A 480,908-nucleotide genomic window follows, 5' to 3' on the forward strand; every position below is an offset into this window, starting at 1 on the left:
CATTAATTTGTTATTGACCCAGGGATAATGATGTTGAGATTTTATTGAAAATCTTACATGTTGTTTTCACCATTCTTCTCTGACTCAGTTTCAGTGTCATATCTCCTTAATCACCATACACTAACCCACAATAGAGTGTACTAAAGCTATGACCACCACAACATCTCACCTGGAACATATGTGGGATGAATGATCCCAGGAAAATTCGCCTCATCCATGCATACTCTAACAGGACAAGAGATAGACATTTGCTTCTTGCAGGAACTACACTTCTTGAGGGGAACTGATTTTAAATTGCACGCCGGATGGTGAACCGAGACATGTGCATCATTTTATTCTAACTATGCCAGGGGTGTTGCTATTACAATGCGCAGAAGGCTCCTGTGGCCTTACATGATGAGCTAGACAGGTCAGGACTATCCAGAAGATCCCATCCCAACACAGCACAGGCACTCTCTACATTTCTCCTAGATCATGGCCTCATAGACATTTGGAAACACACGCAACAACACAGGAAGTAACATGCCTTACACTACATCACAATTCCTTGTCTAGAATGGACTACTGGTTGATCTCTCAGGAGGTCTGCATGTCATCTGCGGGAGCAGGTCATCTACCATGCACCCTTTCTGAACATGCATCTGTGCACTTGGTGGTGTCCATACCCTCTGCTATGCCACAGGACTTCTCTTGGCGATTACTGCTGGAAGCGCTCTGCGACACAGTGTTTCACGACGACAGCCATAAAGAGATAGTTGATTATTTTGCACACAATGTAGACTCTGTACATTCACCCTCAACACACTGGGAGGCTTTCAAGGTGGTCATATGGGGAGCATGTATAGCTAAAAAAGCCAGAGTGCTCAAATCCATCAGAGGGAGACTATCACGGGTACAGCACAAAATGCGCACACTAGGAGAAGACTATTTCCAGCACAGAGCTAAACCACAACTGGCCACCATCCGTGATAAGATATCTGAGTTTCTGAAGAAGGCAAGTAGAGAATTCTCCTACCTTCAACTGGACACATGGCAGATTATACGGGGAGGGTGAGTGCCCGGGCAGGACGCTTGTGGGGCTGGTTTGAGTACCACCCGCCTCAGCTCAGATAATAGAACTAGATAACAGACACTCAGAGTAGGTTTCCACCCCCGTTGAGCTACTCAATGTGATGGCCACTTTCTACTTCTATGTATACCACTCAGGTGGACTTTCAGTGGCACCTAATTTCACAGAATACCTAAACTCTATCCAACTGATGTACAACTTACTTAGCTTTGGTAACAAAATATCTGGTCGAGACATATTCTAGTTGCAGATTCCTTACCTTAGAATTTTCCCCAGGCATCAGATTGGATCCGGAGATTTTTTTTCTTCGAGCAATACCCTTGCGTGTCAGTAGGTGGCGTTGGCCGACTACCCGGGCGTCGTAGTCACCGTGATGACGTCGGGAGTAGTACACAGACACTGCCTTAGCACAGTGACATCAGTTACTTTTAATGACTTTCCACGCCAAAGTGCAGAGCCGCTAAGAACACTGAGATTGGTGCGCCAGAGCTAAGGACCTGAAGAGGGAATCCCTGTCCCTATAAATCAGTTCGCAAGCGGGGAGGATGGGTAGGTCGGTAAGGAATCTGCAACTAGAATATATGTCTCTACCAGTAATTTTGTCACTGAAGGTAAGTAACTTGTACATCTGATAGAGACTTCTAGTTACAGATTCCTTACCTTAGAATAGATACCCAACTAATGCCATCCTTGGAGGTGGGCTGCGAACCAAGATCATACTAGAAAGTCCTGCAGGACCAAACGACCAAAGTAGCCATACTGATGGATCTGACTGTCCAGGCAGTAATGTTTAGCAAACATGTGCAGGGAGGCCCACGTAGCTGCCTGGCAGATATCCTGGCAGGAACTCTGCATGCTAACGCAGTGGAAGCAGCAGCGCTCTGGTGGAATGAGCGGGCAAGCCCTGAGGGGGTTGCTTCTTGCCCAAAGCATAGCACATCTTGATGCAAAGAAGTACCCATCGAGAGATGGTACGTTTTTGCACCACCTTCCCTTTCTTCGCACGCACATACCCAACAAAGAGTTGATCATCCACCCGGAAATCCTTAGTACGATTTAGATAGTGCACCAATGCTCTTTTTGGGTCCAGACAGTGGAGTCTCTCCTCCTCATGAGAAGGATGTGGGGTGCGTAAAAAGTAAGTAAGGTGATGGACTGGCCTACATGAAAAAGCGCAACAATCTTGGGAAGGAAGGAAGCCTTAGTGCGCAACACCACTTTGTCAGGGTGCACAGACAAGAATGGAGGCTTTGAAGAAAGTGCTTGAAGCTCATTCACTCTGCGAGCAGAAGTGATGGCAACAAGAAAGACAGTTTTGAAAGTGAGGAGCCGTAAGGGGGAATTATGCAACGGCTCAAAGGGAGTACACATTAAGTAAGTAAGGCCAAAATTGAGGTCCCACTGAGCCATGATAAATGGAGTGGGAGGAAATAAATGGGTGAGACCTTTAAGGAATCTATTGACAATAGGAGATTTAAAGAGTGAGGGCTGAACAGGTGGTCTAAAAAAGTCAGAAATGGTGGATAAATACCCTTTAAGAGTGCCCAAAGCAGAGCCATACTGGGCCAAAGAATGAATGAACAAAAGAACCTCAGATAGGGGAGCAGATAGGGGATCCACAGATTTGTTGGTACACCATGCCACAAATTTATGCCGACTGGCGTACACCGTTTTGGTGGAGGGACGTCTGGCTGCTAAGTTAACATTGCACACTCCGGGTGGAAGATCAAAAGTCATCTACTGTTGTCGCTCAATCTCCACGCATGATGACAGAGATTGGACAGGTTCAGGTAGAGAACCGTCCACTGTTGCTGCAACAGAAGATCTGCCCGAAGAGGCAGTCTGAGTGGAGGATTGGTGGCCATGCTCATTAGCTCTGGATACCATACTCTCTGTGACCAGTCCAGAGCCACCAAGATAACGGGCCCTGTCGTTCCTGATTTTCTTGAGAACTCTGGACAGAAGTGTATAGGCGGAAAGGAGGCCAAAGTTCCACTCAAGATGAAAAGCGTCTCCGAGTGAGTGCTGCCTTGGAAACTCCAACATGCAAAACAGCTGACATTGCATGTTCTCTGCAGAGGCGAACAGATCTAGCCAAGGTTTTCCCCCCTGCTGAAAGAGACCTTGCGCCACCTCCAGATGGAGATGCCATTTGTGATCGGTTGTGCGTCGATGGCTGAGTTTGTCCGCTCTGGCTTTGAAAGAACCCACCGGATGCTGAACCACCACAGTAATGCCCTGATGTTCCAGCCATGTCCAGGGTCGCAGTGCCTCCTGCAAAGGGTCCGGGACCCTTCCCGCCCTGTTTGTTGGAGTACTACATGGCAGTAGTATTGTCCGTGAACACTTGCACTACTTTCCCTTTGAGAGAGAGAGAGAGAGAGAGAAGAAATGCTTTCAAGCCCCAGAAGATTGATATGAAGCCCAGACTCCGCCGGAGACCAGAGACCTTTGATCTCCACCTCTCCCATGTGGCCACCCCAACCCAGAAGTGACGCATCTGTCACTATCTGGCTGGGGAAGAGAGAGGGGTCTGCCGTGGACCCAATGTGAATTCGAAAACCACCACTGCAGGTCTTTCGCAGTCCTGCCTGGGATCTGGACCATGTCGGAGAGATTTCCCTGATGTTGTGCCCACTGGAACTTCAAGTCCCACTGCAGAGCCAGCATATGCCATCTGGCATGCGTCACTAGCAGGATGCAGGAGGCCAAGAGGCCCAGCAGCCTCAGAGTCAGTCGCACCAAAACCCAAGATAGAGGCTGAAAGATCGGACTCACTTTTCGGAAGGTTAAGCCTGAAACTGCACTGTGTCCAGAACAGCTCTGATGAAAGGGAGCGTCTGAGAGGGAGTCAGGTGTGACTATGGCACACTGATAGTGAACCCCAGCGTGTGCAGGAGGCTCACCGTAGTCTGAAGGTGGGAGATGACTTTCTCGAGCAAGTCCACCTTCAACAGCCAGTCATGGAGATAGCGGAAGACTGAGACCCCTATCCTGCGCAGATTGGATGCAACCACCGCCATCACTTTCGTGAACACCAGAAGGGTGCTGGTAAGTCCTAAGGGGAGCACGGTGAACTGATAGTGCTCGTGACCTACCACGAATTGGAGGGAACGTCTGTGGGCAGGCAGGATGGGAATGTGGAAATAAGCGTCCTGCAAGTCCAACGCTACCATCCACTCTCCAGGGTCTAAGGCAGACAGGACCTGAGCCAGGGTGAGCATTTTGAATTTCTCCTTCTTGAGGAAGTAATTGAGGTCCCGAAGTTCTAGGATAGGACGTAAGCCTTTGTCCTTTTTCGGCTCCAGAAAGTAGTGGGAATAACAACCACGATCTACTTCTGGTACAGGGACCTTCTCTATGGCTCCCTTGGCCAAGAGGATCAAATGATCCTCCGGAAGCTGGCTGACTGATGGAGGCACGGCTGGTGGGGCAGATTCGAAGGGGAGGGAATAGGCCTTTCGAACTATCTGCAAAACGTACCTGTCCATAGTGATGGATTCCCAGTGGAGCAGGTGATGGCGAATCCTGCCACCAACTGGATTGGAGTGAGGGGACGGACTAGGAGGCTGCAGCAGGGCCGGGCGGTCTGGACAGACCTCTGGTTCCCTGTCCCACACGCCCATGTGGGTTTCCACATCCCTGGCCACGCAGCTGCTGAACAGCATGGGTGGTAAGGTGGCTGGTTTGGGGACGCAACAGGGAGCCCCTTCCATGACCACGAAAGGTGGACTGTTGGGGGCGAGGGGCAGCGGAAAGGCCAAGGGACCGAGCCGTAGCCCGGGAGTCCTTGAATCTCTCCAAGGCTGAGTCTGCCTTGTCTCCAAATAGACGGGAGCCATCAAAGGGCATGTCTATAAGAGACTGTTGGACATCCCCCGAAAAACCTGAAGTACGCAACCAGGCGTGGTGTCTCAAGGCCACCATAGTAGCTACGGATCTGCCCAGACAGTCGGTCGTATCTAGCCCACATCGGATAGTGAACTTCACCACATCTCTCCCATCGTTGACAGCTTGGGAGACGATAGCATGGGCCTCCTCCGGTATCTCCGGCAGAACTTGCGCAACCATATCCCACAGAGAGTGGATATAGCGGCCCAAAAGGCATGCAGTGATCACTGACCACAGCGCAAGACTGGAGGAGTAAAACATCTTCTCAAATTGTTACAACCTTTTTGATTCCCTAGCCAGGGGTGCGGAAGGGAATGCGCCTGAGGAAGAGAAAGCCTGGATGACAAGACTCTAAGGCATGGGGTGTTGGGTCAGGAATTTAAACTCGTTTGGGGCGGGCCAATGGCAGTGTGTGATAGTCCTGTTCACAGGAGCCCCTGTGTTGGGTTTGGACCAAGTACCCAAAAAGTAATCGGTGAGGGCTTCACTGAATGGCAAAAGGTGCTCAGATGTGGAAGCCCCTGGCTGAAGCACCTTAGTCATGAGATTTGCCCTGACCTGTACAATAGGCATATCAAGGCTAAGGAACTCAGCCACCCTACTGACCACCATATCATAAGTTGCTCCCGCCGCTGTAGCCACGGTAGGAGGAGACAGCATGCCAGCGTCTGAAAAAGTGTCCATTCCACTGGCCTCACCCAATTCCTGTGCCCAGTCCAAAGATGGATCATCTTGGTATTCATAAGGGTCCATGGGCTCCTCCAATCCTTCCCCGAATTTGTACGCATAAGGAAAAGGGTCCAAATCCGTCCTGGGTGAGTAGGCCCCATCGAAGACAAAGGTGGCGTTGGCCGACGCCGTTCCGACTCAGTCACTGGGGATAAGGATTGGGTCGAGGTCGATTGTGGGCACCTCAGACGTCATGAGCGTTGACAACCGAACCGGCTCCGGGGAAGGTCTCAGTGGTACGACCAGCGTTGGCGCAGATCCGCGAGCGGATCCAAGGAGACCTCGGTGGCCAGAGCCGAAGCAGTGGAACCCGAAGGCCCCCCGACCAAACCCCTTGGGCTTGAAGGCACTGTATTAGGGTTGGGCTGCCCATAAATGAAGTCTTTAATTGGGCAGGGGTCGATCTGCCTCCTGGAAATTCAGGGAAGCGCAGAGCGGAGCCAGAAGCAGACTCCGAAAACGGAGGCTTCTAGCGTCGACACCCCTCCCGGGTCGCATCAGCCGAGCGATGGGGTGAGGTCAAAGGGCGACGGGACAGCTTCGACTTCTTCTTACCTGTGCCTGAAGACTTGGAGGATGAAGAATGGTGGTGGCTCCGTGAGCGGTCTCGAGACCTTTCCCTCGAGCAAGACCAGGACCTATGCGGAGTTGAGCGCCAGGCCGCCATGATCTTGAGGGTCCGCTCCCTCAAGGCCTTCGGGTGCATGGCCCGGCACTCAGAGCAAGACTTCAAGTCGTGGTCGCGCTCCAAGCACCACAAACAGACCTGAGGCGGATTCATCACCGACATCATGAGGTGACAGTTCTCGCACGGCTTGAAACCAGTCTTTGGGAACATCTTGATGCACCAAAAACTCACAAAAAACTGACAAAACGGTCTAACTCGCTCAAAAGACACCAGGGTAGCTCTCTCCGGATTAGCGTGTGGTGCGGAAAGAAAAGAACTGATGTCACTGCACTGAGGAGGCGTCTATGTACTACTCCCGAAATCATCATGTTGACTAAGATGCCAACGACGCCTGCGGAGTCTACCGACACCACCTACTGACGCGCAAGGGTGTTGCACGAAGAAAAAATCTCCAGAACCAGTCTGGTGTCTGGCGGAAAATTCTGAGGTAAAAAATCTGCAACTAGAAGTCTCTATTAGGTATGGCTAGACATGGCACACCACAAGTACCTGACTCGCCCATTACAACGAATGAGATAACATGCCAGGGGAACGGTCCCAGGTTTGGACAGTCTTACCACCACCTTTTATAAAGAATTTGCCCTACTACTGGTGCCACACCTCCTGGCAATGTACGAGGACTCTCTCAAAAATGCCCCTCATTAAGGAGGGAGTCATCATTGCACTGCTCAAGCCTGACAAACCAGCCCACTTGTGCGACTCCTACAGACCCGTCCCTGATAAATGTGGACAATAAAATTCTCACAAAGTTACATGCCAACCGGTTACTGCCACTTCTTCCAAAGATAATCCGCCCTGACCAATCTGGATTTATCCCCAGGCGATCAACCCTTCACAACCTATGTACCATATTTGCCTGCATGCACCACCTAAACCCACATGTCAAAGCCGCGGCTGCCCTCCTGGATGCCACAAAGACGTTTGACATTCTAGTATGGTCCTACTTGTTCCCACTGTTCACATGCATTAGCATCAGTTTAAGCTTATATGGGCGACAGGTTTGATAAACTTCTGGCTGTCATAGATGCTTCTAGGGAAAGGTTAGAGGGCAAAAACGACGCAGTGGGTCTTATTCGTGAGGATTCTTGGTTGATTTCGGAGAAGGTCGCTGCACTGGAGACTGTGGTGCGGACACTGACGGTAACAGTTCAATCAGCAGACCATCGCATCTCGGATCTCCAGGTGCAGACTCTGCGTCTGGCCACCCACATGGACGACCAGGAGGGATGGGCTAGGCATTACAACAGATTGTGGGGGCTGCAGGGGCTTGCTGAAGGGGACTCATTCTGGCTCTCCTTGAGACCTGGCTCCAGGAGGTTGTGGCTCCCAAGGGTCTTTCTAATTTCTATGCTGTGGAACACGTGTACAGTGTGCCAGCCCGAGGGCCTCGCTACACCCTGTGGTGACCCGGCTTCTGCATTTCAGGGACCGTGATATTCATCTGCAGCAGGTCTATGCTTCTGGCTCCTTCGTACTGGATAATGCCAAGGTGTCCCTATACCCTGACTTTACTCTCCAGGTCCAAATGCGGAGGGTCTCCTTTGTGGCAGTAAAGAAGAAACTGCATGATCTGGGTTTGCTGTATTCCTTGCTCTTCTCTGCTCATCTGTGAGTCAGGTCAGAGGATAAGGTCCATTTCTTCAATGACCCGTCTACTGCCTGTGACAGGATTGACATCTACAATAAGTGCCTGGTGCATTCCAAGACGCCAACATTCTAGGCCAACATTCTAGGCGTTGAGGGGCGGCCCACCCTTCCAAGATACGTCAAACTGGAACAGGCTGGACAGTTGCAGTGCCTGCAACTTTGTGCTCTGGTATGGACTCCCTATGGCCCACATCTCCAGAGTGTTGCTCTTCTGCTTCAGACTCGGAATACTCCACAATCTCTAGCCTCGAGGGCACTTTACTTGGGGTTACCCCAGGGTCTGTGGACGAATTGGTTTGAAGCGCCCCAATGGGCTTCTCTTCAGTGTTGTGCTTTGTTTATGTATTCGTTTATGAGGGGCGTTGGCTTAATGGTTGTTTATTAATGTATGTTTTCTTTTCTCCCACTTGAGGGGTGTGGGGTCAGGATGGGGGGTGGTTTTGCGAGGCCCTCTATTAGACTGTTGTCTCTCCTGGGTGTTAGATTCCACTTCTTTTTTCTGGCACCATCTCCAGCCAACCAGCTATGGACCTAGTTGACTCTTGGCCTTTAGTTGGGTCCTCTTTGCGGTTCTTATGTAGTGTTGTTTGGACAGGATGGTTGTTTCTCAGTCCTTAGCAGGCTTTGGATACCCCCTGTTTTCATACTCTACTGCATTAAGCTATGCTGAATTGGGTCTCTTGGAGTTTGAACAGGTTGGGTATGATGGGATGGTTGGCACTGTTGGTCTATGTTTATGGTATGTATATTTTACCTATCTGTTCCGAAAGCAGTTTTGTAGGGGGACACAGGTTCATTGCTGAATGTATTGATGCAGTTAACCCCACCATTGGCACCTTCACTGTGCTATCTGTGCTTGATTTGTCTCTGTTCTCACATGCTGGCATTTTTCCAATAGCTTAATATGTATCATCTTGTAGTACTTTTGGCAAAACCGTAATAAAAATATTCATTAAAAGAAAGTTGGAAGACAACTGAACCAATACAGATACAACTCATTCTGAGCTGATTTTGCCACATGCTGTCCTTTGGTATGTTACCATTATCTCATAGTCTTTTCTTCATAGGATATTACATCGCAGGTATGTTCAAAGGCTGAGACTTCACATCGCAGATAAGTTTCTTATCACAGATATGTTTTCATTGTTTTATTTTGTGGGACTTAACACTGCGGGTGAGAGTATTATATATGTCTACAAACATTCATAAATATATATATATATATATATATATATATATATATATTCTTCCAAACTATTAACTAAAATATAGGAAAATTAGTTTCATTAATGCATTTTAGTTAAACATATTTCAATTACATTTAATATAAGTGATGTAATAAGTAATAAAGAAAAGGAATATTAAAAGAATAAAGTAAGAGTGCTATTTGGAATATAATTAATTTAATATAGACGTATATGATTTTCAAAACTTTAAAATAAAATTTACCATTTGGTTTTAAGGATGGCAAGAAAATATGTAGTTTTTTTTTGGGGTGGCTTGGTTTTCTTTAGGGTACAGGAATGGGTAGTTTTTAGCACTGGCAAAGAGCTTTTAGGGTACAGGGGATCAGTAGGGTATTGGGTAGGATGGACTTTTTAGGGTTCTGGGATAGAAGTGTATAGAGGTGGTATGGACTTTTTGGGTTCAAGGATGGTGGTGTATAGGCATACTATAGAGGTTTTAGGCTTCAGGGATGAGTAGAACACAACACAGGGGTACCAAGGAGCTACTTGATTTAATGGATGTTAGTGTATAGGGGTAGTATGGAGTTTTTAGGATTCAGTGATGGTTAATTTTTTGAGACAGTAATACACTTTTAGGGACGGATAGTGTACAGGAGTAGTAAGGGAACTTCAAAATATAACTTAAGTAATATTAATATAATTAAATAACAAATGTTATTTAAATACATTTTTGCAGCGCAACTTATTTTAATTTAGAATGGATCTATAATGATATATTCTGCATGAATAAGACTTAGTGCAGAAACGTGTCACAGGGGCAGAATCTTCTGGAATAAAGTATTGGAAACTACTTCGAGAGCGTAGTCCTGTCTTTATGGAGATTCGTGCTGGATTTAATATCGGAAGCCACACCCGATTACACTTGCCAATCTCCACATGGGTAGCCTGGGGAGAATGACAACTTTGGTTGATAGATATATATCACCTAGTGGCCGTCACCAGAGCTGTTTTTGCATGCCCATATCTTTGGTGCCGCTTTACAAATTTTCCCCAAAAATTTGACAGTCTCATGAGCTGCTGTCTGGAAAGTTGTGGGGTGATCCGTCAAGCGGGGCTGAAATAGAGGGGATGAAATTTAGAGTGTTTCCAATGTTAATTCCTGTAGAAAAAACTGAACAGAGTTAGCGCAAAAACATGTCCGAATTACACCAAATCTGGCAGAAAGGTAGCTCTTGGTTGAGAAATAGCCCTTTTTGTTATTTGGTGTAATTCCGGCCTGTAGTTTTTGAGAAATTTAAGGAAAACCAAATATTTATATATAAGGACTGGAAGGATTTGTGAACCCTACAGATCTCGTGCTGAGATCTGATTGGCTGCCAACACTTCAAACCAGGAAGTGTTGGCAGCCATCTTGGTACTCGGCTTGAGCGGAGTCCCAGAAAAAATAAAAAATACAAAAGCAGCCATGGTATGAACACTCAGACCCCTTAGCTCTGGTGCTGGGGTCCCAACGGGGCTAAAATGCATTTTTTTATTTTTACTTTTTAATAGCGGGTCCTCCTAGCCTCCCCCCCCGCAAGTCCCGGGTACCACCGCCCCCGGGGCATACTAAATAATGTAAAGGGGGCCTGTTTTGGACTCCCATTAGCCCCGGGGACCAGCAGCGTGCAGGACACAGAGACAAAACGCTTGAGCAAGCCCAGAGCTGCTGTTAAAGGTTTAAGGCTTACCCCGCAGTGCTTGATAGCCTATAAAGGACATTTTGTTAAAATGTTCAAAAAATAATAAATATATAGGGACTGCGGGGAACCCTTGAAGGGTCCCTCGTGGTCCCAGATAGCCCATAAAGGTCTAACGTAAAAAATATGAAAGCTATAGCTCACTGTAAAGGTCGTAGACCTTTACACTGAGAATTCTTGGTTCGAGTCCAGCTGGACTCGCATCCCTCTTTTTTCTTTTTTTATTATATTACATTTTTTTTAAAGGCAGATACATTTTTTAAAAATGTTTTAAAGTGTGCAGAAATTTCTTGATGTAAGCATATCATACGTCAAAGCCTAAAAAAGTTGCTATCTCTCTCACTTTCAACTAATTTCTCCCACTCAAACCCTTGTGCACCCACTCACAGCACCAGTCAAACTCTCACTCACAGACCCACTCAGACTCTCACATCCCCACTCACAGACCCATTGACAGCCTCTGGCGCGGGCACACACACACACACACACACACACACACACACACACACACACACACACACACACACACACACACACACACACACACACACACACACACACACACACACACACACACACACACACACACACACACACGCCCACTAAAACACTGATGTATGCACTCTCACACCCAAACAGACAGTCACTCTCACCCCCAGATACACCCTCTCACACCTTATTGTCACACCCAGAGTGGCTGCAGCCAACTCCTGCCGCGGACGCCCAAAGGGCAGTGCACAGCATGGTGTTGGGTTGTTATGGGGTTGGCCGTAGGGTCTGGCTGTAGACCAAGTCTTGCGGGCAACCTTTGCTGTGCACAGTGCAAGGTTGGGTGCTTACAGGGGATTGACCTCAGGCCTTTTTCAGAGGTGGTTGGATTAACGTATAGTAATTACAATTATTATATGTTAAAAAAACACAAATTAACTGAAAAAAAGCAAAGGTTTCAGGGAAGTTGTAGTTGGAAAATAGAATTTAAAAAAACTGAAATTCACTTAAAAAAACAAAGGCTACAGGGGCGTTATAGTTAGGCTCACATCTTAGAAGCAGAAAACCATAGAAATTCACCAGTTACATGTAAAATTACCTCAACTAAGTGTAACTCGTGCCCTAAGGTAACTAACTCACACCATTGCCATGCACTGCTAATTACCCCACAAATTACAGCAGTCATGACATCTTTTTTAACATTATTGATAATATCAATGTAATATTTGCAGTAATTTTTGTTTTTGATGAAAAAACCTCATGGTGGGGGCGCATGTTATAGTTACCTTAGGGCACATGCTATAGTTAGTTGAGGTAACTAAAAATAACTGGTGAATTTCTATGGTTTTGTACGTTTACTTGTGAGCCTATTATAATGTCCATGTAACCTTGGATTTTTAAGGGAATATATATATATAGATATATACACACACCCACATTACCTACTGGCAGATCATCAGTAGGCAGTTATAGTTAGGACCTAGTTTCCATAGAGAGTTCTGGTTTTGTTTTCTCAAATAACTTTGGCGCCGTCTGACGAATCTTCACAAAATGTTCTAAACTAGCTTGCCACTCATTTTACCTGATGTCCTGAACGTTTCAGGGTGATTAGTCAAGCCGAGGCAAAAAAAAAAAAAAAAGGAGTAGGGTTTGGAACACAAATATATCCGTAACTGCTGAATGAAATTACACCAATCCTCTGCAGATCCGGCAGATTCATGGTGAGATGTGATTGACTGCCAACCAGGAAGTGTCCGTAGCCATTTTAGGACCCTGGACGGAGCCAGAGTCCCAAAGAAAATACAAAAAAAACAACAAAAGAAGGGGCAGGGTTAGGAGTACCCTGACTCCCCTGGCCTGGTGGCAGGGGCCTCAAAGGGAAACTGCTTATTTTTTCTAAAGTCCCCTGGAAAGAGACAGGTCTTAGGGGAGGAGAGGGGCCATACATGGGTCCCTCTTCCCAGGCCGATTTTTGCCCCAGGGACTGCCACCACTGGGCCACTGGCATATCAATTAAGGGGCGGGGCTGCGCAACCCCATCTCCCAGTGCCGTTTTCCATTAATAGCACTGGGGACCCCACCCCTTCAGGGCCAGCTCATGTATGTTCCGGGTTCCCACCCCCAGGACATAGCGGTTTACCTGGCTCAGGTATGTCCCGAGGTTTCCCCCCAAAGGACACAGCGGTCCTGGGTTTGATCTTGCATGGCAGGAGAAATTTCAAAGCTACTGTCATGTTACAGAAAACACCAAGTCCGCTTCCAGCGGGTGGGAGCATGAGGAGTGCTCCCACCCACTGGGAGAGAACTTTTCATATGTTTCTCTGTCCGCACTGAAGTGGGCAGGGAAACCGATAAAACAATCTCTACAGCCCACGCAGAGCAGCATTTTGAACTGCTCCCTGCAGACAGGAGCACTGTCGGCTTCCGTTGGAGGTGGGAAGCTGGCTGAGACTGTGGGGGCATTTAGGCTCACCTTGTGACTCTCTAACAAAGACCCAGTGGATGCCCTGCACAGCATTTAACGGCTGGGCCCTGTAGGTTTGGGTCCCCGGGGTCATAATCTGCCATGGGAGGGGCGCATGCATGCCCCCTCCCAATTATAAATATGGCCAGGTCCCAGGAGATGGATTCCTGGAGGCAAATATTGGCCCAAGGAGGGGGGCTGCGTGCCACCCTCCCCATTTACAATAAGGCTGGGCCCCGGGAGATTGAGTCCCTGGGGCCAAAACACGACCGGGGCAGGAAGGCCATGTAGTCCCCTAAATAAAAAAAAAATGTGGCAGGCCTCGGGGGATGGAGTCCCTCAGGCCACAAGGCCACACACCCAGGTTGGCTGCAAAGGCTGTGTGTGGCCTGGTGTAGGCTGCATGCAGGCGGTTGCCTGCAGGGACTGGCCCCAGGCCAGGCCCAGCATCCCCCGTCCACATGAAAAGGCAAAAGTAGTGCATGGAGTGGGTTGCCTGCATGCTGGGGGCCGACCTCCACACCCCCCCCAAAAATACTGTTGAAAAAACACAAAGGTTACAGGGATGTTATAGTTAGGTTCAGAATTTACACACACAAAACCATAGAAATTCAGCTGTTGGAGTTATCTCAAGTAAATATAACTTGTGCCCTAAGGTGACTCTAACCAGCGAGTTATAGTTAGCTTAGGGCACAAGTTAAAGTCTTCAGAGCTATCAGAGAGAAGTCTGAAAGGGCAGGCATGTCATTCTCCACACACACTACTACACACACCTGTCATCTGAGACAGATGTCTGAAAGGAGAGGCCAGCCCTTCCCCACAACCTACTACGCACAGCTGTCATCTGAGAGAGAGGTCTCAGCAGAGACGAGTCCCTGCCACACCCTTCTATGCACAGGTGTCATCTGAGAGAGGTCTGATAGGAGTGGCCAGTCTCTCCCCACACACTGCTACTCACACCTATCATTAGAGAAACTTTGGGTAAAGGCAGGCATGTCAATCTTCATTCAATACTATGCACATCCATCATCCGAGACAGAAGTGTGAAAGGAAAGGCCAATCTAGCCACACACCTTAGTATGCACACCCGTCATCTAAGAGAGAGTTCTGATAGAAGGGGCAGTCCCTCCCCACACACTACTATGCACACCCGTCATCTGAGAGAGAGGTCTGAAAGGACAAGCCAGTCATTCTCCACACTACTACACAAACCAATCATCAGAGAGAGGTCTGAAAGAACAAGCCTGCCATTCTCCACACTACTATGGACAGCTGTCATCTCAGACAGAGGTTTGAAAGAGGCAAGTCCCTCCCCACATTCTGCTATGCACAGCCATCCTCTGAGAGAGAGAGATTAAGCGATGAGGCCAGTCTCTCTCCACACATCTTACCTCACACACATCTGCCTCTCCAGAGAGGTCTGAAAGGAGAGGCCAGTCCCTTCCCACAACCTAATAAACAAAGACGTCGTCTAAGAGCGAGGTCTGACAGGAGAGACCAATCCCTCATCACACACTACAATGCACACCCATCATCAGAGAGGTATAACAGGAGAGGCCAGTCCATCTACACATCTTACTATGCACGTGATGTCTGACAAAGGAGGGCAGCCCTCCTGACACACTATTATGCACACCCATCATTTGAGACAGAGGTCTGAAAGGAGACATTAGCAAAACAAAATGATGATGGACGGAGTGCTGACAATGCAAACACTCACCCCCAGTCACAGATCTGGGTTTAATCCATCGTTTTTTTGCTGCCCATGCCATTCCAGTTTGGACCCAGCCATATGCAAATCAGTCTTGACCCTGGTCCCTATGGGAACAGTCCAGACCGAACTGCCAGGCCAGGTCTTCCCTGGACTGGAAACAAGCATCCTGGGACCGGTTTCGGGGTTTCACCCCTCATCAGCCAGGCTAGCTTGAATCCAGTGGCATGGGAAGCACGGGACCCACGTCTGGGCATACCCTTCCCACTTAGGGCGACATTAGCAAAACAAAATGATGCTGGACGGAGTGCTGACAATGCAAACACTCACCCCCAGTCACAGATCTGGGTTTAATCCATCGTTTTTTTGCTGCCCATGCCATTCCAGTTTGGACCCAGCCATATGCAAATCAGTCTTGACCCTGGTCCCTATGGGAACAGTCCAGACCGAACTGCCAGGCCAGGTCTTCCCTGGACTGAAAACAAGCATCCTGGGACCGGTTTCGGGGTTTCACCCCTCATCAGCCAGGCTAGCTTGAATCCAGTGGCATGGGAAGCACGGGACCCACGTCTGGGCATACCCTTCCCACATAGGGCGACATTAGCAAAACAAAATGATGATGGACGGAGTGCTGACAATGCAAACACTCCGTCCATCACTTGTTGTTTTTGCTTTGTCGCCCTAAGTGGGAAGGGTATGCCCAGACGTGGGTCCTGTGCTTCCCATGCCACTGGATTCAAGCTAGCCTGGCTGATGAGGGGTGAAACCCCGAAACCGGTCCCAGGATGCTTGTTTCCGGTCCAGTGTGGACCTGGCTTGGCAGTTCGGTCTGGACTGTTCCCATGAAGAACAGGGTCAAGACTGATTTGCATATGGCTGGGTCCAAACTGGGGTGGCATGGTGAGCAAAAGAACGATGGATTAAACCCAGATCTATGACTGGGGGTGAGTGTTTGACAATGTTCAGCACTCCGTCCATCACTTGTTGTTTTTGCTTTGTCTGAAAGGAGACATCAGTTCCTCCACACACACCCGTCATCTGAGAGGACAGCCCCTCTCATATACTACTATTGTTTTACAATTGTAAAATATAGCATACAAGCACCAAAACAAAATAATCTGTTAATGCTTGTGTATTTGTGATTAACACCAAAACCAATTCAAGAGGACATTAGTCATATTCTTACTCCAGGTGACACTACATGAATAAAGTTCATATTCGACCACGTGAAGTGAACAAGTCCTCACTGGGTTTTTGTTCTTATGAATGTTCAGGTCTTGAAAAATCATAAAAATGTTACTAGACCTGCAGGTCGAGTAACTTGAACAATCTACTCGACTTAACTGTAATGTACTGGATCCATAAATGGGTCTCAAATTGTGTAATCCTAGGCAAAAAAAAAAATTCTGGACAGCTGAGGACCTGTGTTGGCACCATCGGTTGGCTTCACCTCAGGTTGTGGACGTCAAGTGCAGTGGTCACTTCTGGTGACGGGTTTCCAGAGTCCAGCAGCTGCAGAATCTTTTCTTTAAAGTTTTTTGTTGCAGGGCAAGTCCGGTGCCCACAGGAGACATGAGACTTTATTGAAGGTTGGATAAGTTGGCTTCTTGTGCAGGATCCTTTGCGGTCAGCAGGCAGGCCGGAGGGGCTGGTTTTCAGGACAGCGGTGTTCCCTTTTCCTCTTCTGCGGATGCAACGCTTCTTTGTCCAGGTCTTCTTAGGTTGTCGAAATCGGAAATGTAGGGCTCAGGGGTGCCATCTAAATACTCAATTTAGGGGTGTTACAGGGAGTGCCAGGCGGTAGTCAATGGGCTGCCGACCTTTAAGGTGAATACATACTTTTTAGGATCACTTATGCTGGGAAGTGGGCATAACCGTATCCCTAGTGGCCTAATTCCCGCAAAACAAGATGGAAGAATTTAAAAAGTAGTGTCCACTTCCGCTCATCCACATTAGGGGTGGGACTGGCATGAAGTGGGTACCTCTCCCAATTCAACTAATTTTCCCATCTGCGCTGATACCAAAAGTGGGATCAGGACAGGGGAGGTTGGTCACGCCACCATCTGGGGAGACCTGGCTCACATTCAAAGGCAACAAGGCCTTTGAAGCTCCCCACCCTGGAATACCCATCCTGCCAGGGAGAGGAGGTCACACCTCTGTCCAGGGCAGGCCTTTGTCTCAGGTCGTCGGGAGCGCTAGCTCTCACCATGTGGGGCCAGAAACACGACTGAGGTGACTAAACAGGTCAGGACCAATCAGTCAGCACACTAGTAACTGGTAGGTCTTCAGGGGACAACTCTAAGGTGCCCTCTGTGTGCATTTTTTAATAAATACGTCACTGGAGTAAGTGAGGATTTATTATTCTGAGATGCTTGATACCAAACATCTCAGGATTCAGAAAAGCCATCATGTAGCTAATGAACTCGTAATGACCAGTGTCCAGCACATGCATTTAAAATGGCTTCCCAGTGCACTTACTATGTCTGAGAATCAACAGACATAGCAGGGGTATATCTGCCCATTCATATATGCCCTCACATGTGTTTGGATGCACCCAGCCTTAGGGGGTGACTTACACCTGGAACATGCAGAGAGCGGGGGCTTGGCACACAGGGGTGTGTGACAGGTTGTGTTTTCAATTTAGCATGCACCAACACATGCAGTCTGAAATCGCAGCACTGTGTGGGTTTCTGAGGGATCCCAGAGGGTGGTTCAATTGGTACTGCAGCCCTAAGAGGCCTTTCTTAGTACCCCAGGCCCTAGGTACCAGAGCTACCATTTACTAGGGACTTACAGTGGGAGCTAAAAAGTTTGCCAATTGTGCAAAACAACTGTGCAGTTTTGGGGAAAGAGATCTGGCACTGGGGACCTGATTAGCAGGGGCCCAGAGCACTAACAGTTAAAGCCACATCAGAAACCAGGCAAAAGGCGGGGGCTAACCATGTCCAAAAGGGTGCTTTCCTACAGTCACCAAAGGCCCTTACAATTTTGCACAATCTACAGGAGGCAAGAAAAATGCTAAAAAGGGAGAAAAAGAACTGCCAAAGGACGGGTTGGAAAACCTTGTAGGCTAAATCACTGCAGGACATCAAGACAAACACCACCACCAACGTTTGGCAGACCACAAACAGAATCAGCAGCCCCCTTTCAAGAGCAGTTCCTTCCAACATCTCAGAGTCAATCTGGTACCAATTTCTACCTGAACACTACAACTCGGCGCCACCGCGTATCACCCTAGCAGCCTGGCAGATGACTGAGTCATTAACATCTTGGTCAACATTCACCATGGGGAACAAGCAGAACACAACTTGGTGTTCCATGTCTTCAAAAATTGTTTTGCAAGAAATTGCAACAGGTCGGAGACAGGGGGCGCCTGGTCTGAGTGAAATCCCACCTATCATCTTTAAAGATGACTCAACATTTTGGGCTGACCAGCTAACACCGCTCTTTAACCCCCCCCCCTCCACCTCCTGTTGTGGCAAGGCTCCATATTGGCCCAAATCTTCAAGGGGTGGGATAAAGGGGATCCTGGGAACAGCCGCCTCGTGGCTTTAATTAATAATGATGCTAAATACTTTGCGCTACTACAGGAGCCACAGCAGTGGGCAGAGGCAAACACCATTTTTGGGGAGAGGGGAAGTGTGGTTGGACTTTAGGTGGATAATGCACATTTACAATGGAAGATGTGAAATGCGGGCACTTTTAGATGAATGTGGAATGTGTCAGATGCAGGATATGGTAGGTCCACAACTACTGCACCTTGCGATATTTTGGTTTCAATTTCACATTTGAAAATGTTGATAAAGTCTGACTTACACTGGCATCAGACCCTGTGAATCTTGTTTAGTTATGAAGTGCTTGTGTTTGGTTCGCCTGCAGGTTATATTTTCTATTTATACCTGTAGGTTAAGTTAATGGGGTGATACAAGAAAAATGTGACTTTGAAATACCCACATTTATAGTGAAATAAGTGATGGAGTAAGATTACTGAATCAACCATATGCAATAGATATGGATGCATTTTTTTTTTTTTTTTTTTTAACAGAATCGTCATTAACAGGGTATGACGCCATGAGCTTTATTTAAGATTATTTCTGGCGGGTGATGATGTGTGACTGAATTTAACATGAGGGGTTTAGAATAACATATAGAACTGGGTTTTGCTCAGACATGGTGGATATGATTCTATTTGCTATGATACTGTAAAGATTGACTGCATGAGGTCGGATTACAAAAAGCCTGTAATTGTTTTAGGGGCATACAATGTGTTATGATCACTAATTCCCACACCCAAGCAAGTACCTTATGTTTTGCAACCCATCGATCAATAAATCATGTAGCCACTCCTCAATATCACACACCTTAGATTAAGTATTTGCTCTGTGTGGTATCACTGTTGCCTATACCAAAACTTTACATTATTTTTATGTTCGTAATATTCCATGTGCTTGTAATTATCCCTAGGTTTGAATAAAAGGTCTCATGTTTTTGTTCCACATGTTTATACAAGTCTCGCTTCAATGATGACCTTTCTTCTGTTCACATGCTTGATAATTATCCATGTGCTTGCAGACATGGACTTTCCTGTCGGGGACTACAGACAGGTACTTTCCAGAGTGATTCATGTACCACCAAATTGGGGACTTTCCAGCGTGATTCATCTGCCCTTCTAGAAAGTACTATCTCCCTATAAATAGTCAAACCCCAATCGTGTGCTTGACTTTATTCCCCGATAAAGAATCCTTATCCTCCCTCCCACTCTCCTGGATCATCACAATCTCTGTGCTCTGATTCAAGCTTCCAAGCCTGACCCGGTGAGCTTTGCACCCTTGCAAACATCTCTGAGCAGCTCATCGGACTTCTCCGATCACCGCGCTCTAGAAAAAGCCTACCATGAGAGATGGTGGGGAATTCTCTTCACAGCTGTAGCCGTTCAGAAACTGGACCGTTGGTCATTCTGACATGTGAGGGCGTAACCTGCAACGAAAGGAAGGACAAAGCAAAAGAAGAGAAAACAAGGTTAGTGCAATATTCTTTGTTTCTCGCCCGCAACAATTCAAGACTTGTGAATAATCCAGGCATAAGACTCCCATGCTATCAGCTGGAAGTTCAAGAGACTATTTGTGAACTTCTAAAGAGAAAAAGAAAATTCAAAATAAAGAAGAGTCACATAACAACAACATATAACGTAATATGCTGCCTGAGAAAAAACTGTGAACTGTTATCCAAAGCTCACGAAAGGAATGGGAATTTCTATCCCAAAAGAACTAAAGGAGTTCATATTTTCTGAGTTGTTATAAGCAACCGAATGTATGTACTTTCATTGTTCCAATGTTATTTGAACTAACTATGTTAACGCATTCAAATGCTAATATAGTGTCCATACTCCTTCCCTTTAGTTGACTCTCCTGCACACCCCAAAAGAGAAAGACACTTGGGGCGTTCACACTCAGGATAGCAAGCTAGACATCAAAGGGCGCTAGTCTTTGTCTCTTATTATTTTGTCCTGACCCCCTTCCCTCCTAGGACAGCCCCTTATTTGAGATTATCATTCCTTGGTCGAACGTTGTGTTGGGAGAGCGTAGGGTCAAATATCGTCTCTGCTGACAATTTCTCTAGGTGAGTGGCTTGACAATGACCTCTGGGGTTGGAGTGGAACTGTCACAGATTCTTTATGCAGATGGAGCTATGATAGTTCATACTGTAAAGGTACAATTTTAATAAACAAATTTGAGTCTCCTGCCTTCCTAGTAATGTTGAGTTAGATTTTAATGTGCTATGGTCACTGTTTGTTATGAAATTCGACGAAAGGTGAAACAAAATCATCAAATGTGATGAGGGTCTCATGTTAAAGGACATTGGGATTTATGATGATTGTCATTATTCAATCATGGGACATTTGAATTATATATCTGAGTGACAATGGGACATTTGAATACATGTTTGAAGTAATTGGTATATAATAAAAGAATACGTTTGAATCATGTAATTTTCCTTTTTTTGGTTGCACTATCCATTTTTGTATAAGGTGATTGTGTTTTAAATTTGTATGTGTTTGGTAATATGGGGATGGTTAAATGTGATATTATATAAGGAAAATGTTACTTACCAGTAGACAACTATTTGTGGCATGTAGTGTTGTAGATTCACATGCTGTGGATAAGCTCGCCATCTAATGTTGGGTTCGGAGTGGTACAATTTATTTTCTTTCGAAGAATGTTTTCAAGTCACAGGATCGAGTGACTCCTTCTCTCAGCAATAATGCGCATGGGCATAGAGTCCTTTGTTAAATTGTTTTCTCCGCAGGTGGGAGAGTAAAGTAGTGTGGAAAGAGTACAAGAGAAAGATGTCAATGCAATGTATATTTGTATATACAATATTTATTTATGGCTGTGTCTGCAGTGAAGGACATTGTTTACTGTAATACAACGTTCGACAATAAAGACGTCATCTGTCAAGTATACTGATTTGAACTACCGACGTACATTTTTGTTTCATCTATTCAATGGAAACCAGACATTACACATTGTAACAGACTTGTGGTATACTAGAATTGGTTGTGTGCAGTGTTCTAACCTTGCTTATCTTTCACTTGTGTTTAAAAGGATGTCTTCCCCTCTTCTTTTTTTTTTTACACTTGATTTTGCCCATGGGCGGTAGGGCATTCAGTTCACCTGCACCACTTCTTATTGTACTATACATCTGACTATTTGTGCCTACCTTCCTAGGAGTGCGGCCATTTTCACCCTTACAACCCCTCTGTTCTACAATATTTACATATTAACATAATTGCAACGGCCGTAGGCGTCCAGGGAGGAAGGAGAGGGCATGTGAATCTACAGCATTACGTGCCAGGAACAGATGTCTACTGTTAAGTAACATTTTCCGTTCGATGGCCTGTGTGGCTGTAAATACAGTATACACCTGCTGTGCGCATAGACTAAAAAGCTGTCCCTCCATAAAGCAGTGGCTCGAGTGCGAGAGTTGCAATTGTTTGGAAAAGTGTCCTAAGTACTGCTTGGCCACCATTAGCTTGTCGCCTTGCTAGTACATTTACACAATAGTGTTTTGTAAAGGTGTGTGGTGGAGATCATGTAGCTGCTTTACAAATATCTGCTACAGATATGTTTTCTATGAAACCCATTGACGCACCCTTCTCCCTAGTAGAGTGTGCTCTAAGTGCGAGTGGTAAATTTCATTTTGCTTTAGCATAACAAGTCTGAATACACTTGACTATCCAACTAGCCATATCAGCTCTTGATATAGGGTTTCCTTTGTGGGACATTGAAAAGGCCACAAAAAAGTAGTTTAGCTTTCCTGAACTGTTTGGTACTGTTTAATACATAAGAGCACGTTTTACATCAAGAGTGTGTAGAGCCCTTTCCGCCACAGAGTTCAGATGGGGAAAGAAAACTGGTAGTTCTATTGATTGATTAATATGGAACTGGGAAACTGCCTTTGGTACGTATGTAGGATTAATTTGAAGAACTACTTTTTCGTTATGAATCTGGAAGAATAGTCCTTCCAGGGTTAAAGCCTGGAGCTCACTGGCACGTCTAATGGAAGTGATAGCCGCTAGAAAAGCTAGCTTTCATGATAGGAATTGTAAAGGACAGAAATGTAGTGGCTTTAAAGGGGGACCCATGAGCCTTGTGAGAACAATATTAAGGTTCCAGGAGGGTGCCGGAGGCATCCTTGGTGGAATGACTCTTAAGTCCTTCCATAAACGCCTTAATAACTGGAAACCTAAAAGAAGTATGCTGTCTATTTTGAAGATATGCAGCTATAGCTGCTAAATGAAGGCAAATGGAGGTGTAAGCTAAATTAGCTTTTTGTACATGCAGTAAGTAACCAACAATCTGTTGCACAGTTGCTGTGAGAGGGTAAATGTTTTCTGGCTGATAGTAGCAGACAAAGCATTTCCACTTTGCTGCATAACATTGTCTAGTTGTGGGTCTACGCGCTATTTTAAGAATGTTCACACATTCCTGCAGTACCTGTAAATATCTAACTTCTATGACCTCAGGAGCCATATTGCTAGGTTGAGTGACTTAGGTTCTTGGGTTATTTATCTTTGATTCTGTGTTAGGTATAGCCTGTTGGGGAGCTTCTGGTGTGGACCTAGTGAAAGATCCAGAAGTGTTGTGAACCATGGCTGACGTGCCCACGTGGGAGCTACAAGTATCAAGGTAAGGGAATATTGTTTGAGTTCCAGAACTAGAAAAGGAATGAGTGGGAAAGGCGTAACCAATTATCCCTGACCAACTCATCCATAGAGCATTGGCCTTAGACTGAGGGTGCGGTTACACGTGGATGCAAAGTTTTGCCATTTTGAGTTTTGAAAGTAATGTTGTAGGACTTGCGGTGGAGTTACCATTTGTGGACTTGTTGCGTCATCTTGCTGAATAGGTCTGCCAACCTATTGTCCATTCCTGGGAGATACTGTTTCACAAAGTGAATGTGATTAATTGCCCATTTCCATATTGACACTTGGTGAATACTCTGGGAGTGTTTGTGACCCTCTACCAAAGAGTAAGACCTTGAACTGGTAATGTTTTCCTGCCACCACGAACCTGAGGTATTTGTGGTGTGCTGGATGAATGTGAAAGTAAGCAGTCATAAAGTTGCCTTATTGAAGAAGGGGAATGACATCTCAAAGAGTGACGATACAGAAATGGTCTGATAGAATATGGTGGTATAAACGGACTGAGATCTACAATTGGCCTCTGTGAACCGTTTTGTTTCGGTATAAGAAAGTATAGGGAGTATACTCCCAAACCTTGATGTTTAAACAGGACTGGCTCAATGGCTCCTTTGAGGAGAAGAAATTGTACTTCCTTTTTTAATAGAGTGAGATGGTCTTGTGAAAGTCTGGAGTGTGAGGAGGTATGTTTGGTGGAGTGGAAATGAGCTCCAGACAGTAGAATAATGGAAAGGACCCACTGGTCGATGGTGGTATCCTACCATTGTGGGCAAAAATGTTGAAGCCTTCCCCCTACAGGAGTGGTGTGGCGGTGGAAGATGGAGGTCATCATTGTTTGGCAGTGGAGGTGGAGCTTCTAGAAGCGTATGTCTTTCCTCTGCCTCAAGTAATGTTCCCTCTGTAGGAACCTAGAGTAGGATTGAGGTAGTCTTGGCTTGTGTGGCAGACTGGTCCGTAGAGGACAACCTACACCCTCTTGCAAAACCTGGATATCTAAAATTGCCACGTTGTGTTGTGACTTAGAGGGCTTCCATTGCTTTTGCGGTTTCATTATCTTTTTCTGAACTTCTGGCTTAAATCCAGAGCATCTAAGTCAGGCATGGCTTCTAATAATAACGCTAGTATTAATGCTGTATGCAGCCGTATCAGCAGTATCTAATGAACACCTGATGGAATTGTTTGTGATGGTTCACCCTTCTGCTACAATTTCGGAACCCCTTTTTTGATGCTCCTGAGGGAGATACTGAAGAAGCTCTTACAAGTATTCCCAGTGCACCCTGTCATAGCGTGCCAGTAAAGCCTGAGCGTTTGCAATGCACCAGTGGTTGGTTGCTTGAGCTGAGGCCCTTTTGTCTGCCGCTTTTAACTTTTTGCTTTCTTTATCAGGAGCGGGAGTGTCCCCTGTAGATTGGCTATTGGCTGTTTTGCGTGTAACAATGTAATCCAGAGGTATTTGCATCTTTATAAACAATGAATCGGTGGGTGCAGCCTTATATTTTTTTTATGAACTCGGGGAGTGATAATGCATGTTTGTACTGGCTCCTTGACGATTTCATCAACGTGTCTGACCATGCATGGGAGTATTGGCAGATATTGACTATGTGTTGTGGCAAGAGTGTCAAACATAAAGACTTCCTCAATAGGATCTGTGTGCACTGTTACATTATAAAATGCATCTGCCCTAGCTATAACTTGCTGATATGAGGTGGAATCTTCAGATGGTGATGGCCTAGCTGGGTAGAAATCTGGATCATTTGGTGTAATAGAATCCGGATCACATATGTCCCAGGGGTCCTGGTCATCTAGCGTGTCTCCTAAATCCAGTGTCCCATGTGGAGGCAAGTTTGGTGGTGTAAACCTTGTAGACAGTGGTGAAGGAGATGGAGTGGATTGAGAAGAAGGCTGTGGAACGCTGGTGTTTTATGTCCGATAGCCTCCTTTTGAGGCGGAGAGGTGTCAAGCACCTCCTAAAAAGTCAATATCCTTTTTATAGGGACAGGGGGTTGATGCCAGAATACGATCTGTTCCTTCTTGAATATGAAGTCAGCATTGACAAGCGTCCATGACTTCTAAAATTGGTTCCACTTGTGAAGAGGTGATGCAAGACTGTTCAGAATCCGTAGGAGTGAAAACAGTCTTTTTAAAAAATGTTTACTCCGAAGTTATTGGTCGGGGCGATGGTATCTGCATCAGGACAGTAGAGGACAATTTTTGGTTAGTACTGAAGTGGTCAGCACGGAAGCAGGGTGCTCAGCTGGTCAACTCGGTGCTGAGGTAGTGCTTGTAGACCCTGAGGTCGATGCCAAATATTTAACTTTGGCTTTTTTCGGTGATGAGCGGAAAGGCAGGGCATCCAAAATAGTTTCTATATCCTGATCATGGCCGGAAAGGCAGTGGCTGACTGAGTGACCCTTTTAGATGAGCTTTTCACAGTCGTGGGCGATGGGACCTTTGTACTCACGGACTCCGCTGACTGCAACCGCTGGCTCTCAACGTCAGACTGAATGTCGGATTCTTGGATTTAAAAGGCCTCCTCTACCTGTAGTTCTTAAAGGTGCGTGCTCCTCCACAAAAATATCTGGTGTATCGTCTGGAGTCCGAGATGCATTTCAAGTTTACAAGCTTTTCTGTCCTGTCGCGTCTTTCGCGACCAAAAAGATCGACCGACGTCACAGGTTTGCTCGCTGTGGTCAGGGGAGAGGCAAAAATTATACACCTGGTGTTGAGCAGTGGGCAGGAACCTGGAATGACATCAAGGACAAAAGCGAAATAGAGTCCAATCCATCAGGTCTGCAGCATATCTAAAAGCGTTGTGTATGATGTAGACCTGAAAAGGGGCATAAAAGCTCCGAAGGGCGGTGTCTGTTGAGAGTGAAAAATCAAACCGAGGTTAGTATGAGAAAGAAACATATTTGAAAACAATACCATTGCAGAAAGGAAGACAGAGAAACCTGTTTAGGATTGTATCGAGCCGAGAACTCGGAGCGACAGAAACACAATTCCGAACCAGACGGTGGAGAAAAAACAATGTAACAAAGGACTCGAAGCCCATGCGCACTATCACTGAGAGGAGTCACTCGATCGCGTGACTCAAAAACATTCTTCGAAGGAAAAGTTGCACCACTCTGAACACAACACTAGATGGTGAGCTTATGCACAGCATGTGTATCTACAGCCACACATGCTATTGAGCATTATGTTTTGTAGCTCTGAAGAAGTCCCTGAATGGGACAAAATGCATTGGCTACTCAGTGAAAGAATACATTCTGTGGCAAGAAGAACACAAAAATCAAGTTTTATAAAAAAGAAACCCACTGAGGGCTTGTTCATGTCACATGGTCGAATAGGGACTTAATTCAGGTAGTGTCACTTGGAGCAAGACTATGACTGATCTCCTGTTGAATTGGTTTTGGTGTTATACAAATACACTAGCAGCAGCGGATTATATCATATTGGTGCTTAAAAGTTATACTTTGTATTGATGTGTGGGCTTTATGTCCAACTTAGAGGGTGGGAACGACTGACCGTCCGGCCCAGTGCACCAATTAAAGGACAGTGCCTCCTATAGTGATAGATGCAGTATGTTAGGAGCCTCAGTCCTTTGTAATTTTTTGTTCTACAATTGTGTTGTGATCCCGCAAAAGACTCACAATAGTAGCATGCAAGCTTCATGGATTGAAGCTTGCCACGGGGTTTGTTTGATTTTGTGAGACCCAGATGGAAAATTACTGGGACTCCCACCAGTTGTTTTAAATTCTCGCAAGGGTCTCGCGTCATCCACATGGAAAATTACTGGGCTTGCCACAAGATGTTTTACGAACTCGTAAGAGTGTGCGAGAAGAAACTCTGCCCGTGCAAGCCTTTGCGGGTGTATTTACACCTTAAGTATCTCCACATACCTGTAGTGCCAATGCTATATTATTTTTGCCCTCCCCACCGCCGAATTCTTGCTGCAAAGTTTACATGTAATGCAGAAACCTCCTTAGCACCTTGCCTTAGTTCAAAGAATTGACACACTAAGGATTCCTTGGGTGGCTGAGGTAGCTGTGAAGGTGCTGGCTGTACATCTGAATCAAATGAAGACTTCTTTCCGCTGAAAGGGAAACAGGATAGGAGAGCAAGCCAAACGTGTTTCCTCTCACCAAAGGCCTGTGAAATAAAGCAAAAAGGATTGAATCTTCTTTTAAATAAACACATCCATAAGAACTTATAAGAATCCTTCCTTGGGATGTATTTCTTCTCCCGGACCTCTTGCGAGTGTCTCATGGGTGTCTTGTGAGACCGTAAAAGATACTTCCTTTATAGCTTCTATAGAGCAGTACACAGTTCATTTTTACAATGTGTAATGTTCTATTTTGTTCAAAATTATAGTAAAACACTGTACGTAACAATTCTAAATGTATGATGACATGAGTGGTTCCCAAGAGCCGAACAGGAAGTACAGACCCCCCCCCCCCCCCAGGGGATTGCGCATCAGACTCCTGCAACCATCTTGTGAGAGCCATCGCTATAAAAAAATAAATAAAAAAACAAGTAAATAGCCAACCATGTTTTATTCATTACTTATTAAAGATTATTATGAAATAATAAATTAATTTACTTAAAAAAGCAGTAATTCACTTAAAAAAAAAAACAAAGGTTGAAGTAACATTATAGTTATGTGCAAAAAAAAAAAGTTTTTGTTTAAAAAGAAAAACCTTAGAAATTCACAGAAAAAAACAAAGGTTAAAGTAATGTTATAGTTAGGTGAATTTCTCACTGACAATATTAATGTTTTGAACAACAATTTTTTTTTTTTAATTCAACAGTCATAGTTAGCACACTACCTAGAACTTGCACCCCAACATGCACTGCTTTTGACCTCACATGACATCACTCATGACATGTTCTATGACATCATATGTGACATCACTGATGACATTATCCAAACTTTACTTTCCCACATATTGCTCTATAAATTAGTATGACGGTTGAGGCCTGACAGAAAGTACAAAATAGCTCAGGAGAAAATCACCCATTACTACTGCTACCATAGATACAACTCACTTAGATGTTGAAAACAAGCATTATATGCAAAATTGAGCCTACAGCATACACTTTACATTTATCATAGATCACATTAACAATCAGCCACAAATGTACAAAAACCACACTTACTGCAGTGTTCAATATCTATACAATTCTAGACAGAAAGACGGAACACTGAATGCCACTTCAAAAACAAAAGCCCTAATATGGAGAGCGTTTATCTGTATCAAACCCTTGACACTCACTAAACCTACATTTAAAAATGAAATTGATATGAACTGAAAAGTAGGTACTGTAATAAGTCTTTTTTTTTTTTTAATGGAGAGTGTACTCTGTACCACACTCTTAACAGACAGTGAAACTCTGATGAGAATTGCACTGTAATACTCTATGCAACAGTTGTCAAAAAATATTTGCAAAACATAACCACTATCTGAAGGTGCAAAAGAACCTACTACCTGCACCCTTCACACTATGGTGGAAACTTTACAGATGGCCCATCTATTCTAGGAAAACTAGCATGCATGCATATTTTATTCCTGGTACACACAGTCTTCTCTGTTAAGTATAAAATAACACGCTGACAAGATTCTCTGTAATAACTGAAGGCAGCTTACAAAAGTCAGTGTCTATTACGTATAATCTTTCTAGTGTAGGAATCTTTTTCTGTACCACCAAAAAACTTATCTTAAGCATAATGAACATATTTCAACTGTCACCTGCTAACTGAGTTATTCTTGAATAAAACAATTGTAACATGGACAATACCTCTACACAGCTGTGATGCATTAGGAGCACATGTGCTTTGTAAACATTTACATGCATTAGCTGAACCATCTGTACAACATGAGATTGAAAAGTAATACAGTAGCTACCTGGCACAATGTAAATGATAAAACAATAGAACATGTCATGAGTGATGTCATATGTGAGGTCATAAGAGGTGCATGGCACAAGTTGAAGTTAGTACTGCCAACTATAACGGATGAATTTCTGTGAGTTTTTTTTGTTCAAAGCGTAAATAGTCTTAGTGAAAAATTCACTTAACCATAACGTTACTTTAATCTTTGTTTTTTTCCTTTAACATATATATATTGATATATAATGGCTGTTGCCACTGAGTAGTTGTTTGGTCAGCTGTTTCATAGTCAAATAATTTGTGTTGTTAATAACTTTGGCACTGGTTGATGAATCTCCACAAAATGTTTTAAATAGGTGCTACTTTTTACTAGCTTCTGCATGGAAAGTTTCTGGAGGATCCATCAAGCACAGGTGAGAAACAAGAGGGTCTCAAAACCTAAAATATTCATGCATTTTCCATTGACTTCATTAAGAAGTGCTACCAAAAAACTGCTGAACAGAATTACACCAAATTTGGCAGGAAACTAGGTCTTGGTCCGCACATTGTGTTTTATGATTTGGTGTAAATCCGATGAGTAATTTTTGTGAACTTCAGGTTCAAATATAATTGTATATCTGGACAGTTGGGTTTGCAGGACACTCTCGAGACTTGTGGTAGAGCCAATTCAAAAATAGGCTGTTCTGATTGGTCCAGGGAGCTTTATTTCCTTTGGACAAGTTTGCTCCCCCACGAAGCAAGTGCTCTGCTTGACTGCCAGCAACATCAGAACAACGTGGTTGGCAGCAATTATAGTATTTGGGGACTTGGGTCCAGTTGTGCCAAGCATTTTTCGGGTTGCAAACATCCCATAGGGTTGTTTGTGACCGGAAAAATGTTTACCAATGTGCAATAGGCAAAATGCTATTTGGTAACTTGTAACCAAATCACATTTTGCGATTCGATATTTGGAAGGAGTGCGTTTTAGGCGCCCCCTTCCAAATACTGAATTGGTGTGGTATTACTGTTTTGTGACTGAATTCCAGCTGCAAAACAGTAATACTTTACCACCAGTTTCAAATTGGTGGTAATCCATTTTCAAAGGGAAAGGAGTGCCCAAGGAACCCTTCTCCATTGAGAATGGAAGAGCAGGCATTGGTCTCACAGATCAGTGCAAAGTTCTTTCTACTTATATGCATGTAGTTTTCCTTTAAGAAAAACGGGCTGAATGAAAGAAAAAACAAGAAAGGAAAAACGAAAAAAGATTGCTTTATTCAAAAGCAATCACAGACATGGTGATCTGATTATCTCAATGGGCCACCCTCCTTGTGATGGCTGAGATTCCTAATGGGTTGCAAATTGTGACCTACCTCATTAATATGCGTGAAGTGAGTTTATTTGCGACTCACTAGGAATCGTTAATAAAACTCAACGGAGTATCATACATTAGGAAATCAGTATTTCTAGTGTTAGAACATCAAGCCCTTAGTGCCCTGTCCTGAAGTTGGGAAAAAAGACTCAGGGGAGTAGGATAGGGATACCCTGCCCCCATTGGCGTGGGACCCAGAAGAACCCTCCCTGTGGTCAAAATAGAAAAAAAGAATGCACATTTCTGCCAAGATCCCAAAAGACTGGAAAAAAAAAAAGTGAGTCTGCATAGTTCAATAGGGGGTGCATGGCCCCCTTCCCCCCTGAGCCATTATAGGCCTGGGGCTGCATTTCATAAGGTGAGGGGGCTGTATTATTGTGTTGTATTAGTATTGTATTTGGTATTATACATAGCTTCTAATAATATTGTAGGATTATGGGTCCCATTTCTTCAGGATCGTATTCTAAGTATGTTATAGTGCTTATGGATTTGCTCTCTCGCTGGCCGGAAGTGTTGATTGTTTCAGAAGTAACTTCAAAGGTTGTAGTAGATTTCCTTTCTAAAGTCTTTAGCAGGGAGGGTAATCCTAGGGTGATTTTGTCTGACAATGGAGTTCAATTCACGTCAAAATACATGTGTGACTTTCTATCCTCAAGAGGTATAGTGCACAAAAAATGTGCACTTTATCATCCAGAAACGAATGGGATGGTGGAACGGTTCAATAGAACTTTGAAAGAAACTATTCAATTTGCTAAAGGCAATGGGGTTCAGTGGGAAAGTTTGGTGGAAAGAAAAGTTGAGGAGTATAGGTTCACACCACATTCCAGACTCCTTTTTTTGTTGTTTAGGAAGTGTGTGCCATATACCAAAATCAATCCTCCTTGGCTTAGGAAACATCTCACTTTTAGTGCAGATGAAAAAGTCAAAGAGAATGCTAAAGAGAAAGACAAATATCATCAGTGTAGGAGGAAAGAAATATATGATGTTTGTAAGTCGGTGAAATAATGTTTTATACGTGTTGGGGACAAAGTTAAAGTTAAATTGCCAGAAAGACGCAAGTCTAGCATTTCACAATTTAGTCCAGTACATGAGGTTGTTAAAGTGTTTAAGGGGGCTGTCAAACTTGATGATGGGCGTATTTGGAATTTGAACACAATTGTTGTAATATAGTTTGTGGGGAGGGGGGTGGTGTAGTATTGTGTTGTATTAGTATTGTATTTGGTATTGTACATAGCTTCTAATAATATTGTAGGTAGTATCATTTTGTATTATTTTAGTGTTGGGTTGTATTTCACATTCTTTGGTATTACGTATAGTATATTTGCTGTGTATGGTATATTCCATCCCCTCCTGTGGCATTTAGATTCTTCCTGAGCTGGGAGACCATTCTGAGCTGGACTGTTGGGAAGTACTGATGCCTAGGATGAGGTTGGAGTTCCTTTTATCTCAAGAAGAAACTTGGAATTAAATATTGAAGATAACCCTTCCGTGTGAACTTATTTTCATCTGCAACCACTTTACTACAGGGGCGCTTCCCCCAGGCTGCGTGGACCCCTCCTTTAGCCTCAAATGCCCTGGGAACCCTGGAACATAAACATACAGTCCACAGTTCTCCATTTTAATTGCTGCTCAATATGCAAAGGCTGTAAATCACCTAAAGCTCCACCCATTTGGCCCGCCCCCTTCCACTTTAACAGTAGGCAATAGTGCTGGCTCTGGCAGGGTTGGTCACAGGTCTTGGCCGCCGCTCAGGCCCTGTGGCAATTCCCTGATGTGCACGGCCAAAGGTCATGTGCAGTGTGGGATTGGCTGCCTGTAGTTGGTTTGCAAAAGGCCAGGCAAGACCTTTGGCCGTGCACAGCGGAGGGTTCACTTTATGTATGGTAATAAAATATTACTTTACATTTTTTTTTTTTTTTTAAACATAGAAATTCACTGAATTCACTGAAACCAAAGATTAAGTAATGTGTGATAAAAAGATCTTTTTGTTTAAAAAAAAAAAAAAAAAAATCTTAAGAAATTCACTGAAACCCCCCCCAAAGGTTAAAGTAACATTCTAGTTAGGGGAATGAATGTGACAACATTAACATTTTGAGCAAAAAAAAATTCACCAGTTATAGTTAGTAGAGCTAGCTATAACTTGTGCGCCTGCAATTTACTGCTTATAACCGCACATATATCACATCACTTATGACATTATATATGACATCACTGATGACATCCCAAATGACATTGATGTAATTACTGATGAAATCCCCTTCATTTTTTTAAATTGGCCTAATGGGTGGGCTCCCGGGGCCCTTAATGAGTCAGAGAGGGGGCCAAAAAGCCCTCATCCCCTTACAGAATACGACCACAAGGTGGGTTCCTCGGAGCCTAATCTTAATAACTGTGGCCTGGCTGCCATTTTTTTTTTATCCTGTGGGAGTCCCAGTGGGATTGTGGCGATTTACGACAGGAAGGTCCCTTTATGTCCCCCCCCATGGGGCTTTAGGGGGTCAGGGTATCTATATTACTTTTAGTTTTTTTATTTCAGGACAGGGAAACAAGTCCCCAAGTCCTGCAATGGCTGCAGCAACATTTTTCGGATGTTGCTGGCAGCCAATCAGAGCACTCGATCCTGTAAAAGTCTGACTCCTACTGGTGCAAGATGGCCCAAGGGAAATAATGCTCCATTTGCCAATGAAAACACTATTTTTAAATGAGCGCTCCGAGAGCGACTTTCAAGCATCCTGCAGACCCAACCATCCAGATATACAATTATTTTGGAAAATATTTTTTTTAACTACTGAACAGATTTACACCTAATCACAAAAAGCACAAGCTGCAGACGCAGATCTAGCTTATAACTGCAGTCAACTGAGCCAGTAGGGCTACGGGGGCCTTAAGGTTTCTCCTCAGCCTCCAATGTTAAAATGCTGTGGGGTGCCCTGGTTGGGCAACAGGCCTACCTGTTTAAAAAAAAAAAAATAATAATAATAAAGCATAGCCATCTCCCATCTTGTAGAGAGAAGGTGGACCGCGGAGGACCTGGAGCTCCCGCCATGGCCCCCAACATAAAAATGCTGTGGGCTGGCCTGGGTGGGCACTAGAGCACCACTGTTATTCAAAATTAAACCATGGTCCAGACAGCCCCTAGAAAAATTAAAACTGTGGAAGTCCTGGGAGGAAAATGGGACACCCAAAAATAACAAAACTCTCTAAAAGAATAATAAGTTTGCAGCATGAGTCGTTCATTTGTTAAGCCTGTTTCAAGCAGGGAGCACTGCATATTGCCTTGCAAAGGCTTTTTACTGATTTGTTTTGATAAGCCTGGTGGTGCCCCTAGAAGAGGCCGGAGCACCACCAAGCATTGTTTTCATGTTGTAGGGGGACTGCATGAAGTGCATTGGACTCACGTCAATATGGAAAAATAAAAATGTAGGTCTCCGGGGCCTCCCTCATGCAGAGTTTTCTCATCAATAATTTTATTGCAAATGTTGCAACATTATTAATGATTTCATAGAAAAATGTCATGAGTGATGTTACACGTGGGGTAATTAGCAGTGCATGGCGAGGGTATGAGTTACTTTTTCCTTAGGGCATGACTTATAGTCACTTGAGATAACTGTAACTATGACTGCTGAATTTCCATGGTTTTGAATGTGTAAAATCTGAACCTAACTATAAAGTCCCTAAACTTTTGTTTTTTATTGAATTCCTAAGGTTTTTTTGTTGTGTAAAGGAATATTTAAGTATCATACATTAATCCAACTTCAGCTGCACACGGCGTGGGGTTGGCCACAGGGCATGACCTGCGGCCAGGCCTTGCATCCAAACCACCGCATGCAGCCAACCCTGCACCAGCCCTGTGACCTTCCCCCCCACCCCAAAGGCACCCAACGCGTGGGTCCCCTTTGCAGGCCGATTTCAGCCCCAGGAACCCCATCACCTGGGGCCCAGCACTATATGCAGGGGTGGGGGGGGGAGGTGAAGCCATGATGCCTGGGATGATTTTGGCCTCGGGACCCCCCAATCTCCTGGAGCACAGCACCAGCTAACAAAGGGAGGGCCTGGCCTAACAGTTCAGGCGGGACTGTTTCCATGAGGAGCAGGGTCAAGACTGATTTGCATATGGCTGGGTCCTACCTAAGGTGGGATGGTGAGCAAAGACCGATAGGCTGGGATGCGACCCTGAGTGATTGCCAGTCACTGATATTAATTCAAGCATTCCATCAATCAGCTTGTTCTGCACTTCAGAAGTAAAACCATGGAATGTAAAGGCACTGGCCACGTAAAAGTACTCCCAATACATTGACTGTGACGTAATGGCTCACGATAAACCGGATTGCAAAGTAATGGCTGACATTCCACACTTACAGCATTGCCGTTGTATCATGAGCCTCATCACATAAGTACCAGCGGATGATGTCCCAGATTTGCTTCAGTTCTCTTTCATTTGAAATGCTGCATCTGACTTTGGATATTCATACTGTCCCTGAGGTCTTTATATGAGTGCCCAAAGCAACAAAGTTTGTTTAGAGTAACTCTAACCTGGACTGTAGCCTTAGTACACTTTTTCTGCTCTGGTTCAAAATCCAATTTTCGCAATTCTCAGAACAATTTGCAAAGTGTAATCACCCAGAGCTATGGACTCCTGAACCATAAGCAACAACAGACAAATACATTTGAAGATGGATCTAATCCTGTACTATTTTGTATTTCTGGTCAAACTGCCAAGGGATTAGACTGAAACAAGCTCATTTGTAGCTGACAATTTTCTTTTAACATATTGCTGCTACAAATGTTCCTCTAGGGAGGAACTACAGGTTTCTAACACTGAAATCATACTTACTAAACTGTCTGGAACACAGGAGTAGATGCCTAGTCTTGACAAATCCACAAATTACCTTCCAAATAATTGATAGCATAAATTCCATCTTAAAATGTATATCAGTGGTGGTAGCCTTTGTATAAAGCAATAGTATCTTTGTCTTCCTTTACCAGGAAAAACTACTGATCACAGACAACAGCAGATAGGTTAGTGCCAGGACGACAATCTACATACCTCCTTCAAGGCCTAAGTCGCCATAGCAACAATGCCAAATCAATCCTCTAGCCCTGTACAGGTTATTAAGAACTTAGAAATCTTGAAAACAATATTCAGTATAGGTTTTACTTTGCAAATCAGAACCTGCACCGTCATCGCAGGATAACCCCTCACCCAGCAGTCAGGGAAGTCTCCTATTTCCACTACTTCATTGCCATACATCTTCCTGAATCCAAAAAATAGGCTGCCTGGTGAACCAGGGGAGCAGACATCAGGAGAATTAGATGAATTGCCCTACATCCCTTTAGTGTCTCATGTTGTTGTCAGATGAAATTGGTTCAGGAAGTTTGTTTAGAGAAGCACTCTTCAGGTCAGACAATTTTGCCACAGTCTTAACAAGAAGGATGGGTGAAGCATTACATCACCAAATAAGGAGAATTAGAAGAATACTTATTTAATCGGAGATCAGAATAATTATGTCGGAGTAGAACCAAACAATGTGGTTGAGGGTCATTGGGGACTATCCAAACCATGGTAGTAGACCTCTTGGTCTATGGAACTTAAATGTGGATGAAATCAGAAGGCATATGATGAAGGAGCATGAATGGCTGCCAACTGATTGTTTCACATCATCATCTTATTGTGGGGAACTGCAGATTTGGGTCTACTTGCAACCAAAGGAAAACAAAATGGCAAGACTGGGGAATGCAATTACCAGACAGAAACAGTACTACCCAATGATAACCTGCAGTGCTAGTGACGAATTTTGTTTGTGGGGTACATAAGCCTAATTCACCTATAGCCTATCCACAGTGAATGCTGGACATTCTTTCAATGATGTCAGGCAAAATCCTTCACTCCATGTTTCAGTCGCTGAGCTTGACTTGGCTATTCAGGAATTGCAGTAAAGCTAGCTGAATCTTTCACATGACTGCATAAACATCCTTGAAGAAGCAAAATGCTTTCTTGAAAAGCACCATAGGCCATCAAATTGAAACGGTTTTGAATATGGTGACTAGAGAGTCATGTGGTCTCAGATTTCCAAGAAGACACTTTATTGTCTTACCTCCTTATCTGGCCGATCAGACCTTCATTTTTCTTCCATTAATGTACCTTTGGCTACAATGAGAGTATTTTTGCCACAGTCCTACATAGAATCTCAGCTATTACCAAGCAAATCCTGAAGCAGTGTGCACATCTAAGCAGCTCCTTTTTAACTATGTAACCATTTCACTGGCTTGGGTTCCACCAGGAATCCAAAACTAGGCGGGATAATTCAATTTATCATTATACTGTATTGTAATAGTATTTATATAGCACTTACTACCCCCGACAATGCGTTGAAGCGCTTTTCAGCGAGTAGCACGTTACTCCGGAATCCAAAAGGAGTTAGTGGTGGATCAGTGTAGGGAAATATGAGTAGAGTATTAGTATTATTATGTGTTAATTTGAGCAGAGGATATTTGAGTTTGTTAGTTGGAATATGTAACCAAATAGCTGGTAGATCTCCCACAAACACATCCAAAGCTCTCGCTATAAGGGAGGAAGCAGCTACAGCTGATTTTATAAGGGACCATATCCATTACCAACAGATAATGCATAATTGAAACCTGGACATTAGTTCAAATGTTGGCTAAATTGTATTGCAAAGACAGACTCCAGGAGGGATTATCTGTGTGGGTCAGACCTCAGTGCATAATCTGTAAACTGTAAACTTCGTACTTGTATATCGCACTACTCACCCGTTAGGGACTCAAGGCGCTGTACGCATACCGCTGTGGAACCCCTCCCGGCTTTTCCCTGTGAGGTGCCCACTCCTGGGCAACCTCCAAGGTGAAGCCAGGCATCCCAGCGCTGTTGGGGCCGTTGTGGAGATTAAGCAAGCTATTGCCCAGAGTTACAGAGTGGGACCCATGAATTAGATCAGGCACCGATGCGAAAATTATTAGGTCCGAGGAAATTGAGCCCAAGACCCGTTGCGGTGGGAATTGAACCCTGGTCCCGGGCCAGATTTCTGCATCAGGGTCTGCCACTCTAACCATTGAGCCACACTTTTCCACTATGAGCATAAGTAACAGTTTACAAACCACACAATGCTTCAGATCGATCTCAGATGCATAGTATAAACTCGCCAATCAATGCAACTGCTTACAATTATGAGGGCCTCCTCGATGGAAAGGTATACTTAAAATTCAAGGTATTTCTGCCAAGGATATATTCTACGTAGACCCTTTCTCTGAATAATCTCCAAAACTGATCTGACTTTGCAATGCATGAAGGGACAGTACTACTTTTATAATCATTGGTAGTGAATGTCAGTTTTTATTCATATTAACGGTCAAGAAAATAAGTAGCATTTTTTGCTACGGTTTTTCAATTTTCAATGCACTTGTGTTATTTTTTCCAGCAAAAAGTCCTCTGCAACAAGTGATGAAGAGTTCATTGATTGCACTGAAAGCACACAAATGCTTCCTCCTATGACTGCTTTCTTCATACGTATTTTAATATTTCAAAGCATTTTTAAAACTTTTCTTGGGATCCTGCAATGGGTAGAAATATATGCAACGGTACGCCTCTACGACAACCGGAATAATAGGTAACGTTTCATTCTCATATTTCAATCAGTCTCACTTTCCTTCAAAATGTGCTTAGCTACAAGCATGTTTGTCAATGACGGTAGCCAGCACGTGCTGGTATGAGTTCGCACCTCTACCCCAAGAGTTTAAAAAAAGAAAATACAGCAACACAATCAAACGAATTCACTTTAAGATATTTAATTACAGACAGTAAAATAGCAGAATACGTGTGCGTTTAGGAGGAGAGCAAACCCGTCTGAGCTGGTATACACAAGTGCCTTCATGTGGAGAATGAACCTTAATTGGCAAAAGCGTTCTCTCGAAAAATCAGGGGCCTAATGGACAGGAGACCATCAGTGCAAAAAATAAGAGGGGGGGCCTCAATTACCATTCTGTCACCACGATGAGGATATAAGTATTTACTAACACCGTAGGACTCACAATCATCACATAGACCAACACTGATGTACTGGACTCTACGGTGCCTTTCACACAATGGTCAGTGAAAAAGGTTTTCCATCTTACTAGACCCTGGCAGCCCGTGCTATTTGAAACTACTGTGGCACCCGATCGATTTCTTGCTGTTTGTTTGTGGCACTGACTGCAACACGGCTAAGAGGGTCATCGCATTTGGAACTGCTAAAAAATAAATCAAATGGATGATTCGCTATGACAGTAATTTACTCCCTGATTTTGGGAGGGCAGGCGGGGGTCACCTGGACGCTAAGTTTACCATCGCCGGAAGACCAGGGAAAACAGAGGAAATTAGTATTTGAAAAGGAGAGCCTGCTGCATGTTCTAATCCCTAAACCCCTTTTGTTCAACTTATTAGCCATTTCCAGGTAAACTTCCTGTTATCACAGAACTGCTTCTCTCCATTTAACTGACATGACTATTTTTGAAGCACTACATTCTGCAGTTAAAGTTAATGTTTCACCCTGTGTTGGAGCAGAATATACCCCCCTATTCATATTATGAAACAAAACGACAAGCTAAATGCAAATGCCCCAGTCCACAGAATGCCTTTGGTGTACAGAACAAATACTTTTTGGATTCAATTAATCTGTGACTCTCAGTCCGCTAAGGATACATCACGTGACAACACGCTAATGTTAAACTTCCTGCCCATACCAAGATTTGCAGGTTTGTTGCTCTTATTCTCTCAAGGTGGTCACTGGGTGCTAACAAATGAATATATTTTTTACTTGGCAGACAATAAGGGGGGGGTTTAGATGGGCATGGTATTTTTTGCTAGAGATATGGTTACCCAAAGTACGTGTTTCCCCATCTTAAAATCACATTCAAACTTGTAGCTGGCTCCACTGGCACACAAGGAATCATTCGATAGTAAGCAAACATACATCAAATAACGGGATTGCAAGTTATTTCTCCAACACCTTTTCTGTCAGTGAACAAAATCACGTCAGAACTACAGTATCAAAGTGCTTCACTCATAACTCTGTTATTGTTGCATAATGCCCATTCCCGTGGCATTTTCACTGGGCTGGAAGGTTCACAGCAATTGCAGTTTATCCCAGCACTGCCCTTTGGTAATACTATGGTTCTCTGGTTCTACCAGCCATACTAGCCTGCATTATTTGTGCAAGGAAAGGAGACTGCAGGTTATTACTTAAGTGAGAGATGACTGTTAACCCTAATGTGACAGAATATAAAGTATACTATACTGACCGGCTGAAAGTCCCTTTGTAAAAGCTGTATACTGGCTGGAGGAGACGTTTAGGTGAATTTACCAGTAGAATAGGAGAGTGAAAGGTAAATGAGTCAGAGATAAGCAGTGGAAATCTAGAAACGTCAGACTGAAAGATTGAGTAGATGTCTGGTTTCATATTTCGCTTTGCAACCTTAATAGGTTTCCACACCACATAAATCCAGTGGCACTAATAGGTACAAACACTATCAGCATTCAAGAAGAGCGACTAGAACTGGCAGACCTTTCAAGGCATTGACAGACTAGTTTGTAAAGAATGCGGGTCAACTAGCTCTGGAAGATTTCTAGTGAAAGATGCTAGAAATAAGGGTGGGCTCTCATGGCATCATATGAAGCAAGTATAGTGGAGAGTGAACATATAGCTACAATGCATGCTACCACCAAACAGTGCCTATGTGCTCCATCACCTCTCTATATGAATCTCAAGTAGAGGTAGATACAACTGTTCAGTCGCCAAGGCCACTGAAATCTTAACCTACCAGGAGCACTTGCCAATGATACACCCGATAGCAACAAGCTTGAGCATCTTTTTTAAAAACATACCTACATGGTTGGGGAGTTCAACTGAGACACATTTAAATAAAGCACCTTCAAGATATCACTTAATAAGTGAAAATAATAAATTTCAATCACTACTGACCAAGGAGACAGAAGAATGCTAGTGGCCTCATAAACATGTGCTAGTGTTCCCATGCTTCATTTCACCCCACCCACCCAGGTTACCTCGCCACCTTAGTTAGCCTCCCATAGGTCGATAGCAGAACTAGTGAGTGGGGTAAAACAACACACAATAAATAACACTGCACATCTTACTCCCATCATGCCCCCAGGGCCTGGCTGAAGGATGAAAGCTGGACTTGGAGCAGTCATTCCACCATTCTTCACTGTAACCTCGGTTTTGCCCATAGGACACCGAGGTTTCGACACCTAGAAGAGTAGAAGCAGCAGCACTAGAGGAAGAGACATGTTCATTCACGGAGGAACCGGATGGAACAAAACAAGAAAACCCATGACCTTTGGATTAAAAACAGCAGATTCATGTCTGCAGCAACGATACTTGCAAGTGAACCATCAGTCAAAACATCATCTGCCCACCTCCCGATGGAAATACAAACTTTGTGGCAACCTATTAAAAAAATACTGGGGATACCAGAAGCCTACTGCTCTTTTGTTTGCAACGGTGTTCTACATCAGCGAGGTTCTCTCTTGAATACACTTTGCCCTCCCTCCACTTCAAAAAGTCCAAAGGGTACTGCAATTAAGTTTATTAGCTTCACCCCAAGTATTGCTCTCCAGTACTAGATGTGGCACTGGCCAGTAGAGGGTCCTTCTTTCAGAGTAAGAAGTTGTCACAGGAATCACCAAAGATCACAGTAGTTCTTCCTTTCTTGGGTCGGTCCCAGCAAAGCCAGTACACAGAATCACACTGGGTTAACTCCACCTCCTGTCTGCTGTCCATGGAGATCTACCCTCACTTCCCCGACACACACACACCATGGAGGCTTGGGCCAGCGGATGTGGAGGGGAAGGCTTAGGGAACAGTCCGGCTATACAGCATGGAGGGCACAGCTGCTACATCATCCCCATCTGGAGCAGCGAGTTGGCATATGCCATGGGCTTGACATTCGGGTGAGGCTAGAGGAAAAAAAAGAAAAATACATCGTTGTTTTCTTTACCAACTATGAAGTGTGCTACTCGGCAGTAGCTTCAGTCATCTGTCACATCTACAGGAAAGAAAGACTCTCAAGGTAAGTGACAATGAGATCCGGTGGGCACAATTTAAATAACTACTCCCCAAGACACTGATCAAGATATCACAGGGATCTATAATCACCTGGTACACTGGCTTAAGCTGCTTTGCAACTACATGGATTATGCAAGGGTAAAAGTAAAAAACTGGGTTGTTTTTCTACCTATGGTTTCCAAATGATTTATCAAGACTGAAGCTCGAAACTTCTAGGTAGTCTCTTGAAACCCAGAATCGGCGTATTGGCTCCTAACTCCTGTACAAGAACATGTTGTATATTGATCCATCATCAGCACACTACAACCACACTACCTAATCACAACCAGAGGGTCTGTTGGTGGAGAGGTATCATGGATCTAGGCAACCCTTTTTCGTCCTTCCCTTGCTATCAACAATATCAAAAAAGATATCCTCACACTCCTCTCTCTGTCCTTCCCTTCGTAAATACATGTAAGTAGTAATGAATAAGTAGTGTCTTTCTACCCTCTCACTTGCCTCAGTGATGGAGAGCAGAGAATGCATCTTACCTTACTACAAAAACACTACGTTAAGAGTCCAGGGACGCCTCCATTTCCTAAAACTCATGGGAAAGCTAAAAATATTAAATTTACATGACTTAAATGTACTATTAGTTTTTTCATGGTGGGTACTTTCTAGAATTAATAAACGTAAGTTCCCCACCTATGTCTGGGTTACCAGAATACATTTCTTAACATAAAATGTGAATTTATATTCAAAATAACCTTATAAAAAGAGACAACGTGCAAAAAAGGCAACATTTCCTGTATTTTCTTTAACACTCAGAAATTCAGTAGGCATTATAAAATACAGGAGACTATAAAAGCATTTATTTTTAACCATTATGCCCAAGAAAAAATGCATCTGTAAATATTGTCCAGAGGCACTGTAGTTTATATAAGAAACGTTGACATTGTTCCTTTACGAATTCTGCAGACTTTCTTTCCAGATCAAGTTCCCTACTTCGTTTTAAAAAGTCATATTGGAGAATGATCTAACCAACTATTTTCCTGAATGTATGGAGTGTTAAAGGGGCGTGTATGAGTCTGCAGAAACCATTCATGATGCAGAATGAAAATGTCACTTACCCAGTGTACATCTGTTCGTGGCATCAGTCGCAGTAGATTCGCATGTTTTGCAATAGCTCGCCATCTGGTGTTGGGCCGGAGTGTTACAAGTTGTTTTTCTTCGAAGAAGTCTTTCGAGTCACGGGACCGAGTGACTCCTCCTTTTGTCTCCATTGCGCATGGGCGTCGACTCAATCTTCAATTGTTTTTCCCCGCAGAGGGTGAGGTAGGAGTTGAATTGTAGTAATAGTGCCCATGCAATGGAGTGACTAAGTATGCACCTATTTAAGGTTGAGATGATACATATACAAATAGTTGAAGGTAACTTCCAAACTGCTACAGGCTCCCGGGGAGGCGGGTGGGCACATGCGAATCTACTGCGACTGATGCCACGAACAGATGTACACTGGGTAAGTGACATTTTCAGTTCGATGGCATCTGTCGCTGTAGATACGCATGTTTTGCATAGACTAGTAAGCAGTTATCTCCCCAAAAAGCGGTGGATCAGCCTGTAGGAGTGGAAGTAGTCTGAAATAATGTTCTTAATACGGCTTGACCTACTGTGGCTTGTTGTGCGGATAACACGTCTACACAGTAGTGCTTGGTGAATGTGTGAGGCGTAGACCATGTGGCTGCCTTACATATTTCTTGCATTGGGATGTTTCCTAGAAAGGCCATGGTAGCACCTTTCTTTCTGGTTGAGTGTGCCCTTGGTGTAATGGGCAGCTGTCGTTTAGCTTTAAGGTAGCAGATTTGGATGCATTTAACTATCCATCTGGCTATACCTTGTTTTGATATTGGGTTTCCTGCATGAGGTTTTTGAAATGCAATAAATAGTTGTTTAGTCTTTCTGATGTTCTTTGTTCTGTCAATGTAATACATTAATGCTCTTAACATCTAATGTATGTAGTGCCCTTTCAGCTACGGTATCTGGCTGTGGAAAGAACACTGGAAGTTCCACTGATTGATTTAGATGGAACGGTGAAATAACCTTTGGCAAAAATTTAGGATTGGTCCTTAGGACGACCTTATTCTTGTGTAGTTGTATAAAAGGTTCCTGTATTGTAAACGCCTGAATCTCGCTTACTCTTCTTAGGGAAGTAATGGCGATGAGAAATGCCACCTTCCAGGTTAGGAACTGTATTTCGCAGGAGTGCATGGGTTCAAAAGGTGGACCCATAAGTCTAGTTAGGACAACATTTAGGTTCCATGAAGGAACAGGTGGTGTTCTTGGTGGTATAATTCTCCTAAGGCCCTCCATGAATGCTTTAATGACTGGTATCTTATATAGGGAAGTTGAATAGGTAGTCTGCAGGTATGCAGATATTGCTGCCAGGTGTATTTTAATGGAAGAGAAAGCCAGGTTAGATTTTTGTAAGTGAAGCAAGTAACCCACTACATGTTCTGGAGTTGTGTGTAATGGTTGTATTTGATTAATATGGCAGTAGCAAACAAACCTCTTCCATTTACTTGCATAGCAGTGCCTGGTGGATGGCCTTCTGGCTTGTTTTATGACTTCCATACATTCTTGGGAAAGTTGCAAGTGTCCGAATTCTAGGATTTCAGGAGCCAGATTGCTAGATTCAGCGATGCTGGATCTGGGTGTCTGATCTTTTGGTTGTGTTGTGTCAACAGATCTGGCCTGTTGGGCAATTTGATGCAGGGTACTACTGATAGGTCTAGCAGCGTTGTGTACCAAGGTTGTCTTGCCCAAGTTGGTGCTATTAATATGAGTTTGAGTTTGTTTTGACTGAGTTTGTTTACCAGGTAAGGAAGGAGAGGGAGAGGAGAAAAAGCGTAAGCAAATATCCCTGACCAGTTCATCCATAGGGCATTGCCTTGGGACTGTTTGTGTGGGTATCTGGATGCGAAGTTTTGGCATTTTGCGTTCTCCTTTGTCGCAAACAAGTCTATCTGAGGTGTTCCCCAGAGTTTGAAATAAGTGTTCAGAATTTGGGGGTGAATTTCCCATTCGTGGACCTGTTGGTGATCTCGAGAGAGATTGTCTGCGAGTTGATTTTGGATCCCTGGTATAAATTGTGCTATTAGGCGAATTTGGTTATGAATTGCCCAACGCCAAATCTTTTGTGCTAGCAGGCTTAACTGCGTGGAGTGCGTCCCCCCTTGCTTGTTTAGATAATACATTGTTGTCATGTTGTCTGTTTTGACGAGAATGTATTTGTGAACTATTATTGGTTGGAAAGCTTTTAGTGCTTGAAAAACTGCTAGAAGTTCTATGTGATTTATATGCAGTCTTGTTTGATGTACGTTCCATTGTCCTTGTATGCTGTGGTGATCGAGGTGTGCTCCCCACCCTGTCATGGAAGCATCTGTTGTTATTACGTATTGTGGCACTGGGTCTTGGAAAGGCCGCCCTTTGTTTAAATTTATGTTGTTCCACCACAGAAGCGAGAGGTAAGTTTGGCGGTCTATTAACACCAGATCTAGAAGATGACCCTGTGCTTGAGACCACTGTGATGCTAGGCACTGTTGTAAGGGCCTCATGTGCAGTCTTGCGTTTGGGACAATGGCTATGCATGAAGACATCATGCCTAGGAGTTGTAGTACCATCTTTGCTTGTATCCTTTGTGTTGGATACATGCGTTGTATGATGGTGTTGAAATTTTGAATTCTTTGTGGACTTGGAGTGGCTACTCCTTTTGATGTGTCTATTATGGTTCCTAGGTATTGTTGTACCTTGCGCGGCAGAATTTGGGATTTTGTGAAGTTGACGGTGAACCCTAGTTTGAAGAGGGTTTGTATGATATGATTTGTGTGATTTGAGCACTCTATTAACGAATGGGCCTTGATTAGCCAGTCGTCTAGATATGGGAACACATGTATTTGCTGCCTTCTTATGTGTGCAGCGACTACCGCTAGACATTTGGTAAAGACTATTGGTACAGTTGTTAATCCGAAAGGCAGTACCTTGAATTGGTAATGTATGCCCTTGAATACAAACCTTAGGTATTTCCTGTGCGATGGGTGTATTGGTATATGGAAATAAGCATCCTTGAGGTCTAAAGTTGCCATGTAGTCGTGTAGTTTTAGCAATGGCAATACTTCTTGTAGTGTGACCATGTGAAAGTGGTCTGATTTGATGAAAGTGTTCACTACTCTGAGGTCTAGGATTGGTCTCAGCGTTTTGTCCTTCTTTGGTATCAGAAAGTACAGTGAGTAAACTCCTGTGTTTATTTGTGTGTTTGGCACGAATTCGATTGCATTCTTTTGCAATAGTGCCTGTACTTCTATCTCCAGGAGATTGGAATGATGTTTTGTCAAATTTTGTGCTCTTGGTGGTATATTTGGAGGGAATTGTAGAAATTCTATGCAATAACCATGTTGGATAATTGCTAGAACCCAAGTGTCTGTAGTGATTTCCTCCCATGCTTTGTAATAATGACTTATTCTTCCCCCCACTGGTGTTGTGTGGAGGGGGTGAGTGACATGTGAGTCACTGTTTAGTAGTAGGGGTTTTGGGGCTCTGAAATCTTCCCCTATTCCTAGGGAATTGCCCTCCTCTATATTGTCCCCGAAAACCTCCTCTATACTGTCCCTGGTAACTGGACGGTGTTGCTTGTGAGGTGCTGGCTTGTGTGCTCTGACCCCGAAACCCCCCTCTAAAGGGTGTTTTACGGAATGTGCTGTAATTCCCTCTGCTCTGCGGGGAGTAGAGTGCGCCCATGGCTTTGGCAGTGTCCGTATCTTTTTTGAGTTTCTCAATCGCTGTGTCCACTTCTGGACCGAACAGTTCTTTTTCGTTAAAAGGCATATTGAGAACTGCTTGTTGAATCTCTGGTTTAAATCCAGACGTTCCAGCCATGCATGCCTTCTGATAGTTATCGATGTATTAATTGTCCGTGCAGCTGTATCTGCAGCGTCCATGGAGGAGCGGATCTGGTTGTTGGAAATGGTCTGTCCCTCCTCAACCACTTGTTTTGCCCTATTTTGTAAGTCCTTGGGCAGATGTTCAATGAGATGTTGCCCACCAATGGGCTCTGTCATAGCGCGCAAGTAGTGCCTGGGAGTTCGCGATGCGCCACTGGTTTGCAGCTTGTGCTGCGACTCTCTTACCAGCTGCATCGAACTTGCGGCTTTCTTTATCTGGGGGTGGTGCATCTCCAGATGTGTGGGAGTTGGCCCTTTTCCTAGCTGCTCCTACAACGACAGAGTCTGGTGGCAGCTGTGTAGTGATGAAAACCGGGTCTGTAGGAGGCGTCTTATACTTTTTTTCCACCCTTGGTGTGATTGCCCTACTTTTGACCGGCTCCTTAAAGATTTCTTTTGCGTGCCGGAGCATACCAGGGAGCATAGGCAGGCTTTGGTATGAGCTGTGGGTGGAGGAGAGTGTGTTGAATAAAAAATCATCCTCGACCTGTTCTGAGTGGAGGCTTACGTTGTGAAATTGTGCTGCTCTAGCCACCACTTGAGAATACGCGGTGCTGTCCTCTGGTGGAGATGGCTTCGTAGGGTATGCCTCCGGACTGTTATCTGACACTGGGGCGTCATATAGGTCCCATGCGTCTTGATCTTGGTCACCCTGGCTCATGGTGGTGTGAGCTGGGGAGTGTGATGGAGTTTGTGCTGGTGAGACGTGAACCACGGGCGGAGGAGAGGGTGGTGGGGTAACTCTTTTCACCACTTTTGGTTGTGGTGTCTGTTGAGTTTGGAACTCCAACCTTCTCTTTCTTCTAATAGGGGGAAGGGTGCTTATTTTTCCTGTCCCCTGCTGTATGAAAATACGCTTTTGCGTATGGTCCACATCAGTTGATTGTAGCTCTTCCTCAAACCTATGTTTTTGCATTTGGGAGGTTAGCGAGTGCTCTTCTGTATAAGAGCCTGAAGCTGGGTCGGTTGCAGTTTGTTTCGAACCGAAACCCTGTCTGTGTCCTTTTTCGGCTCCGAGGTGACTTTTTTCATTTTCGGGGCCGAAACCTGTCGGCGCCGATCTTCTTCGGGGCCGCTGTCTCGGCGTCGAGCCGTGTCTACACCGGCATCTCGGTGTCGATGCTTGTCTCCAGCACTTTCTCGGTCCCGAGAAGGCTGCGTGCCGATGTCTCGACCGGAGTCGGACGATCTCGGCACTGTTTGGGCCTTTTTCGGTGCTAACGGTCGGTCACCGAATTTATGGGTGGAGCCATGGCCTGGTGGCAGTGGCGTCCCCTGGGCCTTGTAAATCTTCTCCTGAGTGGTTTTCGACGTCTTACTCACGGTTTGTGTATCGTCGAATCCTTCGGAGTCCGATTCTTGGATCGAAAAGGTTCCCTCCTCTTCTTGTTCCTCGAACTCTCGGTGGGCTGTCGGCGCGGACGCCATCTGAAGTCTTCTGGCTCGACGGTCTCGGAGTGTCTTTCGGGACCGGAACGCACGACAGGCCTCGCAGGTGTCTTCACTGTGCTCAGGTGACAGGCACAGGTTACAGACCAACACTTGGTCTGTATAGGGGTATTTATTGTGGCATTTGGGGCAGAAACGGAACGGGGTCCGTTCCATCGGCGTTCTTCAGCACGCGGTCGGGCCGACCAGGCCCCGATGGGGGATCGAAAAACTACCCCGAAGGGCACCGGAGCTCTTCGATCCTTCGACGCGGTGTTGAATCTAACTACGCCGATCCCGAACGCAACAATACCGACGAAAATCTTCCGAAATTAGCTATCTTTCCGTTCCGAAACTGGGAGCGACAGGAACACGTCCGAACCCGATGGCGGAAAAAAAACAATCGAAGATGGAGTCGACGCCCATGCGCAATGGAGACAAAAGGAGGAGTCACTCGGTCCCGTGACTCGAAAGACTTCTTCGAAGAAAAACAACTTGTAACACTCCGGCCCAACACCAGATGGCGAGCTATTGCAAAACATGCGTATCTACAGCGACAGATGCCATCGAACATAGAATTTCAAGTAAGCAATCTTTTTTTCGCCACCATAGGATTTCCTATAGATATGCAAACAGTATTAGCAGTCCTCCCCCTAGACCGACAGAGTTACAAAGAAAGGCGAACAGACAAGCACGAGAATATAAGTAAGGAAACCTGTTGTGTGAAGAGTCTTGACCTATTGGCCCATACATAAGAATCGGTGCAATAATTGCTTGCAAATCCATGGACCAACTTGGACTAGATGGACTGATTTGTAGCCAATGCTGCCTTGTCCCTTTAACTCCCTTTAACTGCTCGCCTAGAAAAAGAATGCTATAAAGATGGGAAGCCAGGGTACGTACACCCATAAGGCAGAAAAAGTTGTTCTTCCTTATGTTTGTCTTTCTTTTATCTAGATATTTCAAGACTCTCAATATCCCACATTTGAAGCACTCTCTTCACTGCAGATGTCAGATTGGGAATGGAAAAGGTCAATGAAACCTCAAGTAACGTTAAGAAAGAATGAGGGATAAGTTCAGCCACATCTTAATTTGATGAAATACAGTAATGAGGTAATCGATGCATGCAACCTGTACTTCTCTCACTGTCCCACAATTTACATTATCCTTCTATTACAGCTTCAAGAAAGGCAATATTTGAAGAGATAAAGGGCCACATGGACAAAGGTAATAGTTTGTGATTTTCAAATAGCGAATCTTTGCGATTCGCTATTTGGTCATCAGAAACACCAATGTAAAATATGTCAAACAAGTTTTGTGATTCTCAGTGTGTCACAATTAGACCTACCTTATGAATATTAATGAGGTAGGTCTCTGTTTGCAACCCACTGAGAATCTCTAAAATCATAGGGATGGTGGCGTGCTGGGGTCAGCAGACCACAATGTCTGACTGCTTTTAAATATATATATATATATATTTTTTTTTATTTATTTAATACAGACCGTTTTACTTTAAAGAAAACAGGAAGCATAAAAAAAAATATATTTACAAATATTCTCAAAAGGGAAGGGGTCCCTTGGGACCCTTCCCATTTGAAGATTTGTTACCACCAACTGTGAGTTGGCACTAAAGTTTGAATGTTTTGTGACTGCATTTCGGTTGCATACATTCATACATACCACTGCAATTCAGAATTAGGCAGGGATGCCCTTAACACGCTCCATCCTACTACAGACTTGCAAAACCAAATTGCAATTGGAAACAGGCTACTCAACCGCTATTTGGCCTTGGAACATATAAAGATGTAATTTTGCGTTCACAAATTGGCAGATGAGACCTTAAGAAGGCTTCGTACCTGTGACCCATAATGATAATGTGCTTTACATTTATGTTTAAACTAAGTTGCCAATTCTATACTGAATTCATAAGGTGTAGCAGGGGCACTTTAACTGAGTCTGCCTCTTTCTTCCACATTTTAATTATCCTCTAAAAATTGTTTAATCATTGTCAATGTGAAAAAAAATGCACACAAAACCACCTACCATGCGTAGTGCTAGTACACAAATGCACATCTATTGATAAAAAGTCAGGATTAGCCTGTTCTTGGCATGTTTTAGCATCAACCTGCTTCCCCCACAGATGCATAATTTTACACTTGACTACATAAGATGCCCTTAAGAGAAGGACATTTCTCTTCCCAGATGATGGTGTCCTCTCAAGGCAGAACAGATGACCATACCGCATGCACCCAGGAGGAAATTCTCAGATATCTGATTTTGTAGCTTTTTCCAATAGTACACATGCATCCAGGTGTACTGCTTACTATTTTTCAAGCACCTGCTCTTCAGGATATCACTATCTTTCCTTTTATGAATTTCCTACTCAAGGTGAGCTCCAAAACAAGAACCACCTTAAAAAGGGAGCATTAGGTTTTTGTTAAGCATCTGAGTGAAGTTTGATTACTCGGAGCCACAAGATTTGACTTAGTATGATAATACACCAGTGGCTCTGAGTTGAGAGATCAGCAGTGTTTATAACATTTATTATATGATCGGAACTTGTAATAATTGTCTCAATAAGGTATTGTCTAAGAAGGGTGAAAGAGCTCATTACTTGCAAAGCTGCAAAATCTGTTCTGACACACTATTATTTCCTATTAAATTCATCTGACTGCTCTGCTAGTCTGGAAGAGCTGAGCACGCAGCTGACCAGACAAACTTTTTAAAACACAAGGTTTATCAATGTGTTCGACAAGTTTCACTTTAAGGAAAATGAGGACGTCATCAGACATGCCAGATTTATTTTCTTGTCTTCTCTTTGTGGCCCCATAGTGGAAGAAAGAACTAAAGGTTTCCACAGTAGATTTTAAGATGGGCAGTACTAGCAGTAACAGTGGGTGTGCTTGACCTTATGGGTGCAAAGTTTGATGAGAATTGTGGTTTCAGCCTGTGGGATAACTTATCATATTAAGTTCCATGCCTACTTTAGGGGATTTTGTGGGAAGCCAAAATACCTGAGGAAAACCTCCTGTGGACAGATTCTGAACACTGAAAAAGGAATAGTCCAAAATCAAAATTTGTTTGCTGCTCTGGTGTATTATAATGCTTGCTTTTACAGCAGAGGAATGGACGTAGCTGACTGTCAATTTCCCGTGTAAAGTGGTCTGCTTCCTCTTAGCAAGGTCCGCACTATAGAAATACCATGTACACCCATCCATCCACCTAGATCGGACATTACGTTGGTCTCCTACCTGGGGGCTTTTCTCTCTCGAAGCAGAGAAAGTGTTAAACGTTTCTGTAGTGAAGGTACCACACCAGGCTGCAGAGAGTACACTGGCTCCATTTGAACAGAATCCTCTAGCTTACTCAATGTACTACTGCTGAGATAACGGCCATTTATAAGCTTGTTCCACTACCCTTTCTAATCCATAAGCTCTCTGACATAATTACTCTTGGTGCAAAGGACGACCAGGAAGTTGAATTCTGGTTCGATGACAGTGAAAAATATTTGGTCTCAGCTGTGTCATTCAGGCCATTTGTGAGACCCTTAAATGCTGAAAAATACCTAGACAATTACCACCTAAGCTCACGTTGAACCTTCTCTGGACTTCGACCTTAGGTGGCCAATCCTAAAATGTATCTGCATGTGTGTTAAAGATGGTCCTGTTAAGGGCAGATGGGTCACATTTTCTGACACTTGGTGAAGGGAGCCCCTGAGGTAGATGGTCCTGGGAAGTTTCCTAAAAAGCTCAGTATCTGTCCTTCAGGTTCCCACATAGCAATTATTAATATTTACCGCAATCTTAGACAGGATGAGATTCTATGTCAGGACCGGAGGCGAGGATTATGCCTTGCTGTCTCCACTTTATTAAATGAGCAGCCAAGTAATTAATACAAACTCCAAGTCCCATGAACCATTGGGAAAAATGAGTACAGTGATAACCAATAAACAGTAAGAATTTTTGTCCAATTAAAAGAAAAGGCAGTCCATAATGTAGTCCCTTGTTTGTGTTGAGTCCTCCTCTTTCTTCGCTGCTCGCAGCCGAGATAAGTCGATTTTTTCCAGCTCTGTACTTTCTAACAGTAATTTATTGGTTTAGGCTCATTTTATTGTACCTTTTTAATTATTGTTTACTCCTTTCAGGTTATCGGGTTCGCGGGAGCGTTTTTCGCTCCTTCGCGACCGTTTTTATCATTGTGGTGCACTTTTCCTTCCCGACAACCGTCAGAGGGCGCTTGTCGGGAAGGTAACCAAGGCAACCGTAACAACGGACGAGGAGACGCGCTGAGTGCAGCGCACGTATTTTCTCCTCAGAGCGCAGCGAGAGTGTTTCTTCTCGACGCGCGCTCGTTTGTTTACATAGATTTCTTTGCCTGGAGAGCGACGCCCTGCTGGGTCCGTAACTAATTTCAAAGGAAAGAGAAGAAAAAAGGCTTTGACGCCCCTACAGGGGTCGGTATTGGCATTATTTGTATATATATTTTGTCCTTCATACTTAACCCTTTGGGGTTTATTACTTTATTATTATTACACTGCCTTTTTTTGGGACATTCTCCCAGGCAAACAACCCCTTTTTAGATTATTTCAGTGCACTGGGGTGTAATTGTCCCTGGCTTTAGCCTCTTACTCTTGAGTGCTTAGACACTCTTTTTTTCTGTCAACTGACGCCCAGTTATATACAAATATAAGTATATATATATATATATATATATATATAAATATATATATATATATATATATACTAAAAAAAAAAAAAAAAAAAAAAAAAAAAGAATGGATATGGATCCTAATGAGGAGGAGGAATTTTTTGATGCGGTGGACGCGTCCATTTATAGAGCCGTCTCGGAAGCAATTGGTCCTCTTGAGGACAGACTGTCACAACAGATAGCGCGCGAATGCGCAAAACTTTCATCCCCTCCTGTTATTCCTTCTGCTCCACCTGCATCCAATGATGTTTTTGCAGACGCCCCTCCAAATAAACGTCCTCGTGAATCGGGCTTTGATGCGGACCTTTTTGATAGAGTCAGGAATTCTCTGAACTCTCCTTCGGATTCTTCTTTTCCTTCAAGGCCTTTGTCACCAGCTCTCCTTCACAGTGATTTGTCAGGGGAGCAGGAAGCGGATGCCAGTCCATCCAAATCAGGGCTTCCTTCTGGTTCACAATCTGCTCAAATCTCAGACATGTTGGATCCTGACGACATTATCCATCCGAGATCGTCTGAATGGGCGCCATCTGACAAGGTGGCACTTTATGTTGCGTCACGTATAAGGAAACCGCTGGAGAAAGATTCTCGTAACTGGCTTCGAGCTGAGTGTCCACGACCATCTTTGGCAGACAAAGTGGCCATTACCCCGGATTTAGACCCCAAGATGTCTACCTTCCTGCAGAAGTTTATAAAAGATCCTAAGAAAGGGATTGATAGGTCCTGGAGAGCATGTCAAGATAAGCTACTTGATGTCTTGGGACCATTGACAAAAATTTTGGACATGGCAGAAGATGCTAAATCTTCTGACGCTATAATTTCTCCTGAGGTTCTCCCAGGTTGGGCACAACGCGCTATAATTTTTTTGGGAAATGCTAACTGCGCCCTTTCCACTGAACGCAGACGTTCTTTATTAATTAAAGTGGATCCCAAACTGGGGGACCTAGCTGATTCTGAAGCAGGTCCAATAGCGCAAGGAGGTTTGTTTGGCGAACCTTTCATAAAAGAGTTAGGGAAATTTGTTAATACTTTCACGTCCCTGGACAAGGCGCATTTTTCAATGAAGAAAGTTTTTCCCACTCGGATTTTCCATGGGGCCGGTCGAGGAAGGGGCCGCTCGTCCGGCCGCCCATATTCAACCAACTCCTTCAGGGGGCAAGGCTCCAAGCAAACTCAGTTCCAGGATAACAACCGTTTTGCCAACTTCTACCCGACAAGGGCCAGGCGTTTCAGACATCGTGGTGGCAGAGGATCGTCAACATCAGCCTCTTACGGTAAGTGTTCTCCCTTCTTCCCTTCTAAAAGTAGGGGGTCGTTTGGCGAGTTTCATCCACGAATGGAATCAAATTACACAAGATGCATGGGTCTTACAAACAGTTCAAGGTTTCCATATAGAGTTTGTGGGAACTCCCACACAAATTTCGCTTCCAAAACTCCTAGTGTTTTCTTCACAAGATTCCCTTTTAGTAGATTCCGAAATTACAGATTTATTACAAAAACAAGCCATTTGTCCAACAACCCCACATCCGAGGGGTTTCATAAGCAACATCTTTTTAGTGGACAAAACGGATGGCGGTCGTCGGCCAGTCATCAATCTAAAAGAGTTCAACGAGTGGCTTGTGTATCGCCACTTCAAAATGGAAGGAATCCACTTTCTTCGAGATATTTTGCGCCCCTTAGATTGGATGGCTCGCCTCGACTTAAAAGACGCCTACCTTACTATCCCTGTCTATCCACCCCACAGACGTTTTCTTCAGTTTTTCTGGGGCGATCAAACTTTCGAATTCACTACCCTTCCATTCGGTCTTTCCTCAGCCCTGTGTGCTTCACCAAGGTTCTCAAACCGGTGGTGGAACACCTCAGGGCTCAGGGAATTCGATTAATTGTTTACCTCGACGACATTTTACTTCTAGCCCAATGTCCCAAACAACTTTCATCACACCTGCAGACAACCGTCAATTTGCTCCAAAACTTAGGGTTTATCATAAACGAGGCCAAGTCACTTTTAATTCCTTCTCAAAAGCTGGTTTTTCTAGGTTTCACTATCGATTCGGTGTCCGCGACTCTAAGCCTTACCTCCCGCAAGATGACGAAAATTTGTCACGAACTTCGTCGTACTTTGGTCAAACACAAGGTCTTGCTACATCAAATTGCCCGCCTTATAGGACTTCTCTCTTCCTCTATTCAGGCAATTTTTCCGGGCCCTCTGCATTACCGAGCTCTTCAGCGCCTCAAAGCAACCCATCTGCGCAAACGTCTATCGTATTCTCAAAAAGTGATTCTTTCACAAGAAGCGATAGAAGAAATTTGTTGGTGGCTTTCACATATAGAAGCCTGGAACGGCAGAGCTATTTTCGGCTCGGCTCCAGATTTGGTTATAGAGTCCGACGCCAGCAGAGTAGGCTGGGGTGCTCGATGTGGCAATTTCTCTACCGGGGGGACGTGGTCTCTGCAGGAACAGAACTTACATATAAACTGTCTCGAGTTACTAGCCGGCTCATTTGCAGTCAAATGCTGGACCAAGGATTCTATCAAATCCAACGTCCTCTTGAAAATGGACAATATTTCGGCGGTCCGTTATGTCAACCATCTAGGTGGCTCTAGTTCCGAAACTCTTTCCAATCTGGCCTCCAGTTTTTGGCAATACTGCCTAGACCATCAGGTTTCTGTGACAGCACAGTATCTTCCGGGAAACCAGAATCAGATTGCGGATTTTCATTCACGACATTTCAAGGACTCCAGCCTGTGGAAGCTTCATCCAGAAGTTTTTTCCTCTCTGTCCCAACTTTGGGGACCGTTCTCAGTCGACCTCTTTGCCTCCAGATTGGATCACCAGATTCCCAGATTCTTCAGCTGGAGGCCGGATCCTCTGGCAACAGCTACGGACGCATTTCTTCAGGATTGGAGTCAGGAGAAACCCTATGCTTTCCCTCCTTTTGCGATGATTACTCGAACATCCGCACAGGTGCGTCATCAATCGGCATCCATTGTGATCATAACTCCAATCTGGAGATCTCAAGTGTGGTTTCCGGTTCTTCTGGAACTTTCTTGGGATTTTCCAATCCGACTCCCCCTGTTTCCCTCGCTTCTTCTCAGTCCGAATTGTACCCCTCATCAGATGATCCTCGAGGGTTCTCTAGCCTTGATGGCGTGGCGGATTTCCGGGGTCGCTGGTCGGTGTCAGGACTTTCGCAACAGGCTGAGGAATTGTTATCCAAGGCATGGGCCACCAGCACTTGTAAACGCTACAGATCTGCGTGGGGAAGATGGTCCCGTTGGTGTTTGCAAAGGGGTTTTAATCCCGTGGAGACAGACATAGTTCATATCCTGAACTTCCTTGCTGAACTCGCTTCCAAAGGTTTAGCTTATCGTTCTATTAATACCTATCGATCCGCGATTTCAGCCGGACACATAGTACTGGATGGTTTCCCTGTCGGCGAACACAAACTGGTGTGTCGCCTTCTTCGGGGTATAAGACTTTCTTTGCCTCCTGAACCTCGGTATTCTTTCCTTTGGGACGTTAATCAAGTTCTGAATCTTTTCTTATCTTGGCAACATAATCACTACCTTTCCAGGAAAGAACTGTCGGCTAAACTAGCCATGTTACTTTGTCTCGTTTCTTGTAGAAGGGTCTCTGATGTTCGAGCTCTCGACATTTCCCATAGATTTTTTTCTCCTTCAGGAGTCTCGTTTACAGTGGGTAGACGTACAAAAACTAATACCAGGGTTATATCTTATCCGGTTTTTCCTGATACTCCAAAATTATGTGTGGTTCAATGCCTTAAAGCATACGAGGACATGTCTTCCGAACTCCGTCCTCCGGGGGAAGATCAGCTCCTTATCTCTTTACGTAAACCTCATAGAGCTGTTTCTTCGCCTACTATTGCTCGCTGGGTTCGTTGGGTCATGTATGAAGCGGGCATTGATCTTTCCCTTTTTGGTGCACATTCTGCTCGTGGGGCTATGGCCTCTAAAGCCTTCCATTTAGGTGCTCGTCTAGAAGATATCATTAATGCACCAGACTGGTCGTCGGATTCTACCTTCAAAAGGTTTTACTTCAAACCAGTTCTGAGCATAGCACAATTGGTTGTCAACAAGCTTTAAACCAGCATAATCCTCGCCTCCGGTCCTGACATAGAATGAAAAATTTCCTAGCTATCGTAACGGAAAGTTTCAATTCTATTAAGGACTCGGAGGCGAGGATTATCCCACCCTGATCACCTTTATAATACTACAAAGTTTAGGTGAACCCACCCTGTATTTAGTAAGTAAATTCTATCTTATATATTTCATACTTTTTTTCTCATTCTTAGACTGCTTTTAAAATTAATGAATAAATAATATAATAAAAATGTATTGATTCAACTTAAGCAACAATCTGATTTATTTTCTGAATGAGAGTTTCTTTTCCTTAATCTGTTTTATTTTTCATAGGATCGGATTCCACAAAACAAGAGGCTTCATAATCGTTCTTGACTGGCTCGCGCTTCGAAAGAGGAGGACTCAACACAAACAAGGGACTACGTTATGGACTGCCTTTTCTTTTAATTGGACAAAAATTCTTACTGTTTATTGGTTATCACTGTACTCATTTTTCCCAATGGTTCATGGGACTTGGAGTTTGTGTTAATTACTTGGCTGCTCATTTAATAAAGTGGAGAAAGCAAGGCATAATCCTCGCCTCCGAGTCCTTAATAGAATTGAAACTTTCCGTTACGATAGCTAGGAAATTTTTCATTCCAGGCAACAGACCTCTGCAACAGTATGTTCTGGGAGAAAATCAGCCATTGTAACGTTCAGCTATCTTTGTCCTCTCAGCAAAAGAGCTTGAAGACACTGAAGAGATATTGCAGGTCTTCAAAGGGGCTATGTCAAATTTACTCATACAAACTAAGGTGCCAAGGACCAAACTTTCCAGTCACAGGCATTTTTCCCCTTTACAAAATAGTTTTGAAACATGAAAATACTATATTTAAAAAAATGTCCTGGGAGCCCACATGAAGGGGGGGGTATTTCTCTACTGGTACAAATTCCAGTATATCCAGTATCAGATATTGGGAGATAATGGTCTTGCCAGGGCGCTAGGTTACTTACCACTGCTGGAAACTGGTGGAACTGGGGTTTCAGGTCAGAGCCACGGAGGTGGATATAGGCTCCTTTATTGCCCATTTGATCGCTGCAGAGAGAGAAGAAAAACATATTATTTCATGTAATTAAGATTTTACTAAATCAGGAAACGGATGCTTGGGGAACAGGAAAATCAACTGAGGTAACAGTATGGGAGTAACTGCTCTACAAATATGTGACAGGTAGAGAGACGTGACTTTGGGACTGTCAAACTAAGGTATTTTACAAAACTGGCTTCCATCTCGAACCCACAAATACGCAATTTTCATTCTGTGATTGTGCAATAGGGGAAACAATGTGCATACTGACCAAGATGGGAAGCCTCAGCTCAAAGCGACGGGAAGTGAAGCTATAAAACGATCCCCTGTGATGCATCAATCCCTTTGCCACGCATACTAAACACCAGGACGCTGTTCATTAACTTCTTCTTGGGGAAAATTAAGGCTTTAAGCTACGGGTTGCATAAGGGGCATAGCAGGGTCGAACTCCTTTTCACAGAATGAGCATGTAACACAGTGATTTTGGCACGGATTTGATCCTCCAGTTCAAGCCACCAGGGTCCGAGTGAACCCAACAGATTCTAGTACCCAACACACTCTTGTAAATAATTAGTGTTGCATAACTATTAAACTAGGTTGAACTTTAAAATGAGGTTCTAATTGTTTTACCATATCTTGGTATTCATCCACATAATCACCTCTAGGCACTTCATAATGAGGTTATTATTCCAAAATCACTTGCACATCAAACTTCAAATTGTGTTCTAGTAAAAACAGATTACTTTCCGGGTACCCTGTTTCCCACTATCGCTCCTAAATATTTTGTAAAAGCTTCCAAACCTTATTTTCCTCCGATTGGAGATTCACCTGATGATTGCAGAATTGGCTGTCGAAGAATTACATATTGCATTTTGACTAAGCTTCATGAATAGGAAGTGTTTTTCATGTAATTTACATCCACCAAAACAAAATATGAAAACTGTGTACATAGTCAGTACAAGGTTCTGACAAATACAGTGCCTGTTATTCATCTTTGATACTAAGTGACCTCTTACAAGCTATCCAAGCACATTCCGGTTAGCGTTAACTATGTACTGAAAATATATTTGAGTCTTGGCAGCCACAGGTATATTTATCGCTGATTCTCTTGCCACGAATTGTGATAGCATTTCTGATGTGCGTACTGCAGACACACTTCCTTGGTATCACATGTGAAAATTGCTGTGCGCATCATTGATGCGCAATATTTAAGGACGTATTAGAAAAACAACTCTGCCAGACTTCTTAGGAAATGTATTAGTGGCGCATAATTGTGTTGAGGCCACAATTAAAACAAGCATTTGCAATGCAACGGGGCTCGCGTTTGCTCATGTTAGAGCTGATTGCGTTGTAAACTCCTAACCCGACTTTTCATCTATCGGCAAAAGTGCTTTTATGTACGTAACCCGAAAAAGTGAAATTAACTGTGTAAAGCTTTCGACTTCTGCCAAGCGAAATCGCGCTAGGAAAATAGAGAAAAAGTAGTGCACGATCCGACAGAAAACAGCGAGCCTCGCATGTTTTCTGTACTTGGTCGATGCGCTCGAGGAGGGCTAGCCACCGGACAAAGGCATGACGTATGCATGCCTTCGACTAATGAAAGCAAGCAGATTTTACTAGGCAAGCCCACGAACCAATGAAAAACACTGACGTGACGCCGACAGGGCTCCGAACCCTTTTCTAATACCTAAAGCGTCTCGCTGCGATACGCATGCACGAGCGCATGCAACGCAGGCTCGACCCTAGTGATCAGAAAGACGTTCTGCTCATTTCAAGATGGCTTCAAATTACACATGCATGAACATCTGCATCAGCAACGTTCCACATTTCCGAGGGAATCGGATAGCGTCTCTCTCGGCCTAGGAACAGGCCGAGCAAGATTTGAATTTGTGCACTGGAAAGCAGGCAGTGTTCTGAAAGATTGGCCATGCTATTCATGCGGGATCAACTCTAGTGCTGCCAAATGGACTAAGTCAGATCGTATTACTTCAACCAGAGCACACTTGTATTTGGTTTATACCTTGAGAGCGAACAGTTTACAGCCGATCCTGCGCACTTCGTTACAGATCTCAGAAGTTTACAATGCGCTGATAAACCTGTCTCTAACAGTGATGATAGCAAAGACAAACAGCATAGCAGAATTCGGGAACTGAGGAAACAGTGGTTTTGTCTTGTGAAGCCCAACTATAGCAGCGGTGCCAAGTAGCAATGTCAATCACAAGCGTTTAGGTTATGCAGAACTTAACAGTCCATCGCAGAAGAAAACATATCCATATACACACACTCAAGCCTCATAACCAGGGAAGCGGGCAGGTCACATGCTAATGTATGAAAGATTCCAAAGCTGAAGAGCTTTAGTTACAGTTAAGTACATTTTTCTTCTGAAACACTGGATTTCTCACAGACTCATGTGATTGAATAACAATTGTGTAGGAGTACAGGCACATTTAACTCTACATGTGCACAGAACCACTCGTCCAACTGCTGTTTCTGATGTGAGGTTGAGGCAGTAGCCCTCTGTGAAACTGTACATCAATGCCCACGTTGCTGCCTTGCAGATGTCAACTGGCACTCATGCAAAGAGTGATATTGTAGCAACCACACCCTTAGCGGAATTATTCTGAACATTGCTTTTAAGATGTCTGCCAGATTTCCTGTAGGGGACGGCAATACATGCTAATATCCAAGGCAAAATGCCATGCTTGTACAAAGCAGACCCCTTGTTGGTGTGGCCAAACGAAACAGAGTTGATATGATTTCCTAACAACTTAATCTTGTTAATACGGAATTTTAAACAGTGCTGAATGTCTGAAGAATAGAGGGCTACGGGGCAAAAAGTTTGTAGATGGATATTTTTATCCAGTGGAAAGAATAAAGGCACTTTTGTTTTTAGTAAATACGTTTTTGCTTCACAGTATAGGGTCAATGCTGTACATTATACATATATCATTAATTGAGATATTGAGTTAGATTTCATTCCACTAGTGTCGTTGGTTGGTTCCTATGTACAGCCCTAAGCATACATGAAAGAAAACCATTTTCTAACAATATAATGCATTTTTCATACAGGGTTTAGGGGGAAGACCACTCTCAATAGAGCTTTCAGAGAATGTAGAAAATCCACATACTTTTGAGCGGGCCAAAACATCAGCGATTCTGGCTGGGTCTTAATCCAACACAAGGTACTTTTCTCGTAAGAGTTTTAGACGGCAGCCAAACGTTCTTACACCTATGGATTCTATCATAATTAGTGCTGAAAGTTGTTCCATAGACTATGCAATCACTAGTCTAACTACCAGTCACAGTCTGCCACTAATTAAGAAGACCGCAGGAGGGGTGGAAAGATTAATCTCTATACTATCCTTACTGTGGGATGAGACTTGTTTCTAGTAAGATTGCATGTGAGCGCACGTCCACCAGATTTTGAATAGCTTGCCTGTTTCACTGCAACCCTTCGAACATTTAGCCCTCGCGAACATTGTTCTTAACCTGGTCAGGGCCAAGTACCACTTTGTCATTATTTTGCAGACATTTTCTTTCTGATGTTTACATACTGATGAACTGGCAGCACTAGCTCAAATCTTAGACCATGTCTTGTCAGCAATTACAGTATTTTTCCAAATTAGTCATGCATTTATGTTTGTGCTATCATCTGAACCCCCCTGCATATCTCTCTATTGAAAAACATTAACTGTATCTGGGCTTTCTCTCTGCCAATACTTTCTTTTACATATCTAGCGTATGTAGAAGCTAGGTTAGGCGAAACTCGCCGGTGGAAGACTAAATGACATTTTGTACCGTCATCTCTACTATGTGCTTCTACATCAAATAAATCATTCAGCGGTAACAGGCTGTGTGAATTCCATGCACTTTGCTGGATTTCTTTGTCTGCCAACTTCACTGGAGTTCCATGGATTGTGATATCTTTGCCTCCATTGGCTGCTCTTCGGCTGATCAAATTCTCATTTGGCCCTTGTTTGCCTTGGAAAGTATAAAACCAGTCTGAATGGGAAGCCAAATCTAGCTTGGATCTACTTTCATGGCAGGTAGGTGGTAACATCGTCATGTAAGTTGACCAGCATTGCAAGTGACACATCTAGGATAGACTCTCCTCGGTAGGAGTTCGTTTTCAAGCTGCCATTAGGATGCTTACCTTCTCCTTGAAGAAGTGCACTCAGGTTAGGTTGTCAGGCACGAGATTCTGCTGACCGAAGCACCTGGTGGGTGTGGGACAAGCTAATTTCCTTCTCCTCAGGCTGCTGAAGCAGGTGTTGACATAAGCTTCTTAGTTGGAGTTGGGGGGCACCACAGTTTATGTTTCATACACAAATGATTGCCTAGGCTGTTGGAAATGGCGAATTGCTCTTCATGTTCAACTCGCGTGCCCGACCAAGCTTGTTTTTAATGTGATCCAGTCAAGTCTCCACATTTTGCAGAGTGTTCCAAATCAGTCAAAGCTCTCTCAAAAGCCTGACAGAGGGCTTCCATGTCCCTCAGAACTCCTGTAAAGTATACTAGTTGCAGGTCACTCATGGCTGCCTTTGGTAGACTGGGAAGGTTTATTTCTATCATAAATGCGTGATTTGTCAGCTTTCTGTGGGTTCAGCATGTCCTTGATGAACAGTGTTAAGGGGCTTTGGCTTTAGTAAACATCATTGTACGAACGTAAAGGCCAATTATATTTCATGAATCTAATACTCTTGGCAATCCAGGTGCTAGACTTATAAGTAATGTTGGAAGTTCACTAGAAATACAGCCCTTGAGCCTATAATACCCTAGAGCTTCCAGAGTCAATAAATACTCTGTACCCACTACTCATGATAAAATAAAAACTGTTCAGCAAAACTAATTGATGTGTTCCCTTCCTCTCTTCTTCCTCTGGGTCTGTCCAGCGCCTCTCTCCATGCCAGCGTGGCTTGACCCTTTAACTACGAAGCCTGCCAGTCTCTTTCATGCTTGCTCCATTCAGCTGTTATGTGGGCTACTGAGGCCGCAAATATCTGTCAATCTATTACGGCCATCTCCTGGAAAAAGGTGAGTGAACGGCTTCAACTCGCATTTTGCTCCCACTGGACTGATGCCATCTGAGCCAACCGCCCTGGCTCTGCTTGACCTTCAGGGATCCCATGTGCGGGTGGTGCTTTACAGTGCAATGCAGTGTTTATCTACTGATCTCTGTGGCTGTTGCTTCTTGCATCATGCAGGAAGGTGAGGAGCGTCTCCCTGTTTTCATGCACCTATGACTGGTGCCTCAGCTCGATTCTGACATTGCTAGAAGCCCATTACAAAAGTCTGCTGTCCAAAGCCTAGAAGTCTCGTCTTAAAAGGACTCCGCCCTCGCCCCCCCTTCAACAAAGCACTTTTGGTGATTAAAAAAAAAAAAGTTTAATTGTAGGAGTGACTAGATTTTTCAAATTTCAGGTACAGAGGCCGAGAATGGATAAAACTTGGATTTCTCCAACTGTCCTACTTGACGTAAAGGCAGACACGGTGGACATCTGCACAACAGCAATGGGTTGGAACATTTGTGAATGAGCTCGAAACAGTCCCTAGTACTGTAATGAGTGCCTAGTACAGTTGCTTCTGTGCCACTAAAGAATATGTAGGAAAAGACCACTCAAATTCTTTAATTACTCTGGTAGAGAACAGAGTTGTCAAAGTCTTAAGGTACTTGTAAACGGCTACCAAACTGACGTGGACAGATGTATATTTTAGACCAGATTTTGCACGATGTAGTACACTTGCCAGAATATCACGATACCACCTGGTTAAAGGGACTACATTATTATTAGCCATCCAAAAACAATCTTTTTAATTCAAAGTGTATGTATGTTGCTTTTAAATGGTCTGGCAATCGTGTGGCATGTTAAGGGATCCATACTCTTTACTCTATAGCAGCCAGGTGAAGTGATTGCAGACTGTGGTGCTGAACCTCACAGAGACCTTTGGCTAAAACGTGTATATCTGATGTGAATGTGCACTGATGAATCATAGATATGCATACTAGAAATATATGGTCCACACTGGTTCTACTAGAATGAGCCCGAAAAGCTGGAAGTTGGAGAAAAAGCACATGCAAATATTCTTGAAACAAGGAAACAAAAAGGCTTCCCCTGGGTCCCATCATCTTCTTGTGAAGCATTTTGCATTGCCACCACGGGTATATACTTTGGGGCTCAAAGTCCACTCGTGTACAGGGCTTGAAGATGAGCTGCCTCTTGGAGTAAGCATTTGTGACAAGATGAGTTTGAAAATCCAACGAATATATTCTCTCACCTACAATGATGTTGCATGGTCTCATCCATCTTATTAGAACATGTCTGGTTTTGGTGGTTATGAAGACCATGTTGTTCCATTGCCCTTAGGTCTGTTTCAACTGTACTCCTGTTGCCCCAGAGGGGAAGTATTTATAGGCAGCATTGCAAAAGTATAGGAATGCAGGATGACATCATGCCCAGAACTGCCCTGTTCCCGTGCACTGAAACTCGTCTTTAGTTGCTGACTCTCTGTACTAACGTTAACCTGTTTCTAGAGTAAATTTATGAGTGTTTATCCACTGATGCATGCACATGCAAGATGGCCCTTTGATGAACCAGATATCCAAAGGAATACCCGTACCCCTTGCTGCTACAGATATGCTGTCACAGGAGCTAGCCATTTTGTGACTACTGTGGGTGCTTAAGACTAGACAGTACTATCATGAGCTGAAAGTGTTGTATGTAGACCCTGCAAGAATAAATGTCCTGTGTTGGAGCGCACTGCCACATGAACATAAACATCCTCCAGCTGTACAGATGCTAGAAAATTGTTGGACTGCAGGAAATCGACAAAACCTCCAGAAAGACTATGCCTTGACCTTGATAAACTTATTGAGGACCCTTAAACCCTCACCCACTCTGATTACTTTTTTTGTATGAGGAAAAACCCTGAGTAGATTTCCTGACTGCACTGGGACTTCGGCATTGTCTCAATAGCCTTGAAGTTTTTTTTTCAATAAACAATGTTATTGTTTTTAAAGAGATATAACAAGTCACAATAAAATCCATCAAGAAAACACATACCCAGGTAATGGTTAGGCCCACCCATGACCACACAGTGCAGCAGTGCTTTATTTGTAAATAAAAAGGGGCCAGTGCCCAAAGCCCTTCTCTTAAACAGGAAACTGCTGCAATTAAATGTGTGAACACCGAATACTGAGGCAGCGTAATCCTGAAGCTATCTCGGGCCCCTTCTAACCATATAAAGCCACTCCGTGTCCCTTCAGCTCACTCTTGCAGCTTTCTACTTTCTCCCTTTGTGACGCCTTTTTGTTTTTCCCCTTCCTCCGCCTGTCCCATTTGTGTCTTTTGCTCGCCGCAAATGCTTGAGGCAGAAGAGTGAGCCATGGCCCTCAAAAATAAGTGCCAGTGCTCAGCACCTGAACAACAAGCACAAATTAATCACTGCAGTGCAGTGGCCAGCAGATCGTACAATAAAACTATAGAACCCTGTGACAGACCCCTCGGAGCAGGTCTGATTCCACATCCCAATCCATTTACCCATAACTTATCATGCTTAGACAGTCAGACCCATGCTTCATACATCAGTTTCTCCTGTTGGGCGCAATAATCAATGCCACGCATCCACTGGGCCAGTAAGGTGGGATTTGCAAGTGTCCACTGGACTATACAGTCTCTTTTCACAACCAGCTGTGTAGTCCCCAAGAAAGTGCGATCTGCCCGGCTACCCCCCCCCCCCCCCACACCCTCAAGAACGCCCAACAGGATTGGCAGTAGAGCCATGTCTATATTAATGCCCAGGGTGGTGTACATTTCTGTGACAAGAGCCACGTCTACATCAATGCCCAGGGTGGTGTAAAGTTCTGCGTCCATCATCTCCCAGTACCGCATTATATAGGGACAGGCCTACACCTTATGAAAAAAAAAAAGTCAGTCCAGGGCTGCGAGCAACGAGGGCACAGGGAGCTATTGCAAAGGTCCGCCTTGTGCATCCTTTCTGGGGTGAGATACGCACAGTGTAGGTAATAAGCCTGGACAAGGTGAAGCCGCAATTACGTGGTCAGACGTTTTGGGGCCATTTGGGCGTTCTGCCAGCCCTCATCCTCGAGCTGTCCCAGCCCAACCTCCCATCGAGATCCAAGGCCTGCCAGGGGATCCAGTGTGTTAATACTCAGGGTGCAATTTGAGACACACCGCCTTTACCCAGCGCTCCCATCATAACCTTGGCTTTTACTGGGCTGAATTCAGGAAGCACCGTGTCAGGCGGGCTATGGGCCCTCAATGCGTGTCTTAGTTGTAAGTATTTTTGGAATTGGGCATTTGAAAGGGAGTACTGCTGTATGAGGTCGTAAAACGAAAGCATATCTGATCCACTCCAGACATCTCTCACTAGTGTGATACCACTATTATCCCATTTGCTAAATCCAGGTAATTTTCAAGTACCATCCCAAGCCACGTACCATGCCACGGGTGGGGTCTGTACAGTAAGGTTAGACCACCAGCCCGTGGAGCGCAACGCGGCTCTCCACCCACTGAACACTGGTCACCTCAGGGATGCGGTTAAGAAGTGGAGCACCATAGAGCAGCGCCAGAATATGAGGAAACCCTAAGCCTAAGGTAAGGAGCTCAAGTTGGTATGCCAGGTCCGACCACCCACCTCCAAACCGGTCATTGACCACCAACAGCTGAAAGGCTAGGTAATAAAGGTACAGGTTAGACATCCCCAGCCACCCTTCGTCGGTGCCACGGCTGGCAGGTAGAAAAAGCCAACCAGGTGCGTGAATTATGCCATAGGAACTGTTTCACCACAGAGTCCATTTCAATAAACCAATGCCTTGAATTTGTGTAGGGATAATTTCGAAGGAGGTAAAGGAATTGGAGCAATATCATCATTATATATACGGCTGTCCTACCCATGATGTTGAGGTGGGGGGCGCCTGCCACCTGTGAACGTCATCCTTAATCTTACACTTAAGGGGTGTGATGTTAAGGGACCACGCCAATTACGGCTCCAGGGCGACGGTGATGCCCAGTTAGTGAAAGCTAATGTGCAGGGATCGGGATATTATGTACCAGTCGAAGCTATCCCTTGCAGGGTACAGTGGTACTAATACGGATTTGCCCAGATTAAGTGTCAGACCTGATGTCTCTGCGAAGAGACTCAGGAGTTGCAGATATTGGTGGCCGCTGCTAGTTGGATTGGCAAGGTATAAGAGGATCCCATCCGCATATAATGCAATGCGGTCTTCGCACCCAGTGGGCCAGACCCACCCCTGTATCAGGGGGTCACCACTCAGGATCTGAACCAGGGGCTCTATTGCTAACGCAAAGAAAAATGGAGACAGGGGACAGCCCTGATGAGTCCCACGTCTTGTAGGAAGGATGTCTGACATCACGCCATTCACCTGGACCTGCACTGACAGGTTAGAGGATTTGCACCAGGTCACAGTATTTGGGACCTATCCCCGCCTTCACCAGCACACTGGACAGATAGGACCAGTCAACGGTATTATAAGCCTTCTCGAAACCTATGAGGAGCATCGCCAGGTGGGGTAGAAGCTGTCAGTAACCAAGGGCATCTGCATTTGTTTGAGAAAATGTCACGTGCTCCTGGCAGGCAGGAAACCACACTGATCCAGGTGGATTAAGGATTGAGGCACCTTACGCAGATGCAGGGCCAAAATAGTGAAGATGATCTTTATTTCAGTGTTCAGAAGCGATATGGGATGGTAAGCCACACACGAGACGGGGAGGATGGGCAATGACTTCGGAATAACTACCACTGTGGTCAGGACAAGCTTAGAAGGGGTACTGTCTGTTCGACCAGAGGGCATGGGTGTTCCGCATAGAGCTACCCATAGTACATGGCAAAGGCTTGGGCGATGGCCGGGGACGCATCTTGAGAGTGTCCCATCTCCTCAATGATCTCTGCAATTACCTTGTTTGCCAAGGGTCAAACAGCAAACAATACAGCACCTTCCCCTTTTTGTCCCTCATCCATAAACCTGTGCCGACAAAGCTCAACAAGGAAAAGGTGACTAATGTCCTCTCAAAGTGATAGTAGCTGCCTGGTGACAGCAGTAAGAGTGAAGAGGGAAAGCTGCATCTCAAGGCACAGGGTCTGGGCTTCAAGACTTGTGACCTGTTGGCGGCTGGCGCGTTCCACTACCTGAAGGAGGTGACATGTGTGTCCCCTAAGCCTGGCCTTACAAGCTGCCCAAAGAGAGCAGGATGACTGCATTGACCCAACATTAGTCTGGAAGTTGTGTGTGAATTCCTCCCCCAGGGTTTGGGTAAAGGGTTTGTCTTGGAGGTGCCAAGCATTTACTCACCACATTGAGCGATGCATGGTACCGGAATCACCCACACGCAACAGGAGTGGAGCGTGGTCGGATATACCATGGGGAAGGATTTGAGTATGGACCACAGAGAGCACATCTGGGGCTTGCATAAAGAAAAGGTCCATACGTGCATGTGTGTGGTGCACTGCCGAGGTATGTGCGAACTGTTGCAACCTGGTATTGCATATTCACCATACATCGCAGACATCCAGTCTGTTAGCCCAGTTACATAGCAATTTAGCTCAACTACATCAAACAGTGGAGGGGGGCCTGTAGAATCAACGGGAGGATCTAGAACAGCATTAAAGACACCCACTATAAGAGTAAAACCAGATGGAAGTTGTGTTACCAAACCCAGGAGAATGTCTAGGAACGCTTCTAGTGCAGTCTAAGGGGCATATACACACAGAAGATTAAGTAGTTGACCATCCAACACCCAAGTCAGAGTGATACAGCGACCCTGTGGTTCTGACTTTGCTGTGATGACCATCAAAGGAAGTGTGCGGTGGAGCAGTATCGCCACCCCTCTAGAACCACTACTGAACCCAGCATGGTAGACTCTGTCAAAGCCACGTCTGACAAGCAAAGGGCATTGGGAACCCAGTAAGTGTGTTTCTTGTAGCATCAGAATAGAGGGAGAGGAGCTGTGGACACTGCTAAGTACAGCGGAATGCTTAACCTTATCCAGCAGGGCAATGACATTTCACAATATTATGGTGTGGGAAAGCCTAGCGGGGAGTCAGTGGAAGGGTGCATCAGGGACCATAAAAGTGTATGTAGACCATGGACTGCGGCCCCTAAATAGAACACCTGCCTGGTCATGGCAAGCGTCTGGAGTGGCAGCAATCCATCAATGTGACTAACTGTGAAAAAAGGGGTTTAGAACATATAAAACAGTTAACAAGAAAATTACCTAAACTTGTGTCAACCAATCCTTCCCACCCCATAAACCCCCCCCCCCACCCCATACTTCCCCCGGAGAAGCGTCTGTCGCCCCATAATGCAAGTCCCAACCCCAAAACAGTTTGTCCAAGATGAGAGGAGTGGTGGACCCCTCCAGGAAGCCGAATCCATGCAATACATTGTTTGCAGCGTCACAGGTGGTTAGCTGGTAAGGCATCCGGGTAGCAAGAATGGGGAGTTTACCAGTCAGGTGCCTCCCGATTAGGTGGGTTGACCAGAAGGGTGGAGGGGGACTGGCTTAGCTGCTCTTCTGCAGGCGTTGAGGAGAGATTACCGGCTCCAATCACAGGTGAGTCAGGCCTCTGGGATATCAAGAGCTTATGTGACCCATGACCAAGTGATAAGCATGCACTAAAGTAATTCCTTTGACGACACCGTGAGTGACCCTTCGTGCGGCATCTACCAGGAGAGTTTCCCTGCGTTGAGCACTGACCCTCACCAGGATGAGGAGGGAGTGTTGCATGGTGGAATCGGGTCTACGCGGTAAATCATTCCCAGGCCGAGTCAGGGGTGTCGAAGATGAATGATTTGCTGTCCATGAGCACTTTGAGTCATGCAGGCAGCAGGGGCATATAGGACAGCTGCAGTGCTCCACGTTTCTGCTTCATAAGAGCAACGTTTATTCTGGACTTCCCGCATGTAGTCTGGGAAAATGAGCATTCTAGAGTTTTTGTGGTTAAGGTCAGACTTCGTTCTTGTTTCTTTGAGGATGTTGTCCTGGTCTTTAAAGTTGAGGAATATCACTATCAGTGGGCATCTTTGGGCCCCTGGTGAAAGCTTAGGGGCCAATGCCCTGTAGGATTGTTCTATCGCGAACCATGGGGAGAATGTGTCTGTGGACATCCAAGATTTGAGCCAATGTTCTAAGACCTTGGCAGGGCATGAGTTTTCGACCACCTTGGGGAACCCTATGAAGCACAGGTTGCTGCGTCTTGGCCAATTCTCAGCATCCTCTGCTCAGCAAGGAGGTTCACCAATCCGGCTCAACAGCTGGGCAAGTTTAGTTTTGAGTTCTGTGACGTCCTCTTCCATTGTGGATACCAGGACCTCTACTTCTGTGATGCTACCCACTGTATTTCGCAGGTCTCAGTGCATCTTCCCGCACCTCCCCAATCTTTGTCTCTAGGGCACTCTGGGAGGACTGTATAGCCTGAAGAATTGTGTCCAGTCCATCAATTGTGGTCGTGCCTCAAGCCGTGGCGACGCTCCCAGACGTACCTGGTAGAATGGTAGACTGGTCTATTTGTGGTTGGGAGGCAGGGGTGGATTGCCAGTTTTATCATTCCCCATACTTCCGGACGGTCGTGAGCTGGGGTGCTAAGGGTTGCCCCACTTGCCGGTTCACAGCAGCACGAGCAGTCAACAGTCACATCCAGTCCTGTTCTTGATGCGGAGGCCCAGCAGTGTTGACGAGAACAAAGAAGGGGGCCTGGTGCAGGTAGAAAGGAGGCCCTGGACACCTCAAACCACATTCATCTTCAGGCCAGTCTGGAGTTGGAGGAACCCCGGACCACACAGGGTCAGTGCAACCCCAGCCACGGCTGAGAATTTGCCTCAGATGTGTCTGCAGGTAAAGTGGTGCCTCACCACTGGATCACAGCATGCAAATCCCAGTGCGGGAGGTCCCACCGTGGGCCACACCACGGGTTGTCAATCGCTGCATGAGTCTGCCGACGGAGGTGAGCCCTGGTGAGCAGGAGGGCCCGCAGTCATCTGGGAGCGCCAAGCAGCATCCGACCCAGGGTCCCAGAGGGCTGCAGTGGTGGTGGGCGGGGAGTTTTTGTCTCACCACAGGTGGGCCGGCAGGTCCCAGGCCGGGGCACCAGTCCACACCACCAACAGGCCAGCAGGACAGCCCAGAAGCTCGCTGCCGTGCTCTGGGGCCCAACCAGATTCCAAGCAGCAGTCAGCAGGTGAGTGGGGGTGGTGGGGCCGCAGCCGGTCGCCCATTCTTGGGCCTCCCCGTGACCCCACAATCCAGGCGGGTGGTGCGCTAGCAGCTCCCCGGGAGGCTCGCCTGCACCACAGGAGTCACAAAGGCCCAGGCCGAACACTCAACTGCCCCCACAGTGGGGGCCATCTCTGGGCCTGGAGGCGGATCCGGGGTGCCGCACCAGTCCAATGAAGGCATTCACTGATGGGGGAGGGACACCATAATGTCTCGATGCGTGTCCACTGCTTCGTCTCAGGCCACCACTGTGGTGGGCTGACGAGCGCACACCAGGATCAGCCGTGGACCCAGGCCACCCCGGCATCAATAAAGTCCACAAAACCCAGCAGCAAGTCCCTGATGACAGACTGGTGACCGCAGCTCCAGGTTTTCGAGTCTGTACAATGATCTCAGTAAGTTAGTGAAGGGCCCCCCATATCTAGGTGGGGGGGGGGATTTTCCAGGTCGCCGTGGTATATGCGGTCCCGGTCTCGTCACACCAGGCACCATGCCAATGGGCCAGGGGATGTGCGCTGGAGCCCGCGACAAAGCCCACCACACTTGTCAAGTTCATCCGGGAAGCGGCTCGGATATGTTCCGCTGCCACCCTCTGGCCTGTGGGTCAGTCCTTCAGTTGGCGGGATCCGCTGTTGTGGTCTTTGTCTAGTTTTCAGTAATGTATAGCTATCCTGTTTGCCTTATGGGTTTCACACCTGCTTTCCCCACAAATTCACAGTATATAGAATGCACAAAATACCCAATACTGACCACCATTTAGAAATATCCAAAAGCTGCCTTTGAGGGAATTCAAACCAAAACATCTTCTCATCTCACAAAGAAATAAACATCTGCTGAAAAATTCCAGCCAGTCTTCAGGAATTCTATTTTATATGGATTTTCTAGAAGGTACTACTGGTAGCTTGGCAGAGCTACATTGTTCGAGCTAATTTTGCATAGTTCTTTATACATGCTGTCATTAGGGTTCATACCAAGTTTAACTACTTTGTTTTCAGTCATGCCCAATCATTTAGAAAGAGAAAACAGCATCTTGATAATTAATGAACAGTCTTCGTTCTGCATCCTTCAATACTGTTCTGAATTGACGTTCCCACAAGCAGGACTCATGGCCTTCTCTTAGAGAATGCTAGTTATTTAAGAACGTTTTGGGGCTATCCTAATCCAGCCTTCCCCCTCAAGCAGACTAAGGCACCTACCCACAATTAAAAATAGCAATGTTTCCCCAAGGATGCAAAACTAATGCACATTTTTATATTTTTCCTCTAATTCAACTACCATTCCAATAAATGCATCAAAACAAAGATAGCCAATGCAGACTCATTTACTACAAATAACAGGAAAACTTCAATCAGTAAGAAATAAAACCCTCCGTGATCACAAGGTGATAATTAAAGGTAAGAGAAAGTATGTATTTCTACAAAACAATCCACTAAGCTTAGGACAGCGGTTCTGGGTTTAAAAACAAACAGCACAGTCTCTTGGGAATTGACAAAGGACCTAATCGAATTGTTATACTGTTGAACGTTTGACCTTGTAGATTCATCATCAAGGCATAGTCACTTAGATGCTTGCACTGGTGTTACTGGAATGGGTCAGGAAAGAAGCAAAGGACCAGCTCTCTAACTGCAATGAGTTAAGGACAGGGGCTCAAAATGTCCTTGAGGTTCAGAACAAAGTGCCATGAGAATCAAGGCAGTGATGCCCCAGCAGCGCAAACCATCATTGTCCAGGTGGAAGACTCAATGACCTACCTATGCATCAACAACTGTTCCCAAAATGTTCCTGCATATTTTTTCTGACATGTTCGCAGCATGATTATGGCTTGAAGTTAAGTACTAGTGGTGACGTGGAAACCCTTAACAAACTGAATTTTTATGAAGATGATTTCTCCTTACTACGTCTCAGCTTTTTCTCATTCTCGAGTGGTAGGGAAACTGTAAGCAGTCCACAACATAGGGAGAAAGGAAAAGAAGGTACCAAGCCTGGCGTCAAACAAATTAATTGTGCAGAAGTTGCTGGCCTAAAGCAGCTTCCATTCTAGAAGAGGTTTCCTGGGAGCAATGCCGGAAAGAAATACAGACTGCAACTTTACAAATAAGTGAAATGGCAGCAGATCTTTAGAAAGGCACCAATTCTGCCTTCATGTTCAATAAGCATGCAGCCTTTGCAGAGCTTGAACCGATTTTGAAATCCAAAGATGTCAATTGTTGGCCTTACTCATTTTATGGTCTGGGATAAGACCAATGAGAGTCAGCGTGCTATTCAGAGACCTTATGATCTGGTCATTTCCAGTAAAGGGTTCAGGAATTCAGGAACATCAAAATTATAGCGATATTCCCTCAACTGGAAAATAATACGGCCCATAATGAAAAATAAAAGAACATTGCTTGATCTGAATGAAATTCAAAGACGGAACCTCTCCAAAAGGCAACCTTCTTTTGGGGTAAATAATGTATGGCTTTTCCGACAAAAGTCTGAGGTTTACCCATGCTTCTAGAAGAGACAACAGCTATAATGAATAAGGGCTGCCACTTCAACAAATAAATGTAACCTGGAGCCACAAGCCTAAACGGTTTACAGCAGTGGTTCCCAACCTGTGGTCCATGACACATTCCCAGGGGGTCCACAAGCTTCTTAAGACCTGAGCCAGCAGGGAGGCACTTCTTCAGCTGAGGCCTCTGAACAGAAACACAAGTGTTTTTTTATACTTGTTACTTCATTTGTGCAGCAGTTTTTAAAGCACTGAGAGCTTTGTCTAGTGGCAGTTTTGATTCAAAGGTAGCGCAGATGGTTAGTATGCCTACTTTACAGAACATGTAGCATGAATATCACAGAACAGTGTTTTATGTGCATAGCACAGTGGGTTACTGCTTTTGTCAGATTCTTTTGTCACTGTGCAGTTCATTAGTTACAATCGTAATCTAACATAGTGAGCTATGAACTGCCATTAAAGAGCTGCATGAAAACAGCAAGGTACAAGTTGGAATGAAAATGTCACTTACCCAGTGTACATCTGTTCGTGGCATCAGTCGCAGTAGATTCGCATGTTTTGCAATAGCTCGCCATCTGGTGTTGGGCCGGAGTGTTACAAGTTGTTTTTCTTCGAAGAAGTCTTTCGAGTCACGGGACCGAGTGACTCCTCCTTTTGTCTCCATTGCGCATGGGCGTCGACTCCATCTTCGATTGTTTTTCCCCGCAGAGGGTGAGGTAGGAGTTGAATTGTAGTAATAGTGCCCATGCAATGGAGTGACTAAGTATGTACCTATTTAAGGTTGAGATGATACATATACAAATAGTTGAAGGTAACTTCCAAACTGCTACAGGCTCCCGGGGAGGCGGGTGGGCACATGCGAATCTACTGCGACTGATGCCACGAACAGATGTACACTGGGTAAGTGACATTTTCAGTTCGATGGCATCTGTCGCTGTAGATACGCATGTTTTGCATAGACTAGTAAGCAGTTATCTCCCCAAAAAGCGGTGGATCAGCCTGTAGGAGTGGAAGTAGTCTGAAATAATGTTCTTAATACGGCTTGACCTACTGTGGCTTGTTGTGCGGATAACACGTCTACACAGTAGTGCTTGGTGAATGTGTGAGGCGTAGACCATGTGGCTGCCTTACATATTTCTTGCATTGGGATGTTTCCTAGAAAGGCCATGGTAGCACCTTTCTTTCTGGTTGAGTGTGCCCTTGGTGTAATGGGCAGCTGTCGTTTAGCTTTAAGGTAGCAGATTTGGATGCATTTAACTATCCATCTGGCTATACCTTGTTTTGATATTGGGTTTCCTGCATGAGGTTTTTGAAATGCAATAAATAGTTGTTTAGTCTTTCTGATGTTCTTTGTTCTGCCAATGTAATACATTAATGCTCTTTTAACATCTAATGTATGTAGTGCCCTTTCAGCTACGGTATCTGGCTGTGGAAAGAACACTGGAAGTTCCACTGATTGATTTAGATGGAACGGTGAAATAACCTTTGGCAAAAATTTAGGATTGGTCCTTAGGACGACCTTATTCTTGTGTAGTTGTATAAAAGGTTCCTGTATTGTAAACGCCTGAATCTCGCTTACTCTTCTTAGGGAAGTAATGGCGATGAGAAATGCCACCTTCCAGGTTAGGAACTGTATTTCGCAGGAGTGCATGGGTTCAAAAGGTGGACCCATAAGTCTAGTTAGGACAACATTTAGGTTCAATGAAGGAACAGGTGGTGTTCTTGGTGGTATAATTCTCCTAAGGCCCTCCATGAATGCTTTAATGACTGGTATCTTATATAGGGAAGTTGAATAGGTAGTCTGCAGGTATGCAGATATTGCTGCCAGGTGTATTTTAATGGAAGAGAAAGCCAGGTTAGATTTTTGTAAGTGAAGCAAGTAACCCACTACATGTTCTGGAGTTGTGTGTAATGGTTGTATTTGATTAATATGGCAGTAGCAAACAAACCTCTTCCATTTACTTGCATAGCAGTGCCTGGTGGATGGCCTTCTGGCTTGTTTTATGACTTCCATACATTCTTGGGAAAGTTGCATGTGTCCGAATTCTAGGATTTCAGGAGCCAGATTGCTAGATTCAGCGATGCTGGATCTGGGAGTCTGATCTTTTGGTTGTGTTGTGTCAACAGATCTGGCCTGTTGGGCAATTTGATGCAGGGTACTACTGATAGGTCTAGCAGCGTTGTGTACCAAGGTTGTCTTGCCCAAGTTGGTGCTATTAATATGAGTTTGAGTTTGTTTTGACTGAGTTTGTTTACCAGGTAAGGAAGGAGAGGGAGAGGAGGAAAAGCGTAAGCAAATATCCCTGACCAGTTCATCCATAGGGCATTGCCTTGGGACTGTTTGTGTGGGTATCTGGATGCAAAGTTTTGGCATTTTGCGTTCTCCTTTGTCGCAAACAAGTCTATCTGAGGTGTTCCCCAGAGTTTGAAATAAGTGTTCAGAATTTGGGGGTGAATTTCCCATTCGTGGACCTGTTGGTGATCTCGAGAGAGATTGTCTGCGAGTTGATTTTGGATCCCTGGTATAAATTGTGCTATTAGGCGAATTTGGTTGTGAATTGCCCAACGCCAAATCTTTTGTGCTATCAGGCTTAACTGCGTGGAGTGCGTCCCCCCTTGCTTATTTAGATAATACATTGTTGTCATGTTGTCTGTTTTGACGAGAATGTATTTGTGAACTATTATTGGTTGGAAAGCTTTTAGTGCTTGAAAAACTGCTAGAAGTTCTAGGTGATTTATATGCAGTCTTGTTTGATGTACGTTCCATTGTCGTTGTATGCTGTGGTGATCGAGGTGTGCTCCCCACCCTGTCATGGAAGCATCTGTTATTACGTATTGTGGCACTGGGTCTTGGAAAGGCCGCCCTTTGTTTAAATTTATGTTGTTCCACCACAGAAGCGAGAGGTAAGTTTGGCGGTCTATTAACACCAGATCTAGAAGATGACCCTGTGCTTGAGACCACTGTGATGCTAGGCACTGTTGTAAGGGCCTCATGTGCAGTCTTGCGTTTGGGACAATGGCTATGCATGAAGACATCATGCCTAGGAGTTGTAGTACCATCTTTGCTTGTATCCTTTGTGTTGGATACATGCGTTGTATGATGGTGTTGAAATTTTGAATTCTTTGTGGACTTGGAGTGGCTACTCCTTTTGATGTGTCTATTATGGCTCCTAGGTATTGTTGTACCTTGCGCGGCAGAATTTGGGATTTTGTGAAGTTGACGGTGAACCCTAGTTTGAAGAGGGTTTGTATGATATGATTTGTGTGATTTGAGCACTCTATTAACGAATGGGCCTTGATTAGCCAGTCGTCTAGATATGGGAACACATGTATTTGCTGCCTTCTTATGTGTGCAGCGACTACCGCTAGACATTTGGTAAAGACTCTTGGTGCGGTTGTTAATCCGAAAGGCAGTACCTTGAATTGGTAATGTATGCCCTTGAATACAAACCTTAGGTATTTCCTGTGCGATGGGTGTATTGGTATATGGAAATAAGCATCCTTGAGGTCTAAAGTTGCCATGTAGTCGTGTAGTTTTAGCAATGGCAATACTTCTTGTAGTGTGACCATGTGAAAGTGGTCTGATTTGATGAAAGTGTTCACTACTCTGAGGTCTAGGATTGGTCTCAGCGTTTTGTCCTTCTTTGGTATCAGAAAGTACAGTGAGTAAACTCCTGTGTTTATTTGTGTGTTTGGCACTAATTCGATTGCATTCTTTTGCAATAGTGCCTGTACTTCTATCTCCAGGAGATTGGAATGATGTTTTGTCAAATTTTGTGCTCTTGGTGGTATATTTGGAGGGAATTGTAGAAATTCTATGCAATAACCATGTTGGATAATTGCTAGAACCCAAGTGTCTGTAGTGATTTCCTCCCATGCTTTGTAATAATGACTTATTCTTCCCCCCACTGGTGTTGTGTGGAGGGGGTGAGTGACATGTGAGTCACTGTTTAGTAGTAGGGGTTTTGGGGCTCTGAAATCTTCCCCTATTCCTAGGGAATTGCCCTCCTCTATATTGTCCCCGAAAACCTCCTCTATACTGTCCCTGGTAACTGGACGGTGTTGCTTGTGAGGTGCTGGCTTGTGTGCTCTGACCCCGAAACCCCCCTCTAAAGGGTGTTTTACGGAATGTGCTGTAATTCCCTCTGCTCTGCGGGGAGTAGAGTGCGCCCATGGCTTTGGCAGTGTCCGTATCTTTTTTGAGTTTCTCAATCGCTGTGTCCACTTCTGGACCGAACAGTTCTTTTTCGTTAAAAGGCATATTGAGAACTGCTTGTTGAATCTCTGGTTTAAATCCAGACGTTCGGAGCCATGCATGCCTTCTGATAGTTACCGATGTATTAATTGTCCGTGCAGCTGTATCTGCAGCGTCCATGGAGGAGCGGATCTGGTTGTTGGAAATGGTCTGTCCCTCCTCAACCACTTGTTTTGCCCTATTTTGTAAGTCCTTGGGCAGAAGTTCAATGAGATGTTGCATCTCGTCCCAATGGGCTCTGTCATAGCGCGCAAGTAGTGCCTGGGAGTTCGCGATGCGCCACTGGTTTGCAGCTTGTGCTGCGACTCTCTTACCAGCTGCATCGAACTTGCGGCTTTCTTTATCTGGGGGTGGTGCATCTCCAGATGTGTGGGAGTTGGCCCTTTTCCTAGCTGCTCCTACAACAACAGAGTCTGGTGGCAGCTGTGTAGTGATGAAAACCGGGTCTGTAGGAGGCGCCTTATACTTTTTTTCCACCCTTGGTGTGATTGCCCTACTTTTGACCGGCTCCTTAAAGATTTCTTTTGCGTGCCGGAGCATACCAGGGAGCATAGGCAGGCTTTGGTATGAGCTGTGGGTGGAGGAGAGTGTGTTGAATAAAAAATCATCCTCGACCTGTTCCGAGTGGAGGCTTACGTTGTGAAATTGTGCTGCTCTAGCCACCACTTGAGAATACGCGGTGCTGTCCTCTGGTGGAGATGGCTTCGTAGGGTATGCCTCCGGACTGTTATCTGACACTGGGGCGTCGTATAGGTCCCATGCGTCTTGATCTTGGTCACCCTGGCTTATGGTGGTGTGAGCTGGGGAGTGTGATGGAGTTTGTGCTGGTGAGACGTGAACCACGGGCGGAGGAGAGGGTGGTGGGGTAACTCTTTTCACCACTTTTGGTTGTGGTGTCTGTTCAGTTTGGAACTCCAACCTTCTCTTTCTTCTAATAGGGGGAAGGGTGCTTATTTTTCCTGTCCCCTGCTGTATGAAAATACGCTTTTGCGTATGGTCCACATCAGTTGATTGTAGCTCTTCCTCAAACCTATGTTTTTGCATTTGGGAGGTTAGCGAGTGCTCTTCTGTATAAGAGCCTGAAGCTGGGTCGGTTGCAGTTTGTTTCGGAACCGAAACCCTGTCTGTGTCCTTTTTCGGCTCCGAGGTGACTTTTTTCATTTTCGGGGCCGAAACCTGTCGGCGCCGATCTTCTTCGGGGCCGCTGTCTCGGCGTCGAGCCGTGTCTACACCGGCATCTCGGTGTCGATGCTTGTCTCCAGCACTTTCTCGGTCCCGAGAAGGCTGCGTGCCGATGTCTCGACCGGAGTCGGACGATCTCGGCACTGTTTGGGCCTTTTTCGGTGCCGCGGTCGGTCACCTAATTTATGGGTGGAGCCATGGCCTGGTGGCAGTGGCGTCCCCTGGGCCTTGTAAATCTTCTTCTGAGTGGTTTTCGACGTCTTACTCATGGTTTGTGTATCGTCGAATCCTTCGGAGTCCGATTCTTGGATCGAAAAGGTTCCCTCCTCTTCTTGTTCCTCGAACTCTCGGTGGGCTGTCGGCGCGGACGCCATCTGAAGTCTTCTGGCTCGACGGTCTCGGAGTGTCTTTCGGGACCGGAACGCACGACAGGCCTCGCAGGTGTCTTCACTGTGCTCAGGTGACAGGCACAGGTTACAGACCAAGTGTTGGTCTGTATAGGGGTATTTATTGTGGCATTTGGGGCAGAAACGGAACGGGGTCCGTTCCATCGGCGTTCTTCAGCACGCGGTCGGGCCGACCAGGCCCCGATGGGGGATCGAAAAACTACCCCGAAGGGCACCGGAGCTCTTCGATCCTTCGACGCGGTGTTGAATCTAACTACGCCGATCCCGAACGCAACAATACCGATGAAAATCTTCCGAAATTAGCTATCTTTCCGTTCCGAAACTGGGAGCGACAGGAACACGTCCGAACCCGATGGCGGAAAAAAAACAATCGAAGATGGAGTCGACGCCCATGCGCAATGGAGACAAAAGGAGGAGTCACTCGGTCCCGTGACTCGAAAGACTTCTTCGAAGAAAAACAACTTGTAACACTCCGGCCCAACACCAGATGGCGAGCTATTGCAAAACATGCGTATCTACAGCGACAGATGCCATCGAACAGTTATGTTTTTTCCCCAGTCTGATTATCCTGATGCTGTAAAAAAAAAAAAAAAGGTCTGCTTGCATAGAAATAAATGCTTATTATTAAAGTCAACGCTAACTACTGTGTTATGTTCTGAATCCTGAGTTTGTGCTTCTTCAGACCAAGCACTCCTAGAACATACCTACCAGTATGGATGACGTGTGTATCCTACACCATGTAGACCCCTTTGCTTCACGCAACATTGTCTATACACGGATTTACACACGTATGATTCACAGTCTCACAATGTGTGGGATGTAAAGTGCTCAGACACCCTACACTGGTATGAGAGGTGCTATAAAACAAATGAAATACAAGTAACAGAGGGGCTACAGAGAGTTGAGAGGTATTTAAAGTTTTACTTCCCAGAGGTGTGGAATTTAATAAAATATCTACTTGTCCTTGGCACAGGTTTCTTCTTAAATGTACTTGTCCTGTAAAAAAAAAAAAAAAAATCTACTTGTCTCTTTCATGCCAGGTAGTTCGGCAACAAGTTACAACACCAATCTCATAATTTAAGAGCTCTGATAATGGCCTCTCCGATTATGCCAGGGATGCAACTATAGTTGGGTTTGAATACTTGCAATCTCAACCCCCACTACAACAATTTCCTTATTTTGCCACCTTTTTGTAGATATTCATACTGGGGCTTGAGGAAGCAGAAAGCAATAGTTCCAGGGCCTGAATGCCTTGGAGTCTGCAAACCTACTAACTTGCATGTTTAAAGATTCTCACCAACTCTTCTCTAATCTTTTGCCATACTGAGAAAGGTGGGAAATTTACTACTAACAATGGCAGCAGTAGGCGTTCTTCCAGAGTTGGAACAAAAAAAAGTGGCTGGTGGGAAAATTAACTTGTAAACGCTCATTACATTTTCACATGAGCAAATCTACGCATGCATATCTGCTTGTGTTATAATACATTTCACAAATATTTTCTAGGAGTACGATTTCCTGGTGTACTTTAGTAAGCTCTTGTGAATTCATGAAAGCCACTAATTCAAAGACATATACCATGTGTGTACAATTTCCTGACTTTCTTTAAGAAACGGGTTTCTAATTAGGTCTGGCATTAACCAAGAATTTTTTTTTTTATTACACTTCTATTTCTCTCTCTATCTATTTATTTACGGGTTGGCTTAATGTAAATTACTGCATTCTGGTCTTCCACAAAAATCATATTGTATACACGCAAAGTAGTTTTGTTCAGTGCCAGAAACTACTGTGGCAATCAGTGGTGTAATGAAACTGGTGGGGGCTCCCTGCTAAGATCATGGAGCGGGGGCCCTCCAGACTCACTCAGGGCAGGTGCTGTGTTGAGGGGGCTCATGGAGGGGTCCCCCTGCACCGCAGGGGATGTGGGGCCTTTATTACGTCACTGGTGGCAATGTGTGCTTTTTGAGAGCAAAAAACTTGTTTTGCTTTTTGCCAGTGTTCGTTACAATGGTGAGAGCCTGGCAGCACGTGTTACAAAAGCCATGTCAAAACAAAATACTCATTGACAAAACCAAAACACTCCCAACAAAAGTCAGATCGGTTGGCCCTGCCAGTGCTTGTTTATTTTCATGTTTCCCATAATCTTGTTGAAAATGGTTACATTGATATTCCATTAGGAATATTCTTTGGAAATATTAATGTGCATCAACACTTTTAATAAATGATGCTTCAAAGAAATAGCACCTAAAATTTCATAATAGCAAAATGTTTTTCCTACTTGCGTTTTTTTCTGAACATTTGATTTTGAAAGCAAATAATTATCAGTCTTGCTGACAAACTTCTGCAAACATTTGCATCTAATCAGAGCATTCTGGGAGCATTATACTTAGCTCATATTATCAAACTTTTCAAACAAGTGTGTACACTTTTTTTGTTTACTGGAACTACTGTCAGTAACTGCAGTGTGACCTTAACACGTTTAATTACACCCTAATAAGGCTTTTCATTAATGAACCATACTTACAAGTTGGAACAGCATTAACCTATGAACACACATTACCTCAACTGGAGACTGTTCTCTTCTCTGTAAACTTGCAGCCAAAGGGTTTGTCCTGCAGGGGGTTGGGCCTACTTATCTCAAGGACAAAATAAACATGAAAACTTGTTGCCCTTGACCCCCAAACAATATGTCCCAGGCATCTGGCTATAGGAATTCTACATCCCTTCTTTGTTTCCCCAGTTATTGATTTATGTGAAAATAAACGTTTGCAGATCTTATTCACCTGAAAAATAACTACAGAAATTGCTTGGCCTGAGGATTCAACTTTCCAAAATAAAAGCAAAGGTAAAGTTAGTTTCCAATATACAGCACCAATCTTCCCATTACAACTTTTAGATTTTTGCATATTTATTACATATAAAATGATGATATCTTTAGTAATTAGAGTATTTGCTTGATGTGTACTTGTTCATATATTTTTCGCAAGTTACTGTTTTAATGTTTGAAACTTAAATCGTACGAGTTGCTTGGGGTTCTCTAGCTGCCATAATGATTCAGTTGCGGTCCTCAGGAGTCAAAAGGTTGGCAACCACTACTTTACAGATAAGAAAATATAGTACATAAGTGAATTTCAGTTTAAGATCAGAATCCTGAATGAGAGATTGAAGATGTTAAAAAAAAAAAAAAAAAAAAAAAATTGAAATGACACCCGATAGCCTCGCAGTCAAGTATTGATTTACTGCACTTAGTATGGGCCAGGTGCACATCATAAATCCACCTTCCTCGTGAGCAGCAGAAGTTGCAAAACTTTAACAACAAAAGGATAATAGACAATGTTTATTATCCTTTTGTTGTGAAAGGGGAGAGGCCATGTGGGATGACTGAGATTGTCAAATTGTTGGGGATGGGATATCAACATTGTCCAAAGCATGGCCTCAGTGCGCATGTGTGTTTGGCCGGCCGTCTCGGGTTGGCTAAACACACATGCACAATTGTGCTCTCTCCAGCCGGCACTATGGCTGGAGAGAGCAGGCACAGGCTCCCAAGTCTGCCTGGGAGCGATCTGACTGGGTGCTCCTAGCCAATCCTAACACTGCTCTGAGTAGCGTTAGGATTGGCCGCAGGGCAGGCTGGGAATCCGTGCCTGCTGAGGAGACGGAGAATCGGTGGCGCGGAGGTAAGTTTTTAATTTTTTTATTCGATTTCAGAATTTAATGTTTTTGTTCCCTCTGCCCCCACCCTTTCAAAGCACAGCGAGCCATGACTGCATACAAGTATTATGTTTTATTCTGGAAAATCCAAATGGGCATTAAAACAGACCATACTGATCCTTCTGATAGTACCTATTCCATCGCCAAAACCATAGCCATATTCTGGGATGAGATGGAAAAGTTTTCAAATAGTTTCTCAGATACCCGAACAGTGATGGAAGGGCACACGTCTTACAGACTGTGTGCTATACAAGGACCAGTTGACAATAAAAGTATACCTTATAGGAAGTAGACTCAAGTTCAGTATTGGAAAGGATTGGTGTAGAATCAACCCTCCCAGCTCTAGGCAGGCTACAAACGGTGGACAAATTTGTTCTTTATGGTTAAAACACCTAGGGCCAGATGTATCAATGTTTTTTGCATTCGCAAACGGTGCGAATGCCCATTTGCGAATGCAAAAAGCCAGTTCAGAATGTATGATAGACATTCTGAACGCAATTTTAAGGAATCGCTAAAGTAGCGATTCCTTAAAATTGTGACCCTGTTCAGAGAGTCGCAAATTGCGACTCTCTGAATAAGAAATCGCAAATAAGGAATCCTTATTTGTGATTTCCTAGCACATGTATGAAGCCATTCCTAAATGCGATTTGGGCATTTAGAAATCGCTATTTACCACCAGGTTGAACATGGTGGTAACCATGTGCAAAATTAAAAAATGCATTTTTAAAATGTACATATAAAGCACACATGCCCTTTTGACATGTGTGCACCTTACATGTCCCCCAAAAAATGTTTGGGGTGCAACAGAGGGGGCCTTAGGCCCCAGCACCCTGGGGTTTTGCATCTCCAAAATTGCGATTTCTAGTTAAGAAATCGCAATTTTGGAAATGCAAAATAATTTGCAGATATGGACCAACAGGCCCACAGGTGCGAATGGGGCCGGTATTGCAATTTGCGATTCGGTAATAGGATTTGCGATTTTACGAAATCGCTATCACCGATTCACAAATGTGATGCATGGCATTTTGCGAGTCGGAAATAGCGATTTCTTAAAAATCGCTATTTCCAAATCACAAAAGGCCTTCATGATACATCTGGCCCTTAATATCTAAAACCCTTATCTTAACTCATCATCATCAAGCAACTTTATTTCAGTCTGAAGAACCATAAAAGCACACAAAGGAGGAAAGATACTAATTTCATAAAACACAAATTACAAAACTCAATTTGCTGCAGTTAGTTAGACTAGTGCAAGTTCAAGATGCGTCCTGTTCCACAAATGATGATGATGGAACCAGTGGAGTGCCCCCAATATAAAGTCTGAATACTAGAACAGGGAGCCAGAAAAGCAAAAACCTCAAGAGGAAGCCCTTGACTAGCTGCAAATGGGTCTGTCATGACATCCAGCAAACTGAGACATTACCCGCAGGAGACTCAGATATCCTGGTTGTCGGTAAGGATTAAAGTGCATAGTGCGATTTCTCAAGCATCTCAATGAATTAAAAAAAATTAGAATTCATAAAAGATTTGACAGCAAAAGCTGTGTATGAGAGCGTGAGCACATTATATGTAAAGGGACTTTCTAAAATACAATTGATAAAAAGCGCATGATACATTGGGTTTAAGAAGGTAACATTTTGTTGTTAAAGACATTCCTTCAAGAGAAGTGTTACGAGGTGTTCTAACTTCAATGGCATGAATGCACTTGGATTGCCATATCCAGGCTGCCAGGAGGTATCTTTCAACCGCAAACACCACCAGCTTAGAGGTATCAGTTCTTAGGATCGTGATTGCAACCAAGTACCTCCTAACACCCAGGGATCTGCAAAAGGGTAGTAGCTGTTTTCTCCTCTGGGCAATTTGATTGACCTTTTGGAACCAGGAGCAAAAGGGCCTCCGGTGCTATCCAAAAACTTCCCAGCGCTAACTTCCTGAGCAAGGCACTAATGTGCATAAGCAGGGGATCTGCTGGATGCCAGGGAGGGCTAATATGCCTTTTAGGGACGCTCTATAAGCATCCAGGGAGGTTGAGGTCCATATCCTGAGCAATAAAAGTTGAACCTCTACTTTCCAAGACATTTTCTTAAGTGCTAAATCTAAATGTAATGGGACCGGCTCTTTGGGAGCGTGAATAGCTGCCTAAGGAACCTGTTCTCAGAGTGAGATAGGATGCTACAATTGGCGTAGCCCCAAATCTCCACTCCATGTAGAACTGCACCCAGAGCGTTGATATTATAAATCTATTGCCGGAGAAGCTTTCGTGAAGAGGGTTTTATTGTGTATCTTTTGCAGTCGGGATGAATAATGTAATAGCGTGCAGTCAGCTTTGCAGACCATCATGGACCAATCTAGGCTGGGTGTTAACCATATCCTTAAGTAGTCAAAGTTAAATGCTTTCTCAATCAGGGCTGTGTCAGTTTGCATTGGTAAGCTTTAGCTCTAGCAGGGATAAAGAACATACATTTTGTTTTTGCGCTATTGAGCTCTAGTCCCTGCTCCAGACACATTTTTTTGTAAAGTCATCCAACTACTGCTACAGACCACGTAACGATCTGGAAGTCAGGAGAGTAAAAAGCAGGGCAGGCACTTTCCTGGTCTCCACCCCAGGAGCATTACAAACATCCCTGTACAGCCTTTTCGCAACATCATTTATTTAAAGTGAGAACAGGTTAGGAGCCAGTACACATCCCTGCCTGACTCCCTTTGCGATACTTATGGGTGGGGTAAGCTGTTCTTTATCCCAACATCTTAGAGAGGCATAGTTCTCCTCATGCAGCCTTACCAAAACAGCCAATAAATTGGGTGGGATACCCACACTATCAACATTGTCAAAAGCATGGCATTAAGTACTACGTCGAAGGCTGCGAGTAGGTTCACTAAGGCAAGAAAGTCATCCCCTGTTTACCATCACTGCCTTCCAAAAGAGACAGTTAAAGTGGAAAATCTGGTCTATTGTACTAATACCACCCCCGAACCCTGCCTGGAACTCGGATAGAACATTTCTCTCCCCTATCCACTCTATGATGTGATTCACAATTTGTTTACAAAAGATCTTCTGTGAGTAGTCAATAAAACTAATCAGTCTGTAGTTACTAGGGACACTATGCTGGCCTCTCATAAAAAAAACCAGAGCCCTAGATTATGTTTCTAGAGCTCATTTGAAATCTGGTCGGGACCAGACGCTTTCCCTCGCAACAGAGCTAATATTTTCCTCTGTCTCTCGAAGGTTAGCCTCTAAATTATCTTCATTCAGACTTTTTCCTGCCAACTGAGGGTCCACGTCAATCAACCCCAGACATCCAGACAGGAGTATAAATTAAAACCCATTCCTGAAATTGTACAAAATATTCCCTTATCCTAATTGTGAACACAGCTTCCGACTAAACGGCTACTTTTATGGAAAACAATGGTTTCTTCTCAGAGTATACACATTTTCCTCGCACTGTATCAGTGATTCAGCTCATACAATGTTGTTTTCAAAGAACCCTTGAAAACATAACTGCACAAGGCAAAAAGGAATAATGTGTCCATCCCTTCCAGGTTAAAATGAAACATGGTCCCAGTGTTGTTCATAATAATAGGATACTTTAATAGAGGACATGAACGAAACATTTGAGGTCTTAGAATGAGTAAGTGTGTATTGGAATGCAGGAGGCCATAGGTCTCCAGAGAATGTGTTCTCAGCATACTGAGAATTAAATGTGGTCATTACAATCCGAGCGACCTGAGATGAGAACAGAGACCCTTTCAAGAAATTTACACTGAGGAGAATGAAGGGATTGGGATATGTGACTCAGAGCTGCAATTTTCTTTCTAAATGAGACCGGCATACCAGTTTGCAGCCAGGTGATATAGCAGAAACCTACAAATTGTAATCCTACTTTCTCACACCTCAGCCTTCCTATGGAGCCAGCCGGAAAAGAATGATCATTCCATTTTCTTTCTCCATTGCTGCAGTGGAATGAGATATGTTCAAAGAAAGTAAAGGCTGTTCAATCAAATGTGCCTCCATGTTACATAAGGGTTATATTGGAGGAGGTGAGCGTAAGCCATTGAACTAAAACTGAGGAAATGGGTTTGGGCAGAAAAAGAAGGTTCAATCCCTCCACAGCATCCAGCAACTAGCAATTAGCAACTGACTGATTAAATTCAGACCACACCATCGTCAGAGTCAAGAAATAGGTTATGTGTTGTATGCGCGTATTATTTGTAAAGCGTGAACCTAGTGAAAAGGGAGCAGGGCGCTCCAGAGACAACGGCAAGGATACAGTCAACAAGTGAATAGAGAGGTACCTGTATTCTGAGAGCATAAGTATTCTACTTAGGGCTCTGGATTTTTAACTAACTGATATGAAAGTTCTGCTGTAAAAGACAGACACTGGCCTTGTTTTTTCAACGTTTTCCTCAGGGAAGAACCACCTTGAAAGTGGCAAGATGTGCTTGCTTTAACCACTCATTCTGTCACATTTGTAGAAGCTATTTATATGTCACCAATTTCAAAGTTCACTAAACGCCACTACTGATGACGTCACTGAGTTAGTCTTTTTTACCTCAGTTAGACCACCAACTTCTTCCTATTTGCTGCGGGAGGGTTAGGCCCAGGGCAAGGAGTGGAAATTAAATAAGGTAATTAGAACTCCTGTTTCAGGATTTCTGAGACAAGGGCTAGTGCAGGCAGTACAAGAAATATCAAAGAGCAAGTCAAGGGTAGAAAGTGCTATCTCCTGGTACCTCCAAAGGAAATCTGTGGAGTTGGCTAATAACCCAGAGTTAGAACTTTTGGAAACACAACAACTAAGATTATCGAGGTAATGAAAGTACAACACTAGCCAACCATGAAATTAATTATATTCAGAAAGCATTAAAACAGAATGTATGTTTGCATTTAAGTGATATTTGTATAGTGAAAAACTAGCTGAAAGAAAGGGAAGAGCTGTACAGGATCAAAGCGCAAGATACAGCCATTGGAGCGTTTGCCAAGTTCTGAAAGTAGAAAGGACTCTTGACTGTGAATTTAATTGACTTAGACATGATGTTATGTTCGTTAAAAGTGTATTTAACTCTTTCTAAACTGGAGCAGGGTTGGAGAGTTCCTGATGGAAACGGGGACATTCTCGATCCTGGGAGCACAGATTAAAAAGGCTTGCTGAAGTTTAAAGGTATAGCTCAAGATCCAAGAGGCTGATCAGCCTAGCAAAATTTGCAACAACTTAGGGACATAAAATAGTACTTTGGGTCATAATATCAGTTCACTTTTTGCTTCAATAAAGCTTTGTGAACTAGCACAGAGAAACAACTGGACTACTCTATATTGTTTTCTTCCGTTAAGACCCAAGAAAAAAGCACTACAGTTAATTAATCTAGATCTATCAAAACACTCCTGCTAAAGGTAGAACTGTGACTGAAGTCTTTCCTATGTGATAAGCTACTGAGGGTGTTTACCGACAGGTAGATTTTATAGTAGTATTTCTGTAACGCTCCCTGCAACTCTTCGCCAATTACAGCTTACTGGATCTGGTGTCCAGCAGTGTGGCACCATCACAAGACCATGGCCCAATCCAGTAGACACTGGACTAGTGTGCGGTTGCATATGAACTAAAAATCCCCAGTTTGAACAGCTGTCTCCACAACTAATTCTAGTTCTTTCACTCCCTTGCTGGATTACTAATAAGACTGCGACAGAAACCGCTGCATGCATGATCCATACACAGCACAATGTACAATGTGGACAATGCTCTACTCCATTCTGCATGTGTATAGAGATAGCTGCACGCTATTCCTTTTAACTTCTGCATTTAGCCTTATGGTTAAGTAAAGGGCCTACGTTTATAAAAACAGTACTGACTGTGCATGTTTCTCATCTTGTGACCATGGAGAAACCGGGCCTGAAAGCATGCATAGCATATTACAATATGCCCAACGGAGCTTGCTGGAGAAACTACCTACATATATGTTTATTCTAAAAAAAAAATGTTTGATATAGTATGTTTTTTTTGTCTGAGCTGAGAATAAGATTCAGGCTCTTAGAAATACATAGCATATGAATGTAAATCCACAATGGTACAAAGATAACAACCATATTGACATGTAGCAAAAATAACAGTTCTCACCAGTAGTTGGGGGCTGAGAAGACTGTGATGCACTTTCCGTTATGTGTCACCTCATAGCCCTCTGGTTTCACCTCGTGGCTTCGGATAATGTAGTCTAAGTGATTCTCTTCCAGGAATTTATTTGTGACGTCAGGTCCGAACTGGCAACTCACCCCACGCTTGCTAACAGATCGACCATTCTGGGAAAGACAATGATGATGATAAAAACTATTCCATCTAAAAGAGAGTTCAAATACATTGCATTTCATTTTAGCTAAAGCCAGGCAAAACACATACACAATTATCTGGTGATTTTGGTACATCTTGATCTGTCTTCTCCTTTCAAACATGGATGAGTAGGAAGCCTAGATAGCAATCCTCCTTCAAGAAGCTGTGGCTGTAAAACATCCCAAAAAGTGGGGCAAAATGAGAGCCATGGCAGGAAGGGTAAGGCTGTTCTCGTGTTTCACTCACCCAGCTTATCGAGTTCCATTTGTTTTCACATGCATTACAAATTAAACTGGTAAGGATTAGGACACTGTTGAAGAGGGAAATGCAAGGACTAAGTAGTTGTATCAGCATGAAGGTGACTTTTTCCTAAATCCTTAGCCATGCTCTACTTCCTTTCAACAGGTCTGGAAAGATGAATAGGTTACTTACCTTTGGTAACTATTTCTGATGGATACTATAACTGTTGATTACTCACCTTGGGAATCTCTCCAAGGTACCAGACTGGATCAGGTAAACTCTACAATAGCTTGGGTACGTTAGAAGATAGAATCATCAGCCTTCGTCATGATCCAGTCCTGCCTTCGGATGTAAAAATACTGTGCCGCATCTCAGGACCACCCATATACACCAACATCAGTTTATCATCAGAAACTTTGTACGTTCTCAGGGGCTGATCAACAGACAAATGAGGAGAGTGTATAGTGCCCAGTTTGAAACCTTATTGCTTTCAAAATGTCACCCTCAAACGGGGGCAAGGAAGGGTTGGATGGTAAGGAACCTTCAGTTAGAGTAGCCACCAAAAAGACTGCTACCTCTAATCACAGATTCAGTGTCTTGTGAATCAGTAACAAGGTATTACCCTCGCACCTAGGTGATTTGTTTGAGGAATGGAATTTTTACCAGAAATCCCTGTAGGACCAAACGGTGTAATGGCCCTCTCTCTGGAACTGACATTCAGTAAAATAATGAATGGTGAAGGCACAGATTGATGCCTAACACTAAAACGCTTTGACTAATGGCTGTGATAATGGTCTATGCATGGATGATGCAGGTCCGAAGGACCTCTGAGGGTTCCTTTTCCTCACGTCTCTTGGTAAAAACTGTAGTCGCTTGTATGCTTGGGCCTATTACATGCGAAAGGAAAGGCCCCAAAACACAACATAAAAACATCAAGATTTTGCACAAAAGACAGGTGAAATTACCCAAGGAGCATAGACCATCATTTCCCAGAGCGCTTTGTTCCTAGGAGAGTATCTAAATGCAAAAGGGTCACGCCTTGTTTTAAAAAAAAACAAAAAAAAACCTGGTGGTATAGTGTTTTTTCCACTTTTTTTTTTGTATTACCAAAAGGTTTAGCGGCTACCTTCCCTGAGGGGTGGGGGTGGGGGTCACACTTTCTCTGCATTAATACAATAATTGGTAGCCTAGGGTTGGTTTGCAATCTCCCTATCTCCTTCTGGGTACAACCAGTCTTCCCCGGGCAGATGGAAACCATGGCTAAATCATTTTTTTTTTTTTGCAACTAACACCAGGGGATGCGACCATCTGCCTGGATAAATAAACTTTATTGGAAAAAAAGGGGTTGGAAAAAACTGGGAGATTATGCTTGCAAACATGCTAGAAGCAAATGTCTTCTACTGCGTATGTGAGAAAAATATTGACATCAGCGTGCCTTGGGCATGCTGTCATCTTGGCATGTTTTCTTATATCAACAATGGGAGTTTGGTGGATGGAGTACTTCAGGAGCGCTTGGACTTGACTTCCACATCCACAGACCCCAATGGGTTACACTGTGGACATGGAGGTCATACCCATAGCACCCAATCAGTTAATCTGCCAATGCATGTTAACACAGGCATTCACACATGCTGTGTAAGTGCGTTGCCTTCACAAATACAATTATATCATATTAAAGCCTTTGCCAATGCTGGGGAAAGCAGCAAAAAACAGTGCTGGTTTCTGCATAAAATGCATTTTGAACATAAGACACTGAATGTGTCAAACACTATGATGATTGAGTAAATTTTCATATGTAAAATAGACCCTCACTCATTTCAAAGGGAGCAATTACTGGAAGGTGGGACAATACAATATAAAACCAACAGCTTGAGGTGAGAGGAATAGTCCTCTGAGTGGAAAAAAAAAAGCCTGCTCTATGCATATTCTAATGCACTGGTAACAATAGTCGTGCTGTCAAGCCAGATTTAAAAACGATTGCTTTTTGTAAGCAAAGCATCTATGAGATTTAAAAAAATCCAGAAGTTCACGGCACATTTGTTTTAGCTGCGGAAATGACTCCTCAGCAGGGGACTGGTTGTGAGAAAACAAGGCACCCTCCACTACTATCACTTTCACAAGCTATAACTGGTGGTAATAGGACAAATCCTATATGGCCTTCTTTTGCTTCCACTTCGCCTTTGAGACTTGGACCGCAACAAGGACCTGTCACAGTATCAGCCTAGAGAGTGGGAACAGGTAAGCGCACTCTACTTCAAGTGGGAGCAGGACTTCTGACCGTGTTTGGCGACATACTGCTTTGAGTACCCAGATTGCCATCTGATTCATAAGGGTACACTCCTTGCAGGACTTACATTTGTGTTCTGAATGTAGACACCAGAGACACACATTGTGGGGATTAGTTGCATACATTTGCTTGCAACAGTCCATACAAGGCTTAAACCCTGTAATGTTAGGAGAGGACACTGCACCTTTGCAGAACTGAAAACAAAATGAAATAAATGAAAAAATTGCAATTAAAAAAACTTGTCAACTGACAAGATAAAAAGGTACAGATCGGAGTTTATGTTGACGCAAAGGGAAGATGGTTGTATGCAACTCCATTGTCATTCCCAGGGTAGAACAAAGCCTGCACATTCTTCACATCTTCCGGATCCAGTCTGGAGCTTGGGAATATTTTAAATGTGAGGTATCTGCAGTAGTAAGTATCCATCAGAAGCCCTCATTGGCCACTAGCTACTTTTTAATTGTTCAAGTTAACACCCTAACGTCAATGGTTTTTGTAATATAGTAATTCAACGCACCTGTGGTTGAGGGTCAGACCAAAGCAAATCACACATTGGCCCTGAAATGAGAAAACAAACATTTATTAACGTGCAAACAGCATGCGCATAATAGTTCATAAAAACAAGGTAGTCTTTTACACTGGGTCTTCGCATCATTTACTATGGTCAATGACTATCTCCCCACACTAAATCACTGTTCGCCTTAGATTCCTTAAAAAGTCACTTCAGAGAACTTTTGAACACGCACAAAAGGTCAGAGTAAGCATGTATTACTAAGCCCTACTGAGAAATAGGCATATCCCTTCTGAACACGCACACCAACACCTGTAAGTGTCCCTGTAGAGAAACAGAACCACAGGGAGCTACACCATGGAGTGCAAGAGCGGAACAGCTTGCCTTCCAGGCATCTAAGAAGGCGCAGAACTATCATCAACAACATGTTTTCAAAAGCAATAAATGCACACTGGAGAGTGAATCAAATAAATTGTTACTTTTACTTCTATGAAATTGTTAAATATTGAGCACCTTGTGTGATTTTTTATTGTGTGATCTAATATATATTTTTACACTTTTATATCTGTGTTGCTCGTAACGTTTGCATTTGTTGGGTTAACTTAAGGTAAGTAAAAATGAAATGGATGATATTATGCCAATGCGTATAACTTGGCGGGAACAAATCAAGCAAAGGAAAAACTAAGTTTCAACGCTAGGTCTGCAGAATGCGTATATTCACAACATTCAACAGCAGATATCCCGGAGTCAAGAAGAAGTCAACCTCCCCAACTGGGAGAAAAAAATGGTTTTAAAGCTTGGTTGTGATATGGTGTCGGCCTCAGGCTCCACATGCAGAGTGGCTGCATTCTCAACAAGGAAATGAAAAGGTGCAAGTGGCAAACACCACTAATTCCGCAGACAGAGTCAGGGCGGTTGTGGCCGAGTGCTTAATTTGAGCAGGTAGTTTCCGGTACTCTGCACCGGCACTTAATTGTCAACCCCTTCGCTTGTGACAGTCTGACAGTCTATTTTAGAAATGACCACAACAACAGGTAATTATTAATTCAATGTACATTAAAATGACTTACCTGCCGCTCAAGCTATTCTTATAATTTTGGGGACCTGAAACAGTCCGAATTGTCATACTTGTAGAAGTTGTGTTGTTACTATCACTGGAAGCATGCCAGGTTCAGTGTGTGGTGCACGCTGCAGTGCCCTCTTGACAAGAGCCCTAGAAATTATTTTAATTTTTTAATTTTTATTTTTTACAAATTAAGCTCTGGTTGCACGGAGACCAGAATAGATCTCGGAGAGGGCTGTTAACACACTACATTGCCAGGGACTACAGTCAGTCACAGCAAGCTCCTAGCCGTTCCCCAGGGCATGAAAGTCTGCATTACAACAACTCATTACAATTATAGGACACACTAAAGAGGTCCCTGGGAGCACGCAACATGACCGGGTGAACTGCTGTCTCGATTCAAAATGTTTTCCCAGTGTTTGGAATGGAAGATGTACGAGTCACTGTTGGGAGGCAGGAAATTTACACATATAGGATAGTGTTGGAGCAGATATGCTAATATGAGAAATTTCTAATGATTTGCGTATGAATACTAATGAAAAATATTGATAAAAGAAACAAATATTTTAAAATAACGTGTATGGGTAAAATGTGCCCACGGGAATGGTCACCATGTGTATTAACAAGATGATAAATAATGAAAAATATATATTAAAGATGAACTAAGATGTCATATTTGAATATATAACCTACGTTTTATGATAATTCATGTTATTAACTTAGCCGAACTGGAGGCCTGGTCTTCGCTGGGCCTTGCTTGCTTTAACGCGAAGACGCGATGAGCTGCCGAGGACTGGAACCGGAGAAAAGGACTTTGAACAGTAGAGAGTTCTGAGAGAGCTCTGCTAGAAAATTCTGCAAATGTACCAGTGGACAGGAGATGATGAGGACAAATTGATACAATTATGTGTAGTGTAGGCTAAACGTACTTTCCCAGGACTTGAACAATGGAAGCACTGACTGAAAGATTGCGAGCAACAATTTTGTTACCTGAAGAGCCAGATGATATTCTCATCGACAGAAGAACCAATCAAACTAATGGAACTTGAATCCTGAATTGACGTGAACATGTGGTAAACAAAAACTATAGGTTAGAGTCATAACTTCTGATAAGGATGACCAATTAGCAATTAGTGGGATGGACTGAGAGACTCTAATAAAAAAGTAATGACAAGGGAAGGAAATTTAGATGGGAGAGGCGAAAGTTGATGACGTCAAGAGACGCTGTCCGAAGTGCTGATAATTGGGCTTACTGTGAGCCTGATACTTTGCTGATGACCTGGAGACAAAGACTGACTCGTTGCTGATCTATCTTGGATAGGTAGCTATAACAATGTAACTGACTAATGCATGCTTTTTCTTCTAGGTACCTACTGCGCTGTTTAAAATGTTTTTCTCTTTTTAGATAGATTTTTCCAAAGTAATGTTTTTTGTCTAAATTATTTTTGCATGAAGACCCACATGCTGATGCTAATTTGGGTTAGGTAGGCTGACAAGGGTGACTTCAGCGGTGACAGCTGACTGACTGAATTGCATTGCTGAATTATTCCATAAATGTCAAGGGTTTTGCTGACTTATGTTGTTGCTTGATTTGCTCAAGATTTTCTTGGTGAATACATTACTTTGTGATGATTAATAAAGCTTGATTAACAATAAAGTCGAATAAAGATATTTGTTTAGATTTATATCTAATAGGGAATAAAAAAGATTAACCTTCTTGAGAGTGATGGTATTTCTTATTAGATAGGGGTTTTCTTGATGTTTGTTATTGATTGTAGTGTTTATTGATGGTCCATTGGTCTACCACTTAGCTGGGATACACCATGTGATCCAAAAGGTTGATCGACCTATATGCGTCCCGTTGTAAGTTTACTTACAAAGGACCAGGCGCTCTAGCAATAGGGTCACTCATTACAGGCCCCTATGGGGTTAGCAGAGCTAAAGAAGCAACAATGTGCAAATTAAAAGCGGTTTGCATTGTCCAAATATTTTCCCCAAGGCCACAGCAAAGACACTTATTTTGGGTTTTGGAAGGATTTGCTAAACATTGACAAAACAATCCAATTACATATGATGACTTGCACTGGTTCTTCTTTTCTCCGATCCAAACCAGCATTAAAAATCTTTTACATTTGTGCCTTGGCACAGTAAGACTAAAGTTGCCCACACTGTGAAACTGCGAGCATTTCAACACGAATTGTCACCACTGTACCACAGCAGGCATTTTGCAAGGAATTGCCAGCAGTACGCCAGGGGCAGCATTTTATCATGAATTACCGCCATTCTGCCAGAGTCAGCATATTGAGAGGTTTTACTCCCATTGCAGCAGGGCAGCATGATGCCTGTTATTATCACCATTGTCAAGGTAGCATCATTTTACCAGAAATCACCATCACCGAGGGACATCTACCTTTGTGCCAGGGACAACAGAGATTATCAGCATTGTGTCAATACCAGCATGTTATCAAAAATTACCACCAATGTGCAAGGATCAGCATTTTATAAGGAATTTCCACCACTGTATCAGGGCTGATATGTTGCCAGAGGTTACTGTGAGCGCTGAATTTATTACTAATGATCTCTATGGATTAGAAGTTATGAATTTGCATAGAATTTAGTTAATAGAGAAAATAATGTGCAACTTGAAAAATGTGCCCTCTTGAGTGGTCACTATAAAAATTATAATGCTTTTAGAAGATGCATATTGATTATTATTCAAAGTACATGTGTAGAGAAACTATAGTAATATGCTGTATTTATGATTTGCTGTTATGTATTTGCTTAGTTGCACAGCCTCATATTAAACTACAATGTCTGAATAGGATCGTGAGAACGTATGTTCAGAAAATCTAATACATTTATTGTTCGCACTGAGTTGACCAAATGTTTAACTGATGTCCTTAATGTTTCCAAGAGAACGGCTTGCTAGAATATCTTGTATTAGTAGTTGTTACAATGTTAACTTGATGCGCGAGGCAGCGATGTTCCCAGGATTCAACAATGGATGCACTGACTATAGTACGAATGGATACAAGAATGTTACCTGAAGTGCCGGACGATGAGAACAGTAGAAAAGGAGCCAGTCATTGATGTGTGAAAGACAGTTTAGTTAAATCTTTGATTTGAGGTTTAATTCTTATTGGATTGACTGTAAACCTACGATTTTCTGACCAATTACAATGTAGGAAGTTCTCTAGGTGATTTTAACTTAGCCCAACTGCATGGGAGAGAGGCGCTCATTCTATCTTGTTTTGGGAGCTGAGCAGTTCCTGATTACTTTAGTCTCAACTTTAACTTTGAAGCTTGTTGGCTAAATGAATTTGATGCTGCCCTTAGAGATTGCTTCTTAGATGGTTCAGATTGCGTAGAGACCCCTATGTCTGAGCCATTCTCTTTTATTATCCCTTTGCTGAAAAAGACTAGACTGGTGCTTGACTGAATAAGAAAATCATAGCTTGCCGATCCAAGTTGAGGAGAGGTATAACAAAATGATATTGTCTTGATTGTAGATTTGTTATTTGTTTCTATGTACAACCGCTGTTTTGTTAGAGCCATCGCTAGACGTTTCCCAAATTATCTTTGACTAAAACTGTTTTGCACAAAGCCCAAACATGCTATTCTAATCTAAAGGTTAGAGAAGGAGACACAGAAAAAAAAGCTAACAGATTGATTACTAAAGGAGTCGATGTTGTTCATTTGCTGAACCTAAATGTATGTCATTTCCAATGTGCAGATATTTTTGCTGTTGATTCATACCGTGATTCTTGAATGTTTGACCAAATCTTCTAAAGAATCTCAATTTAGCTAAAGCATTGGCTATCAACCAGTGTTCGTGTATGCATACCACTTGGTTTTGAGACTAATTTACATGATATTGGCATTGTTTATCTAGGGAAATAAACATCAAAACTTTTACTAATTGGTGTGGTTATTCATGACCAAATGGGTCATGGTGCGTGACAATGAGTCTAAAGGGTTTTGTCGATGTTTATTGATTATGTTGATGTATTTTTTTGAGTAAGGACTTATGGTGGAATCACTCTAAGCTTAGTCAAAAGATTCATCGACCTGATAGCGTGTCCCCTTATCTATCAACATTTGAAGACCAAATAAGGACTGACACGCTAACAGAAATGGTAGCAGAGTAGTATGGTTAGTCTCCTTAAGAGGCCATCATAAGGTCTGTTGCATGGTTAGTCTCCTTTAGAGGCCATTATAAGGTCCGTTGCATGGTTAGTCTCCTTAAAGAGCCCATCATAAGGTCTGTTGTCTTTCAGAAATGGTAAAGGAGTTTGATGGTCTGTCTTCTTAAGAGGCGATCATAAGGTTTTTTCTTAGAAGTGGTAAAAGTTTTGGATGGGTAGTCTCCTAAAGAGATCAATATAATTTGCAGATTTGGTAAGAGAAAATTGGTAAAGGTTAACATTTTCAGATTCAATAATACAAGGTGGAGAGAAAGTGTCTCCCTAGAACCTACTATGACTTTCCCAAAACCTTGGAGTTTGCCAATGCCTGTTTGAGGATGTTCTCTGCGTTCTAGTGACAGTGTGAAAGAAATAGGTATTGCATTGCACAGCTGAAGCAAATTGCAGGTGATGTGTGATGTTTGTGAGGGTTTAGGGAGTTTGTGTGCTCCAAATTAAGTTGTTTAAGTAGTTTGTGAACCCCAAAGTGTGACAGTAGGGAAGTCTAACTTCACATGTGTGTGGCGCATTGTGCTAAAAAAAAAATTGTCCACATGGCTGTTGGTATACGGCTCCTGCGTGGTATAAGACTCCGGAGTATTGAAAAGTGTATGAGACACTTGATTTATGTTGTAATTTGTCTGGTTTACTAGATCATTTGGGTGTGGCTGGCAAACTGAAGAGTGTGTGTTAAAGTGAGTGATAGGTTATCGACTGAGATTTGGCGAGTCCTATGTGCACCAGGATAGACCTAATGATCAGCTGAGAGTGAAATTTACTGGTCAAATTTTTTTGCGAGCCAGGGAAACTGAGATAGAAGGAGTATATGTCAGAGCAAAAGGCCACAGAAAAAAAATCAGTAAGTTTTCTGAAGCGATTATGTTACCTACCTGTAGTAAACAGACAAATTTGTGAATTGTTTTTTATTTAGTGCTCGCAACATTTTGCATTATTTTTCTACGGATCTGAATTTGGGAGGGCAAGCTGAAGGGCTTTATCAGCCGCAGTACGTGTGAGTGTGACGTCACTGGAACCACGCTTGGATAGGTTGATTAGTGAGAAGGGTTGCAAACAGATTGGTGGACAACCGTGAAGTGCAATTGGTTGAAAAGGTAGGCGAAAAGAATTTTGGGATTGAAAGTCACTTCCTGATTTGATTGAAAGTAGCGTAAATTACAGAAAATGAAAAATGTCAAAGCGTTAAAAAGCACCCTGTAGGTAGAAACCTTTATAGCAGCTAGAATAGGAGAAGTGACACCACCAGAAGGTATACCCCCCTATATTGTATTTGAAGAAAACGGTGCTAAGCCATGCCTTTGGCTGAAAAAGGGGTGCAACGAAAGAGAGAGACAGGAGTTTAGAATTCTCTGTCCATGGTACATTTAATTTGAGGATTTTGGAGAATTTTAGGAGAGTACTGTATGATTTGAAACCTCCTCGGTGACCCGCACAATTTGAAGCTTTAGCGATTTGGGAACAAGTAGCTAGACAGCAACAGCAACTGAAATTTGAGAGAAGGATGAGGAAAGCTGAGAAGGCTAGCAGAGGCTAGATGGGATAGTGTAGGAAGTTGGCTCTGTATGTGCTATTTCAAAGTAAGGAATAGCATGCACAGAGTCCAAGGGTTCCCCTTAGAGGTAAGATAGTGGCAAAAAGAGATAATACTAATGCTCTATTTTGTGGTAGTGTGGTCGAGCAGTAGGCTTATCAAAGGAGTAGTGTTAAGCATTTGTTGTACATACACACAGGCACTGTGTGCATTTTTTAATAAATCCAACACTGGCATCAGTGTGGGTTTATTATTCTGAGAAGTTTGATACCAAACTTCCCAGTTTTCAGTGTAGCCATTATGGAGCTGTGGAGTTCGTTTTTGACAGACTCCCAGCCCATATACTCTTATGGCTACCCTGCACTTACAATGTCTAAGGTTTTGCTTAGACACTGTAGGGGCATAGTGCTCATGCACCTATGCCCTCACCTGTGGTATAGTGCACCCTGCATTAGGGCTGTAAGGCCTGCTAGAGGGGTGACTTATCTATACTTGCATAGGCAGTAAGAGGTTGGCATGGCACCCTGAGGGGAGTGCCATGTCGACTTAGTCATTTTCTCCCCACCAGCACACACAAGCTGGCAAGCAGTGTGTCTGTGCTGAGTGAGAGGTCCCTAGGGTGGCATAAGACATGCTGCAGCCCTTAGAGACCTTCCCTGGCATCAGGGCCCTTGGTACCAGGGGTACCAGTTACAAGGGACTTACCTAGGTGCCAGGGTTGTGCCAATTGTGGAAACAATGGTACATTTTAGGTGAAAGAACACAGGTGCTGGGGCCTGGTTAGCAGGGTCCCAGCACACTTCTCAGTCAAGTCAGCATCAGTATCAGGCAAAAAGTGGGGGGTAACTGCAACAGGGGGGCATTTCTTTACAGATAGTGATCAAACATTCTTGAGAACTGACACTTTACAAGGAATTAATTTGTTTCCTGCAATTACCCAACAGAGTAGGAATAAGACTAAAACAATGCACTAGGAAGAGGTGCCTATCCTTCTGACGACAAAGAGCAGAGATCGACAGAGTCTAGAAAGTCTTTGACCTGCGAAAAAGACTCAGATGAGAATGAGTTCATTTTGCAATTACTGAGAAATCATCCCCCACCATATGCAACACATCATAAAGGTTCATGTACCAGTGTAGATCCTACAGCTCCGATACCAGTTGGACCTCGCAGAGCCAGATACAGGTGAGCCATAGTCTTCCAAATACTTCTGCGATTCAAAGATCTATGCTGCAGATGGACCTACAGAGAATTTACCCAGAAGTGCCTATGGTAGATACTAGTGTCGACAGGACAAGTTTGCCAGAAGCCACCTTTGATCTAGATAGAGTCCACACCGAATTTGATGCCCCCAATGCAAGTACAGACAATCCCAAGATACACCTCATAGCAGGATCACAGACACAGATGTCTGAATTGATCAATCAGAATGCAGGTGTAATGCACCCGAGAGAGTCAATCGTCCGATCCAGTCCAGACGCAGTATCAGTACCGGTTACCATAGGTTCAGTCATACCGTTGCTCATAACGGGGATAGTGAGCAGAGAATCCTGAATCCAAGTGATAAAACTGAGAGGTTTAATGAAAATGCAAGAATGACGACTCCCAGGAGACAGACATTTCATGGAACGGATCCATTAATTGATTTGGGTTCTTTTAGAACTCCTCCCAATAGTCAGGGGAGATTCAAGACATGTCCTATTCCAAGCATGGTGACACCAGAAACCCAGAGCCTAACATTGCAACAAGTGCCAGTTGCAAGTAACCATAACATTTCATTACAGGGTTTGACAGCTCAGCAGTTAACTTAGTGGTTAGAGAAGCTGAGTAGCTCCCAAGGTGATTTCAGTGGAGGAAGTGCACTGAATTTGACCAGGCTTAGACTAGAAGCAGAAGACTTGATTGAAGGAATAATTGGGTTAAACAGAATTGACGCATACAGGGAAGATGAGCTACGTTATTTGTGCACATTGCTTACCAACAAAGCAGGAATAGTACATCAGAAATTGGCAGATTTGGAAGCGAAATATGAACAAAGCACTTGAAGAGGAATTACAGGTTGGCATTCGACTCAAAGGACTTTGAGAACATGAGGATACTGGGAAAGAAGATTCACATTAGAGAAGTGGTTCAGAGCATTCAAACATGGGGAACATTAGACAAGTGGGAAGGCAGATGGGTAAAAAAAAAAAAAAAAAAGAAACAAAAGAAAAAGGGGTTCTGGGAATCTTGCTGCGAGTGTGCAGAAAGCTGAAGATCCAGTGAAAATATTACCCATGAGAGAAATTCCGGGAGGAAATTTTGTCCATGTCCCTTGGGGTAGAAGTGGCATTCTGTCATTTACAAATGACTATCCCAGGTTGAGAGAGATGCCAGTGGAATGGTGTCAGCAAACAGATAGGTTTGGGATACTTGCAAAATGCCTGTGGGAAGATCTGAAAACCCCGTTAGAAATAGTAGTTCCAGCAGACTTATGGGTCTAGTGCAAGAGGAGTGTAGATTGGCCAACAAGAGAACCTCAGAGAGATCCAGCAACAGGTGCACCATCTCCTGATGTAATGAAATATTACTATAAAATGATTGAGTTTTTGAAAACGAAAATTTTGCCCAAGAATACTGACTGGCAGAGAATAGACAGGACTGCTCAGGAAGGCAATTAGTCAATAAATGCGTACTATGAGAGACTGTTGCAGGCGTTCAAACATTACAGAGGGACCGAAACAACTTATCCGAAAAAAAAGTATTCATTCTGTGTTCAGATTTGAAGAGTTGAGACTTGAAATTAGCCAGATGATTAAGAGTCATTCGATTTGATGGCAAGCAAAGCCGACTGATGAAGTATTGCAGTATGCAAAGTACTGCAGCAATGAGATTGAGTTGAAGCAGAGAAAGTTGAAGGAGAGGGCAAAGGTGATGCAGATTAAAATGACACAAATAGGAATACAGGGAAGTTTTCCGCAGCAGCAGCAAGGAAACATGGTTGCAGAACCAGGCGAAAGATAGAAGTCGTGGTGCAACTGGAAATGAGAACCGTGGTCTTGATTTGAATACAGTTAATGTTCAAAATGATGTGCAAGGAATGAAAAGGATGTTACCTAGTCACACTTGCGGAGGCCTCGGACACTGGAAATGGGAGTGTCCGATTTTAGGTCAGGACGGTGTTTTTCAGCAAACAAATTAAATCAATTCTTTCCCAAATATGAGAGGAGCGAGAATGAGAGGTCAAAATCCGAATTTCCAAAATAATGTGAACCCAATGCAGAGTTTTCAGCTCATGCAGCAAGTGCAAATACCATGCTTGCAGATGCCCAAGTCACAGCAAATGCAGCCTCAAGTGCAAATGGTACCTAGGGAACAAATTCAAATACCTCAAGCCTCAATGGAGCAGCAGCATGTGATGCCTCCTCAGCAGGTCCCGAGTCAAATGTTTAACCAAAGTAATAACAAAGTACACCAATTCCCACCACACAGTGAGGATGAAGCAAATGATGACTAGGTGAGTGAAAGTTTGGATGAGGAGGAATGTATGTTAGCAGCCTCATTAGAAGTAGACCAGAAAGGTTCATATGTGAAGAGAAAAGTGATGGGTCACAAAGTCTCATTCTTAGTTTGCACAGGAGCTACATGCTCAACAGTGGGAACTGCACAAGTTCAAAACCTGCCCCTTTCAGGGAAGACAGTGCAGATTGTAGGAGTCGCCAATCAGTATTTGACAAATCCAATCACAGAACCCATTCAGGTTAAAATTGGCAATTTTAAGGGGTTACACAAATTTGCAGTGTGTTGTTCAAGTCCAGTATTCTTTTTGGAGAGAGACTTGCTATGCAAGGCAAGATGTTCGATTACTTGCTCGAAAGATGGAATTGCCATCCAGACAAACAGTGATGATGAAGATGACATGCCTGTAGAAACAGATTGTGACACAGTGGATGAGGAGTACCCCTTGATCAGCTTCTTTCCAGTTTTCACAGTTAAAATGAAAGTGTGGGATTTGACAGGAAAAGATATTAGTTTATTAAACGGAGTTGAGCCAGTTAAGGTCCCAGTCAAGCCAAATGTGATTTTTCCCCAAATACCCCAATACACATGAAACAGGACACAATTTAAGGGATTGTTCCTATAATTGCAGAATACGAGAACCAAGGTGTTTTAAAAGAAGTGCTGAGCAGCCCATGCAATTCATCGATAATGGGTTTGAGAAAGCCATGGGGGAATTTTCAAATTGTTCAGGATTTGAGGAAAGTAAACACTATTGTGATTAAATGTTGTCCAATTGTGTCAAATCCAGCAGTGATATTGTTTCAGATCACATGCGATGCTGAATGGTTCACCATAGTGGACCTGTCACAAGCATTCTTTTCTGTGCCTCTTCACGAGGATAGTCAATTTCTTTTCTGTTTAAAATCTTTGGATCGAGTCTACTGTTGGTGGAGAATTCCTCAAGGATTTTCAGAGACACTGTCCATTTTCAACCAGATCCTGAAAAAGAATCCAGAGTTATTGGACATGCCTTTCCAATCAACATTGGTCCAGTACATTGATGATCTATTAGTTGCACCAAAGACAAAAGAGGCATATAAGTACGATACTGTTGCCTTGTTGAATCACGTAGGGAAGAATGGACATAAAGTGTCACCAGCCAAATTACAGTACTGTCAGAAAGAAGTGAAATACTTGGGACACCAAACTGAAAAGGGAGCTAGTATAATTTCCAGAGAAAAGGTTACAGCCATATTACAGATGAATCCCCCAGTTACACAGAGAGATGTGAGAATGTTTTTGGAAATGGTGAGCTATTGTCGCCAGTGGATTCCCAACTTTTCCATCATTTCAAAGCCATTGCAGAAGCTGACTCAAAGTTACTGATCCCTTAGTTTTAAACCAAGCTTGTATGAAATATTTTACTGAATTTTGAGAGAGTTTGAGTAAAGTCCTGGCTTTGGGAATGCCTGACTACACAAAACCCTTCATGTTGTTCTGTCATGAGCGTGATGCAAGTTCTTCGTCTGTTCTGACTCTAGTCCATGGTGGTGTAAACCACCCAGTAGCATATTTTTCAGCTACTTTGGACCCAGTTGCAGCTGCCTTACCAGGTTGTCTGCGTATAGTTGGACAAAGCCTCCCTCAGGGTGAGAGCATTTTGATGGGACATCCTTTAACTGTGGAGGTCCCTCACTCCCTAGAAGTTTTGCTTACCAGATCAAAGACCCAGTACCTGACGAATACCAGGTTGATGAGGTATGAAACAGTCATCCTGGGTTCCCCCAACGTGTCATTGAAAAGGTGTACATTGCTTAACCCAGCAACTTTGCTTCCAAAAGAAAATATCGAAGTTGACAAATTGAAAGAAGTTGAACATGACTATATAGATGTAACTGATTTGTGCACAAAACCAAGATCTGATATTAATGACACACAATTTGAAGAAAATGACCAAATTGTTTTTGTTGGTGGTTCCTGTTTAAGAGAACAGCGGAACATTGAGAGCAGGATATGCTGAGTGCACAATTTCTAGTATACCCAAAGCGTTCTGGACTCGAGGAATGTATTCTGCCCAAGTGGCTTAATTAGTGGCACAGCTTAAAGGTACCATCTATACCGAAAGTCATATGGATTTGGAATAGTCCATGACTTTTTTCAGCTGTGGTCACAGAGGTTTCCTGACCTCTTCTGGTTCTCCGTTTAGAAATGGAGAGAGAATCCACAGCTTGTTTCAAGCTATACAACTGCCTGAAAGGACAGCTTTGGTGAAATGCAGTACACACCTGAAAATCACAAGATTTTGTGTCAATGGGAGATGGATATGCAGATCAAGTTGCAAGGTTTTGGGCATTGAACTGTATATCGTTTGAAGACAAATGGGAATTGTTACCTGAAGAAGTGGATTGTGCTAGTTATGCTCTGCATGTAATTGACACCCTGGAAGAACTGAAAGCACTTCAAGAAAATGTTGACAGGGAGGAAAGGAAAAATTGGATAAAGTTAAAATGTGTTCAACACGAGGATGAAGTGTAGGTATCAGGAGAGGGACAAGCGGTACTGCCTAACAGTTTGATGGCAAGCTATTACCAAGGTCAAGCACACGTTGGAAGGGATGCGATGATTCAAACCTTTAAGCATATTGGTTTAATCCAAAATTTAAACAGGTTCCAGAAGCAATTTGCCATTGTTGTGTCGTTTGTCAGCAGATGAACGTGGGTAAAGGGATGGTGGTCAATTTGAGCCACATTGGAAGAGCGGGAGGTCCATTTAGCAGAATGCAGATGGATTTCATTGAGTTGCCTGTGTGTGGAGGATTGAGACATGAGCTAATAATAGTTTGCATTTTCAGTCATTGGATTGAAGCTTACCCTAATCGAAGAAATGACACCATGAAAGTAGCGAAGTTACTGCTTAGGGAACTGATACCATGTTTTGGTTTTCCAGTCTCTTTAGAAACAGACAGGGGAAGTCACTTCAACAATGAAGTAATCAGATTGCTACGTTCAGCATTAAAACTTGAGCAGAAGTTGCATTATCGCCACATGAAATCCTCATGGGCAGAGCAATGAGACTGCCAGTGGTTCCTGCAAATGCTCGTCAATATAACAGATGATATGGTGTTGGACTACTGCAAAGGCCTTGCTGATGTGGTTCGCTCGCTCTCTCATCAGGTGGAAGCCACTACAGTGCAGCCATCTAAAGTTTAACGCCACAAGCCTAGAGCGGAAAACTGGGTTGAGATCAGAAAACACATGAGGAAGACGTGCTTGGAGCCTCAGTGGAAAGGCCTATACCAAGTAGTACTGGTTACTACTTCAGCTGTGAAGTGAGCTGAGTTCCGAAGCCATAGTTCCGAGTCCAAGTTCATGCCAGCCATACTCGGAAAGTACCATGTCCTTTGGACAAGAAAGATTGGGTTGTTGAGAGTACCAACAACTTCCAGAATCGGAGAGGGGAGAAGGAGAAACAGAGACTGAATCTGAGCAAACTGAAAGCGGTTCAAGAACTCCTGTGAGAGACAAAGTGTAAGACATACAGGAGAGTGACAGTGAACCAACCTCGACTGAGGTAGCAGGAGAGTCTAGTCAGAGGAGGGCTCTCCCAGAAGCAGACGGTCTTGAAAGACAAACAGAGCAAACAACAGACCCTGAGGGGGAAGGAGTTGAGGTGGATCAAAGCTAAATTGATCAGACTCTTCCGGAACCAGCAGCAGGTACATCAAAAGAAAATCCTGCAGAACCGAAAGAAGTTACAAGTCCAACATTTAAAAGAACATTGACAAAAGGTCCACTGAAATGTGATATGTGGCCGGTATCACAAGCAAAGAGGAAGAAAGCAACAACAGCGACAACAATCGAAGAAGAAGTAGCTACAACACAAAAAGAAGACTTGAGTGATGGAGAATTAAATGGATACTGAAGATTAAAAAGAAACCAAATTGCAAATAGAAGGTACGCAGATCCTGAATGAGCGCATGCAACAAGTGAATGGAAGAGTGATTTTTTGTCTTTTTGATTTGATCGAGAAATCCCAGGTCAACATTTTGGTACATGAAGGGGTCAATGAACTGAACTGTGTAAAAATTGTAGATTGAGAAAAGAAAAAGACAATTGAAATAACCTGATTTGACGAGCTGCTAAACCGATTTTTGACAAATTACTCATTCTTGACAAAAGGGTCATGGAAGAAAGCCTGAAAGCTGTAAATAACTACTAAAGAAGGTGAAAGATTTAGTTTTATTTTTGCTGCATAGCTATACATTTTTCTCTTCTACTTTCTGATTCTTTACAGATTATGAGTGACCAAAATCAGCAGAATAGCAACAATAGGTGCTGTAAATATAGGGGTATTGGTTTGGCAATTGTGTGCATGATAGGGTGTTTGGTACTGATTGTGGGTATGACTTTTCTTGACAAGAGTGTGGCTAACCATACCTCTGCTTTAAAGACAACTACTACACTTTCAGAAGTAGTGAAGTTTAGATTTGAGGAGAAGTATTTACATGGAGTCAACAACCAAGGAGATCTTTCTTCTAATGTTTTCTATCGCCTATTGCTTGAGTATGTTGAGACGATAAACGTGATGGAGTGTTGAGTGTACACAGATTTCTTCATCAGTGGAAGAAGGAGTTACTTACCATAGTTTGCCCCTTACTTATGGAGAAAGCTGTAGTCTTTTACTAACAAGATTCTGTAACCAGGAGTACATTCAATATTTATTTCAAATCACAATGTTGTGTTTTCACTCATCCCTATAATTAAGTATTGGAGTAGAGCAGCTAAAGAGAATAATATAGAACTAGTGAGAGGGTTATTCGTGCATACATTGACATTTGGCACAGCTTATGCGTACAGGAACAATTTCACATGCTTGCTGACACCTAAAGAAAAGAGCTCCTTAGATCAAACAGATGACAGGAGAAAGACATTAAAGGTGAACTTAGAGAAGGGCTTAGAGAAAAGAACAGTTAAGAATGATCATGCATTTAGTGAAACAAAGACACAAGGGAAATTAGCTTCAGATGCACAACACGTAGAGAAACTGTTTATATAGGCCTAAATCTAGTACCAATACATTGTTTGTGGGAACTAGTGAATGCAGACATGTGTTTTTGTTTCAGAGTAAGTGGATATTTATGTTAAATGGACAAGACCCAGCAATTCCAGGAGTTTATTACATCTGTGGATCAAATGCGTATTACCGTCTTCCAAGCCAATGGTATGGCACATGTTACTTGGGTATAGTATTCCCAAAGATATTTCAACTTGAGAACCTGAATAAACGACCTAAACTGACTGAATGACATCATGATAGATAAAAGAGTGAATCTTCTAATGGTGTGGTGGGAGATACATTTGGTGCAATGATTCCTTCAGTGGGAGTTATTCTAAATTCAGTGAAAATTCAAAAGTTGTCTACTACTGTGGATAACATGCTGACAAATTTTTCAGGAGCCATGATCTAATGGAAACAGAAATGGCTGCAGTAAGATCTATGACTCTTCAGAACTGCCTTGCGTTAGATATCCTTATAGCAAATGAGGGCAGAGTTTGTAAAATGCTGAACTCGCAACATTGCTGCTTGTTCATACCTAATAATAGTAAGAAAATTAGAGGCTTAATTAAAAATCTAACTAATGAGAGCAATAACTTAAATGAACTGGAAGAACTTGGAGGGAGTTTGGGAAAAGGTTGGCAAAGGTTTTGCTTCTGTGGTATATTGGCTTGGCAACATAGGGAAAGGGATAATTTTGAAAATACAGATAATATTGATTATTGTGTTTTGTATAATGGAAACATGGGGAATTTATAAATTGTATCATGTGATTAAAATGAATAAATTGAAAACTGATCAGAGGAGGGAAGAAATAAAAATCAAAAGATTGTTCAAGGAAAATTTGAAAAAGGATAGAAGAAACAAAAGTTCTAGTGAGAGCAAATTTTAGGCGAACAAACATTTGGGGTAATGTAAAGTGTGATTACTTATTTAGTCAGAGGAGGGATTGTGAACGCTACATTTATTACTAATGATTTTCATGGATTACGGGTTATAAATTTGCATAGAATTTAGTTGAGAGAGAATATAATGTGCCCACTTGAGTGCTCGGCATAAAAATAATTATGGTTTTAGAAGATGCTTATAATTATTACTCAAAGTATATGTACAGAGACATTAAAGTAATACGCTGTATTAATGATTTGATGTTACGTATTTGCTTATTAATTGTAGGCCTTTGTAGGAGGCTGGCCTGGTTTGTAGTGGGCACCTAAGGTACTTACACCTTATACTAGGTCCATTTATCCCTTATTAGTGAAATGTAGGCAGTGTCTAGCAGCATAGGCTGTCTAGCGGTAGCTGTAGCAGAACAGCCAAAGCTGAACTAGAAGACACGCAAAGCTCTTGCAATACCACTATAGTCACACAGTACTTATACACAATAAAAGACAATACTCAGTGTTACCAAAAATAAAGGTACTTTATTTTAGTGACAAGACTAAAAATATCTCAGAGGCTCTGCTCCCTTAGGAGGTAAGTGTTATACACAAAATATACACTAGTAACCAAAATCAGGTAAGTAAACTGTCATAAAATAGTGCAAACAGTGAAAATCACCATAGGCTATAATGGCCATATGGGTAACACAAAACATATACTAAATTAGTGGAATGCGGAAGTCGGGCTCCCACCTAGGCAAGAGTAGTGTGTAGAGGGGAGCTGGGAGTGTCAGAAAACACCAAAGGTAAGTAAAGTACCCCAACAGAGGGCTCAGGAAAACAGGAGTAAAGTACAGCAAGTTTCCTCAGAACACACTACAAGTCGTGATGAAGGATTATGCAAGAACCAACAATGGACTCCTGGACCTGAAGACCCGTGGAGAGAAGAGACCAAGTCCAGACGTCGATGAAGAGTCCAAGAAGAACAGGAGCCCCTGCCCACCTGGAAGAAGGTGCAAAAGTGGATTCTCCGGTTGGAAGAAAAGTACAGAAATACACCAAAGAAGATAGCTGTGGGTTCCTGCTTGGTGCACGAGATGTTCCACGTCGAGTCATTGGATGCAGGCTGTTTGCGGCGCTGGGTTCCGCCAACAAGCCTTGGTTCACGCAAGAATGTGTCTAGCGTCAATGAGAAGCTGCCCGGACCTAGGAGGGACCTGGGGGTCTCAACTTGGACTGAGGAGACAGAGGGGGCTCTCAGCACTTCAGAGAGCCCTCAGAAGACCAGGTGCCACCCATGGGAATCCCAGGACAAGGGGACAAAGGAGCTGCAAAGTGCAGTCCTCGCAGCACTACAGAGAAGGATCCCACACCGCCGGAAAACAACTCAGGGAGCTGAGCATCGCAGGATAGAGTGCTGGGGACCAGGACTACTTTGTGCACAAAGAACTTTTGGAAGAAGTGCACAGAAGCCCAAGGAGTTGCAGAGGACGCGATGCACAGGGGTACTCTGTCTGGCGCGGGGAGGCAAGCTCTCACCTCCACCAAATTTGGACAGCTGGACCTTTGGACAGTCAGGGTCACTTCAGTCCACCACCTGTGTTCCAGGGATCACGCTCGTCGACAGGAGAGGAGTCCCAGAGTACTGGTCGACGTCGCAGAGCGGTGCCTGCAGAAGCAGGGGAGTGACTCCGTCACTCCACGGGAGATTCCTTTGGTTCTTTTGGTGCAGGGTGAAGACAGGCAGTCCTTAGAGTATGCACACCTTGGAAACTGTTGCAGTTGCTGGCTGGAGCTGAAGTTGCAGGTCACAGTAGCCTTCCTGGATACTTTGTTGCAGTTACAGCGGTGTCTGGAGCAGTCTGAGGTTGATCCTACGGTCAGAAGCTGACGCAGAGAAGACCTCGTGGAGTCTTGCAAATCGAATCTGAGGAAACACCCAGAGGAGATACTTTAAATAGCCCTGAGGGGAGGGGGGGGATTGGCTACCTACCCAGGTATGCACCTATCAGGAGGGGTCTCTGACATCACCTGCTGGCACTGGCCACTCACATGCTCCCAGAGAATCCCCACACCTTGGAATCCAAGAATTCTAATGCCAGAGACACTCTGGAGGAGCTATGGGCACCACTTCTGGGGTGGTGATGGACAAGGGAGAGGTCACTCCCCTTTCCTTTGTCCAGTTTCATGTCAGAGCAGAACCTAGGGCTCCCTGAACCGGTGTAGACTGGATTATGCAAGGAGGGCACAGTTTGTGCCCTTCAAAGCATTTCCAGAGGCTCTGGGCGGGTACCCCTCCCATGCCTTTAACACCTATTTCCAATGGGAGAGGGTGTAACACCCCTCTCCAAAAGGAAATGCATTGTTCTGCCTTCCTGGATTGAGCTGCTCAATCCCCGGGAGGGCAGAAACCGGTCTGTGAGGTGGCAGCAAATGGGACTGCAATGGAAACCTCAGAGAGCTGGTTTGGCAGTACTGTGGGTCCATGGTGGAGCCCTCAGGGTGCAGGGAATTGCCCCCCCCAATACCAGATTTGGATTGGGAGTTCAATTTCACAATCTTAGATTCCTCTCATGGCCATATTCGGAGCTACAATTGTGAAGCTACATATATGTAATGACATATGTAGCGCACGCTTATAAAAGTGTCCCCGCATTCACAAAGTCTGGGGAATTGGCCCTGGACAACGTGGGGGCACTTTTGCTAGTGCAAGAGTGCCCTCCCACAGTAACCTTGCACATACCCTTCAGTAACTGAAGGTTAGATATATGGGTGACCTATAAGTTACCTGGTGCAGTGAAAAATGGCTGTGAAATAGTGTGTGCACTATTTCTTTCAGGCTGCAATGGAAGTCCTGAGGGAGCTCCTTATGGGTGGGAAAAGAAATGCTGCAGCCCATAAGGATCTCCTGGAACCCCAATGCCTTTGGTACCTAGGTACCATATACTAGGGACTTATAAGGCGGTATCAGTGTGCCAATTAGAATTGGTATTTGGAGTCATTAAACTATAGTGACAAATGTGGTACACAGAGAGAGTATAAGCACTGGAGTTCTGGTTAGCATAACTCCAGTGACAGTCAAGCATAGAGACAACACACATAGGCCACAAAAAAGGGGCACTAGGGTCGTGGCTACCAGGATCCCAGTGAGACAGTAAAAACACTCTGACAAACAGGCCAAAATGGGGGAACCCATGCTAAAAGAGGCAACTTTCTCACAGCCTTAAGTTAGCAAGGCCTAGTTGCACAGCCTCATATTAAACTGCAATGTGAAAATAATTGTGAGAATGTATGTTCAGAAAACCTAACGCATTTATTGTTCGCACTGAGTTGACCAAATGTTTAACAGATGTCCTTAACTTTTTCATGAGAACTGCTTGCTAGAATGTCTTGTAGTTGTTACAGTGTTAACTTTATGCATGAGACAGCGATGTTCCCAGGAATTAACAATTGATGCAGTGACTGGAGTACAAATGGATACAAGAATGTAACAAGACGAGCCAGACGATGGGAACAGGAGAAAAGGAGCCAATCATCGACGTGTGAAAGTCAGTTTAGTTATATTTTTGTTATGAGGTTTCATTCTTATTGGATTGACTGTAAACATATGATTGTCTGACCAATTACAATGTGGGAAGTTCTTTAGGTGATTTTAACTTAGCCCGAATGCCTGGGAGAGAGGCGCTCATTATATCTTGTTTTGGGAGCTGAGCAGTTCCTGATTACTTTATTCTCAACTTTAACTTTGAAGCTTGTTGGCTAAATTAATTTGATGCTGCCCTTAGAGAGATTGTTTCTTAGATGGTTCAGATTTCATAGAGAATCCTATGTCTGCCATTCCCTTTTATTGTCCCTTTGCTGAAGAAGACTAGACTGATGTCCGACTGACTAAGAAAATCGCAGCTTGCTGATCCATGTTGAGGAGAGGTTTAACAAAATGCTAGTGTCTTGACTGTAGATTTGTTATTTGTTTCCATGTACCAACCGCTGTTTTTCTAGAGAATTACTAGATGTTTTCCAAATTACTTTTGACTAAAACTGTTTTGCCTTAAGCCCAAACATGCTATTCTAACCTGAAGGTTAGGGAGGGACACAGAAAATGCTAATAGATCAATTACTAAAGGAGTCGATGTTGTTCATTTGCTGAACCTAAATGTATGTCATTTCCAATTTGCTGTTATTTTTGCTGTTGATTTGTACTGTGATTCTTGAATGTTTAATAGCCAATGCTTGAGCTAAATTGAGATTCTTTAGAAGATGCAGAACAACCGGTGTTGTTTGTGTATGCATACCACTTGGTTTTGAGACTAATTTACATGATATCAGCATTGTTTATCGAGGGAAATAAACATCTAAACGTTTATTAATTGGTGAGGTTATTCATGACTAAATGGGTCATGGTGCATGACAATTAATGAATCTAAAGGGTTCTGTCGATGTTTCTTGATTATGGTGAAGTATGTGTATTGAGTAAGTACTGATGGTGGAATCACTCTAAACTTAGTCAAAAGATTCATCGACCTGATAGCGCGTCCCCTTATCTATTAACATTTAAAGACCAAATAAGGACTGACGTACTAACACAACTGTACCAGGACCAACTTGTATTGATGAATTAGCACCAATGTGCCTAATTCAAAATGTTTCCAGGGATTACCAGCATTGTGCCACTGAAAACATAATGCCAGGGCCGCAATTTGTAAGGCATTACCTTTTCTGTATTAAGGAATGCTGCCAGGGTTTACACCAATGTTCAAGGTCCAACATTCTATCATGAGTTACTACCACAGTGCCAGGGATTAATACCACGGTAGCAGGGTGAGCATTTTATCAGGAACTATCACACTTGATCTTGACAGCATTTTACTAGGAATTACAACAACCGTGCCAGGACCAGCATGTTGCCAGGAATTACCAACAATGTGCCAAGGTCGGCACATTCCCAGGGATTATCACGATTGTTTTAGGATTAGCATGTTATCAGCAATTACAACCATTTTGCCAGGACTGGTGCAATGCTTGCAATTACCACCACTGTGTAAGGCCCTGCATTTTGACTGGGGTTACTTCTTGTGCCAGGCCAAGGATGTTGCAAGGAATTCCCAACATTGTGTTAGCGCAATGTCAGGTATTACCCACCACTGTGCCAAGGCCAGCATTTTAGCAGGAATTACTACCACTGCGCTATAGCCAGCATGTTGAAAGGAATTCCCATTCTGCCAAGACCAGTATGTTGTCAGGAATTATCACTGGCATACCAGGGATTAGCAATAGTGTGATAGGGTCAACATTTATCAGGAATTACCACCATTGTGCCAAGATCAGTATGTTCCCAGGCATTACCACCAGTGTGCCAGGTCTAGCATGGTGCCAGGGATTGCCACCATTGTGCAAGGGACAGCAGATTTTCAAAGATTACCTCCAATGTAACAGGGCCAAGTCCAGCTTTTATGGGCTGAGGTAGAGGGTAAAACGAAAAACAAAAAGGTCAGCTTACCTACAGAAGTAGTTTTGAAGCTTGAAGACTTTTCTGGATTTACATGAGGTGTTATTCTGTCACGTAGCAATTGGGTCCAAAATGGTCTCTTCCTTTTTTGACCCTCTTTTGGATTTCGTCAACCATTTGGTGGCTTGTCCTTCCCTTTGCTAAAGTCCTGTGCATGGTCACCGTCTTCAGACTCCCCCCCCCCTTCCCTTTTGTGATCTCACACATTTCTAGACTTAACTTTGCTTAGTCAGACCTCTTGTACTGGAAAGAGGGAGGTTTGCATATAAATCCAGAAAATTCTTCAAGCTTCAAACCTACTCCAATAGGCAAGTTAACATTTTCGTTTTGTAGTGTGAATCTTTTCTGGATTCACACGCTATGCATTGATTATAAAGAGGTATTCCACTCCACCTGGGAGACAACGAGCTTAAGTGAAAATGAGTAATTTTAGAAATTTCTGTCCCACCCGTGACTCTCTACTAGCTTGTATGTCCACTCAAAGGTGTCTTGTGGAAATGTGTTAGACAGATGAAAAGGTGCTGCCAACCAGATGTTGTTTATGGGTATGTTCGCTTGTAAACGCTAATATGGCTCCTTTGCTCTAGCTGTGTGCTCTTGGTTTTCACCACTCAACCTTGTAGCGTGGTTGGATTTTTTTGGACTATCCCTCTTCCAATGGTACTCTTTCTGACTGTTGCTCATTTGTTAACCAAAGCAAATAACACAATGGTGTTAAAATGGTTCCATTTCCTACATTGTTTTATTTCCTGTAGGCAATGCATCACTGACATCCTGACTTCTTAAGTTTGTAGGGCTCTTTCAGTCTAAATATTTGGCTGTGGAAAAACAGCTGGTGGTTGAACTGCCTGGATAACGTGGAAGTGAGAAATGACTTTGGGTAGTAATTGTGATTATAATGAGAATAAAGATGGCTGTTTAGGTTATGGTTCCATCTATCAGTGGATGCTGACCTCGGTGAAAACGATTCCTTTATCCCTTCTTAAATTCTTTTGATGACAAGGTAAATAAAGTTTTTCCTATAGTGCTCCTGGTATACAACACTAACTGCTATGTATAGCTTGATGGATTTGTATGTTAATTTGCCACTTAATAGATGTGTTAGGTATCTTACAATAGTACTGTCCTGTGTCCAATCGTATTTGTTTTTACAACAATGGTCAAACCTCTTCCATCTGGCTGTAAAACATCTGTGAATAGTTGCTTTTCTAGCCGCTCTGAGGATTTTCATTAATCTCTGAGTCAGGTAAGTGTACAAATTACTCAAGAGCCATGCTACTATGCTGAGGCTGGCTGGTTCAGGGTGACATATTACTTCTGCATAGTCAGTATATTCTGTTGTGCCAGGATCTTTAATACTCTGAACTGAGCTTATTTAAACCAGGTCTGACAACAATGTTTACTTTGAATACTGTGAGGAAATTAGTATAATTTCATTGCTGTTTGATTTCACTCGCTTAGCACAAAAAGTGTTTGTAGGATTGGTGGAAAGCTGTAGGCTAATGTCTCTGACCAGTTTATCATCGGGGGCATTCCTTAGGGCAAGTCAGTGCAGGTACCCGGATGCTAAGATTTGGCACTTTGCATTTTCACCTGTTTAGCATATATGTATGTGTGGTGCGCCCCACTCTTGGAAGATTGTTTGCACAACTTCTTGGACGTTTTTGTGAAGCTTGCTTTTGTGTGAGGCTCTATCCTGTCTACTAAGCCTGTTTATTTTTACATTTGTTTTGATTGCTGGGTACAGATATTGCTATCAGTGCTACCCTCCGATGTACAGACCACCTTCATATATCCTATGCTAATTTGGATAGTGAGAACAATCGTTTTCCCATTGTTTGTTGAGGTAGAGGATCATTTTCATATTGTCTGCCTGTATTTGTATTGTCTTCATCAAGATGTATTTGGGGAAGACCTTTAGTGCTAGTAATAGAGTCTTTAATTCTAGGACATTTATGTTTCACCACCACATGCATGTTTCCATTAGCCCTTTATGTGGAGTCTCCCAATAAGTGCATTCCACCCTGTGTGGGATGAGTCTGTTGTAATGGTCACAGAGTGGGACAGATGTTTGAAAGAGTTGCTGCTGTGAAATTCTCTTTCTCCCACCACTGTATCACGGTCTGTATTTTCTCTGTGACAACCATTAGATTCCCCCAGTCCTCTGTTGTCTAAGACAATTGTGTTTGCTGCCAACCCTGCACTAGTTTTACACGAACTCAGATGTGTGGGATCAGGGGCTATACATAATGCCATCATGCCCTACAATGTCATCACAGTTCTCACTGTCAGAGACAATCCCTTATGGTATAAGTGACCTTGCTTTGTCAATGCTAAAACTCCTTTCTGAATGGGAAAGGGCCTCTCCGTCAGTGTGCTCAGAGTAGTTCCTAGAAAGACATTCTCCCTTATGTTGGGGATCTCACCCCTTTTCCTCACCCTATGATTGACTACCCTTAGTTTGTGCCTTTTGAACCACAATGTTTTTATGAATATGTTCAGAAATGTGAGGTCTATGACTGATCTGAGAGGCAAATGCTGTTTTACATGCCTCTTTGGAACTTCCCCTTCAGTTCCTTTTCTCAAGAGCATAAAGAAGCTCCTTGTCTAAGAGTGTCATTGCATGTCCTTAGTAAGCCCTTTTCTTTGGCTTTCAGTTTGGTGGTATGTTCTGTAATTCTATGCAGTATCCGTGCTCAGATAGGTTTAGTACTCATTTGCGGTTATCTTCCTCCACCTCTGGGGGAACGCCCCTATTCTTTTCCTCCAGGTGTCTGATGGAGGGGGCCTCCCTTTGCACACTTTGTCGAGGGGGTCACCCCTCATGGTATGGCCTTACTCTCTAGCTCTTATTTAAAAGGGCTGTCTCTGGGATAGGTGCTGCCACAGTATACTTATTATCTGAGTGATGCTTGTTTGTGCAATTTTGCTTAGCTGTGAGGCTGGTTGAAAATCCCCTCTACCTATTGTTGTTTTATTTTTTTGGTCATCGTGAAACCCCTGTTGAACAAGCCCTTGAACTGAAGGGACTTATTGTCCTTTTCCCATCTGCTGTAAGGATTGATTCAAAACAGTTTTAAATAGTACCTGCTCAGTGAGCAGCAAGTTAATGACAGAGGCTTGGACTTCTTGATTTAAGCCACATAATCTCAGCCGAGCTTCAGAGTGCAGTACCCGTGCACATCTGTCTGCTGGCTGTGCCTGCTCCATTTAGGGTCGATTTTAAGCATTTGTTCTCTACTTTCTTGGCCTCCAGTATGACTGCTTTTACCCTTTTATTATATTGGTCATGGAGGAGCTGACTCGGCTCCTCCATATCCTCCCAAATGGGGGTGCCCACATAAATTCAGGGGAACAAGGGAATTAATGTGGCATTGCTGCCAAGCTCTCTGTTTTTCTCCCCATCATCTAAATCCTTTTGCTTTCAGTCTTTGGTGAAATGGCCGTGGAGTGTGGTGCATTGGCTCTTTTCCACGCTGTGCAGAGTATGATAAAATCTTCTGGGGCACTGGTCTTCATGAAAGTCAGGTTGTGTGTGAAGTGTGTGTATTCACCAGGTTGATTCTTTAAGGGAAGATCTCCCTTGCTGTATCAATGATGCAGGGCAACATAGGTAAGTAGAGGTTCCTCCTCTGTGCAGGAACTAGGGTTTCTAGTAAGCAGCAGAACTGTTTTATCTTCCTTCAATTGTACCTTGTAGGTATCTGCTTATCTTTTGATGACCGCATCCTACACCAAGACATTATCTAGTGGTGAAAAGTCTAGACAGGTCTAAGTCTGTGCTCCCCTGAAGTAAGTCTATTTTGAAGTTTTTCAAAGTCTCTTTCACAGCACTTTCTAACTCCAACAGTTGCCCATAATGTTCCTTCTCCTCAGTGAAGTGTTCGGCCTCTTCTTCTTCAGGTTCTGGAGTAGTGGGAGGTCTCCAGACACACAGATTCTTTCCCTACTGTTGTGTGCTCTCCTGTGGTTTGCATGAAATTGTTGTGTTTTTTGTGTGTGTGTGTGGATGGGGGTTGTTGTCAAACTCACTCTTCTTTTGAAAAAGAGCTGCTATTTCGGCTTCAAATCACTGTTTCTTCCTTTCAACAGTTCACTGTCCTGTGTCAAGGAATTATTTCTTTTTGGGGGTCGTTGTGTCCTTCCAGTTTCACTTTTTGTCCTTGTCTTGATTATAAATCATTTTTGGAGTAGTCAGGTTTCGACTGCCAGCTGTTTCGGCCCAAGGGCATCTTTATTGACTTTGGATCATAAAGTTTCTTCTGTGTACCTGTTTTGCTTTGGGCCCCTGCTGGTGTCCATCTCTTGGCATATACAGTGTCTACTCCCCCCGTGTTTCCTCTCTTTTAGTAGACGTAGCCTTCTTTAAAATCCTCGCCCTGTGCTCTCTCAGCATACTTGGGCATTCTCTCGTTGCTTGATAGGCTGAGCTCCAGGAAGCCTAATTGGTGTGTGAGAACATCATGGTGTAGTGGGCCCATGTTTGCTTCTCCTTTACCTCAAGGGTTCTTGGGATGAATTTGTTGCAGGCTCTGCACCCCTCAGACTTGTGATTCTTCGTTTGGCAAAGACAGCTCACCCTGTGCTTGTTCTTTTTGTCAAGGTTGCGGTGGCAGTTGAGAGTACAACCTATAGGGGGTGAATTCCATACCTTCTCTCTACTCCTTCATGCAGCTCGCAATTGGTGCTCCCATGGGGAGAGAACAGCCACTTAGGCAGCCTTAGGGAGGTGTCAGCAAAGGGGAGGAACCATGTGCGAGAGCCTTGCAAGGCCCAGGAGCAATAGGTTCCCCAATAAGGAATGTGTGGTTGCGGAAAATCAAGAAGCAAGGAGGGGAGAGTCGATGCATGTGCCTGACAGAGAAGTGCCAAATGCAGTCAGGTGAAATGGGGAACAGGGAAGCAGACCCAGAGGAAAAGGTGGAGTGGAGACATTGGTGCATAGGGACTGTTTCCTAGCAAGAGGAAGGCTACATTTAGTTTTACAAAATAGATTTTGAAACATGCATAGCCATGCATACCCTTTCCTATCTTAACCCCAATAGTCTTAGCCTTACTACTGCCACAATGTAGTAGCATTAGGTAAAAGATAAAACATGGGTGGACCTTCCTCACCCACTTCCTGATGGAACTCCATTGGCTGCCTCTGTCGTACAGCACATCTTCAAAAACAGCTGAACCATTTGCACAGCCATCATGACTCATTTAAAAGCCATCACGGCCAGCACCCCAGCTAATCTTGCAGGTAAGCTCACTATTTTTGGTGGTTCTCGGGAAACCTGTAGCCAGGACACCATCAGATTGCAGAGTAGGAAGTGTAAAACGGTAAAAGGCAAGACAGGAGGCATTTTCCATTTATGCAACCACAATCTGGAACAAAATTCCAGTATACATCAGGACCACCTAACGCTGCTCCAATTTTGGAAAGTCTTTAAAAAAACTACATCACAATGCACCCTCTCCTATCACTCACTGACTTTACGCTGCTCTGTGATCCTCTACAGTGACCCGCTGTTCTTTGGCTAGGTTAGCATTATACAACTCCCATATAGATGCACAGAAATTATAAAGGGGCAGACCTCTCCCCCCCCCCCCCCCCCCACCAAAAGAAGAAATAAAACATCCAGCTATAATCACTGTGCCCCTTGGAGACAACTTGGTTAATGCAGAATCTCATCTATTTAAAAGGTTTTGTGTATTCGGGGATGATACCGATGTTAGGAGGTGTGGCTTTCATAAATAAGACAAACAGGAGCTGGACAGAGTGCATAGGCTGATCTTCCACTCTCTTTCCTTGAGAAAAACAGGAAATCAGGTGGGGAAATGGACAAGGGGGTGAGTATACAGGAGCTGGGCAGTAGGGAGAGGCTGATCATTTCTTCTCTTTTACCCAAAAAGTCAGGGATAGGTTGGTAAAATTGAACTAAAAAGTGGGCGAATGCAGAGACTGCTCTTCTCTCTCTTCTGCCTCAGGCAACTCAGGGATTGATTGGGTAAGGGAGGTGGATCTGGCAGCATGCAAGGGCTTTTGGTTGGGCAGTGGCTGATTTAATCATATTTTTCTCTCAGACATCTGCAGATGTAACCTTACAAAAGACAAGTTGGGTCTGTATAATGTTTTCTGAATTTAAAAAAAACCAAACAAGCATCATACCCTGAGTAACCTGAAATCTCACAGTAGCCAAACAGGTGATTCAAAACACTATCCTATTCATGCTCCAAACTGCCTTGTGCACAACCCCCATCCCAATTGCCATACTACCAGATCACATCTTTAAAAAAGCACCATATCAGACAACTTCACAGCAACATCTGCTTAAATATTCCGATGTGACTGAAGTGCCCATGCCAAAATATCACTGTGACATCAGAAACACCAACCTGCATGCTCAATGTATCAGTTCTTAGTATCATAAGTGTGAGTTCCTTAAAGATTCTCAAACGGAGGCTGGAACAGTCTTTCTGCAAATCTGCCTAATCCTTAGGCGTTAAATCTCAGGCCACTACAACACTTCTGCTGTTTTGAACTCACCAGAGTCTGGAGGCTGGCGGTTTCGGTCTATTTTTCGTATGTCTTCAAGTGTGATGCCATCTTCACTGAATAGCCCCCCATGCATAATCTGTGAGAGGAAGCAACAGTTATGCCAGCAAGGACAGAGAATGCAGTCTCAACAATGACATATGATTTTTCTTCCTACATTATTGCCAAATAGAGTATGCTTTTTTTGGTTGTATTCCCATGGTGAGTGTTCATAATAAATTGTTCAGATAAGGCTTAGCCAACGAAAGAGAATGCAAGAAAATAAGTCACTAAGCAGTAACTACTACATCAGGGTTCTCCAAAGAGAAACCTGGGAGCTACATGTAGCTCTCCAGCAGGCATTAAGTAGCTACCATATGTCCAACCTAGCCTACCAAATGAGGATCTTCTGCTTTGTTGAATTAATGATGTATGTCAACACAAAGTTTATATTCATGACTAGAGAGTGTGACTATATTCAGAAATCATATGCACTGTTTGAAAAATGGTTGAACTTCTGAAATGCATTTAAAACCAATATTTGAGTGATCAACCATGCTGGTATGGGGAGGCTTACTACTATTATTACCTTTGCGCCACACCCAAAGAAATGGCTTTTATGTATTACTCATGCAGCGCTATCCCAAACTACTGAAGCATTTGTTATTCAGCATTACTACCGTTAATCCTGCATGATGAACTGAAGTCATCACTGCAGGCAATCTTGCATAGGGTGGTAGCTATTTCAGTATAGAAAATATTTGGTATTAGCTCAGGATGGTTTTCATTTAATGTAAATAGATCTTATTACAGAAAACGTTGGAGGCCACCTTGCTATATTATTAGATAAGACTGACCTACAAATAACTTGTTTCAACAATGACACTTGGTTAAATATAACTCAATCTTTCCATAAGCATTTTGTGACTATGTAGTGCCAGAAGACTGTGCATGTGTAAATCATCATTGGGTCCCTACCTCTTCTATATTCCTTAGATGGCTGTAAGCTTCAAGGACATGCAAAATCAGGTAAGATTTCCACAGGTGTGCCAGTTGGGCAGTAAACTTGCACACGAGCCAGAGGCATAGACAGAAGGTTCATACTGTCAGCAGGACACAGTATTAAACAGTAAGAATAAATTATATATATATATATATATATATATATATATATATATATATATATATATATATATATATATATATATATATATATATATATGGAAAATGTCACTTACCCAGTGTACATCTGTTCGTGGCATGAGACGCTGCAGATTCACATGCTGTGCATTATCCTGCCATCTAGTGTTGGGCTCGGAGTGTTACAAGTTGTTTTTCTTCGAAGAAGTCTTTTCGAGTCACGAGATCGAGTGACTCCTCCCTTTCGGCTCCATTGCGGATGGGCATCGACTCCATCTTAGATTGTTTTCCCCGCAGAGGGCGAGGTAGGAGTTGTGAGTACACTAGAGGTGCCCATGCAATGGAGTAGTTATGTATGTACTTAATGTGTATCAAAAGAATATTTATTTACATATTTACAATTTTCATTCAACTAAGAACGGCTACAGGCTACCGGGGAGGTGGGAGGGCGCATGTGAATCTGCAGCGTCTCATGCCACGAACAGATGTACGCTAGGTAAGTGACATTTTCCGTTCTGTGGCATGTGTAGCTGCAGATACACATGCTGTGCATAGACTAACAAGCAGTAATCTCCCCAAAAAGCTGTGGTTTAGCCTGTAGGAGTTGAAGTTGTCTGAAATAATGTTCTTAATACAGCCTGTCCTACTGTGGCTTGTTGCGTTGCTAACTCATCTACACAGTAATGCTTAGTAAATGTATGAGGCGTAGACCAGGTGGCTGCCTTACAAATTTCGGTCATAGGTATATTCCCAAGAAAAGCCATTGTGGTGCCTTTTTTCCTCGTGGAATGTGCTCTTGGTGTAATAGGTAAATCTCTTTTAGCTTTAATATAGCAAGTTTGAATACATTTAACTATCCATCTGGCGATGCCTTGTTTGGATATAGGATTACCTGCATGAGGTTTTTGGAAGGCTACAAACAATTGTTTTGTTTTATGAAATTGTCAGAACAAAACAATGTAATACATTAGTGCTCTTTTTATGTCTATTGTATGTAATGCTCCTTCGGCTACTGAGTCTGGTTGAGGAAAGAAGACTGGGAGTTCCACAGTTTGGTTTAGGTGGAATGGGATATGACTTTTGGTAAGAATTTCAGATTTGTACATAGAACCACTTTATGTTTAAGTAATTGTATAAAGGGTATTGCATTTCACAAGAATGCATGGGTTCGAATGGTGGCCCATGAGTCGTGTTAATACAATATTAAGGTTCCACGAAGGTACTGGTGGTGTCCTTGGGGGTATGATTCTTTTTAGTCCGTCCACAAATGCTTTAATGACTGGGATTCTAAAAAGCGATGTTGTATGTGCAGTCTGCAGATAGGCAGATATTGCAGTGAGATGTATTTTAATGGAAGAGAATGCTAGATTAGACTTTTGTAAGTGTAATAAGTAGCTTACAATGTCCTTTGTGGAGGCATGAAGTGGTTGGATCTGGTTAGTGTGGCAGTAGCAAACAAATCTTTTCCATTTGTTTGCGTAACAATGCCTTGTTGTTGGTTTTCTTGCTTGTTTAATGACCTTCATACACTCTTGTGTAAGATTTAAATGTCCGAATTCTAAGACTTCAGGAGCCAGATTGCTAGATTGAGCGATGCTGGATATGGGTGTCTGATCTGTTGTTTGAGTTGTGTTAACAGATCTGGTATGTTTGGTAGTTTGATGTGGGGTACTACCGATAAGTCCAACAGTGTTGTGTACCACGGTTGGCGAGCCCAGGTTGGTGCTATGAGTATTAGTTTGAGTTTGTTTTGACTTAGTTTGTTGACCAGATAAGGAATGAGTGGGAGAGGGGGGAAAAGCGTAAGTAAATAAATATCACTGATCAACTCATCCATAGTGCATTGCCCTTGGATTGAGGGTGTGGGTACATGGACGCGATGTTTTGGCATTTTGTGTTTTCTTTTGTTGCAAATAGGTTTATGTTTGGTGTTCCCCATCGGCGGAAGTGATCCTGTAGGATCTGGGGATGAATTTCCCATTCGTGAGTTTGCTGGTGGTCTCCACAGATTGTCAGCTAACTGATTTTGAATGCCTGGTATGTATTGTGCTATCAGGCAAATGTGATTGAGAACTGCCCTATGCCAAATCCTTTGTGCTAAGAGACACAGTTGTGACAAGTGTGTCCCCCCTTGTTTGTTGAGATAATACATTGTTGTCGGTTTTGACAAGGATGTGTTTGTGGGCTACCAGTGGTTGAAATGATTTTAATGCTAGAAACACCGCTAGCAGTTCCAAATGATTTATGTGAAGTTGTTTTTGCTGATTGTCCCATTGGCCCTGTATGCTGTGCTTGTTGAGGTGTGCTCCCCACCCTATCATGAAAGCATCTGTTGTGTTAACAGCTTGAGGCACTGGGTCTTGGAATGGCCTCCCTTTGTTTAAATTTATAGGGTTCCACCATTGAAGCGAGAAGTGTGTTTGGCGGTCTATCAACACTAGATCTTGAAGTTGACCCTGTGCTTGTGTCCATCGTTTTGCTAGGCACTGTTGCAAGGGCCTCATGTGTAACCTTGCATTTGGGACAATGGCTATGCATGAAGACATCATGCCTAGAAGTTTCATTACAAACCTTACTGGGTAGTGTTGGTTTGACTGTATGCTTGATGTTAGATTTTGGAACGCTTGGACCCTTTGTGGACTTTGAGTGGCAATTGCTCTATGTGTGTTGAGTGTTGCTCCCAAGTATTGTTGTATTTGGGATGGTTGCAGATTAGATTTCTGGTAATTTATAGAGAACCCTAGTTTGTGTAGAGTTTCTATGACGTATTGTGTGTGAAGAAGACACTGTTGTTGAGTGTTGGTTTTTATTAGCCAGTCATCCAAATATGGGAATACGTGCATGTGCTGTCTCCTTATGTGAGCGGCTACTACTGCTAGGCATTTTGTGAATACTCTTGGGGCCGTTGTTATCCCGAACGGTAGCACTTTGAATTGATAGTGTTCGCCTTGCATTACAAACCTTAAGTATTTTCTGTGAGAAGGATTGATATGTGGAAATACGCATCCTTGAGATCTAATGTTGACATGTAGTCCTCCTTTTTTAGTAAAGGAACTACGTCTTGAAGTGTTACCATATGGAAGTGGTCTGATTTGATGAAGAGATTCAGTGTTCTAAGATAGCTCTTAACGTTTTGTCCTTTTTTGGAATTAGGAAATATAGTGAGTAGACGCCTGTTCCTTTCTGATGACTGGGTACTAGCTCTATTGCTTGTTTTTGTAATAGTGCTTGCACTTCTATTTGTAATAGGTCTATGTGTTGTTTGGACAGATTGTGTGTTCTTGGTGGCACATCTGGTGGGAAATTTGTGAATTCTATGAAATAACCATGATGGATAATTGATAGGACCAATGAGTCTGTGGTAATATGTGTCCAGTTCTGATAATATGCGGTTAGCCTCCTCCCCCCCTCCCCCCCACTGGTGAGAAATGCTGGCATTTTGTGACATTGAAGTCACTGTTTGTTTGGTCTGGCTTGGTTGCCTCGAACTTTCCCCTTCCTCTTGGGAATTGTCCTCTAAAGGAACCACAAAACCCTCCCCTTTGATAGTGTGCCTGATAGGTGGGTCTGGTTTGAGAGGTGGAAGGCTCTGATGTTTGTTGTCGAAAACCTCCTCTGAATTGTGGTTTCCTAAAGGTGCCTCTGACTTGTGGGGAGTAGAGCTCGCACATGGCTTTGGCCGTGTCTGTGTCTTTTTTTTAACTTTTCAATTGCTGTATCAACTTCTGGCCCAAACAATTGTTCCTGGTTAAAAGGCATGTTCAACACCGCTTGTTGGATCTCTGGCTTGAATCCAGAGCTTCTTAACCATGCATGCCTGCGAATGGTTACCGCCGTGTTGACCGTTCGTGCTGCCGTGTCTGCAGAGTCCAGTGCAGAACTTATCTGGTTGTTGGATATGGCCTGTCCTTCTTCCACAACCTGTTGGGCACATTTCTGGTGTTCTTTGGGCAAGTGCTGTATGATGTGTTGCATCTCGTCCTAGTGTGCCCTGTCATAGCGAGCAAGTAGGGCTTGCGAATTAGCAATCCGCCATTGATTGGCTGCCACTCGTTTTCCCGCTGCGTCAAACTTTCTGCTCTCTTTGTCAGGCGGTGGAGCGTCTCCTGACGACTGAGAGTTTGCTCTCTTTCTTGCTGCTCCTACAACCAATGAGTCCGGTGTAAGTTGTTGTGTTATGAACACAGAATCTGTTGGGGGAGGCTTGTACTTCTTCTCAACCCTAGGCGTGATAGCCCTTCCTTTAACTGGCTCCTAGAATACTTGTTTTGCGTGTTTGAGCATACCCGGATAATTGGCAGACTCTGATAGGAGGCGTGGGTGGATGCTAAGGTATTAAACAGGAAATCATCCTCTATTAGCTCTGAATGCATTGCTACGTTGTGGAACGTAGCTGCCCTGGATAGTACCTGCGTATATGCAGTACTGTCTTCTGGAGGTGACTGCTTTGTTGGATAACAATCCGGACTGTTATCCGATACTGGTGCATCATTTAAGTCCCATGCATCAGCATCATCCTGTGTCATCCTTGTATGTGTGGGTGACTGCATTGGAGGTGTTCCCACTGGTGACAGTTGTGGTGAGTGCGGTGGGGACGGCTGTGGTGAAAACTTTGGTGTAGGGCATTTCTCTCTAACCACCTTTGCCTTAGGCTGCATTTCTGTCTCCTGAAATGCAAGTTTCCTTTTAGATTTGATTGGAGGTAAAGTTTGTATTTTTCCAGTCTCTTTCTGGATATGTAACCTCCTTTGTGTTTGGTCTGGTTCTTCCATACTTAATTCCTGCTCAAATCTAGGTCTTTCCTTCTTTTGGCTGGAAAGTCCTTGCTCTTCTGTGTAAGAGCATCTTTTCTGCTCCGAAGCCGCTTTTTTCGGTACCGAGGTGTCAGATAGAGGGCCTGATTACAACTTTGGAGGAGGTGTTAATCCGTCCCAAATGTGACGGATATACCACCAGCCGTATTACGAGTTCCATAGGACATAATGGACTCGTAATACGGCTGGTGGTAAATCCGTCACTATACCGTCACTTTTGGGACGGATTAAAACCTCCTCCAAAGTTGTAATCAGGCCCATAGTCTTTTTTGGTTCCGAAGATATTTTTCTCACTTTGGGTGAGGCGAACTCTCGGTGTCGAGATCGTTCGGTGCCAGAGTCTCGACCAGAGTCGGAAGTCTTCGGCATATCCCTGGCCTTCTTCGGTGCCGATGTTTGGTCACCTTCTTTTCGATGGGTTAAGCCATGGCCTGTTGGCAGCAGCGTCCCCTTGGCCTTAAATATCTTTGCGTGAGTTTTGGACGGGGCAGGTTTACTCACTGTTCGCTGCACCGCCGAGGTTCTGTCACTTTCGGATTCTTCCGAGTCCGATCCCTGGATGGAAATGCTTTCCTCTTCTCCGACGTAGAGTTGTTCTCTCGGTGTCGACACCATTTGCAGTCTTCTTGCTCGTCGATCTCTTAGGGTCTTTTTCGATCGAAATGCTCGACAAGCCTCGCAAGTATCCTCCCTGTGTTCAGGTGATAAACACAGATTACAGACCAAGTGCTGGTCTGTATAGGGATACTTCGAATGACACTTAGGACAGAAGCGGAAGGGGGTCAGGTCCATTAGTCTTCGACGACGGGTGTGGTCGGGCCGACTAGGCCTCGGTGAAGAACGGAAGCCCCGAAGGGCTGCCGGAGCGCTCTTGATGTCGGTGCCGATACGATAACACTAACCGGGTACCGAACGATAACAATACCGTCGAATTTTCGATAATTTAGCTAACTTTCCCGATTCGAAATACGGAGTGAAGAGGAACACGTCCGAACCCGATGGCAGAAAGAAAACAATCTAAGATGGAGTTGGCGCCCATGCGCAATGGAGCCGAAAGGGAGGAGTCACTCGATCTCGTGACTCGAAAAGACTTCTTTGAAGAAAAACAACTTGTAACACTCCGAGCCCAACACTAGATGGCAGGATAATGCACAGCTTGTGTATCTGCAGCTACACATGCCACCGAACATACATACATATATATATATATATATATATATATATATATATATATATATATATATATATATATATATATATATATATATATATATATTAATTTACATAGCTACTGTGTTCTATTCACAATCTGGGTGCACCAATTACTAAGCAGAATAGACCGGGGCACTGTAAAAGCTATTTAAATGCAGATTTGGAATACAAACAAGCACTGGAACTCAAATGCAGAAAATGATAATGTTTTCATGCATAGAAAGATACGTTTTAGACACAATCCCTTACATCTGTGGGAATAGTTAGGCTTGATTGTTTCGTTTCTATTTTGTGAATTCAGATGATGTTTTTGCAGTATTCCAAATGCGCAAAAATTAGTGATTATCAGTGCTCACAATATTGCGTTATACAATATGAAGGGAGCTGATTTTCCAGTGTTTAAAAGGGAGTTTAACTTTTATATACATCTTTCCTTTGTTCAGTCCTGTTATCAGCTCTTCCTTCTTTAGAGCTCATCTCTTTCTTACACTCTTTCCTTGAATTTGCTGATTCATTTAACTTTTATCATTCCTCTTACCTCCCTTCCTGTATCTAATCTCCATTTGTGTATCATTTTAGCTGCCCAGTACCATACCATGTCCAGGATGAACATGGCTGGAGAGGTCTCTGTGCCTCTGAGATATGAAGACAACACTAAAAAGGTTAATGACATTTAATGCACCATCCTGCTGCTCTATTCTTCAGCCAAATGTTAACGATCCTCTGACCGACCACTGACCCTCGGGTAGGTCGCTCCCCTGCTCACGCAGCGCCTCCAGTCCCTGACTGCCTTCCTCTCCTGTGAGTGTGCTCCCCCCTTCTTGCCCGTGTACCCCGAGTGCTTGAGCTTGTGCTGGTGCTGACTGAAATCCCTTTTTTCTCCTTGTATCCCATGCGTGTGCCCCCGAGTGACTGAAATTCCCCTTTTCTCTCCTTGTATCCCGTGCGTGTGCCCCCGAGTGCCGTGCGCCGTCCTCCCCTCTCAGCCCCTCCCTTTAGTAGATTTTAGTAGGCTCTTGTTCCCTTTTCGCCGTCTTGCCGCTTTTCCCGCCGCTCCTACCGCGCTTTTCCCGCCGTTTTTTGCCGCTCTTTTTTGCCGCTTCCAGCTCCCCTGCCCGCCCACCTCCCGCCTCCCAGCTGACCCCGCCTCCCCACCTACCCCTTAAATGGCGGCCGCTGCGAGGCAGAGGTAGCGACCACTGACCCTCGGGTAGGTCGCTCCCCTGCTCACGCAGCGCCTCCAGTCCCTGACTGCCTTCCTCTCCTGTGAGTGTGCTCCCCCCTTCTTGCCCGTGTACCCCGAGTGCTTGAGCTTGTGCTGGTGCTGACTGAAATCCCTTTTTTCTCCTTGTATCCCATGCGTGTGCCCCCGAGTGACTGAAATTCCCCTTTTCTCTCCTTGTATCCCGTGCGTGTGCCCCCGAGTGCCGTGCGCCGTCCTCCCCTCTCAGCCCCTCCCTTTAGTAGATTTTAGTAGGCTTTGTTCCCTTTTCGCCGTCTTGCCGCTTTTCCCGCCGCTCCTACCGCGCTTTTCCCGCCGTTTTTTGCCGCTCTTTTTTGCCGCTTCCAGCTCCCCTGCCCGCCCACCTCCCGCCTCCCGCCTCCCAGCTGACCCCGCCTCCCCACCTACCCCTTAAATGGCGGCCGCTGCGAGGCAGAGGTAGCGACCACTGACCCTCGGGTAGGTCGCTCCCCTGCTCACGCAGCGCCTCCAGTCCCTGACTGCCTTCCTCTCCTGTGAGTGTGCTCCCCCCTTCTTGCCCGTGTACCCCGAGTGCTTGAGCTTGTGCTGGTGCTGACTGAAATCCCTTTTTTCTCCTTGTATCCCATGCGTGTGCCCCCGAGTGACTGAAATTCCCCTTTTCTCTCCTTGTATCCCGTGCGTGTGCCCCCGAGTGCCGTGCGCCGTCCTCCCCTCTCAGCCCCTCCCTTTAGTAGATTTTAGTAGGCTCTTGTTCCCTTTTCGCCGTCTTGCCGCTTTTCCCGCCGCTCCTACCGCGCTTTTCCCGCCGTTTTTTGCCGCTCTTTTTTGCCGCTCTTTTTTGCCGCTTCCAGCTCCCCTGCCCGCCCACCTCCCGCCTCCCAGCTGACCCCGCCTCCCCACCTACCCCTTAAATGGCGGCCGCTGCGAGGCAGAGGTAGCGACCACTGACCCTCGGGTAGGTCGCTCCCCTGCTCACGCAGCGCCTCCAGTCCCTGACTGCCTTCCTCTCCTGTGAGTGTGCTCCCCCCTTCTTGCCCGTGTACCCCGAGTGCTTGAGCTTGTGCTGGTGCTGACTGAAATCCCTTTTTTCTCCTTGTATCCCATGCGTGTGCCCCCGAGTGACTGAAATTCCCCTTTTCTCTCCTTGTATCCCGTGCGTGTGCCCCCGAGTGCCGTGCGCCGTCCTCCCCTCTCAGCCCCTCCCTTTAGTAGATTTTAGTAGGCTCTTGTTCCCTTTTCGCCGTCTTGCCGCTTTTCCCGCCGCTCCTACCGCGCTTTTCCCGCCGTTTTTTGCCGCTCTTTTTGCCGCTTCCAGCTCCCCTGCCCGCCCACCTCCCGCCTCCCAGCTGACCCCGCCTCCCCACCTACCCCTTAAATGGCGGCCGCTGCGAGGCCGCGCAGCGGACGCGCCGCTGGCGCGCCAAAGGCGCGCCTAAGGCAAGCCCGTCTGCGCCCGTCCGCGCCTGGACCGCGCCTAGTGCCCGAACCCCTGGCCCCCGCGCCCCCGCTTGACCTATGACTCCGCCACCCTCGCCAACCTCAACCCCGGCCGCGCGCCGGGCTGCTACCGCGCCACCCCCAAACGTACCCACGGACCCTTCACCTGCAGCAACTGCCGCTTCACCTGCCTACGGACCCACACCGCCACCACCAAGAACGACGCCCCCGGAAGCAACCTCGAATGCATCCTGGTCAACACCCGCTCCGTCCACAGGCACGCCATCGAACTGTGGAACCTCATCAACTCAACGAACCCAGACATCGCCTTCCTCACCGAGACCTGGATGAACCCCTCCTCGGCACCCGACATCGCCCAACCCCGGCAACCACCAAAAAGATACTGGAACCGAATCACCACAGAACAACTCGCAGCAACGCTCTCCCTGAACCAACCCACCAGCACCAGCACCAGCAACCCCAACGAGGCCGCCAACAACCTCACCAACTGGATCTCCGACTGCGCCAACCTCCTGGCCCCTCTGAAGACCCAAACCAACACCAACAACCACAAGAAAAACTCCTGGTTCACCACCGAACTCAAAAACTCCAAGAAAGAATGCCGCCTCCGCGAGAAGACATGGCGCCTCAACCCGACAGAGGAAAACCTGACAGCTCTCAAGGACACCACCCGCCAACACCACCAACGCCTCCGCACCGCATGAAAAACAGCCTACCAGAACAGACTTGACAACAACGCCCACAACAGCAAGGAACTATTTGGCATCGTCAAAGAGCTCTCCAACCCGGACGCAGAAACCAACCCCATCCCTCCCTCACAGGACCTCTGCGACTCCCTCGCGACCTTCTTCCACCGTAAGATTGCTGACATCTACAACAGCTTCACGACCACCAACATGAACCCGCCCCCGGAAGCCGCAAACGACATCTCCACCATCCTCGCCTGGAACCCTACCACCACCGAGGAAACCACCCGCGTCATGAACTCGATCCACTCGGGATCACCCTCCGACCCCTGTCCTCACCACATTTACAACAAGGCCGACAACATCATCGCACCCCACCTCCGAGACGTCATCAACGCCTCCCTCACCACTGCTACCTTCCCTGATAGCTGGAAACACGCAGAACTCAACGCCCTCTTAAAGAAACCTACAGCAGACCCCACCGAACTCAAAAACTTCCGGCCTATCTCCCTCCTACCGTTCCCCGCCAAAGTGATCGAGAAAATCGTCAACGCTCAACTCACCGCCGCCCTGGAAACCTCCGACTCCCTCGACTCCACTCAGTTCGGATTCAGGGCCAACCACAGCACCGAAACCGCCCTCATCGCAGCCACGGACGACATCCGAGCCCTGACCGACAAGGGTGAAACCGTGGCCCTCATTCTCCTGGATCTCTCTGCAGCCTTCGACACGGTCTGCCACCGCACCCTGATAGACCGCCTCTGCAGCACCGGCATCAGAGGCAAGGCCCTGGAATGGGTCATCTCCTTCCTCTCCGGAAGGACCCAGAGAGTCCGCCTCCCCCCCTTCAGATCCGCAGCCACGGAGATCATCTGCGGCGTACCCCAAGGATCCTCCCTCAGCCCCACCCTATTCAACGTCTACATGACCCCCCTGGCAAACATCGCACGCAAACACGGACTCGACATCATATCCTACGCCGACGACACCCAGCTCATCTTATCCCTCACCAACAACCCCACATCAGCAAGGACCAGACTGCACGACGGCATGAAGGAAGTAGCGACCTGGATGACAGACAGCCGACTGAAACTGAACACAGATAAAACGGAGGTCCTCATCCTCGGCCCTACCCCCTCCGCATGGGACGACTCCTGGTGGCCCCCCGCCCTAGGCAGCACTCCCCAACCGACCAACCACGCACGCAACCTCGGCTTCATCCTGGACTCCTCCCTCTCGATGACCAGACAGGTCAACTCGGTGACCTCAGCGTGCTTCAACACCCTCCGCATGCTCCGCAAGATCTTCCGCTGGATCCCCATCGACACCAGGAAGACCGTCACCCACGCCCTCGTCACCAGCCGCCTGGACTACGGGAACACTCTGTACGCCGGCATCACCACCAAGCTGCAGAGGAAACTTCAACGGATCCAGAATGCCGCAGCACGACTCATCCTGGACATACCTCGCCACCACCACATCTCCGGACACCTGAGAAAACTCCACTGGCTCCCGGTCAACAAGAGGATCACCTTCAGACTCCTCACCCACGCACACAAAGCCCTCTACAACCTCGGACCCAAACTCATCAACTCCCGCGTCTCCTTCTACACCCCTCCGCGCACTCTGCGCTCCACCGGTCAGGCCTTGGCAGCCGTTCCCCGCATCCGCAAAACCACCGCCGGAGGAAAATCCTTCTCTTTTCTGGCAGCGAAGACCTGGAACTCCCTGCCCAGTCACCTTCGCGCCATACCCGAACACCTCCCCTTCAGAAGGCAGCTCAAGACCTGGCTCTTCGAGCACTGACCCCCTCCCCCCCAGCGCCTTGAGACCCTTATGGGTGAGTAGCGCGCTTTATAAATGTGATTGATTGATTGAACGATTAACTGAAAGATGATTTTCGATTTAGGAAATAAGATTTATGTTGTGACATGAATCCCACAGTGTATTGAAATTACTGCCCAATAGACACAGAGTTTACTGACCGCAGTGCAGGATGATGGAAGAAAACTTTCTCTTACTGAAGGTGTCCATCCTCTTGGATTCCCTACCCAGTGGAGATGCACCAGGGTGGATAGGGGATGAGAAGGCTTTGACCACCAAGCTCTCAGTGTGGGGTGCTGGGTACGGAAAATGGTATCCCCAAGAGCATGGTGATGGCAGAGGGCAATCCTTCGATTCACAGGAGACCCCTGTGCAGGGCTTGGACCAGGCCCCAAGTAGGGTAAACGTAAGGGCTTCATTAAATGGGCGTAAGGGTTCTGAGTGGGTGTCTCCCAAGCAAAGCACATTAGTATTGACTGCCACTGAGGGCAGGTTAAGGTACAGGGCCTCAGCCACCCAGCACAATACCATTGCAAACTAGGCTCTCTTCTCCATATCCACAGCAGGAGAGGAAACCACATCAGTGTCAGGTGAGGTGTCCAACACACTGGCTTCACCCAGGTCCTCATACCAGTTGTCCTGTTCCTCAACTGGTTCATCTCCATTAGGGTCCACTGGACCCCCCCCCCCCCCCCCAGCCAATGACACCCTAACCAGGCCTATCCATCAAAGAAGCCACTGGCTCCACTATGGGAAGAACACTCTTTGTCAGCGCCGTATAAGGCATCAGACGACATCCATCCGGCTCCATGTCTGATATTTTAAATCTAGGATCCAATCCAATAAACAAAGAGCTTCTTGGCTACCATGGTTGAGCCCATCCAGATACACTAGGTATCGGGACGAGGATTCTATGATGATGCATGCCAAATTGAATCTTAGTGGGGTTAGAGTCCTTTCAACACCATAGGATGATCTCCTTTGACACAACTGTAAAGATAGCATTTCAGCATTACTCAGGCTTCCCAGTTAATGCCCTGTATGTCTGTGTATTGGAGCACCTCTTAAAAGGACCTATGAGGTTTATAGTCCTGACTATGCATGGAATTGTTCTTACACCCGAGTGAGATGCAAGATTGTTCCCTTACCAGCACCTTGCCATTAATACAGTGAGCCAATGGCAGCCACTGAAACACTTCACTGAAGAGCTCAAACATCTGAGCTGTGTACTTGGCTTTAACTTCTCCTTCAAAGCCGTAGATCTGATTCATGTTATCTGTCTCGTGATTTCCTGCAGGAAAGAAAAAACAAAAACAATTAAGGCCCAGAAAGAATCTTTAAGTGAGAAATAAGTTAAAGAATTGGGAGTGTAAAAAGGGGAGTAGTAAAGATCACAAACAAACACGCAATTGAGATGGTGTTAAAAAAAAAAAAAAAGAGGAACAGAAGAGGTGTGGACTGGGCGTGGAGAGATAGAGATTTAACTTGACAGGAACACAGAGAAGTAACAAACCAATTATTAAAACAGAGACAAATGTAAGAGAACTGCATCCAGATCGTGGGTAAATGTAGATGGGGATGGGCTAGGATGGGGCGGTGGAGGGAATACAGGTACATTTAGCCACAAAGAATGAAAGAAATAGAAATAAAAGGTACAGACTATCAGAAAAATACAGATAGAACTTAAGACTGTTCCAGACTGACAACTTGGACTGTTTTTAAAACCACCAGGCAAGTAACTAATGCATTTGTACTCAATATACTGAGTTCCTCAATAACAACTTGCCCTTCAGATTGTGAACTATCAACACACTGTGAAGGAAAGCATTCATATGAAAATATATATTTGAGATTTTTTAACCCACCCTCTACTTACCTTGGCAAAACGTTGGAAGTCGATGTTATGGAGTTGATACTTTATTTAAAAAAAAGAAAAAAGAAAAAAATAAAAATTCTACCAGCTCTTCCTAGAAATTTTTGGGTGGATCAGTCAAGTTGGGTTCAGGAAAAAAGGGTGGGGTTGGTCCCAAAATGCATTTTCCCCAAGCAATTCCCAAAGGGTTTTTTACCAGCACTACTGCTGAATGAAATTACACCATAGTTGACATAAAGCTAGATCTTTAGCAGGAAAGTGTGCTTTTTGCGATTTGGTGTAGATCCATTCAGTAGTTTTTGAGAAATTAAGGTACAAAATTCATAGATATCTGGTTGGTTGGGTTTTTGGGTGCTCTGCAGGTACGCAACCTTAAATAATAGAGCTAACTTATTGGCCGAGGGGACTTTTCAGCCCCCCTCTCTCTCTATCGGCTGCCTTGGTCCCGCAAGAGATCATTCTCTAACTGGCTGGTACCAACATCAAGAGAAATGTTGTGACCGCCATTACAGGACATGTGGACTCTGGCCTGTGTCTGCAATTAAAAAAATAAGGGCGCAGGGTAAGGGCACCCTGACCTCTGGGCATTAGAGAACGAGGTGGGAGGGAGGACGGGGGTTGGGGGATCTGGTTCCTCAGCACCCCTTTCCACCCCACCCCACCACACCTGGGACCACAATAAGTCCTGCATGATCGAAAACCAGTTACAAAGAAAAGTGGGTGGGTATCCTTTGAGCAGGCAGGGCCGTGCAGCCAACCCCACACGGCAAAGCTTTCAGGAACAGAACATTGCATTTTCAAAAACATAATGGGCAATGCATCAGGCTAATATTCTTAGGTATCAGTTGATCTTTCTTTGTACCATCATAACTGTTTGCTGTGCTACTTGGAGGTGGACCACACAGCAACATTCTATATTAGACATCTTATGTAAAGAAAATCATTGCAAGGACAAGGAGAATGTCTGCCTAAATAAGTTTCATTTTAATAGAACATCGACTAATAAAAGTGCTGTGAGAATTTTATGATTTTCAAAAACAACGCTTTGTAGCATGCCTAATTATCATACATATGTATAATATGGGTGAGTCAGGATGTATGTAACCTAAAGTAATCCTATATAACCTTTTGGTGCCAATGAATATCGCTGCAGAGAGCCCTTACTGTAAGATAGTGCATGCTTAGGTTCTGCTAGGGTTTCCCCTTTGCTACTTAGGTACAACCATAGTCTGCTGGTGGGTTAAGATATCAACACAATTGTGCTAAGTGAATTTGTTACATTAATCAAGTGACTGCCTTACACGCTTCTTGCTTTATTTTGTAGAGTACACCCTGGGGTAACAGGGAGGGGCTCTTGACTTTGTAATAAGGTCTGAATGCACTTGACTATTCTTCTGCTAATTCTAGCATTGAACATAGGCTGACCTTAGCAAAACTTCGCAAAGGCTATAAACAACTGATCAGACCTGACAAAGGGCTTGGTCGTCAATTTAATACATAACAGCAGGTTTAACATCTAGGGTATGAAAGGCTTGCTCCGCTTCTGAGTCTGGTTGAGGGGAAAAAGACTGGAAGCTCTATAATCTGGTTGAGGACCAAACTGAAAATCACTTTGGGGAGGAACTTTTGAATGTTTCTGAGAACAACCTGGCAGGCTAAGATATTGACACAATTGTGCTTAAAGCATGTGAGGTTGACCAAGTGGCTGTTTTACACATGTCAGCTAGTGGGATACTACCAAGGAAAGTCACTGTTTTCTTCAGTGTAGAGTGTACCCTGAAGTAGCAGGGGGGTCTCTTCAAGCTTTAGGATAACAGGTTTTAATGCACTTGAATATCTGTAGGAAATTGGGTTATTAATTATGCAGGATGTGAGGCATGTGCAAGTAATAGGTCCACAATTTCTCTTTACTGAGAACCATGCACCCCATTGTAGCACTTTGTCTCTCTAGGTAGTGAAGCAGAGCAGTCCACAGCCTACTTAGGGCAGGTGGAGTGGGCTAGTAATCACCATTCACTGGAACATGACATTAACAATCAGTAAATGATTGACCAGTAGGTGCTTTTTCTTTAGAAAAAGGAAAAGTACATCTATTAAACATACACTACTAAATACTACACATTTATCTACAAACATATACATAAGGAGATTGAAAATACCATAGATGACATTCTATAATCACATTTGACCCCTGAGGGTTTATCACCCTCAAAATCACAGTACCCACACCTATGCAAGACAGCACATCACAATATCGGGGTATCACTTTAAATAAAACAGGCCTATAGGCTTTGTCAAAGGTCCTCACTTAATAGGCAAATTAACTGCATCCTAAAACCCCACAATTCCCTGTAATCAGTAGTAATCAAGTGTAATCCATAATAATCAAGTGTAAATACATTAATCATCATTAATACATCATTTTAATATTTTTTAACATTATTTGATTAGGTGTTTACGCAAACAGTCAATGCGTTGAAAAAAAACGTTACATATCTGCTTTTTTGTTGTTTTATTTTTTTAAACACACGTTCAGGTCAATTAAATGCAGCCATAAAAACAGCCTCTAGATAGCTTCGCACTCCCACCTGTGGAGCAAAAGCTCCAACCTTGGGAGTGCTTGAGAACTCAATAAGGAAACCGTGGGTGGGGGTCATATTTTCGTGGATCCTGTGAAGTTGGGGTCATCTCTGGGGGAAAAAAATCCTTGATCTTTTCTTGGGGGTAGCGGGTAAGGATGGAGTGAGCTGCTACACTCCAGCAGCTACCCAACAGTCTTTCTCACTGGTGGAGCCTCTGCTATCCCAGGGCCATAACAAAACAGCCACAAACTTGGTCATTTTCAAGCCCCACAGGACATTGAGCTCCCTTTGGAGCAGTGAATATTTTATGCGCTGCTCTCCCACTGCTTCAGGGAGATCCGTTTTTTAGTTTGAGGCTGTGCACCTTCTTTTTCTTTTTTTCCTTGGTGTGCCCAGTCACTCCAGTGTGCCTCACAAGCTTTTTGTTTAGGGCAGCAGGACAGCCCATCCCAGGCTGATCCAGTTGGCTCACTGCTGCAGCAGTATCCTCCTTGCTGCCCTGGAAGCCACTGCCCGCTCCTGCAGGAAGGGTGTGCTTTCTTTTGATTGGCACCCGATCATCCCAGATGCTGGCAGCCGGATTGGGCTACCACAACGGTGGGAGCGCTGCTGCATCCCCCCTCGGATCCTTGGGACCTTGAGATGCTGTGCTGGGCCCTTCCTCTTTTCAGGTTAGAGTAATGACACTCCCTTCGTCATCTTGTTTCAGACCACAGAGGCACAAATAGAGATGGGGAAGTGCCCCCACATTCGTCCCCTTCCTTCAATGAAGGGAGAATCTTTTTGCTGAAATCCCCTGCTCTGGCCCACACAGGGCAATTTTTAGGAAGTGCAACAGAGCCCTACGCTTGGAAATCTATCTGGGTATCCATGAACAAGTTATTTGCCTTCGGTAATGCCTTATCTTGTACAGACATATTCTAGTTGCAGATTCCTTACCGTAGTATTTCCCCCAGGTGTCAGTCTGGATCCGGAGACTTTTCTCGAGTAGTACACCTGTGCGCTGTCAGGTGGCATCAGTCAGCTCCATGTCCAGTGTCGTTCATGACAGATATGTCGTCACAGAACCTATATAGGCACTATCCAGGTGTGCTGACATCCTGTTTCTTTTCACGACTTTCCAGGCCAGAAGCATGGAGCCATGAAGAACACTGACCTCTTGTGTGTCAAAATGAGGGCCCTGAAAGGGAAGTCCCTGCCCCCTAGAAATCAGTTCGCAGAGCAGGGAGGATGAGCGAGTCAGTAAGGAATCTGCAACTAGAATATATGTCTCTACCAGATAAGGCGTTACCGAAGGTAAGTAACTTGTTCATCTGATAGAGACTTATAGTTGCAGATTTCTTAACTTAGATTAGATACCCAAGCAATACCATCCCTGGAGGAGGGTCTAAAAACCAAGATCATACTAGGAAGTCCTGCAGGATCGAACGGGCAAAGTACCCATCCCTTCACACCTGACTGTCCAGACAGTAGTGTTTGGTGAATGTGTGCAAGGATGCCGATATTGCTGCCTGATAGATGTTCAGGACTGAAACTCTGCGTGCTAACACAGTGGATAAAACTGTCGCTCTGGTAAACTGTGCGTCCAAACCCTCCGGAGTTGCTTTTTAGCCAGTGTCTAAAACATTTTAATGCAGAGAACAACCCATCTAGAGATGGTCCTCTTCTGCACTGCCCCGCCTTTCTTCGCACCCACATACCCAGCAAAGAGTTAATCATCCAACCACAACTCCTTGGAAAGATCAAGGTAGAACGCCAATGCTGTTTTGGGTCCAGGCAGTGGAGTCTCTCCTCTTCCTTAGAAGGATGTGGGGGTGCGTAAAACGTAGGCAAGGTGATGGATTGGCCTACATGAAAGGGCATGACCACTACTGGAAAAAAGGAAGTACCAGTGCGAAGCACCAATTTATCAGAATAGATTAAAAGGTAGGGTGGCTTAGATGACAATGCTTGCAGCTCACACATCCTGCGGGCAGATGCAATGGCCACAAAGAAGGCTGTTTTTAATGTCAGAAGCCTGAGAGGACAAGTTGTGAAGACGCTCAAAGGAAGCACACATGAGAAATGTCAGTACCAAATTCAAATCCCATTGGGGCAAGATGAATGGTGATGGAGGATACATGTGGGTAAGACCCTTAAGGAACTTACTAACAATTGGAGACTTTAACAAAGAGGGTTGGTCAGGTAATCCCAGAAACTTGGAAAAGGCAGAAAAACAGCCTTTGAGGGCACCCAAAGCAGAGCCCTGCTGGGCCTAAGAAAGTATAAACAAAAGGACCTCTGAAAGAGTGGCGGGGAGGGGGGTCAACAGACTTGCCAGAGCACCTGATCACAAATTTATGCCAACGACCAGCGTATACAGTTTTGGTGGAGGGACGTTTAGCTGCCAAGCTGCCATTACATACTTTAAGCGAAAAGTCAAAAGCTGTCATCTGCTACAGCTCAATCTCTAAGCAAGAAGGCAGAGACTGGACAGATTCAAGTAGAGAACCCTCCCATGGTGCTGCAACAGAAGATCCTCCTGAAGGGTCAGTCTGATCGGAGGATCGATGGCCATGCTCAATAGCTCGGGATACCAGACTTTTTGTGCCCAGTCTGGAGCCACAACAATTACTTGGCCCGGTTGTTCTTGACCTCTTTGAGAACTCTGGGTAGAAGTGGTATGTGGGGAGGGAAAGGGATAGGGGAAACGTACATGAGGCCTGAGCTCCACTAGAGATGAAAAGCGTAGGTGAGTGAGTGAGTGCCACCTTGGAAACTCCAACACACAAAACTGCTGACTGCAGATTTTCTGCAGACACACACAGATCTAACCAAGGCTCTCCCCACTGCTGAAAGACCTTGTGCCACCTCAGGATGAAGACGCCATTCATAATTGACCAGGTATTGTCAGCTGAGTTCGACCTTTCTGTCGTTCAGAGTGCCTGCCAGGTGTTGAACCACCAGGGAAATGCCCTGATGTTCCAGCCTAGTCCAGACGTGCAGAGCCTCATGACAAAGGGTCCACGTTCGTACCCCACCCTGCTTGTTGCAGTACCACATGGAAGTGGTGTTGTCACACCTGCACAACTTTCCCTTTGAGAGAGAGAGAAGGAATGCTTTCAATGCCAGTCTGATCGTCCTGAGCTCCAAAAGATTGATGTGGAGCACGGACTCCGCCGGAGACCAGAAGCCTCTGATCTCCGCCTCTCCCATGTAGCAGCCCCATGTCACTATTGCCAGATTCGGGTGGGGAAGGGAGAGGAATTTGTCTCTGACCCAATCGCAGTTCAAGAGCCACCATGCAGATCTTGCACAGTTCCCGCTGAGATCTGGATCATGCTGGAAAGATTCCCGTGATGCTGCGCCCACAGGAACTTCATGTCCCACTGCGGAGCCTGCATATACTATCTGGCATGTGCCATCAGCTGGATCCAGGAGGCCATGAGGCCAAGCAGCCTCAGAGATATTGTCACCGAAATCCAGGATAGAGGCTGAAAGATTGGTATCATAGCTCGAACATCCTGGACTCACCACTCCAGAAGATAAGCCCAGAACTGCACCATGTCCAAAAAGCTCAGACGAAAGGAAGAGTCAGAGCGAGTCAAGTGCTACTTCAGCAAGTTTATAGCGAACCCATCTGAATGCAGGAGTCCCGCCATAGTCTTGAGGTGGGAGACGACAGCCTGGGGTGAGCCTGCCTTTAGACAGTTGTCGAGGTAGAGGAAGACTGAAAGCCCTGACCCGCACAGATGAGCTGCGACCACCGCCACCACCTGGAACACCCAAGGGGCGATGGTAAGGCCAAAGGGGAGCATGGCAAACTGAAAATACTCATGTCGAATGCTACCATCCAGTCTCCTGGGTCCAGGGCAGATAGAGCACTTTGAACTTCTTCTTAAGGAAGCAATTGGGGGACCGAAGGTCTAGGATAGGGCCCTGGGAAAGGTTGTGGTAGTACAACCAATGCTGGTTCAGATCCAGGAACGATCCATGGGTGCCCCACAGAGAGGGCCCCTGCCCACCCTGCAGAGCCAGCGGAGTCAGCCTGCCCAAATCAAAGGTGCATGGCCTCATAAAACTCTGAGTTGGGCAGGGGAAGCTCTGGCTCCCAGAAACTCGTGGAGACTCGAAACCAACCCAGATGCAGGTACTAAGGACAAAGGCCTGGAACAAAAATGTTCTGTTTCCCTTGTCTCGCTGGCTGACGGATGGGGTGAAGTCCAAGAACTCATTCTTCTTTGATTTCTTCTTGTGCCTCGACTTATCAGTCCATCTCAAGGACTTGGATAGGGACGATAAGTGAGGGATCCGTGGCAGTTCTCAGGACCTTCCACTCGACCGAGATTGGAAGCGATGCAGAGCCGACTGCCATGCTGCAATGAGCTTTAGGGACTGCTCCATCAAAGCATTTGGATTCATGGCCCGGCACTCTAAGCACAACTTCGGGTCGTGGCCGCGTTCCAGTCACCACAAGCACACAAGGTAAGAATCCATCACAGGCATGGCCCGATGACCGAATTCGCAGGCTTGGACCCGGCCTTAGGTGACAACATCTTGAAGCATCAGGAGTGTAGACACTCAAAAATCTTCAACAAAAAGTCGAAAAAGACCAGTCAAAAGTTGACTGAGGGGTGGTTGTTCTTCGGATCAGAACTGGCTGGTGCAGAAAGAAAAGAACAGACATCAGCACGTCGGGGTGGCACCTATATAGGTCCAGCGATGTCGTATCTGGCACGCACAAGGCAGACGGCGGACACGGAACTGACCAAAGCCACCTGACGGCACACAGGGGTACTACTGAAGAAAAATCTCGGGAACCAGAATGACAACTGGGGAAAATCTATGGTAAGGAATGTGCAACTATAAGTCTCTTTCAGAAAGGCCATGAATCTGGCCCATTTGGGCTGCTTTCAATGATCCTAAGCTCGTTTTTCTCCTGGTGGCGAGCTCTAGCCATCAGGTGCAGTACCAGCAGGCCTACTGGCCTAAACCATGGTGTACCTTGAAGGGAGCTGGTTCCACTGGTGCCCTGCAACATTTTTCCTCCTGGTCTTTGGGCACCAAAGTGGAAAGCTTTCCCCCATCTGGTCCTTCATGGCGTATAAGGGGGCCAGCGTCACTGGCCCTTGGAGAGACTCACTCATCCTGAGGTTTACACAGAGGGTGGAGGAGAGAGAGAGAGAGAGGGTGGAGGAGAGAGAGAGAGAGAGAGGGTGGAGGAGAGAGAGAGAGAGAGAGGGTGGAGGAGGAGAGAGAGAGAGAGGGCAGAGGAGAGAGAGGGCAGAGGAGAGAGACAGAGGGCAGAGGAGAGAGACAGAGGGCAGAGGAGAGAGACAGAGGGCGGAGGAGAGAGACAGAGGGCGGAGGAGAGAGACAGAGGGCGGAGGAGAGAGACAGAGGGAGAGACAGAGGGCGGAGGAGAGAGACAGAGGGTGGAGGAGAGAGACAGAGGGTGGAGGAGAGAGACAGAGGGTGGAGGAGAGAGAGAGAGGGTGGGGGAGAGAGAGAGAGGGTGGGGGAGAGAGAGAGAGGGTGGGGGAGAGAGAGGGCGAAGGAGAGAGGGCGGAGGAGAGAGAGGGAGGAGAGAGAGAGAGGGCGAAGGAGAGAGAGAGAGAGGGCGAAGGAGAGAGAGAGAGAGGGCGAAGGAGAGAGAGAGAGAGGGCGAAGGAGAGAGAGAGAGAGAGGGCGAAGGAGAGAGAGAGGGAGAGGGCGAAGGAGAGAGAGAGAGAGAGGGCGAAGGAGAGAGAGAGAGAGGGCGAAGGAGAGAGAGAGAGAGGGCGAAGGAGAGAGAGAGAGAGGGCGAAGGAGAGAGAGAGAGAGGGCGAAGGAGAGAGAGAGAGAGGGCGAAGGAGAGAGAGAGAGAGGGCGAAGGAGAGAGAGAGAGAGAGGGCGAAGGAGAGAGAGAGAGAGAGAGGGCGAAGGAGAGAGAGAGAGAGAGAGGGCGAAGGAGAGAGAGAGAGAGAGAGAGAGAGGGCGAAGGAGAGAGAGAGAGAGGGCGAAGGAGAGAGAGAGAGGGCGAAGGAGAGAGAGAGAGGGCGAAGGAGAGAGAGGGCGAAGGAGAGAGAGAGAGCGCGAAGGAGAGAGAGAGAGAGGGCGGAGGAGAGAGAGAGAGGGCAGAGGAGAGAGAGAGAGGGCAGAGGAGAGAGCGAGAGGGCGGAGGAGAGAGCGAGAGGGTGGAGGAGAGCGAGAGGGTGGAGGAGAGCGAGAGGGTGGAGGAGAGCGAGAGGGTGGAGGAGAGCGAGAGGGTGGAGGAGAGCGAGAGGGTGGAGGAGAGCGAGAGGGTGGAGGAGAGCGAGAGGGTGGAGGAGAGAGAGAGAGGGTGGAGGAGAGAGAGAGAGGGTGGAGGAGAGAGAGGGTGGAGGAGAGAGAGAGGGTGGAGGAGAGAGAGAGGGTGGAGGAGAGAGAGAGGGTGGAGGAGAGAGAGAGGGTGGAGGAGAGAGAGAGAGGGTGGATGAGAGAGAGAGAGAGAGGGTGGAGGAGAGAGAGAGGGTGGAGGAGAGAGAGAGAGTGGAGGAGAGAGAGAGAGAGAGAGAGGGTGGAGGAGAGAGAGAGAGAGGGTGGAGGAGAGAGAGAGAGAGGGTGGAGGAGAGAGAGAGAGAGGGTGGAGGAGAGAGAGGGAGAGAGAGCCAGAGAGAGAGAGAGAGAGAGACAGACAGACACACACCTTAGTCTTTTGGGCATCAGGGGGTTTGTCCTTCCAGTTGTTCATGGCTGTTGCAGTCCCAGGGTCGAACAGCAAAAAAGCAAAGCAACAACTAACTCTCCCCCTCTCCTTCGTGCAGTAGTTTTAAAAAAAATAAAAGGGGGGGAATTCTAGAAGCCAGGCACAACTGACCAGTCCTAGGGTGCCACATAACCCATCTTTCATGTCCCAACCCTCCTGCACAGTATGCTGGGAAAGTTCAAGATGGAGTCATCCAGGAGTCACTAGTCACATCTGTTCTTCGGGTTTCAGCTCCACTCCTTGCTGGCATCACTGTCAGGGCCTTTCCCATCCAAACGTCAAAGAGGAGCTCCCTGCCGTGTTAGCTCCATTTGTCTGGGCTTCCTCCTTTGTTCAGTGGGCCTGGGCAGTCTCCAGGCTGGGCACAGTGTGACAGGTAATTGACAGATGCAGATTTTTGTCCCCAGTCTTTCCTCCTCAGGAGCTCAGGGAAGCACTGTTAATTAATCCTTTTGAGTGGGTGGCCTTTGTTCCCACTGGAGAGAAATGTTATTAACTTGGCCCAGTAGGGTGACAAAAGGCATGGGCTATGATCCTCAGCTGAGCCAGAGAAATATGACAATTCTGGATGATGCTTAAGGTGTATGGTCTTGGGACCTGCGAATATGAACTGGGCACACCTTTTTCACCCCAGTTTCATGCCTCACAAGATGTTAGGTCTAAGAGAAGCCAAATTGCAGTCTACAGCAGATTTATACAATATATAATAAAGTATCACTGAAAAACAAAACAGTAAGTCACACTGACTTTACATATAAGTGACCACTAATTGTATACATCCTATCCCAGGTCAATATCTAACCCTGCAGAGTCCACCCCTATGCCAGGCCACCCGTTTGTAGTTACCGGACTGCACACAATGCTAGTCTCACACCTGCAGCACGCACACTTGTGCACACTCATGTGCACATGTAACCAATCAAGTTCCCTTACCCTGGCTGTGTTGCAGCAGCCTTATCTTAAAAAGCGGACATTGGCAGTAAATACACAGAGATCACTGAACAACAGTATAAAGTCCAAAACCAGGTGATCCAAAAAGAAAAAATCTGGGCGTATTAAACAGAAGTAACCCCTTTTGCAAAACTATTCATCAGCTAACACCATCCTTGGAAGCAGGCTGACCTTTGTGACGTTTCACAAAAGCTTTAAGCACCCGATCAGAACTGGGGAAGGGCTTGGTCCTCTTGATGTAATACATGACAGCAAGTTGAACACCAAAGGTATAAATGACGCTCTCCACTACAGAGTCTGAGGGAAAAAATGGCAGTCCTATGATCTGGTTGACAAAGAAATGAAAAACCGCTTTAGGAACTTTCGGATGTTTTGGACAACGACCCTGTGCCTATGGCCCCGAATTAAGGGTTTTCGGACTGCGAGGGCCTGCAGCACACTAAATGTATCTGAGGCTACTTTCCACGAGAGGAACTGGAAGAGGCAAGAATGCAAGGGCTCAAAGGCGTGATCTATGAGCCTGGTAAGGGCTACACTGAGGTTCCACGCTGGGGCAGTTGTGGGGCTCTGGAAGGAATGATCCTCTTGAGTTTCTGAATAAAGGCTTGGATTACTGTGATGCAAACAAGGGAGGAGTGTTTCCTGTTTTGCATGTATGTGACTATGGCAGCCAAAAGTAGCCATAGAGAAGTGCAGGTGAGGCCTGGCATTTGTAGATGGAGGAGATAAAAAATGATGGCCTGACACTAATTATAAGAGGGTCCAGGTAATTGTATAAGCAATAGTGGCAGAATCGCTTCCATTTTGAAGCATACCAGGCCTGCAAAACTGGTGCAGAATATCCATGCATTCATACGGAAGACAGAGGTAAAGAAACTCTAAGACCTCAGGTTCCAGATTGCTAGACTGAGCTGCCTGGGCAGTTGGTGCCAGACCTGGCCATGGTTGCAAGAGGGAAGGTCCAGCCTGTTGCAGAGCTTCTCTTGGGGGTGATAGACATCTCATTTGAGTACCACAGCAGCACGGCCCATGTGGAGGGCCTCCAGAATAAGTTATAAGGAATGTTAGCTGAATCTTCCGTACCACATTCGGAAGCAGTGGGAGAGTCGGAAAGGTGTAGGCAAAAATCTCTGACCAATTAATTTATAATTTATTGCTCATGGACTATGGGTATGGCTTACCTCAATGCTAAGTTAGGGCAACAAGTCTAGCTATAGGGTGCCATAGCAGGTGGAGCTCCTATTAGCGGCCATGTTGAGGTGTCCTGCTGAGCAGGTCTGTACATTCCCAGAAGGTGTATGTGGTGGCAGACAGCCCAGATCCCAGGTCTTCTATGCTAGTGCTGAGAGCAGGGGAGAGTGAGCGCCTTCTAACTTCTTAAGGAAATAAATGGCTGCAATGTTATCTGTCTTGATGAGGACAATGTTGCCCTGAATAACTTAAAGGAAGGCCTTGAGAGCAAGGCGATTGGGCTAGTAGCTCAAGATAGGAGATGAGCTGCCTCTGATGATGTAAGGAGACACCCCTGTACTGTCATACAGTCGAGATGCAGTGAGGATGGAGTCACTGGTAATGGTGACTTGTGGAGTGGGGCTGAGAAAGGCCTGCCCTGTAACAATTTGTTGTTCTACCACTGCAAAGAGCACTAAGTGCTAGCCTGTACCAACACCAAATCATTCCAGTGACCCTTGGCTTGTGACCACTGAGAAGGGAGAAATTCCACCAACAGGTGCATGAAGAGTCCAAAGTGGGGTAAAATGGCAATGCTGCAGGTCACCATCCATTGCAGGCGCATGATGTTCTGACTGTAACTTGACAATGGGGCTAATAAAGAAGTAGGAGCTGCTGGAATTTCAACACCCTGTGCTGGCTTGGGTAGGCTTTTAGTAAGGACACCCAAGAAGGGCTAGATCTGCAGAGGTTGTAGGTGAGACTTGGTGGCATTTGTAGTGAATCCCAGGTGGTGATACAGGGAAATGCAGACTGGGTAATGGCTAGGCATTATTGCTTACTTTAACTCCTGATCAGCTAATCTTCAAGGTAGGGGAAAACATGCTCACTGCTAGGAATTCTGTGACAGCCTTTGGAGGGGTCGTATCAGTGAATGCCTTTGCACCTCAAGGTCGCTGCTTCCAAAGCAGATGCTGGTAGCCGGAGTTTGATGGTATCCTTTGTTACCTTCGCCAGCATCCTCACCAACCTGAGACCCAAATAGGTGTTCCCAATCAAAAGCAAGCTGAGGTGAAGCTGCAGACCTTCCGGCTTAAACCCAGAGATATGGACCCAGCAATGGTGTCCGAGAAGGACAATGGTGTTACTATCCCAGAAGGCTTTGTCAGCCAAATTGAGGATAAAATGGATGGTAGTGCTGGAGATGGTATTGACCTTGGACACTAAAACCCTCTTTCCTTTCCTGGTTTCCTGAACTCCCCAAGTAGATTCTTAACCAGTTGCTGCATTTCGTCCGATCAGGTTTCATCGTAGTACAAGAGAACATGTCAAGTCTCGAAGCCCATCTCAACCCATAGGGAAAAAAAAACAGTCTAACTTTCAGTCAATGCCTATTTGCATTGCCCACTTAAGGATGAGTCAAAGTACATCCTGCGAGTCAAAAGCCTTTCTTAGAAAAAAGAAAAAAAACAATTTGCAAACGTGTGCGTGTGTGTGTGTGTAAATTCCAAGCGGTAGCCTATAATCATCAACTAATACTGTATCGTAATTATTCAATAAAAAATAGAAACCATGTGTTAAGAGGTGTCAGTAGGAATTGATGATATAATCGACATTTTGCAACATAATGTGCCTTTGATGACCGAGTTTTGAATTAATATTTTTATTCATTTGTAGATAACCACTTGGTTACTCTTTGAATATTATCTATTTGTTTGCCCTACAGAAGCAATCCAAAAACTTGCAAATCACATATTCACTGAATAAATGTATAATGTATTAATAAAAGATGCTAAAGAAAACAATAGGTTTACTGTTTGGAAATCCCTCAGAACGTTTGTACAATTGCTTTGGTGCCCTTCGAAATGTTTGGATACAATTGCAAAAAGAAAAGGGGAGGGGCAGAGGTGTTTAGCCCCAACCGCCAGAAGCTTTTAAATCGCCAAACTCTATTCTGGAGAATTTAATCAGAGAAAGAATAAGGGGAAAAGAAGTCAAAAACCCTGAGCAACCACCACAAACATCTGGGGTCCTCTAAGATCGCATTGCATGCAAGATGAATGGTAATTTCAAACTCAGATGTCATGCTTCCTTAGCAACGGAGGGATGTAGCCTGTTCTCTACCAACTGTTCCAAATAAGCTCGAGTTGTATAAACATAAAAAAACAAACGCGGATTCCTGCTTTGGTCACTTAAAATTGTCTTGCCTGTTTCTGTGATTAGTGAAGCTTCAAAGCACATGGAAACAACTCAACGGTTCCATTAAATGGAAACCTCCGGCAGACGTATGAGTTCCCCTTTGGGATAACATTGGTGGGGGGCTCAAGGTTAATTGTGGCTTATAAGGAACTATGCACTAATGGTTTTCTTTGCTGTATGTTCGCTTATTGTAAGTACCTTTTTTCTTTTTAAAAGTACAGAACATTCAAGTTATGAAATGCTATTAAAGTCTTGTATGGTTTCTGACCTCTGGGACAAAACCTTGAATACTTAATCCCGCTGACCTGAAGGAGTCAAGTCCTAAACGTTTGTGTCCAATTAAATTGTGGGCACAATTTGTCAGTGGAAGTAGTTATTAAACCTAAGATTATTGCACAGTACCTCTGCCTACCATGGACATTAATAAAAGGCCTCATACCAGGTAAGCATTTTGCCTGCATTAAAGGCAAAGTGAAAAACGTATCTATTCATTAGAGGTCCGGTATTTGGAAGTGTACCAATCAGGCTAGTCAGATTACAGCAAAGGCAATACCCATGCATATTCCTGCCATGCTCACACAGCCTAAGGAGAGGTGAGCCGAAAAAGTGGTCTGTTCGTATTATTGGAGGGTGACCCGAAAGTTAGCCCATTTGGCCAATAAAGATCCTAAACAAAATCAGACAAGCGCAACCCATTCCTGCAATTAAATTATGTCATACATGCAACAGTATTAGTCTGATGAAGAAAAAGGAAAGCATTCTTCAGATTGGACAGCATCTATGACCAGTGATGTTATATCCATACCAACTGCTATGAATGTGTGGCATAGTATGATTACTTATTTAAGGCTTATTGCACCTCACACTGTATCCAGGAATAGAGAGCAGCTGTTAAGATTACTAAAAACAAACAACGCATCTTGTATGGCCCGGTACTAGCAGCAGCACTACAGCTTTGAATTACAAATGACACAATTTATGTCAAATGCCATTAGCAAACGAGCTACATGCTGGAAAGTGGTCAGGCCATGGGTATAAAGAAAGAGAATCCTATGGCCGGCTTCAAGCTCCTGGTTAAGACTGAGGAGAACCCAATACAGCGGCTAGCCCTGTGCAATTGTAAGGTCAAGACTCTGACAGGAATTATAAAGCTTTACAAGGTTAGAGCAGACACCTGAATTCTTCAGCTGCAGACATTTAACACGTCCAGCTTGGAATCCACCGTGTGGGAAGCTTCTCTGGTAAATCTTGGAATGGCAATCCTGAAATTAGGCTGCATGATGAGGAGGTTCGTGCTACCTCGCTACACATTGCCACTTCTCATATGGGGATTCCAGTTCCTGTTTTTTGAGCAACCCACAAAGGCTGGTAAAAGTGATTTCACTGTGGGACTTTTACCAATTTCCCCACGTAATTTTAATACATATTTGGCATGCATAGGTAACTGGAACGAGTCAACCCTCGTTTTCTTATAACTCATAACATTATTACGTAGCTGGTCATAAAATGTGTGATGTTATGTGCCCAGAAATCAACATAATTGGTATACTCTATTCAATATTGCCACATTTGACTAATGTTATCTTGTTTTCCCATCAAACTAAGTATCAGAGTTGAGAAATTAACGTGTTTGGCTAATAAGGCAATTTGGAGGCCACACAATGAATGTTCCCTAGCCGGAATCCAAGCCATATGATGTTGTCAAAGTATTCTGCAGATGTAATTAAACATATCCTTATAATGTAAAACAGACGACACAGAGCAACAGCTAGTGAAAGGGTTCCACAGAACGAAACTGATTGTAAGAATCTTGGTAAAATGAATGCAGAGAATAAAAACCATGATGTTTCCGTCCGAGTATTTGGTAACTAATTCAATAATTCTTGAAGTACAGTTTCCCAAAGTAAGCTATGGAAGCAGCCCAAGCCTGAGGCATAGAAGTTGGAGGGCACGCACCTTGTTTGATAGTGGTCAACAAGCGCCAAATAATGATAAAAGGACATTCTCTTTCTGCTACAGGGAGCATGCGCTTCTTCACAAAACAGTTTAGGCATATACAAACGCAACAAGTCATGCTAAATTGTTAGAACAGTCTTGCCTGGTGACAGAAAAGGACCTATTTTGTTTAGGATCTTTACTGTGTTGGTTGTTCAGTTGAGGGACTTAAAAGGATCTCCGTTGTAAAGTTGTGAATGAGAGAGGATTGAACACATGATGATGATCAATCAGCGGGGATATCAAGACATTAATGCATTCACTAATCTTGAATGTAAAAGATGCTTAAGTAGAGATTGAACAAATATATTTGGTCAAAGATCACATCCACTACTCTGCCCTGAACATCTTAGTACAACGGTGATCAAAGTAACGTGTCTGAGCATGCACCTATTGTCTAGATATGAAAACCAGTTCTATAGAGTCTTTCTCAATATCAAGAGTATTTTCTAGTGATATGTGTCTGTATGTATCCACTAAAAAAAAGAAAAGGTGTGTTGTCATTTAAGAGGAAGACATTTCAAATACCGGTCCCAAATAAAACTACTGTAGTTAGCCAAACGAGATAGCAGTGCCATCTGTTTCAAAATAAGCCTAGAGTTTTGGTAATCTTTCTTACTATGAATCAACCAGCCGTTAAATGGGATAATATAATACTTCACAGGTAGGTTGATGGAGTGCCTTCAAACTGGGCGGGCAAATTACTCTGATCCATTTTCAGATTACTTTAGGATTCCTGAACTGCCCCAAAGGAAAGGTATAGACTTAACTTAGACAAACGCTTAGACAATGAGCTGATGGGGGGACTCAGTGGACAACGTTCTCAAGGGCTCCAAGCTGCCCAAAGTTATTGGGAGGACAAAAGGGAACATTTAAAGAGGAGTCTCTGCAAGAGAAAGTAGGCTGAAGTAAACAGGGGTTTGAGCCATCAGAGAAGCAGAAACTGGATTTTCTCTATTCATAGAGAACAACCCAAGATAGCATAGGTCCGGAAATGGATGCGCTAAAGAACATTTACTTGCCTTCGTATCGCCTTCTCTGGCAGAGACTGTACCTACCCACATATTCCTTACCTTAGCACTGGTAAGGGAGCACAGCAAACTGAAAGTGCTCTTACCCCGCTGCTAACCGCAGGCTGGATCAGTGGTCAGGCAGGGTGGAGATGTGGAAATATGTGTCCTGAAGGTCCAACGCTACCATCCTGTCTCCCGGGTCGAGAGCAGACATGACTTAACCGAGCATGAGCGTTTTGAATTTCTCTTTCCTCAAGAAGAATTTGACAAGGTGCAGATCTAGGATAGGACAAAGCTGTCTGTCATTCTTTGGCACCAGAAAGTGACAGAGCAAGGAGAAATGGTCCTCCATCAATCAATCTTAAGTGGGTGGTATGGCTGGTGGGGTAGTCACAAAGGGGAGGAGGAAGTCCCATTGGATGATATGAAGACCCTAGCAGTCTGTTGCTGACCACCAGTGGGGAAGGTGATGGCATATCCTGCCTCCCACTGGATGACCATGACGGTCAAAGGGCAAACTAAAGAGGCCTGAAGGCAGCGGCTGCTGGGGAAGTAGTGGACTGGCTTGACCGATGGCCGCCTGCCGCACACTGTGGGACCTGCACCCTCAGCCATGAAAAGGCTGGGAAGCCTGCTGGCTGGGAGGATAGGGTCACAGTTAGAGACCCCTTCGGTGGCAACAAAAGGGGCAGAAGGCAGACAGGGGTTGGTGAGGGGGCCATAGACAAGCCCAAGAACCTTGCCATAACTCTGACCTCCTTAAAGTGCTCCAGCGCTGGATCCGCCTTTTCTCTAAAGAGGTGAGCACCATCGAAGGGCATATCCATGAGGGAAGACTAGACATCCCCAGAAAAGCAGTGGTTCTCAGCCAGGTGTGGCGCTGTTATGCCACTGACAAGAAAAATCGCTCTGCCCAGAGTCAGTCATGTCGAGCCCACACCTTATGGTGAACTATGCTGCATCTAGCCAGTCAGCAAGAGCCTGGATGAGTAAGGCTCAGGCCTCCTCCAAGACCATAGGCAGCACTTTGAAACCAACTCCTATATCATAAGGGAGTAACAGCTTAAAAGGCACAAGGCGTTCACCTACTGTAGTGCTAAGCTAGCAGAAAGAACATTCTCTTGCCAAGGGTCTCCAGCCTTTTGGATTCCATGTCAGGTGGAGTGGTAGGGAATGCAACAGCATTAATACTAGACATGGAGGCTTGGACCACCAAGCTCTCAAGGGTGGGGTGCTGGGTGAGGAAATTAGGATCTTGAGGGGCGATGTAATGGTGGCAGGCAACCGCCTGATGCACAGGAGCCTCTGAGCAGGGCTTGGACCAGCCCAAAGTAGGACATCTGAAAGGGCTTCATTGAATGGCAGAAGGGGTTCAGAAGGAGAGATTCTCAAATGAAGCACCCGTGTAAAGACATTCATCTTGACTACCACTGTGGGCATTTGAAGGTCCAAAACCTCAGCTGCTCTACACACCACCATTGCAAAAGAGTATCTCTCCTTTGCAGCATCAGCAGGAGAAGAGGCAAGGCCAGTGTGAGGTAAGGGGTCTAACCCATTGGCCTTCACCAGTTCCTCATACTAGCTCTACTGTTCTTGTTCTATATGAAAGTGGTAACCATAAGGATCCATAGACTCCTCCCATTTGTCTCCCTCTCCAGACCTGTCAAGTAAATAAGGCACTGGCTCCGCTCCGGGGAGCATGGACCCAGTTGGCACCAGAGACAGCACTGGTCGACGCCATTCCAGCATCGTGTTAGAAATAACGATAAGGGTGGCGCCGCCAAGGGACGTCGGCAGCACCGGAGGCATCAGCACTGGAGCAGGCATTATGGAAGGTCTCAATCTACCAGACAGCTTTGCGTTATACAGCAAGAGATCCATGAGAACCAATTGGCTCTAAGGGTGATCCCGGCAGCGTGGATCCAGCAAGGGCCCCATACAGCACTCATGGAAGCTGATTATATTGTGGGAAGATTCTTCACATGGCCTCAAATGTTTGGAGGTGGAGAACTCTTGATAGATGACCGTGACAATACTTTGATGGGACAGGGATTAGGATTACATTTGGAGCACTTAATGATTTTGTTCATTTAAATTGATTTCTGGCACTTCAATCATCCCACCCCCCCCCAATATGATTCAATCAGTGAAGATGGGACTGTTATAAGAAAGATGGATAGTAGACGCATGAGCCCTCCTGACCTAACATCTGAGCTTCTGTTATGTTGATTTCATGCTATGTGGCCTGAATATGTGAGTTGTTTGAATTAATAACTGCATTTTACTTTCTTTTAGGTACGATGCTTAAGAAACTACAAGTTTCGAAGTATGCAATTCACAACTGAATATATTCTATTCCAAGTGGAGAAGACTCCTCCAGCTGAATCTTTGCAATTAAGAGCCACAACTGCTCTTCTCATAAGTAGCTTTGATTGTTTGGTAAACTGAAGAAAATCTGAACCACCACCCAGAAAATAATTGCCATATACATCCTTCTCTATGCTAGCTTTCTTACAACAAGGAGTATCCAAGACTTTGACAAGTTCAGGAGCAAGAAGATTCCCCAACAGAAGACAACTCCATCAAAAGTGAATCTAGAAGTGGAAGTTGTCATTCACGTTTGAGGAGCTTATATATTAAAACAAAATCACAATTATTCAGTCACATTTTGGTTTACACAATGGCAAGGAAGTACATGATAAAAATCTAAAGCTTTCAGGATAGTTTAAAAAAAATGCTCAGAAGAACAATTAAGCACCTTTCAGTTATTCCCATGGGGAACAGGTACATGTTCACATGGTTGTTCAAATATTTCTCTTTAACAGTATGAACTGTATCAGTGTGTGGTTTGACTATTTTTGGACTGCACCTATAGTTTCCTTTATTGATGGCCCTTTCAAAGAACAAGTTATTTACTTCTGACAACGTTCTTTGTGACAGATAAACCAGCTGTTGGAAATTCACAGCCAACTTGGATGCAGAACTTTTTCTTTGTCATAGCATGTCACAGAGCCAAAGGGCAGTGTGCAACGCTGTTATTGAAGCTCCAAAAATTTCTATTATAAATTCACACCTTTCTATAAATCACACCTGCACTGGTTTCGTTAGTTTCAAACTAATTTGAACAATGATGCAGAGTCCAGGATGCAACAGAGGAAGTACAAAAACTATTTAACAGACAATAGCTATTCTGGGAGAGAATAGAGCTGCTAGAAATATTTGGATGTGGACCATCAATCAGAAGCAAAATGTTACTTACCCAGTAAGCATCTGTTCGTGGCATGTAGACTCTAGTGGTGGGCTCTGATGTGTGAAGAATAAGTTACTTACCTTCGGTAACACTTTTTCTGGTGGATACAGTTACTACCTGTGGATTCCTCACCAAAAGAATTCTCCCCTCACTCCACACTTCGACGGAAATTTCTTCTAGCTCTGCACGTCGATGACGTCACAATCGCCCGACTCCACGCGACGCCACATGACGTCATCTAGGCAATAAGAAGCCGTCGTCGACGTGCAGACGTCAGTTATCACCATTCTTTACGTGCCATAGAGGCGAACAGGTTAAACCTAAAGAGCACACATTAATCCATAATAGACGAAAATAAAACATTTAATATAAAACTCAATATTTATCACAGTTATGAATGCTCAATTCGAGATAGAAATAAATAAATATATATGTACAATTCCAGTCCAAAATGTCCTTTTCACTATCTTAGACTGCAAAGGAAAAGTATATACAACGAATACAACCATATGCATGTGAAAGCTATGGAAAATGTCACTTACCAAGTGTACATCTGTTCGTGGCATTAGTCGCTGCAGATTCACATGCTGTGCACATCCCGCCATCTAGTGTTGGGCTTGGAGTGTTACAAGTTGTTTTTCTTCGAAGAAGTCTTTTTCGAGTCACGAGATCGAGGGACTCCTCCCATTTCGGCTCCATTGCGCATGGGCGTCGACTCCATCTTAGATTGTTTTCCCCGTAGAGGGTGAGGTAGGAGTTGTGTATTATAGTAATAGTGCCCATGCAATGGAGTGAATACGTATGTACATAATGTAGTTTAAAATGATATATTTAAAAATTTACAAATGTTCAAGATCAACTTCTAAATGGCTACAGGCTCCTGGGGAGGCGGGTGGGCGCATGTGAATCTGCAGCGACTAATGCCACGAACAGATGTACACTGGGTAAGTGACATTTTCCGTTCGATGGCATGTGTAGCTGCAGATACACATGCTGTGCATAGACTAGTAAGCAGTTATCTCCCCAAAAGCGGTGGTTCAGCCTGTAGGAGTTGAAGTTGTTTGAAACAATGTTCGTAGTACTGCTTGGCCTACTGTGGCTTGTTGTACCGTTAACACATCTACACAGTAGTGTTTGGTAAATGTATAAGGCGTAGACCATGTGGCTGCCTTACATATTTCGGTCATTGGAATATTTCCTAGAAAGGTCATGGTAGCACCTTACTTTCTAGTCGAGTGTGCCTTTGGTGTAATAGGCAGTTCTCTTTTTGCTTTAAGATAACAAGTTTGAATGCACTTAACTATCCATCTAGAAATGCCTTGTTTCGAAATTGGATTTCCTGTATGGGGTTTTTGGAAAACAATAAATAATTGTTTTGTCTTCCGAATTAGTTTTGTTCTGTCAATGTAGTACATTAACGCTCTTTTGATGTCTAATGTATGTAGTGCTCTTTCAGCTACAGAATCTGGCTGTGGAAAGAACACTGGAAGTTCTACTGTTTGATTCAAGTGGAACGGTGATATGACTTTTGGTAAGAATTTAGGATTTGTTTGTAAGACTACTTTATGCTTGTGTATCTGAATAAATGGTTCTTGTATGGTAAATGCTTGTATCTCACTTACTCTTCTTAGAGATGTGATAGCAATTAGAAATGCAACTTTCCATGTTAAATATTGCATTTCACATGAGTGCAGAGGTTCGAAAGGTGGACCCATGAGGCGAGTTAAGACAATATTGAGGTTCCATGAAGGAACTGGTGGTGTTCTTGGTGGTATAATTCTCTTCAGCCCTTCCATAAACGCTTTAATGACTGGTATCCTGAATAAAGAAGTTGAGTGTGTAATTTGCAGATAAGCTGAAATTGCGGTAAGATGTATTTTAATGGATGAAAAAGCTAGCTTTGACTTTTGCAAATGTAGTAAGTAGCTTACAATGTCTTTAGCAGATGCGTGTAATGGTTGGATTTGGTTATTGTGGCAATAATAAACAAATCTTTTCCACTTATTTGCATAGCAATGTCTAGTGGTTGGTTTCCTAGCTTGTTTTATGACCTCCATACATTTCTGTGTAAGGTCCAAGTGTCCGAATTCTAAGATTTCAGGAGCCAAATTGCTAGATTCAGCGATGCTGGATTTGGGTGTCTGATCTGTTGTTTGTGTTGAGTTAACATATCTGGTTTGTTTGGTAGTTTGACATGAGGCACCACTGAGAGGTCTAATAGTGTTGTGTACCAAGGTTGTCTTACCCAAGTTGGTGCTATTAGTATGAGTTTGAGTTTGCTTTGACTCAATTTGTTTACTAGATATGGAAGGAGTGGGAGAGGGGGAAAAGCGTATGCAAATATCCCTGACCAACTCATCCATAACGCATTGCCCTGAGACTGATATTGTGGGTATCTGGATGCAAGGTTTTGGCATTTTGCGTTTTCTTTTGTTGCAAATAGGTCTATTTGTGGTGTTCCCCATCTCTGGAAGTAAGTATTTAGTATTTCGGAGTGAATCTCCCATTCGTGGATCAGTTGGTGAACCCGAGAAAGATTGTCTGCTAACTGATTCTGAATCCCTGGAATAAACTGTGCTATTAGGCGAATGTGGTTGTGAATCGCCCAATGCCATATTCTTTGTGCTAGGAGACATAACTGAGTTGAGTGTGTTCCTCCCTGTTTGTTCAGATAATACATTGTTGTCATGTTGTCTTGACAAGGATGTGTTTGTGGCTTATTATGGGTTGAAATGCTTTTAGCGCTAGAAATACTGCCAGTAGTTCTAAGTGGTTTATGTGAAATTGTCTTTGCTGAGTGTCCCATTGTCCCTGGATGCTGTGTTGATTGAGATGAGCTCCCCACCCTATCATGGAGGCATCTGTAGTTATTACATATTGAGGCACTGGGTCTTGGAAAGGCCGTCCTTGGTTTAAATTTATGCTGTTCCACCATAGAAGCGAGGTGTATGTTTTTCGGTCTATCAACACTAGATCTAGAAGTTGACCCTGTGCCTGTGACCATTGTGATGCTAGGCACTGTTGTAAGCGCCGCATGTACAATCTGGCGTTTGGGACAATGGCTATGCATGAGGACATCATGCCTAGTAGTTTCATTACCATCTTGACCTGTATTCTTTGTTTTGGATACATGACCTGTATTACCTTGTAAAATGCTTGTACTCTTTGTGGACTTGGAGTGTCAACCCCTTTTGTTGTGTCGATTGTCGCCCCTAAGTACTGCTGCGTTTGGCACGGCTGAATGTGCGACTTTGTGTAGTTGAGTGAGAAACCTAGTTTGTGGAGGGTCTCGATAACGTACCTTGTGTGTTGTGAACACCGTTTTTTCATGTTGGTTTTGATTAACCAATCGTCTAGGTACGGGAAGACGTGTATTTGCTGTCTTCTGATATGCGCAGCTACCACTGCCAGACATTTTGTGAAAACTCTTGGCGCAGTTGTTATCCAAAATGGCAACACTTTGAATTGGTAATGTACCCCTTAGAATACAAACCTTAGGTACTTTCTGTGTGAAGGATGTATCGGTATATGGAAGTATGCATCCTTTAGGTCTAGTGTTGTCATGTAGTCTTGCTGTTTGAGCAATGGGATTACGTCCTGTAACGTCACCATGTGAAAGTGATCCGATTTGATGTAGGTATTTAACGTTCTGAGATCTAATATAGGTCTTAGAGTTTTGTCCTTTTTGGGTATGAGAAAGTACAGAGAGTAAACTCCTGTTCCTTTCTGATGAATTGGTACTAATTCTATTGCTTGTTTTTGTAACAACGCTTGGACCTCTAGTTGTAGAAGATCCATGTGTTGCTTTGACATATTGTGTGTTTTCGGTGGGACATTTGGTGGGAAATTGAGAAATTCTATGCAATAACCATGCTGGATAATTGCTAAGACCCAAGTATCTGTTGTTATCTCCTCCCATTGTTTGTAGAACTTGGTTAGTCTCCCCCCCACAGGTGTCATGTGTTGGGAATTTGTGACTTGTAAGTCACTGCTTGCTTTGTGGGGATTTGGGACTTTGGAATTTTCCTCTACTTTTTTGGAACTATCCCCCTCTATATTGTCCCCAAAAACTTTCCCGCTGATATTGGCTTTGATAAGTGGGCCTTGTTTGTGAGGTTGTGGGTTCTGTGCTTTGTCCTCGAAACTGTCTCTTTCGAAATGTGCCTCTGCTCTGTGGGGAGTAGAGTGCGCCCATGGCTTTGGCCGTATCTGTGTCTTTTTTAAGCTTTTCTATGGCAGTGTCCACCTCCAGCCCAAACAACTGCTGTCCGTTAAATGGCATATTCAGCACGGCTTGTTGTATTTCCGGCTTGAATCCTGATGTACGCAGCCATGCATGTCTCCTTATTGTCACTGCTGTGGTTACAGTTCTAGCAGCTGTGTCTGCTGCATCTATTGCTGACCGTATCTGATTGTTTGAGATACTCTGCCCTTCTTCCACTACTTGCTGTGCTCTCTTTTGGAACTCCTTGGGCAAATGTTCTATAAAGTGTTGCATTTCGTCCCAATGAGCTCTATCGTATCTGGCCAACAAAGCCTGTGAGTTTGCAATCCGCCACTGGTTTGCTGCCTGTGCCGCCACTCTTTTTCCTGCTGCGTCGAATTTACGACTCTCTTTATCTGGAGGTGGTGCATCTCCTGAAGTGTGTGAGTTCGCCCTCTTGCGAGCTGCCCCTACTACTACTGAGTCCGGTGTTAGCTGTTGTGTGATGTACACAGGGTCAGTTGGTGGCGGTTTATATTTTTTCTCCACTCTTGGAGTAATGGCCCTTCCTTTTACAGGCTCCTCAAACACTTGTTTGGAGTTCTTAAGCATTCCAGGTAGCATGGGGAGACTCTGGTACTGGCTGTGTGTGGATGACAGTGTATTGAATAGAAAGTCGTCTTCAATTGGCTCTGAATGTAGGCTGACATTTATGAAACGCCGCTGCCCTAGACACCACCTGCGCGTAGGCTGTAGTATCTTCTGGTGGTGACTGTCTAGCTGGATAACAGTCAGGACTATTTATCCGACACTGGCGCATCATAAAGATCCCACGCGTCCGGATCGTCCTGACTCATCCCTATACGAGTCGGGGATTGCATCATTGGTGGAGTGGCTACTGGTGATGGTTGCAGAGAGCGTTGTGGGGAAGGTGGCGGGCTTACTTGTTTAGCCACCTTTGCCTGAGGCTGCTTGTCTTTCTCCTGGAAGGCAAGTTTGCGTTTCATTCTAATAGGAGGGAAAGTGCTGATCGTCCCCGTTTCTTTTTGGATGTGGAGCCTTCTTTGGGTGTAGTCTGGCTCCATTGTCTCTAGTTCCTGTCCAAATCTGTATGTTTTCATTTGTGAGGACAGTCCTTGTTCCTCTGTGTAGGAACTTGATTTCGGTTCCGAGGCCGGATGTTTCGGCATCGAAACCTTTTTGGCTGCTTTTTTCGGTTCCGACTAAACCTTTTTTATTTTCGGCGTCGTGGTCTCTCGGTGCCGACTTATTTCGGTTCCGCTGTCTCGGTGCCGAACTTGCTCGGAGCCGCTGTCTCGGGCCCGAGATTGCTGAGTGGCGGTATCTCGACCGGAGTCGGATGACTTCGACACCAGCGTGCCCTTTTTTGGTGCCGATGATCGGTCACCTATTTTTCGGGTTAAGCCATGGCCTGTTGGCAGTGGCGTCCCCTGGGCTTTTGTGGTCTTCTCGTGAGTTTTTTGTTTCGACGTCTTACTCACGGTTTTTGGCGTTTCTTTTGGATCGAGCTCGTCCGAGTCCAACTCCTGGATGGAGAAAGTTTCTTCTTCCTCCTCGAAACGCCCTTGTCCTGTCGGCGCCGACGCCATCTGCAGTCTTCTGGCTCGTCGGTCCCTTAACGTCTTTCTGGACTGAAATGCTTGACAGGCTTCACAAGTATCTTCCTTGTGCTCTGGAGACAAACACAAGTTACAGACCAGATGCTGATCTGTATACGGATACTTGTTGTGACATTTTGGGCAGAAGCGGAATGGGGTCCGTTCCATCAGCCTTGAAGAGACACGTGGCCGGGCCGACCAGGCCCGACGGGGGAATCGAAAAAACCCCAAAGGGCCACCAGAACTCTTCAAAAATCGGTGTCGATCTGTTATAACTAACCCGATACCAAACGCAAACAATACCGACGATTTTTCCGAGATTCTAACAAACTTTCCGACCAGAAAAACCCAGCGGAAAAGGAACACGTCCGAACCCGATGGCGGAAAAAAAACAATCTAAGATGGAGTCGACGCCCATGCGCAATGGAGCCGAAATGGGAGGGTCCCTCGATCTCGTAACTCGAAAAGACTTCTTCGAAGAAAAACAACTTGTAACACTCCGAGCCCAACACTAGATGGCGGGATGTGCACAGCATGTATATCTGCAGCTACACACGCCATCGAACATACATATATATATAAAAGTCCAAGGATGCGCACCCAAAGAGATCCTGGTTTGACCAGTCAGGCAACGGGGAGGTGGGTGGGACCATGAGGAATCCACAAGTAGTAACTGTATCCACCAGAAAAAGCGTTACCGAAGGTAAGTAACTTATTCTTCTGATGGATACACCTACCTGTGGATTCCTCACCAAAAGAATAGAGTCCCCAAGCAGTGTAACCTCCGGTGGTGGGTGCCCGAATGGTCAAACCAAGAAATCTTGCAGTACCGAGCGAGCAAAATGGCCATCCCGCCTGACCTCAGAGTCCAAACAGTAATGCTTGGCAAAAGTATGGAGGGATGCCCAGGTCGCTGCCCTGCAGATGTCAGCCACAGGAACACCCCTAGCCGAAGCCGATGAAGCTGCTTTGCCCCTGGTGGAATGGGCACGAACCCCCACAGGTGGATCTCTCTTCGCCAAAGAATAGCAGATCTTAATACATAGAATGACCCACCTGGATAGCGTTCTCTTGTGGACCGCTCTACCTTTCCTCTTCCCCACGTATCCAACGAAGAGCTGTTCATCCTGTCTGAACTCTTTCGTCCTGGCGACGTAGAAGCTCAGTGCTCTTCGCGGATCCAGCCGGTGGAGCCTCTCCTCCTCCTTGGATGGGTGAGGTGGAGGGTAAAAGGAAGAGAGAGAAATTGACTGCCCCAGGTGAAAGGGTGTAACAACCTTCGGTAGGAAAGCCGCCTTGGTCCTCAACACCACTTTGTCCTTGAAGAAGGAAAGGAATGGGGTTTCTACAGTTAGAGCCTGAAGCTCACTAACTCTTCTGGCAGATGTTATTGCCACCAGGAAAACAGTTTTAAATACTAGGAACCGTAAAGAACAAGAGTGCATAGGTTCAAACGGGGCCCCCATAAGAAAAGTTAAAACCAAGTTAAGGTCCCACTGCGGCATAACGAATGGCGTGAGTGGATACTTATTAGTGAGTCCCTTTAGAAACTTTAAAACAATTGGTGATTTAAAGAAGGATGGTTGATCAGGAAGGCACAGAAAAGCAGATAGTGTAGAGAGATAACCCTTAACAGTGGCAACTGAACAACCTTTCTGTGCCAAATAGAGCGCAAATGACAAAATGTCAGATAAACCAGCTCTTAAAGGATCTAAACTATTCTCTCCACACCAGCTTGTAAACTTAGCCCAATGATTTGCATAGATTGACTTGGTGGAGTGTCGCCTGGCCGATAGAATAACTTGCACCACATCTGGATGGATAGAAAAGGAACTCAGATTGCCCCGTTCAATCTCCAGGCATGAAGATGCAGGCTCTGGAGGTGGGGGTGTAGAATCTGGCCCTGTGACTGCGAGAGGAGGTCCATCCTGCAAGGGAGACGGTGCGGAGGGCACAGAGAGTTGGAGTAGGTCCGAATACCACACCCTTCTTGGCCAATCCGGAGCTATTAAGATGACTTGAGCTCGGTCTTGGCAGATTTTCCTGAGAACTCGAGGAATCAAGGGTATGGGGGAAACGCGTAAAGCAACTGACCCTTCCAGGACATCCGAAACGCGTCCCCCAGAGCTCCTTGCACCGGATACCGGAGGCTGCAAAACAGTGGGCACTGCGCATTCTCTTGAGTTGCAAACAGATCTATTTGTGGATATTCCCACATCTGGAAGATATACAGAACTAGATCCGGATGAAGACGCCACTCGTGGTCGACCGAGCTGCGTCGACTGAGAATGTCTGCACGCACATTCAGGACTCCGGCCAAATGATGTGCAATCAAGCAGATCTTGTGGTCCTGAAGCCAGGACCAGAGTCAAAGAGCTTCTCTGCAGAGAAGATACGACCCCACTCCTCCCTGTTTGTTTATATACCACATCGAGGTCGTGTTGTCCGTTAGAACCTGGACTGACTGACCGCGAATGGAAGGGAGGAAGGCCTTGAGTGCCAGCCGTACTGCCCGCAATTCTAACAGACTGATGTGTAATTTCTGTTCTACTGGAGACCAAAGGCCTTTGATCTCCAGGTCCCCCAGATGAGCTCCCCACCCTAAAGTGGAAGCATCCGTTACCACTGAGGCCACTGGTGGGGGTAGCGAGAACGGCCTTCCTTGAGACAGGTTGTCGACCGCTGCCCACCATTGAAGATCCACTGCAGTGTCTCTGGAGAGCTTTATCGAGTCCTCGAGATCCCCTTTGTGCTGAAACCACTGCCTGCGGACGCACCACTGGAGAGCCCTCATGTGCCAGCGTGGATGAGTGACCAACAGTATGCAAGAAGCAAACAGACCGAGCAGACGAAGGACTTTGAGGATTGGAACTAACGCTCCATTTCGAAACATCGGAATCAAAGCCTGTATGTCCTGAACCCGCTGTGGCGGAGGAAAGGCCCAATTCAATGTCGTGTCCAATACTGCCCCTATGAACAGGAGGCGTTGAGAGGTCTCCAGGTGAGACTTGGGTACATTGACTGAAAACCCCAGGTCGTACAACAATTGAGTCGTCGACTGGAGATGGCACCGCACGAGCTCTGGAGTACTGGCTTTGATCAACCAATCGTCCAGATAGGGAAACACAGCGATCCCTCTTCTTCTGAGCTCTGCCGCTACCACCGCCATCACCTTCGTGAAGACTCGAGGTGCTGAAGTAAGACCAAACGGGAGGACCGCAAACTGATAATGTTGTGATCCCACTACAAAACGGAGATACTTCCTGTGCGATCTGAGGATCGGAATATGAAAATACACGTCCTGCAAATCGACCGACACCATCCAGTCTCCTTCGTTCAACGCCAAAAGAACCTGTGAGAGGGTCAGCATTTTGAACTTTTCCTGTTTGAGGAACCAATTCAAAATCCTCAAGTCCAAAATCGGTCTCAGCCGACCATCCTTATTGGGAATCAGAAAGTATCTTGAATAGCACCCCTGACCCCTCTCTTGCTCGGGAACCAACTCTATTGCACCTTTTTGTAATAGGGATAATACCTCCTGCTGTAACAGGAGAAAATGGTCTTCCGAACAGAAGGATGGGTGGGGAGGGAGGATGGGAGGAAATTCCCGAAAGGGAAGAGCGTAAGCCCTCTTCACAATGTCGATGACCCAGGAGTCTGATGTTATGACCTCCCACATTGGAAGAAAAAGGGTAAGTCTCCCCCCTACTGGAGACAAATGGACAGGGAATGGTGGAGGACCACGGCTGCTTTCCTTGCTGCACCCCTCCCGAGGAAGAGGAAGAGGCAGAGTGCTGCAAGGTGGCTCCTCTCGTACGGACTCTGCCCCTGCCCCTGAAGGATCTGTAAGGCAGGGTAGAAGCAGTTTGTTGTGGTCCTTGCAGTCTTCCTCGAAAGGAACCACGACCAAATCCTTTAAATCTCCGAAAGCATCTAAAGGTGGATGAGGCCGACGACTGGAGTCCCAAGGATCTAGCTGTCGCTCTGCTCTCTTTAAAACGTTCTAAGGCTGAGTCAGCCTTAGAACCGAAGAGCTTTTCCCCATCAAACGGAAGATCAAGGAGTGTAGCCTGCACGTCCGTCGAGAAGCCCGATGATCTAAGCCAAGACTGCCTCCTAGAGACTATGGTCGTGCCCATAGCCCTAGCCACCGAGTCCGAAGTGTCCAAACCAGACTGGATCACTTGCGTCGCAGCCGCTTGAGCATCCGAAAAAAGTTGCAGCATCTCCTGTGACACATTAGGATGGCCCTTTGTCTCTTCCATAAGGGCATGTATGTAACGTCCCAGTATGCATGTGGCATTGGAAGATTTCAGGGCCATACTGCATGATGAAAATGTCTTTTTAGCAGTATGGTCCATCTTTTTCGACTCTCTATCAGCAGGAACCCCAGGAAACGAGCCAGGAGAGGATCTGGAGGAACATGAAGCTTGGACCACAAGGCTCTCTGGAGTTGGTTGCTTGGAAAGAAACACCGGATCCCCAGGCGCCGTCCTGTAACGCCGAGCCACCGCTCTGTTGACCGCAGCGGTGGATACAGGTTTCATCCAAATATCCTTAATAGGGTCCAGCAGAGCCTCATTGAATGGAAGAAGAGGCTCAGCAGAAGCAGATGTCGGATGGAGGACCTCTGTCAATAAATTTCTCTTAACCTCCGCGGTAGGAAGAGTAATATCCAAAAAGTCTGCAGCCTTACGAATGACCTTATGGAAAGAAGCTGCCTCCTCTGTGATCTCTCCAGGAGAAGCTAGCTCCTATTCCAGGGTAGTGTCAAGGCCACAAGCTGAGTCCAGACCCTGGAAGTCACCTGAGGGCTCTACAACTTCTCCTTCCTCCAGGTGATGCCTCGAGTAGTACTCCTCTTCCAAGAGACGAAGGGCCAGGCGCCTTGATCTAAGTCTGGACTCCAAGCCTGCAGCCGACGCCAAAGATCTCCGTCAGCGCCGAACCTCGGATTCGTCCGACGCCGGAGGCTCCAGCTCCACAGCGTTCTTGGACGTCGATGAGATCCGAGGCGAATCCGACGGCGCCGTAACAGGTGTAGCCATCCTGATCGACGTCGTAGGCATCGGCGTCGCTTCAGACGCAGCAGACATAAACGGGGTGAACGGCGCCGACTTGAAAGACGTTGGAACACCCAAATCGTAGGCCAAAAGACCAGACGGACCTGCATGACTTTCACCCGGCGCCATGGAAGCAAAGATGTTAAACATAGCGTTCAAAAACGCTGCAGGATCCGATCCCGGAGTCTGGAAAGCCGGATTCTGTTGCTGCTGCACCGGCAAAGCTGCCGAAGAGGGTTCTGGTAACTCCTGGCCAGGAGAACCTTCAGGCCTCTGGGGAGGCTCGACCTCAAAGACCGACCCAGGTGACGTCGGGACGCCGGAGGTGGAGTGGTGACGGTCGGGCTTATCTCCCACGTCGGACGACGCAGAGTCGACGGAGAAGCCGATCTAGACCTGGACCGTCCTTTATCGATCGGCGCCGAGATCCATGATGGCGCCGAGAGCCACAATGGTGATGGCGAGACCTAGAGGATCTCGACGAAGACTCCCTCGTATGACGCCTCTCTTTCTTCTTCTTGGACTGGGCCAAGAATAATTTCGCCTCTCTTTCTTTGAGTGCCTTAGGGTTCATGTGCTGGCACGAACCGCATGCCTCGACCTCATGATCAGAACTAAGGCACGAGAGGCAGTTTTCGTGGGGGTCGGTAACCGACATCCGACCCCTGCATTGGTTACAAGGTTTAAAGCCAGATTTTCTAGGCTGCGACATCGTAACCGTCCGTTGGTAACAGTAGCTCCCTGTGAGCCTCGAAGAAACAACCGTTATTCGGGCACGGAAAAAAGGGAACTGACGTCTGCACGTCGACAACGGCTTCTTATTGCCTAGATGATGTCATGTGGCGTTGCGTGGAGTCGGGCGATTGTGACGTCATCGACATGCAGAGCTAGAAGAAATTTCCGAAGGCTGGCGCGAGGGGAGAATTCTTTTGGTGAGGAATCCACAGGTAGGTGTATCCATCAGAAAGTTGTTTTTCTTTGAACAAAGCCTTTAAAATCATGAAGTTAAGTGAATACCTTTCTTGCTGGTAATGCACATAGTCATCAACTCCATTGTTAGATTGTTTTCCTGCAACGGGCTGAGGATGGAATCTGAAGCATAGAATAGTATAGTGGGATGTCCATGCTAAATGAATTTGTGCTAAAATATAAAAGCAACTGTAACAAACAGGTCTGGAGAAGAGGGCCGGTGCATGTAAATCTAAAGCACTACATGCCACAGATGCTTACTAGGAGTATAACATTTTCCATTCGAGGAGTGTGGATATAGATACACATGCTGAGCTTAGAAAAGAAAAGCAGTCCTCCTCCATAAGCGATGGTTAACCTGTGGGGGGTTACAGTTGTTTGAAATAATGTACTTAAAATTGCTTGCCCAACATTGGCTTGTTGGCAGGCCAGCACATCTACAAAGTAATGCTTTGTAAATATATGTGGGGCGGACCATTTAGATGCTTTACATATGTCAGCTATGGGTATATTTTTTTTTCGGAAGGCCACTGAGCTCCTTTTGTTTTTATGAGTGGAGTGAGCTAAAGTTCTTTTAGCTTCAGCATAGCATGTTTGAATGCATTGACAATCCAATGTGCAATGCCCGATTTAGACATGGCACTCCCTTTGCGTGGTTTTGAAAAGGCAACGAGTTGCTTTGTTTTCCTAAATGATTTGGTTCTATCAATATAATAATGGAGGCTCATTTTGCATCTAAAGTGTGTACAGCCCCTTCCACAACTGAGTCAGGTTGGAGAAAAATACTGGTAATTCAATAAGATGATTAAGGTGTAATTGAGACACCACCTTTAGAAAAAATTAGGATTTGTATTTAGTACCAACCTACCTTTATGGAGTTGGAAGAAGGGTTCTTCTAAATGTAATGCTTGAAGCTCACTGACGCGTCTGAGTGAATTGATAAGAACTACAAATGATACATCCAAGAATAAAAAATGGAGGGGGCAGGATTGGAAGGACTCAAACGGAGGGCCCATTAATATTGTAAATACAATATTGAAATTCCTAGTGGGGGCTGGTGGGACCCTTGGAGGAATGACTCTAGGAAGGCTTTAATGACAGAAATCCTAAATATAGGAGTGTGCTGTATGATTTGTAGATATGCAGCTACTGCTGCTAGGAATAGTATTTTAAATGTAAAAGCTTGACCAGTTGTATGCAAATTAAATATGTAACACTTGCACGTGGGCTGCTAAAGGATTAATGTGTTTGGGATGACAATAGTGAACAGAACCTTTCCACTTTGCTGCATAACAGGCACAAGTACTGGGCCTGTGTGCTTCTTTAAGAATGTCTATTACAAGGCTGGTAGATTTAAATAACCAAAATCTAGGACTTTAGGAGCTAAATCGCAAGGGTGAGGGACCTGGGGTCTGAGTGCCTGATTTCTCCTTGGCGCCGAGCAAGAAGGTAATGCCACATGGGGAAGTACTGAGTGTTCTAGAACCATGGTTGCCGCGCCTATGTGTGAGCACTAGGATGAGGGTGAGGGTGAAAAATATTTGCCAAAGTCTGCGAGCTACAAACTGAAACAGAGGGAGAGGCAGAAAAGTATAAACAAATATCCTGGACCAACTCATCCATAGTGCATTGCCCCTGAACTGTGGGTGTGAGAACCTGGAGGCAAAGTTTGGGCATTTGGAGCTTTTTTGCTGTGGCAAAAAGGTATATTTCTGGGTAACCTCAACGATGGAAGTATGGGAGGACTACTTATGGGTGGAGTTCCTACTTGTAGACTTGTTGGCACCTCCTGTTGAGGAGATTATGCAAAGTTGTTGTCCACTCTCAGGAGGTACTCTGCTAACAGGTGAATGTTGTATTGGAAAGTCCACCTCCAAATGGTCTGGGCTAGATGAGATAGCTGAGGGGACCTGGTGCCATCCCAGATTTCGATCAGGACTATCATGCCAATGATGTGAGGAAGGAAGGCTCTGAGCTCTAGGTGAACAGCTAGCAACTCCAGGAGACTGATATGGAGGTGTTTCTAGATGGGTGCCAAGTACCCCTTAACAGTCAAGTCTTGTGAATGTCCATTGTTATGGTTCTCTGCTAAACTAGATCTACGAAAGGCCATCTGTTTAGGAGATTGTTGGTGTTCACCACTGTAGAGAATGGCAAACTTCACAGCTGACCGACTCCAGATCTTCCCACTGACCCTCCGCTTGAGTCCACTGGTGCGCTAAGCACTCTTGCTTGCAACGGATGCATGTTGAGACTGTAATGAAGTACTATGCCTATACATGAAGCCATCATACTGAGGAGATGCATGCCTTTCCTCACCGTTACCTGCTGATGAGGCTGGAACTGGGAATGAGTGCCTAAAAGGATTGAATCTGGGCAGCATCAGATGAATAGGAATGTGGAATTAGGCATCCTTCAGGTCAAGTGCAGCCATGAAGTCGTCTTGTTGCAGCAAAGAAATTACATCTAGAAGCATAACCATGTGAAAGTACTCTGAAGGAATGTAAAATTAGTCTCAGGGACCCATCCTTCTTGGGAATAAAAGTAGAGTGAATAAATTGCTGTGCCTTGCTGGTGTTTTGGCACAAATTCTATGGTCCTTTTTTTGAGGAGTTCCTGAACATCTTCCTTGACAAATGTTAAAGTTTGTGAGGTGGAATGTCTGGAGGTGTGAAAGCGAGTTCGAGACAGTAACCATGTTGGATAATATCCAACACCAACTGATTTGAGGTGATATTCTGCAAGGCGCACAATAACCCTTATATTTGAACCCAACCACTGTTCTATTGGGGGGGGGGGTGATGGCTGTCAAGTCAGGTTTTGGTGGCAAAGGATTTGGTGAAACCGCTCTTGCCTTTACTGTTGCAATTATTACACTTATAGAAGCCTCTGTAGTATCCCATGGGTGAGGTGGTCTGTCCCCAGGGACGCTGGAAGGAGTTGGCACTTTTCTTGGGTGGACTCATATTTTACGATAAGAGGAGTGACGAAAGGAGATGCGTTGCAATGGTGTCTGAAACACCCCCATAATCCTTGGCCATCTCATTATCTATCTTTATTTGTTTCAAGATGGCATGGACCTGAGGTGTTCCCCTAATGGAAGAGCCAAGAGATTTTTGTGGGCCTCAGGTCTAAAACCTGATACATGAAATCAGGCATGTCTAAGAAAGAGGTCACTAGAATGTATGCCTCTAGCTGCAGTATCAGCCTGCAGCAAGGTCGTTGCGAAATGTGGTGTTAGAAAATAATTTATCCTCAGAGGCAATGTGGAATGCTCACTTCTTGTGGGAGATGAAGGATCTTGTCACAGTGGGCCCTGTCGTAGCAGGATAGGAGATTATGCAAAGTTGTTGTCCACTCCCAGGAGGTACTCTGCTAACAGGTGAATGTTGTATTGGAAAGCCCACCTCCAAATGGTCTGATTTAGTGATCCTCCAGTGGTTTGCGGATTCGGACATTACCCTCTTACCCGCTGGATTGATATTTGTGCTTACTTTATCCAGTGAGGGAGCCTCACCAGATGTTTGAGAGTTAGCTCTCTTGCGTGCCGTAGCAACTACTAAGGAGTTAGGTGAGAGTTGCTCTTTTATGCATTTGGGGTGGTTAGGTGACACTTTGTATTTTTTTTTTATCAACCCTAGGTGTGAGGACCCATGACCAAATAGGGTCACCGAATATGTCTGGCATGTGGCACAACATACCTTTAAACATTGGAAGGTACTGTGCTGAGCCTTTGCTGGAGGAGAGAGTCTCAAATAAGAAATCATCCTCTAAAGGCTCAGTATGTAGCTGACATTGTAAAAGGCTGCAGCTCTGCCTATCAGGTCATGGTAGGTGGTAGCGTCATCTGGTGAAGGGTTTAATGGGATACAGATCGTGTCTGTATCTGTAGGTGGGTCTGGGGCATAGGAATCCCACAGGTCATGTGGTGGGGCAAATAATTTGTCTCCCTCTACTTAACCGCTCCCCACCCCAAAGTCAGAGTTGATGGAACCCTCAGGAGAGTATGGTGTGTGTTCTACATGTGAAGGTGATAGTGGCAGTGGGATGCAAAACAGGCACTGGTGGTGGGCTGATGTGAACGGGGCAAGTGGCCGTGTGTGCCTTTTTTCTATGCATTGGCAGTGTTGGCAATTCCAAAGGCTCTTCTAAAAATAATTGTCTCTGCTGACTGTGCACCACAATGAGGAGGTCTTGCAACGATACAAGTGTTGGGAGTATCATAATATGTTTTTGTCTGGAGTCTTTCACCTCTTGAAGCTGTTGGAGCACCAGTTCCACAGGCTCGGAAGTTATGTGCATGTTTTCCAAAGGGGTGGGTTTTCGGCTCCGAAGTTGAATGTTTCAGTGCCGTTAGTTTTGGTGCAGAGGGTTTTAGGTCAGAAGCTGGAATTTTCACCGTGAGGTGGAGCGGTGTTTCAACATCAATCTCGGTTTGGTAGCATTAATCCCGTGCTTTTTTTTTTTTTTTTATGCAGAGGCTGGACGTGCCTGATGCAGCCGTGTGGTGTCGACCATGGCCCAAAGGCAGTGGTGGCCCAACAATAGCCTTTAGCCTGTCTGGGATAGGTAGATGAACCTTTGTGGTGGTCTGCTAGTTCGGGTGGAGGGGTCTCAGTACGCCAGTGTTCCATCACCAGGTGTACATGGTGCAGAGGGAATGTTGAATATATGAAGCTTGTCCAGAAGGTCCATGGGACTTTGGCCAATTCAAGTTAATCCACAAAGTCGATAAACAGACGATGGACACTGAGGAAATCACGATCAATAACAGTCTAGAAAAAGACTGGAAAGGATTTAGCAACAACAGTGCCAAGCAGAACCAGAGGAGCACATATCCGAACCAGAGGAAAGAAAACGATCTAAGAATGGAGTTGATGACCATGCACACCAGCAAGAGGAGTCACTCTACCTAGACTCAGAAGATTTTCTTCGAAGAAAAGCAACATGCACACAACCAAGCCCAACACTAGATGGCAGGACTATGCTAAGCAAGTGTACTTACAGCCACACATGCCTCAAACATAATATTACTGACGGTAAGAAACTTGCCCTTCTTATGACTGAAGAACCCTACAAATACCTTACATGAGTCATTCCCATAACACCCACTAGGTGACAAGAGGAACGACATAGAATATCCCTTTCAAACAAGCATGGATCACTTCCTAGTAAAAATGCTTAACCAAGGAATGCTTATGAAATCAAGGAGCACGTCTCAAAAATTCTGTGCAGAGGCACACATCTTAAAAATGCAAAAATAGCAGCAAAATCCCTGGTCGAGTGAGTCCCGAAATATTCTGGAGGAACCCTCAAAAATATGCTTGTCACAGAGCTTACTATAAGGAAAATGGCTTGTTTCCATACAGATCGAATTGGAGTGCCCCTCAGAGGACTCCCATTGACCCCAATTTCATCCATTCCTGTCGCGGGCACTAGGCCCAGCCACATACATCAAAACAAGTTTGGGGGGGGGGGGGGGGGTAACGGTGAGTAGAGGACTTATTTTGTGTATCTTTCCACATTTTGGAGGTTTATGCAATATTTAGGCAATCTTTGAAGTCTGCAGGGCACTGTGTGTATGAATATGTCTAAGGATCCATGAGGCACACCACCCTGGACTCCTCTCAGGTGTCTAGTTTTCAAGAATGTCTGGGTTAGGTAAGTTTCCCTGGGTGGCCATTCAGCATGAGTCCAAATACTGCTGCTACCCCTATTACTGACTTCCCTATGTTATGTTTTGGTACCTTTTGTGTTGCGGGTGCTAGGATCAGCCACACAAGTGGGGAACAGTTTCTATTGGCACAAGTGGGAGGAACGCTAGATGTTGGGAAATTTGTAATTCGACATAGATTCTGGAAACTGAGGGATTGGCGTCTTGGATATTCCAACTGCCTTGTCTCAACCTGCAGTTCTGGTGCAGGACTTTGTCCTTTCACGTTGTTTGAAGTTATGTACAATTGTCAAGTTTGAGGGAGTGAGACCTTAGGAGGGTGAGTCAGGTATTACTGCCATGTTATTTGTGTTGTTGTTTGAGTATATGTTTATAAAAATCAATTAGCATTTACATTTTAAAAAGTCAACCCCCAGAAGACTAGCTAAGCTTCACACCACAAACAATCTGGGCATGCAACAAATACAAAGTTACAATTGTTATGCTGTTTTTTTTCCGTCATCCTCTTCCCTTTCCCTGAGGGACAGAGGAAAGCGGTGTATGTGGCACATCACTTACCTCTGAGTAGATGGAAGTGGGTGGGATACAGCAGCTTAAACCCAAAAAGGGTTAATATGACTTCCACTGAAAAAGAGCCGCGGTCCACAAAATCACCATTAAATATCTAAAATAGGAGCAATGCTGAGGAAAAGTTGAGGAGGGATGAAAATCTTAACTGAGGCAGAACAACAGTGCAAGGGTGACAAGGCATGTGGTGGGAGACTGGATAAAGCTAAGGCATATGATGGTGCATGCATGTGGAAGGATTAACAAAATGTGGTTTTGAGAGGTATGGAGAGCACACAGTATGAGAAGCTGGGGAAATAAGACATCCAACACATGTAGTAGTGGTGGGAAGGTCAAGACTTTTAGTAGAGAAATGGAAAAAGACAAAGCATGTGGTGCGGCAAAAATGGAAGATAATGTTCGGCTTTGGACCTTGAGAAAACAGGTGATCAGTGGTGTGTATAAGATTGAGTATGGTGTAGATAGGATGCAGCGGTGCAATGCAGAGAGGCTCCAAATCACTGTGAAGAGAGTTTGAAAAGGAGGACAAGTGGGAAAGAAAAGAGCATGACATTTAAACACAGTAAGAGGATATGGGCAAGATGAACCCTTCAAGGGGACCAATGGTGAAAAGATGTAAACAAGGCACATACAATGCTTGATGTTGACTGGAAAGGAGAGGCAGAGGAAGAATTAGTGACCAAGTACAGCAGTACTATCAGGCACAGACATGGAGAGAAGGAATCTGGCAGTCAAGGGCGGGTGGTGGCTGAAGAACCAGACACTGAGGAAAAGAGGTGGAGGAACCACGCACTGAGAAGAGGGAGAGTCAGAACCCAAGCACCGAGAAGGGGAGTCAGAGAAACCATGCACTGATAAGCAAGGGGGGGGGGGCAGAGGAAAAAGGCACTGGGGAGGGGTGCAAAGGGACATAGCAGAAGAGGAGGAGTGGAAGAACAAGGAACGAAGAGCAGAAGAGGAAAGGAGGAAGCGGGGGTGGAGGAAAAAGGCACTGAAAGGAAGAGGGGGCAAGCAAAGCTGGTGCCAAGGGGTGGTCAAAGAAGTTGGCACCTAGAGAAGGGGGGGGGGGAGAAATCAGATGAAGCATACACCAGGGGGAGGGCAAAGGAAGAATGGACCTGGGAGGGGCAAAGGAAGCAGGCACCAGAGAGGATGCAAGTGAAGAGAGGTAGAAATTGGCGATGTCGGGCTCAGACAACTGGATGCCAAGCAGCGTGAGTGACTGCATTTTCCCCATTACTATGTTATTAGACAACCCAAGTCTGCTGGCCTCAAAAGTTGAGAAGAGGACCAAAATAGTAATGAGAATATCAGCTACTCCCCTGCCAATACTAACAGGCCGCTCATTTTATATGCACATCACTGGGCAGTCATACAGATTGCTTCAAACCTATGCCACCATCTTGGAACAGTATTCTTCTCACCCTAACACTGTGAAGAGTGCCACCTCATACAAAGCTAATTTTTTCTTTTTTCGGCCAGCATATGCCAGCAATGTTTAGCCAATAGCATAGTTTCTTTTCTTTTCTTTAAACTATTATAAAGAATGCTTGTAGTAGGAAAAAACAAGCACTTGCAAAGCCAATACGCCTCAAATTGTTTAGACTAGGCTTGACAGCAAATATGTCAGCAGACATGAAGCATTCAGCCAGTTGCCTGAGCTTGAATGTTCGGGAACGAACAAAAGCACACATGGTACTGCAATGCTGTTAGTGTCTTAGATAACTAGATAATGAATAGTGCTTGTTTATCTCTAGCTGCAGTACAGATGGAAAGAGGGCAGTCATGAGGAATGTACTGCCGGCCCAGCACCCTCCCCTTACATCATTATTGTTAGAATTCAGAGTGCAGTTTTGCATTTGAGACCAGTATGAGATTCACAGTGCTCCACTAATCTACATAGACTTGGCTTCACAGCGCAGTTGTCGCCTAATCTTATGCAATGGACAAAAAGAGCTTTAGGAGTACTGGAGAGAGGCTCAGAATCCACCCACACGTTGGTTCTCCTGAGTACAGGATTTGATTGGGCAAGCTTGTGTGCTTCCACTAAAAATGCTACTTGTATTGACTTTTTTGGATTGTGGCAAAACTTATATTCCTCTTTCTTTTCTTTTATCTTGGGTCTACTTGCCAGGTAATTTTATTTTAATGGGTGTCGTTGATATCACTATTCACTTTTTTTTTTGGTTAACTCACACGTTGGTAATTTGTCTAGTATGGAGTTACCGTACTTCCAGCCTTGAAAAAGCCCCGGCCTTGTTTGCTAACAGGGGACGAAACATGTGTTGGCTGTTTTTTTGCACTACGAGTGTGTGGGAGGAACCACAAGACGAACCTACGCAAAAATAAAATTATACCAACTTCCAATGTGTCAAACTTTTAATCAAGTATGGGGCTGTCCTTAGATTTAATTATATACAACATTTTGACCATGAACAATCTTTAGGCAAAATGTTAACCCAACTGAAGTACTTTCTACTGGCCGATTGTTGAGCGCTACCTCGCTGGCTAAATATATATTGTACATTCTACTCTACCACCAAGTAAAGGACCACCGGGTAATGCCTTCAGTGACCATACCTGCTGTAATTTTGGGAATGTCACAGTTCCTCATGTGTCTTCCTACTGAAATCTGTGATAACATGAATCCTCGTATGGAGAAGGTGGCGAGTCTATGAAGAGTTGAAGCTCCACCAAACAAGGATACTTCCACTTAATTACATGAAGTAAGTGCTTCCTTGTCTGGTGGTGATGTGCTCATATTCCTCTGCATCATAAACACTTGCGGGCCCTTTAGGTAAGCTGTATATCAAGCTCGGAAAAAAGCATTATGACTGATGCAAACAACTGATCTATACATGGGGTGTCAAACAGGCAGAGCTTTGCGGTCATTTTGCACCTTTGCATACTCATAGTTAAAAAAAAAAAAAAAAAAAAAAAAAAAAAAAAAAAAAAAAAAGGATGAAGTATGGACTCTGCTCTCTCATCTTTGATTGGGGGTGATGTGCTAATTTTCCTCTGCAAAAAAAAGACTTGTGGGGCCTATTGATAAGCTGCAAGCAGCAAGCAATGCTGCTCCCTGAGTGCAGGAGCAATCGTTTCATCGGTTTTCCTGCCTGAAAAACACATAAAAAGGCTGCTCCCAGCGGGCGGGAGCGGTTTTCCTCCTGTCCTGCGAGTAGACTTACAGTTTGCTCTTGCTTGGCAGGAGCTGGAATAGCTCCTGCCAACTTAAAGCAAACTACTATGTACCGAAAGTGGGCACCGCAGGACATTAAGAGTCGGCCCTGGCAGGTGGGCCCCCTACTTTCTTTTTTAGGGCCAGCCCCGGAGAGGTGGTGGTCCCCAAGGATGTAAGGCCCCTCTCCCCATTTACAAAATGGCCAAGTCCCAGGCCTCTAAATGGTATTTGTGGCCCCAGGGAGGTGGTGATCCCCAGGGTTCTTAAGAGCTCCGGATAGACTGTACTCAGCCTTTCTCCAATAAAAAGGAGAATCAGTCTGCCTTGGTGGTGATCTGGAAGGCCAAGACTGGCCAATGGAGGGGGTACGGGGGAGGGGGGAAGGGACTCCCCAACTGTTTTTTTTTTTTTATTTATTATTTGCCGGGGTTTGCGGACCCTCCCTGATTTTGCTGCAAACATATTTTTTTTTAATGTTTTTTGGCATAGGTGGATTATCTGGGAGACCACAGCACTAGGCCTAGGGGGTCAGGGTATTCCCACCCTGGCCGCTTTTCTTTATTTTTAACTTTATTGTTGGGACTCGGCTGAGTTCCAGCCAATCTGAGGTGGCAGTTAATCAGATATCAGCATGGGACTGTCAGATCCGCATCCCTAGATAGCTATAATTCTTTTTCCTTTAATAACTACAAAACTACTGAACTGATTTACACCAAATCACAAAAAGCACGTCTTCTGGACCAGGAGCTACATTTCTCCCAAACTTGGTGTAGTTTCATCTGGCAGTTCAGGTTGTAGTCCTGTCTAAAATACCTAAGGGAAACTGCATGGGAAAAACATGTTTTGGGACCGCCGCCCTTTTTTCCCCTCAGCCCTCTTGACGAATCAGCCCAAAACTACAACACAGCAGCTGAAATGAGGGGCGTATCAGTTTTGAAAAGTTCGTGAAGATTCATCGAACGGCGCCAAAGTTACTGGCAAAACAAAAAATGCTTTTCTAGGGAAACCAGGCCCTAGCTATCCCTACTGGCGGCCGCTAGTGGGGATATAAAATAAGTTACTTACCTGTAACTGTAGTTCTCCGGTATTGGAAGCTTTCATAGATTCACATGCTTGAATACTTCCCCGTCGTCGAGATGGGAGTCCCCGGTGGAGCATACAACATAGGCCTAAAATGTACATCTACATTACATGCCTTAGGCTTCAATTCAATAACCTATCACAGTCATTTTGTAAAATAGACCCAAACTCAAATTTGAACCAATCAGATTGCCTCACCCCCTAGAACCTCCTGTGAGGAGCTGCCTTCCCTCAGATTTTCCGAGCCTAAGTACTGTAATAATGAGGAACACTGAGAAAAGATAGAAGGTGGGCTCATCCAGGGAGGCGGGTGGGTCGCATGTGACTATGAAAGCATCCAATACTGGAGAATCACAGTTACAGGTAAGTAACTTATTTCTTACTCCAGGAACTTTCATAGATTCACATGCTTGAATAAGACTAGCAAGCAGTAACCAGCACGGGTGCAAGGGTGCATTCGGTTCTGCAACGGTTCTGCATTCATAAAACACGATTTACCATATAAGAAAATATAATTTGCATTAAAACAATTAAATGCAAAGAAATAAGAGCCAACACTCCCAAATATAAATATATATGCATAAGATCTACTTTAGTGTTTAACAGAAAATGTGATATTATAGCAGGAGCAGATGGTGGGAAAAGAAACAGCTCACCTTATCGGAACAAATGCCTAAGGACTGCTTGACCCACCGCTGCATCTTGGAGCGTCTCAGCATCCAAACAGTAATGCTTCGTGAAAGCATGTGTCGGCCTCCACGTTGCTGCTCAGCAGATGTCAGGCAGGGAAACACCAGAAAAGAGTGCACAGGATCCAGAGACTGCCCTAGTGGAATGTGCACGTACTCTGGCGTCCAGGGGGCAACGAGCCCTTTGATGGCAAAAGGCTACTCTGTTTGAAATCCATTTAGAAATAGTCTGTTTAGTGATAGGATGCCCTCTTCTGGGTGCACTGAATGCCACAAAGAGTTGGTTTGATTTCCAGATCGAAGACATTCTTTGAAGATAGAACTTAAGGCATCTTTTGACATCGAGAGAATGAAGCAATCTTTCTGCTCCAGTCTGATGCTGTGGAAAGAAAGCCTTCAGCACCACTGGTTCATTGATATGAAAGTCTGTTGGAACCTTAGGGATAAACTTAGGATTGGTTCACAGGATGACTTTATCGAAAGCAAATTTCAGAAAAGGTTCTTGGATGGTAAATGCTTGAATTTTGCTAACTCGACGAGCAGATGTTAAGGCCAAGAGAAGCGCTACCTTCCAGGTGAGGTATTTGATGTCTGCTTTATGAATGGGTTCAAATGGTTCCTTCATTAGCTGACCCCAAGACTGTATTTAGTTGCCAAGCTGGAGGTGGTGCTTTAACTGGAGGAAAAAACCAGAAGAGACCTTTCATGAATTGCTTGATGAGCCTAAGAGACCAGAGGGATGGCCCCTTAGAGAGTTGTCTATATCTGGAAATAGCTGCCACGTGAACCTTAATAGATGCAAGGGCAAGACCAGAGCGTGCCAGATGAAGGCGATAAAGCAAGACTTGCTCTGGAGCGGATGTAAGTGGGTGAATGCCATTAGAAATGCACCATAAGACGAATCGTTTCCATTTTAATTTATATGTTTTACTAGTGCTATCAGCATGTGCTTTAGCTAGAACGGTCTTGCAGTCGCTAGGAATATTCAAATGGCCAAATTCATTGAATTCAGGAGCCATGCACATAATCTGAGAGACTTGGGATCCGGATGCCTCACTTGACCCTGATTGATGGTTAATAGCTCCGGACACGAGGACAGCAACAGAAGGTCTGTGTACTACGGTTACGGTTGATGTGGCCAGGCTGGAGCAATAAGGATTATCTGACATGGCTCTGATATGACCTTGCTGATGACCCTCAGAAGTAAAGGTATCGGAGGAAAGGCGTAAGCATAAATCCCTGACCATGCTATCAAAGGGCATTTCCCCACGACTCTGGTTGGTGATGCTAGCTTGCATAAAACTGGCATTTCGCGTTCTGGGACGTCACAAACCGGTCCAGATTTGGTTTTCCCCACCTGAGGAATATTGCATCCAGCGTCCGCTGATTCAGTTCCCATTCATGGGAAGATGTGCCGAGACTGCTTAGCGAGTCTGCTGTGGGGTTGCTTACTCCTGGAAGATGTTCTCCTCTTATGTGCACTGAGTGTTGAATGCACCAGGTCCAAATGGTCTGCGCTACCCTGGACAGCAGACGAGACAGAGTCCCTCCTTGCTTGTTGATGTTGTTCATGGTGGTCGTATTTTCCATTCGGACAAGCACCAATGAGCCTTGGATTCTTGGCAGGAAAACCTGCAGTGCCAGGTACACAGCTCTGAGCTCGAGGAGGTTATGTGAAGTGTAGCGTGAGAAGGGGGCCACATGCCACTCACTTGGAGGTCTTGTAGACATGCACCCCATCCCTCCATCGAAGCATTTGTTATTGTAAATGGAGGGACCTGAGCTAAGAATCCTAAGCACCTGGAGATATTTGCCGGTGTTATCCACCAATCAAGGGAATCTAAGATCCTTGCTGTTATCTGTATGATGGCCCCAAAGGAACCTTGCGTCTGTTTCCATTGTTTGTCGAGCTCTTCTTGTAGACAACGCATCCAAAGGCGAAAGTGGGGAATAAGATTGATACACGAGAACATCATCCCCAGTAATGACTTGAACTTTCTAACTGAAAGAGACTTTCTTTTCTGAACTGCGCCTGCCAGTTTGATGAGTTTTAGTTGTCTTTCGTCTGCTGGGGATGCCTTTGTTTGAGGCGTGTCCAATATAGCACCCAGGAAAACTATTCTCCTGGTCAGCTGAAGATGGGACTTCTCGCGATTTAGAGTGAGACCCAGCTGCTTGAAAAGGCGTAAAGTCATCTTGAGAGAATAACAGAGACTGGATGTCGAAAGCCTTCACTAACCAGTCGTCCAGGTCTAGAAATATTTGATGTCTGTAGCCCCTTAGATACGCTGCAACAGGGGCCAGGCACTTTGTAAAAATCCGGGGAGCGGATCCAAGTCCAAAAGGTAGCACTTTGAATTCAAAGTGCTGGCCGGCTACCATAAATCTTAAGAATTTCCTGCGCTTCGGGTGAATGGGTATGTGGAAGTAGGCATCCCGCAGGTCTAAGGAAGACAAAGTCTCCTCTGTTGAGAAGTTGCAAAACATCCTTCAATGTTACTTACTAGATATTTGTTGAGCTCCCTCAGAACCAGGATGGGTCTCCACAGACGAGATTTTTTCCTGATTAGGAAGAAGCGAGAATAGAAGCCCCTTCCTTTTTGAGATTAAGGTACAGCCTCTATCGCTCCTGTGGATCACGTGACATTTATTTCCAGGAGGAGAAGATGGAGATGCTGTTGATGTACCCAGGAGGGCGGAGTCTCGGGGGCATACAAGTGAACTCTAGCAGATGACCGTAACTTATGTCTAGAACCCACTTGTCGTTTGTTATCTGGCACCAAGGTTGTAGGTGATGTTTTAAGGAAGGAGAGGCAGCCAGCCCTTGGAGGTTGTCATGGTCTGTGGGAAGTACCTTTGGGTTGTCTCCCTGACTTTCCTCTGGGAGGAGGTCTGCTGTATGCTGCCACCAGAGGCTGTCTGATGAACCAATATTTTCCGGAGGGGACTCAACAGAAGTTGGCTCCGGTGAGGGAGGTGCTGGGACTACATAGTCATCCCACTCATCCTGTTCTGAAAGCACTTCCCCTTCTTCAGCCGCTTTGTCTCACGAAGCATGGGCTTGCGGACCCTTTGGAGCTTGAGAAGGAATCTGTGGACTTGCAGGGAGAACTCGAAGTGGTGCCGGAGTACATGGTGCCCTTACCACTGGAAAAGGATCTGTTGCAGACTGGACGGGAGCGCTCCTTGTAATCCACCAGCATGGGCTGTAGGTCAGAAACCAGACCAGAAGGCAAGCATACCATTCCTTGTTGTTGCTGATGTGGAACTGGGTCGTAGTATTGTTGATCATAATATGAGTCATCATCAAAGTACTCCTGACATTTTATATGTAATTGAGACGGGCTCCTGGCAACACCAAATACTCTGTCTTCCACTGATTCGTCATCATTGCCATCTAAAAAGTGAGATGGCAAAAGTCTTCACACCTTACTTGGTGATGTGACAGACTGTGTCAAATGAGTCTTCAATATCCTTTTAAGAGGAGTATGCTCTGAAGAGTGGTACAGAGGTAACGATGATGGTCTTAGCAATTTTGCAGGAATCATTTTGACTGTCAACGACAAAACTCCTGGTGTCGCCGACGGTGGTGTCAACGATAACAGTCACTGGAAACGTCGGTGTAATCGACGCCGAGAGTAGCGCCGTCGCGAGTGTCGTTGACTGAGGCATCGCCAGAAGCATCGTAAACAAGGGCATCGTCGACGGAGGCACCGCCTACGGGAGTCTCGGCGTGAGATCAATCAGCGACGGCAGGGTCGTTGACAAATATATTCTTGTTGACGAGATGGGGCGCCCCGTCGACGAGGATGAGTGTGTCATCGACGATGATCCTGCGGCCGCCGACATCGACACTGACAGAGTGACGATTACGGCTGTCACTGACGAAACAGTCGCTGATGAGAGCACCGTGAACAATGGCGCTGTCGGCGGTGCAGAACTTGATTTTTTTTTTTTTTTTTTAGCTCGGGTTGAATCTTCAAAGGTGGCATAGCCGGTTCAGGAACAGTCCTTTTGGAGGACTTTCAGAGGTATTCTGACCCCTTCTGAATGCCTGTTTGCTTTTTCTGTGGAGAGCTGTGACTTTTTGAAGAGGTCCCAGCTGATTTCTGTGACATTTTCTTGGGTGGCTCTTGAACATCGGAGGCTTCCTTCTTTTAACAGGCGTTTTAGGAGAAGAGATAGAGGAAGAGGCACTGTCCTCATCAGAGGCCCTTACCTTTTTGAAGCCACAAAAGCAGATGACCCTCTCTGTCCTTCAAATTATTTGTAGAGAATTTTCTACGTATCTTCAAGTCCTTTGTTTTATGGTTGGGATATAAACAGTAAATGCATTCCTTGTGTGGATCATCCACATATAATCTTTTCTTTAAACAAGAGGCACAGGATCTAAAAAGGCCCTTTCTCGGTGTCTGACATGGCAGCCAGTTGGAAACACCAAATAAGAAAAGAAATGTCCAAAATTCAGGTAGTCTTCTGAGAAAAAAAAGTTATGAGAAGAGCTCAAAGGAGACTCCTCAGCACAACGTGTGGTGGAAAATCTGAGGGAAGGCAGCTCCTCACAGGAAGTTCTAGGGGGTGAGGCAATCTGATTGGGTAAAATTTGAGTTTGGGTCTATTTTACAAAATTATTGATAGGTTATTGAATTGAGGCCTAAGGCATGTAATGTTGATGTACATTTTAGGCCTATCTTGTACATTCCATTGGGGACTCCCATCTCGACGACGTGGAAGTATTCAAGCATGTGAATCTATGAAAGTTCCAATACTGGAGTAAAGACATATATATATGCATTTTTTATTAGTAGTCACCAGTAGGTAGTTATAGTTAGGACCTAGTTTCCATACGAAGTGTTTTTTGAGTTGGCTATATCTTTGGCACCGTTTGATGAATCTTAATGAAATTTTCCCACAAAAAAAAAAAACAATAATAAGTAGTGATCTGTCAAGCGGGGGACGAGCAAAAACAAAAGGGGGGGGGGAGCAAAAAAAGTTTCTCTCCCATGTTAATTAACAGAAATTTTAGACACGGCTGCAGCCCAAACAGCTGGACGGAATTACACCAAATTTTGCAGAAAGGTAGATTGGTTTTTGGGATTTGGTGTAAATTCGTTCAGCAGTTTAAGATATTAAATGACACAGAAAATTGTATATCTGTGTGCAGTCAAAGCACAGATCTCATGGTGAGATCTGATTGGCTGTCAGCACTTCAACTAGGAAGTGACGGCAGGCATCTTGGGACCAATATACATGATAGCACCCTGTTGAAATGTGCTGTAATAAATGGCAGTTTTTTTTGAGTCACAGAAAGGAGAACGTATAAAGGGTAATAATAGATTTTAGTTACTATATAAATTATTTGTTGCTAAGGTGATTTTAACCTGTGAAAAAGCCTTCTGTTGGTATTTCATGAACCATGTTTGAATGAAAAGTTCGCTCATGATTTTCCCAGAGGTTAAGAAAAGCGCTCCAGAAGCTAAAATGAGAGCAAATAAAAGTAAAGTCACATTATGTTTCTCAGCCATATGAAAATGAAGTATGACAATGCCAGTAAAACATGTACTTCCAACAGACGCGGCCAGTCAGTTGACTCCCTTGTGTTCTACTGCAGCTCCCAAAGTGTTCTAAACAACTAGAGTGCTAACAGCCTTACATATGACAAAAGTTGGCAAACCGTAAGCCATCGTGATCGAATCAAATTAGTAAGACTTAAAACATTTACTTTTAGAAAGGAACAAAATGAGGGGGTTCATTTTGTCATAGAAATTATGGTAAGTGCTGTACAAAGAAAAATGAGGACACTTTTTTAAGTGAGTTCTAAGATATCTTCTTTTATTTAATTAAAACACTTTGACATGTAGACTGAAACATGCGCTTTCAACGCCAGCAGCAAACTGGCAGTTAACTCTATGGTAATCAGCAGTTTACTACTGTGCTCTAATGAGCATCTAGAGTTTATGCCAAAAGTGTAGCACATCTGACTGCCATCTTGATGAAATCAAAGTGGAAAACTGAAAGCATTTTTAACAGAGGATACTGCATTCAATGAGGAGATTAGGGAGCTTCATAAAACACAAGTATCCCAAGATGGCCACCAGAGGAAAGACAATTTGTTTTTTTTTGTTTTTTGCATTTTCATATAGCGCAGACTTGATGCAAAAGTGTTGGAATGCTTTACATAGACATCAGTTAAATTACACAAGGAGACATTCTGTTTGTGCTTTAGGTGTGTGGAGATTATGTGATCTGCCCAGAATCATAGAATGTCAAGCTAACTGTGAAACTTAAACCTGGTTCCCTAGTTGAAAGGTCTGCAGCTCTGGCTTTAACGCCACATTCTCTCCCCTAAATGTACCATATGATCAACTGATCAACTGGATAAAACAAATCAAGACAGCAAATAACTTAAAAGTGCTTCCTCACTATTTAAGAACTCAGACAATATGTCTTCATTTTAGTTTTTAGAGCACTAACCATAATTTCCATGGGAATATGGCCCTCTTATTTTTTGAATTTCTGAAGGAAATGCAGTAGGTATTGCAGTTTTGATTACATCAAGAAGATGTCAGGCATGCCACACTTTTGTGTGGGTATCGACTCTGATAATTGAGGGTAGGGAGGAGGATGCAGAGGCAACAAGTTGACCACGCTGGGCAGGCTGGAGGGTTAGTGACGGCACAACAGACCGTAGAAGGCAGGGGAAAGAGGAGCAGGGGCAACAAACAAATCATGAAGGACAGGCAAGAGATGGTGTGGCAATATAACAGACCATTAAGGGCAGAAGGAAGAGGCAGTGGCAGTACAATCATACATGCCAAAAAAACAGATTTAGGCGGGTGACTCCTAATGTTTTTAAGCCCAAAGGGGCTTTATTTTACTTGTCTCCTGACTCGAATCTCCTATTTTTCCAATGCAAGTCAAGAGGGAAAATCTATTCCCCAGGCTTTTGTTTTCCAAAATCTCCTTCTTACCAAGTTCAAAGCGTTGGGAAGTACGGTACATTGGATCACTGAGGGCAGGAGGAATGGGGTATGGACATGGACTCTGGATAACAGATGGTAGGAGAGAGATGGGCAGGGGCACCAAACTGACCTTACATGGCAGACGTCAGAGGTTGTGGCACCACCAATGTAGAAGGGTGGCCTAGTTTGTAGTGGGTATCTTGGGTACTTACACCTTATACCAGGTCCAGTTATCCCTTATTAGTGAAGTAGTAGTGTTCTAGCAGCTTAGGCTGATAGCGGTAGCTATAGCAGAGCAGCTTAGGCTGAACTAGGAGACATGCAAAGCTCCTGCAATACCACTTATAGTTACACACTATTAGTACTTAAACACAAGTAAAGACAATACTCAGTGTTACCAAAAATAAAGGTATTTATTTGGGTGACAGTACCAAAAATATCTTAGAAACAATACTCCTTCTGGAGGTAAGTATTATACACAATATATACACTAGACACCAAAATTAGACAAGTAAATAGTCACAGAACAATGCAAACAGAACAAAATCCTATAGAATGTAATGCGAGAAAATAAGTCTAGGGGCAACACAAACCATGTACTAAAAAAGTGGAATGTGAATCACAAATTCCCTCCTAGACAAGTGTAGTGTGTGCAGAATCGCAGGGAGAGTAAGAATACAGCAAAGGTAGGTAAATTACCACCACCCCAGAAAAGCAGGAGTAAAGTGCTGCAAGTTTCCTTAGGACACACTACACCTCGTTTTTGGGATTTTGCAGAAGCCAACCAAGTCTGCAAAGAACAACTGCTAGATTATTGGACCTGAAGACCTGCAAAGGAAGGGGACCAAGTCCAGAAGTTGAAAGAAGTTCCAGGAAGGACAGGAGCACCTGCCAACCCAGAAGAGGGTGCAAAAGAAGAGTCCCCGGTTAGTAGAAGACTGCAGAAATGCAAACTAGGAAGATGCCAGCGGGTTTCCTACGTGATGCAAAAGATGTCCCACGGAGTGAAGATCGTGGCAGATGAGATTTTGTGTTGGAAGTCGCCAACAAGCCTTGGCTACAACAAAAGTGCATTTTTCATCAAAATGGCGCTGGGTGGACCTACGAGGGACCGGGGGGCCTCAACTGTGTGAGGAGGAAGAGGGGGCTCTCAGCACTTTAGAGAGCCCTCAGGATGCCAGAGAGCACCCCCAGAAGCCTCAGGATCCGGGTTCAAAGGAGGTGCAAAACACGGTTGATGCAGAACAACAAAAGAAGGTCCCACGCTGCTGGAGAACAACTCAGCAAGTTGAGCATCGCAGGATGGAGTGCTGGGGACCTGGGCCAGGCTGTGCACGAAGGAAATTTATAAATAGTGCACAGAGGCCTCAGGAGGTGAAGAAGACACAGTACACAGGGGTACCATTGTTCTCGGGAAGGCAAGGTCTTACCTACTCCAAATTGCATCAGCAGGACCTCAGGACAGTCCGTGTTGATGATGTCCACCCTCTGTGTCCTTAGGAGCATGCTCGTCTTTGTGAGAGGAGTCCCAGGGTACCAGTCGTCATCTTGGAAGGCGCCTGTTTGGAGCAGGGGAGTGACTCTGTCACTCCACGGGAGATTTCTTTGGTCCTTCTGGTGCAGGATGAAGACAGGGAGTCCCCAGAGCATGCACACCGTGGAAACTGTTGCAGTTGCTGACTTGGAGATGAGGTTGCTGAAGAAAAGTGTCTCTTGTAGACACTTTGTTGCAGTTACAGCATTTCTTGGAGCAGGCTGCGGTTGATCCGAGGTCAGAAGAGTCTGCAAGCTTGCAAGCAGAATCTGAAGAGAACCCACAGGAGAGACCATAAATAGCTCTGAGAGGGGGGATTGGCTACCTTATCAGGTATGGACCTATCAGGAGGGGTCTCTGCCGTCACCTGCTGGCACTGGCCACTCAGAGCCCTCCAGAGTGATCCTACACCTTGCAAAACAAGATGGCTGAAGTTTGGGACACACTGGAGGAGCTCTGGGCACCACCCCTGTGGTGGTGATGGACAGGGGAGTGGTCACTCCCCTTTCCTTTGTCCAGTTTCCCACCAGAGCAGGGGAGAAGGCGTCCCTGAACCGCTGTAGACTGGTTCATGCAAGGAGGGCACCATCTGTGCCCTTCAAAGCATTTCCAGAGGCTGGGGGAGGCTACCCCTCCCCAGCCTGTAACACCTATTTCCAAAGGGAGAGGCTGTAACACCCTGCTCTCAGAGGAAATGCTTTGTTCTGCCTTCCTGAGACTGGGCTGCCCAGACCCCAGGAGGGCAGAACCCTGTCTGTGAGGTTGCATCAGCTGTAGCTTCAGTGCAAGCCTCAGAGAGCTGGTTTGGCAGTAGTGGGGGTCCATGGTGGACCCCCAGGGTGCATGGAATTGGCTCCCCAATACCAGATTTGGGATGAGGGGGACAAATCCATGATCTTAGGCATGTTACATGGCCATATTCGGAGTTACCATTGTGAAGCTACATATAGGTATTGACCTATATGTAATGCACGCGTGCAAATATGTTTGTGGCCTATATGTGTTCCCTGTGTGGTGCCTAACTGTATCACTGAGGCTCTGCTAACCAGAACCTCAGTCTTTATGCTCTCTCTCTGCTTTAAAATTGTCACTGCAGGCTAGTGACTAATTTTACCAATTCTCATTGGCACACTGGAACACCCTTATAATCCCCTTGTATATGGTACCTAGGTACCCAGGGTATTGGGGTTCCAGGAGATCCCTATGGGCTGCAGCTTTTCTTTTGCCACCCATAGGGAGCTCAGACAAATCTTACACAGGACTGCCACTGCAGCCTGAGTGAAATAACGTCCACGTTATTTCACAGCCATTTTCACTGCACATAAGTAACTTAAAAGTCACCTATATGTCTAACCCTCACTTGGTGAAGGTTAGGTGCCAATTTACTTAGTGTGTGGGCACCCTGGCACTAGCCAAGGTGCCTCCACATTGTTCAGGGCAAATTCCCCGGACTTTGTGAGTGCGGGGACACCATTACACGTGTGCACTACATATAGGTCACTGCCTATATGTAGCATCACAATGGTAACTCCGAACATGGCCATGTAACATGTCTAGGATCATGGAATTGTCACCCCAATACCATTCTGGTATTGGGGGTGACAATTCCATGATCCCCCGGGTCTCTAGCACAGAACCCGGGTACTGCCAAACTGCCTTTCCGGGGTCTCCACTGCAGCTGCTGCCAACCCCTCAGACAGGTTTCTGCCCACTGGGGCCTGGGCAGCCCAGTCCCAGGAAGGTAGAACAAAGGATTTCCTCTGAGAGATGGTGTTACACCCTCTCCCTTTGGAAATAGGTGTGAAGGGCTGGGGAGGAATAGCCTCCCCCAGCCTCTGGAAATGCTTTGATGGGCAGAGATGGTGCCATTCTCTGCATAAGCCAGTCTACACCGGTTCAGGGATTCCCCCAGCCCTGCAGCAAAACTGGACAATGGAAAGGGGAGCGACCACTCCCCTGACCTGCACCTCCCAGGGGAGGTGCCCAAAGCTCCTCCAGTGTGTCTCAGACCTCTACCATCTTGGATTCAGAGGTGTTGGGGCACAATGGACAGCTCTGACTGGCCAGTGCCAGCAGGTGACGTCAGAGACCCCTCCTGATAGGTGCTTACCTCTTTCAGTAGCCAAGCCTCCTTTCTCTGTAGCCAAACCTCCTTTCCTGGCTATTTAGGGTCTCTCCTCTGGGCTATTCGGCAGATAACGAATGCAAGAGCTCACCAGAGCTCCTCTGCACTTCCCTCTTCGACTTCTGCCAAGGATGGACTGCTGACTGCTCCAGGACGCCTGCAAAACCGCAACAAAGTAGCAAGATGACTACCGGCAACATTGTAGCACCTCATCCTGCCGGCTTTCTCAACTGTTTCCTGGTGGTGCATGCTCTGAGGGCTGTCTGCCTTCACCCTGCACTGGAAGCGAAGAAGAAATCTCCTGTGGGTCGACGGAATCTTCCCCCTGCCAACGCAGGCACCAAACTTCTGCATCACCTGTCCTCTGGGTCCCCTCTCATCCTGACGAGCATGGTCCCTGGAACACAGGAGCTGGGTCCAAGTGTCTCCAACAGTCCAGTGGCCCTTCTGTCCAAATTTGGTGGAGGTAAGTCCTTGCCTCCCCACGCCAGACAGCAAACCTGTGTACTACGTGATTTGCAGCTGCTCCGGCTTCTGTGCACTTTTCCAGGACTTCCTTTGTGCACAGCCTAGCCTGAGTCCCCAGCACTCCATCCTGCATTGCCCAACTCACTGAGTTGGACTCAGACGTCATGGGACCCTCCTTTGTGACTCTGAGCCGACCGCTGTACTCAGATCTTCTAAGTGCCTGTTCCGGTACTTCTGCGGGTGCTGCCTGCTTCTGCGGGGGCCCTCTGAGTTGCTGAGTGCCCTCTGTCTCCTCCTCCAAGGGGCGACACACTGGTCCTTCCTGGGCCCCAGCAGCACCCAAAATCCTCAACTGCGACTCTTCTAGCTAGATAGGCTTGTTTGCAGAAGTATTTCCATGCAGAAATACCGCAACCTCCAGCACACCGTGGGACATCTTCTCACCAAAGGGGAAGTTCCTGGCACCATCCGTTGTTGCAGAATTTTTCGGCTTCTTCCACCCAGAGACAGCCCTTTTGCACCTTCATCCGGGGTTTAGTGGGCTCCTGCACCCCCCCCCCCCCCCCAACCCACCCCCGGACACTTGTGTGACTCTTGGACTTGGTCCCCTTCATTTACAGGTCCTCAGGTCCAGGAATCAGTCTTCGGTGCTTTGGTAGCAGTTGTGGTTCTTGCAGAATCCCCTATCACAACTATACTGTCTTTCTGAGGTAGTAGGGTAACTTTACTACTACTTTTCAGGGTCTTGGTGTGGGGTATTTTGGACACCCTTACTGTTTTCTCACAGTCCCAGCGACCCTCTACAACCACCCATAGGCCTGGGATCCATTTGTGATTCGCATTCCACTTTTGGAGTATATAGTTTGTGTTGCCCCAAGGCCTATGTCTACCTATTGCATTCTATTGTGATTCTACATTGTTTGCACTACTTTTCTAACGGTTACTTTCCGGTTTTGGGTTTGTGCACATATAATTTGTGTATATTACTTACCTCCTAAGTGAGGGTATCCTCCGAGATACTTTTGGCATATTGTCACTAAAATAAAGTACCTTTATTTTTATTAACTCTGAGTATTGTGTTTTCTTATGATATTGTGCTATATGATATAAGTGGTATGGTAGGAGCTTTGCATTTCTCCTAGTTCAGCCTAAGCTGTTTTGCCATAGCTACCTCTAACAGCCTAAGCTGCTAGAAACACCTCTATTCTATTAATAAAGGATAACTGGACCTGGCACAAGGTGTAAGTACCACAAGGTACCCACTATAAGCCAGGCCAGCCTCCTACTGTATTGGTTCAGTAACATCAGTCATTTGCTCTCCTGCCCTGTAAATGATGGTATTTTTTTTTATCACAAGTGTACATCCACCTGAAAATGAGTGTGCTGCAGTGACAGGCTTGCTGACCAGTCATTTATGTTTCAATGTTCCTGTTTTATAATGTATGCACAGCATATGACATGAAACAGCCAATTTCTTATTCAGCTGGACACCACTTGAAGTGGTAAATAAAAAAATGACATTTGTGTGCAAAAGAAAATATTGAAAATGAGTAGCCTGGCACGAAATAGCAGGTGTTGGGCCCTAAAAAAAAATTAAGTTTAGGAACGGTGAAGTAGCAATAACGGAGTGGGCGGGTTGAAGTCAATGTGTGGCTGTTGGTGGTGGGAGGGCTCAACAAGTGGGTAGGTGAGCAACTGAGGAGATTAGGACTGAGGTGAAGAAATAAAAAATAAATAAAAAGCCAGTGAGTGAGAAGCAATGGACAAGCAGGGGGAAGAAGGGAGCATAGGTGGTTGGGGGTGGGGGAAGGTTTGGAGGGAGTGAGTCTTTGGTGGGGTAAGCAGCATATGAGCGACAAAGCTAGAATATTCAGAAATGAAGTGGTTGGTTTTAGGCTTACAAACAAAAGCATGGAAAATAATCTATGCTACAGGGGAAGGACAAAGCACTTGAAGTGTGGTGGAGCCATTAGTTGCCTCTTTTGGTGAAATACAGACCATTGTTTTATTTTAAATAAGCAAACAGCATTTTATTTTTTTCCAAACTACACACAGTGTGTGAGTAATGTGCAGGCTACAGTACTGACCATCTGTTCAACTATAGATTCCTGAACCAGATCTTAGGACTACACCTCAAGTCTTCAACTAGCAGTATTCAATTTCTGGTCCACCTAAGTGAGAGGAGTGCTTGTTAACAATGTGCTCATGTGTGAGTATACTTTAAGTGCAGTGTAAGTCATCAAACTGACTGCAGGGTAAAATGTGTGTTTGTGCAAGTAGAGTGAGGGGTGCATGCCTTTGTGAGTGTAGCAGTGCAAGTGCAGGGACTGCGTCTATGTGAGTAGAGAGTGATAAACATTCATGTGAGAGTGCAAAGTGATGCCAGACCTATCAGCTTTGCCAAGGTTCCCATTTACTATTATGAACAGAGTTCATAGGTCCTGTCTATGGCAGGAATACCCATTAACAGCATGCACCAGCGCAGGGGGAGGGGGAGGGGGGGGGGGAAGTGCACCCCTGTGACAGGTCTATTTTTCGGTCTCACCTGCAAAGCGCTTGAACTGTGCCTGCGAAATTGCATGTAAATAATTTTTTTCTTTTTTAACTAAAAAATGGGCTTCAAGTCCACCCATACCATATAAATACCATGGGTCGGGTCTGATGTCACTTTTTTCCTTGAGTCATCACATGGCCTGGTTTCACTCTGTAAACCTTCCTGCTCTGCTTTGCCTGTCCATTTTGTGGCATGGTGCTTGACCCAGGTACAGCTTCCAGCCAGTGGCTAGTGTCCTTCCACTCGCTACACAGTCTGAAGGTACTTTTATTTTTTCATTTGCCATCTACCACTCCATACAAGTGCATCTGCTATTGGTGGCTTTGCCAATGCTTGTCATTGTATTGTTTCTATGTGCGTTTTCTGCAGGTCTAGTGCCAAAGACGGCGATACAATATAGATTTCTCACGTCCTGGTTGTCACAACAGTTATCTACAGAGAGCCTCTAAACTTGTTATTTAGTAAAGGAGAAAATGCGGCCTAACGGTTACAGCAGTCGACTTTGAAGCTAGGGAACCGTGCCTGCTATTGAATGTGTGTGCCTGTAATGCAATCATGTACAGTGCTCCTATACCTTGGGGTCGGTTTCCCGCTATCTAAAACTGCAATAAAAAGCCTTTAGGGAAAAGACTGCTATGGATTAAGGCTTATACATGATCCATTAACAAAAGGATTACAACATCAGAAATATTTTAAGCACATTCCACAGCCCTTATAAATAGTGCTGTTGTATACTCCATTCGCGCATTAGTTCTCATGTAGGCTAAGCCATGTTAGTAAGGGTCTGCATGCAGTGCTTAATTGGTAAATAAAAACGTGCCGGTGCCCAAAGCCCTCCTCTTAAACATGCGGTTTCTGCAATTAAATGTGCGAACACAGAATAGTAAGGCAGCGTAATCCTGAAGCCATCTTGGGCCTCTTCAATCCATTTACAGCCACTCCCTGCCCCTTGAGCTCACCCTTGCAGCTTTCTCCCATTGTGACGCATTTTTGTTTTTCTCTTCCTCCGTATTTCCCATAGGTGACTTTTGCTCGTAGTAAATGCTTGAGGCAGAAAATAAGTGCTGGCTCTCAAAAATAAGTGCCAGTGCTCCGCACCGGAAACAACAATCACAAACTAAGCACTGACTGCATGTTAACTAAGGTGCTTCAGAGACTGTCCTGGAGCCGGCGCGTCCTGCAAGGCTCCCAGGGTTTTACAATCATCTATTTGCTTTTAAGTTTCGTGCACGAGGAATATACGACATTCCGCCAGTAATCTCTGCATCAAGAACAGCTTCCCTCCTCATACTGCTTTCAAGGGCAGCCTGGCACCGTAGACCTTGGCAGAGACACAGCACTATCTCTAGCAGCGTTAGAAACCCATAAGGTTTTCTACATTTTCTCAAGTTATTGATTTATTGATCACATACAGAGACGCACTGTAGATGAAGAACAATAATTTCAGCACATTTTGCATTTGAGAGCGTTACCCTTATCCAGCTGGCAGTACACGTTGATATTTGCTCCATGTATTACCAGTCCCAGTGACATTAGAACGCTTTAGGACACTGGGTAATCTTTCCACGTACATCGTATTTTCTTCTATTTTTCGTTGTGCTGACTACAGTTGTCATTGTTGCAGTTTACAGAGACAAAGCATGCAGGTAGCACAACACAGATGCAGTCCAACTGCACGTTTAGAACATAACATTCCTATCTCTTTTCCCCTCCCTCTCTCCAGCCACGTCTTTACTTCTGTCTATCCACCGTTCCTTGCTTCTTTCTTTCCTCCCACTACTGTCCATCTCATTCAATTCCCCCTCTGCTTTCTAGCTTTTCTCCTTCCTCTTCCTTTGTCCCCTCTTCCTCTCCAGAGCAACACTATGCAAAGTCTGTCGGCATTGCCAATGCTTTTTTTTTTTTTTTTTTTTAAAGACATGATGCAACATGGCTTAAATTAATAATAATAATAATAATAATAATAAATAAAGCACTATGACACGGCCAGTAGTGACTGCGTCCTAGCACTTGTTATTTTTTAAGCCACGTTGCACAGCAGCACAACTGCCCAACATGTTACCAAAAAAATGACAACACCATAGGCGAAACCTATTTGCTTTGTCAATGCTTGTTCTTTCTGATTTAGGGAGTAAACCTGGATAGATCTATGCTCAAGGTAGAAAAAAAAAACAAATGACAGATAGAACTATCTGACCACTGAGGGAGTACTTCAAAGTGTTATGGAAACTCTGACCGAATAGCAACATCCGACTCTATCTACATCAAGGCACACATCGACATCAACTTTGAAACACCTTTAGAGATGAGGAAAATGACCCTGCCACATGGAGAATTGCGCTAAAACAGAGAAAGTCAATGCAACTCCTACATGTAGGAAACACAAGAGCAGCTGCAAGAGAAGTTATGAATTGGTAGGTTTGTGTTTAGAGCAAGTACCAATTCCATAGTGGTGCTGGAGTAAAAAATATAGTAATATCAGAAAAGAGACTAGAAAAGAAAAGAAAACGAACAGCAACTACCTAAATTGACAGGCAGCTAACCTAAGGTCCTGGCTTTCATTTACCATTTTCTCACCCTGAACTCCTATAAAGCTTATAACACCTTAAGGCCACTAAATCAAAGCATGGGAGCTCAGAAAATCAATAAAAACGCACGTCGTAAACATTGCTGTACCATAAAAGCGAGTGAAAAGTACACGAAAATGCACATAGTATTCTATTTATGTGACTTAGAGAAGGCAGATAATACTCCTAGAAGCAAGAATCCAAACACTTTTAGAAAATCATGCATAAAAAGTTAGTCAGGGAAAAAGTAAGGCAGTGTTCACAGATTCAATCAGGACAAGTGAACATTGGAACTACGGAAGTTACAGTTGGTGCACGGCGGTACCCAACACATCTCCAGTCCTAATGGGATGGGGTTCCTCTCATCAAGGAACATCTCGCATGTAAAAAAGTGTTAAATGTATACGAATGTTTATGTTTACTTTGAACGAGATCATGAATTACAATGAAGACTTCATGCGTCTTCATATCATGTGTTGGGAATATATAAGGGAATCGTACAATTGGTACAGGGAGGACATGTAGGAAGAAATGCATAACGCTTCAGTCTGATAAAAGGATACATAAGGGTTGTTTTCCGACGGTAGTCCGTTCAAATCAAATATATTCATCATGTCGTAGAACTGACCATGCGTGTCTCCGCAAATAGTTATCTTGTCCTTCTGGAAGAAAAAATCTTTGTGATTTCAAGTGTGGAGGATGTGTGGAGACCGAAGACGTGGGGGTGGGAGAACAATCTAAGAGGTAAGAAAGCGAGGGACAGGGAGGTGAGGGGTTAGGAATGGGTAAATAAATGAAATGGGATAAGAAGTGTGCAGACCGAGCTGAGCCAGGAGGCCAGACAGGCAGGTACATGACAAGGCAAGGAGGGCAGGCAGAGCAAGAGGCGAGGAGGGCAGGAAGAGGGGGGCAGGTAGAGTGAGGGTGAAAAAGGCTGGCAAAGCTAGGACCAAAAAGGGTTAACTGAGCTAGGCAGCACATGTAAATGTTTAAGTTACATCACTATTATGTTTTTGTTGGATGATTAGTTTGTGCTATGTTATTATATTTTGGGTAACATGTTAATTTTATTGCATTGTGTTCTCAGACTAACAATAAATTAAATAGAAGTAAAAAAGGAATATCAATACTCCTAAGTAAACTAGTCGACTCCTGAAGTACTTACCTCTTCTAGGACAGTTTCAACGAGACTTGGGAGCTTGGCCAGAATTTCCTTTGTCTGCACAAGAATCTGCCAGGGAAAAAGAAGTGCTATTATGACTGGAAGGAACAGGGCACAAGTCACCTTTCTCTTCATATCACGCTTTATCTTTTTCTGAAAGTGGGTACAGTGGTCCCTGATGCTTTAGAGGTAAAAGTTTGATTATTCCCATGAATGAGGTATGTGGTTGGAGCAAAAATGGTGTGAGAATGGTGTGCAAAAAATACACACATACAAGTGGATTTCCATAAATAGTTTAGATTCAACACTTACAAAACACACAAACACTAGTTTTTTTCAAGTCAATTGTTAGGCGAGTGCAGGAAAATAATATATTTCACATTAACTGCGTAAATACTGAAAAAATAATAGTGATACAATCAATCTTCTAGAATATGACTCTCAGCTCTCATGTGAGCATCTTTGATTCCTATGGAAACTGGTTATCATGTTGTATGTTAATAGTGAGCACCTGCTCAAGGGATTCCCAGGTGGACTGTTCCCCTCTGACCTTTGGTAAGCAATCAGTTTCAATACAACTTACACACACATTTAATTTGCTATAGATTTTCCCTTTGTTATATGTTCCCTACGATACATGGTCTGGCTTAAGGAGTCAAAATTACTCTTTATACCATTAAATTTAGTCTCATTAATTGTGGAAATGGGAGTTGCTCTAGAGATAGTGAAAAGGAAGAAATTATAGCAGTTATTCAGATGCAATTTAATAAGGTTAACTGGTGTGGCAGTAGCCTAAAACAGCAGCTACATAAAGGGTCATGTAAACACAAAGAGAGCATGTATGATTTGCTCCATGCTGATTTGTTCTCAGTGAAATCATCTGTGATTGTTATAAACTACTGTGCTCGCATTTTGTTAAATATCTATGTCAGGTGTATCTTTTTTTTTTTTTTTAATAACAAGAGCTACTTATGTTCTATGAAAATCATCCCGAGCTACTAACACTATTAGTGTTGTTATAATAGTGACCGCACTACAACAGATTATTTTAGTAGCAGACATTTGTAAAATTATCAATAGTAATCACCTCAGTACATCAGGCAGGATTGTGAGCAGTAATGTAAAAAGGCTTTATCAATTAGCAAGGCCTCAAAACAGGGGTATTACATAGAAGAAGTAGCAGCAATTCCTCTGGTACTAAGGTTGGGATGTTAGTAATAAGTTTAACTGTCGGCACTTGATTTGTTACTCAAATATCTACTATAAAAATGTTTTCATCTCAAATACTCTCAATTTTGGTGATCAAACATTAATTCAATCAACTAAACATTTCAAACACGGTAGGCTGGGCTGTACCCAGGAGATCTACTTATAGGTAGGAGGAGAGTTGCCAGCATCTCAGAAGCTACTCGTTGGAGAAGCCTGAGCTAGGTCATGCAAGGATGTTGTTAGATGCCAGCAGTAATCTAAATCAGTGCTCTTATTGTACATTCTCACAACCATATAATTAATTAAGCCCAAATGTTTTAAATCTGAGAAGCTGTATGAAAAGATGTGCCACTCATGCTCAGCGTGTATACTTAGAGGGGTTCTCAAAAAAGGATCCTGCCATTACACACTCTCAGCCCTAAGAGTTGTAGAATGAGATAGTATCAGTAATAAAAAGCTATATCCTCTTTTACGCCCCAAGGTTTGTGGTTTTTAGCTTATGGCAAGCTGCACCATCTTCTGTAGTAATTAGATTCAAGTCAACAGGAGGTTTGAACTCAAATCTCCTGTAACTGTGACAACATTTAAAGGGTTCCCAGCTTCAAGATACAGGCTGGAATGCATTTTCCTAAACAGACAATCCAGTATTGTTTAGCATGCAACTTGCCAAATCGTTAGTAAATGTTAAACAAATTAACAACAAGCTATCCGGTTTTAAAGAGGATTTCTAATTTAACTTCAACATGTTTCTGCCATTGCTGGGACACTGGAGACTGAATTTCACCCATACTGCCAAGCACCATGAAGGCAAACCTATGAACCTCTTTCCTTCACTAGTAAGAGTCTGTTGACACCGTTTGAATGGTGACGGTTTATTTAGAATTTCTGAAAAAGACTTTAGGATGTTTGTGACCTAGATGGCACAAAGATATGACAGAAGTGAACACCAAAAAAAAAAAATTGCTAGGTCGGGGAATAATGTAATAGATGGAGAAGCCTTGACGATGAGGGCCGGGCAAAGAACATTCACAGACTTCTAAATGGCTGTAGATGTAGTAGTTCACTGATGGATCAGTTAAGAGGAGAGCTCATGTCAGACAGAGACCATGCTGTTGGGAATGCAGAACATGTGCATCTTTAGATAACTTCTGACATTTTTAAGATTTTTCCTACCACTGTGGTTGAGGAAGAAAGTTCAAAACAGAATCGCTGTACGTAAGGATACCTTTCACCAAGTGTTTTTAGCTTGGAGGCATTGCTTGAAATGGGAAAATTAAATTGCAGGTACTTTGTCCCAGAGTACCTGCTTGTTTCTGAGAAGTGCCGGTACTCACCAATTAAAAGTACTGCATTTTTCTTGAGATGTGCTGGTACTCTCCCTCTCAAAATAAAAAAGTGCCGGTACTCAGTACCGGCCCGTTTAAGCAATGCTTGGAGGGATGTATTAACTTGCAGAGACGAATCCCAGATTTGATGGGTGGTAAAGATAAAAAGGTTTTCACAAGTAATCTAGTACATGACCAACAAAAACTAGTTTTAGCAACGATGCAGAGAATTCTAGGTTGGGCCTCATTTAAAACTTAGTTGATGTACAGATTTTAAGGCAAAGATTAAGTGCTCCTTGCATGTGAAAAGACAATAAGCCTTGTTGCTTGGTTATGAATTAATCAAGTTTTAGGCACTGTAGGATCAGTGTCATATTCACATATATATGATAGCCAACCATATGCGCATGTAGAATGTGGGATAGAGGCACCCATCTATATATTAAAAAGGCAGAGAGAGAGGCAAAAATCTTCAGGGTCCCCTCAGTATGGAATATAAATCTGAGAGATGTGGTTCAAACTTGACATGGTGGGAAAGATTTCAGAGGAATTAAGAGACAAAGGTATAACTGAGCTTGCGACTCCCATACAAATTGCATGCAAGTCATGACGCGTCACCAATACAGCAAACTGATCTAAAAATAACAAGACATAAGACTGGCTTCTGTTCCTTCCAGTGGTTATATCTTCTGGAACATTAAGGACCGAAATGTTGCCCCTGCTGCAGGTGGAAGCCAGACTGGAAATCACTCGAGAAGTGATAAGATAAGATACGGCCCAAGGCTCTTGAAAAGTATATTTCTCTGCTGCTTCAAAGTACACGCTAATCAAAATTAATAAAGCTCTGCCAATCTAGAGATGTTAGATGAAATTATGTGAATGTACCTGATAGGCAAATTTCCTGTGTAACTTCTTCTGGTCCTTGTACCATTGCATTAAGTCAGTCATGAACTGCACTGTCACTTTCCCATCCTCCATCTTGGGACCAATGTATTCATCCTCGATTGCTGCAAAGGCAAAAAGGGGAAAATAACAAGGGAGAGAGTGGCTGATTGATTACTGAGACCGTGACATATGGAAAGTTAGAGATAAGAGAAAAAAGAGGGGAGGAAGGTAGAGAATAGACACATATGGGGACATTGCGTTGCAAAGGTTACAGGTGATGAGTAATGGAGGGATGGAACAGAGCGCTTAAATGAAGCAGAGAAATATAGGGACCCAACCATGTGGAGGTAAGGCATGAAGTGCAGGAAATATACAAGTCTGGAGGCAGAGCCAGACAAGCAAGAAGACGGAGCTGGAGTTAATACTCTCAAAAGAAAACTCACCCTCTAATGCTAGTCCATATTGACCTCAACCAAGAATGGGTTCTCAGAAAATGTCTACACTTAGAAACCGACATTTATACAACCAGCATCTATTCCGTCTCATATATGATCTTGAAACAGTGCTAATTTACACAGGGGATACCCAACCGCACAGTGCCCGCTACGTTCTAATGATGGGTACTCTCACACAACTTTGACTTTCTCCTCTTGATGTCCCGAACAAGTTTTTGTTTGCAGATAGCACAAATTCATCCACAGTGTGATGATTTCATTGTGCTCACTTCTGACACATTGCGGCTGAGATATCAGGGGCTACATGTCAGAAGTGATACCCCACACCACTGGTGCTCACTCGAGGTGTGACAAATACCTACACGCTGGTAGCACTTACATACTCAACTGAAAACTACTACACCCACTGCTCTCATTGACATGTTCCAATCTTTCTCACTCTCAGCTTTAATTTAATTAGCTCTCAGCACTTTTATCGGTTTGGCCTCCACCTATTGACAGAGGTAAAGTCTGCCTACGGTCAGCACTCATTAATTCTAATCTTAAGGAAGACTTTAGCTGTCACTATGAGGAGTAATTAATTTGTGCTGTCTTTTGCATCTTTTATAAATATCCTCATTCTAAGGTAAACACCCACTAAAAAAGCTGCTCATCTAATCTGTACACATTTTGGTTTTTAAAGTATAACACAGTTTGGGGAAAACAAAATTGATTTTTATGATGACCATATGACTAAATTCAACATAGATTGCCACTCTGAACTCAATATCAAGGTATCTTCCCTACTACCTCCAATGTTGTTGAGTCACTGAGCTTGTGGATTGATCCCCATCACTCCAACGCCTCACAAATTGAGTACACTCAAAAACTGACAACAGTTCTGCATTCCTTAAAAACCCATTCCTACAAACTAAGGACTTTCAATTTATTGTACAAGCCCAGGTAAAACGGTCTATGAGAATGACTAACAGAAAACCATACATCTTACTTAAGTCACTGTTTTTTTTTTTTTTTTTTTTTTTTTTTTTTAAACCCTTTATCATTTATCAGCAACAATTGCACAAAGATAAAGTTCGGCTTTTTCATAGGAAACCAAAGAGTCAAATGAACAAGCTACTTACCTTCAGTAATGCTCTTTCTGGTGGATAATCTACAGCTAGATTCCTCATCTAGAGAATATTAAAACATGCCAAGGTGCTAAACAGGAATCTGAAAGATGTTTCACACTGTTAGATGGCATGGGTCTGTTTCCCCTGAAAGAGATGGTCACACATATGCACCACCCTGGTATGTGGAGGTCAGTTAAGTTCTTGACTCTGTCCTTGCCCTCTGACGTGGAGCCCAAAAAAACAATTATCTGTGCCAGTGTGTAGTGCTCTAAGCCATCCCAAAAAAGAGAGGTGAAATGCAGTGAGTAACTTGGGGTTAGATAGAGACTCCACCAGAAAGAGCGTCATCAAAGGTAAGTAACTTGTTCTTCTGTAGATACTTCTAACCGCAGATTCTTCACTTTCAGAATACATACCAAACTAGTTTCTATATTGGGGGTGGGTCTGTGGAATGACAAACCAAAATGTTCTGCAAGACTGAATGGCCAAAATGGCCTTCTCATTGGGCCTGACTGTCAAGGCAGTAATGCTTCATGAACATATGCACTGATATGTACTTTGTGGGCTGACAAATATCCAGTACATGCATTCTGTGCGCTTAGACAGTTAAAGCAGCGTTGGCTCTGGTGGAATGACCCCTCAATACTTCTGGAAGCAGCTCCTTAGACAATGCATAGATTGAAGCAGAGGACCAACTGCCTGTACAAAGTCCTTTTCTGAACTGCTGCCTTTCTTTGCCTACAAAGAGCTGATGGCCCACACAATAGTCCTTGGCATGATCTATGTAAAAGCTCAGTGCTCTTTTGGAGTTCAAAAGATGGAGTCACTCCACTTTTTTTGAGGAGTGTGAGAAGGTGGCAAAAACGTTTAGAAGTGTGATAGACTGTCCAACATCAAAGGGAGTCACAGCCTTTGGTAAAAGGCCACCCTGGTCCTCAGCACCAGCTTGTCTTGAAAGAAGGTGGTGTGAGGCAGCTGGACTGAAAGAACCTATGGCCAACACCTGCAGCAAAGGGATTAAACTTCTTACAGTCCAGCGGGGGGGGGGCTATAAGAGCCCCCCCCAGTGCTTTGCACCAGAATGTTTCTCTTTATTCCCCCTAGGTTTGGGCTGCTCAGGAAGAGCGTCCTGAGCTTTATTTCTTTTTTTTTATGGAATGATAATCAGCATGCAGAGCATGAGGACGTGATTTCAGGCAAAAGTGAAAGTAAAACAAGACAAAGGATCTTATTTCACTTCCACTGAATCTGTGGTCGGAGGGGTATCTCAGCCCCCAAGAACTGATTCTTATGGAAGAGGTATCGCCAGAACGGGGACAATCTCCCCTTTCCAATGGTACCTCTGCTCAGTGGATCCCTTCTGGGGATTGCCACAGGTCGACAGTCCCCAAGTAGGGGTCCCACTAAGCAACAGGGAAAGTGGGGGCAGGCCCTTGAGCAAGGTGCTCCCTCTTAAGTCTTTAACCCCTGACCCCCCGCGAATGCCCACTGAGCTCCAGGGATTTATTTTTAAATTAGAAATGGAGGCTTGGGGCTGCCCAGAATGGGCATGGTCAGGCCCTCACAGTCAATAAAAGGATAAACAGTATCCCAGGGGTGCATGGGGGCATTTGCCCTGTTCTTCTCCCTTTGTGGTGAAACAGAGGATGCTGTATGGTCATGACAGATGGGGGAATTTTCCCCCAATCTACCCTCTCAGGTATATAAAGCCCACTAGGCACCAGGGATTTATTTTTAAAATAGCAATAGATAGGTGGGGGGTGGCCAGAATTGGCATGGTCATGCCCCCACACCTAATAAAAGGGGAAACAGTATTTCTACACCACCTCTCTGGGTAATTTTCCACAATCTGCCACCTAGGGTGGGCAGGAAGCCCACTAGACAGCAGGAATATCTATATAGTGTCTCTTATAATGCATGGTAGCAGGGTGGTGTTGTTTTTGAGGGTAGAGTTTTGTTGCTATAAAATTTTGAGACTGCATATCTTACTTGATTTAAGCTCGGCGGCGCTAGCAACAAGGAACAGGAAGGGCACTTGACGGTAAGGAGTCAGAAAATATCACTGCCTTGTAGGAATGGGCAACACCTCGATTAGAAACCACATCGAGGTCCACATGTGCTCTGCTTTGAAGATCGTAAGGTGGAACATCAATGGGCTACAATAAAGTTAAACGCACCATAGTACTAGAATATCTTAAGAGGCATGCCCAGACTTGATCCTCCTATAGGAGACTCACTTAAAAGGCAACGATTACAAGGCGATCTATAGGTTTGGATATTCTCGCCTAGCCCATGCAGGTTTCACTACTGGCTTGAGGGGTGTACAGGCATACTTATTAAAACATTGGTGCCCTTCATTCCAGGTCACACTTGGAGCGATTCACTTGGTAGATATAAAGCTCAAACAGGCACATGGGAAGGCCACACACTTAACATATGCTTGGCATATATGCTGGTGAAGCTCCACATTGACACAATGCCAGCACTTAGTGCCCTACTGCTCGAGATGCCACCAGGGGGCGGGGGAAGACATGAACGCGACAATGAACTCAGGAATAGACTGGACGTTCAGATCTCCCTAGGGTACTGATACTAGCACACTTTGCATAGTTGTAGACGCAAGGGGGCAGGTAGATTTGTGGCACAAACATAAGCCCAAAGCGCAACAATTCACTTAACTTTCTGCAGCACATGGCAGTTCCTCCCAATTAGACCAAATTTTCATCCACTGCATACATGCAGCCCTGTTCTGTAACAGCACACAGAGCGTGCAGCATTTCAGATCACTCCCCAAAGAGATACCGCTAAAAGGTCCTATTAGAGACACACATTGCCTCCCAGGATAGATCCTTGGCACTTAAGGCAAAAAAATATTGTGGACAAGATAAGGGTAAGGACAAATCAATATTTGAAGGAGAATGGGGAGACAGCTGACTGACTGCATCGTGTGGGAAGCTATGAAGGCAGTTATTTGGGGCCACGCTCAGGCACCGATAGGCAGGAAAATGAAGGCACATCAAATGGGATGTGAGGAGTTAGAGAGGGTGATCACTTTCCTAGAGGCTCAGGTGCCTAAGGAGGGAACACCTGGTTCACACGTCTCACTAACTACATCTTAAGCAACAAGAGTTTGGGGACCAAGTGGAAAATACGGCCCGAGCACAAGGGCTAGTGATTCAACACAGATTGTATGATGTTGTTGATAAAGCAAACAAATTGATAGCCTGGCTAGAAAAAAGGAGGAAGGGAAGAAACTGGGTCCACGAAATTAATGATCCAAATGGGCCAGTATAAACAACAAGGACAACATAGCACAGGTATTTTCAGCCTACAACAAGACTGCAAGCACATCTATTGCTGAAAGTCTGGGTAGGACTGCGCTGATCTCCTTAAGTATCTCTCTCTCTACCTACTATCTCTGCTGAAGATAAGGGTAAACTAAAACAAGTGACTCTAGAAGATATAGTAGGGTCATTCAAGAATTACAATCTGGGAAGGCTGTGGGTCCAAATGGTCTCCCAGTATAACTGTACAAAAGCATCATGGACAAGTTCGCAAAGCCCTTGCTAAATATGTTCCAGGCAGCCAGGAAGATGGTTTGCTTACCTGAAGATCAGGGGCTGGCAAACACTGTGGTTATCCAAACAAAGGCAAGCCTCACAAGAACTGCAGCTCATACAGGCCGATGACACTTCTGAACCTGGAGGCCAAGGTGCTGGTGAAGGCCATGGCAAAAATACTAAAACAGTGATAACCTCAGTGAGCCATCCTGACCAATCAGGATTCGTGCCCTACAGAAGCACCCGTCTAACTCTAAGGCACCTATATGAGGTGCTACACATAACTGCTGCCAAATGACTGGAAAAGGCTGAACTACTCCTGTTAGATGCTAGAATGGCATTTGACAGCATTGAGTGGACCTATCTATTTGCTGCCCTGACGATAAAGGAATTTGAGCCAAACAGAGAATCGCAGACCAAACCCCAGTTTAAAGATCTAAGGCGAAAGTGAGGGTTAATGGCACACTATCTCATCCATTTGCCCTGTACAAAAGCACGCGGAAGGGATATCCACAGTCCCCAATAATGTTTGCACTGGCACATGAGCCTCTGGTGGCCTGGATCCATCAAGACCCACTTGTTCAGGGTATTACAGGAGAGGGAGAGTGGGATGAACAAATTTCTCTATACACCAATGACATACTGCTATACGTCACACATCCCTACCTTATGGTTGGCAGGCTATTGCACATCTTCCAGATATTTGGCGATTATTCTGGATAAGAAATCAATTGGGATAAGTCCCTAACCTTTCCCCTTACTGGGGATATAACCGCTCTGTCATCCAGGAGTGCAGTCTTGACAGTACAATATGTTTTCAAATATTTAGGCATTCATGTAACATGGAACGCTGACAAATTCCTGGCTAAGAAGTTAGGGCCATATGTACGAACACTTTTTCCCAAAGACACAGAATGGGTAAAAACCTTTGATACATCTGGCCCTTATTCCCTTAACTGGAAAGATTGCGGAACAATGCAGCCCATTGTAGGAAGCTCCCGGTGTCCCTGAAGGGTACAGCGGTTCTCTTTAAGATGATGTCCCTCCTGCATCTATTCCATATTTTGTAAAAACCCCCAAACAAGGTGCCATTAGGCTTCTTTCAGAAGTCTGACAGTGAGCTGTGTAAACTATTATAGGATGGGGGCAGTTCAAGAACAGCACTAAGTAAGCTCCAGAGAAGGGAATTTGAGGGGGGCCTCACAGTCCCAGATATATGGAAATATTATTGGGCAGCCCAATCAATTACAATTAATGACTGAGTGTTCTCAGAAACAGAGAAACCTCCATGTCGGGTGGATTGTCAGGCAATGGGAAGTCAAGGTGACCCATCAATATTGTACTGAAGGGGACAAGAAGGGAAGCTACCATCACATAAGTGGATAGTGGTCTGGATGTGGCATGAAGCCACTGGATTCTTGGGATGGGATGGTAGGCTAAAGGCAAGAACCCCTTTTGGGACAGTGATCTGCTGTAGGAGGTCGGGAACTTGAAGGGATTCCACAAATGGGGGCTCCTGGGCACTTGACTATCTTGGGGATATCTGGAGAGACCCGGCAGTAATCACATTTCAGGAGCTGCAGGCAGACTATCAGATGGCAGATTCTGAAAGGTTTCGATACCTACAGTTGGGGCACGTGCTGCAGTGATACGTCTTGTAAGGGAGAGCAACTGCCAGAATACATGCTCTCAGACGACCGAATACTGCTGGACCCTATGATAGACAAAGCCACATCACCTATCTATAGAAAGCTAAGAAACAGCTCTCCAGACAGGTTGAGAGCGCCAAGGGAGGCACAGGAAACTGACTTGGGGCTTACAGAAGATGATGACTAGGTGGAAGCTATCCTAAGTCCTAGAGAAATAGCTACCGGTGCACTCTTCCATCTAATACAGCCAAGGATACTGCATAGATCCTTTTCCTCCAGACCACTTATGCACTGGCCTGGGAGATGCACCACAAACCTGTGCTGCAGGGGCACTGTAGGCTTTTTTTTCCCACATACTATGGGGCTGTCCCATAACCCAGAAATACTGGCACACTATCATGGCTAGAGTCAAGGGCCTGGCTGTACCACTGGAGGCACAGTGGCATATCTTGTGTGTGACCAGGGAGGAGGAAAGGCCCAAATACCAAAAGATAGGGCTGATGCTGGAAGCTGGAGTGGCAAAAACTAACATACAGAGGGCCTAGGGAATGGATCGTCCCTCCGAGAGTGGTGGATTGGGAAACAGACCTGGATTTGTGTCAACGAGCTGAGAAGATCTATCAGAGTAGTGGAATGCCCAAAAAGGTAGGAAATGGTTTTAGGCCACTGGGGGAGGGGAGGGGGAGGGGCGGGGAGCGTACAGAGGACAGTAAAGAAGTGTCTGGAAGGGAATGTTGAGAGGTCGCGGAAGAGGTCTACCCACTTTGCAAAAACTGGTCAGTTTCGAGTGGATACATGTGATGTACCCTTGTGTTTTGGGCAGTTTCCTGTTGCAGTCACTAGGAGTAACCACAAACATGAGGTACCACATTTTTATCAGAAGACATGTAGAAGCACAGAATAGTAGGATATTTGTGATAACCAATCGGATTTTGCTGCATTTGTGCCTTCCAAATGGAAGCCAGTGTGTAAGAAAGGTGACATTACGAAAAATACCCTCTAAACCATATGCTCCTACGGGGATCCACAAATTCAGGGACATATCAATAAATAACATCAGTGTAGTTTTGCAGCTTGAAAACTTTTTTGTGGATTCACATGCTGCGCATTAATCCAACATCTATTGGTTGGGTATGGAAAGGTCTCCAAAAACGTTTGTCCCTTTTTTTGTTTTTGTGTTTGTTGTTGCTGGGCATAGACGTACTTCCATTCGGTGTCTCCTGCGATGTTGTCACATTTCCTCCGGAAGCTCCCACCTTTGGTCGCCATCTTCAGACTATTTTCTCTTTTTCATCTTCTTGGCTGAAGTGGGTGGGCTGCTTGTGAATCCAGAAAAATCTTCAAGCAAAAAAAAACTACACCGATAGGTAAGAAACTTTACCTTCTGCTGTGTGAATCTTTTCTAGATTCAAATGCTATGCATTGACTCTATAGCAGTTTGTTCTTATTGAGATGGTTGGGTTGAAGATGAAAACTGATTACTAAACAGATGTTGTAAAAAGTTTTGTCCCACTTGTGCTTCTTTAATCATTTGTACATCTATGCAGCAGTGTCTAGTGAAGTACGAACCGATGACCATGTTGCAGCCATACAAATGCCTTGTAAAGGCACATTCGCTAGAAAGGTAATAATTGCTTCTTTTATCCTTGTTGAGTGAGATCATTGAGCGGATTGTAGTGGTTTCCTTGCATTCTTTTGATATAATTGAATTGTTCATGCTGTGTATCTTGCAATTGAATTCTTGGTTACCGGTCTTCCTAGAAAAGTGTTTCCAAAGGAAACAAAAAGTTGTTTTGTTCTCCTAAAGAGCGCCGTCTTTCCAGTATAAAACATCACTGCCCTTCTAGCATGTGGAATGTTCTTTCTGCCTGATTCTCTGGGTTTTGAAAGAAACTTGGCATTTGTATACTCTGGTTTATGTGTAATTGTGAAATCGCTTCAGGTAAGAACTGAGGGTCATTTCTCAGCACAATCCTGTCTTTGTGTATTTGAAAATATAGCTCCTGTAAAGTCGGACCCCGGCAATTCGCTTTCCCTGCGTAGGGAAGTTTTAGCCACTAGAAAGGCAGTCTTTAGAGTGAGCATCTGTACATCTGCTTAATCTAACAGTTCAAAAGGACTCTTCATTAACTGTGCGAGAATCAATTTAAGTTCCAAGCAGGAGCTGGTACCTTCTTTGGTGGTGCAATCTTCTTTGCTCCTTCAAAAAACCTTTTCACTAGGTCTCGACTTGTGTAAGCCACTATAGCTGCTAAATGTACCTTGTGTCTGGGCGTCGAGACCTTGTGCCCCTATCGTCTTTCGATAACTGATTTTTTCAGGAATGTTCCCCCCTGCATTCTCCTGCTCTTGGGTCCATAGGGGATCCTTATTTTGGGTTGCGGCTGTGGTCATAGTTTTCTTTTATTCTGAGGCACCCTTTAAAGTTCGAGAGTCAGTTTTACATGACTCTGGTCTGTTTTTGTAGGTGGATGGTTCTCTTACCTCATGTCTATGCAAGTCTTTGACCCCTTGGATTTCTGCGTCAACGATTTCCAAGTCGACCTCCACTGCTTCTGCTCCTTTTTTCCTCTTCATCATTTTCCAGTCTCAAATCTCAAAGAGAATGGGGTGTATGTTGACTCTGCAAGGTATGATGGGCCAGCCTCTGCCTCAGTCTTACGCTTAGCATCTTCTGTGCAAATGTGGCGCAGGTGTTGCAGTCCTCGATTCAATGGTCCAACAGCAAGCACAGATTACCAGCCAGATGACTGTCCTTTTGAGAGTACTTGTGGTGGCAATTCTTTACAGGGTTGGAAAAGCGTGTTCTCCATTAAGCTGTCCAGGGAGCCCCCTCTGCATGGGCATTCTCTGAAAAATTCGAAGAAGAGTCTCTGCCTTCTTCTTTGGTCTTCCAAGCGAGTACCTTTTGTTCAGCTGCCTCTTGTGTCAAGTTTTCGGCAATGTTCTCTGTGATTTTCGTGCTATTTTCTTCCAAGTGTTGGAGATCCTTTGTCAAGCGTCCAGACCCAACGGTTTAAACAAGAATGTGAAGATGGCGACCAAAGGTGGGAACTTCCAGGGGAAGTGCAACAACGTCACAGGGGAAACCAAAAGGAGGTACGTTGATGCCCAACAACAACAAATACACAAACAAAGAAGGGACAAAAAAAGTTTTGGGGGACAATTACAGACCCATCCACTAGATGGCAGAATAATGCACAGCACATGAATCCAAAACAGATTCACGCTACAACCCCACTGCTCGTAAATTCCGTATCTTGTGCCCATTTCAGAAATGCACTGGCTGTTTTGACATCTATTTTTCACTCTACTTAGTTCACCGTATGAATTGGTCTATGCTCAGTACACAATGAAAAACTACTGTACAGTGCAGGTCAGTTGTTGACTCTAGGTACCTCTGGTTCTTTGACAACATACAAACTCTATAAATCACCACAATCAAAAGGGTCTAGCAAAAGTAATGGAAACATTACTTTTTTTTTTTAATTGGCCATCATGACAGAAAGTTACAGAGGAAAACACTGTCACAAATGGTTTTCTCCTACTCGTTTTCAATATTTTTTATTTCAGCACTTTAGTTGAGAAAACTATGAGGGATCTACACATATGACCCCTTGGTGAATTCTGAAACGTGTCCACATTTCAGAAACATTTAGTTTTCATGGATCACCAATGCATTTCATACTGGTTGCCACCATCAACTGGTAATAGGTTGAAAGCACAAAAATAGGAACATTTGGCTACCTCTTTGAAAAACTTCAAAACTGTGGGGGGAAAAAAATGGTGTTTTGATTCAGCTCTGCATTTTCCTGAAAGCTGGAAAGATGGTGACTTTAGCACAGCAAACCAATCATTGATGCCATTTTTATTAATTAAAAAGACACTTATCCAGAGCACTTTTTCCTTTTTTCCCCAAAAACTCAAAATGTATCTATCCTTTGGCTATCTCTTGAGTCCATTCCAGGGGAATCCATATACCTTTGGAATCACCAGGATTTTGGAAAAAGTAAGGACACATCTTTGACATGAAACCTTATGTTGACAAAAAAGTTATGGAGGCCTAGGCATGAACTACCCTAACTAGCCAAAAAAGGGGAAAGCTGGTGTGGGGATATGAGGCACAGCGGCTAAAATGTTATGCACATTTACGTGATAAGCTGTAGTCACTGCAATGAGACAGAACGTCTTCTGCGTCACGAGACATGGAGGTTAGCTGTGCAAAGCCTCAAAAGGGGTGTACCTAAAAAAAGTAAGGACCAAATTAATGCCCTGGTGATTTGAAAATGGACAATTGGTCCGGTAAGAGAAAAAGGGCTGAAAGGTCTGACAAATAGCCTGTAACCGTGCCTCCTTCAAGTCCATAGTGGGTTCAAGACAAAAACAACAATGCAACGGATCCATATTATGGGTGCCATACCAAGCCACAAAGTTGACCATGCGCCCAGGACCCCCCTGGCCACGTCTACGGCTGTAAGTCAATGGGCATTGTGTTTAGAGGAGGTTTAGTGTTGCCTGATACCATGTCACTGAGGCCCTGATTAACAAAGATGATAAGTATATAAGATTTTTTATGGACCCACTGCAAGGAAAACGTCCAGATGTGAATCTTATTAGTAACTCTTAAGAAGTAACTCCCTACTTTATGTCCAATGAATTCTGTATCGGGAAAAGGCAGAAAAACTTAATTTGGGAATCACTACTACTATTGAAGGTTTGGAATAGGTAAGTAGTACATCGTCGGCATTTAGAACAGTTTCAGCAGACATGTCATCATCATTATGCCATCTATTTTTCATCTTGCTACATTGCTACAGTCAATGGTTATATACTAGCAGAAACACTGGGGTATAGATTTTATTTATTTTACATACTAATTTTTTTTAAACATGGCCCCCTGAGTGAATTCCTGTACTCATTTCTTCAATGGACAGTTGGACCTCGTCTGTCATTACAGGCTCGTCTAATTCTCACTTCATATTGCTAGATAGCTTAATGACAAAAACTGTTCCTCCAGTGTGTGGCTAAGTGCTGGATGTCGTACAACTTGGCAAAATACAATGTGAATCAGTTTGAAATGTCAAAAGGGTGTCTGAGAACTGAACCATCCTCTTGTCTGGTCACAGGAAGAGCTACACTGGATTCCCTTTCCTGTAACTTCATGCAAGCAGAATCCTGCATTTTTCGTCATACATGGAGTGCCTCCATTTTATGCATCAGGCATCATATTCCACTTAGGTCATGAAAAGGGAATGGAGGCCAAATATGACAGCCTTAAGTTCAAGAGCATTTCCAGCATCTAAGTGGCAGTAAACCAGTTTTTATCTTTCCAATTCGGTCTTCAAGGTGTTTGTCTTTCTGTGCTCGGTTTACAAGGCAGAGAAGCATCACACAAAAGGTCACCCCTTGATTTTACCATTCCTGCAGCCAACCATTGTTAGGTAACCTGTTATTGGGGCCTGCTCAGAAATACCACCCTTCAAAATATTACGTGAGGTCCTATTAAGAAAAACCCCTGTGCAACCAAAAAGTAGTCTTTTCAAGTGCTCATACCATGTACAAATGATGTAGAGGTATAGTCCCTATCCCTAGAGTATAGGAGTCTCCATACATGTAGAATGAAATTGCTATTGACTTCTATGTCACGTTTTTGACTCTTCCATGGTCATACCATGTACAAATGATGTAGAGGTATAGTCCCTATCCCTAGAGTCTAGGAGTCTCCATACATGTAGAATGAAATTGCTATTGACTTCTATGTCCCGTTTTTGACTCTTCCATGGACAAAGTCAGGCCTACAAGTCATGTTAAGTACAAGAATAGGGCAAAGTGAACATTTCGGGAACACAAACATCCGTAATAGAAGTAAGTAGAAAGAATAACTGGTAAACTTTAAAAAAAAAAGTACGAGGAGAAAATAAGAACAAGCATTGACAAAACCAATAGTTTTCGCCTATGCAAAATCTATTGGCTTTGTAAATGTTTTTTTTTTTTTTAAATGTTCCATAGCAGTTGACCTACTGTATAACATGGCTTAAACTACAAAAATAAAAAGTGCTGACGTGGCCAGCCTTGACCGGGCCATAGCATTCTTTATTCACTTAATGGTATGTTCAACAAAAGCACAACTGCTGTGCAACATGTAAAAACATTGACAAAGCTTATAGATTTTGCATAGGCGTAACCTATTGGCTTTGCCAAGGATTGACGTTTACTGCATGTATGGCCATATTTGTTTAATTATTAATTTAGACCTATATACAACATTCCAGATATAAGACATTCAGATTTTTTTTTTTTGTTCTCACCTACCCCTCACCACAGGATGCGCCACATCTTCCAACAATTCCTGCAGACTCTTGCTTCGCTATGCACCTTTTTGAGAATTACTGTTCCAAACTATCGTCTTTACTGAGAACTTTAAAAAGTTTATGTAGGAGGCTGCCCTGGCTTATACTGGGTACCTTGTGGTACTTACACCTTTTGCCAGGTCCAGTTATCCCTTATTAGTAGAATAGAGGTGTGCTAGCAGCTTAGGCTGATAGAGGTAGCTATAGCAGAGCAGCTTAGGCTGAACTAGGAGACATGCAAAGCTCCTACTATACCACTTATATCATACAGCACTATATCACAAGAAAACACAATACTCAGAGTTACTAAAAATAAAAGGTACTTTATTTTAGTGACAATATGCCAAAAGTATCTCAGAGGATACCCTCCCTTAGGAGGTAAGTAATATACACAAATGATATGTACACAAACCAAAATCAGGTAAGTAACAGTTAGAAAAGTAGTGCAAACAATGTAGAATCACAATAGGATGCAATAGGTAGAAATAGGCCTAGGGACAACACAAACCATATACTCCAAAAGTGGAATGCGAACCACGAATGGACCCCAGGCCTAGTGTAGGCTGTAGAGGGTCGCTGGGAGTGTTAGAAAACGCTAAGGGTGTCCAAGACACCCCATCCCAAGACCCTGAAAAGTAAGAGTAAAGTTACCCTACTACCCCAGAAAGACAGTTAAGTCGAGATAGGGGATTCTGCAAGGACAACAACTGCCAGCAAAACACTGAAGACGGATTTCTGGACCTGAAGAACTGTAAAGGAAGGGGTCCAAGTCCAAGAGTCATGCAAGTGTCAGGGGGGGGGGGGTGGGGGGGTTTAGACTAAACCCCGGATGAAGGTGCAAAAGGGCTGCCTCCAGGTGGAAGAAGCCGAAGATTCTGCAACAACGGAAGGTGCCAGGAACTTCTCCTTTGGTCAGAAGATGTCCCACGCCGTGCTGGAGGATGCAGAGTTGTTTCCACGCAGAAAGACCGCAAACAAGCCTTGCTAGCTGCAAGAGTCGAGGTTGGAGATTTTGGGTGCTGCTGGGGCCCAGGAAGGACCAGGAGGTCGCCCCTTGGAGGGGAGGAGACAGAGGGGGCGCTCAGCACCTCAGAGAGCCCCCGCAGAAGCAGGCAGCACCCGCAGAAGTACCTGAACAGGCACTTAGAAGATCTGAGGACAGCGGTCATCTTAGAGTCACAAAGAGGGTCCCAAGACGTCTGAGTCAAACTCAGCGAGTTGGGCAATGCAGGACGGAGTGCTGGGGACCCAGGCTAGGCTGTGCACGAAGGAAATCTTGCAAAAGTGCACAGAGGCCCGAGCAGCTGCAGTTCACGCAGTACACAGGATTACTGTTTGTCGTTGGGAGGCAAGGACTTACCTCCACCAAATTTGGACAGAAGGGCCACTAGACTGTTGGGAGACACTTGGATCCAGCTCCTGTGTTCCAGGGACCACGCTCGTCAGGATGAGAGGGGACCCTGAGGACTGGTGATGCAGACGTTTGGTGCCTGCGTTGGCAGGGGGACGATTTAGTCGACCCACGGGAGATTTCTTGTTGGCTTCCAGTGCAGGGTGAAGGCAGACAGCCCTCAGAGCATGCACCACCAGGAAACAGTGGAGAAAGCCGGCAGGATGAGGCGCTACAATGTTGCTGGTAGTCTTCTTGCTACTTTGTTGCAGTTATGCAGGTGTCCTGGAGCAGTCAGCGGTCGATCCTTGGCAGAAGTAAAAAGGGGAAGTGCAGATGAACTCTGGTGAGCTCTTGCATTCGTTATCTGAGGAATAGCCCACAGGAGAGACCCTAAATAGCCCACAGAGGAGGATTGGCTACGGAGATAGGTAAGCACATATCAGGAGGGGTCTCTGACGTCACCTGCTGGCACTGGCCACTCACAGCTGTCCAATGTGCCCTCACACCTCTGTATCCAAGATGGCAGAGGTCTGGGACACACTGGAGGTGCTCTGGGCACCTCCCCTGGGAGGTGGTGGTCAGGGGAGTGGTCACTCCCCTTTCCTTTGTCCAGTTTCACACCAGAAAAGGGCTGGGGGATCCCTGAACCGGTGTAGACTGGCTTATGCAGAAAGGGCACCATCTTTGCCCATCAAAGCATTTCTAGAGGCTGGGGGAGGCTACTCCTCCCCAGCCCTTCACACCTATTTCCAAAGGGAGAGGGTGTAACACCCTCTCTAAGAGGAAATTCTTTGTTCTGCCTTCCTGGGACTAGGCTGCCCAGGCCCCACGGGGGCAGAAACCTGTCTGAGGGATTGGCAGCAGCAGTAGCTGCAGTGGAGACCCCGGAAAGCAAGTTTGGCAGTACCCGGGTTCTGTGCTAGAGACCTGGGGATGCATGGAATTGTCCCCCAATACCAGAATGGTATTGGGGTGACAATTCCATGATCCTAGACACGATACATGGCCATGTTCGGAGTTACCATGGTGACGCTACATATAGGTATTGACCTACAAGTAGTGCACACGTGTAATGGTGTCCTGCACTCACAAAATCTGGGGAATTTGCCCTGAACAATGTGGGGGCACCTTGGCTAGTGCCAGGGTGCCCACACACTAAGTAACTTTGCACCTAACCCTCACGAGTGAGGGTTAGACATATAGGTGACTTAAGTTACTTATGTGCAGTGAAAAATGGCTGGGAAATAACGTGGAAGTTATTTCACTCAGGCTGCAGTGGCAGTCCCGAGTAAGAATTGTCTGAGCTCCCTGTGGGTGGCAAAATAAATGCTGCAGCCCATAGGGATCTCCTGGAACCCCAATACCCTGGGTACCTAAGTACCATGTACAAGGGAATTATAAGAGTGTACTAGTGTGCCAATGAGAATTGGTAAAATTAGTCACTAGTCTGCAGTGACAATTTTAAAAGCAGAGAGAGCATAAACACTGAGATTCTGGTTAGCAAAGCCTCAGTGATACAGTTAGGCACCACACAGGGAACACATACAGGGCATACTTTTTGAGCAGTGGGGTCCTGGCTAGCAGGATCCCAGTGACACATAGGCAAAAACAAACATACATACAGTAAAAATGGAGGTAACATGCCAGGCAAGATGGTACTTTCCTACAGTGTACAACTTGCATCTGATAGTTTTTTCATCAACCTGTAATTAAAGCTTCGTTCAGATAACAGCATTCAGATGTAGAAGAGCACCTCAGGCATGTACCCATCAAGGACGCTTACCTGCAAAAAAAAAAAAAAAAAAAAAAAAAAAAAAACCTGGCAAAAGGTGTTGGCTGGTTATTACTAGGTACAGTGACAGAAGTGGGGGCAATCACCTTTTTCATTCACAGCTGATAAAATTCCAGAGAAGGGAGTGCTTGCATTGGATGAAAAAAAGAGAATCTGCTGCCTAACCGTCGAGAGCACCCACCTTTTGCCTTTGGGTAGAGAGAAGGTTTTTGACATAGCCAATGTTTGAGTCATGGCAGCAAAACAAAAGGGCAACCAGGCATAGCCGGTATTTCTCCCTTGTAATAAATGCCCGAAATATCACCCATAAGGTAAAACTAATTTTAAGGTCGATTAGATTAATCTAAATTATCCATGCATTTTTATTATGGCATAAGTGTAACTGTAAAATTACAAAATAACGGACAGGACATTTTACAAAGTCAGAGTTGCAAAGTACCAACTCCGGGCTCTTTCTCAAGGCGGCAACCGCAGCCAAACAACAGGAAAAGATTTCTACCTGAACATGTCCAAGGATAGGGACGCTAGCTGGCTGGAATTGTTTGAAGGGTGGGCATATTTTGGCCTATAGGTGCAGTGGCCTTTGAGGCAATGCATTTATTTTTAGTGTTCAAATGAACAGCACCGCTCATGAAGGGGGACAGTGCAAGTCACTACTTTCTCTTGACTTTCAGAGGCGGCTCATTATAATAACCAAGAAAAAAAGTTTTCATCTGCTTTTCTGTCAATTTTGTTCTTCCTAAACCTGTGCCCGGAAAAAAGGGTCAGTGGGATCCCTGTTCCCTCGAGTTAATACTCGTTCAATACTTAAACTTACTGGGCAGGAACAGCTCCTCTAGAAGCCTGCCAGGTAGGGGAGAGGAAAATCACTCAAAATCAGTGCATAATTTGTGCTTGTTGTTTCCGGTGCGGAACACTGGCACTTAATTTTCTGCCTCAAGCATTTACTGCGAGTAAGGGACAAATGAGAGACAGAGGAGAGAAACACGAAAAAGCGTCACATAGGGAGAAAGCTGCAAGAGTGGCTTTAAAACGTTGAGTTGCTTTAAAAAGTTGAGTGGCATTAAGAAGTGGAGCAGTGTGGCACAATGGTTAGAGCGGCAGACCCTGGTGCAGAGATCTGGCCCAAGAACAGGGTTCAATTCCCACCTCTGCGGGTCTTGGCCTCAGTTCCCTTGGACCAGATAATTCTCGCCTCGGAGCCTAATCTAATTAATGAGTCCCACTCTGTTTTGTTTTTTTAAACGATTGAAGAGGCCCGAGATGGCTTGAGGATTATGCTGCCTCAGTATTCCGTGTTCGCACATTTAAATCCGGCAGCCGCATGTTTAAGAGGAGGGCTTTGAACAGCATTTTTATTTACAAATTAAGCCCTGCTCCTAATGACTTGTGTAAACAGCCGCTGCTCCGCAGATTTGAAAGCCTCTTTAGTAGCACTGGCAAGAGAGCAGGAAAAATGGAACACATGCTCTTGTATGGAGTGTTGGTAACAGATTTAAAAAAGTACCCTGAAAGCTCATGGACAGTGGAAGGACACCAACTGCCAGCCACTAACCAGAAACAGTACCTTGTTTAAACTCCATGGAACAGCTGAAGCCGAGGAAAGAAGACAGGAAATGTAGCTTAATGATGTGAGAAGCTGCTGCTAACGAGTGAAAAGGAGAAAACATGAGTGACCAGCGAAGTTACCAATGGGTGTGGGCTCAGGGCGGCTGCAAGTCCATTTAAGATTTTTTTTTGTTTAGGCACAGAAAACTTTGCAAGCATAGCGCACAACTGTGCGCATGCAGGCGAAACCTCAAAAGTGGGTCAGGAGAAGTCTCCCATGTAGAAGAAACGCTAAAAAAAAAGTTTTAAAAAACAATAATAATAGAGTTGAAGTGCGGAATAAACAGGGGAGAGCACGCAGGGAGGAAACAGATAAAGCAGATGCTTTTGGCAATTATGTACAGAATTATATTCTGAGGAGAGCACAGTACAATAGATCAGACAAGAGTATGTACAACAAAAATGTGCCACCCTAGGTTGTCAAACAATAAAGAACATCTGCATTCCCTATAACAGAAGCACTTATGGCAATAGGTAGCCCTGGGATCTGAAGAGCCATGGATAAGATGGAATGGCTTAATGGGAATCTTCGACAAAGCCATTCCCCCTTGTTTGATAAAAATTACTCTCAGAAGGCACCCAATTAGAAAGGCCCAAACTGGAAGGGCGATGCCATATATGAACAAGACTATAATAACCCTAGGTACCAAAATGAACTACAGATCTGCTTGACTGTGCCTCCAAATCAACCAATTCTGTAGTAAACACTGATGGAAAGTTGGGAGCATGAATTCTAGCAACCAGACTGAAAATGTTGAAGATGATGCTTGAACATCCAGATCAAGTGGGATTTATAGCCCGGCAGTTAAAAGATAAAATATAAAAAACTTAAGAGCATATATTGGTGAAATCAACCTAAAAAACAGATCAAACCACATAAAATAAAAACAAGAAATGTTACCATTTGCTACCGAATACAAATTCAAACAGTAACACCATATTAGAAAAGAGAGAGTGAGTGAGTGTGTCTAGAAATAAAAATAAAAAAATCAATCCCTGCTCCTTTAAGAATCTTGGCAGTGTGTGTACATACATACATACATATATATATATATATAGATATATATATATATATATATACATATACATACACATACATACATACATATATTTATTTTACCTACTAATTTTCGACAGTAGGTAGTTATACTTAGGACCTAGCTTCTATTCATGAAACGTTTTTTGTTTTGCTAATAACTTTGGCCCGGTTTCACTATCCATTAAATTTTCAAAACTAGTCTGTCACTCACATCAGCTGCTTTCTTGAAAGTTCTGGGGTGATTCATAAAGCTGGGGCCCAGAAAAAGGGGGCTTGGGTTTTCCCCATGCAATTTTCCACAGGGACTTTAGACACTTTTACAGCCTAAAGTACTGAACAGAACTACACCAAAGTTGGCAGAAAGCTAGATCTTTGACCAGAAGGAGTGCTTTTAGCAATTTGGTGTAAATCTGCAGTAGTTTTAGAGTCACTACAAAAAAAAGATTTACATACATTTAGGGACTCAGAGGGTCCGCAGCTCTGACAGATCTAATGCTGAAATCTAATTGTCTGTCACCACTTCAACCAGGAAGTAGTGACAGCCATCTTGGGCCTCAGACTTGTCCGAGTCCCAAGAAAAAAAAAAAAAAGACGTAAAAATAAAAGAAGTGGGCAGGGAGGAATACCCTGACCTCCCCTAGGCTTGGTGGAGGGGGCCCCTTGCCAGGGGCCAAAAGCGTTTTGTTCTTTTTTAATTATGTTGGGAAACCCAACAGAACGGAAAACAAAAGCAAGTGTGGCTGGCCTTGCTTGCAATGCTTTGCCCTCTACCACAACAACCCCTCCCCATGGGCCACATACCGGTTGGGAAATACCACTTTTATAAAGGGGGTGCACGTGGTCCCACTCCGCTGTCCAATATCATCCATAGGGATCCAATCATCCCCAGGGCCTGGCCGATTTAAAAAACGGGGAGGGGCCTGGCTATATTACAATACAGGAGGGGAGCCATGTGGCCACGCTCCCAGGCTGATTTTGGCCCTGGGTCCTGAAATTAAAACAAAGGAATGGGGGCTGCATAGATCACCCTCCCCGGGCTATGTTTAGCCCTGGGGACCCCATCCTACCTATTGCAGCCATTAATGGCCCTAAAGACACCATTTCCCTAGGGCTGGGGTTCCTGTGCTTGCTCTCGCTTGATGGGAGCAATTTTAAAGTTTCCACCAAGCGAGAGCAAACATTAAGTACGCTCCCAGTGGGCGGGAGCATGTAAAATGCTCCCACCCGATGGGAGCAGACTTTTCATCTGTTTTCCGTCCCGCACTGAAGCGGGCTAAGAAACAGTTACTGCTCCCTGCGGGCGGGGTAAATGCTGGCTCCTGCTGAAGGCAGGGAGACGGCTGGGGCAGAGGGGACATTGGGGTTCCCCCTGTGCCCTTCAACAATGGTGAAGTAGGTGCCCTGAGTGGGCTCCAGAGCACCCACCCACCCACCCTTCAATGGCCGGGCCCCTGGGGACTGTGTCCCCTGGACCAATTTTGGCCCAAGGAGGGGTGCTGTGTGCCCCCACCCAGTTCATATTGTGGCTGTGCCCCTGGGGATTGAGGTCCTTGGAGCTAAAATCAGCCAGAAAGGGTGGGGGGGGGGACATGCCCCCCCTCTTAGTATGGACGGGCCCCAGGAGATTAGGTCCCTGGGCAGGAAATTGGCCTGGGGAGAGGCACTGTGTGTCCCCCTCCCCGTTTACAGTATGGGCAGACCCCAGAAGATGGGACCCCAGGGGCCAAACACGGCCAGGGAGGGGGGGGCACGTAACTCTTCCCCGGGCGGGTCTGTGTTTAGGGGAGCTGTGTACCCCCTTCTGGGTTGCCTGCCAAAGGTGCTGTGGGGTGTGGGATAGAAAAACACAGAAACTCAGGGAAAAAACAAAGGTTAAAAGGATGTTAAAGTTAGAAATGTACACACACAAAACCATGAAAATTCAGAAGTTAGTGTTATGTCAAGGAACTATAGCTTGTGTCTTAAGATAACTAACTTGCTCCCTAGCCATGCACTGCTAATTACCACACATATTACATCACTCATGATGACATCTTCTATGGCATCATTGATGGGATCAGTGCAACATTTGCTGTAAAGTGATATGAGAAAAGTGTGCATGACAGGGTCGCGAGTTATAGTTACCTTAAGGAACCAGTTATAGTTTCTTGAGATAACTAACTGTCCTAACTTCTGAATTTCTACAGTTATGTGTGCGTAAATTGTGACCCTAACTACAAAGTCCCTGTAACCTTTGTTTTTTTTCGGTGAAATAAGTATATATATATATATATATATATACATATATATATATATATATATAGACATTATTCTCTCTGAACTCATACACAGTGGGGGGGGTGTAATATATATTTATATATTGAGGAGGACTCTAGGCTTAGGAAGCAAGGGCCTACAACTTTCTCCCAACAGGATCAAATTCAAGAAACAGCTATGCCTGTTTTCACAGCACCATAATCGACAAAGAGCTGTTTAGCTTTACAAATCGCTTTTATCTTATACAAATAGTATGCTAGTGTCCTCTTAACATTCAAGATAAGTAACAACTTCTCTGTCCGAGATGTTGGATTTGCATCTAAAAGTAGCCAAAGAAATGGACTACTGCATAAAGCATGAATAAACTTGCTATGATAGAAAACAGAGGACAGCTCATCAGCACAAAGAGCATAATGCTCACTATTGCTAATCACTAGTATAAATGCAACTTTTAAAGACAGGTTTCTTGAATCCATAACGACTCCTAAGTAAGGAGTTGTAGCACAGCAATAAAGGATTTATTTACATTTAAACTGAAGATCCAGCCTCAACAGAAAGTCCAACATCAACTAGAAGTCCTGAAAAACATTTGGCTGGGAGGATGCCTTTATCAAGTCTGGGTGAATAAATGCTCCTTTTCTGCAGAAGTATGCTGGAACTACAGACAAAACCTTTGAAAAAACTCTAGATCCTGACTTCAGACAAAAGGGAAGTACTTTGTACAGACTGTGCAACCTGGTAGTTTCCAAGCTTAGGAAAGATATTTTACTCTTGCATATGGGTACATGAGCTAGGCATCCTGCAGATCCAGAGCACATATCCAATTGCCCTGTTGAAGTTGCCAGAAAATATGATTAAGAGCCAGCATCGTGAATGTCTCACTCTTCACTTATTTTTCACCTAATTTTGAGGTTAAGCCTGAGGCTTTGTCTGTATGGCTTCAAATATGATGCATGCACTAAATTGAGATGCAATAAATAGTCTTTAGGTTGAAGTTTCTTTGAGCTTTATTTCAATAGTCTTTAGGTTAAACTTCTTCAAAGTTTTACTCAAAGTACACAAAAAGGTTACAAGGTCATCAATAGGTGAGAATTTTCATGGCACTGAATAAAGAGTGGTCGAAGAAACACTAACCAGATTGACTGGATTGAGAACCATAACCTTGAAAATACCTATGATGTCTCCTTTTTGGACTGGTTGGCTTTGAGAATTAGGAATTGTGCTGTCTGCAACAAGACATGCTCAGCCTCTTCCTCCCTGTGCCTCTTGCAAGAACATCTAGACAGTGATCTGCCACTGGACAGCCAATGATGTTTAGCCAGAGATCTTATGGCATTCAGGGAAGGCAGCACAACAGCCAACCTGGACATACAATGAAGCTTGTGGAGGCTGTTGCAGCCTCTGAAGAGATCCTAGCGCTGTCAGTGGATGAGACTGTTCACCATGCTGCATAGCTGGTAGGAAAAAACATGTGGAGTGTATGGCAGCAGGATACTTTGTTTATTTTATCCTCTTGTTGTCTGAAGTAAACAGTTCTCGCTGAAAATGAGGAGTGGGAGCTGCCCAACATCAAACTGTCTCTCAACGCTGTCAAGTGTCTCAATGTCAATCCAGATTATCTCCCAAGAGAGTGTATGTCTTGATGTGGTCTGTTTCAATACTGACCACCTCGATGTCAAATGGGATCAGGAGCACCAGCGACAGATGCAGCAACTCGCTTTGAGAAGTGGTAAAAACACCTCCTGGGAAGGAGAGCATGGAATGGTTGCCTCTTTCCCATCAAGTAGATGTGGGCACAGATGGTTTTCAAAGGCTTTTAATGGCAAAAATTATTTTGGTTTATCGCATTAAAAAAAAAAAAAAAGGAAAATCCGTGAATGGAGCCTTTTTTGGGGCATATTTCTTTCTATTTGATTGTTCTGGGAAACTAGTTATTTTTAACAATTCTGTTCTGGTATTTCTCACATGCTTGGAGATATTCCACCTTTTAAGAATTAGGCAGAATCCATCAGTGAAGAACTTCCATCGTATCTGTGGGCTGACCTATATCTGAACTGAAGGAGACTCTAGAGAGAAACTTTACAGGCCTACATAGGATTATTAAATAAGTACTTCAGTGGAGGAACCACATGTTATCCTAGCTGGGACTCATTGCAGCCCTCAAAATGATAATACTCCCCACAATAACACATGTTTTTCAAATGTTTCCACCTTATGGAAACAAGGACACTGGGGAGATTCCATATGGCAATGAAAAGAGCTAGCGTAAAAGGAACAAAGGCTGTATTAGGTTTTAAAATGTGGTGAGCCGCAGACTCCCCGATCAGGCTTCACACTGGCAGTATTTGTTTGAAAGGACAAGAATAGAGACAAATAAATCCTGATTAATTATACTTTAGCATAATATCCTCTATGGAAGATGCACTGGCTCCAGCGAAAGACTAAAAGGGTCAATCTCTATATCTCACCAGTGAAAACAAATTCCCTCAGAATATGCATGTAACAGGAGTCACGTTTGGACTTCTATCCTTTCCTGGTCCCATTTTACCAGAAATTCTGCACTTACCTCAGTGTTGGGAGAGTATATGCTTTAAGGAGTAGAAGACAGAGGTTTGCATCACTATCAGGACATGTTAAAGGGGCAAATTAAACCGTAAGAAAAAAATAATTGAACTTCAGATATCAGAGAAAAAAATTAAAGTGCCTTCTGATAGGCCCTGGTGTTGACTCAATCATGTTTGAGAAGATGCTCTTAGATAAAGAACCCGGTAGGCATGCTATATCCTTCCTATATACAGCTCTCGAATACTTGACAGAAAGGGTCTAGGTGAGCGTATCAGATGAAGTGGGGAAAGAACTTGGGATAGGCTTAGATGACAATCAGCGGCAAGCAGGCACCTAACTTTGCAACACACACAGGATATGAGAAACATTACTTAAGATTCTATGTAGATGGTGCTACAAGACAGAAAGGATCTCCAAATCTGACCATAGTGACATGTTCACGACAATGCGGATAAATAGGTAGGCTCATGCATTTATTATGGTCACACTCTATACTAAAGCATTTCTAGAATGTCAGTCTAGATGCATTAAGCAACATAAAAGCGAGATATCTGGTAAGAATACTAGAAGTAATTATATTAAGGTGCCTAACGGTGTGGACTCATGGTGTACTAGTGCAGGAACATTCATATCACTTTTTCTGGCAGTTGAAGTGAGGCCCCTCCTAAAAAAAACATCCGCCGACCCAGCGGAACTGAACTACCATCCCATCTCTCTGCTCCCCTATCCGAAAAAAGTCCTTGAGAAAGCGATCAACCAGCAACTCACCTAACACCTAGAAGGCCACAACCTCCTGAACCCCTCCCAATCTGGATTCTGAGTTAACCACAGCACTGAGACAGCCCTGATTGCGACCACAGATAACATTAGCACCCTCCTAGACAGTGGGGGAAACAGCAGCCCTCATTCTCCTGGACCTGTCCGCCATGTCTGACACCGTCACCCACCACACCCTGATCAACAGATTTCACCACATCGGGATTCAAGGAAACACCCTCAAATGGACTGCCTCAAAGGCAGAATCCAAAGGATCAATCTCCCACTATTCACATCACAGCCCAAGAACATCATCTGTGGAGTCCCCCAAGGATCATCCCTCAGCCTGACCCTCTTCAACACCAACATGACCTCCTCCCCTCCCCCGCCCAACCGAACTGGCCATCCAATGGGGCTAACATGCAGTAATTCTTTATTACTGCCCCCAAACCTGCAGCCCTTTAAAGATCAATAAATACAACACAAACAAAAAATTCCAAAGTTGAATTTAAAAGTAATATCAGTCCATAACAACCATGCACATTCCTCTTAGGGCTGCAAGGAAACAAAAAAAAAACTTCAGACTTGATGGCAAAACTTTTCTTGTTACAAGGAAGCATCTGAAAGAGAAATTACAGGAGGTAATACCATAACTCCTCACAGAAGCAAAAAAAACAGTCTGTAAATGAAGAGCAGCAAATACATGGATTTAAACAACAACTCTTTCTTTTTTTAAACTGTTACACAAGGGTGTGGTGGGAGGGCTAATATTAGTTTCCATTGTTTTCAATGAAATGGAGGTTCTCTCTTTTAGTTGGAGAATCGTCATTTCATTACAAGACCAGAAGCTACTATTATGCATGTTTAAAGCTCTCTAGCGCCAGACTGCTCACATGCTCCACCAGTTTATGATAAAACTTAGCAAAAGTGCTAGCACTCGACCAGTCTGCCACCTTCTAAATATCAGTAAGTGTTCCACCAGCCCAGAAAACTTTACTAGCCATTGGCCCCCTAGAAAAGTGAGCTCCACACCTGGATAAATCAATTTCAGATATCACTGATCTTACCCCACTGGGATAGTAGCAGTTGATACAGTCCTATAGGGCTTCACATATGAGATTAGAAACTGATCCTCACCATCCGCTCTAAACTCCAGCATCCTCTGCTCGTAGACTTTCATACAATTCACAACACAATTTCCTGCACTCATTGAAAAAAGGATAGAAAATGTTCTCAGACATCATCTTAGTCATTTTCCGGATGTACAAGTGAACCCCTTCCGGGGAGTAGAACCTATTGCATATTTCTAAAGCCTTAACATCAGACACTCTTCTAAAAGAAATAAGAAAAAACAAAATTGCCAGTTTCCAAGATATGTATCCCAAAGAAAGGTAAACTTTATCTGGTCAGGAGATGAAAAGGTGAAAAACTTTATAAACATTCCACAAAGAGTGGTAACGAGTCTTAGAAAGTGGCTTAAGCCTTACACCTGTCATAATTCTGCGGACCGAAGGGTCACTGCCAATAGCAAGGCTATTAACTAGAGAATGTCCTGCAGAAATACCTGACCTGTAACAGTTAACTGTTCTGTAGCAGAGAACTGACCTGAAAAGTTCAGCAAGATAGTTCGCAACCTCTACCACAGGAGCTCGAACAGGATCCAGATTCCTCTCCATGCACCAACAAAACCCCTTCCTCCAAACTCCTCTATCCTTTCCTGGTACCTGTTGCCCAGGATTCATCCAAGAAATTTTCAGTCTCTCCTGAAAGGCCCAAGTATCTAGAGGATCCCCTGATACAGTCCGAACAAGAAGATTCGAAGTCCCTTTTATTACCAAAGGATGTTCCACCCCATCCAGACCTTCCAACAGGCCTGGACAAACCACAATCAAATAAGGTATTTCTACTCCTAGCTCCATCACCCCAGAAAAGCACCTGAGAAGTCCAAAAGGGAATTACCAGGACAATCTTGCAAAGAGTGAACTTTTAACACTCTCTGAATCAGGGCAAATGATGGGAATGCATAACAATTACCTCCTTTCCAACTCTGTATGAAAGCATCCGCGGCTAACGCTCTGGGATTGGGCCTGTAATAATTTGTTACCTGGAATGCCAGTCTACTAGCAAATAAGTATACCTGCAAAGGGCCCCAAAGATACTGAATCTGATCGAAATACACCAAATTCAGCTTCCAGTTGCTTGAATCCCTCAAAAACCTTGAGTTGAAATCTGCCCTCTTGTTCCGTTGACTTGGAATGAACTCTGCTTTCAGCACAAGCTTCTGATCCCAACAGAAATACAAGATTTTCTTGACTTTTGTCTGACAAAAGCCTTGACCTTGCCCCCCTAAATGACTGATGTAAGAAACAGCAGTGAAATTATCCATCCTGATCAATACTACACTGTTTGTTAAGGTAGATTTGAAACTCATCAAGGCGTTCAGGCTCGCAAACATTTCTAGGCAGTTTATGTGCAAAGACTGCTCTTCCCTCCAGTTTCTACCTCTCCTAGTCTTGCACCACAACCAAGGCGCTTGCATCAGATTCCACAATAAATTCTGGGGCGTTCCCAAATAAAGCCTTGCCATTCCACCTCCCACGATTATTTAACCACCATTCTAGATCCTCCTGAGTGCCCTGGGACAGAGGGATCGTATCTGCATCCCAAAGATACTTCCTCAGTCCCATTGTCTTGAGTCTCTGCAGAGCCGTGTAGTTCAAAGGACCAGGAACAAAAAGCTTGAATAGAGGAAGACAAGAGTCCTATCACCCTTGCTAGATCCTTCAGTCACCATTTTCTTTGAAAAGGACATGACCCACTTTTTTCTTTATTTCGGGAAGTTTTTCCTGAGGAAGGCATAGTTGGGCCAGATTAGTATTCACCTGAAAACCCAGAAACTCCAGAACTTGTGAAGGGGACAAGACTGACTTCTCTAAATTGATAATGAATCCTAAGGCTTCCTGGAGCTCTCTGGTCCATCTCCTATGTTTCAACAGCTCCCTTTGATCTTGAGACATCAATAATATATAACTGTCCAGATAAATTACTAATCACACGCCTCTTCTTCAAAAAGGCGACCACTGGATGCATCACTTTGGTAAAACATCAAAGGGTTGATGACATCAAAAGGGAGACAAGAGAACTGGTATAAACTGCCTCTCCATCTGAATTGCAGAAACCTTTGAGAACCTGCACCCATAGGGATTTTGAAGTATGCATCTTTCAGATCCAGCTTTACCATCTAATACCTGTGCTGTAAGATGTTCCGTAAAAGACGGATTTCTTCTATCTTGAAATGCCTGTAAACTAAGAATTTGTTAAATTCTTTTAGATTTATTACTGGATGCCAACTTTTGTCCCTTTCTAGACAAAAAAGACAGTGCTCACAAAGCCTATTCCAGATTCTGAAACCTCAGAAGTTGTCCCATTTTGCAACATTGGAGCAACCTCTGAATCTACCAGTGTAATTTGCTCCTGACCCAAAGACAACCCTCTTGATTGACAAATTTGAGAGGGGTATACCACAAAATCTATTTTGAAACCTTTCATGGTCTGTAATACCCATGAATCTTTTGTTATGGTTAGCCAATTTTATGCCACGATTCGTAATCTTCCCCCTACCTTTGTATGGGAAGAACCAACTAAAGAAGGTACACTTACCATGATCTCCAGCTCCTTGAGACTTTCCTCTACCACAGGAGCGAGATGGTCGGCATCTTTGAGGAAAAAAGTTGGGGCGAGAAGCCCTTACGTAGCCTTGTTAGTCATGTAAATATTATTGGGACTTTTGCATACCACAGCCGTCATCCAGTCTCCTCCTGTCACCCCTTCCAAAAACTCCACTATTGAACCTGAGACCCAAGTTATATTGGGCCTTGATGAAGGCAGTAAAAGTTGAAATGTACTTGCCTAGGGTCTTAATGAAAGCTTTCCTCAAAAAGCAGACGATTGAGATCACTTGAGGTTTCTTTGTTTGCTAAAACCCCTAATTTTTTATTCATTCACACTAGAATAGCCCTCCTTCTTTTGGCTATAAGGCCAGCATTAGCATTGCCAAGCAGGCATAAAGACCTTTGGCTTCATTCCCTAAGTAACTCGACATCTACGGGACTTGTTTGAAACTAGCTTCCTCTGCCATAACCAAAATCCTGGAAAGAGGGCCCAGGATGTCCAGGACTCTGTCCTGGCATTGTTTAAGGCAATGTTCAAGTCCTTTCTTTTCCCAATTTGAACAGGAAGGTCCATAGCTCTGGATCTCGATTAGGAGTAATTCCTGCTTTGTTATCCAGGAAGGGTCTACGGCATTCCGCTCTCGTTAAAACACGAGACTCTGATCAGAGACTTGCAGATCTAAAATTTAATAAAAGAACTAACATTGTCCACAGGCCACCATTTTAATCCCCCGGGTGTGTAATGAGAGTAGGGTTAAAAATATCTGCACCCATTGGGTGCTTAATAGGCTTAGAGTTTGAAGGCTGTTCCAAGTCACCCTCAAGAAAATCAGTGTCCAGGACCTCCTGTAAATCAAAGACATTCATCTACCAGATCCATATCGCGGTTATAAAATAAATCATCACTAGATGTATGTTGGGAGTACAAGCCATCTCTTGTGCCATGGAGGTCACTCATTCCACTTGTGCCGCGGGGAACACCTATATCCATTGTGCCAGACTGGATGCTCCCAATTATGCCACGTTAGACACCCTGTTCTTTTGTGGTGCTCAAGCTACCCCGCCTCATGTCCTTATTGACACTAGGCATCTCCCTTGATAAATGCTTGCTTTTCTTTAATACTTTACCCACTTTTTTGCTGATTTTTCTTCTGATAGGAAAAATATTCCTCCTCTGAGGGAGGGCCTCTTTTTCTCTTATTAAAAGTAGGTTCAATAGTTTATGGGTATTTTTTAACTCTTTATCCAAATAGTTTCTAGTAACAATCATTTAGGGGAGGGGCAGAGGCCATTTGAGAGGATGATTGCTCAGACATAATTAACAAGAGGTTTCAAAAACTCAAAGCCAGCTTATTTCTAAACAAAAACCCCTTGGAAGCTCTTACTTACGGTCTTTAGTTTTAAGTTGTTTGAATAAAAAGTCAGAAAGCCCTTTGATGCCCTTCATCTCTCTTTTCAGGTAAAACTGGCAACAGTTGCAATATGCGTTACCTAGCAATGCTCACGAGGCATCACAAAACATACTGAGGCCCAAATAAACATGGCTGTAAGCCATAATTCCTCTCTTTTTTTTTTTAACAAGGACACTGCAGTCAATACTTTCAACCACAAAAAAAGGAGCAAGAGGCGTTGCTCTATGCCAGACGTGCTCCACGGCGAAGAATGATCAAAGTAAGCGGCCTGCCTTTAGGCGTCCCACTCGAGGGACATCCCGCTGGCTGAAAAGAAACCTGAAGCCAGAGAAGCAAGGCAAGTAACTCGCTCCCCGATTCCAAAGAGACGGGATTCAAAGCGGGAGGAAAAGTTTCCTAGCCAGCACACTTTAAGCCTTTATGTCGGCCTTAAAGAACTCGCAGAAAAAGCAGATGCCTTTGAAGACATTGCAGAAATTGGTATGAAAAAAGAAGGAAATAATACCAAAAAATACCAGGAAATCGACCTTTAATTAGAGGGGTGAAAGCTGTACTCACCTAAATCAGTAAGTAACTCTAACAGTCTTAATATAAAGCTACACTCACCTGTTTATCAGTATATCAGGATAACATTTATAATACCAGCAAAATATATATAATGAATAAGCACAAATGAAAGAGATACTTATCTTGTAGAGGAGCAGCCAAAAAAAGAGGAATGAGCCTGATTGTTACGGACTGATATTGCAATTAAAATTCCACTTTGGAATTTTCTGTTTATGATGTATTTATTGTTCTTTAAAGGGCCTTATTTTGGGCCAGCTACAAAGGATTACTGCATAATGGTAGCCTCCAGTCTTGTAATGAAATCCTGAATGTTGATGTACACTATAGTGCAGAGGTCTCCAACCTTTTTAGTAAAAAGAGCTACTTATGTTTGATGAAAATCAGCCCAAGTTACAAATAGTGTCAGGGCTGTAATAAGGGGCACACCTAAACAAGATGACATTAGTGGCTTCCCCATGCAAGATTACCAGCAATAATCACCTTATTGCATCAAGAAGGATTGCCAGCAATAATGTAAACAAGCACTGGCAAAGCCAATAGGTTTTGCCTAGGCAAGAGTTATTTGGCTTTGACAATGTCTTTTAGCCATGTAGGCAGAGTAGAATGGAGTGGCATGTCACAGAGTGGACTAGAGTGCCATGCAGGGGAGTAGCGTTGCTTGGAGTGACAGTAAATGGAAATGGAGCAGCTTCAAGCTGAGCAGCATAGACCAGTGTGACTTGACAGAGTGGGACGGGACAGAGGGGGTGCCAGCAACAATGTAAACAAGCACTGGCAAAGCCAACAGGTTTTGCATATGCAAGAGCTAAAGCAGGGCGCGAACAATCTACTCGACCACTCGCTATGGCGAGTCATAAATGATCAGGTCAAGCTATTTTTAGGCCTTACTTGCCCCTTCTGCAGTTGACAAAGAACAGGTGTTCAGTTCAGTCAGAAAGTGGAGGGGCAATAAAACATGCCTTTAAATCTTGTTCTTATGTCACATTTGCTCTATTTTCACAGACAGAGGTCAAAAGTCAATTTGTCTTACAACTAATTTTCCTTCTGAATGCAGAGTTCCAGGACTTTGTAAGGTGAACTGTGTGACCTGCTGTTTAGAGTGTAAAACAAAAGGATATAGGGTGTCAGGTTTTTTCTAACACACATTTAAGTGACTAAGTCAACTGTACATACATTTTAAAATATATCATTAGTTGTGAAAGCCCATTTTTGTATTTGTGTGATAAAAAAATATTTCAACAGGATGAAAACAAGTCAGAATACCTTACATGTTGATGTGCAAAGGACATGTTTGCCGAAACACAATTCTCACAGATTGTGAATACACTATAGTTTTATCAGTAAAGCTGCAAGTTAGTGGAAAGGCTTTTGGAAATTTTACTGTGTGTAGATGACAATATACTAATCCATCACAGTTTAGTAATATATTAATGAAAAGTGAGTGTTTAAACAAACTGAGAAACACTCCTGACCTGAGGCAGTGGTGCTCGTAAACTAAAAGGCAAGTCATGGGTCATGTGTTCTCTATGTGTGATACATGCAGCAAACATTAGTCTACTTAAACAAAAAAGGTTTTTTGTACTGCAGAAATGCTGAGCTCACACATTTGAAGGTGCAATCATATATGAGAATGAAGAAGAAGGCGACTCTAAACGATTTGCCTAGAATCGCACAATTTGAGATCCGTGTACGGGTCAAGTACATTGCAGTTAGGCCGAGTAGATTAAAGTTACTCAACCTGCAGGTCTAGTAACATTGATATGATTTTTTGAGGCCTGGTTGAAGGCTTTGAATATGTCTTTTAACCAAGTTGTACAGAGGAGTAAAATGTTACTGCATGGCATAGAGAGGGCTAGAGTGCCATGCGGTAGAGCAGAGTTGCCTGGAGTGGCAGTGAATGGAGTGGAACAGCGTCAAGCTGGGTGGGGGCAGAGAGGGGTAGAGCAGCATAGAGTAGAGTGGCGTAGAGTACAGTGGCGTACAGTGACATACAATGGAGTAGAGTGAAGTGGAATAGAGTTGAGGGGCATAGAATGGGATGGACTGTAGTGGGATAGGGTGGAGTGGAGCAAAGTGTAGGAGAGGAGAGTAGTAGAGATGCGTGAAGTGGCAAGGCATAGAATGGTGTGAAGTAAGGTGGAGTGGGATGACAGAGTTGAGTGGAGTGGCATGGCACTGAGTGAGGGGAGTGGAGTGACATGGCAGAGTGATGTGGAATGGTATGGCGTAGAGTGGCTGTGTGTCAAGTGGGGTAGAGTGGCACTGTGACGTGGAGTGGCAGAGCGGCTTTGTGTGGAGGAGAGGGGCATAGACTAGAGTGGCACTGGAGGGAAGTAGATAGGGTAGAGTGGCACTGGAGTGAAGAGTGTAGAGTGAAGTGGAATAGACTGGAACGGCATAAAGCAGAGTGGAGTGGTACAGACTAGAATGTTCAGAGTGCGCTGGAGCGGCATGGTGTCAAGTGGCATAGTGGAGAGACGTGGAGTAGTATGGTGTAGAAGCAAAGAGTGGCAGGGCGTAGAGGGGAGTTGTGCAGAGCAGAAAACTGCAGAGCGGACTATTGCAGAGTAGAGTGGCACAGGGAAAAGAAGCGACATGGGAGGGGGCGGCTGGGAGGGAAAGGAAGCGACATGGAAGGGGGCGGGCGGGAGGGAAAGGAAGCGACATGGAAGGGGGCGGGCGGGAGGGAAAGGAAGCGACATGGAAGGGGGCGGGCGGGAGGGAAAGGAAGCGACATGGAAGGGGGCGGGCGGGAGGGAAAGGAAGCGACATGGAAGGGGGCGGGCGGGAGGGAAAGGAAGCGACATGGAAGGGCGCGGGCGGGAGGGAAAGGAAGCCACAGGGGAGGGGCGCGGGCGGGAGGGAAAGGAAGCCACAGGGGAGGGGCGCGGGCGGGAGGGAAAGGAAGCCACAGGGGAGGGGGGCGGGCGGGAGGGAAAGGAAGCCACAGGGGAGGGGCGGGCGGGAGGGAAAGGAAGCCACAGGGGAGGGGCGGGCGGGAGGGAAAGGAAGCCACAGGGGAGGGGCGGGCGGGAGGGAAAGGAAGCCACAGGGGAGGGGCGGGCGGGAGGGAAAGGAAGCAACACGAAAGGGGCGGGCGGGAGGGAAAGGAAGCAACACGAAAGGGGCGGGCGGGAGGGAAAGGAAGCAACACGAAAGGGGCGGGCGGGAGGGAAAGGAAGCAACACGAAAGGGGCGGGCGGGAGGGAAAGGAAGCAACACGAAAGGGGCGGGCGGGAGGGAAAGGAAGCAACACGAAAGGGGCGGGCGGGAGGGAAAGGAAGCAACACGAAAGGGGCGGGCGGGAGGGAAAGGAAGCAACACGAAAGGGGCGGGCGGGAGGGAAAGGAAGCAACACGAAAGGGGAGGGCGGGAGGGAAAGGAAGCAACACGAAAGGGGCGGGCGGGAGGGAAAGGAAACAACACGAAAGGGGCGGGCAGGAGGGAAAGGAAACAACACGAAAGGGGCGGGCAGGAGGGAAAGGAAACAACACGAAAGGGGCGGGCAGGAGGGAAAGGAAACAACACGAAAGGGGCGGGCAGGAGGGAAAGGAAGCGACACGGACATGGGGCGGGCGGGAGGGAAAGGAAGCGACACGGACATGGGGCGGGCGGGAGGGAAAGGAAGCAACACGGACATGGGGCAGGAGGGAAAGGAAGCGACACGGACATGGGGCGGGAGGGAAAGGAAGCGACACGGACATGGGGCGGGCGGGCGGGAGGGAAAGGAAGCGACACGGACATGGGGCGGGCGGGAGGGAAAAGAAGCAACAAGGACATGGGGCGGGCGAGAGGGAAAAGAAGCAACTCTGACATGGGGCGGGCGAGAGGGAAAAGAAGCAACTCGGACATGGGGCGGGCGAGAGGGAAAAGAAGCAACTCGGACATGGGGCGGGCGAGAGGGAAAAGAAGCAACACGGACATGGGGCAGGCGGGAGGGAAAAGAAGCAACACGGACATGGGGCAGGCGGGAGGGAAAAGAAGCAACACGGACATGGAGCGGGCGGGAGGGAAAAGAAGCAACACGGACATGGAGCGGGCGGGAGGGAAAAGAAGCAACACGGACATGGGGCGGGTGGGAGGGAAAAGAAGCAACACGGACATGGGGCGGGTGGGAGGGAAAAGAAGCAACACGGACATGGGGCGGGTGGGAGGGAAAAGAAGCAACACGGACATGGGGCGGGTGGGAGGGAAAAGAAGCAACACGGACATGGGGCGGGTGGGAGGGAAAAGAAGCAACAGACAGGGACATGGGGTGAAATGAAAACACAATCACTCATACAGAGAGCAAAACCACCCCTACTACCACCCCACCCCCAAGAAAATCAGCTTCAAAAACAGGAACAGTGGAAGGGCAGAAGTACTTGTCTATACGTCAGGGAAGTGCCAAGCACAAGAGCAGGATATGACGCAGGCATGCAAAGACAAACAGGAACAAAGGAAATGAGAGCAACGCTGAAGCTAACAAATGATAAGCTATGGGCGGGCAGTAAGCCCACTGTATTTAAACAACACGTCTCACACAGACAGCTCATGTGCCATGTGGGTGAAAACTAAAACTTCTTTATCAATTTGACTGCCTCTACAAAGCCAAAACATGGCAGCCTTAGCTGCAATCTCCCTGGCACTAAGCCAATATTAGTAATCTTTCCAATTACGCATGATTAATCACTCAAACAGAATCTTTAAATATGAGTTCTGGAAATTAGAACATTCATGTCTCACAAACAGGTTCATTAACATTGGCAGGCATCTACTGTATTAATTCTACAAAAAAATGTTTCTAAATCAGTAGGCCGTCCTGCACATAGGAAAGCTACTTACAGGTAGCTGGAGAGGTACTCAGTAGCAAACGTGTTACTTGTTGGAGAAATCTAATCTAGTGCTTTAAATGCAAATAAGATTCTAATATTAGGACAAAAGGGAAGGATAGAAGCAGAGACAGATTTTCTTCATCAACGTCATCTTTGAATATAGTCACAAAATGTCACTCTACTTGCATAATCAGAGTTCTCATGCATTTTATATGTAGCTACAGGCCTACCACCACCTTTGTGTAGTCAAACACTATTCCTTCTGTCAAACTCTACTTCTTCTGTCCAAACACACTGCGATCACAAACAAATCTTGTTACATAATGTACGCTCAACAACATTCTAGACTTGCTCATAGTACTTCTGCTGTAGTCACAGTCTCCAACTATGCCTGCAAGTAACATGGATACAATAAATCTCAAACTATTTCAGCCTACATTCCATGTACAGTACTCACTCATGCTTTCGATGTCAAGCGAATCCACCACAGAGCGTTTGTGCTCATCGCTTGCAATGGCCCGCTCAAAGGCTTTCTGCTTCACTATTTTGTTACATTCCTGGTACTTCAACTTGGCATCTTTATCGTTAGGTTTCACCTTCACCACCTAGAGAAGGAAATATCAAAGTGCTTAATAGGATGAAACAACTTGGCTTGGGAGAAACAGAAGAGAAATGTGCAGTTAAGCTTAGGGGAAATATGGCACCCCACAAGATAAAAAATATTGCACAAAAATGGCAAACATTACAAGAAGCGGTAATCCATGCACTGATGTATACATTCTACCCATGGGTTGGGTGTGAGGGAGGGTGGCTTAGAGGGATGCACGGGGAAAATGACATGTTCCCTGATGGGTGAAAGAGAATGACCTTCCCGAATAGTCTATTCCTCTTCCTCTAGGTGCCACATCCCTGCTCCTAAAGTATTATGTTGTTTCCACTTTGCTGCTGCTTATGGGGGCTCTAATAGTGATAGTGATAAGGCTTTATTTGGTTTTAAAAACAAAAAACATAAAAGCACAGATATATATATATATATATATATATAATAAATTCATATCAGCATAACCATATGAACACATGGGATCCTTAAAACATGACAATCTAGATCAATATACTCATTTCCGCCATTTCCAATTATCCCAGAGTCAGCTGGCATAAGCGCGAAGTAGACACACAAAATGAAAAAGAAGTTTACTTGCAGTTAAGTGTATCAGCAAATGTGCTATTGTCCATGTAACAGGGTGGATGTCCATGGTGGTAACCAAACCGCCCAAAGGAGGGACAAACAAAGCATTTACCAATGATGACATATTGTTTTTGAAAGGCAAGCTCACAAACAAGTGATAGTGATGGGCGTGGTTAAAGCCTACACACACATTACAACAGGTTAGAGTGTTAAACCTAAAAAGAAAAACAGCACTGGTATATCCATTAAGTAGGATGCAATTTATCCATTTACACTGCATCTCATGTAGCAATAATTTAGCTTTAAGGTAGCACAGAGCAGTGGTATCAGTACATCTCAATTACATTCTTTACCCAGATATTAAGAGGGTCTTAGACCTTAGCCACCAAGCATGGTGCAGATATATAGATACAGCAAAAATAAGCCATTTTGTAGTGTCCCTTCTAGGCATCTTGTTCATATCCCTCATGCGTCTTATAGTTACAATCTGACAGACTGGATTTAGCCAAATTTTTCTGATTATTTTATAGCTGGAACCGAAGAATAAAAAAAAGTTCTTCTGTTTCAGAACTTGTCAGGCAGGATGGGCAATTCGAGAGAATTTTAAAACATTGAAATTTACTACGAAAATCATTTACTGGCAAAAAGCCACACCAGAATTGCAAATGTAGGGATTCTGCTTGAGGGGGTTCAGTGCAGTTCAGACAATCTTCACACAGCATATTATCTATAGAAGCCAAAAACTTTCCAGTCAACGTCCCAACAGTGTTAGGGTTCTGTTGGAGTTCATTGACACGATACCAGTATTGCTTTTTGAGACAAAGTGCATTCGTTTTTTTAAAATGCAGACTGGATTAGACCAGAGTTCCAGCATGACAAGTCTATACAACCAAGTCTTTACATACTTGAGACAAATTATGCTACCTTTGGAGTCCAGTGCAATCACTTTTAAAAAAGGTTGCCTCACGGGAAGCGGAAAGTTATTGGACCAAACTTGAATCCAATAGGTTAAAGGTGTAAATGCTCATGAAAATATTCTCGATTTTTTTCACTAGCCACTGTTTTGCACAGTCCATAAGCCCTTGCACCATATAATGCTGCTCCTACTCCCATGGACTGATAGATTTCAATAGTCGGCGTATTTGGCCTATAAATTGAAGGTTTCAGCTTCTTGACCAATGCAGAATGTACATGCCAGAGAGATAACAGACTTTTAGAGATTTGGGCAGTCCAAGATAGTTTGTGAATCTGACCTCCAAATAGTCAAACAGTGCGAGTTGCTCCAAAAGGGAGTCTCCCAGTTTGACCCTGCCCCTGAAGGACTTGTGTGGATTTAACACCATATATTTGGTATTATAAATATTGATCTCTAACTCAAGTTCCTTACATGATGTTAAGAACCGATCCATAACATTTTGAAGCCACACCGGTGTCCTGGAGATGAGAAAGGTATTGTCAGCAAATAACTGGGGCTAAACTATGTGTTCCGCAACTTTTTTTGGAGGGGGCGGGTGGGGGAAGTGTAGTCACCGTTGCAATCAATTAACAGCTCAATCCATTAATGTAAAGAGTTGGTGCCAGTACACACACTTGGCGCACTCCTCTGTTCACACTTAATGAGTTACCCAGGATTGGAGTTGGATATGCGAGTCTTCTTCTAAGACGTGTCTGTGGGTCTCCTTTGCCAGAGGATGCCAGAACTGACTACTATCATTAGTTTTTACCACAGTATACAAATCTCTCCATGATGTTTCTTCCCTTTTCCTTTGGGTCTTATTTTGGACAATTTCCATTTTATACTGCTTCCTTGTAAGAGGTACTCTGTTTCTACAGTCATCTTTAATGCACTCAACTCCTTCCGTATTGCTAATGGCTGTACGTTTTACGATCTTGTAAAAATATTTTTTAATCTTTCCCTTAATCCTCCAAAAATATCTAGGACTAAATTATCCTCTTTGACGTGCATGAGGCTCTAATCTAGTGTGTGTACCAAACTGGTGTAAATATGGGCAAGGATGTTTTCATTCCCCTGTATCGCAGGCCTCTAGATCTTCCTATTACTGCTAAGAATAATTAGATTTGATGGATTGTCCTCCAAATGGGGCTGTTGTGGAATAAATGGATGAATCAGTTCTAAAAATAAGCGCATTGTGGTCACTATCTAGTCTCTCAAAGATCCTCATGTCAATCAAATTATGCCACAAGATCAGATCTAAAAGGATGTAATCAATTCTGGTTTGTCAATAAGCCCTTTAAAGGTATGTGACAGTTCCTTATCTGAATTTGTGGGCCATTACAGGCTCGAAGAGTGTGCTCGAGTGTAAATGATGCTAGTTGGAATGCTGCATTTGTGTTTTTGGGGAGGCCCACTTGGCTCAGGCTAGAGACTCCCCATTCCTCATCTTCTTCCATAATATTTGCAATCATCACTAGGGGCTTGAAAGTGGTATTCAGATAACCAGCAAGTATTAAATGACCCCTTTCCTTGGGTCTTTCCAAAAAATCATCAAGAGTAATTATAGTGGGAGAATCTTGATTCTGCAAGTGGAATCTCTTATAAATATTGACCAGGAGAAGCACTAATTAAAGTTACAGTCAGTAGGTCCTTCGACTTAGTATCAAGTTTTTAAGGGTACCATGAAGATGAGTACTAACCCAAATAATAAGACCCTCCTGCTGGGTGACCCCTATATGAGGGTGTGGCCTCTACACTAATGTTTATAGAGCCTCCCCTATGGACCACATCACTGGCCAAAGTCTCTTGTAGGAGGCAAATATCAAATTTATCAATGAAATTTCCCCCACGCCTCACAATTGAATTTGGCCTTAATACCACAATATTCCAGGACAATAATGTCAAATTATCATGGTTCCCAACAGCCTTAGGAGGGAGTCCTAGGGACTGCCTCCTCATTTCATAAGGGTCAGTAGGACCATTATAAATACCAACAGTCACAGAATTGCCAGGGCACCGCCTCACCATAGCAAACTAGACTCTTTACTTTGGCATGACAATTCCACATTCCATCATGAACTACCAGTTCCGACTTCCACACTAGGCAGCCCCTCAGTAGGACCAGGTTGAGCACTGTCAGACAATTTACCTACAGGTCAACTACTCCCCGGGACAGGTACCTCCCTACGGTTTGGTAGGAAGTACTTGAATTGCATCTTAGAGCCATTAGGAAGTGAGTTTAGCAAGTACAGATTTACAATCCATCTCCTAAGTCCCTATTTACGAACTCTCGGGTAACAATCAATTTCTTCATCAAAATGGCACCGTCAAGTGGCCAAAACACCAGTTTTAACTATTGAGCAGCATTGCCTCATCTGCCTAATCCAATGGGTGATTTTATTTGTAAGGGTCTCCCAGTTTTCTTTAGTCGAAAGTGGGATTTTGGGAACATTTATCACATAAATTATGTTACTATTACCTTCTGTGTGGCTCACTTTACCTACTGGGGTATTCTAATGAGGCACCTCTTACCTTCTGGGAAGTTCACTGTACCTATCAGTGTATTCTCTTGGGGACGCCAATTACATTCCCTTAAGAGCTGCCATTCCCCTTACGGGTCCATTGCCATCCTCTCAACCGCAGCCCAAGAGTGAGATGAACGCTGCAGCAACCAGTTACACCCCCCCCCCCCCCACCCCCCCCCCCCCCCCCCCCACCCCACAGGATCACTTACACCAGGGGTTGGGCCTGACATTCAAAAACTAGGCTCCATAAGAGCATGGGAAATCTCCCTTGGTAGAGGACCCCCTAAAAGCTGACTGTTGATATCCATAAATCGGAGCATGCAGTGTTTGTTACAGGTGAGTGACATGTGGCCCAGTGTTTTCTATATATGTTCCTGGCTGGGGGGGTTCTACTTCCTTGTGGCCTCATTACTTCTTTGTTTACCCCACATGGTATCACCATGTCTATTTTAGCAGCTAGTGACCCCAAGTTCCTTCTCAGTGAGGACATTTCATTTTTCAATTATTCCATAATGGAGGCTAAGTTTACTTTGACACTCACAATTTATACAGTTGTTACAAACTTCACCCACTCTCTTGGCTCCCGCACATGCTATCGCATAGCCACATGGGTTAATGTCAGGATTCTCAATATCACTGCTTAAATGTGCTGGGGAGGGAGGGGTGGGGGGGGGGGGGCGGACAGTTAGCACATGCAACTTCCGGTACCACAGCTAATGTTGAGTCAATGGTACAAGCTGGTTTATGAGATAATGCCATAGTAGTATTAACTGCTCTGGCTTCATCTCCAGCAACGGCTGCAGAGTCTCCTTTTTTACCATCCCCTACTGTTGGAGGCACTGATGGAACCGCTAAGTAAATCTTCAACTTATTCAATGAGATTGTCAATATCATTTACCATGCAGTCCTCAGCTGCATTTGATACAGCAGTTTAGCCATCTTGTTAGCACCTTGAGGGCTCCCTTTTGCTTTAGTTTTGCCCACAATTTCGAGGGTGCCTCAACAGGTTGGAGGTGGCCCATTATTAACCCTTGGATACAAGTCAGTAGTAGAGGCGAGGGTGTTAATGCTGTGACCCGGCCCTGCCTCTTCCTATCTCAAACAGGCTATGATGGGCCAGTCTTAACCAGGGCACATGCGAGACACCTCAGGTTTTTTTGCGCCCATCAACTCTTGATGAACCCTCTTCTTTTCTTGGTTGAGTTGGGGGACCCGGCCCACTCCAGCTACAGGGCTGCACAACGTTCTGGTCCAGAAATGCGGCTTTAGAACGTCACTAATTAATGAATATAGGAATGGGGTAAAAGGAGGATCGCAGAGCCAGTAAAGTCAGAAAACTCTCCATGGAAACGAACATCACAGAGGCTAAGCACTGAAGGCAAATAGTATCTGTGGTCCTGGGGTGTTGGTCACAATGTAATTACATTTCGTACAGACTTACATGCGATTTGCTGAGCACACCAAAAATTGCCAAAAGCAGACTATACAAAGAAGATTTACCGCATTGGGAATATCATAAACCTGAAGGCCCAAGCGCGGTGGACCTGCTCTACCTCTTTCTGGCACTGACTGGCGCAGGACGGGTCCGCCCTTGGCGCTGCAGGAAGCGCTTCTCTACATGTCAGTGGTTGGCCCTGCCCCCTCTGGGACCGCATCTGCAAATGCGCCTCCTGGCGCAAGTTGTGGTGGCGGACGGAGTTCCCTGGGGGTTGTAGAGTCTCTGGTGACCAGAGACCCCTTAATCCAGCCAAGTTTTTTCCCCTATCTAAAAGGTCTGCCTTAGGTCCTCCTGCCATCACATTTGTGGGTAGTGCTACAACAGACTATTTTGTCTCAGTTTTCTTATTCATATTTTACAATGTTTCATACGTTTGATTTCTCCACAGGGTAACCACATCAATAGGTATATTGCGATTGTGTCCCTCAAAATGTAATACATACCCACATAACCTTGTCTATGCAACTGTTTGTGGCAAGGATGCTTTGAGGAACTGCTACATAAAGTTTGTCAGGTCTTTACAAGGTATAACAGTGGTACTCAACTTGTTTACATTTTCTGTACAATTACCTGACCTCTACTTCTGTATGACTGGGGGAAGTTCCAAGAGCTCCTCCACATTAGTCCATTGACTGCTATCATATATTGCAGAGGTATGGCATTGATAATGAAAATGCTGTAAACTGCATTGGTGGGGACCTTTCTGGCATTTCTATTTAATTGCCCAAGTTTATTATTAGTCCCTTCCTGGCAGAAGCCACAGTACAGACTACACTTAGAGGTATTTTCATATGAAAACAACATTTTGTGGTGTTGGAATATGCTTTCACAATTCTGGTATTAACTGCTGCCACATATCAGTGCATGTGAAAATAACCTTGGTTTAACTACTGAAGCTAATACAAAGAGGTGTTGAGTTACCAATATGCAGTGTTGTGTTCCAGCAAGGGAGAGCATTTTTCCACTTGAATATGAAAACTAAACCTTTCTTCAGCACTTTGGCTTATTTGTCAGATACATCCTGCATTTATCTGTTTAGTCACTCTAGAGCATGGATACTCAAACTACGGCCCGCGGGCCTCATGCAGCCCCACTGACCTTTACATGCGGCCCTTCGACCAACAGGAACACTGGGCAGCTGGTTGCTCGACTCTGCACTGACAATAAAAATATGAAATACACGCACAATCATTTATTTCAAGCTCAATTGGTCTGAAAGAAAGGAAGTAACTAGAGACTCCTGCACTTCAATTTAGAAAAGCCTTCATTTTTAAAGACATCTTGCAACACAAGTGTAAAACTAAGACAGCCTCTTCAAAATTAAAAAAGTGTATTTAGTTAACATGCAGAACCTTTTCGCCTTAATACAATTTATTTTATCAGTGCATTGAGATGTATCCTTTTAAAATTTATAGTTTTCAAACATACATTTGGAAACATAAATTTGGAAACATTAATTATTTCCCTAACCCTGAGAACATCACCAATAGTAAATTAAAGAAACAAGTCACTTGGTATGTGCGCTTTATGGGTGGCCTGGGTTCCTATCATTACAAAAATACACTTTAATAAATCAAACATAGAAGCAGGTTTTGTGCAGCACACCATGAATCATGTATTTCGAGGTCATCTTAAATGTGATAATGCAGAAAAAGGAGGGAAAGTGAGACTAAACAATTGTCTAGGATCACACAATTTGGAAAAGTAGGTAAGCCAGGATTAGTTCCAGGTTTTCTGGTTTCCCATTGTTTATTTCAGCCACTAGATGAATATAATTTGATCCTCCTACATCTATCTTGCAACCAATCCACCCAGCCACCGCCCCCCCCCCCCCGACTGCCACTGCCCTGGCATCAATGCAGCCCCCAGGCACGTCACAGACCAAACTTTTTGGCCCCTGGGAAAATGTTTGCGAGTACCCATGCTCTAGAGATTCATACTAGAGACCAATGGGTTTCCAATGGTGCTCTGCCTTTATGGAAGAGCAGAGGCAGCCACCTTTCAGCTGGTGATCCCCAGGATAATCGTTCCCTCCTAGGAATTTTTAGCATAAGATTGTCATCTGTGATAGAGGTTACTTCATTTTCCATGGCCTAGTGATACTTGGAAGCAATCATTTTGAGGCATTCTCAAGGAGTCCATACAAGTCCTTGTTTGTAAAGGTTTCAACAATAGTATGTCAGTTTGTACCGAGAAGAGTCCTCAGATTCAGTGAAGAATATTTTTTATTATAATTTTTTTCCCAGTCCCTCTAGGTGCCTATTGTAGGTGTCCTTTGGCAGCAGTATCTGCAGGGATTTTTGGGAAGCAAAACCTCAGACCCAGTTACAGAGCATCTGACCAGGTTTGACAGCACGTTTCTCTGGTCTTTCGGTTCAAACGGTTGGTCTTCAAGTGGAGAATCTTGTGTTTTCTCAAAGAAAAAGTATCTGGTTGATCTTATATGCAATTTGAGTGTTGGGATATGATCACTGGATGACATTCAATGAAAAGGATTATTGGTTTCCAAAGCCCTGATGAGGACATTGATATTCACAAGTTGCGGCAAAAAAGGTTGTGGTATAAATTCTGTGGAGCAATACACATCACAACTGAACTGGAATTCATCAATAAAATATTGTATTAAAAATGATACATTACGGTTTACCACATTTTCAAATTATATTTTCAGGCAGTTTTGGAAGGACATTTACCTTCTTTCACATCTTCACAAAATAAAACAAAAATTAGGAGCAAGTGGGAAAAAAAACAAAAATGCTACTGCTCCGAGTGTTAGTAAGAAATAGAGGATGGTATTGGTAGGGGTCATGGCAGAGAACGGTACATGTAATGCGTGAGGCAAGGTTGAGGAAAGATTAAGAGAGGTTAAGAAAACGGGGGAGGGAAAGAAGAGGGGGAAAAAGGCAATTTACCCTGTAAGAGAAGAAGATAATGAATGCCTTGGTGACAGCAGAAGCAAGAGAAACAGCAAGGGAATTAAAAACATGGACATGATTAGGAAAGATGAAATTATGGATTACAAAAGTTGTTTTCTACTTTTAAGATACAAACTGAAGTAGTCTATATTTCCACAGCCAACATTTGATAAGAGACTTTTATAAATACAGTCATCTTCACCATGGCTACTGTTTTTAGCTCATCTACACTTTTTCCAAGTAAGTAAACCAACCATATTCTGTGACTCTTAAAAGATTCTCATCCTGAAGAACATCATGGTTGGAGCTCTGTGGCTTCTCCTCAACTGTAATAAGTTCAAGAATGACACCTTCAGCACTTGTCAGTTGGTGCCTTCCTCCAAAGTTGCTGCACACCAGGTCCCATGTTTCTGTTTATGTGTCAGAAGACCTCGAGATGTTCCTGTTGTTCTCCTGGTGATCTCTGTGCTTAATAAAGCGTATAAACTGTGCGCTTAATTACGCAATGATACTTTCAGTTAGACACAAAAGCAAATCAATTGCTGAGCGATCACAATCAACATTAAAAGTAAACATTCTTATACAATCAGCTCCAATCAGTTGTTAAAAAACTAAGCATGGTATGTTCCTGTCAGTATGATGGAAACTACTTCAGGCCAAAAAAAAAAAAAAAGTTGTAGTTTTTCTTCAGTAAACATTCCCACTAAAAAGGTACACTTGTCAAAAATTATTTGATCACATCCAGCTTAATATAAAACCTTTCTTAGGGGGATATGGGGAAGGGAGGAGGGGGGAAAGGGGGGGGGGGGGAGGGAGAGCACACCAAGAAATTCTAGCCCGAACACTCTGTGGCAATTACATGCAAAATGTGTTACATAATACCAGACTCATACTGCAAAACAATATAATAAAAATAGATTTAGCACTGACTTCCACAACACACCTTAAAGTCTTTATATTTCCATAGACAATATAATAAAATTTTATTTGAACACAACACTTAACTTTGAATGGCACACAACCACTTCTTTCTACCAAAACCAACTGTCATGCATATAGGGACCTGTACACACTCCTCACATTCTGTTCTTCAGAGCACTGCATTGCACTGCACCTCTACTCTCACAAAACTTGGCCAATTTGACCAGTCATGCTTACCAAGGCACAGTATCTACGTAAAAAACAATCTGCACCAGATTAGCATTGAGTTTTATCACAACCCTGAACTGGAACTCCTGCCTTCTACTTTCAAGTCTCAAGTCAAAGCTGATGCATTTGGTTTGAGGGCTCCATCAGCTGCTAACTTTTCAACCGCAGGACATGGATTCCTGACTCACTCATGCCTTATTGTGATTCAGCTATCAATTATGTACTTTATTGAAAATATGTGATTTAGTGATCATTTGCCATATGCTGCCTTCCTACTTTGCCATTTCTTTCAAACAGAGAATCTCTAAAACTAAATGGTTTGCTTACAGAAATATTAGAGATAGCTAAGCGGCTTATTTTGCAACTTTGCTTATATCGCCGTTATTAATAAGATGAGTACTAAAATATGTTACCTGCATTTGTCTAGTACATATTACAGTTAGAGCTTCATAATCAGAGCACCCTCTCCCGTTCTGGGTGCCAGTAACCAGTATCAATGTGGTATATTATCACCAGCTGATTAGTGGCAAGACAAACTGGGTAAGGGCCAGCAACGTTAAAAAAAGAATAGTGTATTCTTTACTGATGGATTTGGCTGTATAGTTGCCAGCTATGTCCTGTTATAGATCTATGTAGGCCATTATCTACATGGATGCAAATGTGGAACAGTGCCTTCTGTTTCATTATGTAGGGGCGTGGATTTGCATTGCTCAATTTCAGATGATTATGTTTTACAGCATATTTGTCACTATGTGCCTTTGAGGCTCTGCTAACTTCTCTTCTAGAGAAGTGTGGCTCAATGGTTGGAGCGGCAGACCCTGAAGCAGAGATCTGGCTCAAGACCAGGGTTCAAGTCCCGCTTCGGCAGGTCTTGGGCTCAATTCCCCTTGACCAGATAATTCTCGCCTCGGTGCCTAATCTAATTCATGGGTCCCACTCTGCAACTCAGGGCAATAGCTTGCTTAATCTCCACAACGGCCCCAACAGCGCTTGGATGCCTGGCTTCACCCTGGGGGTGCTCAGGAGTGGGCGCCTCACAGGGAAAAGCCAGGAGGGGTTCCATAGCGGTATGAGTACAGCGCCTTGAGACCCTAACGGGTGAGTAGTGCGCTATACAAGTGCTAATTTACATTTTTTTTACATTTTAAGAGAATGAGGATTTGGTAAATTTAGATCTTTCTGGATGTTTGATATTCCAACTACGTGAGTTTTAGTCATGTTACGCACAGGATGATGCTGGAGAAAAATAGCTAGTTTCTATCATATTTATACATATGGTACCAAATCTGTCAAACATCCCATAAACACACTAGTCATTTGAGGCATCCCAGGGATGTCACCAAACTAGGTAATGCCAACCTTCTCTTAAATCATAAGTTGTATGGACTGAGGACCGAAATGCAGAACATTTCCTTCTCATATAATCTGATGTAGCAGTTTGGGAAGAACATTAAGTTTTAAATATATATATTTCAGCTATCAAAGAATCAACCTTTAAATCATACTAAAGCTCATTTGTAACGTCTATGAGATTTATAAAAGTTTTACATAAAAAGAAATGACTAAAAAGTAAGAATTGGCTACAAATATTTTATTCTTTGATGCTGGGCTGTCCTTATCACTTTGCTCTACCGCTATTCTTCTGTTTCTTGCCACAACTAACCTATCCTCATTTCATAAACAATTGTTTCCCGACTTCATCGCATTCTCATACAAATGTATTACTGTAACGGGCTTTATATTTAGATCACTTTCCTTGACCAACTGGAGCCTTTATTCTTTCAAAGTCTCTCAACTTCACCTTATTGGTTCGACCTGCTTTTCTCTCATCAAATTCTGCACTTCACTTTTTGATTTTCTCTTCTTCCCTTTCCCTCTGTGTACTCTCTTTCAAAGTGTCTTACATATCTTAAACTTTGTTTAAAAGGCTACTTTCTTTATACATATCTCACACTCATTTAATCCATTAGCCTATTCAGTCACCAATTCAAGTAAGCGGCATAAGACTTCTAATCCTTCTGGCCCAAAAAAGTGCATAACATGGGAGGACTCTCAGTAAATAAATTCATACCACACACTTTTGAATAACGTGTCAATACTTTTTTCTACTTGGCCATTTCAATGTATGTTCCGCTGGGCTCATTACAAAAAAAGGTGGTGGACTAACATTTTTAAATTGAAAATACTTTTACACAAAAGAGACTAGAGCAAATATTGAACACTTAATGCAACTTAAGAAGAGGACAAAGCCCAATACAAAACACACACAAAAATAACACACCAGTTTCAAATTAGATACCCTAACTCTTCACACTGAAGTAAGATTTTCCCAACCACTTACAACCTAAGTAATGGACACAAATATTGAATTAAAAATGCCAGTGTGCATTCTTGCTGTCTTACACGTTTACTTTCCCTCTTGTTTAATGTAACCAACTTCTGAGCTTCACAGCTACCTTATGGTAAACTGTGCTATGTACGCTGGATCCCTTATGCCACTGCAAATTACTTGTTGCTCATCTGTGTGAGTGATAAGCTTTGGTTTCCTTCTCACGTCTCCTCGAGTGTCTTTGTTTTCATCTGCTTTTCTTCTTGCTGCCTGACGATATTGATTGTTTTAAATGAGGAGCTTAAAATTCCTCAGTTACCATTATTGAGCATGAAGATATATGGTCATGTGTGCGCCAGTGGGTGCATTGTGATCTACTTATAATAATAATTTTAATGTCAGTACACAAAAAAGACCCAATACTGTGAGAGAGGATTCTCACATGTTGAGGCACTATTCCTTAAAAATGTCAGTGAGTCTGGTCATCCATTTATACTTGCCATCAATGTGAAAAGTGTTGAGGAGACTGAGCTGAATATGAATATATCTAAACTGAAGTTCATTCTTCGTAACCATCTCATCCACTACCTCTCCAGTTTATAAAGACGCACATTCCATTCCTTCACTCCAAAATTGTAGTTCTCGACTCACCTTCCAAGTTCTATGTGACAAATTCAAGCTCTACGATAAACCCCACTATCATTTGTTCATCTGCAGTTCCACAGCATAATCTGATCTGTCTTTTATTTTTATCCTTGTTAAGGCTGGAAAACTTTGAAAATGTGCTTAAATTATCCATCGACTGTACCTATAGTACACCACGTGCTGATTCAATTGCACAATATTGATGGACACAAAAATCAATATAGCAAATACGAAGATCACCACTACAAAGATAACCACCACATCAATTATGGTATTTAGTATAGTTTGCTCAAAGATAGTCAGTTAAAAATAGTTTATTCCATAAGAGAGTATGGGGGTATTTATTTTATTTATTTAAAAATACTTCCATTACATGTTATTACATGTTAGAATTATGGTTATAATACCTATGTTAGCTAAATAAAGATAAATCAATTAAGCATTACAAAGGGGGTAAGTTAATATTTATTTACATCACTTACATTAACGTAACAATTCAATTGAGTTAGGAATAGGGTTAGTTTTAGAGGTAAGTTAACTGTAGTGACAATTTAATGTACAGCAATTAAGAATTAGTGTTACAGATAATATTAAGGTTATGTAAAGGGTAAACAACATAAAATTACTAAGGAATGTAAAATCAATTAAGGATTTAGGGTTACTGTATAGGCTGAGCTAGGGATATGCATTTAGTTAAATTATATCTAATTAATGAAGGGTTACAGTTAGAATTAGGTTCAGAATGAGTAGTTTAGTAAGCGAACGTTGTCCTTGTATATTTACAAAAATATGGAAGAAACTGTGCGAATTCAATGGGTTTGCATTATACAGAATAGACCCAATGAACTGTGAAGTGAACCACCGCCTGGGTAGAAAAGGTAGGTATTAATAAATTAGACACTATAGGAACCCTAGCTCAGAAGATGTGAACACATGCTGTGATCATTATATTATGTCGGATTTGATGCACTGAATGCTTGTACAAGGGAAATCTCAACACCTGATTGCATCACTGTTCACTATTTCTGTATTAAAAATAAACAAAGAAAAAATATTTCTTAATAAATATTTAATTTAAATTTAAACTTAGGAGTAGGCAAAGGATAATTAATACATCTATTATGAATGAATTAAAGTTACCTAAAAGATACTGTTAGCATTAGGATCAATTTATAGATGATTTATATTTAATTACAGTGGTTAAGGGTTACAGCTTTAGAGTTGGGGTAGTGAAAAGTCACATTTTATTAAATAAAGGGACATTAAATCGTATTGGGGTTAGAATAAGGATAATTAAATTAGATTCAATGTAAATAAATTAAAGGGTAGGTTACAAGTAGAAATTATTAGTTAAAAATAATAATTAAATTAATCTGAATGAAAAAGAATAGGTTTACATAGTTATGAGGTCAAGGGAGTTGTGTCTGGGTACGAATAATACATTTTGTACTTCCTTGGAGATCTACATAATTGTCCCCCTTCAGGTATTAGGCTTTGAGGCAATAACACAGAACTGTAACTGTCCATGTCACACTCCTCATAAACAAAGCAACCATGCTACATGTAACCACCCATTTTCAAATGTCCTCCTAAACTGCCCAATGTGGGGCGTGGTCAAGATAGCGCCACAAGCGTTCACCCTCCTCTGAGGCTCCACTTGAATCCAGGCCCATCATTCATTGTCCTGCATGCCTTCATCATGTGGGACACCCAGACATGTGGAAGACAACCCCGACCTCAGCTGCTGAGTAGTACAGGCAGCCGGCGCTGCCCTCCACTGAGGCTGGCGGCTCAGGATTTTCCAGGGAGGCGCACTGGCTAATGAGGCCTGCCCCACAGGGTTCCAAGGCTCAGGCTGGAGTGTAGTGTGGTCAGTTTTACGTATATTTTGCGCATTAGCTTCAGGCTTTAGGCCTCTGTGCACTTTGCCCTAAATATATTTTATTCATTTACTAACAGCTTAGAGCCTCTGTGCCCTTTATTCTAAATGCTTTTTATTAGGCTTCGTACTGTTATTTTTCAGAATAGCCAGTTCTACGGTATTGTTTTTTATTCATATCACACTGTTTTGCCTACTTCAGCACTGGAGTTCTTCATAACATATTCACTCTGTGCTTCAGTCAAGGATACAGTCTGGTACATTGCCGATAGACGTGGTAGGAGTCTAGACTTGCCATTCCTGCGTAGGGACATTTTGTGATCACGATGACATGTTAGTTATAAAATCACTTCCTTGTCCCAATACATGGAAGAGGGAGATTCCGACCAGGAAACCACAACTAGACGCTGACTGCCTCGTTGCAGATGCTGAACCAGATCACAGGCCTTTGCTCAGGTATGAGTGTGTCCGTCTCCCTAGTGATACAGAAAGGCAAGCTAGAAGCTTAACATGCTGTGCTCTAAATAGAACAAGCAGAGGGAGAGTAGAAATGGTTAGGAATTATGATAGCTTTATTTCTATGTTTTACTCTCCTGGTTACTATATCAATCCTACTATGTTGTATTGTTCTGGTTATTGCGGCTCACGCCTTCATATCTAAAAAACAGTCGTTTTATTAAAACATTATATAAAACTTATACTGTCTTTGTCAGTTGTATATGAGACCATATTGTGAATGAGAGAGTTGGTTTGGATCTGAGTGACCACGACTTCCCTGAGAAGTTCCAAAGATGTCATGCGCTCGGCTGCCCAATCATTTCTTCCCCGTGGGAGAAATGAGGCACTGCTAGTTAGCCGGAGCAACAACCGGATTTAGGGTGACAGAGTTCCTTACAAGTGGGTCAGACTCAGTCCCCCACACCGTTATCGATCCTGCTGCCTAGAAATCCAGTAGTCTCATTTAGGATAATGAGAGCCCACGCGACATGGCGCCGCCAACGTTTGGTCTGGCTCTAATGTTTGGGTCCGACTGACTCTCTCGGTCTCATATATATTTTGACTCCTCGGTTCCGTATGCGGAGACGTCCGTGGGGCTGAGGGTTTCCGCCACCACAGGTTGGGTACATCCTATTACTTAGTGGTTGGTTGTTCAAGCTTGAACTTTGAAAGGAAGAACCCCGATATTGGTGTGCCTTCTCTGTCCCAGAGCTATTTTTTGTTATACTAATGGCGAATCCAGTTGTAGTAAATATACCGCTTAATATGCGATTTCCGCTCACGGGTCATCTGATAGCACATGGACTGACGGTCCAGGGGGGTCCGGTCACTTTTGTGGTGGACGCCCATGCAGCCTATAGAACAGAACTTTTTTATTCTTGGGTCGTATTTCCAGCAGCTGATGGGGGTACAAATACTTTTCACGAATATACTGTTGCAAATGTCCCTGGACAATACAGGGCTTATGCATACTTAGAAATACCTTTATCTTATCAAGAACACCATAATTGGCTTGATGGCGCCCTCCCACATTCAGTAACACCAGTAAGGTTAGGTCCGTTAAGTAATGATGGTCCGACCTGGCCTTTATTGGCTACATATACACCGTATCCTGGAGTGGCAAATGTGGCAGTGGCTGAAGTGCGTTGTTTATATATGGAATTAACTGCAACATACAGACGATTAGTTCAGTTTGTGATGCACACATTAAATACTAATGCAGCGCGTGCTGCTCCAGCACACCCACATGCGGTGGTACCAGGGATCAATCCGGCCACTGTACACTCAGTAATGGGCAAAGTACCGGCTAAACGTGAGGAGACTCCATTTTGGCTGGCGCAAAAAATTAATACGCTGGAAGCAGTATTTCCCCATACGGGACCTCAGGATAAGCATAGAATTTTGACGATGTGTTTGCCGTATGGGATGGTTCCTACGGTGGATCTTTGTAATACTTGGGGCACGGTGTTTGCCGCACTCTATACTACAGCACACGGTACACCGACTTTGGCTAATTTGCCGGAGGTGCTTAAACAAATTCAGGATGAATATGGGGCTGCCCCTGCCTTAGATTTAGGCATGCAATTGATGGGTAATTTTGATGCGGTTTCTTCTATTATTTTGAGTAATCTCAAGGGGGAGGCTGTAGCACTAGCAGTGCGAATGAGTCTTCGGGAAGTTCCGCAGATTAATCAGGAGCGGGAACTTCCGAGAATAATAGCTGAAACATATTCTAGTATTGGTTGTGATAGCCTAGGGACTCGACCGCAGAAGCCACAATTGCAGGGTAAAAATAATAAGGATAATTCTAAGCAACAGCAACCTGAGGGTGCGAAAAAGCGCTGGGATAAGAAACAGCAAACACCTAAGAAAGATGGTGGGCAGTCTCCGCAACCGGAGACCCCACAAAATAAGTATAATCTCAGGAATAGGGATACTTTGAAGACGCCTGATAGATATCAATATACTGATACGCGCCAATCTCGTTCCTTTCAGGACTCCTCGGAGAAAAGAAGTGAGAGAGGTGGGCGGTCAGAGCGGAGGACGGAGTACGTGAAACCGAGACAGGATTCACAACGCTCAGCGGAGGTTTCTATTAAACAAGAAGAGAAACCACTGCAACAAAAACAGCAATTTAAAAAGAAGAAGGTGGCAGCAGTCTCAGTTAGACATGCCGCTCAAGAAGAGAGTTCTCTTGACGAACAAGACATGGGCGTTGGCGCTGTTAGACAGCGCGGCAGAGGTCACAATAGTTCGCCGGAGTCTTCTAGAGCATCTGGAGGCGAAAGCAACTGATGACTTCATACAAGTCGAGACGGCAGATATGCGAGTCTCTGATCCTGATCGAGTATATCTTGTGACTCTACGATTGGAAGGGGACATTGACCGCATTGTACACGCCATCTTTTGGGACCATATGGTAAAATCATATGATGTCCTGTTGGCCGAACAAGATTGGCCACCTGACTTTGTTCGCGACTGTCCAGGTTGGGGAGGAGGTTATTTCACCTTCCTTTTCACCACTTGTTCCGAGAGAACTAGCGGAGTCCTATTGTAAATCATGGGCTCTAGCACAAGCCCCCGCCCTATATAGAAATAATGTGGGGTGGGATAAACAATCACCTTATCATGTCATTCCAATTAAGGGCAAACCTCAGCCACAGCCGCAATATCCTATTAAATTTGAGGCAAGGGCTTCGGTTAGGGAAATTCTTACACAATTGGAGTACCAAGGTGTGATTGAGCCTTGTGTCTCGCCGATGAATAATCCCTTATTTCCGGTTGCTAAACCGGACCATTCCTATAGGATAGTGGTGGATTACAGACATTTGAATAGTCATACACGCACATATGCCATACAGAATTCACATAGCGCTGCGCTTATGAATAATATAGTGCGTAAAAAATACAAAACAACATTGGATATCTCAAATGGATTTTTCTGCCAGAATATAGCACCCGAAAGTCGGGACTATACCAGTTTCAGTGCGTTTGGCTCTCAGAAAAAGTTTTGTCGTTTACCTCAGGGGTATAAGAATAGCCCAGGACTGTTTTCGGCTCGTGTGACTGAACTTCTGCACGAGTTAGACCCTGAGGCGTTATCATATGTTGATGACATATATTTGACAGACGATGAGATTCTACAACATCTCAGACGCGTATCGTGCATTGTTGTGGGATTTGCTGATATTGGCTATAAGTTTAATTTTAAGAAATCAAAGATTGCCTTCCTCAGTGTTATTTTCCTGGGATATGAGTTATCGAGTGAGGGCAAGAGCCTGGCACCACATTTTTTGTAGAAATGTGCTTTATTGCAGCCTCCTAATACGGTTCGGAAGCTTCAGTCAATATTGGGGTTTCTGAATTTTGGCAGAACTTACATTCCTGAATATGCTACACGTATAAAACCTTTATATGAACTGATTCGCCCGAATTTTTCAAGTAGATTTTGGACGATTGAGCATACACACATACTGCAAGAGTTGCAGAATGATCTCTTAGCGGTTAAACATTTACACACACGGGACAATAAAACTCATTTGGTCATCAGGGTGATTCCTGGGGCTGTTGGATTTACGTATGTCACCTTTAATGAAGGAGAGACGGTCCCGATAGCATACAAGTCCCACTTGTATTCTGCTGCAGAACAACGTTTTGCACAGACTGAGAAAATTCTCACTGCAGTACAGATGGCTGTGATCAAAGAAAGACCGCTAGCCCAGGGCCAACGCATTATTGTCGTTTCCCCAATTCCGGCCTTAGAGGCTGTTACAAAAGCGAGTGTTCCTAATTCGAAAGCTTTACACCCGTGGTGGATACAATGGGCTACGTCTTTGACGGCCACTGATGTGGATTACATATTTGACCCTAAGCTGCAGACTCAAGAATTTCTTCAATATGAAATAGAGTACCCAGTTCCTGCTGGCACATTGCCTATTGATCAATATGAAGTGGTCATGTATACCGATGGCTCTGCGCAACCGGCGGTTGGGACTAAACAACAGTATTCTGCTGCATGTGCGGTGGTGAGCGGGACTATGGAGGGGGAAGTCTTCTGCCCCCGACATACTTATACTAAAACCTTGGGAGATTGCACGGCGCAGCTGGCTGAGCTCAAAGCTCTTTTGTTGGCGTTGGAGCATGCAGAGCCGGCGATATTGACCTTGCTGGTCTGTGACTCCTACTACTGTGTGCAATCCTTGAATGAATATCTGCACTATTGGAAAATGAATGGGTTCAGAGATTCTAAAGGCAACACCATTAAACATAAATTGTTGTGGGGTAGGGTTGCGGGTCTGAAAGAAACGCTTCCTAAAGTCCATGTTGTACATACACTTGGACACCAGCGCGTTGGAATACACGTTGCTGGGAATAATTTGGCTGATGAGGCTGCAAAGTCGGCAGTGGCTATCGCCACTGTAGCCGCAGTGACTCGTTCGAGTTCAAAACCAGACATAGAGATCTCGGCTGCCATAAAAGCTACGGCTGATGGCACGCCATTTCCTAAAGGCTTTCCTTCTAAATATAGTTACTGCTTGAATGGCGCACTAAATGCTGCTGTTAATATTCCAGGCATTGGTGTACGTGAATTACCAAATAAGATTGAGAGACCTCGATTACTTTCTGCAGCACATGAAGGGGTGGCGTCTGCGCATGCTGGGGTGGCTGCCACGATTTCACTTTTACAGGCCTGTTATTGGTGGCCTGGTCTCTATAAGGAGACAAAGCAGTATGTCCTTTGTTGTGACGTCTGTCAACAAATTAAAGCGTCGTCGGCTAGACGCCCGCAGCAGACGCCTCTTCTGATTTCAAACAGACCATTACAGTGTGTGTACTTGGACCATTGTGGTCCGCTGACACCAGATAGTGCATACAAATACATCTTGGTTGCTGTAGATTCGTGCTCCAGATTTGTGTGGGTCTGGCCACAGCGCTCGGCTGACGCTCGGACTGTTATTAAAGATTTGCGTATCTTTGTCGATACATTTGCGGCTTTTCATTCGGACCAGGGCCCTGCTTTTGCCTCTAAGGCATTCAGGGACACCATGGCTTCGTTGGGGGTCCAGCTCCAATTCTCGTCTCCATTTCATCCCGAGGGAAATTCTGTCGTGGAGCGTTTAAATCGTGATTTAAAGCAATCCTTAACGGCCAGGGTTATAGGTACGGGTCGTAGTTGGCTAGCCCACCTGTATGGAGTACAGAGAGCACTTAATAACTTGCCTAGAAGGTCACTGGGGGGTCGTACTTCATATGAGTGCCTGTTCGTAACACAAATGTATGTTCCTGATCTAGATGGTCCTGGTGTGGAGGCGGCAGATACGCCCTTTGACATAAATGATCGTGTCACTGTTTTGCAGGATTTACAACAATTCCGTGAAGATAACTCTTCTGCAAGTGCTGCCTCCTCTGGAATTAAGGATGAGCCAGTAACACCTACTGGTTGGATACCCAGGATTGGGGATCTAGTGCGTGAAAAGGTCGCAGTAAAGAAAGAATTTGGTCCTTCTTATCGAGCACCTGTCCCGGTGTTGGGGCTGAGCGGCACAAGAACTGTGATTTTGCCGCCGCTGCAAGGGGCCAAAGGAAATCGTTTTGTTTCCATTGATAATGTCAAGTTACAACATGTGGCCGATTCTGCACAGCAGACCAAGAGGGACACCCAGTAGTTCCGGCATCCCTCTCACTACTGGGGAAGAAGTCCCGCTGCAGGTGATTTGCACCGACCCTATTTCCTCTCCGAGCTTGGGGAGGGTGGAAGATGATTTTGCGATTGTTCCACAGTCAACGATTGATATCGATTCTTTTGCTCAAGTTGCTGTACGTTCTACTGATGTTTCTGAACATGTGATTTATAGCGTACCTAGGAGAGAACCTCCATCAGCTTCCTTGTTCACTGTTGCACCTTTTGCAAGAACTGCCTCTGGCTGCTTCAACGACGCGGATGCGGCTGTATCCAGCTCTTCGTCTTCGATGTCTTCGATCCGAGGTCCACGTAAGCTACTCAGTTGGCTTAAACGTACATATTTTGTTATTCCTTGGAACTATTTGTGGCTCTTTATGGTCGTAATGACTCTTTTTTTGTGGTTGGGATTTGTGGTTACTTTTTTTCTAGTAATACATGGTCATTTTCTTCCTGATCGATCAGACATTGAGCACGTGGAGACTGTGTTGAGACCACATTTTTCGTCTCATATGGTTCGGAGAGACTTGTCCAATGTGAACATTTCTGCAATACCGATTCCGGATGGGATTGTGTGGGATAAAGTAATGTTTGATATATATGGTCCCACTGAATTGATTCAAATACCGTATGTCCTTAAGTTATCAATGAATGATATTGTTATTCCAGGCATTGTTTCTGATGATTGGGATGTGAAGACAGTAGATTCTATGCTAAAAGATTTGCAATATTATACGGTCTATGACGATGAAGATGCTTACCAATTTGGAGATAATCATGGTGATATGTTTTGCTACACCCATTATGGACACCACTTTATTCACAAAGCGAGTAGCCCTAAGTCCATCTTTAATTATGTACAATGGGAACATTGCTCGACTCCTCCACAAGGGAGTTCGAAAACGTATAATGATAAATTTGCATATTTTTCCGGGCATGATCAGCGAAATGCTAAGTCTTACTATTTTAAAGTGACACCGTATTCTAATAAGCAAATTTTGTTGACCGATACTAAATTACTATATTCTAATTCGTTTGTATCTAAACTTTCGGTCGAAGGATATGAATACTGGTTGAAAACTGTTGACTTGAAAAGTGTTTGGGGTACGAAAAATTGGCAGATGCAAGGCAGAGATACATTATTTCGAGCATGCATTATCCCTGTGCAAATGATTTTCCTCAATGACACAGTACAACAGACTAGTTGTTTGGGCTTGGCGTCAATTAGAGAATTGACTTTGCCTAGTATACCTGTCCCTTCTAAATTAAATAACTGGCAGCACTATGTGAATGCTACTTTTAGTGAATTTACGCATTGGGTCCAGAATGGTACGCTTAACGCTTCCTCGTTACATCCGGGCGGGTGGTTATTGTGGCCTGTAGACACTAATCAGTGTCATCAACGTTTTGTTACCTCTTCTGGGGGGTTCAGGACTAGTAGGGCTGACCCTCGTTACATTTCACCAGAACATGCTGATATAATAACTACATACAGTGTGGGTAAACTTTGTCAACAATGGTTGAAGTACTCCACGCTGGGTGCAGTTAAGTCACACCTCAAGTTACAGTCTAATGGTATTGATTTACAAGATTTCTTATCAGGTCCCAAGGTGCCCCGGAGAAAAAGGTTCTTATACGAGGTGTATAATGAGTTTTGGAAACTTTCCCAGCAGGAGGCTGCAGCCCGGTTAAGACAGATTGATCAAGAAAATCTGCTGCAGACTTTGTCTGTTGTTGATAATGGCATGCATACCCTTTCTGACCGTGTTTACACGATTGACAGTATTGTCTCTTCTGCTATTGACATTATAAAATCGGACATGTCTTCTTTATATCATGGGCAGAGTCAGACACGATCTATCATGCAGCTGGGTTGGACTCTTCAGACCTTGAAGGCGGGTCGCGTTCCATGGCAGCACATTCGTGCCAGAGAGATCTTTATCTCCTTTAATTTAACTCGTCAACAACAATTGATTGCTAAGAAGGAAGCGACGTATGTTATGTTAAATATTGAAAAATTGGAGAAACTGCCTTTTACGGTGGCTGAGATTCCGTCAGCTGAGTGGTTGATTCATGGGGTTATTAATTTGCCTATCTCCACTCTGCAATTTACTTCTTGTTTGAAGCACATTCCGGTGGGTAGATATGAACTATTGGGTGACAGTTACATACACGAGGTGTGGGAGCTTCCTTTTCAGTACAGATGTGTTAATGGTTTGCGGGAAGTTTTTCTTAGCGGTAGCGAATGCGAAGCTTCTGTTAGCCATTCCATGGTTTGTAAACAGCTGTCCTTGCACGGAGCGTGTAATGCTTCGATTGCTAACTTAGCTTGTTATCTGAAGGGAGTTCCAGTCCCGGTAATTAAAAACACTTTCCAGGTGCTTTCTAACAGCAGTTACATTGTTCTTAACAGCGAACGCTGCTGTGGCATGCGTGCCGGAATAGTTTACGTTGTTGTCGTCAACAAGGCCGTTACGTGCTGCGGGAATGTGTTGTTTCCCCCTACTGAATTTAGGGAGGTAGCGGACATCTGGCCTCATATTGCTACTCCCAAGGTTGATTTCGACAAGTTGAGTCGGCTGAAAGCTTTATTGTTTCAAAAGCATGTGGCCCTTACATCTGCTAGCGAGACCTACCCACTTCAAGTGGCAAGGTCATCGGCGGAGATACAGTCCCTTTTGAATACTAACTTTCCGAGTCACTTCGGTGAACTTGTGGGACGTATATTTAATGCATCCAGCACTGCTGGTATTGCTCATTTTTTCAAAGCCGTTGGTGTTGGTTTCGTTCACACCTTCTCTTCCATATTCGGTTTGATACCTTCGGCTATACACTCTATTTTCGGAAGCATTTTTGGGGGTTTCCCAATTACTTTGGCTTTATTGGCTGGAGTTTTGCTATTGTTACTATTTTTTCGCAATGGCTATCCCGCCGCAACGAGATCCTGTATTGCTGCTCCCGTCAGCGCAGCTGTGTCGTGAACGCATGATGCAGCGTTTTGGAGCAACACTCCTGGCTCATTTGGAGTGTGACTGGTCTTTGTCATTCCGACCGGTTTTGGATTGTGTGCAACCCGTGTTTCGATGCCTTTGGTGCTCGTTTGAACATGCACTGGCTTTCTGTCTCTCACTGCAGCGCTCTCCAGTGGTTGATCTTGATCTGCTGATGTTCCCGATTAGGGCTCATTCCCAGACTTGTGCACTACGGTTGCGTTTGCTTCGTGAAGCGGATTATGAGATTCCCTTCCTGGAGGAAGATGGTTTTGTCTCTTTCCTTGGCACTACACGGGGTGCCGCCCTGAATGGTTTTGGGGCTTTGGAACACACCTGCTCCATGGTACTTTGTGGCGTGGATCTTCCGATATTGACATATCTCGAAGTGGAGGAGCTTCTACGTTCTATTGCTTCTGTCTGACAATTGGATTTTTTTTTTTTCGACTAAATTGACACTATATTGCAATTCGCTCTATCGTCACATGTTTCCTAAATTCATGACTTTGTTGTCTTCTCATCTTGTCGAAATGTTGTGTTTAAGTTTAGGTTATGTTTTTTTCTATTAGAACCACTTGCTACCGACAAGGGGAGGGTGTAGTGTGGTCAGTTTTACGTATATTTTGCGCATTAGCTTCAGGCTTTAGGCCTCTGTGCACTTTGCCCTAAATATATTTTATTCATTTGCTAACAGCTTAGAGCCTCTGTGCCCTTTATTCTAAATGCTTTTTATTAGGCTTCGTACTGTTATTTTTCAGAATAGCCAGTTCTACGGTATTGTTTTTTATTCATATCACACTGTTTTGCCTACTTCAGCACTGGAGTTCTTCATAACATATTCACTCTGTGCTTCAGTCAAGGATACAGTCTGGTACATTGCCGATAGAAGTGGTAGGAGTCTAGACTTGCCATTCCTGCGTAGGGACATTTTGTGATCACGATGACATGTTAGTTATAAAATCACTTCCTTGTCCCAATACATGGAAGAGGGAGATTCCGACCAGGGAACCACAACTAGACGCTGACTGCCTCGTTGCAGATGCTGAACCAGATCACAGGCCTTTGCTCAGGTATGAGTGTGTCTGTCTCCCTAGGGATACAGAAAGGCAAGCTAGAAGCTTAACATGCTGTGCTCTAAATAGAACAAGCAGAGGGAGAGTAGAAATGGTTAGGAATTATGATAGCTTTATTTCTATGTTTTACTCTCCTGGTTACTATATCAATCCTACTATGTTGTATTGTTCTGGTTATTGCGGCTCACGCCTTCATATCTAAAAAAACAGTTGTTTTATTAAAACATTATATAAAACTTATACTGTCTTTGTCAGTTGTATATGAGACCTTATTGTGAATGAGAGAGTTGGTTTGGATCTGAGTGACCACGACTTCCCTGAGAAGTTCCAAAGATGTCATGCGCTCGGCTGCCCAATCATTTCTTCCCCGTGGGAGAAATGAGGCACTGCTAGTTAGCCGGAGCAACAACCGACCGAGTTCCTTACAAGTGGGTCAGACTCAGTCCCCCACACCGTTATCGATCCTGCTGCCTAGAAATCCAGTAGTCTCATTTAGGATAATGAGAGCCCACGCGACAGGAGCTGAGAGGCTGCACTGCGCCTCCCCCCCTTTGGAAAAAGGGCCCACCAGGAGGCCTGCAAAGTGAGCTGTGCACTGCGGCTTGGAAGGCGCACCAAGCGCACCGTTGCTGAATAGCTGCAGCGCTAACCAGGCTGGATGACAATTGTCCAGATGCCCACAGGGCTCTGAAGCCGTCAGCCACACAGGGAGCCCAACACTTGCTGGGTGGTTTGCCAACAGGGAAAGCAGCTGTTTCCCGAAACTCGCATCTGCCCTGTGATTTTTATTTGCTGGGCCCTGCCACGCCCGGTGCTCTTGAACACTGCAGCCTTGGAAGACGACCGGTGAGTGAGGCCTAGTGCGGCCGGTCTTCGAGAGAGGAGTGCGGCCGCGGCCTATGACATCCCTGTGAGGGGCACACAAATGAGGGGCGCAGCTGGGTTCCTGGACCTGCCCTGGAGCTGGCGATAGTGGAGAAAGGTGGCAGCCCTATTGGGGGCCAGAGAAAATAACGACCTGGATGTGGGGCTCCCTGGGGCCTCAGGAGATCTCACCTTGAACTGGTATGCTGCTGGGAACGGCCGGACAGGTGTGGATGAGCATCTGGCTGGGATAAAGCAGTGGGTCACTGACAACTCTTCAACTGCCCCACCCAGCAAACGGACTGATCTGCATTCCCCCAGACCACAGGAGTAGCAAGGTCCAACAGAGACATACTACCCATGTGTGGCTGAGGATAGTGGAGCGAATGCCACATGACGTTACCTTTAGCCATGTGCCTCGAGCTTTCGTTTATCCTGTCTGGGGGAGATACTATTTAAGGCTCACATATGGCAGCCTGGGCAGACTCTTGCTGAGAATGCAGTGAGGGGTTCAGAGCTGGCACTGCCTGTGGATTGTGGAGGGCCCCCAAGATCCTGTGGGTCCGCACCTGCATCAATGGTGATTGAGTGGACAGCGGTAACATGGCCTGCCGATCAGTGCCCCAATGGACCGTGTTGCCCATCCCCCCACGTGATTCCCCTGTATAATGGAAACCGGGCTCCTGTGGGCAGACCATGACAAGCTTGCAGATAGAATGGATAAGATGGAGTTCTCTCTGACTTTTATGCGACCCTCCTTGGTGGCTGTACAACAACTGAAACGCCTTCCAACTGAAGTGTGCAATCTCAAGCCAAGGGCAGGGGATTCGGAGGGGAGCACAAGACGAAATAAAGTTCTCTTCCTGGGCTTTCCCGAAAGGGGAGAAGGCCCCAATGAGCAACTCTTTAGTGAAGACTAGTGGTCTTTTGGGTGGTGGGGGAGAGGTGGGGGGGGGGGGGGGCAATGTTATTTTTGAGCAGTGTACATATATTAGCATTTCTCTGTGCTGGATAATTTTACACTTATGTATGACACCTATAACACACTAACATGGAGGATTTCCAATTGTGTGCGTTCCACAGAGATGGATAGATCAGTACTCTTTCTCCCCAGGACCCAGCGCCTGCAGGCGACCAGACACTTCAGACAATGGACATCTACGGCACAACTCTAAGATATCTGGCGATTGGGCCACCCAGGGCAAGCAGAATACTCTTATTACGCCCTGGGCACATCCTTCGCAGTGTGCTGGCACACACAGAATTAGCAGTGGTGACAGTAGTAGAGGACCTGAAAGGTCAGCATAGGGAAGAAATGGGCTGCCTTAATAATACTAGCTGTAAGGCATCCTTAACTCTAACACACAAAAGTGGATAAGCTAGGCCACATGTTGGCATGGCATCTCGCTCCGCCGTTCCTATGACTTATTGGGGTGATTCAGACTCCTAATGGCAAGGTTATGAGCTCCTAGGTGGCTATATGTGAGGTCTTTTCACAGTACTATGAGATGCTGTACCCCACTGTAGGAAGTTGGCTCTGTATGCACTATTTCAAAGTAAGGAATAGTATGCACAGAGTCCAAGGGTTCCCCTTAGAGGTAAGATAGTGGCAAAAAGAGATAATACTAATGCTCTATTTTGTGGTAGTGTGGTCGAGCAGTAGGCTTATCAAAGGAGTAGTGTTAAGCATTTGTTGTACATACACACAGGCAATAAATGAGGAACACACACTCAGAGACAATTCCAAGCCAATAGGTTTTGTTATAGAAAAATATATTTTCTTAGTTTATTTTAAGAACCACAGGTTCAAATTCTACATGTAATATCTCATTTGAAAGGTATTGCAGGTAAGTACTTTAGGAACTTTGAATAATTACAGTAGCATATATACTTTTCACATAAAACACAAATAGCTGTTTTAAAAGTGGACACAGTGCAATTTTCACAGTTCCTGGGGGAGGTAAAGTATTGTTAGTTTTAGCAGGTAAGTAAATTACCTACAGGTTTAAGTTTTGGGTCCAAGGTAGCCCACCGTTAGGGGTTCAGAGCAACCCCAAAGTTACCACACCAGCAGCTCAGGGCCGGTCAGGTGCAGAGGTCAAAGAGGTGCCCAAAACACATAGGCTTCAATGGAGAGAAGGGGGTGCCCCGGTTCCAGTCTGCCAGCAGATAAGTACCCGCGTCTTCGGAGGGCAGACCAGGGGGGTTTTGAAGGGCACCGGGGGGGACACAAGTCCACACAGAAAGTACACCCTCAGCAGCGCGGGGGCGGCCGTGTGCAGTGTGCAAACAAGCGTTGGGTTCTCTGTAGGTTTCAATGGGAGACCAAGGGGTCTCTTCAGCGGTGCAGGCAGGCAAGGGGTGGGCTCCTCGGGGTAGCCACCACCTAGGCAAGGGAGAGGGCCTCCTGGGGGTCACTCCTGCACTGAAGTTCCGTTCCTTCAGGTGCTGGGTGCAGGGTCTTTTCCAGCCGTCAGGACTTTAAGATCAGGCAGTCACGGTCAGGGGAAGCCTCGGGATTCCCTCTGCAGGCGTCGCTGTGGGGGCTCAGGTGGGACAACTTTGGTTACTCACGGTCTCGGAGTCGCCGGAGGGTCCTCCCTGAGGTGTTGGTTCTCCACCAGTCGAGTCGGGGTCGCCGGGTGCAGTGTTGCAAGTCTCACACTTCTTGCGGGGATTTGCAGGGATCTTTAAATCTGCTCCTCTGTAACAAAGTTGCAGTTCTTTTGGAGCAGTGCCGCTGTCCTCGGGAGTTTCTTGTCTTTCTTGAAGCAGGGCAGTCCTCAGAGGATTCAGAGGTCGCTGGTCCCTTGGAAAGCGTCGCTGGAGCAGGTTTCTTTGGAAGGCAGGAGACAGGCCGGTAAGTCTGGGGCCAAAGCAGTTGGTGTCTTCTGTTCTTCCTCTGCAGGGGTTTTTCAGCTCAGCAGTCCTCTTCTTCTTGTAGTTTCAGGAATCTGTTTTCCTAGGTTCAGGGAAGCCCTTAAATACTAAATTTAAGGGCGTGTTTAGGTCTGGGGGGTTAGTAGTCAATGGCTACTAGCCCTGAGGGTGAGTACACCCTCTTTGTGCCTCCTCCCAAGGGGAGGGGGGCACATCCCTAATCATATTGGGGGAATCCTCCATCTGCAAGATGGAGGATTTCTAAAAGTTTGAGTCACTTCAGCTCAGGACACCTTAGGGGCTGTTCTGACTGGCCAGTGACAACTCCTTGTTTTTCTCATTAATTTCTCCGGCCTTGCCGCCAAAAGTGGGGGCCGTGGCCGGAGGGGGCGGGCAACTCCACTAGCTGGAGTGTCCTGCGGTGCTGGAACAAAGGAGTGAGCCTTTGAGGCTCACCGCCAGGTGTTACAGCTCCTGCCTGGGGGAGGTGTTAGCATCTCCACCCAGTGCAGGCTTTGTTACTGGCCTCAGAGTGACAAAGGCACTCTCCCCATGGGGCCAGCAACATGTCTCTAGTGTGGCAGGCTGCTGGAACCAGTCAGCCTACACAGATAGTCGGTTAAAGTTTCAGGGGGCACCTCTAAGGTGCCCTCTGGGGTGTATTTTACAATAAAATGTACACTGGCATCAGTGTGCATTTATTGTGCTGAGAAGTTTGATACCAAACTTCCCAGTTTTCAGTGTAGCCATTATGGTGCTGTGGAGTTCGTGTTTGACAAACTCCCAGACCATATACTCTTATGGCTACCCTGCACTTACAATGTCTAAGGTTTGGCTTAGACACTGTAGGGGCACAGTGCTCATGCACTGGTGCCCTCACCTATGGTATAGTGCACCCTGCCTTAGGGCTGTAAGGCCTGCTAGAGGGGTGACTTATCTATACTTGCATAGGTAGTGAGAGGTTGGCATGGCACCCTGAGGGGAGTGCCATGTCGACTTACTCATTTTGTTCTCACCAGCACACACAAGCTGGCAAGCAGTGTGTCTGTGCTGAGTGAGGGGTCCCCATGGTGGCATAAGACATGCTGCAGCCCTTAGAGACCTTCCCTGGCATCAGGGCCCTTGGTACCAGAGGTACCAGTTACAAGGGACTTACCTGGATGCCAGGGTGTGCCAATTGTGGATACAAAAGTACAGGTTAGGGAAAGAACACTGGTGCTGGGGCCTGGTTAGCAGGCCTCAGCACACTTTCAATTCAAAACATAGCATCAGCAAAGGCAAAAAGTCAGGGGGTAACCATGCCAAGGAGGCATTTCCTTACACCCACCCCCCTGAACCTTTTCCCAGACTGCCTCTGAAACTGTATCACTAGGGCTACCCTCCTCACCCTGACCCTCTGCAATTCCAGGAACTTGGGCAACCCTTACAGCTTGAGGAAATACAGACAGCAATACAACAGATGGACCGCAGTAAGGTGCAATGTGTCAGGAGGCATACCATCAGCAAGGCTGCCGGATTCTCTATTGGGGGGGGGGGGGGGGGGGGGACATGAAGTGGTGTTGCCCAAACCTGGCAGACACCCCTGGAGGTTGGCTCCTATTGTCAGTGCTGGACATGGGACTATAAAATAGTGAGCAAAGTGTTGGCAAACAGATTGCTGGTCCACCCCGACCAATGCGGGTTTTTCCTCAATAGAGCCAATTACTATAACACGCAAAAGCTGTGCTAAGTCATGGGTGCGGTCGAAGGGTCTGCAGACTTCCCATCGATGGGATCCCTGGATTTTGAAAAAGCCTTCGACACCCTTGAGTGGTCTTACTGGATGCTTGTCCTAGAGGCCCTTGGGAAGAGTTTTGAGTTTCTGAAATGGGTGAAGTTGTACTACATGACACCCCAGACCAGGGTGCGGAGAGATCATCAAATATCTCAGCAATTTGACATTGGGAGGGATACACAGCAGGATTGGCTCCCTTACCCCCATAATTTGTGCCCTGGCAATGAAACCCCTGACCACTATGCTGCGAGCAAGAGGCCCAGAATTGGGCCCCACTGGCACATAGTCTTTCTCTATGATGATGATGATAATAATGTCCTGGTCTACCCTGCAGGACCTTAGGAGAGCGCTGCCACCCTTTTTTTGCTTTTTCAGACGGTGGGCCTGCAAGTGAATTGGGGAAAGTTCTATATCTTCCCCACTGTGTGACAGATGAAGCGTGCAGATGCTGAGGAGATGGACACTGATCGTCTACCTTGGCAGTTAGAGGTGTTTCTGTATCTCGGGGTGAACATGTACCACACCAGTAGGGACCTCCTTAATGAGAACCATGATAAAGCCCCTAGCATCGCTGAAGCAATCCTTGGGCTTCTGGGCGCACTTGCCCCTCTCGCCTATGGGTCGTGCATCCAGAGCAAAAATTATAATAATCCTGCGGATCCTTGATTTCTTCACAGCAGTGCCTGCAATCGCCACCATAGCCTTTTTCAAGGACTTACGGAGATTAATATCTGATCTCATATGGGGCGAGCGCACAAGTGAGTATCTGCTCGAATACTCCAGTGTCCCTTAACAGAACGAGGCATGGGAGTGTCTGATTGCGAGCTCAATTTCCCAGCAGCACAGTCGCAATGACCTATGCATTGCCTAGATGGGGACGCAGTGGGTAAGGGCAGGTCAGTCAGAGAAGAACTGGGTGGTCTGGGACTACTGGACAGGCTGCTGATGCCGGGGGGGTCCAACCAAGTGTACAAGTAGACTGGCACGCAGTGCTGCTGAAACTGACAAGGCATGACAAGCCACGACGAGGCACACCACCGTACGTTCTGCAATTAATACTCTGGTGCATAGCTAGGATGAGGGCTTTTGTAGAGGCACATGACTCAGTGCCCTGGTGGGGATTTCTAACTTGGAAGATTTATACCATAATGGGTATATGCGCTCCTTTCAGGATTTGCAGGCTGTTAACCTGGGAGCTAGCCAATTCCTACCATACAACACTCTCATCCTTGAGATCAGAAATTTCTCGATGGTGGGTCAGGAGACCTTGGTGTAAACTGATGCACAACCTAGGTCATAAGGCTGTCACAGTGCTATATGCAGCGCAGAGGCACAGGCCTTGCGCTGATGAGCAGGCCCCGCAGGGATACATGCCGGGGGACAGACCTAAATACTAAGAACAGGAAGATGACGCTTGAACAGGTAAAACGGGTGTTATGCAATATCTGGCTAAAGCTTACCCAATTCAATTATCTGCACCACACATACCTTACCCTGTACCATCAACATAGGATGTTCCGGGGAGTGGTCACCATGACGCAACTTTCCTCCACATGGTGTGGGAATGTCTTCCACTAGCACAGATATGGGTGCAAGTTACGAAACATGTATCCAAGGTGATCAATGTGCACCTGCCACCTGAACTTCTTCTATGCTTGGTGTCATTAAACACAGGAATAGTTCTAAACATTACCTCAAACTAGATGACCTGGCTATGGCCCTCTTCAAGCGACTGATAGCTATGTCCTGGAAGGCAGTGCAACCACCCTCAACTGACTGCTGGTTCTGGGTTGTAATTAGGTGGGCGACTGCCAAGGCCAACGTTATTGTATGCGACTTACAGATGTGGGGTGAGAGGAGTGCTGCCACCCTATGGGGCACCTATAGACTTAGGCTGCAAGACAAATTAGATGTCCCTACTTTATATTGGCATGGTCCAGGATACTCCTGGCCCCTTGCACCGCGTGGGTTGGCCACGGCTGTACCAACTCTGCAGGCCCCCTGACATGGGATTCTGCTGAATTCCCTCCCTTCCCCCCCCCCCCAACACACACACACACACACACACACACGGACACGGATTGTCCCTGCCCTTGGGCGCCCTGATAATAGAAAGAGCAGAGAGCGTAACCACCACCCCCCCCCCATGTATCTTTGCTTCTTGTTATCACAGGTGTTGCAACATTAAGATCTCATGGCCACCCCCAGGTTCCCAGATGGTTTAAACATGTTTTGGATTGTATCATTCACATCACTGTTGTAAAATGGATATATACTGAAGGCATTGGCGTGGAGAATGTATTGACCTAGCCCACCTCCCCTGTACAGGGGTTACCGCAGAACCCATGAATATGGTCTACAAACACATCATTCCTTTGTTAGGTAATGTTACATTTCTGGGATTTTTGCCAGTTCATACGCTGATATAAATGCTGCTTTTTGCCAATGTCGTGATCACTGTTGTTACAACTTGAAAATGGCAATAAAGACATTTAAAAATAAAAATAAACTGACCAATGCTTCTATTGAAATACAAGCAGGCCTATTCTCTTTTAGTTTTCATGCAGTGCAATTATATCCAATATCCACAACAGAGGTATTCATGATCAAGGCATTGAGGTTTAGCTATGAGAAACTATGTTGGTGGATTCAAATGGCATCACTGAGGAGTGCTCCACTGCGCATGCGAATGGATAGAGGGATGTGCACCGTGACGCGATCGCTACTACACCATTCCAAGTGCCAGGGAGTCTTAAAATGTAAAACAAAAGTGATAGCATGAGAGGAACTCCAGAGGAGCAAAAATATTAATTTTAAAATCATTCAGGATGTAATAACTAACCAAAGACAGGGACAATGTATCATGTTTGATGCCAATGCCTTAATTCAGTTATTTCTTCAAAGGAAGCACACAAACAGATATTGTTTGAAACAAAAAAACAATTAATCGACCTAAAACTCAAAGACAGTACTAAGTCCACCAGTGTTTTTGCCCCGACCAAGGCGGCAGACAGAAAGGAAGAAGCATGCTGGTACAATCAAAAGGTACAAGCGCTTCTCAAATGGGTATCCTATGGAGGGCACATGAGGACATTGGTATAACGTACCCAGGCACCTAATTAGTATACCTACCAAAGCAGCACATAGCTCAAATCAGATTACTGGAGACTGGTACCTAGAGTATGTACCAGTATTCAGCAACAGCAGTGCTTAGAAGGTTGACTAAAAGTACAATAGAAGGCACATAATGCTGCAAACTACCCCTTATTATCTACTCACTGCTAAAATTACAGATTTATGTCTGATGAAAAATGAGTTGTAAGGACTTTCTTCTTTGAGGAAAGTGTAAGGTTCTGTTGTGGAAACGTGTTAATGTTGGGAGGGCATCACATCAGAAGTAAAGAATGTTAACAGAGTGTGCAGGCTTGAAACATTATGTAGTAGGAAAGGCACACTCCAAGCTAACCTGAATGTAATATGAAAATCCCACCAATTGCAATGAATGCTAAAGTACACACTTTCCTGTGACATTAGGTCAAAGCTAGCATCCAACAGGATTGCCTTCTAGGCAGCAGACTGGATCAGTGACAACAGGGAATAAATGGGTCCTGTACACTTTGGTGAACCTGCACCCTCCAGGCAGCAGGAAGTAATTCAGTGCAAGCTGTGGGTGAGGGAACTTCTTTACTTACTGTCTCGTAGTCCCGGAGTGCTGCCTTGAACTTTCCAAGTGCCATGTTGCTAGTTGCCCTTCTGTAGTATCCTTTAATGTACTTCTTGTCCAGCTCAATGGCCTTTGTGGCGTCAGATAGAGCATATCCATAGCATTCTGTTCGTAAGTATGCAAGGCTGCGATTTCCATAGTATACTGCATTGTCAGGATTCAGTTCAATGGCGTCGCTATAAAACTTCACAGCATTCTCATAGTCCTTAACTAAAAAATAAAAAAAAGAGAGAAGTTAAAAATACATCAGGACGATAACCATGCAATATGACCTATAATTGTTAATCAAGAAGGTGAATAGACAGGTACAAACTAATAAGATGCAGATGGGGGAACAGACATACAGGGGAGAGACAGGTACACAAAAATTGTGTGATGCCCTCTTAGAAGGCAATTGTTGCCTGCAAGGAAACCAAGCATTGCATTTGATCTTGATTTCGCCCAGCATGCTGTGCAACAAGTGCCCTTTCAAGGGCATGCCTCGATCATAAGCAGGACTTAAAAAAAAAAAAAAACTTGGGATGCTGGGTATCATCTGGAACACCAACATAAGAATAAGAATCATCTAAGGGAATGAGGGCAGGGGTGTGGAATTTAATAAAATATCTACTTGTCCATGGGACACGGTGCTTCTTAAATCTACTTGTCCTGTAAAAACATCTACTTGTCACTTTGGTGCCATGTAGTGTGGCGACAAATTATGACAACAATCTCATTATGTAAAAGCTCTGATAACAGCCTCTCTGATTATGCGTGGGCTTCTACTGTAGTAGGGCTTGAATACTTGCAGTGTAAGTAATCCCTACTATACTAATTAGGGAGGGTAATCCCTACTATAGTAATTTCCTTATTTTGCCACCTTTATGCAGATCTACATACTGGGGCTGGAGGAAGCAGTAAGCAATAGTTCCAGGACTGGAATGCCTTCACATCTGCAAACCTAACTTACACGTTTTAATGATTTTCACCAGCTCTTTTTTTCTAATATTTTGCCATAATGAGAAAGGTTGGAAATTTACTCCGGACAATGGCAGGAGTAGAATTTCTTCCAGGACTGGGAAAAACGTGGTTGGAGGGAAAGTGAACTTGTAAATGCTCAATAGATTTTCTCATGAGCAAATAGATACATGCATATGTGCTCCAGCTAAAATACAGTTCACAAATATTTCCTAGGAGTACAATTTCCTGGTCTACTTCTGTAAGTTCTTATGAATTCAAGAAAGCCACTAATTCAAAGACATATACCATGGATGCGCTTTTGTGACTTTCTTTATGAATTGGGACCCTTATTAGGTCTGACATTAACAAAAACATTTTTTTTTTTTCTTTTTTTTTTTTTTTTTTTTTTTTTAAATCAGCTACCTTTACTGTGATTGTACTGTGATTGATCGCATTCTGCTCTTCCACAATGAGCATAGTGGCACACAGAGTTGTTTTGTTCAGTACCAGGGACTACTGTGGCATTCAGTGGAGTAATGAAACTGGAGAGGGGGCCCTGCAAAGAACAGGGACCCCACCCCCCCCCCCCAGACTCAGGGGAGGTGCTGTGCTGAGGGGGGTCCCCTGCTGGGCCTTTGTTACCTCACTGGCGGCAATGTGTGCTTTTTGGGTCCAACAACTTTTTATTCTTTTTGCCAGTGATTGTTACATTGGTGAAGGCCTGGCAGCTACCACAACAATAGTTTTACAAAAGCCATGTCAAAACAAGACATGCATTGACGAAACCAAAAGTCTCAAAAAATGTCAGACTGGTTGGCTTTGCCAGTGCTTGTTTATTTTCATGCTTTCCATAATCTTGTTGAAAATGATTACACTGATTTTCCATTAGGAATATTTTTTGGAAATACTAACATGCATCAACACATTTTACTAAATGACGCTTCAAAGAAATAGTACCTAAAATTTCATAGCAGCAAAATAAAAATCCTACTTGCATTTTTTCCCAAACATTTTATCTTGAAAGCAAATAATCATCACTCTTGCTTACAAGCTTCTGCAAACTTTACATATAAATCAGAGTATTCTGGAAGCATTATACTTCACCTCATTTTGTTAAACTTTTCAAACTTGTGTACACATTTATTTTTTTACCTGGAACCACTGTCAGCAGTGCAGTGTGAACTTAAAGTTTACTTACAGCGCTCACCTTAATAACCCCTTTGCTGCCAGGCCTTTTCCCCCTCCTTTGCCGAGCCTTTTTTTGGCTATTTGGGGCAGTTCGTGCTTAGGCCCTCATAACTTTTTGTTCACATAAGCTACCCACGCCAAATTTGCGTCCTTTTATTCCCAACGTCCTAGGGATTCTAGAGGTACGCAGACTTTGTGGGTTCCCCAGAAGGAGGCCAAGAAATCAGCCAAAATACAGTGACAATTTCGGGTTTTTTTTTAAAAATGGGAAAAAGGGGCTGCAGAAGAAGGCTTGTGGTTTTTTCCCTGAAAATGGCATCAACAAAGGGTTTGCGGTGCTAAAATCACCAGCTTCCCAGCTTTCAGGAACAGGCAGACTTGAATCAGAAAACCCAACTTTCAGCACAATTTTGCCATTTTACTGGGACATACCCCATTTTTATGATTTTTTGTGCTTTCAGCCTCCTTCCAGTCAGTGACAGAAATGGGCATGAAACCAATGCTGGATCCCAGAAACTGAAACATTTCTGAAAAGTAGACAACATTCTGAATTCAGCAAGGGGTAATTTGTGTAGATCCTACAAGGGTTTCCTACAGAAAACAACAACTGGAAAAAAGATATATTGAAATTGAGGTGAAAAAATCTGCAATTGTTCTCAACGTTTTACTCTAACTTTTTCCTGCAATGTCAGATTTTTTAAAGCAATATACCGTTACGTCTGCTGGACTCTTCTGGTTGCGGGGATATATAGGGCTTGTAGGTTAATCAAGAACTCTAGGTACCCAGAGCCAATAAATGACCTGCACCCTGCCTTGGGTTTTCATTCTATACCGGGTATACAGCAATTCATTTGCTGAAATATAAAGAGTAAAAAATAGCTATCAAGAAAACCTTTGTATTTCCAAAATGGGCACAAGATCAGGTGTTGAGGAGCAGTGGTTATTTGCACATCTCTGAATTTCGGGGTGCCCATACTTGCATGCGAATTACAGGGCATTTCTCAAATAGACGTCTTTTTTACACACTCTCTAATATTTGGAAGGAAAAAATGTAGAGAAAGACAAGGGGCAATAACACTTGTTTTGCTATTCTATATTCCCCCAAGTCTCCCGATAAAAATGATACCTCAGTTGTGTGGGTAGGCCTAGCGCCCGCGACAGGAAATGCCCCAAAACACAACGTGGACACATCCCTTTTATTTTTTATTTTTTACAGATAACAGAGGTGTTTTTTGCAAAGTACCTACCTGTAGATTTTGGCCCCTAGCTCAGCCGGCACCTAGGGAAACCTACCAAACCTGTGCATTTTTGAAAACTAGAGAACGAGGGGAATCCAGGATGGGGTGACTTGTGGGGCTGTTACCCAGAATCCTTTGCAATCCTCAAAATTTGGCTAAAAAACAACAAAAAAAAAAAAAAAAAAAAATCCTCACATTTCGGTGACAGAAAGTTCTGGAATCTGAGAGGAGCCACAATTTCCTTCCACCCAGCGTTCCGCCAAGTCTCCCGATAAAAATGGTACCTCACTTGTGTGGGTGGGCCTAGCGCCCACGAAAGGAAATGGCCCAAAACACAACGTGGACACATCTCTTTTCTGTGAAAAAAAGTGCGGTGTTTTTTGCAAAGTGCCTACCTGTGGATTTTGGCCTCTAGCTCAACCGGCCCCGGGGGGGGGTCAGAAATGGCCTAAAATAAATTTGCCCCCCCACGACCCCCGGACAGCGACCCTTGCCTACGGGTTCGCTCCCCTTGCGTGACGGCGCAAAATAAAAAAAAGATCCCCAGAGGCTAGTGGTTTCTGTCCCCCCTTGGAGGCAGATTCACCTAAAATCGTCCGATTTGCCCCCAAGGGGAGCAGAAATGGTCTAAATAAAATTTGCCCCTGTAGGGGAGCGACCCTTCCCTAAGGGGTCGCTCCCCATCTCTATAAAAAACAAAAAATTAGCCCTGGCGCCAGATCGCCTAATAACAATAGGCCGATCTGCCCCCGGGGGGGGCAGAAATGGCCTAAAATAAATTTGCCACCTCTAAAAAAAAAAAAAAAAACTCCCTGGTGTCTAGTGGTTTCTGTCCCCCTTGGGGGCAGAGTGGCCTCATAAAAATAGGTAAATCTGCCCCCAAGGGGGGCAGAAATGGCCTCGATATAATTTGCCCCCTATGGGAGCGACCCTTGCCTAAGGGGTCGCTCCCCACCTCTAAAAAAAAAAAACTAAAACCCAATTTTTTTTTTTTTTTTTTAAATGTATCCCTGGTGCCTAGAGGTTTCTCCCCCTTTGGGGGGGTGGGAGGGGTTGGGGGGGAAAGGGGGGGGTGGACGACCGTAAAAAAAAAAATGCTATTGCCCAGAGTTACAGAGTGGGACCCATTAATTAGATTAGGCACCGATGCGAGAATTATCAGGTCAGAGGAAATTGAGCCCAAGACCCGCCGAGGCGGGAATTGAACCCTGGTCCCAGGCCAGATTTCTGCATCAGGGTCTGCCGCTCTAACCATTGAGCCACACTTCTCCACGTAGTAAGTAACTACACATCACTGTGCTTATGCTTTGGCACTTCAGTTGGTGACAGCATTGCTCTAACCTGGTGTGAGAGCCATCACATATAGCAAAGACTATGTCTGCTCTGCAGAAGGCCCATTTGAAAGGAAACCTCATCAAATCGGTTTCAGGACACTGACAGAGAGATCCACTTCACAGTGACTAGAAAATTACTTTAGATTTGGGTTCCAAACAATCCCACTTGGTTTTAGTTCTATGTTCTTCATGATCATGGGAAGGAGTTCGCTGCAGGGTACTCAGATTACTGGCATCCAGGGTTGGTGTCTTTGACCTCCAGGCTCCCAGAAAAGAGGAGACATCACCTGAAGCCTGCCCCATCTTGCCACTGCAAGCCTAGCTGGTCTGTTGAGAGAGGGGAGGAAGTATTTGACCTTGCAGTGAGATGACTGCCCGAGGAAAAGCTCAGCTTTGTGCCCAGAGCCTGGGACAGCCCACAAGAGAAGATTGAATCGAGGGACAGTAACGTGACTGGTGCCAACCCGAGTCTCTCTGGGGGCATGCCAGCCTTCTCGCACGCCGAGTCGAAGAAATGTACCCAGCACTGACCTGAGACTTTGAGTGGGGCTCCTGGCCTCCCTGCAAGATTCCTGAACAAGTCCTGAGAGTCTGCACAGCTAAGTGTCAGACAGGGCAATATCTAGCATGATTGCAATGTTGCAAACCATCAACAGAAGACAACAGATTTGTGCTGACTACTGCTGCTGGAAGACTTCAGACCTGAAATGGTTGGGGGGGGTGTCTCCTCGTTGGTTGAATGGTGGGACCATCAGGGCCTAACTTGCTGAAATGTCCTCAACTGAGAAATAGAGGAGGGCATTCTGCCTGCCTAGGCCACTAGTATATACCACAAGCAGAACCGCTCACTGTGCTATTGCAAGCAAGCCTTGCATTTGAGACCCAGTGCCAACACAGGTAAAGTGCAAACAAGTTAACAGAACACTGATTGTATGCCTCTACCGATAAATAAGTGGGTGATAGAATTAATATAAAAAAAATTAACCCTAAATGAACTCGTCATGATTAGAACATGAGTGAACTGACCTAAGGATCCAGGAAGGCTTCTTGCAAATCTCAGATTGGACAGCCCAGTGCAGGAACCCGCTAAGCAGACTGTATCATATGAAAAACATAAAGGGACCTGCAGAGCTGTAGAAAACTACCAGCATATAGAAGACCATAAAACTGCACATCTATCTCTAAAACTTCATCATCCAACATACTGATACATACCATGTCCTATAACACAATAACTGCACCTGGGTGGTCATCACACATGACATGGAAACAGTTCCCACACAGGATCAAAACAAATACAACATCCTTCCAACCCCACACCCTACACAGCGTAGCATTCTACTCATGAATGCAAGCAATATATAGGGGTAGTAAGCACTACATAAATGCTGGAATATGATATATTACTGAGGTTCTATTTTTACTTAATATCACTGTATTCTATTCTGCAGATTATAACTTCGTGCAATATGTTGTAGGATCTTGTGCTTGATATATCACACTCTATGATAAAATACTTCTCTTTCTACGAACAGCTAAGCACTGAGCTGGACAGCAAGCTATTGTCTCTGTTGTTTAACTGTTGAGTTGCGAGTCTCTGGTCCCACACCATTTCCCTAAGTATCTTTTGACTGTTAGCCCCTAAGATTCAAGCAGAAAAAGGGAGTGCACAGCACCCAGTTTACAGTTCCATAATAGATCAGGCTTTGGGACATAAGTAGTTAAAGGGCCGCAAGTACCTCAGTTGAGACCCAGTAACCCACCCTCGCCCTGTGACTCACAAACAGTTCTGAAGCAAACATGACAAGGTCGCATTACACAGAGAAATAAGACCGACTAAGGAATCGGATATTCATATCAATTAAATATGCACTATGTTTTGAAAGTGTAGGCTAGAAGTAGGAGTAATGTTTTAGCTGTTACTATGAGAGATTGTTCATTGTGGGAATTGCGAGTATGACAAAAGAGCTTTTGAGCATGGTACAGTGAGTTTGAAGACCCATTTAAAGTTGGTATGGCTAAACGAATGCCGAGGCCAAAGCCAGCAAGGAAGAACATTACAGACTAGGGAACCAGGAAACCCAAACAATCTGATCAGCAGTGGAGACCTGGAAATTTTGGATAGATCAGTTGTGGTGTTCATCAGAAGTGTGACATTGCAGATTGCAAGCATTTTGCATGGACAGCCAGGGAACAGAAAGTGATGAAATAGGGTAAAGAAGCAGGACACAACACTGGATAGGAGGGCAAGTGATTTGATTAGCTGGGAATGTGGCAGACTACTGACTGGCTAACTTCATAATGCAAAATCATCTCAGCAGGTATGGTGAGGGGAAAGGAGTTGGGCAGAACGGGAGGTGATAGAGACTAGGGAGTGCCATATGAGGCAGTGGTGTAACGTTACAGCCCTTGCGTTCTGCGGGCCCCTACAGTACAGTGACTGGGATCCTAACTGGGTTTGGGTGGGAGGTAGGGGGGCTGACCTTGCAGGGAGGTCCCCTCAGGGTTTGTTACACCATTGATATGAGGATTCGCCTGGAGCAGTTCAAAACAGCTTAATGGTAAATATTTTCAAAGAGAGAAAGGATGAAAAGTCTTGAGCATAAAGACTGTACAAAGTAATGGGGACGATATAAGGGAAAGAAAGATTAAAGAGTTCTTGTTCACAACAGCATGAAGATTTGGCAGAATAAAGGACGGAGGGCTGGAGTGCCATGGGTTACTCTATATGGAGTGTGGTGGCTAGGGTTCAGATTTCTATCACCTACACCAGTGGGACCCCATTCACATTATGTGTGATTGGATGCACTGCGTGACTCAGGGTTTCTGGTATTGAGCCTCAATTGTGAAACTTTGAAAGGCATTGTGGAAGCTAAAACTGTATAAATGAAGGCCTCGAGAGACGTACTGGTAGTCATGTGGGAGTAAAATGTCAGAGGGGAGCAAGGCAGCTATCAATCAGAAGCACAGGGTACATTTAAGTTCAATGGAGAGACATCTTTTACAAGGTGCAGGGTATCAATGACTCAAAACACATGCAGTTTATTAGAGTGGAATAAAGAGGTACTCACCATGAGATGCAGGGCATCAATAATTTTCACAAAGAAGGGGTGCTAATGTACATATACCAAGAGGATGGCTTGGCAGGGATAGCATGTACAAATTAAAATAAAGACCTGCATGTGCAATAAAGTGGTATAATTTCCAACACAAAACAGTAGTCAAAAGTTGTGAAGTTAAGGGGTATCTGTAGAAAGCGACAGGAACACTTAGCAAGACAGTGTACCAGTGGAGTTTCATCTTCTATTCAGGGTTCCCTTCACAGTTTTGTCCTTGATGGTTTTGTGAGCTGCATGGGGCTTTAGGCACTGGATGAAAATGATGGCTTGAGGGTACAGTGAAGGAGGATGACTCCAACCTGAGACTGTGGTTGTAAGAGTCTCACAAGCCAGTGGAGGCAACCGTTATTCTTCTGAGGGTAGAGAGGAGAAGCATGAGAGCCGACCTTTGGGTAAGAGAAGTTATTCATAATGTTTCTGACAGTTTGTTCTGACCACTTTAGATTGCAGTACTGTTCCAACCCCATTCACGTCAATTCGACAAGGAGAGCTTGCAGAGTAATATCAACCTTTGAGTAACAAGGTGTGTTATACACCAACGTCTTCTTGGTAAAGAAAGCTTCAGGGATAAAAGGATCATAACGGACATAGAAGGGGTCAACTTATGTGTGAAATAGTGAATTTCATATAGTCCTGTCAATTAACCCCCTAGTTCTACCAAGGGTATACCCTGGACGTCTTCATTATGCAATTGCTCTCTTTTTAATCTACTTTCAGGCTGAAATCGGCTACTGGAATATTCACAACAAAAATTTGGTGTAATTGGTAGGGATCTGGATCTTCTAATACAAGTTGACCTAATATTGACTAACACTAGATAACTGACTAACCTTCATAGAAAATACAGTTGGTCACAATTTAGGGTAGGAATCAGTGGTTTGTCCTGTTTTAATGGCACAATAACTGGCAAGATCAGTGGGAAGGTGGTACCTACAAGGATAGATGCCTCTTGTTTTCTGCACTCCAACTTTCACACTCAAAGAACAGAATAAGAACACCACAAAAGCAGGCAGATGTGCTTGTGCCTATACTCGTGCCTGTGTCGAATTGCTGTACGACAGAGCAACCACCAGGATTGACACCACCAACCTTCCCCCCACTGTTGGTCCCGGTCTTCCTAGGCTCCTTCCGCTGCTGTTGTGACAATTTCTCATGTCCACTCAGGCACTGGGCAGAGGTGTAGTAGCTGTCGGGCAGCCATCATGGTGAGTGTTTTGGGTTGGGAGTGAGCTGGGAAATCAGGTAACGAGGGGTAAAGCGGTCAGGAGCAGTTCCCTCTGTGTCAGTGCAGCTGGAGGGCGGGTGGTTGTCAGTGTGGCCAGCAGTTGGCAGACTGAGATACTAAGCAAGCAGCAGTGGCCCTTGATGAAATGCAAGCCTGTTTGATACCAGCGATATTCAGCTTCTCACACTTTAAGCTAATCAACAGTTCAAATAAGTTTAAAAATGCATGTGACTGAAATCTAGTGAGATCTATTTCAACGCTTGGGGTTTTTGTCACAAGAATCACTTTTTCTTCAAGGGGGGTTGACTGAGTTGATCAACTTGCAGAGGAACCCAAGTCACTAAAACAGAGCCACAAATCCACTAATGGACCAATTGTCACTAGCAAGGTGAGTTACCACGTGTACTGCTGTGTGTTGGATAGGCAGCACTTGCTCAGGAGGCCAAGCTGTGGGAATAAACAAACATAAAACCTTATTGTCTAATAATTCTACAGGATTCTATTATATTATGTTAAATAGATCACAAGAGGTTCAGGTGGGCTCGGAAACCGGAAATAAAAATATATATTTGAAAGACCGAACACTAACATTTAAAAAGGACAGGCAATACAATGAAGTAGCAGTCTCAAAAGCAGTAAAATGTCAATGCAAAACCTTCCCAAAATAAAAAAATAGGACAAGAAAAAGAGCCAGTTTTTTTGCCATAACTAGCGCAGTCATTAAAGACACAGATTGTTCTAACACCATAATTCTACTAAGAAACCTAGTGATAAGAACAGGGACTTAAACATAAATGCCCTAATCTGTTCCAATAGTAAAATCACGACAGTAGCACAAACAATATACCTGAGACCAACCTAACACTTGATTCAGAATCAATTCCCAGTCGGAAGATTGCACATTAAATAATATCAGTCAAAGTTCTTCAGTAGAACTTAATAGTAGCCTGGATAATTCTGACATTCTAAAGGAACTGGAGAAAGCCAAGGTACAGGAGGAGCTATTTAATAAATACTAAAAATGATAAGGAGATGGGAAGTGATAAGGACAACAAACTATCAACTTATCTAGGCTTAGTAGCAAACGGGGAACAGAATTAAAAACTCTCACGAAATGTATCAAATTGAATGTTGGGATCTGAATGCGTAAAATAATACGAAGAATAAAACGGTTCTCAAATTATATATGAAGAACATACGATTTCCATTTTGGTCACACATTACTCGAATGCTAATAATGATTGCTAACATAAGATTCTCCTAAAAAAAAAAATATATAAATATATATCTATATCTCTCAATCTCTCAATAGAAACAAGGAAATTTGAAAGAAACTAGGGATAACACCAATGAGACTTAAGAAGTTGTGGAAGCTTAAAAAATAAATCTAAATCCTCTTCCAGTAGTGGCCCGGAAACTATTACTGAATTTTAAGGACAAGAAACAACATAAGGAACAACACAGGTACAGGGAGTGAATCATTCCTAAAGAACTTATAGCCTCGAATACGGGCATACAAAACTCTGACGTAAAAAAATGAAGAAGAGCAAAACAATATGCTAAAAACACCAACTGGAAAAAAAGATTTTTTTTTTAAAAAAAAGAGAAAGTCAGGCGACTGCTGCTGGAAATTTGAAAGAATCAATGGATAACATTACTGAACGAAACTGCAAAGCACATAAATGCAATGGCACATCTGATAAAACATTTTGGAAAAGTAACTGTTACAAAGAAAAACATTAATTTACCACAAAAATCTGACTCAATAAAAGGTCAGCTAACCTTAATGAATTTACAACATTTACCCTGGAACACAATACTACAGAATACCTATTCACCCGGGGATAAAACGCAATACTTCTGATTCCCAGAGTCCTAAGTGTACACTTAATACAGCAGAATCAAAGCAAATTGATTTCTGTCTGCAGTACCTCTCTGAAGGTTGTCATGATATTTTTGATAGCGAGACAATCTAAAATCTCTTATGTTTCACTGAAGAACTGAATCAAGTTATGTGAGATGATCTTTTAAGTAGTGAGTTTATATTTGCTATACCTCTGTCTGCCTATGCTGGATGTTCCCTGTTATTACTATTTTCCAATTAGACAGGTGCCATGTACCCTGCTATATGTTGAGCATGCGATGGAAAGAGATTAATTTAAAAGGCAAGCTATGCACTTTAGGCTGTGTGTATTTTAAACAAGGCTGTTTAAATAAGTACAAGTGCCTCGTATTTATGTCATAACATGATGCACTGTTCAGTGATCAATTAAAAAGGCCTAATTTTCCCGTGGTCCTTCTTTTCTGCCAGAATGTCTGGTATTTTGGTTTTTACAATGACTGTTGACTAATTATGCACTGGTGAGCAATTAAAGACCTCCGTTTCCTGCTGCCCTTGTTCCCTGCCACAGTATCTGTAATTTTATTTTGTTTGTACAATGGCTGCTGACTAATTAAGAGCCTCCGTTTCATGCTGCTTTTTCGTGCCGGAAGCTGTCTTTTGATTGGCAGACATCGCTCTCTAAGAGCATAATGGGCTACAAATGCCACGTTAAAGTGTAACTGCCCACTTATCTTTGTCAATCTATCTGAAGATAGAGTGGTCTCTCTCAGCAGCACAGCCCCTAGGATTGGAGTCCTGCTGCCTGTGACAGGAGCAACCCAGACACTTTCCTGAAAGCTGGGGGCTTCCAAACTCTTTGAATCCCAACTTTGAGATTACTTTCTACAATCTTGAACCCTGAAAAGTAGATGTTCAGCACGAGCTGCTGCACCTACCTCGCCTTGGCTACAACCAACATACCCATACTGCCAGTCAGTGCTCTAGATACTTCACTCCATTACATGGACCTCAGGATAGATCACTAGCCAGGCTCCTCTCATTTTTTGTTTCTTCTTTTAAAGACACCCTTACAATTTGAATTTAAATGAGGAAGTTGTTACAGAAGAACAAGAAAAACAAAAAAAAACAAAAAGACCCTCAAGTGGCATTCGATTTTTTTTGTGTAAGTTCCTGTTTGATATTTTTTTTCAAGGACTCGCACACAAACTCTCTAAATGAATCTTTATTGAAAAAAAAAGTAATTATTTATTTAAGTCTAATTTTACCTTACGGAAATGAGAAGGGTAAACTCGACGGTGGTCTCTGCAAGTTATTTAAAAATAAGACTGCCCAAAGACATTCCTACGTTAAGAGAAGTATATCTTCGACCTGTATTTAATGTGGAGAACATGCAACTAGAAAGGAATGATGATAAAACATGGGGTATAAAACCTTTCAGGGATGTGGAATTCCTATCGCCCGACGCCCAGGACATCTTGTTTGGGGTCAAGGGCAACAAGTTTTTATGTTTACTTTGTCCTTGGGACAAGTAGGCCCAACCCTCTGCAGCACAAACCCTTTGGCTGCCTGTTTACAGAGAGTGGAACTCTCTACAGTTGAGGTAATGTGTTTCCAAAAGATAATGCTGTTCGAACTTGTATTTATGGTTCATTATTTGAAAACCTTCATTATTAGGGTGAGTGCTGTAAATAAATGTTTTAAGGTCACACTTCACTACTGACGCTGGTTCCAGTACAAATAAAAAAAACGTGTATACACATGTTTGAAAAGTTTAGGCTATGAGGCTAAGTATAATGCTCCCAGAATGCTCTCTGATTAGATGCAAATGAGGTGTCATTTAGTAAAATGTTTTGATGCATGCTAATATTTCCCAAAAATATTTCTAATGGAAAATCAGTGTAACCATTTTCAACACGATTATGGGAAGCATGAAAATAAACAAACACTGACAAAGCCAACTGATCTGACATATTTTTTATAAGTCTTTTAGTTTCATCAATGCGTGTCTTGTTTTGACATGGCTTTTGTAACACTTTATTGTTGTGGGAGCTACCAGGCCCTCAACATTGTAACAAACACTGGCAAAAAAAAAAAAAAAACGTTTTTGAACTCTAAAAGCACACGTTGCCACCAGTGGCATAACAAAGGCCCCGCAGCCGCCCTCCAGGGGGCCCCTTCAGCACAGCACCTGCCCTGAGTGAGTCTGGAGAGGGGGCTCCTCCATGTTCTTTGCAAAGGGGCACCCTCCAGTTTCGTTACGTCACTGATTGCCACTGTAGTTCCTGACACTGAACAAAACTACTTTGTGTGCCAATGTGCTCCTTGTGGAAGAGAAGAATGCGATCTCTCACAGTAAAGCCAGCCGAAAGAGAGAGAAATAGAAGTTTAATAAAAACAAAATGTCTTTAACACCAGACCTAATTAGGGACCAAGATCCACATGTAGGTAGCTTTTTGCATGTCGCAAACAGCGACTTTCGCTGTTTGCGACGTGCAAAAAGCACATTGCGGTGCACAAACCCAGTTTTGCGATTTGGTAACCTGGTTACCGAATCGCGAAACGGGTTTGCGACTCGCAATTAGGAAGGGGTGTTCCCTTCCTAATTATGACTCGCAGTGCAATGTAGGATTGTTTTGCGAACGCGGGCGCGAACCAATCACAGTTTGCACCCATTTCAAATGGGTGCTAACACTTACACAAAAGGGAAGGGGTCCCCCTGGGACCCCTTCCCCATTGTGAATGTCACTGTAAACATTTTTTCAGAGCAGGCAGTGGTCCGCAGGACCACTGCCTGCTCTGAAAAAATGAAATGAAAACGTTTAATTTTTCGTTTTTGTAATGCATCTCGTTTTCCTTTAAGGAAAACGGGCTGCATTACAAAAAAAAAAAAAAATGCTTTATTGAAAAGCAGTCACAGACATGGTGGTCTGCTGTCTCCAGCAGGCTACCATCCCTGTGAGGCCGCCATTCGCAAGGGGGTCGCAAATTGCGACCCACCTCATGATTATTCATGAGGTGTGCATTTGCGAAGCCCTTGCGAATCACAGATTGTGTCAGGGACACCATCCTACATTCGGATTTGCGACTCGCAATTTGCGGGTCGCAAATCTGAACCTACCTACATGTGGCCCCAAATTCTTAAAGAAAGTCACAAAAGTGCATCCATGGTATATGTCGTACCCCTATAAAATATTTGTGAACTGTATTTTAGCATGGGTAAATACGCATGTGTAGATTTGCTCATGTGAAAATCTATTGAGCATTTGCAAGTTCATTTTCCCTCCAGCCACTTTCTTCCCAACCCTGGAAGAAGTTCTAATTCTGCCATTGTCAGGAGTAAATGTCCAACCTTTCTTATTATGGGAAAATATTAGAGAGAAGCTGGTGAAGATCTTTAAAACATGCAGGTTAGTAGGTTTGCAGACTCAAAGGCATTCCAGCCCTGGAACTATTGCTTACTGCTTCCTCTAGCCACAGTATGCAGATCTGCAGAAAGGTGGAAAAATAAGGAAATTGCTACAGTAGGGATTGAAACTGCAAGTATTCAAGCCCTACTATGGTAGTAGCCCTGGCATAATCAGAGAGGCTATTATCAGAGCTCTTACATAATGAGATTGCTGCCATAATTTGGCGCCACACTACATGGCACCAAAGGGACAAGTAGATCTTTTTACAGGACAAGTAGATTTGAGAAGCAACCTGTCCTGTGGACAAGTAGATATTTTAATAAATTCCACACCCCTGCCTTTGCAGTGCTCCTAGTACCTCCACACCAAACATATTTTTACTAGGTACTTTAAATCTATGTTCCTGGCCAACTGCCAGTATACAGAGGCAAATTAAGGAGAATAAAATAGAACTGTTAACTTTTTTTGAATCAGTATCAAATTATTTGCTTCAAGAAACCCCAAAAGACACCAACGTTGATCTCTCAACTTCACTATATTGGAATGTTTCACAACAAAGGCAAGCATGGCCAGGCCGATTTGGGGACTAGCAAATTTAATTAAGAACAATATTGGATTGGAGAAACCAAAGTAATTGTGAAATCAAAAAATATTTTCACAGTGTCTCTTACACTTAAAGACAAAACTAAAATTACTTTGGTCAACTTTTCCACTGGAAACAACAAGAAATAAAAAAACAAGTCAATCAAATGAGCAATTAACTTCAACATATAATTGACTTTAACATAGATGGTACTGTACTAATAACCAGGGATTTCAGAAGGAGCATTTACAATTTTTTCTGGAATTTAGACAAGGAGTATTAACTCCTTACTTTGGAACTTCAGATTTACATAATTGAATGGCTGATTTCTGAATGATCAACCATCTCATTAGACCTTTAACAGTAACTGCTTGCTCTTTTCTTTATGTACGGGGCTTCAATAAATGTCTAAAAGAATAAATTCAGATTTTATAGATTTAGACTATTCTATATTCCTATTTTGCATTTTGAGGGGTGTTGGATGTGTTTTGAAAATACTGAAGGGAAAGGTTGGTTGTGTCACAATAAGGCGAAAACAACAGAACAACTCCTTTGTTTATGTCCCTCTGATGAGCATATGATGAAAATATTTGAAACCAATTTTCTGTGAAAGAGTGCAAACAAGCAAAGAGGTCATGCTTGTGTGTTTTAAAGGGATGTGTGAGAAATGAGGTCTCTTGTTGGCAGTCAGTGTGTAATCTGTCCACGCAGGAGCCCTCACTCTTGTTAGGGCAGGGAGGTACACACTACCCACCCCCTTGGTAGCTTAGCACAAGCAGTCAGGCTTTCCTCAAAGGCAATGTGTAAAGTATTTGTACAAAAACACCCAGTAGCACAGTGAAAACACCACAAAAGGACTCCACGCCACTTTAGAAATATAGCAAATATTTATCTAAATCAAACAAGACCAAAACAACAAAAATCCAACATACACAAGCAAAGATATGAATTTTTAAAGTAAAATGTCTTAATCCATAGAAATCAATGGATGCGTTGTTTTAGCACAAAGTACCTGGCATGCGTCCAAAATAAAGCTGCAAGGGCGACGGTGCATCAGGAAAGCAAGCAATGCATTGATTACTTACTTGTAAGTGAGGTAGTGCGTCAATTCTTTACTCGCAAGGGATGCCGTGCGTCGATTCTAGGTGCTCAGTCTCTGGTCTGTGCGGTGATGTTTGCAGAGTTTGACATCCAAGACCCATGCATGAAACTTTCCGATGCAATGTGTGAAGAGTGCATTGAAAAAAGGCACTGCGTTGTTTCTCCAGCCGCAAGGCAGGCGCTGCATTGAATTTTCAGCGGCGGTACATAGTTTTTTCTGATGCGCACACATCGGTGCGTCGATTTTCCCAAGCAAGTTACCAGTTTCCACTTCTAAGGGCCCAGGGACTGGATTTGGTACCATTTAGCAAGTCAGGACTATTAGCAGAAGAGCTCAGGCTCCGGCAGATCAAGTATTTGATGCCCCTGAAACTTCAGAACAGGTGGCAAGCTCAGTCCAAGACCTTGGAGAAACATTACAAGCAGGATTTCGGAAAGCAAAGTCCAGTTAACTCTTCAGGAAGAAGCAGCAACAGCAGGCCAGCACAAAAAAGCAACGGTCAGAATGGCAGGTCCTCTTCAAGCATCAAGCTGTTCTCCTTGACAAAGGTTCCTCTTGATGCAGAAGTAATCTGAAGTCTGGAGTATTGGGTCCACTACTTATAATCCTTTCTGCCTTTGAAGTAGCAAACTTCAAAGGAAAGTCTCTATTGTTCACAAGATCCTGCCTTGCCCAGGCCAGGCCCCAGACACACTCCAGGGGGTTGGAGTCTGCTTTGTGGGAGGATAGCTCACCTCTTTCAGGTTTAAGTGTCAGCTCCTCCCGCCCCACTCTATCCCAGGAGACTCATCAGGATATGCAGGACACTCCTCAGCTCCCTTTGTGTCACTGTGTAGAGGGAATTCACAAACAGCCCAACTATCAGTCTGACCCAGACGTGGATTCCACAAGCAGGCAGAAGCACAGAATGATTAAACAAGAAAATGGCCACTTTCTAAAAGTGGCAGTTTCAAACAGACAATCTAATAACCAATTCTACCAAAAGATGTATTTTTAAATTGTGAGTTCAGAGACCCCAAACTCCATATCTCCATCTGCTTCCAATGGGAGTGGCCTTGCAACGTTGAAAAACGAATTTCGCAGTATTTCACTATCAGGACATGTGAAAACACATCAGTACATGTCCTACCTTTTAAATACTCTGTACCCTGCCCAAGGGGCTAACTAGGGCCTACCTTAAGGGTGTCTTTTATGTAGTAAAAGGGAAGGTTTAGGCCTGGCAACTGGGTACATTTGCCAGGTCATATTGACAGAGCAAAACTGCATGCACAGACACTGCAGTGGCAGGTTTGATGACATGTTTACATGGATACTCATGCGGGTGGCACAATCAGTGCTGCAGGCCCACTAGTAGCATTTGATTTACACGTCTTAGGCATCCATAGCGCACTTTACTAGGGGGACTTACCAGTAAATCAAATGTGCCAATCATGAAAAACCAATTACCAATATCCTTTAGACAGAGTGCTTGCATTTCAGCACTGGTTAGCAGTGGTACAGTGCACAGAGTATAAAAACCAGCAAAGATGTGTCCAACAATGATTGTGTGAGTTTCCGTACGATCTGATGAAGGTTCAGTGCAACTAGGCCAGTGATGATAGCTTTTGAATGGGGCATATTGGGTATGTCAAACCAAATGTTTAGGTCATCAAGAATGCACAGGGGGCGTAGAGTTGTAAGGATAGAAACTGTGTTTAGAAACATGTCTGGGAACGTTGCATTGCTAGGTGGCGGTCTGTAAAGGAGGAGAAGTTGGTGTAGGGTTGCATCAGGTGATGAGGGCTGCAACACCTTGTATGGTAATGTCATCAGTTTTGTTGAGATTCATTGTGTTCTTGAATACAAAAAATAGTCCACCTCGTCTTTTGTCTATAAGATTTTGTGTGATAGTTTGACAGCCTGGAGGAACGGCTTCATGCAACACTACAGCCATGTCATCTCACAACCATGATTCAGTTAGGAAGAGTAAGTCAGACTGTGCGTCAGCGAGTGGCTTGTAGATGTGGTCCTTGTTTTTAAGAGAGTGATTAAGTATTTATTGTAGGCAGTTTAAAGATTGTATTTTGGTGGTTGTGTGACTATTTTCTAGTAAACTGAGTAGTATATTTTGAACTTGTAGCATGTGTGTCATTAGTGCTGTGTTAACTGTATAAGGGTCGTAAAAGTGTTCTTTTTCAATATCGTATTCCCCATACAGCAGGCTTAGAATGCATTTTGTTGGGCTTGTGTATGACGGTGGTGGACCCTATTAGTTAATGGGACCCGAGCGCTAACCCTAACAAATCATAACCTTAGCCCTAAGCCCTAGGACCAATGGGCGACCTAACCCTACCAATTACACGAAACCTAAACCCCAAGCCATATCTCTTTTGAAACCCTAGCCCTAGGAATCAATCAGAACCCCAGACCTATCAGCCAATCAGAACTCAAACCCTAAGCCCTAACTCCAATAGAAATCCTAGCCCTAGGAGCCATTTGGAGCACAGATGCAACAACTACAGGGATGTGGAATTCCTATCGCCCCGGGACATCTTGTTTGGGGTCAAGGGCAACAAGTTTTTATGTTTACTTTGTCCTTGGGACAAGTAGGCCCAACCCTCTGCAGCACAAACCCTTTGGCTGCCTGTTTACAGAGAGTGGAACTCTCTACAGTTGAGGTAATGTGTTTCCAAAAGATAATGCTGTTCGAACTTGTATTTATGGTTCATTATTTGAAAACCTTCATTATTAGGGTGAGTGCTGTAAATAAATGTTTTAAGGTCACACTTCACTACTGACGTTGGTTCCAGTACAAATAAAAAAAACGTGTATACACATGTTTGAAAAGTTTAGGCTATGAGGCTAAGTATAATGCTCCCAGAATGCTCTCTGATTAGATGCAAATGAGGTGTCATTTAGTAAAATGTTTTGATGCATGCTAATATTTCCCGAAAATATTTCTAATGGAAAATCAGTGTAACCATTTTCAACACGATTATGGGAAGCATGAAAATAAACAAACACTGACAAAGCCAACTGATCTGACATATTTTCTATAAGTCTTTTAGTTTCATCAATGCGTGTCTTGTTTTGACATGGCTTTTGTAACACTTTATTGTTGTGGGAGCTACCAGGCCCTCAACATTGTAACAAACACTGGCAAAAAAAAAAAAAACGTTTTTGAACTCTAAAAGCACACGTTGCCACCAGTGGCATAACAAAGGCCCCGCAGCCGCCCTCCAGGGGGCCCCTTCAGCACAGCACCTGCCCTGAGTGAGTCTGGAGAGGGGGCTCCTCCATGTTCTTTGCAAAGGGGCACCCTCCAGTTTCGTTACGTCACTGATTGCCACTGTAGTTCCTGACACTGAACAAAACTACTTTGTGTGCCAATGTGCTCCTTGTGGAAGAGAAGAATGCGATCTCTCACAGTAAAGCCAGCCGAAAGAGAGAGAAATAGAAGTTTAATAAAAACAAAATGTCTTTAACACCAGACCTAATTAGGGACCAAGATCCACATGTAGGTAGCTTTTTGCATGTCGCAAACAGCGACTTTCGCTGTTTGCGACGTGCAAAAAGCACATTGCGGTGCACAAACCCAGTTTTGCGATTTGGTAACCTGGTTACCGAATCGCGAAACGGGTTTGCGACTCGCAATTAGGAAGGGGTGTTCCCTTCCTAATTGCGACTCGCAGTGCAATGTAGGATTGTTTTGCGATCGCGGGCGCGAACCAATCACAGTTTGCACCCATTTCAAATGGGTGCTAACACTTACACAAAAGGGAAGGGGTCCCCCTGGGACCCCTTCCCCATTGTGAATGTCACTGTAAACATTTTTTCAGAGCAGGCAGTGGTCCGCAGGACCACTGCCTGCTCTGAAAAAATGAAATGAAAACGTTTAATTTTTCGTTTTTGTAATGCATCTCGTTTTCCTTTAAGGAAAACGGGCTGCATTACAAAAAAAAAAAAACTGCTTTATTGAAAAGCAGTCACAGACATGGTGGTCTGCTGTCTCCAGCAGGCTACCATCCCTGTGAGGCCGCCATTCGCAAGGGGGTCGCAAATTGCGACCCACCTCATGATTATTCATGAGGTGTGCATTTGCGAAGCCCTTGCGAATCACAGATTGTGTCAGGGACACCATCCTACATTCGGATTTGCGACTCGCAATTTGCGGGTCGCAAATCTGAACCTACCTACATGTGGCCCCAAATTCTTAAAGAAAGTCACAAAAGTGCATCCATGGTATATGTCGTACCCCTATAAAATATTTGTGAACTGTATTTTAGCATGGGTAAATACGCATGTGTAGATTTGCTCATGTGAAAATCTATTGAGCATTTGCAAGTTCATTTTCCCTCCAGCCACTTTCTTCCCAACCCTGGAAGAAGTTCTAATTCTGCCATTGTCAGGAGTAAATGTCCAACCTTTCTTATTATGGGAAAATATTAGAGAGAAGCTGGTGAAGATCTTTAAAACATGCAGGTTAGTAGGTTTGCAGACTCAAAGGCATTCCAGCCCTGGAACTATTGCTTACTGCTTCCTCCAGCCCCAGTATGCAGATCTGCAGAAAGGTGGAAAAATAAGGAAATTGCTACAGTAGGGATTGAAACTGCAAGTATTCAAGCCCTACTATGGTAGTAGCCCTGGCATAATCAGAGAGGCTATTATCAGAGCTCTTACATAATGAGATTGCTGCCATAATTTGGCGCCACACTACATGGCACCAAAGGGACAAGTAGATCTTTTTACAGGACAAGTAGATTTGAGAAGCAACCTGTCCTGTGGACAAGTAGATATTTTAATAAATTCCACACCCCTGAACTAGTAAGAAACTTCTATAAATGTCATGTGAACTTAAGCACAGGCTGGTGGGCAAGGTGCTGCTCCCCAAGTCAGAATCTCTTTGGATAGATACAAGCTCAATCTACACTTTGCAGGTCCTGGTCAACCTCGGTGATAAGGACCAAATTTAAATTAACTACAGTTACTGCTTTTCATGCACTTAAGCAAAACATTTTTCTAACCCAAAGCAAGTGCTACATACACTTCCCAAAAACAGTTTAAACCATAAAGCAGACATAGCAGTATTCTTTTGCCCCAGCCTATGCACAGTGCTTTGCACGGAGCAGTTTGAAACTTTGTCTATTAATAGTAATTCTTCATTAGCACGCTAAGGGATCTTCCTACGGTTAGTTTTGCTCATTTAGGCTCAAGATTTTGTTGTATATTCCAAATATGAAGGTAACCAGGCCCTTTCACACTATCTAGTAAAAGTAGGGGCCTTAATGCACAAACGGACTGCAGTGCACTCATGAACTGCACTACTCATTCTGCCTTTCTAACAGGGATGGAAAAGTTTACAGCAGAGGAAATGAGCTCTTTATGTTACTCATCAAGAAGTAACAACCCCTTTCTTTTCCCTTTAGTTTATTGATGCTACAATCTGGCTACAGATTTCTGCCAGAGAGCTGGTGGAAAAACGTTGGCATTACTTCGCTCTATTGCTAAGGAAGACATCTGCTCCTGACAGCAAGTGCCTCGTGGTGCAAGGAAACATAAAAAAGGTGATAAGGGAGCAGGATGACAATGCTTTTTTCTCGACTGGTCACTTATCCAAAGAGTTCCCTAACTAATTTCAGGCATCAACAGATTTTGCAGTGCCTCGGTCTTCTCGCAAGTCACATTCAACAGCGTTGTAAGATAACCTCTATTCAACACCAGGCTGAAGAACCAAAAAGCACTATAATAGTAGCGTGGAAAACAAGGGATTACACTTTTCCTTTCCACTCCAGCAGTACTGGGTGCATTCCATGGTCCCTTTCCTCTTGGTATCAATGGTCTGTGGAAAAAGCCAAACCACCCCCAACCCTCTCCCCCCCAACCTTAAACTGGAAATCATTGTAAATATATTATTTCACTCTCAAGACTTTTGATTTAACAGTGAAGGGAAAGAAGGTTGTGCTCCAAAACAGACAACCTGGTGGTAAAATCATACATAACAGCTGTGGATGATGCAACAGTACAGATTTGCTAAAGAGCAGAGGAAACCTACTTGCGCTGTTGACCGTCTATATTGAAAGTCTGGACTATATCCTTGCAGACAGGTTTAACAGAATATTTCTACTCTCTGAAGCGTTGAACTCTCTTCAGAAAGGTTTACTGCAAGGACTAGGCAAGGATGGTTTGGATCTGTTTCCAATAAAGGATAACAAGTCGTTATTTAATTACATCAATGGTCAGCATTTAGGGCATTTTCAGACCTCCGTTTGGACAAATGACAGTTTAAGATCCTGTTCTTAGCATCCGTTAGTGGGAGTAAGGATAACTGATCCTTCAGCATTAGTCAAAGTTTGCTGTAAATATGGCCTCCTCTTTGCACAGAGATCAGTAGAACATTTTACTTATTATTTTACTGATCGAACTTCAGCAGAAGAAGCACTCTTTCACACACTGAGCGTGAGCAAGGTTACTGTCAGGGATTAGTCTCATAAAAAACATCAAGAATAAGAAGAGCCCTCTTATACATGTTTAACCAGTTTGGCATGGTCTCACAACTGCCACTATGACAGTGAACAAAAAACTGTGGCTTGTCATAAATTATTTAATTTTCATTTTTATATTCAGCGCCATCGAGGTGAGGGATTACATAATTTACAAGTAATCAAGATATATAAAAGCCTGACACATTTGTGTTAACTAATGACAAACAACAGTTCACAAGTAATCATGGAGTTTGCATATTGAGACCTCTTAGTCTAGGCCAGTGTTTCCCAATCTGTGGGCCGGGGACCCCTGGGGGTCCGTGAAGCCTCCCCAGGGGGTCCGCGACTGCTTAGAAAATTTAATAATATTAGGTTCCAACTATCAGTAATGGCTCAGTGGGGGTCCCCGGATTCCAATAATGATTCAGTGGGGGTCCTCGGGCTGCAGTATTGACAAAAAGGGGGTCCACAGAAGTCAAAAGGTTGGGAACCACTGGTCTAGGCGAGATTCTGGTTAGAGGAGTGCAGGTGGACACAAAAACGGTGCTTTGAGCAACAGCCTACGAAATGCCTTAGTAGGCCTGCCCAAGGAAATTTAAGGCTAGTTCACTGAAGGAATGCAAACTCACTGGGTTGAGGTTTATGGGGCATCTGGGGACTCTATGAGCGATTTAGGTTTTCCCTTCTATTTGTTACTCTCTACTGTGTGAAGGTGGCTTTAAAACACTGTTGTAACAGCTTACTGTTCATATCAATGATTGATATGTTCCCTGGAACTGGATTCTTATCTCTGTTCCACATTCTAAGCTCTTGTTTTGTTACATTTTATTTCTAATTCTATGTTCTATGTCAGTTGTTAACTACTGTTGGCTTGCGTACATTACTGTGTGTTGGCTTCTGAAAAAAAAGCTTATTTGAATGAATGGATCTTGCACTTACTAGGTGCTGTTATGGACACTGTAAAACGTAGGTTTGCTACTTCTCAAAAGAAACATGGACTCTGGCCTATAAATATGGTATGGTTTTGTGGAGCACTGGTATTGAACACGGGAGATTGGTGAGTGCACTAAGGCGTTAAGGGATGTGGCGGTGTACTTCATGTCTTAGAAGGTGTACTCCAATCATGGTCATTTAAATAAATGGTAAGACAACGGAATTTGGGTAATGAAATTATCTAACTAATTGGTTATAAAAACTGTGCCATGTATCAATGAGCAACCTTATGTTAGCTGCATACCCTAAGCTGCATACAAAATGTCACCAATTAATGAAATAAAATATTGGCCAGACGTTTCCTCTGTGCAATATTTGCAGCATACATTACAGGAAATGCCATTAAGTCTCCTGCAGGCAAAGACAGTGCATACTGAAGGACACAGGTATAAATTCTAATACCAACTACACTTTTTTTTCATGTTGATAAAATGAACACCAATAAATTGGTTAAAGGTAACAACCATTACACTCAGAACCATGCAATCTCAAGACCAGCACAAAAACTCCATGTAAAATAAATAAATACATAAAAAATAGTTGCCCGTTATGCCCATGCAACAAGAAATACTTGTCAGAGGATACCACTGAAAGCTGCCTTTTGAGCAATTCACCTTACCTGCAACCAGCTCTGCAATTCGCTGACACTGAAACCCTCCAGTCAAAAGCTTTTAGTTGTCGTTTGGCCCCATGTGGCTGATTGTTGCTTTTGCCATTTAAAGTACTTTTCTGTGTGCATATGTGCAGCAGAATTCAAGCCACTCACTGCTACAAAAAATAGATTTTCCTTTGCAGGGGAAAGAAGATGAGTGTCTGTAGCTAGTCAGAGAGCAAGAGGTTACTGGATATCCCCCAATAGCCTCAAACACGAATATTAACAATGTGAAGGATTAATAAAACTGTAACAGTTGACCACAGTGGAAGAAAATTCTATCTGCTCACTCTATGTGGCATCAATCATAGTACTTTCTTTTCAGCTCTTGCCTGAGACAGCGCATGTGGTGTCAATTGTAAGACATTTTATTTCCTTACAGTGCGCTTAAGGCCAGCCCTCTGCATACTAATGGCTGGTTCTTTGTCACTCACTTCCTTGTTTTTCGTCAGCACGTGCCAGCTTCACTCCTTATTCATGTGTTTTTCTCTCCACTGGGGCATGGCCCAAGCACTGCTTCCTTGACCAGTGTCCCTCAACTGGACATGCTTTCAGGGCTATGTTTTTTTTTTTACTTGCAAAAGAGTGTATGTGTTTGCCCCCTCCAACCCCACACTGTTGCTTGCCTGTGTTGTTGCTTCTCCCTAAGCAGGTTGTTTTGTTTTGACCCCACACTCTCTTTCCACATACTTGTGCTTTGCCCTCAACGTCCCTGTCCGCAAAGTTTGCCCCCACAGTCCATTCCAGTCGTCCATATTAGTTTGCCCCCACCCTCATCCTAGGTTTGTTATGTTCTGTTAGGACCTAGCCTGGCAGTTCGGGCTGGACTGCTTTCATTGGAGCAGGGACAAGACTTATTTGCATATGGCTGGGTCCAAACAGAGGAGGCACAATGTGCAAAATAACGATGGACTGGGATGCAGCCCTGAGTAATTACTGGAGTCTCAGATTAATTCAAGCATTTGATCACTTGTTTTGTATACTTTAGTGTATAGCCCAAGTGGGATGAGTATGCCCAGATGTGGGTTCCTTGCACAATGCATCACTCAAACCAAGATATACCTTGCAGATGAGCCATAACTAGGGCAAAACCAGTCCTAAGTTGCTTGTATTCCGGGTCAGTTCGGACCTGGCCTGCAACTTCGTCTGGACTGTTAACATTTGAGCAGAGTCGACAATGATTTGCATATGGCTAGGTCCAAACTGAGGTGGCACGGTGGGCAAAATAACAAAGGACTGAGATGTGTCTCAGAGTAATTATTAGTGGCTATCAGTTCAAGCATTTCATCCATCACTTTTTTGTACACATGCAGCAGACCTGGTCAATCAATACCCATAATGATCAATTCTTCAGCCTACCGCAGATAGGGTGGTTGGTGCAACATCAGGGTTTGGATCCCCTAGTAACCAGTTTGCCAATGGTGGTGAATTTCCTATCGTAATTTTGGGAGAATGAGCTGGCTTACAGGTCGATAAATAATTTTCATTCTATGATTCTGGCTGGCCATCATTCGGTAAAGGTAAAAGCAGTAGGCGAATACCCTGGAAACTGATGTTGGGTACCATATTTGCTCATTCCCATCAATACACTGTCTTATGGGCTGTTAATGTGGTTTTGTGGGTTCTAGAAGGTTGGTCAGGTAATAAGGATAAGGATTTAATTAGAGAGCAGATGTCAGCCAATTTGACAGTCTTGTTATGTCGGATTTCATGCTAAGAGAGTAACAGGTACAGTTTCTGATTTAACAGGTAATGTATTTTCTCCAAATGGAGAATCCTTTATGATTTACTAAGATAAATTCACACTGTGGATCTTATCCTGCTTTTCCTGACAGCAATAAGCTGTGTTCTGTGCACTGTTTGTAGGTGTATGAAGCATGTACCAGGAACCTTCAACAGGGTGTCACTGAGCAGTTACTTATTGCTCTGCAAAAATTATATTAATCAGTCTCTGTGGCCATGTTGGGCAGATGGGTCTGTTGACTTTTGTCTGAGCATGAAGCAGCGAGAGGGGCATTGGCCAGCTTCTCAGTGGATAGCCAAAATCCTATTTTAGAACATTTTATCTTAAATCAGTTGTAGATGTTGCTTTTATTTCTATGGGGCACCTTTAAATATGTATAAATTGAAAACTCCAGTCCTGACATCAAATAGCTGTTCTAGCTATTGAGTAAAACAATGTTCATTTCTATTAAGGACAAAGGATTATTCCATTCAGTTGAATTGTTTTGTATATTCTGCATATGATGCTATGTTTTATCTGACTCAGTAATGCTGGACACTCCCATGATTGTTGTTTTTCACATGAGCTTTAGCCATGGTGGTTTATGGGTGTTTCCCTTCTCAACTAATGAACAGAAGCGAGAGTGAGGGTTTTCAAAGACTGAAGTAATCAGGTTGCAGAGATGCTCACCAGGCATGTCATCCAAGGGTGTTTAAAGCAGGAGCATTCGGACCAAGGATTCCTGCAGCAGTTTGGATTCCCACTGGACAATGTTTACAGAGAGACTGTGGGTTGTTCTTTTTGGTGCTTTGTTGACAAAGAAAGAGGAAGGTCCTTGGCTGTTCTCGGACTTAGAAAGACATGTGGGACCCGATTGGTTTATGTACCTATGACGAAGAGGAGGATGGTCATAAGAAAACATCATTTCGTCGTCTGAAAAGTTTTAATTGCATGATGTGCTATACTGCAGTAAAGAGAAAGTTGCATAATTTTCACCTCCGTATCGTTAACAGAATTGAACATTTGATGCAACAGATATAACTTCTTTTAATTAATCTTTTATACGATGACCCCCTGCATTCCAATATTGCTGGACCCATCTGCTGTCTTCAACATAGTTGATCGGCCCACCCTAATGCAGACCATGTTGTCTTGGATAGGAGTCACTAGCAATGGCGTTCACTGGTTCCCCTCCTACCTTTCCAACTGATATGTTTGTGCACTTGGGCACCAAAAGGCCAGAAAAGATCCCCCATCACCTGTGGGGTCCCCTAGGGTTCCACACTGTCTCCTGACATCTTCAACCTTTAGCTGAAGCTGCTTGGTGCTCTACTCCCAGACAAGAGCATCAACATTCACCAATATGCCGATGATGCCCTACTTGATTTCAAGGTTTTTTGTGCTTCAGACATCCACGTCCTCAAATGCTGCATACACATCATCCAGACCTGGCGTCTACCAAAGCTCGACCCAACCAAGAAAGAATTCCTGCTATCTGCCAATAACAATAAACAAGATTTAGTACAATCCTCACTCAATGACATGAACCTTGATGCTTTGAATTCCAACTTTCACAGAATGTAAAGCCACTTAGATTCACCTTGGACACCAACCTCAGCCTCAATGAAAACACTTGCAAACAAACCCAAAAAAGAAAAACAAAAACACCTGGTAGCAGTTCCTCTTCTAAAGAAGGTCAAACCTTCAAAAATTGCTGTCAAGTATATGGAAGTCCTATCGCCAACACCCAGGACTAATGGTTGGGGGCAAGGGCAACAAATGTCATGGTTATTTTTGTCCTTAGGACAAGTAGGCCTACTCCCAGGCAGCACATACACTTTGGCTAGCACTTTCCAGTACCACATTATGGACCTGTGAATGAGCACTGTCTGTGGTTAAAGTAAGATTTGTATCCATATGACCTTGCTTTTCAAACTCTTATTTATTTATTGTATTGTATTGTATTGTAATCGTATTTATATAGCGCTTACTACCTCTGACGAGGCGTCGAAGCGCTTTTCGATGAGTAGCACGCTACTCTGGAACCCAACAAGAATTAGTGATAGATTAGTATCGGGAAATAATGAGTACAGTTTTAGTATTATTATGAATTAATTTGAGCCGCGGATATGAGAGTTTGTTAGTTAGATTGACTGGAGTAATGGAGGGGTGGAGGAGGAAAGAAATCCAGAAGTGTTAATTGGGAGTATATCCTTCATTTACTCAACCCAAAGGTTTGGGATGAGTAAAGGGGGGGGGGGGGGGGTGGAGGAGGGAAGAGTATGTGGAAGAGATAGGGAGAGCATAGTAGCAGGGCGAGATAAATGCAGGAGAATTTAGTAGGATTGTGTGGGAGGTCACAGTAGTAGAGTGAGGTTTGGTGAGTTAGATGTGGAAGCGGAGGGAAGAGCTTAGGCAGAGTTATTTAGGAGATTAAAGTAGTAGAAGGGATTTGGGATGAGTCAGAGTGAGAATGGAGGATAGTTTGATAGAGACATGACATATGATGATGAGTAGGTAAGTGTGATAAGATGAGAGCAGGAATTCATAGATATCTAGTATAACAACCCACCCAGGAGCCATGCAATGATCCATGAACATGCCAAGCACAGAAACAACATATACACACAAATATATATATATACACACACACACATACACATACAATACATAATTAGAACATTGGGTAAAAAATACTTAGTCAAACAGGTTTAAAGAGTGTGTGTGTGTGTGTATTTTCTTGTTATGACATAGTAGCAATACATATTTTCTAAAGAAACTATAAATAAATAGAAATATACACATAATCAAAAAATATCTATCAACATAGGCATATACAGTTTATAGTTGTTTGGATATGGTGGTTATAAAGGAAAGCGCCAACTCTTGAGTAGTTTTCTGAAGACAAGAAAGTTATCTGTTATGTGTGGTTCATTAATGCAAACTCCTTATTAGGGAAGAGCTCTAAGAGGTGCTGGAAGCTCGGGTTGCACTACTGACTGGTTCCAGTATGAAAATGTGTAGAGGTCTGCAAAGCTTAACATAATGAGGCTACTTATAATGCTCCCAGAATGCTTTCAGTTGGAAATGGCCTTTTTTGCAGGGCTTTCCCAGTGTTTTTGCTTCTGATTTCCCATTTTCAATCCTGTGCTGAATGTCGTTTATGCTAGTTTTAGGACTCTAGGCACTTTACCACTGCTGAACAGTGCTTAAGTGCAAGTGCTCCCTGTCTAAATTGTATTGGTGATTGATTTACCCATGACTGCCATACTTGATTTACTAGTTAATCTATAGTAAAGGTCACTATGTATGCCCAGGACCTGTAAAGCAAATGCTACAAGTGGGCCTGCAGCACTGATTGTGCCACCCACATGAGTAGCCCTGAAAACTTGTCTTAGAACTGCCACTGCAGTGTCTGCAGTCAGTTTTAAACTGCCATTTCGACTTGGCAAGTGCACCCACTTAACAGGTCCAACCCTTCCTTTTTACTACAGGTAAGTCACCCCCTATGGTAGGCCAAATGCAGACCCATGGGCAGGGAACAGTGTATTTAAAAAGGTCGGACAAGTACTGGTGTGCTTTACATGTCCTGATGGTGAAATACTGCTCAATGTGTTTTTCACTATTGCAAAGCCTATCTCTCCAATAGAGTAACATGAGGATTGCCTTGAAATATATTTTATATGTAATTTCTTATTGGAAGCAGTGAGAGCTATGGAGTTTCGGGTCACTGAACTCACAATTTAAAAATTCACCTTTTGGCGAAGTTAGTTTTTGAAATGCAAGTTTGAAAATGACACTTTTAGAAAGTGGGCATTTTCTTGCTTAACAATTCTGTGCCTCTGCCTGTCTGCTGAATACATGTCTGGCTCAGGATAACAGCTGGACTGTTTGTGCATTCACTTTAGAAAGTCACATAATGAGAGTTGAGGTGTGCCCTGCATATCCTGATAGCCCATCACCCAGCTGATGGTTCTTCCTGAGCTAGAGTGGTAGGAGGAGCTGACACTTGCACCTGAATAGGGATATGCCTGTCCTCACACAAAATGAGTGTCCAGCCCCCTGGAATGTGTTTGGGCCAGGACAGGTACTACTTGTACAGGGTGAAAACCACTGCCAACTAGCGACCCCATTCCTAACACTCTCCGATTAAATGCAAATGCTTGCAGAATCTTGAATACAAGACTGACAATTCTTAGCCTTCAAAACAAAATGTACACAAAAAATATGCAACCATTAAAAAAAAGTGTTTTGCTAAGCTTCTGTGCAGGTTTAAGTACCATTTAAAGGGTCCTTTAGTAAAACATGTTTCATACATGTTAGTATTTCCAACAAAAAAAAGTAATAATGAAAAATCAGAGTAAAGTCAGTATCGGAAAGATTATGGGAAATCTTAGAATAAACAATCATTGGCAATGTCAATAGTCTGGCATTGGCGGTCAGCTTTTCAGATGTTTCAGTAATATTTTGTTTTGGCACGGTTTTTGTAAACTTTATTGTTTTAATAGCTACCGGGTCGGCATCAATATAACAAGATATTGGGTAAAATCAAAAATAGTTTTTCGTTCTCAAAAAGCACATGGTGCCACAGAAGTCCCTGGCACCGCAGTTGCTGAGCAGAGCCCATTATGAATAAATACACTGGCCTCTAGAGGACAAGCCGGCCGTCCTGTATCTGGCACCCACTAGGTGGTGCACTTGCTGCACCGTCAAAGTTTAAACTCCAATTAATGAAAAGCCTTTACTTGTCCTGGCGGCTTCAGGAAACATATGTCCATTCCAATAAAGTATAACACCCACCCATATTTATAACACCATACAAAAAAGTGTTTTTTTTGTTTGAAGATACTCAAAAGTGTTTATAACAAAAATGATCTTTAGTTTTAACTATGGGAGATCAGAACTGCTTCCTATATTTACATAAAATTCAGTGCTTGTTATAAAAACAAGGTAACATTGTGAAACCTGACATAATCCACTTGTGATGTCCATCTCAGCTGACTGTCTGCTTAAAGGAACAGGGAACAGTGTGCGGCATACACTGTGCAACACTGATAAAGAGCCTTCTGCTGTCGTGCAGCACTTTGCGCTCCAATTAGGTCAAATTACAGTTTGTTTGCAATATGATTACCATTGTGAGACCTTTCGTGCAGTGAAGGAAGTTTACTCGTGACTGCGCTCTACTATCGATGCTCACTTGTTTAAGTGAAACTGGAACTTTATTATGAATGAAGAACTTTTTATATGAAAAATAAGCTGGTTACAGGAGTTTCATTCTTTTCAGCTGTCCATCATGGCCAAATAAAACAAAATATCACAGAAATAAATGGCATTGATGTGTATGCCAAACCACAGATACAGTAGTACACCTTTACAAGCAAAATCTTTTCATGCAATTTTATTAAGCCACGTCCTGAGGTTCATAAGGTATGTCTGTTATGCTATTATGTACCTTCAACCTAATGTTTTGAAACATAAACTATCTCGCACAGGGTTGTGCTTTATATGACTTGACACTGAAGTTTTTAAGTACTTCACAATCGCTAATAAATAAGGAGATATGCTTGCTGACTCCTTATGTAATTAGGCCAAAATCATCCAAAATGGATCCAAAGGGTTCCTAAAAGGTGTCACTGGTCCCGGTAATGTAGGAGTTACCTCTTTTTTCCATTCCCCTAAAGAGCAAAAACTGGGGACACAGAGGACCGAGCCAAGAGGAAATGGACACCAGAAGCAAACAAGCATTGGAAAAGTCAAGAGGGCTGGCTTCAATATGCTGACAAAAGCAAACAACATTTATATCATAATTTGTTTGCATGCTGTTCATACTGTGTTTGCATGCATTAGCAGACTGGTTTTTAAACTTCTAACATGCGTGGACCCACACTGGGTCTCCGGTCAAAACAATTTCTGTGATTTGAACCTCAAAACATAAAAATACAAAAACGAGGATACTCCTAAAAATACAAAAAGAAATATGTTCAAACAGATGCTCAAAATCAAAAGAAAATATAGGAAAAAAAAAAATCTAATGTTAAACTGTACCTTTTTATATGTATATACTTTGTTGACTTTAATTGATTAATTATAACATTATTTATTTTTACAAAGCATTCGCGGACACCTTGAGTAGGCCTCACAGACCCAAGGAATCCTCGGACCACAGTTTAAAAACCATTCCATTAGCAAATTAAAGCCAGACCAGCTGGGTTTGCCAATGCCTGCCGTCCAAAGCAATCCATTACTAGGAGGTCCCTCGAGTCAGGCACAGATCCTTGAAGATTCTTTGAAAAAGATACAGTATTGGAAGTCATTAACAGAAGTTATTAAAAAAAAAAAAAAAGTAATGTAATGGGGAGCCGCAGCCACCGGCCAAATGGTGAAGGGGGTCTGGGATCGAAAAAGTTTGAGAACCATTTCATGCATTGGTGCAGATTTAGGACTTTCACGAATTCACAAGAATTTACAGTAGGCGGCCTAGAAAACATACTTCTAGAAAAAGCCTGAACTGCGTTTTAGCATAAGCAAATATGCATGTGTATATTTGCTCATATGAAAAATCTCTTGAGCATTTGCCAAGTTCAGGTTCCCTGCAACCCCTTTTTTGCCACCCTGAAAAAGTGTTACTTCTGCTCTTGTAAGGAGTACATTTTCAACCTTTCCCAGCATGGGAAAAGATTAGAGAAGAGTTTGTGAAAAGCCTTAAACATGTAAGTTTGTAGTTGTACACATACTGAAAAGGGATTTCCAACCCTGGAAGAGCCGCTTCCTGCTACTTCCAGCCCCTGTATGTAGGTTTGCAGAAAGGAGGTAAAATTAGGGAATTGCTACAATCCAAACCAATGCTATGCTATGAATCCTGGGCATAATCAGAGAGGCTGTTTTCAGACCTCTGATATAATGACAGCACTGCCACAATTTGTTATCCGGTTACAGTGTGCCAAGGGACAAGCGGATTTTCTTTTTCTAACAGGACAGGTAGATTTATGAAGTCTTCCGTCCCTTGGACAAGCAAATATTATATAAAATTCCACATCTCTGTGCTGTTCAAGACTTCATATTCTTACATACAACTGGTGGTAATACCCTACTCTATGGCACCCCAGACTTCAAAGCAGCACCCTACATGCCACAGCATGTCTAATCTAGGGCCTTAAGAAATACGATCATATCACCCACATCCTGATGAACTCCACTGGTTCCCTTTGCCAGCATGCACCACCTTCAAAATATTTTAATGGTATCACAATCAGCACTCGCGCTTGTTCTGCAGGCAAGATCACCATCTCTAGTGTTCTCAGGACACACCTGCAGCAAGGACACCATCAGAATGCACGCTAAGAAGTGTTAGAAAGAAAAAAAAGCAGACTTTTCCATTTATGCACCCACGATTTAGAACAACATCCCTGAATTCATCAGAACTGTCAAATGCTCTGATTTAGGGAAGCGATGAAGACTCACCTCTTTAAAACGCATTCATAATAATCCCTTAAGTGTCCACAAAACAACATTCTCTGCTTCTACTCATTGACTTTATGCTGATCATTGACTATGTACATTCATTTACTTTTGGGTAGGTTCACACTATGCAAATACCATATAGTGGGTAAGTGTATGTAGTTATATCTCCTAGCATCAATACCCTAGAGCTAGCCATATTTTCATAGGACATGCCTGGGAGGCGCAAATTTGTTGCACAAGCAATCCATCCTTTTTCTCCCTTTCACTCTCTTGGTGGTTGACCTAATAACCAACTCCCACACTTATGGAGATTTGGTGTTCTGTAAATCACTATTATGTTTATATGGCAGTAGTCTCTCCAGCAATGGCTTCTTGGTGCACCACACTGAAATCAGGCTAATTTGAGGGATGTGGTTTGTCAACAATCCGTCCACTACATACAGTACCATTTATCAAGCATAGTGTCCCTGTACACAAACTCTATGTCCCTTCAACTGCTCTGTCCCTTCTTCCAGGCCATCGTTCTTTGAAACACACTCAAGACTTACGGGTCCCCTGTATATCGTAAATACAAATCTCTTTATCACCAAAAAGGGGAGCTCGGCTGTCTGCCACAAGAACATCAGAGGAAAATAACATACAATGGTACACCCACAGTTCTCCTGACTGCTTTCCTCAGCTCTGGGGGTTTTCGGTTACTGCTTTATGGTGTAGTTTCTACTGGAGAGCAGCCATGCCCCAAACTCTTGCTCTCTGCTGTAACAACTACATCTCCCAATAAAAATCAAATATGACGAGGTTCCATCCACTCGCAGATACTTTTTTCATAATGTTGACAAAATTGCCTGTCTGGCTTATAGAGACAGAAGCGGTGAATAGACTGTTTTACTATGAAAATAGGTGACTGTAAGCTACAATAGCATAATACAAACACATGCTAATACAGACTGACCTTCCAATTCATCACCATGTTAACTTCTGTGGTAGCTGCATAGAAACTTGTGGGATGATACTACTGTTTGAGAACTGTTGGATTATGACAGGTATTTTACAGATGGTCTCTCCGGACTACTTTCACCTGCTTGGTCTATTCACAACGTTTTGATTCTGTTAATCTTTGTGGTCTAGAGAACCGATTAAAGGGATCATCTTAGGGCCTGAGTGACTCAACTTCTAACAGACGTTCTCAGTTCCCAGTGCCAGGTTCATCACACTGGTCTGGGACTCCCTTATACCCAATCACTCATTGCACCAATTTGGAGAGCAGTCCCTCCTCACTAGCGTCAGGCATGCACCCAGCATGAGAGGGCGAGAGTCTTGCAACCACTAGCTTGAACGTACCACAGGGACCTGGGACCCATTTGATGTAGTAGCATGCTATTAGCCAATCATATCACAGTGTCAGAGCAAGGCTACACACTCAGCAAGTGAAAGGGTGTAGGGGTAGAGAAGCTACAAGCAGTAGGAGGAGTCACAGAGTTACACAGCTCATGGCAGAGCTGCATGGGTGAAGACCATTAGACGGCCACTGGTTGTGAGAAATTCTGTCTGCTTCGTCATTCATCAATCCTGTCCACTAAGCACTGTGGTGTCCAAGTACCCGATTGCCACTAACTGGCACCTTCTGGGCATTCACACTTTTCTGAGTCCACAAACAGAATGTTGCTACAAACGCTGTACCTAGCAGTTGAGGTAGAAACCCCCAGTCCGCCCTCAACTCGGGAGCCGAGGAAAAAGAATGGTGGTACAAATGAGCAATTTTTAGATGTCCTCTTCACTTGGCTTGGTTGCTGGGCACTAGAAACATCATAGCCTGTGGCTTCTCCGGTTTCATCAGGAAGCACTATAAGAAACATAACTCTCTCAGTACAATACCTCTCTTGGTTTGAGCTGCTCAAGTTTTAACAGTAAGGACGAGCTAGTCCTCTCTCACCTACTCTCCAGAGCATGCCAGTAGTGTTGGGGGGTTGATTCACAGTTAATTAAGAAACACAGCTGAGTCCTTGCTTGATTGTGAGATGCCCATGCTTTACAAGCCACCTTACAATAATGCCCTTTCTCAGTTGGAGGAAAATTATGGTTCCAGCTGTAAGCTAAGTGGGGTCCAACATTCCGCAGCAACAAGGACAACAGACCCACATCTCCCCTAATGTGCTTAAGGGCAGGGCTCTTTTGTCTCCCAGAGTAAGAGGAATTCATTCTCTGCCTCACCCATGCTTCTAGGACGGATAGTATGGAAAGAATAATTCCTCCTGCACATAAGGATTATAGAAGAAACTTCCTGGAGAGATTGCAGCCTTCTTTCGCACTTTCTCTCTCTCTCTTACATACTTAACTAAACAAGCCACATCGAACAAATAACTTAATGTATTCAATCATACCAGTACTGATAGGCCCTTCTTATGAAAACAATTAATACTATTTGAAACAACGTAACACATTGCTAATATTACCATTCATCAAAAATATTTTAATGTGTTCGCAGGAAACTTTTTCACATACAAAAATGGCTCACTCATGTAGGCATCTTAGGACTATAAATATGCACATATGAAATGATATTTGATCTATGTTTTCCAAGAGGGCTATATAAAATATATATTTATGAAACTCAAATAGCACTTTCATCCATGCTCGCTCAAAACAATGAAATGTACTGTAAACAAAATCTAGTAACTAATGATGTCTGTTCGCCTGCAGAGTCTGTAGTTTTCAGGTCAGAGTAGCAGCATGCAGTAAAGAAAACTAAAACACTGACTCAACAACACACATAGCCCTCAGCCAAATAAGGATTACTAAAGAACCATACTGGTATCCAGTTTCAAACATCAGTTCTTGCACTATGCCCGCCAAATTTATAATGTGCCTTCTGTCCTTGCAGCATTTGATGTTGATGGCAATGCATTTTAGCAGAATACATCACTTGGGTAGAAGTGGACCAACTGTTTTTATCCAAAGACGCAGTGAACTAAAAAGATTCAACAGTCTAGCCTAGGTCTGGGGACCCTGGCGAGTCCACAAAGCCTCCTCAGGGGGTCAGCGACTGCTTAGAAAATTAAATAATATTATTAGATCAGGTCCCAGCTTTTAGTAATGACTCAATGGCGAGGTCCCCAGATTCCAATAATGATTCAGTGGGGGGCCACCGGGATCCAATAATGATAAAGTGGGGATCCACGGAAGTCAAAAGGTTGGAAACCACTGGTCTAGCTACTACGCTACATTCGCAATTTTATAGCGGTCTCGAGTCACTATGAGATCCAAAACAATTTCAGGAATGAGTAGTAATTAACTTCTCCATTTGAATTAATTATTTAGTGATTACTATTTCAGGTGAGTATGTGAAGTGCTCCAATTTGCACTGGGGTCCCGGGCACTCTTCCGTGGGAAGGATTTAAGTTTGGTCTATACGAGACATGTTGGTGATGTGTGTGAGATTTCAACAACATGTTATCAGCATGGCAAACACTTCAGTGAATAAGGATCGGGTGTTACAGAGACTACCAAAATAGAAGCAGCCAAACATGTAGCCAATGATGAGCATTAGTGAGGTCCAACAGAGTTCTCTATATTGTAACAGTCCAAGAGTCACCTACTCAAGGCGTGGGTTAGCTACCATGGAATATTATATGACATTCACCCAAAAGCAACAGAGTACCATCCCTGTTAGGGGCACTGTTAAACAACCAGATGGTATTATTTTGTATCTTTTACAAATTTGTCCTTTCTGCACGGTCACCCCAATTTTTTTTGTCTTTTGCTGAATCTTTTTTTTTGCTGGTGATAAAACTTGGCGCACTTTAGCCCTACCTACCAGAGGCATAGTGCTTGCACCCCTCCTTCCAACATGATGAAATTGGTATGCATCTGATTGGCTTATTTAACATACCTATATTTCACTAGAAGTACATTGCACCAATGTGGACCCAGGGGCTACAAGTTAAAAGTCACCAATGGACTGCATAACCCACTGTACCATCCACTACAATGGCAACGTAAACATGACCACAGGCCTGCTACCATTAGCCTTGCGGTGCAGGTTTTAACGGCAAATTTGTACTGTTGAAATAACTGCTTCTAGACAGGTCTAAACCTTCCTTTTAACTATAAAAGAGAAATGTGCATGTGCTCTATATACAGCATAAAATACAATTTACCATAAAAGAGGCATTTATTCCACTAGTGCCCCTTCTTTTGCCACAGGCAATAAAGCTAAATAACTTAAGCTCCTAACACTAACCCTTGGAAAAGCTTACACTGTTTACAAGTTTATGCGGAAGAAGATAATCTGTTCTACATTGTCTGTTACAGAGCATGGCCTCGCTGTGCAGTGGAGAAATGTGGCTCAATGGTTAGAGCGGCAGACCCTGATGCAGAAATCTGGCCCGGGACCAGGGTTCAATTCCCACCTCGGCGGGTGCTGGTCTCAATTTCCTCGGACCTGATAATTCTCGCATTGTGCCTAATCTAATTCATGGGTCCCACTCTGTAACTCTGGGCAATAGCTTGCTTAATCTCCACAACGGCCCCAACAGCGCTCAGATGCCTGGCTTCACCTTGGAGGTTGCCCAGGAGTAGGCACCTAACAGGGAAAAGCTAGGAGGTGTTCCACAGCGATATGCGTACAGCACCTTGAGACCCTAACAGGTGAGCAGTGCGCTATACAAGTACGAAGTTTACAGTTTGCTTTGGGTCACAAAGACAAAAGGGGACCACGCATTTCTCGAGAGTTTCAACTCAATAGGCACACCTGACAAGCTGCCTGCCTTTTTACTGTGACTCAAACACCAGACTCAAACTTATTCAAAGAAAGTAGATAATTCTCCTAGCTTCCTTATCGATGCTTTAACACTAACTTTAATTGCAAGGATCAAAGTCAGCTGTAAAGTGTAGAAAACATATCACGATTGCAAAAACGTCTAAGGCCCAGTACGTACACTGTGATCCCAGACCACCAATGAATGAGCAAATAAACCCAATCTTGGGACGTAGATCCTTTCTACCTCAATATTTGGAGGAGGAACACTTCAGAAAACTTAGCACTTAAAGCCCATGTTTGACATTTCTCGACTTGTGAGGGAAGATTAGGCCTTGCTCCTTCTTCAACTAGCACAGCCTGTAATTACATAAACACGTCAAAAAGCACATTGCAATTAGTAGTCCCATAAATACCTACGATTTCTCTGTAATGCCTCGACATGTGTTCCAGTGGTACAAAGTATCGCTTTCATTATTAAAAACTCTGGACATAACCACTTCGTTTCAGTAGGCAAAGACAACATGCACTGTTGGAGCACGTGGTGCATGCGATCAAAGTAGATTCTGACACCAAAACCTTTGCAGGCATTATCTAAAAGAGGTGTCTACCCTTACTGGACACTAAAGTACCCATCAAAACTAGTCCAACTACTTCAAATCGGCAAAGTGGACAACCGTGACAAAAACACTGGAGGCTAACTGTTATAGTCTGCGCCAGGCCTCTATTTCAACCGCTAAAATGTAATACATAGCAGCAAACCAGAGGAGCACTCAACAGTGAAGCTTCCCCAGACGTTAGCTCAGCTCATTGCCTACTTCTCCGTAAACAGGGGGAGCTCTTGCTTCTGTGCACCTCCTTCTAGGTTAGTACCTCTACTGTTCCCGGCATGCAACACAGCAGCCCCACTTCACAAAACTGTTACTATATAGAAGCACGTAAGTACAGTTCATTACACAAAGTATATGGCTTTGTCGACCACCTATTCACCTCCCACACGCCATCTCATACTAAAGCAGTTTCTTCCAAGGGTTGGGTTACTTTGTCCAAACTCCTCTCGGGTGAGTTACAATGTTACATGCAACATGTTAGGCGTTTATACCGGTTCATTATGTATCGGACCCTACTTTGACAGTTATAACTCTGGTGCCAGCTCTTTATAAGGCAACCGCCTTCTATGCTAGATTATCTAAGCGAAACGAAACAGTTTCCGTACCTTTAAAATATTCATTAGCTTGACTCTTAAGAGCTTCGGCCTTCTCCAGACAGCCTGCAGCCCCAGCTGGTTCGCCCTCCGCCATTTTACCACCGTAAAGCAACCCGTATCCACATGGGAAAGCGAAACGCTGTCACTATACGGCAGCTCGAAGTGTCGTGAACAAAGCGCTTCTGCGCACGCGCGCGACCGAACGTCACCTAGAGAAGCTAAAGACAGTCTATAACAAGAGTACTTGTGACGTCTCCTAGATACGGGACGCGCTCGAGAGCTGCGGCGATCCCTTTAAGCCACTCTACAATACGCCTGCGCAGAATACTCATACGTGTAGGGCTACAGGCTGGCGTTCAGAACGCTAGACCGCTAAACGTTATTTTGTCCTTCCGAGCCGCGGACATGTATGTATAAGTAACCAAACGTAGCGCGGACATTCAAAGGTTAAATTAAAACAAAATACCTTTCTGAAGAAACCATACAGCGAAACTTGTGTAGTTAAAAGATTAAGCCATCAATAATGTAGCGAGATGAAGCAGACCAAAAGAAGCAGCTCAAGGCGCCCGCATTGAAAGGATCATAAATAAAATATTTCCTAGCTAACGAGGACAGTTTACATTCTGTTAAGGACACGGAGGCGAGAACTGTGCATGCCTTTCTTCACTTTATGTAAGGCGGCAGCATTCTAAAACATTTTAATGAAACAAAACAACATTGACCACATTTCTCATGAACCACCATGGAATGTGTCTCCATAACAACCGATGTCCAATCATATAACAGTCTGTGTGTATTGTGCATATCTGTGATGTCCCTTCCAGTTAGTCTTCTTCACTGGAGTAAATTAACCCCGAACACATGCTGTGTTCAAGGTTGTGATCGTTCCCAACAAAAATAAAGGTTACTCACGTTATTCAGTTCTTTACACTGATTCCTCATATCAACAGGTTGAACCTCTCATGAATGTATCCATTATCACTTTGCACCAGACAACTATGAATGGTAAACATGAAATCAAGGTCAAACCACTTGTCCAAATCCATTAAACTATTAATTATCACTACTTACTGTCAACAAAGATGACACCCGGATATCGCTGGTTGGGATAATTCTTGCCTCGGCATCCTTAATAGTATTAAAACTTTCCTTTTTGATAGCTAGGGAATTTTTTCATTCTATGTCAAGACTGGAGATGGGGATTATGCATGTTCAAAGCATACCACCAAAGCTGCAGCATCCGAAATAGGTTTGAAGTAAAACTTCTTAAAAGTCAATTTGGATGACAAGTCCGTAGCGTTCATAATGTCTTCTAAGCTACCACCTACCTTAGTCTCCATGTCACCCTCATGGAGTGGGCCCCAAACCTTTGTACATCGACTCTGGCCTCCGTCATGATCCATTTTACCCACCTGGCAATGGATGGAGAGGATACTGCCTTGAAAGTTTTTTTTTAGAGCAGTCAGGAGTTGTCTCTCACCTGCCGGTCTAAATTTGATCTTCATATCATATACAACTGGCCAAAATTATGGACTATTCCAAATCCATACTGGCGATCCATATAGATTGTAACTTTCAGCTGAGCAGAAACATGGCATGCTCTAGTAAGGGCCACCATTTCCCCTACTTGGGCAGAATACACTCCCCGAAGCCAAGAAGCTTCCAAAGTACCAGTAATTGTGCACACAGCATATCCTGCTCTCAGTGTCCCAGTATTATTGTCCCTCAGACAAGAACCATCAACAAAAATAATTTGGTCATTTTCTTCCAATCGGGTATCTCTAATGTCAGGTCTTACTTTTGTGCACAAGTCAGTTACTTCAAGACAATCATGCTCAATATCTTGCACTTGCTCAATTTCGACATTTTCACTTGGAAGTAAGGTTGCCGGGTTCAGCACTGTACATCTTTTCAATGACACTATTGGTAACCCTAGAATACTTGTTTCATATCTGGCCCACGTCATGCCAGTCAAATATTGGGTTTTCGTTCTTGTAAGTAGATTCTCAGTAGAGTGAGGGGCCATTACATTCAGGGATTGTCCCACCACAATGCCTTCACACTGTATAAGACTCTGACCAACTGCTGCAACTGCACGCAAACAACCCAGTAAGGCTGCTGCAACTAGGACCAAAGTAGCTGAAAAAAATCCTACTGGGCGGTTTATGCCTCCAAGGACCTGTGTCAAGACAGACAAAGAACATGCATCACTCTCATGACTAAACAATGTGAAACGTTTCGTGTAATCAGGCATACCCAATGCAGGAGCCCTGCACAGACTGTCTCTCAATTCAGTGAACGATTTCATTTCAGCCTGGTCTAACACTATGGGATCAGTGACTTCCTTATGACTCAGCTTCTGCAATGTTCTTCAAATGTCTGAGAAATCTGGAATCCATTGGTGATAATAACCTACCGTCCCTAAAAACATCCTGACATCTCTCTGTGTGGTTGGGGGATTTATCTGCAGTATGGTGGTAACCGTTTCACTGGATATCTTTCTTAAACCCTTCTCAATTTGATGACCCAAATATTTCACTACTTTCTGACACACATGGATGACACAGGAGCCTGACTAGGTGTACTTAGCACTGTACACAGGTGGGATGGGGTGCCACAGGGTCTGCCAGAACAAGGGGACCTGACTAGCACACTCGCCCTGGCCTAGGGAAACCCACAGCCCATCCCCTCCAGACACCTCCACTGCGCGCAAAATCAGCAGAATGAGAGTGTACCTTGTGGCTGCTGTGATGCCCTCAGGCGCCCATCCAACTCCGGGTACGCCACCGCCAGGATCCTGAACATCAGGGGGGTCATGGTGCGATGGGCACCCCTCCCACGTTGGGAGGCCATCTCCAGCTGGGCCTCCTCCATCTTCTTGCTCCAGCGGCGAATGTCCTTCCATCTCTTACAGCAGTGCGTGTTCCGTCTGTGGTAGACCCCCAGGGTCCGGACGTCCTTGGCGATGGCACGCCAAATAGCTTTTTTATGGTGGACGCTGACCTACATGAATTGTACAGGGGCAAAAGAAAAGTTATTACCAAATGCACCGTCACAGTCATTGGCCCGTTCCCTACCTTTGCCATGATGCACATGCACTCACTGTTGTTTCATGCACGTCTCAATCTCCCCCCACCACCCCATCTTTCATCCACCCCACTCCACACAGGCACAGCCCATACAGCATGCTCCCAGTGTACTTACCTGTTTGTCTGGAGGACCGTAGAGTAGAATGTACTGGGGGAGGACCCCAGCCACGAGTTTCTCCAACTCCTCCAATGTGAAGGCAGGGGCCCTTTCCCCAGACGCATGAGCCATTGTCTATTCCAGACCGAGGTCACAGCAGCACTTGCAGTGTAGGTCCTCTCCTGTCGAAGATCAGGTATCGAGTGATTGAACAGATAGAAAATGGCGGTCACGTCCGCGGCGGTGCGTACCGTCACCTCCGGCGTACATCATCATTGGCTCCTGGGACCCATAGGGTCCAATGTTAACCAATGCAGAATTGCGCTGCGGTCTTCGACTGCCTGCCGCAACGGTGTACAACGCCAGAGCAGTTACCTCACATTCCATTGTCCCACTTTACAGGTCAGGCAGCCGCCATTTCAGGGGCCCACATGGCTTCATTTTAACTGCGTCACACATACCTAGGCCTTGCCTCAACACTCATACAGGTGAAATTTCGGATTATGATTCGTGTTCTGTGTAAGCTGTGGGTACGTACCTCTGAGTTGTTTGACTCTGTGCTCGCTGTTGTCCTTCATAGGCACGTCCGCTGGGACATGTGAGGAGATGGCGGCATTCACCGGTGTACAGACCGCTGATGGACCTGTCGACAATGGAGGAAAGACATGTGATCATCACCTACAGGCTTGACCGTGCCACAATCCTGGAACTGTGTGCCCAGCTGGAGCCAGACCTGATGTCAGCTATCCGCCATCCCACAGGAATCCCCCCTCTAGTGCAGGTGCTGTCAGTACTCCATTTCATTGCAAGTGGATCATTTCAAACAACAGTGGCCATAGCATCAGGGATGTCCCAGCCTATGTTTTTCAACGTGTTGTCCAGAGTGTTGTTTGCCCTGCTGAAACACATGCAGAGCTACATCGTTTTCCCTCAGGTGGAGGATTTGCCTACAGTGAAAGCAGACTTCTATGCCCTGGGACATATCCCCAACATCATGGGTGCCATTGATGGGACACATGTGGCTTTGGTACCCCCCAGCAGGAGTGAACAGGTGTACAGAAACCAGAAGAGTTATCATTCCATGAATGTGCAGATGGTGTGTTTGGCAGACCAGTACATCTCCCATGTGAATGCCAAATTCCCTGGCTCAGTGCATGACGCTTACATCCTGCGGAATAGCAGCATCCCTTATGTGATGGGCCAACTCCAGAGGCACCTTGTGTGGCTATTAGGTGAGAACCTGGAAGAAAGTCAGTGGGTCTGGGGATATCCCTACAGGTTAATGTGTGTCTAACAGTTGTCCCTCACCATTTGCAGGTGACTCTGGTTACCCCAAGCTGTCATGGCTACTGACCCCAGTGAGGAATCCCAGGACAAGGGCAGAGGAACGATCCAATAAGGCCCATGGGCGAACTCGGCGGATATTAGAGCGGACCTTCGGCCTCCTGAAGGCCAGGTTTAGGTGCCTCCATATGACAGGTGGATCCCTATTCTACTCACCAAAGAAGGTGTGCCAGATCATCGTGGCCTGCTGTATGCTTCACAATTTAGCTTTGCGATGACAGGTGCCTTTTCTGCAGGAGGATGGTCCAGATGGTGGTGTTGTTGCAGCTGTAGAGCCTGTGGACAGTGAAGACGAGGAAGCAGAAGAAGAGGACATCGACAACAGGAACTCAGTGATCCTACAATATTTCCAGTGAGACACAGGTAAGAATACAAACCTGCCTACTACATGTACTTTAACACTACTACCTCTCTACTGTCTGTCGTTTTCACCCAGTGTATGGTCACTGAGTTGTTACTTTCCCTTACCTTTCACAAATGTGGGTCCCACAGTGTGACAGCTGCTTTGTTTCCTCATGGACTAGAGCTGTGTGACATAGGTATGTTGACTTAACATTTGATATAGCATTTTGCCACTCTAATTGCTTATACACTATTTCGAAATCACAGACTGACTCCAGATTGTTTTGTGCTTCAAGGGTGTTTATTTAAGTGCTCAATATTGGAGGGGGTTGTAAAATGGTGAGTGGTGATGGTGGAGGAATGTCCATGGCAGAGTCCAGTCTATTAGTCTCACTGGTGCATTGCCCAGATCAGCATAGGAAGTGGAGCTGGGGCAGTTTGAGGATGGACAGGGTGACAAAGTGGGACAGAAAGATGACATTCAGGGTGGTCTCATTTCTTGGCGGGGGTCTTGGCATCGTTCTCTGTCTTTGTCCTGGATCTCAGGGACCGTTTGCGGGGTGTTTCTCCCTCTGCAGGAGGTGGGGTGCTGGTGTGGTGTCCTGTGGTGGTGCTTCCTGTCCACTAGCGCCGGCGGAGGTGGTGGGCAGTTCATCGTCCAGGCTAGTGTCAGGGGCCCCTTGTTGTGCCACAGTGTCCCTCCTGGTGTTGAGTACTTCCTTCAGCACCCCTACAATGGTGCCCAGGGTGGAATTGATGGATCTGAGTTCCTCCCTGAAGCCAAAATACTGTTCCTCCTGCAGGCGCCTGGTCTCCTGAAACTTGGCCAGTACCATTGCCATAGTCTCCTGGGAGTGGTGGTAGGCTGCCATGATGTTGGAGAGGGCCTCGTGGAGAGTGGGTTCCCTTGGCCTGTCCCCCCGGTCACACAGCAGCCCTCCAAGTTCCCCTGTGTTCCTGGGCCTCCGTCCCCTGGACCGTGTGCCCACTACCACTGCCCCCAGGTCCCTGTTGTTGTTGGTGTGGTGGGTTAGCATGGGTTCCCTGTAGTGGTGGACACACTGCTGATTGACGTGCCCTGGGGACAGAGGTATGGGCCCGCTGGGTGGGTGCTGTGCTGGTGTTTCCAGAGGGGAAAGCTCTGTAGTGACCTGTGACTGTATCATGGGATCCGACTGTCCCGAGGTCCCCGATGGGCCGGGCTGGTCATCTAGATCCAGTTGGACAGAGCTGCTGTAATCACTGTGGGCCTCTTCTGTTGGTGGTGTGGACATGTCTGGACCCTCCTGTCCGGTGATGTAGGGTAGGGGTCCTGCAGGCGTATGAAAGGATGTTTAATACATCTGTGTGTGCCATGGTGTGCAACAGGTGGGTGACCGTGTACCCCAATGCTTGCATTCCTGTGTGGGACCTTGTGTGATGGTGGTTTAGGGGGGTGTATGGGTATGTGTAGTGGCCATGCTTTGGTGATTGATGTCCATGCTTTGTTGTTGCATGCAGAGCTTGGTGTTAGGATGTGTGGTTTGTGATGTTGGGACATTTGTGAGGAGTTGGAGTGATGTGGGTGCGGGTGGGGGTGTGTGATGGCATGCAGGTAGCGTGGGGGATGTAATAGATAAGATTTGACTTGCCAGAGTCCATTCCTCCATCCACTCCTGCGAGACCCTCAGGATGCAGAATCGCCAAGACCTGCTCCTCCTATGTTGTTAGTTGTGGGGGAGGAGGTGGGGGTCTGCCGCCAGTCAGCTGAACCGCAAGGTGGTGTCTTGAGTCCACGGAACGCACCTTCCCCCGTAGGTCGTTCCACCTCTTCCTGATGTCATCCCAATTTCTTGGGTGCTGTCCCACTGCGTTAACCATGTCCACTATTTTGCGCCATAGCTTCATCTTCCTTGCTATGGAGGTGTGCTGCACCTGTGATCCGAATAGCCGTGGCTCTACCCGGACGATTTCCTCCACCATGACCCTGAGCTCCTCCTCAGAGAACCTGGGGTGTCTTTGTCGTGCCATGGGGTGGTGTGGGTGATGTGTGGAGTGGTGTGTGTAGTGATAAGTGGGGTGATATTTAGTGGTGTGGTGTGTGAGGTGCGTGGAAGTTATGTGGGTGATGGTATTGTGCACCTGGGGATGCTTGGTAGTTGTTTGTGGTGTCTCTCTCGGGCCTTCTCTCAGTAATTGTGGTCGTAGGGGTTTGTAGGTGATGTGGGTGTGTGTTTTATATTGTAATGGGTGTGGTGTGTGTATGTGTATCAGGTGTGTGTATTTTGAAATTGTCCAATGTGGCTGTGTTTTGTAAAAGTGTGTGTATTTTGAGCGCGGCGGTGTGTACCGCCAATGGAATACTGCGGTTGAAAGACCGCAGCGTGGATTCGTGTATCGTGATAGTGTGGGCGTATTTCTGTTGGCGTGATGTTGGAGGTTTTGTTTTCGCCAGTTTATCACTGACCTTTGATGTGGTGGACTTGTGTGGGTGTCTGAATTTTGGCGGATTCCGACCTGTGGGTCATAATAGCTGTGGCGGATTTCCGCGGCCGCGGAGGTGTGTTGGCGGTCTTCTGAACGCGGTAATCGGCTTTTACCGCCAATGTCCAACCGAAGAGGCCCACAGTGATGACAGCACCTCTGTCCAACTGGATCTAGATGACCAGCCCGGCCCATCGGGGACCTCGGGACAGTCGGTTCCCCACACCCAGTCTCAGGCCACCACAGCGCTTCCCCCTCTGGAAACACCAGCACAGCACCCACCCAGCGGGTCCATACCTCTGTCCCCAGGACACGTCAATCAGCAGTGTGTCCACCACTACAGGGAACCCAGGCTAACCCACCACCCCAACAACAACAGGCACCTGGGGGCAGTGGTAGTGGGCACACGGTCCAGGGGACGGAGGCCCAGGAACACAGGGGAACTTGGAGGGCTGCTGTGCGACAGGGGGCGGACAGGCCCAGGGAACCCACTCTCCACAAGGCACTTTTCTCCATCATGGAAGCCTACCACCACTCCCAGGAGACGATGGCAACGGTACTGGCCAAGTTTCAGGAGACCCAGGGCCTGCAGGAGGAACAGTATATGGGCTTCAGGGAGGAACTCAGAACCGTCAGTTCCACCCTGGGCACCATCGTAGAGGTGCTGAAGGAAGTACTCAACACCAGGAAGGACACTGTGGCACTTCAAGGGACCCCTGACACTAACCTGGACGATGAACTGCCCACCACCTCCGCCGGCGCTAGTGGACAGGAGGCACCGCCACAGGACCATCACACCAACACCCCACCCCCTGCAGAGGGAGAACCACCTCGCAAACGGTCCCTGAGATCCAGGAACAAGACAGAGAACGATGCCAAGACCCCCGCCAAGAAATGAGACAACCCTGATTGTCATTCTACTGTCCCACTTCGTCACCCTGTCCATCCTTAAACTGACCCAGCTCCACTTCCTATGCCCTTTTGGGAAATGCACCTGTGAGACTAATAGACTGGACTCTGCCATGGACATTCCTCCGCCATCACCTCTCACCATTTTGCTACCCCCTCCAACTTTGAGCACTAAAATAAACACCCTTAAAGCACAAAACAATCTGGAGTCAGTCTGTGATTTCGGAATACTGTATTAGCAATTACTGTGGCAAAAAAGCTCTTTCATTTGTAATGTCAACATACCTATGTCACACAGCTCTAGTCCATGAGGAATCAAAGCAGATGTCACACTGCGGGACCCAGATCTGTGAAATCGTAAGGGAAAGTGACAACTCAGTGACCATACACTGGGTGAAAACGACAGACAGTAGAGAGGTAGTAGTGTTTAAGGACATGTCGTAGGCAGGTTTTTATTCTTACCTGTGTCTCACTGGAAATATTGCTGGATCACTGAGTCCCTGTTGTCCATGTCTTCTTCCTCTGCTTTCTCGTCTTCACTGTCCACAGGCTCGACAGCTGCAACAACACCGCCATCTGGACCATCCTCCTGCAGAAAAGGCACCTGTCGTCGCAAAGCCAAGTTGTGAAGCATACAGCAGGCCACGATGATCTGGCACACCTTCTTTGGTGAGTAGAATAGGGATCCACCTACATATGGAGGCACCTGAACCTGGCCTTCAGGAGGCCGAAGGTGCGTTCGATCACCCTCCTAGTCCGCCCATGGGCCTCATTGTAGCGTTCCTCTGCCCTTGTCCTGGGATTCCTCACTGGGGTCAGTAGCCATGACAGGGTGGGGTAACCAGAGTCACCTGCAAATGGCGAGGGACAACTGTTAGACACACACTAACCTGGAGGGATATCCCCAGACCCAGACAACCATTCCCACTGACTAGCTTCCAGGTGTTCACCTAATAGCCACACACAGTGCCTCTGGAGTTGACCCATCACATAAGAGATGCTGCTATTCCGATGGATGTAGGCGTCATGCACTGAGCCAGGGAACTTGGCATTCACATGGGAGATGTACTGGTCGGCCAAACATACCATCTGTACATTCATCGAGTGATAACTCTTCCGGTTTCTGTACACCTGTTCACTCCTGTGGGGGGGTACCAAAGCCACATGTGTCCCATCAATGGCACCTATGATGTTGGGGATATGTCCCAGGGCATAGAAATCACCTTTCACTGTAGGCAAATCCTCCACCTGAGGGAAAACGATGTAGCTCCGCATGTGTTTCAGCAGGGCAGACAACACTCTGGACAACACGTTGGAAAACATGGGCTGGGACATCCCTGATGCTATGGTCACTGTTGTTTGAAATGACCCACTTGCAAGGAAATGGAGTACTGACAGCACCTGCACTTGATGGGGGATTCCTGTGGGATGGCGGATAGCTGACATCAGGTCTGGCTCCAACTGGGTACACAGTTCCTGGATTGTGGCACGGTCAAGCCTGTAGGTGATGATCACATGTCTTTCCTCCATTGTCGACAGGTCCAACAACGGTCGGTACACCGGAGGATGCCGCCATCTCCTCACATGTCCCAGTGGACGGTGCCTATGAAGGACAACAGCGAGCACAGAGTCAAACAACTCAGAGGTACGTACCCACAGCTTACACAGAACACCAATTATAATCTAAAAAGTGGCCTGTATGTGTGTTGAGTCTAGGCCTAGGTATGTGTGACGCAGTTGAAATGAAGCCATGTGGGCCCCTGAAATGGTGGCTGCCTGACCTGTAAAGTGGGACAATGGGATGTGAGGTAACTGCGCTGACGTTGTACACCGTCGCGGTAGGCGGTCAAAGACCGCGGCGCAATGCTGCATTGGTTAACATTGGACCCTACGGGTCCCAGGAGCCAATGACGATGTACGCCGGTGGTGACAGTATGCACCGCCGCGGACGTGACCGCCATTTTCTATCTGTTCAATCACTCGATACCTGATCTTCGACAGGAGAGGACCTACACTGCAAGTGCTGCTGTGACCTCAGTCTGGAAGAGACAATGGCTCGAGTGTCTGGGGAAAGGGCCCCTGCCTTCACATCGGAGGAGTTGGAGAAGCTCGTGGATGGGGTCCTCCTCAGTACACGCTACTCTACGGTCCTCCAGACAAACAGGTAAGTACACTGGGAGCATGATGTATGGGCTATGCCTGTGTGGAGAGGGGTGGATGTAAGAAGGAAGGGGGGAGAGTGCGTCATGCATGAAATGACGGTGAGTGCATGTGCCACATGGCAAGGGTAGGGATGGGGGCCAATCACTTTGACGGTGCAGTTGGTAATAAGTTTCTCTTCCCCCTGTACAACTCATGTAGGTCAGCGCCCACCAGAAAAAAGATATTTGGCGTGCCATCGCCAAGGACGTCTGGACCCTGGGGGTCTACCAAAGACGGAGCACCCACTGCCGGAAAAGATGGGAGGACATTCGACACTGGAGCAAGAAGACGGCGGAGGCTCAGCTGGGGATGGCCTCCCAACGTGGGAGGGGTGCCCGTCGCACCATGGCCCCCCTGATCCCCGGGAGTTGGATGGGCGCTTGAGGGCATCACAGCAGCCACAAGCGGGTGAGTGCACTCTCATTCTGCTGATTTAGCGCGCAGTGGAGGGGTCTGGGTGGGGAGGTGGTCTGTGGGTTTCCCTAGGCCAGGACGAGTTCCGTAGGCAAGGTCCCTCCGTAAGGCAGGCCATGTGACACCCCACTGCACCTCTGTAGAGTGCCAACTACACCTAGTCATGCCCCTGTGTCATCCATGTGTGCAGATGTCGTCCATAGCCTAGTAGGCCATTTCCCAGGAATTGAACATAGGAGCCCAAGTGCGCGGCGTAGTGCAGGGGGCTTCTGTGTCTGTCGTGTCCGCCAACGGTAGCGGTAATGCATGCACTCAACATGTCTTTCTTCTGTCTTCCCCCCCTTTTTGTGGTCTCCCTGTTCTTGTGTGCATTAGCATCATCAGGAGGAGGAGCAGTGGCACCAGAGCACAAGGGAGCTGCATCCCACATGGCCATGGAGGGCCTCACTACGGAATTGGACTTCACCAGTGGGGCGGAGGGTGAGGGGAGCTCCACGGCGGGGACAGGAGCTGAGACCAGTGACACAGACTCGTCCTCTGATGGGAGCTCCCTTGTGGTGGCGGCAACATCTGTGCCACCCCCATCTACAGGTACAGCCGCAAACCCCCTTCCAGCTCTGCCCTCCCAGCAGCCCCTCAGCCTCTGCCCTGTGCCCGCTCACCCAGGAGGGTGGGCATCACTTTTGCCCCAGGCACCTCAGGCCCTGCCCCAGTCACCCCTGCTGCCCTCAGTGAGGAGGCCATTGACCTGCTCAGGTCCCTCACTGTTGGGCAGTCTACCATTTTGAATGCCATCCAGGGTGTAGAAAGGCAGTTGCAACAAGCCAATGCATTCCTGGAGGGCATTCATTCTGGTCAGGCAGCCCTTCAGCGAGCTTTTCAGACTCTGGCCTCAGCACTGATGGCATCCATTGTCCCTGTCTCTAGCCTCCCCCCTCCATCTTCCTCCACCCAGACTCAATCCCCTGTACCCCAGCCTATCCCAAGCACACCTACAGACCAGCATGCACACACGTCAACACGGGAAGCTCTGGCAAACTAATAAGCACCACACATTTCACAGGCACTCACGCAAGCATCATACCCATGCAGACACACCAACATCCACTGCCTCCACTGTGTCCCCCTCCTCCTCGTCTCCCTCCTCCCTCCCAGTCTCGTCTACACTCACACCTGCATGCACTACCTCTACAGCCACTACTACCATCACCAGCACACCCACCACCACACTCCGCTCATGTGCAGTCACCACCCCCACTACCATTCACACGTCCCCTGTGTCCTCTCCCAGTGTGTCTGTGACGCCACCTCCCAAGATACACAAACGCAGGCACACACCCACCCAACAGCCATCTACCTCACAACAGCCTCCAGCGCATGCACCTTCACCCAAAGTCAGCAAACGAACACCTCCTACAACCACAACCTCTTCCTCCACACCCAAACCCCCTCCAGCTACCCATCCCAGTGTCTCCAAAAAACCTTTTCTGTCCAACCTTGACCTCTTTCCCACACCTCCCCCACCCCATCCGTCTCCTACGTCCCAAACTAGCACCTCAGCCACAACATCTCCGGAACCAGTGGTCTCTGTAGTTACCGGAATCTGGAGTGCATCGGCCACCAGGGCAGCCAGTGTGGCACGGAGCCACGGCACAGACAGTCCCCCACCTGTCAAGCATCAGAAGTTGGCCAATGCCCGATGGGAGAGGGGGAAGACTCCAGCCACCAAAGCCGCTCACAGGGGTACAGGTGGGAGTGTGGAGTCAGCTGCAACACTTTCCAAGGTGGGGAAGGGGCCCAAGAAACTCAGCAAGTCTGGGAAGAGCAGCACGGCGGAGAAGACCGCCATCATCCCTGCTGCCCAGAAGGTCACCGCCATCAGCCCTGCTGCCCAGGAGGCCACCGCCAGCACCAGCCCAGCTGCCCAGGAGGCCACCGCCAGCACCAGCCCAGGTGCCCAGGAGGCCAGCACCAGCCCATCTGCGCAGGAGGCCACCGTCAGCACCAGCCATGCTGCCCAGGAGGCCACCGTCAGCACCAGCCATGCTGCCCAGGAGGCCACCGCCAGCACCAGCCCTGCTGCCCAGGAGGCCACAGCCATCATCCCCGCTGGGACAGAGAGGACCGCCAGCACAAGCCCGCTGGGCTAGAGAGGACCGCCAGCACAAGCCCTGCTAGGCTAGAGAGGACCGCCAGCACAAGCCCTGCTGGGCTAGAGAGGACAGCCAGCACAAGCCCCGCTGGGCTAGAGAGGACTGCCAGCACAAGCCCCGCTGGGACAGAGAGGACCGCCAGCACAAGCCCCGCTGAGCTAGAGAGGACTGCCAGCACAAGCACCGCTGGGCTATAGAGGACCGCCAGCACAAGCCCCGCTGGGACAGAGAGGACCACCAGCACAAGCCCAGCTGGGACAGAGAGGACCACCAGCACAAGCCCCGCTGGGCTAGAGAGGACCGCCAGCACAAGCCCCGCTGGGCCATGAAGGACCGCCAGCAGCTGAGTCACTGCAAAGGAGCCCGCCGCTCCAAGCCCCGCTGAACAGGGCACCGCCGTCTCAAGCACCGCTAAACAGGGCACCGCCGTCTTAAGCACCGCTGAACAGGGCACCGCCGTCTCAAGCACCGCTGAACAGGGCACCGCCGTATCAAGCACTGCTGAACAGGGCACTGCCGTCTCACGCACCACTGAACAGGGCACCGCCGTATCAAGCACTGATGGCCCATGAGCGCCAAGGGCACTAACGCTACTGAGTCTGTCACGGGCAGAATGAAGCACTCTGGGCACCATGCCCCCTCCAGAACCAGTGGAGAGATCCATCCACTACCTCTGTCCTTAGCAGGATGAAGCACTCTGGGCACCATGCCCCCTCCAAAACCAGTGGAGAGATCCATCCACTACCTCTGTCCTTAGCAGGATGAAGCACTCTGGGCACCATGCCCCCTCCAGGACCAGTGGAGAAATCCATCCACTACCTCTGTCCTTAGCAGGATGAAGCACTCTGGGCACCATGTCCCCCTCCAGAACCAGTGGAAACTGTTATCCACTTGAGAGGCTGTGGCTTTGCACTCCCCAGGATGGAACAGTGGGCAACCCACCCAGTGTAGAGACTTGAGAGACTGTGGCTTTGCACTCCCCAGGATGGAACAGTGGGCAACCCACCCACTGTATAGACTTGAGAGACTGTGGCTTTGCACTCCCCAGGATGGAACAGTGGGCAACCCACCCACCGTAGAGACTTGAGAGACTGTGGCTTTGCACTCCCCAGGATAAAGCAGTGGGCAACCCACCCACTGTAAAGACTTGAGAGACTGTGGCCTTGCACTCCCCAGGATTGAACAGTGGGCATGTGGCCCGCTCATGGATTTGGCGTCATGCACTCAACCGTCTGAGGTGCCCCCCCTTTCCCTCCCCCCGAGGTGCCTGGTTTATTGCTATCTGATGCCCCTGCAGTGTTCTCTCCGTCATGGTCGGGGATCTTGTGTGGGCCTCGCCCATACCGTGTGGGCCCAGTGTTCCACAAACGTAATTGGAGCACTACCTGGACTACTATGCTTGGTGTATATTTTGTTAATGGTGTATATATATATATATTTTTGCCTACTTGATTTTAATATATTACAATGGTTACACTCGTTTTCTATTGTCTTTGCATTCTTCTGGGGGGAGTTGGGGGGTGTAACTGTGATGTATCAATATGTATTAGTGTGTGTGTTGTCGTGGGGGAGGGTGGGGGTGTTGCGTGTTGCGTGTGTGTGTCCCTGTTTTTTCCCTCCCCCCTCCCCTGTGTCGTAGGTGCAGTACTCACCGTGGTCTTCGCCGCCGGCATTCGTGCTCCTGGTAGAGGAGCAGGAAGACTATCGCAGGGAGAATTTGGAGTTCCAGGTCCATGGTGTCCTAGTTCCTCGTGGGGTCTGTAGAGGTGAGCGTTTTCCCTTCGGAATCCTGTTTCCGCCGTATTTTTATCCGCTGTGAATCCGCCCCGGAACAGGTGGCGGATTGGTAGGTTGTGATACTGTGGGTGGTACATTGTCCTCTGCCTGTCTGTTGGCGGTGACCACTGCGCTGTTTGTTTGTACTGCCGTGGCGGTCGGAGTGTTAAAGTGGCTGTCTTTGTTGGCGGTTTCCGCCACTGTCGTAATTGCAAAATTTTTACCGCCGGCCTGTTGGCGGTCTTACCAACGCTTTAACACCGACCACCAGGGTTGTAATGACCACCATTGACACTGTTTAGGGGGAGAGGTTACCGCCAGAGCATCCCAAATACAGCAATTTATAGAGTTGGTACTGAGAAATAAGAGGAATTATTGTCCATAGTATGGCCAATGAACTATGCAGCATTGAGATTGGTTATGAGATACAGCAGAGGGTACACAGAAACTTCACTAAACTCGAGGGAAGTACTTTTTTTATGATTGAAAATGCAGGTGTGCGATCCCCTGACATTGGACTGAGCCCCCATCCCCAAATTACCCCAACAGTCTTTCTGTCCTCCTGACAGTGGTGGAGGGGGGGGGCAAATAGAAGAACTTTACCTTGAGTCTACAAGTCAAGTCACCCTGGACACCGCAGAGTGTCTAGTTTTCAGAGATGTGGAAGCTACTGAGTGAAATATGATGCCACACAACTGAGATGCCATTTTTATCAAGGACGTTTGAGAACAGAGACAAATGGAACATTTGTTATGAACAATTGGATTTCTCCGCATTTGTGGCTTCCAAATGTAAGCTATGTGCAAGAAAGGAGACTTTTTGTGAAATGATCGCTGAATCACTTGATAGTATGGGTAACCTCAAATTCAGAGATGTACAAATAACCACTATCCCTTAACTCAGTGTACATTTAAAAAATGCATAGGTTTTTTTCATACCCATTTTATATTCCTTTTATTTTACCATATGAATTGCTGTATACTTGATACACAGCAGAAAATCATTTTAAGGTGCAGATCAGTTATTGTCTCTGGGTATCGTTTATTTCTGGAGAACCTACATATTCAGGGGCATATTTATACTCTGTTTGTGTTGAATGTGCGTCAAAAATTTTGACGCACGTTCGGCGCAAACCGTGCACCATATTTAAACTTTGACGCCCGAGCCCGCGGACGTCAAAATTCCTCCATGTGCGTCATTTTTTGGATGCGGGAAACCGCCTTGCGTTAATGACATGCAAGGTAGGCGTTCCCGCCCAAAAAATGACTTTAAGGCCTGTGCGCCTTATTTATACTCCTGCGTCATTTTGACGCACAGGAGGGGGTGGGCCTTAAAAAACGGCGCACAGCCTGATGTGCGCCGTTTTTTAACGCCTGGGTGAGGGCAGGCGTTAAGGGACCTGTGGGCTCACTTCCATGGTCTCTGACCATGGAACGAGTCCAGAGGTGCCCTTCCCTGCCCCCAGGGACACCCCCTGCCACCCTCACCCACCCCCGGTGGACACCCATGGATGGGGGATCCATCACAGGTAAGATGATGTACGTTTTTTTTTTAAATTGGCATAGGGGGGCCTAATTTGGGCCCCCCTTAATGCCACTGTGCCCAATGACCATGCCCAGGGGACAGAAGTCTCAAACCTGACTTGCACCATTTTTTTACGCACAACCCCCATTTTCCCCTACGCCGGCGCTGCCTGGTTTGAGTCATTTGTTAAGACTGTGACCAGTCTGGAGCGCCGGCTAACGTCATTCCTTAAATAAGGTGCCCGCATGGTGCGTAGGAATGGCGTTAGCCGGCGGTTATATTTTTGAAGCAAACCAGCACCCGCGCTGGTTTGTGTCAAAAAGTATAAATATGGGCCTCAATATATTGCCATGACCAGAAGGGTCTGTTGGATGTAATGGTATATTGCTTTTGCAAATCTGCCACCAGGACAAGAAGTTACAGATGCCAGTTGCCATGAATTGCTGTTTTTTATACCTCTTTTTTATTTATTTTTTAAATCAACAGTTAGTTCTTTAGAAAAACCTTGAGGTTTCTAGACAAATGAACCTTTATCAAATTTAGAATTGGATCTTCTGTTAAAGAATGTATAGCTTTCTGAGGTCACTCTTGGGTTTCACACCTGTTTCCACCACAAACTCCCAGTCGGTTTAAACTCCAAAAGTAAGAGAAAATGGGACTATCCCTTGGAAAAATATGATATCTGTGGTAAAAAATGTGTTATTGTGCTTGCTCCTGAAAGCTGGTGGTCCAAGCACAGAAAACCTCTTCGTTTGTAGAAAAAAACAAGAGTTTTTTGCTCAGTACGTTTTCCCATTTTTCACAAAAAAACAAAATGTATCTAAGTTTTGGCTATTTTCTTTTTCCTTCCAGGGGATTCCATAAACCCCAAGATGTTGGGGTAAAAGGACACAAGTTTGGAGTGAATACCTTATGTGAAAAAAGTTATGAAGGTGTAAATGAGAAGTACCCCAAATACTAAGAAAAGGGCTTAACATTTTAGGGGCAAATAGTGTAGCAGCCAAGGAGCAGATGGTGCATGGCCATATCCAATAGAGTGTTTATCAAAAGGCCTGGTCACTGACCAGACGTTGTTGCTAACTCTGTAAAATCATCCAATCTGATCCATTCTACATAGAACCTTTGGCTGCATTTAGAGGAGACTGGAGGCACAGTTTTACCTTGGGATACGTTTTTTGTGTGTGTTTTGTTTTTGACACACACTTAACTTTTTTAAGTTTGGAACTGCATTTTTTTAAATTTTCTATTCTTTAACTTTTTAAATGTTATTTTATTTCACACGTTTTTGTGCTCTATGTGAAGATGACCTTCTTTGGCCTTTGTAAAAAAAATATATTAGACTCTCCACAAGCCACAACTTTGAGGACGTGCCTAGAGTACATTGCAAAATGCTGTATTTTCCCGTCACTTTCCTCTCTGTGTTGATCAGCACTTCCTCTAGAGCAGTCTGGCGACCTTCATCCGCTTGAGTTTGCTGCATCTCAGCAAGAGCTACGCTGCTGAGATGCATAGCCCTCAGGTCCTTTCACATCTCAGTCATTCCCCTTCAATATTGCCCAGTGTCTCCTCTATGGAGCACCTGTTTGCACAGAATGCACGTAAATTCCGACACACTTTTGTTGGAAAGCTGGAAGTTGGAAAAATTGCCACACCACTGATTCTTTCCATGCTGCAGAATTTGATGGAATGACAATAATGTCTTCATCTACTGATGTTACATCTGTGATAGGTCTGATAGCTGTTGTGTTAGGTATCTCCTGGTGTCTAGTTTTGTCTCAGGCCATGATGGAGTGTGATTCCATTTACACCAAACTGCCTCTCTAAAACACCAATCTGGCAATGGAACTGAGGAGAATCATTCAAGGCTGCTTTTAAATGCTGTGGGCTTATTTTTTGAGTAGTGTTCACTGAGAGGTCAATCAAATCTCTGCTTTCGTTTTTTAATATCCCGTAGGTACCAGAGTACTCCTACAGGACCCGTAAAGCTAATGACAGAGTGCCCTATCATTCACATAGGGCATTCACCTCCTAAGCATAAACTAAGGGGTTTCCTCACAGGTACAACTAACCAAGACTTCTTGTAGGTTTTAGTAATAGTCCTGTGTTTTTAGGTTTCAGGGTACCACAGGACCTGAAAATGGTACCACTGTACCCCAAACTCACAGTGAAATTACATCTATATGGCTGATTGTATTGATGTATTCTGAAGGAATTTCCCAACCTCTTACTGTTATTAGGGAGTGTTACTTCAGAATATTCACACCCTCTGCACTCTTGGCTGCTTTTTTTGCAGTTGCCTAATTTTATTTGGGATTCACCTAAAAACACAAATTTGGCATTTAAAGAAGATTAAAGATATGAACAATCCCAGCAAGAACAACAAGTGGAGCCACAGACCTTGCCACAATAGACTTTGGGGATTTTTTTCTATTCCTGCAGTGGGGAAGAAAGTGTTAGCCAAGATGTTTATCTACAACTTCTGGAATCTGGAGTTTTCCAGAGGTACTGGAAAACAAATACTAATTTGAAACATCAGAAATGTTGAAGCATCTCAGTGACTGGCACACTACTCAATTGAATGTGGCGAAGAAGAAACATCAAGATCATGAGGGAGCCTCAACATTGTCTGCTCCAGTGCAGTCTCTCCAGCATGGGTTTCTTTTACTGCTGATATAATTCCCACCCAGACACAGGATGTAAACCCCCCACAAGCATCCATCACATTATATTGCAAGAAATGTGCAAACATTATCACAAAGGTGTGTTAGAGATCAGAGTTCAGAAACCGGCTGTTGGCTGCTCACCAGCCAAAATGCAGTAAGTATTTTTTTTTAGTTTTTGGTCCCAGGTTTTGATGCCCTGTTTTTGTTGTTTTTAGTTGAATCCTGAAAAAAAAACTAAGTTAAAAATGTTCGGAAACCAAAAAAAGTTCTTATTAAACCCACTTTTTCTAATACATAAAAAATGTATGTTGTTCGTCATGTCTGTGTCTTTGCATTGATATGGAGCTATAGCCCTCTTTAGCCAGCTATACTGGACATAAAAGGCATGCACTAGCGTTATAGGCTTAAACTAAACGCAAGGACCTATATCGAGGGAGTGTGGCTTTGTCAGTATAGCCTGCTTCGGTGGGCTATAACGCAATTATAAGGGTGGAATGTACTAATTACAATCTAAGTTGCTCCTCTGCTCCTGCCTCCTCGGTGCTCCTCTACTGCCACCACCTCGGTGCCTCTCTGATCCCCTCCCCACCCAATCCAGACGCTGCTCTCATGCTGTTACCCAGGATAAGAGAAGCAGAGAAGCACCGGTAGTGGTCTCAGAGGCTGAAATGCCATTCAGCTGGGAACTGAGAGCCTGCGCTGGTTCTCTACCCGGCTGTGGAACAAAGCTCAGGTGGAGAGTTCTAAGTGCGCATGTAGGTTAGGCCATCGTAACATGCACACTTACAGGGCACCAACCACCGCTCCCTGGCTGCTGCTGATGCAGAGAGTAAGTGAATAACAAAAAGATCATAAAATTGTTTTATTAACATTTTATTTTCCTGCTGCCTTTCAGCAGTGGACGACGCTCCTGAGCCATAACGAAGGGCCCGCCCCCGGATTAGGACATTGTGATGTTGAAAGCAGCAAGCCTGTACTAGTGTTCATAGACTGCTACTTCGCCATTGTCTTCTATACAGCTCTCAACATTCCAATGTTCGGAACTATGTTAGTACACTATAAAGGACAAAGTTAATACTCTTTGCCTACATTTTGTGCACTATAGAAACATGAGCCTGTATCTACTAACACTTTAATCATGGTTTGCATTAGTTTCTAACACAAACCAGGTGCAAAATGTTCTGGTAATATTTACTTTCCAACACAAATCAATATTTGTGTTGGATTGTTGACCAAAATAATACAAAGTAGAAGTATGCACAACTTTGTGTCAAAGGGGAGTTACATCAGTGGTATGTAGGTACCGATAGGCTTTCATGGACATCCCTACCTACTAATAGTGGTAGATAGAGATCTACACTTCACACTGAGGCATCCTTATTGTTTGGCAGTGATAGCAAGAGAGAAGCAATGTGACATCTTAGTAGATATGCAAATGTCATGGTGTGTGTCTCTGAAGCAGTACAGCACAGCAGGTTTTCTTCCTGTGGTGTGGTGCAAGTTATATATCTAAATCTGGCCCTATGTTTATTTATTCATTGGTTTACCATAATATATCTGAATTAACTTGTGACACAAGACTAGACATAAACCTATGGTGTTATAGTGTGTTGCAGGACAAAAATATATATATATATTTTATATGATATATAGTTCCTTTTCTGCTCTATTGCTTAGGTAGCTAATGACGGTCCACAGCGAGATGCAAAAACCTCTATACTATAGAGCAAATCTGTCTGCATAATATTTAGTATACCTTTCATACTTGAATAATCATGTAACATAAGACAGTTTATGCATATAAGCTATAACAATTTGAGCACTTGTTATGTATGGCCTATATCAAGGATTAACTCATTATTTCATCCTAGTACATTTGTGCATTTGCAAAAAAAAGGTGGGGAAAACAAGAAACAGTTATTTTTGATGCACTAGTGATGCATATTATGCAACTATAACCTCATAGTTGTGACAGTCTGACACAAATTTGATTTGAGATCAAATAATATTTAAAAACTATTCCTGTTGTGACTTATGTCCACACCATAACCATATAACATACACACTATATATATATATATATATATATATATACATATATATATATATATATATATATATATATATATATATATATATGGACAGAAAAGTTCTCTGCATGGCGAAAGACTTGTACCTTTGCCCTGATTACCCAACTGTACTGTTGTCTGGATCGCTAATGCTGTTTTTTTGTGATAGACAAACATGGACTATGCATGTATGCCAAGACATGGGCCTGTATCATAGAGTGAGGTCTTGTTAGACCAGAAAGGGTGACCAAAACTCTCCCCTCATTATGGTGGAATGCTACAACCTTCACCAAGAGTTAAGCAGCACATTCACTGAGGTGGCGATATACAGTGTAGTGTTCATTAGTTGTGAACAAGTCCTTACTCTGTGTCACTAGAGCAGAGGTCTTCAAACTGGGGGGCGGGCCCCCCTAAGGGGGGCCTCAAGTGATCCCAGGAGGGGCCACAGACTCTGGCCAAAATAAATATTATACAGATACCAGGCCTTTGTTTTAAGCAGAGGCATGTTATTGCAGTTTTAAAAAGGTAACAGTACTTAACTGCAATGTTTAAATAGGTTTAGACATATTTAAACATTGCCATGTTTATAAAATAATTGTGAAAAATTCTGAGGGGGGGGAAATGATTTTTATTTTCCACTGGGGGGGCGCGGCATTAAAAAGTTTGGAGACCTCTGCACTAGAGTGAGGCCTACAGGCTCATTCACCTTTTTAAAAGCTCCACTGCTGCGTGCTTAACTCACGCTTGGCCTGCATCAGGCAGATGTGAAGTGCAGGAGTAGTGACTCTGCAGGGTATGTATGTGTGCCTGGAAAAGGTACCACACAGAGACAGAGCAGTGCTGTGCAGTGCAGCGCATGTATATTTAGTGCATGTACTGAGTGTATTTATGCTTGCCAGGAATAGAGTACATGAGAGATGTAGTGCTGTGCAGCGCATGTGCAATGAAAACGTGCTGGATGTATGTGTGCTTGCATGAAGTACAATACATGAAGGGTGAAGTGTTGTACAGCATGCACATGGGGAGCATGTGTGCTGGCAGTGTGTGAGTTTGCAAATAGCATACCCTGATACAATACAGAAAAGTTACAGTACTGAGCAGTGCACACAGGCTCAATGTGTGTGCTGAATGTATGTGTGTCTGTAGAGGCACAATGTATGGAGGTGACAGTACTAGATAATACGTGTGCTATTAGTGTGCACTGAGTGCAAGTGTGCCTGCAATGGAACATTACATGGAGGACCCTGGGTACCATTTTCAGAAGCCCAGGCCTGCATGGTGAAGACATGAGGAGGAGAGGAATCTCCCAAGACAAATATGTTCACTGCTGTATTCCTGTGAGCTGGCTGGAAAACACTGGAGGAAGAGAAGAAGAGACTCTCCCTTTACACTTCAGAAGGTTGCTCTTTGATTCGGTGATAGATCACAAGGCAGGAGCCTGGGCACATCTCAGGAAGTAGATGGGGCTGATAAAGTAGGGCTATGAGCCTGGAATTAACCTTTTGATGCACATATCACTGTGGCTGGCATCCAGGTATGAACTCTGGCCACTCTCATGAATTGTGTTGTGGTCAATCAGTTTTGAAGTCTTGCCTGCTGTGACAGACATCCTTTCACATGGAAAAAAGAAAAGGAGAAGTGGGCATATCAGAAGAAGCAGAACCCCAACCTATAAATTAAAAAAACAGGCTCTAAATCATAATTTGCTGTCTGGAAATGGAATAAAATAGACGATAAGAAAGGGAGTTTGAGACCCCAAACTAGGCATCTGCCAAGCAGCCAGATGGGCTATGTGAGGAGGGCCAGCTCTACAATACTTCAATCTGTGACTAGAACTGAGAGCAAAGGCCTACTACTTTCCCTGCTGGGTGTGGGAATATCACCCAGGAAAACCAAAACCACCTGCCCATGAGCCTAGAACACCAGCGTCTGCCTGCTTGTCAAGACCAGTGTGCCCTGTAAGGAATAGGAGAGCACTTCAGGGAGCATGGTCCAGTGGTGAGCTCTAGCCTGAGGTCTCCGTGTGCAAGGTGTGATGATTCGGCTGTACACTAATCATTTCGCAGCCTATGTGCAGGAGTGTCAATTCAGCAATCCCTGTACACCATGAGAGGGCTGCCATTGACTAAACCGTAAGAAGGTGTTGTGCCAAACCCCTACCGCCATGCTGTGGTGACCTCGTATGACAGGAGGGGCCACTGGTAAAGTTGCTACTATGAGAGCAATGAGATTTGTAATCGCTATGGTGGAGGCGTATCCAGCAGGGAAGTCTGTGCCTGTGCTGTTAACTACCACAACAGACTTGTATGCCAGGAGGGACTGCCTGTACCAACATTACCAAAAAGTGTCAGGCGTCGCCCGAGGAAAAGACTGAGGCCGTATTTGATGTGTTGAGTCTGCACAGAGAGAGAACTGCTCCTCACGGATGCCTGAGGACTGACAAGTACATCGCAGATGATGTTGCATCTACTGATTCCCCCTTTCCTCGCTGGGGAAGGCCGACTTACTGCATCTTCTTGAGCTCGCAGGTGCTCCAATAATTGGAAAATTCTGGCAGTGCCACTCAGGAGAGAGAGATGTGCCACTAGGGGCTGCCACATGGGCTGAGATCAGCCCAACTTTTCAGAGGAAGAGCAGAACTCGTGGGTGCTTGTGCCTTGGGCACGGACTACACCACTGAATGCTCCTGTTCGCAAGAGCGGGTAAGACTTCAACTGAACCTGCTGGGCCCTGGTGGACTCCCTGCTAACTGTGCTGCGGCACCACAGACACCTTTAAGTAATTCCTAATGAGTCAAAGGGGAACCCTTGAGTACGGCCTACTAATAAGCATTTCCTGGATGTGGCCACCAGTGAATCGTAAATAACCCCACTCACGTTATACGAAAGAGAGGGGGACAGGGATTAGTGACCTAACCTTAAGGGCATTGTATTATTGCTCATAAATGTTGTTATTCCTTTCTACGTGTAGAGTTAGAAATAAAATGCTACTTTTTCTCATAAAAGCAAGTATTTAACTGGAGATTACTTAATTGTTCTTAGGGTTTGCACTTTTAGTTATGAGTCATGTTCACTTACCTGTATCTTCAAATTCCCCCCTGAGGGAGCCTTTGACTACTCATCCACAGCTACCACTAAGAGTCAAGTGCAGACAGGGTACTTGGCCCAGTTGCTCAGGATCCATAGATGCTTGGGTCACAGAACATCAGGAGTAAAATTCCTCAACCACCAGGGTTGGGCCCAGTAGCCGTGCACCCCTGTGGCCCTCTAAAAGTGGTTCTGACAATGGGTCTTTACAGTCATTTTTCTGAAAAAGTTTACAAATATTCTTCCCTCCATCAACTAAGATCCTCTTCTTCAGTGGTAAACTTTAAGCTTTAGTGCTGTAGTGTCAGAACATACCAGATTCAAGGACCATTTTTGTGGAACTATTGCGCTCTGCCTCTCTTTTTGAATCCAATTTGATGAAATTCCATAAGCTTCTTAAAACATAGATACATTCACACCTATGAAGTGAACTAGCTACATCTGTTTCATCTATTAAGCACCAAATGACACTGTGCATGAATGACCACGCGTTTTATAAAAATAAAACAAACATAAAACATTGCTACAGATGTATGGTCCATTTATTTAGATGAGTGGTCACCACAGCTAGAGATTGTGGAAATACTCCTGCACTTGGTGTTATGCCAAAATGGAATTCTGAATAGATAACATTCTCCCCAGCCACGAGGCTGAGGTATTTCTAGTGATGATAATGCATAGAGATGTGGAAACTGGCATCCTTCTGCTCCCAAGAGAAGTATTACATCCTGTTTTCATCTTGTGTTTCTGTGTTTTGAGTTGCTGGCTAAAGTATGCCAATCTATTATTGGCCTTCGTATTAAGTACACTTTCGAATTAAGAAACACAGTATACTCCTCAACTTCTTCTCTTGTGTAGAGCCCACTGAATTGCTTCTTTGAGAATGAATAACTGCACTACTTTTAACCGGAGGTGAACATCATTTTGGTAGCATGTTTGGTGCTTTCTGTGTCAGTTCTATATAGTAGGATTCCCTTATTGTTTCTAAAATCTTTTAGTTGCAGGTGAATTTTTTCAAATTCCCTTGGGTAATTCCTTCGATCGATCCCCCTACTCCCCAGTGCTGGGCATCAGGTTGTGGGGTACTGTGTCAGATTTGTTGACAGAACCTCTTGGATCCTGCCCTCTGCTTCGCCAATCAAAGGATTGCTTTTATTGGTTAGATTGTTGCTCCGGTGTTGCTGGAAGAGAAACCTCTGTTACCTGGGACAGTGTGCAGTATGTTGCTGCTACTACTGATACCCCTGGGCTGTGTTGGTGTATCCCTACAGTACGTAACTCAACTTTGTAGAACTCCCATACTCATTCCTATTTTGTTATGTTCTTTTTCTGTCCATTGGAGTAACAAACATATTTTACCCCGTCCATCGGAAAATCATTGTTGGCTTGTTATTCTAGTATGAAGCCAGATGCCACAAGTCATGCTTGTCTGCGCAAAACAAACAGTGTGTATAATTGCTTCTTTGGCCCACAGACAGTATCTAAAGATGCACTGTTTTACCTTCCTGCTCGTTTGCTTTCCTTCTCTTTTTATGTCCATTGAATGATGATGCAACACTCCTATTTTCTCCCATTGCTGGTCCTCACACCTCCTTACTAGTGTCACTCAGTTGGTAATGTACCATTGAGTTTCACAACCGCATTCAAACAACTGTTTTCCATATTTGGTGTACCAGTGTAGAAAAAGGCATCTGAGACTTTTTAATTCTTGTTGTAACTAGGAGCGTCTGGCTCAGCATATAAAAAGGGACCTGCATTATGTTATGCATTTTACCTTTTAACTGTGGCTTGTGCATGAAACACCAATTGCTCCTGTTTCAATACACGGGGTACTATTGATGGAAATTCAGCAAATCTTCGAAAATGCTGTAGAATATCCAATACAGAGCAAGACTCCTCCTGCTCCTCCTCAAGTTGAATTGCATAGGTTTCAGCCACTGATTTAATAACCAGATGATATGTAGCCATGTCTTCAGGTTAAGGTCTGGGTAAGTTTCTGCATCTGACTAGGGAGAATTTGAATCTAAATTCTCCCATGTATTTCGTCGTTTCCTCGCATAATGAGTGTCCTGTTCCTCATTATGGCCCTCATTACAACCCTGGCGGTTGGCGGAGAAGCGGCGGTCTTACCGCCAACAGGCTGGCGGTAAGAATTTTGGAATTATGACCATAGCGGTTACTGCTGTGGTCATCCGCCACTTCTCCGATCAGACCGCCAGGGCGGAGACGACCGCTGGGCTGGAGACATGGGTCTCCAGCCCGGCGTCCGTCACAATACAGCCGGTGGTATCCTGACCAGGCTGACTGCCATGGATTTCATGGGGTTGGGAACCGCCATGAAATCCATGGTGGTGAGCACTATCAGTGCCAGGGCATTCCTTCCCTGGCACTGATAGGGGTCTCCCCCAACCCCCACCCCCACCCGAGTCCTTCCCCGACACCCCCCACCCCCTGCCACTCCCCACATCACATTACAGATTCACACCCGACACGCACGCAGGCACCACCAACAAACATGCCAACAGCCACACACACAGTCATACACACACACCCACATTCAGACATACACGCACACATCCATACAGACATACATACAGACAGACATGCACACATTTCCAAACACACAACACCCCGCATGCATACACGCACTCACACACCCCCTCTACACACTCACACGCACACCCCCATGCACGCACACAACTCCCCCCCACCCCCCTCCCCTAACGGACGATCAACTTACCTGGTCCATTGATCCTCCGGGAGGGGACGGGATCCATGGGGGCTGCTCCACCGCCAGCACCCCGTCAACAGAACACCGCCACGCCGAATCACAGAACGTGATTTGTTGGGCGGTGTTCTGTTGACGTGGCGGTGGAGTTGGAGCAACCTCCACTTCCCCGCCGACCGCCAGTATGGCTGCTGGCGGCTCTCCATCCGGAGAAGGACGGAGGGCTGCCAGCAGTCATAATGCGACAAGTGGAAAACCGCCTGCACTGGTGGTCTTCAGCACGGCGGTCCCTCCGCCGAGGTTGTAATGACCCCTATGTGTGTGTTTCTTTTTCCTGCAATTTTTCTTCATCCTCGAGCATCTTCTTCCTCATATGTACGGCCGTTTGAAGGTGAAATCTATACCCTGATGTGGTTCAATTTATAGTTCTCCCATTTCTAGGTCTCTTTCAACCAATTTTTTAGATAATTTGCATTCCCAATTAAATTACTTATTTTTGGAACAGCATTTCAGTGTCGACTTTGGCACGAGATGTCTTCTCTGTGTTTTGAAATTGTTGGTTTCTTATGTCCATTTCAAGCTTTTCAGGTCTGTTTTACCAATCTGTCTTTTTGTCACTGAAGGCATTTTACATTTTTTAACGGAAGAACCCAAACCTTTTTAGGTCGAGCGCGCAACCACTTTGACCTGTGTAAGTAATGTGGTCTTTTAACCACGTCCATCTTACACCCATCATTTCACTTGTTCATGGACTTTAATTTAAAAAACCCTTTGTGATCATTGGTAAATGGTTTACGTTTGTCCCTCCTTGGGGAGGTTTTGATACCGCCTAGCAGACTGACTCTGTTGCATGGATAATTATACGATTGCTAATATGTTTGACTGCAAGCAAACTTCTTTTTCCTTTTATGTCTCTCCTTCGTGCTCATGTTCATGGTGGCCATGGCACTTTGAATTGACTTATGTCAACTAATGTTTTACTTTTCATTTTCAATTTATGTGGCAAGAAAAGCCCAGTTAGTAATTTACAACCCTAATAGCTCTAAATGGAGAAAATGCGAGACCCATTGCATTGCAAATGCTTGTTTATGTTTTTCATTTATCAATGGTTTTGACACTAAAGATGGTACCAAAGGTGGGGTTTTGCTTGAGCACTGCACTGGAGGGTGGCTCCTTTGTGAGCTATGTAGGACTTCTACCACAAGGGCACATTTAGAGCAAAGTGTGCTGCCTTCCCGACTACAGATGGGAAAAGGGATCTCTGACATCTCAGTACATAGTCAATGGCGAGCAGGCAGCCCATGTATACTGGCGTTTCCTCTGTCTTGGAGCCTTCCTGGAGAGACGGGTGGTTCCCTAAATGGCCCTGGTTGATCAAGGTCATTGTTTGGACAGCTTCAGGGCGTTTGTGGCAGCAACGTCTGGTCATGCTGATCAGGTGAGTTGGGGATATGGGGGAACTTTTCTGATATCCTGCCCTGATGTTGGAGCTCCTCCCTTCCCCTTCTGATCTACATGGCTATTTTTCATTGCAATGCACTCTCTTTGTTGTGGACCATTACTATGTTCTCAGTTTCCCCCACGGTGATTTTCAACATTGAACAGTGCAAGGCTCTGTGCCTTCACTTGAGACATTTTCTGCATAGATCTCTGATGGAGTTCCTCAGAACTATGAATCTCTGTCTGGTAACATGATAAAGCTTTCAATCGGAGGTTTGAGTATGCAATTGCAGTGCGTTTTTCCCATTGGGATTATTAAACTATCTGTACTTCTCAACTGGACAGGGATATAGCCTGCTTTGCTGATTGCTGGTATTATTAAGATGACCTGACCAATTTAAGGGCAATTGGAGTGAGATGCGATTTCCAACTTTCACATATTTTCCCTAATATTATCTACCAACAGAGCTTACACATCTTTGCTCATTCGTCTGTGTTCTTGAAGAAGTCCAGGTTCGGAGAGCTGTTCTACACAAAGTTCTAGATTTCATTTGCCACCTCAATTGAGCCCTTTCTTTCGGTCTCTGCATTTAGGTTTCTACAATGGTGGCCCCTGTCTTTATACCATCTCTGTATCGAGTAGGTTAGGTGATTCTGGCACTTACATCATGTCTGATACCAAAGATTCCGAATACAAGGATTCCAAAGGGAAACTGTAATGTACCAAACAGGAACCCCGAACTCTCGGAATCTCTCTCAAATGTGATATAATATATATGGATAATCCCAACAGGCGTGTTATTCTTAGAATTTTTGGGCTTCCTAAAGGTACTGAGCAAAAGGTCCTTTCCTTGGTTGAGTTCTTGGTGTCTTGGATCCCTGCCACCCTTCAGATCCCTTTCCAAAGAGTCTTTGAAATCAAACATGCACATTGGATCCTTCCTTTCAATGCAAACACTCTTTAGCGCCACAACCAGTACTTTTTACACCTCTCTGTCAACATCATGCAGTAAACATTTTGGATTGTGTGACAAAATCTAAGGGGGTCACTTGGCTAGGGCACAAGATCTCCATTTCTCCAGACTTTGATAGAGGCACAGTGACTAGGAGGAAGGGCTATTTTGCCCTCCGAAGCAGACTAATTGAAAGAGCCATTTCACACTCATTCGCCAGTCCATCGAGGTTTAAAATCACTTATAGCAGCAAAACACGTATCTTTGATGATTCCGTGGAGCTTTCCACTTTTTTGGATAATACATTTGTCTCATATGGATTAAGATGGTGCTACTGGCTCCTTGACTTCTCCTGACACTTGAGTCTTGGTGAGCTAGATCTGCTATGCTCTGCTCGAACTTAAGTGGCATTATATGGAGACAATCTACATTGTGACTCTACCTCAATTGGTGGGAGATGGATCCCGGATTTACACTAAATTGTGTATCCTTTTTATTATGATGTTATTTTGTTCAGATACAGGTCTTTTTCTGAACCGTACATCCCTTATTTGTTTTATGTATATTATGATTTGTAAGGTTGAATATTCATTCTGTTCGGTCTTCTCTCTTTATTTTTTATTGCTCATAGAGTTTTGATCTGGGTGGGGATGATGTTATTTTCTACTTTGTTCTTCCGTTTTTGGATTTACTTTTCTGGTTTTGGGGTATTATTGGTGAGCAGTTGTGTTTTTATTCCATACAGGATGTATCTTCATAGTTACATCGTTGTTTTTTAGAGGGTCACCTCTTCTTTTTGGGCCCAGTAGGCAGACTAACTATTCATAACTCTGTTTTTGTCATTTTTTATTTTATTCTATAATTTATGGTCATAAACATTTTACTGCCTTGTTGTGTGAGTATAGGTGGATTCCAAATGTACTTTACATGCCTAGGGTTTGTACCATTTATGCAGGTGTGTCACTTGGTTTAAAGACATTGCTTGTTTATATGTATGGTTTACTGCCTCACTACATCATTAGGGATTATTTCTGTTATTATGTTGCTGGTGTTGTGGATTTCTCTGTGCTCTAGCTGTATGCGGATGTTTCCACTGCATCTTAGGTTTATACTTTGTCTTGTAGGACTTTTCCTCGCTACAAGTAGAGAGGATTTTTGGGTTTGCTTTTTCTTCGGTGTCTCTGTTTTCTCAGATGTTTATACTCCATTGCCCTTTGTCTGGGCATAAGCTTTCCAGTTTATGCTATATTCTACCATCCTTTTTTGTTTTTTGATACCTCCTTAAAATAAATTTCTCTCATTATTAAAGGCTTAAATCACCAAGTACAGGGAGTGCAGAATTATTAGGCAAATGAGTATTTTGACCACATCATCCTCTTTATGCATGTTGTCTTACTCCAAGCTGTATAGGCTCGAAAGCCTACTACCAATTAAGCATATTAGGTGATGTGCATCTCTGTAATGAGAAGGGGTGTGGTCTAATGACATCAACACCCTATATCAGGTGTGCATAATTATTAGGCAACTTCCTTTCCTTTGGCAAAATGGGTCAAAAGAAGGACTTGACAGGCTCAGAAAAGTCAAAAATAGTGAGATATCTTGCAGAGGGATGCAGCACTCTTAAAATTGCAAAGCTTCTGAAGCGTGATCATCGAACAATCAAGCGTTTCATTCAAAATAGTCAACAGGGTCGCAAGAAGCGTGTGGAAAAACCAAGGCGCAAAATAACTGCCCATGAACTGAGAAAAGTCAAGCGTGCAGCTGCCACGATGCCACTTGCCACCAGTTTGGCCATATTTCAGAGCTGCAACATCACTGGAGTGCCCAAAAGCACAAGGTGTGCAATACTCAGAGACATGGCCAAGGTAAGAAAGGCTGAAAGACGACCACCACTGAACAAGACACACAAGCTGAAACTTCAAGACTGGGCCAAGAAATATCTCAAGACTGATTTTTCTAAGGTTTTATGGACTAATGAAATGAAAGTGAGTCTTGATGGGCCAGATGGATGGGCCCGTGGCTGGATTGGAAAAGGGCAGAGAGTTCCAGTCCGACTCAGACGCCAGCAAGGTGGAGGTGGAGTACTGGTTTCGGCTGGTATCATCAAAGATGAGCTTGTGGGGCCTTTTCGGGTTGATGATGGAGTCAAGCTCAACTCCCAGTCCTACTGCCAGTTCCTGGAAGACACCTTCTTCAAGCAGTGGTACAGGAAGAAGTCTGCATCCTTCAAGAAAAACATGATTTTCATGCAGGACAATGCTCCATCACACGCGTCCAAGTACTCCACAGCGTGGCTGGCAAGAAAGGGTATAAAAGAAGGAAATCTAATGACATGGCCGCCTTGTTCACCTGATCTGAACCCCATTGAGAACCTGTGGTCCATCATCAAATGTGAGATTTACAAGGAGGGAAAACAGTACACCTCTCTGAAGTCTGGGAGGCTGTGGTTGCTGCTGCACGCAATGTTGATGGTGAACAGATCAAAACACTGACAGAATCCATGGATGGCAGGCTTTTGAGTGTCCTTGCAAAGAAAGGTGGCTATATTGGTCACTGATTTGTTTTTGTTTTGTTTTTGAATGTCAGAAATGTATATTTGTGAATGTTGAGATGTTATATTGGTTTCACTGGTAATAATAAATAATTGAAATGGGTATATATTTTTTTTTGTTAAGTTGCCTAATAATTATGCACAGTAATAGTCACCTGCACACACAGATATCCCCCTAACATAGCTAAAACTAAAAACAAACTGAAAACTACTTCCAAAAATATTCAGCTTTGATATTAATGAGTTTTTTGGGTTCATTGAGAACATGGTTGTTGTTCAATAATAAAATTAATCCTCAAAAATACAACTTGCCTAATAATTCTGCACTCCCTGTAAAACATACGAAAATATTGGATTATTGCACTGATCTCAAGGGGGATATAATTTGTCACCAAGGGACTAAATCAGGCCACAAACACACAATGTCTCATCGCTTTGGCCTGATCACTGACCTGGCATGCTTACCAGTACTCTCCAAGAAGAATGGGGTGATTACACTCATTTCAAAACGTTCTGGTCTGACTTTGGCGGTGGGAGGGAGGGGTGGAATTCAATCTGTCCATGAACATAATTCTCAAAAGACAATCCGCATTGCAATATAGACTGCCCAAGGCACATAAAGTCAAGCTTAATATATGGAAATCCCATACTTTAATTAAAGTTTGGCAGTTGCATAACCCCTCAGGTAGCAACTTTATGTTTTCTCTCTCCCTATATAATTCCTTCCCTATAGTTGTTTTTTTTTCTGTTTAGTACTGGTCTTTCTAAGGACACCATAGCCTCTACCATAGTACCCATTTAGTGTCCTATCATGCAGCTATTGCAGTCTCCTTTACATTCTCCCATACGCACCCCGAGAGAGGCTCATGGAGTACGAACAAGGAGCTCTTGGACCCTGAAGAGGATAGACTCTGGCTGGACAAGGAGATTTCAGAATTTCTAAAGGAATATACTGAATTGGTTTCTTTCCCTGTGGTCTTATGGAACTCTTTGGAATGTGCCACTAAGGGTTTCTGTATCAGCCAGATGGCTAAAAAGAACAAATACATCAAATCCACATTGTGTGATCCTGACAAGGTGAATAATGATAAGACATCCTTATATAGACACTCTAGATATCCCTTGCTAATAGCTGAGATTAAGAGACTATAAGTATAATTCTATTATTAGTAAGAGAGCACGTTTGTCAGTTCAGGCTAACAAAAGTATGAACCTTTCCTATCTAAATAAAGCTGGTAAATACCCAGCATCTTGCTTGAAATGTAAACACAATAGCTCCATCATCACAGCAATCAAAGATTCCCAAGGAGGTATTAAAACTAAAACTTCAGACATCTTAAAGTTCTTTACGGATTTCTATGCTTCTCTCTACACCTTGAAGACTGCAGTTACTCAAAATTCCTGTGCATTCTTTCTCAGACAGATTCCTATGAAAACCTTTTCGGACATACAAAACTCTTCTCTCAACATCCCGACTGAATCTACAGAAATGATTCAAGCCATCAAACTTACTCACAGAGGGAAAGCTGCCAGCCTGAATGGTCTCCCAATCGAGTTTTACAAATGCTTATCTGACTCAATTAGGTTGCCTCTGGAATCAGTCTTCCAACATTTCACTCTCTGGTAGTGCATTAGTGCATCTACTACGGCCATTGAAGCTACCATAGTTGTTCTCCCTAACAAGGGTAAAGATCATCTTGATACTAATAACAATAGAACCATTTCGATTCTGAATAAGGAAGCAAAATATATGCTAAGATTTTAGTGAAACGTTTGGAATCCTTCATCCCTTAATTAATTCACCAATCACAGTATGGGTTTTTTAAGGATAGGCTCGTATGATAACACGCTGCTGTTCTGCAATGTAATTGAGAAAGCTGCTTTCCCCACATCCACACCCACAATAGCCATTGCACTAGATGCAGAGAATACTTTTGATTAAGTATAATGACCTTTTCTTGAAGCTGACCTTGAATGCTATTACTTGGGTTCTTCATTCCCTTTGATGATCCTATCTTATTATGCCACTCCTACTGCTAGGATTAGGATCAATGGTGCCCTTTCCTCCCCCTTCTCACTACATCAAGGTATCTGTCAGAACTGCCCTTTACCCCCACTTTTGTTCCCTCTGGCTATAGACCCTTTGTTGGTCTAAATTAATGAATGTTCTGATATTAACGGGGTAACTTTCGGATAGCATACATTTAAAAAACCTGCTTACACAGATGATATACTCATTTTCTCAGAAGACCCTGACACTGTGATTCCTAAGGTAATCTCCTTGATTCAATCATTCGCCAAATTCTCGGTCTATACTTTAAGTAGAGATAAGACAGGGGTTATGCCTCTGAATGTTCATTGTTACTCCTCTTGCATTGGACATTCTGTTCTTCAATGGCAACCAAAAATTATAAAGTATTGTGGTATCTGGTTCTTTGATAACCTTTCAGAGTCATTAGCAGCCAATGAGCAGAAGACCTTGGACAAAATCAAGAACCTTTTATGTTCTTGGTCCCCAAAATTTAGATCTTGATGGGAAAGAATAGATACCCTGAAGATGATCATGATTACACGTAAATTTTCTAGCTATGATGTTTCCTGTACATCTTTCATCAAATTTTTTTTCCACAATCGACAACTTATCTTCAAGCTTTTTGTGGTCCGCCCAAAAGTATAAAGTGAGTCTTAAAAAGCTCTGGTTGCCACGTTTGTTGGTGGCTGCGGACTTACCAACTGGTTCAATTACAAAACAGCCTTTCTTGTAGCTTGTGATGCTTGCTGGTTGAGCTCTTGATCCAGTTTAACAGTACCCTGGATATTAATAGAGTGCCACCTTAACTCTCCTTACTCCATGCTTTCTGCGCTGTTAATGAAGACTTGTATTTTTCTTGGCACTATTTGCACCATTGAGATGGCGGACAAATTCTCTCATATGATACATAAATCTTTGTCCATTTCTATATGGAATAATACAGAAACATCAACTTTGGTTTCACCAAAAGTAGGACCTGTTTGGGCTGCTGAGGGAATCAACTTGGAGTCAGACTTGATGGAGAATGGTATCCTGCTATCCTCTGCCTCCCTCCACGTAAAATACTCCTTATCAAATATGGACTTCTAACACTTTCTAAAGATTAAAGCAAAACTACCTAAATTAGACATACTATCTACACCAAGCCTTCTCCCCCTTATTCATTAGGTGAGTAAAGGTGGTCATGTTGAGTCCAAAATGTATAAAGTACTCCTTAGTTCTTCGGCTCCTCTGTCCTCTTCCCATTCAAAGTCTTTGGGTGAATTATCTTCTGTTGTTAGGACTTTCTCCTATTCAAGATTCTAGTTGGCCACTTATATCCAAAAATCTTCTTAGTAATAGTAATAGTAATAGTAATTCCTTCCCTGTCTCTGACATGTTATTACACTGCACATTTCTTATACTGGACACCAACCAAATTGTTTAAGTTGAAAATCATTATTTCGGATTACTGTTGGTCTTGTAAAGAAGCTACTGGTATCCTATAATCATTTGCAATTAGCCTGTAAACTTCTTTTTAGCTATTGGATGGAAGGTAATGACTGACTTATTAATATCTTTAAGGTGTTCTTCTCTCTGACCGTGCCTCTCATTCTGCTAGATCCATATACATTGACTCCAACACTTGATCTAGCTGACAGAGATTTGGCACTACTAGATTTACCCTTAGCTGTGGCAATTAAAGTGATTTTGATAGAGTGGAAAGCACTCATAATGTTTCTTTTAATACATGGTGGGCTTGTCCTACATACCTCATAAGTATTCATACATGATTGTCCCTCTCTCCCAGCATGCCTGTCCCTTCGCAGGCAATGTGGTACACCCTTGACAAGTTTATGTCCAAGGTGTAACAGCCCCTTCCTTCACGTCTGTTTTTATTGCCAGTAAGGGGAGTAGTCATTCATATTATGTTGTTTCCCAATGGAGTTTTTCCTGTTTTTTCCCTCTTCCTTCTAACGTATTTTTCTTTCTTCTTCCTTCTTTCCTTCGCGTCTCCTTTTTTTTATTCTCTAAGTTTCTGTCAGTATACTTATCTGTTCATTTTTATTTATTTTCTTGTCATTTCTTTGAATTGTAATGCCACTATATTTCTTTGAATTATGTGGCTAAATACATAGAAAGCTTGATTGTTCATAAATTGTGCTATCTATTATTGATACCCTAACATAATGTATACATTACCTTACATGTTTACCCTCTGTATGTACCTTTGTATCTATATCCTTAAACACATATACCGTCTCTATCACCCTGTATGTCTATATATTTATTACTTTACTCCTATTGTAGGGGAACAAAAAAGCTTTAATTCTCTCCAATGCACTACTCTATGTCTCACCCTCTACCCCCACTCTCTGACTCATCCCATACCTCATTCTACTACTATGATCTCCCAAACAACCCTTTCTAGACTCTTGCCTCCTCTAATTATCCCTGGATCACCCCCAAACCTCATTATTCTATTATGATCTTCCAAACAACCCTTTCTAAATTCTTCCCTCATGTATACCCCCTTTGACTCATCCTAAACCTCATTTTACTACTATGATCTTCCTAATTTATAGGGTGATCATAGTGGTAAAATGAGATTTGGAATGAGATCAAAGTAGTAAAATGATACTCTTCCGTCTCTCATTTTAATCATCCCAAACCTCCTTAGTTCTTCGGCTCCTCTGTCCTCTTCCCATTCAAAGTCTTTGGGTGAATTATCTTCAGTTGTTAGGACTTTCTCCTATTCCAGATTCTAGTTGGCCACTTATATCCCAAAATCTTCTTAGTAATAATCTGATTCCTTCCCTGTCTCTGACATGTTATTACACTGCACATTTCTTATACTGGACACCAACCAAATTGTTTACGTTGAAAATCATTAATTCGGATTACTGTTGGTCTTGTAAAGAAGCTACTGGTATCCTATAATCACATGCAATTAGCCTGTAAACTTCTTTTTAGCTATTGGATGGAAGGTAATGACTGACTTATTAATATCTTTAAGGTGTTCTTCTCTCTGACCGTGCCTCTCATTCTGCTAGATCCATATACATTGACTCCGACACTTGATCTAGCTGACAGAGATTTGGCACTACTAGATTTACCCTTAGCTGTGGCAATTAAAGTGATTTTGATAGAGTGGAAAGCACTCATAATGTTTCTTTTAATACATGGTGGGCTTGGCCTACATACCTCATAAGTATTCATACATGATTGTCCCTCTCTCCCAGCATGCCTGTCCCTTCACAGGCAATGTGGTACACCTTTGACAAGTTTATGTCCAAGGTGTAACAGCCTCTTCCTTCACGTCTGTTTTTATTGACAGTAAGGGGAGTAGACATTCATATTATGTTTGTTTCCCAATGGAGTTTTTCCTGTTTTTTCCCTCTTCCTTCTAACGTATTTTTCTTTCTTCTTCCTTCTTTCCTTCGTGTCTCCTTTTTTTTATTCTCTAAGTTTCTGTCAGTATACTTATCTGTTCACTTTTATTTATTTTCTTGTCATTTCTTTGAATTGTAATGCCACTATATTTCTTTGAATTATGCGGCTAACTACATAGAAAGCTTGATTGTTCATAAATTGTGCTATCTATTATTGATACCCTAACATAATGTATACATTACCTTACATGTTTACCCTCTGTATGTACCTTTGTATCTATATCCTTAAACACATATACCGTCTCTATCACCCTGTATGTCTATATATTTATTACTTTACTCCTATTGTAGGAAAAAAAAGCTTTAATTCTCTCCAATGCACTACTCTATGTCTCACCCTCTACCCCCACTCTCTGACTCATTCCATACCTCATTCTACTACTATGATCTCCCAAACAACCCTTTCTAGACTCTTGCCTCCTCTAATTATCCCTGGATCACCCCCAAACCTCATTATTCTATTATGATCTTCCAAACAACCCTTTCTAAATTCTTCCCTCATGTATACCCCCTTTGACTCATCCTAAACCTCATTTTACTACTATGATCTTCCTAATTTATAGGGTGATCATAGTAGTAAAATGAGATTTGGAATGAGATCAAAGTAGTAAAATGATACTCTTCCGTCTCTCATTTTAATCATCCCAAACGTCGTCTTACTACTATGATCTCCCACGTAACACATTCTAGACTCTTCCCTCTTCTATCCCTCAATTATCCTATTTCAGTCCAACTAACAGACTCACAAGTCCACTGCTCAAATTAACTCATATTTATCTATACTAATTCACCACTAAACCTTTTTGGGTGCCAGAGTAGTGTGCTACCCATCATAAAGCGTGTCTACGCCTTGTCAGGGGTAGTGAGCGTTAAATAAATACAATTAATTTATTTTTTTATTTCCGGCTTATATATGTCATTGCTCTTCAATTAAGTTGTTAGCTATGCTTGATACTTCTTATTGAGTTTGGGTTTTTGATATATGTATGTATACTATACATACATTGTTTTCCTGTTTTGTCTTCTGTAATTACTTTATTTAAAAAACTAAAAAAATGTTTAGAACACAAAAAAAAGATGGTACAGAAGATGTCATTTTACCCCCGAGTCCAAGATATTCATCTGTGAATGTTGGTCAGAGAGGCACTATATTGTCAGGGCAATGTCTTTTGGCATAGTTTTCCATATTCAGAAAATGACCTGTTTCCTAAACATCTAAGTTGATGCTTTAGGGATGGATATTTAAAAATAGTTTTTAGTACCAGAGAAAGATAAAACAAAAAATCAAGTTAAGTCAAATTGGAACTGTAGATAAAATCTACATGTCTTCCCAGAAGTATGCTTATCAATATCATAGCTATTTAGATGTAAGAAACACTGATGTATGTTTTATTGGAATGCATAAGAAAAAAGATTTAGCAATGCCTTGAAACACTAGCCTGGACACTACAGTAGGTAACCGGAATTGGATTTCTCAGTAGAAAAAGTATCTTGAATTCTGCAAATATGCAGACTGTGATCTCTTTACAGAGATTTTAACTCAAAATGTGTATTTGTAATGAATTCTGTGTTAGTGGGTATCATTATGTACATATCTGTGCTGTCAGGTATGTTCTTTATTTATAAGGCTCAAACACTTAATAAAAAAACCTTTTTTATAATATCAGCGTAATGTGGTTCACAGATGCCAGAGAACTCATTTTGATTGGTTTTTGGTGTTTATCGCATAAATTAGTAATCTACTTCAATGGACTGAACGGAAAATTCAAACTTGGCCCATATTTAAATGTAAAATTACCTTCATTGCAGCTTTAGCATCTGTGCTTGCATGGAGATTAAAGTTATTGTTGACTTTTCACCAGAGACCTTTCAATTGGAAAAAAATCAGTTATTATTTATTTAGTTATCCGGCAGGTTTCAAGGCAAGATGAACAAGTTACTTACCTTCTGTAACAGTCATTATGGTGGGTACTCTGTATACCAATAGATGTCTTACATTTGAATCCCCAAGGCGTCAGACTGGATATGGAAACTTTTAAAGCCATTGCCTCCATGAACCATTAGCTGGTACCACTCGGCTCTAACCAAGTTGCAACCTACCTCCAGAAGTGAAGCCGTAGAGCCATATATAGACACCACAGATGCAATGCTCTCTTTCAAGATTACTATATCTAACTTCACATTCCTCACTTTTACAATAGCCCCATACACTGGACTGAACCTGGAGAATTCGTCCAGCACTGCTCCTGCGCGCCAGTGTTGACTCTGTACCACCCAAGATATTATGAGCAGAATCACTTATAAGCGTTACCCTTGCACACTGATGTCAGTTTCTTGTGTCTTTCTCCTTCCACAATCTCAGACATGAAGATTAGAAGTAAATATCTTAAAAAGTGGTGGCTAACCACCCAGCAAATTGGTTGCACGGTAGCAGAGCTCCCACGACCCTCCGGCCTTAACCCCCGTAATCCGCTACAGATATCCGTCCCCAGGGCAGGCGAAGCAAGCATGATAATGAGCCTGACCTGAGGGAACCAAGAGTTTGCTTCCGCAGCCTGGAGACCAGTTGGAGCTACAACCAGCGGTTGGGCCTGTGGCCACGAGGAAAGCCATGGCCTTGAGTAGCCACCATAGCCCGGGACCTTGGCGAAGGAAGCGGTAGGCCGCGGCATACATACATACTTGCCGTCCACTACAGACAGGAGACACAGGCGTGGTAGACCCAGGCTATTAATGCTACCATCACCCTAACTGGCACAACCCAGATGGAGTTAAGTACTTCCCCCAACTATCCATAAGCTTAACGCAGCGATCAATGATACCAGACCCCTCCGCTCCCTCCTACTCTGACTTACAGGGGGCACACGAACCTGTGGCAAATTTGACAGGGGGCAGGAACACTAAAGCTGGGCACCAAATGAAACTTGATAAGTTCACTCAACCCAAAAAACCTAATAGGGCCACAAGACTGGATGAAACATGGCCGGTAGTGGAGCCCGCAGAGTCAGAGAGAGATGACTTAACCCTAAGAGGCATATGGTGGCCATGCAAGGCGTCCAGGGTGCCGTTGAAGTTAAAATAGACAGGGTCTCGACATAAGTTAAACTCTTGAGAGCAGACTTTCAAAATCTGGATGCCAGGGTGAAAGAGACTGAGGACTCCCTGCGGAACCTTAGGGACAACTCTACTGGCCTCAAGGAACAATTAAAGACACTCAAAGCCATCACCAAGACACCTGAGGCAAACACAGAGGACTTTGAGGGACGTTCCTGTCAGAATAAGGTCAGCATAATTGGTGTGCCCAAAAAACACAGAAAGGCCACCTGTGGTCCTGTTCGTGGCAGGCCCTATCCTAAACCAATTGCAACCGCGTGGTCTCTCTAAATATTTTTCAGTGCAGTGGGTGCATAGAATACCGGCAGCACTTCCCAAACTCGGCCCACCACCTTGTCACATTATAGCATGACTATTTAACTATGGAGAACAGTATGCAATATTTCAGATGGCGCACAGTGCCCCACCTCTCCAGATTGGTAATGTAAACAGAACCTTTTTACAGCATTCATACTACGTGTGCAAAAACTGCGACACAGCTTTTTTGCACTCAAGAAAGCCTTTCCGGATTGTGAACTCCAGTAATCAATGTTTTTCCCGGCTCAACTCCATGTAATAGCCAATGGCAAGACTCACTTTTTCTCGTCCCCAGAGGCAACATGGGACTGGCTCGAGGTCTGGCAAGGAGGTGGAGAAGTGAGACTGCAGGACCGACCCAGGAAGTATCAAGAGGAGAGGACCCATGTCAAGACGTCAGGGACTTCCAGAAGACGGTACATGCAGGAGCCCCACACCACCAACATTAGGCCACCGCTTCTCTCAGCAGGATCTGACTCAAGGCACAAAAAGACTGATTTGAACCTGCACACTATGACTATCAATATGGAAACACTTCCTGCGGCATCAACGAATGGCTTCACTAGACTCTTGATTACTCAACACTGGGCATGGCATAAGTGATGGACTGACCTGACAAGGAAAGCATATGTGGTAAAAGCCACCCTATCAAAGGGACTGGAATGGGGCTAACGAGCCCTAGCCATGACTCCTAATTAATTCCATGATGAATTGGGGTGATAGGTACTCCGAATGGTTGGGTTTGCAGGTAGTTCAGGGCCTGCATTGCAGAGAGGTGGGATGCAGTTCATAGATGTTACTGTTTGTTTGTTACTGTTGCTGATGGAAAGGCAGGATATCTTTATACACCTCCTACCACAGAGAGACACCATTACATTGCTATAGACAGACAGGCACAGTCCATTGGAGACCACACTATCAACCGGCGTCACCTGCGACAGACCTTTATCTTCTTTAACATGCACACCAATATTATATCACCGGCTCTACATCACCTATCCTGAAATGCTAATGGGCTGGGAGACAGGATCAAACGGCGAGTGGTCCTACAGTATTTTAAGAGGCATTCCCCAAATGTGGTCCTTATGCAGGAGATCCACCTACTGGGGAATAAATGTTGTGTACTAGACAAAAGGGGGTACAAAATGATCTCCCATGCAGGGTATATCACCTCCTCCAGAGGGGTGGACATCATAGTGAAAAAAATCACTCCCCATCTCCATCCAACAAATTTGGCCTGACAACCAGGGACACTACGTGGTTCTCGCTGGGAAGGTGTTCCCATTAACATACTCTCAGTATACATCCCCCATAACGTCACAACAGCACACTCCCCACACTGAATACACTCTTGCTGAACCTCCCTGCAGGGGAATTAATAACGGGAGGAGACCTCTCTGCAACACTGTGCGATTCCACGGACTGACAACTTCCTAGTCAGACACACTCAGCCTGACAGCCCTTATCTGACTTTCTTGCTGCTCAGGAACTGGTGGATGTGTGGTGCACCTTTTACCCCACAGAGAATCACTATACATTCAACTCCGCAGTGCACAAACGTCTCTCGTGCATTAACTATTTCATCACATCGAATCGCCAACTAACACGGATACAGGAGGTCTACCACCTAGCACAAGGCATCTTCGACCATTTCATCTTGTAGATGGTGTATGGTGCGGGTGACAGGTACTGTCACAGACGTATTATACTAAGCCCATGGTACCTCAAGGTGCTGAAAGTTAGAACAGTGCTGGCAGAAGTGACAGAGCGCTACTTTGAGAAAAACTCCTTCTCACTGGACTCAGCACTGACATTGTGGGAGGCATATAAGGCAGTAATTAAAGGAGTTGGCCTCTTCGCGATGGTAGGGCAAAAGAAACAAAAATGGGTAAAGATGGAGACTCCTGAGTGCGAGATTCTGGCTCTTGAAACAACTCCATCAGAACTTGTGAAGACAGAAGCAGCCCATTTACTGACTCTCAAACAGCGGGAGTACCGCAACGTGGCACAGGAAGCTGCCAAGACTCACCACACAGCAGTACAACAATGTCTTTATGAAGCTGGTGACAAGGACGGGAAACTCTTGGCCTGGCTTGACAGAAGAGAAGCGGTAGTTAGGTCGGTAGCGAAAATCCAGGCTATGACCAGAGATTAGTCAGTGACAGAGAGGGCATAGCAGAGACCTTCACGGCCTACTACACCGGAGTCTACTTTCCGGGAGTCACAATCACAAGAAAGGACTCTTGTAAGATTCTTGCAGACATCCATCTCCCAACCCTGCCCGCAGAAGAAAGAGAGACTCTGGAGAAGGAACACTCACCGGTGGAGGTAGTGGGGGCCATCAAGAACCTGAAGCCCAGCAAAGCAATGGGTCCTAACGGCATCCCAATTGAATTATATAAGCTATCAGTCACTGAATTTGCTCCCCACTTAAAAAAGATGTACAAGGACATCCTAAAGCAGGGAGCACTCCCTCTGGACCAACGCTTGGCCACCATAGCAGCAATATGTAAGGAGGGGAACCAGAGGAGGACTGCAGCTCCTACTAGCTAATTTCACTCCTTAATGCGAAGGTGAAAATACTGGCATTCCAATCATACATACGTTAATACACCCTAATTAGTCTGACTTCATGCCCCACCAAAACACAGCACCGAACCTCCACAGGCTGAATGGAGTGCTTGGTCAGGTCATGACACTGCAGGAGGACGCAGCGGTCCTTTTGCTTGATGCCGGAATGGCTTTTGACACTGTGAAATGGCCCTATCTGTTTGCCATGCTGGACCGATTGGGACTTGGGCCCCGCTTTGTCTCATGGGTACGACCTCTACTCCTCCCTGTTTGCTCAAGTAGTAGTAAATGGTGCTATATCGAGGAAATTTGCTCTTCCGCGTGGCACTAGGCACGGATGCCTGCTCTCTCCCCTGCTGTTTGCCCTGGCTCACGAGACACTACCAGCATGGATGAGAACGGATCCACTGATAAGGGGGTTGCGTTTACGATGGTGGGACTGCTCTGCCCGACATCAGGAAATACCATTGGGCGGCACAGCTGACAAACATAAATTACTGGATGCAGACACCCCAAGACGAACCAGCATAGCACATGGACAGACAACTGATGGAACTGGGAGGGTATCTGTGGTTCCATTTACACACCCCCCAAACAGACGCATAATCTAGGACCACAATGACAATTGGTTACTGGCACACCACACGCTGTGCTCTGGTATGGGAGGGGTGGATAACACAGACACCCCTCTCTGGGATTCAAGGTGTTGGGTACAGTGGCCAATCTCCGCGGCTCCAGGGCACCCAACAGTCTCTGTGTGAGGGGGTGTGGTTTAGAGGGGACCTTTCTACACATTATGTGGGAATGCCTGGAGGTACAGAACTATTGGTCCTCAGTAATTGCATGACTGAATGAGATCTGTGGTAGTGCATTGTCAGCATCAAGCAAATGGTGTCTGTTGAACATTTGGGACACTTTGGATCTCAGTAGGTCAGAGGTCCTACTGATGCTCCTACTGATGACTCTCAGCATGGTGATCACTAAAAGAAATGTCACCAGACTGTGGGGGTCACCCCAGGTACCATTACTGAGGGATTGGAAGTGAGACATGGACTGGTGCATGCTAGCGGAGAGGGTAACTAAAAGAGTCGGGATGCCCACAGAAGTGGTGAAAGATATAGGGGACATGACATAAGTACAGAGGTGGAGTGTGCACCGATCCTCTTCAGGACCCCACCACTTAACCAAATCCCATTGTAGAACGGACACAGATAACGACTCAGTGGGGAGGGGGTTGGGGATGGAGCACCTCATGAGCACCAAAACATATGGAAACTGTGCCTTTGTCTCTATTGTGTTAATTCAGTCCAGTCTGATTTAATAAAAATAATTTTATAAAAGTTTTTAAAAGTGTACTGATTCCCAACTGGATGCCTTTTTTAGATGGTAATGAGGCCACTCCAAAGGGGGTGGGGGGTGGGAGGAGAAAGAGGAATTTGTGGTTAGATGGAGTATCTACCCGAAAGAGCATTACTGAAATTACGTAACTTTTTCTTTTAATTCAGCATTTTCAAAGCTGATCTTTGATGGGTCAGGAAAGTCAAAGCAATAAATAACGATTACTTTAAATTCTGTGTTTATCTTTGCACATTTGCCTGTGCTTCAAAGATAGGTCAAATGGCAGGCTAGGTCAGACAAATTGCTGCTTATTCGTTTACCATGGGATTGGTGTTTACTTTTTTCAAGGACTGCAAAGTGAAGCAGTTTTTAAAGTGAATCGTGAGACAGTGTTGATGGAGTACAGGAAGTGTGAAAGGAAATGCTGCAGGATGTTGTTTTAGGCAACACACACACACAATCTAGATATCAGTATGAATTCAGAAGTTAGGAAAGCTCAAATAAAGCATATTTTTTGTAAATGTGAATGTGCTGGAATTTTAATAGAATCAAAACAAATCAAGACACTTGGTGAGGCAAGCATAATAAATATTCACAGAAACCCGATTTCCACGCATTATCATATGAGTACTACATAGTTTTATTAGTAAAACTGTCTGTGTATGCAAAGTTAGAGCCATTTCAATTGAAATTATGCTGCCTGTAAATGATAGTGCGCTACCACACAGTGCTCTATTTACATTTATAAATTACCCACCCCTGTGTCCATTAAAGGTAGGTGGGTAGCGAACGTTTGTCATTGTAAAAAGTGAGTTGTGGTTCTAATAAGTTTGGGAACCACTGTTGTAATAGATAGGCCTAACTGCAAATTCCTCAGTTTTAGAATAGATACCATGGCAGTCCCTTTTAAAGGTACAGGGTTGAGGAGCAAGAAGTCCTGCAAGACCTAGCTGTTGAAATGATTTTCCTGTGAGACATGAATGTCAATACAGATGTGTTTTGTTGACATACGCACTGATCCTCACATCACATCCTCGCAGATTTATAGAACAGGCATCCCCTGCACAAATACAGTCGGAGCGGCCCGCGTAGGATGAACAAGTAGGGCCCCTGAAACGACTTCTTGGCCAGTGCATAGCAGATTTTAATACAGAAGATGCTACACCTTGACAGGATCCCCTTTTGCACATCTTAATACCACCATGGAAACATAAGAGTAATAACCATAGGTCCATCTTCCTTAACATCGCAGTTTGTATACACAAACAGGATAGCGGAACACAAATTGATACATTTTAGTTTTTTATGACTTGCTGTTAGACTGTAGGAAAATCAACTGAGGCTAACAAAGAAACTCTTTTCTTTTAGATAAAATGTTCCTCATCCACATATAGTGGCGTTCTTCATTATAGGATGATTTCTCACTTCCTAGGAAAATCTAACTAAGGTGGTCTCAACCAGACTTGGGAGATCATATCACATCTAATTTTTTTAATTGGAACGGCTAACCTTAAGCATATTTTATTCAGGATGTGTCTGACGGGGTTAAAAACTCATAAATCAATATTTGTAGTGTCAACATGTTTTAGCCATAGGTCAAACTCGCTGTGGGTCAAGTGACCTTCATCGGGACAAAAAGGGGAAGTGGGAATAATGATACCTACCTTGTAATCTTCTTTAACGATCTGAGTGTAGTTAGAGGGACATATACTGGACATATACTAGACAATACTTGTGATCATTCACTTGCCTGATTATGCATTGATCCTACAGTCTTTTTCCTGTCTCTAAGGGAAAGGTATTTAGTGGGAAAATTGAGACAGTCTCTCCCTGTTGTCACACATTCATAAAGGGACAGAGGCGTGCCTTTGGCATATTTTATTGCTTCGACTCACCCGCAACATCTCTTGCACAAGCTTCCTTTTCTTGCACCAGAGAAACCCACAAAGAGCATCATCCACTCTTGATGATTCTTTATGCAGTGGTGCTCAGAGTCAAATCAATAGAGCCTCTCCTCCTCTTTCAAGGGATAAGGAAGGGTGAAAAACACTGGCCACTGTGGAAGGGAGTTACAACCTTTTGGTAGGAAGGCTGTCCTTGTCCTCAGTACCAGTTTCTCTGGAAAGAAGGAGGTGTAAGGTGGTTGTAGCGAAAGCACCTGCAGTTAGTGAAAAGTCATAAGAAAAAGCTGTGCATCAGCTTGAAGGATGCAGACATAAGACATGTCAAGACACGGCTCAGGTCCTACTGAGCTATAATGTAAAAGTAAACACTAAACACAATCTTTGGTGACAGTCACTAAAGCCACTAATGTCTTAGCTGATGACAATATGTAATAAATGGCAAACTAACGCCTCACATCCAGTAATAATCCCTGTGCAAAAGCAGCACCTCCATCTTCCTGACCCATTTCCATCGGATGGGCATGCAAGAGTACTTCTCAAACACACCCTTAAATCTGGCTAGATAATCTACAGGTGACTCACCCTTATTCTGTCTGCATTTTGAGATCTTGGTCCAATCAGTTTTTAATAGGCACATGTCAACAACAATGCATCCTTTGTCAAGTTCAATGCCCTGTCATTTCTGGCGTCCTGTCTCGACCACATTTCTTTCCACCAGGTTTTCTCTCTCCTTTTCTGGTACCACAACTGCAACAACTGATTCACATCCGCCCAATTTGGTCTGTATTGTTCAAACATACACTGCATTTCTTCATGGAACTGGGTTGGGACTTCCCTAAGGCTAGGGGACTGTTTAATACTAATCAAGTCAAAGGGAGCCCAGGGGACATGGACAGTAACTATCATCGTCTGCAGGGTAGTCCCTCAAGAGAAAAAGGGTATTAGGAGCAGAGTGAGAGGGATTCTCGTCAACTGTGTCACTAGAATAAAAAGAGGTAATGTATCTACTAGCCAGAAAAGAGATAATGGTGGTCATTACAACCCTGGCGGACGGTGTTAAAGCGGCAGTAAAAAATTTGCATTTATGACCGTGGCGGAAACCGCTAACAAAGACAGCCACTTTAACACTCTGACCGCCACGGCGGTACAAACAAACAGCTTGACGGTCACCGCCAACAGACAGGCGGGAGACAATGTACCGCCCACAGTATCACAACCTACCAATCCGCCACCTCTTCCGGGGCGGATTCACCACGGATAAAAACACGGTGGAAACAGCCATTTCGAAGGGAAAACGCTCACCTCTACACACTCCACGAGGAAGGAGGGCACCATGGAGCTGGAACTCCATATTCTTCCCTGCACTAGTCTTCCTGCTCTTCTACGAGGAGCATCAACGCCGGCGGCGAAGACCACAGTGAGTACTGCACCTATGACATAGGGGAGGGGGGAGACAAAAACACAGGGACACACACACACTCAACACCCCAACCCCCACCCCGACCCTCACCCACTACAACACACACACCAATGCTTATCTATACATAACAGTAACACCCCCCAACCCCCCAGGAAGAATTCAAAGACAAAAGGAAATGAGTGGAACCATTGTAATATATCAAAATACAGTAAGCAAATATATCCATATATATATACACAATAAACAAATTATACACCACGATTAGTAGTGCAGGTATTGCACCATTCATAGTCCGTGGACCACAGGGCCCAAAATGCATGGGCGAGGCCCACACAAGATACCCTATCCAAGCAGGGAGAACACTGCAGGGGCATCAGATAATAATACAACAGGCACCTCAAGGGGAAGGGAAGGGGGGGCACCTCAGCCGGATGAGTGCACCACGCCAGATACACGAGGGGGCTCCATGCACATTGATGTATCCTGGGGAGTGCAAAGCCACAGTCTCTCAAGTCTCTACAGTGGGTGGTTTGCCCACTGTACCATCCTGGGGAGTGCAAAGCCACAGTCTCTCAAGTCTATACAGTCGGTGGTTTGCCCACTGTTACATCCTGGGGAGTGCAAAGCCACAGTCTCTCAAGTCTCTACAGTGGGTGGTTTGCCCACTGTACCATCCTGGGGAGTGCAAAGCCACAGTCTCTCAAGTCTCTACAGTGGGTGGTTTGCCCACCGTACCATCCTGGGGAGTGCAAAGCCACAGTCTCTCAAGTCTCTCCAGTGGGTGGTTTGCCCACTGTTACATCCTGTTACATCCTGGGGAGTGCAATGCCACAGTCTCTCAAGTCTCACAAGTGGGTGGTTTGCCCAATGTTCCATCCTGGGGAGTGCAAAGCCACAGTCACACAAGTGGATGCATGTCTCCACTGGTTCTGGAGGGGGACTGGTGCCCAGAGTGCTTCATCCTGACAAGGACAGACGGAGTGGATGCAAGTCTCCACTGGTTCTGGAGGTGGACTGGTGCCCAGAGTGCAGCACTGACCCCGTGACGGTCCCTGTTGCGTCACTGCCAGTGCCGCAAATGGGCTAGCGGTGCTTTCCATGGCGGTCTTTGCCCTGTTCAGCAGTCTTTGCCCTGTTCAGCGGTGCTTGAGTTGCCAGTGTCTGATCTGTTCAGCGCTGCTTTCCATGGCGGTCTTTGCCCTGTTCAGCAGTGCTTGAGTTGCCAGTGTCTGACCTGTTCAGCGGTGCTTTTCATGGCGGTGCTTTCCATGGCGGTCTTTGCCCTGTTCAGCGGTGCTTGAGTTGCCAGTGTCTGACCTGTTCAGCGGTGCTTTCCATGGCGGTCTTTGCCCTGTTCAGCGGTGCTTGAGTTGCCAGTGTCTGACCTGTTCTGCGGTGCTTTCCATGGCGGTCTTTGCCCTGTTCAGCGGTCTTTGCCCTGTTCAACGGTGCTTGAGTTGCCAGTGTCTGACCTGTTCAGCGGTGCTTTCCATGGCGATCTTTGCCCTGTTCAGCGGTGCTTGAGTTGCCAGTGTCTGACCTGTTCAGCGGTGCTTTCCATGGCGGTCTTTGCCCTGTTCAGCGGTCTTTGCCCTGTTCAGCGGTCCTTGCCAAGGCGGTCCGTCATTGCCCAGCAGGGCTGTGACTGGCGGTCCTTCATGGGTCAGCTGGGCTGTGGCTTGCGGGGCCCTCCTGGCCATCTGGGCTGTGGCTGGCGGTGGCCTCCTGGTCAGTGACAATGGTGCTGGGGGTGGCCTCCTGGCCAGTGATTCTGGCGGTGGCCTCCTGGGCAGTGACGATGGGGCTGGCGGAGGCCTCCTGGGCAGTGACGATGGGGCTGGCGGAGGCCTCCTCGGCAGCGGGGATGATGGCGATCTTCTCCGCCGTGCTGCTCCTCCCAGACTTCTGGTGCTTCACAAGGGGGGGACTGGCTGTGCTGTGGCTCCGTGCCACACTGGCTGGCCTGGTGGCCGGTGCACTCCACATACCTATAACAACAGGCACAACTGGTCCCGTAGATTGTTTGGCTGAGGTGCTAGTACAGGACCTATGAGTTGCACGGGGGGGTGGGAAATAGGTTAAGGGTGGACAGGAAAAGTTTTTGGGAGACACTGGGACGGGTAGCTGGACGGGGTTTGGGAGTGGAGGAAGAGGTAGTGGTTGTAGGAGGGGTAACTTTTGTGGCTTTGGGTGCAGGTGCATGGGCTGGAGGCTGTTGTGAGGTGGATGGCTGTTGGGTGGGTGTGTGCCTGCGTTTGTGTATCTTGGGAGGGGGCGTCACAGACACACTGGGAAAGGACACAGGGGACGTGTAAATGGCAGTGGGGGTGGTGAGTGCACGTGAGCGGGGTGTGGTGGAGGGTGTGCTGGTGCGGGACGTAGTGGCTGTAGTGGTAGTGCATGCAGATGTGAGTGTAGATGAGACTGGGAGGGAGGAGGGAGACGAGGAGGAGGGGGACACAGTGGAGGCAGTGGATGTTGGTGTGCCTGTATGTGTGTGATGCTTGCGTGAGTGCCTGTGGGATGTATGGTGCTTATGTTTGCCTGAGCTTCCCTTGTGTGGTGAGGTGTGAGCAGGCTGGTCTGATGGTGTGCTTGGGATAGGCAGAGGTACAGGGGATTGGGTTTGGGAGGAGGAAGTTGGAGGGGGGAGGCTAGACACAGGGACAATGGCTGCCATCAGTGCTGAGGCCAGAGTCTGAAGGGTTGGATGAAGGGCAGCCTGACCAGAATGAATGCCCTCCAGGAATTCATTTGTGTGTTGCAACTCCCTTTCTACACCCTGGATGGCATTCAAAATGGTAGACTGCCCAACAGCGAGGGACCTGAGGAGGTCAATGGCCTCCTCACTGAGGGCAGCAGAGGTGACAGGGGCAGGGGCTGAGGTGCCTGAGGCGAAGGTGATGTCCACCCTCCTGGATGAGCAGGCACGGGGCAAAGGCTGAGGGGCTGCTGGGAGGGCGGTGCTGGTGGGGGGGGTGGTGGCTGTACCTGTAGAAGTGGGGGACACAGATGTTGCCGCCACCACGAGGGAGCTCTCATCAGAGGACGAGTCCGTGTCACTGGTCTCAGCTCCTGTCCCCGCCGTGGAGCTCCCCTCACCCTCCGTCCCACTGGTGTATTCTGAGTCCGTAGTGTGGCCCTCCATGGCCATGTAGGATGCACCTCCGTCGTGCTCCGGTGCCACTGTACTTCCGCCTGATGATGCTAATGCACACAAAAACAGGGAGACAACAAAAAGGGGGGGGGGCGACAGAAGAAATACAGGTTGAGTGCATGGCTTACTGCTACCGTTGGCGGACAATACAGACACAGCAGCCCCCTGCACTACGTTGCACTGTTGGGCTCTACAGATGCAATTCCTGGGAAATGGCCTACAAGGCTATGGACGACATCTGCACACACAGGTGACACAGGGGCATGAATAGCTGTACTTGGCACTCTACAGAGGTGGGGTGGGGGGGCCACATGGCCTGCCTTACGGAGGGGCCTTGCCTACGGAACTCACCCTGGCCTAGGGAATCCCACAGCCCTCCTCCCCCACCCAGACACCTTCACTGCGCGCAAAGTCAGCAGAATGAGAGTGTACTCACCCCCTTGTGTCTGCTGTGATGCCCTCAAGCGCCCATCCAACTCAGGGTAGGCCACCGCCAGGATCCTGAACATCAGGGGGGTCATGGTTCGATGGGCACCCCTCCCACGTTGGGAGGCCATCCCCAGCTGAGTCTCCGCCATCTTCTTGCTCCAGCGGCAAATGTCCTCCCATCTTTTACGGCAGTGGGTGCTCCGTCTGTGATGGACCCCCAGGGTCCAGACGTCCTTGGCGATGGCACGCCAAATATCCTTCTTCTGGTGGGCGCTGACCTACATGACATGTACAGGGGAAGAAGAGAAGTCATTACCAACTGCACCGTCAAAGTGAGTGGCCCACATCCCTACCCTTGCCATGTGGCACATGCATTCACAGTCCTTCATGCACGCAGAACTGTGCCCCCTTCCTTCTAACAACCAGCCCTCTCCACACAGGTATAGCCCATAGAGCATGCTCCCTGTGTACTTGCCTGTTGGTCTGGAGGACCGTAGAGTAGCGTGTACTGGGGAGGACCCCGTCGACAAGCTTCTCCAACTGCAGTGAAGGCAGGGGCCCTTTCCCCAGACGCACGAGCCATTGTCTCTTCCAGACCGAGGTCACAGCAGCACTTGCAGTGTAGGTCCTCTCCTGTCGAAGATCAGGTATCGAGTGATTGAACAGATAGAAAATGGCAGTCACGTCCGCGGTGGTCACGTCCGCGCCGGTGCGTACCGTCTCCGCCGGCGTACATCGTCATTGGCTCCTGGGACCCATAGGGTCCAATGTTAACCAATGCAGCATTGCGCCACGGTCTTCGACCGCCTACCGCAACGGTGTACAACGCCAGCGCAGTTACCTCACATCCCATTGTCCCACTTTACAGGTCAGGCAGCCACCATTTCAGGGGCCCACAGGGCCTAATTACCAACTGCGTCACACATACCTAGGCCTTGACTCACAACACAAATACAGGACACATTTTGTGTATGAATGGTGTTCTGTGTAGACTGTGGGTAAATACCTCTGAGTTGTTTGACTCTGTGGTCCCTGTTGTCCTTCATAGGCACCGTCCGCTGGGACATGTGAGGAGATGGCGGCATCCTCCGGTGTACCGACCGCTGGTGGACCTGTCGACAATGGAGGAAAGAAGTTTGATCATCACCTACAGATTTGACCGTGCCACAATCCAGGAACTGTGTCCACAGTTTGAGCCTGACCTGATGTCAGCAATCCGCCATCCCACAGGAATCCCCCCTCAAGTGCAGGTGCTATCAGTGCTCCATTTCCTTGCAAGTGGGTCATTTCAAACAACAGTGGCCATGGCATCACGGATGTCCCAGCCTATGTTTTCCAACATGTTGTCCAGAGTGTTGTCTGCCCTGCTGAAACACATGAGGAGCTACATCGTTTTCCCTCAGGTGGAGGACTTGCCTACAGTGAAAGGTGACTTCTATGCCATGGGACATATCCCCAACATCACAGGTGCCATTGATAGGACCCATGTAGCTTTGCCCCCCCCCCCACAGGAGTGAACAGGTGTACAGGAACCGGAAGAGTTATCATTCCATGAATGTACAGATGGTATGTTTGGCAGACCAGTACATCTCCCAGGTAAATGCTATGTTCCCTGGCTCTGTGCATGGCGCCTACATCCTGCGGAATAGCAGCATCCCTTATGTGATGGGTCAACTCCAGAGGCACCGGGTGTGGCTATTAGGGGACTCTGGTTACCCCAACCTGTCATGGCTACTGACCCCAGTGAGGAATCCCAGGACCAGGGCAGAGGAACGTTACAATGAGGCCCATGGGCGGACTAGGAGGGTGATCGAACGCACCTTCAGCCTCCTGAAGGCCAGGTTCAGGTGCCTCCATATGACAGGCGGATCCCTATTCTACTCACCAAAGAAGGTGTGCCAGATCATCGTGGCCTGCTGTATGCTTCACAACTTGGCTTTGCGATGACAGGTGCCTTTTTTGCAGGAGGATGGTCCAGATGGCGGTGTTGTGGCAGCTGTGGAGCCTGTGGACAGTGATGAGGAGGAAGCAGAGGAAGAAGACATTGACAGCAGGACTCAGTCATCCAGCAATATTTCCAGTGACACACAGGTGAGAAAACATTCCTGCCTACTACAAGTACTTTAACACTTCTATCTCTATCCTGTCTGTTGATTTCACACAGTGTATGGTCACTGAGTTGTCATTTTCCCTTACGGTTCCACAGGTGTGGTTTCCAACGTGTGTCAGCTGCTTAGATTCCTCATGGACTTGAGCTGTGTGACATAGGTATGTATGTTGACATTACATTTGAAAAAGCATTTTGTCACTGTAATTGCTAATACACAAATTCGAAATCACAGACTGACTCCAGATTGTTTTGTGCTTCAAGGGTGTTTATTGAAGTGCTCATTATTGGAGGGGGTTGTAAAATGGTGAGGGGGGATGGTGGAGGAATGTCCATGGCAGAGTCCAGTCTGTTAGTCTCACAGGTGCATTGCCCATATGGGCATAGGAAGTGGAGCTGGGACAGTTCCAACATAGACAGGGTTACAAAGTGGGACAGTGGTTTGACAATCAGGGTGGTCTCATTTCTTGGTGGGGGTCTTGGCATCGTGCTCTGTCTTGTTCTTGGATCTCAGGGACCGCTTGCAGGGTGGTTCTCCATCTGCAGGGGGTGGGGTGCTGGTGTGGTGGTCCTGTGGCGGTGCCTCCTGTCCACTAGTGCCGGCGGAGGTGGTGGTGGGCAGTTCATCGTACATGCTAGTGTCAGGGGCCCCTTGGAGTGCCACAGTGTCCCTCCTGGTGTTAAGTATTTCCTTCAGCACCTCTACGATGGTGCCCAGGGCGGAGCTGATGGTTCTGAGTTCCTACATGAACCCCAAATACTGTTCCTCCTGCATGCGCTGGGTCTCCTGAAACTTGGCCAGGACCACTGCCATCGTCTCCTGGGAGTGGTGGTAGGCTCACATGATGGAGGAGAGGGCCTCGTGGAGAGTGGGTTCCCTTGGCCTGTCCGCCCCCCGTCGCACAGCAGCCTTCCCAGTTCCCCTGTGTTCCTGGGCCTCCGTCCCCTGGACTGTGTGCCCACTGCCACTGCCCCCAGGTTCCTGTTGTTGTTGGGGTGGTGGGTTATCCTGGGTTCCCTGTAGTGGTGGACACACAGCTGATTGACGTGTCCTGGAGACGGAGGTATGGGCCCGCTGGGTGGGTGCTGTGTTGGTGTTACCAGAGGGTGGAAGGTCTGTGGTGGGCTGTGCCTGTGTGAGGGGAACCGACTGTCCTGAGTCCCACGATGGTCCGGGCTGGTCATCTGGATCCAGTTGGACAGAGGTGCTGTCATCACTGTGGGCCTCTTCTGTGAGTGGGGTGGAGATGTCTGGACCCTCCTGTCTGGTGACGTTGGGTAGTGGTCCTGCAGGGGTGTAAAAGCATGATTATTGCATCTGTGTGTTTCATGGTGTGCAATGGGTGGGTGACCGTGTACCCCAATGCTAGCATTCCTGTGTGGGGGCTTGTGTGATGATGGTTGAGGGGGGTGTAATGGGTATGTGCAGTGGGCATGCTTTAGTGATGGGTGTCCATGCTTTGTTGTTGCATGCAGGGCTTGGTGTTGGGATGTGTGGTTTGTGTTATTAGTACATTAGTGAGGAGTTGGAGTGATAGGGGAGGGGGCGAGGGTGGGGGTCAGTGATAGCATGCAGGTAGGGTGGGGGATATGGTAGTTAAAGGTTTGGTTTCCCAGAGTCTATTCCTCCACCGACTCCTGCGAGGCCCTCAGGATGCAGAATCGCCAAGCCCTGCTCCTCCCATGTTGTTAGTTGTGGGGGAGTAGGTGGGGGTCCGCCGCCAGTCCACTGTACCGCCAGGTGGTGTCTGGAGACCACGGAACGCACCTTCCCCCGTAGGTCGTTCCACCTCATCCTGATATCGTCCCGATTTTTTGGGTGCTGTCCCACTGCGTTGACCCTTGTCGACTATTCTTCGCCATAGCTCCATCTTCCTTGCTATTGAGGTGTGCTGCACCTGTGCTCCAAATAGCTGTGGCTCTACCCAGACGATTTCCTCCACCATGACCCTGAGCTCCTCCTCCAAGAACCTGGGGTGTCTTTGCCGTGCCATGGGGTGGTGTGGGTGATGTGTGGGGTGGTGTGTGTGGTGATAGGTGTGGTGATATATAGTGGTGTGTGGTGTTTTGTGCGTGGAAGGAGTGTGGGTGATGGTGTTGAGTGCCTATGGATGCTGTTGTTCTTGCTGGTGCTGTCTGTCTCTGGCCTTCTTTCTGAATTTTTGGTAGTAGGGGTTTGTGGGTGATGTGGGTGTGTGTTTTATATTGTATTGGGTGTGTGGGAGTGGTGTGTGTATGTGTCTCAGGTGTGTGTATTTGGAATTGTCCAATGTGATTGTGTTTTGTAAATGTGTGTGCATTTTGAGCGCGGCGGTGTGTACCGCCAATGGAATACCGCGGTTGAAAGACCGCCGCGTGGATTCGTGGGTCGTGATAGCGTGGGCGTACTTCTGTTGGCGTGACGGTGGAGGTTTTGTTTTCGCCAGTTTATCACTGACCTTTGGTGTGCCGGAATTGTGTGGGTGTCTGATTTTTGTCGGATTTCGGGATGTGGGTCATAATAGCTGTGGCGGAATTCCGCGGCCGCAGCGGTGTGTTGGCGGTCTTCTGCGCGGCGGTAAGCGTCTTTTACCGCCAATGTTGTAATGAGGGCCAATGTATCTACTAGCCAGTAACCATCTTAATTTTTCTCTAGATTGTAGGGCTACACTCTCAGAGATCACTATGCCTAGCGGGGACAGATAGCACTCATGCTCTGGGAAGATCCATATTAGTAGATTCGGAGTGCTGTATAATCTCTTGCATCCCTCTACCAGTCGCTTTACTATTGGTCAGTGGGATCACAGCCCTCCCTTGCACATTACCATTTTTTGCCCCATCTCCTAGTGGTCCAGCAAGTGCTGCTCTATTTCAATGTGAATCAAAGACTGCACCCCTAGACAGCATGAGGAACATGTCCAACAAATCCTCCGCCCATGGGTCTTCGCTCCCTTTCTCTTGTGATTTAGTGATCTGGGAGAATGAATAGGGTGAAGGAGGAGCAGTAGAAGCACAACCCCTAACTCTGTTCCTAAGGTGACTTATTTGATATTACAGCATCTCCTGTATTTGTCATACCACAAACCTGGGATTCATGTCAATAGGCATCCTCGTGCCATTTTAGAAAGAGCAGCCACTTTTTATGGTCTATATTATATTTGGGGTCTTTACATATCTTATGTAAATTCACTACGTTTTCTATATCAATGGTACTCTGTTCTGGAAAGAACATCTTCGCATCCTCGTTAGTGAGTCCCACACACTCTTTTAAATACTTACACATGGCTTTACCATACTGGTGATACATAGTGTGGACAGGAATCCTTTTTGGTGGGAGTTTGCTAACTATAGATTTTGGGCCTCATCACTGTTATTTTTCTAACTGATATCGCAAACAGGAGGAGGAAAGGTTTCATACCCAAAGATCTCCTTGTGTTTGGCTGACCTTCGGTTATGCGCCTAGAGGGACTAACAAAGGGGCCAGGGTGGCTATATCTGACGGCCTCTTTCTCCATCATATTTATACTTCAAGATTATGTGCTTCAGGTCCTGGCACTCTTCCACATCTTCCTTACTTCTGTACTATATTACTACAACCCACTTGCTCTAGCCACAGGTTAGCACACACAAACAATATCTATCTCTGGACTCCACCCAATCATACCTACTCAACCAGTCTATTATCTTGTTATCTCCTACCTAGCCAATGCCTTTTTTGGCACAGTGCCAGTGAAGTAGTAATCAATTTGACCCACCTCCCTGGTTCATGCCCCCGGGGGCACAGAGGATGACTGGATGCCCGGCACTCCACTCCTCAGGCCACCCCCCCGACATCATGGAGCCCGATCACTGGTGCACCAACAAGGAATGGTGGCGTCCGACCAAAAACAAAGAGGGAGGTGGCGGGGATGAGGATCACGAACAAGGGCAGATGAGTGGGGGAACGACCAGGCAGGAGGGAGATGTCGAGAACACTAAACCTGAAAAGAACGGCCACTGGAGGAGCAATGAAACAGCAGAGGTGACGTGTGTGGAGACCAGAGCCCAAGAAGTGGAAGCACGGGCTGGAGATGCCAGAGAAGCCTGTAGTAACGAGACTGGCACGCAGGATTGATTATTTGAGGTTATCCATATGATTTATTGAGTCGAACAAGTGCGTCTCCTTCCCTCTTGCCAGTCACATCCAACTGCCGCAAATTCAACCACAGCTCTCCCCCACACATTCCATTCCGAACGCACACAGCACCATGACAACATAACACATCTCCCTCCTTTATGAAAATCTAACAAAACTAAAACAAATTTGCTAAAACAAAACCAATACTCTGTAACGTGTACATAACATAAACATGAGGAGTATAACAATGCGTTCATTTGAATTGAACATAGTCTTCCAAGTAACGAGGTGGTTTCCGAGACCTTTGACTTCGATAGTTCACGTTTAACTCTGGAGTGCAATCACCAGGATTAACAAAACATCTTTGAGAAAGATTGTTTCCAGAATGGTCTTCAGGAACTTGTCTTCGATAGTTCACGTTTAAGTCTGGAGTGCAATCACCAGGATTAACAACACATCTTTGAGAAAGATTGCTTCCAGAATGGTCTTCAGGAACTCTACTCTTGGACGTACAGCCCAATTCTTCATCACTCATCATCATAAAATTGTTGCCACTCGACACGTCACGCATCAGTTTCACATCTCTATCACTCCCTTTTTTATATAATGCTACTCTCCGTCTATTCCATTTGTTCCCATTCTCTACCACCACATAATCTTTACATGCTTGACTGACTTTAAATGGACCTATAAATTTCGAAAGACCACCAGATAACTTCCCTCGTTTGATTTTCACCCAATCCCCTTTGACTACATCACTTTTTTCCCCATTTCGTTTCTAGCTTGAACAGTCTTGGGGTTATTGTACAACATCCAAGCAGGGGTTAATTTCGAACCTGGTTTCCTGCCTCTCATCATTTCAAACGGAGAACAACCTGTTGCTTTGTTAATGGTGGTACGATGAGCCCACACCATATCCTCCACCATTTTCGTCACCTCTTTCTCACTTTGAATGGCCATAAGAATGGTACCTTCACCAAACGATTTATTCTCTCAACCATCCCATTGGCTCGAGGATTGTATAAAGCAGTGAGGTGATGAATAATTCCCTGACTGTCAAGAAACTCCCTCATCTCTCTTGATGTAAGTTGGGTCCCATTGTCAGTTATCAAAATACGTGGAAGACCCTCTTCAAGAAAAACTCTGTTTAAGGTGTCAATGGTACTTCTCGTCGTGATATCACGCAGGAATTTATGATCCATCTTGAATGAACATCAACCATGACTAAAGCATTTTAAAAATTGTTCCTTATGCCATGAATAGGACCAATAAAATCTAAGCAAACAGTACTCCAATATGAACCTGGATCTTCTATATGTCCACACACTCGTGGCTCCAGTTTTTAATCTCTTTTAGCTTTCCTTGCAAACTCCACAATCCTCCACCCATTGAGAAATCAAATCATCCATACCAGGCCACCAAAAATTCTCTCTAACTCTTTTTTTTTGTCAAAGTCTGCCCCAGATGACCCTCATGAGCCAATGCAAAAATCTTCCTTCTGATACCCTCTGGAGGTACAAATTTGTCATTCCTCATTAATAGCTTTCCATTAGTTAATGTCAATTCATCAACTAATTTTACATAAGGTCGCACTGCTATACTGACTGCACTCTCTCTCCTTTTTCCCTTTAAAACCATACGTAACACTTTACTCAATGTAGTATCCTTCTACATACAGCGCTCCCAATCTTCAGCCCCAAAGGTGCCAGCCCCACAGTCTACCACATCAGACAGCCAAGCTACCGCACCTTCCTCATCCCCACAAACCACATGTGTGTCACTGACATCTTCACACTCCAACAGCAATCTAGATAAACAGTCCGCTTGGGAATTTCTCCAACCTGGAATGTGTTCAATCACAAATTTATACTGCTGCAACTTGGAGGCTAGTCTAGCCAACCAAGCAGAGCCCTTACCAGCCCCACCTGGACTTAAGATTTTTAGTAGAGGTTTGTGATCAGATCGCAACGTAAATGTTATGCCCCATAGAAAGGTTCTAAAATGCTCCACAGACCAAGTAGTAGCTAACGCCTCACGCTCAATCACGGAATAGTTATGTTCACTCTCTGTTAGGGAGCGCGAAGCAAAAGCTACAGTTACTTCCTTCTTCTCAACCACTTGCGACAACACTGCTCCTACGCCACACGCACTAGCATCTACAGTTAAAATTGTCTTGCGAAGTGTGTCAAAAGGTGTTAATATCCCTGCATTACAAATCTCTTGTTTCACCGTATCAAACGCTTCCTGTTGATCAAGCTCCCAATTAAACTATTACCTTTATGTAACAGTTTCCGCAGGCACTCTGTTTTCATTGCAAAATTTTCTACAAATTTGCTGTAGTATTCAATGAGCCCCATAAAAGAATGCAGTTGTTCTTTGTCACATGGAACAGGTACAGACTTAATAGCTTTTAACAAGTCTTCCTTGGGTTTAACCCCTTCTCCAGAAATTGTGTGGCCCAAGTATTCAATTTCTTCCACCAAAAATGTACGTTTGTCTTTCCTCAGTGTTAACCCTGATTCTCTGAGTATGCACAACACATCTCTGAGAACTGAATTGTGCTCAGTTTCTGTTGGACCAAAAATCAAGATGTCATCCTGAAAAAACAATACGTTTCGCACTCCTCTAAAGATATGTGACATTGCTCGTTGGAAAACAATGGCGGCTGAAGACATTCCAAAAGGCATCCTAGTAAATTGGAAAGTGCCTTCCATAGTTATAAATGCTGTAAACTGCCTGGAATCTTCATGCAACCTAATCTGATGGTATGCAATCTTGAGATCTAACTTAGAGAATAATTTACCTTCCTTAAGCAATAACAAGAGTTCATTTATATTAGGTATGGGAAACACATCAGTCACCACAAATTGGTTCACACTTCTCAAATCCACACAGAAACAAAGTTTTCCATCACACTTCTTGGTTATAACAACTGGAGAAATCCAGGAAGATGCCTCTACAGGTTCGATGATACCCTCTTTCATCATGTCATCTAGCATTTTCTTCACTTCACTCCTAACTACTATAGGCACCCTCCTAACCTTGTGCTTCACAGGCACGGCTCCTTTTTGTAAAATTATTTTGTGTACATATCCTTTCAACTCGCCCAACCTTTCACCAAAAACATCTTTCGCATCACTTAAAATTTCATCTAGACCAACATCACTCACCATCAACACCTTCTCCGCAGAATGGGGATCAATGACAATATGTAGTCATATTGATGAGCCCAACCTAATATGGGAGGACCACTATCAGCTACATATACTTTCCCTTCAATGCTCCTTGACTTAAAGAGAATGGGTGAAACAAAATATCCTAAAACGTTAATCTTTGCTCCCTGATACCCTCTAGGGTTGATATCTTTGGGTAACAACGGCACCTCAGACCAATTCTCAATCCACATTGACCTTGGTACAATGATATACAATGAGCCTGAATCTACCATCAACTCTACACTTCTGCCTAAAATAGAAAAATTACACCTCGGTCTCACTTCTCGTTATACATCAGTTTTGTCTGAGTACACCAGGAGTACCCGATCCTCCAGTCCATTCTCCTCTGCAACAGATTCAGTCGTAGCCACACGCATTCTATACATATCTTTGCACATTCGTGCAAAATGCCCTTTGCGACCACACTTTCTGCACTCCTTGTTTAGTGCATAACACCACTTGGCATCATTGTTGTGAGAAGAACTCCCACACCTGGAACATCCTTTTGATTTGCCTGTTTACCCTCATATACAGATTGTTTACTAACTAAGCTGCCAATCTTAGAAGCCAAATTTTTCTTTGAAACAAGTGCTACATCCCCCTCCCCCGAGATGATGTCCTTTTTACTAATTTCTTTCATGCATTGTTCCGATTCTTCAACAATTTTGGCTATGCTAATCGCGTCCTTAAGAGACGGATTTTTCGCCACCCATAACCGCTCCTGAGTTTTTTTGCTCCAACAATGTACTATAAGATGGTCTCGAATCAGTTCATCCGTCATTGCACCAAACTTGCACTTCACTGAAAGTTCTTGTACGCTTGAAATAAAATCATCTAGTGACTCTCCTTCTCTCTGTGGTCTGGTGTAGAATTTATATCGTGACATGACGATGTTCTCTTCTTTAGACAATCTCTTCTCCAAGTGTAATTTTGCTTCGTCAAAAACATTCTGCAAAGGTTGACCATTATCATCGCAAATTTCAGGTAAATACTTAAATATGTGGTGAGCTTCCTTACCAATAGTACTTAATAATAAAGCTTTTTTCCTCAAGGGTGAAAAGTTTTGTCTATCCAAAGCTAATAGATAATTGTCAAATAAATCTATCCACTCCTCCCACTGAATGGCTAGTTGTCCTAGAAGATCTAACAAGGTAGGTGGTAAATTGATGGAGGAAGCCATAGACATATTACAAATAACTGTAGTGAAGTTGCAAGCACAACTGCACTACAGTAAAAGAAGTTGTTATATAGTCCGCTTTCAGTTTCTACTCTTACACAGAAGTATAGCTGTTAAAGTACTTTTCTCTAACAAGAGGTTCTCATGGCAGAAAAAAACACACTGCAGAAGCTTTCCCAGGAAGGAATTCACACAAGTTTACTGTGCACTGAGTGTTGTGGATGAGCGTTGCTAGGTGACAGCCGTCGGAAGTAAAAAAAAAAAAAAAATTTACTGCACGTGCGCGCTCTCAATAACCAACCGCTCCTTCCAAAAATAGCAACACAGAGACCTCACCCGAATACCATACGCCAAAAGGTCTCCTCACAAGTTCAAAAGTGACACAGGTCTCCGGCCTCTGCAACCACGGCTCCAACCAAGTTCCTATGTCAAGTTCGCCGCTCGTCAAACTCCGGTTCAATCCATCAGCTGACCGCGACTCGGAGCACGTCTTGTTCGAGTGTCAGCGCGTCACGGATGTGACTGGATTACATCCCATTTCTCGTCAACAAAAATGTAGTAACGGGACTGACACGCCGGATTGATTATTTGAGGTAATCCATATGATTCATTGAGTCGAACAAGTGCGTCTCCTTCCCTCTTGCCAGTCACATCCAACTGCTGCAAATTCAAGCACAGCTCTCCCCCACACATTCCATTCCGAACGCACACGGCACCATGACAACATAACAAAGCCTAAGCACCGGCGACCCTTCAAGGTCCCTGGCGCACTGCAATGTTCAAGGAGGAACGTGGCTGGACAAGGTATGGACTCTGTCTGTGGTTACTGGGGCTAGGAACGAGTGGAAGGAGTGAATAGGGAGTATGAGGATAGTGCAGGAACTGGGTAGTTCTTGCATGTAAAGGACTGCTTTCATCACGTGCACGCAGAATAACAAAACACAAATAGGTGATGGTTGCACACAAATTCCTATTGGTATCTATACACCACAACCCTCAATCATTCTTCCCATTTCTATTGATGGTACGAGAAAGGTATTAAAAACTTACCTAGGGTATTGTCTTCTCTTTTCCAAGGTAATGTTCCCCTGAGGATGACCTGGAATACTGGGAATGGAGATTCCCGTGAAGAGACAACAGGAATAAACCATTGAAATCCTAATAACAAAATGGAGACCACTCAGAGACAGTAAGGAGGCAAAAAAAGGCACTAAACCGAGAGAAACCTAGACTTAATAAATAACAGAAAGACATCTTACCTGTTTCCTGCGTGTGTGTTAGAACCACTAACCTATAGATCCCTTTCCCCATCCCTGTCACAGGCACATTTAACATATTTTGAACAAGTACAAGACAACACATGCCTTGCAAGTAATCAGGCTTAGCACAATGAACACATTTAGACTTTACCTACATTTGGTTAGACATGCTTACACTGTCTAGCCTAATAACTAGGTCCAGTGTAGGACCATCCCTTATCCCTGTTCTCCTGGATAAATATCTTGCTTAATTCTGGTGCCTTGGGTCATCCTCTGGGGTCAGGTCCTGCATTCTCCTGTTTCCCTAACATAGATGATTCCCAGCAGCTTGTGAAAAGATTGACGCAGACTGTTTAAATCCTTTTCGGAGCCTCCATCACTAAAGATGAGAAACCAAAGAGGAACACACTCTCTTTGTGTATGGGGATGGAGAAGAAGGCAGATCAGAAGTCTACTAAGGTAAACCATTTGGCTTTTGTGGGGATGCATGAAAGGACATAGGCATGGTTGGGGACCAGTGGATAATAGATTTTGGAGTACTCTGCTGTGGCAAAGTCCCTGCAAGACTTTGGCAAAAAAGACACACCAAAAACTTTTCAGTGGTCGAAAGGGGCCAAATATGCTTTTGTACTAAAAAGCAAACAAACACTGAATGGGGCTTCCTGCTTATGCTAAATCATTTGCTCTGTATTGCCATTAGAGCAATGGGTTTGACCTTGGTGTGCCGGCCCAAGACCATGGGGATACAAAAATAAAGCCTGTACTGTATTTTGCTGCCTTGGACCCAGTTGTGCCAGGGCTCTCCCCATGTCTCTGCTTATTGGCTGCTACACCCTGTCTTGTTGAAGCCTTTGAAAGCATTGTATTGTGCTCCATGATATTTTTATGTTTCACCTGCATGCGAACGCTTGCACGCTGTGGTTGCAAAATCTCTTGTAAATAAAAGAAACTTATAAAAGGGCTTTGAGCCCGCCCATCACTTATCTTTTCTTTCCATTAGGTAGGTCCGACGTCACTCTCTTTTCTTTAATTCTTACTGGTCAGCTTGTCGTCTGTTTGCAGGTCTTCCTGCTCTGTTTTCTGTTCATGCCATAGTGCGGCGCCTGGCTGAAGGACAGCTTCCGGTCACTCAGCACTGGCTGGTGGCTAGTGTTCTTCCCCTGGCCATGGAGTCTTGAAGTACTATGTTTCAGTTATTTGCTGTCTACCAAACCGTACGAGTACATGGTGAGTAAGGTCATGTCCCTTTGACCACAAACCTCATTTTTCTCCCTTACAACAAAAGCTACAGGATGACTTTTGAGAATATAGTTTAAATTTAATTTGTTCTGAGGGGTGCTACCGGACATCTACCATGCAAATAAAAGGTTTAATTTTTTTAATGATCTAATTAGTCTAAGACTCTGGATTTTCGGGTGAGCAAAAGTACTTGATGTCTACGATCATGGCTCAGATGGTGCCATTTAAATCACCAAAAACAAACACACTTCAGTTGATTTCCATCTATACAAACTGCAGCCCACTCTTGTTCCATTGACCTGAGTTCCTGTTGCTCACTTCTATGCATCAAAACCCGGTTTCCTCATTTGCCGTGCAACCAAAGAAAAGGTGTTTAAGACTACAGAGCATCATGGTGCAGAATATTCTCATTGACCGTAATCTGGAACAGGTGAAATGGATCTATGCACAGAACAGGCATACTTTTTGTCACACACACAACAGTGGCTCGAAGACTTACTCAAGTATGGTGTACAGACGTAACAGGAAATGCACAGAACTAGTGCAAGGTTTGTAAATCCCATGTTGAAAATATTGACCAGCTAACCATTCTAACGGGACGGTGTGTAGGTCATCAAAATCCACAAGTTCTTATTAGGGAGTTTTCTTACACTATTAAATGTTATGGGAGTTACTTCTCTCCTAGTAAAGGATACCAAACTTTGGGGGTCATTTTGACCTCAGCGGTCTTTTTTGAAGACCGCCGAGGGACCGCCGTGCGGAAGACCGCCAGTGGTGGCGGTTTGCCGCTCGGTCTATTATGACAGTTGGCAGCTCTCCGTCCTTTTACGGACAGAGAGCCGCCAACAGCCATACTGGCAGGAGGCGGGGAAGTGGAGGTTGCTCCACCTCCACCGCCACGCCAACAGAACACCGCCCAGTGAATCACGTCCTGTGATTTGCCGTGGCGGTGTGGTGTCGGCGGAGCTGCCCCCATGGCTCCCGTCCCCTCCCGGAGGATCGTCGAACCGGGTAAGTTGATCATCCGTGAGGGGAGGGGGGTGGAGGGGTGTTGTGTGTTGTGTGGGTGCATGGGGGTGTGCGTGTGTGTATGTAGAGGGGGTGTGTGAGTGCGTGTATGCTTGCGGGGTGTTGTGTGTATGGGAACGAGTGCGTGTATGTCTGTGGGTATGTCTGTATGGATGTGTGCGGGTATGTTTGAATGTGGGTGTGGGTGTCTGACTGTGTGTGTGGATGTAGGCATGTATGTCGACGTGTGTGTGTGTAAGTGTGTAGGTGGTGCCTGCATGCGTGTCGTGTGGGTATGGGTGATGTGATGTTGGGGGTCGGGGTTGGGAGGGGGGCCCTGCCACCTTTGGGGGGTGGCAGGGGTGGTGGGGGGTGTAGGGGAGGGAGTCAGGGTGGGGGTGGGGGGTGGGGGAGACCCCTATCAGTGCCAGGGAATGAATTCCCTGGCACTGATAATGCTTACCGCCATGGATTTCATGGCGGTTCAAACCGCTGGAAATCCACAGCGGTAAGCCAGGTCCAAATACCGCCGGCGGTCTAGTGGCGGGCGGAACGGAGAACCGGCGGACGACCATGGCGGTAACCGCCATGGTCATAATTCCACAAAGTAAGACCACCAGCCTGTTGCCGGTCTTACCGCCGGTTCTCCGCCTTCCGCCAGGGTGATAATGACCCCCATTATGTTTCTCCATTTCAAAATGGCTACTCTGTTCATCTTTTGAAGGTGCTGGGTTCTTTGAAAAATGCTAAGCTATAACCTATGACAAAGAAACTGTCTGCGGGGGGGAATAATGTGCACATATTAGTAAACTGTAATTTGACATTCAGAATCATCACCTGTAAAAACAATCCTCATCAACCTATAGCCTCTGACTTACAGTCAGTCTGTAACGCGTGTCCCAAATGACCTTACAATAGCAGCTCACACCTGTTTTTCAACCCATAGGCGCGGGTACTATCCTCGTGCCATCCCTTCAGCAACAGGTCCATATAGAACGTCCCTACCATCACATGCGGTTACCCTGTGTTTCATCATAGCAACATTAGGTTATTTAGTGTAAGGTGCAGCATGACATTTCAACGTCCAGCCTCAGGCTTATCCTAGTGATTTTTTATTGTGTTCCTGTGGCCATTTCAATTTAGTGATGGCCCCGAAGAAGCGCTTGTGGCTAATTGCCAGGATGGGTCACAAGATTTGCGAGTATTGTGCTCTTGAGAATCAGCTGTTTGATTCGCAGCACAATGCCTTGGATTACCAAACCATGACCCGACCTCGGACCGGCCAAACACACATGTGCAGTAGGCTCTCTCCAGCCTGGGAGACTGTGCCTGAAGCCTGCCTGTAGCAGAGGAGTGGCGTGGTGGTGTTGGTGGCGGCGGCGACGACGACGACGATACAGGTATGTTTTTTAAAAACAATTAATGCCCCCGCCCCTATTAAGCACCGCAAGCTGCTCCTGAGATCTGCACTTCCAATGTGCCTGTTACCCAGAGTTGACAATAAGGGTATGCTCATTTCACATGCTGGCTTAAAGTCTATCCTTGGCTGCATCAAGAATTGGCTGGGATCTTTTACTCTTGTTAAGGCATCCCTACCTATCAAACATTCTGTTGTACACTCTGAAACAGATTGTTTTCAATTTTTTCCCCCAACTATGGTGTAGGGCGGGCTATTCGAGAGTCTTGAGACAATGTTGAAATACTAAAAGTAGCACTCTAAGCTTAGTTATGGACATGTTCGATGCCTAGAAACTAAACTGTAAATTACTTGTAGGGGCAGTTTTGCAATTTGAAGATGTTTCTGAATTTGCATATTGTGCATTATTCCATCATCCAATGGCTGGTCCCAGAATTCTTCTTTCATGTCCTTTTTTAATCTTACTGGGTAGTTTTGAGGAACATTTAGTGACATGTCCTTCCTCCTGTGATGTCAGTTGTACGTCTCGAAAGCCCTTGCGCCTGGTCACTATCTTCCAATTCTTTTTCTTCCGTGTGACTTCTTTCTATGGTTTCAAATGATTTGTCTAAGCCCCCGCCTCCCGTTCCCTTAAAGGCACCTTATTTCTAGGGAAGTGTGAGGGTCACATTTGAATCCCAAAAATTATTCAAGGTGCAACACTACCCCTACAGGTAACCATTTCATTTTGCAATGTGAGTGTTTTAGAATTCAAAAGTGGTGCATTGATTTTGTAACAGTAGTCATCTCCTATGGGAGAAGAGGTGAAATTGGTGTGTGCTAGCGAACAGGTACCCTAATACCTTCTGTCCTACCAGTACTTCTCTTTAGACTTAAATGTCCACATAGTGTTTGATGAAGGCATGTATGGATGGGCAGGTCGCTATCCTACATATGTTGTTAATTGAACCTTTCACCGGCAAGGCAAATGTTGTCCTTTATCACCTTTACTTCAGTCGTTATCAAGAGATTCCTAAAGGGAACAAAGCGAATAGTGGTACCACTGGCAACAGCCCCATCTATGTAGAATTTTAACTTTATGCTTACTCAGCTAATGAAGGAAACTTTTAAACCAATGCATAGGGCAGAGCTCAAATATTTAACATTGAAAGCAGCCTTCTTAGACTGATTTCTCATGTCCCCTAGTGTATACCACAATGGATACTAAACAGACCTTGAGTGGTGCATAGGTATGGCTCTCATCTAGGAGGTAAGATGTTCAATGACAGTAGTGTTTTGTTTTCTACTGATGCTTGCTCCTTCCCTGATCCGCCAATAAACATATTGCTTCCACTTTACTGTGTAGTACTTTCTCATTGTTGGCCTTCTGGCCTCCCACAGGATTTCCATGCTTCTTCGTGGAAGACCCAAGTGTCCTATTTCTATCTAAGCCCTCTGCTAGTCCGAAGATCCCTGTCTTCTGATGACAGACCTTTTTCTCCTACATTGTCAGCAGGTCCTATGAAAGTGGTATTTTTATTGCTGCTCCCTGTGAGATCACAATTAGATGGGAGTACCTTGCCTGTCTTGCCCATTGTGTCATTGGTGATTGTTTGCAGTTATTTATCACCAATGGAATCAAGGGTTTTGAGGGGAAAAGAGCATGCCATATTCCCTGACCAGTCTATTGATAGGATTTTACCACAACCCACCCGCCCCCCTACCAATCTTGACAGGTTGTGTGGATACCTGGATGTGAAGTTTTGACATTTTGCATTTTCTGGTGTTGCATACAGGTCTATTTGTGGTCTGCAACACCTTCAAAGCACTCCTTGTAGTACCTGATCTTTTAGTTCCTGTTTGTGCAAGACACTCCTTGCCTGCTTAGTCTGTCTGCCTCCAGGTTTGATACTCCTAGCATATGTACTGCCACCAAATATGTGTCTTTCAGTGGCCCATTTCTGGGGCAGTACTGGAAGTGCATATGAGTATGCCCTGCTCCCCTTCCTGAGGTAGAAAAGGGTAGTTATGTTGTCTGTATTTGGACTGTTTTCCCTATTATCTAACACTGCTTTGAACAAGTTACGTACCTTCAGTAAAACTCTTTCTCTTAGAGACTATCTAGCTGCAGATTTCTCACCTTTTGAATATATCCTAGGCATCGGACTGGATCCAGAAATATTTTAGCAGTACCTCTACATGCCGGAAGATGGTATCTTGCAGCTCCCAGTGACGCCGCTCCCATACGTTGACATCAGTTGCTTATGAGACTGCCTTTGCCCCCAGACACAGAGTCCCAAAAGCAAACTGGTAGATGATGTGGACAATCTTAAACTTGGGATCTTACTAAAATATGGAGTCCAATGGCAGAAAGGGAAGATGAGGATCATCAGCTAGATACAGTCTCTACCAGAAAGAGTGTTACCAAAGGAAAGTAACTGGTTCTATTGATAAATGCTTCTAGCTGTGAACAGACACAAAAGCAGTACCATTAAGGTGGGTCTGAGTATGGACTCAAACCAGAAAGCCCTGCAGGACCACGCAGGCAAATTGCCTCTCTGCAAACCTGATTGTCCAGACAATAGTGCATTGTGACTGTATGGATGGACACCCACGTAGCTGCCTGGCAGAAGTCTAGAACAGGGACGCTGCATGCTACCACAGTGGTAGAAGCTTTGGCTGTGGTCGAATTAGCACACAGTCCTTCTGGAGACTGCTTTTTGGCAGTGCATCGCAGATCTTTATGCAAACCAAGATCCAGCAGGAGATGGTCCTTTTCTGCACTTCCTTACCTTTTTTTTGCTCCAGAGAACTCCACAAAGAGCTGACTGACCATGCCTTGTTCTTTGGTACGATTGATGTAGATGCTCAGCACTCTCTTGGGATCTGCGTGATGGAGTCTCTCCTCCTCCTTATAGGGGTGAGGCAGAGCATAGAATAAAGACAGGGTGATGGTTTGACCATCGTGAACATCATCACAAGTTTTGTCAGGAAAGAGGCCAGAGTCCACAGAACCAGGTTGTTTGGGAAGAAGGTAGTGTAAGGTGGCTCACCCACTCTCTTTGCCAAGTTGAGGGTGACAAATAACACCATCTTGATCTTATGAAGTTGTAAGGGACAGCTGTGAAGCGGCTCTATCAGAGTTCAAATCAGATAAGTGAGATTCAAATTAAGGACCCACTGGGGCATCACAAAAGGAGAAGGGGAAAACATATGTTGTAGCCCTTTCATGAATCGCATCACAACCAGTGACTTTCAATAGGTCTAATCTGGCAACTGTACGAAGGACGAAAAGGCCAAAAGATAACCCTTATATGTGCCCAAAGTAAAGCCTTGCTGGGCAAGAGACAAAACAAACAACAGAATGTCAGATAACATGGACTAGAGAGGTCAATCTTTTGAGTGCTGCACCAAGCCACATATTTGCCCCAATAACAGGCGTATACAGTTTACATCAATAGAGCCAGGAAACCTAGATGATAATCACCTCTGGAGGCAGATCAAAGGTGTTCATCTGTTGCCACTCAAATCTCCAAGAATGTAGGTGGAGATTGCAAAGACCATGGTGCAGTACCCTGTCCTTTTGCTGTCAGCAGGTCCTCCTGGATGTGCAGCCTGATGAGAGGACATATGCTCAAGCCAGGAAGTTCTGGATACCATTCTCTCTGTGCCCAATCCAGAGCCACTAGGATGACTTGGGCCTGGTCGGTCCTGATCTTCTTGAGAACTCTGGGTAGGAGAGGTATCGGCAGAAAGGCATACAGGAGCGAGAGACACCTTGGAAACTTCAACGTGTGGAAGTGCTGATATTGCACGTTCTCAGCACTGGTAAACTGATCGAGCCAAGGTTTTCCCCATTTGCGGAAGAGACCTTGCACAACCTCCAGGTGCACGTGTCATGCTAGGTGTGACGGCTGAGCTCGTCTGCCATTGCATTCATGGATCCAGCCTGGTGGTTCACCACCAGAAAAATCCTTTGGTGGTCAGGCCATTTTTAGAGGCACAAGACCTCTTGGGACAGAGTCCATGACCCCAACCTGCCCTGCTTGTTGCAATATCAATTGGCAATAGCGTGGTCCGAGAGCACTTGTACCATCTTACTGTGATGGATGGCAGGAACGCTTTCAGCACCAAGCACATGACCCTCAGCTCCAGAAGGCAGCTCCAGAAGGCTGATGTTGAGACTCTTTCAGAAACCAGAGGCCTCTGATCTCCACCTCTCCCAAATTGCCACCCCAACACAGAAGTGATGCATCAGTCGTCACTGTCAGCTCTGGGTGGGGAAGAAAGATACCTAAGATCCAATTGTGGCCCGCAACCATCACTGAGGATCTTTGGTATTCTCCTCCAAAATCTGAACGTGGTCAGAGAAGTCCCCTTTATGTTGAGCACATTGGGACTTCAGATCCTACTCAGAGCCTGCACCTGGCATGATTTACCAGCATGATGCAGGACGCCATCAATCCCAGCAACCTCAGAGTTCACATTACTGAAATCCAAGACCGAGGCTAAAAGATCGGGATCATAGCCTGAATGCCCCAACACTCTTTCTCACAGGAAGGCACAAAACCGATCCATGTCCACAATAGCTCCAATGAAGGGGAGCATCTGAAGAGGAGTCAGGTGTGACTTTGGCACGTTGATAGTGAACCCCAAAGATGACAGGAAGTTAGCTGTAGTGTGGAGATGGTTGACAATTGCCAGTCATCATGGTAGGGAAAGACTGGTACCCGAGACCTCCAAAGATTAGCTGCCACCACTGCTATCACTTTAATGAACAGTCAAGGGGCACTGGTGATACTAAAGGGGAGCACAGAAAACTGGAAATACTCCTGTCCCACCATAAATAGCAGGTAGCATTGATGGGCCAGGAGGAAGGGAATATCAAAATATGTGTCGTGCAGGCCCAACACCGACATCCAGTCTCCAGGGTCAAGGGCAGACAAGACCTGGAGCACGTTGAGTACCTAGAACTTCTCCATTTGGCAGAAGGTGTTGAGAAAGCGTAGGTCCAATATAGCCTGTAGGCAAACAGATGTCAGGACACTCATGAATCAAAGTTCAATCCTCCATATGTATCATGTCTTGGTGTCTTGTTCAAAATCATCGAGTATAAGTCGGACCAGGATAGTAGGCAAAAGTTCAATTTATTCTTGGAATGCACATATTGAGATAGGCTTTTCTCACAAAAGTCACATGGGCAATGGTATTAGATGTTCAGTGGGATGAGTTCTATTGTAATCATGGTTACTATTTATATTCCTTAAAGCCCTGATGAAGTCTTTGAGAATAATTGTCTCATAGGACGAAACAAGTGTTGGCTGTTGTTGCATTAATGGATACTGTTTTCCAAGGATGGTTATTGTTGCCCTAATGGATATTGCATTCCAAGAATAAATTGAACTTTTGCCTACTATCCTGGTCCGACTTATACTCGATGATTTTGAACAAGACACCAAGACATAATACATATGGAGGATTTAACTTTTATTCATGAGTGCCCTGACATCTGCTTGCCGCTGTTTGGTTTCTCTTTAGAAACATTAGAGGAGGGAGGAGGATCCTCCTGCCAGGAGCACCGTGCATCTATTAATGTATTCATTTTGATTTGGTGATTCACTGTGAGCGCTGATTCCTATGACTTTCTTCCTTTTCGCAAATCTTGTTTCCCCAATATAGCCTGGAGGCTTCTGTACTTTACGGCGCACCTGAAGGTAGTGAGAATAGCAACTACTACCTACTTCTGGTGCTGGCACTCCCTCGATAACTCCTTTGTTTGCACTTCCTGCTGCAAAATGGAGAAACGGTCCTCCATCAGGTACTGGAGGGGGACAGTGGAAGGTGCAGCAGGGAAGAAAGGAATGGGAGAGCATACGCCCTGAGAACTATCTGCAGGACACACCTGTCTGATGTAATTTCTTGTCAACCTGGAAATAATTGTGAGATTCACCACCACAAGGTGGTTGTGCTCCATCAAGGGCATACTAAAGAGGTTTGACATGTAGGGTTTTTGGGGGTGGGGCAGCGGTGGGCTGGGCAGCACTCTGGCTTTGGCAGTGGGTACCTCAGATGTGAAATTGCTGGGTCCCCTGAGGGGTAAGGGATGCCTCGTCCAAAACTGCAAAAGGTACACTATATTTGGTGTGGTTGACAATGAGGGGCAGAGAGGCCCAGAGAATGAGCTGTAGCCTTGCTGTCTTTAAACTGCTCAAAGGCTGAGGCAGCCTTATATACAAACAGGCAAGTCCCTTCAAAGGGTGTGTTGATTAGTGAGGACTTGAGATTACCAGAGAACCCAGTAGATCAAAGCTATGCATAGTGGTGAATAGCAACAGTGTTACTGGTAGCTCACCAGATGGAATCAGTGGTATCCAAGCCACAACGTATTGGGCACATGGCCACAACATGACCTCCTTTAATTGCCTGGACCAAGACATGCCGAAGTTCATCAGGAACACCAGAAGGACTTGAGCCACTGAATCCCAGAGGAAATGGGAGTAACTGTCACACCAGCAGCTGGTGTTGACAGTGTGGAGGGCTAGGATGGTGGAAGAAAAGACCCTCTTGCCAAATGTTTCCACATGCTTAGATTCCCTGACAGGAGAAGTGGAGGGAACCGTGTTCAAATTAGACCGGCCTGTGGAGCCCTGAACAACAAGGCTGTTTGATGAAGGATGCTGCAAGAGAAAAGCAGTGTCCACTGGAGCAGGATGATGGCGCATGGTAATCTGTCAGCTGATAGGGTCACAGAACAAGGTTTGGCCCAAACCCCTAATAAAGGGTCCGTCAAAGCCGCATTAAAAGGGAGGGGAGGCTCAGCTGAAGTCTGTGTAGGTAATAGAACCTCAGACAGAATAGTTTTGACCTCCATTGGGGAGGTGGAGGTCAACCCCTAAGCCGTCCTATGCATAATCATAGTGTAGGAAGAAGATTCTTCTGTGGCAGGTCCAGGAGGAGGAGAAAAGGCAGTGTTGGAGAGAGGTGTCAAGGCCACTAGTCTCCTGCAGGTCATCATACCAATTGCCATTGGTAGAGGGCTGAGCAAACTAATCACCCTCATCATAGTCATCAGAGTCAAGTGCAAAAAGGCAGTAAATGCTGGATCGCCTCCCTTGAGGAATAGGAACATCCAATAGAGGCAGTGGCACCTCAGTTGGATTCTGATGCAACATCTGCCTAGGTCAGACCAGTGCCAACTCGATGTCAGAGCTAACAATTGAGTCCCCATCCTCCAGCTTCCTTGGAGTCAGCATGGGTGTCAAGAAACACGGGCCAGCACAGGTGTCAAGGCTAAAACAGGATCAGGAGCTGGTCAGGAGGCAATACCGACTTGAAGAGTCCAACTGGCTCCAAGGGGAAACCTGCTGGCGCTATTCTAGTTAAAAAAAGTGAGATGGAAAAGATTAGCATCATCCCTGTGCCTGCTTAGGCAAATACGATGTTTGTTGAGGGAATGCTTTCTTGTGTTTCTTTTTAAATTTACAAAAATGTTTGAAGCACGACGAAGGCCTGCCTCTCCAGTGTGTTCACAAGAATAAACTTTGAACACAAACCATGATTTGGAGAGGCCCGATGCGGAGTCTTGTTATGTTTGGTGACGCAGAGGTTCACCCAGCATTCGCTGATGATCTTCAGGTTCATCTATACACAGTCAGTGCAGACTTGAAGTTGTAGCTTGACCCTGCACACCACAAGCATACCTGGTGGGCATCCATCACAGCTATCTTTTTGTGACAGTTCTGACAGGGCCAGAAGCATGTCATTTTGGGTGGCGACATCCCTAGCACTAACATTTTGAGGTACAAGTCTCAAAGAGACAATGAAGGAGTTCTGGATCTGCATCTGGTGGTGTGGAAAAAAGGAACTGACGTCAGCACACTGGAGTGGTGCCTGTAGGCCCCGCATGTCATTTCCAGAGCAGAACTGCATCAGCGCACTTTCTGGCACACAGAGGCACTGCTGAAAAGTTTCTGCATCCAGTATGATGCCTGGGGAATACTCAAAATGTGAAAAATCTACCACTAGAAGTCTCTACCAGAATTCCAACACATTTATGTGCTTTCCTGCTTCTGTAGGGTTCCAAACCCTCCAACGTTGAGGTTTCACATGTATGCTTCCCACCTTGTGTGCGATGCATTTGTGGTAATGTAGACCTCACGAAATCTACTTGCTATTGAGTCACATTTCATCAGGACAAGCGATATGTATGGTATGGGGACTCTGTGTGGAGAGAGAGGTAGAGCTGCCAAAGAATAGTTGTTCAATTCATTCTGAAAGCGAATGTTCAATAAAGAGGCCTTAAAATTCTTTTTTTATCTTGTCACATTTGCTGCACATACAGAGATCAGAAGTCGCTGCATATCCTCTTACAAGTTCCTGCTTATTTTATTCTAGAGTTTGGTGTTTACTTTTCTTTCTCTGAATGCAAAGTTAGAGTTGTGTAACATGAACAGTCTGACAATCGTCCTGGGCATACAACAATTAAATAGCTTGTAAATGAACTGTACAAGTTTTTCAAAATATGTTTAAGTAATTAGGAAAGCACTTTTTTGCAATTCTGAAGTTAGATGGAAAACGAATTCTAATAAGATCAAGACAAATCAGAATGCTTTAATTGATGTGCAAATAATATTATTTGCTGAAACCAGATTTCCACACAATATTGGTTATACGTTACATAGTTTTATCAGTAAAACTACTTGTCATTGGGAACATTTGTGGCCATTTCAATTGAAAATGTCTGTCTGTAAATGACAGTGACCTCCCACATCATGCTATATTTAGTAAAAGTGAGAGATTTTAAAAATGAACCAGAAACCATTCCTGCCCTTGCTATGATGACAATGCTATTAACAAACCAGGAGGCACGTCAGGGGTCACATGTACCCTATATGTGGGCTAGATTGTCATTATACATGGAGCAAAAGTTTAGTATAGTACAACAACGTTTATTTAGACAGCAGACATTGTGAATGTACATATTTGAAGGTGCTCTCATATGTGATAATGAAGATAAAAGGGACTGTGAAATAAGATATTTGGCTAGGATCACACAATTTGAGACTAGTTTATGGGTCAAGCACATTACAGTTAGGGCAAGTAGGTTATTCAACTCTCTAGACCTGCAGTCCTAGAGAGTTGAATAACCTACTTGGCCTGGTGACATTTTTATATTTTTATAGGCCTATGATGGTCACTGTGGCAGTTGCAAACTTAATTTTCCTAATGAGATACATTTTATGGTGCACTACTGTATCGCCTTCTGCGCAACTCCCTGTGGCCTGGGACCATTTGTTCAATAGCCAGCCTTGGGTGGGGCAAATGTGCAACCTGACATGTGGGATGAACATTATACAGGACACCATGAGGCCCATCAGCTTCATTACAATTCTCATTGTCAGAGGCTGCTCTCTCTGATAAACAGAAGTTTGCTCTTTCAGAGCTAGAGTTCTCCTATATACTGGGAATGCTTTTGCATCCTTTGAGTTTAGTGCACCAAAGAATTCCTGTCCTGCTCTGGTATTGGGGATTATTCCTCCAGAATTATGGAGAAACCTAGTCTATGGAGCATTTATATTACTGTTTGAATGTTCTTCTGATATTCTTCTTGCAAGCTTGCCTTTATCAGCCAAATATCCAGGTAGAGGTCTATGTGGATTTCACTCTTTCTAGAATGTAGGGGCTACTAATACCAAGTACTTTGTGAATACCCTGGTTGCATATTTTATCCCAAATGGTAATACTTTGAACTGACACTATGGGGGTGATTCTAACCCTGGCGGTCGGTGTTAAAGCGGCGGCCAACCCGCCAACAGGCTGGCGGTCCAAAAAATGGAATTCTGACCCTAGCGGGAACCGCCAACACAGCCCGCCAACTTAACACTCCGACCGCCGCGGCGGTACAGACAAACAGCGCGGCGGTCACCGCCAACAGGCAGGCGGCAGACAATGTACCGCCCACACTATCATAACTCACCAATCCGCCACCTTTTCCGGGGCGGGAGCACCGCCGATAAAAACACGGCGGAAACAGACTACGAACGGGAAAACGCTCACCAAAACACACTCCACGAGTACGGAGGACAGCATGGAACCCGAATTAAACATCCTACCTGCTCTCGTCTACCTTCTCATCTACCACGAGTACGAAATCCGGCGCAGACGACAACGGTGAGTACTGCACCTATGACACACGGGAGGGGGAGGACGAAAGGTTACGGGCACACACATATGCGACCCCCCCCCCCAACTATGTACTCACCAATGCAGAGCACCAAGTCACAGTGACACCACCCAAACACCCCTGAAAAATGCTAGGACATAATCATATTTGGAATAAATATTTATGTACCAAAAAGCTCCAGAAAATTAGCGTACAACCATGAAAGATATCCACAACAAAACAAATGACATACACATCAGTGTATAACTGAAGTACCAAGTCCTGCACATCCTACGAATTCAGCATGTCCGTGGGCCAAAGTCTTGAGAAACAAGGGCAAAGCCCACACAGGAGACCTGAATCCTTTGGAGAGAACACTGCAGGGGCATCAGATGTAAAAACTACAGGCACCTCAGGGGGAAGGGAAGGGGGGGGCACCACAGCCACATGAGTCCACGACACCAGATCCACGAGGAGCCACCATGCCCACTGGACCATCCTGGGGAGTGCAAAGCCACAGTCTCTCAATGTCTCTACAGTGGGTGGGCTGCCCACTGGACCATCCTGGGGAGTGCAAAGCCACAGTCTCTCAATGTCTCTACAGTGGGTGGGCTGCCCACTGGACCATCCTGGGGAGTGCAAAGCCACAGTCCATCAGGTGGATGACAGTCTCCACTGGTCAAGGAGGAGGCATGGTGGGCACAGTGAACCATCAACGGTGCTTGAGACGGCGGTGCCCTGTTCAGCGGTGCTTGAGACGGCGGGGCCCAGCGGAGCGGTGCTTGAGAGGAAGGGCCCAGCGGAGCGGTGCTTGAGAAGAAGGGCCCAGCGGAGCGGTGCTTGAGAAGAAGGGCCCAGCGGAGCGGTGCTTGAGAAGAAGGGCCCAGCGGAGCGGTGCTTGAGAGGAAGGGCCCAGCGGAGCGGTGCTTGAGAAGAAGGGCCCAGCGGAGCGGTGCTTGACAGGAAGGGCCCAGCGGAGCGGTGCTTGAGAAGAAGGGCCCAGCGGAGCGATGCTTGACAGGAAGGGCCCAGCTTAGCAGTGCTTGAGAAGAAGGGCCCAGCGGAGCGGTGCTTGAGAAGAAGGGCCCAGCGGAGCGGTGCTTGACAGGAAGGGCCCAGCGGAGCGGTGCTTGAGACGGCGGGGCCCAGCGGAGCGGTGCTTGAGAGGAAGGGCCCAGCGGAGCGGTGCTTGAGAGGAAGGGCCCAGCGGAGCGGTGCTTGAGACGGCGGTGCCCAGCGGAGCGGTGCTTGAGAGGAAGGGCCCAGCGGAGCGGTGCTTGACAGGAAGGGCCCAGCGGAGCGGTGCTTGAGACGGCGGGGCCCAGCGGAGCGGTGCTTGACAGGAAGGGCCCAGCGGAGCGGTGTTTGACAGGAAGGGCCCAGCGGAGCGGTGCTTGAGAGGAAGGGCCCAGCGGTGCGGTGCTTGAGACGGCGGTGCCCAGCGGAGCGGTGCTTGAGAGGAAGGGCCCAGCGGAGCAGGGCTTGAGAGGAAGGGCCCAGCGGAGCGGTGCTTGAGACGGCGGTGCCCAGCGGAGCGGTGCTTGAGAGGAAGGGCCCAGCGGAGCGGTGCTTGAGAAGAAGGGCCCAGCGGAGCGATGCTTGACAGGAAGGGCCCAGCGGAGCGGTGCTTGAGAAGAAGGGCCCAGCGGAGCGGTGCTTGAGAGGAAGGGCCCAGCGGAGCGGTGCTTGAGACGGCGGTGCCCAGCGGAGCGGTGCTTGAGAGGAAGGGCCCAGCGGAGCGGTGCTTGACAGGAAGGGCCCAGCGGAGCGGTGCTTGACAGGAAGGGCCCAGCGGAGCGGTGCTTGAGACGGCGGGGCCCAGCGGAGCGGTGCTTGACAGGAAGGGCCCAGCGGAGCGGTGCTTGACAGGAAGGGCCCAGCGGAGCGGTGCTTGAGAGGAAGGGCCCAGCGGAGCGGTGCTTGAGACGGCGGTGCCCAGCGGAGCGGTGCTTGAGAGGAAGGGCCCAGCGGAGCGGTGCTTGAGAGGAAGGGCCCAGCGGAGCGGTGCTTGAGATGGCGGTGCCCAGCGGAGCGGTGCTTGAGAGGAAGGGCCCAGCGGAGCGGTGCTTAAGAAGAAGGGCCCAGCGGAGCGATGCTTGACAGGAAGGGCCCAGCGGAGCGGTGCTTGAGAAGAAGGGCCCAGCGGAGCGGTGCTTGAGAAGAAGGGCCCAGCGGAGCGGTGCTTGAGAGGAAGGGCCCAGCGGAGCGGTGCTTGACAGGAAGGGCCCAGCGGAGCGGTGCTTGAGACGGCGGGGCCCAGCGGAGCGGTGCTTGACAGGAAGGGCCCAGCGGAGCGGTGCTTGAGACGGCGGGGCCCTGTTCAGCGGTGCCTATCTCCACGGCGGGGCCCTGTTCAGCGGTGCTCTTCTGCACCGCGGGCCCTGTTCAGCGGTGCCTATCTCCACGGCGGGGCCCTGTTCAGCGGTGCTCTTCTGCACCGCGGGCCCTGTTCAGCGGTGCCTATCTCCACGGCGGGGCCCTGTTCAGCGGTACTCTTCTGCACCGCGGGCCCTGTTCAGCGGTGCCTATCTCCACGGCGGGGCCCTGTTCAGCGGTACTCTTCTGCACCGCGGGCCCTGTTCAGCGGTGCCTATCTCCACGGCGGGGCCCTGTTCAGCGGTACTCTTCTGCACCGCGGGCCCTGTTCAGCGGTGCTCATCCAGCAGGTCAAGGGAGCCAGACCTGGCCTGGACTCCCTGTTCAGTCGCCCTGGGACCGTGACGTTTCTGGACCCTTCGGGGACGGACTCCTGGCCTCCTTAGTGTCCTCCTTCCCAGCTGGGATGTGGCATGTGGGGTCCACCTTCTCCGCGCTCCTGCTGCCCTTCCGCTCCTTTGATGGGGCTCTCGGGCCCTTGCCTCCCCTAGATGGTGTGGGTGGTGAAGTGGCCGCACATTGCTCCTTGGGGGCAGCCCTGTCGGTCCTCGCACGGCGGTCCTTGTTTTGGCGGGTCCTCTTGCCGGGGGGGGCTGGACGTGTCCTTGCTGCTGATCGATGTGTCACTGCTGGCAAAGGGTGGGCTCCAGAACCCAGGCACAACAGTGACACCCGAAGCTGGGCTGGTGGTGGCTGCGGTGCTCTTGGGACTCTTTGAAGATGGATGGGGGAGGTCATCGGGGGGAAAGAGGTTAAGGTTAGCCAGGAAAAGTTTTTTAGGGCCAAGGTAAAGGGTAGGAGAAGTGGAGATGGAAGTGGAGGTAGAGGAGGTGGTTGTAGGAGAGTCAGGTGTGCTGTCATTGGGTGAAGGTGCTGGTGCTGTAGGCTGTCGTGAGGTGGATGGCTGTTGGGTGGGTGGCTGCCTGCGTTTGTGTGTCTTGTAAGAGGGGGTGACAGACACAGTGGGAGAGGACACAGGGGATGTGTACATGGCAGTGGGGGTGGTGACTGCACGAGTGTGGACTGTACTGGAGGGTGAGGTGGTGATGGAAGCACTGGCTGATGTTGGGGTGCATGCAGGTGTGAGTGTAGACGTCACAGGGAGGGAGGAGGGAGACGAGGAGGAGGGGGACACAGGGGTGGCAGTGGCTGTTGGCATGTCTGCATCTGGGTGTTGCTCGGGTGAGTGTTTGCGGGATCTGTGGTGCTTGTGTTTGGATGAGCTGCTCTTGGGTGTTGAGGTGTGTGCAGGCTGGTCTGATGGTGTGGATGGGATAGGCTGAGGAACAGGAGACAGAGACAGGCTGGAGGCAGTCAGAAGAGGGAGGCTGGAAACAGGGACAATGGCTGCCGTCAGTGCTGAGGCCAGAGCAGTGAACGCTCGTTGATGGGCAGCCTGACCCGAATGAATGCCCTCCAGGTACGCATTGCTCTGTTGCACCTCCCTTTGCACACCCTGGATGGCATTCAGAAGGGTCGTCTGCCCAACAATGAGCATCCTTACCAGGTCAATGAGCTCCGCACTGAGGGCAGCAGGGGCAACAGGGGCAGGGGCTGAGGTGCCTGGGGCGAAGGAGACGCGCGCCTTCCTGGGCGAACCGGCACGGAGCGAAGACTGAGGGGCTGCTGGGAGGGCGGGGCTGGTGCGCTGGGTGGCGGCTGTACCTGTAGAGGCGGGGGGCACGGATGTTGCCGCCACCCCTAGGGAGCTCCCATCCGAGGACGTGTCGCTTTCGCTTCTCTCACCAGCGGTCCCCGTCATGGTGCTCCCCTCGCCCTCCGGATCACTGGTGCCCTCGTGTCTGTTCCTGGGCCCACCGGGGCCTTGTGTCCTGCAGCTCCCTCGTGCTCCGATGCCAAATCTCCTCCGCCTGATGATGCTAATGCACACATGCACAAGAAGATGGAGAGAAAGGGTGGGGGGAGAAAAAAGAAGACCAGGTTGAGTGCATGCAATGTCAACACCGTTGGCGGAGAGGACAGACACAGGTGCCTAATGCACTAAGCCGCGCATTCGGGGTACACTACTCAGTACTACTGACTAAGACAACAGGCCAAGAGACGTCAAACGCGCACATGGGAGATGCTGGACCTTCAATGGCTGTACTTGTCACCCTACCGAGGTGGGGGCCGGGGGCACAGGGCCATGCCTAAGGGAGAGGACTACACTACAGAAAGCGCCCTGGCCTAATGTCACCCACAGCCCTCCTCCCCCACCCAGACGCCTCCACTGCGCAGAAAGATAGGAGAATGTGCTGATACTCACCCCCTTGTGTCTGCTGTGATGTCTTAAAGCGCCCATCCAATTCAGGGTAGGCCACCGCCAGGATCCGGGACATCAGGGGGGTCATGGTGCGACTGGCACCCCTCCTAGGTTGGGAGGCCATCCCCAGCAGTGTTTCTGCGGTCTTCCTTGTTCCGCGGCGGATGTCCTCCCACCTCTTGCGGCAGTGGGTGCCCCGTCTGTTGTGGACCCCCAAGGTCCGGACTTCCTTGGCGATGGCACGCCAAATCTCGATCTTCTGATGGGCGCTGACCTATTAGACATGTACAGGGTGGAAAGGAGGAAATCATCAATGGCCTGCATGTTAGATGTAATTGGCCCCCCCCACCCACTTTGCCATATGGCACATGCTCTCATCTGTCGGGCGTTGCACTCCTCATTCGCCCCCCACCCCACCAACTTACATCCACCCCAATCCACACAGGCATAGCCCATTCCATTAGCACCCGGTGTACTCACTTGTTGGTCTGGAGGACCGTAGAGTAGCGCATACTGGGGGAGGACCCCATCCACGAGCTTGTCCAATTCTTCAGACGTGAAGGCAGGGGCCCTTTCCCCAGTCGCAGCAGCCATTGTATCTTCCAGACCGAGGTCACAGCAGCACTTGCAGTATAGGTCCTCTCCTGTGGATGATCAGGTCTCGAGTGATTAAGCAGATAGAAAATGGCGGTCACGTCCGCGGCGGTGCGTACCGCAGCGGTGCGTACCGCGACCTCCGGCGCACTTCGTTATTGGCTCCTGAAACCCATAGGCTTCAATGTTAACCAATGCGGCTTTGCGCCGCGGTCTTCGACCGCCTACCGCCACGGGGTGCCCCGCCAGCGCAGTGACCTCACATCCCATTGTCCCACTTCACAGGTCAGGCAGCCGCCATTTCAAGGGCCCACATGGCTTAATTTTGACTGCGACACACAGGCCTAGGCCTTGCATTGCCACACATACACGTCTTTCAACCCATTGCCATTCTTTAACTGTGCAAGCTGTCTGTACGTACCTGTGGTTTGGCTGACTCTGTGCTCCATGTTGTCCTTCCTAGGCACCGTCCGCTGGGACTTGGGATGAGAAGGAGGAATCCTCGCGTGTACCGACCGCTGGTGGACCTGTCGACAATGGAAGAACGCCATATAATACTTCGATACCGACTTGACCGTGCCACTATCCATGAACTGTGTGCCCAGCTGGAGCCAGCCCTGATGTCCCCCATCCGCCAACCCACAGGGATTCCCCCTCTGGTGCAGGTTTTGTCAGTCCTCCATTTTTTGGCCAGTGGGTCATTCCAGACCACAGTGGCCATGTCATCTGGAATGTCTCAGCCTATGTTTTCTAAGATTTTGAGCAGAGTGTTGTCTGCCCTGATGAAACTCATGCGGAGCTACATCATTTTCCCCGAGGAGGGTGACTTGCCCACAGTGAAGGGTGATTTCTATGCCCTTGGACATATCCCCAACATCATTGGTGCCATTGATGGGACCCATGTGGCTTTGGTACCCCCAAAAGACGATGAGCAGGTGTACCGAAACAGAAAAAAATTATCATTCGATGAATGTCCAGGTGGTCTGTTTGGCTGACCAGTACATCTCCCATGTAAATGCCAAGTTCCCAGGGTCAGTGCATGACGCGTATGTGATGCGAAATAGCAGCATCCCCTATGTGATGGAGCAGCTACAGAGACAACGTGTGTGGCTAATAGGTGACTCTGCTTACCCCAACCTGCCGTGGCTACTGACCCCAGTAAGGAATCCCCGGACAAGGGCAGAGGAACGCTACAATGAGGCCCATGGGCGTACAAGGAGGGTGATTGAGCGAACCTTTGGCCTCCTGAAGGCCAGGTTTAGGTGCCTGCATATGACTGGTGGATCCCTAATGTACTCACCAAAGAAGGTGTGCCATATCATCGTGGCGTGCTGTATGCTTCACAACCTGGCTTTGCGACGCCAGGTGCCTTTCCTGCAGGAGGATGGTCCAGATGGTGGTGTTGTAGAAGCCGTGGAGCCTGTGGAGAGTGAAGAGGAGGAAGACTCTGAGGACGACACAGACAATAGGGACAGAGTGATACAACAGTATTTCCAGTAACACCCAGGTAAGAATCACCCACGCCATTTCACAATTGCTTCTAGCCTCCTGCATCTGTACTTTCTGTAGTTCCCCACAGATGTTTTTTATTAATTTATGCCTTTCCCTTCCCTTCTCAGTGCTGTCTGACTCAGTACCTGACTTCTGCTTGGTTCGCCCATGAAATACAGCGTATTGACATTGGTATGTTGTCATGACTAATTGACAGAACAGAAATTGAACAGTAATATGTTATCCATTTGTTAATAATACAGCATGACTCAAAACAGGTTTGTGTGCAAAATGTGATTTATTTACAGTGCTAGATATCGGTACATGTGATTCTAAGGGTGATGGGTGGGGGTGGAGGAATATCCATGGCAGAGTCCAGTTCTCAGTCTCACAGGTGCATTGTTCTTTTGCCTGTGGAAGGATGGAGCATAGGCAGTTCATGGTTGGACAGGGTGGCAATGTGGGACAGTGGGAAGACTTGAGGGGGTATGTCCTGCTGGCGGGGGTCTTGACATCCTACTCTGTCTTTTTCTTTGGTCTCAGGCTCCTCTTACGGGGTGGTTGTTCTTCAGCAGGAGGTGGGGTTCTGGGGGGCTGTCGAGGTGTTGGGACCTCCTGTCCACTAGCGCCGGCGGAGGTGGTAGGCTGTTCCTGGTCCGGCCTAGTGACAGGGGCCCTGTGTGGTGCACCATGGTCCCGCAACGCGTCCTCTATCCTGTGGAGGGCCAGGACGATGGTCCCCATTGCGGTCCCGATGATTCTCAGCTCCTCCCTGAACCCCATGTAGCGTTCTTCCTGCTGTGCCTGGATCTCAGTGAACCTGGCCAGTACCGTCGCCATCGTTTCTTGGGAGTGGTGGTATGCCCCCATGATGGTGGTGAGGGCCTCTTGGAGAGTGGGTTCCCTGGGCCTCTCCTCCCCCCCCCTGTCGCACAGCAGCCCTCCGAGCTGCCCGGTTTCCCCCGGCCTCTGTCCCCTGGCCGGTGTGCCCGCTCCCACTGCCCCCAGGTCCCTGTTGTTGTTGGGGTGTCGGGTTAGCCTGGGTGCCCTGTAGTGGCAGACACACCGCTGATTGAGCTGTCCTAGAGACAGAGGCATGGGCCCGCTGGGTGGGAGCTGTGCTGGTGTCGGCAGAGGGGGTCGGGTCTGGTGTGGCCTGTGTCTGGGTGAGGGGAACCGACTGCCCAGAGGTCCCCGATGGTCCGGGCTGGTCATCAGGTTCACTGTCGACAGAGCTGCTATCCTCAGTGTGGGCCTGTTCCGGTGGTGGGATGGACACTTCTGGACCCTCCTGGCTGGTGTGTTGTCGTTCGGGTCCTGCATGGGGTAAGAGAGTTTGGTTATTGTTTCTGTGTGTGCAATAGCATGCGTGTTGTGGGTGCCCTTGTCCCCCAGTGCAGGCATTCCCTGGAGGGAGGTGTTGTGAGGGTATTTAGTGGGGGGGAGGGGTTAGTGCAGTGGTCATGCTTAGGTGATGGGTGCCCATGGTTTGTGTTGGCATGCAGGAGTTGGTGTTGGGATGGGTGGGTTGTGCTGGTGAGACATTGTCAGGAAGGATGTGTGCTGGGGGGTTGGGGGTGAGGGTGGGGGTGTGGGTTGGCATGCTGGTGGGGTGGGGGGGATATAGTAGTTGAGATGGGACTTACCAGAGTCCATTCCTCCGGCTACTCCTGCGAGGCCCTGAGGATGCAGGATGGTCAAGACCTCTTGCTCCCACGATGTAAATTCGGGAGGGGTGGGTGGGGGTCCGCCGCCAGTCTTCTGGACCGCGATGTTGTGCCTGGAGACCATCGATCGGACCTTCCCCCGTAGGTCGTTCCATCTTTTGCGGATGTCCTCCCTATTCCTGGGATGCTGTCCCACCGCGTTGACCCTGTCCACGATCCGCTGCCATAGCTCCACCTTCCTGGCTATACTGGTGTGCTGCACCTGCGAGCCGAAGAGCTGGGGTTCCACTCTTAGGATTTCCTCCACCATGACCCGGAGTTCTTGGTCCGAAAATCGTGGATGCCTTTGGGGTGCCATGGGGTGGTGTGGGTGAGGTGTGGGGTGGTGTATGTGATGAGGAGTGTGTTGGTGAGTGGTGCTTTGTGCTACTATGTGGTGTGTGTGATGGTGTAGTGTGCCTCAGTGTGTCTTGCTTTGGATTGTCTGCTGTGTCTCTCTCTCCTTCTCTCAGTAATTGGGGTCGCAGGGGTTTGTGGGTGATGTGGGTGTGTGTTTTATAGTTGGTTGATTGTGTGGGAGTGGTGTGTGTACGTGTATCAGGTGTGTGTTTTTCAAATTGTCCAATGTGGCTGTGTTTTGGTGATGTGTGTGTATTCTGACCGCGGCGGTGTGTAGCGCCAATGGAATACCGCGTTTGAATGACCGCCGTGTGGATTCGCGGGTCGTAATGGCATGGGCGTATTTCTGTTGGCGTGACGGTGGAGGTTTGGTCATCTCCAGTTTATCGCTGCCCGCCGATGTGGCGGGCTGCAGTGGAGGACAGATTTTCGGAGGTTTGGCCGTTGTGGGTCAGAATGACCGTGGCGGTTGACCGCGGCCGCGGCGGTGTTATGGCGGTCTTCTGACCGGCGGTAAGGGCATTTTACCGCCGAGGTCAGAATCACCCCCTATACATTTACGATTGTGCTTAGTAGAGTTAAGTTTAGTATTGGTTAAAAAGAGTGATCTGCTTTTGGCACCAGGATATATCAGGAGTATTTCCCTTTGTTGATCTTTTCTTTGTGTACAGTTTCTATAGTTTGCTTACGTAAGGGTTCTTGCAATTCTTGCTGAAGGCTAGATAATTCTTCTCTGCTGTTCCTTTTTGTTCTTGGTGGCACTATTGATGGCCTTTTGATCAGTTTGATGCAATATCCATGTCAAATAATATTTAGCATTTAGTTGTCTCCCACTTGAGAAGGAATCCCCCTATCCTGCCCCAACAGTTAATGTCTGGGAGGTGGTTGAGTGCTTACTTAGCTGAGGCCTCCAAACTCATCATGCCCTATCCTCTACCTCTTGCTCTGCCACAAAAAAGGTTTTGCAGTGTTGAGGGGTATAGCCACTAGGGCATTTTTTCCTATGAGCTGCCTGGTTGGTGAAAGGATGCCTGTGGAATGCTTGGATGGAAGACACTCCTGCTTGATGGTTTTCTGGTCAGCAGTGTACCTCTCTTGAAAGTACCTTGTATGTTATCAACTGCCCGTCCAAATAGATTTTCTCTTGTGGAAAGCATGTTTTTTAAGAGAAGCTCAGACTACTGGCTTGAACCGCAAGACTGAGCCAACTAAGTATCCTTAGTGTTGTCCCAGTAAACATATGCCTACTTGCAATGTCTGCAGCATCAAAAGTAAATCTGAGGCATGCATTTGATATCATCTTGTCCTCCTGGATGGCAGTTTTGTTTCCCTTCTGTTCTGTGAGGTGTTGCATCAGCTCTGCAATATCATCGCCTTATTGGTGGCCATAACTTTTAAGGAGTGTGCTGGAATCTGCAATCATCCACTGGCTGGAAGCAGCCCTTTCATTTTTCCTGCCTACCATTTCTACCCCTTTACTTTCTGTGTCAGGGGGTGGTCCATTGGATGTAGGGTTGTAATGTCTATTCCTGGCTGTATGGACAATTCTCAAATCAGCCATTGCTTTGCCCCTGAAGAACAGTGGGTCTTGGGGATGACATCTTATATTTATTCTTGACTCAAGAAGTACAGTCTTCAGAGATGCAGGCTCCATAAAGGTGCCCTTTTGTGATCCACTATGCTATGGAGCATCAGAATATAAAAGTATTTCTTCTGGCTTGATATGAGGGTCTCTGGAATAATGCATGACTCTGTGTGTTCCTCTCAAACCTATTTTGTCTGGTGGTGATGGCCTTGATGGGTCAGAGCCCACACTCTCCACTGGAGAGCCACAGTTGAGGTCCTGCCAAGCCTCGTTTTGTGCATTATCCTCATTGAAGTCAGTATCCTAGACGCTGCAGTCATCTCCATAGAAGACTTTTCCTGTTGCGCCTAGTGTTGTTCTAGTGGATTGAAGGTTTGAGACCACTGTGCTGTTACTTAATAGTTTTTCTTTTTTTACTCCTGTGGCCTTTCTGGTATATGAAACCCCTCCAACTACTCTTTGAAATTCATCTTTATCTGTAAAATGGTCACCATTTCAGCCTAGCATTAATGTTTACTTAGTTGTACCTAGAGCACTCACTGAATGGAGTCGGAGATTTCTTTGCCTTTCTTTCCCTTGGCTTGAATTGATCACCATTCAGCATCAAACTTGTCTCTGAGGTTTTGCCTCCTGCAGTGTCCTTGGTCTTTTTTTGTGTTGTATTTTTTTTTATTGATTATATTGAACAGTCCTAAGTAACTCCACATTACAGGCCATAGCATAGTGATGAAATCATAAAAGGGCAATGAAAAGGGGGGTATTAGGAAGAGAAATGGGGGTGATGGGGGCGGGTGGAGGGAAAAAAAAGGAGGACATATACATTTTACACATTACCATGCTCTAGAAGTTCTCAGAGAAAGGGAGCACGTTTGTGCAAATAACATCGACTGTTCTTGGAGGTCAAATGGGTGTTCATGGGGAACAGTCTGGACCATTGCCACTGTCCATTCCTCCGAAGTTGGGGGGGTAGGAGATCTCCAAAGGCAAAGAATTCAAATGTTTGCTGTTGCAAGTGCTGTGTGTAGAATGTTGCGGTCTGGAGAGGTCATTGGCATCTCTTATGTCATGCAGGAGGATAAGAAAGGTGTCTGGAGAGTCATAGAGATCTCTAGAGTTGATCCGATCGCTGACTAGAAGGGCCAGATCATTGGACATTTGCAGAGGATATGCGTGATGTCGCAGCTAGTGGCCACGCACTGCCAACAATTCGTATGCAGCAGGAGTCCTGCCCTATGAAGTTTCACCGGTGTTCAGTGCCAATTGTGTTGTACCTTAAATAGACAGAATTTCAGACGAACTTCCTGCGTGCCCTTGTCCAAGGCCTCCACTATGTCTACCCAGTCTTCATCCTCAATTTCAAGTTGAAGGCGAGATCGCCATTTGATGCACAGACTGTCAAGGAGAGGCTGTGAAAAAAGATGATCAGTAAGGACACCGTAAAAACCCACCATCATGCCCATGAGACATCCCCAGATCTTAAGATAGAACACCAAGGGTGAGGGTTGCAGATTCCAAGGACCAGCCCCCAAACATCGACGTAGGCAATGTTGCATTTATAGATACTTCCATACCTTCCGGGATTCGAAGGGCAAATTCTTCTTGCAGGTGAGGAAATGACTTAATTCCTCCATCAGACAGGATCTGGTCAAGGCTGTGGATACCAGCTATGCACCATTGCGTCCAGTTGAGGTCTTCCCCACCAAAGCGCAGGCTTTCATTTCTTCACAATGGGGCCCGCTCATGTAGGTGGGGATGCACATGAAGATGGATGTGCACCTTACACCAGGCTTTATGCATGGGTTGATAGGGTGAGACTGAGAAGGGTTATCCTTGTACAGGAGACCAAATCCACTCTGACTAGATGTTAACTGTCATTCAGTGATGACCCACTGTGGGGGGGTCTGTTGTCTCGGGGAGCATGAAAGTCAGTTGCGAAAGCTGAAGAGCATGGGCATAGTATTCTATTGATGGAAGGCCAAGGCCTCCGCATGAGGGGTGCGCCATAAGCTTGGCCAAAGCTAGGTGAGGACGGGATATGCCCCATACGAAGGCTCAAATCTCTGCATCAATGAGGCGAAGTGTCAGCAAAGGCAGCAACAAAGTTAGCATGCCCAGTTACATACGTGATTTGCGGGAGCGTAACCATCTGTACTGCTTGCATGCAGCCCCACATGTAGAGGCTAAGGTGTGACCACTTCTCAAAGTCAAGTCTCATGCAGGACATAAGGGGGTCCAAGTTCTCTGCCACCATGCGGTCCAGTCCCCTATTAACGAGGATCCCCAGGTATTTTAAAGGAGACGGCATTCACTGAAAAGGATAGCCCTGGACTGCCAAGCTTGTGGTAGAAATGGAAAGGGGTAGTGCCTCACTCTTATGCCAATTCACTCTGTAACCAGACAGGAGCGCAGTGCCATCCATGATCTCCAACAAAGCTGGAAGAGAGCGCCTTAGATCCCTCAGTGTAAGCAGAATGTCATCTGCATTCAGGTAGATCTTGGACTCTCCCCCACGAGGGGAATCCCAGTGAGGAAGGAGGAGCAGCAGGTAGTGGCCGCTAAGAGTTCCAGGGCCAGCAAGAATAAAAAGGGCGAGAGTGGACAGCCCTCCCTTGTTCCCCGCTGTATTAGAAAGGGCTCAGATAGGTAACCATCACAGTTAACCTGAGCCGCAGGACGCTCATATAACAGACGTACCTTGGTAATGAATTGATCACACAGTCCAAAGTTTCGTAGGTTTGCAAACAGATACTCCCAGTCTGTGCAGTCAAACGCCTTTTCTGCACCCACAAATAGTGCAATAGCCTTGTCTGGTAGGTCTCTAGCTTCAGAGGGCATGGGACAGAGTACGAAGATGATTTCTGGAGGTACAGCCTGGAACAAATCCCGCCTGGGTATGATGTATTAAAGACGGGATGACTTTACGAAGTCAGGCCTTTAGGCAGCTAAGACACTGGCCAGAATTTTGACATCCCCATTCAGTAGAGATATAGGCCTATAGCTGCCACACAGGAGGGGGATCTCTCCCAGGTTTGAGAATTACCACTATCAAGGCTCTTTTTGAAATAAAGACTAGGGAGGTCTCACAATCATTCTCCAGGAAGACCTCGTAGAGGGAGTTGACTACCTCCTTCCCTGCCCACTTGTAGAATTCTGCCCGGAATCCGTCTTCTCCAGGGGCCTTTGGATACAGGAGTTTGGATATGGCCTGTGCTATCTCAGTTTTGCAAATCTCCCCGTCTAGCAAAGCCCTTCCCTCGGCCAATAAATGGGGTAGCTGTACCCCTGCCATAAAGGTCGTTATCTGATTGGCATTAGCCACTGTCTCTGGGGTATATAATTGTTGATAGAATGCAGCAAATTCGTTAACACTTTCTTGCGGTCGTGTAAGGAACTCACCACCTGAAGAGCAGATAGCTGGAATGGTTTGTGTTGCTTCCAGTTGTCAGACTTATGCCGCCAAGAGCTGGCCAGCCTTTTCCCTATGCTCGACGGTCGGCTCTTCCGTCTCTGCAATGCATATTCTGCCTTGGATGTATAAAGTTTGTTAAGAGCCATACAAGCTTGTTCCAAGTGGCGGCGCATTAGCAGCAAGGGGTGAGCAGTATAGCGGCGCGTGAGGGACATGATTTGAACCTCGAGTTCCCTTTGACGGGCTATATTTTGTTTATTGAGTAATGCTGCGTCTTGCATTATTTGCCCTCAGATGGTAGATTTTGACGCCCACCCACAGTACCCTCTGGGATGCAACTGAGCCCATGTTGCCCTGTAGATAAATAGAAAAATGCGATCTGAGGTGAGGCTTACCTTGGAGGGTGCAATATCTATGCATGGGTAATCGCCAGGGTTTGTGGCCCGAAGAAGTAATGCGGTTATGTCTGCGGTTATCAGGATCGGGGCATGATCAGAGAGCGCCGTTTCCAGGATCCGAGAGTCCCGAACGGAGGATATCATGTTCTGTGAGACGAAAATGTAATCCAGACGCGATTGTGTTCCATGAACGGACGACAGAAAGGTATATTCCCTGTCCGCTGGATGAGTAAGTCTCCAATGATCTATCAACCCATGATCTCCGGTTAAGTCCCTCACTAAGGCCCTGTCTGAATTGTTACATAAATCAATGGGACTCAGTGGGACCAGTACTATGAAGCACTGCATCCCAGGCAAGATTCCAGTCACCCGCAATGAGATAGTGGGAAGCCCCTATTTCAATAAGGAGGCAATTAAGCCAAACCCAGAATTATCGTTTGGACCCCGTAGGTGCGTAAACGGATCATAGATACAGCCAGCTGCCCAAACCTTCAGTTTTGCAAAAATGTACCTACCATCGGGGTCAGACCATGTCTTGATTATGGTAACAGGCAGTCTTACAAAACAGGAGCGCAACTCCACACTACCTGGATGGACCGCTCCCCAGCACCAGAGATGTTGGATATCTACTGTGAATTACCCTTCCCACCCAGTCTCGACAAAGTTTAACTGACTTGAGGTCATCAAGGTGGGTCTCCTACAAGAGGGCCACATCAACTTGTTTCGATTGAAGCTAGGAGAGTACTTTATTTTGCTTTATATAATGGGCTAAACCATGGATGTTCCGTGAGAGAACTTGTAGCTGGTAAGGGGCAGGGGAGGCTTGGGCAGTTGTCATTGGATAGCGCGGGGGAAGCAATGTAAGGAGAGGGGTCATTACAGGGGTAAGAGGGGGGAGCACTAGGTGGGGGGGGGCTGATGGTATGGGGGAAGGAGGGTAGGTTAGGCACAGGGAATAAAGAAAAAAAGCGAGGGGCTATCCCTTCAGACTTCGATGATAATAATGTAGCGGGGAAAAGATGGGGAGGATCTAGCATGGAGAGCAAGTAAAACCTGACGTAGGAGCCTGCTGTGAATTTCCTGGTCAATGATGAAGACGGGGGAGGGCAGGTATTTATAATTTGTTAGGTCCCCTGTCGGGACTAAAGGACAAATGATGAAACAGCCTGGGCAAGGTAGTAGGTACAGAAAGAGGAAGAGAAGGGTAAGGGTAAGAGTAAGAATAGCAGGCATGGGGCCTGGTGGAGGTAGGAGATAGAGACAGCGGCAAGGGAGAGGTAAAGGTAAGCGGAGACACGAGTGAGAGGGAAAAAGAAGGAGCTGGAGTCATGGCAGTAGTAGGAGTGCGAGAAAATAGCCTCTTTCTAGCATGGTTACCCCCATTTTTGGCTTGTTTGTCAGTGTCTTTTGACTGTGTCACTGGGATCCTACTAATCAGGACCCCAGTGCTTATAGTTTCTGCCCTACATGTCAGTAAGTTTCACTGTTTTTGTCAGTATGCTTAACTGTGTCACTGAAGTCCTGCTAATCAGAACTCCAGTGCTTATGATCTCTCTGGTTCCAAAGTTGTACTTACATACTGGTAACCCAGTATTCCACTCCAAATTGGCATACTAGACCCTATAAGTCCCTAGTATATGGTACCTAGTTACCCAGGACATTGGGGTTCCAGGAGATTCTTATAGGCTGCAGCATTTCTTTTGCCACTTCTTCAAGACTGTCATTGCTGCCTGAGCGAAATAGTGTAAGCATTATTTCACAGCCACTTTCACTGCACCAGGTCACTTATAAGGCACCTATATGTCAGGCCTTCAGACCCTGAAGGCTGGGTGCAAAGTACCTCTGTGTGAGGGCACCCCTGCACTAGCAGAGGTACCCCACGTCATCCAGGCCCTTTTTTCCCAGAGTTCGTGAGTGCGGGGACGCCATTATAAGTGTGCACCACATAAAAGTCAAAACATATATGTAGCTTCAAAATGGTAACCCTGAATATGGCCATGTGAGGTGTCTAACAACTGGGAACTGTACCCCAATACTCATTCCAGTTTTGGCTGCACAATCCCATGCATTCTGGGGGCTCCACCATGGCCCCCAGTACTGCCCAACCAGTCTTATGAGGTTTTCACTGCAGCCCCAGCTGCTGCCACCTCACGGATAGGCTTCTGCCCTCCTGGGGCTTGAGCAGCTCAATCCCAAGAAGGCAGAACAATGCATTTCCTTTATGAGAGGGGTGTTACACCCTCTCCCTTTGGAAAAAGGTGTTACAGGCATGGGAGGGGGTATCCTCCCACAGCCTCTGGAAATGCTTGGAAGGGCATAGATAGTGCTCTCCTTGCATAATTCAGTCTATACTGGTTCAGGGACCCCCAGTTCCTCCTCTGGTGTGAAACTGGCCAAAGGAAAAGGGAGTGAGCACTCCCCTGTCCAACACCACCCTATCACCACCCAGGGGTGATGCCCAGAGCTCCTCCAGAGTGTCTCTGGGTTCTGCCTTCTTGTTTTCAGGATGGCCAGAGAACTCTGGGAGCATCTGAGTGGCCAGTGCCAGTAGGTGACGTCAGAGACCCCTCCTGATAGGTGCTTACCTAGTTAAGTGACCAATCCCCATCTTAGGGCTATTTAGGGTCTCTCTTCTGGGTGTTTCTTCAGATTCGGATTGCAAGACTCCAGCAGGAATCCCCTGCATCCTTTACTTCATCTTCTACCGACAGATCAACCGCTGACTGCTCCAGGAACTCTACAAAACTGTAACAAAGAAGCAAAGGCTACTTCTGTGACCTCGTAACTTCAGCTCATTCCAGCAACTGCAACAGTTTCCAGGTTGTGCATGCTCCGAGGACTGCCTGTCTTCATCCTGCACCAGAAAAAGTGAAGGAATCGCCCATGGAGTGACGGAGTCACTTCCCTGCTTCACAAGTCACCACTCTGCAGCGACGACTGGTAATCTGGTTCCCCTCACCTGATGACGAGCGTGGAGACTGGAACACAGGTAATGGACTAAAGTGACCTTGACTGTCCAAAGGTCCAGCTGACCAAATTTGGTGGAGGTAAGAGCTTGCCTCCCTGTGCCAGACAGTACCCCTGTGCACCACGTGTTTTGCAGCTCCTAGGGTTTCTGTGTGTTTTTCCAAGAATTCCTTTGTGCACAGCCTAGCACAGGTCCCCACCACTCTATCCTGCGATGCTCAGCTCCCTGAGTTGTTCTCCGGTGGCGTGGGATCCCTTTGTGTAGTGCTGCAATGACCGCTATTTGCAACTCCTTTGGCCCCATGCTGTGGGACTCCTGTGCGCGCTGCCTGGTCTTCTGAGGGCTCTCTGAGTTGCTAAGAGTCCTCTCTTTATCCCCCTCATGGGTAGAGTCGACCTGGTCCTTCCTGGACCCGGGCAACGACATTTTCCACTAACCGCGAACTATGCATTTACCAAGGCTTGTTGGCGGAATCCAGCGACGAAAACCAGACTGCATTCATGCATTCAGCATGGGACATCATCTGCACCAACCAGGAACCTGCATCTGTCTTATTTGGTGCAATACTGACTTAGGGGGTTATTCTAACTTTGGAGGAGGTGTTAATCCGTCCCAAAAGTGACGGAAAAGTGACGGATTTACCACCAGCCGTATTACGAGTCCATTATATCCTATGGAACTCGTAATATGGCTGGTGGTATATCCGTCACTTTACCGTCACTTTTGGGACGGATTAACACTCCTCCAAAGTTAGAATAACCCCCTTTGTCTTCACACCGGTGGTTCCACTTTTGCACCTTCATCCGGGTTAGCAGGGGCTCCTGTTCTCCCTGGACTCTTCAGTGCTTCTTGGACTTGGTCCCGTTTTTCCACAGGTCTTCAGGTCCAGGAATCCATCGTTGGTGTCTTGCCGTCTCTTCTGGCTCTTGCATTATCTTCTATCACGACTTCTAGTGTGTTTTAGGAAACTTGCTCTGTTTTACTCCTGCTTTCCTGGGCTATGGGGTGGGGTATTTTACTTACCTTTGGTGTTTTCATACACTCCCAGAGCCCCTCTTCACACTACACTTGCCTCAGTAGGAAAAGTGCATTCCACTTTTTTAGTATATGGTTTGTGATCCCCCGAGACCCATTGAAACCTATTGTGATTTTCACTATGTGCACTATTTTCCTACTGTGTACTTACCTATTTCTATTTACTAGTGTATATATTGTGTGATTTACTTACCTCCTACAAGAGTATAGCCTACAAAGTATTTTTGGCATTGTGTGACTAAAATAAAGTACCTTTATGTTTGTAACACTAAGTATAGTCTTTCATATGTGTAGGTACTGTGTGACTACAGTGGTATTGCAAGAGCTTTGCCTGTCTCCTGATTCAGCCTTGGCTGCTCTGCCTACAGCTACCCCTACACAGCCTGGCTTCTAGACACTGGCTACATTTCACTAATAAGGGATAACTGGACCTGGTATAAGGTGTAAGTACCTTTGGTACCCACTACAAACAGGCCAGCCTCCTACAAGAAGGAGATGAAGATAAAGAAGATAGAGGAGATATAGACCCGGTGGATTGACACAGCCTCCATACCGTCCAGAGGACAACAGAACTCATTGGTATGGGCACAGGAAGCCTACATGTAATAGAGTATTCCACCATGATAGCGGGGGTTCAGACAAACATCTTGGTGCTGATTCAATATCAGTATCGCAGACGGGAACAATCATTCGTAACTGCCATGACAGTGATAGATATGTGAACAAATAAACAAATATACAGGTAACATATGTTGGGCATGTGTCCAGCACCAAGTAGAACATCATGCAAAGCAGGACTAGATGCTGCGGCCGAGTAGTAAGAAAAAAGGGAGGGGGGAGGGAGCTGCAAGGAAAGGAGAAGTCCCTATTAGAGCAAAATAACAGTCAGCAAAGCTTGATGCAGTAATTTAGTGTGAAGCTATCGCAAACGCTACACATTATTGAAGAACTATTGCGCATAAGAACATATGAGCATGCAGGTGGGTACTCATCCTTCTGTCTGGAGTGAAGGTGCAGATCAAATGACTTTGACCCAGGGTGCAGGCAAGGACGATGCGCCAAAGGTGATATCCAGCTCAGTCCAGAACAGAGGGGGCTTCAGAGGAAACCAGGATTTGTATCTATCCTGGAACTGAGTGAGGTGAGCCACTGCCTTGAGCCTTGATCTCTGTCACCCTGGGGTAGGGGAAGTCTCTCAGGGTCTCAGCCTCTTTGATGCGAGCTGCATGTACGGTAGTTTTGTTCATATGGATGGAAGTGGTAGGGCAGTGATACTGAGGGGGTGTCAGACATCGGTGGGGATGAGGCCAGTGGGGTTAGTATCCATGGCCTGGGGTAGGAAGACATCTAGGAAAAGGCGTAAATCCTAGGGGTCAAAGACGTCTCTCGAGTTACTGTCTTCAGTATTCCACATACTTGCCGGTTCAAACAGGCCATATTTTATGTCCAGATGGTGGAGCCAGGGTCGGAGGGACAGGAGCGCCTTACGACTATTGTTGGTCTCCTTCGACAAATCTGTAGGGGCCATGAGAGCGGGCCGTGGTAAGAAGCTGCTGAACCTGCTTGTCTCAGGAAGCAGGCAATGATAGGGCTAGGCTGTGTCGCCCCGTCTTGGCGTTTCGGGCCCATGCAGTGCTTTTGCTGGAATTTTTGCGGGGGATCAAAAGTAAGGCCCATGAGCTCAGGGATAATGTTGTAGAGAAGACTGAGACATTCAACCCTTCAATATGTTCCTGGAAGCTAAATAAATGGGCACTGTCACACACACTCCTGTCTTCAAGGTCAATGACCTTGCTACATAGAAATAGGGGTTCCTAGCCTCTGTCTGATGCTGTGTTGCGGTGATCCTCCAATGTCGAGACACGCTGCTCCGGGTCAGTAACTCGAGTTTGGAATCCAGCAATGTCCAGGCCGATAGATTGGTCTCCGCTGTCAGTGCAATGATGCTAGAGTCTAGTCCGTCCAATCTGCGGCCCACCGCTGTGATTTCCTGTAATATGCACGTCATGGTATCAGTCTGTTCTGAGCTAGAAAGAGTCGATGAGCGAGTGGACATCAATGTTCCCTTAGCAGCAGCCATGGGGCAATGCTGATGGAGAACATCTGACAAAACGGAGTTGATGTGTGGATTTACTCACAGATCTGCGGTTATTTTTTCCTGATGGCATTTCGCGTCGACTTGCTGGGGCGAAGCCACTGGGATATGGACTGAGGGCCGCTGTCTGTAGATGAGTTGGGAATGCTGCCCCTAGTAGGGTGGTAAGGTTGTAGAAGTGGTTTGCTGGATACTTTTACGCTTTTACATTTTTACAGGGGGGGCAAAGAATGCCCGGTCGCACAACATGTAGGAAAGCGTCATTGGAGCTATAGTCAGTGTAGTGAAGGGGAAGAGGCAGTCAGCTCTTTATTGGCGGAATGGGGAGGAGGACCAAGAGTTCCAAAAGGCGTTCTCAACATGCAGCAGCCAGGAGAAGGAAGTGCAGAGCTGGCAAGGTCTCGTCCGGACCAGAAGGAGACACTACTAGGTGATGAGACTGCAGGGTTCAATACTGCTCAGGGGAGGTCGCGGTGCGCTTTGGTTAGGGAGGCAGTAGGAAGTGTTGGTACAGCGTCTAGCACAAGTGCCGTAGCAAGTAGGGAGAGAGGCGAGAGGCATAGCCCTCCCTCCTGCTGAAGTCCACGAGAGGCCCAAAGTTCTCCAAGGCTAGAGAAGGTACCAAGCCATCTGTGTCTCTCCCATGCCACTGGAGCACTCGCTTCCTCTCCGGTATGGCAGCAATGGCGTCCTTAAAGTCCTGATGGGGGTGGAGATGGCGAAGGCCGTCGAAGGGATCTGTCCGGGGAGGTTGGGGGGAATCAACTATATGCACTGGGTGCCACCCCCGTGCGGTGACGCAAACGATGAGTCGCAACCTGTTATCCCGACTGGAGTCACAGCCACGAGTTGTCAAGTTAAGCGTGAGGTGGCGCGCTGCCCACCCAGCCGTGCCCCACGCCCCCATGTTTGAGAGCAGGTTGGGACCCGGGCGCCTCGCTACCGCACTGGGAGGAGCGAGACCTTAGGGGGGATAGCCCAGGGAGCCGCATATGCCCTCTGACAGATGCCAGTGGAGGAGGGACGAGGGGGCACCAAACACCAGTCAGACCCCTGTTGGGTCGATGGCGGCCTGTAGCCCCGAACCAGAGGCCCAAACTTGGCTTCAACTGAACACCGCACCTTCTTCCGGCGCACTGGGCCCCGCACTCCCTGGGCCGACAATCAGGGCCAACCTTCGGCAACGTGGGCACATCCCGACCTGTCCGACTCCAGCCTCCGGGCGGAGACAACCCCCGTCACCCATTTAGGGGTCCCCCCGCCTTGATCAGGATGCCACTGCCTCTGAATAGGGCCTGCCAGCGCGCGGAGCTCCCGAGTCAAGTGGCCATTAGGTCTCACAGCCAGACCACACTTCCCCCTTTGGTCTTTAACCTGTGGGGCTCTCTATGGTTTTGTCGCCCTTTGATCATTGTGTTTTGATGTCATGGGGGTACTTCAGAGACTCTGTCCATTTCAGATCTCTCTGACCTAAAGTGTGCGAAAATATCCCTCTGATGTTTCTGGGCTTCACCAGCCTTTGATGCCTGCCTTTATGTTGATGACTCATTCTTCTGTTTCAAAGCCCTCTCCGTGTGCCAGTTCTCTTGTGACTGCATCATAGCACAGTGTGCCTACTGTCGTTTTTTTCTGACTTTGTGTTGTCAATTGAAATTCAGCAAGGCTTCCCAACCCTCGGCGCAAACTGTGGTGTTTTAGACAGCACAAGTTGCTATCTTTATGGCTCTCTTTTTGTGGAAACCTGTAGTATCACCTCCGACAAAATCTAAAGAACGTGTTCTCCATCTCCCTCGAAGCACCCAGGTATATGGATGCACATTCGCTGACCATGTGGTTGAGTCTTCAATGTTATCGGCGGTAAAAAAAAAAATGGGCATATCCATGTTCCCTAAATTTTCGTTGATATTCTTTGTTGTTTTTATACTTTTCTTTTTCTTTACCATGTCCTTCTCCCACATACCACCACAGAGGAATGATTTTGGCGATAGCAACCACGCACAGGAGCAATCAAGGCATATGTCTGACATCACAAGGGGAAGGACATGTCACCAAATGGTCCCCAGCAATGCCCAGTAACAAGAACAAACATTTGCAATGCAATGTGTCACACGTTTGCTTGAGTTAGAGCTATTAGCATTATAAATTCCTAACTGGACTTTTCTTGCTACATAAATTGAAAATGGAAAGTAGAACAGTTAACATAGGCAAGCTGATTCAAAGTGACCACAGCCGCCATGAGCACAAAGGAGACACACAGAAGGAAAAATAAGTTTGCTCGCAGTCAAACCTAATGGCAAAAGTGCAATTATCCATGTAACAGGGTTGGTGTCCAAGGCGGCAACCAAATCACCTCAAGCATTTCTCAATAATAACAAAGGATTTTTTAAAGGCAAGCCCATAAACAAGTGATAGTGATGGGCATGCAGTTAGCATGGTTAAAAGCCCACAGAAAGATTACAAAAGGGTTAAGCACTTGGACAAGGGCCAAGCCCCCAGGTCACAGGCACAGAAGACAGGTGTGGGTTGGATCGGACCGGTCAGAGGCAGGGGCCAACAGTGGCCACTTTTTGTATTTTTCTATCCCCCACGGTGAGCAACCATTGGTTGATCACATCGGTGGCGGGGTCGCCTGGGCAATCCTCAGGAGGCAGGGCATGTTAAGTACCAGTCTAAGGTCACCAGGCTACACATCGTTGCCTGGGCCCCACCCCCTGAAGATCGCTGCCACCGCCCACCTGTTTTTGTTTTTCAAGCAACGAAGTGCTCCTCTTTTTTCCCTCAGTTTTTCTAAAGGCCGTCCATGGGCCTGTTATGGGGTCGCCTCCCTGGGGCTCCTGGTGGGGTGATGGGCGAAGGACGTTTTTTCCCCTTCTCTTGTGGGAGGTAGTGCCTGTTGCTGTGTCGGGGACCTCGGTGTGGAGGCGGCCGTACGGAATCGGAGGTGAGGCGAGGTGAGTCTCGCAGGGTGCTCTGGAGCTGATGGGGGCCAGTTGTCTACCCTGGGGGGGCAGAGCGATGTTTTTTTCTGTTTTTATGGCGTGCCAGGGCAACTGTTAGAATCAGAGTGCCGCAGTGTGGGAGAAAGGGATCAGCTTGGTTTCAAATTTCACTGCTGAACACTTTCCGGAATGGACATCATGAAATTGCATCATTTTTTTTTTTAAAGTAATTATACGTAGTTGGTAATGGATTATGACATATTTGCTGAGCAGTGATATCACTGAACTCTTTTGCAACATGAACTGTATAGCAGGGGAGCTACTTTTTTCCTGAAAGCTCGTTCCCAATAAGCAACATGTCTGCCATTAATGAAAAACACGAAATAGAAATATGTGTAGCACAGTGACCAACGGCCCCCCCTTTACAATTCTTCAAACCACACTTTACGCTGTGAATGTCTTTGTTTTGGATAAAGAAAGTAGATGCTCGGCTTTTAGAAAACCAGTCAATTCTTTAAATAAATGAAGAAACGCAGCAGAACAAAGGTTTTCAGGAAAGGTGGCATCTTTCTTCGCTGAGAATCTGATGTTTTTCTTGGCACTTTGCGCTCCCATATCTGACAGGGACAGTCGTTTGAGAGTCACAGGAAAATGGCAAGCCATTTGTGTCTCGGCTAGCGAAGGAAGGCTTTAGACTCATGGGTATTGATGTAATCCAGATTAAGAAATGCGTCTGTACTGTTCTACCGTATTCTTCCTACGGACTAGCGCTTCAAATACATTGCCTGTACGCACCTTAAATTTTGAACATTTTGTATCAGCACTGTTTGGCTGCAGAATCGGTGCAAGGCCCTTGGGGGTGGGACTGACAACCCGAAGTGCACGATGAATTTGTTGAATGGTCAAGGAGTAACTGGAGTACATTTTCCAGAGTACTGTTGTTTTGCCTATGTCAGGGACCACTAGAGTGTGGTCCAGCATTTGATTTTGTCTGAATTGAGAGAGGTCACTTCTTCCTTCACAAAAGTAGCGGGAGTGAAGTAACCTTCGCCACACGGCTTTATCCCGACGGCACCTTGTAAAAGTAAGAAAACTACCCATTTTTGTGGGGAAGCCCTGGGGTTGGGGGGCCCTCGACACGATGATATGGTTGAGCAGTTAAGTAGTGCACACTGCCAACAGAATGGTCAACTGGTTTAGGAATCCAGCCAACACACTAAAAATATGTTGACAGAGAGGCAGGAGCGGGCAGGCGCTTAAACACCCAGTGATAATTTGTGAGTAAGAACATGCCGGTGCCAAAAAGCTCTCCTCTGAAGCCCGCTACTGGTGCAATTAAATGTGCGGCCACAACATACTGAGGGTTGGCTATGCGTTGGGTCGTTTGTCACTCGTATTAACTGTCTCCTACTTGGCCAGTATGTGCCTTGGCGTCACTTCTGAGGCAGGTGATGTATGACTCACCTTTAATTACAGTTAGTGCGATGAGGACTCGGAGTCCTATTAGTTGGGTCCCAAAATTGTTTGTACGGAGTCTTGCACAGCGCCAAGACTTCAAAATGCTACGACTGAGCAAAGTATGATACAGTAATGGTAACACAATTATCAATTATTTGCTATGGCTTTAAACATCACAAAAACACTGGTTCACTGATGGTTTTTGTCCACGGAAGCTGACAGGAGGTGTCATATTTCATGAAACCTATTTGACCAAAATGCAGGCTCGCCTCCACCGTTCCACTGCTCAGAGACCGTTCATTGATTCATACGCGGTGCTGACTGTTCCTAGGTGTTAATTGGTGTGTTGTGTGTACTAGGCATGGTGCACTTGCTGCCACTAGGGTGTCCTGTGTATAGAGCCATGCGTGGCGCTAGGAAGGCTCTTGGGTTAGGTTGGCACTGGGTGTGCTCTTCTCTCATGCATGTGGATTTATGACGCAGCTGACCTTGTGTAGCAACGCTAGCGCATCTGTCTTCAGATCGGAAGGTTGCGTGTTCCACGGTGCAGGTCATGATGTGGTTTCATAGTGTATCACTTCTGGTGGTGCATGCGGAGGGCATTGAGTGTGCCCGTTTGCGTTTAGTTTATGTCTGATGACGTCTTCTCTTGTAGATCAACAGACACTCTTATCTGTTTTTTCGGTAGGGCTTCAACTCGCTCAGAACTCATCTTGGTGGAAGACAAGTTTGTGTCACTTCTTTTCAGGATCCTTGAAATAATCCACAGCTGTGATACAGTCCGTGTTTAAATTGCATTTTAACTCTGTCTTGCTTGCTATAAGAGTATTCTTTTTCGCACACACTTACACACACACACTTACACACACACACACTTACACACACACACACACACTTACACACACACACACACACACACTTACACACACACACACTTACACACACACACACACTTACACACACTTACACACACACACACTTACACACACACACACACTTACACACACTTACACACACACTTACACACACACACACTTACACACACTTACACACTTTTTGTCTGATATTGATGCAGACTTGACTGAGAGTGTGCTGGGACCCTGCGAACCAAGTCCCAGCACCAGTGTTTGTTCATTAAAATGTACCATTGTTTCCACAATTGGCACACCCCTGGCAGATAAGTCCCTTGTAAAAGATAGCAGTGGTACCAAGGGCCCTGTGACCAGGGAAGATCCCTAAGGGCTGCAGCACGTGTTGTGCCACCCTAAGGGACCCGTCACCTACCACATGCACAGTGCCATTGCAGATTGTGTGTGTTGGTGGGGAGAAAAAGGGCAAAGACGACATGGCATCCCCCTCAGGGTGCCATGCCCACACAACACTGCCTGTGGCACAGGTAAGTCACCCCTCTAGCAGGCCTTACAGCCCTAAGGCAGGGTGCACTAAACCACAGGTGAGGGCAAAGCTGCATGAGCAATATGCCCCTACAGTGTCTAAGTCTAGTCTTAGACGGAAGTACAATGTGGCCATATTACATATATGGTCTGGGAGTTTGTCAAAACAAACTCCACAGTTCCATAATGGCTACACTGAATACTGGGAAGTTTGGTATCAAACTTCTCAGCACAAAAAATCTCCACTGATGCCAGTGTGGGATTTATTAAGAAAATGCACACAGAAGGCATCTTACAGATGCCCCCAGTATTTTACTCAATTCTCTAGTGTAGGACTGACTGGTCTGTGCCAGCCTGCACTAGCAGATGAGCTTCTGACCCCATGGGGTGAGAGCCTTTGTGCTCTCCAAGGCCAGAAATAAAGCCTGCTCTGGGTAGAGATGCTTCAAAGCCCTACCCCCTCCCTTGCAGGAGCTGTAACACCTGGTGGTGAGCCTCAGTCTCAGGTCTTGTGTTACAGTGCCCCAGGGCATTCCAGGTAGTGGAGATAATCACCCCCGCAAAAGCACCCACTTCTGGGCTGCCAGTTCGGTGGGAAACTTAAGAAAAACAAGAAGTGACCACTCCAACTAGGACCACCCCTAAGGTGTCCAGAACTGAAGGGACCCCCCCTCCCTTCAGAATCCTCCATCTTGTTTTGGAAGGCAGGGACCAATAGGGATAGGAATGTGCCCCCTCCTCAAAGGGAGTGTCACAAGGAGGGTGTAGCCACCCTCAGGGACAGTAGCCATTGGTTACTGCCCTCTGACCCCTGTAACACCCCTAAATCTTTTATTTAAGGGCTTCCCTGAACCCGTCTCGCCAGATTCCTGGTGACCTACAAGAAAGACTGCTGAGCAGAAACCCCAAGCAGAGAAGAAGGAAGACAAAGACTTCTGCTTTAGCCCCAGCCCTACCGGCCGGTCTCCTGCTTCAAAGAACATGCAAAAAGATCAGTGACGCGTACAGCGGGCCCAGCGACCTCTGCCAACTCCAGAGGACTGCCCTGCACCCAAAAGGGCCAAGAACTCCAGAGGACAGAAGCTCTGCCTGAAGACACCTACAACTTTAGGACTCCCACCCCACTCCAGATGTGCAAGTCCTGACCCCTGTACACCAGACGCCATCGGCCCGTGTCTAGGTGGTCCACCCAGCAAGAAGGGTCCCCATGTAATTGTGAGCAATAGCCCACCCTGGGCTGACCCCTCCATGATGACGCCTGCAGCGGAAATCCTGAGGACACCCCTGACCGCGAGCTCCGGATGAAGATAACCGACTCCTAAAGAATCACTGCACCTGCAGCCCTCTAGGCCTTTGGAGAAACTGACCCCCGGTGCAACATCGACCAGCGGGCAGCCCTCCTCCCTGTCCAGCAGGTGGTTTGCTCGAGAAGACCCCCTGGACCTCATCTGCAGCCTTAGTGACCCCTGGGGTCCCCTCAGAGTTCCATTGAAAATCCGATGCCCTGTTTGCACCCTGCCGCCCTAGTTGCTGCTGAGGGTGCGTGCTTTGGTGCCTACTTAAGGCTCCTCCAGTGCTGTTGATTCTATTCAAAGTCCTGATCGTGTGTGTGTGTGTGTGTGTATATATGTATATGTATATGTGTGTGTGTGTGGATGTGTGTATGAGTGTATGAGTGTGTGTGGATGTGTGTGTGTGTATATATATAGGCCACAGGGACTGGACTTTAGTTAACTTGCTCCTTATATAGGTTCCTCGTGGTTGTTGCATATGCTGTTGTGATTGGTTTTTGGGAGATGGTGTTTCATTGATTGCTAGCTCCAGGGATGCAGTTATGATTGGTGGATAGGGCTGGGATTCTGATTGGCTGTTGGTTCTAGGGCTGTGATTGGTGGATAGGGCTGGGATTCTGATTGGCTGTTGGTTCTAGGGCTGTGATTGGTGGATAGGGCTGGGATTCTGATTGGCTGTTGGTTCTAGGGCTGTGATTGGTGGATAGGGCTGGGATTCTGATTGGCTGTTGGTTCTAGGGCTGTGATTGGTGGATAGGACTAGGATTCTGATTGGCTGTTGGTTCTAGGGCTGTGATTGGTGGATAGGGCTAGGATTCTGATTGGCTGTTGGTTCTAGGGCTGTGATTGGTGGATAGGGCTAGGATTCTGATTGGCTGTTGGTTCTAGGGCTGTGATTGGTGGATAGGGCTGGGATTCTGATTGGCTGTTGGTTCTAGGGCTGGGGCTGTGACTGGGGGTCAGGAAATAGGGCTGTGACTGGTGATTAGGGCTGGGTCTCCCATTAGTTGGCTAAATCAGGGTTTAAAATCGGATTGGCTAGGGTTAGGACCAGCTTCTTATTGGCCAGTAGGGCTATAAAAGGCTAGGATTCAGGGCGTCTGAGCCCGGGCGGAGAGGCAAAGGGCGGAGAGGACAAGGGCAGTTGCCTGTTTGGGCGGAGAGGACAAGGGCAGTTGCCTGTTTGGGCCTGTTCGGGACAGGTAGGGACTAGGGACTAGGGCCAGAAATGCTGCCCAATTCTCATTCCACCAGGAGTGGTTTCTACCCCAACACATCCCTCAACATGCAAACACATTATCTGCAAAGATATCCAACTCATGCATCACAAACTGACCACAGACATATTGCATTGCCCCACCACCCAACACAATACCCTACATACAACACATATACACATACACCCCATAACTACTACAGTCAAACACCTTCATTCTCACAGCAAACACTACTCTGTCCCCTCCCACTAACACTACCTGCCACCACCCACACAATACAAAACTACAACGTACAGTTCTCTCAGTTTCAGTCTCCCAGATACACACTCTCTACTAATACTAACCAAAAACACTATCCGCTGTTCGCTTCACACAGACCGCTTGTCTTCATAACAATGCCCAAACCCTGCCTTCAAACACATCATCTACAAACACTCTTCCCCTCTGCTCACCAATTACACACAACCATACAATCCCCACATTTCACTCCACCACACATATTACCTCTTCCAATCATCTCAACTAATACTTATCTCCCTGACACACACCCATCACCTCTTACACACCTCATACATTAATCTCCTAAACACATCAACACCCCATCTAACACTCAAATTCCACTTAACAGCACTAACTCACATACAAGTCCCTCACCAAAAACAACTACACCAATAACCCCTCTCATTATTCCACAAAAACAATACCGACCACAAACATCAGCACATCAAAGCAACACAATCTTACATTACACTCATCATCATACCCACTCTCACACCCAAGACTACACAAAGGATACAAATTCCAACCTCTCTCCACCCCTACCCCCCACTCTTCACAAACACCTACCACAAGCACCCCATCCCAGCAACCTTCATTCACTCGCCTCTCCTCCATTGCACAATTTAGAGCCTTACATCATGATCCACATGCTCCTCCACCACCCCTAACCCATACTCCATCCACACTAAACAAACGCAAACAAAATAAAAAACATGCCACTCATAGCAACCTCGCATCCCCTTGTTTGTTTCATAATAAAACTACCCTACAAAAAACACTACACTCCTCATGGCTCTCTCAGCCACCAAGTCCACCACCCACACACACAGACCCAACAAAATGCCTCCTTAACCTGCTGGAAGAGGAACACTATGTTGAAAAGCAAGACTATTGTGAGCCTCAAACAGTTAACACAACTAGCAACACTCCTGCTTCAAGCTCACATTATACTACTTACCCTTCTACTAAACAAAACAACACTACCACTAACACACCCTATCTAAACTGCCAGCTCATAAATGCTCGATCACTCTAAAAAAACAAGCACCACATCTACAACCTGCTCACAGACACACAACCTGACTTACTATTCATTACGGAATCCTGGTTGGGAGATGACATGGCACCAGTATTGCACGAAGCCCTTCCTCCGGGCTATCAAACCATCACACAAAACCGTATAGGCAAGAGAGGAGGTGGACTAGCTATTATATTCAAACAGGCAATAAACCTCAGTAAAACAGACAACATCTCCATACAAGGTTGTGAAGCCCTCCTTACCAGATGCCACCCTACTCCAACTTCCACCTGTAACTTTCTCCTCCTTTACAGACCTCCACCTAACAACTCCACTCTCCCAGATGCCTTTCTTGACATAGTCTCAAACCTTATTACACTATACTCCAATCTATGCATTCTTGGGGATCTAAAAATTTGGTTTGACAAACCCAATATGCCCCATCCAAAAGCTATCACCACTGGCCTACTCGCATTGAATCTACATCAGATTGTACACAATCCCACACACATCGCTGGTCACATCCTAGATGTCATTTTTGCTAAGCCTGAACTCGTTACTATTCATAGCATCACACCAACCACCTGGTCAGACCACCATCTGATAACTTTCCGACAGACAACTCCACAAATCAACACACCCCACAACCACTTACATACATACACCTATCGACCATGGAGAAAACTCACTTTGGATCACTTAGAAACACAACTAACAGCAAACACAGATCTAGATACAATCAATTCTGTACCAAAACTTTATGAGTGGCTACAGAAAGCTTTTGATGTCCTAATACCACTCAGAAAAACTAAACATGACAAAAGAAAACCAACACCTTGGAGAAACACAGAACTTAAAAAGATAAAGCAACAAATCAGAAAGTTGCAGCGGACCTGGCTCAAAACAAACAATAGTCAAGACAAACTGCAGCTACACAAACTGAACAGGATGTACAAATCATCAATCAAAAAAGCTAAAAAAAGATACTACTCAGACAGAATTCTAAATGCTCAATCTACAACCAAGGAATTTTACAAAATTCTCAATGAATTTCGAAAACCCACATGCATGGAAGGAAGTCATCCCACCACTCAAGATTTCACAAACAAATTGGCAACTCACTACACAACCAAGGCAGACACATTGGACTCCTATTTAAAACAGAAGAAAACCATCAGCACCAACCCCTTTACTAAAATACCCTTTAAGAATATACCATCCCAACCTCTACAGTCCTTCAAACAAATATCCCAGGATGAATTTATGGATTTGGTCGAAGCAAGCAGACCTTCTGGTTGCCCTTCTGACCCTTGCCCACCACAAATCTTCAAGAACATCCTGCTATCTACTTCTGCTGCCACACCTGTAAGAAGAATCATCAACAACTCTTTAACTTCAGGAACTTTTCCTACAGACCTGAAAAAGGCATACATACGACCATTATTAAAGAAAACAAATCTAGACCCGCAAGACCCCAACAACTACAGACTTATCACAAATGGACCTTTCCTGGGCAAATTGATAGAAAGAGCAGCATTCGCCCAGATGTCACAATTCATTGAAGACAATTCTATACTTTCAGACTTCCAAACTGGATTCCGCCCAGGAAGAAGCACTGAATCGGCACTCATGGCAATCTGGGACGATCTTAAAAACACAGTTGACCGAAATGGAGTTGCTGCACTACTTCTCTTGGACCTCTCAGCTGCCTTTGATACGGTTGACCATGACACCCTAACTCAAAGACTCCACAAAGCCGGCATACAAGGGATTGCTCTCGACTGGATTACTTCCTATCTCCAAAAAAGAGCAAATATCATCCACTCACCCCCCTTTTCATCCGAACCCTACCTCACAAAAACAGGGGTCCCCCAAGGGTCAATCATCTCACCTTTGCTTTTTAACATCTACATGAACTGATCAATGATTTCCATCTCACATGCTACAACTATGCAGATGACACACAAATACTACTTCAATTAGAAGACCCCAAAAACATTGAAAACTCACAAATCTTCAGTTGCCTCAGAGCCGTTGATCAGTGGATGACCTGGAGCCATCTCAAACTAAATACCCTCCAAAACTGAAATACTCATATGTGGTGACTGGAAACATTATGACCCTCTGTGCGTCTGGCCTGACGATCTCGGACCACCTCCTCAATTATCCAAGGAAGTGAAAAACCTAGGAATCACCATGGATTCCAAACTAACTATGAATGCCCAAGTAGACAAATTAGCACGCACAAGCTTCATCACCTTAAAGACTTTACAACGCATTTTCCCCCACCTCGGATTTCCACACAAGGTGCAAGCTACTATCTCACTTGTATTATCCAAACTGGATTATGCCAATAGCCTCTACCATGGATCATCTCTATCTGTTATGAAAAAACTACAACGTATCCAGAATTCCGCAGCCAGGCTACTACTACATATAAAGCCGCAAGCCCACATCTCCCATGCCTTGAGAGCACTACACTGGTTACCCGTTGCCAGAAGATGCACTTTCAAGCTGCTTTGTATCACCCACAAAGCTATACATGGAACAGGACCGCTTTTTATCAGAAAGAAAATTACCAAATACATCCAACAAAGAACCCTCCGCTCAAGACTAGCACCCCGCCTTAGAACACCACCATACAAGAAAAAGACTGTAGGTGGTAAATCCTTCTACTTACAAGCAGCCAAACTATGGAATTCATTACCCCCAACTATAAGAGCCACAGATAACTTTCTTGTTTTCAGGAAACTACTCAAGAGTTGGCTCTTTCCTTCATAACCACCTTTTTCAAACAACTATGAACTGCATATGCCTATGTGGATAATTATTTTTTTCTGATTATATGTATATTTCTATTTATTTATAGTTTCTTTGGAAAATATGTATTGCTACTGTCATAACAATAAAATACACACACTCTTTTAAACCTGTCTGACTAAGTATTTTTTACCCATGATTCTAATTATGTATTGTATGTGCATATGTGTGTGTATTCATGTGTGTGTGTGTGTATAAATATATATATATGTGTATGTATGTGTATATGTTCTTTCTGTGCCTGGCATGTTTGTGGATCATTGCATGGCTCCTGGTTTTTTGGGTTGTTATACTAGATATCTATGAATTTCTGCTCTCTTTTATCACACTTATCTACTCATCACTCTTATGTCATGTCTCTATCAAACTATCCTCCATTCTCACTCGGACTCATCCCAAATCCCTTCGACCACTTTCATCTCCTAAATATCTCTGCCTAAGCTCTTCCCTCCACCTCCACATCTAACTCACCAAACCTCACTCTACCTCTGTGACCTCCCACCCAACCCTACTAAATTCTCCTGCATTCATCTCACCCTGCTACTATGCTCTCCCTAACCCTTCCACATCCTCTTTCACCTCCGCCCCCCTTTTATTCATCCCAAGCCTTTGGATTGAGTAAATGAATGATAAACTCCCAATTAACACTTCTGGATTTCTTTCCTCCTCCACCCCTCCATTACTCCAGTCAATCTAACTAACAAACTCTCATATCCCCAACTCAAATTAACTCATAATAATACTAAAACTGTACTCATTATTAAATAATACTAATCCATCACTAATTCTTGTTGGGTACCGGAGTAGCGTGCTACTCATCGAAAAGCGCTTCGACGCCTCGTCAGGGGTAGTAAGCGCTATATAAATACGATTACAATACAATACAATACATGTTGTGTCTCAATACTTTTAAAGTGCAGCATAGAAGTCCTTTCCCATCACTTCTTGACGTATGGGTTAGTTCTGGCGATGGGTAAGTATTCATTTGTCTCTAAAGATGAGACAAACGCTGTGCGAATTCCTCACCAGCCTTGTCACTTTTTTATTAAACTGTTCCAACATAATCCACATGTGATCAGGGCTACTGAAAGTATGCTCTCACTCCTCATGCCTAGGTAGGGTTAGGCATGGTCATCCTTACGCTCCTTGACATTATCAGCTAAACCATTAAAAATAATTGAAAGTGGCTTTGTTTCAAATGTTTTGTAATACCTTGTATCCTCGTGCCTTTCAACACTGTGCAAACTGTAGGACAGTTAATGCCGAAGTGTGGGTCCAATTCTCGGAGCGTTTATTATGGAGCACCCCTCCTTTTTTATGCAGACATATCATTGCAGTTTTTGTTGGTCTGGGAGGTTACAACCCAAACCCGAGGAAAGTACATAGAGCCAATAGTATAAGATTTATAACTGCTGGAACAAGGGGTGGGAGTCTCAACAACCTTTAAGGGCTCAAGGACTCGATAGCAGGAGCCCCATAACACCTAGTGTATTTATTATGACGGCCTCCCTGATTCAGATTGATCGAGGGATAGGTCACTTCAGGTCGGGGTACTGGGCAGGCACACAAAGTGTCTTTTTAATATAATACAGGCATTTATAGGGATAGCGAGACTCCGGGGAAGAAAGTGTGAGTGGGTGAACCATCACACCACTTCATAAACCTCACTTGGTCGCAGCGGAATCCTTGCTTAAACATCAAGTCCTGTTGGGGGAATTTGTTAAATATTGGCCAAATATGGTTGCAATCTAGTGGGGTTCCTTAGTGGTTGCGGTATTATACATTGGCTGGTACAGCATGAGTGTAGCTGAAGAATCTAGGAGGGGCGACCAGTTGGCCCCAGGGGTCCGTCATCCTCAAATGCCACCCTTGTAATAAAGACTACCTGAGTTGCTGACAATCATTCAGAGCTAGGGAATGTTGTAGGAATCTTGGTATTGACCACGTGGGGGCATGTGCACAGGAGTTGTGTAAACATGTGCTAGTTTGGATAGGCTGGTCAACATACAGGGGAGCTGCTTTTTTCGGGTGGCTTGGGCGGCTAGTTCCCCACGAGCCATCGCCTAGAGACACCTAGTCTTCAATCATTGTTAACACCCACTGAGCCCACCCACTGTGAGGTGTGGGAGAAGGTCATCTCCTCATTCTCGGGAGAACAGAGCTTACATAAAATGATGTAACTACAATTGACTCGCACTGTTTTTTATATGTCTACTGACATTTATTTTATCTTGTTTGAAATCCAATCTTTAGGTCACGTGGCTACCGCCAGTGCATTGATCTGCGGTCAAGCTGCCATTAGCAGTCTAAGTCAACGTCTGCCCAGAACCAGGGTGACAGACAGTGCAGGAAAAACGGACCATTTCTCTTCTAAGTGGGATGTGTATCAGGTTAATTTTTTGATTAGCCTATGGGGCAATAAGTCTGTTTTGAAGCCTGTGATGGCATCAGCTGCAGTCCCACTAACAGAATCTGGGGGGAGGCCTGGTTGGTCGGGAAACTATCCAGGCCTGTGGCAGCGGAGGAGTTATGTTTGGCCACTAAAGGACTGGTAGACAACATTGGCATCAAGAAGATGTGTAGGGGAATTCGGGATGGAATTGGATTGTTTAAGCATTTAGCTCATTCCGGGTCAGGGGTACTACGGTCACTACTGGAAGGCTGGGGACGCCCGCTACCGCGATTGTCCATATTGTGCCAGGGTACTCAATCACACAGCCTTGGGGATACAGGGTATGGTGGGCTGGTATAGGGACCAGTACATGGCCCCAGTTGGCCAAGGCCAACCTCCAAATGGGTGCCAGGGGGAATCCCTGTATTGGGTAACTCTGGCATGGTTGTTTGGGTGTAAAGCTGTTATACTGGCCCAAGCTCCCTCTGTCTTGAGGGGGCAAGTGAGTTCGCCTTGTAGAAGACAACTTATGGAGAGACCGGCAGGGTCTTGCCCTGGGTCCAAGTCAATTAAGTCAAGTCAGTTGAATTAGTCAACACCACAAGGGGCCTGAGGGTGGTCAAGCATGACTCCTTAATTTGATGTAAATTAATGTATTCATGTATTAGTTATGGAATATTTGATCGGAGAATTAATGTATTAGATATGGCCATGTGGCCATTATGCAGTACTTTTACTTATTGTCGTATTTATATGAAAAAACAAAACATTTGTCGTGTTTGTGATTTGTAATAAATACGGCCGGAGAATGTTATATTCTCTAAAACGCAAGAAAATCGGCTTGCATTGGGTTCTTCTTGTATAATTTGCCATATGAATGGTGAATGATTGTATGTCTGGTTGGGATATGACTGGTCTCGCTGCGGTCCCCCACCTGTGCACACACCTGTGACCTAAAAACAAAAAAAGACTAAAATGAAAATTCCAGATCCAACCACTAGGTGGTGGAATAATGCACAGCATGTGGATTCACAATAGATTCATGGTGCAAAACCATGCTCTTGCAGAATAAAATTGCTTTAGAAAACAGCCAAAGATGCAGTATGCACAAAAGTGGGTTCTGAGTGTCTACATATCTCCATAACACTTCACTTAGCATAAATGAAGAAAAAGGCCATATTAAGATAGCATTAAGAAACTACATGTAATTCAAAATGATTTTGATTTCAACCAGAGTGGCACATCTGGCCTTGGTTGTCAGGGATATTCAGAATTGGGGAATTAAAATTTTGGAAACCATGATTGTAATTATTCTGATCGTGGAGAGTCTATAAGTGGTAGTTAAACCGATCCCACACATCATCCAAAGTGCTTGCAGTTATTAAGACATTGCCCATGCCTAGATGCATTATACATTTGAGGATGGTGAAGAAAGTGACAAGAAAGAGATTAAATGTGAAATGCTAAGGTTGTCATTGAATTGTTGGCTGAGAAAGTGAGTTTTCCCGTATATGTGCCATAATACATATGCGCATTTTTTAAAATAAATTTTATCCAGTTTTTCTTCACTTTTTTTTTTTTTTGGGAGTATACACAAAACACACCATGGCATTATAACTAATTCATTGTCTCTATAAACAATTAACACAATATACGTCCAGGAAATTGATCTGCCCCATTCGTGCTGTGTAACGGTGTGACCGTCATCTTATTCCCACTTAGTTTGGACGATAGTCACCCGGTGCGGGCGGGGGGGGGGGGGGTAGGGGCGGGGGGGGGGCATTGGCCATTGACCGTCTAAAACAGACCTTACCAACCAGGAAATTATTTTCGATTTGCAAATAAAGTTTGGAGCAAAAGGTGGGTGGTTCAGTGTCAGTAATGCCCTGGATAGACTTCAACTCCGCAATTAGGTGCCGATGAGTTAAGAACTCTCCCACCAGGAGGCCATATTCCTCCCTTATCAAATCAAAAGGTATCAGGGCTCCATCTTGAAACATCTCGCTCACGCAGCAGATCCCGGTGTTCTCCTGCATCTCAGCGGCTCTGCTCCTGGTGGCCTGCCAAAAACTAGGAATGCTCTTCTGGGGGGATTACAGGAGCACATTATATGGTATTTGGGGGAAAATCTTTAAGACTGTGATAGCTGTCGTATTTGATATGTACCAATTTATTTGAGACATCAGAAAAGACAGGTTTGGAAAGGAGGAGCTCCTAAATGGTACTTCAGGCAGCTCGCACTTTGCTGTTATCCCACTTTGGTTAAATGTCTACCAGCCAACCAGAGAGCACCCCACTAGAGTTGTGCCACAAGATAGTAATGTTTGAAAACCGAGGTGACTAGGACAATGTGTTCTGTGGGGAGCTTTAGTTTGGCTAAAGCAACTCTGTGTCTTCCATAGGCCCCTAGCATGACGTTCAATGTACGAAATGGGGCTCTTGGTCTGGGAATTGGTGAATTAGATCAATAATAAAGCAGTCTCATAATGCACACAGGTTTACTAGGAAAATGCTAATGCTCCTTTGTTACAGTGCAGCATTGCACATTTCAGCACAATCATTTGCTAGTCGTTTTTAATTGCACCTTGAAGATCTCTAAAATCTTAGTATTTATGCATCACCATGTATTTTAAATGTACAGTGGCCATGTAACTCCATGTTGTACAATTCACATCTACTGAACTGTGATAGTAAATCATAGTCCCGTTCTAAGGGTGGCACAACGAAGAGGAGATTTTAGAAAGTAGAGGTCAGCTCTTGTTAGTATTATTTGTATCATACTATTAAAGACTTCTCACATTCCTTCCTATAAGATTATCCTGGCACCTGTTAGTCATTATCTCTGAGTATCAGTTTAATCACGTGGTCCTGCTCCTATTCACTTACGTTGAGGGAAAACACATAAAAAGGTGTAGTCATTGTATAAATTTTAGCATTACATGCTCCATCTGATTAAGGGTGAAGCCTAGCATTATTTTTGATCGCTCTGTGGCTATTTTGAATTAAACGCATGTTGGGACTTTCCAGGCTGAACTGAGTGTTGTATTTTCTTTTACAACAAACAAAAACACATATATCAAATCATTTTTAAAACACATCACAGCTGGCTACGTAGGAAAGGTTGGACAGGTAAACAAAGAACAGCCAAAAGGAACAATAAATAACAATTCACTGAGCTCACTGCAAGGGTTAGCTGGGCGGATGAGAAGATCGGAAAGTTTGTCTAGTTAGGCAAATATTTTCCACTGTGGAACAACTTTGTAGAAGAGCTTCTGGCTCCAAGGATGACATTAACCACCTTAGTCAGCCGTTGCCGCAATCCTCGTGCAAAGAGGTGTTGATTGTGAAGCCTTAGATGTACCTGTCCAGCTTCCAAAAATCTAGGTCCTCCTAAGGTGGAAACCTTATCAGAGGACAAATACTCAGGCTCATTAGTTCTGGGTAGCACACTCCCCTGGCTAGGTTCAGTGGAATGAGAATGACTTGGACCTAGTATGTCTGGACCTTCTTCTGAACTAGAGGCAAAAGAGTTAGCATTGGAAATGTGCACAGAAGTCCACCATTCCAATCCAGGCAGAATGAGTCTCCTAACAAACGCTGGGCAGAAACTTTAAAATACAGCAATGTGGACACAGAGCATTTGATGGTGGTGAATCTTTTAAGGACAGCACAAGCACTTTGGAATGGAAACACCACTCGTGGTCTGCCAGATGATATCTGCTCAGTTTGTCAGCTTGGGCATTCTGGAAGCCTGCTAAGCGGTTTGCCACCAGCAAGATGTCCCATTGGTCCAAGCACTTTTATAGGCGTTCTGCTTTCTGGCACAGAATCCAACACCACATTCTTCCATGCTTGTTGCAGCAGCACATGACAGTTGTGTTGTCTGTGAGGGCCTGCAACCACTCCCTAATTTGATGGAAGGCAGGAAGGCTTTGAAAGCCAGAGATAACACTCAAAGCTCCAGAGGACTGATATGGAGCCAGCTCTTGTCCTGAGATTAGCGTACTCAGATCTTCACCTCACAGATGCACCATTCCTCCACCACCCAACCCACTGAGATTGGAGGATCCACTGTAGTGCCCGCCAGTGCCACCTGGTTTAAAGAATCCAAAAAGCCTCAGAGCAGAACCTCCCCAAAACCCAGGCCTGTCCCAAAACTTCAAGATCATATGCTGGAACCCCAAGACTTACTGTAGGGGGAGAGAAAGACAGTTTCAAGGGTCAAAAGACTCAAGACTTAAAAGACTCAAAGAACAAGTGTGCAGGCTTGAAAGGCATGCACATTAAGAAGGTAAGAACTAAAAGAGGGCTTAACAAAAGCCACAGATGGAAACTGTTCGATCTGACAGCTTTAGGGTGGTCACCCCCACATTTTTTGCCTGCCTCCCTCCACTGTTTGACACTGTTATTACTGGTATAGGATTATGCACACTTTACCACTGCTAACCAGTGCTAATGTGTATATGCTCTCTCTCCCTTAAAAATTGTAACATTGGCTCATACCCAATTGGCATATTTAATTTACTTGTAAGTCCCTAGTAAAGGGCACTGCATGTGCCCAGGGCCTGTAAATTAAATAGTACTAGTGCACATGCAGCACTGCTTGTGCCTGCCACCCACATTATTAACCCCTTAACCATGTCTCAGGCCTGCCATTGTAAGGCTTGGGTGTGCAGTTTCACTACCACGTCGACTTAGCATTTAAAAGTACTTGACAAGCCTAAAAAAAAATCCAAATCCCCTTCTTCTACATAGAAGTCACCCATAAGGTAGGACCTAGGTAACCCAGAGGGCAGGGTGCTGTGTAGGTAAAAGGCAGGACATATATCTGTGTGTTTTATATGTCCTGGTAGTAGAAAACTCCTAAATTCGTTTTCCACTGCTGTGAGACCTGCTAATTTCATAGGCTAACGTTATGGCTACCCTCAAATACTGTTTGAGTGGCAGCTTCTGATCAGAAAGGGGTAGATATATCATATTTAGTATGGCCAGAATGGTAGGACAAAATCCTGCATACTGGTGAGGTTGGATTTTATATTACTATTTCAGAAATGCCACTTTTAGAAAGTGAGTATTTCTCTGCACTTGAATCCTTCTGTGTCTTACAATCCACTTCTGAGCTGGGCTGGTTGACAGCTCCCTTGCGCATTTCACCCAGACAACCACAAACACAGGATGCTCAGTCACACCTGCATACTGAATCGGTCTTTATGGGCTGGAAGGGTGGAGGGCCTGACACTTACATTTCAAAGGACAGTGGCCTGCCCTCACACATTGGACTGCCAAACCTCCCCTACTGGGACCTTGGCACTCAGGGTTGTACTGAAAGGGGACCTTGTGCACTTCAAAACCACTCTTTGAAGTCTCCCCCACTTCAAAGGCACTTTTGGGTATATAAACTGGGTCCCTGACCCTACCAATTTAAACACTTCAAGATACTCCTTGGGACAGACACTCTGCCCAGAACCTGCAACCTGCCAAGAGGAACTGCCTGGCTGCCCAAAGGACTCACCAGAACTGCTTTTCTGAGAAGGACTGCTGCCTTGCTCTTGTCCTGCTGCCTTGCTGGCCTCTGGCTCTGCTGATAAGTGCTCTCCAAGGGCTTGGATTGAGTTTGCCTCCTGTTCCTCAAGTCTCAGGGACAAAAGGACTTCAACCCTGAAAAGAAACTCATTGCGCAGCGAAAATCGATGCACAGCCTGCCGAATTTGATGCAATTTCTGCCTCACAGCGAAAGAATCACCACATCGCCGACCTGGAATGATGCAGCCCAGCTCCCCGAGTTGAGATCGACGTAGCACCAGCATTGAGACCAGAACTTGGACACACAGCCCACCGGATCGATGCATCGTCGAACCAGAACGACGCAGCCCGACTTCCTGAGTAAGGAATCGACGCAGCATCCGCCTTGCGTCAGCAAACTCCAATGCATCGCCCACCAGATCCATGTAGCCCCTGTGACTTTGTCTTGCGAGGACCAGAATTGTCTGGAAAAGCTGCAGCATTAACCCTTTGAAGAACTCTACTAATGTGAAATCAAAAAAGGCCAGGGAAATTCGGGGTGCATTAGCCCCAAATGTGGAATGTGATTGGAGTCCGATGACTGGTGCAGAGTTGGGCCCTTCGTGTACTGACTGCATGATCTATCCCTGGAGGGGAAAATCAATGCAGAAAAGACTCCTGTTTGGACTACTTGTTAGGCTTCACCTGAGGCAGCGCAAGCCTGCCTACTGCTTGCCAATGGTTGGTGGAATTCAGTTTTTTACCAAGGAGGTCCACATCCCTCAATATACACCGCCCACAACAACAACTGGAGGAAGCTCCGGAACTGGAAAAAAACTTCTGATATGCTTGACAGGGAATATATGTTTGTTGTATTATGCAAGATAGGTCTCCGCCATAAGATGCTATGGTTGATTAAATTAGTGTATGTAGCATCTACTGGAAGGATTAAAATTGGCAGGTTCATCTATAATGCCTTTCCCATCCACAGAGGCATGTGGCAGGGGTACCCATTATCACCCATCCCTTTCACAATGGTCACTGAATCTCTAGCTGCTGTATTGCGTCAGAGAGAAAGAGACTGGGGCATAATGATTGAGGACGACAAATGTAGCATCTCTTTATGCTGACAACACATTGATTTACTTTAGAGCTATCCATACTGGAGTAAACAAGCCTGTGCAGGCCCTATGCAGGTTCAAGATAGCATCTGTCCTGTGGGTTAACTAGACAGAATCGACCCTGTTTCCCTATGTATTGAGTATCCTCTGCAGTATATATTTGTGGAAGGCCACTTGGTGATATAGAGGACCTCCACCATCTGCTATCTTGGTATCAACAGAGGGCAATGTCTGGCCTGTGATTCCAAATTTCATTCTGGAGCTCTCTGCCACTGACTGTACTGGGCAGTGCTGCGCTGGTCAAAATGGTGGTGCTTCAGCTGTTTTATCATTTCTTCAACTTGCCAATTGCGATGAGTCTTTTTCGCACCTTAGGCTTTGTTAGGGGAACTAATTTAGGACAATGGGTGACGCAGGGTAGCAGTATCCATGTTGAAACTGAAAACAGCAGGCTAGGTGCACGGACTTCGGACACTACTGTACACCAGCATTTCAGTGGCTCATGCGCAAGTTGTTCAGTAGCTGCTTACTGAAGGTGGGACATACTGAGGGATAACTCTCTCTTGGCGCTGTCTGAGAGCTCTCCATACCTCACCTGATGCTACCCATAGCTCCTAACAAATTGGTACATATAGCCTATGACATTTGTCTCTGAGCCCTGATGGTCACCCCTAATTTAACCCCTTCCCCACCGTGGACGTAAGGGTTATGTCCATGGCTGCAGCGCTCAGATGCCACGGATGTAACTGTGACATCCAGGTACCGGCCCTCGGTGGAAGCGCTAGCGCTCCCCCTGAGGGCTGTCCTCCCACCCCACCAGGTCAGGGTTGGAAGGGGAATCGCTTTCCCTTCAACCCCTGGCCCGCTAATGATGTCCACGCACAATCGCAGAAACCATAAAGATGCCAGGGATTTGCCTATTTGGGGGCAGATTGGCCTATTTTTTTAGGCCCTTCTGCCCCTGGGGGGGGGAGGGGGCAGAAAGCATAAAGACACCAGATATGTTTTTTGTTTTCTTTCTTTTGTTTTTTTTCTGTGTTTGGGGGCGCCCCCTTGGGCAAGGGTCACCCCAAGGGTAAAAAAAGCACTATTGGGCAGTTCAGCCCCCCTTGGTGGCACTGCCCATTTTTTATAGGCCCATCTGCCCCCAAGGGGGGCAGAATCCACTTAGGGCCAGGGATCCTGTGTGTGTGTGTGTGCTTTGTGTGGGGGGTGGCCCCTTGGGCAATGGTCGCCCCCCAAAGGGGGTAATATATTCCATACCATTTCTGCCCCGCTTGAGGGCAGATTGGCCTATTTGTTTAGGCCCATCTGCCCCCAAGCAGGGAACACTAGACACCAGGGAAAATTTATAAATGGTTGTGGAGGGGTGTTTATCAACTGGCAAAAATATTTGCATTTGTGATTATAATGGTATATTTCTCCTTTTTGTTCTAGTTCAAAGCTTTTGCTTTCTTTGCTGTGGCCTGTTGCGGTTTTGGCAGTGGTTGTCCTGCGGTTTGCGTAGTTGCATGTTTTAGGTAAGTAAATACATTTACTCCAAAGGAGTATTGTTGCCATGCATGAATGACATGTTTGTAGGTGGTGTACTGAATGCAGGATTGTGTGTGAAATGTTCCTTAGATTTATGCACAAATATATTTGTTGTCTTATGTCTAATTTGCTTTTTTTTTCTTTTTTCTTTTTAGTGGTATATCATTGGTGATTGCTGTGGCTGTGCAGAGTAGTTGCTGGTGAGTCAAGCTTTTTCAGCGGTATTGTTTTGAGTTTATAACTCTTAGTGATAAAGCTACACTTTGTTTATTACTTATCTTACAGAGTGCTGGTTGTTGGTGGTGCATTTATTCAGTTACTTTTTGTAGGAAGGATCATGGCTAGCTGTAGGATGACTGCTCAGCAGGTTGTTGGTGGGCTTTTTGAGTCGTCTTCTGACCATGATTACGAGACTGACTCTGCATCTGAGGCAGATTAGGAAGTGCAAGATTCTGGAAGTTAATTTTCTTTAAGAGGAATCATCTAATGATGAAGCCAATCTCAGTGCTGATGAAGGGCCTGTTTTTTGAGGAGGACACTGATGTTTCAATTGTGCAGCAGCCAGCGGCTGAAAGGCTTCCCATTGGAAGACCTGACACATGGGTTGCACTAAACACGGAGCAGCCACAGTTGCCTGCATTTACTGGTTTCCCAGGGTGTCAAGGTAATATGGAAAACCTTCTGCCTGTCAACTTCTTTGAGAAGTTTATGGATGATATATATTTGGAAGAGATTGTTGAGCAGACTAATTTGTATGCCGAGCAGTATTTGAGGGACAATGCTGCCAGACTTAGGCCACACTCTAGAGCTAGCCGGTGGATTCCCACAAATCTGGAAGAGTTTAAAAAGATCTTGGGTTTAACTTTTTTGATGGGCCTGATAAGGAAGCCATCACTGTCTTCATATTGATCTACTAGTCCCTTGATGGCAACTGCTATATTTCCTGCAATCATGAGTTGTAATCGGTATTATGAGCTTCTTCTTCGGATGTTGCATTTTGTAGATAATGCTTTAGCCTTGCCATGAGATCACCCTGATTCTGACTGTCTTTTTAAGATTAGACCTGTCCTTGATCATTTGGTAGATCGGTTTTCAGAGATCTCTGTTCCAGGCAAAGAAATATCTATTGATGAGTCTTTGGTCCTGTTCAATGGTCGTTTGGGGGTTTTAGGCAGTACATTCCTAGCAAGAGGGCACGGTATGGGATTAAATTGTATATGCTGTCTGAAAGTAGTACAGGATATGTTTATAATTTCTGCGTCTACACTGGTAGGGATTCCAGTATTGACCCCCCTGGTTGTCCACCCACTTTAGTGAGAAATTGTGTGGGAACTTGGTAGACAACTGTTTAACAAAGGTCACCATTTATATATAGATAACTTCTACACTGGAGTTCAGTTGTTCAAGGAGTTGTTCAGAGTGGACACTTGCTTGTGGCACAATCCGTTGTAATTGGAAAGGCTATCCAAGAGAGCTTTTTTAAAAAAAAAATATATTTTTATTGTTTTACCAGCCAAATGGCAACATTTTAAATGAAATACAAGAGGTTACATTATGATTCATCATGCATTATACATGTTATTTATTACATTTGCACATTCTGCAAATCCCGTGGGAGTCCACCATTACCCAGCTTGGGTCTTACGAGTTGTGTCTTTACACACGAGGTGTATTCGACATGTGCAAAGTTATTCAAGAAACAAGAAACATAGTGAGAGAGAGTAAGATAGGAGCTGAGGCGGTTCCGGCGGTCACAGACTGATGGGGGGGAGGGAGACCAGCAGGGGAGGGGGGAGGGCCCAGGAAAAGAAGAATCAGTTGTTGGAGGGATAAGAGGCACCTTCCACGAATTGTGTCGCGCGCCTGCATGTTCATCCCGGCGACGTCGCCGCACCAGCCCTCAACCATGTTGCCCCAGGACTACAGGGGACCAGCCCGCTGCTAGCCATGGGCTGCTATGCATAGGCAGCAGATCACAATAGGAGGAACCAGCAGGGTTCGGCGTCCCTCAGTCCCAACACACGTCGGCGTACCACAGAGCTCCAGTGATGCGCCTAGGGGTACATGCGAAGGGCGTTGCGGTTTTATATTGGTTCATTTCTTCCCCCATGCGCATCAATCGACCAATACAATAATGTTTTACTGTGGCCGTCGAGGTGATGTCAATTATCTCTTTCTCGTCTATTTAGGGTGGGCGTTCATCGTCCTTGTTTTCTGCAGCTATCAAGAATGAATTCCATATCTCTAGGCCTTTAACTAGTATATCTTTATCCAGTAAATTCTGTAATGTCTGTGTTTCTGCTTTGGCCCACCGTATTACCTCCTCGCGCCACTGGGCAACACTGTGAGCGCCCGGGGCTTTCCACTTCATGGCAATAAGGCGTCTATACAGCACAACGCCAGGGCAATGCATTTATATGTACGTTTGCGTTTTTTGGTGTGGGGTGTTATACCTAGGAGGCACACCTCAGGAGTGGGAGATAATGTGGTGTTTGTCAATTCAGCTAACAACGTTATTATATCTGACCATGTGTTCCGGATCGGGAGGCATTCCCATGTCATGTGGTAGAAAGTGGCCTCTTCTGTGTCGCATCTGGGGCATGTTTGCGGTGATCGGGGGAACATGCACGTTATGCGGTGTGGTGATAGATAAGTCTGATGCACATAATTAAACTGGCTATCCAAGAGAGCTTGTCTGTAAAAAAAACCTTGAGAAGGGACAGTGCAGTGCCTTGCAGAATGATGAGCTGCTAGCTCTGAAATTTGTAGACAGGAGGGATGTGTACATGTTGACTACCATCCATGATGAGAGTACTTCACCTGTGGCTGTTTGGGGTCAAGTTGCTGAAGTGCGCAAACCTGGGTGCATTTTAGACTACAATAAGCACGTGGGTGGTGTTGATAGAGTAGATCAGAGGTTGGAACCTTACGCTGCTGCTCGTAAATCTTATGTTTGGTATAAGAAATTAGCGGTTCACCTGTTCCACTTGGCAACTTTTAATGCTTTTGTTGTGTTCAAGAATAGTTCTCCAGACTCAAGGATGACATTTGTGAAATTTCAGGAGTCTATCATAGCGATCCTTGTTGTGCTGGAACAGGCAAGAGTTCCTAGAGAAGCAGTGGAGGAGGATGTGTCAAGATTGAAAGATCGTCACTTTGCTGAGCACATTTCTCCCACGGCCCCAAAAAAAACTTTCCTGCTAAGAGATGTAGAGTCTGTGCTCGAAGAGGTAGTAAGAAGACTAGGACGTACTGCCCTGATTGTCCTTCAAAGCCTGGGCTGTGTGTGGGTAGCTGTTTCAGGAGCTACCACACACAGAAGAATTAGTGGGAAACACCATGAGTGTAAACTGCTGTTTTCTATTTTGATATGTTCAGTTTCATGGTTGACATTACTGTCATGTATTCAGTTAGAACTTTTGAGTTTGTAGGTTTGTACTTATTTATAATTAATGGTTTCTTTGTTGTTTAAAAACAAAAAAAACTGATGGCTGTGTGCATGGACTGGTATTTGCCTGGCAGTGTGTTTGGGGTGGCGCTTGGCTGGCAGTGTGCGTGGGGTGGCGCTTGGCTGGCGATGCGCGTGGGGTAGCGCTTGGCTGGCAGTGAGCATGGGGTGGCACTTGGCTGGTGGTGTGCGTGGAGTGGCGCTTGGCTGGCGGTTTAAATATTGATTTGCTGTTGGCTACTGCAACACACTGCCAGCCAAACGCCAGTCCGCACACTCCCATCAGCTCGTGTGATTGCTGTACCAGGCACGAGGGAGTATGTAAGTGATGGGCCCTTAAGTGGCCCTGTCTGACAATTTGAGTGTTGTAATGTGCTGGACCTGTGGCTGACGGCGTGAATGGTCTTGTGCATGTCATGTGTGAATGGACTGTAAAGCGGTTGCTGCCTTGTCGTGGCTCTACAGCTCAGGAGCTGCGAGTCATTGGTTCCGTTTTTTGGCCTTTCAGTTATTAACAGTGCATTTCATTTTTGTGAAATCTTTTGTTCATAAAACTTTATCTACTGAACCATCACTCACCCTCCTGCCAAACCCAACCAGTATATGTGGTAAAAAATAACAAAACCTAGTCCTCTGTAATTAGGCATCACAGCACACCCGTGACACGCTAGGTGTCTCGGGTGGACCCCAATAACAAAGCATGCTACCAACTTGGATGGTGGGTGAGGGGTCTTTTTAACATAACCTATGTGTGTTCTTTTCACAATTTTAGTGTTTGGAACATCATATAAGTACGTGGACAGATCAAAAAGATCTATTGCAAAACTACCTGTGCTGGGGGGGCACCTATGCTTTTGGTCCCGGGTGCAGCCTTTATCTAGGGAAATCTACCAAACCCAGACATATTTTAAAACTAGACACCCCAATGAGTCCAGAGAGGTGTGACTTGCCTGGATCCCCCAACATTTTCTTACCAAGACTCCTCTCCAAACCTCAAAATTTGCTTAAAAAAGCATATCCCCTCAGTCTCCCAAGTAAAATGATACCTCACTTGTGTGATTCCCCAAAGCAAAGTCAGCCTAAAAGATGTATAAAAGAAAAATATGTGCTTATCAACTCGCTGTGCTAACCCCTCAATCTCTACAGGTTATCAGCATTTTTCTGTTGCAGGCACCTGGGCCACCCACACAAGTGAGGTATCATTTTTATCGGGAGCCTTGGAGGAACGCTGGGTGGAAGGAAATGTGTGGCTCCTCTCAGATTCCAGAACTTTCTGTCACTGAAATGTGAGGAAAAAGTATTTAGCCAAATTTCGAGGTTTGCAAAGGATTCTGGGTGAGAAAACACTGGGGGGGTCACACCTTCCTGGACTCCCTTGGTGTCTAGTTTTCAGAAATGTTTGGGTTTGGTAGGATTCCCTATATGGCTACTGAGGCCAGGACCAAAAACGCAGGTGCCACACCCCCCCCCCCCCCCCCCCCCCAGCAAAAACAGTTAATCTTGTATTTGATAAATGTATAAATGTGATGTGTCCACATAGTTTTTTGGGGGCTTTTCCTGTCGTGGGCACTAGGCCTACCCACACAAGTGAGGTACCATTTTTATCAGGAGACTTGGCGGAATGCTGGGTGGAAGGAAATTTGTGGCTCCTCTCAGATTCCAGAACGTTCTGTCACTGAAATGTAAGGAAAAGTTGTTGTTTTTTAGCCACATTTTAAGGTTTGCAAAGGATTCTGGGTAACAGAACCTGGTGAGAGCCCCACAAGTCACCCCATCTGGGATTCCCCTGGGTGTCTTGTTTTAAAAAATGCGCAGGTTTGGTAGGTTTCCCTAGGTGCCGGCTGAGCTAGAGGCAAAAATCCACAGCTAGGCACTTTGCAAAAAAAACAGCTCTGTTTTCTTTGGGAAAATGTGATGGGTCCAAGTTGTGTTTTGGGGCATTTCCTGTCGCGGGCACTAGGCCTACCCACACAAGTGAGGTACCATTTTTAACTGAAGACTTGGCGGAACGCTGGGTGGAAGGAAATTTGTGGCTTCTCTCAGATTCCAGAACATTATGTCACTGAAATGTGAGGAAAAAGTGTTTTTTTGGCCAAATTGTTTAGGTTTGCATAGGTTTCTGGGTAACAGAACCTGGTGGGAGCCCCACAAGTCCCCCCATCTTGGATTCCCCTAGGTGTCTAGTTTTCAAAAATGCGCAGGTGTTTGGTAGGTTTCCCAAGGTGCCAGCTGAGCTACAGGCCAAAATCTACAGCTAGGCACTTTGCACAAAAAACCTTGTCAGATTTCAATGAAAAAATTTGATGTTTCCATGTTGCGTTTCCTGTCGTGAGCAATAGGCCTACCCACGCAAGTGAGGTACCATTTTTATCGGGAGACTTAGGGGAAACACATAATAGCAAAACAAGTGTTATTGCCCCTTGTCTTTCTCAACATTGTTTTCCTTCCAAATGTAAGACAGTGTGTAAAAAAAGACGCCTATTTCGAAATGCCCTGTATTTCACATGCTTGAAGGGTCACCCCAGAATTCAGAGATATGCAAATAACCACTGCTTCTCAACACCTTATCGTGTGCCCATTTTGGAAATACAAAGGTTTTTTTTATACCTATTTTTCACTCTTTATATTTCAGCAAATGAATTGCTGTATACCCGGTATAGAATGAAAACCCATTGAAAGGTGCAGCTCATTTATTGGCTATGAGTACCTAGGGTTCTTAATGAACCTACATGCCCTATGTATCCCTGCAACCAGAAGAGTCCAGCAGACGTAACAGTATATTGCTTTAAAAAATCTGACATCGCAGGAAAAAGTTACAGAGTAAAACGTGGAGAAAAATGGCTGTTTTTTTACCTCAATTTCAATATTGTTTTATTTCAGCTGTTATTTTCTGTAGGAAACCCTTGTAGGATCTACACAAAGTACCTCTTTTTAAATTCAGAATTGTGTCTACTTTTCAGGAATGTTTGGCTTTCTGAGATCCAGCATTGGTTTCACACCCATTTCTGTCACTAACTGGAAGGAGGCTGAAAGCACAAAAAATAGTAAAAATGGGGTATGTCCCAGTAAAATGACAAAATTGTGTTGAAAAAATGGGTTTTCTGATTCAAGTCTGCCTACTCCTGAAAGGTGGGAAGATGGTGATTTTAGCACCGCAAACCCTTTGTTTATGCCGTTTTCAGAGAAAAAACCACAAGCCTTCTTCTGCAGCCATTTTTTCCCATTTTTTGAAAAAAAAAATGAAATCTTCGCTGTATTTTGGCTAATTTCTTTGTCTCTTCCATGGCTCTAGAATACCTCTAGAATCCCTAGGATGTTGGAAGAAAAAAAAGGATGCAAATTTGGCATGGATAGCTTTTGTGGACAAAAAGTTATGAGGGCCTAAGCGCGAACTGCCCCAAATAGCCAAAGAAAGGCTTGCCACCTGAGGGGGGAAAAGGCCTGCCAGCGAAGGGGTTAAGAGCATAGAGATCCCACTAAGAAGCATATGAAGGTTCAGAATCACTGTGTCAGGCAAAACTGCAGTGTAGGAAAATACCATCTTGTCTGGCATGTTACCACCATTTTCACTGTATGTATGTTTGTTTTTGCCCATGTGTCACTGGGATCCTGCCAGGCAGGACCTCAGTGCTCATAATGTATGCCCTGTAAGTGTTCCATGTGTGGTGCCTAACTGTATCACTAAGGCTCTGCTAACCAGAACCTCAGTGTTTATGCTCTCTCTGGTTTTTACAATTGTCACTGCAGGCCAATGACTATCTTCACCAATTCTCATTGGCACACTGGAACACCCTTATAATTCCCTTGTATATGGTACCTAGGTTCCAGGAGATCCCTATGGGCTGCAGCATTTCTTTTGCCAATCACAGGGAGCTCAGACAATTCTTACACAGGACTGCCACTGCAGCCTGAGTGAAATAACCTCCACGTTATTTCACAGCCATTTTTCACTACACATAAGTAACTTATAAGTCACCTGTATGTCTAACCCTCATTTGGTGAAGGTTAGGTGCCAAATTACTTAGTGTGTGGGCACCCTGGCACTAGCCAAGGTGCCCCCACATTGTTCAGGGCAAATTCCCCAGACTTTGTGAGTGCGGGGACACCATTACATGTGTTCACTACACATAGGTCACTACCTATGTGTAGTGTCACAATGGTAACTCTGAACATGGCCATGTAACAAGTCTAGGATCATGGAATTGTCACCCCAATACCATTATGGTATTGGGGGGACAATTCCATGCATCCCCGGGTCTCTAGCACACAGACCGGGTACTGCCAAACTGCCTTTCCGGGGTCTCCACTGCAGCTGCTGCTGCTGCCAACCCCTCAGACAGGTTTCTCCCTCCTGGGGTCTGGGCAGCCTAGTCCTAGGAAGGCAGAACAAATGATTTCCTCTGAGAGAGGGTGTTACACCCTCTCCCTTTGGAAATAGGTGTGAAGGGCTGGGGAGGAGTAGCCTCCCCAGCCTCTGGAAATGCTTTGATGGGCACAGATGGTGCCCATCTCTGCATAAGCCAGTCTACACCGGTTCAGGGATCCCCCAGCCCTGTTCTGGCTCGAAACTGGACAAAGGAAAGGGGAGTGACCACTCCCCTGACCTGCACCTCCCAGGGGAGGTGCCCAGAGCTCCTCCAGTGTGCTCCAGACCTCTGCCATCTTGGAAACAGAGGTGCTGCTGGCACACTGGACAGCTCTGAGTGGCCAGTGCCAGCAGGTAACGTCAGAGACCCCTCCTGATAGGTGCTTACCTCTTTCAGTAGCCAAGCCTCCTTTCGTAGTAGCCAAACCTCCTTTTCTGGCTATTTAGGGTCTCTCCTCTGGGCTATTCCTCAGAAAACAAATGCAAGAGCTCACCAGAGTTCCTCTGCACTTCCCTCTTCGACTTCTGCCAAGGATCGACCGTTGACTGCTCCAGGACGCCTGCAAAACCACAACAAAGTAGCAAGACGACTACCAGCAACATTGTAGCGCCTCATCTTGCTGGCTTTCTCGACTGTTTCCTGGTGGTGCATGCTCTGAGGGCTGTCTGCCTTCACCCTGCACTGGAAGCCAAGAAGAAATCTCCTGTGGGTTGACGGAATCTTCCCCCCTGCCAACGCAGGCACCAAACTTCTGCATCCCCGGTCCTCTGGGTCCCCTCTCATCCACAGGAGCTGGGTCCAAGTGTCTCCCACAGTCCAGTGGCCCTTCTATCCAAAGTTGGTGGAGGTAAGTCCTTGCCTCCCCACGCCAGACAGCAAACCTGTGTACTGCATGATTTGCAGCTGTTCCGGCTTCTGTGCACTTCTCCAAGGATTCCTTTGTGCACAGCCTAGCCTGGGTCCCCAGCACTCCGTTCTGCATTGCCCAACTCGCTGAGTTGGACTCCGACGTCGTGGGACCCTCCTTTGTGACTCTGAGTCGACCGCTGTCCTCACATTGTCTAAGTGCCTGCTCCGGTACTTCTGCGGGTGCTGACTGCTTCTGTGGGGGCTCTCTGAATTGCTGAGCACCCCCTTTGTCTCCTCCTACAAGGGGCGACATCCTGGTCCTTCCTGGGCCCCAGCAGAACCCAAAATCCTCAGCCACGACTCCAGCTTGTTTGCGGTATTTCTGCCTAGAAACACGTCTTCAACATCCAGTACGCCGTGGGACATCTTCCATCCAAAAGAGAAGTTCCTTGCCCTTTTCGTTGTTGCAGAATCTTTCAGCTTCTTCCACCCGGAGGCAGCCCTTTTGCACCTTCATCCGGGGTTTAGTGGGCTCCTGCCCCCCCTGGACACTTTTGTGGCTCTTGGACTTGGTCCCCTTCCTTTACAGGTCCTCAGGTCCAGGAATCCATCTTCAGTGTTTTGCTGGTGCTTGTGATTCTTGCAGAATCACCTATCACAACTATTCCTTCTTTCTGGAGTAGTAGGGTACATTTTACTCCTACTTTTCAGAGTCTTGGGGTGGGGTATATTGGACACCCTTACTGTTTTCTCACAGTCCCAGCGACCCTCTACAACCTCCCATAGGCCTGGGGTCCATTTGTGATTCGCATTCCACTTTTGGAGTATATGGTTTGTATTGCCCCTAGGCCTATGTCTACCTATTGCATCCTATTGTGATTCTACATTGTTTGCACTACTTTTCTTACTGTTACTTACCTGTATTTGGTTTGTGTAAATATAATTTGTGTATTTTACTTACCTCCTAAGTGAGGGTATCCTCTGAGATACTTCTGGCATATTGTCACTAAAATAAAGTACCTTTATTTTTAGTAACTCTGAGTATTGTGTTTTCTTATGATATTGTGCTATATGATACAAGTGGTATAGTAGGAGCTTTGCATGTCTCCGAGTTCAGCCTAAGCTGCTTTGCCATATCTACCTCTAACAGCCTAAGCTGCTAGAAACACCTCTATTCTACTAATAAGGGATAACTGGACCTGGCACAAGGTGTAAGTACCACAAGGTACCCACTTTAGCCAGGCCAGCTTCCTACATTGGTGGTGCAGCGGTGGGATAAGTACTTGTAACTGCTTTACCACTTTGTCATTTGGTGCTTTTCATAAGAAAATCTTATAGCAAATAGTTCAGTATATGTACATTGAAACAAAACAGTTTACTTTTCTGCTCTAAAACGTTTTACTAAGTTTCTGAAAAGTTCTGAAAACTTTTTAAAGTTTTCTAAAAGTTTGAAAAAGTTTTTTCTCTGTACTTTCAAAAGTTCTAAAACGTATTCTCTCTTTCTTAAACCCTTTCTATCATGTCTTCAGTAAAGGGGCGTGGCTACGGTGCCAAGCATGGCGGATGCAAGCTAGAGGAGCTCCGCGTCCCGCCCGGTAGATCCGAAGCTGTTTGGGGGATAGGAGGCCAGCAGCACCCGCAGTTGACTGCCCTGGGCTGCGGTGAGGCTCGAGCGGCGGTGGAGCTCGGTGCCGCCCCCCGCCCCGGTGGGAAGAGGTGGCGGCGCAGAGCCGGGCCTGCAGAGACGCGACCTGCGGGCCTGCAGGAGCGGTGGGTGCGGCCTGCCGGTGCCGTTGAGTGCGGTGCGGCGCGGGTGGCCCGCAACAGCCAAACTGTGGCGGCCCCCTCCCAGGTGAGCGGTTGCCCCGGCGGGGAATGGAGGGAAGCCTGTGAGTCCCGCGGAGGCGGGAATCAGCTCCCTGCAGACGGTGCCTGAAGTAGAGGAGGAGAGACTGGCTGTCTCTCCTAGGTGGAGCTGCCTGGGACGGAGCGGAGGCCTGAGGGCCCGCAGATGGAGAGTGGAGTGCACAGCTTTAAATTGGAGGTGCAGGCAAGCGGGCCCGGCCCTGAGAGCAGGCCTGGAGAGAAGATCCTCTGCATGCAGTTGGAGTTGGCATGGGAGCTCCATTATTGCCAGCCAAGGAGGTGAATGCGCCGGAAAGGGGCCCCGTTTAGAGCCTGGTGGGGAGGCCTTGGGAAGACATGCTGGAGAGCAGTACGAGGTTGGGGGTCGCCTTGGAGGGCGCAGCCTGCTGAGAGAGTGCTGCATTGCAGAAGGCAGCCCCTGGGCCCGGTCTCCTGAAGCAGGTGGTGTGCACCGACGGGCTCTGGACTATTGGAGCTGGAGGTGAGGAAGAAGGTGAGAAGATTGGAGCTGGTTGGAGCCTGTGCTTGCCCTGGATATGGCGGGATGGGCTGCCTCCGATCTGGTACTGGGGCTGGAAGGCCCCAAGAAGCTGCAGCGCAGGATAGTCAGAAACTGGATGCAGTGCTGGCTGCGGTGGAGCACATCGGAGACTCGCTGAAGCGAGCCCGCACCTCTTTGGAGGCTAAGATTGATAAAGTGGCTAGCGACCTTGTACTCCTGCATGCTGACCACCGTAACCTGGTTGACAAAACCGGTGTGATAGAAGCGCATGATGATGAGCTGACACCAGTGACGACGCGTTTGGAGTCCACGATGGAGGAGGTTTTAACGTGAGTGGCGGAACTAGAGCGTCGCGTGGAAGATGCGGAGGGGCGCACAAGAAGGAACAATATCCGCGTGGTTGGTCTGCCGGAGGGAGTGGAGGGCCAGGATGCGGTGGCCTATCCGGGGGGCTGGCTCCGAGGACTAGTGCCGGCTGGAGCGCTGACTCCTTTCTTCTCGGTGGAACGTGCTCATCGCATTCCCACGAGGCCCAGACCGGGGAGTGGTCCTCGCCCCTTCATAATTTGGTTACTCCACTATGGGGATCATGACATCATACTCACGCTGGCGGTGCAGAGAGACCGAGCTTCCTATTGCCGCATAGGCTCTCTATATCCTAATGAGACTACTGGATTTTTGGGTGGCAAGATCATCCACAGTGTGGGGGGACTAAGGGCCTCATATATGGCCAACGGGGGCGGGAGCACCGCCGACAGGCCGGCGGTGCTCCCTTGGGCATTCTGACCGCGGCGCTTTGGCCGCGGTCAGAACGGGAAAACCGGCGGTCTCCCGCCGGTTTTCCACTGCCCGTAAGAATCCTCCAAGGCGGCGCAGCTCGCTGCGCCGCCGAGGGGATTCTGACAATCCCTACCGCCATCCTGTTCCTGGCGGCTCGCCCGCCAGGAACAGGATGGCGGTAGGGATTGTCGTGGGGCCCCTGGGGGCCCCTGCAGTGCCCATGCCAATGGCATGGGCACTGCAGGGGCCCCCGTAAGAGGGCCCCGCTAGTATTTCACTGTCTGCGTAGCAGACAGTGAAATACGCGACGGGTGCAGTAGCACCCGTCGCACCTTCCCACTCCGCCGGCTCGATTACGAGCCGGCATCCTCGTGGGAAGGGAGTTTTTCCCTGGGCTGGCGGGCGGTCTTTTGGAGACCGCCCGCCAGCCCAGGGAAAAACTCATAATACCCTCCGCGGTCTTCTGACCGCGGAGCGGTATTATGGAGGGCGGCATCCTGGCGGGCGGCCTCCGCCGCCCGCCAGGGTCATAATGAGGCCCTAAGTCTAACCCGCAGCGAAGGACTCTTGTCACCCCAAATCCGGGTTGAGCTCCGGCTAACTAGCAGTGCCTCATCTCTCCCCAAGGGGAAAGACAATTGGGCAGCCGAGCGCATGACATCTTAGTCCTTCCCAGGGAAGTTGTGGTCACTCAGATTCCAACCAGTTCTCTCATACACAGTGTGGTCTCATATATAAATGACAAAGGCAGTTTGAGTTTTAAAGATTGGTTTAATAAAACTACTGCATTTTAGATAACAAGGACCGAGCCGCAATAACCAGAACCATACAACACAGTAGGATTGAAATAGTAACGAGGAGAGTAAAACATAAGAATAACGCTATCATAGTGCAACTAGACTACGTTCTCTCTTCTAAGTTCTATTTTGAGCACAGCATGTTGAGCTCTAAGCCTGCCTTTCAGGTTCCCCCGGGAGGACATCAACCCTCATACCTGAGCAAAGGCCTGTGATTGGGATCAGCATCTGCAACAGGGCAGTCAGCGTCTAGTTGTGGTTCCCTGGTCGGAATCTCCCTCTTCCGTGTACCAGGACTAGGAAGTGTTTTTATAACCAACACGCCGATGTTCTATGAAACGTCCCTACGTAAGAATGTGTACTTTCTACGAACCCTAAAGACTAAACTTCTACCACGTCTATCGGCAATGTACCAGACTGTATCCTTGACTGAATCACAGAGCGAGCAAGAATGTGTTGTTTGAGAACTCCAGTGCTGAAGTAAGCTAAACAGTGTGATAGAAAATAAAACAAGACCGTGAAACTGGTTATTGTAAAATAACAGTGCGAGGCTAAATAAAATGCATCTAGGACAAAGTGCACAGAGGCCTAAACACTTTAAGCAAACGTGCAAAAGCTACATTAAAAATGGCTACACTACACCCTCCCCTTGTCGGTAGAAAGTGGTTCAAATCGAAGCTAAAAAATGATTTTTTTTTTTACTAAAACCTTATATATTTTCAACAAGTCAAGAGGACACCAAATCACAGTAATCCTAAATTTAAAAATAAGCATGCGGCTAAGAGCCAAATTCATGTAACAGTGTCAATTTAGACCAAATCCAATTCAAAGTGGTCATGGAAAGCAGGAGGTTCTCCACTTCGGCAGATGACAAGACCGGAAAATCCACACCAAAGACTATGAAGGAGCAGGTGTGTTCCAAAGCCCCAGAATCAACCAAGGCAGCATCCCGTACACAGTCCGTAAACAAGTTAATATCAACTTCCTCCAGGAAGGGTATGTCGTAATCAGCTTCACGAAGAAAACGCAGCCGCAGCGCGCATGTCTGGGAATGAGCCCTCATCGGGAACATCAACAGATCAGCATCAACCACTGGGGGGGGGATCGCTGTGAGAGACAGTCGTCTAGTGCATGTTCAAAAGAGCACCAACGGCACTGAAACACGGGCTGCACAAAATCCAAAACCGGTCTGAATGACAGAGACCAGTCACACTCTAAATGTCCCAGGAGTGTTCTCCAAAGTGCTGCATCATGCGTTCACGACACAGCTGCGCTAATGGGAGCGCCCACATTCGCCCTTGTTGGGGCGAGACAGCCATTGCGGAAAAACAACAGCAACAGCAACAGCAAAATGCCGGCTAATAAAGCCAAAGTGATCGGAAATCCCCCAAAAATGCTTCAGAAAATTGAATGAATAGCCGAAGGTATTAAACCGAATATGGAAGAAAAGGTGTGAACGAAATCAACACCTACGGCTTTGAAAAAATGTGCCAATCCAGCCATGCTGGACGCATTAAATATATGTCCCACGAGTTCACCAAAGTGGCTCGGAAAGTTGGTATTTAACAGGGACTGTATTTCTGCTGATGACCTTGCTACCTGAAGTGCGTAGGTCTCACGTGCAGATGTAAGGGCCACATGCTTCTGAAACAATAAAGCCTTTAGTCTACTTAACTTGTCGAAATTCACCTTGGAAGTAGCAATGTGAGGCCAGATATCTGCTACCTCCCTTTATTTAGTGGGGGGAAACAAAACATTCCCGCAGCAAGTAACGACCTTGGTGACCGAAACAGTGTAAACTATTCCGGCCCGCATGCCACAACAGTCTTCACTATTAAGGAGGACGTAGCTGCCGTTTTAAAGCACCTGGAATGTGCGTTTAATCAAGGGGACCGGAACTCCCTTCAGATAGCAAGCCAAGTTCGCAACCGAGGCATTACATGCCCCATGCAAGGACTGCTGCTTACAAATCATCGAATGGCTGACTGAAGTCTCGTATTCACTACCGCTAAGAAAGACCTCTCTCATGCCTTTGAGACATTTGTACAAGAAGGGAAGTTCCCACACCTAATGTATATAACTATCTCCCAGCTTTTCATATCTGCCTACCAGAACATGTTTTAAACAAGAAGTGAATTGTAATGTAGAAATAGGCAGATTAATAACCCTGTCTATTAACCACTCAGCTGAGGGAATCTTGCCTGGTAAAAGGCAATCTTTCTAATTTTTCAGTGTTAAGCATGACATAAGTCGCCTCCTTCTTAGCCATCAGTTGTTGTTGTCGCGTCGAATTAAAGGAAAAAAATATCTCCCTGGCACTGATGTGCTGCCACAGAACACGACCCGCCTTCAACGTCTGAAGTGTCCAACCCAACTGCATAATGGACCTTGTTTGACTTTGTCCATGATATAAAGAAGACATATCAGATCGTATAATGTCTATAGCAGAAGAAACAATGTTGTCAATGGTGTATATTCGGTCGGACAAGGTGTGAATTCCATTATCCACAACAGCTAATGCCTTTTTCAAATTTTCCTGATCTATTTGCCTTAGCCGGGCTGCAGCCCTTTTGTTGAGAAAGTTTCCATATTTCATTGTACACTACGTACAAGAAACGCTTCCTACGTGGTGTCTTCGGGCCTGACAAAAAGTCTTGCAAGTCAGTGTTATTAGACAGGAGAATGAGATGTGTCTTGACTGCATCTAGCGAGGATGATTTTAACCATTGTTGACACAATTTTCCCACACTATATGTAGTAATAATCTCAGCATGTTCAGGTGATATGTAGCGAGGGTCTGCCCGACTTGTCCTAAAACCACCCGAGGAGGTGACAAAACATTGATGACACCCATTGGTGTCTATAGGCCACAATAACCATGCGCCCGGACATGTCAATGAAGTGTTAAATGTACCATTCTGGACCCAGTCTGTAAGCTCACTAAAAGTGGCATTAATGTATTTCTGCCAATCATTAATTTTTGTAGGGATAGGTGCTATATTCTGGCAGAAGAAACCATTCGAGATGTCTAAAGTCGTTTTGTATTTTTTCCGCACAATGTTGTTCATCAGGTGCCCTGATTTGGATTAAAGCAGGTGTCCCCTTTGTAGCTGAGGAGCAGATCACAGACCCGCAGGGGAGGTTTGCCCTGGTTCGTGGCCGACTTGCGGGCCGAGCCATAGTATTGGGCTCTATATATGCACCGAATGTGGGCCCTGACTCCTTTTTTGCGCAGTCTGTCCTGCCATTTAGCGAGCTGGAGAGAATATCCCTGGTTACTGGGAGGGGACTTTAATAGTGTGTTTGATGTTGATTTAGATCGTTCCTCCCCCCCTTTACCTACATCCCTGGTGGTGGTTGCAGCACCTGGGTTGCTAGATTGGACACAACAGTGGCACATGATAGATAGCGGAATGCTGTAGATAGAGTTTATTCGTACTATTCTGCCCTGCACTCCCTCCATGTAAGGTTGGATAGAAAGCTCTGCACACGGGATCTGGCTTTGCAGGTTGGGGAAGGGGATTACGCATTCAGCTCATAACCCACAGATTTTACGGTTGAGCTGGGATCTCCCCTGCCCGGCTGTCCCTACCTGGAAGCTTCGTCCTGAGCTCTTGGAAGATGTGGCCTTTAAGGCATCATTGGAAACAGTGATCCCTGAATTCTTTGAGCATAACGATGGTACGGCCTCTTTAGGCCTAATGGAATGGGATGCGTTCAAGGTATTTATCCGAGGCCACTGTATGGTGACTCAGTTGAACTTGCGTTATGCGATTGAACATGACTTAGCCCGCATAGAACGAGACCAGTTACACCCGCAAAGAGAGGCTATACGTAGCCCCGCGGATGAGACCTGGTTGGCTGGGGCTCGAGCAGAACACCTGGCGCTGCTTGAACGGCTGCGATGCCTGAATTACGCTGCACACTCGGTGTCAGTGGCAGGCAGGATAGCACTGCTTAAAATGATAGTTTTACCACGCTTGCTCTATTACTTCTCTAATCTCCCGTATTATATCCCTCCTAGCTTTTTCCGAAAACTGGAATCTACCTTGAGAGACTACATCTGGAATGGGGGTCGATGCCGGGTTGCACTGAAAAAGTTGTATTTGCCATTGGAGAGAGGCGGCCTGGCGGTCCCTAACCTGGAGCACTACTACCTGGCCTCCCAGCTTCAGTGGGTGTCTAGGTGGCTGGCGGCCTTCACCTCACAGATACAGCGACTACGGAGGGCTCCTGGTCCCTTATGCAGGTGTCACATTTATTTCACACAATTACATGCGGGTATCACCGGGGCAAATATCCCTCAAGGTGGCCTGTAGCTGCTATCGTACATCCTTGCGTCTTAGCAGGGGGGTGGTTCCCTTTGCTCCGGCTCTGGCGTTGCTGGGAACTCCTTGTGGCCCTACCATTACATCGGGTTCGGAGCTGCGTTTGTGGCACGAAGCGGAGTTATACACCCTGGGTGATCTCTACAAGGGTGGTACCCTGATTCCGTTCCCTACATTGGCACAAGAGTCGGGGTTGCCGGCAGGGCAGTTTCTATTGTTCAATTCACTGTTAAGGTCTTTGCCGTCCAGGTGTGGTGACATGTCGGTAGCCCCCCCACACATCTGCTGGTGCAATACATACAGGTGATGGGACAGGGAAGGCACCTGATCAGGTGGTTCACTGATGCGTTGCACATACACACGGCCTTAGAATGTGATACCCTTTGCCGACATAATAAAAAGCAGATGACTAAACACCACAACGTCGATTGAGCGAAAGGTTTGAACAAGACGAACAGTATTTGGTTCTGGTCAAATATAATGCAATATACTTGGATTCCTTGAAATATATTTCCTAAAGACTGCTGAATTCGTGGAAAGTTTCTATGTTTATACATTTGGATTGGTGTGGATGTTTTGATTTGGCATTTATGGAGGTTTGATTGAACAACCTTGGGGAGTATAGTATTTAGTCCTGAAGGAGGTGCAAAAGGTTTTTGAAGCCCACCGAAACACCTCGATGCTTTATTCATACTGGACCCATAGGAGGAGGCTCTTATCGAACAAGGATTTATGACAATAATCGATAGGCCTACATCTTCCAGAATTGGGACAGTTTTACCTTAATAGACTATTGTATATGTCTTGTATTGTCTCCCGTTTTATTGAATTTTATTTTTGTTTTATCAATGGTTTTGGACTGATGAGTTTGTCTTGTATTGTGTGATTTGGGGTTTTTATTCAGGACCATATTAAATATATACCCTTGATTCCTTTGTTTTTAGACTGATCAATAGAGAGATTCATTGATTGCGTGAGTGTGAAGTGATTGGTTTGTTTTTCCCGTGGGGGAATTATATTTTTTCACCATACCCTGCGCGCGGCCTGGGACTGGGATGCTTCTGCCTCAATCGCGGACACGCAGTGGAGGTTAGCCCTTTCTGGACATGTTAATGTCCCTCAGAATTCCAGGTTTCACCTGATCCAGTTATATATCATCCATAGGGCTTATCTTACTCCGGCTCGTGTGAGCGGGTATTTTAATCGACAAGATGCGGCATGCCCCGTTGCTCTTCTGTGGGTGCTGACCTGCTGCACATGATATGGTCCTGTGGATCCCTGCACTGCTACTGGAAGGCGGTGATCGACTGCCTCTCGGAGTGCACGGCCTGTCCTGTTCCGTTCAGTTGGCAGGTCTGTGTGCTGGGCCTGTTTCCTAGGGGTAAGCAGCATAGGGTGGAGGTGCGATTCCTGGACCTGGTTGATCACACATCGATGGAAATCAGTTGACCCGCCGGCCACACAGGCTTGGAGACAATCTTTCGGGATGTGGGCAGCAGCGGAGGGCATAGCGTTGAAGCGGGAAGACGCGTTGGGGCTAAGACGGTATCCGTTATCAGACAGGTGGGGAGAACTATAGGCCTGCCTGCGGGCTGAGAGTCTGGGTTCGAGTGTGTATGAATCTGACTAGTTGTAGAGGCAAATGCATGATGGTTTCTGGGCTGGGAGTGAGGGTGGGGGTAGGTGAATGTTTGTGGGGCTGGGTTTGCCTTGGTGTGGTGTAGAGTGTTACATAATCGCAAGGTGGCGGACAGTTGTGTCATGTGCACAAGCCCATCTTATAATGGTATGGAAAAGCAGTAAGCAGTGCTTCTCGTACTCCGAGTGGCATGCTTGAATTACATTTTATGGACTGTACATGTAATACTCCAGCGGCTGTTCTTGTTCATGTTTTGGTTTATTGTTGTCTATGGAAAGCTCACACTATGTATCTGCAAGCGATCCGTTGTATTGGTGCACTGATACTCCGGTGTAGTTTAAAGAGATAATTGGTTGTTGGCCTTCCCTTAGGGCGGCTACGGGATCTGGACCCCTATGATATGCACTCCCTTGTTGGCAGTGAACTGTATCTTATCTTACGTCATGTAAAATCTGTGTGCAAAGAGGCTAGCTGTGTTGACTGAAAATCTGGTTGCCGGCTGGCTAGCATATAATGATCGTTATGATACATGTGCAGGCTTGTGTTGTTACAAGATTTTGTTACCCTTTTGCTGATGCAGGATGTAATGTTTCTTATGTATTGAAAAAAGCTAATAAACAGATGTTTTAAAAAAAAATCATGTTTTCAGTAGAGGTCACTCCCAAAGTTGTCCAGAGTTTAAACTACAAAGGTTTGAGGGGTCTCTGCTTAGAAAGAGGTTTAAGCCTTGGTAAGAATCCAACAAAAGAGTTTCTCTTTAACCTGCTCTTAGAGGATGACCAGAACCAGTCTGGCCCATCTCAGAAAAGGGAGGTAGGAGTGGAAGCTTCCCAGTCAGACTCAGAGGAGTTCCCTGAAGAAGCTGGGGAGGGTTCTTACAAAGACCTGTGTAAAGAAATGGCTCCCTGTTGCAGTTACCCCCCACTTTTTGCCTGATACTGATTCTGACTTGACTGAGAAGTGTGCTGAGACCCTGCTAACCAGGCCCCAGCACCAGTGTTCTTTCACCTAAAATGTACCATTGTTTCCACAATTGGCACAACCCTGGCACCTAGGTAAGTCCCTTGTAACTGGTACCCCTGGTACCAAGGGCCCTGATGCCAGGGAAGGTCTCTAAGGGCTACAGCATGTCTTATGCCACCCTAGGGACCCCTCACTCAGCACAGACACACTGCTTGCCAGCTTGTGTGTGCTGGTGGGGAGAAAATGACTAAGTCGACATGGCATCCCCTCAGGGTGCCATGCCAACCTCACACTGCCTGTGGCATAGGTAAGTCACCCCTCTAGCAGGCCTTACAGCCCTAAGGCAGGGTGCACTATACCACAGGTGAGGGCATATGAGCACTATGCCCCTACAGTGTCTAAGCAAAACCTTAGACATTGTAAGTGCAGGGTAGCCATAAGAGTATATGGGTTGGGAGTCTGTCAAAAACGAACTCCACAGCTCCATAATGGCTACACTGAAAACTGGGAAGTTTGGTATCAAACTTCTCAGAATAATAAACCCACACTGATGCCAGTGTTGGATTTATTAAAAAATGCACACAGAGGGCATCTTAGAGATGCCCCCTGTATTTTACCCAATTGTTCAGTGCAGGACTGACTGGTCTCTGCCAGCCTGCTGCTGAGAGACGAGTTTCTGACCCCATGCGGTGAGAGCCTTTGTGCTCTCTGAGGACAGAAACAAAGCCTGCTCTGCGTGGAGGTGCTTCACACCTCCCCCCTGCAGGAACTGTAACACCTAGCAGTGAGCTTCAAAGGCTCAAGCTTCGTGTTACAATGCCCCAGGGCACTCCAGCTAGTGGAGATGCCCGCCCCCTCGACCCAGCCCCCACTTTTGGCGGCAAGTTCAGGAGAGATAATGAGAAAAACAAGGAGGAGTCACTGGCCAGTCAGGACAGCCCCTAAGGTGTCCTGAGCTGAGGTGACTCTGACTTTTAGAAATCCTCCATCTTGTAGAAGGAGGATTCCCCCAATAGGGATAGGAATGTGACCCCCTCCCCTTGGGAGGAGGCACAAAGAGGGTGTACCCACCCTCAGGGCTAGTAGCCATTGGCTACTAACCCCCCAGAACTAAACACGCCCTTAAATTTAGTATTTAAGGGCTCCCCTGAACCTAAGAATTTAGATTCCTGCAACTTACAAGAAGAAGAGGACTGCTGAGCTGAAAACCCCTGCAGAAGAAGAAAGAAGACACCAACTGCTTTGGCCCCAGTCCTACCGGCCTGTCTCCTGCCTTCCAAAGAAACCTGCTCCAGCAACGCTTTCCCCAGGACCAGCGACCTCTGAATCCTCAGAGGACTGCCCTGCTTCAAGAAAGACAAGAAACTCCCGAGGACAGCGGCACTGCTCCAAAAAGACTGCAACTTTGTTACAGAGGAGCAGATTTAAAGACCCCTGCAAATCCCCGCAAGAAGCGTGAGACTTGCAACACTGCACCCGGCGACCCCGACTCGACTGGTGGAGAACCAACACCTCAGGGAGGACCCTCCGGCGACTCTGAGACCGTGAGTAACCAAAGTTGTCCCCCCTGAGCCCCCACAGCGACGCCTGCAGAGGGAATCCCGAGGCTCCCCCTGACCGCGACTGCCTGACTCTAAAATCCCGACGGCTGGAAAAGACCCTGCATCCGGAGCCCCCAGCACCTGAAGGAACGGAACTTCAGTGCAGGAGTGACCCCCAGGAGGCCCTCTCCCTTGCCTAGGTGGTGACTACCCAGAGGAGCCCCCCCCCCTTGCCTGCCTGCACCGCTGAAGAGACCCCTTGGTCTCCCATTGGCTCCCATTGGAAACCCGATGCCAGTTTACACACTGCACCCGGCCGCCCCCGCGCTGCTGAGGGTGTACTTTTTGTGTGGACTTGTGTCCCCCCCCCCGGTGCCCTACAAACCCCCCTGGTCTGCCCTCCGAAGACGCGGGTACTTACCTGCTGGCAGACTGGAACCGGGGCACCCCCTTCTCTCCATTGAAGCCTGTGTGTTTTGGGCACCTCTTTGACCTCTGCACCTGACCGGCCCTGAGCTGCTGGTGTGGTAACTTTGGGGTTGCTCTTAACCCCCAACGGTGGGCTACCTTGGACCCAAAACTGAACCCTGTAGGTGGGTTACTTACCTGCAAAAACTAACAATACTTTACCTCCCCCAGGAACTGTGAAAATTGCACTGTGTCCACTTTTAAAACAGCTATTTGTGTTTTATGTGAAAAGTATATATGCTACTGTAATTATTCAAAGTTCCTAAAGTACTTACCTGCAATACCTTTCAAATGAGATATTACATGTAGAATTTGAACCTGTAGTTCTTAAAATAAACTAAGAAAATATATTTTTCTATAACAAAACCTATTGGCTGGATTTGTCTCTGAGTGTGTGTTCCTCATTTATTGCCTGTGTGTATGTACAACAAATGCTTAACACTACTCCTTGGATAAGCCTACTGCTCGACCACACTAAAACAAAATAGAGCATTAGTATTATCTCTTTTTGCCACTATCTTACCTCTAAGGGGAACCCTTGGACTCTGTGCATGCTATTCCTTACTTTGAAATAGCACATACAGAGCCAAGTTCCTACAACCTGCCATCAAGCAGGCCACCTAGTGACACTGGTGGTGTTAGAGGGTCACACATTAGTAGGGCATCTTTCACTCCCAAAGGCCAGGTTAATAGGGTTCAGCCAGTTAAGGACAGGTCTCTCTCTGCCAATTCCCAAATCTCCTCTGTATCCAAACATTCCCAAGCATCCCACCCTGAGGGTAACTTAATGGAAAGGGAAATCAGAAAGCTGAGGCTGGAAGAGACCAGACTGAAGCTTAAACAGCAGCAGCTGGCCTTAGACAGGGAATCCATAGATATAGAGAGGGAAAGACAAAGAATGGGGTTAGGTCCCCATGGTGGCAGCAGCAGTGTTTCAGATAGTAATCCTGTTAGCAAGATTCCAGAAACCTGCATAAGATAGTCCCCCTTACGAGGAGGGAGATGACATTAATAAGTGGTTTGCTGCACTTGAGAGGGCCTGTATGGTACAGTTGGTCCCTCAAAGGCAGTGGGCTGCTATATTGTGGCTATCTTTCACTGGAAAGGGTAGGGATAGGCTCCTTACTGTCAGAGAAAGTGATACCAATAATTACAAAGTTTTGAAGGATGCACTCTTGGATGGATTTGGCTTAACCACTGAACAATACAGGTTTACGTTCAGAGACAACAGAAAAGAGTCCTCTCAAGACTGGACAGATTTTGTTGACTGTTCAGTGAAGGCCTTGGAGGGTTGGTTACATGGCAGTAAAGTTTCTGACTATGAAAGCCTGTATAATCTGATCCTGAGAGAGCATATTCTTAACAATTGTGTGTCCGATTTGTTACACCAATACCTGGTAGACTCTGATCTGACTTCTCCCCAAGAATTGGGAAAGAAGGCAGACAAATGGGTCTGAACAAGGGTGAACAGAAAAGTTCATACAGGGGGTGACAAGGATGGCAAGAGGAAGGATGATAAGTCTTCTGACAAGGGTGGGGACAAAAGTAAACACTCTGAGTCTTCATCAGGCCCACAAAACTCCTCTGGGGGTGGTGGGTCCAAATCCTCTTCAACCAATCCGAAAAAGCCTTGGTGTTATTTAGGTAAAGTAAAAGGCCATTGGGCAAGTGATTCCACTTGTCCAAAGAAAAACACCAAACCTCCCGCCACCACAACCCCAACTGCAAACTCTAGTGCCCCTAGTAATAGCAGTGGTAGTGGGAAGTCTACTACTAATAGCCAATCCAAGGGTGTAGCTGGGCTCACTATTGGTAGTGTAGTTGGTCTTGTTAGGGAGACAACAGAGGCTGTTTTAGTCTCTGATGGTGGCATTGAATTTGCCCCCTTGGTTGCTTGTCCCCTTAATATGGGTAAGTACAAGCAACTACCCCTAATCAATGGTGTTGAGGTGGAGGCCTAGCACGACTCAGGAGCCAGAGTAACTATGGTAATAGAGAATCTGGTTCACCCTGATCAACACCTACTTGGTCAGCAGTACCAAGTGACTGATGCTCATAACAACAATCTTAGCCACCCCATGGCTGTTGTGAATCTCAACTGGGTGGTGAGGGGGGGGGGGGTGTTTACTGGTCCAAAGAAAGTTGTGGTAGCCACTGAATTACCTGTAGATTGCTTACTGGGCAATGATTTGGAAACATCAGCTTGGTGTGAGAAAGTAGCCTCTTTCTAGCCTTGTTACCCCCACTTTTGGCCTGTTTGTGAGTATATGTCAGGGTGTTTTCACTGTGTCACTGGGACCCTGCTAGCCAGGACCCCAGGGCTCATAAGTTTGTGACCTATATGTATGTGTTCCCTGTGTGATGCCTAACTGTCTCACTGAGGCTCTGCTAACAAGAACCTCAGTGGTTATGCTCTCTGTACAAATTGTCACTAACAGGCTAGTGACCAATTTCACCAATTCACATTGGCATACTGGAACACCCTTATAATTCCCTAGTATATGGTACTGAGGTACCCACGGTATTGGGGTTACAGAAGATCCCTATGGGCTGCAGCATTTCTTTTGCCACCCATAGGGAGCTCTGACAATTCTTACACAGGCCTGCCACTGCAGCCTGAGTGAAATAACGTCCACGTTATTTCACAGCCATTTACCACTGCCCTTAAGTAACTTATAAGTCACCTATATGTCTAACCTTTACCTGGTAAACGTTGGGTGCTAAGTTACTTAGTGTGTGGGCACCCTGGCACTAGCCAAGGTGCCCCCACATCGTTCAGGGCAAATTCCCAGGACTTTGTGAGTGCGGGGACACCATTACACGTGTGCACTGTACATAGGTTACTACCTATGTACAGCGTCACAATGGTAACTTAAAACATGGCCATGTAACATGTCTAAGATCATGGAATTGTCACCCCAATGCCATTCTGGCATTGAGAGACAATTCCATGATCCCCCGAGTCTCTAGCACAGACCCGGGTACTGCCAAACTACCTTTCCCGGGGTTTCACTGCAGCTGCTGCTGCTAACCCCTCAGACAGTTTTCTGCCCTCCTGGGGTCCAGCCAGGCGTGGCCCAGGAAGGCAGAACAAAGGACTTCCTCAGACAGAGGGTGTTACACCCTCTCCCTTTAGAAAAAGGTGTCAGGGCTGGGGAGGAGTAGCCTCCCCCAGCCTCTGGAAATGCTTTGATGGGCACAAATGGTGCCCATCTCTGCATAAGCCAGTCTACACCGGTTCAGGGATCCCCCAGCCCTGCTATGGCGCGAAACTGGACAAAGGAAAGGGGAGTGACCACTCCCCTGACCTGCACCTCCCAGGGGAGGTGCACAGAGCACCTCCAGTGTGCTCCAGACCTCTGCCATCTTGGAAACAGAGGTGCTGCTGGCACACTGGACTGCTCTGAGTGGCCAGTGCCAGCAGGTGACGTCAGAGACTCCTTCTGATAGGCTCTTACCTGTGTTGCTAGCCTATCCTCCTTCCTAAGTAGCCAAACCTCCTTTTCTGGCTATTTAGGGTCTCTGCTTTGGGGAATTATTTAGATAACGAATGCAAGAGCTCATCAGAGTTCCTCTGCATCTCTCTCTTCACCTTCTGCCAAGGAATCGACCGCTGACTGCTCTGGACGTCTGCAAAACCGCAACAAAGTAGCAAAGACGACTACTGCAACCTTGTATCGCTGATCCGGCCGCCTTCTCAACTGTTTTCCTGGTGGTGCATGCTCTGGGGGTAGTCTGCCTCCTCTCTGCACTAGAAGCTCCAAAGACATCTCCCGTGGGTCGACGGAATCTTCCCCCTGCAACCGCAGGCACCAAAAGACTGCATCACCGGTACTCTGGGTCCCCTCTCAGCACGACGAGCGTGGTCCCTGGAACTCAGCAACTCTGTCTAAGTGACTCCCACAGTCCAGTGACGCTTCAGTCCAAGTTTGGTGGAGGTAAGTCTTTGCCTCCCCACGCTAGACTGCATTGGTGGGTACTGCGTGATTTGCAGCTGCTCCGGCTCCTGTGCACTCTTCCAGGATTTCCTTTGTGCACAGCCAAGCCTGGGTCCCCGACACTCTAACCTGCAGTGCACAACCTTCTGAGTTGTCCTCCGGCGTCGTGGGATCTTCTTTTGTGACTTCGGGTGAGCTCCGGTTCACTCTTCTTCGTAGTGCCTGTTCCGGCACTTCTGCGGGTGCTGCCTGCTTCTGAGAGGGCTCCTTGTCTTGCTGGGTGCCCCATCTGTCTCCTCACGCAGTTGGCGACATCCTGGTCCCTCCTGGGCCACAGCAGCATCCAAAAAACCCTAACCGCGACCCTTGCATCTATCAAGGCTTGTTTGCGCTCCTTCTGCGTGGGAATACCTCTGCAAGCTTCTTCACGACGTGGGACATCCATCCTCCAAAGGGAAAGTTCCTAGTCCTCTTCGTTCTTGCAGAAGCCACAGCTTCTACCATCTAGTGGCAGCTTCTTTGCATCCTCAGCTGGCATTTCCTGGGCATCTGCCCAATCTCGACTTTGTCGCGACACTTGGACTTGGTCCCCTTCTTCCACAGGTACTATCATCCGGAAATCCACCTTTGTTGCATTGCTGGTGCTGTTCTTCCTTGCAGAATTCCCCTATCACGACTTCTGTGCTCTTTGGGGAACTTAGGTGCACTTTACACCTACTTTTCAGGGTCTTGGGGTGGGCTATTTTTCTAACCCTCACTGTTTTCTTACAGTCCCAGCGACCCTCTACAAGCTCACATAGGTTTGGGGTCCATTTGTGGTTCGCATTCCACTTTTGGAGTATATGGTTTGTGTTGCTCCTATACCTATGTGCTCTCATTGCAATCTATTGTGACTGTACATTGCTTGCATTACTTCCTTTTGCTATTACTGCATATTTTTGGTATTGTGTACATATATCTTGTGTATATTTGCTATCCTCATACTGAGGGTACTCACTGAGAAACTTTTGGCATATTGTCATAAAAATAACGTACCTTTATTTTTAGTTTATCTGTGTATTGTGTTTTCTTATGATATTGTGCATATGACACCAGTGGTATAGTAGGAGCTTTGCATGTCTCCTAGTTCAGCCTAAGCTGCTCTGCTAAGCTACCTTTTCTATCAGCCTAAGTTGCTAGAACACCTCTTCTACACTAATAAGGGATACCTGGTGCAGAGTGTAAGTACCCCTTGGTACCCACTACAAACCAGGCCAGCCTCCAACATTGGTTGTGCAGCGGTGGGATAAGTACTTGCAACTACTTACCACTTTGTCATTTTGTACTTTTCATAAGAGAAAAATATACAAAACAAGTTCAGTGTATGTACACCTAACCAAAAAGTTTTGCTTTTCTTCTCTTACTCCATTGCTAAGTGCTGAAAAGTACCTCTAAACTTTCTAAAAAGTTGAAAATGTTTTTTTTCTGTTACCTTAAAAAGTTCTGAAACTTTTTCTTTCTTTTTCTGTCCCTTAAACTCTTTTCTATCATGTCTGGTACAGGTCTTACTCTTGATCTGGCCAGCACAGATTATGACCACCTTAACTGGAAAGGTGTAAGGAGTCTCTGCATTGATAGAGGTTTAGGGGTAGGGAAGAATCCCTCTAGAGAATTGTTAGTTAACATGCTCATTGAAAATGATAAGGCCTTAGCTGGCACATCTGTTGAGAAGTTAGCAGATGGTTCACATTCTGACTCTGGGGCAGCCCCAGCAAGAATGATAGATGGTATTCTTTCCAACCTGCCCCTTAGCAGACCCCCTAGCATAGCTGGTACTAATGTGAGCTCTCATCACAGTAGGGATGTCATTCCTTTAGGCCAGGTTGTTAGGGTGCCAACTGTTAGGGACAGGTCTCCCTCTGTTCATTCACACCATTCTTCTGTGTCTGTCAAAGCATGCCCACCCCACCCACCCTGATGACAGAATGTTAGAAAGGGAACTCAATAGATTGAGAGTGGAAGAGTCCAGACTGAAGCTTAAACAGCAACAGCTGGCTCTAGACAGGGAAACTTTAGACTTAGAAAAATAAAGGAAGAGGTTGGGGTTAGGACCCCATGGTGGCGGCAGCAGTATTACAGATAGTAATCCTGTAAAAGAGCATGATTCTAGGAATCTGCACAAGATAGTTCCTCCTTATAAGGAGGGGGATGACATTAACAAGTGGTTTGCTGCACTTGAGAGGGCCTGTGTTGTACAGGGGGTCCATCAAAGGCAGTGGGCTGCTATCCTATGGCTATCTTCAGTGGAAAGGGTAGGGATAGGCTCCTTACTGTGAAGGAAAGTGATGCCAATCATTTTACAGTTTTAAAGAATGCACTCTTGGATGGTTATGGCTTAACCACTGAACAGTACAGGATTAAGTTCAGAGAAACCAAAAAAGAGTCTTCACAAGACTGGGTAGACTTTGTTGACCATTCAGTGAAGGCCTTGGAGGGGTGGTTACATGGCAGTAAAGTTTCTGACTATGAAAGCCTGTATAATCTGATAGTGAGAGAGCATATTCTGAATAACTGTGTGTCTGATTTGTTACACCAATATCTAATGGACTCAGATCTGACCTCTCCCCAAGAATTGGGAAAGAAGGCAGACAAATGGGTCGGAACAAGAGTGAACAGAAAAGTTCATACAGGTGGTGACAAGGATGGCAAGAAGAAAGATGGTGAGAAATCTCAGGATAAGCATGAGGATAAGGGTAAAACCAAAGATCCTTCGCCAAATCCTAAACACTCTTCAGGGGGTGGGGATAAAACAAATTCTTCATCTTCTTCTTCACAACCTACACACATTAAAAAGCCTTGGTGCTTTGTGTGTAAAAATAGAGGCCATAGGCCAGGGGATAAGTCCTGTCCAGGTAAACCCCCTGAGCCTACCACCACTAATACATCAAGCTCTAGTGCCCCTAGCAGTAGTGGTAATAGTGGTGGGACTGCTGGCAACAGTCAAACTAAGGGTGTAGTTGGGTTCACTTATGGGTCCATCATAGAAACTGGGGTAGTCAGTCCCAAGACAGTTTCTGTCACACCTAGTGGCATTGGCCTTTCCACACTGGCTGCTTGTCCCCTTACAATGGATAAGTACAGGCAGACAGTTTCAATAAATGGTGTTGAGGCCCAGGCCTACAGGGACACAGGTGCCAGTATCACTTTGGTGACTGAAAACCTAGTGGCTCCTGAACAACACATCATTGGACAACAGTATAAGATTATTGATGTCCATAACTCCACTAAGTTTCTTCCCTTAGCTATAGTACAACTTAGTTGGGGTGGAGTTACTGGCTCTAAGCAGGTGGTAGTGTCACCCAGCTTACCTGTAGACTGTCTCTTAGGTAATGACCTAGAGGCCTCAGTTTGGGCTGATGTAGAGTTTTATACCCATGCAGCCATGCTGGGTATCCCTGAGGAATTGTTCCCGCTCATTTCTACTGAAATGAAAAGGCAAAGGAGAGAAGGCCTGAAAACTCAGGATCCCTCTCCAACAACAGGTAAAAGGGTATCACAGTATCCCCTAACCACCCTGCCATTCAGGATACCATTCCTGTGGTGGGAGAAACCTCTCCTGGGGTGGCACCTGTTCCAAGGGAATCATCAGCTGGCATAGCTGTACTCCCTGAGGTGGAAGTACCTCTCTGTTGGATAACTCATATTGGTGAGAAAAAGAGCACCATTTTAGTTAACATGGAGCATTCCTCCAACCCTCCCAGAGAAACTTTAGTGCTGAAACTCTGCACTGCCTCGCAACACTTAGGACAGCATCCCTGCCCTGGTGTGGAGCTCATAGGACAGCATCCCTGCCCTGCTCCAACTCAAGAGAAACAGCATCCCTGTTCTCTCTTCCAGCCATATGGACAAAGTTTTTGCCCAGCTATGGCTTTACTGAGACAGCATCTCTGTCTGGCATTCTCATCAGTAGAAATAGGTTCAGTGGACAATTCCCACTGCTCTAAACTAAAACTTACTGATAGAAACTCTGAAAATATATCTTCACATTGTTGCTTAGCTAAAAAACTTCAAACAGGGTGGTTTACATCCCCACAGGGAAGTAACCATATAGTGGATGATAAAGGTAGTAACCAGTCTATTGCAGAGCTACTCTCTACTTATCACCACTTAGACAATAAAGTCTCAACTAGCCAAGGTTAGCCTTATTGTCCTTCATTGGGGGGGGAGGAGAGAAAGTAGCCTCTTTCTAGCCTTGTTACCCCCACTTTCGGCCTGTTTGTGAGTATATGTCAGGGTGTTTTCACTGTGTCACTGGGACCCTGCTAGCCAGGACCCCAGGGCTCATAAGTTTGTGACCTATATGTATGTGTTCCCTGTGTGATGCCTAACTGTCTCACTGAGGCTCTGCTAACAAGAACCTCAGTGGTTATGCTCTCTGTACAAATTGTCACTATCAGGCTAGTGACCAATTTCACCAATTCACATTGGCATACTGGAACACCCTTATAATTCCCTAGTATATGGTACTGAGGTACCCACGGTATTGGGGTTACAGAAGATCCCTATGGGCTGCAGCATTTCTTTTGCCACCCATAGGGAGCTCTGACAATTCTTACACAGGCCTGCCACTGCAGCCTGAGTGAAATAACGTCCACGTTATTTCACAGCCATTTACCACTGCACTTAAGTAACTTATAAGTCACCTATATGTCTAACCTTTACCTGGTAAACGTTGGGTGCTAAGTTACTTAGTGTGTGGGCACCCTGGCACTAGCCAAGGTGCCCCCACATCGTTCAGGGCAAATTCCCAGGACTTTGTGAGTGTGGGGACACCATTACACGTGTGCACTGTACATAGGTTACTACCTATGTACAGCGTCACAATGGTAACTCCGAACATGGCCATGTAACATGTCTAAGATCATGGAATTGTCACCCCAATGCCATTCTGGCATTGAGAGACAATTCCATGATCCCCTGAGTCTCTAGCACAGACCCGGGTACTGCCAAACTACCTTTCCCGGGGTTTCACTGCAGCTGCTGCTGCTAACCCCTCAGACAGTTTTCTGCCCTCCTGGGGTCCAGCCAGGCGTGGCCCAGGAAGGCAGAACAAAGGACTTCCTCAGACAGAGGGTGTTACACCCTCTCCCTTTAGAAAAAGGTGTCAGGGCTGGGGAGGAGTAGCCTCCCCCAGCCTCTGGAAATGCTTTGATGGGCACAAATGGTGCCCATCTCTGCATAAGCCAGTCTACACCGGTTCAGGGATCCCCCAGCCCTGCTATGGCGCGAAACTGGACAAAGGAAAGGGGAGTGACCACTCCCCTGACCTGCACCTCCCAGGGGAGGTGCACAGAGCACCTCCAGTGTGCTCCAGACCTCTGCCATCTTGGAAACAGAGGTGCTGCTGGCACACTGGACTGCTCTGAGTGGCCAGTGCCAGCAGGTGACGTCAGAGACTCCTTCTGATAGGCTCTTACCTGTGTTGCTAGCCTATCCTCCTTCCTAAGTAGCCAAACCTCCTTTTCTGGCTATTTAGGGTCTCTGCTTTGGGGAATTATTTAGATAACGAATGCAAGAGCTCATCAGAGTTCCTCTGCATCTCTCTCTTCACCTTCTGCCAAGGAATCGACCGCTGACTGCTCTGGACGTCTGCAAAACCGCAACAAAGTAGCAAAGACGACTACTGCAACCTTGTATCGCTGATCCGGCCGCCTTCTCGACTGTTTTCCTGGTGGTGCATGCTCTGGGGGTAGTCTGCCTCCTCTCTGCACTAGAAGCTCCAAAGACATCTCCCGTGGGTCAACGGAATCTTCCCCCTGCAACCGCAGGCACCAAAAGACTGCATCACCGGTACTCTGGGTCCCCTCTCAGCACGACGAGCGTGGTCCCTGGAACTCAGCAACTCTGTCTAAGTGACTCCCACAGTCCAGTGACGCTTCAGTCCAAGTTTGGTGGAGGTAAGTCTTTGCCTCCCCACGCTAGACTGCATTGGTGGGTACCGCGTGATTTGCAGCTGCTCCGGCTCCTGTGCACTCTTCCAGGATTTCCTTTGTGCACAGCCAAGCCTGGGTCCCCGACACTCTAACCTGCAGTGCACAACCTTCTGAGTTGTCCTCCGGCGTCGTGGGATCTTCTTTTGTGACTTCGGGTGAGCTCCGGTTCACTCTTCTTCGTAGTGCCTGTTCTGGCACTTCTGCGGGTGCTGCCTGCTTCTGAGAGGGCTCCTTGTCTTGCTGGGTGCCCCATCTGTCTCCTCACGCAGTTGGCGACATCCTGGTCCCTCCTGGGCCACAGCAGCATCCAAAAAACCCTAACCGCGACCCTTGCATCTATCAAGGCTTGTTTGCGCTCCTTCTGCGTGGGAATACCTCTGCAAGCTTCTTCACGACGTGGGACATCCATCCTCCAAAGGGAAAGTTCCTAGTCCTCTTCGTTCTTGCAGAAGCCACAGCTTCTACCATCTAGTGGCAGCTTCTTTGCATCCTCAGCTGGCATTTCCTGGGCATCTGCCCAATCTCGACTTTGTCGCGACACTTGGACTTGGTCCCCTTGTTCCACAGGTACTATCATCCGGAAATCCACCTTTGTTGCATTGCTGGTGCTGTTCTTCCTTGCAGAATTCCCCTATCACGACTTCTGTGCTCTTTGGGGAACTTAGGTGCACTTTACACCTACTTTTCAGGGTCTTTGGGTGGGCTATTTTTCTAACCCTCACTGTTTTCTTACAGTCCCAGCGACCCTCTACAAGCTCACATAGGTTTGGGGTCCATTTGTGGTTCGCATTCCACTTTTGGAGTATATGGTTTGTGTTGCTCCTATACCTATGTGCTCTCATTGCAATCTATTGTGACTGTACATTGCTTGCATTACTTCCTTTTGCTATTACTGCATATTTTTGGTATTGTGTACATATATCTTGTGTATATTTGCTATCCTCATACTGAGGGTACTCACTGAGAAACTTTTGGCATATTGTCATAAAAATAACGTACCTTTATTTTTAGTTTATCTGTGTATTGTGTTTTCTTATGATATTGTGCATATGACACCAGTGGTATAGTAGGAGCTTTGCATGTCTCCTAGTTCAGCCTAAGCTGCTCTGCTAAGCTACCTTTTCTATCAGCCTAAGTTGCTAGAACACCTCTACTACACTAATAAGGGATACCTGGTGCAGAGTGTAAGTACCCCTTGGTACCCACTACAAACCAGGCCAGCCTCCAACATTGGTTGTGCAGCGGTGGGATAAGTACTTGCAACTACTTACCACTTTGTCATTTTGTACTTTTCATAAGAGAAAAATATACAAAACAAGTTCAGTGTATGTACACCTAACTAAAAAGTTTTGCTTTTCTTCTCTTACTCCATTGCTAAGTGCTGAAAAGTACCTCTAAACTTTCTAAAAAGTTGAAAAAGTTTTTTTTCTGTTACCTTAAAAAGTTCTGAAACTTTTTCTTTCTTTTTCTGTCCCTTAAACTCTTTTCTATCATGTCTGGTACAGGTCTTACTCTTGATCTGGCCAGCACAGATTATGACCACCTTAACTGGAAAGGTGTAAGGAGTCTCTGCATTGATAGAGGTTTAGGGGTAGGGAAGAATCCCTCTAGAGAATTGTTAGTTAACATGCTCATTGAAAATGATAAGGCCTTAGCTGGCACATCTGTTGAGAAGTTAGCAGATGGTTCACATTCTGACTCTGGGGCAGCCCCAGCAAGAATGATAGATGGTATTCTTTCCAACCTGCCCCTTAGCAGACCCCCTAGCATAGCTGGTACTAATGTGAGCTCTCATCACAGTAGGGATGTCATTCCTTTAGGCCAGGTTGTTAGGGTGCCAACTGTTAGGGACAGGTCTCCCTCTGTTCATTCACACCATTCTTCTGTGTCTGTCAAAGCATGCCCACCCCACCCACCCTGATGACAGAATGTTAGAAAGGGAACTCAATAGATTGAGAGTGGAAGAGTCCAGACTGAAGCTTAAACAGCAACAGCTGGCTCTAGACAGGGAAACTTTAGACTTAGAAAAATAAAGGAAGAGGTTGGGGTTAGGACCCCATGGTGGCAGCAGCAGTATTACAGATAGTAATCCTGTAAAAGAGCATGATTCTAGGAATCTGCACAAGATAGTTCCTCCTTATAAGGAGGGGGATGACATTAACAAGTGGTTTGCTGCACTTGAGAGGGCCTGTGTTGTACAGGGGGTCCATCAAAGGCAGTGGGCTGCTATCCTATGGCTATCTTCAGTGGAAAGGGTAGGGATAGGCTCCTTACTGTGAAGGAAAGTGATGCCAATAATTTTACAGTTTTAAAGAATGCACTCTTGGATGGTTATGGCTTAACCACTGAACAGTACAGGATTAAGTTCAGAGAAACCAAAAAAGAGTCTTCACAAGACTGGGTAGACTTTGTTGACCATTCAGTGAAGGCCTTGGAGGGGTGGTTACATGGCAGTAAAGTTTCTGACTATGAAAGCCTGTATAATCTGATAGTGAGAGAGCATATTCTGAATAACTGTGTGTCTGATTTGTTACACCAATATCTAATGGACTCAGATCTGACCTCTCCCCAAGAATTGGGAAAGAAGGCAGACAAATGGGTCGGAACAAGAGTGAACAGAAAAGTTCATACAGGTGGTGACAAGGATGGCAAGAAGAAAGATGGTGAGAAATCTCAGGATAAGCATGAGGATAAGGGTAAAACCAAAGATCCTTCGCCAAATCCTAAACACTCTTCAGGGGGTGGGGATAAAACAAATTCTTCATCTTCTTCTTCACAACCTACACACATTAAAAAGCCTTGGTGCTTTGTGTGTAAAAATAGAGGCCATAGGCCAGGGGATAAGTCCTGTCCAGGTAAACCCCCTGAGCCTACCACCACTAATACATCAAGCTCTAGTGCCCCTAGCAGTAGTGGTAATAGTGGTGGGACTGCTGGCAACAGTCAAACTAAGGGTGTAGTTGGGTTCACTTATGGGTCCATCATAGAAACTGGGGTAGTCAGTCCCAAGACAGTTTCTGTCACACCTAGTGGCATTGGCCTTTCCACACTGGCTGCTTGTCCCCTTACAATGGATAAGTACAGGCAGACAGTTTCAATAAATGGTGTTGAGGCCCAGGCCTACAGGGACACAGGTGCCAGTATCACTTTGGTGACTGAAAACCTAGTGGCTCCTGAACAACACATCATTGGACAACAGTATAAGATTATTGATGTCCATAACTCCACTAAGTTTCTTCCCTTAGCTATAGTACAACTTAGTTGGGGTGGAGTTACTGGCTCTAAGCAGGTGGTAGTGTCACCCAGCTTACCTGTAGACTGTCTCTTAGGTAATGACCTAGAGGCCTCAGGTTGGGCTGATGTAGAGTTTTATACCCATGCAGCCATGCTGGGTATCCCTGAGGAATTGTTCCCGCTCATTTCTACTGAAATGAAAAGGCAAAGGAGAGAAGGCCTGAAAACTCAGGATCCCTCTCCAACAACAGGTAAAAGGGTATCACAGTATCCCCTAACCACCCTGCCATTCAGGATACCATTCCTGTGGTGGGAGAAACCTCTCCTGGGGTGGCACCTGTTCCAAGGGAATCATCAGCTGGCATAGCTGTACTCCCTGAGGTGGAAGTACCTCTCTGTTGGATAACTCATATTGGTGAGAAAAAGAGCACCATTTTAGTTAACATGGAGCATTCCTCCAACCCTCCCAGAGAAACTTTAGTGCTGAAACTCTGCACTGCCTCGCAACACTTAGGACAGCATCCCTGCCCTGGTGTGGAGCTCATAGGACAGCATCCCTGCCCTGCTCCAACTCAAGAGAAACAGCATCCCTGTTCTCTCTTCCAGCCATATGGACAAAGTTTTTGCCCAGCTATAGCTTTACTGAGACAGCATCTCTGTCTGGCATTCTCATCACTAGAAATAGGTTCAGTGGACAATTCCCACTGCTCTAAACTAAAACTTACTGATAGAAACTCTGAAAATATATCTTCACATTGTTGCTTAGCTAAAAAAACTTCAAACAGGGTGGTTTACATCCCCACAGGGAAGTAACCATATAGTGGATGATAAAGGTAGTAACCAGTCTATTGCAGAGCTACTCTCTACTTATCACCACTTAGACAATAAAGTCTCAACTAGCCAAGGTTAGCCTTATTGTCCTTCATTGGGGGGGTGGGGGGGGGGAGGAGAGAAAGTAGCCTCTTTCTAGCCTTGTTACCCCCACTTTCGGCCTGTTTGTGAGTATATGTCAGGGTGTTTTCACTGTGTCACTGGGACCCTGCTAGCCAGGACCCCAGGGCTCATAAGTTTGTGACCTATATGTATGTGTTCCCTGTGTGATGCCTAACTGTCTCACTGAGGCTCTGCTAACAAGAACCTCAGTGGTTATACTCTCTGTACAAATTGTCACTAACAGGCTAGTGACCAATTTCACCAATTCACATTGGCATACTGGAACACCCTTATAATTCCCTAGTATATGGTACTGAGGTACCCACGGTATTGGGGTTACAGAAGATCCCTATGGGCTGCAGCATTTCTTTTGCCACCCATAGGGAGCTCTGACAATTCTTACACAGGCCTGCCACTGCAGCCTGAGTGAAATAACGTCCACGTTATTTCACAGCCATTTACCACTGCACTTAAGTAACTTATAAGTCACCTATATGTCTAACCTTTACCTGGTAAACGTTGGGTGCTAAGTTACTTAGTGTGTGGGCACCCTGGCACTAGCCAAGGTGCCCCCACATCGTTCAGGGCAAATTCCCAGGACTTTGTGAGTGTGGGGACACCATTACACGTGTGCACTGTACATAGGTTACTACCTATGTACAGCGTCACAATGGTAACTCCGAACATGGCCATGTAACATGTCTAAGATCATGGAATTGTCACCCCAATGCCATTCTGGCATTGAGAGACAATTCCATGATCCCCTGAGTCTCTAGCACAGACCCGGGTACTGCCAAACTACCTTTCCCGGGGTTTCACTGCAGCTGCTGCTGCTAACCCCTCAGACAGTTTTCTGCCCTCCTGGGGTCCAGCCAGGCGTGGCCCAGGAAGGCAGAACAAAGGACTTCCTCAGACAGAGGGTGTTACACCCTCTCCCTTTAGAAAAAGGTGTCAGGGCTGGGGAGGAGTAGCCTCCCCCAGCCTCTGGAAATGCTTTGATGGGCACAAATGGTGCCCATCTCTGCATAAGCCAGTCTACACCGGTTCAGGGATCCCCCAGCCCTGCTATGGCGCGAAACTGGACAAAGGAAAGGGGAGTGACCACTCCCCTGACCTGCACCTCCCAGGGGAGGTGCACAGAGCACCTCCAGTGTGCTCCAGACCTCTGCCATCTTGGAAACAGAGGTGCTGCTGGCACACTGGACTGCTCTGAGTGGCCAGTGCCAGCAGGTGACGTCAGAGACTCCTTCTGATAGGCTCTTACCTGTGTTGCTAGCCTATCCTCCTTCCTAAGTAGCCAAACCTCCTTTTCTGGCTATTTAGGGTCTCTGCTTTGGGGAATTATTTAGATAACGAATGCAAGAGCTCATCAGAGTTCCTCTGCATCTCTCTCTTCACCTTCTGCCAAGGAATCGACCGCTGACTGCTCTGGACGTCTGCAAAACCGCAACAAAGTAGCAAAGACGACTACTGCAACCTTGTATCGCTGATCCGGCCGCCTTCTCGACTGTTTTCCTGGTGGTGCATGCTCTGGGGGTAGTCTGCCTCCTCTCTGCACTAGAAGCTCCAAAGACATCTCCCGTGGGTCAACGGAATCTTCCCCCTGCAACCGCAGGCACCAAAAGACTGCATCACCGGTACTCTGGGTCCCCTCTCAGCACGACGAGCGTGGTCCCTGGAACTCAGCAACTCTGTCTAAGTGACTCCCACAGTCCAGTGACGCTTCAGTCCAAGTTTGGTGGAGGTAAGTCTTTGCCTCCCCACGCTAGACTGCATTGGTGGGTACCGCGTGATTTGCAGCTGCTCCGGCTCCTGTGCACTCTTCCAGGATTTCCTTTGTGCACAGCCAAGCCTGGGTCCCCGACACTCTAACCTGCAGTGCACAACCTTCTGAGTTGTCCTCCGGCGTCGTGGGATCTTCTTTTGTGACTTCGGGTGAGCTCCGGTTCACTCTTCTTCGTAGTGCCTGTTCTGGCACTTCTGCGGGTGCTGCCTGCTTCTGAGAGGGCTCCTTGTCTTGCTGGGTGCCCCATCTGTCTCCTCACGCAGTTGGCGACATCCTGGTCCCTCCTGGGCCACAGCAGCATCCAAAAAACCCTAACCGCGACCCTTGCATCTATCAAGGCTTGTTTGCGCTCCTTCTGCGTGGGAATACCTCTGCAAGCTTCTTCACGACGTGGGACATCCATCCTCCAAAGGGAAAGTTCCTAGTCCTCTTCGTTCTTGCAGAAGCCACAGCTTCTACCATCTAGTGGCAGCTTCTTTGCATCCTCAGCTGGCATTTCCTGGGCATCTGCCCAATCTCGACTTTGTCGCGACACTTGGACTTGGTCCCCTTGTTCCACAGGTACTATCATCCGGAAATCCACCTTTGTTGCATTGCTGGTGCTGTTCTTCCTTGCAGAATTCCCCTATCACGACTTCTGTGCTCTTTGGGGAACTTAGGTGCACTTTACACCTACTTTTCAGGGTCTTGGGGTGGGCTATTTTTCTAACCCTCACTGTTTTCTTACAGTCCCAGCAACCCTCTACAAGCTCACATAGGTTTGGGGTCCATTTGTGGTTCGCATTCTACTTTTGGAGTATATGGTTTGTGTTGCTCCTATACCTATGTGCTCTCATTGCAATCTATTGTGACTGTACATTGCTTGCATTACTTCCTTTTGCTATTACTGCATATTTTTGGTATTGTGTACATATATCTTGTGTATATTTGCTATCCTCATACTGAGGGTACTCACTGAGAAACTTTTGGCATATTGTCATAAAAATAACGTACCTTTATTTTTAGTTTATCTGTGTATTGTGTTTTCTTATGATATTGTGCATATGACACCAGTGGTATAGTAGGAGCTTTGCATGTCTCCTAGTTCAGCCTAAGCTGCTCTGCTAAGCTACCTTTTCTATCAGCCTAAGTTGCTAGAACACCTCTTCTACACTAATAAGGGATACCTGGAGCAGAGTGTAAGTACCCCTTGGTACCCACTACAAACCAGGCCAGCCTCCAACATTGGTTGTGCAGCGGTGGGATAAGTACTTGCAACTACTTACCACTTTGTCATTTTGTACTTTTCATAAGAGAAAAATATACAAAACAAGTTCAGTGTATGTACACCTAACCAAAAAGTTTTGCTTTTCTTCTCTTACTCCATTGCTAAGTGCTGAAAAGTACCTCTAAACTTTCTAAAAAGTTGAAAATGTTTTTTTTCTGTTACCTTAAAAAGTTCTGAAACTTTTTCTTTCTTTTTCTGTCCCTTAAACTCTTTTCTATCATGTCTGGTACAGGTCTTACTCTTGATCTGGCCAGCACAGATTATGACCACCTTAACTGGAAAGGTGTAAGGAGTCTCTGCATTGATAGAGGTTTAGGGGTAGGGAAGAATCCCTCTAGAGAATTGTTAGTTAACATGCTCATTGAAAATGATAAGGCCTTAGCTGGCACATCTGTTGAGAAGTTAGCAGATGGTTCACATTCTGACTCTGGGGCAGCCCCAGCAAGAATGATAGATGGTATTCTTTCCAACCTGCCCCTTAGCAGACCCCCTAGCATAGCTGGTACTAATGTGAGCTCTCATCACAGTAGGGATGTCATTCCTTTAGGCCAGGTTGTTAGGGTGCCAACTGTTAGGGACAGGTCTCCCTCTGTTCATTCACACCATTCTTCTGTGTCTGTCAAAGCATGCCCACCCCACCCACCCTGATGACAGAATGTTAGAAAGGGAACTCAATAGATTGAGAGTGGAAGAGTCCAGACTGAAGCTTAAACAGCAACAGCTGGCTCTAGACAGGGAAACTTTAGACTTAGAAAAATAAAGGAAGAGGTTGGGGTTAGGACCCCATGGTGGCGGCAGCAGTATTACAGATAGTAATCCTGTAAAAGAGCATGATTCTAGGAATCTGCACAAGATAGTTCCTCCTTATAAGGAGGGGGATGACATTAACAAGTGGTTTGCTGCACTTGAGAGGGCCTGTGTTGTACAGGGGGTCCATCAAAGGCAGTGGGCTGCTATCCTATGGCTATCTTCAGTGGAAAGGGTAGGGATAGGCTCCTTACTGTGAAGGAAAGTGATGCCAATCATTTTACAGTTTTAAAGAATGCACTCTTGGATGGTTATGGCTTAACCACTGAACAGTACAGGATTAAGTTCAGAGAAACCAAAAAAGAGTCTTCACAAGACTGGGTAGACTTTGTTGACCATTCAGTGAAGGCCTTGGAGGGGTGGTTACATGGCAGTAAAGTTTCTGACTATGAAAGCCTGTATAATCTGATAGTGAGAGAGCATATTCTGAATAACTGTGTGTCTGATTTGTTACACCAATATCTAATGGACTCAGATCTGACCTCTCCCCAAGAATTGGGAAAGAAGGCAGACAAATGGGTCGGAACAAGAGTGAACAGAAAAGTTCATACAGGTGGTGACAAGGATGGCAAGAAGAAAGATGGTGAGAAATCTCAGGATAAGCATGAGGATAAGGGTAAAACCAAAGATCCTTCGCCAAATCCTAAACACTCTTCAGGGGGTGGGGATAAAACAAATTCTTCATCTTCTTCTTCACAACCTACACACATTAAAAAGCCTTGGTGCTTTGTGTGTAAAAATAGAGGCCATAGGCCAGGGGATAAGTCCTGTCCAGGTAAACCCCCTGAGCCTACCACCACTAATACATCAAGCTCTAGTGCCCCTAGCAGTAGTGGTAATAGTGGTGGGACTGCTGGCAACAGTCAAACTAAGGGTGTAGTTGGGTTCACTTATGGGTCCATCATAGAAACTGGGGTAGTCAGTCCCAAGACAGTTTCTGTCACACCTAGTGGCATTGGCCTTTCCACACTGGCTGCTTGTCCCCTTACAATGGATAAGTACAGGCAGACAGTTTCAATAAATGGTGTTGAGGCCCAGGCCTACAGGGACACAGGTGCCAGTATCACTTTGGTGACTGAAAACCTAGTGGCTCCTGAACAACACATCATTGGACAACAGTATAAGATTATTGATGTCCATAACTCCACTAAGTTTCTTCCCTTAGCTATAGTACAACTTAGTTGGGGTGGAGTTACTGGCTCTAAGCAGGTGGTAGTGTCACCCAGCTTACCTGTAGACTGTCTCTTAGGTAATGACCTAGAGGCCTCAGTTTGGGCTGATGTAGAGTTTTATACCCATGCAGCCATGCTGGGTATCCCTGAGGAATTGTTCCCGCTCATTTCTACTGAAATGAAAAGGCAAAGGAGAGAAGGCCTGAAAACTCAGGATCCCTCTCCAACAACAGGTAAAAGGGTATCACAGTATCCCCTAACCACCCTGCCATTCAGGATACCATTCCTGTGGTGGGAGAAACCTCTCCTGGGGTGGCACCTGTTCCAAGGGAATCATCAGCTGGCATAGCTGTACTCCCTGAGGTGGAAGTACCTCTCTGTTGGATAACTCATATTGGTGAGAAAAAGAGCACCATTTTAGTTAACATGGAGCATTCCTCCAACCCTCCCAGAGAAACTTTAGTGCTGAAACTCTGCACTGCCTCGCAACACTTAGGACAGCATCCCTGCCCTGGTGTGGAGCTCATAGGACAGCATCCCTGCCCTGCTCCAACTCAAGAGAAACAGCATCCCTGTTCTCTCTTCCAGCCATATGGACAAAGTTTTTGCCCAGCTATGGCTTTACTGAGACAGCATCTCTGTCTGGCATTCTCATCAGTAGAAATAGGTTCAGTGGACAATTCCCACTGCTCTAAACTAAAACTTACTGATAGAAACTCTGAAAATATATCTTCACATTGTTGCTTAGCTAAAAAACTTCAAACAGGGTGGTTTACATCCCCACAGGGAAGTAACCATATAGTGGATGATAAAGGTAGTAACCAGTCTATTGCAGAGCTACTCTCTACTTATCACCACTTAGACAATAAAGTCTCAACTAGCCAAGGTTAGCCTTATTGTCCTTCATTGGGGGGGGAGGAGAGAAAGTAGCCTCTTTCTAGCCTTGTTACCCCCACTTTCGGCCTGTTTGTGAGTATATGTCAGGGTGTTTTCACTGTGTCACTGGGACCCTGCTAGCCAGGACCCCAGGGCTCATAAGTTTGTGACCTATATGTATGTGTTCCCTGTGTGATGCCTAACTGTCTCACTGAGGCTCTGCTAACAAGAACCTCAGTGGTTATGCTCTCTGTACAAATTGTCACTATCAGGCTAGTGACCAATTTCACCAATTCACATTGGCATACTGGAACACCCTTATAATTCCCTAGTATATGGTACTGAGGTACCCACGGTATTGGGGTTACAGAAGATCCCTATGGGCTGCAGCATTTCTTTTGCCACCCATAGGGAGCTCTGACAATTCTTACACAGGCCTGCCACTGCAGCCTGAGTGAAATAACGTCCACGTTATTTCACAGCCATTTACCACTGCACTTAAGTAACTTATAAGTCACCTATATGTCTAACCTTTACCTGGTAAACGTTGGGTGCTAAGTTACTTAGTGTGTGGGCACCCTGGCACTAGCCAAGGTGCCCCCACATCGTTCAGGGCAAATTCCCAGGACTTTGTGAGTGTGGGGACACCATTACACGTGTGCACTGTACATAGGTTACTACCTATGTACAGCGTCACAATGGTAACTCCGAACATGGCCATGTAACATGTCTAAGATCATGGAATTGTCACCCCAATGCCATTCTGGCATTGAGAGACAATTCCATGATCCCCTGAGTCTCTAGCACAGACCCGGGTACTGCCAAACTACCTTTCCCGGGGTTTCACTGCAGCTGCTGCTGCTAACCCCTCAGACAGTTTTCTGCCCTCCTGGGGTCCAGCCAGGCGTGGCCCAGGAAGGCAGAACAAAGGACTTCCTCAGACAGAGGGTGTTACACCCTCTCCCTTTAGAAAAAGGTGTCAGGGCTGGGGAGGAGTAGCCTCCCCCAGCCTCTGGAAATGCTTTGATGGGCACAAATGGTGCCCATCTCTGCATAAGCCAGTCTACACCGGTTCAGGGATCCCCCAGCCCTGCTATGGCGCGAAACTGGACAAAGGAAAGGGGAGTGACCACTCCCCTGACCTGCACCTCCCAGGGGAGGTGCACAGAGCACCTCCAGTGTGCTCCAGACCTCTGCCATCTTGGAAACAGAGGTGCTGCTGGCACACTGGACTGCTCTGAGTGGCCAGTGCCAGCAGGTGACGTCAGAGACTCCTTCTGATAGGGTCTTACCTGTGTTGCTAGCCTATCCTCCTTCCTAAGTAGCCAAACCTCCTTTTCTGGCTATTTAGGGTCTCTGCTTTGGGGAATTCTTTAGATAACGAATGCAAGAGCTCATCAGAGTTCCTCTGCATCTCTCTCTTCACCTTCTGCCAAGGAATCGACCGCTGACTGCTCTGGACGTCTGCAAAACCGCAACAAAGTAGCAAAGACGACTACTGCAACCTTGTATCGCTGATCCGGCCGCCTTCTCGACTGTTTTCCTGGTGGTGCATGCTCTGGGGGTAGTCTGCCTCCTCTCTGCACTAGAAGCTCCAAAGACATCTCCTGTGGGTCGACGGAATCTTCCCCCTGCAACCGCAGGCACCAAAAGACTGCATCACCGGTACTCTGGGTCCCCTCTCAGCACGACGAGCGTGGTCCCTGGAACTCAGCAACTCTGTCTAAGTGACTCCCACAGTCCAGTGACGCTTCAGTCCAAGTTTGGTGGAGGTAAGTCTTTGCCTCCCCACGCTAGACTGCATTGCTGGGTACCGCGTGATTTGCAGCTGCTCCGGCTCCTGTGCACTCTTCCAGGATTTCCTTTGTGCACAGCCAAGCCTGGGTCCCCGACATGCTAACCTGCAGTGCACAACCTTCTGAGTTGTCCTCCGGCGTCGTGGGATCTTCTTTTGTGACTTCGGGTGAGCTCCGGTTCACTCTTCTTCGTAGTGCCTGTTCCGGCACTTCTGCGGGTGCTGCCTGCTTCTGAGAGGGCTCCTTGTCTTGCTGGGTGCCCCATCTGTCTCCTCACGCAGTTGGCGACATCCTGGTCCCTCCTGGGCCACAGCAGCATCCAAAAAACCCTAACCGCGACCCTTGCATCTATCAAGGCTTGTTTGCGCTCCTTCTGCGTGGGAATACCTCTGCAAGCTTCTTCACGACAAGGACATCCATCCTCCAAAGGGGAAGTTCATAGTCCTCTTCGTTCTTGCAGAAGCCACAGCTTCTACCATCCGGTGGCAGCTTCTTTGCATCCTCAGCTGGCATTTCCTGGGCATCTGCCCAATCTCGACTTTGTCACGACACTTGGACTTGGTCCCCTTGTTCCACAGGTACTCTCATCCGGAAATCCACCTTTATGCATTGCTGGTGCTGTTCTTCCTTGCAGAATTCCCCTATCACGACTTCTGTGCTCTTTGGGGAACTTAGGTGCACTTTACACCTACTTTTCAGGGTCTTGGGGTGGGCTATTTTTCTAACCCTCACTGTTTTCTTACAGTCCCAGCAACCCTCTACAAGCTCACATAGGTTTGGGGTCCATTCGTGGTTCGCATTCCACTTTTGGAGTATATGGTTTGTGTTGCCCCTATACCTATGTGCTCTTATTGCAATCTATTGGAACTGTACATTGCTTGCATTACTTCCTTTTACTATTACTGCATATTTTTGGTATTGTGTACATATATCTTGTGTATATTTGCTATCCTCATACTGAGGGTACTCACTGAGATACTTTTGGCATATTGTCATAAAAATAAAGTACCTTTATTTTTAGTATATCTGTGTATTGTGTTTTCTTATGATATTGTGCATATGACACCAGTGGTACAGTAGGAGCTTTGCATGTCTCCTAGTTCAGCCTAAGCTGCTCTGCTAAGCTACCTTTTCTATCAGCCTAAGCTGCTAGAACACCTCTTCTACACTAATAAGGGATACCTGGACCTGGTGCAGAGTGTAAGTACCCCTTGGTACCCACTACAAACCAGACCAGCCTCCCACACTTGGGCAGAAGTGGGGTTGGAGGCTCATGCAGCAATGCTGGGCATTCCTGGGCATATTTTTGCTTTGACAAGGGCTCAGGCCAAGAAGCAAAAAGGACAGGGAAAGTTGGATCCTGTAACAATGGACCAAGTGCTCCCAAAAACTAGGGGTAGAAAGGGTCAATCCCTGCCCACTATCCCTCCCTCTACAGATGATTCTCCTTTTGATGAAGAGGAATCCTCTCCCTGTGCAGGACCTACATCAGAGGAGCTGGCAGCAGACACTGCTGGGGGCCTACCAGGGAAGACCTGAGTGTGGCACAGCAAACCTGTCCCACATTAGAGGCATATGACATTCCTTTGGCTGGGCATTTGGGCCAGACGAAAACTTGGGAAAAACGTGTCCCCTTGTTTCACTAGCCTCATATGTCAGAGGACACAAAAGAGTTTTGTTGCTCTTGTGTGACCTGCCAAGCCAGTGGCAAGACTGGTGGCACTCCAAAGACCCCCCTAATTCCACTTCCAGTGGTTGGGATGCCCTTTGAAAGGGTAGGGGTTGACATAGTTGGCCCCCTTGACCCTCCATCAGCTTCAGGCAATAGATTTATCTTGGTGGTAGTGGACCATGCCACAAGATATCCTGAAGCCATCCCCTTAAGGACCACTACAGCTCCTGCGGTGGCAAGGCCCTCCTGGGAATCTTTTCCAGGGTGGGTTTACCGACGGAAGTGGTGTCAGACAGAGGTAGCAACTTCCTGTCTGCATACCTAAAAGCAATGTGGAAGGAGTGTGGTGTAACCTACAAGTTCACCACCCCTTACCATCCACAAACAAATGGTCTGGTTGAGATTTTTAATAAAACTCTCAAAAGGTATGATAATGGGACTCCCTGAAAAACTCAGAAGGAGATGGGATGTCCTGTTACCTTGCCTCCTTTTTGCTTACAGGGAAGTACCCCAAAAAGGAGTGGGCTTCAGCCCCTTTGAACTCCTCTTTGGACATCCTGTAAGAGTGCTCTTGTGAAGGAGGGTTTGCAACAACCTTTAAAAGCTCCTAAACAGGACATAGTAGATTATGTACTTGGCCTAAGATCCAGAATGGCTGCATATATGAAAAAGGCCAGTAAAAACCTGCAGGCCAGCCAGGAGCTGCAAAAGCAATGGCATGACCAGAAGGCTGTCCTGACTCAGTACCACCCAGGACAGAAGTTGAGGATATTGGAGCTTGTGGCCCCAAGACCACTCCAGGACAAATGGGGTGGACCCCATCTAATTGTTGAAAAGAAGGATGAGGTTACCTATTTGGTAGACCTAGGCACTGCCAGGAGTTCCCTTAGTGTGATTCATGTCAACCGCCTAAAACCCTACTATGACAGGGCTGATCTCACCCTGCTCATGGCAACGGATAAGGGACAGGAAGAAGAGAGTGACCCTCTCCCTGATTTCTTCTCCACCACTGAAGCTGATGGCTAAGTGTGGGAGTAGTCTTAGCAGACTGTCTTACTGCAGAACAGAAAGACAACTGTATCAATCTCTTAAGTCCATTTTCAGACCTCTTTTCACTTGTACCAGGTACAACTTCCTGGTGTGAACATACAGTTGATACTGGAGACAGCCTGCCTGTCAAAAGTAAGATTTATAGGCAGCCTGACCATGTCAGGGACTGCATTAAACAAGAGGTGCAGAAAATGTTTAACTTAGGGGTGATTGAGCCATCTGAAAGCCCCTGGGCTAGCCCAGTTGTGCTTGTACCAAAACCTCACACCAAAGATGGAAAGAGAGAGATGAGGTTTTGGGCAGATTACAGAAGGCTCAATCAAGTAACCAAGACAGATGCTCACCCTATACCCAGGGCAGATGCACTTATAGATTCACTGGCTTCTGCCAAGTATCTAAGCACTTTTGATCTAACTGCAGGGTATTGGCAGATTAGGTTATCAGAAGATGCTAAACCCAAGACTGCATTACCTACCATTGGAGGGCACTACCAATTCACAGTAATGTCCTTTGGTTTGAAAAATGCACCTGCCACTTTTCAGAGGTTGGTGAACACAGTCCTACAGGGGTTGGAAGCTTTCAGTGCAGCATATGTAGATGATATTGCTCTTTTTAGCTCAACCTGGGATGATCACCTGGTCCACCTATGGAAAGTTTTGGAGGCCATGCAAAAGGCAGGCCTCACTATCAAGGACTCAAAGTGCCAGACAGGGCAGGGGAAAGTGGTTTATCTGGGCCACCTGGTAGGTGGAGAACAGATTGCACCACTACAGGGGAAAATCCAAACTATCATGGATTGGGTTCCCCCTACAACTCAAACCCAGTGGAGGGCCTTTTTAGGCCTCACAGGGTACTATAGGAGATTCATTAAGAATTATGGCTCCATTGCAGCCCCTCTTAATGATCTCACTAGCAAGAAGATGCCTAAGAAGGCATTGTGGACAGCCAGCTGTCAAAAAGCTTTTGAGGAGCTAAAACAGGCCATGTGCTCTGCACCTGTACTAATAAGCCCTTGTTACTCCAAGAAATTCATTGTACAAACTGATGCATCTGAATTAGGGGTTGGGGCAGTACTATCACAACTGAATTCTGAGGGCCAGGATCAACCAGTTGCTTTTATCAGCAGGAGGTTGACCCCTAGAGAAAAGCGTTGGTCTGCCATAGAGAGGGAGGCCTTTGCTGTGGTCTGGGCACTGACAAAGTTGAGACCATACCTGTTTGGTACTCACTTTATTGTTGAGACATACCACAAACCTCTACTTTGGCTAAAACAAATGAAAGGTGAAAACCCTAAATTGTTGAGATGGTCCATATCTCTACAGGGAATGGACTATACAGTGGAACATAGACCTGGGAGTACCCACTCCAATGAAGATGGACTCTCCAGATATTCCCACTTAGACAATGAAGACTCATCTGGGCAAGGTTAGCCTTATTGTTCTTCGTTTTTGGGGGTGTAGGAAAGTGCCATCTTGCCTGGCATGTTACCCCCATTTTCACTATATGTATGTTTGTTTTTCCCCATTTATCACTGGGATCCTGCCAAGCAGGACCCCAGTGCTCATAATGTATGCCCTGTATGTGTTCCCTGTGTGGTGCCTAACTGTATCACTGAGGCTCAGCTAACCAGAACCTCAGTGTTTATGCTCTCTCTGCTTTTCACAATTGTCACTGCAGGCTAGTGACTATCTTCACCAATTCTCATTGGCACACTCTTATAATTCCCTTGTATATGGTACCTAGATACCCAGGGTATTGGGGTTCCAGGAGATCCCTATGGGCTGCAGCATTTCTTTTGCCACCCATAGGGAGCTCACACAATTCTTACACAGGACTGCCACTGCAGCCTGAGTGAAATAACGTCCACGTTATTTCACAGCCATTTTTCACTGCGCATAAGTAACTTATAAGTCACCTATGTCTAACTGTCACTTGGTGAAGGTTAGGTGCCAAGTTACTTAGTGTGTAGGCACCCTGGCACTAGCAAAGGTACCCCCACATTGTTCAGGGCAAATTCCCCAGACTTTGAGAGTGCGGGGACACCATTACACGCGTGCACTACACATAGGTCACTACCTATGTGTAGCGTCACAATGGTAACTCCGAACATGGCCAGGTAACATGTCTAGGATCATGGAATTGTCACCCCAGTACCATTCTGGTATTGGGTGGTCAATTCCATGCATCCCTGGGTCTCTAGCACAGACCCGGGTACTGCCAAACTGCCTTTCTGGGGGTCTCCATTGCAGCTGCTGCCAACCCCTCAGACAGGTTTCTGCACCCCTCGGGTCTGGGCAGCCCAGTCCCAGGAAGGCAGAACAAAGGATTTCCTCTGAGAGAGGGTGTTACACCCTCTCCCTTTGGAAATAGGTGTGAAGGGCTGGGGAGGAGTAGCCTCCCCCAGCCTCTAGAAATGCTTTGATGGACACAGATGGTGCCCATATCTGCATAAGCCAGTCTACACCGGTTCAGGGATTCCCCCAGCCCTGCTCTGGCGTGAAACTGGACAAAGGAAAGGGGAGTGACCACTCCCCTGACCAGTACCTCCCAAGGGAGGTGACCAGAGCTCCTCCAGTGTGTCCCAGACCTCTGCCATCTTGGATTCAGATGTGTTGGGGCACAATGGACTGCTCTGAGTGGCCAGTGCCAGCAGGTGACGTCAGAGACTCCTTCTGATAGGCTCTTACCTGTGTTGCTAGCCTATCCTCCTTCCTAAGTAGCCAAACCTCCTTTTCTGGCTATTTAGGGTCTCTCCTCACGGCTATTCCTCAGATAACGAATGCAAGAGCTCACCAGAGTTTCTCTGCACTTCCCTCTTCAACTTCTGCCAAGGATCGACCGCTGACTGCTCCAGGACACCTGCAAAACCGCAACAAAGTAGCAAGACAACTACCAGCATCATTGTAGCGCCTCATCCTGCCGGCTTTTTCGACTGTTTCCTGGTGGTGCATGCTCTGAGGGCTGTCTGCCTTCACCCTGCACTGGAAGCCAAGAAGAAATCTCCTGTGGGTCGACACATTCTTCCCCCACCAACGCAGGCACCAAACTTCTGCATCACCGGTCCTCTGAGTCCCCTCTCATCCTGACGAGCATGGTCCCTGGAACACAGGAGCTGGATCCAAGTGTCTCCCACAGTCCAGTGGCCCTTCTGTCTAAAGTTGGTGGAGGTAAGTCCTTGCCTCCCCAAGCCAGACAGCAAACCTGTGTACTGCGTGATTTGCAGCTGCTCCGGCTTCTGTGCACTTCTCAAAGGATTCCTTTGTGCACAGCCTAGCCTATGTCCCTAGCACTCCATCCTGCATTGCCCAACTCGCTGAGTTGGACTCTGACATCGTGGAACCCTCCTTTGTGACTCTGAGTCAACCGCTGTCCTCAGATTTGCTAAGTGCCTGCTCCGGTACTTCTGCGGGTGCTGCCTGCTTCTGTGGGGGCTCTCGGAGTTGCTGAGCGCCCCCTCTGTCTGTCTCCTCCTCCAAGGGGGGACATCCTGGTCCTTCCTGGGCCCCAGTAGCACCCAAAATCCTCAACCACGACTCTTGCAGTTAGCAAGGCTTGTCTGCGGTATTTCTGCTTGGAAACACTTCTGCAACATCCAGCACGCCGTGGGACATCTTCCATCCAAAGGAGAAGTTCCTAGCCCTTTTCGTTGTTGCAGAATCTTCGGCTTCATCCACCCGGTGGCAGCCCTTTTGCACCTTCATCCGGGGTTTAGTGGGCTCCTGCCCCCCCGGACACTTTTGAGACTCTTGGACTTGGTCGCCTTCCTTTACAGGTCCTCCGGTCCAGGAATCCATCTTCAGTGTTTTGCTGGTGCTTGTGGTTCTTGCAGAATCCCCTATCACAACTAATCTGTCATTCTTGGGTAGTAGGGTAACTTTACTCCTACTTTTCAGGGTCTTGGGGTGGGGTATTTTGGACACCCTTACTGTTTTCTCACAGTCGCAGCGACCCTCTACAACCTCCCATAGGCCTGGGGTCCATTTGTGATTCACATTCCACTTTGGGAGTATATGGTTTGTGTTGCCCCTAGGCCTATGTCTACCTAGTGCATCCTATTGTGATTCTACATTGTTTGCACTACTTTTCTTACTGTTACTTACCTGTTTTTGGTTTGTGTACATATAATTTGTGTATATTACTTACCTCCTAAGTAAGGGTATCCTCTGAGATACTTCTGGCATATTGTCACTAAAATAAAGTACCTTTATTTTTAGTAACTGAGTATTGTGCTTTCTTATGATATTGTGCTATATGATATAGGTGGTATAGTAGGAGCTTTGCATGTCTCCTATTTCAGCTTAAGCTGCTTTGCCATAGCTACCTCTAACAGCCTAAGCTGCTAGAAATAACCTCTATTCTACGAATAAGGGATAACTGGACCTGGCACAAGGTGTAAGTACCACAAGGTACCCACTATAAGCAAGTCTGCCTGTTCCTGAAAGCTGGGAAGATGGTGATTTAAGCACCGCAAACCCTTTGTTGATGCCATTTTCAGAGAACATAAACACAAGCCTTCTTCTGCAGCCCCTTTATCCTATTTTTTTATTTATTTTTTATGAAAGTTTCGCTGTATTTTGGCTAATTTTTTGGTCTCCTTCCTGGCAACCCAAAAAAGTCTGGGTACCTCTAGAATCCCTAGGATGTTGGAAAAAGAGGATGCAAATTTGGCGTGGGTAGCTTATGTGGACAAAATGTTATGATGGCCTAAGCGCGAACTGCCCCAAATAGCCAAAGAAAGGCTTGGCACATGAGGGGGTAAAGGCCTGGCAGCGAAGGGGTTAAGAGCATAGAGATCCCACTAAGAAGCATATGAAGTTTTAGAATCACTGTGTCAAGCAAAACTGCAACCATATGGGATACGCTTGGGTTACTTTCTTGGGTGATTTTGTTCCACAACAAATTCCTGATATTCTTCCAAACACTGTTAAACCAGGTTGGCCACCCCACAGGACAATACCTGACCCATAGATACAAGATACCTTTCTGCACAGCTGGAGCACAACTGGGGCATCACCACCAAAGAACCATCCCTGCACCCACTAACTAGTACAATCTACACGATCGGAGAGGGTAGAAAGTTGATACCTTGGATAGTCTGAACTGTCAGGATTCCACATCACCCACACTGGACAAACTCCACACCATGTGGGACATCCCATCACATCGAAAGAGAGGGAGAGCAACATCTTCTTTCCACACAAACTTTCCATGAATGCACGCATCCAATACATTCAACATAACATACTCCACCGGGCTTATTTAACACCAGCACATATTCAGAGGATTTACCCACAGCCTCCTCCAACTGAGATGTGTCACCCTACAGCAGTGGTCTTCAAATTTTTTAATGCTGCGCCCCTCAGTTGAAAAACAGAAATCATTGGGGCCCCCCCCCTTCAGAATTTTTCACAATTATTTTATAAAGATGGCAATGTTTAAATATGTCTAGACCTATTTAAACATTGCAGTTAAGTACTGTTATATTTTTTTAAAGGCAATAAAAACAATCTATTATTATCTGTATAATGCTTCTTTTGGCCAGAGTCTGGAGATCCCCCCCTCCCCCCGAGATCAAATTCAAATTTCCATTATTTGCAAGTCCTGTTACTAGTTTTTGGCCCAGTTTGCATAGTGTCAGCAAAAGTATATAAAAAACAGACCATAATAAAACCGTTTGTCACCTGAAAATCTGCAGTTTCTAAGAAGTACCACTCGTCTCACCCGGATCTGTTTATTTCTTTACTTCTCATTCATAAAGGAAGGACTACAAGCAACAGAATCCAATGAGGAAAAAAAAACGGGCAAGAGGACCTATTCACTCCTAAAACTGAAACAATTTTAAGATCCTCGGATATTAATGTATTTTGTTTGGTGATTTTCTGGGTAGGTTAGTATTAAACCTGGCATTCGTAGGGTGGTCTTACCCAAGACATTTCACCTTTCACCTCCAGTTTTGTTGCTGTATCTTTTTTTGGCCTTAGGGCTCTTTACCACTGCTAAAGTGAATGCGCTTCTCCACCAAACATGGTAACATTGGTGTCAACACAACTGACATGGTTAATTTACATGCAAGTCCCTTATAACGTGATATACCATGTGCCCAGGATCTACAAATTTCATGCTACTAGTGGGCCTGCAGTACTGTTTGTGCCACCCGCTTCAGTAGCCCTTAAATATGTCACAGGCCTGCCATTGCAGAGCCCGAGTGTGCAGTTACACTGCCAGTTCGACTTGGCATTTAAAACCACTTAGCCAAACCTCATACTCTCCTTTTCTTAAATATAAATCACCCCGTAGGTAGGATCTAGATAGGCCAAACGGCAGGGTGTCATGTAAGTAAAAGGTATGACGTGTACTTTTAGGTCCTACATGTCCTGGTAATGAAAAGCACCCAAAGCGGTTTTTCATTATTGTGACGCCTACTCCTATCATAGACCAGCATTTGGAATTCCTTACTTTTATACTTTAAAGATGTAATTCCTGATCAGAAAGGAATAGATACATCATGTTTCATATCATTGGAATGGTAATGATAAATCCTCTTTACTGGTAAAGTCAGATATATTCCTGCTATTTTAGAAATGCCACTTTTAGAAAGTGGGTATTTCACTGCTCTGTGTACCTGACAGTCTGTCTCCAATACACGTGTGGTCTGGGTGACAGCTACATTTGTGCTTTCCTTCTGGAAACCCACAAAACAGGTCACTCAATTGCATCTGCATTCATCTGCATACAGATGGATCTCCCTGGACTAGAGATGTGGAGGGGAGCTAACACCTACACTTCCAGAGGGAAGTGTCTGTCTCCACACAAAGGGCTGATTACCCCCTACTGATAATTTGGAGCCAGGGCTAGGTTGAAAGGAGGACATTTGCACTTCAGAGAGATCCTCTGAAGTCATCTCCCACATCAAAGGCACTTTTTGGTATGCGTACTGGGTCTCTGGGCCCGAGTACACTTCTAG

At 45.5% G+C, this 480,908-nt stretch overlaps 1 protein-coding gene and 1 long non-coding RNA gene across 3 annotated transcripts; one reads left to right on the top strand and one right to left on the bottom strand.

Moving 5' to 3' along the window:
- Positions 1 to 38,338: 38,338 nt before the first annotated feature.
- On the bottom strand, positions 38,339 to 307,751 carry PPP5C (protein phosphatase 5 catalytic subunit). Of its 2 annotated transcripts, none has more exons than XM_069207677.1 (13): positions 307,503 to 307,751; positions 268,231 to 268,472; positions 234,156 to 234,303; positions 198,703 to 198,824; positions 195,287 to 195,352; positions 194,685 to 194,783; positions 172,953 to 173,058; positions 134,275 to 134,417; positions 120,801 to 120,888; positions 92,557 to 92,597; positions 89,306 to 89,484; positions 57,832 to 57,913; positions 38,339 to 41,520 (listed from the first exon to the last, which is right to left on the bottom strand). In XM_069207677.1, exons 1-13 carry the CDS (start codon positions 307,585 to 307,587, stop codon positions 41,458 to 41,460), a joined length of 1,464 nt encoding a protein of 487 aa, XP_069063778.1. In that variant the 5' UTR covers positions 307,588 to 307,751; the 3' UTR covers positions 38,339 to 41,457. The 2 variants fall into 2 exon arrangements, with proteins under 2 accessions (XP_069063778.1, XP_069063779.1); XM_069207678.1 differs by having other exon boundaries at positions 194,685 to 194,780; positions 307,503 to 307,660.
- A 99,904-nt stretch (positions 307,752 to 407,655) lies between these two features.
- On the top strand, positions 407,656 to 445,360 carry LOC138258689 (uncharacterized). The gene is made up of 4 exons (XR_011198503.1): positions 407,656 to 407,879; positions 427,798 to 427,880; positions 428,049 to 428,093; positions 444,527 to 445,360. It is a non-coding gene; the product is annotated as an uncharacterized lncRNA (long non-coding RNA).
- The last annotated feature ends 35,548 nt before the right edge of the window (positions 445,361 to 480,908 follow it).

Source organism: Pleurodeles waltl, chromosome 9 (genome assembly GCF_031143425.1).
Source record: "Pleurodeles waltl isolate 20211129_DDA chromosome 9, aPleWal1.hap1.20221129, whole genome shotgun sequence".
Classification (NCBI taxonomy): domain Eukaryota; kingdom Metazoa; phylum Chordata; class Amphibia; order Caudata; family Salamandridae; genus Pleurodeles; species Pleurodeles waltl.

Bases quoted from the DNA above. Each gene is read 5' to 3' on its own strand.
- PPP5C (XM_069207677.1), bottom strand. From the start codon at position 307,587: ATGGCGGAGGGCGAACCAGCTGGGGCTGCAGGCTGTCTGGAGAAGGCC. The intron at 268,473-307,502 runs GTACGGAAACTG...TTTATTTTTTAG, and splicing joins AGCTAATGAATATTTTAAAG to TTAAGGACTATGAGAATGCT. The intron at 198,825-234,155 runs GTGAGTACTGTA...TTGCCTTTGCAG, and splicing joins GCTTGACATCGAAAGCATGA to CAATCGAGGATGAATACATT.